Here is a 576716-nt window from a genome sequence, read left to right on the forward strand (position 1 = left end):
GCAGTGGCAATATTTGCTGCAACCAGGGCCTCCTGGCTGACCACCCTGAACTGGGTGGGAGTGCACAGAGGGGTGGGTAAGCTTGTGCTCCCCTCAGCTCCACTGGGCTCCTTCCCATGAACAGTGCAGTAACCCAGTGGTGTGGTATTTGAAAAAGCATCCCTAGTTACACAGGATGATTTACAGGACACCAGACTCTGCATTTTAGAGGTCTCCAGTGTACCATAAAAAATACACTGTAAAGGAAGAATCTGTATCAGAACTGAAGCGGCAGTGAAGGAAGCTCATGTCCAGCTGAGAGCAGCAGTGAGCTTTTGTTCACTCAGGGAAAAGTCCCTGTTTTTCATCCTATTTGATTAACATTTTTCTTCCTCTTTGGCATTAGATATCTAGTTAATATTTAGACATTGTATACATTTTCTTTCAACTGTTGTATCCATTATGTGAGCAGACAGAACCAGCAATGCCAACCACACCACACCTGTCAGACACCCAGCTGTGGCTAGCAAGATACTAGGGACGCCCTGGAGCCAGGCCCTGGCAGGGACTGCGCAGGGACAGCCCCTGTCGCCAGGAAGCAGAGTCGCCCAGCTTGTGCCTGTTTATTAGGTGTTTAGAGCTATGACGGCCTCAGTCTATTTCAGTCCAGGGAAATCTGAATTTCTTTAGCCGCAATGTCCCTAAGGGACACAGGTGTAACTGTGGTTAAGCAGGGACAGTCTCATCTCTTGGGGCAGAAAGCAGTCACGTGGTGGCAGGACAGAGGCAAAAGCTCTGGAACAGGAATACCTGGGGGTCTGTGTCAAACCTTCACCCATTAGGAGGTCCAAGATAAGATGAGGAGGCTGGAAAGATGGAAGTTGGGATGGGCAAGCTGTTATGGAGAAGATATTGCTCCTGGGCCAAAGGCAGGAGGATATCCAGGGCGAGAGAAGGGTGGGTCAGAGACCAGCAGAGTTTGCCTGGAGTCCCAGGAGAAGGGGAAGAAGCCAGAGCTCGCCAGCCTCCGGCTCCCGGGTGCACCGTAGCAGTGACAGGCGGCGGGCTCTACGTCCCAAAAAGTACTGGGAGAGGATGGAGAACACAGAGTCCCAGGCTCCTGAGAAGGGGAAACCGCAGGGCTGGGCGGGGAACACCTCCAGTGTGTTTGGGTTGAGGCGGCGGAGGGGGCGTGGGGGACACGATCTCCGTTTCCTGGGCGCCCCAGTCCTGCGCTCGCCTCCGCTCCCGCGCCCCCTCCGCAGGCGCGCGCTCGGCGCACTCCCTCGTCCCTCGGCGGCGCGAGGCGCGCGCCCGGCCCCAGACCTCCACTCGGCGCCGCTCTGCTCTCCCAGCAGAAAGTTAGCAGCGGGGATGGAACTCGGGGCTGCAACAGCGTACAGCGGCGGCCGAGGCTGAAACAGGACCCGCGGTCCAGCCGAGAAAAGGAGGCGCTGCAGGCAGAGCAGGTGCAGCCGGCGGGTCCGCGCGCCCCCCTCGGTCCCCTTGCCAGAGGCTGAGGGGGGGTGGTGGGGACCACCGGGACTCCGCGGACAGAGCGGGTAGGGGGGCCATGCGGCCGGGCTTCCCCGCGGCTCAGCGGGACAGCGGCCAGGGCCGGGGGCGCAGCGGAGTCGCTCCATGCAGCCCGGGCGGCTGGGCAGCAGCGGCGGCGGTGGCGGCGGCGGCGGGGGCGGCGGCTGAAACCATGTCCGGGCAGCGCTGGGGGCCGCCGCCGCCGCGAGCCGGGAGCCGCGATGGCCCGGTGGCCCGCACCTCCTCCGCCTCCGCCTCTGCCTCCACCTCTGGCCGCGCCGCCACCGCCCGGCTCCTTGACTAAGGGGCCGCCAGCGCGGAAGCTGCTGTTTATGTGCACCTTGTCCCTGTCCGTCACCTACCTGTGCTACAGCCTCCTGGGCGGCTCGGGATCCCTGCAGTTCCCCCTGGCACTGCAGGAGCCGGCGGGCGCTGCCGCCGAGCCCCCGCGGAGCCCGCCGCCGCCCTCTCTGCCGCCTCCCCCCGTGCGCCTCGGCGCCCCCTCGCAGCCGCCCGCGCCGCCGCCGGACAACGCGAGCCTCCGGGAGCCGCCGGAGCCCCGTGAGCAGGCTGCCGCCCCCGGAGCCGACGGCTGGGGGCTGGCGAGCGGCGGCAGCGGCGGCGGTGGCGCCCGGGACGCCTGGCTCCGGCCCCCGCAGGCCCCCAGGGAGATGACCACGGCTCAGAGCTTGTTACTGGAGAGGGAAGCGCAGGAGTCCAGCACCACGGACGAAGACCTCGCAGGCCGGAGGGCGGCCAACGGGAGTAGCGAGCGGGATGGCGCCGCGAGCACCCCGGACTACGGGGAGAAGAAGCTGCCACAGGCGCTGATCATCGGTGTCAAGAAAGGGGGGACCCGCGCGCTGCTGGAGGCGATCCGCGTACACCCGGACGTGCGGGCGGTGGGCGTAGAGCCACACTTCTTCGACAGGAACTATGAGAAGGGGCTGGAGTGGTACAGGTAGGACCCCGGGCTTGGCTGGTGGGGAGACGCAGAGGGGAAGTCCAGGCGCCGTCCTGATGGTCCTGCGCTCCACGAGGACTTAGCGAACCCTGGCGGGGTTGCGTGGGGCGCGGCGGAGAGGGCGGGGGCCCAGCTAGGAATCACTTTATTTAAAGGAGAGGGCAGAAGGTGGCAGTGGGCTCTGTCCGCTTGGGCTCCTGGTCCAGGTAGCTGCTTTCCGAATCTGCGCAGCTTCACGCGGGGCGACCCGAGCCCTCGTGCCCTCAGAGTGTACCCCAACCCAGGCTCTTGAGAGGCTCTGGGCTTCTGTGTTCTCAGCATGCCCGGACGGGCATGCTGAGGAGTGAGGCAGGACAGCGCTGCTGACTAAAGGACTTTGAGATGGCCGGGAACCTCACAAAATTGCCTTCGAACCCATTGCTTGGCTGGAATCCAACTTTAAGTATGTTCAGGTTAGAGAAAAATGAGCAGGGAACCTTTAAAAAGATGGTGCTGCCAAGTTCGGACTTTCTAGTAAAGACTGAGGATGTTCCCCAGCTCCAGGACTTTCTGTCGCCTGTGGCTCAGTGAACGCTGGGCTGTCTTTGCCGCTGGAGCATTAATGTGGACGTGACAGTGGTGCCTTAAGAGGACTCATGCCCTGCACCCCTGCCCTTTCGCAAGACTGGAGCTTCCTTCTCGCCAGATGTTCCCCTCCCTCCTGCCCCACCCTCTGCCAGCGGTGAGAGAAAGGGAGAACAGGCCACTAGAAACTTAGCGTAGGTGAAATAAATTCATAACCCATCTTTCTTGCCAGCCGTAACATTTAAAACAGCACTGGTGTGGGTGCCCGAATGCAAACCTGCTTCGGTTTTTTTTTTCTTTCCCTCTTTCCTCCTGTTTTATATCCCTTTGGAAAACAGATCTGGCTGGTTGGCCCCATCTCTGTTGCATCTCAGTAATTAATTGCAATTGTCAAACAGAAACACAGGCTTTCCCTGTTAAAGTGATGTTATCATGTTAACAGAGCCAAGAGGTAAAGATTGTTTCCTAACAAGTTGCTTTCCTGTTGAAGAGCGATGGGCTTCTTAAGTTTCAATTTACATCCTGGGAAAGTTTTAGCAATAACTTCAGAAATATATAATGAATGTGTGCACTGTGATTGCTTTTCACCCTACTTTTAAAAATATGCCTTGTGCTTTGAAAACTGAAAAGAAGTACACTTAGGCATAAACATTCCAGCACATTGAAAGGAAACAGCAAATGTGTCTGTTAAAGTCATGTCTGTTTCAACACACAGAACTAATTGCAGTATTTTAGGCAGCTTCACACAGTCCCTTCCTATCAAAATATAAAACAGCAAATGCCTAATCTAACTGGAAAATCAGTATTTAGAACATCACAAGCCATGACTTCCAGTTTGCAATTACCATTAAAAAGGTGTTAGGATGATTGATGCAACCATAGCAAAGCACAGAAAAAGGGCATGTTGTCTGGGGAGGGTCCAGTTAATCGTTGGTTGTGGGAAGGTCCTGGCTTCTTCTGGGGGGAGCTTTGGTCTTATGAGGGTAACTGGCTTTTCCCCCCACTTCTAATTTTAAAGCCGTATATCTTGTGAGAAGTGTTCTTGGGAAGAGGGAGGCATGGCATAATGATCAGATCTTTCCAAAGTGTGTTTGGGTAGCTTTGCAGCAGCTGGAAGCAGAAGCGGGTGTTTGATTGAGATGACTTACAATAAAGTTGATGGTCGATGGAGGGTGTGGTGGAATGCATGTCCAGAAGTCCGACAGTAGGGTCTGGAGGACATTCTGACCGAAAGGATAGAAGATGCCTGGTTTTTTGGATGTTCGTTTACATTAGGCTGTACAAGAAGATACATAAACTACCTGGCTGTCAGGACTTGGCTGTGGAAGGTACCTCAGCACTGTGGTGTTTGGGGCTCAGCGTCAGCATTTGGTAGCTACCCTTAGAGATGTTGTACTGCAGAAATGTAGATGGAACTTGAGGACCGTGTGGTGTCTCTGTGTCCTCGGCCCCTAGCCCAGGCTCTCACCAGCGGTGGGTCCCTACGTGGCTTAGCCGTGAGACTGGAAGTGCTGGAGAAGAACTATCAGATGCAGAGGGAATCGTAGCCACCAACGCCTGGGTGTTGAGATGACTCCCAGAAAGCCCTCGCACGCACAGGGGCCACGTGTGCTGGGATGACTTGGTCATCTCTTTCACCTTACTAGGGATAGCAGAGCTTTCAGGGTACCTGTGGGAATTACCTTAGCTCTGTTGCAGGCTCCTGTTTCTCTGTTCCGTGAGAGAAGAGGGCGTGACATCCTCACTGTATTGTAGAGAGGAAGCAGTGCCACTGATTCAGACTAGGAGCAGAGACCCTTGATTTTGGTTCCTTGGTGTGATTCCATCTTTTCAGTGGTGGCCTCTGGACGGAAATGGTTCCACTTGCTTCCCGAACTCCATGTATCCTGTCTGGAATCTTACTCTTCTATGTGCCCCATTAAATTCGAGGGTTTGATTCTCCTTGTACTTATTTTTTTTTCTTTGCAATGTGCTTCCCAATGGCCTACTAATTCTGCGAGTGTTTCTGAGGTTTGTGTTTTCTGCAAGAGGGGGAGAAAAAAGAAATGGGGGCTGCTCTCTGCAGAGCTGGTCTGGGCTTTCCTCATATCCAGCTAAGCAGCCCTAGCAGCTTTATTCGGTATCACTCCATTTGTGTGTAAATCCATGTTTTGCTTTCTCCTGTGCTGTTGATCTAATGCGATTTAAAAACATTTGGGATTAGAACATGTGCATTAGATTTTCAGGCCGAGATAGTCTCTTGGATTAGGTGTTTGTGTTACAGCTGCAGAGAAGCAAGCTTCTGTTTGTGGACCAACCCAGGCCAGCGATTAATAAGGAGGCTTGGGGGAAATATATTACACCCTCTCCTCCCCTCCCACCCCCACCCCTGCCACAATAAAAGGGCAAAGCTACAATGTGCTTTTCAATAAAAGCTGCCACAAGCTGTCTGGGCAGAGGCCTTAAACCCCTCTAAGGGAGGGAACCTGGTGGCAGGCCTGTCATGGCAGAACTCAGCAAAGTGACAGAGGCAGCTGGAGCTGTTTCCTCCCTTGTGGTTTAGACTGTAGAGTGACCATGACCACCTTGCTTTTTGAAAACTACTCAGCCCCAGGGTGATGGAAAGTGATCCTCCATGGTTTCAAGTTGTCGTTACTGCACACAGTTAATACACACGTCACACTGGCTTGGGGAAGATACTGTCAGGAGACGGTTTCAGTAGTCACTGTCATACTCCCCAAAGGAAAGTGGCCAACAGCATTCTTTGTACCTGGGTATCTTGAGAGATGGAAGAAGGACAAGACACTGGCATTTATTGAATGCCTGTCATTGTGGTGGTTGGCGTTTTATAAACATGCGATCACATTTGAGTGTCATGATGAGGCTGTGAGCATAACGGCAACTCTGCTCTTTCACAGGTGGCTCCCGAGGTAAAAACTTGCTGAGGGTTTCTCAGCTAGTCCACGGTGAAATGACCAAGTCTATCCCATTGCAGAGTTTCTTCCCCTGCCCCACACTGCTGCACATAACACACTAGAAGGGTCTTCTTCTTCCTATAGTGTTTCACTCAACGAACATTTATTAATATTTACCATGTTTCTAGTACTGTTTCAGGTTCCTGGGATAAAGTGGTGAGCAAGAGTGATGAAGCACCGGTTCTGGAACTGACGTTTCAGCAGGGGGTGGGTTAGGGAGAGACAGCAAACCAACAGACTTTCTTTTTACCTTTTTTCATGTGGCTACTAGAACATTTAAAGTTACACTTATTACTCACATTTCATTTCCACTGGGCAGGGCTCCTGTAGAGCAGTGGTCTTAAACTGTAAACATGCACAGATCGTCTGGGGGGGATGTTGTTAACATGAAGATTCGGATTCAGCAGCTTTGGGGAGGGACCTCACATCGCGTGTTTCTAACGTCCCACGTGATAATGATACTGCTGGTTCCTGGGCCTCACTTGGAGCAGCAGGGGCTTAGAGAGTGACTGGTGCACACATGCCTTATTGCGCTTTGAATCAAATGATCTGGGAGCTCTTCTCTGTGGTGGTGTTAGAAATGAAGTGAGGGAGTGAGGTCCTCCCATGTGAAGATCTGGGTGGAGAGGTTTTCAAGTGAGGGAATAGAAAGTGCGAAGGTCCTGAGGTGGAAATAAGCCTTGAGGACCTCCAGAGTGTTCTTTTATTATTTCCAAAGCATAGCATTTGTAGCAGAACCAAACTTTGTTCAAAATCTGGCTTTCTCACTTACTAGTTGATGATTTTGACTGGGTGACTGATTTAACATCGCTAAGCTTTAGTTTGTTTATCTGATTGTCATTTCTTCCTTGCGGGATTGTTGGGAGGAGTAAAGGAAATAATGCAAGCGAATATATTTTCTAAACGAAGAATGAGTGTGCTACAACAGAAACCCAAATGGGCCCAAACTGGGTTTTCCCATTTCCCAAATCACCTTGGTCTCCTACGGTTTTCTTTCTGTCGTGCTGCTGTAATGTTGGCTGGAATGCCTCTTTATTGGGTATGCTTTGGGGAACATTGGCTTTGCCATCTCTATCTGCTTAACCTTTTAAACCAGGGGTCACTGAGGGCCCACAGGAGTCCTCTAAACTAGTGGAGTGAACCAGCTGGAAGAAACAGGAGTGTGTACCTTCTGTCTGAAGGGGGTCCACCCCTTGCTTCCCGCTTCTCTTGTCCATGCTCAGGTGTTGTATCAGGGTTACCGACTCTCCCACTCGGTGAGAGGAAGTGGTCATTAGGTTTTAATGTGAAATCTGGTTTTTAATGTTGGCAACAGAATGAAGTTTCTTAAAAGTATTGTGTAGGCCAACAGTGTTAGGCAAACAAAACCCATCTCTGGGCACTGGCAGCTGGCTACCTCTTGGCATCCACTGCTTTAAGCCCATTTCAGAAAGTAATAGGGATACGTAGCCCCTTGGCAGTTGCCAGAATTGTTGCTTACATGTGCTGTTTTAGTTTATACTTTTTCCCTTTTTCCCAAATCTTGCAACAGCATGGGGAAAATACCTCCTGGATATTTTGCAACAACAAAAGAGGCCATAGATAAACAGGAGAATTGAAGCAGAAAAAGACAATTCATAAATACATTTCCCATTTGTTCCTAATAAACACTTTCTAGAAGGTGATACAAATTCTCAGTTGTTCACTTACTAATCAAGAGTGCCCATATTTGGTCCATACAGATAAATTGTGCTTATAAATAATAGATTCTGGCCAGAGTTAAAAAAGTTGGGTTCTAGGTTTTGCTTTGCCACATACTAGCTCTGCTGGACGACAGACAGGTTACTCAATTAACCTCTGTCTCTTTCATCTTTGTTTTTTTTTTTAAAGATTTTATTTATTTATCTTTAGAGGGGAGGGAAAGAGAAAGGGAGAGAAATATCAATGTGTGGTTGCCTCTTGTGCATCCCCTGCTGGGAACTGGCCTGCAACCCAGGCATGTGCCCTGACTGGGAATTGAAGGGTGATGCTCTGGTTCGCACGCAGGCCTGCGCTCAATCCACTGAGCTGCACAAGCCGGGGCTCATCTTTTTTTTTTTTTTCAGGTGACGAGACAGTGTTGTCTCCATAGGGCCTGCCCATTCATTCACTAAAATACTTTGATTCTAGAACCAATTTCTGTGTTACTCAGGGGAAGAAAATGGTAGAGTAGGAACACCACTGTTGGGATAATGTTTCTGTATCTTTGATTCTGAATCCACTCATCCTCATTGTGTAACAGTGGACGAGTTACTTAATGTCACCAAACCTCAGTATCTTCATTTGCCTAATGGGCTCCATATTACTTCCGAGGGATTATGTGAGGATGAAATAAAATGGCAGTCAAAGTGCCCCACACAGGATTTGTGGTATAGCTGATTCCCCTTTTCCCTTCTTTCCTCTTTCCTCCCCAGTTTCTCTTTTTCTTTGCTTTTCTTCTTCATTTTCCTTCAATTTCCTCCTTTTACCTCATCAGTCCTGAAGGTCCCAAAGAGAAAGCTGTAATGCATTTTTCATTTGAATAGTCTTTTATTTCAAGATTATGTCTGAATGAGGGATTTCAAACCCTGAAGCAGCTCTTAAGTAGCTCTCCAGAGAATAATCAAAACTGGATTCCAGAATTAGGTCTCTTGTAACTTGAGCAGGAGGAGGAGAAGTGCCTGATTTCCTGAAGCCAGGGATCTCCAGGATGCGGAGGAGTTGTGGAAGGGGGCGCTAACATTCCCTCAGGCCCGCAGGAGAAGTCAGAGCTGTTTGCCTAGGACAGCGTGTGCCTGCCCTCCCTTTTCTGAGAGTGCAGGACTGTTCGGGAAGACCCCCGTGAAACCCCTGTCCTGAGATTCGGCTTCTTTCACTGGTGTTCTCCTGCCATCATAACATTAATTTATTTTTATTTTCACTTTTAAATCAAGTCAGGAGAGAGGCCTGGAGACTTTAGGGAAATGGATGATTGCTAGGGCTCTATGTCAGAAAGTTTTAAATATTTTGGTTGTACATAATGGACGGTGATGGTGGCTCTGGAACTAACTGAACCATCAACCTGTTACAGTAATCTCTTGATTCCACTGATTTCTGTGGGTTAGCAAGGACCTCTGTAACCTTCTTGGTAATTTGAATCAGAAATTATAATTCACTGATGGAACCTTTCAGCCCATCTTGCCATTAATTAAAGGCAAGTGGTTGATTTTTTAACAGTAATTAGGATTGCTTTCATTTAACTTTTTTTGACTTTTACTTGGGGATATAAAATCGTATTATAAACAGAAAAGGTAATTTATTGGCTTATGTACTTAGGAAGTCTAGGTGGTAATCGGCTTCAGAAAAAAAGCTGGATCCAGGAGCTCAATGATGTCATTAGGTCCCTCTCTCTGTCCCTTCTTTGTCGTGGTGGAGTCTGCCTCGCTTCATTCTCAGACAGGTTGTCTCACCACATTTTAGGCAAGCTGGTAAGCAGCAACCCTAGACAAACATATTTTATGTTTATCGATTATTTTGAAAATAATTTTCCTCAAGAGCTTCTGTAAGAAATTCCTGAAGATGTCTTTGGTGCCAGTTGGGCTGTGCACCCATTCCTAAAGCAGTCACATAGCACTGAAGTCAGTCCTGGTGGAGCAGCCCCTCCTTGGTTCAGGGTGGTGGTAGGAGCCGGGAAGCAGAGTTAGTCTCATTCATCCCATAAGGAATAGGGTCCCCACAGAAATTGAGGTGGGGGTCAATTAAACCTCATTTTCATTAAACATATGCAGGACCATTCTGGGACAGGCACAAGATCTCTCTGAGGATTTTAACCCAGGAAGAGGAACAGTGGGATAATTTGGGAGAATCATGCCTTTATTTTAGTCATGTACTTATTCATTCATTGAACATGTATCGATTGTGAACTGTGTGCGGGGTCAGACATGAATCAGTCATGTCCAGTGACCTGAAAGAGCTCACGGGGCAAAGAAAGGGATGAATAACTGATTACAAGGTCAGAAAAGTCCTGACAAAGTAGGATTTACTCCAGGAATAGAAGGATGGTTTAATCTTAGAAAAATCTAATAATTTGATTTATTCTTAATATGGGTGAATGAGAAAAAAATTTAGGATTTGTTTAATGGATGCTAAAAAGAGACATCTGATCAAATTAAGCATCTATTTCTGGTTTTTAATACAACTTCCTGATAAAACAGGATCATTCCCAAACCCAGCGTCACATTTAGTGGTATAATACTAGAAATACTCCCACACTTCAGAGCAAGACCAAGTGCCCGTGGTTGTCACTGCCATTTACTACTATTTACTGCTATTTGCTCAGAAATTAATAAATAATACAGTTAGATGTGGGGAAAAAAGTGGGGGGGATAGAGTTATCACCATTTGCTAGTGAGTTAATCTCTCTTTGGAAAACCTAAATAACTAATGACCTCTATTAGGAACAATAAGAGGATTTATTAAGGTGACTGGCAAGAAAATTGTGCAAAATCTATAGTTTTCCTATATGCCTACACCAGCAGTTTTGAAAATACATAATGAAAGAAAATATTCTATTTATAGAATCACCAAAGAGACAAAATAACTAGGAATATATTTAGCAAAAATTGCAAGGGATTTATAAGAACAAAATTTCAGTACTTTACTGAGGGGCATTAACATAGAGGAGCAAATGGAGAAAGACCTCTTTCTCTAGGATAGCATTTTCTTCTTTGTATCTTTCTGTCCTCCCCTTCTCTTTAGCCTTTTTTACTGGAGTCCTTTGCTGCTAGATGGAGACACATGCACTGTGCTTGAGAGTGGTCTGAAAATACTGTTTATGTGAGCATGGCCAAAGTGCTGGGCTTCATTCATATGATTCCTTTACTTTCCACACTTTGTCTGATTGAGGAGAGGATGGTAAGACAACTGTTACTATTTAGATTCAAAAACAGTGTTATAAATCCTTGGTGGGGTGGTTATATCCTGAATTTAGGGGTGGTAGGACTGTGCCCAGACAGGTATGGATTAGCAGTTGAGTTGGTGAAAGTTAGTAAATTTATATGCATTTCTGTAGTTACAAAGCAAAAAACAAACCAGGGACAAGCAATGGTTATTTTTAATGAACCACAAAGACAAAGATTTAGACCTGAAAGAATAACAGTATCAGCATGGCAACAGTATTGGCCTGGCAACAGTAGTGGTGGTGACGACAGTAGCAATGGTATGACAGTAGCAGTGTAACCATAACTGTGGTAGTAACACTGGTGGTGGAAAGAGCAGCTGGGGTAACAGTAGCAGCAGTAGTAAGAGTCGGGGCAGCAGTAGTGGTGGTAAACACATACTGCACTTGCACGTGCCAGGCTCTGTTCCATGCAGTGGATTCATTCAGTCTTTACAAGAACCTGGTGAGACAGGTACTGTTTTGCCCATGTGTTACTGGCGAGGAAACTGAGGCGCAGGGCAGTCAAAATGTGGAGTTGGGATTCAAACTACAAGTATTTGATGCCAAACATACAGCATGTCCTTTTACTTGTCACAGGGGTCTTTCACACCATGGAGGTGTCTTCTGGACTTATGGGAATTAATGTCAGTTATTAAGCAGTTTTACTGTCCAGGAGCTTTGGGTCCCTGTGTGCAGACCTATTGGAATGCCCACAGCATAGGCTCATTAAGGGTGGGAGGGTCTTGTCCCAACATAAAAGTGGCTTCCTTTCTGTTCTGGGACCAAGTTCATCCCCACATTAGGGCCTTTTAATTCTCTGTTGTCTCCTCCCGGATACTCAGTCCCCTGATTCCGAAGCTGAAGGTGTCTCCTTATCTAACCTTCAGATGACTGTTCACATTTCAGCTCCTCAGAAAGATATGTCCCAGCTTCCTAATTTAAAGACCTTTCTCCACATCTGAGCTTTTTCTGACGCTTTGTTTTCTTTGCAGTGTGTACTGCTCTCCAACGTCATCCTAATTTAAATTTCTCTCTCTCTCACTAAAAGATAAACTACATAGGACCAGGGGTCTTTTCCATTTTCTTTGTTGCCAATGTCCAAAACAGTATTTGGCACGCATTAGACACTCAATAATGGTAATTTATTAATCACTAATTATGAAGCAATGAATGAAAGGCAGGCCTTCTATGTACTAAGTTGTCTTCCAGAAACTTCTGAAGAGAAGTAACACATTTTTTGGTAACTCTGGCTGACGACTGTTCTAAGTTCTATCTCGTACTATTTCTGCAAGATTACTTTGGGTGTAGGAAAGATAAACTCACTCAAACAAGCTATGTGGGCTAGACATTCTTTCTAAAAGGTCCCTATAACACAGGGCATTGTCTCAATTGTTCTGCACAGCAGCCTGATAAAGTTGATACCTTGTTATGCCATTGTAACCAATAAAGAGAATGAGATCTCAACGCGAGTGACAGCAGTCCCGGGGTCACGTAGCAGGCTGTTGTGAGCTGGGTTTTTTTTTTTTTTCACTGTAACATGTGGCTTTTGGATTTTGGCCTTTGTTGCTTTCACTGCCTAAGTTTTAGGGGAACTTGGGTTATTCCTGGTAGACTGTTATGCTCCAAGATCAGTTGGGATTTTGTTTCTTTAAGTGCATTATTAAAACTGCATAATCATCACTTAATAATCAAACCATTACACTGAGGCCCTATGCTTGACTTGTCACTCCCTATAGGTGTAGGTACACCGTCCCCTGTGCCTCCAGGTTAAGCCTTCTGTGAGGGGTTGGAGGTGTGGGGAGCCAAGGAAACATTTGAGTCAAACCGCCAGAGTGCCTCTGTCATAGGACACTTTGGCTGTTCAGAGCTTTGTGGTATTTTGAAAAATAAAGCTAAACGCGGAATCAGAAATTAGGGATCTGAGCCTGAGTTCTGTGTCTACCTTGCTTTGTGTGCATAGGTGCATATGTAGCCTCTGAGCCCTTGTTTTCTCATCTCTACAATGGGAAAACAGCTTCTAATAACTCTGCAGTGATTCTGCAAGGATAGGGTAATAGTGATGTGCTGGGATCTGCTTTGCCCGTGTGTGTCAGTCGTTACTAATCCATGCACGTTTCCATGAATCCCCCCGGTAATTGCTTTTCTGGAATGTTGCACTCCAGGGAGTACCTGAAATACAGGACAAGCACTCTTATCATAAAGTTAGATTAAGAAGTTTAATTTACAGAAAAACATTATAGGCCATGGATATCAAACCTTGTGAGGGCAGACTGCATAAACATGCCCAGGATTCCTGGAGCACCTCTGTCACTTTAACTCCTCTCCTTGACTCAGCTGCAGGCCACATTTGCTTTTTAGGGTCACTCTGCGGATGAGAAGCTTTGGAGTGACCAGAAGAGTCTCATTTTGTTCTCTTTTGACCTGTCATCCCTTTCCTCTGGCACACCTTGCCCGTGTTTCCCAGGCTGGCATATTTATGTCCCACCTCTGGATGCCTGACTCGCCTCCTTTCTAAACTATGGAAGGCAGCGTAATGCCCCCCGTCCCACCCAGATAACCTGTCCTAACCTCCAGAACCTGTGAGTATGCTTGAATATGTGGCAAAGGGAGATTGAGGTTCAGTTGCAGTTGGAACTGTGATGGCTAACAGGGAACCTAGAGATGGGAGATAGTCCTGGGTTCTCTGGATGGGCCCAGTGTAATCGCGGGGTCCTTGTGCACGGAAGAGGGAAGCAGGAGAGCTAGAACCTGAGGGATGGCAGCGTGAGAGGGGCTCAGCCTGCTGTCATGGGCTTTGAAGATAGAGGGAGGGGCCATGAGCCAAGAATTCAGACAGCTTCTAGAAGCTAGAAAAGGAAAGGGAATTGTTCTTCCTCTGAGTCTCTGGAAGGAAGGCAGCCCTGCTGACACTGGTGTTGGCCTGTGGAGACCCTTCTAGACTTCTGACCTCCAGAACCGTGAAGCCAATCAGTTGGTGGCCATTTGTGACAATAACAATACACTCTCCTCAGACACTTCTAGCAGTCAGTCTCTTGAGTTTTTTTCTTCCCTTTGCCTTTTCTCTGTTTCTGGATAATAGCACCTCTGAGACTTGTAAGGTCTCTTGCCAAACAGCAACATAGTTGTAAATGTCCACTATTTGCAGATGGCACCACTCTAGTTAGAGTAAAAACCAAACTTCTGCCACCAAGAGACCCAATTTAGAGCAGCTTCAATAAGATAGATGGTTTCTCTCCTACGCAGTGAAGTCCATATTTAACACGTGTAGTGCTGCATGGTGACCAAATGCTCAGAGGGACCCAAGCCCAAAACAGTGCGTTCAGGTACACAGGTGTGTGTGTTGGAATAGCAGTCCCGTGTGAACACTCAGCCAGTCTAGACTGGGGGGGGGGAGGGGAGGTGGGGAGAGAGCAGGGAGAGTGGAGCTCCAGAAGGTCCTTCAGAGACTCAAGTTCTAGTCTTTCCATCTTGTTGCCACACCATCTTCCAGGGAGCTTGTTAGAAATGCAGAAAATCAGACCCCATCCCAAATTTTCTAGAGCAGACTTGACATTTGAAGAAGATCTTTAGGTATTTATTGTGCACAGAAGTTGAGAAACTTGGCCTTAGAGCAAGCTTATTCAACTTTAGCAGCATTGGCATTCTGGGCCAGGACGGGCTTTGTCGTGGGGGGCTGTCCTGGGCATCGAAGGGCATCTCTGGTCTCTCTGCCCTGAAGATTTCAGGAACTTGGTCCTCACCCCCAATATTACAGCCAAAAATGTCTCCAGACATTGCCACATGTCCCCTAGGGCAACGTCACCTGTGGTTGAGAACCTCTCCCTGCCTTACAGGTGTTCCTCCTTTGCACGATGTGCATCCCAGCAGCAGGACTACAGTAAGGGCAGAAGTCCAGGAAGAAATGTACACAAGCAAGGCAGAAGTGCCACTCAGCTTCTGCTTTCATTTTGTCAGGGAGATTTTGTGGTGTGGCTTGTCCAGCTGCAGTGGAGTCTGGGGAACATATGAGTGTCTCTGTGCCCAAAAAGGAGGGGAGAGAAAGTTGGGGGACAGTCAGCTGTCTACTAAAGTAGTAATGCAAGGGTGTGGTCACACTGGGTCTCCTTTTATTCTCCTCTCTCAGGAAGTAAATCAGTTGGAGGGTAAACTAAATTGAGAAGGATGTGTGTATGTGTGTGTGTGTGTGTGTGTGTGTGTGTGTGTGTGTGTGTGTAATAGAATGTGGAACATAGAACTAGTTTAGAAGATCACAGGATATTTTAGAGCACATAAAATTTACCTGGTTCACGAGTTTGCATCTTCTAAACTTCAGTCATGAATGTTACTCTCGCAAGTTTTTTTTCTTTTACCTATAGAAAAAAAATTTTTACTTGCCTATACAAAGGAGTGCCCCAAAACTTGAAATGACCTTCTAGAGGGCAGGCACCTTGTAGTACAGGCTTCCCCCACTTGGTGAGTATTGTAGGAACCCCTCTGTATCAGTGTAGCTGCTGTGTTGTGAAGAACTGCATTGAATTTGTTTGAGGACTTCAGCGCATTTGCCCATTTCATGATGGGTGATTTATGAGCACACCTGCCCACACTGCACTGAGTGTTCAGCAGTTTTTGACCAAAAATGGCATGACCCCCATGCCCTACTCTCCTTATTCACCTAATCTCTCCCCAAGCAATGTTGTTTTTTTGTTTCCCTGGATGAAAAAAATCCTTAAAGGGAAACATTTTGCCTATGTGGAAGAGGTGAAATAAACAAACAAAAAAAATCAGAACTGCCCTGGCTGGTGTAGCTCAGTGGATTGAGCACTGACCTGGGAACCAAAGGGTTGTGGTTCAATTCCCAGCCAGGGCATATATGCCTGGGTTGTGGGCCAGGTCCCCAGTGGGGGCCATGTGAGAGACAACCACACATTGATGTTTCTCTCACACTCTTTCTCCTTCCCTTCCCCTCTCTCTAAAAAAAATAATAAAAAGAAATAAAATATTTTTAAAAAATCAGAATCACTAAAAGGCATCAAAATTGATGAGTTCAAAAACCATTTTGAACCTGTAAATGGAACCTAATCATTGAAACAAATAAGCAAGCAAAATATAACCAGAGACATTGAAATAAAGAACAAACCGACAGTAACCTGAGGGGCGGGGGGAGAGGGATAATGGGGTAAAATAAGGGAAGGTCCATCAAGGAACATGTACAAAAGACCCATGGACCAAGCCAAAGGGGGGTAGGTTCGAGGGTGGGAGTCAGGGATGAGTGGGGTAGGGAGCCAAGGGGGGGTGAAAATGGAGATAACTGTACTTGAACAACAATTTTTAAAAAAGAAGAGAAACTGTTTTTGAGCAGTGGAAAAAATGTCTCAATAGGTATATTACATCAAATGGAGAGTTTTTTGAAGGTGACTGAAGTTTAAACATGTAAGAATAAATACATAATTTTCTATAAATAATTCTGTTTTTGGGTCCCCCTTCATATTGTTTTTACATGAAAAATAATAGTTTTATTTATGGATTTTAAAGACTTTATTATTACTCTAAATGTGGTTACGAGATGGAGATATACATACATATGTACATATCTGTATATATGTATCATATACATATGATGCACATATCTATGTGTGTGTGTGTGTGTGTGTGATCTGTATCTCTGTATCTCCATGTCTCCAGGTCTTGGTCTCTCTCTGTATCTGTCTGTCTGGCACCACCTGCTGTGCCAGCCTCAGGCTCATCCAGGCTGCTCCAGTAGACTTCTATTCTTATTCGTGCTGACACTCTTGGCCCTCTGTAATCAGCTCTTCACATGGTCACTGGAGTAAGTGATCCCTTTAAAGCAACCCACATTGTACTCCTACTTTAAATTTTTCAATGGCTTCTTGTCAACCTATACATAAATTTTTGTTTTAGCCATGGTCTGCAGGGCCCTATGGGGTCTGATGCCTGCTCACCTCTCCAGACACATTTATTTGCTGCCTTCTCTTTGCTCCTCTGCTTGAGCTACACTGGCGTCTTCTCTCTACCCGAGAAGCCAAATATGACCATGCCTCAGGGCCTTTGCACTTGTTGCTCCATCCACTTGCAATGCTTTTTGCTTAGATAATTGCATGGCTTGCATCCTACTTTCAATTCAAGCCTCTGTTCAACCATGTCCTCCTCGATATGGCCTTTTCTTGTACCACCTGGACTGACCTTGTCCACTTCTAATAGTAAGAGCTCCATTCATTAGAAATTGCTGCGGGTTGCTATTAACATTTGCCCACAATCCATAGTTACTTCAACTTCATTCACAGTATGAACTAGATGTCTCAATTTCCTGGTTATTAATTCTCCCATTGTGGTGGGAAGATCTTGTTTTGATATGGTGCCACCAAATGACCTTGATGTCGCTTGGGGCGGTCCCTTGAAACATGTTTATGGAATGCTCAACTATCCCTGTTATTTAAGCACACTGCCACTAGGTGGTGGTGAGGTGACACAGGCTGAGTCCAAAGTAGAGCGTTTTCTGAGATGTACAAAGTGCCTGGCTTCTGGCTCCTTGCGCCGGAAATAATCCTGCATATTTGCCCCTGTACCACAGGAGGCTTTATAAAGGATTTACTTTCAGTAAATAATAAATAGACATCATGACAGATGTTTAAAGCATATTTAAAACAAACTCTTTAAAAAAAGATTTTATTCTTTTTTTTTTTTTTAGACAGAGGGGAAGAGAGGGAGAAAGAGAAGGAGAGAAACATCAGTGTGTGGTTGCCTCTCACATGCCCCTTATTGGGGACCTGGCCCACAACCCAGGCATGTGCCCTGACTGGGAATTGAACCGGCGATATTTTGGTTTGCAGGCTGGCTACACCAGCTACTGCGGGATTGTGTTTCTTATCAATATCTCTATCTTTTGTCCACCAAGAAGAAGAAATTGTCTGAAATCATAATATATTAGAGCACCTTTAAAAAAAGATTTTCCTGTTGGTTGGAAACTTGGATTTAGCTGTGAAACTCTATTGGCTACAATTCTTCTGGTTAAAACACACAAATTAAAGGTAAAATTTGATCCAAGCATGATCCAGAAAGGAATTGAATGGCTTATGTATCTAAGAAGTTCTGGATGATGGGGGCAGCCTAATTAGGGGTTAAACAATGTCACCAGATTTCTTACTTTTGTGGCCTGCTGCCTCTGAGGCATTTGGTTACTTTCTTAAAACCCATGCCCTGTGGTTGTCAGTGGGTGCCAGTCCACTTCTCTTGTCCCAAATGCAGTAGGAAAAGTACGCCATCTTCATCCCAGATGGCTCAGCTGAAGTGTCATTGGGGCGAACTGTTTCCTTAGGGCAGCCAGTCCTGGTTGCTAGAGGGGCTGTGAGCTTGAGGCACCCCTCTCTGGAGCAGAGGTGGAGTCAGTGCTCCTGGGGCACAGAGGAGGCAATTCGGGCATTTTCCCAAAGCAGACGCACACAGGGTATGGTTATCAAAGCCAGGAAGCTGGGAAGTGGGTGCTGCTGCCAAAACAACAGATGCGTGTTTCGAGTCTCGTCTGTTCAGATGTAATCTTTCACTGAAGCACAGCTGAAAGAAACACACATTGAGAATGCCACTGGCTCCTGTGGCTGTGGGAGATCTGGGTGCCCCCTGCCTCACTGCCCAGAAAGGAAGGAAGGAAAGGGGGAGGGAAAGGAAAGATGGAGAGGGGGGGGGACACAAGAAAGGACACTTGTTTAGTCTCTGCACCTAAGATGTGTTAAATACTGAAAAAACATTCTAAAGAACCTGCCTCCTGAAATCATCATTTATTTATTTAGACTGTTTTCTATTTCCATCACATCCTGAGCAATCCCTGGAAACTGCCTGTGCACATTTAAAGGGATTGCATATCTTACTAGAGAATTCTTCAGCTAGTGAGTGAAAGGTTTTATCCCATTAAGTCTTTCTGTTCCATGCACTTCAAGGAGAGAGGGAAGAATGCACTAGCATTTCAGTCTTAGCATAACAATCGGGCAGCCTGGGATTTCTAGAACAGCCTGATTCTGCGTCATTTTTCTCCATTTTAAGGGAGGGCCTGCAAAAGAGGCTTACATGTGACTTAATTTTTATGCTTTTGGAAGATTTTTTTATGGAAATAAATTAAAATTTCTGAAACTTTTTGGGGCATATTTAGGGCCTTGATGTAAACATAGGTATCCTGTGTGATGGTGTTTTCTTCATGTGTGTATGTGCAAATTGTATGTTGAAGTTTCTTTGTGAAGGTCCCTCAGCAGGCAGAGTTGCGCTTGTAAAGCCCCAGTGTCCAACCCATTTTCCGTGTGACCTTAGGCCTTCTTGAGGCTCCAGCTCCAGCCATCCCTGACACTTGTCCCCGTTTGCTGTGGGGTCCCTCCCCCTTTCCCTGTACACTGGGAATCAACTTCCTCATTCTCCCGGAAAAGAAAACTCCAGGCCTTTTCCTCTTTAAGGCTTTGCCTGCTGGAGGAGCAAGATGGAGGAAGCAGGAGTTGTACCAAAAATACTTCTTGTTGGTCATCCGGTGTCCATTAGGTCCATATATACGAATGCTTCTTTTGAGTTCTCTTCCAGATTACTCGTGATTTTTTAAAGATATTCTCAAAATTTCCTCAAAAGTCTTATTTTAGAAAAAGGTAAATTTAATAACCAGCAGATTATGCAAGGAGTTAACTTTCATGATTTCTGCTTTTCAGCAGTTGTGCTTTTGCATATTACAAATTCTTGGTAACAGTAGCTAACTTCCTTTGCTTATATGATTAAAAGGAAACCCCAGTGTGTCCTATTCCTCCTGTGTCACTTAATCCTCACAGCAACCTCTGCTGAGGTAGGGCACTGTCTTTTTGTGAAAACTGAGGCATAAGGAGTTGTACAATGGTACTGAAAGATCCGCAGGTCATTACCAATGCAACTTGGATTTGAACAGGGGCACTTAGGGTGCATTGTTTTGGCCACAGTCCTGTGCTACTTCTCAGTGAGAGAAGGTGCTGGTATCTTGTTCCATCCAGTGTCCAGAGTCCAGCTGTCTCTTGAGCCGTCTGCAGACAGAGCTGTAATTGTCTGGGAGCCACTTCTGCAACCAAATTTCACTTCTGCGTCTTAGAAAATAGCTCTGCTACAGAATTTTGAGGCCGCTTGGAAAGTAAACCTGCATATTTAATGCTATGAAAGGCTGTTGATAATGTCCGCTTACTAGAGTTGGGTGCAGAGGTTTCAGCATCTCAGCACTTGGGTTGACTTCAGAGTCCTATTGATTTTCAAGCCCTGCTGTGCACTGGTTGCTTCAGGGACCCAGTGACTCAGCTGCGCCTTCTCCAAGTGGGGCAGCTGAGGTCTTAGAGTTGCTCTGGGCGATACATTTTTCAAAAAAGAAAGGGAGAGAAAACCCCTCCAAGGGTAGGCTATTTCAAGGTAGTGTGAGGGGTAGAAAGTAGCTCCTCTGACCTGCTGCCTTGGCTGTGGGCCATCTCTGTATGGAGGGCTGGTGGCAGAGACGGTGCTTTCTCTCTCATTTCTTCCTCCTGTTCCTCCTGAGGAATCCCCCTTCCTCCGGAGGTTGACAGCTGCCTTTGGAAAAGTGTTTTCATGAACAGAGCTTTGGTAAAACTTTGGTAATAACATACATCTTTCCCTTGTTACAAAGCTCTGTGACAGACACTCCTGGTCTGTGTAAAGTCAGTGCACGGTGCCTGATGTGGAGGTGCAGAGCTCCCCAAACCCAGCTCCTCCACAAGCCTGACTCTGCCTGTTCCCTGCTGTGCCTACACACCTGTCCAGAAGGTGGGCTGCGCCCTTCCTCACCCAGTGCAGGGTGGCATGGCGCATTGATAGTTGCTTGTTGTTTGTTCCAAGAACTTTGAAGTGCACCCTCTTCCCAAACAGTCCTCGTAACAACCCCATGTGAGAGACTCTACCGTTTTTAAACAGAGTCTAATTTGTTTTTCTTTTATTGTTGTAAAAAACACAAAATATAAAATTTACCGTCCTCACCAGTGTTAAGTTTACCATTAGTTCAGTACTGTTAAGTACATTCACACTGCTGGGAAACAGATTTCATCTTCTAAATCTGATTCTATTCCCATTACACTTTATTTTCCTTAAAAATAAATCAGAAATATCTTTCTATAGCACCAAGAGAGAGTCTGTTCTTGCCTCCATTTTATACGTGAGGAAACTGAGGCAGGGATAGTCAGATAACTTGCCCAAGGTCACCCTGATCCTGTGAAGAGTTGGTGTGAAGCCCAGAACCTCACTGTCAGACTCTGTACTCAGCACAGAGTTGTGTTCCAGTCTTCTGACCCACCCAACCCTTGGAATACAGTAGGATTCCACTTAAATTAGTATTATTTAAGTCATCTGTATTCAGTAAAGACAATTAGAAAATACTGAAAGCATTAAAAATTCAGTCACCTAAGGGTGGCTATCACTGATAATTTAGTGTCACCTGTTCCACAACTATTTTCAGTAACTACAAAGTGTGTATTCGTATAGTTTTTTCAAAAATATGTATTTAAAAATAATTTGCTTTTTTACCACTAAAAAGTGGTATCATGAACGTCTTCCTATGCCTAAAGTATACTTTTGTGACATAATTTCAATATTTTTATGAGTGTAAAAAGTAATATAGACAATGAGCTACCCCAGAGGTAGGGCATAACCACAAACAAACTGCAGAAATAAACTGCAGATAAACAATTAGACAAGAGTTACCACATACAGCAATCACAATAATAATAAGAACAATGATAAAGAACATCAGAAGGCATTGTGGACATATCTTAATAATGGGATGGCATTGTCCTTTCAAATTAAGATTTAGAACAAAATGACAACCCAGAATCCATAAGGGAAAGCTTGATGGGTTAACATACAGAAAATGTAAAATTCACGTACAGGAGGATACTCATCAACAGAGTGTATTACCCAGAGTGTATTAGCCAGCTTGGGGCTGCCAAAGCAGAGTACCACACCTGAAGGCCCCAGTGACAGAGGTTTATTCTCAGAACTCGGGAGGCCTAAAGTCCCATATCACGGTGTGAACAGGGTTAGTTTCTTCTCTGGCCTCTCTGACTTGCAGACAGCCGTCCTCTCCTCCCTGTGTCCGCGCATGGTTGCTCTCTGTGTGTCTGTGTCCTAATTTCACTTTCCTCTAAGGATCCCTGTCATATTGGATTAGGGCTCACCTTAGTGACCTCATTTTACCTGAGTTCCTTCTTCAAAGATGCTGTCTCCAAATCTATTACGTTCCAAGGTGCATGAGTTTGGGGGACACAAAACTCAGGCTGAAATGCAGCTTGAAAGCCAAGTGAAGAGCCTGGAGGACACACTGGTATATGAGGGTCTAAGGGCCCAAATTGCCTCTTCCCTGGGAGCTGCTGGGATGCCTGTGCCACCTCTACTGTCCTTATTCTTCCTAAGCTGCTCAGATTTAGGATCATCTGTGTCACCAGTTTTATATAACCATGCTGTAATCCATTCAGCGATGCAATTAAAGTTTAATTCCTAGAGACCAACCTTGAAAAAAAAACCTTTATAGTAAAAGTAACATGATATTAGAAGTAACATGGTATTAGAAGAAAAAGACAGTGACAAAAAATTAAAATGAAAGTAAAAGTCTCTCTAAGGCTTACATCCTGCCTTCTGCACTGCCCACCTCATTCCCTGAAGGGAGCCACTGCTGGCAGTCGGCTGTTTCCTTCCCTTTGAGCTGCTCACACAGTGCAGTGAGATGTGGTCACTGATACAGTCTGATGACACAGATAGATGAGGTGTTATCGACACTACTAACACTGTTGCACTACTGTAGTTCGTTCACACCCCATGCTGTTTCACCATCTAGCAGGCTGAGTGCTGGGTTTAATCTTTCCAGGATGCTATGAGGGGGGCCTCTTACTAGCCCATGTTTTAGATGAGCAAACTGCAGCTCAGAGATAGCCAGGAACTTGCTCACAGTCACGGAGCTGGGAAACACTTCAGCCATAGCTGCTGACTTCTGAGCTGTATTTGCTGTGGTGCCTTGTCATACGCTTTCCACAACACTGCATACAGGTCATGTTCCTTAACTGTAACCTTGACATTGTGTTTCCTTGTTGGGTTGTATCATGACAGAATGGCCATTCCTTTAGACATATGCCCCAGTGTGCAACGTTAGAGACCCTTTGATATATTTGGTAACTTGTCAGAAAACAATCTTATTTCTAAGTTCTTGGGGAAAACCTGCACATGGCCTCCAAGTAATGATACAGATTTAGTAAAAGTCATTCCCTTTTCTGCCCTGGCATGTACTGGCTCTTGATAAAAACTTTTAATTGTAAGGATGGATTCCATGTACAATTACCACAGAATGAAGGAAAATAGGCAGTGTAGTTATCATTCTTGGATGTTCTCGTTTAGAGTTTAGTTTCTATTATCAAAATGATCCTCAATGCTTCCTTCTCTTCTGCATGAAAGAGGGGAAAAGTAAATACTTTATTTCTCTCTTTGAACTGTTGCAGAATCATTTTTTTCTGTAAGACTTGAGAATTCACGGTGAAGCCAAAGATTCCTTTTTTTATCCTCCCCTGAAGATATGTTTATTGATTTTAGAGAGAGAGGGTAGGAGAGTGAGAGACAGAGAGAAACATTGATTGGTTCCCTCCCATATGTGCCCTGACCAGGGATTGAACCTGGAACCCTTTGGTGTAAGGGACAACACTCCAACCAACTGAACCACCCTGCCAGGGTGCCAAAACTTCCTTTTTTAACTTTCCCAAGCAATATTTTTTCAAACTATAAGAGAAACTTTATTCAGAAAGTCAGAGAGGTAGAAGAAGTGAGTGGAGAAGAAAGTGACTCAGGAAACAAGTTACGGAGGCAAAATAAGGAGCCCCTGACGCCTAGGAGAGAGAAGGGTAAAGGTGATGCCTGGGGGAGGTGGCATCATGTTCCTGAGGCAGAGAGTGCTTCCCAAGTGAATTTAAGTGGAGCAGTAGGATTGCCTAAAACAAGATGATTTCTGAGGTGGTGGTTAGTGATGGCTGGGAAAGCCTTCAGTGTGTCACGTAAAGTTGCGTCAGCATTGTCCTCTGTGACCTCCCCTGTAGGGAATTCTACAGGCAGAAGACTGCCCTGGCCACTCTGACAAGTCTAGCTTGGTACCTGTTTGCATTTTGCAAATCCCAAGGCAGGGAGGCATATGTGAGTAACAATGGACAGGACCTCTGAGGCTCCTCTCCCACTGTGATGAGGGAAGAGGTCATGGAATTGGGCAATACCAGAGCTCGACAGTTTCCTGAGGGGACCTGTGAGGCCTGGGCCCATGGATTAAGAAGGTTTGGCTAGGGTATGGTGGTGGTGGTTTTCTTTAAAATCCAAAAGGTACACTTGTGCACCTGTTACTGTGGTAAGATGAGAAGCACTGGTAGGTGCTTGTGTAGTTTCATTTGCCTATATAATCTTTTACGGAAGCATTTCTTGACATAAAATGCCCAATTCCATGTAAGAATTCTTTCGTTCTTGTGAAAGAGGCTACTATGTGTCTCTCAGTTTTTGTTGGGCATATGACAATCTGGAATAAGGACTCTGTTTCTTGGCCTTCTGCTTGATGTGGCTGATGAGGTTAAGTTCAGGCCAGTGGGATTCTACAGGAGATGCTGGGTGTGACTTCTGAGAAATGTCCTTCTGAGGACAATCTTCCTTGCTGTTGATGAGAATGTGAGCATGATAGTTGAAGCTTGAACAGTAATTTGACACGATGGTGAGAAAACCCATCTTAAGAATGATGGAGAGCAAAACAGAAGAACTGATGGGAACCCTCTGAATAAGACAGAGATATATTTTTGTATTGCCTCATCCATGTTATTTTGGGTTTTCAGTGCTCTTGCCTAAACTTAACAGTAATGGGTACATGTGCCACTTGTGTTCCAGGCATTGTATAAAATGTTTTAGGTAGATCATCTTATGAACTCTTACTGTTGTCTATATTTTATTTTCTTTTTTAGAGAGAATTTTTTTTTAAGATTTTTAAAATTTATTTATCTTTATAGGGGAAGGGAAGGAAAGAGGGAGAGAAATATCAATGTGTGGTTGTCTCTTGTGCGTCCCCTGTTGGGAACTGGCCTGCAACCCAGGCATGTGCCCTGACTGGGAATCGAACCATGGTTGCTTGATTCCCAGGCCCGCACTCAATCCACTGAGCTACACCAGCCAGGGCGTTGTCTATATTTTATAAGTGAGAAAACTGAGGCATAAAGAAGGGAAATTACAAGTGACTTGTCCAAGGTGGCATACCTTGTATTTTGACTGACCCAAGATTTTAGCCTCTTTGACTCCAGAACCTGTACTTTGAATCTGCATACCTCTCAGAAATTATTCAACACCTGCTTCTCAATTCCTATCGATGGCCTCCAATGTGCCAGGCACTGTGTTTGACGTTGGGGGTGCACAGGTAAGCAAGAGCAGTTCACTCTTGCTCTCTTGTGGCTCTTGCTTTCAGGTGAATATATATGATCAATCAAGGAATATATATGATCAATCAAGGTAAACAAAGTTAAATTTATGAGCCTAATGAATACTGTAAGGGAAAAGAGTACAACAAAGGGTGAATTTGAACTTACAATAGCAAGTGGTCTAACCTTTTGGAAGATTAGAGAGATCGGGGATACTCTTAAGGAAGTGGCATCTGAAGGATGCATAGGAGGTAAGAGTATGTGTATGTTTCGTGGGGCGGGTAATCCAAGCAAAGGGAATAGCATGTGCAGTAACCTCATGACAGGAAGGTGGATGATGTGTTGGAAGAACTAAAATCCCAGAATGCTAGAGCTCAGTAGGAGAGGGAGGCATGGCTGAGGATGAAGCTGGAGAGGGTAGCTGTGCAGGGACTTTTACGACATATTAAAGATTTGGGGCTTTATCTTCAAAGAGATGGAGATGGAGGGCTGTTAAATGGTTTTAGCAGATAGGTGACCTCTTTAGGTTCCAACTTCGGAAGGATCAGCCTGGTTGCCATGTAGGGAATGGGCCGGAGGGACAAGAGGGTGGCCATGTAGGAGGTACCTACAGTAGTGCAAGCAAAGTGTCTGGTGGCCTAGACCAGGAAAGGGGGCAATGAAGATGGAAAGGATTAGATGATGTTGAATGATACTTGGGAGGCAAAACTGAAAGGCTGCGATGTTGGCTTGCCTCTGGTGATGAGAGAGGATGAAGTCAGCAGGAATTTTAAGTGCCTGGCTTCTGTAATCACATGGGAGAATGATGACTTTATTCCCTAAGATAAAAGTGCAGCCTTGGGTTAGACAAAGGATATCTGCTCAGAGAAACTGTTCAGCACACCCTGTGCCCTAGTCCTTTGAAGGACTGTTAATCCAATTATGTGATTTTTAGTTAGATCTCCCTTTAGGAAAATCCAGCTCTCCTGGCTGTAGCACACGGTGCCTTGGTGTGGCAGTGAGCTTGGAGGAAGCACTGGCTTAGTGACCAAAGCTTGTATGATGAGATTACTTTTCATGGGATGTTGGAGGTGAAGATGAAGTGTTTGCTTTTGGGATCTTGGAACAAGAAGGATGGAGTGCTGTAGATGTTTCTGGGCATGTTCCAACCTATGGAGAAAGCTGGTTTACAGTGGGAGGAAAAAGAGTTAGAGGGAGATTAACGGTGGGGGAGGGGAGGGAAGGAGGGAGAGGAAACAAATCTTGTTTAAATTCTTTAATCCAGGTGTGCTTAAGATGAGCTCTGTCCAAGGGCTTTCTTGTGACTTGAGCCAACACAGTTTCTTTTCTTAAGCTTGAGGTACGTTTCTGATGCCATCATCTGCACCCAGATTAATCAGGGGAGATAATGAGTTCAGTTTCAGAAATACTGAGTTTCACATGGTTTTGGGTTATCTATATGTAGATATTAGCTAGTTGGATATATGCATCTGAGCTCAGGGGAGAGGACATGGCTAAGAGATACATATTTGGGAGTTATCAACATGAAGGTGATGATCGAGGCCATAATCAAGACGATTTTGCACAGGGAGCAAGTACATGGTGGGAAGAGAAGAAGGCTTTAAATTAGGCTTTGAAATTGGGTGGTGAATACATAAAGATGAAAGAAACAAAGATACAAGAGACCAGTAGGAAATCAAAATGCATTTTATGGCACTTGGTGTTTTAAAAAGGAAGAAGTGGACATCCATGTTGAATGTCACGGAAAGCTCTTCCAAACTCAAGTCTGAAAAATGTCCATTTGATTTAGATAAAAATTGAGGGAGAGTGGCTATTAAGATGTGTCCTGCCATCTGAGAGCTGGGAGGCAACCTCACAGATATCTCTGACAGTTCAGAGAGAGACAAGTAGGTCAGCTTGAGTTTTAGTTCTTGGGAACTGGGAGGAGGCAGAAAAGGGGACATGAGCCTCCCATGTAACAGAGGTTTAAGGCATCCTATACCTTGCCAGGCACTTTAGAGGACAGGCAGATGATAAATAACAAGGCATTTATTTTATGCTTGTCAAAGTTGGCCTAGTTAGGAAGACAGACCAGCAAGTGCCAATCACAATTTAGATGGTCGTGTATAATGTGTCAGTTTGGATGCTTTTGGCTGTAAGCAAGAGAAACCCAGAAAACAGTGACTTAGGATATTTAATTTTCACTTAGCAAGAAATCTGGATTGCTGGTCCCAGGATAAATCCACCAAAATACTGTGTGGGCAGGGTCAGGCTAGTTGCATCCTTCCTGTGCTCCCATGTGAGGCTGTCAGGTTTGAACTGCAGCTTGTTGATCATGATCTAGAGATAGCAGCTGCAAAGAAGGAAGGCAGAAAAGGATAAATCGCTGCTCTTCAGGGCAGTGTTTGCCTTATATAAGGGAGAAATACCTCCAGAAGACCTTAGGATGTTTCCTCTATACCATACTGGCCACAATGGGTCATATTCATTTGTTACATTATCCATTTATTACAATCTGTTAGGTAACTGATACCTGGCGGTTACTGTTGTTGATGTGGAGTATGCACAGTGAATAAAACAAAGGAATTCCTGAGAGAAGGGACACTGAAGTTGATAAGTAAGAGACTGGTAGGGCTTAGTTTTTTAGGCTCAGAATGTCAGGCCAAAGCAACAGAGTAGACAAAAGGTTTGGGGGAAAGAGGACATGGTACTTATATATCCTATGGTAAAATAATAATTTTTCTCTTTAAACATGCATCAATATGGATTATTACTGATGGGGGTTGGAGAATGTCACTGCAGTCTAACCTTGGGGCACGTGCACAAATTCTGTATTGAGAGTTGCCTTATAAGTACTACCTTCTATGGGCTAGCCTTACTTTTTGGCCTTTTTTTTTTTCTATTTTTTTTCCCGATGGCACGTGCCTGCGTGGAAACGAGATACAGTCCTTTCACTCAAAATGATCTCTTTCACAAATCTCATCCAAGCGAACAAACATTTTATATCCCCTGACTCACATGGCAGGAACACTTTCCTGTGCCCATGTGGTCTGACTGACCATAGCCCGTCAGTGTAGCTTTTGTGCAGATAATCTTTGAGAGGAATTGTCTGGCCTCCACTTTCACGGTGACATCTGTTGAATTCTAGGTGGCATTCTGTGTAACATAAGAGTGGGATGGATGAGAAGAGGGGGAAGGCACCATGAGTTGATGAGCGGGCCAAAGGCACTTTCTATTTTTCACTTAGATATTTCTCCTGGAATCTCTCCTTTCTCTCTGTTTCTGAAAAAGTACTGGGTGGATTTTATGGTTGAAGTGCATATTTATACTGAAAGTTTTCCTTCTCTTGACAAGAAACATTAAGCTGAAAAAAGACATGGAATAGGGAAGATTTCAGATGCACCCTTACTAATTTGTGACCAGATTTCTTCAATGCACCCAGTTATCTTTATTCTAAAAGATGATTCTGACCCTTGTTTGTCACTTTTGTGTTTTGACAGAGTGTGGCCAGTTCAGGAAACTCTGAACTACTGCATAACTGCATAACTACCTGAGGGTTTTACCAGAAGTGTATTGACATACCTGACTTTTGTTTGAGAATAAAACCAATCAACTATTTTTACCCTAAAATTAACCTACTACCTATGTATCCTACAGTGCCAGTTGTTTTCATTAAAACCTGCCCTATCAGACCTCAGAGAGTGTAAAACCCAGAGCATAGGGCACACCTGTCTTCAGGGGCTCTGAGACTCCATGATGAGGGTTATCTGTTCTACCAAAGGTACCGGGTTAACTGATGTATGTGCTCACTTGCCCTTCCCTTATTAAAACCATTCTATTTGCTTAGGTCTAATACGCAGAGGGTCAAAAGAGCCCCTCATTGTCCTCCTTTTCTTTTGTTTCATTTTGCTTTGCATTTCAGCTAGTGAGGAATGAAGTTTGGCATTGCAGGAAATTACGTTGGTCTCACAGACAGTGCCCTACGTGGGCATGGGTATGGGTATAGAAAGACTTAGGGAAGATCATAGTATTTTAACAAGCTATTTCCAGTGGCTTTTGGGAGAAAGAATAAGGGGCCATACATTAGACATTTAGACTGCCTTGGAAATAGGGACCAGTAGGGTGACATGAGCTCTGGAGCCAATTGCTTGGCTAGGAGTGTGACCTACTAGCTGTGTTGCCTAGAATGAGTTAGTGAACTGGTCTGTGACTCAGTTTTCTCACCTGTACAATGGAGGTATCAATAATACATACTTCACAAGATGGTTATAAGGAATAAATGAGATACACATGCAAAGCTCCGGAAAATAGATACTAATAAAAGCAAAATAGGTAATCTAGGCATTTTTTATGAATGAGAATTCAGTTATCTGTGACTATAGACAAGTTGATCCACGTGCCTTTGGGAGTTTCTGTATGTCTCTTTTTCTGAAATCCTTATTGAAGTCCACTTAAAATTCAAGCAACTATATTTATCTAATATTGGGTAATTATTTTATAACTGCCTGCTATCTCCAGTACTTTGAAGGATGCTAGGAATACAAAAACAAATCACAAGGCTTGAAAAAGGGATATAAATATAAGCAATGTACTCTTTGAAAATTTTATGTGGTCAGTAAAACCATCTTAGTTTGACTCCAGATTTTCATGGTAACATCCGAAAAGATGGGTTTGTCCATCTGTCTAACAATTTTGCACCTCTTGTGTCCAAAATATAACCAGTGACATTCAAGTACTTTTCTTCTTCATCCTGGAAGATTTTCACTCTTCCTGAGTTAGCTCTCTTCTCCCTTTGTCCTCCTGTTGTTATGTATGTCTTGTCTGAATGGGAACAGAAAGGTGGTCTTAACTCTTTCCACCTGTTGTTTCCATCAACAAGCATTCTCTTCCATACTAACTAAAACTCAAAATCACCTAATAAGTGGAAATCCTGGAGCTGTCATTGTCTCTCCCACAGAATGTATACATTTAGAGGACCTGTCCTCACAACTGTATTTGAGGAAGCTTTGAGAAATGAAGGAATCAAATTTATAATGAAGCATTACGCTAAGTGAAGTAAGTCAGGTGGTGAAAGACAGATACCACATGATCTCACCTTTAACAGGAACCTAAACAACAAAACAATCAAACAAGCCAAATATAACCAAAGACACTGAAATAGAGAACTGGTTGACAGTGTCCAGAGGGGAGGGAATTTCAGGGGAAAAGGGGAAGGATTTACAGGAACAACTATAAAAGACATATGGACAAAAACTAAGGGGGGTGGAAATGGGAGCACTGGGGAGGTGGGCTGGGATGGGAGTAAAAGACAGAAAACTGTACTTGAAAAACAATTTAAAAATTCTAAAAAGCTGCTGTCTCCTTGTTTCACATTGAATAGCCACATGTCCCACTGGGACTCCATTGAGGCAAAGCAGAAGATTAAATAAAGTCACTCATGGTTATACTTTTATACCACAGCTCCCTCCTCCTTTTTAAAAATGTCACTGTGTTTTTTAACGTGAAGTCATCATGAGGGCCTGGAGTAAGACTGGCTCATAAAATTCCTCCTGTAATTTGAAAAGAGGGCATGTCATTGGCCACTTCAGTTACTCATTATGAATTAAAACAAGTTTATTAAGTTCTTGGTCATTTGATAAACACATACAGAACCTTGGTGGCCGAGACCTGTATTCATATGGAAGCTTTGTCAAATTTTTTGGTCTGCTGTATCTTATACACAAGCTTTCCCTTCTTCCTCCCCCCCCCCTCCCTCCCTCCCTCCTTTCCTCTTTCTTTCTTTTGGATAGCAGACAAGTTATTTTCTTTTTATTCTTTCCCTCTTTTAATTTCCTTTTCTCTCCCGTCCTTTCTTTTTCATAGAAACAGCAGTCACTTGTGTGTGTTGTTACACCACAATACAGAATACTTTTAACTCTGAACCACCACTCTTTTATTTTTCACACACACATTTTGTGTGAACACACCACGTGCCCCAGTGCCCTGGTGGTGGCACCACTTCCGAAGGGTGAGTTTCACAGGTGCCTTTAAGAGGGTGGGAGGACTGCCTAGTCATCTCATTTATTTCTTCTTCACCATTTACTCCCAACCACACTTGAGAAATTGCTTTGGCCTTTTTTTCTGGTTATTAGTATAATAATGGTTCATTATAGGATGTTTAGAAGATACTATTTTAAAAGCATATAATCCTATTCCCCACAGAATGCTCCTTTTCTGTGTACATATGTGTGTATCTATTTGGTTATTTGTATTATCTTGAACTGAAGATTATACTATGTAATTTTAACCTATATTTCTTCCCTTAAACATAGAATTTTGAGATGTTACCATGCTGCTGAATGTTTTATTACCACAATGGCTTTCCATTTATTTATTTTTACTAAATCGGGCATTAAGAAGTAGATTTGATATAATCACCTAGCATAAACAGCTTTGCACTTAAAAAAGGTCTCATGAAACTGTGCTTTCACTTACTATGTGTAATGGACTCATATTTTCTATTCTTCTTTTTGAAAAACTGGTCATGACCCACAAAAAACCTAGTTTCATGACTCATTACAATTTGTGTCCCACAGTTTGAGAACTGTTCCTTTATCCTGTGAATTGTGTTGGTTGTGTGGTGTTTACTGTGTGGCACAGGTGTATTATAATGTATTTAACTGATTCCAGACAGCCTGGCATTTACAGTGCTTCTGAGGTTTTCTAGTCCCAAAAGACTGCAGTGAATAAATGGCTGTAGAAAACACACACACACATTCTCACACACTTTCTTAAGGTAAATTCATAGGAGTAAATAGGTAAACACTTACCGAGTCAGAAGGTGACTAGTGAGCCTGATTTTAAAGCTTCTGGTACACATTGCTGAGTTTCCCTCCAGGAAGCTTATATAAATATTTACACTCTTGCCAGTTGTGTCTGGGGATGCCCAGTCCTCCTTGCCCTCACACGTAAAACCACATTTTTTTGAGGTAGCTTAGATTCTGAATCACAGGTGGAATTCACAGCAGCTCTCAGTGGGGAAGGCAGGACTGTTTTCAGCAGTTGATTCGACTGATCTATGACTGAAGATTGCTATTGTGTCTAAATTGTATTATGTTAATGTCCCATGCACCATGTCCTGCAGGTGAGGGGTAGCGTTTGTATTTTTCTCATATGCCGCCAAAAAGAAACGCACGTTTTCAATGCTGAGCTGTACTTTCTGGACCTTGCACGTTTGCATTGACAGTGGCCAGGGGTCCTCTGAGTCTCTCAGGAGCATACATGCGGTGACACAATCTCCAGAACACATTTTACTGCAGATGATCACGCTCTCCCGAGGTCCACCTCCACTTGCTGGTTGGTGTCCTTGTTTTGGAGTTGGAGAGTGCTGGCTTTGTTAGAAAAGGCACCTGCATTTAGAGCATGCCACTTGGCCTTCAGTTTGCTGAAAGCTCATTTTTGTAACAAAAAGTATTCAAATCCTGTTTTATTTGTTATTGCAAAAGCCTGGACAACACCTCCATGTACATCAGTGTGACACTGGTTAAAAAAGTGACAGCCCGTGCACGGAAGGAACACAGTGAGTGTAAAAAAGAACACGACAGCATTGTGTGTCTTGGCACGACGCAACCCCCCGGGCCTTCGGTGGAAGAAAAACGGGCAGAGTGGTGGGTGGTGGGGATCCTTCGGACTTTCCTTTTTAAAATCCACACGAGTGGATTTCTTCAATTAAAAATAGATTGTGGAAAAAAGTAAAGATGAGAAAATGCCTAACATATTTCAGAGAAGTGTCCATCAGAAAAACAACTCAGTGATCTCATATTATGGTGCCGTCTGTGATTGAGAATTTGGGGCTGAGTTCTTCTAGGGTGGAGAAAATCCTTGGGAATCGCAGAGACTTGGAAGCAGTGGACTCTGCATCCCGGAAAGGCCTGTCTGCCTCCACCCATTCACACCCAGGGGCGCCCACATCACTCAGTCCTTCTCATCCTTTCACAGGGAGCTGAATTATGCCAGTTGGTGGCCTTCATGACTAGAATTACGATTGGTTTCCAGGATTGCTGATCATCCAAGTGTTTTATGGAAGATTAAAACTGGAAAGAAACACATGCACTCACACACACCCATGCACACACCTTAAGACGGTAAAGTCAGAATTTATGATTCAGCTTTAAGGACCTCATGGGAATGCTGGGGTGAGTTAGAGAGAGGAGGTCTGGCTCAGTGTGCAGACCCTGCGAATGTGCATTATATACTCCATACAACTTGTCACCCTAAATTTAACCTCCTCTTCTTTTCTGGTTGGATTTTCAGTAGATTTATATTCAGGTTTTCTGAATATAAACCTACTGAAAATTATTCTGACCTGGGCTCAAACCTTAGATCTGCCAATCCTAAGTGTGTGACCTTGTGCTAGTTGCTTGGCTTCTCTGAACTTTATTTTTTGATCTTGCACAATACCTGTGCCATAGATAGGGCTATTGGTGGTGTTAAAGGAGATATATAAAATACCTAGCCTGATGGCAGCCCCTCGATACCTACTGAACAATTAATAGCTTTTTCTTATGATGCTGATGTTTTGGGAAGAGGGGCATCTGTTAGGAAGGTGTCAGTGAGAACTGCAGGTCTGGGTGGGCAGGGCCAGGCAGGTCAGAGCAGCAGCATCTGTAGACAGCAGGCTGGGTCTCTCAGCGTCAGAGACCCAGTGGGGAAGTGGCTGTACAACCAAGATCTTAGAAGAGTCAGTCTTCAGCATTTGTTTCGTTGTCTTATGTTTCTCTGTAATGATAACTAGTTAAACTCTTAAAAAGTTTTAGTCCTATCGGTTTTTATAGGGGCATCAAGGAAAAGTCTGGAAGGGTAGGACCCCACTGAGGAGCTGGCTGGGGGTGGCACACCAGGGAACCCAGCGGAGAAGTAGGGCTACCTTCCTGAAACAGAAATGGGACACAGAGCTTGGAGAATGATCCCAGGCATCAGATGATATGAACATCCTGTGGTTTTCTGCATTGGCCACAACTGGTAGATGTCTGCATGTTGAACCTCTGGACCCAATCTTGCTCTAGACTGTAGAGAGCACCTGCACCATTCCTATTCCAGGTGCAGAACACTTGGAGGAGACTCAGGTTCCACCCTGGTGCCTGGACTCCCACCCCTCCTCGTTGATAAAATGTGTTAGGTTTAACAATACCAGCTGGGCAGGCAGAGAAGCGATAGAGAGGGAGCTGCTCTTCAGGATTTCAATTCCAAAGACTGATTTCCAGGCACAAATTAGTGATGCCTCGTATTGTAAGAGACGCAGAGTCTCAGATTCTCACTCATTCCTTTTCCCTTCTAGTTGTCATGGGGACTTCTTTTCCTTGAGTTATTACACTTTGCACTTCAGCAAATATTTTGTTGCTTCGGGACCATTGAGTCTCATGTGGGGCATTTGTCACTGCTTACGGTGTAATACACAGAAGTAATTTTTTTCAAATGATTTTCGCTTGAAGTGGTTTTCAATGAACTGAGAAGGGTAAAGGTACATATTAACGAAGGGCTGAGTTTCTAGTGGAGGGTCCAGGTCTGGAGTGCGTACCCTTGGCCCTGCCAGCTTAGGTGTGCCCTTGCACCGGAAGTGGGCAACAAGTCATTTTATTCTCTTGCTCGAGTACAAAAAGTAAAAGGAAGGCATTTAATGCTATAATCTGTTTAAACCTCTTCCAGATCAGCTGTGAATGTTTTATTTCATTTCCTGGAACATTTTCATCAGAATGGAGTAGTCATTCCCCAGGCTGGAGGTTGGCTGTGTCCTGGGGAAGCGGCTAGACAGAGCCATCTCCTTGGTGGCACAGTGGAGTGTTCTGTTATGCCCTGGGTGTTGCACAGGCAGCCTCTGATTTTTATCTATTTTCAGTGTTTTTCAGGGTTCTTGTATACATGGTGTACAGTAAGAATTTTGGCACTAGGACAATTCCTTGGGTTGTTTTCTACTTGTTTCATTCCATTCCATTCTTCTCCCACCCTCTCTCTTCTCCTCCCTCCCTGCCTGGGTTGGGGGTCTCTAAAACCACTTTTCAGGTTCAAGGATTTGCAGTGAGGACTCGAGGACTCAGAGAACTCAGAAAAGCTGTCAGACTCAGTTATGATGTATTACAGTGAAAGTATGTCTGTTAAAATCAGCAAAGGAAAAGGACATAAAGGGCAGAGTCTCAGAGAAACCAGACCCGGCTTCAGCCGTGCCTTCCCGGTGGGGTTGCACAGACAGCGCCATTCTCCAGCAAGGATATGTGGCAGTTCTGGCTAAGTGCTGCTGACGAGGGACTCTCACCCAGGCTCAGTGTCCTGGGCTTGCACTGGGGGTCAGTCATGTAGGCACTGAGTGCTGGTGGGCCTGACCTTCCACTCCGTCTCCATGACCCTCCCTGCGCAGGTCAGGCTGCTAGGGCATGTCCCGGGCTTCAGGCAAACAGCTGCAGCTATTCACTGCAAATTCCAAGGTTAGCATAAACTGCTTGGCAGGGTCCAGCGTCTCAAGTACACAGAGACACTCTTATCAGGCAGGTATTCCAAGGGTGCAGAGTTTATCTACTAGGACACAGTCCAGGGTGAGTCCTTTTCTTGGACTGCCAGGGTTTGGGCCCTTCCTGCTTGCCAAGGGGGCCCTTTAATGTGCACCCCGCCCCAACACAGACCCCAGGGTAAGTGGTACCCGTTGCTGGGGAGAGAAAGGGGCTTCCTTGTATTCCATGAAAATCTGAAGACTGCCTGTGACAAATAGATTTGTTTTTCTCCCTTTCCTGTCCCACAATTTTGTTAGAATCTACCTTGGAAGGATAAACCTCTTCATGATGTTTGCAAAGGAGCAGTTGATCACAACTGCTTAGTGTTCAGTTGGCCTCTCCTGGTCCTTAGTTGAGGTAGAATCATGGCAAAACCCAGAAGGGATGTGACTAGAGTTGGCCTGTCTTTGCTTAGAATCTCAGGACCGAGTTTCAGTCACATCAACTGGGACAGTATCCTTGTTTCTGAAACTTAGTTATTAAAACAAGAACTGTAGCTCTTCCCCACTCTTTCCTTTCTTTCTGGCCTGTCACTGCCCCCAAACCCTGGACACCACATGAGTGTTAGCAAAGGTTGCCAAGCAGGTGGTACGTCTGGAGGCAATTTATTTATATCAGCTACTTTTTTATATTGTATGAGTTCTGTAGACAGATCTGCTCAAATGAATTGCTATTCTCATCCTGACTGACTCCTACTATGAGCCACACTGACATGCTCACCCTGAGGCTGACCCTTGTGACTGGACCTCCAAACAACAGAAAATTCATGATTATTGCATGCTAACAAGCCCTGGAGAGAAGCATGTGCTTTCCAAACTTGCTGTAGTGACTCCTGCCAACTTCCAGCTGGCATTCTGGTGTCGCAGCACGTGGTCAGAGCCTAGGTGACCCCACGGAGCTCTTGACAACCTGAAGAAGCCTCGAGAAATGGGTTTTGACAATAATTTTGTGCAGCCTTGACTGATTGAACAGCAAGAACAAGAACAACAACACCCCAAAGCATCCCATTACTGTCACGGAACCGATTAGTCTTCTAAAAGGAGGCAGTATAGAAGCCCTGTATATTAATTACTGATCTTGCTCACGCTACTTCTTAGCTATGGGTCCTTGGGCCTGTCACCTAACCCTTTAGGCTCTTCTCACATGAGGGCAACAGTAGTACCAGCTTTATGGCAGAGTTGTGCTGATGGGTAGGACAGAGTGTTCAAAGTGTTCAGCACTAAGCTTAGCCCACTGTGAACTCCATAAATGACAACATTGTTGAGAACAGCTGTAGTAATAACAAAAATGATACATTTTGATAGAGGGTCTCCATACCTACCTACCCTATAGATTTATGGATGAAAAGTGCCTTCCTAATAAAAGAATCTAGTGTCTGAGATCCCTCCCATGTAATGGATTTCTACAGCCTTCTGCCTCAGCTTCTTCTTCCTCCAGGATGTGGTGAAATGAGAACAGTGGAAGAGGTATTTTAGATATTATTAAGATAGAAGCACATGCATTTCATTATTTTAAATCCTCACCTGAGGATATGTGTATTGATTTTAGAGAGAGAGAAATAGGGAAGAAGAGAGAGAGAGAGAGGGAGGGAAAGAGAGAGAAAGGAGAGAGGGGGAGAGAGAGAGAAACAATGATGTAAGAGAAACATCTGTTGATTGCCTCCTGTACACACCTTAACCAAGGATGGAACCTACAGTCTAGGTATGTGCCCTGACTGAGAATGGAACCCACAACCTTTTGGTATATGGAATGATGCTCCAACCAACTGAACCACCCAGCCAGGGCAACATTTTATTATTTTAAAAGTTCCAATAAATGGGTGATGTGAGGTATACCTTTGTTATCTTTATTACTCATCTGAGTAGTCCTGACTCTCTTCATCCTGAGCCTGAGCTTAGATAACCAGGTTTGTTAGATGGTCCGCTTCCTAGATGCCTGTGCACAAGCTGACACTGTACATCCCTCTGCACTGGGTCTCTTTTCCCATGGAACAGAGCATCAAGCCTGGTCATGTGGCATCACGTTATGCAAAGTAGTGAGTGAGGATCCCAAAAATGATTCAATTTCCTGGTTTAGAAGAGGCTATATGAGAATTTAACTCTAGTCTAGGATCCAGGATTAAGCATTATGGTGTAGAAAACCGAGAAGTGAGCTGCAAGTTGGTGAGTTTGGATCCTGGCCCCCATCCTGTCTCAATTTTTTTTGTATAAATTTGGGGGGACAGATGACTTCCCACCTCTGGGTTTTAGGTTCCCTTTCTGAAAAATGGTGGGGAAGCAAGAAAGATTGAATTAATGAACAGTTCAGTGCAGTATTCTGGGTGTGAGTCTGGCCGGGTTCCTGCAGCTCAGAAGTACATCACAGCAGCATGTAGTGGGTCCATGCAGGCTGCCTGTGCTCCTGGCTGTGTGACCTTGCAGAAGTTCCTTAACCTTTCTGTGCCTCAGTTTTCTCTGTTTAACAATATGGTCACTCATAGGGTCTATGTCATAGGGTTGCCATGAAGACAGAATGGGGTGGGTCGGTGTGCTTAGAATGGCACCTAGCACATATGGTAAATGTGGCATGGATGATTGGTTGTGCTATCGAGTAACTGGGGTTAAGTTCACTCCTAGTAAGAAATATGTGCTCTCTAAAAGATTAAAAAACATGACTCTCTTAGAATCTTTACAGATATTTATTTACTAGAAGAAAGGAAGTGGCCACGTGATCCTGGATGGCAGCTGATGTTTGACGTTGGTGCAGGGACTGCAGTGGGACTGTTCAGGGTGGGGATTCAGGCAGTCATTACTGCTCCCCTTTTTTTAAGATTTTATTTATTTATATTTAGAGAGGAAGGGAAGGAGAGAAGGAGAGAAATATCAATGTACGGTTGCCTCTCGTGAGTCCCCTGCTGGGAGCTGGCCTGCAACCCAGGCATGTGCCCTGACTGGGAATCGAACCGTGGTCGTGTGGTTTGCAGACCCGGGCTCAATCTACTGAGCTACACCAGCCAGGGTTCATTTCTGCCCCGTTTAAAGGGGCAGTCATTACTCTTCTCTGGCCCATTGCTCTCCTGGGCAAAGTGGGCTCAGTGTTGCCTGAACTTCTATTCTGTAAGAAAAGCCAGAGATCTGAATTTTTATATGAAATCTCTCAATTGTTTTTAGATTGCTACAAACATGGGAAGTCATAGGGTGGGCCAAATAAACCCAACTGCACAGCACCCGGCTTTGACCTCAGGACTCAGAGGCCCACCTCCATCTTCACTGGAATTGTGATAGAACAGAGGTCCAAGGGGGGCAATATTTGGCCCACCCAGGGATGCCAAAAAATGTTACAGAAGAACAGCCCCTGCCCCCAAGGACGGTATACTAATACTGTCCAGACCACCTACTGGTCTCATCTGTCCGCCACCAGAGGAAAGACATCTCTCAATGCCAGAGATTTGTGAAAAGGAAAGGAAAGGTTTATTTAATGCTATACAGACTTGAAGTAGTGACCCAATGTCCCCATTAAAATATAAAGTCCTTTTGGATACCCACAGACACCCACAGCATTCCCTTCTCCCCCTGCCCTAATTTGGGGTACCATAACTCAGGAAAAGAAGCACACATCTGTGTTTCAGGCCGCTGGCACCATCAGCTGTGTTGCCATCAAGGCAGGACCTCTGATTACTCCAAAGCCATGTGGCACCTTCTCATGGCCTACTGGCAAAGAGTTCTTTCACCCTTTTTATAGGCAGTCTCTTCTGCTTCTCAGGCCACATGGCCAAAGGGAGCACCCCAAAGCCACATCGTCCTCTTCTACCAAAGCTGCAGGGGTCTGCACTCTGGCCAAAACCGTGTGGTTCTTTTCTTCACATGGCTGCAGAGGTCCCCACTATTCCAGAAGCATGTGGCTTTCTCTGCACTGCGACAGCTGCGTGGTTCCCTCTCCTTCTCACATGGCTGCGGGTGTCCCCACTCTGGCAAAGCCGCATGGTACTCCTCCAGTGGCTGCCGCCATGTCTGGGTTTTAAATCCCCGTGCCAGTCCTCTTTTTGCAGCCCCATTTCTGACTCCTCCTACAATCAGTTACACTTGCCAGCGCTCCTGTATTCCAAGTTTACTGGGCTGCCATCGTGAGTCTGGGCAGGTGTGGCTCCATGTCATGGAGCCAGTCTTCTCCAAGCTCCCACGCATGTGCTGTCACTCAGAGGACCAGCCCCCAGTTATGTCTTGGGTAGAAGTCTCTTCCATCCCCCTGGCTCAGGCCAAAGCTATTTAACATATCTATGAAATCAGTTGAAGGTTATAGATATGTTAAATGATCAATCTAGAGGTTATTTGCGAAGTTGCTATGCAAAACAGCTCTCAATGGCCTTGCTCCATTTGTCCCTTCCCCCAACTGACACCTGTGGTGCGGGGGGGGGGGAGTAAGGGGTGAGGACATCTTATATGTCTTTCTGATATTTCCTGGACACCCTGAGTTCTGGACCCCATTCCAAAACCCTTTTTGGGCCCCCTCTTGGCTGTGCCCTGTTACAGCATGAAGCCCCAGGTCCCAGGGGGCACGGCCTAATGCGACCCATATGGATTCAGTGTGGAGCTACAAGCAGGAACAGGACCCCTAGCACCCAGCCCCAGGACTGTCAACTGTTAACCATTTATTCAATACGTATCGGTTGTGTGCTTGTGTTTCAGGCACTGCATGAAGTGCTGTGGGTCCAGGAAAGACACACTTCCTCGTTATTAAGGAATTTACAGTGTGGAGGAACAGTCAGCCACAGACAGACAATCCCAGGCCTGCCTAATTTGTCTAGGAGGCTGCACCAGGTGTAACGAGCAGGCCTGTGTGATCTGAACAGGTGACCCCTCCCATGTGACACAGATGTATCCCAACATAAGCCGGGGGTGTGGGGAGAGAGACTGAGATTGAGATTGATTGATTATAGGAATGGGCTTGTGTGATTATAAAGACCAAGAAGGCCCACGTTCTGTCATCTGCAAACTGGAGCCTCAGGAAAGCTGGTGGTCTAATTCATTCTAGGTCAGAAGGCCCAAGAACTAGGAGTGTGGTATTTAAAGGCAGGGAAACACGATGGAAAATACAATGTCCCAGCTCAAGCAGAAAGAGAATTCACCCTTTCTCCACCTTTTTGTTGTGTTTAGACCCTCAGTTAGTTGGGTGATGCCCACCCACACTAGTGAGGGGAATTTTTCCTTACTCTACTAATTCAGATGCTAAATTTCTCCTGGAAACGCCCTCACAAACACACCAGAAGTAATGTTTTACCAGCTATTTGGGTTTCTTTGCTTGGTCAAGTTGAGAAGTTAAAAACAATAAAAACATTACAAAGGTATAGGGGGAAGCTAATTAGCAAAACAATGTTGGAAGAACATGTCTCTGAGGATATGACCCCTCTTGGTCATAATGTCCCTACAGAGTGAGCTTGGCCCTTTAAATATGAAATGTGATCTGTTTGAAGTGAGAAAAGACCATGCTCCATGAAGTTACTTATTAACGTCTGTGAGGTGGAGTTCACGGATGCATATCGAGAGTTGCTGTGAGGCCATGTACTGTGTAGAGTGTGTGGAATTCCTGGTGCTCACTGGCTGGTCAGTTAGTGTTGCCAGGCCTCCTTCAGTCTCTAAAGTGCATGCTTATCGCCGCTAGGAATAAAGCTAATTAAATCACAATAATACTTTCACATTTACAGTTTGAAACTTTTATAAATTGAAAGAGCATTCTTATACTTAGATGTTTATCTTCTACCACTCCTCTGTATTCACACATCTGAAAAAGTAGATGAACAAATTGGTTCAAGTGTTCCCCTCCTATTACCGAACAAGAGGAGGTCCGAGGGAGGGGCAATACAATATTTGGCCCACCTAGGGATGCCCAAAACTGCTATACAACAGGGGCTCCTCCCAAAAACAAAATACTAAAATCTACTGGGCCCTTCTGTCCGCCGCCAATTGGAAAGACATCTCTTAATGCCAGAGATTTGTGAAAAGGAAACAAAATGTTTATTTAATGCTATTCAGGCCTAATGCCACCACTAAAATATCAAAGTCCTTTAGGGTATACACCTACACCCACACAGCGCTCCCTTCTCCCACTATCCCAACTCCAGGTACCGTAAATCAGGAAAAGAGCACACGTCTGTGTTTCAGGCCGCTGGCACCGTCAGCTGTGTCACTGTGCAGGATCTTGAGTTAATCCAAAGTACTGTGGTACCCTCTCATGGTCCACTGGCCAAGAGTCCTTTGTACCCAGTTTCAATCAAAGTCTCTCTTGCTTTTCAGGCCCCACGGCCAAAGGGGGCACCCCAAAGCCGCGTGGGCCTCTTCTACCAAAGCTGCAGGAGTCCGCACTCCACCAAAAGCATGTGGCTGTCTTCTTCACCTGGCTGCAGGAATCTCCATTCTGGCAAAGCTGCGTGGTTCTTCCCTTTCACCTGGGAAAGAGGGGGTCCACACCCTGCCAAAACCACGTGGCTCCCTCTTTCACCTCACCAAGAGGGGGTCCTTACTCTGCTGAAACCACGTGGCTCTCTCTTCACCTGGGCAGTTATCACCTCATGTCCTGGAGCCAGTCTTTTCCAAGCTCCCACACAGGCCTTCTCACTCCGGAGCGCAGCCCATAGTTCCCATCTTGAGTCCTAGCTACTCCCTTCACCCTCAGGAGTGCAGACCTTAGTTCCCATCTTGAGTCCCTGCCCCAACCTTCTCCCTGGCTCCAAACTTGGCCACTGCTATTTAACATATCTATGAAACTAGTTAAAGGTTATACATATGTTAAATAACCATTCCAGAGGTTAGCTCCAAAACTGTTGCTATGCAAAACGGCTCTTAATGGCCTGGCTCCATTCGTGGTTCCTTCCCCCTGGGGGGGGGGTGAGGACATCTTATATGTCTCTCCAATATTCCTATACACTTTGAATTCTGGACACCTTTCTAAATCTTTTTTTGGGGGGGCCCTCCTTGCTGCACCCTGTATCACTCCTAGAATTTCATGTTCAAGTCTTGATCCTCCTAAGTTCCCCCCAGTTGGTAGTGTCCTTCCTCCCACCCTTTCAATAGCATTTTTCTCTATCCCATCAAGGCTGCCACTCTTGCAGCATTTCTAAGAGAGTGCCCTGATGGTCTTTCAGACTTCTTTTTCACTTCTGTCGGTTTCGATGCACAGGCTGAGGCAGTGACAATATGTCATGACTTCTCCCTGGCCAATGGTCATTATGAGACCCATTCTGATTTCAGATAGGCTGAAATGTGAATAAAAATATACATTTTAGGACTGATAAAATATGGAAGTTGACTCACTTTCCTCTGCTTCTCCCATGTTTGCTAATAGCAGCACCAGGTGGCATACATACTCTGATTGTCCACAGAATTGTACCCCCCTTTCTGATCTGTGCACAGAGGGGTTGGGTAATCTTGGTGTCTGTGCTTTGCTCACCCTTAGTCTCCTACATGAAATCTCCCCAGCTGATATGCAGTCTCAGCTAAGCCTCTGTGACAATACATTAAACTCTTCCATCTTTTTCCATCACTCGTTGTATGCCACATACACTGGCCTTCTCTGTTTATTGAACATCCCATGCTTGTGTCTAACTCGGGTCTTTGCCTTTATCATTGGTTCTCAACAAGGGGAGTTATGACCCACCTGCTTGAGAAGTGAGTGGGAACATTTCCACTACTCTAATGGCTACAGAGTGGACCCTACAGGATGTTAGGTAGGTAGGCTCAAGGGATGCTAAATGTCCTGCAGTGCTCAGGACAGAACCACATGACAAAAACACTCCCACTTCAAGCACCAATAACACCCCCTTCAAGAAAACCTGCAAGTACCTCAGTGGCTTTGCTGTAGCTTTCCTGACTCTCGTGTCACTCATTCATGAAATGTTGAGGGCACAGCCTGCCCACCTAGGCTCCAGCCCTGCTCCCTCTAGCCCAGGTCACTTTTTGTCATACTGCTGAGTGTGGTCCCACCCTAGCACTCAACACTGCCTGAGGTGCTTTTATTTATCTGCTCATTGTTTTTTTGCTTCCACTGATACATACATTCTATGAGAACAAAGATAATGCCTAGTTTGTTTACTACTATATCCTCAGCATCCAGAGCAGAACCTTCCTCTGAGTAAATATTTATTGAATGAGTGAAGGAATGAATGAATGGAGATTAGAATGTTTGGTAATTATCTTAAGCCTCCAATTAGACAGGCAGCTATTTGTACCTGCCCACTTTCCCTATCTCCTCTTTAGTGAATTACACTTGGGAAAAAAAAAAGCATCTCAAAAGACTCGCCAGTACTTGGCTGTCATAGTGACTATATGCAGTTCCTGTTTCTGTTTTCTAAGGACGGTGACATTGCTCATCAGTGTCAAAGTGAATTGCTTGGGTGATGTCTTAAGCAGTTTGCTTCCTGAAAAGTGCTTTCTAGAGCAGAACTCCCTGGTTGTGTCTGGGATGGTGACACTTGGGGGAGATGATGATGTTCATTATTGAAGGATGCCTGTTCTAGTTAAACTTTCTTTGAGATTTCAAGTGCAGTTCACAGACCTTTTGATTGCAGGGCAGCACCTCTCTCCCAGCATTGGCATCTTCCTGTGGTTGAAGTGATTAACAGCATCTCATCAAGGCTTCACTCAGACAGTGGAGATGAGACCCAGGAGAGGCTGTGTAGCCAAGCACAGGGCTCCTTCTAAGTCAGAACACTTCTCTGCTCCTTCCCTTAATGTGAATTTGCCCACTCTGCATAGGTCCATTCTTTTAGATGGAATGGACCTCAGAGACTTTAGGTTCCAAATGTCTCCCTTAACCAATAAGGAAATCAACGTGGGCAAGGCAATTAGCAGCCTGGTGTTCTGATTGTGGCTGTCTTCATGAGGTGGGTCTTGTGTGGTGGCTAATATAAACCGTGCAAGAAGAAAGCATAAATAAAACAGTGATGGATTTGTGTGGTAAGCACTTCCCAGGCCGTTTTCTTACTCAGTCCCATAAACCCAGGAGGGCACCATTTATCCCTTCTGTAAATGAGGAAACTGAGGCCCAGAAAGGTGGATTGATTTTCTCAAGATTACACAGTTGCAGAGTCAGGACTCACATGTCCCCCAAACTCACGTTCTCAATTGCTAAGTGGATGGGGTTTCCTCCTTCCCTGCTATTTACCTTTTAGTCTCTCTGCTTGTTAAGAACCAGGGAAAGACAGGGTGTGTGAGTAAATATGGTTAAAAGATATGGTGAGAATTTCTCATTACTGGCCCTATTACAGATTTTTAGTTTCTGTCTGAAATCTGCAACTGTTACATTTTTTATTATAGGGTAGAGTGTGTGTGCATGTGTATATACTTTACTTTTGCAAAGAAGTGTTTGAATTGAAGAGATTTCTATTTTTGAATCATCTGTCTTCTTTTCTTTCCATGCAGGACTTTAGCAAATGTTGTAAAATTCAATATATGTAGACATTTCTCTATCCCGTTTTGCATTTGAACATCAGAGATGGGTCATAAATTGTTTTTTTTATTGCTTTAAGTGGCGTACTCCTCATTCTTTTTTGTTTTGTTTTTGTGTAAAAGAAAGCATTTACCTTGCCAAGATTTGATTTTAAGTACCAGCACTGCATTTCCTTAAAGGAGGCATTTGGGGGGAAAAATGCAAAAAAGGCAAAGGTCAGACTGGTAGGATGATACATAGCCAGTCAGAATACTTTGAGGGTACCTCTTCTCAGTGAACTTGATTGAATTTCAGACTCAGTACATTTTAAAAATAAAGAGAGGCTATTATATCATCTTTGTCTGAAGTAATAGTAAAAATGCTGATAGCACCCTCTTGCCTGTATTATTTCACTTAATGGGTTTAAATGAACTCAGTGATGTTTGTTTCTGCTGTGAATGTGCCTGCCCTGTGCTGGGTGCTGCCATGTGGAGGAAGTTCATTTCTTGCTCCCAAGGAATTCATGCTGTAGTAAAGAGGCATGGGAGCATACAGGCTCGTGCGTTGGAACAGAGTGCGTTGGACACTTGTCTTCAGAGAGACCTCTGAAGCATAGCAGTGATATATCAGCCATCATTCTCAGTAGCAAGTGACAGAAACCAATAGAAAGGAGAATTTGTGTGCTTACATAACTGAAAAATATAGAGGGTATATACAAATAACCAAAGAGCTGGATCTGGGTGTGCAGCCCCACTCCACCCGTACCAATCCCTTGCCTCTGTATTCCGTCCTGTTGGTTCACTTGTGGGCAAGCTCTCCCCACAGTGGCAAAGATGGTCACAGCACCTCCTTGCAGTCATCGCACCTACTTGTGTGCCCTGAGTGGTAAAGTATCTTTCCTAATAATTTCACCAAGTATTTAATGTGGATTCTCAATGGACCTGCTTGGGTCATATGTCCACCTTAAACCAATCACAGTGGTCCAGGAAGTAGGCCATGTTTATTGGCCTGGTCTGAACATAGGCAATTAATTGTGGATTCGCGGGTCAGGCATACATGAGAACATGACAGAAAGGAGTGGCCCCCAGAGGAAAATAGGAGCACTGTAGAGAACAAGGAGGATAAATTCTGAACCAGCAGAAGCAGCGCAGGCCTTTGACACTTCTCAGTCACTCATCTCTGAGGGCTCATGTCCTGTCGCCTGTAGCTTTGGACTGTGCACCTGCCCCCTGCCTCTCTTTCCACTCTGCGCAGTGTGTGCTTTATGGTTTGGGCCTTTGCATCTGCCATCCTCAGTCTCTGCTTTGTACCTTCTCAAATTTCAATGTTTTGTGGCTTCAGTTCAATCATCCAAAGGATGATTTCAAATTCTTTGTTTCTTTCTTGACCGTTCTGACAGATTTTACATGTCACAAACCCAGCATATCAATGGTTCCATAAATCCAAAATTCCACAGAACTTCCCCAAAGTCCCAAGTCATTGAAGGTGTCAGAGAGGTCCACAGTACCCAAATGCCATCTCAGCACTGTAGACTGTCAGCTCGTATGATCTGGTCCAGTTCCAGTAATGGGGTGGTGGTGGGCAGCCTTGCTTGTGTCAGTGAGCAGGAGGCCATGGAGGTTTCTGGTGGCAAATGTAGGTTCCTGGGACACTTGTCTTGAATCTTGGATTTGACTCCATCCTTTAATCTGTGTGACCTTGGGCAAGTTATTTAACCTTTTTTCTCAGTTTGCTCATCCATAAAAATAGGGATAATAATAGTAGCTACTTAAGGGTGTTGTGTGAATCAAATGAATTATACATATAAAGCAGTCAGAATAGTATTATCAAGTAATCACTTTAGAAATGTTAGATATTTATTTTGGGCACAAGGTGAGGTGTAAATCAATTAATCAATCAGTGTATGAGAGTAGTCAATATTTTGTAGGGCAGCTCATTTTCACTGTGACGGGTCTTACACTGATTCCCTCGGACACTTGCACTCTACATCAGGTGCTTTGTCTTTTGCTGTGTGGAATGAGACCTGCTCTAGAATGTGAGGGCTGTGCAGGTGTATCCCATCACCTGTGCCTTCCTCCCCCGAGTTCCCTTCTGCACTTTAGAGTCCAGATTCTTCAGCTGATGCTTTCTAGGCCCCACCACTCCCTCTGTTCCATTGTGGATCCCCTCAATTTTGTCAGCATTCTTCTTCCATCGACATGTCCAGAAGTGAATTCAGTATTTTCATCTGTTTTCTAAAAAGCATATTAGAAGGCATCTTCTGTGTACTTTATATTCTACCTCTGTTAACATAACCTGACATTGAATTAACTTTTTTAAATCATCTACATCATGAAGTTGACTAATATTGAGTCCTGTAGTGAACCAATACCACTAAGAGACTTTTATTTGTCCCAGTTTTGACCAGGTATCTTTTATTGTTTTTATCAGATTTGCCTGAAATTTTATTCTGCTACCCAGCACACTAGATAATGAAGCCAGCTTGGTGAGAAATGCAACATTAGTGAGCCATGTGTATGACTTAAGGTTAGATGCTGCACATAGCAGAAACATCCCAAATAACAGTAACTTAAAATAAGACAGCAGTTTATTTTTCTCTTCATAAAACAAGTCCAGAGTTAGGTTTGGATTAATATAGTCAGTAATTTCTCCATGGCCATCAGGGACTCAGCTCCTTTTAACAAGTGCTTCTTCATCTTTAACATGCTGCTGAGGGTTAAAAATGGATGTTGGGATGCCAGCCAGTGGACTCATATTCTAAATGGGAGGAATAGAGACAGAAATGGTGTATTTCTTCCTTATAAAGGAGTTTTTCAGGGAATCTTGAAATGCACTTTTCATTGGCCAGGACTTAATCACATGGCCATATCCGGTTGCAAGAGAGGCTGAGAAATAATAGTTTTTCACTAGGGAACTACGTATTCATATAAAAGTTCAACTATTACTGAAGATGAAATGAGAGAATAAGTGGTGAACTGGGAAGCTGGCAATCTTGGCTGTACCATTTCAAGCACTGGGTCACGTGTCACACAGCCAGAGACCTTCCCAAGAACCACTTTGAGTTGATGATCAGGCTGCCAGCACTTCTAAAATGGTTGCTGTCAGGCCATCCACATCAGATTTGCTGGAGATGTTTGTTAAAGATGCAAAGTGCAAAAATATATCTTATATTTTTATACATATCAATATTTTATTACTCCCTTTAAAAACAATTTTACTGAAGTATAATTTACATTCTATGGAATTCACACAATTTCAATGTAAAATTAATGAGTTGTGATGAATATATACAGTCATGTGTACCATCAAGATGTAGAATATTTCTATCACCCAGAAGAGTTCTCCTGTGTTACTTTCCAGTCCAATGCTTACTGTAGCCCCAATAAATATGCTTTATGTCAGCTTTTTGATGTGTCTAGAATTTTATATAAAAAGAACATAATGGTATGTAGTAGTCTTTGTATACCATTAAAACTTGAGATTTACTAATCTAAATGTTTTCAATAAAATAAACTCTAACTTGTTCTAACCATTGTTTCATTTGGCTCAAATTTCTTCATTTGGTCTCTATAGGATCATAGGACAGTTTGGCAGATACTGGCACACTAGTGTTTACTGCACCCAGCCTTTCCCCTTCATGGAGAAAGGGCTCATGGATGCCTGATGCAGGCATCCTCCAGACTGTGTATAGATTTCACATCCATTGGAAAACCTTCTTCATTTCTTTCATCATGCATTGTCTGCTTGTTCCATATGGTACATTGCTCCTTGGACTTACCTATTGATTCTACTCTAAATCTGCTCTGTTAGACTGTGAGTATGTGGACTTTAAAGGAATTGGTAGGCAAAGAATTGGATTAGAGCATCCTAAATAAAGCAGTCAGTGTGTGCAAAAGCACAGCTATATGAGTGGATATTAAGTGTTTACGGAGGAAGAAGTGGTCCAAGTGATCAAAGTTTGAGGTATATAGAAAGCAAGGAAGGACTCAAGCTACAAGTCAGAAGATGTTAACCATCACAGTTATTCAGAAAGAAGTGGGGAAAACTTGATTGCCCACATGAAAAGTTACCATCTGCTTTGTTCCTCAGTACCAGCATTACTCACTCCTCTTACCCTAGACAGCTGGCCAACTAGAGGCTGTGGACATGACCTTCAGGTAGCCCTGAGAGCTGTTTCAGAAGGTAGGGATGTGGCTCAATTTCAGTGCCATAGTTGTGGACAGCATTGATTGCTCCACTCTGCTTTTGCTGCCTCCTATAGGCCAAGATGCTTGGTTTATTTCTACACAGGACTTGGGGCAGGATGAGACTCCCGGCCCCTGGTGGCAGAGCATCAGTACTTAGGAACTGGAAAGAATCAGGCACCCTCACTTGAACAGGGCTATGTATAGCTCTTGCATTTCCTCACTGAATCCTCCCAGCTCTTCTCAGGCAGATGCCATTTTTGCTTCTCTTTTATAGAAGGAAGGAACTGAGGCAGAGACAGAAGAGATGAGTGGCAGGTCCAGGACTCAAGCCTGGGTTTTCTTGACACCAATATCTGTGCTCTTAGCCACTAAACTTGTCTTCCAGTGGGCACCAGCAGACTCTTGTGGAAGTCTTCAGCTTCTTTCAGAGACCCAAACGTGGCTGTGTTCTCAGTGGAGAAGAAGTGCTGTAGATAATTCATACTTGGAATTCTCATAGAGCCAGCTCAGTCATTCTGGGAGTGATGGGTGGAGAGAGGGTTTTCCCCAGTTAGCTTCCTCCTGAGTTTGGAAGGGCACTCTCAAATAAATGTCAGCTGGCAAGCAGGTGTGTGAATCTGAAATGTTCTAGCAGTTGCACCTGTGAAAAGGGAAGTTGCTGGAATCAGGAATTAAGTCTCGCTCACACCAATAGGAGTCTTTGATGCTCCAGCGGAAAAACCCTTGCCTACTTCCTCACTAATTTCATTTACAATTCGGCTTCCCTAATGGTTTCCTAGGATCTGGTCAGTGGGAGGTCCATCTCCAAGTCTGTGGGAGACATGTGCTGAGCTCACCCCAGAGTCATGGGTTTCTGGCTATGCTTGGATGGCATGCTCACATATTGCATAAGCATTGCTTTTTTAATGGTTGCACACTATTCCTCCTAGCTTTAAAATGAGCCCATACTGTGCCCCATTAGCTAAAATTGACATGATGGTTATTTTCAGTGCCATTGCTTTAAAGGACTCAGTCTCACTGTGCCTTGCTAGCTTTCCTCCGTTGCTAAGTGGAAGGCAGAACCCCTGAGAAAGTATGGTGGCAGGTTTTCAGACCTGCAGAGCCAGCTCCTGCTTTTGCACCCTCATACCTACAGCTCAGAGAACATTATACATTATACAAACATTAAGGATTCCTCCATCAATATGAGTCCTCTGGAAACTCCAGCATCAAACAACTCCGTGATAAAAATACATGAAGTACTGTCCTTATTGGTAAACTTATGTATCCAGCTGAGATACTGCACATGATAATGCAATTTCCTATGCAAAAAAGGCTTTATCTCCATTCGAATATTATTCCACATAGTTATTCATTCTGGAAATGTGATTGCTGTCCTAGGTTAACTGATTGAACTTTTGGAATGAAAGCTTCAAGCTTATCTTACTGGCTATTGCCTGACTTTTCATAAATTGCCATTAGATTGGTAGCAATGGGTAAATAGACACTTTATGAGGAAATATAAAAGTTTCTACACTGGTTGAGAACAAAAACATGATTAAGGAGGCATTTTAAGGTTCAGTACAGTATGAAATAGAAATCTTTTTGGTATAAGAGGTATACAATATGAATATTCTTCCCATTATCTGGTAGCTGGGAGTGGGTGTTATGAAGGGTGTACAAAGCACTTTAAAGTTTACCTGTAGATTCCTAAACCAGACAAGTAGGAAAAACCCACTCTGGTATTTCCTAAGTCTCTGTCTATTAATTGTCAGATTCCTAAACAGCAACAACAACAATAATAACATTAAAATTTTTCTTAAGCTTAAGTATGTGTCAGGCACTGTCATGCTTGTCTATATATGAGCAGATTTTTTGAGTGGTGAAGGAGCTGGAGAAGACTGCTTTAGTTTCAAGTTCTCATTCTGCCTCTTACTATATGTTTTGGCAAGCTACTGTTCTCTCTGTGCTTTCATACCTTTTTAAAAATAAATTTTGTTGTTGTTCAAGTACAGTTGTCTCCATTTTCCCCCCACCACTCCCTCTGACCCCAGCCATCCTCGCTTCCCTCCCTTGATCCTATCCCACTTTGGCTTTGTCCAAGGGTCCTTTATACATGTTCCTGAGAACCCTTCTTCTTTTTTTCCCCACTATCCCCTCTCACCTCCCCTCTGGTTAAACTCACAGTAACCAGTAACAACTTTATACCTTATGGGGTTGTTAAGAGAATTAATTTATGTCATATGAGGTCTGTCCTGGAAAAGTCCAGCCATTGGCCATTTTTAATATAACAAGAATGATTTGTGCAACATCAGTGTAACGTGGCAGCCAAGGAAAGTGGACTGGAGTGCACATGCATGGACAAGGATGACCTCACTGTACTAGTGAGTGGGGGCAGTAGACACCACTGAGTGAGCATGTGCATTGTGTAGCTATCTCATTCCAAATGACTGAGCGAGAAGAGCAATGAATCTGCATCAAATTTTGTGTTAAGTTTGAACATTCCTCTGTGAAAACTAGATGATTCAGAAGGCTGCAGCCATGGGCAACTGGTGATTGGCAGCTTCATTGCAACAGCACACCTGCTCATGTATCACATCTCATGTAGTTTTTTTGATGAAACATCAAAGCATCCAGGTGACTCAGTTTCCCTATAGCCCAGATTTGACACCCTGTGACTTTTGGCTTTTCCCAAAACTAAAATCACTTTTGAAGGGGAAGAGATTTCAGACTGTTGATGTGATTCAGGAAAATACAACAGGGCAGGTGATGGCAATTGGGAGAACTATGTGAGGTCCATGGTGCCTACTTTGAGGGGGACTAAGGTATCATTGTCCTGTGTATAGTGTTTCCTGTATCTTCTTCAGTAAACATCTCTATTTTTCATATTACATGGCTGGATAACTTCTGGATAGACCTCATACATGTAAGATGGATCCTGAGACATAGAAGCTCTAAATAAATGTTGGTGGTTGTTGTTATTGTTATAATTTTATGTTGATGGCTCTTCAGAACCCTCTATGAGGCAGATATTATTAGTCTTAGTCCCATTTTGCAGATGATGAAATTAAGGTTAATAATGTAGAAATTGATTGTTTCCTGAAGAAGTAGAGAAAATAAATACTTAGAATTCTGGTTTGCTCTTATGATGTGACAAACTCACAGAATTAGTACCAGGAAACAGTGACCATTTTATTAGGCTCACAGATTCTGTGGGGAGGAACAGAACAGGGCCTGGGGCCTAAGCCAAGAGAACCCAAATGGCTGAGTGCTGGAACCTTCTGAAGTCTCTTCAGTGCCTCTGTCTTGGGCCTGGCTGGTGTGATGCAGGTTTGGCTCATCCGGTTATTGAGTAAAATGTAGAATGCCCCCATGTAGCCTCTCTGTGTGGCTGGGCTTCCTCACAGCATGGTGACTTCAAGGTAGTCGGACTTCTCACGTTGCAGCTCAGGGCTCCCAGAGCAATTTCAGTGACAATGGTGGGAGCTGTAGGGCCTTCAATGAGCTAGCCTTAGAAGTCACATTGCTTCATACTCTGGGAGTCAGAGGCAATGAGGCTGTCTGGATTCAAGAAGGTTACCTTAGGCTTCCAGACTTGCATTCTTTATGAAAGACATGTCATAAACATGGCAGCTGTGTTTTATAGTCACTGTGTTGCTGCCTAGACTTGAGGTTACCTTTGTGTCTGTGTTCAGACAGCTATCACATGCTCCGCCTAATGTGCTGTAGCTCTCGAGGAGCTTGGAGTATGAACTGCAGGAGAGGTTCTTTCAGCACCTGGGAGCCCAGCCCTGGGCATTGTTGCCATCTTGGAAGTCATTTCATTTACATGTACACAGTTTCTCTCCTATGAATATTTCCACTTGCTTGCTCTGCCTGTGTGTGTGCATGTGGGTGCAGCACAGTGTCAGCCTCTCCGGTCTTCATCATTCCATCTTGTTACCTCACCTTTCTCTTCTCTTCCTTTCTACTTCTTTCTTTCTAGTGGATTGAATTAGTTCTCCTTGCTGCCTTGGCAATAAAACAGTTTCCTTCACAGCATTAGAATGAGTCCCTCTCATTATTTCATTTAGCCTGTTGTTATGTTTGAAAACTAGAGGGCAGGGCAGGCGGGAGGAAGGAATATTAATTTTCAAGGAGTCCCTGTTGTGTGGTGGGAGTGCTGTTGACAAGGAGCCAAGGAGTTGCACTGATGTGCTTCTGGGGCAGGAGGAGTCAATGAGGGAGGCTCACACAAGGCCCGCATCTGCTTGCGCCAAGGCTAGGGCTTCACAGCAGTGGACATGTGCAGGCCCTTGCTGAGGGCCAGCGCGAAAGGCTGATTGCCACTACCCTTTTGTCCACCTCACAGAAAAGATTACTTTTATCAGTGTGGAGATGTGGGCAGATGCACTCATGTGCATGTGGGCACACGTGCATGTTTGCTGGTGTGAGTGCATGTGTGCATGTGGGTATGGCCTTATTCAGGTCTCCTCCATTCTCTCTGGTTATAGAAAGTCTCACTCCGACCATCACTGAGAAAATTCAGTAAGTGGCATAGACTGAGCTGAGGGTCCTTATAATTTTACTCACAGAATGTCACAGAGTGTTACACAAAGCAAGGAATTAAGCCCTGTGCCTGCTGAAGAGACATCGATGATGTAGGTATGACATATAAATACTTAAAAAGCACTCAGGATTTCTGTTGGGAATCTGTGTTTAGAGTCCCCTTTCAGGGGTTAGAAATGTCATCAGGTAGCTGAGTCACACTAACAGAGTTGCATCTCATTCCTGCTTCACACTGTGCCAAACAGGAACCACCTTTATTCTGAGACTGAAGAGTATCGTACTGGGCGGGGGGGGGGAAGGACCAGTGGGGAGTAAGCAGGACTAGATTTAAATCTAATTGCCTTTCATGTTTCCCTGCTGTTTGGCTCACACACAGTGGTAGTGTTTGTGGGGAATGAGGATTAGACAGTTTGCAGGAAGGCAGAGTGGGAATAGGCTGCTGTCAGTAGTGAGATCCCAGCCAAACACGGATGAAAGGAAGTCCCCGTGTCATTCTGTGCTAGATTGTTTTTATAAAAAATGCCTCCCCCCCTGCATTTCTGTGACCAGTAAGTTTCAGATCTGCTCTCATGCACCCATTTTCCTTGTCTTTCTATTTTCATCCTAAGATTATGTTTGGGGCTGGTTGAAAGCTTCTGTACCAGGGAATGATTCAGTCCAGCTTTGGAAATATAGGCAGAGGTGGACTAGGAAGGGCTTCCCAGTTCCATTTACTCCATTAATAAGTTTTCCCCAAAAGAGCAGTTTTATGAAAGATTCTGAGGGTCACAGTCACTAATTATGTCAACTAATTATCCATTTGAGGAGTTGGGCTCTTCTCCATCATGGCCCAGCTAGCTCTGGATACATTTCACATTTGCAAATGGCCAGTTTTTGAAATGGGCCAATTGAAAACTATTATTAATAACCTAGAGACATAAAATGGAGATGTTTTAGCAGGTGCGGGTATGTGCACTTGGACAAGAAAGGCCATTCTGCACATGAAAAATGAGACCTTAGAGTTGCGTAAGAATGAGGGAGAAGTTTAGTAATTAATCATATTGGTCATAATAAAGAGAGGAAACCAATGTAATTTGTCTGAGTGGATTACAGACAACTTGAAAAGAAGGAGAAAGAAAGCAACAAAGGGCATTGCTACCTTGGGAACTGGGCGCTTTAAAAATCCTCAATCATTCTCACAATCAATTCTACATTTCCTCTGTAGCCATGTGAAACATGGCTCCCTCTTCAGATTAACCACTAATAGCAAACCACACGTTAAATGAAGAATCAAGTATTTGTCTTCCAAAAATACACTTGAACGTTGTTTATTTCCCCAGTAGGTCTGCTGTGATGCATTTAGGTGCCATCTTGCTGACTACACACTGTACTTTAATCTCTGCACCCGCTAGTCTCCAACTGCCTCACTTGGAAGCAGCTGTGCAGAGGCCCTACAATTACAGATAGAGTTTTTCTCATAAACTCTTTAATTGTTTGCTTCTGGAAACAATTAGACTGCCAGTATTATAGAGTGAGTGCCGTATTGCAGTTGGCAAACCTTTTTATGAGTTTTCTTAGCAAAATACCATGTTGACATATGCTAGGCCCAGAAAGAAGATTCGCATACGGTGGCCTGACCCCCAAGGAATTTGTGCTCAGAAGAAGTTTTCCTGGAGAATGGCACCGCCAAGAGGAAGTGGGTCTGTGAACAAGTGCTGTCCTGAGCAGACTGGTCCTAGGTGTGCACACCCTTCTTCTTCCTGTGGGGCTGGAAACCCTGACTCTTTTCTTCAAAGCTGAGTGAGCATCACTTACGACATTCGTCCAGTCCAGGAAGCTTTCACAAGCCACGTTAAGTAAAGTGCTCTGGGAAGGGGTCTGGCATGTTATCTTTGTTCCACAGGCCCGGTCTCGAAACGTCAGAGGTGAATGGGCAGAATGGCTCACAGCTTCCCAGTGACAGTGTGTTCACTTGGGTATTTAGTTTGTGAAGAACTTGGTGTTAGATGCTTTTCATGCATGATGACCTTATTTCATTTTCACAAGTGCCTTAGGAGTTTGTGTTATTTTAATTTTTGTTAGGCAGATGGGGAAACCAATGCTTAGAAAGCAGTTTGTCTAAGGTCACTTAGTGATGATAAGTGACAAATCCTCATCTCAAACTCAGGATGATCTGGATCTAAGTCCAGGCTCTTAAGACCTAGAACATACAACTTCCTAGAGGAAACCTGAAAAAGGACTAGAGATTTCTTATTCCCAGTGGATGTTGTTTTTATGCTGCAGAGGCCAATTAAAGCACCGAAGAGCTGGATTTTACTGATTTATTTGACTATTTTCTCCAGTAATCAATTTATTCAATTTTTCCATCTTTATTCAGCATTTACAGTGTGCCAGATACAATGGTAGGTTTGTCTACACCAGTGTTTTTTTGAGTTTTCTAGTGGAGGTGTGGAGGTGGACAGGATGTATAACATGGACAGGTAAACAAAAATATACACAAACCAATTTCAGACAGTGAGAATTAATTGCTAACAGGCACAATAATGTATTAGTTATTGACTTGGCTGTGGGTCTTCTGATTGGGGTGGCTGAGAAGGGCTTTTCTTAGGAGGCTTCATCTGAGTTGAAGCCTGAATCATGAGAAGGAACTACATAGTTCTGGGGAAAGCTGAGGAAAGACCAAGGTCAGAGTCCACAGTAAAGGAGTAAGCTTGGTAATACGTTTTAGGAACTGAAATAAAATTCAAATGTCTGGACTAATCCCTGGCAGCTATACTGAAGACCCTGGTGAGGAGCCTTCAGTTACACAGTTTATCCATCCATTCTACCATCCTTCCATCCATCCATCTGGCCACCTATCCATTCAACAAATATCCATGCAAGCCTACTCCATAACAAGCCCTTTGTTAGCACTGGAGCCACAGCGATGAAAAACATATAACTCTTGTCTTTAAGAAGTTTACATACTATTCAGAGATGCTGAAATTAATTCAAATAATGTGAAAAGTAGGTTCATAATGTGATGTTCAGGGTGTGGAGGGAAATCCTAGAGAGTTAGTGATGAACTCTGCCAGGGCATTCAGAAAGGCTTCACTGAGCAGGTGGCATCGGAGGCATGCTTTGGGGGAGAAGAAGTTTTCCAGGTAGAAAAGGAAGAAAAAGAAACAGCATGCCCAAAGGCCCACATATGGGCAAACCAGTGCATGTGGGTGGAGGGAGGATCTTAGGGTGAAGGGAATGATAAGGCAGTGCTGAAAAGTGAGGATGACCTTTGTGTTCTAGGTCAGAGGTCATAGAGTGGAAACCACAGGTTACATATGGCTTGTAGCTATGCTTTGTTGGACTGAGGTTTTTTTTTTTTAAAGATTTTATTTATTTGTTTCTACAAAAAGAGAAGGGAAGGAGAAAGAGAGGATGAGAAATATCAATGTGTGGTTACCTCTCATACACCCCCTGCTAGGAATCTGGCCTGTAACCCAGGCATGTGCCCTGACTGGGAATTGAACTGGCAACCCTTCGGTTCGCAGGCCAGAACTCAGTCCACTGAGCCACACCAGCCAGGGCAGGACTGACTAAGGTTTTTTAAAAAGTAAATAAATTTTCCAGTTTTGAGTAGGGATCTTGCACATAAACATCCAGATTTTCAGCTTTTCTTAGAAAAATCAGAAAATTTTCCAACTCTGGGCCTGCCTTCCTACAAGGTAATGATGAGCTGGCTGTCCAAGGAAGGCTGCCCCCCTTTAGAGGAGCACATGTTCCCTGGTTCACCCCAGTTTTTGCCCTCCTCAGCTGATCTCTGACACTGAAGCTGAATGTCAGCTTTATTTTATTGTCTGACTTGCACTGTTGTTTGTCTTAGAGTAAAGAGAATAAAATATTTTCTTTCCTTATGTCTCTACTAAAAGAAGGAAAACAAAAGCTAGATCAAGAGGTCTGTCTGTTTTAAGAAAAATAAGAGAGAAAACATTTCTTTATGGAGTGAAGAATATTTCTTCACCCTCAATATGCGAACAGTGTGGGAAGGATCCATCTCTAGGTGGTATAACATAAGCACACACACACACACACATATGATTCTTTCCTTATGTTACCTGTCTGGACCTGGAAGATAGCTGAGCCTGTGACTCTTATTGTGGGAATGGAGCAGTCTTGTAGAACATGAAGCAGAGAAGTGACATAGGTCTTATTTGATCTTGGTGAAACCACTCAGGTCACAGTGGGAATGATTACTAGGGGGTGGTTTTGCAACAGAAGGTGAGGGTCCAGGACAAATCCACAAACAGAAAGACTGTTGCAATTATCCAGTTGAGGGCAGAGGTAAGTCTGAATTCAAATAAGACTGGCAGGAAGAGTCGAGAACAAGGGCAAGTTGATTGGACAAGGGCATGTGGATTGGACATGAAAGTGATGAATCATATGACAGCCATTCACACCCTTTCCTTGGCTCTCACTGCACCCCAAAGAAAAGCCCATGTCCTCAAGTGCAATATGGACCACAAACCTCCATGGGGAGGCAGAGTCAGCTGCAGCCTCTTGAAACCTACAATATACCCTTATCATGAAACTGCTTTGTTGATAAAAATTATCCTTTTGTGAAACAGATGTCACTGGTGCTGGTGTAGAGATGAGGGAAGATAAGGAATTATAATGAAGTTGAAAACACTGTAAAAGAAGGAGGAGGAGAAGGAGGAGAAGAAGAAGAAGAAGGAGGAGGAGGAGGAGAAGAAGAAGAAGAAGAAGAAGAAGGAGAAGGAGAAGGAGAAGAAGAAGAAGAAGAAGAAGAAGAAGAAGAAGAAGAAGAAGAAGAAGAAGAAGAAGAAGGAGAAGAGAAGGAGGAAGAAGGGGAGGAAGAAGAAAGAAAAGAAGAAGAAGAAGAAGCATCACCACCACCACCAACACCACCTAACAGCATAGCACAACAAAGAGGCACAATTGCTTGGAAGCTACACATTTTTCCTGCACCTGATGGTAGAAGCCTGTGGACTTTGTACCTCATTGAAAGAACTGAAGCAAAATGTGTTTAGTAGCTCTCCCCTCAATTCTTGTCCTGGACACAGATTTTATCTATGTAATAAGATCAAGAACTACCTGTGGGCAGGTACCTGGTCATATGTTTCCTACGCAATTGATCCTTGAACATCCCAGGTTTGAACTGTGTGGTCCACTTCTACATGGATTTTTTTCAATAAATATATAGTCAGTCCTCTGTGTCTGAGGAGGTCACATCCATGGACTGACCCACCTGTTGATCAAAGATAGTATTTTATATCTGTGGGCAGGAGCAGAGGGCTCACTGTATGCATTGCTTTATGCATTTTGTTAAGGAACTTGAGTATTGGCAGATTTTGATATCTGTGGGGCCCTGGAACCAATCCTCCATGGATAATGAAGGATGACCAAGTTGTAGGAGTCAAAAGTGATACATGGATTTTTAACTATATGTGGGGTTGGCACCCCTAACCTCTGCTTTATTCAAGGGTCAACCATATTATTTAAATAATCCCTTATCTGTGTTTATACTTTAGTAGAATCCGTCTCTACGTTCAGAATTGCCATGTGAGATTGAGCAGGCTGTGTACTGCACAACTCCACGGGGGCACTGTTCTCATAGATCCCAGCATTGGTGGTGCTCTCTAGAGTTTGTGCCCTGGGGTTCAACCCACAAAACTATACCTAGTGGCCCTATTAGACTACATTAATTCCAGTACCACACTATTTGGACTACTGTGGTTTTTTAGTATGTTTGAAATAGGGATGTGTTCAATCTCCAACTTAATTCTGGTATAATTTTTAAAAATCATCAGTATATTGTAAAGACTTTGCATTGTGACAGGTGGTTACCAGTATAACTTTTTTTGGATTTTTGAAAAATTTTAATTGTTGTTCACGTACAGTTTTCTGTCTTTTACTCCCATCCCACCCCCACCCAGCTCTCCCTCATCCCTCAAATTTCCACCCCTGCCCTAGTTTTTGTCCATGTGTCCTTTACACTTGTTCCTGTAAACCCTTCTTCCCCTTTTCCCCTGAAATTCCCTCCCCTCTGCCCTCTGGTCCCTGTCAGCCTGTTCTCTATTTCAGTGTCTTTGGTTGTATTTTGCTTGTTTGATTGTTTTGTTGTTTAGGTTCTTGTTAAAGGTGAGATCATATGGTATTTGTCTTTCACCACCTGGCTTATTTCACTAAGCGTAATGCTTTCCAGTTCCATCCATGCTTTCCCAAAGGGTAGTAGCTCCTTCTTTCTTTCTGCTTCATACAATTCCATTGTGTAAATGTACCATAGTTTTTGAATCCTTTCATTTACTGATGGGCACCTAGGTTGCTTCCAGCACTTGGCTATTGTAAATTGTGCTGCTATGAACATTGGGATGCATAGCTTCTTTTGGGTTGGTGTTTCAGGGTTCTTAGGGTATAACCCTAGCACTGGAATTGCCGGGTCAAAAGGCAAATGCATTTTTAGTTTTCTGAGAAAATTCCATACTGTTTTCCATAATGGTTGTACCAGTCTGCAATTGCACCAACAGTGCACTAGGGTTCCCTTCTCTCCAGAACCTCTCCAACACTTGTTATTTGTTACTTTGTTTATGCTGGCCATTCTTACTGGTGTAAACTGGTATCTTATTGTGGTTTTAATTTGCATCTCTCTGATAGATAGCGATATTGAGCATCTTTTCATGTGTCTCTGGATCTTCTGTATGTCCTCCTTGGAGAAGTGTCTGTTCAGGTCCTTTGCCCATTTTTTAATTGGGTTGCTTGTGTTCTTAGAGTGGTGTCATGTAAGTTATTTATATATTTTGGAGATTAAAGCCTTGTCTGAGATATCATTGGCAAATATGTTTTCCCATATGGTGGGTTCTCTTTTTATTTTAATACTGTTTTCTTTAGCCGTGCAGAAGCTTTTTATTTTGATGAGATCCCATTTGTTTATTCTTTCCTTTATGTCCCTTGCTCTAGGGGACATACCAATAAAAATGCTGCTGGGTGAAATATCTGAGATTATCCTGCCTATGTTGTCTTCTAGGACTTCAATGGTGTTACAGCTTATATTTAAGACTTTTATTCATTTTGAATTAATTTTTGTGTGTTGTGTAAGTTGGTACTCGAGTTTCAGTTTTTTGCATGTAGCCGTCCAGTTCTCCCAACACCATTTGTTGAAGAGGCTATTTTTACTCCATTTTATGTTGCTGCCCCTTTTGTAGAATATTAATTGACCTTAGAGACTTGGGTTTATTTCTGGGCTCTCTGTTCTGTTCCACTGGTCCATGTGTCTGTTTTGTGTCAGTACCAGGCTGTTTTGATTACAGTGGCCTTGTAATACAGTTTGGTATCAGGTATTGTGATCCCTCCTACTTTGTTCTTCTTTCTCAAAATTGCAGCAGCTATTTGGAGTCCTTCATGGTTCCACATAAATTTTTGAAGTGTTTGTTCTATGTAAAGTATGTCATTGGTACTTTAATAAATATTGCGTTGAATCTGTAAATTTCTTTGGGTAGTATGGACATTTTGATGATGTTAATTCTTCCAATCCATGAACAAGGTATATGTTTCCATTTGTTTGTGCCTTCCTTGGTTTCTTTCTTCAGTGTTGTGTAGTTTTCTGCATACAGGTCTTTTACCTCCTTGGTTAGGTTTATTCCTAGGTATTTTATTTTTCTTTTTGCTATATCAAATGTTTTTTTTCTTGATTTCTGTTTCTGCTGTTTCATTGTTGGTATAAAAAATGCCTTTGATTTTTGGATATTGACTTTGTATCCTGCTGTTTTCCCAAATTTATTTATTAGGTTGAGTAGTGTTTTGGCAGAGTCTATAGGATTTTCTATGTATACTGTCATGTCATCTGTAAACAATGACAGTTTTGTTTCCTCCTTTTTGATTTGGATGCACTTTATTTTCTTTTCTTGTCTGATCACTGTGGCTAAAAGTTCCAATACTATATTGAATAGAAGTGAAAGTGGACAACCTTGACTTGTTACTGATCTTAGTGGGAAAGATTTTAGTTTTTGCCCATTGAGTATGATGTTGGCTATAGGTCTCTCATATATGGCCTTTGTTATATTGAGGGATGCTCCCTCTATTCCTACTTTGCTGAGTGTTTTTATCATAAATGGGTGCTATAGCTTATCAAATGCTTTTTCTGCATCTATTGATATGATCATTTGTCTTTATCTTTGCTTTTGTTTATGTGATGTATTACATTTACTGATTTGCAAATATTCAACCATCCTTGCATCCCTGGGATGAATTCCACTTGGTCATGGTGTATGATCTTTTTACTGTATTGTTGGATGAGGTTTGCAAATATTTTGTTGAGGATTTTAGTGTGTATGTTCATCAGTGATGTTGGCATGAAATTTTCTTTCTTTGTTGTATCTTTATCTGGTTTTTGAATTAGGATGATGCTGTCTTCCTAAAAATAGTTTGGGAGTGTTCCATCATTTTGGACTTTTTGGAATAGTCTGTGAAGGATAGGGTTGGCTCTTCCTTAAATGCTTTGTAGAATTCTCCTGTGGAATCATCTGGTCCAGGGCTTTTGTTTCAAGAGATCTTTGATTACTGTTTCAATTTCATCTGCTGTTACTGCTCTGTTCAAGCTTTCTGCTTCTTCTTCATTGAGTTTTGGAAGATCATATTTTTCTAGAAATTTGTCCATTTTACCTAGGTTTTCAAATTCCTTGGCATAAAGTTCTTCATAGTAATTTCTTACAATTCCTTGTATTTCTGTAGGGTCAGTTGTAATCTCTCCTTTTTTATTTCTGATTGTGTTTATTTGGGTCCTCTCTCTTCTTTTCTTGATAAGCCTGCTTAAAGGCTTGTCTATTTTGTTTATCTTTTTTAAAGAACCAGCTCCTGGATTCATTGATCTTTAGAATTGTGCTTTTAGTCTCTATGTCATTTAATTCTGCTCTGATCTTGGTTATTTCCTTCCTTCCACTTGCTCTGAGCTGACTTTGTTGTTATTCCTCCAGTTCTTGCAGGCGTAGAGATAGGTTGTTTGTTTTAAATGTTTCTGTCTTCTTTAGGTAAGTCTGTATTGCTATGAACTTCCCTCTCAGGACTGCCTTTGCTGTGTCCCATAAGTTTTGGGTTGTTGTGAAATAGTTTTTATTTGTTTCCAGAAACTTTTTGATTTCTTCCCTAATTTCATTCTTGACCCATTCATTGTTCAATAGCATGCCACTATAGAATAGAATGATCTCCATGATTTTGAGTGTTTGGGATTTTTTCCTTTGGATTTGGTTTCCAGTTTCAGTCCTTTGTGGTCTGAGAAAATGCTTCGTATGATATCAGTGTTCTTGAATTTGTTGTGTCTTGTTTTTTGTCCTATCATGTGGTCTGTCTTTGGAGGTGTTCCATGTGCATTTGAAAATAATGTGTATTTAGCTTCTTTGGGATGAAGGGCTTTATATATATCAGTTAAGTCCATTTCTTCTAGGGCATTGTTCAATGACACAATATCTTTGTTGATAATTTGTTTGGAAGATCTATTTTTGACAGTGGGGTATAAAAATCCTCTACTATAATTTTGTTGCTGTCAATATCTTTCTTGAAATTCTCTAAGATTTTCTTTATGTATTTGGGTGCTCCTATGTTGGGTGCATATATATTTATGATGTTAATGTCTTCTTGGTGGATTCTTCCCTTGAGTATTATGAAGTGACCTTCTAGGTCTCTCTTTATGGACCTTTTTTTAAGTCTATTTTGTCTGATATGAGTATTGCTACCCTGGCTTTTTTCTTTTCTCTTTTTAAATATATTTTATTAATTATGGCATTACACTTGTTCCATTTCCCCCCTTCATTCCCCTCCACCCTGCACACCCCCTCCTCCACCATTCCCCCCTTTAGTTTATGACCACGTGTCTCAAGTTCTTTAGATTCTATATTTCCCATACTATTCTTGCCCTCCCCCTATCTATTTTCTACCTACCATGTATGCTACTTGGTGTGTTCCTTCTTGGGTCCAACTTCTTTGGGAGTCTCTGAGCTTCCTGGATTTCCTGGAAGTCTATTTCCTTTGCCAGATTCAGGAAGTTCTCCTTTATTATTTGTTGAAATAAGTTTTCCACTCATGGCTGTTCCTGTTCCCCTTCTGGTACCCCTATAATTCAGATGTTGGAACGTTTAAAGATGTCCTGAAGGTTCCTAAGCCTCTCCTCATTTTTTAAAAATTCTTGTTTCTTCATCCTTTTCTGTTTGGTCATCTTTTTCCTCCTTCTGGTCCACTCCTTTGATTTGAGTCCAAGTTTCCTTTCCATTACTATTGGTTTCCTGTGCATTTCCATTCATTTCAATTAGTTTAGCTTTCATATATTCCTGTAATTTGTGACTAAAATCAACCAGTTCTGTGAGCATCCTGATCACCAGTGTTTTCTACTGTGCTTCTGAAAGTTTGGCTATTTCTTCCTCACTTAGATTTATCGGCTCTGGAGCTCTGAGTTGTTCTTGAGCCCTGGAGGTGTAGGTAGAGTCACTTCGCCTTCTCACACAACCAAGTTTTAAAAGAACAAAGTTTTAGCAACAAAAACGCAGCCAAACCACAGAAAATTGAACTACACGGAAGTCTGACGACAAGGAACCCTTCAGCCAAACCGGTAAGAGGGGCAGGGCCAGCAGCAGAGCGTGGTTGTGCAAAACAGATGCACCAGGCCAACCTGGGTGCCCGACCCAGGTGCGCCAGCAGCCATGGGCAGATCCCAGGTGTGGAGAAGTGGGCGGACCCACTGAGGGCGCAAGGTGGCGGACCCATTGAGGGCGGACCGTGGTCACACATTCGCGAGCAGACAAACCGGTAAAGGACCTAGTGGTGGTGAGAGGGACTGCACAGGCTCCAGCAGGGGAAAGTGGCAGAGAGAACTGCCATTGTCCCTCTCTGACCCTGCCCCCACATACAGTGTTACAAACTAGCGACCTGGGTGGCCCCGCCCTGGTGAACAACTAAGGCTCTGCTCCTCATACATAACAGGCAGGAACAGATCAAAACATGGCTCAGGAACAACTGGCTTTTTTTTCTTGTCAGTTTGCCCTTCACTTTTAGTCTGTGTAGGTCTTTTGTCCTGAGGTGGGTCTCTTGTAGGCAGCATATGTGTGGATCATGCTTTCTTATCCATTCAGCTATTCTGTGTCTTTTGATTGGAGCATTTAATCCATTTACATTGAAGGTTATTATTGATAGGTTCTTATTCATTGTCATTTTTGTACCTGTGTCCCTCCCTCCCTCTCTCTCTCCCCTTTCTCTCTCTCTTTTTTTCTTTCCTTTCCTTAAAGCAGTTCCTTTAGCATGTCTTGCAGAGCTGGTTTGTGGAGGTGTATTCTTTTAGACTTCTTTTGTCTGGAAATCTCCTTATTTCGCCTTCTATCTTGTTTGAGAGCCTTGCTGGGTAAAGTAGCCTTGGTTGTAGTCCTCTGGTTCTTATTTCCTGAACTATTTCTTGCCTTTTTCTTCTGGCTTGGAGCGTTTCCATTGAGAAGTCAGTTGCTAACCTTATTGGGGCTCCCTTGTATGTTAATTTCCTTTTTCACCCTTGCTACCTATAAGGTTCTCTCTTTGTCTTGGAATTTTGCCATTTTAATTATGATGTGTCTTGAAGTGGGCCTCTTTTGGTTCCTCTTGATTGGAACTATCTGTGTTTCCTGAATTTGTGTGACTTTTTCTTGCATCAAATTAGGGAAGTTTTTCATCATTACTTTTTCAAATAGGCTTTCTATCTCTTTCTCTTCTTCTTTTGTTATCTCTGTTATTTGGATATTATTACATTTCATATTTTCTTGTATTTCTCTTAATCCCTCTTCATTCTTTCTGAGTCTCTTTTCATTTTCTTTTTCTTTTTTGGTGTTTTTTCTACTTTTTGCTCTGGCTCGTTGATCTGATCTTCTTCATTATCTGTTTTGCTTTTGGTTCCTTCTTCTGTGTTCTTCAGTTCACGTATTGTATTTTTCATTTCCTCTTTGTCCTTGTCGATAGCTTCTATTTCCTATTTCATGTTAATATAATTTGCAGCGAGTTCATTGTAGTTTCCCTATAGTTTCTGGTAATTCGCTGTGAGCTCATAGAACTTCCTGATAACCATTGCTTTGAACTCAATATCTGATAGTTGAATGCCTCTATTTAGCATTCTTTCTGAGGCTTCCTCCTTTCCTTTCATTTGGGGATTGTTTCTTTGTCTTCCCATAGTTTGTGAGACTCTTCTTGTTAGCCTCACCTTCTTAAATTGATCTGTTCTGACTCCTTGGGTTTATGGTATGATCTTCTGTGGTAGAATACCTGTGAGATTCAGTGGTGCAGTCTCCTTCGGGTATCCTGGTGTTCACCACTTTCACGTACTCTTTTCTGTGATCAGTTGGAGAGGTAAGGCCAAATGGTTTAAGACAGCAAGAGAGTATTCTATGCTATTTAATGTAGTACCTGGTAAAGAAGAGATAGGAGGTCCATTGGCTATGCGTAGTGTTAACCGTGATATACCACCCAACTAGCCCCTTTTTAGAAAGGATGGAATGAAGATAAGACTCTTGTTGGGGAGGGAAGGATTGTGAGTTGGATCTAGAAAGCAGTGAGAATGTGGAAGGTCAGATTCTGAGGTAAGGTGAGAGTAAAAGATAGTAAATTGGTGTAGTGTGTGAGACAATAGAGTTAACCACTACAATAATAGAGTTCAGGAAACTGTGAAGTGGGCTAAGATCTGGGAGGGGTGTTGTGTAGTACTTAAAATAGTATGGAACAGCTATTATTTACAATAATATTAGAGAAGCAATCATATGACAGAATCTATGATATCTAGATACCAAGAATAGGGAGTACTGGACCTTCAGTAGTATGCTAATAGAACACAGGTGAAGTGAAGGACAGTAAATTAGCAGTATGCTATGAATGAGAGAACAGGGGAAACCTGTCAAATGATAGAATATAACCAGCCAAGCAAAGAAGGCTGAACAGAAAAAAGAGGAATACAAAAACATTATTAAAATAAAAGATGAAAGAATAATGAAAAATAATAATACAAACAATGCAGTGTCTTGCAGGTTCTCTGTAATAGCAAAGTGAAATTTGTCTCTCTGTGTCTGCTGTTGGGATGCCTCCTCTTTCAGTCCAACTACGGTCTTTTCAGAGTTTTGGTTTTTTTGGTCTCATTTGTGGGTATTAAAAAATAACAGACTAGGGAATGTAGAAGAGATAAATTGGAAAGAAAGGAAGAAGGAATAAAACAAGCAATAAGGAAAGAGAAGCAAAAGAATTGAGAGATAAAAAATAATAATTAAAAAATTCTTAAAAAATCAAACAAACAAAAACGCAAAACAACAACAACAAAAAACCTCTTGCTGGTTTCAAACTGACCAAACCAGTTTTTATGTTCTTGCTGGCTGCAGCAGGCTGAGGGGCAGGTTTACAGGTGCAGGCTGAGGATCTCAGGAGGCATATGGGCTCACTCTGGGTTTACAGGGCCCACGCTGTCTTTGGGTCCACAGGTGTGGGCCCCGGGCGTTCCACAAAGCTCTCTCTTTCTGGGTTGCAGGCACGTGAGCCCGGCCAGGCCACCTCAGGTCCCACAGGCTTGGTTGCACACTCTTTCCAGGGCTATGCATGGGGGCTCACAGCCCTCATGTGTTTGCCACTCAGACCTTACTCTCCTCTCTGCGACTCAAGCAACCAGGTCTCTTTCAGTGCTGCTCAAACCCTGTTTGGCTGGGGAGTGAACACCAACCCATCTCTCTCCCAGGAGCCCTGAGGCCAGCCCAGTGGCCCAGGGCCTGGGACTGCAGCCTCCCTGGTACCCGCGCTGATCTCTGGGCCCTTATTGTCCTGAAGCACTCTCCTTACCGTCTGGTTTTTCAGTGTCCACTACAATACTTGATTTTGTATTTTCATATATGCTGGGGTACTGTTGGCTGTCTGTCTGCTCTGTTCCTCCGTAGATTGGCCAGGTTTGTCTCCTGTGTGTAGGGGGAAGTGGAATCTGCTCCCTTGTACCTAGCTGCCATCTTCTCTCTCCATCCAGTATAACTTTTTAAACCTGGGTTCAAATTTCAGCTCTAACACTGTAGGCCATGTGACCTTTGGCAAGTTATTTAACTACCTTGAGCCTCAAGTCTTTTATCTTTAAACCATGTAGTTATGATACCTGACTTCATTATAGACCCTGGAGCCAAACTGCCTGACTTTGAACCTGTCCTTCTGCCACCTCCTGGCTGAATGACTTTGAGAAAATTCACTTAAACTCTCTGTGCCTGCATTTCATCATCCATGAAATGGGATAATAATAGCATACATATCAAGAAGTGCTCTGTGTTGGAGAGGTTGTGGAGAAAAGGGGACCCTAGTTCATTGTTGGTGGCATTGCAGACTGGTACAACCACTATGGAAAGCAGTATGGAAGTTTCTAAGAAAACTAAAAATGAATATGCCTTTTGACCCAGCAATTCCACTGCTAGGATTATACCCTAAGAACCCTGAAACACCAATCCAAAAGAACCTATGCACCCCAATGTTCATAGCAGCACAATTTATGATAGCCAAGTGCTGGAAGCAACCTAGGTGCCCATCAGTAAATGAATGGATCCAAAAACTATGGTACTCAATGGAATTGTATGAAGCAGAAAGAGAGGAGCTACTACCCTTTGCAACATCATGGATGGAACTGGAAAGCATTACGCTTAGTGAAATAAGCCAGGTGGTGAAAGACAAATACCATATGATTTCACCTTTAACAGGGACCTAAATAACAAAATAAAAAAGCAAGCAAAATATAACCAAAGACACTGAAATAGAGAACAGGGGGACAGCAACCAGAGGGGAGAGGGGAGGGAATTTCAGGGGAAAAGGGGAAGGATTTACAGGGACAAGTATAAAGGAACACTTGGACAAAAACTAAGGGGGGTGGAAATGGGAGGGAGGTGGGGAGCACTGGGGGTTGGGCTGGGATGGGAGTAAAAGAAAACTGTACTTGAACAACAATTAAATAAATAAATTTTAAAAAAAGAAGTGCTCTGAGGATTAAATGAGTTAATGGGTGTATATTGCTTAGAACGGAGCACTGTGCAGTAGGTATTTAAATACAGTAGGTATTTAATTAATTCCTGATCTTACTATGGTAAGCACTTGATGCACTGTCTGGTATACAATACTGGCTCACTAAAGATTATTATTTGAACTTAGAAAAATATTGCTTGTTTTGTGGGTTTAAGATACTATCTTGTGAACTTGCTACCTGCTCTGTAGGGCCTGGAGAAGATTCCAGGGTCTGACATGTAGTCGGTGTTCAGTTAGTTGAAGGACTGTTTTGTGCCACCTACGCCTTGCCAATGGCTTTTGAAAAGAGTAGAATGAGGGAATGGCCACTGAAACTGTTGAAGCAGGGGATTGTAAGTTTTCTCATTGCTAGACGGCTAGTAGAGTTCTGCTCTGTGTAAAATACATTTATTTTTATATTTCAAACTTTTATTTTTAATTGTAACTATTTAACTTTTTAAATTCTATGATTTTACTTTCATTTTTGCGACTTTTAAAAATAGACTATTTTTAGAGCAATTTTAGATTCACAGCAAAACTGAGAAGGTATAGAGGTTTCCTTGTTGCCCCCTGTTCTTACACGTGCACAGCTTCCCCATCAGTATCCCCCACTGGAGCAGTGCATTTTTTACAACTGATAAGTCCACACTGACACATTACCATCTCCCAAGTCTGTAGCTTACATCCAAGGCCACTCTAGGTGGTATATACTCTGTGGGTTTAAACAAATGTATAATGACTGAAAAGTTTTCTTGGGCTCTTCCCAGGAAGAAATGCCAATCAGCCACAAAGTTAGGCAGTATAGAGCTTTATTGGGGTTTGCGCACCCAGGCAAGGTTCTCCAGTCCTCAGAGTGGGGCTCGGGAAGTCACGCCCAAGCAGGGAATATGGCAGGGTTTTATTTTGGTTGGCTCTCTTCGTGGGAGCTGGGGATTAGTCCCCTTTGAACAAAGCAGCAATATATCATTGGTGGTTCTCCTCTGGCTCAGGTTGCTGTGCTGTTAAAGCCTGCCCTTTTGGCTCTCTGGTTTGACATCAGCCGTCTTTTCCGGGTTGTAGTTCAGCCGCCATTTTGTCCTACCCCACCCATCCTGATGATGACATGTACTCCCATTGTAGTGTCATACAAGTATTTTCTGCCCTAAACATCCTCTGCACATGGCTGAGTCATCCCTCCTTCCCCCAGCCCCTGGCAACCACTGATCCTTTTACTGTTTCCATAGCTTTGCTTCTCCAGAACATCACATAGTTGAAATCACACAATATGTAGCCTTTTAAAATAGGTTTCCTTCACTTAGTCATATTCATTTCAGGTTCCTTTATGTCTTTTCATGGTTTGATACCTTATTTCTTTTTGTCACTGAATAATATTCCATTGTCTGGATGTATCACAGTTTATTTATCCATCACCTAATGAAGGACATCTTGGTTACATCCAGCTTTTGGCAACTATGAGGAAAGATGCTACAACTCTCCACAGCAAGTTTTTGTGTGGATATAAATTTTCAGCTGCTTTGGATAAATAAGATGGAATACAATTGTTGGATCATAAGGTAAGAGAATGTTTAATTAAAAAAAAAAAAACCTGCCAAACCTCTTCCCAAGCGGCTGTACTGCACCACTTTGCATTTCTACTGGCCATGACTGACAGTTCCTGTTGTTCCACATCCTCAGTAACACTTGGTGGTGTCTGTGTTCCAGGTTTAGGCTATTCTGATAGGTTTGTGGTGGTATCTCAGTGTCGCTTTAATTTGCATTTCTCTGATGATGTACAATGTAGAGTATCCCTTATCATTTAATTTCTGTCTACCCATTACAAGCTGGTCTTATGTTATGGAATGTTGGTCTCCCTTCTTTATCTTCTTGGGTGCCCAATTTAGGGGAAGACTCTGGCTCCTCAGCCTTTCTTCCTAGACACTGAGGTGAGACTGTGTAGGTGCAGGTATCTATTCAGGTGGGGCTACTGGAGAAGGCTTCTCATTCCTGTTGCATTCTCAGCCCCTGTTAAAGCCTGGAACATTGAAGAATCACAATAAATATTTAATACATAAGCTCCAGAGTGGGGTCCTTGAACAGAAGGAAACTTGTTTTAAGATATGTCAACTTCTAAGGGACATTGCAGTTGCTGTGTGCTGTCTCTCCCTGTGTTTCTCCTGAGCCCCCAAAATAACTTGCAGTCTTTCTAGTGTGTCACAAAAAGATCCTTCTGGCACCCATGGTGAGTTAAAAGAGATGCTTTCCTCTCTGGTCTTCCCTTTACCCATTTCCCCCCATGGGCCTGGCCCTTCTCACCTCCCTTCTCATATGAGAGTGGAGAAGCATTGGCTGGTTCTCCATTCCCTACAACGCAGGTAGCAAACACAAGGCCTGCAGTTCAAATCCGGCCCTCCACCTTGTTTCTACCTGGTGGCAGTGCCGAGCTCTTGCTTAGCTGTTAAGCAGTACATTTATACAGTCCTAAAATTACATTTGGCCCTTTGAAGGCAACTGTGAGGCTGATGTGACCCCTGGTGAAAATGAGTTTGACACCCCTGCCCTACAAGGCTGTAGTAGCCTCCTCACTGGCAGCACTGCCTCAACCTATGCAGCTCCTTTTGTGTCATATGAAGACAGGTAGAAAGGTGCGTGACTGAGATGCTAAAAATTTCCTGCCAGGCTCTAAATAGATGTTGCCAAAGAGGAAGAGGGGCCTTCGGTGTAAATGAAGGGACTGAGAAGGGTGAGCCTGGCTCAGAGATGGCCTGCTTAGAAATAGGAAACAAGAGACTGAAGTCGTTCAGGTGACTGGCAGGTGATTGGAACAATTCACTAAAGGTGACAAAGCTGGTATTTGGGAAGAGCCTGCCCTGTTCTGGGCACTGTGTTTAGTGCTTTGTATGGATTCTCTAATTTAATCTTCCCAGTAGCCTTTTCACTTATTCATCTAACGGCTCCTGCTACGTCCTCGGCACCATGCTAGGTGCTGAGGATGCTGAGGTTGCTGAGGTGAGCAAAAGAAAACACGGCCCCCTGCCTCGTATAGTCTACAATCTAGTTGTGAAGACCAACGTTAATGAAATAGCCACACACACAAGGAAAACAGGTGCTGTGAAAAGGGAGTGCCAGGGGACTACCTGAACTACAACAGGGGCTGTGAGTCCACAACAGGCTGGTTGTGAAGGCTGGGGTGCGACTGTAAGTTGGGGCCCGAAGGCAAGGCTTCTGCAGCTGAGGCAAGGAGGGAAACAGACTTCCTTAGCAGAGGAGCCAGCCATGGAGCTGGACGTAGTGAGTATGAGGGACTGAGACCCTCTCAGATGGGATATATAGGAGTTTACTTCATTTGTAAGTAGGAAAATCGAGGCTGAGATTCAGAAATGCGCCTGAAGTCACACTGTAAATGGCAGAGGCAGGACTTGAACTCCATTCTAACAACTGTATTAGTTTGGTGGGGCTGCCATGACAAAGTACCACACACTGGGCAGCTTAAACAACAGAAAGATATTTCTTCAAAGTTCTGGGCCCTGAAAGTCCAAGGTCACTGTGCCAGTAGGACGGGTTTTTTTTTTTCTGAGGCTTCTCTCTTGGCGTGTAGATGACTGTCTTCTCTCTGTGCCCTCACATAGTTGTCCCATGGTCCATGCTGGGTATGTCTCTGCATCTCTCTCTGTGACCTAGTCTCTCTTCATAGGCACACCAGTCATATTGGACAGGACCCACACAAATGGCCCCATTTCAACTTAATTGCTGCTTTAAAGGCCTTCTACCCAAATACAGTCATGTTCTGAATACTGGAGGCTAAGGCTTCAACATATAAAATTTTGGGGACACAATCCAGCCCACAGTAGTGATCCTTTCAAAACAGACTTTGGCTAGTGTAGGAAATTGGGAGGGGACTGTACGAGCGGTACTGAGTCAGAGATAGAAGAACTTCAGAATCTCCTTGGAGCAGAGCTCCAAGTGGCCAAAGCCAGATAGGGGAGGGAGTTGTGTGGCTTGTCAAGGTGAATGAATACATGCAGACTGGTTTCCAGGTAAGACACCAGAGTTGGAGAGAGCCAGGCCAGAGCTCAAGTAGGCAGGGCGAGGTTCAGGTCCTAGGGTAACCAGGGCCTGCAGGACTCACCCGGTAGATTTCTTGCAGCCACATCTTGTTCATAAAATCAAGCAGGTTATCACCATGCATCATCCCACTCAGATGTTTAGCTGCCATCTAGCTCAGATGACCCTGCCCAGACCCTGCTCAGCAGAGCTCTCTCTGATGACGGAGATATGCTCTGTCTGTACTGCCCAAAATTCTGGCTGCTAGTCACCACTGAAAATTTAAAAGTTGCATGTGGCTGTTGGCTGCCCTACTGGATGTGCAGCCTCCATCTAAACTGACTGGTAGATGAACTACGAAGAGTTTGGGGTCTCCATGAGCCCCTCCAAGAGTTGCAAGTGTTGGTGGAGCAGTTTGTCCACATCTGCTTGACACAGAAACTGAGCTGAGAGGTTGAAGGGAACCAGTTCCTATGAGCCTGCTCTCTAATATTGCACTTCAAACAAAAGGCAAGATCGTTCATTCATCCAATAAATTTTTAAGTGCCTACAGTAGTTCCCCCTTACCTGCAGTTTTGCTCTTCAGGGTTTCAGTTATCTGTGGTCAACCATGATCTGAAATGTTCAATCGAAAAATCCCACCTGGCTGGTGTAGCTCAGTGGTTTGAGCTCGGGCCTGGGAACCAAGCAACCACGGTTCAATTCCCAGTCAGGGCACATGCCTGGGTTGTAGGCCAGTTCCCAGCAGGGGACACACAAGAGGCAACCATACATTGATATTTCTCTCCCTCTCTCCTTCCCTTCCCCTCTAAAGATAAATAAATAAAATCTTAAAAAAAAGAGAAAATCCCAGAGGTAAACAATTTATAAATTTTAAATTGTATACAGTTCTGAGTAGTGTGATGAAATTTCATGCTATCCCATTTCATCCTGTCCAGAACAAGAACCACCCCTGTGTCCAGCATCTCTGCTCTGTGTCCAGCATCTTCGCTATGTACCCACTCCCCACCCACTAGTCACTTAGTCGCTGTCTTGATTAGCAGGTGGACAATAGTGGCATCTTAGTGCTTGTGTTCAAGTAATCTTATTGGACTTACTAATGTCTCCCAAAGCACAAGAGCAGTCACAGTTCAGACATGCCAAAGAGAAGCCACAGAATGTTTACTTTATGTGAAAATGTGGAAGTTCGCTACTTAATAAGGAAAGAAAAAAATTGTATGCTGATAGCTGCTGAGCCCTACGATTCTTCCGTGAAATTGTCTAATATATAAATTAGACTTTATCAGAGGTATGTAGGCATAGGGAAGAACATAGTATACAGAGAGTTCAGTGCTGTCCTTGGTTTCAGACATGCACGATGGTCTTGGACCATATCCCGTGTGAGTAAGGAGAGACTCCTATGCTCTGTCCCCTGTTCTAGCATCACGGTCATGCTCCACTGGAGTGGCAGTTCTTACCTAATTGTACTACTGGTGAGTGATTGCTGTGTGCCAACAACACACACTGTACGTGTATGAATTTAATCCTCATAGTGAGCCTCTGAGGTCGATAGTATCTTATCACTTTACAACAAAGGAAAGTGGGGTTCAGGTCAGTCTGACTTGAGAGTGCACACTCATAATCACTGTGGTCCTTTGGAAGATCCCAGTGGAGAGGGGGTGCAGCTGAGGGGAGTGGGCCAGGAGTTCCATGAAGAGCAGGAAAAGTGAGCTCATCTAGGTGACTTTAGGGGTGCCATCACCTGTGAGACCAGCTCCTGTGGGGAGGAAGCCAGGACCAAGGCTGCCACAGGCATCTGCTGAAGGATTTATCTCAAGCAAAAGCCAGAAAGAAAGCAGGCTGTGGAAATACCAACCAGAGGGGCAGGGCCAGACTCAGAGAAGGACTCCAGTCTACTGGTCCTCAAATGCATGTTTGGGACAGGAACAGACACCCAGCTGCCAGGAGGCAGGGCAAGTGTGTGGAAGTTGAAGAATTGGGTTCACCTACCTGCCTTTGTCTCTTCCTCACCCTGCTCCCCTGGCTGCCACAGCACGTCCATCTCAGCACAGGCTGGCTCTGCTGGCAGGCTGCCTGGTAAGAAGGCTGCTCTGACCTCAGGCAAGGTCACCCAGAGCCCTGGAATTCTGGGAGAAACCGCCTTTGGGAAAGTTGCAACAACTGGGGATTTCTAGGCTTCTCTGCTCTCTGCTCAACTGCTTCTCCCAGGTGGAAGGCAGCCCAGGAGGTAGGAAGTCTCTTCCGATGGCTGTCCCCCAAGTCTCCTCTCAGCAGCTTCAAACAGACTGAGGACGGGCTTGGCAAAGGGAACCTAGCCAGGGCCCTCAGGGTGCCGGGACTGGAAATTTTCCTGCCATCTCTGGGCAAATTTTAAGCATCATTATTTGTGCATTTACCAGATTGATGGAACACCAGGCACAGAGCTTGGGCAGGACAGACACTAAAGCCAAATATCATCAGGATGAGATGTTAGCCAGGTGGGGAGGGAGTGGGCCTGGGTTGGGAAAAGATGCGGGGTATTGTAGCAGCAGGAAGGAGCATGTGCAGAGCTCTGAAGGGCACATGCAGGAGACAGAAGGAAAGTCACTGTGCCTGGTCTCAAAAGCAAGGGGGAGGGGCAGAAGTGTGCCTGCAGGAGGAGTAAGGTCATGGCTTGGTGAAGGGTTTCCAGAGCTCGAAGCCAGGGACGTAAGCAGATCGTCTTTTGTATTAAAGGCAATGGTGAACTACTGAATGCTTCTAACATTCAGTGAGTGACCTGTTCAGATTTGAATGTTCAGAAAAATTGTTTTAGCCATGTGATTGAAGAACAGATTAGATATGGGCATGAAAGTATTCAGGAAGAGCAGTGAGAAAACCAGCACAGGTATTGGTCTGAACAGAATTAGGGTTGCAGAAGCAGAGATGGAAAGAAGCAGGTGAATTTAAGGAAGCAGGTTCTAAAGGACTTGGTGAAGGAGAGTGCAGCATTCAGCCTGACTTCTGGCTCGGGTGACTGGGTAGCATCACACATCAGTGATACAGGGAACACAGAAGGATGAGCAGGTGTGTGGGGGGAGGTGATGAATTCTGTTGGGGACATCTTGGGACATTGAAGGGAGTTGCCCAGAAGCAGTGAGACTCAGGTCCTGAGCCCAGATGGTGATCTGGACTGGATGATGGGCAGAGCTGCTGGAGGAGAGGAGGGTGACAGGGGCACTGTTCCCTTGCTGAATAGGCACCTTTCATTTCACTAGTGCATTTTCCTTTTAACACTCGCAATGCAACCCCATTTCATAGACAGGGAAGCGGAGGGTCTAAAAAACTAAGGATCATACACCGCTTTGCATCCAGGCTGGGATCTGGACACAGGCTTTGTGTGCACACGTGTGTGTGCATGTATTTCCCTCCTAGTCCTGTCATCACTCTCCCTCTGCCAGCCAGTGTTTGGAAATATCACCATTGCCTGTGCCAACTTGGCACACATCTTTGGCTGAATTCTATAGGATACCCAGTGTTGACTGCCCCCAGAGTAGGGATGGCACAGTGACACGAGCTTGGGACTCAGATTAGTGCTGGCTGGATGGTAGGAACAGGAAGGAGAGCAATGCCCCCAGGAGTGATGATTCTCGATTTAGAAGGTCCTTTTTGCACCCTGCCATATGTGGCCGTGAATGTAGATCCTGGTGAAATCACTTTTCTGTGGAAGAACGAGATCAGAAAATAGTTCCACTCAGTGCTGTATGCCTGAACTTGCTGCAGTATCATCTGATGTACGAGTAACCTTGTGAAAGGCCACCTTCTGATCCTGTCAGCTGTCTCTTTTAAAAAGCCTAGACACAGAACAAGAGAAGTAGCTTAAAATGAAGAGACGGAAGAGGGGAAGAGAGACGGCTGGAATGGTGGCACAGCACCGTTTTGAGTACTCGTGGCTCTTAAAGGGTGGCAGAGCTGTCCACGTGAAACGTTTTGTGAAATAGCAGGAAGCAAGGCCACAGCCATTGGCCTTCCAGAGGCTGTAGCCTTATTAAAAGTTATGATTTGATCCTTGGAAGCACACCTTTGTTTTGTGAAGAGGAAACAAACCCTGGCGTGAAATTCTGTCCAACCACATTTATTCTAAATGGTGCTTCTGTTCAGTGGGCCAAGGCATTATAAAAATTCATAGACACTGCTGAGAAGCTAGTTCTAAAGGAATCATATTGTGAAGACCCAATGATGAGGAGCTGGTTGCCAGTTAGAGCTGAGCCAGGGCTGAAAATGCTGATTCCCTAATGTCTCTGAAACAAGGGGCCAAGTCAGAGGGGCCTAGAGCTGAGATCAGAGCTCAGGGCCTAGGTTCTGAATCAGATGCTAAGATAAGAGTGCTGTCATTGTTTTGACCAGATCAATTCAGTGGGTGTTGATCCCACACTTCAGAATGAAACACACCCTCTGTCAAAGGCTGTGACAAATTGCATGTTCCTTTTAGGCTTGGCTTGGGCTCTTGGCTTGTATTCATTTCTGTGAATTTGTGGGGACTGGTCCAATGGGAGCACTCTCATTGGCATAACTTGATACTGTCACTGTCATCCCGTGTTGGGCAGAGCCCTCTGCAAGCCTCATGGCACTTGCTAGCCAGTCTACAGATGGGTCTTCTTTGAGTCACGTGCCCCATTCTAGTCCAATCAGTGGTCAACTCAGACAAAACAAGGTACTTTGCTGAGTATGTGGTGCTGGGAGCAGGAGTTGGAAGTGGCTGGGCCATGGCTTACTTGCCCAGTGCCCATTTCCATGGGAGAAGTCTTGGCTCAAAGCTAACTTACTAGACTGGTTATTGATTGGTGTGTTAATTGGTTAATTGGTGTGTTGTGTTAATGTCAGAAAGTGGTACCAGGAAGAGTACCGTGTCAGGAATGTGGGGATGAGATCTCTGGACTTGGATCAATGGGCACAGTTCAAAAATAGGCACCATCACTTAATAGCTGTGTGGTCTCGGGGAGTTCAGTCAACCAGTCAGGCCTTCGGTCTCTTGTGCTGTGAGCTGGGCCCACCTCCCAGGGCTGTGAGGACGTGGTGAGAGGAAGTGGCCCACCCCAGCTCCTGGGACCTGGAGTCCGTGCGGTGACATTAGACTCCTTAGAGTGACGTACAAGTGACCACTCAGTGCAGAATGAATCACAGAAGTGTGTCCATCCAGGGGCAAGTGAGTACAAATTTGTGTACAAATTTTACCTATTGGCGGCCAGAAGAGCCTGTCAGACTGTGACCTGACTTCTAGGTTTGTGTCCAGAGAAAAGAGATAATAGATGGGTTTAGCTGGTGACAGTTCTGTCTGTCTCTCTGTCTTTCCTAGTCACTCTTCTGTCACTTTATTTTAGTTACCTATCATCTATTGTTACATCTATGCACATGTATCATTTTTAATCAAGGAATATTTATTGAGTGCATTTATTATGTAGCAGGCACCAGGAACACAGTGATGAAGAGAACAAGTATGCTGACTTCACAGAGCTCATATTTAGGGGTGGAGGTTTAAGAGCTGACACTTAAAAGCAAACTTGTTGCCGGTAGCAGCAGTATAATGAGCTTCCACCTGCATTTCCCCATTCCGTCCTTATAACATCACCTTAAAGATGAGCAAAGTCAGAGTCTGGGAGGTGTACCATGTCACCAGGTGGGCACAGCCAGTCTGCAGAGCCTCTGACTCAGAATCCTGCATGCTTTTGAGCATGGGTGTGGGACGTGGTGTCTGCTGCTCTCTGTATGTTTGAGTACTGAGCAGTGCCTGGCATATTGCAAATGCTTGATAAATACTTCTCAGGGGAAATAGGAACTCAGAGAGGTAAAGTTACAGACCAGGGTCACACCACTAGTCAGTGACAAAGCTGCCACCCAGATTCATGTTGGCTGGTGCTCTTTGGTCTCTTAGGGTGTCTGGAAGACTAGTTCCTTTATGAGCACTGTAGCTCTGGCACTGTACTTAGCAGTGGGTACGTGGACGAATAGAGTCACATCTGTATCACTGTGGAGCTCACAATGGAGATGAGGAATTTAAAGCTTAAGGCCCAGCCTTTCCACTTTACAGGGAGGAAACAGAAGGAGGTGAAGGGACGAGTTGCATGTCATGCAGGAAGTACAGCTGGGTTTCTGAGGCCCGTACTTTTTCTCATATGCAAAATTGTGCCTTTCTGTCTTTTCTCACCCCTGATGTCCAAGTCAACATAGAAGAAGTCGTACAGTATGTGTATTTTATGGGTCATACCCTGGCAGGTATTTTTTTCTTTTTATATTGTCATAGCCCCACTCTGTGCTTGAGTGGGAATGCACCTCCCAGGGAAATCAGACTAGTCTGGAGGACCTGGGCAGGGAGCGGCTGTTACCTCTCCATCTCTCTCTTTCTCTTATTTTTTTCAGCAAACTCTAGAAGACCAGCTTTTGGGTGGTCAGAATTCATGGTGGGGATCCCACCAGCTGAGAAGCCAGGATGTTGCTTGGGGTGCACTTTGGACATTTTGCAGAGCAGGTGTGGAGTGGAACAGGGCCTGCCCCTCCTGAGAGTGAGCCGCCTGTGGAGCTCAGCTCGGCACCCAAAGCTGTACTGCCTGCCTGGCTCCCAGTTTCCTCTGTTGTAAAAGTTGGCCTGAGAGGTACCCCCAGATCCTGCTGTTCTCAGTGGAGTAAAGGAACAGTGTCACACCAGAGATGAGATTTGATTTGTTTGGCACAGTGGGGTTTAAGATGGTTTTGAATCAGGGGCTAATGTATTGATTATACATACAAATCTTGATTTCTGGATTCTTAAAAAATTAAAATATGGAACAACACTGAGTCCACATTCTTATCCAGTCACAGTCCACTGGTGCTGAGTGGTGGCAGTCCTTTAGACAGTTAGAGGGCTCTCTAGTTTGCCACAGTCCCCACCACTCCCTATTGTAGATCTCCAGCTCATGCACTCCTATAGAGATTTGACTTTGTGATCCCAGGTTCAGGTCTGTGTTGGGTTAGACCAGGAAAGGGTAATTTATTCTCACCTGGCATCGGTAAACTTGGGCAGCAAGAATCAGAGTGCTAGGTTTCCTCAGGCAGGAGAAAATTCCCAGGAGCCAAGGCGATCCTGCTGGGACCTTCTCCACCAACACTCATTTCCTTTTAACCATGCCTGGTGTAGGGTTGTACGTGCATGCAGGTGTGAGTGTTTCTGAGAGTGCGGATGCCTGCATCGCCCCTTGCATGCACATGTGCATGCATGTCACAGAGCAGTGATCTCATGTCTTCTTCCATTCCTCACTCACTAGGCAGTCATCTCTGTAGGCTCCAGCCCCAGCTTCTATGCTTGGTAAGGTAAGGAGTCCCTTGCTAATTGAAGCAGGGAGGACCAGGCATCTTCATACTTATGCAGGGTCCTTTGAGTGGCATGCAGTCTTGGCATTATACCCTTTGTTCACTTCTCAGAATCAGCTTCCACTTGTCATGCACTGAAATCTGTAAAGTCTCCTTGAGATGTCTGTGTTCAGAACTGGTACCTCTCAAGGCTTTACCCCTCCACTCCACCACCACTGCCCTCCTAGTGGAAGGGTTTCAAAAGGAAACCTTGATTTTTAATTGATGTTTAAATAAGCACCTATTTAGCTGTTGGTGGTTTAAGTTCAGGCTGGGTTATACTCTTCCAGGGAGCAAACAGTAATCTGATTGCCTCTGCTCCTGGATAATGAGAGGACCCACCTGTGGGCAATTCCCCATGAGCCCGAGGACCTGATATTTACAAGTTGTTGGCAACAGTGGGGAGTGGGAAGGCAGAAAATACCACCGGGGCTTACAGTCTTTTCCCCACAGGTTCTTGTCCTGACCCCACCTCTTCCTTCTAAGTACAAAATGCAGACTAGGAAGTGTTTGGTTCCCAACCTGGTGCAGTTTCCAGTAAAGATAATGGGCAACATTTTTTACAGTTGGAAAGGAACTTAGAAGTTTCAGGATTTGTGCTTGCCTCCCACTCATGAATATTTTTCTCTGCTTTTACTAGAAATGGCTAGACTGTCAAGTGATTTTGCCAAGTGAATAAAAGCCCTTGATTCTTTATTGGGACTTCCTAGAGTATGAGGAAAAAAAACATTCTTCTTTCACTCAAGTAATGATGGCTTTGAAGATAAGTTGGTAGCTAACATTTATTGATTACTTGCTCCATGCCAACCATCGTGCTGGGTGCTTTATGTATTCATCTCATCTAATTCTCAGGGACCATTTTAGGATGCCCCTGGTTGTGTTTATCATCCCAAATTTACAGGTCAAGAAACTAAGACACAGAGAGATTAGGTAACCTCTCTCAGGTCACACAGCCAGGAAAGGGTGGTGCATGGATTGAGCTCAGTCTGCTATCTGAAGTGGAACACATTCTGACTACAGCCTGTATTGATACATTTTATCTGGCTACTATTTTTGATACTTTCCTCTTTGTCAGGTAAAGCATTTATGGAGGCTGAGTGTTGCAATATATAAAGAACAATTGGTTTGCAGGACCTTTCTTATAGCCCTTATATGATAGTATTAACAATAAAAGCGACTAGCTGGTGCTTTGATCTATCAGACTGTGCTAAGTACTATGAAGGAGTTTTCTGTGCACTTACATGCATATTCTGTCCTAGGTATATAAATACATTTGGGCCTTCATGATAACTCTGAGAGCTGGGCTCTTGCAGCACTGACTGTGATCTTGCAGGCAGGGTTTGTACTTGGATTGATATGGTCAGGATCGAACCTGTGGGACCTTTCTGCATAACCTACCACCTAGTCCACAATATTGCAACTTTCTCCTCCACTCCCCCTTCTCATGCCCTGGGCTGCAGGACATCTCCTTGATGTTGGTTTGACGTGCTAAGTGCTGTGCTATGTCAGGACCTTTGCACAGCCTCTTCTCCCTGCCTGGCGCACCTTCCCTCCCCTTCTTCCTTTGGCAGACCATACTTCAACACTCCACGCAGGTGTCACCCCAGGAAGCCTTCTGTCTCCCACCTCCTCTGGCAACCTGGGGTCTTCGGACCCCCTTACTGCCTTATTTACACTGTGCTGCTGTAACCTGTATTCCCCATGGAGTTGTAAATTCTCTGAAGCAGAGATTATGAGGTATGTATCTCTCTAGACTATGCGCTTTATGTTTATCACCATCTAACCAGCACCTCCTCCACTGCCTGGTGCATAGTAGGTGCTCAGGCACTCAATAAGTACTTGTTGAGTGAATGAGTCTCTCTCATGCTTGTGCCCTGCTGGAGGACAGTGGCTATCATGCTGAGCACATACAAAAGTTGCTTTGTTAGGGTTCTACACAGAAGCAAAACCAATAAGATGTATGTAGATGTACACATAAGGGGAGATTTATTGTAGGAATTGTCTCACATTGTCACAGAGGCCAAGAAGTCCCATTATCTCCCACCGACAAGCTGAAGAACCAGGGAAGCAGCTAATACAATTTGATTTGAGTCTGAAGGCCCAAGTACCAGGAACTCTGATGTCTGAGGGCAAGAGAATGTGGCATGTCCTGGCTTAAGCAAAGGGAGAATCTGCCCTTCCTCTGCCTTTTTGTTCTGTTCCAGCCTTCAGCTGACTGCATGGTGCCTGTCTGATTTGGTGAGATGGAGCTTTACTCAGTCCACTGATTCAGTCTCTTCCCGACACACCCAGACACTGTGCATCAGTAGGTCCCTTGGGGCAGTCAGGTTGACATAGAAATTAACCATCACAGGTCCAGTCCATTTTTATTGATAATTTTCATCATCCTGTTCCCTCCCACCTCTTTGTCATCTTCTGGCTTCACACATTGCTTTAGTGGAAGGTGGGCGATGTTTGCAGCTCAGAGGCTGGCAAGCTTTTTTTGTAAAGCGACAAAGAGGGACTATTTTAGGTTTTGCAAACCATGAGGTCTGTGTCACAACTACTCACCTCTGCCATCATAGCATGAGATAAAACTTGGTTTACATTATGTGGCCGCAGGCTTGACATGCTATACAGGCTGAAGCTTCCTGACTGCTCTTCTAGAGCACTCTTGTCATGGCAAGTACTGGGGATGGTAACTGGACTTCTCTTATCACAGTCAACATCAGTTCAGTCGCCTAAACCACAGTCTTAAGCTGGGCCTTGAAGGAAGGATTATCTTTTTGATCCTGGCCTCATTCTGAATGCAGTGCTGCTAGCTCCTGAGGTGTCATGTCCCCAGAGGGTGATCCTGGGAACAACCTGTGTTTGGAGTCAACTAATGTAGTGTGAGTCCTGCATGGGAGCTGTGTGATCCTGGGAAAGTAAAGGAGCCTTGTGACCCTCACTTTTGGGAAACTTACATCATTCTATTTACCTTGCAAGGATTTAATGCTGGGGTGTCAAACTCATTTTCACCAAGGCCCACATTAGCCTCATGGTTGCCTTCAAAGGGCTGAAATAATTTTAGGACTGTGTAAATGTAACAACTCCTTAACTGTTAAGGAGTTGAAATTACATTTGCCCCTTTGAAGGCAACCGCAAGGCTTATGTGGCCCCCAGTGAAAATGAGTTTGACACCCCTGATTTAATGGCTGAAAATACTTATCGTGTTTCAGGCACATGCTAGGGATTGAACAAATATTAGTTACTTTGTCTTCTTGCAGAATTTTACCCCAAATTTCTACCTTTCAGCTGAAATGTGGAAATGTGTAAAAGGCAGTGAAGGTCAGTGAGGGAGGATGTATTCAGAATGTTAGAAGTGGCCTTTGAAAAGCGAGAGACATTTAAGTCTGAGGAAATCATTGTTTTTGTCTCACCATTCTCTCTAAGAAAGAGTAAGGGAAATTCGACATTTCATTTTCACACCTGTAATGTCACAAGTCTAAGGCACGCCTGGGAAGGAAAAGGGGCTCTGACGTCAGGGGACCAGGAATTGGTGGAGGCAGGGTAAGCTCGGCATAATACAGGCAGAGGTGCCGTGTCCTGCTCCGCAGAGCAGGTGGATTTGATACCTGCAGTATTTCAGAAGGGCCCTTATGGAAATTCTGGGACCAGGAGGAGTAAGTCTGAGCCTCTCCAGCAGGAAGAAGTAGTTGGATCAGACACCATGTGTCTCTATACATGCTGCACACCCTGAGTATATACGTTCCACAGCTGCTTGCATGTGATAGAGTGCACCTAAATGCCACCAGAACTGTCTGGTTCCCCATCTGCCCACACTTTCCAAGTTTGTTCCCAGACTGGATCCCAGAATGTTTCTGTTTGGTCCAGGCTGACACCCATGCCTCTTCGCTCTAGTGTCATCATGCTTTTGCCACTGAACTTGGGTGGTCTTTTATCTTACCATCAGGGAGTGGGGTCTGCCATTGACTGGCCATTCCCTACAGCACTCCCTACAGCACTTTGTTAACAATACCACGGAACACTTAAACGGAATTGACCTTCATCGTGAATTTATCTCCCTAACAGATTAAAAACTCCTCTAACACAGGGCCATGTCTGATCAATCCTTTAGCTCTAATAACTAGCATGGTGGCAATAAGAATTGCTAAATATTGCTGAACTTGAGAATAGGAAGTTGTTTATAAATATGGCGATGGTTGTAAGCTGAAATACTAAAATGTCTTGAAATTCTGATTGTCATGAAAAATGGTTTTCTGCTGACTTCAAAGTTGTGTGACCTATTCTTATAAACCGGCTCTGCTAAACCTTTGAATCTCAAGAGCATCTTGGTGACCAGAACAAGGTGTCTCAGAAACCTGTGGTGATGGGCTCTGTCTCAGGTACACTGTCATTCCCAATGTCAGTCTTGTTGGGCTTTCTTGGGGGAGCCACCCCTTGACAAATGGCCCAGGATCTGTAGATTGACACCGAGAACTGGCTGTGGCTGTGCAGGTAGATACATAGGAGGTTTGGTCCAAAGTGGTGGGAGGCCAGGGCAGGTGGGTCCCCTGAGGCACTTTGGGAAGTGACTGGTGATCAGCAAGTGTAAGTATTAAATAAGAGTTACAGCTATGGCTGGGACCTTTTGTACAGCTTTTCTGTTTGGGATTGGCAAACATCTGCTGCTCAGGGTGTCAGGTACTCACTCCATTGGCTCAAGACCTTCTGAGATAGGCACTACCAATCTTTTTCATGTCACATCTGGGAAAATCAAGATTAAAAAGATTCAGCAACTGTCCCAAAGACTGGGAGCTGGAGAGTTGGCATAACTGTAGTTCAAACTCAGGTCTCCTGCTTTCAAGCAAGCCTCTCCCCTTGCTGTGGTTGTGATAGCTTAGATCATGAACTCTAAAACCAGACTGCCAGGCTGGGTTTCAATTCTGGCTCTGTGTGGCCTTGGGTGAGTCACTTAATTTCTCCATTCCTCAGTTTCCTCATCTGTAAAGTGGGGATAATAATAGCTCCCACCTCACTGTCAGGATTAAATGACCTAGCTGTACATACAAATATGTACAAAGTGCCAAGAATGGTATGGGTTGTACAGTAAGCTCCACACAAACGTTTGTTGTTATTATATAGGAATAGCCCTCCCACACCAGGACTTGCTTGATATGTTTGCTGCATAGTTTTGCATTAATCTTCTTGATGGGTGAGTTGTCTGGCAGCAGAGCCCTTTTGCATATCATAATGTACTCATCACCCACTGTCCTTTTCTTAGACAGCACTGAATTTCCAGGGACATGGAGACCTTTGCTGCACAATGTCCCAGCTCATAGCATAAGATCTGGTGAATTTATTATGCTTTTTGTGCAAGGCTGTGCATCCCAGGGATTTCTCTTTTAGCACTGACTATAGGACGCTATTTATGTGGGAGCCTTGGTCACACATCCGTCGCACCTGCCATGTTCACATACAGTTTGTGAACGGGCAGATGGACCCATCACAGATTCCATGAGCAGAAGCGTGTTTCATTTTGTTTTTTTGGTGGAGCCCTTGGCCACATTGTCTGGTTGATGTGCCAGAGGATGGTTTTGCTAAGGGTCCCCAGCTCAAGGGCCATCAATACTCAGGATCATGGAAGATGGATCTGGATGGTGACTGCTGCTGGCATGTGTCTGTGGATGAGTAGCTGTGGTCTGCCTCGGGGCTTCCCATAAAGGAAGGCAGCACTTGACTGCAGAGTGTTCTGTGGCTGAAGCAACACAGATTTTCTTACTGAAAAACACCAGGGCTTGTTATGTGGTCTATTGGGAAAGGCTCTTCCTATACCAATCAGATCATCTCGCCTGCTTACTTGCACACCGGCAATGTTAGGTACAGAATTAACTCCAAAGTCCTTAGCCTGACACAGGAGGCCTTTACATCTCCAACTGTGTACAAAGCCACCCCTCTGCCCTACTTGTTCCCCATAATCACTTCCTCCTGAGTTTCTTGACTGGTCTCCTGATAGTTTCTAATTGCTCATAGATTTTGCCTTTGCAAGTGCTCTTTGTCTTGTGTGGACTGCCCTTCCTCCTCTTCTCCAAAGGCAGACTCCCTCTTACCCTGTAAACCCAGCCTTGACAATACCTCTTCATGAGAAGCCTCTGCAAGGCCTGGGAGCTGAGTTACTGCTCTCTCTCTTGTCCTCGTGTACCACTTTCTTTGATGTGGCAAGGGGATCCACTTACTTTCTCTCCACTTGTGCATTTTCCTCCATGGCACAGGCCTTCGATTTAGTTGCAGCCTTAGCACTGATGGCCTGTCCTTCAGTAGACTCTCACATGGTGCTTTTACTTGGAGTTCTTCAATACCACAGTGCAGAGCCACAGGCAAGAGATACGGCCTCAGTCCTTAGCTGCCTGGCTGAGTCACACTGGCTCAAAGAGCCACAGGAGGAAAAATAGCCAGGTACTATGCTCCATATATTCTCAGCTGCCCACATTCAGTACAGCCCTGTTTATCTGACTCTCAAACCCTGGGCCACATGTTTTTTAGCTCTCTCCTAGTGTCACATCACTTTTGTGGTCACAAGAAAGTCCCAATTCTAAGATTTCTACTTTTGTGACATTCCCAAGTTTCTACACATCTTTTTGACTGAGGCACATTCTTGCTAAGTTATGTTTGTCTAGTTCTACTGACTCAGTGAATTCTATTTTTAGCAACAAAACGTAACAAAAAAATCCAAAAGATGCATGCCTTCATTACAAGGGGCATTTTCCCATGAGTACTGCTTAGCCAACACTTCCTCCTCATTTTATTCTAGGTCTCCTGATCCATGTGCCCCACACCCCTCTGCAGTGCCTCTCTCTGAGCAGCATCAGGTGTCTCTGTGCCCCCTGAAATGTGGGTAGGTATTCTCTATTGACCCAAGCACATCACTCACTACATGTTGGTGCAACCAAAGCAACCTTAGAATTAATATTTTCTGTCTCCACTTTATCTGTTCTGTTTCTGTTATCTTCCATTTTACTTGAATTCTGCCAGTATTCCTCACACCTCCAGATCTTTTCTGGGATTCAGTAATCATTCTTTTTTTTAATTCAGAAAATATTTATTGTTTGCCTTCCATATGTCAGGCACAGCTCTAGGCTTTGGGATAGAGCACAATGTACAACAATGTACAGCTTGTACATTGACTACATAACTAAATTATGTACTGTGATAAAAGATGAGAGCACTGTGGAGAGAAATGGAGATGAAGGAATAAGCCTTGTAGAAATTTGGGGGAAGAGCATTCCAGGAAGAGGAAATAGCAACTGCAAAGCCCGGAGGTGGAAGAATACTAGTGGATTTGAGGAACATCAAGGGGGCAGATCATGTGGGAAGTGGAAGATACTTGTAAGGACTCTGGCTTTTATTCTGAGTGAGGTGGGAAGACATTGGAGAAGCATGAGTGGTCAAACATGATTGACATCATGTCTTAACAGCATTACTCTGACTCTCATGTTGAGAACAGTTTATATGAGTCAATGGTAGAAACAGAAAAAATATGTCTCAGGCTGTAGACTACTTTTCAAATATTCTGAACAAAATCCACTTTTATCCAGCTTCTCAGAGCAAATGCTGGTCTACCTGTTGCTGTGAAGGTAATTTTAAAGGTGATTAACATTTAAATCTGTAGGTTTTAAGTAAAGCATCCAGTCAGTAGAATCAACCAATCTCTCCGACTCCCCCTCCCTTCTCTACAACTGCACCTACGTCTGTGTCTACATCTTTATCTACCTCTACTTCTATATCTATAGGCAGACCTCGTTTTCTTGTGCTTCATGTTATTTCATTTCACAGATAATACATTTGTGTGAACAGTAAGGCAAAACTCTCCATCAGCAAAAAGATTGTTGCTGAAGGCCAGGTGATGGTTAGCATTTCTTAGAAATACAGTATTTTTAATCAAGGAATGTACATTGTTTTTTAATATATTTTATTGATTATGCTCCACCTTAGTTCATGTCCATGGGTTGTACATATAAATTCTTTGGCTTCTCCATTTCCTATATTATTGTTAACTTCCCCCTGTCTATTTTGTATCTACCATTTACACTTCTTATTCCCTGTACCATTTCCCCCATTCTTCCCTTCCCTTCCCCACTGATAACCTTCTATGCGATCCCCATTTCTGTGATTCTAGTTGTGATTCCTGTTCTAGTTGTTTGCTTAGTTTGTTTTTTGTTTTTTTAGGTTTGGTTGTTGATAGTTGTGAGTTTGTTGTCATTTTACTGTTCATATTTTTATCTTCTTTTTCTTAGATAATCTCTTTAACATTTTATATAATAAGGGCTTGGTGATGATGAACTCCTTTAACTTGACATTATCTGTGAAGCATTTAATCTGCCCTTGTGTAAATGTTATTTATTCTTTCTGGTCCAAACCATTGATGTGAGTCCTGGTTTCCTTCCCTTCACTTTTTGTTCCCTGTACATTTTTCTTTAATTCACTTTTCAGAGCCTTTACTTTTTCTTCTACTTGCAACCATAGTGAACAGTTTCTATGAGCATCCTGATTACCAGTGTTTTGAACTGTGCATCTGATAGGTTGGCTACCCCTTCGGCACTTAGTTGTATTTTTTTCTGGAGCTCTGATCTGTTCTCTCTTGTGGGCAGTTTTTTTTTTTTTTTTTTTTTTTGGTCTGTAGTACTGGTTACATAGTAAGGGGTGGAGCCTTAGATATTTGTCAGAGGGGAGCAACTTAAGTCACTGCGTTGTGGTGCTGTATGTAGGGGAGTGGTCTAAAGGGAACAGTGCTGCTTGTACAGCTCTGTGCAGGGCTTTCAGTAACTTCCTGCGCTACCTACAAGCAAACTGGGCCCTTCTGGTGCTGATTTTTAGGTGGGTGATTTTGTGTATGTTCTAGGACCCTGTGGGTCTCTCCAACAAACTCTCCTGTGAGGCTGGAAGTTTCTCCCACTGCCTCAACCCCTACAGGTTTTTTTCAGTTAGAGATTTTGATGCTTTATTTCTCCCACTCTGGAACCGTGAGTTGCATGGTCTGTCTCGCTCCATAGTTGTTTCTCCTGGTTTATCTGCATGCAAATGTGGAACCACCCACTCTGTCAGCTGCCACCTTGCCCCCTCCTCCAGCCACTGCCTTGCTGTGCTTGTCCTCTGCCCTGGCTGCCTGTCTCCACCCCTCCTACCAGTCTGGATGAATGTTTCTTCTTTAACTCCTTGGTTGTTAGACTTTCTTACAGTTCAATTTTCTGGCAGTTCTTGTTTTTTGTTTTTAAATTTTTTGTTGTAGTTCTTTTGGTTGTGTGAGGAGGTAAAGTATATCTGCCTATGCCTCCATCTTGGCTAGAAGCCCCTGTGTAAATTTTTTTTGACATAATGCTATTGTACATGTAATAGACTACAATATAGGATAAACATAACTTTTATATGCACTGGAAAACCAAACATTGTGCGACTGTGTAAATATACATTGTGTCTATTTATTGTGATATTTGCTTTATTGGGGTCATCAGGAACTGAACCCACAATGTCTCTGAGGTATGTCTGTATCTATAACATCTATATCTATATCTGTATCATTTACCTATATATCTTTTTATATATTATTTATGTTTATATCTGTTTATATCTATATCTGTCTATATATCTTTAGCTGTATCATCTGTGTCTATGTCTCTTTATATCTCTATATCTCTATTCTACATCTAGGTCTGTGTCCATGTCTCTACCTACATCTATATTTATATTCATATTCCCCCTATTACCCTATCTCTCTGGAGAACGCTGACTGGTAAGTTGTGACTGGTCTGACTTGAGTCATGGCCCTGCCCAGATGCAGTCACATTCTCCATGGGAATGCCAACACTGGGTGGCTTAGGATCAAGTTTTATATGTTCATTCCTGGGGTTGTGGGTAGAGCTGGATCCACCCATAGTTTTGAGGATGGGAGAGGGGTGATTCACTAAAACAAAATCAGGGCATTATAGGAAGTTACATAAATGGAGGCTGGAAGGAAACACAAAAACAGAACAGAAATCCACTACTGTAGTTGTTGCTATCACATTTTACAGACGAGTTAACAGGCTTAGAGAGGTTCGGGAGCCTGGTCAAAGTCACATAGAGAGTTGGTGATTGAACAGGACCCAATCCTAATTGAGACTGATCTTGAAGTCTGTATTCTTTCCACTATGCCAATCATTTCATTCATTCATTCATTCATTCATTCATTAACTTATTCATTTTATCAACCAACCAACATTAAACTAATATAGTTAGCTGCTCCCTATTGACCAGCATGAACTGTGCTAGGTGCTGTAAAATCTAAACCATCTGACCTTAAAAGTGTCCCTTGCTAGAGAAACAATTTGTCCTATAGTGCAGACTGCTTTTCAGATATCCTGAAGAACATCCACTTCTGCTGAGCTTCTCAGAGCAGGCACACATTTAGATCAGATTGGTCTTCAGAGATAAGTTCCAATTCTTTTTCCACCAAGCTAAGCCATTTTTGGTTCACTCCATGAAGTTGACAGAGAAACAGGAGAGTACAGACAATGCTAATGACAACAGGAGGAAAGCATTCCTGTTGGGTCAGAAGAAGATGCAGGGTACCTGGGTGCCAGTGGGCTTGGCATGATGGCGAGCCATGGACTTATGCTCTGGCATTGCGAAAGGGGGAGTCTGTTTCCACTGGTTTCATTTTGACGTCCATAAGTTGGTTATTGCTCTGTGTCTTCTTAATGTAAGTGATTAGAGTGCCCTAGATACAGGCATCAACAGTTACTTCTTGGATTTATAGTGGATTCTCTGCTTGATTCACTTTCCTGCCCCCCAGTGAATGAGTTTCTCTTTGAAAGCAGGTCCTAGCTTTACTGCTCCTAAAACACGCCATGTTCATAGCCTCTGCACCTTTGTTCTGGCCCTTGTCTGACCTGCACTGCCTGTTATCATAGGTCAATCCAGGCCTTCTGCTTCTGTATGGCCAAGCTATGATAACAACAAGCATGGCTGCTTTGACACCCATGGAGCACTTTACAGCCCCTAAGGTACTTTCAGAGAGGCAGGAGATCATGCTGGCTAGGAGTATGGTCCTTGGATCCCAACTGCCTGGGTTCCAACAGTCTTGGGCCACCTACTCTCTCCATCTTGGTTTCTGCATCAGCGAAGTGTAGGTGATCCAAGGGGCCTCTCATGAAGAGTAATTTGAGCTAATCTATGTGAATCACAGTTTAAGTTCTAAATAAGTGACAATTATTATTTTATCACTTAAGCCATCCTAAGGGAAGGAATAAAAGTAGACAGTTGGCATAGTAGCTGGAAATCCCAGCTGAGCCACTAACTTGCATGACCTTCTGTTTTCTGTTGTCTGTGAAATGGGGATGATGACAGTGCCCGCCTCACAGTGCTGTTGCAAAGGTTAGAGGGATGTTGCTTGGAAAATGTTGGACACAGTCTCTAGTACTCAGTAAATACCCAATGGGCACATCAGTTTTAGCCATTACTGTGCCCTCTAAAACATTTGACTATTAAGTGAGCATGATTTGTATGGTATAATCCTAAAGTAGCTTTACTTTTATCTTCTGAGGCTTCTTTAGATTTACTCAGAGGGGCTGGTTCTGTTGCTGCTTCTGGAAAGGCCCTGCTGACTTTCTGGTACCAATTCAGTAATAGAAAGTTCTACTTCCACTCTAAGTTACAAAACTCAGTTGCACATCAGTAATTCAGATATTCAGGCCAGGGCAATGGCCAGAACTTTGGACTTGGTTTCTAGGGGTTCTTAATATATACAGGGCAGCTTGCTGTCAAGAAAGGGAGCCGACCAGTTTCTCTGTACCTTCTTCCTCATGTGTTGACCACAGCTGCAGGACTGGAGAGGAGCTGGGGAAGATGAAAGGGGGCATGAAATGATGGACTGGAGTTTACTGGACTGGAACTGGCAGATGTTTCAAGCAAACTCCTCCACTCATGGTTGCTGTTGGGGATTCTTCAGTGATTCCCATGTACACATACATCCCAAATTGCTGAGGTTTTCACCAGCAGTTCTCTTTGATGTCAGTAATTGCATGTGTAGTTTTGCATTGTCACTTAGAATATCTTCCTCTGCTCCTGGGAAAGCAGGATTTCACTTCTGTCCTTTCTGTTGAAGTTGTTTTGCTCCTTCCCGTTTTTCCCCTGGGACATAACCTTCTTGCTCACACATGGCTCATATGTGGCCTGTGGAATACAAGCTTCTCCTCAAACTCATTTAGTCTTCATCTGCCCTTATATGATCCAGGCTGCTGCCACCTATGACAGAGGCAGAACCTGAGGCACCACACACTCACAGAACTTGCCCAGGATGGCACAGCTAGCGAGTGATAAGGTTGAGCTCTCGGCCCAGGGGCTCTGACCCCAGGACCCTAGGCTTTGAGTACCCATGTTGTACTCTCAATTAAAAATTTAACATTATTGTTTTCTTTTACTGTCTGAGAAAAGACATTATAAAAAATTATGTGCCATCCTCTTCTTTCTTTCCTTTTGGGTTTTTTAGAGTTTTTTTGGGGGGTGGGGTGGGGTGGGGTAATGGTGCTGAAAACATTCTAATCACCTTCATCTAGTATTTTCCCTCTCCTGCTTCTCCTTTCCAAAAATTTACCATACAGAAAATCAAAACAAATTCAGCCACCAAATAGAAACTCTTGTCTTTTGCTGGTGTCCATTTGCTCAGCACCATGGCACTTGGCCCGTGGGCTCAGTGGCACATAGTGCCCTTTCCACAAATGGTCTCTCTGCCTCCTGGCCTTCCTGTGCATTTCACACCAGTTCTCTCGGCTCATGCAGAGATTTTGTCCACCATTGGATACAAACAATATAGTTTGGAATTCAATTTATAAGAGAAAGATATTACACTTGATTGGGTTACACTGCATGCCCTCTCTACCTGGTTACCGACATCTTTGGTGTCTCTAGATTATTTTAAACAAATTTGATGAAGGCCACACTAGATTAGTTAAATAAAGATGTGCTTTGCAGCTGCTTGAATGCCCCTTTGTCCTTTAATAAAAATATTGAAAAATCTAATGCAAGCAAATCAAGTATCAGCTTGTTTTCATTAAAATTCTGAATTCATTTAAAATTAATGAGATTTTATTAAATTAGAAGTTTCAAATAGGTTAAAATAAAATTGACTCACATGCTTTTACAAACATGAGCACATGAAATCAAACTCCAGTTTTATTGCCTTAATAGTTTAAAAATACCTTTCATAGATTTTAGTCCTGTGTGGTAATAGCTTGTCTGTCTCAGTTGCTTTGGGGCTCTCCTCAAACGCTTTCATTCTAATCAGCATTTTCTATCCCCACTTAACACAAACAAAACCTAATCCATCCCTCATTTTGCTGCTTTCTTTGAAAAAATAAAGAGAATTGGGAATTATTTAGCCAATCTGCCTTGTTCCAATTTTTCATATCAGAGGAATAGCGTTCTTTTTCTTTTTCTTTTTTTCCTTCATATTTTGTGGATTGCAAATATGTTTGAAGACATGATTGTCCACAAAAGAATTCTTTCCAGTTTTCCACTGTGTTTTTTTTTCACCAATCTAATTATCTCTTTAACTCAGTGCTGCTTTATTTATAGCTTGTGACACCTCTTCCAAATCTCCATTAGTTGCCAGAATGGGTGTTTTTAAAGCTGCTTCTGATTGCCTGTATTTCTAGTTTTTGTCCTTAGAACCATGGAGTTTGGCTTCCCTGCCCTCTGTTTTAACACCTGCACCGTCGATGGCAATTGTCACTGAAAATAACATTTCCGCTTCCACCAGAGCTTGGTAGTCCAATTCCAGTTTTCTTCTGCCCGTAACATAATGACAATTTCCTGCTTTTGGACTCTTGAGCCATTTTGAAGCTGCACTACTCTTGGGGGAAAATCTGTTATATTGAAATATTGGGGAAGGTAACAGTGAAAAATCTGATGATAAGGAATTTGTGGTCCCAGCTGGTGTGGCTCAGTGGATTGAGTGCTGGCCTGTGAACCAAAGGGTTGCTGGTTTAATTCCCAGTTGGGGCACGTGCCTGGGCTGCGGGCCAGGTTCCCCAGTGTGGGGCGTGCAAGAGGCAACCAAACATTAATGTTTCTCTTCTTCTCTTTCTCATTCCCTTCCCCTATGTCTAAAAATAAATAAATAAAATATTTAAAAATATTTTTTAAAAAATTTGTGGTAATTCAGACATGGAGCTTCCTTATTTTACACTCAGGAGGAAGATATTTATGAACATATTTTTGTTGTGGTAAAATATAAATAACACAGTTACCATTTTAACCATCTTAAGGGTCCAATTCAGGGGCACTGTGTGCATTCACAATGTTGTGCAGCCATTGTCACCATCTGTTTCCAGTACCTACACACATTTCAGAGATTTTGAACTACTCGGAGTGACAAAAATTTTAAACACTTTTATGGCATTTTTATATCATTATATCTACTTTGCCCTTTAAGAAGCATCTTTTCATTGATTTAATGTATATCTATCATCATTGCTGTTAACGTGGGCCTGATTTTATGCACAGAGGGCTGCAGTGACAACTAGAAAGACATGGAGCTCAAAAGCTTAGTGATTGGCTGTGGTGAGTGGCATGTCTTCTTTAGCTATTCCATGTTTACTTATTATATACACATACAAATATGTTCTCCTCTTCGAAAAAGTAAGGCCAAAGTCCCCTATGTTGGTCTCTACTCCAGCCTTCTTCTTAAACCCACACCCAAATTGTGTCTGTGTTACATGATTGCAGCTCTTTTGCTCCAGAGGTGTGTACTCTGTGCTAGTTTTTCATGGGTCTTAAGCATAAATGAAATTATGCCCTGTGTGTTGCTGAGCAATTTGCTTGATTTTTTCCAGTTTTATTAATGTATAATTGACACATAGCACTATATAGACTTAAGGGATAGAGCATAATGGCTTGACCTGCATATATTGTGAAATGATTACCACAATAAGTTCACTTAATATCCATCATCTCATATAGATACAAAAAAGGAAAAGAAAGTTTCTTTTTCCCCTGTGATGAGAACTGCCTTAGCACTTTCAAATATACCATATAGCATATTAACCATATGGTATATAGCAAATATACCATATACCATATTAACTATAGTCATAATATTATACATTACATGTCTACCACTTATGTATCTTATAGCTGGAAATTTGTACCTTTGAACACCTGTAATTTACTTTTTACTCAACACTGTTTATTGGAAATCAATCCATATTGTTATATGTAAGTGTCCAAAAAGTGCTGCTTGAATCCTTACCACATGGCAGGAGCTATGAGTTAGGTATCATCACCTTTGTCTCTCATTTAACCTTAGCAACCATCCTGGGAGAGGGGGTGAATGTGGGTATATATGCAAAAAAGAGAAATCATGGAGGTCAAGTGTTTTGCTCAAGTTCACATAGCTAGAGAGTAGAGGTAGTATTTGAATTCAGGTCCCAGACCTTGAAATATGTATGGCTACCATTTCACCAAGCTGCCTCTGTTTGTTAATTCAGAAATTTCAATCATTAAGAAAGAATTTGTTTTTAATTAATCCAAATAAATGGCCCATTAATCTTGTGGTCACATACATAAATACCTTGCAATTGTGGTAAGTATTTCAGAAGAGTGTCCCATTGCTCTGAGTGGAGTTTAACCAGGCCTAACTTCCCTGTCTCAGCTTCTCTGAGGAAATGATAAGGAGCTGCAAACCAGATGAAGAGGAAAGGAAGAGAATTCTGGGCAGAGGAAACAGCATGCAGAGCAATTAACAGAGGAAGCACAGAGCTTTCAAAATCCAAAAGTCCAGTGTGGCTTCTGAGGCACAGACAAAAAGAGGGACATTGGGGAGACAAGTGCAGAGAGGTGGGGTCTTGGACAAGCAGGGAGCAGGGCTTGTTATGCTTGGTATGGGTTCTTTATTTTTAGAGTACTAGTAAACCATCAAGTTCAAAATCACAGGAAGGGTGGTGTTTGCATTTGTAAGAGATCACTCAGCCATACTGAACACAAATTAGCCACAGACCAGAGTGGAAGGTGGAGAAATGATGGTGGCCTGGACAGGCTGGTGGTGGTAGAGATGTAGAGTGATTGATTTGCTGTTGAAGAAGAGGAGTAAGCAGATCTTGGATTCACACTAAATTTGCAGATGGAAGGAGGAAGAATATGAATCAGTATTGTCGGGAGTTCTGACTTGAGCAGCTAAAGGGAAGATATGATATTCACTGCCCTGGGAGGACTGGCAAATGGCCAGAGGTGGGAGAGAGATCAGGATGTTGGTTTTGCTGTGCAGAGTAGACGGTTGGGTAGCTGATTTCTGAAGGGCCTCCAATGTAATAGGCAGTGGATTGTGGAGTGTGGTTAAGAACATGGTCTGTGTGGAACCTTGGCAGCTTGCAGTCACACCTCTGAGCCTTAGTCTCCTCTGGGGTCAAAGGGGTGTCATCAGCACCTACCCTAAAAGGGTTGAGAGGATTAAATAAAAAAAATGCATGAAGCATTCCAGGCCCATCCTCTGTGGATACTAAGTACTCAGTCTAGTTACCCAGATCATTGTTATTCTAAAATGATTTGTAACTACTACACGGAAGGAGCCCTGGAAGACAGGGTGGATCACTATTTCCTTTTTTCAGTGTGTATCAATTAAACTTCATTGTTGACTTAACAATGGACTCCCCTGAACAATGGGATCTTGTTCCCTGTAAAGGACATTTATTACACGAACACTGGGCACACAGCTGCCTTTGAATTCATGTTGTACAAGAGCTACAATACATAATTGTAAAGGTCACTGGTGTCAGTTTTTTAAATTATTTTTTCCATTCTTCAATAGTTCAGATCAAATTCTTGATAATATTAAGTTATCAAAAAAAAAAAAAAGAACCCAGCTACCCTGTAATCTCAGAGGCTGGTGGCTGCCTCAAGTGTGACAGCCACTGCGTGAGAGGAGGCTCTCAGAAGGACGAATGGGAAACACGTCTGTGTGACCACCACATCTTCCTGGGAGAATCCTGCCGCTGCTGTGTGGCAAGAAGGAGCTGCCAACCCCTGGCTGGTGTAGCTCAGTGGATTGAGAGCTGGCCTGCGAACCAGAAGATCGAGGTTCAATTCCCCTTCAGGGCACATGCCTGGGTTGCAGGCCAGTTCCCAGCAGGGGATGCACCAGAAGCAACCATACATTGATATTTCTCTCTTTCTCTCCTTCCCTTCCCTTCTAAAGAGAAATTTAAAAAAATTTAAAAAAAGAAGAAGCTGCCAGATTATTCCCTTCTCCTTACTTGCTAAATTAAAACCAATTCAAACATTGCTCATTAGGGTTGAAACTCCGAGGATGTTAGAAATGCCACATAAAATGTGAGCATTCCTATCAGTAGAGAGTAATTTTCCTCCTAGAGATTGCACAGGTAAAGCCATCTGATTTTCAGAAAGTGTAACATAGCTTCACTAAGTAAATATATGCCAGGGCTTCAATGACTTATCTCTATTTGAAAGAATATCTTTTAGAAATAGAAAAATACTAGGTATTTTGAGAACAGGTGTTGACAACATGCAAGTATTGCTCATGTCTTGGATGGAAAGTATAAGAATGTGTGTCCAAAACCAGAGTTGGGGATTTGGCCATGCCCAGACTTCATTCACCTTGAAGATGGGTTTGGCTTGCATGGAGAGTAAAAGACCTTCTCAAGTAGCCCCATTGAGTGGAGCTGAGCAGCAGCTGCTCACCTTGGGCACTCCTTTCTGGACCCTTTTGTCTTACCTGCCTTACCAGCTGTAGGAATTTGAGTCTTATAACCCCTTCCCCAAGTCTGTTCTTTTCAGCCAGGGAGTGTGGCCCCTGGGAGGACATGGTGCTGGGAGGATGGCATGGGTAACTTCAGAACAACACGTCTTTTTGGAGTGCCAGTTTTACATGACAACTTGGAGGAAAAATATATTCTTTTTAGGACAAAAAAAGAGTAATTTAAAATTTGCGTGATTTTTTTCTTTTTTTTTAAATAATGAGACTTCAAACTTGCTCGAGAAGGAACTCGACTCTGAGTATGTTGCTCACTCTCCTTGGCACATTGCAGTGTATCGCTGGGAAAGTTTGGAAAGCATTGCGGAAATCATGGACTTAAGCTGGAAGTGGCCTGTGAAATCTGAAGAGTCGGGCTCTTGGCTTCAAGTGGCAGAAACCCGGCTTACTTACTGCCTCAAGCAAAAGGGAAATTACTGGCTCGCAAAATTGAAAATCCAAGATTGGATGTGACTTCGTTCCGGTTTTCAAAAATATGTTAGTACAAGTCAGTCTCTATAATAATCTATTTATCTTCTGTTTCTGTCTGTCTATGTATCATTTATATATTGTCTGTCTGTGGTCCTATCTATCATCTCTTGTCTATCTGTCTGTCATCATTTACATCCTCCTCCTCCTCCTCCTCATCATCATCATTTATACTTTTCTCTCTTTTTCTTCTTTATTCTCAGGCAGAGATTCACAGTGCTGCAGCAATGCCAGGATTATCTTCCCTAATTTGTTGTTAATCTCAGTGACAAAGTATGCTGTTCTTGTCAGATAATGCCATTAAAACCTGTCCTAAAATCCTTGGCTCTGTTTTGGGTACCTGTTCACTTCTTAATCCATTAATGATGTGACCAGGAGGTAGTATATGCTGATTTGCCAGGCTGGGTCATGTGGGGGTCGGGGGATCAGTTCTACCTGAAATTCCTGGTCTAGGAATGGGTTTGTGGGCATTTCCTTACTGGAAGAAGTTAGAAATGACAGCTACAAAAGATCTTACTTAGTTCTAGTTCCTCGCTTTACTGATTAAAAAAAAACTAGGTCCAAAGAGATTTCTTTTTTTATTGTTTCATGAAAAGAAAATATGGGAAGAACTGGATTTTTAAAATAAAATTTTAATGAAAATACTTGTATAACACGTATAGAAATGTGCATAAATCTGCTCTGGCTGGTACAGCTCAGTGGATTGAGTGCGGGCCTGCAAACCAAAGAATCAAGGTTCGATGTCTGCGTTGCAGGCCAGTTCCCAGTAGGGGACACATGACAGGGAACCACACACTGATATTTCTCTCCCTCTCTCCTTCCCTTCCCCTCTAAAGATAAATAAATAAAAATCTTTAAAATTTTTTTAAAAAAGAAATGTACATAAATCTTAAGTGTGTAGCATAATGGATTGTTACAAAGTGAATTACCCACTACCCAGATAAAGGAATAGAACACCACCAAGAAGTCCCCCACCCGTGTCCCTCACTGTCCCCACCATCCAGTTACTAGGATGATTCTGGCTGTATTACCACAGGTTATTTTGCCTCTTTGAACCTCGCGTATATAGATCATAAAGGGTGTGGCTTTTGTGTCTGTTCTAATTAGTCCCACACTCTTTGTGAGGTCCATCCGTGCCATAGTGCATCCTTTTCCACTCTGTGTGGTATTCCACTGTGTGAGCTCACAGAAAACAGCATCTCCGTTCCCTCAGTGAGGCTTGTTTGGGGTGACTCTGGGGATTGGTTAGGACAAACAGTGCTTTATTGAACATTCTGGAGTGTTCCTTTGGAGGCATATGTAACACATTCCTGTTGTGCATATTCCAATCAGTGGAATGCCTTGGTCATAATGTATCCAAACCTTACAGTTCAGGTTATATTATAAATGGTTTTCTAAAATTTCCTGCTCACAATTTAAATTCCGATCTGCAGTGTTTGAGAGTTCAAGGCACTCCCTATCTTCAGCAGCACTTGGTAATATTTTAATTTGAACTTTTCTAGTGGTTATAGTATATCTTATTGTAGTTTTAGTTTTTATTTCTCCTGATAACTAACAAGATTGAGCACTTTCTCATGTGCTTTACTGAACACTTGGTTATACTGTTTTTAAGAACAGGAAAAAGAATGTGGGGTGACTAATGACAAGAAAAATGGTTTTGAGGTGCTGGAGGGGGAATAAATAGTAAGAGTACAGGATAGAAATGAGTCATAGCAAGAGAAAAAGTAAAATTTAAACAAAAATAAGAAGAGGAAGGAAGACCATAAAATGGAATAAGAAGGTAGGAGCAAAATCAGAGATTTGAAATAAACTAGAATATAAAAACTAGTGAAATAATAGGCACAAACTTGAAGTAAAATAAATGAATGTCTATCCAGCAAAACTTTCATTTAGAATGGAAGGACAGATAAGGTGCTTCTCAGATAAGATCAAATTCAAGGAGTTCATCATCACCAAGCCCTTATTATATGAAATGTTAAAGGAACTTATCTAAGAAAAAGAAGTTAAAGAAACATGAACAGTGAAAGGACAACAAACTCACAGTTATTAACAACCACACCTAAAACGAAAGCAAACTAAAAGGACAGCTAGATCAGGAGTGGAAACAGAAATGAAGATCTCAAGGAGGGTTAGCAACAGGGGAGTGGGAGGAGGAGAAGGGGGGAGAAGGTACAGAAAATAAGTAATATAGATAGTAGATAGAAAATAGAAGGGGGGGCAATAATAGCATGGGAAATATAGAATCTAAAGAACTTGAGACACATGGTCATAAACTAAAGGGGGGGTAGTGATGGGGATGGAGGGTAGGGTGGAGGGGAATGAAAGGGGGAATAGAACAACTGTAACAGCATAATCAATAAAAAAATTAAAAAAAAAGAAGCTATGCAGGAGAGAAAATAACGCAGATCTTGAAGAAGACCACGATGGAGTTCGTTTCAGTACAATCCAGTGTTTACCACTGTCTCCTCTTTCTGGATCTTCCCCTAATAATGTTAGATGGTGTCCCAGTCTTGCACTAGGCAGCCTGTTTGAGACTGCAAGCAATCCACAGTCTGTGGCTCTCTCCTTCAGATTTGGCTGTTCCTCACTGTTCTGCCCTGCTGGCTCTCTATCAACCCAGGGCCTAGGAGTACTTCATTTAATGACCTGAGAGGACTACCAGTACCTTCTCCACCTGCCTCCTGATAGGGCCTTTGGAGTGATCAGAAGAAGGTAGCAATGTTGGGTCACCCTCAAGGGGAACTATTTAGTCTTCAGGGAAGATGGTGGGAGTATTTCCCTGTCCCTTTACTGCACATCTTAGTCTGTCCCAAATTCTTGCCAATGATATATGGTTTCTGGTGAATTAGCTGTCTGTTTCCTATGAAGGACCAATTTGTGTAAAAGGGGCAGCTCTTTCATGCTTGGAGCAGACAGCAGCTCTAATTAGGCACTGAGGCTGGGCAGGGCCCAGAAGCCTCTTGTTCTTGTCTCTAATCTTGCTGCTCTGCTGGTTTTAGTGGATCAGGGCAGGAGGTACAGTGTAGTTTGTAGTGTCTGGTGAAGGGCCCTGCAGAGCTTCTTTCTTTTCTCCCTGTGGAAATGTGTCCAGCAGGGGGCTCCTGAGCCTGGTCTCACTGACCTTCAGAGCCTGTACTCCTGCAAGTGGGGATTCTGCTAGCCTGTCTGTAAGGGGACCTGCTTGGTTGCAGCAAGTCTCAGGCATTCAGCTCCTGGTTGTCCAGTCCCCAGTCTACCTCTCTCTTGCTGGAGGCTGGGGCCCAAACTCTTCCCTCTCTCTGGTCCCCTGCTTACCAGCCATGCTAGGTTGGGTCCCACAGTCCCTTCAGCATGATTCTATCAGTACCTCTGAGTTCTTCGTTTTTAGAGCTACTGCACGTATGATCACCAAAGGAGATCACCAGGTTCTTGCTGGGGCTCACCTAAACTACTCTTTTAAAAGGGTTTCTGTGTGGTCTCCACACTGCAGCACTGAGCCCTGGGAGGTTGTTTGCCTTGTACTCCCCCTACCCCAAATATCACTAAATCTTTCACAGTCAAGGGCTGGTCACCTCCTGCGAGAGCCTCCAACAGTTTCAGATAACAATTCTCTAGATGTCTCCTGGATGGTGCTGGGAAGAGTTCTGCAGTGATCCTATAACATGGGGCAGTGGTGGGGTGCGGTCCCCACTCCTTCCAGAGATTCTCAGCCTTGGGTGGGCTCCTGCCATGCTGTTTCTGCAGCCAGCACCTCCTTGGCCATTTCTTTCGACCCTTGGAATTTGTGGCTCCTGATCTGATCCGCAGCTGCCCAGAAACTGTGAGGCTAGAAGTGCCAATTTGGGCAGTGGTCCTGGCAGTTGTTCCACCAGGAGAGCCCCAGCTGACCACTCCCAAGTTCCCTGCAGGTAGGCAGGCTCTTGCCCACTCATTCACACTCTCCTCACCTTTGTCCAGGTATGCACTCACTCACACATGGTGTCACTCTCCCCTGGAATTTCAAGTTGATTGTTGTGTGGTTCAGCTGCAAGAACTGTCTAGGTCTGGGAGCAAGTGAATGGAACGTCCAGCTACTCTGCGTCCATATTGGATACCCTGATTGATATTTTTAAAGTATATTTTATTGATTATGCTACTACAATTGTTCCATTTTTTTCTCCCCTTTAACCCCCTCCTCCCTGCTTGGCCCCCCCTCCAGCATTTTCACCCTCCCTTAGTTCATGTCCATAGATTATACATGTAAGTTCTTTGGCTTCTGCATTTCCTATACTATTCTTAACCTCCCCCTGTCTATTTTGTGCCTACCAATTACGCTTCTTATTCCCTGTACCTTTTCCCACATTCTCTCCCTCCTCCTTCCCACTGATAACCCTTCCTGTGATCTCCATTTCTGTGATTTTGTTCCTATTCTAGTTGTTTGGTTAGTTTTTGTTTTTGGTTTTTTGGTTTAGCTGTTGATAGTTGTGAGTTTGTTCTCATTTTACTGTTCATAGTTTTTGATCTTCTTTAATTTCTTAGATAAGTTCCTATAACATTTCATATAATAATGGCTTGGTGATGATGAACTTCTTTAACTTGACCTTATCTGAGAAGCACTTTATCTGCCCTTCCATTCTAAATGAAAGCTTTGCTGGATAGAGTAATCTTGGATGTAGGTCCTTGCCTTTCATGACCTTGAATACTTCTTTTCAGCCCCCTTCTTGCCTGCAAGGTCTCTTTTGAGAAATCAGCTGACAGTCTTTGGGAGCTCCTTTGTATGTAACTTTCTCCTTTCTTCTTGTTGGTTTTAAGATTCTCTCCTTATCTTTAATCTTAGATAATTATGATATGTCTTCGTATTCCTTCTTGAGTCCAATTTCTTTGGGACTCTGACCCTCCTGGACTTCCTGGAAGTCTATTTCCTTTGCCAGATTGAGGAAGTTTTCCTTCACTGTTTGTTCAAATAAGTTTTCAATACCTTGTTTTTCTTCTTCTGGCACCCCTGTGATTTGGATATTGTAATGTTTAAAGTTGTCCTGGGGGTTCCTAAGTGTCTCCTCATTTTTTTTTAATTCTTGTTTCTTCATTCTGTTCTGGTTGTATGCTTCTTGCTTCCTTTTGTTCCAAATCATTGATTTGAGTCCCAATTTCCTTCCATTCACTGTTGGTTCCCTATTTTCCTTCATTTCACTTTGCATAGCCTTCATTTCTTCCTCTGTTTTTTTACCATACTCAACCATTTCTGTAAGTATCCTGATTAGCAGTGTTTTGAACTGTGCATCTGATAGGTTGGCTATCTCTTCATTGCTTAATTCTGTTTTGGAGGCTTTGATCTGTTCTTTCATTTGGGCCATATTTCTTTGTCTCAGCATTCCTGTTATGTAATAAGGGGCAGAGCCTTAGGTATTTGCCAGGGCAGGGCAACCCACATCACTGCATTGTGGTGCCATACGTGGGTGTCTGAGATGGAACAATGAAACTTGCTTGGCTCTGGGGTGGTTTTTCAGTCACTTTTCCAGTTTTCCAAAAGTAAGTTGGGTATTTCTGGTGCTGATTCCCAGGTGGGTGGATTTTTTCTATGTTGCAGGACCCTGTGGGTCTCTCCAATGAACTCTTCTATGAGGGTGGGTGTTTCTCTTACCACCACCATGCCCATAGGTTTTTACAGCCAGAAGTTTTGAGGCTTTATTTCCCCACCCCCTGGAATCCTGGGTTGCATGGTCTATCTTGCTCATGAGCTATTTCTCTCAGCCCATCTGAATGTAAATGTGGGACCACTTGGTCCACCAGCTGCAGCCTTGCCTGTCCAGTCCTCCAGCCACCACCTTGCCCATGCATCCTCTCTGCCACGGCTGTCTGTCTCCACCCTTACTACTGGTCTGGATGAATGTTTCTTCTGTAACACTTGGTTGTTGGACTTCCATACAGTTCTATTTTCTGGGAGTTATGGTTATTTTTGTTTTTAAATTTGTTGTTGTCGTCCTTTTGGTTGTGTAAGGAGACAATCTGTATTCTCCTATGCTTCCATCTTGGCTGAAGCATCAAATATTTTAAAATCTTAAAATGATTATCTGTATTTATCTAATTGAGATATATATAATGCTGCACTTGACATAACGCAATGACAAAGTACACAGACTTTTCAGATTTATCTGGATGTTTATTAAAATTTACCATAAAGTAAGTCCAAGCAAATGTCATTCAGAGTATATTATTTGACTATATTAGAATTCAGTAATGAATCAATAATAAAAGAAGAACTAGAACATTCAAAATGTTTGGAAACTAAGCAATAAACTTTTTATAACAATGTGTGAAAGGGCATATTAATATGGAAATCAGAATATATTTTCCTCTGAATGAACATGCAGTAGGTAGAAAGGAGCTAAATTTGTAATTAGAGAAAAATATATAGCCTTAAATACCCCTAGTAGCTGAAAACAATTTCTATTAAATATAGCTGGAAAAATTAATTAAAAAGCCAAATAAACTAAAAAAGGAGAACAAACAGTAAATCAAGGGCAAGTTTAATATGAAAACAGAAAAATCAAAGAAGTAGAAGTTGTTTTTTTGAAAAAATATACAAAATTGATAAACACTTTGCACAGTGCTCAAGAACAGGAGAAATAGCATAAATGACAATATCAAGAGTGAAAAAAGCAGCATTACAAATCCTACAGGTATTTAAAAGACAGTGTAAGAGCATTAAAAACAATGTTATGCCAAAATATTTAAAAATTCAGATTAACGAAAAAATTTCTAGAGCAACACATTTTTTTTAAATTTTATTTAGTTACTTTTCAAGTACATTTTTTTTTCTCTCCCCCCGCCCGGTCTCCCCCCGCCCCCCCCTCATCTCTGTGTCTTTCATACTTGTTCCTCAAAATCCCTCTCCCCATTTTTCCCCTTAAGTTCCCTTCCCTCTCCCCTCTGGTCGCTGCCCACTTGTTCTCTATTTCAGCGTCTTTGTTTTTATTCTGTTTGCTTGTTTGTTTTATTCTTTAGCTTCCTGTCAAAGGTGAGATCATATGGTATTTGTCCTTCAATGCCTGGCCTATTTCACTCAGCATAATGCTTTACAGTTCCATCCATGTTGTTGCAAAAGGTAGTAGTTCCTTCTTTCTCTCTGCTGCATAAAATTCCATGGTGTATATGTACCACAATTTTTGGATCCATTCATTTACTGATGGGCACCTAGGTTGCTTCCAACTCTTGGCTATTGTAAATTGTGCTGCTATGAACATTGTGGTGCATAGGTTCTTTGAAATTGATGTTTTAGGATTCTTGGGGTATAATCCTAGCAGTGGAATTGCTGGGTCAAAAGGCAGGTCAATTTTTATTTTTCTGAGAAAATTCCATACTGTTTTCCATAATGGTTGTACCAGTCTACAATCCCACCAACAGTGAACTAAGGTCCCCTTTTCCCCACACCCTCTCCAACATTTGTTGTTTGTTGCTTTGTCTATTATAGCCATCCTGACTGGTGTAAAGTGGTATCTCATTGTGGTTTTAATTTGCATCTCTCTGATAGCTAACGATATTGAGCATCTCTTCATGTGTCTCTGGATATTCTGTATGTCCTCTTTAGAGAAGTGTCTGTTCAAGTCCTTTTCCCATTTTTTTAATTGGGTTCGATGTCTTCCTAGAGTGGAGTCGTGTAAGTTCTTTGTATATTTTGGAGATTAAACCTTTGTCTGAGGTATCATTGGCAAATATGTTTTCCCATACAGTTGGTTGTCTTTTTAATTTGATACTGTTTTCTTTAGCCATGCAGAAGCTTTTTTATTTTGATGAGATCCCATTTGTTTATTCTTTCCTTTATATTCCTTGCTCTAGGGCACATATCCGTAAAAATGTTGCTGCGTGGAATATCTGAGATTTTCTTGCCAATGTTCTCCTCTAGGACTTTAATGGTGTCATGGCTTATATTTAAGTCTTTTATCCACCTTGAATTTATTTTGGTGTATGGTGTAAGTTGGTGCTCAAGTTTCATTTTTTTGCACGTAGCTGTCCAGTTCTCCCAACACCATTTAGAGCAACACAATTTAGAAAACTGGTACAGAAGAAATTGTAAACCTGAATATTTCTATTATCAATTAAGGAAACTAAATACAAATTAAAATTTCCAAACATAGAAATCTCCAGGTTATGATAGCTTCATCAGTGAATTCTTTCAAATACTTAACTTATAATTAACCCTAGTCTTTCACTGAACTTTTTAGAAGAAAATTAAAAAAGGAATATTTACCACCTTGTTCTTTAAGACCAGCATTACCTTAAACATCATGCAAAACTTGACATTGGTACAAGAAAAGAAAACTTAAGAGCTCTCTCTCTCTCTAATATACATGGATGTAAAAATTCTAAATAGTAATTATGAAATGCATTCAGTAAACAAATATAATAATACGTCTCAATACCTTTTTAAAACTCATTCAGTGTAACTTACCATATTACCAAAAGAGAAAAATTATACCAAATAGATGTATAAAAATAATTGACAACATAAAATACCTATTCATGATAATTTTAAGCCAATTATTGATAAAATAAAATTTTCTTTATCTGCTGAAGAGCAACTTCAAAACACTAAAGCATTTAGCATCATTAAATTTAAAATTTTGAAAGTCCCCCTCTGAGGTAAGAAACAAGACAAGGATGCCTGAAATCTCCACTGTTATCCAACAATGTATTGGAGATAAATTGTGATAGACAAGAAAATAAAATAAGAGGATTAATAAGAATTAATAAAGAAAATTGTCATTATTCACAGTTCACTGGGTTGCATATACAGAAAATCTAAAAGAACATAGAGTTAATAACAAAAGTAAATTTGGAAAAAATTTTAAATCTATTGTGTTTCTATATGCTACTAAAAATAATTAGTAAATGAGAAATTTTCAAACATACCATTTGCAATATCACCAACTACTTGGGACCAAATCTGAAAAGACCTCTACACAAGGTATTAGAAGGCATTCCTAAGATAGTTTAAGAGTCACCTTAATAAATGTAAGGATATACCACACTCATGGGTTAAAAGATCAGTTAAATAAAGATGCCAATTGTCTCACAAATCAAGCTGCAGATTTGATGTAATTTCAATGAAAATATAGTAAGTTTTTTCTGTGGAAATTGACACAATTATTCTAAAATATACATAGAAATTCAGAGGGCCAAGAATAAACAAGACAATCATGAAGAAAAAGAACAAGCCTCTACAGGGCTTAAACTTTCAGATACTAAGAGTTATTATAAACCTCCAAGAACTAAAATGGTGTGAAATTGGCTCAAGGGTAGACAAATAGTCTATCAAAATAGAGAGCACAGAAACAGACCCACAAATATATAATCACTTCCATTGTGACAAAAGTGACATTATATTGCAGTGGAGGGAAAGTGGACTTTTCAATATATGGTTCTGTGTCATTTGAAGGTCTAAGAAAAAAAGAACAAAGCAATCTTTACTTCTGCTTCACACCTTACTCAAAACATCAATGCTGGGGGTAGTTTCTGGCCAAAATGGAGGCATAGGTAGAAACACTTCACTTCCTTACACAAACAAAAGAAGGAAAACAACCAATTTAAAGACAAAACAATCACAACTACCAAGAAATCATTTGTGCAGGAAATCATTTGCATGGAAGTCTGATAACCAAGGAGTTAAAGACACATTCATCCATACTGATAGAAGGGGTGGAGATGGGCAGCCGGTGAGAAAGTGCAGCAAGGCAAGGAAGCAGACCATGTGCTGCTTGCACATGGATCCCACATTCATGTGGAGATAAGCCAGGAGGAACATCTAGGAAGCGAGACAGACCACAAAACCCAGGGTTTCAGTGAGGGAAGCTAAAGACTCAATATCCCTCGCTGTAAAAAATCTCCGGGAGGTTGTGGCAGGTGAAACACCCAGTTTCACATGAGAGTCCTTTGGAGAGGCCCACAGGGTCCTAAAATGTACACAAACCCACCCACCTGCAAATCAGCACCTGAAATGGCACAATCCACTTGTGGGAAGCAAGGGAAGTGATGGAAGTGGGACAAGAGATGAGCAAGCAGCATTGTTCCCTCTCTGACTCCTGCCACCACACAGCAAAGAGGGTTGCCTGGCCCTGGAGAATACCTAAGGCTCTACCCTTTACCACATAACAGGTGTGCTAAGACAAAGAAATATGGACCAAATGAAAGAACAGATCAGAACTACAGCAAATGAACTAAGCAATGAGAAGATAGACAGCCTATCTGATGCAGAGTTCAAAACATTGGTAATCAGGATGCTCACAGAATTAATTGAATGTGGTTGCAAAATGAAGAAAGAAATGAAGGCTACACAAATTGAAATAAAGGAAAATATACAGGGAGCCAACAGTAAAGAGAAGGAAACTAAGACTCAAATCAGTGATTTGGAACAAAAGAAAGAAAGAAGCATCCAAACAGAACAGAATGAAGAAACAAGAATTCAAGAAAATGAGGAGAGGCTTAGGCACCTCTGGGACAACTTTAAACATTCCAACAGCTAAATCATAGGGGTGCCAGAAGGAGAAGAGGAAGAGCAAGAAATTGAAAACTTACTTAAAAAAATAATGAATGAGAATTTAGCCAATGTGGCAAAGAAAGTAGACTTCCAGGAGGTTCAGGAAGCTCAGAGAGTACCAAAGAAGTTGGACCCAAGGAAGCACACACCAAAGCACATCATAAGTATATTGCCCAAGATTAAAGATGAAAGAATCTTGAGGCAGCAAGAGAAAAGGAGACAGTTACCTACAAAGGAGTTTCCATAAGACTGCCCTGGCTAGTGTGGCTCAGTGGATTGAGTGCTGGCCTGGGAACCAAAGTATCGCTGGTTTGATTCCCAGTCAGGGCATATGCCTGCATTGTGAGCCAGGTCCCCAGTAAGGGGGCACAACCATACATTGATGTTTCTTTCCCTCTCTCCTCTGTCTAAAATAAATAAAATCTTAAAATATCAGCTGATTTCTCAAAAGAAACCTTGCAGGCAAGAAGGGGCTGGAAGGAAATATTCAAAGTCATGAAAGGAAAGTCATGAAAGGCAAGGACCTACATCCAAGATTAGTCTATTTCCAGATAAGGTTAAAGGAGTTCATCATCACCAAGCCCATATTATATGAAATGTTAAAGGAGAAGAAGATAAAAAACTATGAACAGTAAAATGACTACAAACTCACAACTATCAACAACTGAACCTAAAACAAAAAAACACAAACTAAGCAAACAACTAGAACAGGAACAGAATCACAGAATCACAGAAATGGAGATCACATGGTGAGTTATCAGCAGGGTGGGAGTGGAAGGAGGAAGGAGAATGGGTAAAAGGTACAGGGAACAAGAAGCATAAATGGTAGGTACAAAATAGACAGGGAGAAGTTAAGAATAGTATAGGAAATGGAGAAGCCAAAGAACTTATATGTAAACTTGTGGACATGAACTAAGGGTGCGGAGATACTGGTGGGAGGGCAGGTGCAGCCTGAAGGGAATAAAGGGGAGAAAAAATGGGACAACTGTAATAGCATAAGGAATAAAGTATATTTTTAGAAGATTTAAAAATATTCTTTCTAGATTTTTGTTCTGCTTGTTTTGCCAGTTATAGTGAGATATTTTAAGAGTGTGTTGATTTCCTTTGCCAGATTGGGGAAATTCTCCTTTATTATTTGTTCAAATAAGTTTTCCATTGGTGGCTGTTCCTTTCCCCCTTCTGGTACCCCTACAATTTGGATGTTGGAGCGTTTAAAGATGTCCTGGAGGTTCCTAAGACTCTCCTCATTTTTTTGAATTCTTGCTTCTTCACTCTTTTCTGTTTGGCCATTATTTCCTTTCTTCTGGTCCACTCCATTGATTTGAGTCCCAGTTTCCTTAAATCCAGGAAGCTCAGAGAGTCCCAAAGAAGTTGGACCCAAGAAGGAACACACCAAGGCACATCATAATTACATTAGCCAAGATTAAAATGAAGGAGAGAATCCTAGAAGCAGCACGAGATAAGGGGACAATCACCTACAAAGGAGTTCCCATCAGACTGTCAGCAGATTTCTCAAAAGAGACCCTACAGGCAAGAAGGGGCTGAAAAGAGGTATTCCAAGTCATGAAATCCAAAGACCTACAACCAAGAATGCTCTATTCAGCAAAACTTTCATTTAGAATGGAAGGGCAGAAAAGGTGCTTTTCAGATGAGATCAAATTCAAGGAGTTCATCATCACCAAGCCCTTCTTATATGAAATGTTAAAGGGACTTATCTAATAAAAAGAAGTTAAAAAAAACATGAACAGTGAAAGGACAGCAAATTCACAGTTATTAAGAACCACACCTAAAACAAAAGCAAACTAAAAGCACAGCTAGATCAGGAATGGAAACATAGCAATAAAGATCTCAAGGAGGGTTAGCAACAGGGGAGTGGGAGGAGGAGAAGGGGGGAGAAGGTACAGAAAATGAGTAATATAGACAGTAGATAGAAAATAGGTGGGGGGGCAAGAATAGTATGGGAAATATAGAATCTAAAGAACTTGAGACACATGGTCATAAACTAAAGGGGGGTAATGGTGGGGATGGGGGGGTAGGGTGGAGGGGAATGAAGGGGGGAATAGAAAAACTGTAATGGCATAATCAATAAAATAAATAAATTTTAAAAATAGTGTGTTGAAGTTATATTTCTACATTTGCTTATTTTTTCTTTTAGTTATGTTAGTTTTGCTTATTGTATTTGCTGTTGTGCTGTTAGTTGCAGACAAATTTAGAATGTTTATATCTTTCAAGAAAATTGACCATTTTATTAGGATGAAATGTTCTTCTTTATCTTTAATTATCTGTCTTATGTTAAAGTCTACTTTGTTTTGTGTTACTACAGCTCCATCAACTTTCTTTTGTTTAGTGTTTGCAAGGTATAACTTTTTCCAACCCCATACTGTCAACTTATATTTGTTCTTATATTAAGGTATGTCTCTTCTAAGATCAGCATATTATTTCTAATTTTAACTCATCTAGACTTTGTTTAATTTGGTGCATGTAGACATATTTAATTTATGCAAATATTTGGAATTTTTTACATAACAATTAAAAAATTTCCCACTGTTTGATATGCATTTTCTCCCCCACCTCTGTATTTACTTTCTTTTTGATTAGTTCAACATTGTAAAATTATACTATTCCCCCTTCCCCTTATTAGTATATAGATATATTTTAGGAGTTCCCTGGTGATTAAAATGTTAATCTTTAAATAGTTACAACCTAATACCTAATTTTAATGAACTCACAGATAATGCTAGGAATGTGGAACATTTTAAATTCTACCCTTTCTAGCCCTTTGTGTTATTGTTGCCATACATTTTAGTTCTACAAATGGCTTATACACTATAAAGCATTATACTTCTTTTGTACAGTCAGTTTTTCAGTAAACTCAGTCTCATTTTTAAACTTTCTGTATTCCTTTTTGCATTTCCTGTATATTTCTAGGGTCATTTTCTTCATTCCAAATAATTCTTTTTTTAAAAAAATATTTTATTTATTTATTTCTAGAGGGGAAAGGGAAGTAGAAAGAGTGGGAGAGAAACATCAATGTGTGGTTGCCTCCCATGTATCCCCCACCGGGGACCCGGCCCGCAACCCAGGCATGTGCCCTGACTGGGAATCGAACCAGCGACCCTTTGCTTCACAGGCCTGTGCTCAGTCCATTGAGCTATACCAGCCAGGGCCCAAATAATTCTTTTTAGTATTTCTTTAGCACAGGTCTGCTGCCAATGAATTCTTTTAGATTTTTTCTGTTTCAAAATGTTTTTATTTCACCTTCATTAATGAATGTTTTATTTGTGGATAGAATTGTAGATTGGTGGTTATTTATCTGCTCCAAAGATGCAATTGCATTGTTTTATGGCTCCCAATTTTTTATTGAAAAGTCAGCTGGTAGTCTAATTTTGTGCCTTTTAAAATGCGTCAAGTTGACAGTAATCAGAGGGGAGGAGAAAGGGGGTGAAAAGGGGAAAGAAGGAGAAGGGTCACCAGGGAACATGTATAAAGTACCCATGGGCAAAGCCAAAGAGGGGAAGGATGGATGGTGGGAGGTGGGGATGGGCAGGGGGGGCAAAAGTGGTGGCAGGAAAATGGAGACAATTGTGCTTGAACAATTTTAAAAATACAAAAAGAAAAGAAAATTTAATAAACAGATGTGTCTTTTTCTCTCCTGGATGCTTCAAAAATTTTTGTGATATTTTTCCTATTTTAACAGTTTATATATAAGGTACTTAGATGAAATTTTCTCTGCATGTGCTCTTCACATGTGTTGTCACACTTCATGATGCACATCTTGATGTAAATACCAGTTTTGGAAAGTTCTAAGCTATTATCTATAAGTATTGATCTGGTTCCATTCTCCCTATTTTTCCTCTTGTAGGACTCCAATTCAATATATTATAACCTTTCCCCAGGATTTCATAGATGTCTTTCCTGCTCTTTTCTGTATTTTCAACATTTTTTAAATGACATCTTGGCAATCACTCTGGATATTTCTATCCATGCATCTTCCAATGTGCTGTTTAACCTCTCCACTGAGTTCTCTTTTTAATATATTTTATTAATTATGCCATTACAGTGTTCTATTTCCCTCCTTCATTCCCCTCCATCCTGCACACCCCCTCCCCCACAATTCCCCCCTTTAGTTTATGACCACATGTCTCAAGTTCTTTAGATTCTATATTTTCCATACTATTCTTGCCCTCCCCCTATCTATTTTCTACTTACTCTCTATGCTACTTATTTTCTGTACCTTCTCCCCCCTTCTCCTTCTCCCACTCCCCTGTTGCTAACCCTCCATGTGATCTTCATTCCTATGGTTCTGCTCTTGATCTAGCTGTCCTCTTAGTTTGCTTTTGTTTTAGGTGTGGTTCTTAATAACTATGAGTTTGCTGTCCTTTCACTGTTCATCTTTTTTATCTTCTTTTTCTTAGGTCCCTTTAACATTTCATATAATAAGGGCTTGGTGATGATGAACTCCTTGAATTTGATCTTATCTGAGAAGCACTTTATCTGCCCTTCCATTGTAAATGAAAGCTTTGCTGGATAGAGCAATCTTGGATGTAGGTCTTTGGATTTCATGACTTGGAATACTTTTTTTCAGCTCCTTCTTGCCTGTAGGGTCTCTTTTGAGAAATCTGCTGGCAGTCTGATGGGAACTCCTTTGTAGGTGACTGTCCCCTTAGCTCTTACTGCTTCTAGGATTCTCTCCTTCATTTCAGTCTTGGCTAATGTAATTATGATGTGCCTTGGTGTGTTCCTTCTTGGGTCCAACTTCTTTGGGACTCTCTGAGCTTCCTAGATTTCCTGGAAGTGTATTTCCTTTGCCACATTGGGGAAATTCTCCTTTATTATTTGTTCAAATAAGTTTTTCATTGGTGGCTGTTCCTTTCCCCCTTCTGGTACCCCTATAATTTGGATGTTGGAGCGTTTAAAGATGTCCTGGAGGTTCCTAAGTTTCTCCTCATTTTTTTGAATTCTTGTTTCTTTACTCTTTTCTGGTTGGTCATTTTTATCCTCCTCCTGGTCCACTCCTTTGATTTGAGTCCCAGTTTCCTTTCCATTACTATTGGTTTCCTGTTCATTGCCATTCATTTCAATTAGTTTAGCCTTCATATGTTCCTCTAATTTGTGACTAAAATCAACCAGTTCTGTGAGCATCCTGATCAGCAGTGTTTTGAACTGTGCATCTGAAAGTTTTGCTATTTCTTCCTCACTTAGATTTATGGGCTCTGGGGCTTTGAGATCTTCTTGAGCCATTTTTGGTCTGTTCGCACCCGTTAATTATGAGGAGCGGAGCCTTAGGTGTTCAACAGGGCAGGGCAGCCCAGGTCGCTGGGTTGTGAGGCTGTATGTGGTGGCAGGGTCAGAGCCGGGAAATCCTGGCCCCCTCTGCTGCCTCTCACTGCTGGGGCCTGCTCGGTTCCGTTGTCTCACCGCCCACTCCTTCGTTGGTCTATCTGCCCATAAATGCGGGACCACAGTCAATCTGCCGCCCTGCACCCTCACTGGTTACGCCGGTTGCTCACTGAGTCCCTCACTGGGTCTGCCCATTGCAACCCCCACCCCCCCCCCGGCCTGGGATCCACGTGCCTGAGTCCATCTGACCGAGTTTTCCTGTGCAACCCCGCTCTGCCAGCTGCTGGCTTCGCCCCTCTTACTGGTCAGGCTGAAGAATTTGTTGTTATCAGACTTCCAAAAAGTTCAATTTTCTGTGTTCTGGCTGTGTTTTCTGTTGCCAATATTTTGTCGTATCTTAACTTGGTTGTGGGAGAAAGCATGGCGTCTCCACCTATGCTTCTCTCTTGGCAGAAGTCTCCACTGAGTCCTTAATTTGAGTTATTGTAGTTTCTAGTTTTAGAATTTCTGTTTACTTTTTAAAATATATTTTAGTTGTTTGGTCACATGCTTTAACTTCTCATCTTTTTTTTAGTGAGCATTGTAATCAAAGTTTAAAATTGCTAGTTGATTTCTTTTTATTGTTTGCCCTTCTTCCCATTAATACTGCTTTTTGGTATGTCTGGTGATTTCAATTAGATTTTGAACATTGTGAGTGTGCAATTGTAAAAGCTCTGGGTGGCACAATTGCTTTCAGTGAGGATTCCCTCCTTTCTATGCCATGTAGCAGGGGCAAATCATCTCAGACCATCATGGGCAGGCTGCCCTGAGCAAGGCTCAGTCTACCTTTTGCTCAACTTTATTCCCATGGTCTCATCCACTCAGTGTCCCAACTTACAGCTTGTGGTATTCCCAAGTACTGATTTCCTCGGCAGGTTTTCAGATCTAACTTTCGTCTCTCCAGCACTTGTGACCCTGTGCTTTATAGTGTGACTTCTCAGCCTTCTGCCCTTGACACTTCATAGACAAATGCCTCAGGAGGAAAACTGATGCTGAGTATTGCTCTGACTTCTCTGTTCTTTCTAGTCCTGTTTTGTATTCCTCAATTCTGGCTGACTTGGTGGTCCTGAACCCCAATTTATTTTAACCCTAGTCCATGCCATTGCTTGTATCACTAATGGTTTCTGTCTCTGGTAAGTCTTGCCCTTACCATATCATTCTGTCTTCTAACCTGTACCAGTAATGGACAATGTCCTCTGGAAAGTATCAGGATGCAGGAAGTTTAGCCTACTTCAGTGAGCTTCCCTTCTCTCTGGGCTCTGGATTTAAAATTTTGGCTGCCACAGAAACACTCTGATGCTTTCAAGTAGGAGGATTTTGATATATCATTGGATTTTATCATTGCTCCTGGAGACAGTGTTTGTCTGCTACAGGCTACTCCACTTTAGAAGACCCTGGATGCTTAGAATTTGACATTATACTTGAGTTTCCTATCTGTGGTCTAACAGTGCTTGTCAATATTAGTTCGTTGTTGCCATTGAGCAACTGATTGTGGCCTCAAAAAAAAGAATTGTTGTAAATGACACTTTCTGTCACTTACGCTTTCTGTCACTTATCACTTTCTGTCTTCACTGCAGTGATATAGAATGAGAATTATTACCCTCACTCCATAAATGAAGTAACATCTCCGAGTAGTGATTAAGTAGATTATTTAACATCACATAGTCAAAAAGCACCATTATTTTGACTCAAAGAAAACCATCTGGTCAGTAAGTTTTTTTTTTTTTTTTTACACTTCTCCATGTTACTTTTCTTGAAAGAAGGTTCTAGATAAGGAAAAATTTCCAATTTGTTTTTGTTTATTTATATCACTAATCTCAAGTCATATTATATATGATTAGGTGCTTGGACTCTGATATTAAGAAACCTGGATTCAACAGATAAAGTTCTCCTCAGATAAGGTCAAATTCAGGGAGTTCATCATCACCAAGCCCTTATTATATGAAATGTTAAAGGGACTTATCTAAGAAAAAGAAGATAAAAAATATGAACAGTGAAAGGACAGCAAACTCACAGTTATTAAGGTGGGGAGCAAGGGGCGGGGGAGGCTGGGATGGGAGAAATAGACAAAAAAAACTGTACTTGAAAAATAACTAAATAAAATAAAAAAAAACATACCTAAAACAAAAGCAAACTAAGAGGACAGCTAGATTAGGAGCAGAACCATAGAAATGGAGATCACATGGAGGGTTAGCAACAGGGGAGTGGGAGGAGAAGAAGAGGGGTGAAGGTACAGAGAATAAGTAGGAAAGACAGTAGGTAGAAAATAGCGGGGAGGGCAAGAATAGTATGGGAAATATAGAATCTAAAGAACTTGTGACACATGGATATAAACTAAAGGGGGAGAATGGTGGGGGAGGAGGTGTGCAGGGTGGAGGGGAATGAGGGGGGGAAATGGGACAACTGTAATGGCATAATCAATAAAATATATTTAACCGCCCCCCAAAAGAAACCTGGATTCAGATTCAGAACCTTCCATTGATTATGATATGATCCTTTGCAAGTTACTTTTTAAAAAGATTTTATTTATTAATTTTTTTTAGAGAGGAGAAGGGAGGGAGAAAGAGAGGGAGAGAAGCATCAATGTGCGGTTGCCTCTTGTGCACCCCCTACTGGGAACCTGACCCACAACCCAGGCATCTGCCCTGACTGGGAATCAAACCAGTGACCCTTTGATTCACAGGCTGGCACTCAACCACTGAGCCACACCAGCCGGGACTGCAAGTTACTTTTTTAATCTTCCATTTTCTCATTCTTAAAGTATGATAATAAACTGTACTTCATTTTCAGGTAAGTTAAGAATGGCAAAAGAATTTATGCATGTCAGGGGCTTAGAACACTATTGTTGCCATCCAGCAAGAGTTCATGTTACCTATCATATTTAATAATGATGATGTGGATCTTGTTGTTACTGTTGCATCTTGACCATTCTCAGCACTCCATATATTTTCATTTCCTTCCAAGACTTCCCCTGTAATATTCAGGCAGTAGGTTTGCAGAGGTCCAAAATACTGCTTATAAACCATTCACAAAGCACATGTTTGCATTTTATTACCAGTGACAACCATGCTTTGTCATCAGTTCATAGAACTATGAATAACAGCCTAATCCTGGATTCTTGGAAAATAGTGTTATTCAGATAGTGTTTCTTTATGAAAGGCTTGAGAAGCCAAGAGCCCTAGAGGATACTGACTGGAACAAGGAACTTCCTGTTCAATCCCTTGTCTGAAGGCCCACTTCATTCTTTCTGCTGTGAGAGCTTCCATTGATTCTCATATCCCATTATCACAGGAGTGCAGAGGCTGTGCCATGTGCTCAGGGAAAGGAGAGATTTTTGATACAAGTATGTAGTGAGCTTAGGGTAAAGGATGGTGCAATGCTACTCCACTCCAGAGAGGGGCCAGTGATTCAAGTCAAGTCCAAAAGAGAGATAAAAAATCCATCAGTTATAGGAAGGAAGATATACCCAGACCAGCTTTTTAGTCTGAGAATGCAGAGTGGTCACAGAGCTTCTAGGAAGAAGTGGTTTGTGGCATTTAGTGGGTCTCTAAGTTTGAAAGCAGGGATGCAGTAGTGTGTCAGTCAGTTTATACTAAGTTATGCCTCAGTAACAAATAGCCCCAAAGTGTCTAGCTTACACCCACAAAGGTTTATTTTTTACATTTTATGTCTGTTTGGGGTCAGCTGTAATTGTTCTGCACAACTGATTTACTCTGGGATCCAGGCTAATAGAGCCACACCTGTCTGCTATATCAGTGGTTTTGTGGCAGAGAGAAAAGGGAGCATAGTCCAATACTATAAGCTTACCATGACTCTTAAAGCTTCTGATTAAGAAGTGTTTGATTCAAGCTTTTATTTTTGATTGGCCAAAGAAAATCACATGGACATTCTTGATGTCATTGGCATTCTTGATGTCATTGGGATGGAGAAAAATAATCCTGCTGACAAAGTGGTGGTGAACATTTTGAACAATAATATAATCTACTGAAGCCCAAGTTCATCTGCCAAGAAAGGGGTTGGATGCCCTAGGATGGTGCTGTTGGAGAACTCTGAATATTAAGTGTCAGCAGTTGGGACGTGCTAAGCCACGTAAGGCTTCACAGAACCCTGATACTTCAGGTGGTGTCTCCAGACCTTTCTGGAAGCCTGCCCTCCTGTCATGCTATATTCTTACCTGGAGACCTTTCCTCACCAGAGGAGCCCACCTGCTTACTTTTGCAGTACTTCCCTGGACCCTGATTTGAGACTGTTGACAGCATTGCACTGATATGACATATATGGTCCCCCTAAGGAGCAAATAAAGGCTTTTTTGAAAACTCCAGCACACACTTGATGGTGGTGTATATGAAGCAGGAAGGCCCAGGAGGTATGAGTACCCCAGTTGCTGGGATTGCTGGGATCTCTGCTATGAGGAAACCCTCATTTTCATGTTCATTGAGCAGACTGGAACTAAAATTTCCCTGAGCTTTGCTGGGTTTTTTTTTTGTAGCTACAGTCTTAAAGTGCAATGATAGGTGTTTTAAGTGGCTTCCATGCCACCCACACTCAAATTCTCATTGTTATCTTGAAGTACCATTTCTTGTCAGAACTCCACACAGAGGTTGGATTTTAGAAAGCTTGCCTTATTCTTTTCCATTAATACACAAAAAACATGTCCCTAATTCAAAATTTATCACTGACATAGCCCAGGTCCAATGGTTAGACACAAAACTAAATCAACAGAAAACAAAATTTAAATTACTTATAATTTTATGATGCAGTAATAAATAACCACTGCTCATGTTTCAGTGTCTGATTTTTCAGACTTCTTTCTCTATGAACCATCACCAACAATTTAAATGGAACCATGTGAGTAGTGACTATTGATGTGGATGCTGGAGATGGATGCCCTGGATCCGTCACAGCCCGGCTCATAACTTGGTGGTCCTGGGGTAGTTATTCCAACATTTCAGATGTGTTTCTTCATATGTAAAATGGTAACTTTACTCTGTCATATGGTTGTGAATAATTGAATTCTTTTCATAACATTCTTGAATGCTGCCTAACACATATTAAGTGTTTATTATTGGCAGCTATATTTTTTCTTGATAATATATCAATATATTGCTATATCAGTATATCTACATTCATGTCATCCTTTTAACCGAAGTAATTGTATCACAATGGCCAAGTGTAACATAATTCTTTTAATCAATTCTATACTGTAGAATATTTAGAATGCTTTTAATTTATTTTTTATTATTGAGAAAACATTGCCTCAAATATTTATCTAGGAGAAATCACTAGAATTTGAGTTACTGGGTAAAAAATGTGCCCAGTTTTATATCTTTAGCTATAAAGGTATAAATTTTCAGTCCTCTCTTTGTAATATCTGCCAGATATCTCTTAGAATCTGTTATACCTTTGTCTATTTGGTTCTATTATTTTTTAAAAAATTTTATTAATGCTGCTTGATAAGTGGAAAAATTGATCAAGTTTTAATACAAATTTGTTTTAATTCTAGTCAAACTTGTTTAAAATTCACCTTTATTAGGAATTTTTGTCCTTTTTAATGAAAATGGCATCACTCTGAAATTTCTGGTCCATTTTCCTCTTGTTCAGTCATACTTCTCTTCCCTCCCCCAACCCTCCCTTTTTTTCTTTCTGATGGAAATAACCTTCCTTTTCTGATTTCAAATGCATTTCATGTCAGTTAGAATAGGGAATATATATTTAAAGGACAAAATGAAGTTTCCCATGAAACTATACTCTGAGACAACATTTATTTACAGTTTGGAGTCTGTCTTTCAAGATTTGCCAAGGGTTATCAAACTTGAATGATTTTTACCTGGCTGGTGTAGCTCAGTGGATTGAGCGGGGGCCTGTGAACCAGAGGATGGCGGGTCCATTCCCAGTCAGGGCACATGCCTGGGTTGCAGGCCAGTTCCCTGAAGGCTATTTCCCAGCAGGGGACGCACTAGAGGCAACCATACATTGATGTTTCTCTCCCTCTCTCCTTCCCCTCTAAAGATAAATAAATAAAATCTTAAAAAAACCTTAAAAAAAAACTTGAATGACATTAGAATGTCTTGGAGGGCTTGTTAAAACACGGGTTCTTAGTACCATACCTCAAGTTTATGATTCAGTAGGTTTGGGGTGAGGCCTGGAAATTTACATTTGGACAAGTTTGCAGATGTTGCTGAGGCTGCTGGACTAGGGACCACAGTTTGAGAACTACTGTTACATACATACACAGAGACAAGACATCCACAGTATTTGGTAACTGGCTGTGTTCTGCTAACTTTATCATAGATATTATTCATGTAGCTCTCACCCACAATGCTATGCAATATAGTGTATCTTATTCTGTTGTGTTGGTGTACCTGACTGATTGGATATCAGAAGCATTTAAGTTGTTACTTTTATATTGTTATGAAACCAATACATGGACAGTCCTTGTTTCTATTTGTCTGAGTACTTCTTTGTGCAGACCTTTCTGTAGGACAGTTTCCTAGAAGCATGATTGCTGGTAAGTGGGCGTGCACACATAAAACAGGGTGTATTTCATTGTTCTTCAGAAAGGTCACACCAACATTTACCTCTACTGAGTGGGCAAGACTCCGTTTCCTTACTGTCTGGCCAAAGATAGCATGTGATAAGGCTTTGCCAATCAGAAGAGAGGCACCTTGTATTTCATTCTCATTTTAATATAATAAAAAAAATTGTGATGTGATGCATTTTAAATGTTTAGTGACCATTAACATTTTTTCTTTTGAACATCATCTTTGCCCATTTTTCTCTCTGTCTTATAAACACTAATAATTTAATCATAGTATTGCAGATGATACAGGTTGTAAATATTTTTCCAATCTATCATATACTTTTATATGCTTTATTTGATTCAAAGAAAGAATTAATTCACCTTATAGTTCATATAAGGTATATTCTATAACTTTTTTAATGTTACTTTCTTCTTTGATTTTATGCTTAAACAAACTTTTTTCAATCTGATATCATTTATTTATTCATTTATTCAACAAATATTTTTTGCTTAGCTACTATGTACTAGGAGTTATCCGAGGTACTTAGGAAAAACAATTTAAAAAGTCCAGTTTTCACAGAGCTTGGTTTTTCATGTGAAGAGACAGACAGTAAGCAAAATAATAAAAAATTGGTATCATATCTTAGAAGCTGATAAGTGCTATGGAGAAAAATAAAGGAGGGTAGGATGATATGATTTTTTTTACTTAGATATTTGTGTCTATTTCTTTCTGTTTTATTCTGATCCATTGGTATACCTTAGTTGTGGTCTCAGGGACATTTTATTATTTTTATCGTTCAAATACAGTTGTTCCCACTTTCCCCTCACCACTCACCCCCACCCCAGCCATCCCCACTTCCCACCCTCAATTCTTCTCTCCTTTGGCCTTGTCTATGTGTTCTTAGAAAACTGATAAAAAGGAACATTTTAAAATTGTTTTTTAATGTTATATTTTCTCTAATACTGCAATTTCTTCCTCTTTATCATTCTTTTTTCAGTATATTGGGGGCTATTCTGATTTACTTACTTGCTGCTAAGTTTTAGAATCATACTATCAATTCCAAATAAAATCACATTAGGACTTTAGTTAAATTTAGTTAAATGTTACTAACTTTGTAGGTTAATGTTAAGAATTTAAAATTGATGCAGTATTGTCCCATCTATGAACTCAACTTGTAGTCTCCTTTAAGGGTAAATATTTCTCATTTGAGTTGTGTGGTTTCTCTCTAAAGTTATTACAAGGATTTTTACTATCTTGTTATTACCATGAATGTCATAATCATGTATTATGCTTTAAAATTGGATGTTCTTGTCCTATAGGGAAGCTAGTAATTTGAAATTGTTTCTATACTGATCAAATTATATAACGTGCCCTGGACTGCCTGCTGAACAACTGTAGTGAGTTTGCAGTAGAATCTCTTGGATTTCTAAGAAGCAGAGTGTGACCCACAAATAATGATACAGTTGCCTCTCCCTTTCCAATATTTTTATAATATTGCTTCAATTATATTTTCACATTGCCAGCATGTTCCAGAACTATTTTAAGTAAAAACTGACACAACTTCCTTTTCTTGTTCTCGACTTTCATGTAAATTCCTCCATGTTACCATCATTGAGTACAATGAGGAAACACTTCTTGAGCCCTGAATGTTTTCCAGGCAGTGCCTCGTACTAGGCGCCGGAGCTCAGGAGAGTGTTGTGTAGATGTTCTCAGCATCCTATTCCTATCCTTTGGTCTTATTATGACATGCCTTCCCCACAAATGAGGTTTTCATTTTTCCTTTTTTGTTTGTAAAATTTATTCTTTGTTTTTCTGAGTGCCCTTGAGACATTTTTTCCCATTAAAGATAAAGAAGAACTTCACTTCCTTGGTCAGTTTTTGGCAGAGAATTTTTGTTGTTCTTGCTTCCACAGAGTTTCACCTTGCCTGAGTGAATGATCCCCGGTGACAGCTGTTCTTCATCAGAACTGCATACTTTTTGTATTGTTTCTGGTGTCTAATGCTGAGCTGGAGGAGATTGCCACCAGATTAATTTCTACTTTTTTTGCATTCAAGTAGGATCCCTGCCCCTCAGGTGGAACTAAAAGTACCAAAGGTGTCTTGATGTTGCTTTATTTTCACTTTTTCCTTCGGTAAATCATGAGCCTTTCCATTCTATATTTTTAGCCCCACTCTCTGGCTGTCACTTCTTCCCAACTCTGTTCCATTAGCTTGGTATGGAAGCTACTAATTTGGCAAATTGCTGAGCAAATAACTAACTCCTCCAGGCCTCAGTTTCCTCATTTGTAGAACACTTATAAGACTTCTGCCTCCCATGTGTGATGTGAAGACTATGATAATTCTGTCATCTGTTTATCCCATCACTCTTACGTTCTTTCTTGGGTTTCCTGTGGGTATTTTCCATCTGCGTCATCACCATATCTGTGCGAATTGCTATAGAAGACATTTCTAATTAGTTTCATCTTTATTCCTTTTTTTTGCATCCAAAAAGAGCTTCTTCGATTTGTTTAACAAGGTGTTGAAATTTTCTATATTGTCAACTCAGATCTGCAATGCATTAATTCTATGAATCATTATTTCTTTCCTTGAATTAATTTCTTCATTCTCTCAGCTTTCTCCTTATTTTCCCTCAGTAAATTGCCTCATTATTTCCTCTTATTTCACAGGGTCTGTTTTCTATGATTTCCTTGAGAGTGAAAACAGATGGTCTCTAAAATATCCCAAGCAACTTTTTTTTGAAAATATGATCCTCCTCTGCTGGTTGTATGTTATGTTTAAATCCTTCAAAGTTGCAAGTTCTGTTCAAAGCCTTCTGTGGGGGTGGAGGTGTATTTGTTGTTCTTTTTTAAATTTATCCTTTGAAGTGGACAGGCACATTCCAGCTTATTATTTGCCTTAATATTGCACAACATTTTCTATTATTTTTCTTCTGTGTACCCTCATCCCGTGGGGATCCTTATATCCAACATTGTGGGATTGTTGCCCGATGAGGTAAGGTAATGTGTTTAATGAGTGTTGCTCATGGCTAACACTCAATAGCAGCACTTAATAATTAATTGTTATTACAATATTTTCTCAAGCTGGGGGGGAGAATGACTTAGGTAAGCAACCACTGACTTTGTTGGGATGGGAGTGGAGCTTTTGGAACCAAAGCAGTCCTGTTAGCCTTCAGGTCATAATTGATCTTGGTGAATGTTCTACGATGCTTGAAAAAAACATGTATTTTGCATATATTTTGTATATGTTAACTGGGCCCTGTTGACTGAATGTGTTCAGATCTTCCATACTTTGCTGACTTTCTGTCTAGTAGTCCATTATTTGCTAAGAATGGTGTGCTAATAATTTTCTCAACTCTGCAGATCCATTTGTTTCTTTTCTTAGCACTATCAGGTTTTGCTTCATTTTTTTTAGGCTCTGTTGTTTTGTGAGTACACATTTAGATCATTCATTTACTCATGTTCATATTTCTAATATAGCGCCCAGCATACAATACAGGCTTTTAGTCAGTATTCCCTGAATGACTTAGCAAGTAAAAAATTAAGTAAAAAAGTGAAAGATAGGAAATATTTCACTTTTTCAGGTTGTGATTTCCCCACCTGGTTGTATACATTATGCACCATACAATTTTCAATTAAATCTTACTAGTTCCTCACTTATGTTTTTAGTGTTGATTTAAAATTGTTAAGTTTGGGAAGAAGTAGAACGTAGCAGAAAAAGCATGGACTTTCTAGTGAGACAGTGTTTTTTTTAAATCCTCACCCAAAGATATATGTATGGATGAGAGAGAGAGAAACATTGAAGGTTGAGAGAGAGAGAGAGAGAGAAAGATTGAAAAGTTGCCTCCCACACTCCCCCTGACCAGGGATCAAACCCTCAAGCTAGGTGTGTACCCTGTATTTCCAGGTTGCTATAAGGATGGAAGTAAAAGACAGAAAACTGTACTTGAACAATGATTAAATAAAAAATATATGAAAAAAATTTTTAAAGAATTAGAAATAATATTTAAGGGTACCTTTTGTAGTGCCTGACGTTATTTGTTTCATGTCAAATAACTTTTGAGATTGGTGGTTATTAGTAGAGTTTAGTAGTATCAGTAAATGTCTCCAGAAAGTTCTTTTTAAAAATATTTTATTTAGTTATTTTTCAAGTACAGTTTTTTGTCTATTTTTCCCATCCCAGCCACCCCCCGTGCTCCCCACCTCCTTCCCATTTCCTCCCCCCCTAAACCTCATCCCTGTGTCCTTCATACTTGTTCCTCTGAATCCCTCCCCTTTTTTCCCCTTAAATTCCCTTCCCTCTTCCCTCTGGTCACTGTCCCCTTGTTCTCTATTTCAGTGTCTTTGTTTTTATTCTGCTTGCTTGTTTGTTGTTGTTTAGCTTCCTGTTAAAGGTGAGATCATATGGTATTTGTCTTTCAACACCTGGCCTATTTCACTCAGCATGATGCTTTCCAGTTCCATCCATGTTGTTGCAAAGGGTAGTAGCTTCTTCTTTCTCTCTGCTGCACAGAATTCCACTGTGTATATGTACCACAATTTTTTTATCCATTCATTTACTGTTGGGCACTTGGGTTGCTTTCAGCACTTGGCTATTGTAAATTGTGCTGCTTTGAACATTGTGGTGCATAGGTTCTTTGATATTGATGTTTTATTATTCTTAGGATATAATCCTAGCAGTGGAATCGCTGGGTCAAAAGGCAGGTTGATTTTTATTTTTCTGAGAAAATTCCATACTGTTTTCCATAATGGTTGTACCAGTCTGCAATTCCACCAACAGTGAACTAGGGTCCCCTTTTCCCCACAACCTCTCCAACATTTGTTGCTTGTTGCTTTGTTAATGATAGCCATCCTGACTGGTGTAAAGTGGTATCTCATTGTGGTTTTAATTTGCATCTCTCTGATAGCTAACGATATTGAGCATCTCTTCATGTGTCTCTGGATATTCTGTATGTCCTCCATGGAGAAGTGTCTGTTGAAGTCCTTTTTTTTAATTGGGTTGGTTATCTTCTTAGAGTGGAGTCGTGTAAGTTCTTCGTATAGTTTGGAGATTAAACCTTTGTCTGAGGTATCATTGCCAAATATGTTTTCCCATACAGTTGGTTGTCTTTTTAATTTAATACTGTTTTCTTTAGCCATGCAGAAGCTTTTTATTTTGATGAGATCCCATTTGTTTGTTCTTTCCTTTATATTCCTTGCTCTAGAGGACATATCAGTAAAAATGTTGCTGTGTGGAATATCTGAGATTTTCTTGCCGATGTTCTCTAGGACTTTAATGGTGTCACCGCTTATATTTAAGTCTTTTATCCACCTTGAATTTATTTTGGTGTATGGTGTAAGTCTGTGCTCAAGTTTCATTTTTTTGCACGTAGCTGTCCAGTTCTGCCAACACCATTTGTTGAAGAGGCTATCTTTACTCCATTTTATGTTACTGCCCCCTTTGTCGAATATTAATTGACTGTAGAGAGTTGGGTTGATTTCTGGGCTCTCTGTTCTGTTCCATTGGTCTATGTGCCTGTTTTATGCCAATACCAGGATGTTTTGATTACAATGGCCTTGTAAAACAGTTTGATATCAGGTATTGTGATCCCTCCTACTTTGTTCTTCTTTCTCAAAATTGCAGCTTCTATCTGGGGTCATTTATGGTTCCCTATAAATTTTTGAAGTGTTTGTTCTATGTCTGTGAAATATGCCATTGGTACTTTAATAGGTATTGCATTGAATCTGTATATTGCTTTGGGTAGTATGGACATTTTGATGATGTTAATTCTTCCAATCCATGAACAAGGTATATGTTTCCATTTGTTTGTGTCTTCCCTGATTTCTTTCTTCAAGGCTGTGTAGTTTTCTGCATACAGGTCTTTTACCTCCTTGGTAGGTTGATTCCCAGATATTTTATTTTTCTTTTTGCTATATTGAATGGGATTTTTTTCTTGATTTCTGCTCCTGCTGATTCATTGTTAGTATACAAAAATGCCTTTGATTTCTGAATATTGACTTTGTATCCTGCTGTTTTGCAAAATTCATTAATTAGTTTGAGCAGTTTTTTGGTAGAGTCTATAGGCTTTTCCATGTGCACTATCATGTCATCTGCAAACAGACACAGTTTTGCTTCCTCCTTTCCAATTTGGATGCCTTTTATTTTATTTTCCTGCCTGATCGCTGTGGCCAAAACTTCCAAAACTATATGGAATAGAAGTGGTGAAAGTGGACATCCTTGTCTTGTTCCTGACCTTAGTGGAAAAGCTTTTAGTTTTTTTACCATTGAGTATGATATTGGCTGTAGGTCTCTCATATATGGCCTTTATTATATTGAGGAATGCTTCCTCTATTCCCACTTTGCTGAGTGTTTTTATCATAAATGGGTGTTGTACCTTATCAAAAGCTTTTTCCGCATCTATTGATATGATCATGTGGTTTTTGTCTTTGCTTTTGTTTATGTGATGAATTACATTTACTGATTTGCGAATATTGAACCATCCTTGCGTCCCTGGGATGAATCCCACTTGGTCATGGTGTATGATCTTTTGGATATATTGTTGGATGCGATTTGCCAAAATATTGTTGAGGATTTTAGCATGTATGTTCATCAGTGATGTTGGCCTGAAGTTCTCTTTCTTTGTTGTGTCTCTGTGTGGTTTTGGAATTAGGATGATGCTGGCTTCATAAAAGGAGTTTGGGAGTTTTCCCTCCTTTTGGATTTTTTGGAATAGTCTGTGAAGAATAGGGGTTAGCTCTTCCTTAAATGCTTTGTAGAATTCTCCTGTGAAACCATCTGGTCCAGGGCTTTTGTGTGATGGGAGTTTTTTGATTACTGCTTCAATTTCTTTTGCTGTTATTGGTATGTTTAGATTTTGTGCTTCTTTTTTATTGAATTTTGGAAGATTGTATTTTTCTAGAAATATGTCCATTTCCCCTAGGTTTTCAAATTTCTTGGCATATAGTTCTTCATAGTAATTTCTTACAATCCCTTCAATTTCTGTTGTATCAGTTGTAATCTCTCCTTTTTCATTTCTGATTGTGTTTATTTGTGTCCGTTCCCTTCTTTTCTTGATGAGCCTACTTAAAGGCTTGTCTATTTTGTTTACCTGTTCAAAGAACCAACTCCTGTATTCATTGATCCTTAGAATTGTGCTTGTAGTCTCTATGTCATTTAGTTCTGCTCTGATCTTGGTTACTTCCTTCCTTCTACTTGCTTTGGGCTGTTTTTGTTGTTGTTCCTGGAGTTCTTGCAGGCATAGAGTAAGGTTGTTTGTTTGAAATGTTTCTATCTTCTTTAGGTAGGCCTGTGTTGCTATAAACGTCTCTCTCAGGACTGCCTTCACTGTGTCCCATAAGTTTTGGGTTGTTGTGAGATCATTTTCATTTGTTTCCAGAAACTTCTGATTTCTTTTCTAATTTTATTCTTTACCCATTTGTTGTTTAATAGTATACCATTCAGTCTCCATGATTTTGGGTGTTTTTGGTTTTTTCCTTTGGGGTTGGTTTCCAGTTTCAGTCCCAGGTGGTCAGAGAAAATGTTTGGTATGATTTCAATTTTTTTTTTTGAATTTGTTGAGGCTCGTTTTGTGGCCTATCATGTGGTCTATCTTTGAGAATGTTACATGTGCATTTGAAAAGAATGTGTATTTAGGTTCCTTGGGATGAAGGGCTCTGTATATATCAGTTCCATTTCATCAAGGATATTGTTTAATGCCGCAATGTCTTTGTTGATATTTTGTTTGGAAGATCTGTCCATTTTTGATAGTGGGGTGTTAAAATCCCCCACTGTAATTGTGTTGCTGTCTATATCTTTCTTGAATTCCTCTAAGATTTTCTTGATATATTTGGGTGCTCCTATGTTTGGTGCATATATAGTTACGATGTTAATGTCTTCTTGGTGGATTCTTCCCTTGAGTATTATGAAGTGACCTTCTGGGTCTCTCTTTATGGTCCTTTTTTGAAGTCTATTTTGTCTGATATGAGAATTGCTTCCCCAGCTTTTTTTTCTTGTCCATTTGCTTGGAAAATTTGTTTCCAGCCTTTCACTTTTAGTCTGTGATGGTCTTTTGTCCTGAGGTCGGTCTCTTATAGGCAGCATATATGTGGGTCATGCTTTGTTATCCATGCAGCTATTCTGTGTCTTTTGATTGGAGCATTTAATCCATTTACGTTTAAGGTTATTATTGATAGGTACTTACCCATTGCCATTTTTGTACCTGTGTTCCTCTCCGTCTGTCTCTTTTTTTTCCTTTCCTTAAAGCACTCCTTTTAGTATTTCTTGTAGAGCTGGCTTGGTGGCAGCATATTTTTTTAGACTTCTTTTGTCTTGGAAGCTCTTTGTTTGGCCTTCTATCTTGATTGAGAGCCTTGCTGGGTAAAGTAGGCTTGGTTGTAGGCCTCTGTTTCTCGTTACTTGGAATATTACTTGCCATTTTCTTCTTGCTTGGAGTGTTTCCATTGAGAAGTCAGTAGGTAACCTTATTGGAGCTCCCTTGTATGTTACTTCTCTTTTCTCCTTTGCTGCCTTTAAGGTTCTCTATTTGACTTGGAATTTTTCCATTTTAATGATGATGTGTCTTGAAGTGGGCCTCCTTGGGTTCCTCTTAATTGGGACTCTGTGTGATTCCTGGATTTGTGTGACTTTTTCTCTCATCAAATTAGGGAAATTTTCTCTCATTACTCTTTAGAATACGTTTTCTATCTTTTGTCCTTCTTCTTCTTCTCCTTCTGGTATTCCTATTATTCAGATATTATTACGTTTCATATTGTCTTGCATTTCTCTTAATCCCTCTTCATTCTTTCTGAGCCTCTTTTCCCTTTCCTGTTCTTTCTGCAAGATGCTTTCTACTTTGTCCTCCAACTCACTAATTCGATCTTCTGTCTCATCTACCCCATTTTAATGCTTTCTACTGTGTTTTTCAATTCAGAAATTGTATTCTTCATTTTCTCTTGGCCCTTGCTAATAGTTTCCATTTCTTTTTTCGTGTTGATATAGTTCACGGTGAGGTCATTATAGCTCCCCTGTAGTTTCTGGTAGCTCATTGTGAGCTCTTTGAACTTCATAATAACCAATGCTTTGAATTTAGTATCTGGTAGTCTACTTGCCTCTATTTCATCTAACATTCTTTGTGAGGGTTCCTCCTTTCCTTTCGTTTGGGAATTGTTTCTTTGTCTTCCCATTGTTTGTGAGACTCTTCTGGTTAACCTCAGCTTCTTAGATTAATCTGTTTTGACACCCTGGGTTTATGGTGTAAACTTCTGTGGTGGAATGCCTGTGAATTTCAGTGTTGCAGTCTTTCGGTTATCCTGTTGTTCTCTGCTTCCACCTAGTCAAATATGCAGCGACTTTTGGCTTCTCTCCTACCGCAAAGTGCAATTTGTCTCTCTGATTTGGAGGCCTCTTCTATGGGTCCAGCTCTGGTCTTTTCATATTTTCAAGTTGAATGTGACTCATGTGGGTAAAAGAAAGAAAAGATAAGGAACAAAATAAAAGGAAGAGAAAAGGAAGGGTAGGGGAATGGAAGAAAGAGCAATAAGTTTAGAAAGAAAAGAAGAAGGAATAAAACAGAAAATCTGAGAAAAGAGGACAAAAGTATCGAAAGATGAAACAGTAATAAAATTTAAAAGAAATAACAGATTACATCTGGTTCCTCCATGACCGTCGAGGTTTCTGGTCCCTTATTTTCATATATGCTTGGCAACTGCTGGCTTGCTGGCTTCTCCTCCTCCAATCTGACAGGTTTCTCTCCCTTTTGTACTAGGAACTGGTATCTGCTCCTTCCTACTCCATCGCCATCTTGAAAGCCCCTCCAGAAAGTTCTTAGAAAGACAACCTTGTAGGTATGCCTACAAGATAAGTGGAGCCATGAAAGTGTTTTTATAAAAAATGACACAAACTTCTAAGGCCCAGGGAGACTAATAACAATGCATGCTCATCCGACTCTTCTGTCTGTGGCCAGGCCTTTATCACACCTTCCTCCACATTGCCTCCAGGGTGGAGTTTCTAATCCCTACATATGATCGAATCACCCTCTCTTCTCAGGAGCTCCAGAGGACTTTACAGAAGTGCTTTTTACACTTTATTTGCAAATGGAGCACGTGAAATGTTGTTAAAATGCAGATTTTCTTTTGGTCATTTCTGACAAGGTATTGTTGGTGTTGATTTTGCTGCTCTGGGGATGGACTTTGAGAAGTTCAGTTTATAGGACAAGGAACATACACTATGTGGCAAAGACCCTCAATAATCTGACCTGCCCCCATTCCTAGTCTCATTTCCTGCTATGTCCCAGCCTTACCACACACTGCTGCCTTGCTTGTAGGCCACAGACATTGGCATGTCATCGAACCTCTTAGGTCTTCTTCCTGCTCTGGAAACTATATCCCTTTTGCCATCTTTCTTCCAAAGTCTTTTGCATGATAATCTTCCAGCTTTTTATTGAAGTTCATGAAGCTGAAGCTTCAGTTAGCTCCTCACTTGCTTGTGGTTCATTCAAGACCTTGCGAGGAGCCCTACAGCTTATGCTTATGGTCATTTTTAAAATTTGAAATACAGTCTTATTTCCATTTGCCCCAAGCATGTGAGAGGCTAGCTGAAGCCTCAGCTTCATTACCTTCATGGTAAAGTTTTTCTCTGTGCCTGAGGGTTTTCACTTAGTCAGCTTCCTTCCTAGCTCACTAGGCTTCTCTCCCAGAAGCTCATATCTCCACCCTCCTCCCAGCTTCAACTTTGTGGGATCTCCCACTACTCCCTGAATTTACTAGGCTAGTGGTTTTCAACATCCATTTCCCAATGGTCCCCTTTTTATTAAAAAATATTTTGTAGGACCTCCTGGAATAAAATTCATAGATACTATAATCCATCCACATGTCTAATTAAAAATGAATACGACCTAATTGTAACATAAAACAGAAATAAAATGAAAGGAATTACTGTAAAATAATATACACACCAATATGTGAACACTCAATCATGAGAGAAGCCAAAGGCTAATCATGTACCCATGATTTACTACCCTGTTCCCACCCCTGGGCTTGGGTGCTTTCAGTGTTGGGAAGCACTGCTCAAGACCCAGATTGTTCCCAACTCTGCTTTTAGCATACCTTATGCCTTCTCTCTGGAATGCTTGCCCTCTTACCCCCATTCTCCAGAACTGAGGCTCAGACAGTGGCCCTTATCTCACCCCTCCCAAAGCTTCTGTTGACAGCTAACTGCCCTACAGTGATCCACACCTTTGCCATCTGTATCTCTGACATTCATCCCGATTTGTGGTTTGCCCTGGCTGCACAGCACTGTTCTTGCTATGTCTGATCTGATTAATGTCATTAATCACCTACGTCCAAAGTTAGAGATAGTGCAAAATTATAGGACTTAAGGCAGAGATGAAACTAGAGGTATCTCTCAGATGCCAGAGACCAGAACAAAATCAACATAGCAGAGTCTCTGCTTTGTTCCACCACAGAGTCTCTGCTATGTCAATTTCAGAGGCAGTCTGTTGTTGCGTGTGAAACCTCAGTTTGAATCTCAGCTCCCTCTTTTGCCAGCTGTGTCATTTAACTTCCCTGAACCTTGTTTTCCTCATCTGTAAAGAGAGGTGAATAACATCATCTACCACATAGGTCTGTTGAAAGAATGAAGTAAGAGATGCTGGCAAAGTGCTGGCATGGGGATTGGCAGCCGTAAGTCCTCACTTAAGGTGGTTGTGCTTTCAGAACATTCATACCTCCAGCTTCCTAAATAGACTAGCAGCAGGTTGGCAAACTTTTTCAAAAAAGGGTGAGATAGTAAAATTTGGGGGCTTTACTGTTATACAGTGTCTGTTGCAATTACTCAGCTCAGCTATTGTAGCAGGAAAGGAGCCATAGACAATATGTTAATGATGGATATGTCTGTGTTGTAATAAAACTTTATTTACAAAACAGGCCTCAGACTGGACTTAGCCCAGAGGCTATAGTTTGCTCTGTACTAAAGTATGGGCTAATAGGATGGTCTAGGCACAGAAGAGAGGCTGTAACATTTAAAGCCTGGGCTGCGTATATACATCTTTTACTTTTCTTTTAGTAAAAATAAGATCCTGTGTTATAAACTGTCCTATACTCTGTATTTTTATCAACATATAGAAAATGTATTTGGGGTAAATAAGTGTATTTATGTAAACTCATTTTTATTGCCTATACTAGTAATATATTGTTGAATATGTGGATGAAACATCATTTATTTGGCCATTCCCTTGTTGCTGGAGATACAGATGCAGATTTGCTTATCATGCAGATTTATAATTATATACTCGTGATGTTATTTACTTAATATATTTCTCCTGCTAGACTCTATGGTGTAGGAGGGCAGGGGTTGGTATGTATTTCTCAGTTCATGAGGGAACTTGGGAGACATAAAGTCCCCTCCTGACACTCCTGCCACATTGGGTGCTCAGTTGACTTCTCCCACTAGTTTCCTCACCAGCCAAATGTGGATCCAGACAGAATGGGGCAAGGGACAGATGACTTTATGGTTGTAAAGACTGGGGACACTGAAGAGGAAATACTCTACCAATTTAAGTGTCACCAGGGTGCCTATATCTTTTTCTGCTTCATATCTTGTTTATTTTCTAGTTGGCCAAGGAGAGAATGTGCCTGTGTCCCATGAGAGATGTCGGTATTGTCTATACTAAGAGATGGGAGTAAACAGTGCTGCTGTAAAGATCTAAAGAAATGAGAAAGTTAGACAATAAAAACAAGAGAGAGAAGAAACCACCTGGGTGTCAGTGTTCAGCCACCATGTGACACATAAAAGTCCCAATACCATGTCTGATGGTTCAATTAAATCTTGATTTCTCTCTGTTTCCATTCCCACTTTCTATCTTTATCTCCCCCATCCAGAAATGTGTTCAGAAGTGGTGATCCCTGAAGACACATGGGTGTGTGAAGAGGGGGAAACAGATTTAGAGCGAGGGACAAAGGGTAGAGTGCAAGCTTACTGTGAATGGTAACTCCACAATACTGTGCAGGGTGTAAACATGCCAGTCATGTAGACTGGGTTCTGTACGGTTTCCATAGAGAGGTATGCATGAGAGGCAGGGAAAATGGGGCAAAGGGAAGGAAGTCAGAGAGGATTTTTGCTTAAAGATACATGGTAGAGCTGATTCATTGGTGGGGGCCTCAAAGCCTGAAATCCACCAAGGCTGGGAAGAACCAGAACACACAGACACACATACATATACAGTGCACTATTTTGCAAAGAGTTTTCTCACATCAGCCCACTGTAGTCTGGGCCTTTACTCATGTGTGACATTCAAGGCTGATTTCTCTGGGTGAAATCTCAAGCACAGAGGATCGTTCCACCACAGCCCCGGGCAGTTCCTGTTGACCTATGTCAGATCTGCAAAGAGGCAGCTTTCCATTGATAAAATGCACTAAGAGATCACCAATTCTCTTCCAAAGCCTTGTGTCCACTCCTTCCTAATTCCAATGGGATCACAGGACATGCTTCTCCCTTCAAAACTGCATCGCCTATTTGTTCTGTGCTGGTGATTCTACTGTCATTAATCCATGAAGCTGCGGTCCCAGGTAAAATTCAATTCCACTGGACGTGTGCTCCCAAGGATGCCCTGTAGGGAAGTTATTTATCATTTAGAACACAAAGACTTTTGCCAACGGGAGAGGTGTCTTTGGTTCACACTATGGGTTAGCTGTATGTGGAACACTAGATAGGCCAAGTGAGTCAATAACCATTGGAGTTTCTGACCCTGGCCTATGTTTCTGAAGAAATGCCCACTAAGCAAGAAGGATTTAAAGTCTCTCCTTCTTCCCCTCTTAATACTTACATCACCAGAAATGCCCCATTCCTCATTTCACCAGTACACAAGGATTCTCCTGGCATGTGCAGAGAGTGGCAGTCAAGGCCAAGTTTGACCCACAGACAGTTGCTTCCTACGTACCTGCATGTCTACCCCTTGCTTGTTGGTGTTGTGTCTGCACTGAGCTCTGGGGAAGGCACCAGGGTCAGATATCTGTTCTGCTACTTAGCAGCTGAAGGGACTTAGGTGGGTTAGGAAACTTATAGAACTGATTTTCCATATCACTTGGCTGATTTCCTCAGGTCCAGTGGTGGGATTGCTGAATGAAGAGTCTATTCATTTGAAGGTTTTGATACATACTGTCTTTTTGCTCCAGAAAGAGCCTATCAATGTCTAGACTTACCAGAAGAAAATGTCTGATTTCTTTTTCTTCTTCAATACCAGGGGTAATAATTACTTTTGTGCTCTTTTCAAAGATGACAAGTGAAAAGTGTTCTCTTATCATTAAAATTTGTACCTTTACACTTTTTAGTGATGCCAAATCTGTTATTACATATCTGATTATGACATTGGGATCTTTGGGAGGGTTGATTGCCATTTTGTTGTGAAGTGTTTTCCTCTTATTGATTTATAAGAACTTTTTACATAGTGATACTGTTAGCCATGCATCTGCCTGGTGTGATGCAAATGGTTTGTCCTCCACAGTCATTTTCTTTTGAAAGCTATTTATTAACTTATAGATGTTTTTTAATTATCATGTGATCAATCTGTCAATCCCTTCAAAACACTTCCTTTGTAATTGTCTTTAGAAAGGCCTTCACCTCTTGGCGCTCAAAGCTGAGAAGCTTTGCATATTTGAGGTTTCTTCTCTTATTTAATGAAAGGATGCCTCATAGCCTGGCTTCCTAGGTCTACTTGTCTTTTATTCTGTCCTCCCCTGTATTCCTGGTCCATGATAGGCTTGGTCCAGCTTCTTCTTGCTTCTGTAGGCCAGAAGGGGAAGAGGGAAGCCAGGACAGACTTCCTTTTTTGAGGTGGCTGTGTAGCCTATGAATGATAAAATGGCTTCTAGCCCAGGGTTTCACAACATCAGAGCAGACTTTGTGGATGTAGTGTAGTTTCTCAGGTCCCTTCTGCTTGGTGTCATGCTCTTTTCTCTCCATTTTGCCATTTTGAATATGTGCACCTACCTTTTCATTTTGTACTGGGCCCTGCAAGTTGTGTAGCTGGTGCTGGTCAGCTGTTCCACCACTGACATCTTGGTTCATGTCATTCTTTGTTGGGGTCTGTCCTGAGCATCAGCTGGGGGATTAGCAGCATCTCCGGCCTCTACCTACTGGATATCAGTATCAATACCTCCTCCCAGTTGTGACAACCAAATGTGTCTCCAGACATTGCCAAGGGCACAGTCACCCCTGCTGATTACCCTGGATTAGATCCCTTGGTCCCTCCACAGTGTGCCTGTATCTGTATCACTTGTTCTTCCATGTGGGGCATGGGAAGTGGGGCTGGTGGCAATCCCCAGGATTCTTACTTTCTGCTCAGGTAACAACAAGCAGCTTTCTTAGGAGGGGACTTGCAATCCAGGTGTCACTTTCTTCTTTACATTTAGTCTCATCCCTGCTACATTTAGAGGGATTCCCAGACGCTTGTGCCAACTGGTGTGTCTGTGCCTTTGATTACTTTAGCTCAGGATTCTTTCTGTTCTAAGGCTCTTACACACTATATTTCCTGCTTCCTGATTTTCTGCAGGGCCTAGGTTTATGAGTTCAGGGATCTAAACTTTCCTCTGGCTAAAGTGAGGGAAGAACTCCTTGTTGCCCTCTGTGTAGCCACTCCTGGATAATGACTCTTGTTTGTGCAGGCACAAGGTCTGTGTCTTATCACACAACTCTTCCCCATCTTAACCTTTTACTCATTTGGTATGTTTGCTTTATAAGACTTTTAAGAAGTGTTCTCCAAGGCCACTCTTCTTTATACATTTACTTATTTTTTGTCACTTTGGTTTTTACTTAAATGAGAAAATAATCAAATTTTTATATAGTTTATAGTAGACCACTGTAAGGCAGTGTGTAGTCCATTGGGATGTAACAGAAATGGCCTGAGCTAGCATTGTACCTGGCAACAGAAGGGAGGGGCAGCTTGGTGTGTCTTGGCATCCCTGGGACAAAGAGGGCTGAGTGCAGAGTGAACTGAGTTTGAGGCCAGGAGGGCCTTGGCTAAGCCACATATCCCTTCAAGGCAGACCCCAAATGGAGGTCTGCTGAGGACAGGCTCAGGATACTTTCAGAGGGAGCCAAGGCCTGGCCCAGATACTCTGTGAGCAAGTCCACTTTGTCTGCATCCTATGCATGGCCCATAGATTCAGCCAGGTATGTGTCATGAGGGTCTTATGTGAAGATCACACTGACAGACCCTCTGGAGCCAGTGGGAACATACTGAAGAGTTGGGTCCACTGTGGCATGGAGGTGACCGGCAGGCCAAACCTGGTATCCATGTAGCTGTGAGCTCTGCATCTGCTGCTTCCGTGTGGTGTCTCACGCCTAGTGAGTATTATGGGTTAAATTGTGTACTCCCAAAAGATATGTTGAAATTTTGACATGTGAATTTTTCCTGGCCCTATGAATTTTTTGGAGGAAAAACAGTTCAGCCCCTTACACATAAAAAAGAGGAATAATATGTATGGTTTATTTAGGGATGGATTTTCATCCTGGTGGGTGTAGGAAAATAAGAAAGGAGTAGGGTGGCAAGGATATTATCAAGAAAATTGCAGAAGGACAGACCATGGATCAAGTGTACCAAGAGAAAGAAATGAAAGTATGGGAAGGATACTTTAAAAAAAAAGATAATGTTAAAACTAGTGAAAAATGTCTTAGTGTGGTCAGAGAGGGTCATGAAGGGTGTGGTTGAATAGGCAAGTTGGAGAGAACAGAGGCTGGTGGTTTTAGAGGTGATTTTAATACCTTCCATGGTATATAACTTCCAGAGCAGCCTATCTCTTTATGAAATGTAGATGTGCTTGCTCTTTCCAAGCTTCCAGAATGTCCACTCTTCAAGACAGTGATGAACCAGGAGCATTGCCTCTGAACTTGGTGAGCACAGCTTCTGTTATAATGCCTTTATTTGCAAATAAGAGGAGTCACTCAAGCTAGGCCAAGGAAAAATGAAAGGGAGGTTTATTGTAAGGATTCAAAGATATAAACTGGAACTTAATAAGAAATAGAGCCAGACCTCTCAGGAGGCTAGAATCTGAAATTAGAAACTCAGCAGGAACAAAATACTAGAACCAGAAATCAGAAATCCACTGGGATCCAAGGTAGCTGTTCTCTCAGCCTCTTCCTTGGAGCCACTAGGTCTTTCTGTGTATCTGCCTACAGACTGGCCTTTTCCTTGTCTAGAAGGTGCCAAAGCTGCCCTATAATAGTCGAGCTTGCATACCCTCTGTTCAAGCCCAAAGCAGAGCATCATAGTTGTTTACCCTGATGCAACCACAGGATTCTAGGACAGATGTACTCATCATTGAGGTGTCATAGGGGTGACCAGAACATTTGCTGACAGGTTGGAATAAATCCCTTTGAAAATTTTTCTGTCTTTTAAACCTACTATTAATTGTCACATAAATATGTGCTTCTGCACACACACAAAGGCAGGCCTTTTGTTTTTATGTTACTGGATCTCAATTGTTTACTGAAGAAATCAGTTGGAGTTAAAGAACAAAAAGGTCTTTATTTTCTTTAGTTTATTTTTTAAATCCTCACCTGAGGATATGTGTATTGATTTTAGAGAAGGGGGGGAGAGATATCCTTGTGAGAGAGAAACATCAATCAGTTCCCTTTCCTATGAGCCCCCACCAGGATCAAACTAGTAACCCAGGTATAGGTCCTAACTGGGGTTTGAACCCATAACCTCTAGGTGTATGGGACAATGCTTCAACCAACTGAGTCACCTAGCCAGGGCAAGAACCAAAAAAGTTTTAGAATAAGATTCCTGAAAATGCTACATTTAGCATAATCTAATTTTTTTGCACATATAGATGCTTCTTGACTAATGATGGGAGTTATATCCCAATAAACCTATCTTAGGTTGCAAATATTGTAAATTGAAAATGCAGTTAATACACTTATTGCAGCAATGTCATAGCTGAGCCTTGCCAACCTGAAATGTGCTCTGAACACTTACATTAGCCCACAGCTGGGTGACTATCTTGAGTTCCCCCTCAGTAGTAACGCCCTCTCTTCTCACCAGAAGCAGGAGACTCAGATGGAAGTTTTGTAGGCATGCAGGATGTGAAAACACAAAATATAATATCCAAAAGATTCTGGTGACACAGTTCACCGCAGAGGATCAGTTATTGACCTGAATAATCTGTGACTGATAGACCTGTGATGTGCCTTGCTATCTGGCATCACAGGATAGAGATAGAGATAAAGATGGAGATGGAGATAGAGGTAGAGATAGGGATGGGGTAAAGAGGGGGTGGGGGAAGGAGAGAGAAGAGAGAATATCAAACTGCATATCACTAGTCTGGGGAAATACCAAAATTCAAAATAGGGTTTCTACTGAATATGTATTGCTTTTTCACCATGTTAAGGTCAAAAAAATCATAAGTGAGAGATCATCTGTATATGATAATTTTATTTTTTTGTTTTTAATTTTTAAAAAAATATTTTATTTATTTATCTTTAGAGAGGAAGGGAAGGAGAGAAGGAGAGAAATATCAATATATGGCTGCCTCTCATGAGTCCCCTGCTGGGAACTGGCCTGCAACCTAGGCATGTGCCCTGACTGGGAATCGAACCACAATCATGTATGTGGTTTGTATATGATAATTTTAAACATTTTAAACTAATCTGTAGTAAATATGCCCTACTATATGCTAGACTGACTTGTGGATTTTATCTCATTTAATCTTCACAGTTCACTCCTGTGAAATCATTATGTACCCATCAACAAAACTGTTGTGTAAACTAAATTTTGGATTCAGAAGATAGGGATTCAGAGCTTTGTCACTGGTTAGCTTTGTGAACTTGGATAGGTTATTAACCTCATTAAACATTAGTTTTAACATCCTTAAGGTAGGTTTTAGGAATAAAAGTTAAGGTTGATGTGAGAATTTAATACATGTGAAAGTAGTGCCTGCAGGGGACTTCAAAGCAGAATGGGTGGGCAGTAAATAACATCCCCCCTTTCTGCCTCATTATGGTGGCAGATGGAGGCAGTCCTGGCCACTTTGTTACTGAAAGGGTAATGGGGGCTTGGCTTAGTGGGTTCAGGTAGGTCCAGTGGTTGAGTCCCAGCATTAGATTGAGTTACCCACTCCATTACAGATGACACTTGGTTTGGACAAGCTCCCTGTATGGGGATTTGTCTGGTAAGACTTCACTGCATGAAGAAGCAGAGAAGTCCTGTGCCCTGTGGGCAACTTGCTTCCTAGAGGAGAAAGGACATTTTCTGCACATGAGGCAATCGAGAAAGTCACTCCGTTTTTCTTAGGACAGAGAAGACAGAGGGGTGGAGTGAGGCCAGGAGTGTTACACCAAATGGGCCTCCTCCCTGTGGAAAGAAGCCTTACCCCTTCAAGCTCCATGAAAACAGCAGACAATGTAGGTAGCAAAAAGCAGAGTGAACATAGCTCTGAATCCCATCAATGCACATTTCATTATACCACAGTTACTTTGCTTTGCTTTTCTCACTTTTTCCTCTTTCTTCATCTTGGCTTGTACAGATGTTGTTGCCTCAACAAAGAACCCTAGTTTGAGACATCACAGGATCAAAGCATCACAGGCTTCTGTTCTGCCATGTTTTCTGTTCACTTCTCTCCTCCACAGGCAGGGAGATTGCCTGTTCCTGTTCATTCAATTCCCCCCATTATATCTCTGGCCACTTTGACCTCTTCTCTGAGCTCATAGTTGAATATCCAATGACTAAATTGGATTTTACACTCAGATATTTCTAATATCACAAAATGGATGCCTTAATTTTCCCCAAACCTCTTTCTGTCTTAGTGAGTGGGGCCCCACACTCTGATCTGCTGACATCAGAGACCAATGACTTAGTCTTGACTCCTTATTCCCTCCTCCCTTCTACCTTCCATGTATCAGCAAGTTCTGTCCTTTTTAGCTCTCAAATTGGTCCACATATGTGACCCACTGCTGAATCCCTGGTCCTCTGCCATCTCTCCTCCATCTCTCACCCCACATACAGTGCTGTCCTTACACCTGGGCTTCCCTTTCCTGCTCTTCACTCCACTCATCACTTTAGTGACACTTTGGAATGTGCCAGTGTCCTGTGTAAGCTTTCAGTGCCCACCCCCCCTGCACTCACGATCCTCTCCAACCTCTGTGCTGTGGCCTCAGGACTCCAGCCACCCTGGCCCATGCTGATTTTTCTAGCCCTGTGTTCTCCCACTCACCCACCTGCTCCCTTTCTGCATCAGCACTCTGACCTTTCCCATCCCCACTCCTACTTCAGGACTATGTAGTGGCTATGCCTTGACAATACCATTCCCCGATTGTCACATGTGAGGCTGCATCACACCATTTGAATTGTCCTTCAAATGTTACCTCTTCAGAGAAGTTTTCTCTCACCATCCCATCAAGAGTGCCTCCTGTGGTAGGCACATCACTCACTACTGCCTGAAGTAATCACATTTACTTATTTAAGCCTCCAGACTATCATTTCCAGAAGGACATGGGCCTTCCCTGTCCTGTTCATTGCTCCGTCTCCAATTATAGAATCATGTCTGGCACTCTGGCACATAGTAGGTACTTAGAGCCTGTTTGTTGACTGAGTAAATGCATGGAGAGATGAGTGAAGATGTGTTTAGGGTTGGCACTAGTGATCCTCTCTAGTCACTTGCATCTGTTTCTCTTAGGTCCTGCTTATGTAGTTACTTATTGTTTAAGAGAGACCTAGGTCTCTCTTAGGTCCTGCTTATGGGTCCCTATAGAAACAGACTCCAGCAGGGCCTGTTCCTGCCCCATCTGCTCCGTAGTGATCATGCTTGATTCTCACATCCTCAAAAATTTTATTGGCTACAGGCCCTTATTATTAATCCATGATAAAGAAATGCATCAGGCAGCAAAGGCCAGACCTGGTGCCATGAGCAGAGAGAGTCACTGGCTGATGGAGAGGCTGGAACCCCACTGGCTAAGAGCATCTGGTGAGTGCTGCCGGGGATGGTGTCAGCTAATTTTGATGTAATGGAGCAGTACATAACAGCAGGGACTTTATATTCCCCTGTAATTTTGCTGACTTTGCCATGTTAGCAAAAGATAATTTATTCTAATATAATTTGCATTGCATAAAATTATAATAAATGTTTTTAAGAACAAGGTGCTATATATTTATGAAATTGTTGTGTTTCTCTGAGGAAGAGGTTTAAAACATATTGGTATGTATGTTCCACAAACATTTACATGCAAAGCTATATATTCTGCAGCCTTGACATTAACATGTATTATTTGCATAATCCATAAGGAGTGGGCAATTTCTATGTCAAACAAAAAGTACTGATTACCTTAGAAAGGCTATTAATATCTTTTCTTTATCTATATTTTTAAATTTTGCTGACTATATTTTGATGATCATTTATCTTGTCTGGTAGCACAATCTGCAGCAAAGACTCTCTCCATATTTCCCCAAATGAAAAATAAGATACAAGAAAGGCAACCGTTTCTGAATGTGAATGGCCTACGAGACAGTAACTCCGGCTGGTAGCAGAAAGCCCTTCTTCAGCTGAAGTTCACAGCTGTTAGACCTGGGCATGCGCCAGGTGGACATCTGATTGGCATAGGGGTGTTGGTAAATCTATTTTCCAATTAAATTTTATGTTTATTTTCAGCTCTCCTTAACAGCTTTCCAGTTGGAGTTTTGGTCCACTGAACCTAGCTAGTTTCCTCTGGAAAAAAAATTAGTTGTTCAAATAATTCTCCATTTGTTTCCCCTTAATAGCTTGGGATCCTTGGGACTAATTTCATCTGAGATGATAGAAACAACACTGAGGTTACATCACCCCAAAGCTGGGATTCCATTGCATGCATGGGAAAGAAGTGAAGTGACTGATACTGACCGATTATAAAATAGGTCAGAATGTCGAACTAGGAGTCAGTGAGATCTTGATTTCATTGTTTGGTGATGTGAGTGGGATCAAATTATTTAACTGTTCTACCTATTACTTCATCTGTGAGATGGCAAGAATGGCCATACTCATGTCGTGGGTTGCTGTGAGGACCAGATGAATTCAGCCATACAGGAGTTTCGGACAGCGCCTGACACACAGTGACCACTCAGTAGTAGCCTTAACTGCTGACGTTGTTATTGTTATTACTGTGTGAATTGGAGATAATGATGCCTGCAACATAGACTTCTGAAAATTAAATAAGATCAAGTGCCTGACATGCGGTAGAAACTCTGTGTGAGTGGGTTTTCCCTAAATGACAGGCACCCTGAGTGCTTGTGCAATGTGAACACCAGAGGACAGGTGGCACTCAGCCAGCAGGAGCTGCATGTGGTTATGAATAGGGAATTATTGGATGAAAAGGAAGGATTTGAAATCCAAATAAATTAATAAGTAGAGTCACCAAGCATGTCCTTTTCACAGAAGACATTTTGGTTCTTGCCTCAGAGACTGGAATTTTTGCCATCCTCAGGGTCAGGATGCTACGGGTGAACCCGGAGACCTGGCCAGCATTCACCCATTCATAACCAACTTTGCAGTGTGCACTATGTGCTACGTCTGATGGAACTAGTAAGATATGAAAAGCTTAGTGCCTGGTAGGGAAGACTACTTGGTCATTTTCAAAAAAAATGACAAAGGTTTTTTTCCAGGGTGAATGAGAATTTGGAGAGTGGCATCTTCTATAATTGTCCATTCATTGGTTTTGGAAAACAAAATGGTAATAGCTAACAAAACAGAAGATATTCATACTCTATGACACACCATCTCCCCTCTTAACTAAAGCTTAGAGCAGTGGTTCTCAAAGTGTCACTCCTGGACCAACAAAGTCAGAAGCAGCATCTGACTGTTTAAAACATAGATCCTTGAATTTCATCTCAGACTTTCTGAATCAGAAACTGTGGGGGAGGGCCCAGTGGCCTTTGTTCTGAGAAGCCCTCCAGCTGATGCTGATGGGACCCAGAGGTTTGAGGACTGATGGCCCAGAGAAACTCTGGCCTTGAGGCACAAAGAAGGTGGACAAAAATGTTGGGACTGAGGCAACCTAATCATTATGGTAGATCTGTACAAAGTTGGACTAGGTAGCACTGAACAAGACTATTACAGGACAACTGTGGGTGCATCTCAAAACATCATGTTTGTAAGAATACATGCAGCATGCCAGCATTTGCTTAATGGTTTTGCTTTGTTGATTTTGAAATCAACAAATTATGTATGTATTTACCTGTAGTTACTTATTGTTTAGGAATAAGTGCACATGTAGAGAAATTATGAGGGAGAGAGAGATGTTTAGAGAACCTACAAGGGATTTCATCATGTTAGCAATGCTTCCTAAGCTGAGTGACAGGTTGTTGGTTTTCATTATATTATTTTTTATGTTTGAATGTCTAAAACATATCATCATCAATTAACTTTTAAAAAGACTTTTCTAAAGAACATTATTTTCATTTCCAGGACAGTTTCCTTTCCCCTACCTTTGTTTGAACATGAGAACTCCCAAATACTGGTTAACCATCTGTTACAAAGGAATCACTGGGCAAACATGAACTAGTTCAGTTCTGTGCATGAGCCAGAGGGCAGCTTATCTATTTTTCTGGTTTCATATTTGTAGACTCATTGTATATCTCAAAGGCTTGTCTCACACATTTCATCCTGAAAATAACTCCATAACTGATGAAGATATTATTATTATCTATTCTTTCTGGTTTTGTATTTGTAGACTCTTTATATATTTCAAAGTATTGTCTCACACATTTCATTCTGAAAATAACTCCATGAGTGATGAGGATGTTATTATTTCCCAGTTGACAGATGCTGGGAAAAAACAAATTAGCTAACATTTATGAACCACTGTACCATGTGCCATCTGCAGAGAGAAGTGCTTCACACGTGTTTTCTCATGAGTCGTCACAGTGATTCTGTGCAGTAGGTGAGGAAACCAATATGTGGAGAGGTTACAGGAACTTGATCAAGTCCAGTAAGTACAGATTTGGAAGTCACAGTCAGATGGGCATGAGACCCAGATTTTCCACTGGTCTCTCGAAACAAAGGTGTGGTTCCATAACTCACCTCAGGCTGATTGGGTTTGGAAATAGCCCTGGACAGATATTCTCTTAATGCCAGAGGGCAGACCACACTACCTCTGTTTTCATTTTCAGCCTCTGTGTTAAGTCAGGCTTCTAATGGCAAGTTGCAGAAGTTTATGCTTACTTAAGTGGAAGAGAACTTAGTGGGAAAATATGAAGGGATTAAGGGAGGAAAGGAAGACTGGAAGGAAAGGAAACAGACAGGAAGACATCTGGGGGGCTGGGCAGCAGCAGCCACAGCTGTGTCTAGACCTCTTCTCTGCTGGGAGAAGTCATCCTGAATTACTTTCTTTCCGAGGCTACGAAATGGAGAGTGTAATCTTTTCCCTTGTACCCCACCACAAAATCAGAGTGTAACTAAGAGCAAGTAGAAGATACTGGGATGCAGTCAGGGTTGGAGACCGGAAGTTAACATTCCTAAGCAGGCAGTCACATTAAACAAGGAAGGAGAGAGAGCTACATCTTTGCTGCCTGACATCCCCAATGGGTAATGAAAATGATGTCACTGCTGTTTTTACTACATTCAAAAGTGTTTTAATTTGCATTTAGCCAGAAGCTTTCTAGCAACAGGGACATTTTTACAAATCTAACAAATAATTAGAAATAAATAAAGTATCTACTTCTGCTGTTTTGGGGAATGTCTCCTTCAGGTAACACATTTATAAATTTACCTGTTTGATAATATGGAGCTAAAATAACAGTAGAGCTTGAACTGGTTGCTTAAGCGACAGTTGAAATGGTCTATTTGTCAGTATAGAAATGAAAAACAATATCACACAGGGAGGTAATCTTGTCCCAAAGGCACCATGGACTATAAATGCTAACTTACAATAGACCTAGAGTATATAACCTTGCATAATTCTTGAATAAAGAGTGTGAAGAATAGAAAACCCAAGGTAGCAAGAATTCAGATTAAAGAAATTCTACACAATATATAGTTAAGGTGGCTTTGGGATTGTTGATCTGGTCTCCAGGTGTCCCACATGTATCTGGCAGCTTTCTTCATCTATAACCCTAGATGTAATAATGATGAGAAAGGGCATTTGTGGAGGAGCTGTTGCAGTTACATGCTGATGCACATAACTGGGCACCTCACATCTTCTCTGGTCAGTATGGTTTGGTGTCAGTCACCATTGAGTTTCCAATTTTTAGTTCAAAAGTGATTTCAAGTGAGCTTAACAGACACACACAACATTTTATTCATGAGTATAAAAGCTGACCTTATTATGAGGACTAGGGTTAGCTAAGATACTTCCACTGAAGAATATTGTCAGGTCATCAGATGCTATCCAGCTCATTCATGTTCAGATGAGACATGTATGAACCTCAAATATGAACAGGTGCCCATACTCCTGCTTTCCTTTCACTCTAAATGACTAAGGATCTAGACAGGAAAACTGGGCTTCCACATGGCCTCAGGGGAGACAGTTTCTCAGTAAGAATATGTGGAAAGACTACGCAGCTCACTTTTCACACATTTCCCAGAAAATCTTAAGAAAGGATAGAATTATGTTGTAAAGATGACTGGTGGGGGGAGGGCAGCATCCAAGGAAGGGAGACTCTGTCTGTTGTCAAAAATGTCAAAGTTAAAGAGAGAGAAAGAGAGAGAGAGAGAGAGAGAGAGAGAGAATATCGTTAGGTAGGGGAGGGCTCGGTGCTTGCCTTCGTCTATCTGATGGGTATGCAGATATTCCAACCAGGACAGCCCATTGCATGGTGTGTGGAAGGATAGGGTTCCTCCCATGTAACAGAACCATTGAAGAAATATGTGTAAATCGTAGTTCAATGCAATAATAGGTCTTACTCTTTAAGGAAGTCCTGTTGTAAATTAAATGCTTCCTCTGGAAATTAAATCACCACTGTTATTGAAGAGAGGCAAGATAGTAAAGAGCAGGGATGCTGGTGTCAGTTGTCTGGGTTAGAATTCCAACTTGGAAGCTCCCTAGCTGAGGAAGTATAGTTTGGCTTCCCAGATGCTGAATGGGAATACTGATAGAGGACTGTGTTTGAATAGTGTGTTGCCAGTGTTCAATGGATATCAACTACTACCACTATTACTTTACTACATCAAGTTTGCTAAAGGCTGTCTTAGATTTATTGGAAGTGTGTTGGGGACTCCTTACCTTGTGCAGTCTTCCCAGAAGTGCTTATCCTCTCTGATTCATTCTTTCTTTCTTTCTTTCTTTCTTTCTTTCTTTCTTTCTTTCTTTCTTTCTTTCTTTCTTTCTTTCTTTCTTCCTTCCTTCCTTCCTTCCTTCCTTCCTTCCTTCCTTCCTTCCTTCCTTCCTTCCTTCCTTCCTTCCTTCCTTCCTTCCTTCCTTCCTTCCATTCAGCATTTATGGTATATCTGCCATTTGTCAGATCTGTGTCACTTGTTTTAACAAAAGGAAAAGATAATAGTTTCAGCTTTCAGGGAACTCACAGTCTAATAGTAGGAAACCAGTGTAGGATTTTGACTTCCATCTTTTTGTTCATTGGTAAAATTTCCCCAGCCCACCATTTACTCTAGAATCTTTAGATAGCCCTTCAGTGCCTTCGGTTGGCCATTGATGAGTCATGGTGCCACTTAGCGCATGCTCCTTGTAGAGAACACCAGACTCTTCTATGTCTTTTTTAGACACTTCCACTCCCGGGTACTTTATAAGGGTGGGGGGAAGACTGCATCTTTCCAGAGAAGCTGGGATGGTTCCAGCCCACTGAGATGGCCCTTAATTATAAATCACTGGATATCTTTAAAATAATTTAGCCAAGAAAATAATTAAGCCCTTCGAGACCACTTTTTCAGCTAATCCCAATGAGAATTTCAGAATCCCTTGATGCATGGCAGGTACCACTAGAGAATTCCCTTTTGTGATTTGCCTTCCCTGCCACAGGGTGTCACTGTTCTACATAAAGAAAATGGAACCACGTTGGCTTTGGCACTGTGAAATTTGGCTTTTGGTTAAGGGGGTCTGGCAGGTTTAGGTATCTCCTCATTTTGAAGTTGTAGAGTAACCATTACTGCCACCTAAAGACTGGCTGCAGCGCAGGAACCAAGCCTGCATAGGAAGCCTTTGAAATTAAAGTATCTGACACATGCATATTCAATACTCTGTAGATACCCTCTTTGGTATTGATCCCTTTAAACAGATTTTTAAAGACTAACTTCTTGGAACAAAGGTAATGTATTTATGGCATGTATTATTTATGTATCTGTTTAGGAAGAAATATCTGGTTGCATCAACACATCATGTAAAAAACAAGGGAGGTCTCACAGGAGAGGGCTATTTTGCCCTCTATCATTGACCTTCCTCTCTTTGGGAGACAAAGGGAGCCATAAACTCACAGAGATAAAATATGACATTACCTACTTGATCCTCCCTTCTTTCATTTAAAAAGAATTTTTCCAGAAGGTTCAATTTGTAGGGGGATTAGTAATGGTTTATCAGCTGGTATGAGGGGTTATCAGCAATATAAAAACACCTCCCACCCACCCACTCCCACATACACAGATACACCAAATTATTATTAAATCAACGATCTCTGACACACAGGAGACACCCCCCATGAGTTATTTGCATGCTTTATTTCTGATGAGAGGGTATACTGTTACACTGTAGCATTTATTAGAATATGAGGGCCTGTTTACTACTGTGGCGCTCAGTGAACTACCACTGTTCACTCTTGTCTGTGACAGGATGGCAGAGGGAGGATGTAAAATGTCAAACGTAAGAGGGGACAGTGTAGCTCGAGAAAAAACCCAATCTGTAATATTTTCGTGAGACATTGGTTAAGTCCAGAATGTTATGGTTGAGGTGTTTAGCACAAGGCATGCTGATCAGTGGGAGCCAGGCTGCTCCTTTTGCTTGGTTTCTTCTCACAGGAAGAGGCACCCTGATCGTTGGCACATTCTGGGAGGTCATGGGAACGTGACAGAGTGTGATGGACACAGTTCAGATGAGGTTCCTGTCCCGAACCCCTTAAATGACTTTCACATAAATGTCCTAAAAATATTTTCTGGGATGGCGTTTGTTGCCAACAGTGGGCAGAGAGCTCTGTTTACTGCAGTAGAAATCTGAGATTGGTTTAGGATTCCCTGGAGCCATTTGAGAAGCAATAACTACAGTCCACAAGTTTCCACACATACTGTGGATCTGTGAAGTTAGCATGACATCTTGATTATTCCACTAGCAAGTGTTTTGATCAATAGGTTATATCAAATGATTTCCATATTTATTTCTAATATCAAATAAATTGTTGGTCATCATGTAATTTCTAGTCTTGACAGTGCCTCCATGTAAATAGTTCTTAGGTGCTATTACATTATAATGATAAAGCTAATGTAATGTAAGCTTCCTAGAATAGGGAAGTGATTTTTTCCATAAAGGCCATTTTTAAATGGGTCATTAACCCATTCTATGAGTACCTTAATGCTTTGAGCACTGTAAAGAAGTAATGTACCAACCTACTGGGGTCAAAATTGATTCAGAAAAGGATTTCATCACCTATGGAATATTATCTTACAAGATATTACACATTCTAACAGCCTGGATCAAATAAGCATTGCAGAGTTTTTGTTTTTTCAGGCAGCACCCATGTAAATACTACACTTGGATGAACCTACAGCGCACACCCAATCCATGGGCCATCTGCAGTCAGGTCAGCTTTTTGTCTAAGACAGAAGAGTCTCCTAGTTATTAAGATTAAATCCAGCATTTAATTCTTCTAACATTCTATTCCTGCACATTTAATTCACAACCAGGGGCAACCCCATGTAGCATTTTGTATCCTTAGAGTAGCCTAAAAGGTGGGTCTCAGTTGTCTTCTAGTCTGTGAGTTTCAAATGAAAGTGTTATAACGTGAATCAGTGCATGGTATGAAGAATATCCGTTCAGTGGGTTTCCCATCCTGATCACTGACAGTATAGTCTTAAACTGAGAGCCTTAATGAAGAGGGAAGAATTATCCATAGATAAGAGATCTAGACGTATTCTGGTAGAGGCTCATCAGTACAAATTGTAGTGGCTATAGGAGGAGTTGTTCTGCTGATGGCTTGATTCTTGAGTACTCAGTACCATCTGCCACTCTGGGGCTGAGCCCAGTCTCACTACAGTTAAGAACCTCTACTTGCAATGTATTGGCACAAACCCAGGAGTCAGTGGCTCCCTGACATTTGGACTCTTCATTGTATGGCAAGTCCAGTTGCAGAGCCTGCCCTGGCCCAGCGGGCAGGGAAGTGGCTCAGAGGACATTGCTTTTTGTTGAAGGAAAGGTCACCTCAACCAGTCTTGAAACTTTGGCTTAAGTTTGGGGATTGCATATGGCACTGTGATCTATTTTTAGGTTCTGTGAAACACTTTCAGTGTTGACATAGAAATCTAGCAATTTCACACTGAAGGATCTGAGTTTATGCTGAAATAAATTTAAATAATTGATATACTGAAACAATGTGGGATTTTTCTTGTCTGCTTTCAAAATACTTCATACAGACTTCAATTATTGTGTGTATCACACTGTCCTACAGTTCTTCTCTTTCCCTTTCCTGCCAGAGGCTGGGATGTTTTAAAGACAGAAACTGTGTCTTTTTCATTTTTTATTTCCAGATTCTAGGACCTGGACTAGCACATTTTTAGATACGCAGTTAATAAATTGAATTATTCCTGACAACTTTCTTTGTTTATGCTTTATGAATCTCATTACTAGGAAGTCATCAAAATATGGTTCTACCACAAAATCCTAGAAATCAGGGTCTTCAGAGACCAACAACTATTTTGAACTCAAGGGGCTCAGTGCCCTCGGACAGTTGCCTGCTCGTACAGGTGTTCCATCAGTACTGTCTGAGAGAACAGACGAGGTGTGCCTGTGCTGGCTCCACTGCCTACTAGCGATATGATCTTGAACAAGTAATTTTGACTCAAAGCCTTAGTTTTCTCATCTATAATATGGAGCTGATAATCGTATCTATGTCTCAGGTAGTAGATTTAATTAAGTTAAGGCTATAAGTAGATGAGCAATACGAGTAGTAAATATAAGCAATGCCTCTCTACACTTCCACAGCACAACTCATTCATTCCTTCTGTAGGACCATGTCTTCTTGGAAAATGAATGCTTGCTCTGGCTGTCTGTTGCTTTCTATGCACTAACCCATATATAGTGGGTTAAAAAACAATTTATTGTTATTTCTCACAGTTCTGAGGACTAATTTGGCTTAACTGGCAGTTCTTATTTGTGGTGTTGAGAACAGTTCCAGAGAAGTCTTGCCTGGGTCCCTCACTCTGCTGGCAGTTGAAGCTGTCTGTCAGTGGGAAGTGCTGCTCCTACGCATGGCCTCTCCACACGGACTGGGACTTTCATGGTCACAAGGAAGCTGCCATTTTGTAGGGCAGCTACCTTTCAACAGGGAGCAGTACTAAGTGTGGGCACCCCAAAAGATCCACAGGAAGTTACAAGGCTTGTATGACCTAACTTGGGACCCAGATCACTTTGGCACTATTTTGTTGGTCATAACTGAGCCCCAGGGCCAGTCCAGATTTGAGAGCAGGAAGCTTTGTTAGGGCCTGAATACTGGGAGGCATGGGGATGTAGGAGCAGAAGGCTATCTTCACAGATAGGCAACCAAGTGAACCCATGTCCTCTGGCAAAGAATCTGGAAATAAATGGTGGGGGATCTATCTCCTTACCATTTATACTGAACAGCAGTAATCAACTTCAGCTTTTTGGTTGTGGCTGTTGCTGAGTCCTGTTATGTGTATGGCAGCAGCCTGATTATCAAGTACGTCTTGGATGCATTATCCTTTGAAGAATCTGGATTGCTTGATCCAAGGTGATATACTGTGACAACTGCTTGAACTTCATTCTGCTGGGCTTTTGATTGGCTTTTCCTCTCACACTGGCCCAGCTTCTGGAAGTTTGTTTCCTGAATTCTTGAAACAGATGGTATTTTGCTCCAATTTAATCTTCAGGTTGGTATTCCTGAGCTGATCTGCAGATAAATTAAATAATAATTGCCCAGTTGTGAACAGGCCTCATCCCCGACCTGATCCATTGCTATTTTTACTAGGTGTGCTGGTTTTTAACACCCCAGTGTATATCCTTCAAGACTGTTATCTGTGCTTTCGCAAATATATAGTTTTGTTGCTTCTTAACTACAGTTGGGACCATTCATTCAATTACAAATTCATGTTTATTCATTTAGAAATTATTTACTGAGTGTCCGTATGTCTGAAATTGCATTTTATTTTAAAGCAAATCTTGGCCATTCTTTGGGGTATGCACATACAGTTGCTTCATTCTTTTTATTTGATACATGAGATGATTTATCTAGCCATTCCTTTAATGGTTCTTATGAGCATTCCTAGTTTTTGACATTATAAACAACCCAGCAGAGATCCTTCTTGAATGTGTGTCTGTGGGCATCCACAGAAGTGGAAATGCTGGGTCAAATAGAAGACCCATTTAACATTTTGATTAAATGGTGCTGAAAAGTTGACTTTTAAGATGGCTGTTCTGAGGTAGCCTGTGATAATGCCAAGGGTTCCCTACTTTCTGACAACACTGGATATTGTATTTCTCTTTCTCATTTTAATTTTTGCCAATCTGAAGGCTAGAAAATGCCATCTCACTATTTGATTTGTCCCTTCTCACAAGTTTAACACACGTTTGTTGATTTATTTTCCTCTAACTTAACTTCTTTGAAAAGGAAAAAGAAAAAAAAACCTGCTCTGACCTTTGCCCATTTTTCTGTTGAGTTGTTTTTATCTTAGTGATTCTTGTGCCCCTTGTATATTACTGCTAGTATTTGGAAGTAACTAGTAACTGGACTAATGAGGACTTGAACAAATAGGGGTTCATTTTTCTTACACGACAAGAAGCCTAGAGATGTGAGGCTATTGGCATTTGTTCTGAGCCTCAGCCAGCATGGGGGTCTTTGTTACTCTCATGGCTGTTGATCACAACAGCAGTAGTCCTAGTGGCTTCTGTCCATTTTATCATAAAGCTACAGCTTTCCCACAATCCACAAGGAAGTTTGTAATATCTGGAATGAAAACAGGAAAGGTGAAAAGAAGTCAAAAGGAGGTTTGGGTTAACTAACCAAGGATGCTTGACACTTTGGTGTTTACACCTGGTGTTACTTGCCGTTTGAGTCATCATTTTTTCTCATTTGTTATCAATATCTTATTTAAGTTTAAGATGTCTTTCAGTTCACAGAAATTTACATTTTGAAAGTAGTCAATTCTGTTATTATATTTATGTATGCTTTTGTTTTTTATTCTTTCCATTATGGAAAAAATTTGTGTTTTATAATGTATTTATAGTTTTGATTTTTATGCTTCTCTTTAAAATAATCTGGAATTTAATATTATTTATGGTCTAATGTGGGAAAATATTTTTCATTTCCCCTCCTCCCACAAATGGATATTGTCTATTCTTTTTTAACACTTAGAAAGTTTATTTTTGCTGGATCTTCTTTGCTGATACACTAAGGATTAGGAGAAGGAGCCCAGGAGTCCTGGCCATGGTGGGGACATAGGTAGAAATGCTTTACTTCCTCACACAACCAAAAGAAGGACAACAACAAATTTAAAAACAAAAAATAACCAGAACTGTCATATATTCAGATTTCATGGAAGTCTGACAACCAAGGAGTTAAAGAAACATTCATTCTGAACTGGTAGGGGGAGGTGGAGCTGGGCAGCTGAGGTAGAGAGGACACACAGCCAAGGAGGTGGTTGGTGGACCAGTTGGTCCCACATTCATGGGCCCATCAGCTGGGAAGAACCACTGGGAAGTGAGACAGCCAGCAGAACCCAGGGTTTCAGTGTGGGAAACTACAGACGCAAAACCTCTGGATGTAAAAATCTGTGGGAGTTGTGACAGTGGGAGAAATTCTCAGGATCACAGGAAAGTCCTTGGGAGAGGCCCACAGGGTCCTAGAATATACACAAACCAACTCATGTATGAATCACCATCTGAAAAGCCACAGTCTGCTTCTGGGAATTAAGGGGAGTGATGGAAAGTAGGGCCATTGCAGAGCCAGTAAGTGGCATTGTTCCCTCTCTGACCCCTCCCACACAGACAGAGCCACAGCACAGCAAAGAGGGTTGCCCTGCCCTGGTAAATACCTAAGTCTCTGCCCCTTACAGCATAACAGGTGTGTCCAAACAAAGAGATATGGCCCAAAGGAAAGAACAGATCAAAACTCCAGAAAAAGAACTAAGTGATGAGGAGATATCCAACCTATCTGACACAGAGTTGAAAACACTGGTAATCAGGATGCTCATAGAAATGATTGAGCTCAGTCACAAAATGAAGGAAGAAATAAAGGTTGTACAAAGTGAAATAAAGGAAAATATACAGTGAACCAAAAGCGAAGCGAAGGAAACTGGGACTCAAACCAAAGATTTGAAACAAAACGAAGAAATAAACATCCAACTGGAACAGAATGAAGAAACAAGCATTCAAAAAAATGAGGAGAAGCTGAGAAAACTCTGGGACAACTTTAAATGCTTGAACATCGAAATCATAAGGGTGCCAGAAGGAGAAGAGGAAGAGCAAGAAATTGAAAATTTACTTGAAAAAAATAATGAAAGAGAACTTCCCCAATCTGGCAAAGGAAATAGACTACCAGGAAGTCCAGGAAGTTCTGAGAGTCCCAAAGAAATTAGACCCAAGCAGGAACACACCAAGGCACATCATAATTAAGTTACCCAAGATGAAAGATAAGGAGAGAATCATAAAAGCTGCAAGAGAAAAGGAGAGAGTTACCTACAAAGGAGTTCCCATAAGACTATCAGCTGATTTCTCAAAAGAAACCTTATAGGCAAGAAGGGGCTGGGAAGAAGTATTCAAAGTCATGAAAGGCAAGGACCTACATCCAAGATTACTCTATCCAGCAAAGCTATCATTTGAAATGGAAGGACAAATAAAGTGCCCCCCAGGTAAGAAGATCAAGTTAAAGGAGTTCATCATCACCAAGCCCTTATTGTATGAAATGTTAAAGGGACTTATCTAAGAAGTAGAAGATGATCAAAAATATGAACAGTAAAATGACAACAAACTGACAACTATCAAAAACTGAACCTAAAAATAACAAAACAAAAAACTAACTAAACAACTAGAACAGGAATAGAATCACAGAAATGGATGTCACGTGGGTGGGTAGGGGCCAGGGAGGAATAGGGGGAAGAGGTACAGGGAATAAGATGCATAATTGGTAGGCACAAAATAGACAGGGTAAGGTTAAGAATAGATAGGAAATGGAGAAGCCAAAGAACTTAAATGTACAACCAATGGACACAAAGTAAGTGGTGGGGGGAGTGCTGGATGGTTGGTGGGTGCAGGGAGAAGGGGGATAAAGGGAGTAACAAAATTAAGACAACTTTAGTAGCAAAGAAAAGGAAAAAAAAGAAAGTTTTTTTTTTATGAAAAAAGGTCCAGGTTATAGTTAGAAGTTTCTTTTCCAGCTTTATTTAGGTATATTTGACAAGTAAAAATTGTTTATATTTAAGGTATAAAATATTGGGAAGTAATTACCACGATCAAACTAATTAACACCCATCACCTTATAGATGCTTATATGTATATGTTTTCTTTTCTTTTCATGGTAAAAACCCCTAAGTTCTCCCCTCTCCACAGATTTCAGCCATATAATTCAGTATTGTTAACTGTTGTCACATCACTGTAACTGGAGCTCTGGAACTCATTTATCATGCATGACAACATCTCCTCATTTCCTCCTCCTCTCAGTCCATGCAAATGAAATCATTACGGCATGTGAGCTGAGGACACGAAAAAGTATTTCAACTTGGCCTCAGCAGACGAAGGTCTATTGAAAGTGGGAAGAATATTGGAATGGAGGCCTGTATTTTTTTCATTTTTAAAAATTTTTATTGTAATTTTTATTACCATTTAACCCCCTTTTATAACCCATCCCCTGTAGTCCCATATTATTTTTTAAGTTTTCTGTACAAAAATCAAGTGGGCAGAGGGCTGAGACTGCAGGACAGATATTTTACAGGGTGGTTAAGAGCAGGAACCTTGAAGAAGCACTTGACCTGTGTGCACTGGCTGTGCATGACCTTGGTAAACTGATCTATCTTTACCTGCATATTCTCCCCTTGCCCCCATCTCTGGTTTTGTTTTCCATGGTTTCAGTTACCTGTGGTAACTGAGTCCACAAATATTAAATGAAAATTTTCAAAATTAATTAATTCATAAATTTTAAATTGCAGGTCATTCCTGTTGGGTAATAAAATCTCTTGCAGTCCTGCCTCATCCCACCTTGGACATAAGTCATTCCCTTGTTCAGAGTATCCAGGCTATATATGCTTCCCATGTGTTAGTTATTTAGTAGCTGGTTCAGTTACCAGGTCAGCTGTGCTGGTAGCCCTTCAAGGAACCCTTATTTTACCTAATAATGCCTCCAAAGCCATTCACATAACTTTTATTACAGTACATTGTTATAATTGTTCTCTTTTATTAGTTATTGTTATTAGTCTGTTCCTGTGCCTAATTTGGAAATTAACTTTATCATAGATATGTATGTATAGGAAAAAACATAGTATATGATATCTGTCCAGAAGGTATCCATCCATGTAACATGAAAAGTAGAGACATTTATTGAAGAAGATACAAGATACAAGAAACATCATACACAGGACAATGATGCCTCAATCCACTTCAAAGTTGGTGCCTTGGAACCTCACACAGTTCTCCCAGTTGCCATCGGCTGCCTTGTTGTATTTTCCTGGATCTCATTGATGGTCTGAAATCTCTTCTCTTTCAAAGGTGATTTTAATTTTGGGAAGATTCAGAAGTTGCAATGTGCCAAATCTGGGCTACAGGGGAACTGAGTCATCTGAGTGATTTGATATTTTTCCAAAACCTCTGCACAGGATGTGATGCATGAGCAGGCACGTTGTTGTGCTGAAGCTGCCAAACACCAGTTGCCCATAGTTGTGGCCTTCATAGTTGAGTCATTCGAATTGTTTCCGTTGAGGAATATTCAAGCTTAACTCAATTTCCCCCATATTTTTATTGTTGTTCAAGTACAGTTGTCTCCATTTTTCCTCCACCAGTCCCCCTTAATCCAGCAATCCTCACCTTCCACCCTCAATTCCACCTCACCCTTGGCCTTGTCCATGTGTCCTTTATACATTAATGCAAAATTTGATGCAGATTTGTTGCTCTACTTGCTCAGTCATTTTGAGTGTGACAGCCACACAGTACACATGCTCACTCAACAGCGTCTACCATTCCCACTGACCAATACAGTGAGGTTGTCATTGTTCATACGTGTATTCTAGTCCACTCTCCTTGGCTGCCAGGTTACAGTGCTGTTGTGTAAACCATTCTCATTATATTAACAACGATTGGACTTTTTCTGGACAGACCTTGTCATATATAGTTTGTTATTATCCAAAGTTTCAAGCACATGCTGGGGGTTTTGGAATATAACTCCTGTGTAAAGGGTACTGCTGTACAGCAATTCCATGCCTATTGCAAGAGTTACAACCCAGAGACCCCCAGAATAGGTGAAAATCTGCGAAGTAGCAGCGTTATGTTCATTTTATTATTTATATATATTTTAAGGCTTTATAAACCCTTCCCACACTGTTATAAACACTTCATATGCTCTTAAACACTTTCTACACTCCTAAACCTACATAATTTTAACAACATATAAAGTTCTGTATGCGTACTCACCAGTAAAGTATACAGTTGTCCTCGCTATATCGCAGTTCACGTATTGTGGCTTCACTGTATCACAGGGTTTTTTTTTTTACTTGTTAAACTGTATATTTAGATGCCCCGATACTGTCTGCATATTATTTATAATTGTTATAGCTTCCTGTTGAATAAACCTTTTAGAATTAAATAATGACTTTTTGTCTCCACAGATGACTTTAGACTAAATCTATTTTGTCTGATAGAAGTATAATTACTCCTGCTTTCTTTTGGTTAGTTATTTGTATGGCAGATCTTTTTTCATCCCTTCACTTTCAGCATTTGCATGACTGTGTCTAAAGAGAATCTCTACCAGATAGTGTATTGCTGGATCTTATTTTTTAATACATTCATTTACCCTATATGTTTTGATTGGGGAGTTTAATCCATTTACACTTCTTATTGTCATTTGTTGTTTTCTGTCTGTTTTGCATTTTGTTCTCTTCATCTATTGCTGTTTCCCTTTGTTACTTGATTTTCTTTTTTTAGTGTTTTGCTTTGATTCTCTTCTCTTTCTATTTTACGTATCTATTACAGATTTTCTTGTGGTTACTGGGAGGATTGTATAAAATATATTGTATTTATATCATCTAGTTCAAGGTGGTAATAAGTTAACTTCAAACACATATAAAAATTCTGTATTTCACCCTCCCATTTCGTGTTCTTATAGAATATTATTATATTATTATTAGAGTTTGCTTCTTTTTGTGTTGTTTACTTACTCTCAAATTTTTATCTTTTAATTTTTATGTTAAGATTAAGTATAATTTATGCACTATTTACAGTGTAACATTATTCTGCACTTGTCTGCATTTTACCATTACAGTTGAGATTCATGCTTTCATATGCTTTTACATTGCTGTTTAGCATGTTTTCATTTCAATTTAAGAACCCCTTGAAACATTCCTTGTAAGGCAGATCTATTGGTGGCACCACTTGTAATTTCTTTTTTTTTTAAATAATTTTATTTAGTTATTTTTCAAGTACAGTTTTTTGTCTAGTAACTTCTTTTTTGAGAAGGTCTTTATCTTCCTATTTTTAAAGGATAGAATTGCCAAGTATGGTATTCTTGGTTGGCAGTATTTTTCTTACATACTTTTAGCACATCATCCTTCTCGTTCCTACTCAAAAGGTTTCTGCTGAGAAATCCTCTGATAGTCTGATGGGAGTTCCCTTAGGGGTGATTCCCTTTTTCTGCTTTCAAAATTCTTTTTTTTTGTCCTAGATTATAATGTGTCTTGGTGTTGTCTTCTTTCAGTTCCTTCTTTTTGTAGTCTTTTGAGCTCTGTGAGTCTGGTTCATTTCTCTTCTAAGATGTGGGAAATTTTTACTCTTTTTTATTTAAATAAGCTTCTGCCCTTTCTCTTCTCCTCAGTGAAGGCCACTTGCACCTGCAGTAGTGGTGAGGGCTGCTGGAATCCTCACTAATAAAAGTTGCTGGACTCCCCACTTTCCCAGTGGGGGAAGTTGTGTCCAAGGGGATACTTCTTGACACTGAGTTGTGCTGGCCTGGGTGATGCGAGTGAAATGCTCCTACACTTTTCTGCATGGCCATCTTCGCTTTTTATGTTCCACAGGGTTGCTGTATTTTCCTAATTTAGTCTAGAGCTATTTTGTCAATGGGTATTTTTTGTTGATGGTCACTTCTTGGGTAGTGAGCTTTCTCAGTATCATAATTAAACTTTCATTTGTTTCAGTATTGTCTGTTCTATTTCATTTTTTCAACTCTCTACCAGAATGATATTGTTTAATTATTACAGTTTCTTGTATATGCTCATGTCATTGTTCAGGGTGGCAAATACTCTTGCCTATTCCTCCCTGTAACCCAAGATATTTTGTTTTGGCATATTCTTTCATGTTTGCATTTTTAAAAAATTGAGTTGAGAGTAATGCAGAAGGAAGGGAGGGGGAGGGAGAAAGAGAGAGGAAGAAACACTTACTTGTTGTTCAACTTATCCACAAACTCATTGGCTGATTCCTGTACGTGCCCTGACTAGGGATAGAACCCACAATCTTAGTATATTGGCAGGGCTCTCTAACCAACTGAGCTATGTGGCCAGCCAGGGCCTCTCATGTTTGCTTTTCCAGATAAATTTTACAAGCAGTTTACTAGATTTCATTTTATTAAATTTCATCATATTGAGATTTTTCATGGGATTGCATTGAAATAATAGATTGATCAATAAAATAAATAAAATAAATAAATAAAAGATTAATACCTAATCTTTTAAGTATTTTTAAATGTACTTCAGTAAAATTGTATAATTTTTCTTACATCTTATGCATTTTAGTTATGCTTATAACTAGGTTTTTCTTACTAATGTTATATCATTATAATTGAGATCTTTTCCCATTGTAAATTGTTACTGGTGTTTAGGAAGAGCTATTAACTGTTGTTTTCAATTGGTCACCATTATAATATTCTTTAAAAAAATAACATTCTATTAAGAAAATTAAGTTCATTTTAGCAGAATTATTTTAAGTCTGGAATTAAAGCACATGCAAGTAATGCTAATTTGTGGAATTCTTTATAACATTAACTCTTGTCAGGTTTTTTTGACTCAATGCAATGTCTAGAATATCCAGAACAAATTTGAATAATAACAGTGTTAATAACTGTTAAATTTAATTCTTTATTTTAATTGGAATACCTATAATGTTTCATGCTTTAAAACGATGTTTCTAATAGAGTTCTGGGAAATACCCTTTAGCAGATGAAATAAAAATCTCATTCTATTTCTATCTTGTTGTGAACTTTTCTGGGAATTTAGTTAGATAGTTATTTAAATTATTAACCTGTATTGGGATGGTTGTACAAGGTTTCTCCATTGTTTCATGAAGGTGGTTAATTGCAGAAATCCTGATGATGAAGCATTGTAGTGTTGCTGAGAAAACCGTTCTTGGTTCTGTTGTATTATTGGTATAGACACAGCTGAATTAAAATCACTGATATTGTTAGAATTTTGGCATTTATATTTATGTATTAAAATGGTTTGTTCTTTTGAGAGTCTTTTTTTCTGGTGAAATACAGTTTGGTTTTTGTATCCGTTTTATGTTTGTTTTTGAGAACGATTTATGAAACATTCCACGTTTTCCATTGTTCTAAAATAATCACAGTGAAGTATAGGTTATTTGTTGTGAGAATGTTGATAGAACTCATCCATAAAACTATCTGGGTCTGGAGATTTAAGAGGGGTAGATATTTTGCTAACTTTATTTTTTATTTCATTTTGTACTTTCTAAACCCATTTTGGGTTTACTTTGGTAAGTTAAAAATCCTTAATTATAATCTATTTAATCTACATTTACAAATTTATTGATTTAAATTTATCTACGGCATAAAGCTCCCTCACATTTGTAGTTATATATCCTTTACCATTCTTAAAATTGTTGTTTGAGCCATGCTCCTTGATCAGTCTTGCTAGAAGTTCATTTTATTGCTCTTTCTACAGACCTACCTTTTAGTTTCATTGCTGCATTCTACTTTCATCCTTCTGCTTTCTTTTTCATTTATTCTTGCTTCCTTCAGTTTATTATTATTATTATTGTCATTCTTTCCCATATTTCTGAGTGAATGTTTATTTACTTGCAATCTTCCTTCTTTCCTAATACAAGTATTTAAAGTTACAAATTTTCCTCAGAGTCCTACTACATTCCATAATTAGATATACAGTATTCTAGCTATTGTTCATTTCTAAACAGGTCATAATTTCAGTTTTGAATTTCTGTTCAACTGAAGAGCTATTTGTAAAACAGTTTAAAATATAAAAATGGATAGTTTGGGGTTGATGTTATTTACTTTTCTTTTTTGTCCATCTATTAGTCAATAAATTTGAAATTTACCATATTAAGTCTCCTATATACCTTTAAATTTTTTGACTTCTTTTGAATTTGAGATTTTTATGCCCAAAGAAAAACACTGAAATTGTTGGTAAATTTCTTTGGAAAGGATGTGTATCCTCTGGGTACAAAATATGTACCCATTACAAAGTCTTTGGGATGCAATTTGGACCTTTTACCTAGTAATTTTCTATTTTACTATAAGGGCAGACCTGTATATTTACATACAGATAAGCACACATATGAATATACCTACATTTACTCAAACTTGTTAATTGTCATCATTGAAATCCTTCCTATACTTTCTTTTGATCTGTGAATATCTGAGCAGGAAGTGTGTCACACTGTCCTTGGAACTCTGAAAGTTTTTGATGTATTTATTTTGAAGCTCTGTTGTTTGGTGCCTAACTTTTTATAATACAGCTTCTTAATTGATCATCATTTATTAATAAGACATTCCTTTCTGTCCCTTATTATGTCTCTCACCTTTAAATCTATTTTCCCTAATATTTAAATTACTAACCCCCCACACTTTGATGGGCATTTTGTCTTTTTATTTTACTTTCAGGTTTTTTTTTTTTAAGTTACTTTGTTCCAGGAGCAGAAGCATGTCTTGTACTAAGCATACAAATAATAATTTTTTAACTCTCATCAGGAATTTGAAATTTCTCTGTGGACTGAAAGCCCTCCACATCTTAACTGTCTTGACCTTGACAAATTCTCCCCAGCCTTTGGAAGGATGTTCAAATATCACCTCCTATATGGAACCTTCCTAGAAATACCTAGTCTTGAAAATAAGTGGATCTCTCCTATTTCTAAGTCACTCTACTACATTTAATTTCTGACTCTTAACACATTGTATTTTCAGTATCTACTCAACTATTTTCTTCCAGGATTCATGAAAAGGAAAGAACATTCTTATGTTCACTTTAACATAAAATTAAAGTGGCAAAGAACATTCTTTGCCACTTTAACCTCCCTGCTCCCAAACAATGCAAAAAAATGACTACTACTATTTTTGGTTCCCCACCCCTTGCAGAGACAGTCTTCTGAGTGTTCAGAGGTTTCTGCTACATAGAAAAAGACTTCAAAGTGAAAAAAGAGGAGAGGGCTTCATGTAGAGGCACAAAGGCAGGAAAGCATGGGCCTGGTTTGGGAGTTTACTAGGAGGTCACTGTGGTTAGAAAGTACTTTGCATTAAGTAAGGAGCAGGCAGTGGTGGTGGGTGAGGATAAAAATGCAGATTTTCCTGTGGAAATAATTCCTTTCCTACAAAGAGATACACTGAGTCTGTGGGCACATTACAAAGTCTTTGGGATGCAATTTGGACCTTTTACCTAGTAATTTTCTATTTTACTGCTAGAATTCAACTGCTAGTAGTCCTTAGACTTCTAACAGTAGAGCTTAATTTGAAGAAATCACTGGAGGAAAACTTTGCCAAGGGATCTTCGACATGGCTGAGAATGTTGACACTAGTAAATGATGCAACACAGCCCCATTTTCTGCTCCCCCAAACACTTGATTCTTTCAGGGGCTTATGTTATACATTTGCTGTTCTGTACTGTTGCTTGGCAGGTGGGGCATCCTGCTCATTTTGTTGTCTTTTGTGTGTATTATTTGCTTACTCTCCCTGATTCCATAGGGAAGTTGCAAATGGTTGTCATCATGGTTTCCCTTTGTCCCCATCTCTGTGAGCATTAACACTTATGTGGTATGACAGCAAGGGCTGCCTGAGTGAAGAGCCTCCCATCTGCCCCTGCTACAGAGGGCCAGCCCCACTGTGCTCCCCCCTCTGCCATCACATGCCCTTCTCTCCCACAGTCATCCCACCTCTGCCCTCTTTGGTAGTCACTCTCCCTTCCCCCTCCTGGCCCAACACACATACATTCTATGGTCAGAGGAGGCCTGAAACACAGGTTCCTGTGGAAGAAAACTTTGGGGTCTAACTGGTGAGGCACGGTGAGAGGATGGGGATAGACAGTCTGTGTTGCTTGAGGAAAGGGCATGGGGTCAAGGGGCAGAACTATGGGCAAGGGCAGGTGATGTGAAATACTCTAGTGTGTTTGAAATACTCTATACCTAGTAAACAACCACGAGTTTATGTTGATGCTACATGTTGATGCTACTTCCCAAAGGCACCATTCAGTTCAGTTTTGACATTTCATATGGTCTCTTATTCAAAATACCTGTTGACACTTTAGGAAAGTGATTGATGAGTCTAGCCAGGATATAATAACAGTGCTGGGGACCATATGCTACATATCCTGGCTTGTGCACCTTATACACTCACTCAACTAATTGTCGATGGCAATAGTGTCAGTCGGGTTTTATATTATCTGGTTTTAAAGATGAGGACAGTGACACTTAGGGATGTTAAAGGACTCCTCTAAGGTCGGTGAGTCGGTGGTGGAACGGAGATTCAAATCCACATGTAAAGTTAGATCTTCCCAAATGAGAAAGCATTGAGGTCTTGCATGGCAAATGGACTCTTAATTTCTCTCAGTTTTATTGGTTTTTCTTTAAATTCTGTTTGTCCATCTCTTTTCTGAACCCTCTTCTCGGAAACTCCTTTAAAACTCTTGGAACCCTGGCCTTCTCTTCTTATCCCACCAAGTCTCTCTGAAGTACAGCTTCTCTGCTCACTTCTCTCTCTGTACCAACTGCCTGCTGCTGATGCCCACAGCCTAGACCTTCCCCCTTCTGGGCACCAGTTTGACTGGTCCACAAAGCCTCAACACATTTTGGTAACTATCTTGATTCATGAGGTTAAAAACTTGAAATTTGTGTTTGTTGCCCCCAGTCCCTTAACCCCTCAGTGCATACACACACATTCCAGAGGACAGCAAATTTAGCCTCTACCAGATAGCCACTGCACCCTCCCTATCCATTTTCTACAGCAAAGGTAGAATCAATTTTATTTTTAAAGCAATTAGATCAGATGTTGTTACTTTCTGTTTAAAGGCCTGAGTGATCTGTCACTTTTTAAAAAGTTTTGCTTAGAACACAACAGTTTGTTGAGTGTTGATTCACTGATTCTTCACAACTCTGTGAAGTAGTTATTATTTTTACCCTAATTACACAGATAAGGAACTGGAGACATGAAAAGTTCAAATATTTTCCCAGGGTCTCAGAGATAGTAAGTGATGGAGCAGAAATTCAAATGCAGGTGTGTGAGTCCTGAGGCCCTTCTTAGCCATTAGCCTTTGAGACCAGCCTCCTTCTTATGGCACATTGTAGGGGCGACTTTGCCCACAAGTCCCCCCATCTGCCACGGATAAAAATGAGACTACCAAGACATCATCTGCTTGGGGAGGAGAGGTGGTCAATCTCTTACAGGAGAAAGACCAAGAACCTCTTCTTCAACAGCTTTTATTAGGTTTGGAACACACAGAAATACAGGTAAAGCTCATCAATCAATGTCAGATGGCAAGGATCAAACAGTAGATAACATTTCAAAGAAATCTGAGGACTTAGCCTGAGTCAGTGTCTGTCAGGTAAGGCAGCTGCAGAAACTTTGGAGACACACTCATTTCCTTGGATCCTTATCATATGAATGAAAGCACTCTTAGCAAAGCAGGCTTAAAGGACTTTAGGAATTTTTTCTTATGTCCCATCACCCTAGAACCCACTCTAGTCAGCAAAGGGCTGCACTGCCTTCCTAGTCATAGGTTTTTAGGCTTAAGTGGATTAGAGCCAGGAAGCTCTTCCCCCAGATGGAAATGGTGACTCAGGCTATGTCAGAATAGCTGGGGGATGAGGGTCCATCACACCCTCATTGCTGCAGCTCCCCGAGTCCTTCCTTGAGGGCCTCCCAAGTGATTGTGTCTGGCTTAGGTCACCCCTCTCTGAGGGGTCTTACCCATCTCTGACTAACCGACCAAGTGTTGGGGGCAGGAGATGGATGAAGCAGAAGCAGCATTGCTGCCAGGGAGATAAGCTTTGTCTCCTTAGTGGCTCACATTCTAGAGGTTGCTCACTCAGCCTTAGCCATGGTGGGCAGTTACAACTCCTGAAATCAGGCAGAGCGATTCCCAATAGCACATCCCACATGATTCCACTTCAAATATTCAGACCTTAGAAAAAAAAGAATAGTGAGACTAAGCTATTTTTGTATATTTAATACAGCTTAGATGGGGAATCTGTGGCTCCTATTCTACTTTCATGGCCAAGGTGATGGGCTGACTGGGAGAGAAGGCCTGGGACAAAGCTCCCAACCAGCCCGCCTAGATCTTCCCTCACGGCGAACATAGAGTGGGAGCAAGAATTAAACCAGCTCTTTGAGGCGTTGTTGTTGTGTTATTTCTATGCTAATATACTGGCAAATTTGGAGGCTCAATGAATTTTGGTTAATGAAGGACAAAAATGGCTCAGATTCGACATGAAAATCAAGAATAGGACTATAAACCACCCATAAAAATTACATATTACTTGGAACAGAAATCTGTACACATCATCAGGGACTTAATCAAGAAGAAATACAAATGACTTGTTATGTACTAGGTGTTTTGTAGTGTGAGGAGCAGGATGACATGATCATTGGGCAATACCAAAGGTGATCATTTTGAAAGGAATGGAAGGGTTCAATCCTTACAAATTAGTCTGTAGTTGACCTGCCTGGTATGGCTCAGTGAGTGGATTGAGAACCAGCCTGAGAAGGGCCACTGGTTTGATTCCCAGCCAGGGCACATACCTGTGTTTTGGGCCAGGTCCCCAGTAGGGGGTGCGTGACAGGCAACCACGCTTTAATGTTTCTCTCTCTTTCTTCCTCCCTTACCCTCTATCTAAAACAAACAAACAAACATATAAATAAATAAATAAAATTAAAAAAAACACATTGGTCTATAGCGACAGATTCCACATTTGAGCTGTATTCATTATATCAAAATAGCTTAGTTCCACTATTTTTTAAAAGACATTTCATGGTTTCATAGCATTGACTCTATAACAATCAATTTGTGAGGTATATGGTGAGTAAACAATATTGCATTACAGTTCTCAGTAGGGGAAAACTATCAAATCAGGGCCACACGTGTAAATCTAAACTATGCCAGAATCATTCAGTTTTGCTGGGGGATGATTTCATGAGTCAGAAACAACACAGTATACGATGTTAGTCTAAACATTTGGCTGGCCCTCAGATCATCAACCTTTTGCTATGTGAGTATAGTCTGGAGGTCCAAAAGCACTCTACCTTGTAGGTTCTTTTAATTTTATTTCTTAAAAAAATCACACAGTAAAAGTCACTTTTTAAAAACTATACAGTTCTGTGAATTTTAATACTAGTAAAGATGACCACCACAATCATCAGGATTCAGAACAGTTTCACCCCCCCCCCAAAAGCACTCTCTTGTCTGCCTGTGTAGTCATACCCTTGCCCCACTCCAGCCCCTCAGCAACTACTGATCTGTTCTTCATCACTGTAGTCCAGTCTTTTTGAAAATGTCATGTAAGTGGAATCATACAGTAGATAAGCTTCTGAGACTGGTCTCTTTCATTCAGTATAATGTTTCTGAAACTAAGCTAAGCCTTTGTGTAATATATTGGTAAATCACTCTTTTATCATTGCATAATTATTTAATAATTTTATTGAATGTCATTATGGGTTGAATTGTGTACCCCAAAATACTGGTTGAAGTCCTGTCCCCCAGAATTTTGACTGTGACCTTATTGGGAAATAGGGGATGAGGTCATGGTAGAGCAGAGTGGGCCCTTTTATCCCTAGGACTGGCCCTTACAAGAAGAGCAGAGTCACAGAGAGAAGATGCCACGTAAAGACACAGAGATACACAGGCAGAAGGCCGCCAGGGGAAGACGGTGGCAGAGATTCAAGAGGCTTCCAAAGCCCAGCCAAGAAACTCCTGGGGCCACCAGAAGTTAGGGAGCTGCAAAGAAAGATTCCTTCCCTCCAGGCTTTAGAGGGAGCACAGCCTTGGTGATGCCTTGATGTAGATTTCTAGCCTCCAGGATGGTGAGATGATAATTTCTGTTGTTTAAACCATTCTGTTTGTGAGACTTTGTTACGGCAGCCCGGGGAAACAGATACAAATAGAACTACTAAAGATTCCCTCAAATTTTTGTCAACTAAGGCTGTAAGTAACAGAAGGTGAGCCTAGAAAACATAAGGGCGAATATATACAGTGGTAAGATGGTAAGTGGTTTGATTTCTTCAGCTGCCTATCATTTTTTGGTAGCAGATAGAGCATGTGTTCCTCATTATTTTTCTATAGAACTTTTATGACTTAAAAAATATTTACCTTATAAATAGCTTGCCAATTTTGATAAAAATATAGTTGAAAATTTACTTTGGAGAGCACTGAATTGATATGTGCTTTTAGAGGGAGATTTTAAATATTTGCCTTATTGAATTATTCGGGTTTTCTATTTTCTATTTTTTAAAGCCTTTCCTAAGGGCATGCCTATTGACTTTAGAGAGAGAGAGGATGGGAGGGCGAGAGAGAGAGAAGGAGAAACATCAATATGAGAAACATCAATTGGTTGCCTCTCTTATGTTCCCCAACTGGGCCGAACCCACAGCCTAAGTATGTTCCCTGACTGGGAATCAAACCCACTATCTTTGAATTTACAGGATGTTCCAACTAAGAAAGCCACAATGACCAGTGCTACTCAGGTCTTCTTTAAATTCTTCCACAAACTTATATAATTTTTCTAATGTTTATCTTTCCTATGTATTTCTGTTTATCTCATTTGTTTGAAGTGGATAGATGTTTTCATGTATCCTGCTAATTCATGATTGTTTACAGGACAGGAAACAACTTTTTTTGTGTATTTGTAAAGTATCTGGATACCTAACTGGATTGTATTATTAGTTTAAATAGTTTTTCAGTTGATTTTCTTCATTTTTCCAGGTGGTCAATCTTACCTCCCACTAATAATGACTGTTTCACTAGTCGTTTCCCAATATTTCATTTTCCTTACATGTCCTATTGCATTCATTCAAACTATAAAAAATTGATACATGGTAAATAAGGTACCAGGAATTCTGTCTTTTCCTGGCTTCATTAAGAATATTTTTTTATGTTAGCATTTATTTTAGAGTTTTGGTAGATACACTTTCTTGAGTTGGGAAGTAGTTTTTCCAAGAGTTTTTATTTTTATTTTTAATTATATTTTATGGTTTATGCTATTATAGCTGTCCCAATTTTTCCCTGTTTGCCCCCTTCTACCCAGTCCCCAGACTCCCTCAGGCAATCCCCATGCTGCTGTCAATGTCCTCGGCTCATGCATATATGTTCTTTGGCTATTGTATTCCCTATGCTTTACTTTAAATCCTTATGACTATTATATAACTACCAATTTGTACTTATTAATCCCTTCACCTTTTTTTGCCTGTTCAACCAAACTCCCTCCCATCTGGCAACCATGAAAATGTTCTCTGTATCTATGATTCTGTTTCTGTTCTACTTATTTGTTTATTTTGTTTTTTAAATTCAATTGTTGATAAATATGTATTTATTGCTATTTATTGTTCATATTTTATCTCCCTCTTAAAGAAGACCCTTTAACATTTCATATAATATTGGTTTGGTGATGATGAACCCCGTTAGATCTTTCTTGTCTGGGAAGCTCTTTATTTGATAGCTTTGCTGGGTAGAGTAATCTTAGGTGTAGGTCTTTGCTTTTTATCACTTTCAGTATTTCTTGTCAATCCTTTCTAGCCTGCAAAGCTTCTTTTCAGAAATCAACTGGCAACCTTATGGGAGCTCCCTTGTAGGTAAGTAACTGCTTTTCTCTTGCTGCTTTTAAGATTCTCTCTTCATCTTTAACCTTTGGCATTTTAGTTATGATGTGTCTTAGTGTGGGTATTTTTGGTTTAATCTTATTTGGGATTTTCTGTGCTTCTTGGATTTGTGTGTGTATTTCCTTTACCAAATTAGGGAGGTTTCGCTCGGTATTTTTTCAAATAGTTTTTCAATTTCTTGCTTATCTCCCATCTTCTGGTAGCTGTATGGTGCAAATATTGATACTCTTGAAGTTGTCCCAGAGGCTCCTTACACTATCCTTACTATTTTGGATTTTTTTCTTCTTACTGGTTTTATTGGGTGTCCTTTTCTTCCTTATATTCCATAACACTAAATTGATTCTTGGCTTCATCAACTCTACTGTTATTTCTCTCTAAGTTGTCCATTATTTCAATTAGTGTATCCTTTTTGTATGACTGGATCTTTTTAGGCTGTTGAGGTCCTCTCTAGGTTCATTGAGCATTCTAATGACCTGTGTTTTGGACTCTGTGTCTGGTAGATTGCTTGTCTCCATTTAGTTTAATTCTTTTCTTGGAGTTTTCATATTTTTTTTTCACTTGGACCATGTCTCTTTGTCTCCTTAGTTTGGCTGACCACACCCTGTGTTTGCTTCTATGCATTAGGTAGAGCAGCATTGTACCCCAGGCTTGGTAGAGTGGCCTAATGCAGTAGGTTTATGGAAGGCTACAGTAGCATAGCCTCCTTTATTACCCAAGCTGGGTACTTGAGGTACCCACCGTATGGGCTGTATATACCCTCCTGTTGTAGTTGAGCCTTGATTGCTATGGCACATCCAAGGTCAGCCACTGCTTGTATTCTGTCCAGGGTCACACAGCATAAGCTACAAAGTGATCTGCAGATGTCTTCTCCTTATGCTTGGCTGGGAGGTGGCAAGGCCAAACTGTGAACCAAGGCCAGTGGCTGCCAGTCCCTGGCCTGGGGCAACTTAACAAGAGATACAGGGCTCACTGAAGCCAGATGCTACTTGTTTGAGAGAATTTAGGAAAATCTGAAGCAAGGGCCAAGATAAGCCACTCCTATGGAAAAGCCACTGTTTACAGCTTGGCTGGGCCCAAATTTTGGGTTGGGCAGGCCTCAGGGAATCACCAGTGTAAGGCAAACTGTGTGAGCCAGGTTGACGGAGTTTCAGATATTGCACCTGCCTGCTGGCTTCATGGGGGAAGGACTCAGAAAAGGAAAAATAGACTCTGTCAGCACTTCTGTCTGGGAGAAAGCTGCACCCTAGCTTTTGCCCTGATACTGGACAATTCAGTCCCCACCACCACCCCATATGTCTGATACCTTTCAATCTTCTGCCCCCATGCTGGAGCTCAGAGGGAGTCAGTCCAAGTAATTCTGTGTACAGACATTTAAGAGTAACTGTCTGGGACTCCAGAAGTTTCTGTCTTCCACAGCCTCAATTCTTGTTTATTTTTACAGCCATAAGTGATGGAGACTTATCTTCCTGGCACTGGAACCCTGGGCTGGTGTGGGACTTTGACCCTTCACTCCTGAGATGTCCCTCCCAATTTTTATCTGCCTCATATGGGTGTGGGACCAGCCCATTGCATCTTCACCACTTCTACCAGTCTCAGTGTGGTTTCTTCTTTAATTTCATAGTTGTGGGACTGCCATTCAGCTTGATTTCTGACAGTTTTGAACAACAGTTGTTTTATACTTTAGTTGTAATTTTGGTATAATTGTGTGAGGTAGTGAGTTGTATTTACCTACATTGCTATATTGACTGGGTGTTCCAAAAGTTTTTATAAAAAAAATAATGGCTGGAATTTATGAAATGTTCTTCTGGTATCTTTAGGAATAATAAAATAAATTTGTAATGTAGTGAATTATATGCATGAAAACCCTGAAGTTTATTCATTCTTTAATTCTTTGCCCTTTACCATGCCTTGTAATTTTTTATTGAAAGATGTATATGACATATTGAGTAATAGGAGCTGAGGTAAATAGACTATAGTGTGAAGCTTCATGTCATTTTTTCTCTTGCCTATGGGCTGGGCTGTGCTTGCATTTGCTGTAGATATAAGTGCCAGGGAATTCTCGTTCCTGGAGTGAGAGGGTGAACCCTTCCTCCAAGTGGGATAAAGCTTGGATAAGGCCCCATCTTTTTGGAGAGTAGTCCTCTGTATTGGAGAATGCTCTGTCATGTTCTTCAATGGTTACTCTCCTCCCCAGACTCACCCTACCTTAGCCACCAGCTGATCGTTGTCTGCTCTTCACTGTTGAGAACCTGGTGGGTCCTGGAGGTAAAACCTATGAAAGTTCAGGGATCTCCCTATGGTATAATAAAATATAAACATTTTGCCCTAGCTGGTGTGGCTCAGTGGGTTGAGCACCAGGCTGCAAACCAAAGGGTTTCCAGTTCAATTCTCAGTCAGGGCACGTGTCTGGGTTGTGGGCCAGGTACCCAGTAGGGGGCTGGTGAGAGACGACCACACATTGGTAATTCCCATCCTAGGTCCCTCCCTTTCCTGCTCTCTAAAAATAAATAAATAAAATTTTTTTACAAATTAAAAAATATAAACATTTACTGTTTTGGAACAAGTTCCTGGCTCCTAAAGTCCTTGGAATTTACTATCATTTATATATGCTAATTGGATGACTAGTAGAGGCCAGGGGCCCCTAGATGGCTTCAGAATGGGATTGCTTACCAGAGTTCAATCACCAGTGGCCAATTATGCCTATGTAATGAAACCTCCACAAATACCCCTAAACTACAGTGGGGTTCAAAGAGCTTTTTGGTTATCAGACAGCTTGATGCACTCAGAGACTGTTGTGCCCAGAGAGGGCATGGGAAATCTGTACCATCCTCCACTCCCACCCAGTACCCTGTGCATCTCTTCATTTAGTTGTTCCTGAGTTATGTCCTTTATAATAAACTGGTAAATGTAAGTAAAACATTTCCTGATTTCTTTGAGTCATTCTAACAAATTACAGAATTTAAGGGGATAGCCATAGGAACTCCCAAATTTGTAGCTGACTGGGCAGAAAAAATGGGTAGCCTAAGCATCTATTTGTGGCTGGCATCTGAAGTGGGGCACAGTTGTTGGATTGAGGCCCTTACTCTGTGGAATTTGTGCTAACCCTGGGTAGTTAGTGTGAGAATTAAATTGTTGGATGCCCAGCTGGTGTCAGAGAATCAGAGCTGCCCCAAGATTGGGGCTCCCAGGAATTCCTCACTCTCATTTAGTCCACACCTGTCTTCCAGCAATTTGTCACAAAAACCATTTATGTATTCATACAGTGTGCAGCTTCAGCTCCCCATTGTGACTTTGGACAATTAACCCTTTGCTCCAGGTCACAAGGTGGAGGTTTGCCCGTGACATCAGTTCTCTGATGGATCCAAGAAAAGTGAATGGTTTTCTATTGGTTCAACTTTTTTTTTTCTTTTATTAGAAGGGTAGAAATGATGAGTTCCAAGCTCCCTACATGCCAGTACTGAAACTGGACCCTGCTTGGCTTTAATGTATGGCTTTGCCACACTCATCTGGTAGAACTGACTCAGAGTTTGCTTCTGTGTCTGTTAGTGGGACTAGGCTATAGTTTTTCACTGGTGTGTATATTTCACTTGTACAGCTTTGCCATCAGGACTCACAGAATGAACTAGGAAATTTTCTGTATTTTTACCTTTAGGGTTTTTTTTATTGTATCTTAAAAGTTTGCAGAACCATCTGTCAAAAAATTGGTTTGGTGTCTTTTTCATTCATTTATGTTTTTCTTTTTTTACTTTCATTTGTTTCATTGACAAGTATACACAGAACAAACACATATATGCATACTCAAACACACATACATATTTTTAATTCTACATCAAAGGAATCAGAGCATGAAAATATTTTATCATGGGATCTTTAACTTACATGTACTCTTTTGTTTCTCCATTTTTGCTAATTTCTTTCTTTCCTTTTCCTCTGCTTTCTTTTCAAACTCATTCTCCAACCCTCCTTCAATGACCAATGCTTGCAACCTGGTATATAGCTTTCTACAGACTTTCTGTGCTCATAAAATTATAGAAATACATGTATATGTATGCATGAACACATATAGTCACATGCAGAGAGAATTACTTTGACTATTGTTTTGCAAAAGTTGGAACACACATATACATGATTCTCTGTATCTTGGCTTTTTCACCATTGATACAGTGCATTCTTCAGATTGTTCCAAGTTGTCTGATGCCTGATAAAAATCTAGCTCATTTTTTTATGATTACAGAATTTTTATGGTAGGGCATTCACATTGTTTCTTGCTTTCTGGCTTCTGCAAATAATTCTATATTAACAGCCCTAACACATATCCTATGTACTGGTGCTTTTGTTTCTACTTGATACATTTCCCTATCATTTTTGGCTTTTTGGCTAAGATCAAGTGTGATAGACTCCCAGGCATGGGATTGCTGACTTGAAAGGTATGTATGTTTTTAATTTTAATAGGTATTTCCAATTTGCTTTCACTGGTACATTGTGTTGAGCAGTTTTTTGAAAGCATTTCCAATTTCCTCAATGGTTATTGTTTTACTCCAATTTTCTACCTCTTCTTGAGTCAATTTCAGTAAATCAAATTTTGCTCAAGAAGTCATTCATTTTGCAGGGAGTTTCAAAATCGGTGATATAAATTTTACATTGTGTTCTCATATAATTTAAAAAATACTCCCCAATCTGTAGAGCCTCTTTCTAGCTGCTCTCTATATGACACTCAGTTTTGACTTAAGAATGTCCCAGGGCTTATAACTTTTGCACTTGTTTATTTTAGGTTTGGAACAAGTCAACCACTCCTTCCTCCATAGTAGTCATCCTCTACCATGTGGAGGTCACTCCATCACCCTCCCCCAGTAAATCTGGCATACTTCCTTGGTTATTTCTTAAAAAATATTTTTGTCATTTCTTGGAATTTTGGAGAGAGAAAGCAGACACTTGTTCTAAAATCATGTATAATTTTGTTTTCTCTGCATGTATTTCTGATGGATGAGCACTTCTAACAAAAGTGTTTGGTGAGCTGAAAAGCACAGATAACAGTAAAATTCCTGGCAAATCTCTAAAGAGGATAGTGACAAACAAAAATGAGGCGAAAGCATACTCCATTGAGCTATTTCACATGTGTTATCTTATTTAATTTCCACAGCTGTACTGTCAGGTAATTCTATAATCATATCCATTTAATAAGCAAGAAAACCAAGGCTCAGAGAGATAAAGAATTCACCTAAGAAGTTCAGGGTCAAAGGCAGTTTCATAACCAGTTTTCCTGATGTGCCCTTGAAGTGCTTTCTTATAAACAGCTAAGTTTTATTTCTATGGCAGCATTCCATCAACCTGCAAAATAACAAGACTGAACTATCTGGTTTTTCTTGTGAATATATGCCCTTGTGTCTGGCTGCCCATTAGTTTTTAGCACTATGTTTTGATAGTACCCTATGTTATAATTGTTGTCTTAAATGGGTAATAGGACAAAAACAAAATATCCACAAGCCTGCAATTCTCCCAGCCCATTTGACTTGTCAGGGTGCAGACACAGTCTTGGTGTTGCTGATCAGATGTACCTTGGTGAGGCATGGACTTGAACTGAGGTGGGAGTGTTCTTTTTTCTAGTGCAGGTCAGAGCAGAAACAGGGATGTTCTGGCATCAGCCCCTGCAGAGGTGATTCTTGACCCTGTACTTCACTGGCCGCAGCAGCTCTGTTGGTGACCCAGGTCTGGTGTGTGGTTCTATGAGCTCAGCTTAGTCTATTTCTTCAGCCGGCCTAATGATTCTTGAGCTGTGAACCAGAGTGAATTCCATTCTGGTTGCACAAACGAGAGTAAATGCTGTTATTTACAAATGAAATGTTGACTAGTAGATCTGTACTATTTGTATTGTAATGTTCTATGACTTAAATTGGCAACCTTGAGAACTTTTTATGTGTTTGCTCTTAAAATTTTATTGTAAAATACAACATTCATGAAAAAGTGCACTGAAAACTATAATGAATTATAACAATGCCACTACTCAGGTCAGGGAGATTATGTCTCCTTAATCAAACAGCCTGATTAAGATACCCTTCCCTCTCTTTCTCTTAGGAAAAAGAAAAAAAACTATGTGAAGTTATAATAATTGATTCTATGCCCTTCTTTTCATTTTACCAACTGTGAGCCTTAAACAATATAGTTTTGCCAGTTTTTGAAATTTACACGAGTGAAATTATCTTATGTTTGTAAGAGTCACTACCTGTGTGTATAGTTGTAGCTTGTTCACTTTCAGTTTTGTGTACTGATGTATTTAGTACTGATAGACATCTGTGTTGTTTCCAGTTTATGGCAATGAGGAGTGATATAGCTAAAGAGAAAAAAATCTTGTGTTTCTCCTCTACGACTCACATGGAAAAGTCTGTGGGCAGATGTGTGTGGGTCCTTTCCACACAAAGCAATTCTCCGGTTTTCTGTGGAACCAGCTGAATGTTCTACAGCTCAATCAGTTCTGACATTTATCTGGAGTTAGCATCGGACCTACAAGTTAAGGGCTCAGTCCTATAGGATTGCCTTACTTCAGACACCAATCGCAAGGCCCAGGTACTCATCTGTATTCTGCCTGCCCTGCTATAAAGCAGGGTTTCCCCATCCTCCACCCTGGATTTGGTAAGTTGGTGGAACAACTCACAGAACTTGGGGAAACACTTATATTTACTGGTTTATTCTATAATGAAGGATACAATAAAGAATACAGATGAACAAACAGATGAAGAGATAGATGGGGTGCACCACCCTGGCAGCATGTGGATGTCCACCAGCCCAGAAGCTCTCTGAACCCTGTAGTTGTGAAATTTTTGTGGAAGCTTCATCACGTAGGTGTTATCAGTGGGAACTATGTTCTTCCATGGGATCACATGGAGAGCATTCCAAGGACCCACACATGGGAGACTGTGGTGTGGCATAGTTTATTTGTGTGGAGATAGAAGCTGCACCTGGGTTTCCAATGTCCCATCTTCCTCTGTCTCACCATGGAAAAATCCAACCATGTCCCCAGCAAGGCCAAAACAAAAGCCAATGTCCAGGAATTTCTGCTTCATGTTAAAGTACAGTTCAGCCCAGCATCCTGCTAACTTAGCATGTGTTTCTAGCTGCAGTTCACTGCTGTGTGGTGGTATCCAGGATTCCGTCTGGAGGCCATAGACAACCTGGCTGTCAGGGCCACATGGAGAGAACAGGTGATCACAATGTGTGAGGGCAGGTCAAGAGCAACAGAGAAAGCCTAGTCCTCTTGGAGCCCAAGCCATCTACTGCGGATTCGGTAGCTGCTAGATCCACATGGTTGCATTCTCTGAAGCACGAGAGCATGAATAAAAAAAAACTTGGTGAATACATCACTGGGCAGGCCAGAGAGAGCAAAATTCCTTGTTCTCCAAGGGCAGGGGTGTCAAAGTCATTTTCATCAGGGGCCACATCAGCCTCATGGTTGCCTTCAAAGGGCTGAAATAATTTTAGGACTGTATAAATGTAACTACTCCTTAGCTGTTAAGGAGTTGAAATTACATTCAGCCCTTTAAAGACAACTACACAGCTAATGTGGCCCCCAGTGAAAATGAATTTGACACCCCTACCCTAGAGTTACAACCAGGAGCTTGGGTTGGGATAGACCAAGTGCTTTCTCAAAAGAACCAGTCAACTTCCCAAAATTTCACTGGCTTTGGATAGGTTCACACCCCTTAGTTAGACTGACTGGCCTCTGTGGTCCAGTGCCTCCTCCTGAGCCCCCCAACAATCTGCTACCAGTAGGGGTTGCAGGGAGGAGTGTTAATTCTGCCTATGGGCAGAGCACAATGCTGCATTCCCTGGAGTGTGAAGCTGTAGCTTCCTGGCTCAGCAAGCAGGCTGTGTCTGTGTTCCCCTGTTTATTAAACTCAATGTCTAGATTCCTTTGCTCTCTTTCCTTTATCAATATCTAGCTTAAACACCTACAGTAACATTGGCACAATTGATTAACTATATGTTCAGTCCCTCTTGCCACCCTGGGGGTGAGGCTGAAAGTTCCAAGCTTTTAATCATGTCTAGGTCTTTTTGGTAACCAGCCCTATAAAATTCTGAAACCAATTTTGGCCTGTAAAAGTTTTTTTTTCCTCTCTGTTTTGTTTTTGTTTTGGGTGTCAAAATTTAACTCAGAGACTATATTTGTCTCTGCCAGCAATTTATTTAATGCAGATTTACTATGAGAATTTCACCAGTCAGTAGCACACAATGTCTTTTAATAAGCCAATAAATAAATAACATACTCCAAAGCAATGGTAGGTCAATTATATTATTGTTCTAGGCAAGAGAAGATGAGAGGAATAAAGTCAAAATTCAACAGAGGTGGACCTTTTTATACTAGTAAGCACTAGAGAGAGTCAGTTTGATCCACCATGAGCTGGCATCCAGCTCAGTGCACAGGGGAAGTCCCTGCTGCTAGAGCACTGCTGGGAAACGCAGTGCCCGTGTGACAAAAGAGCTGATGTCCTTCTCAGACCTTTCATAGGGCTTTCTCACTGCCTTTCATAGTCCAGAAGCTAATATCCCAAAGATCTTCCGAGAGTTATTTAGGTCAGTAAAGTGTCATCTTGCCCAAACTGAAACTCCTGATTGTCCTCATAAGCTCTGGGATTTGTAGTCTAATGTCCCCTTGCCATAGCTGCTTCTCCACATGTGTTTAAGGGTAAGTTCCCCAGTGATGTACATCATCAGAGGGCCCCCCATAGTTGGCACTTGACAACAAATGTGGTATGTTGACATCCTGACACAACTTAATTTACACTTAAATAAAGATAACTTTACTTCTAAATAACAACCTTTTTTTGGTCTTTGTTCTAAACAAGTATATTAAGACAACTCATTTAGGTCATAAACACATGGATTTGAAACCATATCAAACCAATACACAGCATTCCCACTCCAAAAGCAATTTGCTGACGCCAGCTGGGTGTTGTACTATTCAATTCAACTCTGGAGCTGTGTACCTGGAGCTGGTACGCAATTGTGTACCTAGAGCAGGTACGCAATTCCACAGGTTAAGGCTTCGGTCCTGCAAACTGAGCTCCACACCACCTCAGATTTTAATCACAAGCCCACGTTGTTACCTGTGCTTCTGACCCACTGGCAGCAAATTGGAGGTCCCTACAACATCCCCCATACTGTCCTTGGTTTCAAGTACTTTGCTGGAAAGGCTCACAGAACTCTGGAAACCTGTTTACTCTTTAGACCACCAATTTATTACAAAGTGTACTAAAAGATATGAATCCACAGCCATATGGAGAGACACATAGGACAAGGTATGGAGAAGGGGCACAGCTTGCATGGCAAGAGGTGTGTGACTAAAAGCTTCAACCCTCTAATCAAATGATTGGTTCTCCTGGCAACTAGCCCCTATCCTTAGGTGAAATCCAATCACCTCATAGTAAAAGGTGATTGGATTTCACTTGATCACTCCCATCACTTAGGAAATTCCAAGGGTTTAGGAACTCTGTGCCAGAAATAATCAGAGGTCAAATAATTGATTTCTTATAAATCACAATATGATGAGACCACCAACAGTCACCTCATTAGACAAAAAGATGCTCCTACCACCCAGGAAATTACAAGGGATTTGAGAGCAATGTAGGAGCTAGAGTCAAATACCAAGATATTAGAGCCACAGATTATCTCCTAATACCGTTATTGCTTCAGAAATTACAAAGGCTTTAGAAGCTCTGGTCAGGAGCTAGGGATGAAGACCACAATTGGTATTTCTTATATTGCAGTAGCCATGCATTTTCTTGTACCCATGTTTGGTGTGCTTGTGTGTGCGTTTCTCCTGAGTACTTATCCAGATCTCGGGGCATTTGTGTCTCCAACTTCAGCGAATAATGCAAAGCTGCTTCACAAAGTGGTCCCACTGGTTTCACCCCCACCAGCAGGAAAGAGAGCTAGCTCCTGCTGCTTCGTGCTTTTGCTTATTCTAGGTGTTGTTTGAGTTTTTCACCTTTGCTCAATCTGTAGTCATAGCTTTTTGTGGTTTTGATTGGTATTTCCCTAATTCTGATGCATTTGGGCACTTTTCTTTATTTCTGGCTATTTGGATTTCTTTTGTGTGACCCAGTACTTTACTCATTTTTCTATTGTGCATCCCATTTTTATTGATTTATATGTCCTAGATATGAACCCTTTGTTAGTTTTATGTGTTAGAAGTATATTTTCTTTCTTTTTTATTTTTTGACTTTTCTTATTGTTGCTCAAGTACAGCTGACTCCATTGCCTCCCAGGGCTTCCCTTACCCCAGCTGTCCTCACCTCACACCCTTGATCCTACCCTCCTTTGGCTTTATACATGTTCCTTGACAACCATTCCTCCTTTCCCCCCTAGAAGTACATTTTCCACTGTGAGGCTTGACTTTTCTCTCAGAGATGTTTTATGATAAATAGAAATTAACTTTAATCCAGTCAAAGTTATTATTTTATATCTTAGGAGTTGAGTTTTTTGAGTCTTATTTAAGATTTTTCTGTCCACTTTGATGGCATGGAGGTATTCTCCTATATGTTCCTGTAAAAGCCTTTTAGTTTCGACCAGTTGGATTTTTTTAATACTCAGTCTTGCTTTAAAAGATCAGATCATCCACTGGATTTAAACACTGTTTTGATTTTGTAGAGATGTGTGATATAGTTATTTTTCTGAAAAAATATTTAATCTGGATAGTTAGAGGTTTAAAAATCTCTTTCCTGTAAAGTAATCTGAACATAGAAACTTCACACGTACAATTTTTCTGTGATGCCACCTTATTTTACCTGCAGTGGCCAGTAGTTAGACTCATATTGGTCTGCTCAGGCTGCTATAACAAAATCACACATACTGAGTGGCTCAAACAACAGACATTTATTTTTTCAGTTCTGGAAGTCAGCAGGGCTGGTGTTATCCTGAGGCCTCTCTCCATGGCTTGCAGATGGCCACCTTCTATACGATTGTTCCTCTGTGCACGGTGCCCTGACATCTCCCTGAGACTCCTCACTTCCTGGTGTAAGCACCAAGGTCAGATTGGCTTAAGGCCCACCTGAGGGCCTTACTTTAATTTAGTCTTCTCTTCAAAGACTCTACCTCTAAATTCAGTCACATTCTGTGGTGTTGGAGGTTAAAGCTTCAACATAGTACTTTTGGGGGTACGTGATTCAGCTTATAACAGTGGCTAATGACCCTAAATGTCATATGTGTCATCAATGGATGTGAGCTCACTTGCACTTCTAAGTAATTCAAAGATCTGTCTGAAGTTCTAGAAACTTCCCTTATACTCCTATACTTAGGGAGTATATATTTTCTGCATTAAAGAAAGCATTTATTGCTGAGGAGGCAGTAAATTTTCTTCTTCCATGTACTGGGTTCTCACAGAGGAGTTTAATGGTCAGAACATTTGTTTCATTGGCCTCTCTGAGTCTTACATTCATTCTTCAGAGTATTTAGGGAATGCTGGTCTCCTGGAAGGTTCCACCATTCATTCACACAGGAGAGGGGTGGGTTCTGTTTTATCAAACCACAGAATCCCAGAAAATGTATTCAACCCAGGCTCTTTAATAAAGTTAAAATAAACTTTAAAATAAAATCCATTCTTAAAATTCTGCCACGCACTGAGAGTAAAAAAAGACCTGTCAAACCATAAAACTCCGGTGCACCCTAGAGTCTAGGATCCAGTTCACACAGCCAAGGCATGCTCTTAGTCCCCAAAGGCTTAAGGAAGAGTCAGAGGATGACCCTGGGTGAGAGACTGGGGAGGAGAGTAATGGGGAAATTAACAGCCTTTGGTAGGAGCAGCACATGCTGCTATTTTGATTGTGCTGTGGATTTGGCAGGGCTGGAAAGGGAGAAATGAGGTCACCCCCAGGTTTGTAAACCTCCCTGAAAGGAGGGTCTGCTGTCCCTTAGTGCCCCCTGCATGGCATTAGGATTCCACGCTCATAAACTGACTTCCTTTAACCGATGCATTCTGCTGGAATGCAGTTCCTCTGCTATAGATTGTCATAGCCCATGTCTTCACCTTCATTACACAATCACACACACACACACACTATTGATCAATGCATAAGGGGCTACTAAGGCATTTTCTGCCGGGGTATCTCTCTTACCAGCCTCACTAACCTCAGGGCCTGGCCTTTATGAGGTGTTCAATAAAGCAGGTTAAGTGAATGCTAATGCCCTTTACAGTCAGGATTAAGAATTACTAAATCAGTGGGATTCTGAATTGGGAGTGAAGTGGGGAGAGCTGAGTTATTCTCCACTTACCCACATACATGCAAGTTGCTAAACCTCACAGAGCCTGACATAACAGGAGCCTCATAAGTATTTGTTGGGCCTCAGTTTACGCATCTGTAAAATAGACACAGATGGATAGGTATAGAGGTAGATGAATGGATAATAGAGAGGTAGGCGGACAGATAGATAGATAGATATGTAGATTTAGGTAGTGTGTGTCTGCTGATAGTTAGAGATTTAAAAATCTCTTTCCTGTAAAGTAATCTGAACATAGAAACTTCACACGTACAATTTTTCTGTGATGCCACCTTATTTTACCTGCAGTGGCCAGTATTCTCACTAACCTCAGGTATGTGTCTCCTTCAGTGTTCTCTTGAGAGACAGGAAAATAAGGCAATAGAGATCCTAAGACAGTTCATATCAGAGCCACTCATATAGGCCAAATCCAAATTGGGACCACTTCCTTGTCCTGTTTTTCCTCCTGCTTTTCTCTCTGCCTTTCTCCCACATGGATAAAGATGGGTGTTGCCTAGATGGGAATTGCCAGGGTCCAATCACCTGCTTTGTAATCCCGTAAAAGGAATAGAACAGTCTTTGAACTTTGGTGGCTGAAACAAGTTCTGTGCCCAAAAGCTGATTTTTTAAAAAATTGAAGATTCATTGTAAGATGCTAAATTCGGATGGAACAGCAGGCATCACAACCTGCTTCCCTCTTCCCCACCCTCCTTAGGAAGCCACAGCCCTGACAACAGATGTCCCTCCACCAGCCTGCAGCAGATGCCCAGGAGCACCTTGACACAGAGCAACAGCCTGCTAGATTCCAGGGTCCTCTTAACAGAAAAAGAAATGCAACCACTGTTTAAGTTGGAGAAGAAAATATTTCATAAACAGATACCATTTGGTGAGCCCTCACTTTGAAAAGGGTCAGAATTCAATCAAACAAACAGGAGAAAAAAACTACCAGTTCCTCTAGAGGCTGCACTCCTTGTGAGTAATTTCCTTGAGAAGCAAATGTTGTCGCTCAGATCGTCATCTTTAAAAACTGGGTAGAAGTCAAGAGAAGTAGAAATGGCCAAATTCCCACAGGCATTGATTGCCTCCCCCACACCATGGGACCTGCAGGGCAGCTGTGGGGAGGTGGTTAGTAAACACTGCCCCTGCCTGTAGGAGACCCAGAGGGAAGATCTCGAGTAAGCAGCTGCACCGGTAGGATGATTCCCCTAGAGTTTCTTAGTGTGTGTCACAATCTCTGTAGCTCCCTGTGGCATCTGGGTGCTTGTGCATGTGTCTGTGTGTGTTTACCTTTTCCACTGTATCTTTGGAATCTGACTTTATTATCTCATTTAATGCAAGAATAATAGCAGTGATTACTAAACGTTCCTGGGTACTAGACTGAAGCTAAATGAAAGATGGCTTCAGAGGCAGCTATTTGCTCTTGGGAAGCAGGACAGGCCTGTATGCAAGTCACAGCCAGTGAGACCAGGCTGGTGACTTGCTGTCTGTGGAGAAACCACACTGAGGGTGCCCGTGTACAGATTCCCTTCAAGAAGGCAAAATCTTGACTGAAATGATACATGTCTCTTAGCCAGTGAAAAAGGACTGGTTGTGGCAGCTTTCCCTCCAGCATGGGAATGGTCACCATGGCATCAGGAATTCGGGGAGTAGATAGATGTTGAAGGCAGACCCCCCATGCATTCAATTCTAATTTTGCCACTTGTTAACTTTGTGGTATTGGACAAGTTATTTATCCTCTGTGACTTTTTTCTTAGATGCAAAATAGGTGAGTATAAACATCCCATAAATGGTCATAGGGAGGGCTCTGGAGTTGGATTGCTTGTTCCATGGTATCTGTGGGACACTGGGCTCCTCTAACTGTAACCCACCCTCTTCACCAGTGGGAGGAGCTCCACTGCTAATACTCACTGATCTGTTATCTGGTCCAAGGACAGAATCAACTCAGATTCCCCTCACAGAAACTGTCACATAGAAACAAACAGAATAACTCATCCTTGGCAGCAGCTAGCATCTATTAATTTCCAGACTCTGTGCTAGGCCCTTCACATGTTATTTAATTCTTAGGAAACTTCTGTTATCTTAATATAAACATATTCATTTAGTTTCTGGGATGGAGAAAATAAGTCTCAGAGAAGTTTGGTAACTTGCTCAAAATTGCACAGGACCAGGATTCTCTGTCTGCTTCACTCTAAAGCTTCAGGCCTTCCCGCAGTGTTCTTCTCCACCTTTGAGACAGTAATGTGTAGAAGTCATAGGCCATCCAACCTTAGGCTGTCCTCAGGTCGTGGCCTGGAAGGATGAATTAACATCCATGAGAGTACGGTGTTTTCAGGCTAAATGTGTGGGTTCAGTGCCCGTGGGTGTCCATGATGTCCTTGCTGATGGGAGTCTGCTTTTCTCTGATGAGCCTTGTGCTTGTCCAGTTCCTGCTGGCTCTTTCCATCTTATCCTACCTTCTTTCCTCCCCTTGCCTTCATTCCTCCATCCCTCATGTGCCTGATACTGTACTAGGTATCGTGGCTATAGCAATGAAAAAAAATAGACAAAATTACCTGTAATTCTGGAACTTAAGTTCTATTAGGGAGAAATGGGCAATACTGAACATAACATAAGTAAACATAACTGTGTTCCATAGTGATGAGTGTTATGAAAAACAAAACCAGACCAAACAGTGAAGGGATTAGGGAGGGGGAGTTTGGGACTTCAGGCAGAGCAGCCAGTGAGGGTGTTACTAAGGAGGTCACATTTGAGTAAAGGGAGGCAGTGAACAATAGTTGTCTGCAGGAAAAGCTTTAGTGAGGATCAGCAAGCACTGAAACCCTGAGGTGAATGTGGACATGGACATGTGCAAGGTGCACATGGCAGGCAACACAGACCAGGTCAGGTGGGGCTTTGGCTGTTTCCTGAGTGAGATTCAGGAAAGAAGGCAAGAGCAGAGGCATTCCTTCATCTGATCAGCTGTGGTGAGACCACTTAGTTTAACAGACAGACTGAAGAGGGCTAGTGCAGAAACAGGAGCCAGCGGGTGCTCATGCACCAGTGCGGGTGAGGGGGTGTTGGGGTGGTGGTGGTCAGATTCCACCCGTCTTTTCTGGTAGAGGAGGGAGGATGGGGTGTGGTGTATGAGACAGAGTTGGTGTCTCTTGCTGTTCCCATCCTTCCTGGTTGGTAGAGAAGGGAGATCTGCTCTAGGTCTTGTGATCTAGTTGTTTGGGAGGATGTTGCCTGTGGCTGCAATGGGTCGAGGAGATTAGAGAACATAGGTAGGATATAGTGTCAAAGATGTGTTAGTTTGGGTCTGCCACAAAACAGACGCAGATGGCCTTGTAGTACGAGACATACAGAGGTGTGGGGAGGATGCAGAGGAAAAGAGAAGCAGACGGAGATGCTAGGGAGAGCTTTCCCATGGCAGTCCAGGTCTTGACACCTGCTGGGGAGGGGGAAAAGGAGGGGTTGTGTAGGAATTGTGGCACATATGATTCTAAAAGAATTTCTTTTGTCCAGGCCAGTGCAGAAACCTCAAACCAGAATTGCCCAACAGTTATGCTTCCATAGCAGCAGACATGAGAGGTGTGTTTTCATGGTGGCCTCAAGGAGAGTGCCCACTGAATCAGGGGAGGCAAATCCATGTTGGTGCAAAAAAGCTAGAGCCACCTCTCAGGAGCTTGATTGAGTGAGGCATGAGAATAGGATGATAGGAGCAAGGAAAAAGGGTGATAAAAAGTAACATTTACTAATATAGTGCTTTCTCTGGTGAGCCAGCTACTTCTATGTGTGTGCATTGTCTTGTTTAATCTTTACAACAACCCTACAAAGTAGCAACTATTATCAGTCCTATTTTTTTTAAATAAGAAAGCTGGAGCATAGAGAGACTAATTAACCCAAATAGTGAGCCCTGAATTCAGACTCAGACAGTGGAACTGTCCTCTTAACTGCTTTGTGAAAAGCTAAGACAGCTGTAGTTCCCCCCTACTGGGTGCTGTCAAGTAGTGTGTGGGTGGGATTTTTGGCTAAAGGCCCAGGATCAGGGCAGAAAATTGTCATAATGCCACTTCCTGCTCAAAACTCTCTTCCTGTTTAAAATCCCATTCCCGCCCTAATAGGATCACTCAGCCATGTAGGGATACCACCCATGTCTGACTTGCCTTCCACCCTGTTTACAGGGCTTGACCCATATTGGTGCTCAGTCAATTAAAACGTGATGAGTAAATACACTCATGCAAACTGCCTCTCAGATTCCAGAGAGTGCTTAGCTCACATACTTGTACTGAAAAGAGGTGTTTTTGCTGACATTTTCCCTCTACTCCCCAAGAACTGGTAAGTGGAAAGGAGTGGCCTCATCCATACTAGCCAGTTCCCTGTCTGGCCTGGCTACTTACAATTTCATTTTCCAGTGATATTTCAGAACATAACATACCATCCCAAGCTTAGTGGCTTAACATAGCAACCATGTATTATTTCCCATGATTCTGTGGCCAGTCGTTCTGGTTATGGGCCAGATCGACTGCCCTCTGCAGTCAGCTGGCAGCTCATCAGAGGCTGCCTGGTCCAGAATGGTCCCATCCATGCCTGACAGTTGGCTCTGTGTCAGCTGAGGCAGTAGGCATGACTCAGCCATGTGGCTCTCATTATCTAGCAGGCTTAGTTAGCCTGGAAGTTCAGAACAGTGGTCACAGGCCTCCCAAAGCAGCAAGAGAGCAAGCTTCAATATGCAAGCAGTTTTTAGCTTCTGCTTATATCACATTTTCTAGTGTCCCATTGACCAAAGCAAGTTGCATGAGCAAGGCCAAATTCATAGTATAGATGCATCATTTCCACCTCTTGGTGGGAAGAGCTGCAAAGTCATATCGTAAAGGAGTACATCCATAAGGGGGTGGGCATTTGTGGATATTTTTGTAACATACTGCACTTGTCTGTCTGGGTCCAGCTATCCAGTTTTTTTCTTTTTTGCTTGTAGTAGCTCCTATGCTTGAGCCCTGCTTTTCATATTCCCCATGTCATCTCAGTTGAAGTTTCTGTCTTTGCTCCAGACCTCCTATGTTATTCTTGTTTCATCCAGTTTTTAAATATGTGGACATTGACTCAGAGTGGACTGGATTTTGCCTCTGGATGTAGCTTTTGTGAAGTCCTGACTATTCCCATCCAGACCATTGCTTTAGCTTCATTTCATTTGGCGCAACTGATTTTTCTTTCAGTGTTGTCTGGACATGTCTCTAAGAATGTGGTTGATAGGGGAGACATGTGGTAGGCACAGTAGTAGCTAACACAAGTAAAGCAATGTGGGGCCATCGAGGGGAGGCTGATTCTACCCTTGTCAAACACTCCTTACAATCCCACACTTCCCTCTTCTCAGCACTCATCTGACATGTTTGTTTTCCCTGTCTTTCCTGCTAAACTAAAATTTCTCTGGACACGAGGGAACATGTTTGTCTAGCTGTATCCTTACCCTCAGCACAATGTCTCATAAACACTTATTGAATGGAACTGAATTGAAGATTACAGAAAGAAGATGACATTTGAGCTGGGCTCCAAACAATAGCAAATAACATTTAAACCACAGTAACTATGTGAGTAGCTGGGGTTATTCTCATTTTGCAAGTGAGGAAACAGGTCCAGAGGGTGAAGTGATTTGCTCCATATCACAAGATGGTAAATGGACAGAGCCAGGCTTCTGGTCCTAGAGCTTGTCTCTATCACACTGACAAATTACCATCAAAGCAGGAAAAATCCCAAGGAAGAGAGTGCCACAGCCTTGTTTATTGATGACTCACTTATAATATTATGCTGTCATTTGCACATTTTTGACTTCTGCCTTGCTATTCATCCATACTTCAATTCATCTGTCCTTCTGCCCATCCATTCTTACATCCATCTACTCATCCATCGAACCAATGCTTAGTGAACTCCTTCCTTCTTTTTTTCATAGCTCACTCCCAGCACCTAGGTATGTGCCCGGTGTGTAGTCAGTACTTATTAAGCACACTGAATGAATATCCAGGAAGCTGGAAGGCAGTATAAACACAGTAATAATTAGAAAGCATGGAGTCTGGAACTAGTTAGTATTAAATTCAAATTCTGGCTCCACCATATGCCAGCTGTGACCTTGTGCAAGTCATTCAACTTCTGCCTCAGCTTACTCAGCCTCCATGGGGTTAATGATGGTGTCACCTTATAGGATTATTACAAGGATCAAATACACTGAGACACATACACACACACACATACATACACTTTGAATATTGCTTGACCTGTTGTAGTCCCATTGTAGTGTTACTGGTCTGTTATCAGTAAATAAATGGATACAGTGTTGACCAAAAAGGTCATTGCTGTCATAAAACCTGCATTTCAGAGAATTAGACAGATGGTTATTAGGCAAACAATCAGATAACCAAGACAAGACCAGAAAAGTAAGCTCTTCTATAGCTTCACCTTTATCTGAAATTGTTCCCTTGTCCCTGTTGTTATTTCTTGGGTAGCTGGGTGTGCGGGAGCCTTGCTGTCCTTTCAACTGACCCATTTGAAGAGGGAGAGAATACTGCTCCCTCTGTGGGGCATTGGTCATTTATGGCACTAATGAGAGTGCCAGATGGGCTTGGTATCTATGTGCTGAGTCCAGTTTGCATGTCCACACTGACTGCTGACTGCAGATCCCTTCCCTTCTGCAAACATAGACAGATGCACCTGTGTGCCCCATGTGAAGTGTTCAGAATGAATTTCTGGTGCTCCTCTGGGTCACTGCTGCTAGGCCCAGTCTAAGACCTGGGACTCTGTGCACAATAAGATGTGATGGTAGCCTTCAGCTCTGTTTCTTACTCTTACAGGTCCTCTGGAGCCCAGAGTGGAAATTTCCAGCATCCCTAAGTATGACTGAATTGCGAGTACCCGAGGATGGGAAGACTTGGCCATGGGGGTGGAGCTCATGCTGTCTGTGAGGCTTCCTGCAGGTGTGTGATCAGAAGCCCAGGGCAGTAATTCTTACCCCTGACTCCCTGCTTCCCTGCAGATGGATGGATAAAGACAACATGTCCAAAAGCAGGCACATTAGGATCTGATGTTATAACTCAGGCGAGGTTGCTATTCTTGAGCTAATGTTCTTTCTCCTGCAAAGATTTTTGGAACACAAACTCAAAAACCAAAGAATTTCATAATTGGAAGGGGTATAAAACCTCCATGATGAAACCCAACCCCAACTTGATCTAAAGTCTCTTCCAATGAGACCTCCAGCATCTCTTCACTCACTAACCATACTGAATTCTTAGCCATTTCTAGGATGCACCCTGCTTTTTATGTCTCTGACTTCTGACATGATTTTTTTTTTTTGCATCCTGGACTGCTGTTTGAATTAAGAGTCATTTTGTTGTAGGTTCATGCTGGCTTAAACAAAATAAAGTCTGTTTATTGACTCACATAATAAAGGGTCCATGGGCAGGTCTGGCTTCAGGTACAGCTTGATTCTGTACATAAATAATACCAGCAGGACCCAGCCTTTGGCTGTAGATCTTGTGAATGGCTCTACTCCCAGGACCTGCTATTTTTCTTGGCATATTCCAGATTCTCCCGTTGGGGTTGCAGGGTGGTTCCGGCAGCTGCAAGCTTCATGTTCTTATAGCATCCAGTGCAGTGGCATGCAGACTCCTCTGCCCTTCAGAACCCCAGCCACTATCCCCTTGTCTTTTGTTGGCTCTAGTTAGACAAGGACAGGGAATAATATGCCAGTTGGCCTGGAGCTGTGGGTGAGGTCATCCTACTCAATGGATAGTGCTCAGAGTGCAGAAGTGGTTTTCCAAAGGAAATTTTGTATTTTTACTAGAAGGAGGGAGGATGGAATCTTGGCTGGAGACGACATACTTGTGCTATTACTTTTCTGCCTGGAGAACTCCACTCATCACTGACACTTTATTTTTTTTCTGTCTCCTCTCTATGCTTCCATAACTCTTTAGAGTGAACTTTCTTGTGCCATGTTTTGGTTGTTCCTTTGTGAGTCTGCCCTTTCCCACCAGGATTTGAGAATCATCAAGGAAACCATTGTATTTTACTCATGTCGGGATTTCCAGGCACATGACTTTGTGCTAGAAGTGCAGTTGGGATTCATAAATGTTCACTGAATGAAAGTATGATATCCTAGATTGGCTTTTGCCTGAGTCCTCACTATTCAAGTCTAATACCGCTGTCTGATCATTCCTCAGGAGGGACTAGGCTCTGTCTTCTAACACCCTACTCAGCAATGACACTTCAATAGTGTCTCAAAATTCATATCCATCCTGAATGTGTGAATTGTCACCTATTTGGAAATGGGGTCTTTGCAGATGTAATTAGTGAAGATAATTATACTGGATTAGGGTGTCCTTATAAGAAGAGACACAGAAGACATACACCCAGAAGGAAGAATGCCTTGTGAAGGTGAAGGCAGCAATTGAAGTGATGCAGCTGCAAAACAAGGAACTTTAAGCACTGTCAGGCAATGCCTGAAGCTAGGAGGAGACAAAGAGGGCCACTTCCCGGGAGCTTATGGAGGAGTGTGGCCCTGCTGACACCTTGACTTCACATTTGTAGCCTGCAGAACTGTGTGCAAATAACTTTCCATTGTATTAACCCCTGGTTTGGGGCACTTTGTTACAACAGCCCAAGGAATTGAATATAGTGATGGTTCTTATTATAGAGCATTATTCCTTATGCCACCAGCAACTGCCCTGTGCTCATTCATCCACTAATTTCTTCAGCAGATGCTTAGTATATATTCACTGAGTGCTGGGCATTGGAGATGTGACAGTGACCAAGACAGTGGTCACACCGTCAGGATCTTCTTGATTAATGCAAGTGTAGACAGGCAGACAGCCTTCCATGCCTTCATCTTATTCCAGTATGAGTCTCTGTGAAAGGAGTGTCCCACATAGAAGAGTGCATCTTGGTTAATGGGCTGAATCTGGACTCGGACAGACCTAAACTAATATCTTGGGTCCACCCTCACCTGATGTGTGGTCTTGGGCACATTGCCCTCTGTCAGCCTCAGTTTTCTCCTCTTCATTTTTGGATGACACGGAGTCATGAGGAGGGCTGGATGAGTTGTTGTATGCTAAACTATTCAGCCCATCGCCTGGCCCAAATCAGTGGCTATTTCTCTTCAGCTGCTATTTCTATAGAGTCTTAAGAATTTGAAAATAGCAGTCCTGCCACCCCAAATCTGCTCCTCTCCATGTTAATCTTTCCCAGTTTCTTCAACCACAGGGGTGTGATTCAAGCCCCTGTCACTTCCCTGGCTGTGCTTATTCAGTGATGCTCAAGGCTGCTAACATCAGAGCAGAGCGGAAGTGTCACCTCCTATGTCCTAGAACTCTACTTCAGATAATGCAACCAAAGTGATCTGTCTTTGAGAGCCACATCTAACTGACTGGTATTGAGCTTGTAGGTAATGAAAACCAGCCAGGTGCCCTCACACCTGCTTCCATATTAAGGGCTTGTCCAGATGGTGGGCGAGCCCAAAGGGCATGGCCTCATGTTTGCCTCTGATACATTTCATGTTGTGTATTGTAGGCCGCCATACCAGCTGTGGGAGGTCTTCTGGGATTCTGATTCCATTAGGTAGCATATTGACTACAAGATACAGTCCTCACTTTGTGTCACACATGTATTTTTATCAGTTTCTATCCAGGCCTTTGATAAAAATGCTGAATATTGTGCCAAGGGCTGAGACTGCCCTCCCTCCTGGCTACAGTGGTGAAGACACAGCCCTGGCAGTACCTCAGAGCCCCTGGTGGTAGGCTCTGGAAGGGAATGGGGCAAAGCTGGTCTTCTGCTTCCCAGGTGTCTAGGATCAGATTTCAAAAGCCTTAGTTTGCAAGAACACTCTTAATATTATTGTTTTTTGGAAACTCTTATAATTTATCATAAGGTATAGTAAAGAATTTAATCTTGCTCAAGAAATCTGGTTTTGTCCTTGGCTGCTGGGAGGCAATCTAATGTCATACCTGATAGGAATGTATTTGTTTGTTTGGGACCTCGAGTCATACTCGATGGTCTAACACTATGACTTGGGGTGGCAGATGGCCCCACCAACAATGCGATTTAGGGTGGGTGCTTTGGGTCATGCCCAGTAGGGTGGAGACTGGAGATAGAATACCCATATCGGCAGTTAGTCTTGCCCACACAGTGGGGTCCCCATAAAAAACCTAAACATGGTGGTTGAGGGAGTGTCCTTGGTTTGCTGGACTCCATATATATTGTCATGTACTGATGTCAGGAAAGCTCTGAAGCCTTACTCCACAGAAGATTTTGGAAGCTTCTCCCTCTGTCCTTTTCCTGGACTCTGCCCCTTGCATCTCTCCCTTCTTTGGCTGATCTTATTCTGCATCCGTTCCCTGTACAAACTGTAACCAAGAGCATAACAACTTTCAATAAGTTCTGTGGAGTTTTTTTAGTGAATTATCAAACTTTAGAGTAGTTTTGGGAGCCTCTCAAATTTGTAGTTTGTGTCACAGTGAGAATGGTAGTCTTAGGGACCATGACTGCTGACTTCACAGTTGGTCTAAACCCTCCACATAGGAAACTTAAGTTCACTCATAATCCCACCAAGAGAGTCACTGTTTTTTTTTAACAACTTTATACATGTGAATATTTGCAAACCTTGTATATACTGACTTGTAACATAATTGAAAAAATGTTACATCCTAAGCAGTTTTCCACATTAAGTATTCTTCAAAACAAAACATTTAAGGAAAGCATAATATCCTATGGATCTCTTATAATTTAGTAATCATTACTCAGTTGTCACATATTTAACTTATTTACATTTTCATTATTACAATTAACTCTGCAATGAATATCCTCATAGTTAACCCTTCACACACATGCATGTTTATCTCCTTAGGACATATTCTTAGATGTGCAATTGTTGAGCTTCACATAGTCTGTCAATCTCTCCTGGCACAGGTGGGGTTTTGACCCAGGGAGTGGGACCAGCCCTGGGTTTGGACCAAGATGTCTATGTCTGGACTGGAGCAGCACATGCCCCTGGAATGCTAGGACCTTGGAGGGCAAACTGAGAACTCAGACTGAGCAAACCCAGGGGGCAAGGAGCTTGCTGCTTTCAAGTGCAAGTCACATTGACCATACTTTATTTTATGAAAATTGAAGAACTTCAGACTTACAGGCTGGGCTTTAACAGTTCCTTTTGGTGGCAGCCTTGATGGAAAGTTTTCTCTGAGTAGTCAGTTAACCTGTGGCTCCTTAATGTTTTGCTTTCAGTGTCTTCAGATTGTTTTGCTCTTGGGGTAATCAAGTCAGTTATCTTCTGTCCCTCTCTCTTGTTGATCTGAATGTCAGCAGGGTCATTGTAACTTCAGTTACCTAGTGGCTAGTGTTCCACCTGCTCCAGAGCTCAGAGGGCAGCTTAGGATAACACATAGCTCCTGAACTGGACAGGTCCTTGAGAGCTTTTCCATCCATCCCTTGTCAATGGAGTGATTCAAGTTCTCCCCACCTTCTAACTCTATGCTATAGAAGTTTATGTTCCTGAAATTCTGTTTCAGTTCTAGGAGAGAAGGTGAATGGAGCAGGTAAGAAAGGGGCTTCACTAGCTTTGTGTCAGGCAGGTTCAGGATGCTTTATCTCTAGATCATTAGCTTATTGATGGTGGGTTGTTTTTCCAGAAAATCTCTTTTGATTGTAAGTGTGTAATTGCAAGTGTATAAAGGCATGTCTTAGTGTCCTTCTAGCTCTGGGGGGAGGTCAGCTGGTTCCTTTCTCTCCCCCTGAGGTAGCAATGCTGAGGCTGATTCATCTAGATTTTTAGAGCCACCATTCCATCTTGAGGACTCATGACTACTCTGAGCCATCATAAAGGTGACCTGTCCACCTAGGAAATTCAGAGGGTGCTAAACGAATCCTTGGTGCATAGACAGGTTTCTCTTGGTTGAGGATATTGGCTACTATCTTTCCCAAGTACCCAAGAGAAGAGCAGAGTGCCCACCTGAATAGCTTCATTCTCTGTCCACAAAGTGCCTCCAGATCTAGGAGCCTGGCTTCATTCCTTCACCACCAACACTAGGCTGTTGCTCCCACTCTACTGGTCTGACCCTCAGGAGGGTGCTAGAGAGGCTCAAGTCTCATTCACTTTCCTGGTCCCACTTGGGAAGTGAGAAGACGTTTCCCTATACTCTCATGTCTGTAGTTTTATTCTTTTTTAAATTTTAACTATTTTTATTTATTTATCTTTAGAGGAAAAGGAGAGAGGGAGAGAAATATCAATTTATGGTTGCCTTTCATGCATCCCCTGCTGGGAACTTGCCTGCAACCCAGGCATGTGCCCTGACTGGGAATCAAACCTCGATCCTCTGGTTCGCAGGTCTATGCTCAATCCACTGAGCTACACCAGCCAGGGATGCAATCTTATTCTTAACTCACCACACTGGATTTGGCCTCACTAGGTAGCCTGAGCAGACTCTGACCTTCATGTTTCTCTCCTGCTTTTCCCTAACCTGTGGGATTTTTTGTAGCAGACAAAAATCTCATTTTCACAGACCTGTGCCTATTGTTTTACTAGGATTTTGGTCTTTTGAAGCCCAACAGATGCAGATGCTTGAAACTCAAAAAGCCTTTTTGCTGAAGTCTTTGCTTGAGTTTCAAAGACCTGTCAAGAACTGATTCTTTTTCTTTTTTGGATCCCTGCTAAAAAATGTCCAATACTGAACACAGTGGACATAGAATGCTATAGCTGTTGAAAGGTTAAGAGAAAATATCTGGAACCCCAAAACATAAATAAAATTTACATTGGCTTCTGTTTCATAACAATCAGTTCCAAACTCATTCAAACAAGAAGGGACTCAGAATTTAAATTCAGGTCAGCTTTTCCAGAGACTTGCCCTTAGCTGAAATGAACAAATGTGTCTTCTAGAGTTTGTCCAGGGAAACAGTGACATTGGGTTAATGTGTAAACATTGAGTTTTTGCCCAGGGAGTAAGCTGAGCATTTTAGATACACCATTGTATTTTCCCAGCAGTTGTAAAATTGGTGTTTTATCAGATGGGAAAACTGAAACTCAGTGATCAGTTCCTTGATTAGTTGGTCATTGGAGTAGGAGTGAAAGTCATCCCAGAGCACCATTTCTGAGCCATGAGAAAAGAAGTTGGAGGAATGCAGGGAAATGTCAGCACTTGAGGGAGGTAAAAAAAGAAGAGATGAATCAAACCAATCTGACTGTGTGGCTGTTGTACACATGTCTCCCTTTACCAGGAATTCCCTTCTCTGCAGTCCCGCAATGATGGTCTTTTCGTCATTCAAGTTTCAGGTCAAAATAATCATAGACATCATCATGGCCACCCAGGTAGCCACCAGTGCATGTACACCCTGAGACACATTTTGCTGAATTCTGCTTTAAAGATGATTCTTGAACAGCATCAAATCTCTGGATTTTTATGTTTTAAATCTATTGATATTAATATTTATTTGTGGTCTCTGTCCCCCTCTAGACTCGCTGGAGTGTGGGCTTTTGAGATGAGGTGTTTTGTGGTTCTGGCCTCTTGTTTAGCCCTGGCACTTAAGTTCCTGGCTTGTGAAAGCTTGCTCAATTACTATATGTGAATGAGTTTTGTTGAATGAGAAGGTACAGAGTTTAGAAAGAGAAATAGCCCACCTTGCATATCTCAAAACACATTTCAGAATAAAAATGGCAAGCCTAACTGCTCATTGCTTTTCACCCTTGATGTCAGAAGCTGTGTAGGATGGTCTGGCTGGTTTGCTTTGGGGCTGCTTCTATAAGTGAAGATCAGAAAGTGTCTTTAATGTGGAGTTTCACTTGTTTGTCGGTGACAGACAGTTTTTGTCCTGTATCATGGCTAGGATTCTGCAAGATGGGAGGTTCCTGGGCCTGGTACTTTCCTGCAGCACAATGGCACTATAGCGGTGGTTGTTCAACTCTGAAATCATCCAGGAAAGTGGAAATACAGCTTAAACACTATGAGAAGAAAGAACTAGGGATAGTTCAAATTATTACCTGGTTACAGAAGCCCTTTCTACAGCTGGGAGGACCAGTCCTAGCCAGTTTCTCAAGATGTGCTTCTTCAGAGCATTTGGGAGCATAGCTTCTTTGGGCTGTGGCCACCAGACACTTCATCGGTGTCAGGAAAGGAGGACATCCTAAAGGCAGCTACTTCTGCCCGTTATTTTAGTTTTTTCTCTCCTAAAACTTGACTCATTTGAGTACCAAATTTTTGTCATATCCAAGCACCACCTGTGGTTAATAAATGTAATTACATATGTAAAATATACATTCATATTAAATGCAATACACATTATATTACACATGTGTATGTATTACACATACCACATGTGTGTTTACGTTTATGTGTGTAAACCTTTGTTTAATACATTTATTTTGACTCTGCATTTAAATAGAAATATAAATGAAAAAGAAACCAAAGGAACCACTGAATTCAAGTAGAAGGAAATTATAAACACAATACCATGAGAATAAAACATTATTAGTTCTATGCCTTTTTAAATGAGAGCTTAGCAAAAGTTACATGATAAGGTTAAAAAGACAGAAAAAGCAGAAATTAAGTCTTTTCTTTTTTAAGTAATCAGAGAATATGAAGGGAAATTGCAAATGGTTGTCCCTACTGTGTCTGTTGATCTTCTCTGCTGCTGTGTTTATGCTTTACCTAAAGACATCTGGCAGAACCTGAAGTAGTGGCTGTTTGTAGGGAACATTGGGACCTCTTCATTGGGCCATCAACAGCATCTGCTCAGGTTCTCATAGGCTCCTTGTGATCATCTGCTGTGAAGGAAGCTCCATCTTCTGACACATCCACTCCCAATTTTCTCTTGCTGGTGAGAAAGCTTGGAACCTGGGAGTTTGAATGGGATGAGAAAGGAACAAGTCTTTAAGATTCTTTGAGAAGACAAGATGTTTCAGGCAGATGGAATGGCATTTTAAAAGACAGAAGGAAGGAGATAACTTGGCCTATTTTAAAGGAATGCAAGTCATTAATTCAGTCTGGCTGGATTCATATGAAATTTAAAGGGAAGGTAGAGAGAGGAGAGGGACGAGGTAGGAGATTTGTGGATGGGGCCAGCCCCCAAGGACCAGAAGGCTATGATTCTGATTGTCCCTGCAGTTTGACACCAGCATAGTGCTCCCTGGTGCTTTTTGAGTGGTATTTATAGGTATACATAATATTTGGGTGGCAACAGCATTGCCTTCTGGAAGAAATTTATTTTTGCTGCATGAATACATTGATAACTTTTGGGGGTGGATTGGAGAAGCATGTGAGCTTCTCAGATTTTGTTTTGCTTCATGGGATATGCAGACTGAGAGGAGAGATGAGTTTCTAAGGATGATGAAGGAGAATTTGGAAAAGGTTGGGTGGCCTAAAAAAAATCTGCTGGCAGGGGATAATTTCCATTAGGGAGCTAATGGAGGTATCTGATGGGAAACATGATGAAATTTTGCTCTGTAGGCAGAATCAGACTCTGAGACAATGACTGAGCATATGTGGTTAATTTAGGAGATGCAGGGACACCACTGTGGGAGTGGGGAGGTGATACAGGGAAGGGATAGGGTGCATTAATGAGCCAGCTGTTCCAGTGGGTGCCTAATATATAATCCTGTAGGAAAAACTCTGGGGAATGGGGTTAAAAGATGCCTCATAATCATCCTTGCCAAAGGAAAAGTCCATGGTGAAGGGCTGCCCCTAAAGAGACATTATAATTCAGAGGCACAATGACATGCCATGGGCACAGGCAGAGCAGAACTCTGAAAACCAGGGCAGCTTCCCATGGAGATGGAGGAGCAGACATTGGAAATCAGAAAGGTGTGTGTGTGGAAGTGCTGAGGGTTCTGAGTGGCTATGTGGAGTGCCCCCAGCACCTTCTTGCTGGCTTTGGGAGGTTTCATCTGCCGTCCCAGGAATCGGGCGATGTCTTCAGTCATATACCCATGAGTTGTCAATGCATTGGGGAATTGAATCTGATGGGCAAGATGTGACTCATTGCTGAGTGTGGCCTTAAACTAGACTCCACAGAAAGCATGAACTATCTAAGCAGCCCTGCCTCACATGTGTTACATAGCCTAACCAGACTAATCAGAACTTTCTTAGCTGTAGTGACAAAAACTCAACTCAAGCTGGACTAAAACCAACAAAAATGGAACTCTCTGGATCTTGAAACTGAAAAGTTCAGAAGGTCTTCAGGTACAGCTTGACTCTGGGAGCTCAAATGGTCTAAACAGATTTATATTATCTGTCTCCATTTCTCATCTGTCTTCCTCTGGGTTTATTCCATTTTCTTTTTGTTAAAATGAAATGGTGTCCACAAGCTTCAGGCTTGCCTCCTGTCTTTCCCTCTTTCTAAGGAGAAAAAAAGATGACTCCTCTTAGCTATAGTTACAATGAATTCCAGGACTGAGTCTTATTGGCTCCGATGAGCCATCCTTGGGTCAGGTGCACATTCCTAATATATTCATTGAGGTCCAGGGATGCTTGGCTCTGATTGGCAGGTTGAGTTCATGTGCCTATCTACCCTTGGAGCTGGAGGTGGGCTGAATTTCAACAAAATCTAATGGAATGAGAAGCAGAAGGAGTGCTATTCTCTTATATAAAGTAGGTGCTATTGGTAAAGAAAGGAAGAGTGTGTGGATACTGGGCAAGCAAAAAACAAGAGATATCTACTGTGACCAAGAAAAAACCAGTGAGGTGCTCAGAGATGGAAGGCCTTCCTTAAGGACTTAGTGCAAAACCAGCATCTCAGTCAACTGTGGACCCAAATACCTAATCCCTATAATCGTCCCTCTTCCTGAGCCAGGCCTACAGCTTCCTTTTAAAGCTGCTGACTCTGGCTGATGGATGAGGGTCTGAGGGTTTGCAAGGCACTGGATTTCTGTTGACTGTACTGACCTTGAACTGCAGGCTTTATCGGCAGTATTTAACACAAATCTGTTTTCCATCCTTGTCAGATCCCACTTCAATATGCACCACAGGAGGGAAAGTCGAATGCTAAATTGATTTCTCTAATGGGGAATGCTCTGGAGCAGATAGCAACCCTTCTGTAGATGCATTAGTCGGATTACAACTGTATCTCTCTTGCTTGCTTTTGTGGATTCTCCTCTTCACCAGAAGGATGGGACTCTGAGCCATCCTTTGCCTAATTTTTTGTTTTTATTTTTTAGCCTGGAGACTAAAAAGGTCAGGGCTCCCACCTCCACCCTCCAAATCAGAAGCTGGGTCTTCCAGGCACGAGACTTTCCAGATATGATTAAAATTTAGGAATTAGCATCTTCAGGTGGCTGAATAGTATCACATGGTTAGAATCAAAATGTTTCTTATCAACTTGGGCACAATGAGGGGCTGGAATGGTGTTGATTCCAAAATGGTTAGGAATTATTTGTACTGTGGTTTGAGATCATTTGATTTTTTCCCCTAGACTCTAGTAACATTCTGTTTACTTCTGTTTGAAAAGGATCCAGGCCACTTCTAGATACAAGGTCTGTCTAGAAAGTGTCCAGCCATTTACTATGAGAAATATTGAAGAGGACACAAGATACAAGAAATATAGTGCATAGGAAGACTACACCTCAGTCCCCTTCAAAGTAGGCACATTTGCACCTCACACAGTTCTCCCAGTGCCTCTTCCACTGTTCAAAACATTCTGCAAAATCTTTTTTTGGAATTGCTGCCAGCTGCCCCACCATATTTTCCTAAATTTCATTGACTGTTTGAAATCTCTTCCCTTTCAAAGGTGATTTTAGTTTTGGAAAAAGCCAGAAGTTGCAGGGCACCAAATCTTGGCTGTAGGGGGACTGAGTCACCTGGATGACTTGATGTTTCACCCAAAACTCTGCATGAGACGTGATGCATGAGCAGGGGTTGTCGTGATGAAGCTGCCAGTCACTAGTTGCCCATAGCTGCAGCCATTTTTGTCATATTTCATCCCTCAACTGATGAAGAACATTGAGGTAACACTCCTAATTAATTGTTTGGCCCAGAGGGGCATTGGAAGGTGGTGAACAACACCTTCCAATTAAAACACACAATTAACATAGTCATAATCCTGCTGCAACCTTGCTGCATCTTCTTCACGTGTAGAGAACCAGGCAACTTCTATTGGGAAGGCTGGGCCTTCATTTCTGGATCATAGCTGTAGACTCATGATTCATCTCTGGTTATGACATTTTAGAGGAAATCTGGTTCATTGGTAGCAGTTTGAATCAAGTCATCAGCAACTGCAGCACAATGTTTCTTTTGCTCTGGTAGCAGAGGCCACCGAACAAATGTTGCCATACATGTTTTATGCCAAGATTCTGCATCAAAATCTTGGACACAGTAGTTTTTGGAATCTCCATATCAGCTCCTGGTTCATGCACTGTCAGTCACCAATCTTTGTTGATTGCAGCCTGTATGCATTCAACATTCTCAGGTATTCTACTTGTTGCAGTCCTTCCAGAACATGGATCACCTTCAATAGATTCTTGACCATATTTGAAGCATTTGTACCGCACTTTTATTTGTGCTGCACTCATTGCATCATCCCTGAAAGCCTCTGAATCATCTGAATAGTTTCCACAGAGGAATGTTCAAGCTTGATACAAAATTTGATTCAGTTGTGTTGTTCTACTTCCTCAGTTATTTTGAATGCATCTACTGCCCCCACTGACTAGTACAGTAAAGTTGTCATTGTTCATGCATGCACATTACAGTCCATTCTCCTTGGTTGCCAGGTTATATCGATGTTGTGCAAACTATTCTTTTTATATTAGCAATGGCTGGACTTTTTTCAGACAGATCCCATATAATAACAATATTAATGCCCCGCACCCACCACTACCTTCTTGTGTGCAAGATAGGCTTTCTTCATAAACTCAGTCCTTACAGCAAGCCACCTGAAATGGGCTCTGTTCCCCCTGCTACATTAATGAGGGCATGGGACTTAACAGATCATAGCTTGTCCCAGGTCACACAACTAAGATTAATGGGACCTGCATTTATACCTTTGTTTGACTGCAAAGATTATTAGTTTAGCCACCACTATCTATTTCCTTTTGTGAGAAGGCATTGTATGCTCCTCAGTGAAGGATTTGGAATCATCTTTTAGGGTGAGAACCCAGGTGTACTGTATTCCATTCTGAAATGTGATTAGAGAGATGTAAAAACTGGAGGGATCTGGTCAGTGCAGATCTTTTTGGCCACACCCACCATAGCCACTCATGAGGAAGGGTCCCCTTTGTTTCCTGAATGTGTTGATGTGAGGTGTATTTTCACGGCAGAGGAAATCTGGACCAGGGCTGTTGTCTTGCTGAGACATCATATAGATTAGATTCTCTGCCTAGAGAAAAATCCAGTGGTTTTTTTTTATCTTGAAATCTGTAATTCATCTTGCCTTCAGTCTTTCTTGACTGACCTCTCAGGGAACACTGAGGCAGCTTAACATGACTGCATGACCAAAAAATTACTTATTCTCTAAACTTCAGTTTCTTCATCTATATAATGGGGTCAATAATGTTAATTAATCACACAGAATATCTTGTGAGGGTGAAATTCAGTAATGTACTTTAGGGATTCAAAGGATGTCAGCTGCTACTGGTTTATCCTATTTGGCCAGGCCTCCCTTTTTACATTTCTCAGATGAGGATGAAGGAGCAGTTCCATTCTGAACTGTGATTGAGTCACCTGACAGCAGATGGGGCTGGCTGGGAGAAGAAGGAGACAGGAACCTGAGACCTGTGGACAAGCTTGAGGGGGTCAGAAACAGCTTCCAAAAGTGACAGCAAGTTCAGTCTCACTGGTAACACTTGGTGTCATAGGCTCTGGCTACAGACAAGAAGTGGTAATTGAGGTTGGCTGTTGGCACCCAGAAAGTTTAACAGGAAATTAAGTATGACATAGCAGCCTAGTGGAAGATGACAAACCTGTCATTGGGCATTAAAGACTGGAGCAGATACTGTTCAGAAGCAGAGCTCTGTAGACTGGATAAAATACAAGGTTGTGGACAGGGGCCAGTGTTCAAGTTACTATTGGTGATAACAAACCACTACAAGCCCTAGCAACATAAAATAACCATTGTATTAGGCTCATGCATTCTATGGGTCAGGAATTGGGTAGGGCTTGTCTTGGCTTCCCGATGTCTGGGGCTTCTTCTGGGAAGACTTAAAGGTTGGCAGTGACTCAGTGACTCAAAGCAGGAGCCATCTGGAAGTATTCGCACTTACATATCTAGTGGTGATGCTGGTTCCAGCTGGGCCTTCAGCTGGGATATTAGGCAGAGCGCCTGCATGTGATCTCTCCACATGGACTGCTTTAAGCTCCCCAAACCAGCATGGTGCTAGGTACTGAGACTCAGTGTCCTATGAGAGCAGGCAGAAATCCATGTTATTTTTATTATCCAGTCCCCAAATCACATACTCTAGGTTTAGAAGGAGGGGACTGGAGTCCCAATCCTCAATGGGAAGGATGTCAAAGGGGCATTGTAAGAAAGCATGCAGGATGGAGAATATCAATGCACCCATCTTTAGGAAATCTAATCTGCCACTATCAATTAGCTGTTTGATGTTGGGCAAGTCTTTTCAAGTCTTTGTGCCTCAGTATCTTTACCTATGAACTGGGACCACTACCGGTACCCATCTTACTATCATTGTAAAGATTAAATGACCCAAGAGCTTGAAAAGGACTCAGAACAAACGATGGCCATCATAAACACCAACTATAGGCAAGTGTTCATCATTACTAAGAAGGCTTATAAGGTAGAGTATTGGGTGTAGGGAATCAGCCAGGAACAATTCTAAGACCAAGTCAAGTAACAAGGTCTAGGCCAAGCTATTAGAGAACAGGGTCTGGTGCTGACCCATTTATGAGACTAGAGCTGATTAACTGCTTCCCTTTTGGATCAGAATGGGTTCTAGAGGTACAGCCTCTGTTTTAAGGGCAGACAGGAGATGGGAGCCTGTGGCCCCTCCAGGGGTGGGGTGGGCCCCAGGCACAGGTAAAAACAGAGCTTGATTCAGCCCCATCTAATAAGCAGCAGACCCTGCCACACGTCCTTTCCCCTTTCTCAGTGAGAGCCCCTCTCTGTTTCATCCTGCTTCATCTTACTTGCCAGATAAAAGGCTTGAAGCTGAGTTGTGTTAAATCAGCAATAAATGACAGAGGGCAGAGGCCTCACCTATTGTGACGAAGGCCTGTTTAGTCAGTTTGGGAATGTATGAGTTGAAGCAGAAGGGAACAGTCACATGGGCAGGCTCCACCACTGGTTCTGTGCACCACTGTGGTGTAAACCAGAGTTCTTTGGTCACAGGTGACAGAGACCCAGTTCAAAGTAGCTTAAGGTGAAAAGGGAAATTACTTGCTCACTTAACTGAAAAGTACAGAAGGAGACAGCCTTAGTTAGGCTATGGGCCCAAATGATGTTGTTAGGAATCCTGTCTCTATCGCTCAGAGCCACTTTCTTTTTTCATTTTTGGTACATTATCAGTTAGGATAATTCCATTCATTCATTAATTTATCCAGCAAGTACTTGTTAAGGTCTTATGATACACCAGACACACTTCAAGCACTGGGGATACAGCAGTGAATAAGGTAGCAAAGTCCTTGATCTTGTGGCATTTATTTTCATAGGGGAAGAGAGAATAAGTAAGTAGACAAATGACAATGAATACGTAACTTTATTAATGCTGTAATGAAGGCAATAAAGCTGGGTACAGGGTATAGAATGAGAGTAAAGAGGATGGCCATGGCACACTTCTTTGAGCTGATGATATCTGAGAGGGCATTTGTGTATGAGAGGGAGCTGCTGTGTGCTGGTGAGGGGAAGAGTTTCCAGGCAGAAGGAACAGTACCTGCAAATTCTTTGAGGCAGCTATGATGTTGCTGTGTTTGAAAAACTAAAAGGAGGCCAATATGGCTAGGGTTCAGTGACCAAGAGGAACATCATGTGAGAACAAGTTAGAGAGGCAGAAGGTACAGGGATTGGGGCCATGAAGTTTATATTACTTTAAGTGTAATGAGAAGCCACTGGTGACTTATAAGTAGGGGAACAATATGTTCTTATTTGCCTGTTTAAAAGACCACTCTCAGTTTTGTGGAGAATGTGGTGGCAAAGAGGGACATTCTTGGCTTAAGGCTGATAACCTTCCTGATTAATAACCCCTTCAGACAAGATGCTAGGGAGTGATCTCATTGGTTAGCCTTGAGTCACATGCAAGTCACAATCAAGTCACATGATTCGTGGATCAATCACTGTGGCCATGGTGATGTGGTACTTCAAATGTCCTAACTGAAGTCTCATACCTACTCTGGAGTCTGAGGATGGAATGGTGTCAGATCTATCCCATCCACTGAGAATGAAGGAGTAATTCCTTCAATGAAAATTGTGGGTGATATTTAAGTGAGGTAATGGATGCTGGCCAGGCAAAAGTTATAGGAGAACTCTGTGCCCCTCAATGGCATTCCGGAATTGTAGACCCTTGTCTCTGCTTCAGACTATCCAATGATGTCCAGGGAGCTCCTTCCTCCTTGTCCTGTCCCATGCCCTCCCCACCCCCACTGCTAGGGAATGGCTTAAATGGCGAGGCATTTCTTCCAGGTTTTTAACCCAGGGTATTTTCCACTGATGTGATCCTTGTTCTACCTCCTGAAGCCTGTCAGGTAAGCCAAAAAGCTTTTCATATAGCCCTTGTGATGGGAATAGTTACATATCCCTGGAGTATTTTCTACCCTAAATAACCTGTGTTCATTCTTTTCTCTGCCTGAGACACAGTATCTTTGCCATTCTGGTCACTTTCCTTGGAGTGCTTTGGACTTCATCAGATTTTTCAAATGCTGTGTTCTACTAACAGTAGTGACTCCTGGTTTAATGGGAGTGATTTCTTATTTTAAGCCTGATTTAAGCTGAAATAAAACAATATAGTATGCAAACAAGGTTATTCCCAGCTCTAGACAAAGATGTCATAGGAGTCAATAAATCATCGATGTTGGGGGATACAAGGTAAGCAAAAAGCAGATTGAAAAGCAGAATGGGAAGTTCCTAGGGAAATATTCCTGCATCCTCTGGGTTTTCTGTATTATTGTGATAATCCTGTAGTTTGTAGGCCTCTTCTTATTTACAGGAAGTGAGTTGGCAGGAATATTCCTCCCAACCATCCATATTTACCTCTGTTTGTGGCATCCATCATGTGTTCTAGCCATGCATTTATTTAGCAAGCATCTATTGATCACCGGCTGCATACCAGCTACTGGGAAGTAGGGATGTAGAGATGAGAAAACAAATTTCCTGGACTCAATCTGGTGTGGGAAACAAGTCAGAAAATCAGTAATGGCAAGGAAGTGAGGTCAGGGCTGTAATAAGAGTATATACCAAGGGGATCTTTCTAGGAAGGGCCTGAGACTGGGGCTGGAAGGGCAGGATATAGAAGTGAGCCAGGGTATGTGTGTATGTGTGTGTGTTCTGGGCAGTGGAAGCAATGTATACAAAGAAAGGCACCAGGGCTTGATAAAATAGCTAACGTGAGTTAAAACATGACTAGGAGGAAAGATAAATGGGATATGGCCGGATATTAAGGTTAGTCAGTTGACAAGGATCAGGCACGGTAGGTCTGGGGATGTCATATGAGGGTAGCAGGGAATGATTGAGAGTTCCAGTCATAGGCAGTGACATGCTCAGAGTTGGATTTCAGAAAAATCACTCTGACAAAATTGTAGATGGTGGATGGAAACTGGGGGGTGGTCATAGGACAGGTGATGGGAGTGTGGTGAGCAGGCAGTGGACCAAGGAAGGAAGAAAATCAAAGATGAAATAATGGCTGTCCTGGGCAGTCCAGCTGCTGTAAAGACCACACACTGGACGGCTTAAACAACAGATGTTTATTTCTCATAGTTATGGGGGCTGAAAATCCAAGATCAAGGCACCAGGAGATTTGGTATCTGGTGAGGACCCTCTGCAAATTTTCTTGCAGTTACCTTCTTGCCCTGTACTCACAAGGCAGAGAGATAGATCTCTCTTGTGTCTTATAAGGGCACTAATTCCATGATCCTGTGTCCTCATGACCTGATCACCTGCCAAAGGTCCCACCTCCAAACACTATCACATTGAGGGTTAGGCCTCAACATAAGAATTTAGGGAGCACAATCATTCTATTCATAGCAGTGGCCAAGGGGTCAGTGGGACAGAAGGGGAAGGGAGATGAGGTGGGGGTGATGTCAACTTCCCTGGTGACTGACTTTTCCTTAAGGATTGAGAAGCTGTAGGCACGGTTCTGCACCCATTTCTTTTGGGCCCTCACCAAACCAACAGGACCTCAGTCTCTTGTTAGAGGCTCTCCTGGCATTGAAAACAATTGATTCCTATGCTGTTGCTTATCTAGTCATACACATACCTAACTATGAAAATACGAAGGGACAGAGCGATTATAATAATGGGAAGTGAAGGGATGTGTTTTGGGTGATTCAGCCAAGTCAAAGTCAAGTCAAAAATAGTCAAGTCAAAAACAATACTATTGGATGATTCCCTTAGCCTTCAAGTTCTCACTTCACATAAACTTTAGATTTCCTTAATCTTTGGCCCACAGGTGCCCTCTGGCCATGTGACCCTTGGCAAGTTACCTAATTCTTGTGAGCTATGGTCTCTTTGCAAGATTGTAATGAGGACTGAAGGAAATGGGAATGGGGAGCAGATGGGTGGAGGGCCTGCCTTGCCTGGCAGAACCCACTGAATTAGGCTTCTTTTCTCCTTCTGCTTCCCCCCTCCTGGGTGAGGTTGAGGAGGGTGTTCCTGGGAGGCTACCTCAGTGAAAAGGCTCTGTAGCCTGGAACAGCCATGAATGGCATGTTCTTCGGACCAACGTTTTAGTCTTTTTTCTAGTTTATGTTCAGTTCTTTTTTTTTTCCTTTCCCATTTTAGCAGATGAGAACTCTCCCTCTGTAATGACAGCTGATATGCAGGAAGTGACAAGGCGCCTCATTTGGGACAGGATGTGCTTGGGGATTTTTATCTGTGAGCACAGTGTTCATATGAGTAAGTCTGTGCAGTGGCACCTGGCAGTATGTCAGCAGCTTCAAGCCCAAGTTAAGGGAAAGGAGGTGTTCACTCAGGCCTCTGTCACATGGAGACCTTCAGGTTCTTCTTCCCAAATGTCCTGTCTCTCTTGCCATTCCCACTGTCCCTAAATTTTGCTTATCTTATATCAAACTAACAACCTCACGACTCATATCCTAAGTCAAGTCTCCCAGCCTTGAACTCACTAAGCACTCCAATATTAATATTTGTTTTATGAACCAGGCATGATTTTAAGCACTTTGCATGTATTAACTCATGTACTCTTCACAGCAAGTCTCTGTAGAACAGACCTAATTACCCCTCTGCACAAATGGAATGGGATTTCCCCAATTTCCTGTCTCACACATCACCTTCATAGTGTGACAACATTGGGCATCACTGTGCATGATCTTTGGGAATTCTATCATACTGTCTACCACCTCTGCCATTGTTTGCTCAAGTTTTTCTATGAATTAACTCACTCTGAAAAGAATTTATGTGGATTAAAATAAAAGAAATGTGCTCTCTCTTTTCAGTATGGTGTTATCAGTAAACGACAACCATAAGCAAAATGCAAGTAAAACAGAAGAGTTACTAATGCTTAATTGGGGACTGATGACCAGGCTCTGCTGGAGGCTGACATTCTTTGTGCTAAAGGGGTGTGGATAAGAGAAGGATGTTAAAAATACAGCAACATCAAGCCAAGACTTTCTTCGATGCAAAACCAAGCTGGAAACACGAGGGTATTTTTCTCATATGACTCAATGCTCTTTGTACTGTGTTCCTCTATCTTCTGAAGGCATCTCATACTCACTAAAAGCAGTCATTATTTTGAAAAGTACTATTTGACAAGCTAAAGCACAGTGGGCCCCAGTCTGTTTGACTGTCTCCAGCTCTTTCCACTCCCTGGCCTGGTCTCTCTCTCCCGGCTTCAGTGTCACTATCGCAATGTAATGTCTCTCTTTCCTGCCTCTTGCCTTTCCTTGCCATCCTGTGACTGGTGGCCCTGTCCTTCCAACTCCAGCTAGCATCGTAGCATACATTCCTTCAGATATCACTCTAGTGTTGTCTCCTCTTTAAGGTCTTTCCAAAATCCCAAAGTAGAAAGTCAGTCCCTCCCCTCTTCCTAGTACAAGTGTGCCCATCCATCTCAGTTGTCACTGCATCCTGGAGCTTTCTGAGGAAGACACTGTCTGTGGCTAGCCCAGCAGGCATCCCTTTCTGTCTTTCCTGTGTAGAAGCTGGACAGCTCAAGATGGGCTTCACTGTATCCCTGAATCCACAGGGGGAGGACCAGTGACCCAGGTCTGTCCATTGAGATGTTAGGACATGTCTGTTAAATGACCTCTAGAAAGGTGTTTTGCTTCTCAATGGTGAGGGCAAGCACAGAAGACCCCACTAGAACTGCCCCTTCCTACTTTCTCAAAGGAAAATGTGGTACGTCTTTCAGTGGTAGCCCTGTTGTGGTCACACAGCCGTATGCCTGGGGAGAAGGAGGAAGAGAAAGAGACCCACATCTCATTAGGAGATCATGGAGCTGCCACACCAACCCTGGGGCACCTCCTTTCACACTTCCTGTTAAATAAGTTACACACGGCTTCCTGGTTTTAACTGCTATTAACTGTGACTTCTTTTGCAGGTGAACACATTCTTAATGGGGAGAGTATCTTTACTAGTCTCCATCCCTTGGTGGATTTTGAGCAATTCCTAGGCAGGACTGCAGTATTTGTCTTTATAATTCCCCTCAGTCACGTGAGCTTGGTGCATAGTTGTATTTATTATTGTTATCACTCAAAAACAGCTGATATTTATTTAAACCCTGTCTTTCTGGCTGCAGAGTGTGGATGCTTCACCACTATGGTGTAATTCTGGTCACCGATCAAAGTGGAATGAATGAATGACTTATCAGCAGAAGAATTTGCAAAAATTGGTTTGTATGCCAATTTTACGTCACAACTTTATTAGAACTTATAATTTTTTTAAATGAGGATCTGTCATTTGTCCTGTATTTTGTTTTGCTTTTGTTTTTTCTAATTTCCTTTATTCTAAACTGAAAATTTACCTTCTTGAGCTTTCAGTGGGGCATTAAAGAGTAAAAAAGGTGGATTCAGATCCTCTTGTGTGCCAGTTGAGTTACATATGTGGACTAATGTAACAAAACAGCACTGGAACATAGCTGTGATCAGAGGAATGGAAGAGAGATGAGTATTTTAATGATTCTATGAGACTCTGGGTTCTGCATTCTTCCTACTCTGTCACCCGTGTAAGACCTGCTTCAAGATGGCTGTGATACCCTGCCATTGGACCTAGGTCTGCTATTCCAGGAAGTCAGGACAGGGGCCCTGCCGCGGTGCACCTCTGGAGTGTCTGCGTGGTCCTAGGAGGGGTCTGTGGCTTCCCTAAGCTCACATGCATTGAATCTTCTTGCTCCCTGCAGGTTCCTGGTGAAGATACCAGGGGCAGAATCCATCCCTGGCCCTGCAGTCCTGTCTGTGTCTCTGCCTAGTACCTTCACTTAGTAGCTGTGGCTTCATGGGGTCCCAAGTGCATGTAAAATTGTCTTGGGGCAGCTCTCATCATCTGCAGAAACTTAACCAGCTCCCGAGGAACCAGGGAGGAACAGGAAACATTCAGTAGTGATCTGAAAAATGCTTTTTTTGTTCTTCCTCTTACATTCCCCACACCCATAGGGAGCACTGTTTCAGTACTTCTCTTCTTTGAGTGTGTCAGTAGGTTCTCACATAATGACATCAGCAGGTTCTGCAACTTCAGTGAAGTGACACATAACAAAACCAATTTTTGCCATAAGCTAATCAATACACACATGAGTTAAGTTCCTCTGGCATCTCATTGACAATGAACGAAACAACGCTGAATGAGACGATGCTATCCAAGGACCTGCTGCACCTGTATTTTTCAGCCCTTGCTTTCCTCATGCCTTTTCTTGTCATCTGCCCCTGCTCTCTCTCTCTCTCTCTCTCTCTTTTTAAATTTTATTTATTTATCTTTAGAGGGGAGGGGAAGGAGAGAGGGAGAGAAACATCAATGTATGGTTGCCTTTTGTGTGTCCCCTGCGGGGAACTGGCCTGCAGGGAACCAGCCTGCAACCCCGGTATGTGCCCTGACTGGGAATCGAACTGAGATTGTCTGGTTCGCAGGCCCACGCTCAATCCACTGAGCTACACCAGCCAGGGCCTCTCTCTCTCTTTTTTTAATCACAAAACTTCCCAGAAATCTGTCTGGGCAGATAGGCCTTCTGTAATATTTTAGAAAGTGGGAAAAAATGAGGTTAGCCTGCAGTGATTAGGAAAAGTTTAGAAATACAAGTGTACTAATATAATTTTATCTTTTCATGTGTATATGTCTGCTATCTATTAGGTCTGTAACTGTGTTCTTATATCCACGCCCACAACACACCTCTATGATAATATGGGTACTAATCTATGTTTCTTTTGTCTGGGTGTCTTCCCCCCACCCACTCTTTCCCTCCCCTCTTCTGGTCCTGCCCCAGGCAAAGAGACCATCAGCTCAGTGCTCATTGCCTCCAAGGAAGGGTCTGGAGGAAGGAAACTCCTGGTGCCTGCCCCACACTTCCTTCCTGGCTTTTGTGATTGAACCCTGAAGAGCAAGGGTTTTGGATTTAGAATGTCACCAGGGGGAGAATGTGGGTCTTCTTCTCACCATCCTGGAAAGAGAGTCACCCCCTTCAATCCACCTGGTGGGAGGATGAGTGAACAGGAATGAAGAAGAGATCTCTGGGTGTAGAAGAGAGGTGATACTGGTTACACCTCCTTGATGCATGTGGGGGGACCAAGAGACTCCACAAGAAAATGAGCCTCTAGACAAACAAGGCCCCAGGCAATACACAAATTGCCAGGTGCTGAGCATGGTGCAGAAGTAGCACAGTCTTTGAGGCAGCAGGGTAAGGTTAGAGCAGCCACACTGGCTGGATAGGTTGCTGGAGTCTTTAGCATCCTGACCTTGAACTTCCAGCATCATGACATTAAACCTCAAGGTCAAGGAAGACCTCAGTAAGAACTAGGAATATTTCTACCCTCTGTACTCTGCATAATAGAAACTTTGAGTTCAAGTTGAAGTTGCTTTACAAAGATGAAAATGATAGATGGGTAGGTAGATACACAGACACAGATAAATATGTAGAATGTTTGTATGTATGTATGTGTGTATTTGAGTGGTATAATGCATACCTGTTTCCTCTTTTGATTGGTAACCTATAAGGATATGGGTATAAATATGAATATGGTTATGTTAAGTCACCTCAACTTGGCACAGTTCTTTCTCAGGGCACCCTTTGTAGATTCACATAGCTACTGAGATCCCTAAATATTAGAAACAGAGGGGGGCCAAGCATCCTTGTCCACTCCTTTGTCTCCTCCTTCTCCCTTACCTCTATTGCTCTGTATTCTAGTTTCTGTTTCACTGTCCTGGACGTTCTTCATGCCAGGCTCTCTCTCACACATACACTGCTTGTTCACAGGTGACTTAGGTCTAGATCTACCTTCACCCCACCTCATCCCTTCATTACATAACATGTACTGATCCATACACCGTTTTTCCTGAAAGTTTTATGAATCTTTCAAGTATCAATTGAGAGGTGATTTTTATTTTTAAGGAAAATTCCTTTTACCACTCCCTTCCAACTTTGCCATTTTTGAAGCACTTAAATAGTTCCACAAACGCACTAAGACTTAGTAAATATTTGGTGAATGAAGGAACAAACGTTGGGATGAATCAGTGAATGGATAAGAATAAACAAATGAATAAAAGAATGGGTAGTTAAGTGAGTGAAAACGTGGGTGGATTGATGGATTAATGGATGGATGGGTGAGTAACCAAGTGGATGATGTTTGGTACCTCTGGCCTCTCACACCTTAGAGATGTCTGTAGGTAAAATGTATTCACTGTTCTTCAACTTCCTTGAGTCCAGAATGCCAGTCAGGCATCTTCACATCCTTCATCTCAGTGTCAAGGAGCTGAAATAACAGGTGGAAGCATTTGATTTTTAAAATCAGATTTTATTCTGAGCTGCTAGGGGTCAGAGCAGAAAACCAAAGGCATAAATCACCCCTTTTGTTTTTGTATATTAGCACGTGGTCATTGGAATAGGGTACTTTCATGAACTTGTGGGATAAGATTGCTTGGCTTCACAGATCCCCAGGGGCAATAAAAGTTCACTCATTTTTGTCTTCATTCATCTCTTCAGTCATTCTTTTAATAGAGCTTGGTGTCTAAGAGAAAAAAATTTTGGAATTTTAATAAAATTGAGATCTGATTTGATTTTGCTACCTACTAGCTGTGCCCCTTCTGGATGGTTATGTAGCCTTTCAGAGCCACACCTAGCTCTTGTATAAAGTGGAGCTCAATAAATGGTACCTCTTATTAAAACTCCCTAATTTATTAATTCCCCCCCCTCAGCAAACAGTTACTGAACTTCTGTTGACTAGCAAACCCTGAACCAAGTAAAATATGCTTCTACCTTTTAAGACATCACAGTCAGTTTAGGCTGACAGACACGTGAGTCAGTCTTTAGAAACTGACAGGTCCAGTGGCTGCATGTAGAGTGGCAGGACCAGACGGGAGCGACTCATCCTCTCTTCCAGGAGGCAGGAAGCCTGGCTGGTAGAGCTAAGAATTCTGGCCTCATCATGCAGGGAAGGTAATGTTAGGATTATAGAACATTTCCATTTGAGAAGTGATTGGACTTTTTCCCTGACAACATCCTTGGCAGCATACTGAAGGAAAGAAGAAAGGCCAGTGAGATAGCAGAAAAGTAGACCCAGAGTCAGGTGTTAAAGGAGCTGCTGTGAAATGGGAAAGGTCTGCATTAAGGAAGAGGGGGATGCAGAGGAGGAGACATATTGAGGGTTCTCCAATAGTTTGCTTCTCAGAGAGTGGTCCTGGGAACAGCAAGGCCAGCCCTACCTGGAAATTTGTCAGAACTGCAGATTTTTGGGCCCCACCAGGCTCCCAGGTGACTCTCGGGTGCACTGAGGTTGAGAAGGACTGCCAGTAGACTCATTAGGATTTGCTGTGGGGGTGAAAGGGAGAATTAGTGAACCAGGAATTAGTGAATCCACAGAATCAAGCATACATCTTGGCTGCTGCTGCTTTGGAAATGGGCAAGGTTGTATTCCTCACAAACATGACATTTTCCCCTTGAAATGACCGAATTAGAGTTATAAAAGGAGACCCCTGGTTTCTCTTTGAGCCCATAGGTGATAACCCCAGAGTGTTTGTTCATTTACACATCTTCACACAGTGGGGCAGATGCTTTGGTGATAAAGCACCAAAGCCAAAGCTGAGTGTTTATGGCTGAGTGATAAATCCCCGGAACATGGATTTCTCACTGGAAGTGCTGACTCAGCCCTACCTCCAGCAGTGCAAACGGTGCCACAGGAAAATGTGTACATCAAAGTTGGGGTGACTATAAGGGTCTTTAAAAACTGAGTCGACACTGCAGTATGTTTCCTTGAGATAAGATGAGGATTTACATTCATAAATAGAATTGTGAAGCCTGAGACACATAACCGCCAATTTGGGATGTTGAGATTTGGGGATCTTTTGCCCGTGATCCTCACTGAAGACTCCTTTTTCTTTTCCATGGGAGGCAGTCTCACTTTGTAGCTTTTAATCTGGCTTTGTACGCAGAGACAGAGAAGCAGTTTGGAGGACTCCCTAGATAACTTCTCCCGAAAGTGCTATTCAAGCCAGTTCAGTTCAACAAAACGTTTTGTGGACTCCCACCCACTGCCAGGCACTTACCTGTGCACCCAGAATGCAAAATGAACAAGAAATTTCTACTTCAACTCACAATCCAGCCTGCAAAGTACACTTTCATTTTTTCAATTACTTAGCAAATATATTTTGAATGCTAATTATACATGCCAGGCAGTAAATTCTAGGGGCTGGAGTTCAAGCAGTGAACATGACAAAGTCACTGTCCTCAAGGAGTTCATATTTCAATAAGAGAAAACAGGTGGTAAAATGCATAAGCAGATAAATAGGAAATACAATACCAGGAATATCATAGATGCTGAACTAGAGGGACCCTAGGAGATTATGGAAAGAAACACATCATGTCTGCCCAAGAACCTCAGGATTGAGAACAGAAGACTCTAGAACATGTGTTGATGACTAGTGGTTTATAAGAAAACAGGTGGAGGTGTGACAGTACAAGAGATGCTAAGTGCTAATGTGACTGGTATCCAGGATATGTGTTTGGGTGTAACTCCTGAGGAAGGTAAAGTTAAGTAGATTCCTAATGAACTGCAACAATGTTAGATTTCAAACAATAGAGAGACATAGTAAAGACAGCTGTGTTCATAAGGGTTACCTTATGCCAGCAGCTGCATGAACACGGCAGACAGGCACAATGGAGCAAGGGACCCTGCGATGAAGAAACTGGTTCTAACAGATTTCAGGAGGGAAGCTGAGGGAGCAAGTGGTGACAGGGACATGGGAAGGCAAGTGGCTTAAGTGTGGACATGTGACCTCTTTCCCCAGATTGGAGGTATCATGGATCTTGACATTGTAGCCATTTCTTTGGGGGTGTATATTTCTCTCTCTGAAATGTTTTTAAAGGATGCCCTCAAATGTGGGGAGTAAAGAAAGCTGAAGGTCCATCAGTGACCTGAAGCTTCCGCCACCTGGCTCGCTGGGCAGCACAAAGCGTGCAAAGAGAAGGGCCTGTGATACCCTCATCCCAACAGTCAATATTTACACTCCTCCAAGTGCTTGATTAGGGTTGTTCATCGCACCGGCCCTTTGAAACACACGCGCCATGCACATGTTCTGCATTGCAAAGTGCGTATTTTTAATATCGATCTCTCAAAATCCTACAGGCCTCATTGATTTTCACAGGACCGGGGAGACAGACTGTGTGTGATAAACCAAAGACACTTACAGCTTCATCAGCCCGAAGGACATGACTTATTTTTCTCTTTCTTGAACTTTGCTTGGCTTCCTGGGAATATAACTTATTTTTATTCCTCTCTTTATTTCTTTACTTTGTATTAGCCTGTATTAAAGTCCTATAAATAACCTTGGAGACACACGGCACAGATCCATTTAATTTTCCTTTAGTTATCCTAAGTCAGAACAGATGTGTATTTGTGATAGGCTAGGGGAGGTGAGATGAGACATAGGTATGGGGAGAGCGATGAGAAGCCTCCTGGCGTCTGTGCGGGAACATCTGACTGATTTTAGGAGGTCGGCAAATAGCGTGGCTCAACCTGGTTGGGTCTGTTTGGACCCAGTCACTAGCCACAGCTGAGTCCCTGGAAAGCCACAATATCAAGTAACAGGGCAGGGAGGGTGATGTTCATAGAATGATGTGTCTTCTGGCATCACCTGACTGTGCTGCCATTCTGTGGCTCAGGCCATTAACTGATATCTTACTGTCTTTGTTATATGTTTGGGTGGTGAAGACAGATGGGAGACCTGAGTTGGGATTTACAGAGAGTGGGGATCACTTGGCCAGTCCACAAGCGGTAATTGAGCATTGGTTGTATGCCACTCCTTGTGCTGGAAGCAGGGCTCTGTGGGGTGTATTCCACATGCTCATGGACAAGGACCCTAAGGTGAGGGCAAATGTACTTTGCATTACCCTTGGAAATTACTGGGTGTCCCACCTCAGGCACAGGGCTAGCTGGGGCATCAGGATTATGAGCTGGGGTGAGAACAAGCCCTCAGGAATCAATGTGGCAGGGCAACATCAGCTTGTCTCTGTGAGTGCCCAGGGGCACATCTTGCCCTTTTGTGATACAGTATAATATTCAATGCCAAGAGTGTATTGTCATGAACATATAGGACTCACAGCACAGAAGGTACAGAGGAGATAGGGGAACTGTGAAGGGCAGGTCCTTAGGAGAAAAGGTGGTAGGAGTCAGGGAAGGCATCAGAGTTCAGCCATCTTGTCTTGGGAGACAGTGCAGCCTTTGTCGAAAGGATTAAAGAGAAGAAACCAGGACAAAAATCCACTTGGCCGGTGAGGTGTGGTTATGAAGATTTCCCCCCCACAGCACTGGCTGTGGCCAGTGTGTCAGGGTGGGGATTGAAGTGGAGTGCCACAGACCCTAACTAAAGTATGTCACTCACCTGGGGATGTTGTGAGCATGTTCTGTAGGTCCAGGGTGGGCCAAGATTCTGCATTTTTAATAAGCTCCCATGAGTCTGCTGGCCACACTTTGAGAAGCAAAGGAGAGGAACCCCTCAGAGTGGATGTAGTTGGCAGGTGTAGGAGGACATGACTGGCCAGCTACAGATGGGTATATGTCACCTGGGAAATAACTTCCTGAGAAGATTTCACTGAGACTCTGTATGTTTTTACCTGCCATCCCTTATCTAACTCTCCAAACAGCACTGTCACATAGGTTATCATGAGCCTCTTTGAACAAATGTGCAAAATGAGGCAACGTGACTGCCTCATTTAACAAGGTCTCTGAGCTGCAGGCTCAGCTCTCCAGATAGGAGTGGAGGCATCAGTCAGACAGAGCCAGCTCTGCTGTGTAGCAACGGTCGGACCCTGAGCTGTCCCTTCTTGGTAATCTCACCTGTAAAATGGGATCTTATGTGGATCAAAGGACATGAACCATGTGGACTTTGTACATGACTTGTTCTAGAAACATCAGTTATTATGCAGGGATCAGCAGCCTTTTCCTGTAAAGGCCTGGTAGTAAATATTGCACAGTTTGAGGATCTCAAGGTCTGTGTTGTGACTATTCAACTCTGCTGTATCACATGGAAAACAGCACAGACAGTAAGTAGTGGGTATGGCTCTATTTCAGACAATGTCATTTACAGAAACAGGTGGCAGGTCAGAATTGCCCTAGGCTGTGGTTTGTTGACTCTTGATAGCATTATTATAATAAGATTCTCACTAAGTAGTCACAGCAAGGGGTGAGGAGAAAAGCCCAGGAAGGAGTGTAAATGGAGCTTTGTTTAACCCACATATGAATTGCAAATGATGTCCAGGCCCAATCCATTCCTAATGGCTTATCTTACCAAAAAGGCAAATAAAACAAAATAATGTAGGTAACTTAGCACCTGGTAAGACTGAACTCTTTCATAATGGAGCTGTTAGGGACAATGAATAGTGACATCAGTGCAGTCTATTGTATTGAGAAATAGGAAGACGTTCCCTCTGAGGCCCAAGAACTACAGAATGAATCTCTCTGAGGCAGAGCCAGCCAGGTGCATATTATCAGTCAGAGATGGCTGCTCCATCCTGGGTGATTTCCATGCCTGATGACACTTTAAAAACTCAGGGAATCAGCCCTGGCTGGTGTGGCTCAGTGGATTGAGCGCAGGCCTGCGAACCAGACAATGGTAGTTCGATTCCCAGTCGGGGCACATGCCTGGGTTGCAGACCAGTTCCCAGCAGGCCAGTTCCCAGCAGGGGACACACGAAAGGCAACCATACATTGATGTTTCTCTCCCTCTCTCCTTCCCTTCCCCTCTAAAGATAAATAAATAAAATATTAAAAAATAAAATAAAAACTCAGGGAATCAGACCCCTGTCTGGAATGCCTGCCCCCCGCCCCCCCCCCATTTATTTAGGTGGCATACAGAACTGGAGGTTACCAGAGGGGACTGGAGGAGGTGGTGAGAAGGTCCAAGCACCCTGGTTGTGGCTCTATGGGCAGGTAGGCTCATTGTGAGGTTGCCCCAGGTGCAGGGTCCAAACCAGCCTATGGGACTGACCCTAGGAGCCCTCCCCTCCCTTGTTCCTATCTCCCACTCCCCAGCCCCTGGATGTCCAGAGAGGGACAGGTTTGGGTTTTGTTTTATCCACCCCTGTGTTCCCAGGACTTGGCAAGTACAAGGACTCAAGAAATACACTGAGTGGGCGAATGAGCCAATATGAACCACCTACCTCAGTGCAACAGGAAACAGGTAAAAAGATGGGGCTTGGAAGAAACAGGATCCAGCCTTCAGAGCTTAGAAAGGGTGTATAGACCTTGGCTAAGAGGGCTGTTGATTCAGAAGGTCAGATTCAGTTAGGAAAGTAGGCCATGGTCTAGCCAAAGAGATAAGGCCCACCAGAAGGAAGCAGAATGTGGGTGGTGATTAGATTATCCAGATCCCATCTTAGAAATCCTGTGAACTCATCTCATTCTCTATTACTGTGTCTTCAATGGCTGTGTTTCCTCATCTTGGAAGAGTTCCACCCCACTTCTCCTGACTAATTCCTGCTCATTCTTAGCTGCTAAGCTGAACTGTTTCTCCTTCAAGGAAGAAGACTAAGTTAGTGGGAGCAGTCCCACCAACACAACTGCTTTTCCAGCACTGCACACTTCCCTTGGCACACTCATCATCCTGGGATTACTTGTGCATTTCTGACTCCTTCTCCAGAATATGAGTCCCAACAAGAGGAGGCACCAGGTATAGTTTCATCATCATTATATCCCCACTGGCAAGCACAGGGCTTGACACATAGGAAGCTTCAGTGGGATTTCACAGGATGGGTCTTGGGTTGTCTTAATTCTAAGCATGAGAAAGTAGGGTACTGAAGATGTCTGTGGTTGACCCTGGACCTACACTGGACACAGTGGTCTGGAGAAGGACCCAGTGTCTCCTCTGGCTGGGACTAGGGGAGCTTGGATTGATAGATGGCTCATTTGTTTAGCTCTCATATATTGGGTATCTATTGTATTTTGGTGCCAGTGAGTCAAAAATGAATAAAATACCATTCTTCGCCAGATCAGGGACATGAAGAGAAGAGAAAGACACACAAACAGAGAATTACTGTACCACGAATAATCTGTAAATAGGGGTCTGTTTTGGAGGATCAGGGCAGGTACAGGAGGCACCAGGTGGCGAACATGGGTACCACAGTCCTCCTGCACCTTCAGGTGTAGGTAGGGCACCTTGGATCTCACTGGAAGGAAGATGCTGATTCCCTGGGTCCAGGTGAGGCATGAGACTCTAATTTTCTCATAACTCCCAGTAATGCTGATACTGTTAGTCCATGAGTCCCACTTTGAGTAGTAACAGTTTTCAGAAAGGTGACAAAGGTGACATGATGAAGCCTTGAGGGACAAATGGAACTTTGCAAGGTGAAGAAGGGAGGAAAGGATGACCAGGCTGAGTGAAAGTGCTACAAAGACCCAGGTACAGGTATAGGTACAGGTACAAATCTTGTTATGGTGATTGTAAAAAAAATGTGGCACAACTTGCTTGTATGGGGTGAGACATGGAGCACAAAAGGCCGTGGAGATTTGTATACACTGTGCTGAAGGACTAAGCCCACCCTGCAAAGGACAGGGAGACTTGGAAGCTTATTCTGTAAATAATATAAAGGAGTATGTTTTAGATAAACCGGGTCATTGACAGGCTGGTAATGATTTACTTTCCAAAATAAATTTTTTTAAAAATCCAGAAGCAGAGATGCTCCCTTTAAATCAGGGTTTCTCAACCTTGGCGCTGTGAACATTCATAGCTCAATGATTCATTCTTGTGGGAGCTGCAGTTTTGTGTGGTGTGGGGCACTGAGTAGCATCTACCACTAGATGTGGGGAGCATCTTCCTCTCCAGGTGTAATGACCAAATGACTGCAGATGTTGCCAGGTGTCTCCAGGGTACAAGACACCCCCAGCTGAGAACCAGTGCTCTAAACCACGCAATGCTTCATTCCTCTGGTGCTCCCTTCACAGAAGCCCAGTGCCCTCCAGTATCCAGAAGCCCTGGATTCCTAGAATAGGCTCTGCTGAGCACCAACTCTGAGCCAGATCCACCCACGGGCTGTTTCTCTGAAGTGTCAGCAGGAGAGGAGCCTGGAGTGAGAAACACTAATGCGCCTGCTTAAGAATTCTGTTTCAAAAATAATGCAGTGATTTGCCTTTCCTTCCATTTCTTGGCTCTTCTCTCTTCTTGATGCACATGGAGCTGTTGAGAATAATGAAAATTCCATGTCCTTAAAACCCGTGGATGTGTTTGGAGTTCTAAGAATACTCTTAAGGTAAAATAATACCCAAAGTAGATTCACACAGATACTGAACTTCTAGTAATTTCCTGTCCATCATAATATTGGCTTAGGTTGACTGATTTTTTTACACAACCCAAGCTGATTTGTCCTGGCCTTTCCACCTTTAAATTCTACTGGTGGTTGTATATAACCACAGAATGCCAGTTTAGGGAATATTATTATAAAAAACATGACTGAACAAAAAAGGCTTAAACTTTCTCAATATTTATTGTCTTGGAGTTCAGTGAGGGAGGCTGTAAGCACAGTGGTTGGTTAGCATGGGCCTGGGCTTACCATAGGCTGGGGTTGGAGTGGGAGTCCTGGCCCCATTACTGAGACTGAGCATCTACTGAACCTCTCCAAGATTCAGTTCCATGATGTGAAAGAAGAAGCATTTGTGAGGATTAAATGAAAGTACAAAAGAATTTTTCTGGCAAGAAAAAGAAAAATTATCAGGTTTTAGGGAAAACATCACAGTGATGTGTTCTTGCTGGAAATAAAAGGGAAGAAAGACAAGGCTGTCTTCATAATGCATCTGTTACAGGCCAGGCCACCATAGAACACCTGACCACCTGTCCACAGGTAGAGAAGAATTTCCCAGATTCCTGGCATATCATATCTCATGTAGCAGTGTTTGACTCCAAAGCTCACATTCCTTCAACAGTATTACACTGTGTGCTGAGGTGTGGCTATGCTGGTCAAGTAAAACTCAATGGGAGATTTCTGCTGTGGTGCAGGGTCTTACAGGTGCCTGGTTTACTGCTTTCTGTGCTGCTGTTATGTTTTTTGAATTCTTTCTTCAGTGCAGGTGGCACTGCCATCCAGCTTTTGCCAATTCTATGACCTCAGGCAAGTTATTTAACCTACTTTTTCACATCTCTTAAAAAGAGATAACAGTCCCTTCTGAATGGAGTTTAAATGAGTACTTGTGAGGATGTGTTGTCCAGTACTGGTACATAGTAGGAGCTCATAAACATTTCTTCTATTATCATTCTTCCCAAACATATATGTGTTGGACGGGAGAACCATAGACAGACTCTGTGGACCAGTCTGTGTGGGTTACTGCCACGCCCTCATTGGAGAGTCATAGAGATGAAGTTTGGAGCCTTTCAGATAAACATGAGTGTCCTTACACTGACCACACCCTCACACCAGCTTTGGGCCTCCCCTCCCCTCCACTGCACAACTTGGGTTTAACTTTTGCTCTATGTGGAAAGTCGATATTTGTCTTCTTTGGGTGAAGACAGATTTTCTATAGTTCTTTTGCTGGTCTAACCTTCAAGCAATAAGCCTCACCTTTATCGACAGACTTCAGACACCTTGAAAAATAAAGCAAACAGGTAAAAAACAGAACCTTGGTCAGGGAAACAAAACTTTGCCCTAGGCCGTAACTTATTGATTCACACCAAACATGCTTACTTTAAGATCTCTAAGCCTTATGATCAGGTATGGGTGTCTTTTAGAGAGAGACAGATAGAAACATTAACTGTGGGCCAGGAAGCTGACATCAACTGTTGTTTTTACTTTCTGCAGACAAATAATAATAGCAATTCGATTCAACACACATTTGTTGGGCAGTAACTTTATTCCAGGTGCTAATGATACAAATATAGGTAAAGTAGTCTTTCTCTTCTAGAAAATAAAGATGTAATAAAATAGCAGGTTATCTCTTGGTTTTATTTGGTCTCTCAAGTGATTTGTACAAAAGGAAGATCAAATAGTACCACTATCAAATTACAGATGAGGAAACTGAGCACCCAAATATTAGAAAGTAGATGGCACTCATTCCTATGTTTGTTCACTTAACCAAGATATATTGTGCATGAGATATCCAGTGATGACCACCATATATAGTGGGCTTTGGTAATTTTGAGCCTCCACGAGGAGAGATGTACTAAGCTGTTAGGCACACACATGTGCAGAATTAGAAATTGCAGGGTGTGCTGTGAAGGAGCACAAGACAAGGGCAATTTAGATGAGGGCTGGTGATGAGGCCAATGGTATGACATTGACTGAAGTCTGCGAGATGATACAGGGTGGTCTGGTAAGAATGAGGGCTGTTTTCCTGGCAGAGGGAAGGAACTGAGGCAGAAAAAAACTTGGGTCTCTCAAGGCATTAAAAAATAGCAGTGTGGATGGATCCTAGAATTCCCAGTGAGGAGAAAAGTGCAAGAGGAGACTGGTGTAGCTGCTGCTACCTCACATGCCTCCTGGGGTCAGGGAGGTTATATAATTTTTGTCATGGAGCCAGCCAGGAACCTGAAGACTGGAGTATGCATGGGCTTCCTTGAGCAGACCTTCACCCTTTGGGAATAGGGACCCTGTGTCAACACATTTTCTATTTTCTATAAGAATGCTCATGATCTTGGAAATTGGCATCACATTTTAAAAATTATCCTTATAGGAGCTAACTAGAGAAGATGGGACATATTTGAGTGTGGGGTGGATGTGTTAAGTCTGAGATGTATCTGTCTGAGGTCAGGACATAAGTTAAATTGGGGAGTCACTGACAATGACTGGTTTTGTAAGAAAAAAGACTTAGGATATTACTTAGGGAGATAGTATAGAGAGGAGAAGAGATCCAGGCCTGTTCCTCAGCCAACCTCTAACACCGTAGCAGGTTAAGAGGCTGAGAAAGAGTGACCAAGTAATTTTGGGGAAATGCTGGTGCCACCAAGTCAAAGGAAGGCAGCACCAAGAAAAGCAGCATAATTGTACTTGAACACTGACAGAGATGTGATGAGGCCTTAAATCTGTCCTATGGATTTGGCAATAATTTTAGAAGAGTGGTAAGGAAATTATTTGTATTTGAGGTTGTTAAAGGATGAAAGAGGGGAGGAGAATTAAATTCAGTATGAAACAAGTATTTCAAGAAGCGTGGATATACAGGAATCAGAACTAAAGGTCCAGTTCCTCCTCCCTGAGCTGTCAGTGAAACATGGACCAAAAGAGGATGTGGCTCTAAGTTCACTTTATGTCCTCTCTGGGATCTGTGCCTCTTCCCACTCTGTTGTCATTGACTTTCCACAGTAGCCCATGTGTTCTAACATCAGTATTGATGATGTGATTCTTTTCCTCTCTATTGCTCCACCTGAGTCTAAGCCTCCATCATATCTTGTCTGTGATTTAAACAGAGCAGACAGATTGATTTTGTACAGACAAATAATACTGGGCCACATTTTTCCTCCAAACTGAACTATGGCTCCCCACTGGCTCAGGAACAGCCATGCTCTTTATGATAATGACCTATAGGGCCTCTGTGATCAGCAATGCCTCTTTGAAGTCACACCCCCTTGACTTCATCTCCTACCAGGCTTGCTTCAGTTATTCTTCTGCAGAGACACTGGTCTCGTAAGCTGCTCCTGAAACACTTCACATCCATCCCAGGCCTTCTTTTACACTTGTAGTTCTCTGCATCTGAGATGTTTGCTCTTCAAATGACCACAAGACTTACCCTTCATTTTTTTCAGGTCTTTATTTATGCAGTCATGCCTTTCCAACTGCCAGATCTAAACTTGCAAACCTCTTGACACTCTCTGCAAGGCACTTAACACTATCCAATAATACTACACACTTCCCCTCCTTATCATACCCATTGCTTCTCTCCATACTTTAATGCATGCTCCAGTGGTCTTCGTCTCTCTTGTTTATGAATATATCCCTAGTGCCTAGAAGAGTGTCTGGGGCAGAGCAGGTGCTCAAGCAACAATTGTACAATGAATAAATGAATGAATCAGTAACAACATATTTTAAAATGATCTAAGTTGTCCAAAGTTCAGGAAAGAGAGTCAGAATCCACACACATTTTCTTGATTCTTATTGTGGCCATTCATTACAACTTGCATTTTTATGTCCATTATTCTTGTGAAGGGACAGTCCTATCTCTATTTCACAGATGAATAAACAAAGGTTGGAAGGGTTTAAAAGATGTTCTCGTTGGTAGTCAAGATATAAGTCACAAAGTCAGGTTTTAGATCCAGATCTCCTGGCCTACCTTGGGTTGACACGTGGCCTTTTCTGGCTGTGGGTAGCAGTTCCTTGTTGCTTGGGGAAAGGATAGTGAGGGCACATGAAAAAAGAAGGAAGGAAGGCAGGAAAGGATTTTTCAAAAATTAGAACCTCATAATCTGATGTTTTTGTCACCTCAACCACAGAAGAGATTTTAAGTGCCCTTTTTGGCCCTCTAGAAATAAGGCAACTCAATGGAGGCCTTTGCTTCCACTGCCCTGATACTACTGACCAGTTCCCTTGCCTCTCTAGCTTTGGACTCATTCGTGGTCACTGCAAGCTCATGTTTTTGTGACATCGTGGCTTCTTCCTACTACTTCTTCTGTGTCTCTGGGCTTTCTCTTATCCACTAATTAGCTGCCTCTAAATTTTAGAATTCCTTGAGCGAGGATCATTTATTCAATAAATATTTATTAGGCAATTTTGATGGCCCAGCACTGTACTGGGTACAGTAGATACCTGAGTATCCTGTCATGACAGAGATAACAACTTGTAGGCAAAATTCTTCTACCAGTCCTGAGCACCAGTGACATCAGCATTACTATACAGTATTCGTTCATTAGAAATTCAAATTCATGGGCTGCAAGCTAACCTACTAAATTCCAGTCTCAGAGCATGGGTCCAAGAAAACTGCATTTAAACAAGCTTTCTGGGTGATTCTTTTGCACATTAAAATTTAAGAACTATTGCTATATACAATAGCTTCCCTTGGGCTATCTCACCCCGGTCTGTTCAGCTGTGGCAGAAGGACAGAACCATCCATTACTTTTCCTCTAAAGGACCTGTTGGCATGGCACTATCTAGAACATAATAGAAGCTTTTTGGATAAAAATACAGTTGCTTGATGACCATCTCAGCCACCGTTAAAAATTAGGTTTTCTGACTTCATTGCATAAAGTTTGCCAAGCTTGTTTTTATTGCTCTTGCTTCTTGCATTTTTCTGTCCCTGCTGCACAAATCCATCTGCTGAAAGAATTTCCAACAGGGCATTCTTTACCGACTCTTCAAATTCTACTTTTCTGTTTTCTTAAACTTTGGAGGAGTGGCAGGGTTTCTTGAGAGCTTTTATGGAAGAAAAGCTGACACTAATTGAAAGATACTCCTAATACTCAAACTCAGAGTGCACCTTCATGTGAAACAAAGTTAATAACATCTGTTTCCAGCCAAGCTTCCCAGTTCTTTCTGTTTCCCTGTGTTCAAACCCAGCTTTCAGGGACTGCCTACCTGGGGCAATTCTGGAGTCTGCAGCTCAAGGCATCCATTCATCAAAGAGGAAGACAGTTTGATGGAGTAGAATAGTATTGAGCAGATTTCTATAACAAAATTAAGTTTGGGTTTGGGTTTGTCTTTGTTTTTTGAATGAAGTTTCATACAGGTTTTATTTACTTGCATCTTTTGGTTCTATATTAATTCTTGAAAATTAAGAATGATATGAGAGCTAGTCAAAGGGAGTCTAGAATTCAGGCTATGGTTTTCTCTTACTACCTCCATGGAAAGGTCTAATATGCAACTCCAGCTTCCTGTCTTGTTCATGTGTTGATTGATTGTTTATTCAATAAGTAAATACTTATTGAGCGGGGCCTGGAGGCTTTGGCGGGGTATATAGGGTGGCTACAGTATCCATCATGCTTAAGTGGCTCCTGTTGGCTTTCTCTGGTAATGTGACCCTGGACACTTGCTGTGGAGCATGTCCCACATACCTGTGGCTTCAGCTTTGCCACAGCGATGACTTGAAATGTTTCCTTTTGAGGTTTCTCCCCTGACCTTCAGACATCAATATCCAAATGCTTAACTGACATCTTCACTTGCACATTCAAATTCACTCCACGTGCAGTATGCACTGGGCTAAACTCATCAGCTTCTTCATACAGCTTAGTTTTCCTTCTAGTGTTTTCCAGCTCTGTTCAATGACGTGACCAGCCATCCAGTTGTTCAGCCTAAACTCTGAAAGTCGCCTCTGAGCTGCTTACTTCTTTATTCCACATACTCTATGATCAAGCCCTGTCAAGTATCCCCCTTAGATGTCTCTTTTTTTTTTTGAAGATTTTATTTATGTATTTTTAGAGAGGAAGGGAAGGAGAAGGAGAGAAATATCAATGTATGGTTGCCTCTCGTGTGTCCCCTGCTGGGAACTGGCCTGCAACCCAGGCATGTGCTCTGAATGGGAATTGAACCGCAGTTGTGTGGTTCGCAGGCCCACACTCAATCCACTGAGCTACACCAGCCAGGGCCCCCTAAGATGTCTCTTTAATGCCTCAGCTTCTGTTATCCACCAACACCATTCTAGTTAAAGATATTATGCTCTCTCATTTTGAGGATGGTACTAGACTTCTGTCTGCCTCCTGTCCCCTCCAAGGTCTTGACCAGCCCATCCTTTCCCCTGATGCCTCAAAACCAAAAAGTGGTATTATACCTCTGCTAGGTATAAAAGATTCTTCAATTGCTTCCCATTATCCTAAGAATAACAATAACTAATAGTAAAAGTTATTGTTACTAATAGTAACTAGTACTATTTACTAATACTAACTAGTAGTACTAGGTGCCATTCTGTGTTTTACATATTTGAACCTATTTTCATATGTTACCCCATTTTTAAAAATTGGAATAATTGCAATGTCCATAAAATCCTGCAGATCTGACCCCTACTTGACCCTCCTGGCTTATCTTTATTAGTGGTTTCCACACACGTTTCCCTCTTACATATAATGCCGTTCCTTCTCTGGTTGAACTCGAAGTGCACCTGCTTCTGGAAACAATCTTGTAATTCTGTGTAGCTGCTAAGGCTGATGAGCAGCTGACCTCTGCCATCTTGGGTATTGTGCCTGAACATTCCTGGTCCAGCAGAAAAGCAGGGTTCTGGCATCCAGTCTGCATTGCGATTTGGGCAAGCCACTCTCTGACTTGATTAGGGCACTGATTACAAGTCAGGAAATCCATTTCCAACTTGTTTAAGCAAAATATAGGAATTTACTAGAAGCATACAGAGCATCTAATAAATCCCAGGGTGTAATCAAATGAACCCAGCCCCACAGTGGACTAGGCCAAGAACCAGGGTGGAGGGGGAGGTCAGCTCCATCCTTGTCCCCAGACCAGGGGTCCATGCTTCAGAACACACCCCCCCAAATCTCCATAGGTGAGGCCCACTGACTGGCCCGGAGCAGTGGACATACTCAGCTCTGGTCCTAACTCTTCAGACCCACCATCTCAAAAGCTGTGCTGGGATCAGGGATCCAATCATGTAGGTTAGGAAGCTGAGGTCAAAGAATGTTATTCTGTCTGCTAATGTGGAAGGTGGGGCAGTCAGAAGGGGCACTGTAGCCCCACCAAAAATCCTGAGGTGCTTCTCTGGTTTCAGCTTTGTCACCTTTAAAAGCTTTCTGAGGACCTTGGTTTTTCCCAGCTCCTTCCTGCGGAGAGCTTGGGCTCACTGCCACAGTAGACATCACAGTGCTCTTGAAATGTAAACCGCATGTAGCCCCCACTCTGAGGATTAGGGATTAAGCAGAAAAACCTCTTGTGCTGTTTCTGCAAAGAAGCTACAAATCCCCTAAGTGCCAGTGAAGGGGAAGCTCTGACTTGCAGAAGATCTTGATTCAGAGAAATCAAACACTCGTTCTGCTCTCATGTCCTAGGATGGGATTTCTGGTTGCCAACAGTGAATTGAATGTCTCTTTGCAAAGCCAAAGCCCACCTAAGCACAAAACATAGATTGAAACAGTGGGGGCTGGGCATTGCTGAGGGTGCAGCAAAATTAGCACTTGTGTCCCTGTCCAAGGGGGGGCTAGCACTGCCTATCAGCACCAGGTGGAGCGTCTGAACCAGCCCTTCACTAATCTCTGCTCTCGCCTGCCATGCTGCTGCTCCATGAGCAGATGAATCCTGTGTACTCTTCTTGCCTTTTCTCCTGCATCAGCACCTGGCTGGGGAGTGGTCGGGGGCAAGTCCTTCCTCTCTGTGTAGTGAATTCTATCCACTCTGCATGCTTAGCTTACAAGGCACCTCCTCTGTGAGCCCTTTAAAAAGGCATTTTCACGAGATATGATTTACATGTTACAAAATTCACTTTTATTAAATGTGTACAGTCATCACCATCACAAGGTTCTGAACGTTTCCTTCTTCCCCCAAAGATCTTTCATACCCTTTTGTATTCAGGCCCATTCCCACCTGAACCCCAGGCAAACACTACTCTCTGCCTCCATGGATTTGCCTCCCTGAACTCTACACCCATGCACGCACACACTGACTCGGCCCAGCAGAGCAGTTTTGTCCTCTGGGCTCAAACAGCCTTTTTATCTACTTGTAAAATGATCTAGTAACTGCAGATTTGTGTACAGTTGTCCCCCCTTATCTGGGGTTTTGTTTTCTATGGTTGCAGTTACCCATGGTCAACCACAGTCTGAAAATATTAAGTGGAAAATTCCAGAAATTAATAATTCATAAATTTTAAATTTTGAGCCATTCTGAGTAGTGTGATGACAGCTCACACCATCGTACCCCATCCCACCCGGGTTGTGAATCATCTCTTTGTTCTCACACCCACACTGTAGATGCTCCCCACTCGTGAGCCGTCTCAGGTATCAGATCCGCTGTTGAGGTACTGCAGTGTTTGTGTTTCAGTCACCCTTATTTTACATAATGCCATGTTCATGTAACTTTTATTAAAGTATAATAATTATGTTATCATTAGTTATTTTTAATCTCATACTTTGCCTAATCTAGAAATTAAATGTAATCACAGGTATATATGTACAGTGATCCCTCACCTATCACAGGAGTTACGTTCCAGAGACCCCCCCATGATGGGTGAAAATCTGCAAAGTAGCAGCATTATATTTATTTTATTATTTATATATATTTATAAACCCTTCCCACACTTTTGTAAACCTTTCCCACTCTCTTATGAACCTTTCCCACATTCTTATAAACACTTCATATGCTCTTAAACACTTTCTACACTCTTAAACCTATGTAATTTTAACAACATATACAATTCTATATGGGTACTCAGCAGCGAAGTATACAGTGGTCCCTTGCAATATCATGGTTCACTTATTGCAGGCTTTTAGCCAAGATACAGTGAAGCCGCGATAAGTGAACAACGATGTAGCAAGGGGCAGCTATATAGTGAAAGACATAGCATACACTGGGCTCAGTACTATCTGTGATTTCAGGCATCTACTGGGGGTCTTGGAACATATGCCCTGTAGGTAAGAGGGGGTGATTACATGTTTCCTCAACTAGAGTTTAAATACCAAGACCACTGTCATACTCTGGGGGCTTGGCAGAACCTGCACCTGGCAGATGGACTAAAACAATCTGTGTGTAACTGAGCACAGGCATGAACTACCAGTATGTTTACCACTCCATCAGGGAAAAGCATTCATGCTGTTTCTCTTTATGAGTAGCGTCAATAGCATTTACTGAGCATCTACTATGTGCTGGATGCTGAACTAAATGTTTATATTAATGTTGAAACCTCACAGTCCTTATATAACCTTTACTTCAGTTGAGATACTTACCATTTCTATTGGTATTTGCATATGTGGAGACTGAAGCTAAGAGAGGCTAAGAACTTCTAGACTGAAAAGGGACGAAGCCAGAACTCAAACCCGGTTCTGTTTAGATAGAAATCCCAGCTACTGATGACAGGTCTACAGAACCACACTTAGGCACAGGTCTTCTGGGATCTCAGATTTGTGATTTGGTTGGTAAGTGCCCCCTGCTGCATTCACTTTGGGATCCCTCTGAGAAGAGTAGGGCCGTTCACAATGCTTTAAGGTCTTTGACTAACTTAGTGTGAAGCCATTTGATTTTCCTGATCAGCTAAGTCAACTATATGCTTTCCTTCCCCATTCATTTCTTGCTAGCAATGGCCAGTGGAATATGAGGTAATAATAACAAACTTGGCATTTCTAAAGAATTTTAGGGTGAAAGAAAACTGAGAGTTTACTGGAAAAACAGAACTGGATTCTTTTTAATTTTGAAGTTTGGAAATATCGGAAGCAAAGGAAAAGCAAGATGTGGGATGGGTTCGTGACACTTTACCTCCCATGGTCACTGTCACTGTCAGAATTGAGGAATGCTTACAGGGCTGGTGATGTCAGTGACAACCCACATTCTCTGCTGTGCCCTCCTCAGGGCTTAAAGGAGACTGAACCTGGAAAACTCTCCCAATGGCTTAGGTCACAGTCCACAAACATAAAGGCCTACACACTGGTAGGTGATAAATAAAAATGAAGTGAACCCAGCATGAGACAATAGGGAGTGGAGATGACTATGGCAAAAGAAAGAACAGCTCCTATCTTTAGGGAGATGCTGCTACTCAGACCCAGTTCCCTGTTTTCATTTTTGTTTTCACAATTTTTCTGATTTTTTTCCAAAAGCTAGAAATCTGGATATTCATTGAAAATTAACCAATTCTATTATATGAGGCCTGTCCAGAAAAAGTTTGGCCATTGTTAATATAACAAGAACAGTTTGAGTGACATTTATGTAACCTGGCAGCCAATGAGAATGGACTCGAATGAGCATTCATGAACAATGATTACTTCACTGTACCAGTCAGTGAGGGCAGTAGATGCCATTGAGTGAGCATAGGCAGTGGTTGATTTTGGCCTGCACTTCCCAGGGGCTCCAGAGCTTCTGGATAGCTTTAAACCATGCTGAAGCACCACCCAACCACTTCCATAAGCAACACACTGAAGGAGCAGACTCATTAGGTATCACAGTCCATCTGAAGCAAGTCCTGCTCTGTAGGGTTGATCCCTGCACACCAGCTCCTTCACTATGGTCATGGCTGGTCCTTACAGCCAAGTAGCCTTGGGGTAAATCCCTTACCTGCCAAAAGTAATCAAAGCTCACCTACAACAGGAGAGTGCACACAGCACACCTGGAGAATCGAACTGGGGTGACTGGAAAGGCTGTGCCACTAGGCCCTGTAGGACACCTACTATGTTAAACCTCTCTACCAGGACTGGGAGACTCTGCAGCTCTACCTAATACATAGAAACAAACACAGGGAGAAAGCCAAAATGAGAAGACAAAGAAACACATCTCAAATGAAAGTACACACCAGAATCAATCTAGCATATGCTTTTGTTCAAAACACTGGTTATACTCATAAGGATGCTCAATGATCTCAGTGAGAACTTCAGCAATGAGACAGGAAACATTAAAGTAAATATAGAAAACAAAAAACCAGTCAAAAATGAAGAAAACAGTAACTAAAACAAAGTATATACTACAGGGAATCAACAATGCAGTAGATGAAGCAGAGTACCAAATCAGTGATTTGGGAGACAGGAGACACCCAGTCAGAACAGCAAAAAGGAAAAAAGAATCCCCCCAAAAAAGAGGATAGTTTAAGGAGTCTCTAGGACTACTTCAAGTGTATGAACATTTGCATCATGGGGGTGCTGGAAGGAGAAGAGAGAGAGCAAGAAATTGAAAACCTATTTAAAAAAATAATGATAGAAAAATCCCCCAACCTGATAAAGGAAATAGGCATATAAGTCCAGGAAGTGCAGAGATCTCAGACAAGATGCACCCAAAGAGGTGCACACCAGAACACATCATAATTAAAGTGTCAGCACTGACCAGCATGGCTCAGCTAGTTGAACATTGTCCTGCCAAGCAAAGGTTTGCTGATTTGATTTCTCATCGGGGTACATGGCTGGTCTTCAGGTCCAGTCTCCAGTTAGGGCATGTGTGAGAGGTATCCAACTGATGTTTCTCTCTCTCTCCTTCCTTTCTTCTCTCTCTAAATATCAATAAGTAAAATCTTTTTAAAATGTCAAAGGTTATAGACAAAGAGAGAATCTTTTTTTCAAAGATTTTATTTATTGATTTTTTAAATTAAATTTTATTTTTTTATTTATTGATTTTTAGAGAGGGGGAAGTGAGGGAGAAAGAGAGGGAGAGAAACATCAGTGTGTGGTTGCCTGTCACATGGCACCCACTGGGGACTTGGCCCACAACCCAAGTATGTGCCCTGACTGGGAGTCAAACCAGTGACCCCTTGGTTTGAAGCCCGTGCTCAGTCTACTGAGCTACCCCAGCCAGGGTACAAAGAGAAAATCTTAAAATCATCAAGAGAAAAGCAGTTATCCATGACTGTCAGCTGATTTCTCAACAGAAATTTTGCAGGCCAGAAGGAAATGGCAAGATATATTCAAAGTGATGAAAAGCAAGAACCTACAACCAAGATTACTCTATCCAGCAAAGCTATCATTCAGAATTAAGGACATATAAAGAGCTTCCAAGACCAGAAAAAGCTAAAGAGGTTCGTGACCACCAAACCAGTAGTATAAAAAATGTTAAAGGGTCTTCTTTAAGACAAAGGAAAAAGTGTAAAAATATGAATAATAAAATGGCTATAAATACGTATCAACAATTACTTTCAATGCAAGTGGATTAAATGCTCTGGTTAAAATACATATGGTAGCTGAGTGGATAATAAAACAAGACCCTTACTTATACTTTCTACAATATATTCACTACAGATTAAAGACACATGAAGACTGAAAGTAAACATATAGAAAAATAAATTTCATGAAAATGGAAACAAACAAAAAAGCTGGAGTAGCAATACTTACACCAGACAAAATAGACTTTCAAACAAATGCTATTGCAAGAGACAAAGAAGAACCCAGCAATTTTACTTCTTGGTATTAATCAGAGAAACACAAAACACCAATTTAAAAAGACATTTGCACCCCTAAGTTTACTGTTGCACTATTTACTACAGCCAAGATATGGAAGCATCCTAAATGTTCATCAAGAGATGAATGGCTAGCCCTGGCTGGTATAGCTCACTGGATTGAGTGTGGGCCTGTGAATCAGACGATTGTGGTTCGATTCCCAGTCAGGGCACATGCCTGGGTTGCAGGCCAGTTCCTGGAAGGAGATGCACAAGAGGCAACCATACATTGATGTTTCTCTGCCTCTCTCCTTCCCTTCCCCTCTAAAAATAAATTTTAAAAATCTTTAAAAATTAAAAAAAAAGAGATGAATGGATACAGAAGAAGTGGTGCATATATACAATGGAATATGAGTCAATAATAAAAATAATGGCACCTTGCCATCTGTAACAACATGGATGGACCTAGAGGGTATTGTGCTGAGTGAAATAAGTCAGACGGAGGAAGACAAATACTGCATGATTTCACTTATATGTAAAATAAAAAAGCTAAATAAGCAGAACAGAAACAGACTCATAGATAACAGAGAACATTTTGATGGTTATCAAAATGACGGTCCCCCTTTTTAAGGGGAGAAGGGTCAGGGGACTGGGTGAAAAAGGTAAAGCGATTAAGAAGTACAAATTGGTAGCTGCAGAATAGTCGTGGAGATGTAAGTTAAGGCATTGGGAATATAGTCAGTAATATTGTAATAGCTATTTATGGTTTCATATGGGTAATAGATTTATCAGAGATGTCACTTTGTAAGTTACATAAATGTCTAATCACTGGTTTGTATACCTGAAATCAATATAATATTGCATGAACTGTAATTGAGAAGTAAAATATTATTTAAAAAATAGTAAAAAAAAGAAAGTACGACTCTTTGTCCTGCTTAGTCAGTTAGAAACCTGTGGAGAAAAGGATCATAGCTGTTGCTCAGTTTCAGTCCACGGGACACCAGTTTGCAGCCTCAAGTCCCCATCCAGCGGGAGCACTGGGGCACCGAGTTGCCTTTTCCCTGCCATATTTTTCAGGGCCCCTGCTAGTTGTCAGGGCTGCTGCCTGCCCTCCACATGTCCGTGTCCCATTACAGGTTCCCTTGCACACCAAGATACTGGCTGCATGTCAGCTGCACCTGTGCACTTCGCAGGTTGGGAGGACTGTTCTCCCACCAGTATCCAGAGCTCTGCCTGCCTCTTGAAAACTTTTGGAGCAACCCCATTCCCCAACTCATACCAGCTTAGTCAAGGAATTTCATTCTAACACTTGAGAAAGGGCCACACATACTTAATTTTGTGTGTGTGGGGGGCAGGTGTGTAGATTTTAACTTTCAATGTATTCTTTTTTAATTTTTTAAATTACAGTTGACATTCATTATTAGGGGGATCACCCGGTAAGGTATATAATTGTCTAACCAATATGTTGTACACCTGAAATTAATATAAGATAACACTGAATGTCATACACTTAATTTGCTGTTTGTTTAACAGGCATCAAAGGACCTGGTTTTCAGCTGAAAGAGACTGGTCATGCCACAGGCTATACAAAACAAACAAAAGTCACAAATAAAATAACAATGAAAAGAGCCTCTATTGTAATGTAGATGCAGAGATCTAAATGGAAGATTTTCAAATATAACAACCACAGCACCAAACCATAGGCCACCCTCCAAAGGATTCATGTGGCTTCCTCTGCTGTGTGACCTTGAAAAATACCTTCTTCTTTACCTGGCCCTCAGTTCCCCTTGTGTAAATTGAGGTAAATCTCTCAAAAGTCCTGGAGGATTGACTGTCCCCCAGGGAAGGAAAAAAGGCTTTGTAAAATGCAAAGCTGGTGGTAAAATAAGTGATTTCTTCTTTTTTATTGCCCCCCAAAATCCACCTGCATTTTTTCCTACCAGTGGTGAATGCCTTGCTCCCTCTGCTCCCCACCCTACAGAAAATGGTTAATGCATGTCCTGATCTCCTCCAGCCTGTGGCTTTAACACACTCAGGTAATATGTTTTTATTTCCTTGCAGGAACAAAGCTTAAAAATAGATAAAGTTGGGGGCACAAACAAGAACCATTAGATGTATTGACCCACTCACGAGTTTATCTTGGTGAAATTCAAATTTGCTCTTTATTCCCAAAAGCAAAAGCACCTTCCATGGGCAGTTACAGAGGCATTGCCAGGGCCATTTGGCAATAAAATCTGACTGACTTCATTATGGAGCAGGGAGACAAGAAATAGCTGGTCTTAAATCACGGGGCAGGTGACCAGGGTGCTTTTGGCTCAGGCTTCTGTGGATGGATCCTATTGGATAGGAATGGAACTGCAGGAAGGTGGACTGTTATTAAAATGCAGAATTATATTAAATTCTTTTGTTTAGCTCAGTGCCCAAAGGTAATTTATGTGGAACATGTAGCAACCATATGGTTCTGCCTGGGAGTTGCCAGCACCTGGGCTGCTGTGGCTTTGCCTGTTAGGCATTCCACCTCTGGGAAGTGTCATGACAGAGGGCCACCTCCTTGCTTCTGGTGGGAGAATTGTGGGGAAACAATTCTGTTGGAAGGGGTTTGCTCTCCAAAGACCGGTTTCTCTGTGACAGAACTACTGAGAATGAGGGGAGCAAACCTTAAATGTGTGGCCTTTCTCAAGCTGCTCCACCCCACCCATTGCAGTACATAAGCTCCATAAAGTAGTTTACCTACTCACTCTCTGCTAGTGTCCTGTCTGCAGTTTTTAGCCCAGATAAAGCGTAGGAGCTGAATTTTTGTGCCTGTTTCCTGCTGGGCAGTCAAGACCCTCATATTTTGCATCTCAAGTCATCCTGACAATATGGTCAGGTAGGATGTTATTACTCCAACAATCTGGCTGAGGAGCCAGAGCCTCAGGGGAGAGCAAGCTGGTAATAGTACCTGACGCACTGAGTGCTCTCTGGGCATCAGGCACATGCTTGGAGCTGCAAGCCACCATGATCTCACCCCTCACCGAGTCCATCAGATGAACCTACAGTTATTGTCCCAATTTACAGAAGAGGCATCAGCATGTGAAGGGTCTTTTTCAAGGTGGAACAGCTTCTAAGCATCAGAACTGTCCTTAAAACGCAGCACCATCTGGTTTCCACAATTCCATAGGGCATGGGGAGAATACAGAGCTGAGCCGTCTCTGAAGATGGGAGTAGGGGGTAGATTTCAGACCACATGAATCTTTTCCGGCCTTCCCTTCCCTCACTGTGAGCTCCAATGGCACTCAGGCCTTTGTCTTGGAGGATGGCTCCCAGATGTCCTATTCCCGAATGTTGTCAAAGAGGTTGAGGGTGATTCACACCCAGTGCTGGCTCTGCCTCCATGCCTGTCTGTTTCTGCACTTAAGACACCTGCTGTCAGGCAGTCTCATTAAACCATCCTTAATTATTGCTGTGAAGGTGCAGAGAGAGACTTCTCTGCGCCTCTAACATGCTGTATTGATCTGCTGCCTAGAGGTTTCTGTCGACAGTGGATTAGAAAAGGTTAGTTTCCCTAATTCTCTAATGCTCTCTCTGGTGGTAATTGGTTCCCAAGTGCAGCATCATTCTAAACAGAGGCGTCTGGCCTTGGTTTTCCACCTTCAGTTCCATCTAAGGTGAGGTTTGGCATAGTTGAAAAATCCAGATGCCATGATGCAAGTTGACCCTACTTTGTGAATGCTCTTGTCACAAGGTCATTTGTTGTCAGTCTCTCTGCTACTTCTCATGCCCACCTTCAGGAGGGCAAATGACACCTGTTTTTCCCAGTGCCCATGAGAAATTCATGTTTGTCTTTCAAAAGGTCAGGTGATTCCTGAGTTTCTTTCTAGTGCTGGGGCTCCATGATGATTTCTGGCAGGTTCTTCCTTTCAGTTAGATAATTTTTGACTTGTTCCTAAGTGCCTGCTCCCTGCTTGGCTTGCCATGTGGCTCAGAGTAGGTAATCAGGCTGATGGGGAGGGTCTAGAAGCCAGTACCCATTACCATGGTTGATGGAACCTAAGCTATTTATTTTGGGAGAAGAATAGACTCACTCTCGTCTGGAGGAGGTGAGGGGCAGAGCCCTCAAAATGTAAATGTGGAAGAAAGGGTTGTGATTTGCAGTGTGGTTCCTGAACAGGGTCCAGACTGATGGAGAAAGAAGGGAGGATAAGGGGCAGTGTTGCCTTCTAATAAAAAGCAGTGGCAATCAGCTCTGTTAGAAAAGTCGGGGTCAGTGCTGTGGCACCAAGGGCATTTAGGCACCAGGGATACTCAGGCTGAAACAGTTTGCTTTTCTGTCTGAGACAGGTCCATGCAGAAGCTCGTGGGGTGGAGTTCTCCTAAGCCCTTGACAGGTGCTTTAGCTCATGAGTGGAATGAGGAAACGCAGGCTTGTGAATTCCAGTGCTGATGGTAGCCAGGCAGGTGGATGGACACGCAAATGTGGACTGTGGGAATCTGGACAACATTCTCCCTCAATACTGAGCTTCAGCTGGTGGCTGTGCTTTGATAACCTGGGCCCTTCATTGCTAGGTTTGGAGGCTTTTTTAAAAGTCAGAAATTGAGACCTTTATATGAAATCTCCCACATAAAAAAATAAAAAGTCAAGTTAAGTTTAAAAAATCTGTAGGAGAGCGTTCTGCGTGGTGTGAGCCCAGCTCCCACTTGGAGATGCACAGGACCCATGCCCACGGGTGGGGAGTCAGGCCTGTACTGTTCCTGGGCCGCTTCGAGACTTGCTTTTGCTAAAACTCCCTCACCCTGAATTGAGACAGAAAGCACTTACTGTAACTTCCTAAAATCCATGCTAAAACTCCCCAGTATGGATTGTAACAGGTTCAACCACTTTTCCCTTTTCATTTGCTAATATCCTTCTTCTGTGACGTGATTAGTGGCATTGGCTCCTTTGTTGTCTGTAAAAGGTAGCCACCTAAAGCGAACCTGTGCACAGTAAATGAGGACCATCATGTAATGTGCAGAGAAATCTAGTAAGGCCGGTCACTGCAAGGGCCAAGGCTTTTGCACCCCTTGAGAGAAAAGCCATGCTTGCCTTTTCCTCCATCAGACTCAGTAGTCTGTGTGAATGTCTCCATAATCACATGGTCACTGCAGGCCGGTGTCCACATCAAAAATCTATGGGACCAACAAAGTGCGTTGGGATATCAGGACTCGACTTCTGAATAACCTAAGGAGCCTGTTCATGATACCCTGTTCATAAGAGGATGATGTATTTAGTTGGTGATGATGCCTTTACATAGATGACCTGCTGGTCAAACTCTTGCATGCGATAGGTAGTTTTTTTGACCCTGGAGAGAGACTTCCTTTTAGAATCCATGAGTCTTCTAATGACTTTCTTTGTTTAGTTCTGTCCTATCTAACATTTTTAATTTGTGGAGGTGATGTGATGAAGATCTACAAGGCCTTCTAATCAAATATGCAGCTAATACGAAGCTGGATATCATAGTTATCAAGAGGCACACACACATCAGGACTCAAAACTACTTGGCCAAGCTAGAGAACTGGAGAGACTCAGGCTGAAATTCTCTAGGGACTAAGGCAGAGTCTTGTGTTTAGGTCTAAAATATGAATTGCATTTTCATCCAATGAAAAGAACCAACTTGGAATGTGTTCATGTATAGAAAGGGCCAAAAATAAGATCTGGAAAGATTGTTTTGTGCACAAGATGAATGTAGCCAGAAGTTTGATAAGTTTGATAAAGATAATTTTAAAAACCTGAGGCCAAAAATATAGATAGTCCATCTCTTACTAAGCATTTCCCTGTTCTCTGTGCAGGGAAAGATGCTACACAAATGGGATAGAGGGACAAGTAGGGTGGGTCCTGCTCCTGAAGCACTTCCAGTGACAGATTTAAATGCATCACAGTTCAAGGCATTGGTTCTTTGGTGAGATGCCCAGAATATACAGTACCTGCTTTCCCAGCATTGTATAATTTCACATGGAGGCAAAGTGAGTCATTGAAGGCAGAATAGGAGTTTTTCAGATTAAAGATAGAGAGTGTGATTGCAGGAGTAACAATCCTAGATACTCAGGCATTTTGTCACACAATGTCTGGCATTGGATACTGTGAGACCCTAGGCATGTCCAAGGCCTTGGGCTTTGCGTGACGTTGACTTGTCTCCTGATTCTCAGGGAGGATGCATGACTGATTTAAGGCATTCTGCCTTCTGGCCAACAAGTTGAATCAGTTATGGACAAGGTGATACCTTTCTGGGACAGTTTTTTTTTGGCTTAATAGGAGAGTTGAACACCTGTCTAGCTGATGCCAGTAATAGAAAAAAGTAAGAACTACAGCCACTGGGTGGTGAATTTACTGGGAATCCATATCAAGAAAACAGACAAGAAGCAAAGAAAGAGAAATTCTGTCCCATTGTTGTTTAAAGCCCAGACCAAGTAGTGCTTGAAATATTGCTTACGGACTGTTTAGTTACACATACCTGTCAATTCCCCTCCCTATGCTTCCCTTCCCTTCCCCTTCTCTTGTATCAGAGAGTTAAATTAGTGGGCATCCTACATGATGTTACTTACCCACTGTGGCCATAGGAAAGGATATTCTAGGCAGGGAAACAACATTTGTGAAGCACAGAGACACAGAGAAGCACCAGGTGCTCATGACCTCCCATGTGATGTCTACTGCTGGGTGTGTGGAGGGGACAGGCAGGAGATGCAGTTTGGGACCTGAGGACCCCTTGGCTGTCACGATCCGTTTTTATCTGGTTGGCACTTAGATCATTATTACAGCTTTACTTGGGAAGAGCTCTAACCCACTGTGAGAGATTCATATGGATACTGGTCAGAGTATACCAAAGGCTCTACATTCCTTTACTGCTCTGTCTTCCCAGGGACATGGGGACATTGCCAAGTGTATCTGTTTCATAAATACAGAAATAAGAACAGGGAGTGTAACTATTAGCTCAAGATGACCTGGTGAAGTATCCAAGCTCAGAAGTAGCAAGGGTCCATTGGTAACAGTGAGCAGCCTTCTGTCCACAAGGAGGCAAGAGGGAAATGGAAGGATTGAACCGGCACATCAGCACGGCCTCCTGGGGCAGCCAGTGTTCAGAAGCAGCACTGGCCATGTTCTCCAGCTTCAGAGGTACTTCTGATTCAGATTGCACCAGGAAATGCTGAACCCCCCCCCAAACAGCAGTCTCCTGTCTCAATGCCAAGTACTGCATGAGCACCAGTCACCAAAAAGGACAGCTGGGCCAGCAAGACAAGAAGCTCAGAGAAAACAGAAACTGCAGACATTACTCTGGACACAGGAGGCCCAGGAATCTCTCAGAAACAGCTGGGAGACAGCTGGAGGGCTTCTGGCCATAATAATTTGCATATAATGAAGAGCATAATCTGATTTTGTAGTCACAGGCTGATGAGTTTGGGGACTTATGAATTACATATATTTCATTGCCTTTTTATAGAGAAAAAAAGAAATGTGTACCTTCACTATGGATTCTTGCATTTGTGTATGAAGACACAGATAGGAGCACTCATGCCTATCTCTTGCTTAACAATACCGAGTATATTGGAAAGATTGCCGTGGTGATAGGGAGCTGGTACCTGTTCTTAAGGAAGAAAGAGTAATGAAATTCTTCCAAGGTTTTATCTATAGTATTAAAAATAAAACTAAGGGAAAAAAGCCTTCTTTCTGTTCCCAAGTTGTGCCAGCCTCTTTCCTCCCTCCAGGCCTGTGCACCTGGCATTCTTCATCCTACGCTTCTTCCTCCATGCCCTATGTCTCCTGCCTTGTCCCTGATGCCTCAGCTGAAATGTCGCCATATCCCTGAGCCCCTGGAGAAGGCAGATGTTTCTTCTGTTTGTTTTAATGGTGCTCTCTGCTTTCCCCTGGAAATACTTCTTACCTTGTATTTAGTAACACTGACTGATTATGCCCTTGCTCCTCTGCTAAACTAAAGGTTCTGCCACAGTAGCTTCTTTGTCTCCTTGCTTGTGACTGTAACTCTAGAGTCTAGTGTGATATCTCATACCCACTGAGTGATCCATGGTGAACTTTTGGCTGCATGTATAAAGTTGGCCTTTTTGACCTCAGATCAGATACGGATATATTTGCCACTGTTTATTGATTGGCTTGTGAAGCTGACATGCAGAGATCAGAAATTCATGCACTTCACTGGACCAGGTGGTGAAAGTGGCTCATTCCCAAAGGGAGCAGGTGCTGCAGGGCACCAGCTGCATGTCACCTTACAAACCAAGGGGACCCAGTGTGTGCCGGTCTTGCAATTTTGTTAAGAAGGCTTTGAAACCTTAGTTTTATGGATTCTCTTCTAATTTTTAATCTTTACCTGAGAATATGTTTATTGATTTTAGAGAGAGAATAAGGGGGAGAGAGAAAGAGAAACATCAATGTGAGAGAGAGACATTGATTGGTTGTCTCCAGTACATGCCCTGACTGGGACTAGAATCTGCAATTTTTTTCATGTACAGGATAGTGCTGCAACCAACTGAGCCACCTGCCTAGGGCCCCTGCCATTTTTTAAATGTTGAGAACAATATTTTTTAAAGTAAACTCTATATTGATCCCAGCAGTCGCATGTGGGAGCTGGACTGGCCTATGGGCAATGGGTGGCCCTCTCGGGAAAGAGGCTCACCACACTTGCCTCTCTGCACAGCTCAGTACACCAGGAGAGAAGAACTCTCTCCTCAGTAGCACTTAAAAATGCTTATTTAAAACCACAGGCAAAAACAGGGAAGCCAGAATAATGAATGTCTGGAAACCATGCTATGGAAGGAACTGTTGCCCCAAATGCAAATATTTAGTGTAACTTTTTAGCTTTGCTGCCATGACTGGCCCAGTTTTGTGTCTAATTCACCAAATAAGAATCTGGATTCCAAAGTGCTGCAAACATTATGACCATAAACACAGGGGTGGTAGGTAAGTCATAAAGCCAATTATTAACAAATATGTCTGTTACTGTGCACCCACATGGATGTTGTCCATCTTAAGATCCTCAAGGAGGTCAGAGCTTTACTGCAATTACATGGCGATTTCCAAGCTATTCTGGGGACTGTTCATTGGAAATTGCCATCAGAGCCCGAACACAATTTTGAAATATCCTCAATTGTGAAAAAACTCCAGATTTGATTTTTTGAAACAGGCAAGAGTTATTTGGAGCTAAGTTGAGTGAATTAAGTCTAATGATTAAGTTTAGCAGTACTGTTTTGGGGGGCCCTGTGATGTGCACTTAGGTTATCCTAAGAGCATGGTCAGGGCAAGTCATGCTCGGATGAGACACAGGGCCAACAGGGAGGAGGAAGGACATAGGACCAAGTGGACACCTACTTGGTAAGGGTAGGGTATGGATTTAGGATTTGCTCACTTGATTGCAATATGATCCAGGTGTAAAGTTCAAAAGGTGACAAAAAGCAGAATTAGATGTGGTTCTGAAGGCCTGGTATGAGCAAATATTTACAGAATGAACTGGTATGTTGGAGTCACATCCAAATGTGCCATGGGCTGGGGAGATCTCCTTTTTAGGCGTGACTGTAAGTCTTGGTCAGGGGCATGGAGAGCAGAGCCAAGCCCCTAGGAGGAAGCTATACAGGAATCATACGAATAGGGGTTTAGAAGAAAACTCAGTACTCTTGGGAGAATGAAACATGAAGTAGGTTGGCCAGGTAGACTAAGGTGCTTATCAAAGCAGAAGCCCTGCATTTTAGTTAACACTGACTCCCTACCTAGCCTTTCCTGTCCAAGGCCTCTGCTTTCTGGCCCTCTCACCATCTTCACCTCCTACCACTCTCCTCCTTTCTGAACTTCAATTAAAAAAGACAACCAAAGGCTTTCTTTCTGTACTTTGAATGCATCTACTTTATTTCTGTTCTCGGGCCTTGACTCTTGCTGGCCTGCTGCCTGGGACACACATCCTTTAGGTTTTCACTTGGCTGGCTCATTCTCATCCAGGTTTCATCTCACATATTAACTTCTCAGAGAGGCCTTCCACAACCATCCATATCAAGTTGTTTTCTTCCAACCCCACTTACTCTCAACCCCGTACCCTATTTGTGTCTTTTGTAGCATATCCAAACTCACATTATCTACTCGCTCTTTCTTTTTACCCATCTCCCAGCACTAGAAGAGAAATATATGAGGGCAAGAGCTTTGTTTGTTTTCTCATTTGTCCTCAGGGCTCTAACTATGCATGGCATTAAATGTTTACTGAATGATTTAACATGTGAATGACAACATAGTCCATAAGACAGAATTAACCCACTTTAGTACAGGGGTTGAAAGGATTTGGGAGATGAATAGAGTGTCCCTGTGTCACATGGTTCCAGAATCATTTGGCAGCAAGTCTGAGGTTGCTAAGGCTGTTCCAGTTGAAGTGCACTCAGTATGATAGGACCTGGGGCCCCAAACTTGGGGAGTGGGGAAGGAGAAGCAAGAGCTGATAAAGTGTTTATTACAGAATGAACAATACGAAGTGGTCCTGAAAAATCAGGCCAGTGGCAGAATTCTTGGAAGGAGTGAGTCAACAACAAATAGATGCATTCTGAATGCTCATTGGGCAATTAGTCTCACAGGGTTATTATAATCACAGGTTCTGTTTGTCCACTCATAACAGCCTCTGGAAGAAGAGTCATCTTTATTCCACATCCTTCCTCAAAAAGAATGTAAAAGTTTCTCATCACTTCAGGCTGAGTTATTCTGGGAAATAATCTATCTCTGTAGAATTATTCCTGTGGAGACTTTAACTTACATTGAAATTTAGTGTAATGTGCGTTCTCTGTCCTGTCTTATTTTTAAAATAAACCCTGTGGCACCTGGAGAGTCATTTTCTTCTTTATCTTAAAAATTAAGTAAATAAACCAAATAGTAAGTACATTAAACAATTCATTTCATGAACACAAAATGATGATAATAACCATAACACTAATAATCTAGGCTGTAAAATGGAGCCCCTGCCAACTACCAGTCATCATCCATATTTTAAACACCAGGGCATTCTGAGCCATTAGGGGAAGGCCAAAGGATGGAAAATTTTGAACAAAGATACCCCTTTGGGAAGGGGCATGAAGGGTATGACAATTATTGCAATATGAAGGATGGGTTAAATACACCATACTGCCACCAAATCTAGGAATGCTGCATAGATCTGAAGGCTATGAAGTGACTTGAAGTGTTTAGTTTATCAGTGAAAGTTGCAGGTTATAAAAGTGCGTAGCTACCCAACACTCAGCATCAGGTAATACATGCTGAGTGAAGGACTGGGAGGGAAGGCAGCAAAGTGATACAGCAGATTCATTCTTCCCTTTATTCCTCCACTCATTTGGCAAATAGTGTGACATTTTGAAGCTATTGAGAATATGGGTGGCTTCATTTCTGTTCTACTTTCCCAACTTTTAAATTTGGATATTGTAGTTTTATTTTTAAAAAGGGAGGCTGATTCCTAGTAAAAGGTAAATTGTTCTTGTAAAGTGCTCACAGTCAGGGCAGATGGCTGAAGGGAATATCAGGGTCAATGTGGGTCCCATTTGTAGCTCTGTTATCAAATTCTGGTGTAAAATAAACCAGGACATAATCATGGTAAGAAACAAGCTCTGTGGGCCATTTTGCATTTTTCCCAGGTCATTCCTCAGCAGTCTCACTTAGTCTTCACAGCAATGTGACCAGAAATACAGGTGCAGGCGGGTCAGACACATGGCAACTTCTGCTCTGTGCTTGTTTATCCTTATATGGCTGGCGTTTTCCTGAACCAGGGATTTGCACATTTAGATGTTCAACTACAAATCCCTTTCAGATAATTTGTAAAAACTTTAAAAAATGCCCACATCAGCAGTGGTGCTTGGGAAGCTGCCTCTGGGAGATGTGGTGACTTCCCTGCTTCTTGTTGCTTCCTGTCCCCATAGCCCAACTCAGAGCCCCTGATCCATCATCATACAGCCTCCTTCTCCACATTCATCAGTTTCTTTGATGCCTGGAGGTAGCAGAGGGCTGAGAGTGTCCACAGAGAGACCAGCCATCCATAAAGCCCTCTGAGAGCCACACCTGGGCATCAGGAAACCTCAGTTACATTCTGAGAACCTCTCCCTTACCCTGACTACAGTTTCACTCTCCTCTGTTCCATGGATTATTTGTTACTAATTTGTGCTTCTGAACAACTTGATTTTAAAAACAAATTTAATTTCACTAGTTAAGTCTGACTGTATTATCCCTTATGAAATAAACAGTATTATAGATAGTACTAAACTCCACTGGTCCCTTCACTCATCCCCAAAGATGACTCCTGTTCACAGTTTGTGTGGTAACCTATTGGTACAGCCACTACACAATCACACACAAATAAATGGCAGCAGAAGGTGCCCAATGCACAATAGTGTTATTTTGAATATGTGCATTTAAAAAAATTATAACATGCTAGCTATGTCATTTGATAGCTTGCTTTTTTTTCTCTTAACAATAGATCTTGGAAATATTTGCATTTTAATGCCTTTCTTTTTGTTGCATAGTATCCCACAGATGATGGCATCAGAGTTTTAGTCCATTCCCAGGTTTGCTCTGATGAGCACATTGCAGTGAACTTCTCATTACATGCCTGCCTTTGCACTTGGGTGAGTGCTTCTCTAGGAAAACAATCAAGCATCACAGTGTAGACAGGTCTCAAGTTCTAAGAGATAATGTCAAAATGCCTTCAAAGCAGCCGGGCCAATTTTTACTCCCATCCTGTCCTCACCACTTTGATTTTTCCGCTCTCTGGTATTTATTCTGTCTTTGGTGCCCTTGTGGTTGACTTTTGACCCATAGTGAGGTTAGGTCCATTCCTGATGCTCTACTCTCCTGTGGCCAAGTTCCCAGGACCCAGTTCCTGCATGTTGCCTTCATCTCCCCTCTAATCACATGCTGGCTTCCACAGCTCACCACATCTCAACTCTATTCACATACTGGTTTCCACCTTATGATCAAAGTGATCCTATGGTGTTGCTAAATTGTTCAGCTTATTGAACCATCCATTTATTGCATTCACAAATGTTATATGAATCACAGGTATCCTTTTTGCATAGCAGAAATGTGTTAAAATCAAACCATCATTTGAGCCTACCCATGGTCTCTTATATTGCCAGATCCCAGTTACTGGTGTTCACATAAGAAATATCCAAATCTGTAAGAATTTTTATGAGTTTATTTGAGCCAAACTGATGACAATTGTGGAGAAGCAAAATATAAACAGATTGGGAAAATCCTTCAGAAAATGGCAGTTTTACCACTTATTTTGTAATCAAAGGGGAAGATGTAAGGGAATAAGGGGGCTATATGAAATCCATTGGAGATAGGTTAGGGAGGCAGGAGAAAACAAAGCACAAAGCAGGGAAATCTCTGGAACTGGATAAAAAAAATGAAAGGAATAGACAAATAGTTCTTTTACATAGGTGGATAGAAGATAGTTAGCAATTAACATGTTAAAGATGCAAATGAGTGGCTCTGTGGTCTCAGTGGTTGTGCCCTGAGGAGTCTGGAAGAAAGAAATTACCCTGCCATTCGAAAGGTATGTTATCATGGTTGCAGAAAAACAATAGACAGGTTCAGTCAGGGTGATGATTGACCTTTGTCAAGGAAAATATTTGCCTAGGACATGACCGCCCACCAATATCTGCTTTTAGTGAGAAAGTTTTAATTTGAGACCATTCTATGAGGTTACTTTATGTCCCTGAGTTAGTGAGGCCACCATGCAGGCCTCCCCTGAGCTTGTCAGATTCAGTGTGTGGCCCCTTTTTTGTCCACACTCATAAAGGAAATCCAGGCAGTCTTTTTTTATACCATGGAGGGACTTAAACAGTCAGTCTGGCTGCCACTGCTGCTCTATTTGAGATACTCTCATTTCTTGTGCATTGATTTTGAAGGTGATGGTTTAAATGACCTGTCAGTAGCATTTCCATCATCCAGACCTTTTATCTACCTCTGATGACAGGCATCCTTTGGATGGTAACATTACAGTGGGGTTGCAAGGGACCAGGAGAAAAATCTGCCATGTAAATGGACCACATTGCACTGGGTGAGGTCCAATTTCCTGCCTGGTGATAACAGATTGGTGCATCCCCACCACACTGTGGCTTCATCTGACAAAGTCCAGAGAAAAAACACCAGAACTGAAAGAACCTAGTAAGGGGGAAGGATTACTTATGTTCTTGGGTACTTTAGGCAACTGGAACAACCCATTGTCCTCACTGCTGTCTAAGCTTTCACCCCACAGCATTCTTTCATTCAACAATTTTTTGGAGAGTCAACCATGTACCAGGGACCATGCTAACAATGCTGGGGATACAAGCAAATGGCAGAGCAGGGGAAGACCCTGTAGCTGCTTTCAGAAAGCATACAATTTAGTGGCATAGATGGACACTGATCAAATTTTAAGAACAAATACAAAATTAAACTATAACAAGTGAAATGAAAGAGAAATGCATATGCTAAGAGCATGTAAAATAGGGGAAACTGACTTATCAAAGGGCTTAGGAAAGGCTAAAAGGAGATGATGTTAAAAATGAGAGTTAAGTAGGCAAAGATTTAGTGAAAATGCACCTCTATCAGCAAGAAAAGCATGTGCAAAGGTTCTGTGGCAAAAGGAGTATACACATTCAAGGAGCTAAGAGGTGGCCAATGTGGCTGGGAACACAGTACAAGGGCAAGCAGAGTACAAGATGTGGTTGAGTCCCTGAGCTGGACTGGGTCCAGACAGGAGGTCTTTGGATTTTGTCAAGGATTTGGGGTTTTATCCTGAGAACAAAAGAAACTATTGATGGGTGTTATGGGAGTGCATGTGTGGTGATGGGAAGTGGTAACTCTGTTAAACATTTTTTAGGATACTTCCCAATATAGTTAAAGTCAACTTTAAATCCTCATCTCAGAAAATGTCTCCTTATCTAGCCTCAACTCAACAATTCAAATGAGCAAGTTGTTTGCTGTGATAATGCTGTGTAAGGTACAACGCCCAAATCTCAGTGGCTTACAACAAGCATTCTTGTTTTTTTCACCTTTATGAGTCTGCAACTTGGTGAAGACAGCTCTGTTTCAGGCTGTGGATTGGGTTCCGGTCTGGTCTACTTGTTTCTTATTCTGAGATTCGTATAGCTATCCAGATCTTTCTTTATCTGTAATAAATCACGAGAACATGAGAGGTCAAGCAAAACCACAAAAGCACAGTTAGTTTCTGCTCATGTCACCTCCCTGAACATTTCATTGGCAAAAGCAAGCCAACGTTGCCATGGGAAGCATAGTCCTTTTTTCTGGGAAAAAGCATTGAAAGGGGGGAGAGGGAAGAAAGAGAGGGACTGTGAGTAAATCACACAGTCAACCATACTTTATTTTATAATAATACAGGAGGTTAAATGTAGTATTTAAGGATACAGGCTTTGGCTCTGAGTCCTGGCTTAGAAACTTTCCAGCTGTGTGAGTGTGGGCAGGTTAGTAACCCCCTTAAAAATCAGTTGTATCATCTGTGCAAAAAATATCAGTACCAACCTCTATCAAAAGGATTAACTGAAGTGCTTAGAGAAATACTTGAATATAATAAGTGCTCAATAAATATTAGATATCATTGTCATAGATTTTTGTTTCCTTATTCAAAACCAAACATGTTTGGAATTTGGGCTTATTCCTATTTTAGAAAGGCAATGTGGTACATGCAGCACGTAATACATACCACCCCCTCTGGGTTCTGGGCAATGATCTGTCACCAAACTTGTGGATAATCTGCCTGGATACAAGATTAAGTCACACAAAATGAGAAAAGGAAAGTTATATATGCTTTTATATCAGATTGTATTTTGTTACAAAAATTAGCTGTAAAAATATTTTGACTTTTGGAGACTTGGATCTTGAATTTCAGTTTTGTGCATAAAGGACAGTGGCTAGTGATCACTATGAAACATGGTGTACCTGAGGGTCTTCATACATCTGTGCTGCCCTCTCCTCTTAAATGTCCTGCAGACCCCTCTTCATGGATAACTTCTAGTCATGCTGTGATCCTAAACATCACCTTTTTCTTTGAAGACCCCTTGTCTCCCAAGCTGGAAATAGTTTCTACTGCTGCTGGGCTCTTACCACATTGACTACTCTGTAGCCCCTTGTTCCAACTTTGTGAATTGATTCTTGCATTTAGAGGTTGTGCAAAACTCCAGGAGCTCCATAACTGTCCTCTGGTAAGCCACCATCATCTAGTGCCTGCAGACCACTAACAAAATCAGCACTGTGGGTATCTCTTCAGTACATGCGATGTGTCAGTCACTGTGCCAACCAGTTGTTCATTGTCTGACTTGATCCTCACATGTCTCTGCAGTGTTGCTGTTATTAGGCCTGTTTTACAAATGAAGAAACTGAAATAGAGACAGATTTACTACTCACCAGTTAATAAGTACTGGAATCTGAGAGTACTGAATACACAAAAACCTGGCATGTTCAAATGGTATTTGTTACTTTCCCTGGCTCAGAATCATGGGATATACTGCTTTTCAGAGCAGGTACCATTTCATGAGCTGCTTTTGAGCGAACAAAGGAATCTTTTCCATGTGGCCCTTCCTCCTACAGCATCCTGGAGTTGGAGAAAACCAGAGCTGGACAGAAGTGAAAGTCATGGAAGCACATTTTATCCAGAGACTATTGCAATTGAGGAATTGAGACCTCACTGTAGAACTGGGCACCATTCCAAGTGCAAGAAAGAAAGAGGGGATTTATTGCCAGTGGTCAAGGTGGGGGTCAGGGAGTGGAAAATCACTAAGAGGAGACATCAGGGTTAAGGGGGTCTTAGGCTGAACTGACAGAGCAGAAGTTTTGTTGAAGGCAAGCCAGGGAGACAAGATGTGGAGGCCAGGGGTAAGGAATTAGATTAGATATTAAGGGTAGGGCTTTTTCTTTAAACTGGCCCTGCATAATTCTTGTTAAAACTAGACTAAATGCTTCAAAGGTAGAGTTCAAAATAAAGACACAGTCAAAAATGGGGCTCAGAGGAGCCTGATCAAAGTTTGCTGAAGGAGCAAGTCTTGTCACACAGGGATGTCATCAGGGTCTCTGTGAACGCCCTCGGTGAGACTCTCCTAGTACGTATTCCTTTGCAGGACAGGTCAGATTACAAATTTTCCTTTACAACATCACAAATTACCTTTGTATTTACTAACGTATAACATCTATTCACTGACCCAAATTCTGATATCTCTGGGAAGCTCTGGCATCTGTGAAAGCAGTGGGCTAGAGAGAAACGAGATGGAGGTCATCAAGGAACACAGATTTATTGATGTCCAAGGAGACGACCCATCTGACTCCCTGGCTATGAGTTCCCCTTTTGCAGGGGTCTTTACCTGCCTTTTCCCACAACTCACTCCACTGACACACTCATAAACATGTCCTCTGTAAAATGTTAAACCCTGTGCGTGGACAGATACTACATCTTACTCATCTTTGTACTTTCCCTCTCCAAGGCTAGCAGGTCCTGACACCCAAGCAATACTGATTACATGTCCAAATAAATGATTGATTAATTGGATGAATGTACAGATCTTTGAATGGATGTGTTATGGGAGAAACTCACAGAAACTCGGTTCCTCTTGCCAATGCAGTAAAGAATTACAGATCAGTGAGTCTGTTATAATGAAAGCAGGGTTTGTTGGTGATACATTTTCATGGAAGAGAATGGGCCTTGCCAAGGTTGAGGAGAAAGGCAAGAGCAATGGTGGCAAGGGCAGGGGTGGTGAGAGCAAGAGAGATATCCTTTGTTTTGAGGAATTATATAGTTGGCAGGATGGAGGAAGGTGAAGAAGTTAGATATTGATTGATAGTTAAAGGTGGTGCTACCTTTCCAGGATGGCACATAAGCACCCAAAGGTGTTAATGAGTTTCTTCCTTTAGGCACTTTGGGCCTCCTCTGGCCTTTCAGGTCTTGCCATGAAAGCACAGTTTCAAAGTCTTCCTTTCATAGATAGTAGAGACCATACATAGAATATTAAGGACTGCCCTCCACCCATGATTGCATGGTGTTTCCTGTGATGTTGGAACACCTGGCTGTATTACCAGATCAGGCTCAGGACTGCTGAGTCAGTGAACAGAGACATGTCTCTCTTCTGCTTCCTGCCTTGGTTTGCTATCTATCCTACCTACTAGGTAGATGGGTGAATGGATGGATGGATAACCAAATAAATATATGAATGAATGAGTGAATGAATGATGACTGTCAAATTTATTGTTTGATGTCCTGTAGAAGCAATTACTCTTTCTACAAACAAAAAATGTTTGTATTTAAATCAGTTCTATTGGGTTTATTTCAGATGTATCTAGGTCAGTGGTTGTTGAGCCATTGCAAGCCACAGAAGGATATAGGTACAGGTTTGGCACCTTGGAGCTGCATTCCTGAGGCCTATAGTAAGAAGAGCATGAACATTTGCTCATCATGAGGCAGGAGGTGTTGATCAACTGAACTTCATTCCTCCATCTGCAGATATGTGCAGCCCACCTGCTGGAGTTGTCATGGGGTTTAAGTAACTAAGATGTGTGATGCCTGTTGACCCAAGCCCAGTATGAGGACAGGACCTCCATGACCCACCTCCATCTCCCTGACCCATTTGATCACCCTTGCCATTATCACTGAAAACACGGGTGGGAGGGAATGGGAAGGGATTTCAGAAACAACTATAAAGGACACATGGACAAAATCAAGGGTGGTGGGATCAGGGGAGAGAAGGGAATAGCTAGGGAGGGGGGTAATGGTGGTGGGGAGAACTGTATTTGTAGACAACTGTACTTGAATAGCAGTAAAAAAAACACTGCAGACCAGTGCACTGCAGACCCTGCCCCACTCCCAACTGGGCACTTGTTCTGAGCAGCAGCACAGGCTGTTCTTATGGGAAGTAGGGATTATATGCAGGGGAGTCCAACTGGGTTTTCTGGTGAACTTCTGTAAAGATTGACCTATCCCACCTACTACTGTGGCATAGATAGGCCTTCCAGCATCACTAGAAGCTGAGAGGGAATTTAGCTTAGAGACTGCTATTCTAGATCAGGCCTAGAGCAGTGGGTATGCAGCAAACCAGCTTGGAGCCCCGCAAGTCTTTCCAGGGAAAGGTGACTGGCTCATTTCTCTGCTCATTCGGGACCCACAGTGCATAGAAATGGGTGTCAGGCAACACTGGATGTGAGTCCCTGCTACAAGTTGTGTGATGCTAGGCAAGTCACTTAACCTCTTTGAGTTCTGTTTTTCTTAACTATAAAATGGGGGTGATAATACAGTCCTAGCTATGTTATGATGGAGCTACAAGGCAATAAACTAGAGAATATTATGCTAAGTGAAATAAGCCAGTCTGTAAAAGACAAATACCATATGATCTCACCTATAAGTGGAATATAATGAAAAAATAAACTAACAAACAAAATAGAACCACAAGATGGAAATGTGGAGCAGACTAAAAGTGACCAGAGGGGGTAGAGGAGGGGGACAATCATGAAAATACAGGCAAGAGACTAGACAAAGAACCTGTATGAATGACTCGTGGACATGGATAGCAGTGTGGGGATTGACTGTGGGAAGAAGGGGTGGGATGGGTAGAGGAGGGCAAAAATTGAGATAACTGTAATAGAAGAACAATCGAAAAGTAATTTAAAACAATATTGGTGTCACATGTTACTACCCACCCAAATGTGGCAGCGTAGGGAAGGTTCAGTTCCTCAGCAAGGCTCTAGACCCTTACTAGAGGGACCCTACTTTCCATTCTAAACTTCAGATTGCAGACATCATGCATTTTAGCCCTTGAGATTGAGGTGGGCTATCCCAAAACTCTACTTCAATTCTCTAACTAATTGTTCCTTTTATTTAAAAAAAAAACAATACAATGCTATACCTTTCAGCACCTTTATAGGCAGGAAGGGAAATCAGGGATCCCAAGAACCACTCTTTCCACATACCTTTCTTGATACCAGATCAGGAGTTGTCCCTCTATGATCCACATGTCAGTTCTGCCTGCTGCCTAATGTGTGACCCATGGGCCAAGAATGGTATTCTCATGTATAAATGCTTGGGGAAAATCAAGAGGCATAATATTTGATGATATATGAAAATTATATGATATTCCAAGTTCGGTATCCATTGACAAAGTGTTCTTAGTGCACATCTGTACCACTGGTTCATCACTGTCTGTAGTGCATTTGAAATGCAATGGTGGAGCTAAGTAGTTGTGACAGAGACATTGTCAACAATGCAGATGAAAATATTTACTTTCTGATCCTTTCCAGAAAAAGTTATCTGTCCTGGGGTGTACTTTTGTGTAGGCTGTTCAATATAAAAAATGGTCCTTACCGTGGTGAGCTCACAGTCCAGGAGCTCAGAGACAGTGACCTTGAAGCTGGCTTCCTTCAGGGAATTGACAAGTGGGTCTAGGCAACTGTGCATTCCCTGATGTTGGTCATTTTTAGGTGATGATCATGTTGTCACAGACATTTCCCTAAAGGGGAGTTAAACACCTGATTGGCCATTGGACAATATGGTGTCTTAAATCTAGATGCCACTGTTTTCTGACTTTTAGTCTCTCTCAGACTCAATTTCTTCATCTGTAAAATGGAAATTATAGTTTTACTGACCTCAATGGCTGTTGTGAAGCTTAACTTGCATGAACACAAAGGACACTCAGCCTAGTGCCTGGCACATGAAAGAAGAGTTCAAACATGCATTATTATTTTTTATTTTTGTTAATGTTATTCTTAGTTTGTCTCTTGTTGGCTGTGTGACTGGGAGCAAGTTATTGCATCCATCACAGCCTTAACTTCCTTATTTTTAAAATGCACCAATAAGGAAACCTACCTGAGTGGTTGGAGAGTTTAAATGCTTCACAGGAGTGCAATGCTGCATGCAGTAAGCATTCAGTGGGCATTTTCTAAACCTTCCCATTTCCCTGCAACACATATTTCATGAGCGTACAGCATCCTTAGCACTTCCCACTGTGGCTTTCACCTCTGGATCTTCATTGTCACTAGCCACATGTCACCCTACACCTTTTCAATTCATTTCTCTTGCCTCTGTATGAATCACCTAAGACCTCTGAGGGCTGGCGTCTCATGCAGCACTCCTTATTTGTCTAAAATGAAGTTAACAAAAAAGCCAGTTTATAAATTGCATCATGAATGCTTTGATGTTGCAAAGTCCAACATCAAAGTCCAACATGCTTTTCTCCCAGGACTACAGAGAGCAGGTTATGCTCAGGCGGGGTTGGGGAGCAGGTGTGGAGGCAGGCCCCAAGGCAGAAGGGTTCAAGGTGCTGCCAGGAAGTGGCTTTGTGAAAGTCTGTGGTTCATCGGAAGCCCAAACACCTGCTCCACAAGGCTCAGCCTTGCACATCCCCTGGGCACTGATGAGCTGTCACATTAGAACCCTTTCCCCCTTCTTCCTTATAGAATGCCTGATCTCACAGGGCATACGACCATACAGAATGAGAATGACACCTCCCAGCTTTCTTTGTTGTCTGATGAAGCCATATAGGTAGGTGTCTTGTGAGACTCCCAAGAAATGTTCATACTTTTTGGGGGGACTCATACTTTTTAACTTCTTCCTCCTCCTTGCTGGCCGGAACACAGACAAGTTGTCTGGGGCATCAGTGGCCTTCTTACACCACAATTTACATTGGGTTCCCTCAGAAGGGCAGACTCTGAGTCAGATTTAAGAGGGTTCTTTATTTGTCAGGTGACCCCCAAGAAGCACTAGTAGGGAGGGAGTGAGAGAGTAAGGTAGGAAGGGAAGGAAGCCAGTATATGGTACACTAATGAGGAAATCATGATGGATCCACCTGCTGGGGAACTCTGGGAAGTTGTGTGGTACATGTTTTAGAGGTATTCTACTTGAAGACGAGGGAGTTGTGGTGTTTATACACCAACGCTTATCTGCTATTGGTGGTGGGCTGCTCCCAAGGCATTATTTCCCTGGCCTTTCCCGGCTTCTGTGTGTAGACAAAACATTCTGCAAAGGACAGAGAAAGGGGCAGAGAGTTTCAGGAGCTTGTGGTCAGGGCTGTTTGTGTGTTTGAGAGTGGAAAATACTTAGAAAAATCGCTACACACCAAGAGGCTGAACATGACACAGCCAATGAAAGAAGGTGCTTGGTCCTTGTAGACCATGGGGCCATCACATCAAGGTGGGTGGCTTTTCACTAGATTTGTGTAAAAAAAAAGTCTAGTTTAAGCCATTTTTGGTTTTCTGTTCCAGTCAAATGTAATCCCAAATGATGAATCAAATACATAATAATAAAAATACTAAATAATAATAATAATAACTACCATACATTGAACATATGATGTTTGAATCTACTTGTTTATTATCTCCACACCTCACCTCATACATGAAGATAATAAGTTTGATGACTTTTTCGGGCTTGTTCACTGCCTGGTACCTTGTAAGCTGTCTGATACATGGCACGCTCTCAGAAATTATTTATTGAAAGGATGAATAAATGAGAAAAACAATAAAGGGAAAGCCAAGATTTAAACCCTATATTTCTGCTCCCAGCTGCCCAGTTCTTAACCACTATGCCATGGTGAAAAGTTTAGAGATTCTATCTTATAACTGGCTGAAGGAATCCAGTGTAATGCCAGAGAACCTGAGTCTTGGTAAACGCAGAAACCTGGGATGAGATAAAGCAATGAATGTGCTTCTGGAATACTTAGTTTTCATAAAAAGACAATGTGAGAAACTGAGTCAGAGGCTTGTAGCATAGAAACTCTGTAAAAGCCAGCACTGGGTCAGGGGACAGGTGGCCACATGCCCTGGGGATAAGGCATTTCTGAAGACTCTACCATATCCCTTTCTTTTTTCTCTCTTTTTAAAATTATTGTTCAAGTACAGTTTTCTGACTTTTACTCCCTTCCCAGCCCACCCTCCAGTGCTCCCCCACCTCCCTCCACTGCTGTTTGTTTTGTTCATGTGTCCTTTATACTTGTTCATGTGAATCCTTCCCCTTTTCCCCTGAAATTCCCTCCCCTCTCCCCTCTGGTCTCTTTCAGCCTGTTCTCTATTTCAGTGTCTTTGGTTATATTTTGCTTGCTTGCTCGATCTTTTGTTTAGCTTCCTGTTAAAGATGAGATCATATGGTATTTGTCTTTCACCACCTGGATTATTTCACTCAGCATAATGCTTTTCAGTTCCATCCATGCTGTCTGTCCCAAAGGGTAGGAGCTCCTTCTTTCTTTCTGCTCCAAAGAATTCCATTGTGTAAATGTACCATAGTTTTTGGATCCAGTCATTTACTGATGGGCACCTAGGTTGCTTCCAAGTCTTGGCTATTGTAAATTGTGCTGCTATGAACATTGGGGTGCATAGGTTCCTTTGGATTGGTGTTTCAGGGTTCATAGGATATAATCCTAGCAGTGGAATTGCTGGGTCAAAAGGCATATTCATTTTTAGTTTTCTTAGAAACTTCCATACTGTTTTCCATAATGGTTGTACCAGTCTGCAATCCCACCAACAGTGCACTAGGGTTTCCTTTTCTCCTCTCCAACATTTGTTGTTTGTTGCTTTGTTTATGATAGCCACTCTGACTGGTGTAAAGTGGTAGCTCATTGTGGTTTTAATTTGCATCTCTCTGATAGCTAGGTATATTGAACTCTTTTCATGCATCTCTGGATCCTCTGTATGTCCTTCTTGGAAAAGTGTCTGTTCAATATAGCAAAAAGAAAAATAAAATATCTGTGAATAAACCTAACCAAGGAGGTAAAAGACCTATATACAGAAAACTACACATCCCTGAAGAAAGAAATCAAGGAAGACACAAACAAATGGAAACATATACCATGTTCATGGATTGGAAGAATTAACATCATCAAAATGTCCATACTACCCAAAGAAACTTACAGATTCAATGCAATACCTATTAAAATACCAACGGCATATTTCACAGACATAGAACAAACACTTCAAAACTTTATATGGAACCATAAAGGACCCCAAATAGCAGCTGCAATTTTGAGAAAGAAGAACAAAGTAGGAGGGATCACAATACCTGATACCAAACTGTATTACAAGACCACTATAATCAAAACAGCCTGGTACTGGCATAAAAACAGGCACATAGACCAATGGAACAGAACAGAGAGCCCAGAAATAAATCCCAGTCTCTACAGGCAATTAATATTCAAGAAAGGTGGCAGTAACATAAAATGGAGTAAAATAATCTCTTCAACAAATGGGTGTTGGGAGAACTGGACAGCTACATGCAAAAAAATGAAACTTGAGCACCAACTTACACCATACACCAAAATAAACTCAAGGCGGATAAAAGACTTAAATATAAGCCATGACACCATTAAAATCCTAGAGGAGAACATTGGCAGGAAAATCTCAGATATTTTATGCAACAACATTTTTACTGATATGTCCCTTACAGCAAGGGACATAAAGGAAAGAATAAACAAATGGGATCTCACCATATCCCTTTCTTGCCACTCAAGCTGCTCTTGTTCATCTGCTGAACCTGTGACCATATTACCTATACGTACCCTGGGCCCCCATCACAGTAGCATTTACACTAAAATTGTTCTAACAAGGCTGGTTGGAAAATGGTCAGGGATGCTATGGAGGGTTATGGCACTGGACTAGGAGACTAGAGGAGAGTCACTGCAGAATGTCCTCAAGTTTTGATAAACCTCAGGCATAGCTTTGTAGCCTTGAGAGTGAGGTTCCAGTCCATGTTTGGCAAGCCTCCTGTCTTTCTTTCCTTCTTTTTTTTTCATTTTTTTCTCTCTCTCTCTTTTTTTTCTTAGAGTGAGGTTTCATGCATGGGTTGCTTGTCTCTGGTATTCCCATGCAAGTGTAAAGATTTAAGCAATTGCCTTCACTGTTAGCATTTGTGATGCCTTTACCACAAATAACATTTAAAAGGGCACTGTAATGGAGAGCATTATGCTAAATGAAATAAGCCAGGCGGTTAAAGACAAATACCATATGGTCTCACCTTTAACAGGAACCTAATCAACAAAATAAGCAAGCAAAATATAACCAAAGACACTGAAATTGAGAACAGGCTGACAGGGACCAGAGGGGAGGGGGGGAGGAATTTCAAGGGAAAAGGGGAAGAAGGGTTTGCAGGAACAAGCATAAAGGACACATGGACAATAATAAGGGGAGGTGGAAACAGGGGAGGGTGGTGGAGAGGGGTTGAGGGGAAGGGAGAAAATTGTACTTGAACAACAATAAAAAATGTTTAAAAAGTAAAAGGGTACTGTAAAGAGACGAGTGTGTAAACTGTATCTATCTCCTCCATGGCCACTGCTCCAGTTCCCATGCTTGAAGACTTTGACCACAGATTATCCTGGGGTAGCTATACTCCCAGGGTACTTTTTCTTTCTTCCTTTTTTCCTGGTATGATAATTTAACTTTTTATTTTATTTTTTAATTTTAATCTTTATTTTTTTTACATTACCATTTAGTCCTCTTTTTTTTTTTTAAAGGCATTACAAGGTTTATTTTTACAGGCTTTTTGACTCTGGGTTTTATTTTATTTTTTTATTTAATTATATTTAGATATTTTTCTTTTTTTAATTGATTTACTTTATTTTTTTATATAATTAATTTTATTTAGTTCTTTTTCAAGTACAGTTTTTTGTCTATTTTCCCTATCCTAGCGTCCCCCGCCCCTTGCTCCCCACCTCCCTCCCATTTCCACCCCCCTTAGTTCTCGTCCCTGTGTCCTTCCTATTCCTCCAAATCCCTCCCCCTTTTTCCCCTTAACTTCCCTTCCTTCTCCCCTCTGGTCACTATCCCCTTGTTCTCTATTTCAGTGTCTTTGTTTTTTGTTGTTTTTTTTTCTGCTTGCTTGTTTGTTTTGTTGTTTAGCTTCCTGTTAAAGGTGAGATCATATGGTATTTGTCTTTCAGCACCTGGCCTATTTCACTCAGCATAATGCTTTCCAGTTCCATCCATGTTGTTGCAAAAGGTAGTAGCTCCTTCTTTCTCTCTGCTGCATAGAATTCCATTGTATATATGTACCACAATTTTTTTTTTACATTTAAGGAGCAAAAAAATTATCATTTTATGGAGATGATAATGTTATGTTTAGCCAGTAAAATAATTTCCTCATTTATTATAATAGCTGTAATTATAATAGCTATATCATCATTAATAGACATGGAATAGCAGTACAGCTATTAATACTAATATTCAAAATTAATTTAAACTTACTCAGAACTTTTGTTATTATCAAAAAGTTATTGACTCTTTACTGTATAATTTTATTTTTACTTTTTTAATTTTATTTAGTTATTTTTTAAGTACAGTTTTTTGTCTATTTTTCCCATCCCAGCCTCCCCCGCGCCTTGCTCCCCACCTCCCTCCCATTTCCACCCCCCTTAGTTCTCGTCCCTGTGTCCTTCCTATTCCTCCAAATCCCTCCCCCTTTTTCCCCTTAACTTCCCTTCCTTCTCCCCTCTGGTCACTATCCCCTTGTTCTCTATGTCAGTGTCTTTGGTTTTTGTTGTTTTTTTTTCTGCTTGCTTGTTTGTTTTGTTGTTTAGCTTCCTGTTACAGGGGAGATCATATGGTATTTGTCTTTCAGCACCTGGCCTATTTCACTCAGCATAATGCTTTCCAGTTCCATCCATGTTGTTGCAAATGGTAGTAGCTCCTTCTTTCTCTCTGCAGCATAGAATTCCATTGTGTATATGTACCACAATTTTTTGATCCATTCATTTACTGATGGGCACCTAGGTTGCTTCCAACTCTTGGCTGCTAATTGTGCTGCTATGAACATTGTGGTGCATAGGTTCTTTGATATTGATGTTTTAGGATTCTTAGGATATAATCCCAGCAGTGGAATTGCTGGGTCAAAAGGCAGGTCCATTTTTATTTTTCTGAGAAAATTCCATACTGTTTTCCATAATGGTTGTACCAGTCTGCACTCCCAGCAACAGTGAACTAAGGACCCCTTTTCCCCACAACCCCTCCAACATTTGTTGTTTGTTGCTTTGTTTATGATAGCCATCCTGAATGGTGTAAAGTGGTATCTCATTGTGGTTTTAATTTGCATCTCTCTGATAGCTAACGATATTGAGCATCTCTTCATGTGTCTCTGAATGTTCTGTATGTCCTCCTTGGAGAAGTGTTTGTTCAAGTCCTTTTCCCATTTTCTAATTGGGTTGGGTGTCTTCTTAGAGTTCTTTGTATATTTTGGAGATTAAACCTTTGTCTGAGGTATCATTGGCAAATATGTTTTCCCATACAGTTGGTTGTCTTGCTAATTTAATACTGTTTTCTTTAGCCGCGCAGAAGCTTTTTATTTTGATGAGATCCCATTTGTTTATTCTTTCCTTTACATTCCTTGCTCTAGGGGACATATCAGTAAAAAAGTTGCTGCGTGAAATATCTGAGATATTCTTGCTGATGTTCTCCTCTAGGACTTTAATGGTGTCATGACTTACATTTAAGTCTTTTATCCACCTTGAATTTATTTTGGTGTATGGTGTAAGTCGGTGCTCAAGTTTCACTTTTTTGCACATAGCTGTCCAGTTCTCCCAACACCATTTGTTGAAGAGGCTATCTTTACTCCATTTTATGTTACTGCCCCCTTTGTTGAATATTAATTGACTGTAGAGAGTTGGGTTGATTTCTGGGCTCTCTGTTCTGTTCCATTGGTCTATGTGCCTGTTTTTATGCCAGTACCAGGCTGTTTTGATTACAGTGGCCTTGTAATACAGTTTGATATCAGATATTGTGATCCCCCCTACTTTGTTCTTCTTTCTCAAAAGAGCAGCTGCTATTTGGGGTCCTTTATGGTTCCATATAAATTTTTGAAGTGTTTGTTCTATGTCTGTGAAATATGCTATTGGTACTTTAATAGGTATTGCATTGAATCTGTATATTGCTTTGGGTAGAATGGACATTTTGATGATGTTAATTCTTCCAATCCATGAACAAGGTATATGTTTCCATTTGTTTGTGTCTTCCTTGATTTTGTTCTTCAAGGCTGTGTAGTTTTCTGCATACAGGTTTTTTACCTCCTTAGTTAGGTTTATTCCCAGATATTTTATTTTTCTTTTTGCTATATCAAATGGGATTTTTTCCTTCATTCCTGCTTCTGCTGATTCACTGATGGTATACAAAAATGCCTTTGATTTCTGGATATTGACTTTATAACCTGCTGCTTTGCCAAATTCATTAATTAGATCGAACAGTTTTTGGGTAGAGTCTATAGGATTTTCCATGTACACTATCATGTCATCTGCAAACAGTGACAGTTTTGCTTTCTCCTTTCCTATTTGGATGCCTTTTATTTTCTTTTCTTGCCTGATCGCTGTGGCTAAAACTTCCAATGCTATATTGAATAGAAGTGGTGAAAGTGGACAACCTTGTCTTGTTCCTGATCTTAGTGGAAAAGCTTTTAGTTTTTTCCCATTGAGGATGATATTGGCTGTAGGTCTCTCATATATGGCCTTATTATTTTGGGAAATGCTCCCTGTATTCCCACTTTGCTGAGTGTTTTTATCATAAATGTGTGCTGTACCTTATCGAAAGCTTTTTCCGCATCTATTGATATGATCATGTGATTTTTGTCTTTGCTTTTGTTTATGTGATGTATTACATTTACTGATTTGCGAATATTGAACCATCTTTGTATCCCTGGGATGAATCCCACTTGGTCATGGTGTATGATCTTTTTGATATATTGTTGGATGCGATTTGCCAATATTTTGTTGAGGATTTTAGCATCTATGTTCATCAGTGATATTGGCCTGAAGTTTTCTTTCTTTGTTGTGTCTCTATCTGGTTTTTGAATTAAGATGATGCTGACTTCATAAAAAGAACTTGGGAGTTTTCCATCCTTCCGGATTTTTTGGAACAATCTGTGGAGAATAGGGGTTAGCTCTTCCTTAAATGCTTTGTAGAATTCTCCTGTGAAACCATCTGGTCCAGGGCTTTTGTGTGATGGGAGTTTTTTGATTATTGCTTCAATTTCTTTTGCTGTTATTGATGTATTTAGATTTTTGGCTTCTTTTTCACTGAGTTTTGGAAGATTGTATTTTTCTAGAAATGTGTCTATTTCCCCTAGGTTTTCAAATTTCTTGGCATACAGTTCTTCATAGTAATTTCTTAGAATCACTTCTATTTCTGTGGTGTCAGTTGTAATCTCTCCTCTTTCATTTCTGATTGTGTTTATTTGTGTCTTCTCTCTTCTCTTCTTGATGAGCCTACTTAAAGGCTTGTTTATTTTTTTTTATCTTCTCAAAGAACCAACTCCTGGATTCATTGATCCTTAAAATTGTGCTTTTAGTTTCTATGTTATTTAATTCTGCTCTAATCTTGGTTATTTCCTTCCTTCTGCTTGCTCTGGGCTGTCTTTGTTGTTGTTCCTTGAGTTCTTGCAGGCGTAGAGTTAGGTTGTTTGTTTGAAATGTTTCTATGTTCTTTAGGTAGGCCTGTATTGCTATAAACTTCCCTCTCAGGACTACCTTCGCTGTGTCCCATAAGTTTTGGGTTGTTGTGAGATCATTTTCATTTGTTTCCAGAAACGTTTTGATTTCTTCCCTAATTTCATTCTTGACCCTTTTGTTGTTTAATAGCATACCATTCAGTCTCCATGATTTTGGGTTCTTTGGGTTTTTTTCCTTGGGGTTGGTTTCCAATTTCAGTCCCTTGTTGTCAGAGAAGATGCTTGGTATGGTTTCAATTTTCTTGAATGTTTTGAGGCTCGTTTTGTGTCCTGTCATGTGGTCTATCTTTGAAAATGTTCCATGTGCATTTAAAAAGAATGTGTATTGAGCTTCTTTGGGATGAAGGGCTGTATATATATCAGTTAAGTCCATTTCATCTAGGGTGTTGTTTAATGCCACAATATCTTTGTTAATATTTTGTTTGGAGGATCTGTTCATTTTTGATAGTGGGGTATTAAAATCCCCTACTATAATTGTGTTGCTGTCAATATCTTTCTTGAAGTCCTCTAAGATTTTCTTGATATATTTGGGTGCCCCTATGTTTGGTGCATATATGTGTACAATGTTAATGTCTTCTTGGTGGGTTCTTCCCTTGAGTATAATGAAGTGACCTTCTGGGTCTCTCTTTATGGCCTTTTGTTTGAAGTCTATTTTGTCCGATATGAGAATTGCTACCCCAGCTTTTTTTTCTTGTCCGTTTGCTTGGAAAACCTGTTTTCTAAGCCTTTCACTCCAGCCTTTCACTTTTATTTTGTGATGGTCTTTTGTCCTGGGGTGGGTCTCTTGTAGGCAGCATATGTGTGGGTCATGCTTTCTTATCCATTGAGCTATTCTGTGTCTTTTGATTGGAGCATTTAATCCATTTACGTTTAGGGTTATTATTGATAGGTACTTATTCATTGCCATTTTTGTACCTGTGTTCCTCTCTGTCTCCCTCTTATCCTTCCTTCCCTTAAAGCAGTTCTTTTAGTATTTCTTGCAGAGCTGGTTTGGTGGAGGCGTATTCTTTTAGGCTTCTTTTGTCTTGGAAGCTCTTTATTTGGCCATCTATCTTGATTGAGAGCCTTGCTGGGTAAAGTAGCCTTGGTTGTAGGCCTCTGGTTCTCATTAGTTGGAATATTTCTTGCCATTCTCTTCTTGCTTGAAGTGTTTCCATTGAGAAGTCAGTAGCTAACCTTATTGGGGCTCCCTTGTATGTTATTTCTTTTTTCTCCCTCGCTGCCTGTAAGATTCTCTCTTTGTCTTGGAATTTTGCCATTTTGATGATGATGTGTCTTGAAGTGGGCCTCCTTGGGTTCCTCTTGATTGGGACTCTGTGATTCCTGGATTTGTGAGACTTTTTGTCTTATCAAATTAGGGAAATTTTCTCTCATTACTCATTCAAATATGTTTTCTATCCCTTCTTCTTATTCTTCTCCTTCTGGTATTCCTATTATTGGGATATTATTACGTTTCATATTGTCTTGCATTTCTCTTAATCCCTCTTCATTCTTTCTGAGCCTCTTTTCATTTTCTTACTCTTTCTGTGAGATGCTTTCTACCTTGTCCTCCAACTCACTAATCCTATCCTCAGCTTCATCTATCCTACTTTGGAAACTTTCTACTGTGTTCTTCAATTCGGAAATTGTATTCTTCATTTCCTCTTGTCTCTTGCTGATAGTTTCCATTTCCTTTTTCATGTTGCTGTAGTTTTCAGAGATCATTGTAGTTCCCCTGTAGTTTCTGGTAGTTCACTGTGAGCTCTTTGAACTTCGTAATAACCAGTGCTTTGAATTCACTGTCTGATAGTTGATCAGGCTCTATTTCATCTAACATTCTCTTTGAAGTTTCTGCTTTTTCTTTCATTTGGGGATTGTTTCTTTGTCTTCCCATTGTTTGAGATTCTTCTTGTTAGTCTCTGCTTCTAAAATTGATCTGTTCTGAAACCCTGGTTTTATGGTGTAAACTCTGTGGTATGATCCTTGTGAAGTTCAGTGGTGCAGACTCCTTGAAGTTTCTTGATATTCTTCGTCTCCACCTACTCTCATGCTGGTTCTCTCGCTGGTCCCTGTGTTGGTCGCCTACCACTGCTGAATGTCCCGTCTGTAGTAGCCGCCTCCTCAAGCACCCAGGCCCATTACTACGGCAGCAGCACAGAGGCTGGGAATGTCCCAGCTCCCGTATCTGGCTCTCTCTGCCGCCCAGGGCCGTCACAGGGGTTTGGAGTGTCCCGGTTTCCGTACCCGACTCCCCGGAAGCTAGTCCTGTCTCTATGGCAGTGGCACAGAGGCTTAGAAAGTCCCAACTCCTGTACCTGAGTCCCCAGTGTCCAGTCCCATTGCTATAGCAATGGCACAGGGGCTGAGAACATCCCAGCTCCTGTAGCGGGCTCCTCTGCCACCCAGGGCCGTCTCAGGTGTTTGTAGTGTCCCGGCTTTTGTACCTGACTCCCCCTCGTCCAGTCCCGTCGCTGTGGCAGCAGCACAGGGCCTGTGAACGTCCCGGCTCCCGTAGCTGGCTCCTCAGGGCCCAGGCCTGTCTCTATGGCGGCATCACAGGGTCCTTTGGTGTCCCAGCTCCTGCAACTGACCCTTCAGTTGCCCAGGCCGGTAGCTATGGCATCAGCACAGGGGCCGAGAATGTCCCAGCTCTGGTTCCTGACTCCTCTGTCTCCCAGGACCATCACAGGGGCTTGGGGTGTCCGGCTCCCGTGCCTGACTCCCCGGCTCCCAGGCCTGTAGCTCTGGCGGCAGCACAGGGGCTGGGTGAGACCCAGCTCCAGTAGCTGACTCTGCCGCCATCTGGTGTTTCAGTGTCGGTCACAATCTCTGGTCTTTTAATTTTCATAAATGCTGGGTAACCGATGGTGTATTGTGCTGTTTCTCTATAGATCTGCCAGGATTTTCACCCATGAGTACAGAAGCTAGTATCAGCTCCATCTTACTCCATCACCATCTTTCCAGCATCTTATTTTTTTTATTTTTATTTTTTAAATTTTATTTAGTTATTTTTCAAGTACAGTTTTTTGTCTATTTCTCCCATCCCAGCCACCTCCACCCCCTGCTCCCCATCTTCCTCCCATTTCCACCCCCTTTAGTTCTCTTCCCTTTGTCCTTCCTATTCCTCCAAATCCCTCCCGTTTTTTCCCCTTAAATTCCCTTCCCTCTCCCTTCTCTTCACTGTCCCCTTGTTCTCTATTTCGGTGTCTTTTTTTTTCTTCTGTTTGCTTGTTTGTTTTGTTATTTAGCTTCCTGTTAAAGGTGAGATCATATGGTATTTGTCTTTCAACACCTGGCCTATTTCACTCAGCATAATGCTTTCCAGTTCCATCCATGTTGTTGCAAAGGGTAGTCGTCTTATACCCTAATTCCCACAGCAATCACCACACTGTTATCCATGTCCATGAGTCCTTCTTCCTTTTTGCTCAACCCTTCCACCTCCTAACCTCTCTCCCCCACTAGCTGTCATTTGCTCTCAGTCTATGAGTCTGTCTCCCTTTTCCTTGTTAGTACAATTTGTTCATTAGATTCCACTTATGAGTGAAATCATATGGTATTTTTCTTTCTCTGACCAGCTTATTTCACTCAGCATAATGTTCTTCAGGTCCATCCAGGCTATCGCAAAGGGTACAATTTTCTTCTTTTTACAGCCAAATAGAATTCCATTGTGTAAATGTCCCATAGTAGTTTTATCCAATCACCTACTGATGGAGAGTTGGGCTGCTTACATATCTTGGCAATTGTAAATAACGCTGCAATGAACATAGGGGTGCTTATGTTCTTTTGAATTAGTGTTTTGGGTTCCTTCAGATATATTTTCAGAAGTGGGATCTGTGGGCCAAAAAGCAGACCCATTTTTAATGTTTTGAGGTATCTCCATACTTTCCACAGTTGCTCTCCACAGTGGCTGCACCAGTCTGCATTCCCACCAACAGTGCAAAAGGGTTTTCCTTTCTCCACCTCCTCTCCAGCACTTGTTTGTTTTTTTATTGATGACAGCCATTCTGACAGGTGTGAAATGGTACCTAATTTTCATTTTAATTTGCATCTCTCTGATGATTAATGACAATGAGCATCTTTTCATATGTCTATTGGCCATTGGTATGGCCTCTTTGGAGAAGCATCTATTCAGGTTTTTTGGCCATTTTTTAATTGGATTGTTTGTTTTGGGTGTTGAGTTTTGTAAGCACTTTGTAAATTTTGGATATTAACTCCTTATCAGATGTATCAGTGAATATGCTCTAACATTCTGTGCATTGTCCTTGTATTTTTTGATGATTGCTGTGCAAAAAGATTTTAGTTTAATGTTTATATATTTTTCTTTGTTATATATTTGTTTGTTTATATATTTTTCTTTTGTTTATTTTTTTATTTATATGTATTTTTTCTTTCTTTTGGCTGGAGAGATATATCCAATAAAAATTGCTACAAGCAGTGTCTGAGATTTTGCTGCCTATATTTTCTTTTAGGATTTTTATGATTTCAGGTCTATCATTTAAGTCTTTAATCCATTTTTAATTAATTCTTGTGTGTGATGTAAGAAGGTAGTCTAGTTTCATTTTTCTGCATGAATCTGCCCAATTTTCCCAACACCATTTATTTTTTAATATATTTTATTGATTATGCCATTACAGTTGTTCTATTCCCTCCTTCATTCCCCTCCACCCTGCACAACCCCTCCCCCACCATTCCCCCCTTTAGTTTATGAACATGTGTCTCAAGTTCTTTAGATTCTATGTCTCCCCTACTATTCTTTCCCTCCACCCTATCTATTTTCTACTTACCATCTATGCTACTTATTTTCTGTACCTTCTCCCCCCTTCTCCTTCTCCCACTCCCCTGTTGCTAACCCTCCATGTGATCTTCATTTCTATGGTTCTGCTCCTGATCTAGCTGTCCTCTTAGTTTGCTTTTGTTTTAGGTGTGGTTCTTAATAACTGTGAGTTTGCTGTCCTTTCACTGTTCATCTTTTTTTATCTTCTTTTTCTTAGGCAAGTCCCTTTAACATTTCACATAATAAGGGCTTGGTGATGATGAACTCCTTGAATTTGATCTTATCTGAGAAGCACTTTATCTGTCCTTCCATTCTAAATGAAAGCTTTGCTGGGTAGAGCAATTTTGGATGTAGGTCTTTGGATTTCATGACTTGGAATACTTCTTTCCAGCCCCTTCTTGCCTGTCAGGTCTCTTTTGAGAAATCCACTGACAGTCTGATGGGAACTCCTTTGTAGGTGACTGTCCCCTTAGCTCTTGCTGCTTCTAGGATTCTCTCCTTCATTTGAATCTTGGCTAATATAATGATGATGTGCCTTGGTGTGTTCCTTCTTGGGTCCAACTTCTTTGGAACTCTCTGAGCTTCCTGGATTTTTTGGAAGTCTATTTCCTTTGCCAGATTGTAAGTTTTCCACTGGTGGATGTTCCTCTTCCCCTTCTGGTACCTCTATAATTCTGATGTTGGAGTGTTTAAAAATGTCCTGGAGGTTCCTAAGCCTCTCCTCATTTTTTTGAATTCTTGTTTCTACATTCTTTTCTGTTTGGTCACTTTTTTTCTCTTTCTGGTCCACTCCTTTGATTTGAGTCCCAGTTTCCTTTCCATTACTATTGGTTTCCTGTGCATTTCCATTCATTTCAATTAGTTTAGCCTTCATATGTTCCTCTAATTTGTGACTAAAATCAACCAGTTCTGTGAGCATCCTGATGACCAGTGTTTTGAACTGCGCATCTGAAAGTTTGGCTATTTCTTCACTGCTTAGATTTAACAGCTCTGGGGCTCTAAGTTCTTCTTAGAGCCATGTTTTGATCTGTTCGTGCCGGTTTGGCTGAAGGGTTCATTGTTGTCAGACTTCCATGAAGTTTAATTTTCTGTGGTTTTGGCTGTGTTTTTGTTGCTAAAACTTTATTGTTTTTAAACTTGGTTGTGGGAGGAGGCACAGCGCTTCCACCTATGCCTCCATTTTGGCAAAAGTCCCCAACACCATTTATTGAATAAACTGTATGTAGACCAGTGTATGTGCTTGCTTCCTCTGTCAAGCATTAATTGACTAAAGAAGTGTAGGTTTATTTCTGGGCTCTCTAGTCTGTTACATTGATCTGTGTGTCTGTTTATACCAGTATTATGTTGTTTTGATTACAGTGGCCTTATAGTATAGTTTGATGTTAGGTATTGTGATTCCTCCAACCTTGCTCTTCTTTCTCAGGATTGTTGTTGCTATGCAGGGCCCTTTATGGTTCCATACAAATTTTTGAAATATTTGTTCTAGTTCTGTGAAATATGTCATTGGAATCTTGATAGGAATTTCTTTGAATCCATAGATTGCTTTGGCTAGTATGGACATTTTAATATTAATTCTTTCTATTCATGAACACAGTATGTGCTTGTACTTATTTGTATCTTCTTCAATTTCTTCATTGCCGTATAATTTTCTTTTGAAGAAAGGACTCTTACATCCTTGGTTATGTTTATCTCTGGGTATTTTATTTTTTGAAGCAATTGCAAATGGGATTATTTTCTTAATTTCCCTTTCTGTTAGTTTATTAATAGCATATTAAAATGCAACTGATTTCTGGATATTAATTTTGTAGCCTGCCACTTTGCTAAATTCATTTATCAGTTCTAGTAGTTTCTTGGTGGAATCTTTGTGGTTCTCTGTACAATATTATGTCATCTGCAAGTAATGATAGTTTTACTACTTTCTTTCCAATGTGGATTTCTTTTATCTTCTTCTTGTCTGATTGCTGTGGCTAGGACTCCCAGTGCTATGTTGAATAAGAAAGCTAAAAGAAGGCATCCCTGTCTTGTTTCTGATTTTGAGGTGAATGCCTGTAGTTTTTTTTTCCTGTTGAGTATGATACTGGCAGTAGGTTTGTCATATATGGCCTTTATTAAATTTAGGTATATTCCCTCTACTCCCAGTTTTCTGAGAGTTTTAATCATAAATGGGTGCTAGATTTTATCAAAAACTTTTTTTGTATCCATTGATATGATCATGTGGCTTTTATCCTTTATTTTGTTTATGTGGTGAATCCTTGCAGTTCTTCACTGATTTGCAAATGTACCAACCTTGCATGCCCAGAATAAATCTCACTTGATTATGGCATGATCTTTTTGATGCATTGCTGTATTCATTTTGCTAATATTTTGTTGAGGATGTTAGTATCTATGCTCTTCCAGGATATTGGTCTATAATTTTTCTTATCATTTTTTGGAGTGTCTTTATGTGGTTTTAGAATTAGGATAATGCTGGCCTTGTAAAATGAGTTTGTGAACCTTCTCTCTTTAATTTTATGAAATAGTTTGAGAAGCAGAGCTGTTAGTTTTTCTTGGAATGTTTGATATAATTCCCCAGTGAAGCCATCTGGTCCAGGGCTTTTTTTATATATATAATCTTTTAAAGATTTTATTTATTTACTTTTAGAGAGCGGAAAGGGTGGGGGAAAAGAGAGGGAGGGAAACATCAATGTGTGGTTGCCTGTCACATGCCCACTACTGGGGACGTGGCCCGCAATCCAGGCATGCGCCCTCGCCTGGGAATCAAACTAGCACCCCTTCATTTCTCAGGCCAGTACTCAACCCACTGAGCAACACTAGCCAGGACTGGTCCAGGACTTTTTTTTGTTGGGAGATTTTTTATTACTGCTTCAGTTTCACTAGGTATAATCTGTTTATTCAAATTCTGTTACTCTTCCTGATACAGTTTTGGAAGATTTCATGTTTCTAGGAATTTATCCATTTCTTCCAGGTCATTCAGATTGTTGGCATATAATTGTTCATATTTTTATAATTCTTCATATTTCTTTGGTGTCTGTTGTTATTTCTCCTCTTTCATTTTTTTATTTATATAAGTCCTTTCTCTTTTTTTCTTGATGAACCTGGTTAAAGGTTTGTCAATTTTGTTTATCTTTTAAAGAACCGCCTCTTGGATTCATTGGTCTTTTGTATAGTATTTTTAGACTATTTTTTATATTTCTTCTCTGATTTTATTACTTGCTTCCTTCTACTTACTCTGGGCTTTATTTGTTGTTCTTTTTTCGAGTTTCTTTAAATGCAAAATTATATTGTTTGTTTGCACTTTTTCTTATTATTTGAGATAGGTCTGTAATGCTATGAGTTTTCCTCTTAGGTTTCTTTTCCAGTGTCCCACAGATTTTGGATTGTTGTGTCCTCATTTTCATTTGTTCCAAGATATCTTTTGATTTCTTCCTTGATCTCCTTGTTGACTCATCCATTGTTTAATAACATGTTATTTAGTTTTTATGTCTTTGTGCGTTTTTCAGTATTGTGATTGATTCTAGTTTCATAGCTTTGAGTCAGAGAAGATGTTTGATATGATTCAGTCTTCTTAAATTTATTGAAAGTTGTTTTGTGTCCTAACATGTGGTCTATCCTAGAAACATTCCATGTGTACTTTATAAGTATGTATATTCTTCTGCTTTGGGGTGAAATGCTCTGAAAATATCAATTAAATCCATTTGATCTTGTGTGCTGTTTAAGGCTGTTGTCTTCTTGTTGATTTTCTGCCTGAAAGATTTTTCCATTGAAGTCAATGGGGTGTTAAAATCCCTGGCTATGACTGTATTTCTGTCAGTCTCTGCCTTTATGCCCATCAAGAGTTGCTTTACATATTTAGGTGTTACTATGTTGGGTGTGTAAATGTTTACTTAGGGTTATATCTTCATGTTGGATTGTTCCATTTATCATTATGTAGTTTTTCCTCCTTTGTTTTTAAAGATAACCTTTGTTTTAAAATTTGTTTTGTTGGATGTAAGTACGGCTACCCCAGCTTTTTTTTTTCTCTTCCATTTGCATGGGATATTTGTCCATCCCTTTATTTTTAGTCTGTGTGTCTTTTGATCTAAGGTGGGTCTGTTGGAGGCAGCATATACTGTGGGTTGTGTTTTCCATTCAGTTCTCCTATGTCTTTTGGTTGGGACATTTAAGCCATATACATTTAAGGTGATTATCAATAGATATGTATGTAGTGCCATTTTATTGTAGCCTTGGTTATAGGTCCTTACTTTTCATCACCTTGAATATTTCATGCCACTCCCAGGGTACTTCTAATGCAATGATGTCATCCCTATATTTATTCAGCAAGCATTTGCTGGAGTGGTTTAGTATGTTGTAGGCACTAGATGGTGGGAGATGATACCAATACTAGTAAGATATGGTACTTTAGTCTGCAGCATTTGGGAAAAATAGCCTTAATTATGTTACAATGTGACTGTACTTCATTAAGTGTTATATAAAGAAAGGAGTTATGAAGTTCACCTGGAGGAGTTAGAGAAGCAACAGCCTCTCCTGTGCTTCAACAATACTGAACTTCCCACCATTCTGCAAACACCCCCATGCCTTTGTGCACAGTGATCCTTCTGCCTAGACATCCTCTCTTCTCTACTTTTCTTGGCAAAATATTATTCATATTTTAAAGCTATAGCAAACTATATTGTAAATCTGCCTAAAGTTGCTCTTCTTTCCTCCATGTTAATAGAGTCTTCTTTAGGGAAATATGGCAACATCTCTGGGAGATCAAACCCTGGTGATAAAGCTTTATTGACCTACACCAAACATGGTATCAAATTCCTTTTGGCTAATTCATTCTATGATTCATTAATAAGTGTTTTATTGTTGTTATTGTTAGTAGTAGTAGTAAATGTTTTGCTGAAGCAGCATAGTTGGAGCTTACATAAAATGAAGTCTGGAGGTATGTGCAGAATGGAGACAGTAGCTGAGAAACGTCAGCACTGGTCTGCTCCATGTGTCCACCCTGCCCTCCCCTAGAATACTGGCTGCTGCCTCGTGGCTGGCCACATGATGGCTGCCTCCATTCTGAGCAGCACTTTCTCACACAACTGTAAGCATGGCATGAAGAAGAGGCCCATCTTCCCACTGTTTCTGTGTATCAGGGAGTAAAACCCTTCTTAGAACCCAACTACTAAGTCTCACTAACCAAAACTAGGTTGGTTGCTCACCCCTTAGCTAGGGAGTGGTAGAATGAAGAGGAAATAAGGCTAGGATATGAAATACTTTGATTTCCTGTGGCTGTCTTCCAGAAGCAAGTGGGTGGTGTAATTAAGTGTGTGTGTTTAAAAAAAAAAAAAGGAAAGGGTGGGAGGAACCTGATTTAAGTATGGATTTTGTGTGGATGGGAGTGAGACAGCAGACAGAGTGACTAGAGCAATGTTTCAGTAGGGAGGAGATCAGAGCCCAGTGGGGTAGCAATGGTGAGGACAGGAGGAGGTCAGAGAGTGAGGACTCAGAATGAACACTCTTATCAGAGCTTCCAGGTTCCCCACTACGGGCCCTTCCAAGGGCTCTCCAATCCCTCTTTTGGAAAGAGCCTCCTGGGCCTCAGTCACACAGCGCATTACCAGCTCGAGCCCCTACCCCTGAATCTTCTCTTGTAATGGCCAGCAAGGGAAAATAATTGCACTCGATTCAGAGCAGTGGGCACATCACTGCAGGGATCTGTTTAATTAAATTTTATCTGCAGCTCTGTAACCTATGAAAAATCAGGAAGCATTTCATGGCTCTCTTAACAGAAGCACTTTAAATCACAGCACAACCATGTGAAGGAAATACACTCATCATTTGGCTAAGTTCAGTATTTCCTGTGAGGTTGCTGTGAATTCTGAGACACAGGTAGAAGTGGAGACAGACTGTGTCAGAAGGGCTCATTCTACAGTGCGGCTGGACAGTGCTACTGTAGGTGTGTATGTAGCATGTCAGACAAGGAGAGGCTGGCTCGGAGTCACAGCATACCTCTTTCTGCAAGGACTCTGAATGCCTACTGTGTGCCAAGCATTGTTCTGGACTCTGGGTCCTCCACAGGGAACAAGCCCTAGGGAGTCCACATAGGGAGGGAGATGAATAACAAGACAGTAACAAATGTTTAGAATAACTGTCCTGATGGGGCAAATGCCATAAATAGTTTCAGCTCTTTGCTACATAACAATTCACTCTGAAATTTAATGTATTTTTTTGTGATTCTTCAATTGGAGCAATATGCAATTAGGGAAACTTTTCTTTGATCCATGTGGCATTGACAGAGCCGGCTTATTGGGGCTGGAGGATATTCCTCTAAGATGGTTTCATTCACTGGCTGGTACACTTAGACTGGCTTTTGGCTAGAGCTCAGCCATGGTGCAGCAGTAGTCCATGTGTCTTCTTGTACTCATTTTGGCTTCTCCTGGCACTGAGGTTTCAGGGTAATCAGACTTCCTACACACTGGCTGATGTCACCCAAAGCACAAAAGTAGAAGGTGCCAAGCCTTCTTAATGTCAGAATTTAGAAATCCCAGAATGTTACTTCTATCACATTCTATGGGTCAAAGTTGTTGGTCCATCCCCAAGTCAATGGGCAGATAAATTAACTCCATCTCCTGATAAGGGAGTGACACCATCACATTGCAGAATAGCCCAGGGAATAGGACCTGTGGCTTCTGCTGTTTTAGAAATGCAATCTACCAGAACCCAAAGGAAGGGCACCTGATTGAGGAAGAGAGGGACTTTTCTGCTAAATAAAATAAATGAGTTGGGGGCCTCATTCTTTGTCAGGTCCAAAAGAGTATTAGAATAAACCTTGTGTCTCTTTTACATGGGAGAACTGTGCTTCAGATTGCTGGGGTTTAAAATCTGAAGGTCTGAGCTGCATGCCCCCATGGCTACAGATGTGCCTTGTGATCCTGGCCCTGGGATTTAATATATCAGAGCTGGGCCTATGGGTCTTGGAATGGGACCATTTCAATAATAATAGAAAAATGCAAAGTTGTTAAAAGGAAGTTCAAAATGGGACCACTTCCACCTATACATGCATACGTGCTCTATAAACTGTGAAGAACAGGTGCGCAAAGTGGGATGGTGTGGTTGGTACTTAGAAAATCAACTACCTTGGGCTTGGAAACAATCTGTAAAGTTATTGGTCACTAATTCTTCCTTTGGCCAGGTGTGATTGTAGTATGCAATTATAAAAAGAAGGGAATTACAGATGAACAGTTCTTGGACGTACTTGGCTGCATCTCCAGTAGAATTTCTGGTATGGACAGCCCTCATATACACCCATTGAGGATACAAGGTACAAAGTTACAGGTCTCATCCCCAAATATCCAAGATGAAGATGGGTCCCTCCAAGGATCACTTTAACTGTTGCAACTGGTGCAACATGATATCCATCCTGGAAAATATGAAGAGAGTCACAAAAATGTGAGCAAGGTAAGAAAACAGGAAAAACAGACTCTGGAGTCGATAGGCATGAGTTAGTCTCAACTCTGCCACTCACTGGTTTTTGACTGTGGACACGTCGCCGATCCTTTGTTTGTGTCAGTGTTCCCATCAGTAAATTGGGCATGATAGCATGCTTTAGTCAGAGTAATTAATGCGTGTGAGCTCCCATAAGAAACAAACCCAAATATCAGTGCCTGACCACAAAAAGCATTTTTCGCTCATACAAACTGTTGAGAGTTTCACATCCATCCTCCTCCAAGCAGTACCTTGGGGATCCTATGAATGTCCCATTCCTGGGACGTCCAATAGGCACCCAAATGCCTTCAGTGGTTTTGATACAACAGCATGTACTCCAGTAGGGGTTTTAACAGGTTTTTATTCTTGAAATCATCAAAGAATTTAGTTAGTGTATAATGCTGGAGGCAAGCATCCTTCTGTTCTAGCTCTACATCCTTGTCCTTGCAGACCTGAAGCTAATTTGGTTGGGTCAGGACAGCCTCAATAACCTTATGGTCGGAGAGGAGGAGCTGGCTGGGCAACTTGGTAGTCTTCATGGACAGAATTTAATGAGCATTCTTGAAAATGGACCATTCCATAAAATAAAATTTTAAACATGCCCTGAATCTTCTCAACTTAAAAATGTATGCAGCAGTGGGTACTTGCCACATGGCAGACACTGTTTTAAGTGGTTGACCTGTTTCAACCTATAAAATGCTATTGGCCCGCGCCCCTCCGTGGGCAGGGAGGAAGGGGGAAACAGTGCCGTGCCAGGTGTTTAGCGATCAAGCTAAAATGCTATTGGCAACCTTATGATGTTCCATTTGGCAGAGGATAAAACTGAGGCATACATATTTAAATACCTGCCCAAATTCCACAGCTGGGAAATGGTGGAACAGACTTTTGATCCCAGACAAGCTGGCCTCAGTGCCTGTGAGTCCTGATACTCAGTAAAGGATAATTGAGCACTACAGTGATTCTCATATATTCTTTTTCCAGTTTCAGCCCAGAGGAAACCATTTCCCTGTTAATTCTATCATAACATATACATTACCTTGTCTCTTCTAATTTCATGTTGCAGTTATTTTGATGACATGTTGTAATGATTCCATGATGCTCATTTCTATCATTTTACATAACCATTTATATATTTTATTTCATCTATACCACATTTAGTAAGTAGCTACTATATGCCTAAGGCCATAGGCTAAGCATACAAATGAATCAGGCAGTCTCTGCTCTGCATTCACAGGTTCAAGGGAGACGTAATGGTTGAAAGAGGGTAGTGAGTACAACTGCAGAGATGTGCTTGAGTGTCCTGGGTCAAAAAGGAACTGGGGGAATGGGTGGAGTGTACCTACTCTGCACATCTAGGAAGCTGGCTCCCTTTGGAGGAGGTGCAGCCCAGGAAAGGTGATACTGACTTTGGCATCCTGGACTCTTTTTAGAAAAAATATTTGACTGATTATGCTATTACAGTTGTCCCATTTTTTCCCTTTTATTCCCTACACACCCCCTCCCACCCACATTCCCCATCCCCCCTTAGTTCATGTCCATGGGTCATACATATATAAGTTCTTTGGCTTCTCCATTTCCTATACTATTCTTAACTTTCTCCTATTTTCTACCCACCATTCATGAAACTTGTTTCTGGTACCATCTCCCCCATTCCTACCTCCCCTTCCCCACTGATAACGCTCCATGTAATCTCCATTTCTGTGGTTCTTTTCCTGTTCTACTTGTTTGCTTAGTTCAGTTTTTTTTTTTTTTTGGTTCACTTGTTGATAGTTTTGAGTTTGTTGTCATTTTACTGTTCACATTTTTATCTTCTTTTTCTTACATAAGTCCCTTTAACATTTCATACAATAAGGGCGTGGTGATGATAAACTCCTTTAACTTGACTTTATCTGGGATGCACTTTATCTGCCCTTCAATTCTAAATTATAGCTTTGCTGGATAGAGTAATCTTGGGTGTAGATCCTTGCCTTTCATGACTTGGAATACTTCTTTCCATACCCTTTTTGCCTGTAAGGTTTCTTTTAAGAAGTCAGCTGATAGTCTTATGGTAAGTCCTTTTTAGGTAACTGTCTTTTTTTCTCTTGCTGCTTTTAAGATTCTCTTGTTATCTTTAATCTTGGGTAATGTAATTATGATGTGCCTTGATGTGTTCCTCCTTGGGTCCAACTTCTTTGGGACTCTCTAAGCTTCCTGGACTTCCTGGAAGTCTATTTACTTTGCCAAACTGGGGAAGTTCTCCTTTATTATTTTTTCAGATAAGTTTTTCATTTCTTGCTGTTCCTCTTCTCCTTCTGGCACCCCTGTGATTCAGATGTTGGAACATTTAAAGATATCCTGGAGGTTCCTAAGCCTCTCTTCATTTTTTTGACTTCTTCCTTCATCCTGTTTTGGTTGAATGTTTATTTCTTTCTTCTGTTCCAAATCATTGATTTGAGTCCAGGTTTCCTTCCCTTCCCTGTTGGTTCCCTATACATTTTCCTTTATTTCACTTTTCATAGTCTTCACTTTTTCATCTATTTTGTGACCATACTTAACCAATTCTGTGAACATCCTAATTACCAGTGTTTTGAACTGTGAATTTGATAGGTTGGCTACCCCTTTGTAACTTAGTTGTATTTTTCCTGGAGCTCTGATTTGTTCTTTCATTTGGGCAATTTTTTTTTTGTCTTGGTATGCCTGTTAGTAGTAAGGGGCAGAGCCTTAGGTATTCACCTGGGCGGGGCAATTCACATTGCTTTGCTTAGTTGTGGCACTGTTTATGGGGGAGGGGGTTGAGAGGGAACTATGTCACTTGCTCAGCTCCGGACTGGCTTTCAGTCACTTCCTCTGCTACCCACAAATAAGTTGGGCCCTTCTGGTGCTGATTCCCAGGTGGGTGGTCTTGCCTACATTCTAGAACCCTGTGGTCTCTCCAATGAACTCTTCTGTGAGGTTGGTAGTTTATCCTGCCACCTCAACCCCCCACAGGTTTTTACAGTCAGAGGTTTTGAGGCTTTATTTCCCTGCACTGGAACCCTGGGTTGTGTGGTCTGTTTTGCTCCCAACTTGTTCCTCTGGTTTATCCACATGCAAATGTGGGACCACCCAATCCACCAGCTTCCATGTCACCTGGTCCTCCAGCCACTGCCTTCCCATGACTCCTTTGCATCCCAGCTTCCAGCCTCTGCCCTTCCTACCAGTCTGGATGAATGTTTCTTTTTTAACTCCTTGGTTGTCAGACTTCCATACAGTTCAATTTTCTGTCAATTTTGGTTGATTTTAGTTTTAAATTTGTTTTGTTCTTCTTTTGGTTGTGCAAGGAGACACCTTTTATCTACCTACACCTCCATCTTGGCTGGAACTCAGCATCCTGGACTCTTGGCAAGGCGAGACCCTCATGAAGCTGGGAGCAGAAGGGCTCGCTATCTTAGGGCAAGAATTTCGTTCATGAAGTAATGTCATCAGTCAGGACAGGTGTGGCTGTCTGAATTCCTGGTTTTGGATATTTCAGGCCCAAGAAGTGATTCCACAGGCTTATATGGTATCTTTTTTTAAAATTAATTTTATTTAGTTATTTTTCAATTACAGTTTTTTGTCTATTTTTCCCATCCCAGCCTCCCCCGCCCATTGCTCCCCACCTCCCTCCCATTTCCACCCCCCTTAGTTCTCGTCCCTGTGTCCTTCCTATTTGTTCCTCCAAATCCCTCCCCCTTTTTCCCCTTAACTTCCCTTCCTTCTCCCCCTCTGGTCACTATCCCCTTGTTCTCTATTTCAGTGTCTTTGGTTTTTTTTTTTTCTGCTTGCTTGTTTGTTTTGTTGTTTAGCTTCCTGTTACAGGGGAGATCATATGGTATTTGTCTTTCAGCACCTGGCCTATTTCACTTAGCATAATACTTTCCAGTTCCATCCATGTTGTTGCAAAAGGTAGTAGCTCCTTCTTTCTCTCTGCAGCATAGAATTCCATTGTGTATATGTACCACAATTTTTGGATCCATTCATTTACTGATGGGCACCTAGGTTGCTTCCAACTCTTGGCTATTGTAAATTGTGCTGCTATGAACATTGTGGTGCATAGTCTTTGATATTATGTTTTAGGATTCTTAGGATATAATCCCAGCAGTGGAATTGCTGGGTCAAAAGGCAGGTTGATTTTTATTTTTCTGAGAAAATTCCATACTGTTTTCCATAATGGTTGTACCAGTCTGCAATCCCACCAACAGTGGACTAAGGACCCCTTTTCCCCACAATCTCTCCAACATTTATTGTTTGTTGCTTTGTTTATGATAGCCATCCTGAATGGTGTAAAGTGGTATCTCATTGTGGTTTTAATTTGCATCTCACTGATAGCTAACGATATTGAGCATCTCTTCATGTGTCTCTGAATGTTCTGTATGTCCTCCTTGGAGAAGTGTTTGTTCAAGTCCTTTTCCCATTTTTTAATTGGGTTGGGTGTCTTCTTAGAGTGGAGTCGTGTAAGTTCTGTATATATTTTGGAGATTAAACCTTTGTCTGAGGTATCATTGGCAAATATGTTTTCCCATACAGTTGGTTGTCTTGCTAATTTAATACTGTTTTCTTTAGCCGCGCAGAAGCTTTTTATTTTGATGAGATCCCATTTGTTTATTCTTTCCTTTACATTCCTTGCTCTAGGGGACATATCAGTAAAAAAGTTGCTGCATGAAATGTCTGAGATTTTCTTGCTGATGTTCTCCTCTAGGACTTTAATGGTGTCATGACTTACATTTAAGTCTTTTATCCACCTTGAATTTATTTTGGTGTATGGTGTATGTCTGTGCTCAAGTTTCATTTTTTTGCACGTAGCTGTCCAGTTCTCCCAACACCATTTGTTGAAGAGGCTATCTTTACTCCATTTTATGTTACTGCCCCCTTTGTCCAATATTAATTGACTGTACAGAGTTGGGTTGATTTCTGGGCTCTCTGTTCTGTTTCATTGGTCTATGTGCCTGTTTTTATGCCAGTACCAGGCTGTTTTGATTACAGTGGCCTTGTAATACAGTTTGATATCAGATATTGTGATCCCCCCTACTTTGTTCTTCTTTCTCAAAAGAGCAGCTGCTATTTGGGCTCATTTATGGTTCCATATAAATTTTCGAAGTGTTTGTTCTATGTCTGTGAAATATGCCATTGGTACTTTAATAGGTATTGCATTGAATCTGTATATTGCTTTGGGTAGTATGGACATTATTATGATGTTAATTCTTCCAATCCATGAACAAGGTATATGTTTCCATTTGTTTGTGTCTTCCTTGATTTTGTTCTTCAAGGCTGTGTAGTTTTCTGCATACAGGTTTTTTACCTTCTTAGTTAGGTTTATTCCCAGATATTTTATTTTTCTTTTTGCTATATTGAATGGTTTTTTTTCTTTATTCCTGCTTCTGCTGATTCACTGTTGGTATACAAAAATGCCTTTGATTTCTGGATATTGACTTTGTAGCCAGCTCTTTTGCCAAATTCATTAATTAGTTCAAGCAGTTTTTGGGTAGAGTCCATAGGATTTTCCATGTACACTATCATGTCATCTGCAAACAGTGACAGTTTTGCTTCCTCCTTTCCTATTTGGATGCCTTTTATTTCCTTTTCTTGCCTGATCACTGTGGCCAAAACTCCCAATACTATATTGAATAAAAGTGGTGAAAATGGACAACCTTGTCTTGTTCCTGATCTTAGTGGAAAAGCTTTTAGTTTTTTCCCATTGAGGATGATATTGGCTGTAGGTCTCTCATATATGGCCTTTATTATTTTGAGAAATGCTCCCTGTATTCCTACTTTGCTGAGTGTTTTTATCATAAATGTGTGCTGTACCTTATCGAAAGCTTTTTCCGCATCTATTGATATGATCATGTGATTTTTGTCTTTGCTTTTGTTTATGTGATGTAATACATTTACTGATTTGCGAATATTGAACCATCCTTGCATCCCTGGGATGAATCCCACTTGGTCATGGTGTATGATCTTTTTGATATATTGTTGGATGCGATTTGCCAATATTTTGTTGAGGATTTTAGCATCTATGTTCATCAGTGATATTGGCCTGAAGTTTTCTTTCTTTGTTGTGTCTCTATCTGGTTTTGGAATTAAGATGATGCTGGCTTCATAAAAAGAATATAGGAGTTTTCCATCCTTCTGGATTTTTTGGAATAGTCTGTGGAGAATAGGGGTTAGCTCATCCTTAAATGCTTTGTAGAATTCTCCTGTGAACCCATCTGGTCCAGGGCTTTTGTGTGATGGGAGTTTTTTGATTACTGCTTCAATTCCTTTTGCTGTTATTGGTGTATTTAGATTTTCTGCTTCTTTTTCACTGAGTTTTGGAAGATTGTATTTTTCTAGAAATGTGTCCATTTCCCCTAGGTTCTCAAATTTCTTGGCATACAGTTCTTCATAGTAATTTCTTACAATCCCTTCTATTTCTGTGGTATCAGTTGTAATGTCTCCTCTTTCATTTCTGATTGTGTTTATTTGTGTCCGTTCCCTTCTTTTCTTGATGAGCCTACTTAAAGGCTTGTCTATTTTGTTTATCTTCTCAAAGAACCAACTCCTGGATTCATTGATCCTTAAAATTGTGCTTTTAGTTTCTATGTCATTTAATTCTGCTCTAATCTTGGTTATTTCCTTCCTTCTGCTTGCTCTGGGCTGTCTTTGTTGTTGTTCCTCGAGTTCTTGCAGGCGTAGGGCTGGGTTGTTTGTTTGAAATGTTTCTATGTTCTTTAGGTAGGCCTGTATTGCTATAAACTTCCCTCTCAGGACTGCCTTCGCTGTGTCCCATAAGTTTTGGGTTGTCGTGAGATCATTTAATTTGTTTCCAGAAACATTTTGATTTCTTCCCTAATTTCATTCTTGATCCTTTTGTTGTTTAATAGCATACCATTCAGTCTCCATGATTTTGGGTGCTTTGGGTTTTTTTCTTTGGGGTTGGTCTAATTTCAGTCCCTTGTGGTCAGAGAAGATGTTTGTTATGATTTCAATTTTCTTGAATTTTTTGAGGCTCGTTTTGTGTCCTATCATGTGGTCTATCCTTGAAAGTGTTCCATGTGCATTTGAAAAGAATGTGTATTGAGTTTCTTTGGGATGAAGGGCTCTATATATATCAGTTAAGTCCATTTCATCTAGGGTGTTGTTTAATGCCACAATATCTTTGTTGATAATTTGTTTGGAAGATCTGTCCATTGTTGATAGTGGGGTATTAAAATCCCCTACTATAATTGTGTTGCTGTCAGAATCTTTCTTGAAGTCCTCTAAGATTTTCTTGGTATATTTGGGTGCCCCTATGTTTGGTGCATATATGTGTACAATGTTAATGTCTTCTTGGTGGATTCTTCCCTTGAGTATAATGAAGTGACCTTCTGGGTCTCTCTTTATGGCCTTTTGTTTGAAGTCTATTTTGTCCGATATGAGAATTGCTACCCCAGCTTTTTTTTCTTGTCCGTTTGCTTGGAAAACTTGTTTTCTAAGCCTTTCACTCCAGCCTTTCACTTTTATTCTGTGATGGTCTTTTGTCCTGAGGTGGGTCTCTTGTTGGCAGCAGTTATGTGTGGGTCATGCTTTCTTATCCATTGAGCTATTCTGTGTCTTTTCATTGGAGCATTTAATCCATTTATGTTTAAGGTTATTATTGATAGGTACTTATTCATTGCCATATTTGTACCTGTGTTCCTCTCTGTCTCCCTCTTATCCTTCCTTCCCTTAAAGCAGTTCTTTTAGTATTTCTTGCAGAGCTGGTTTGGTGGAGGCATATTCTTTTAGGCTTCTTTTGTCTTGGAAGCTCTTTATTTGGTCATCTATTTTGATTGAGAGCCTTGCTGTGTAAAGTAGCCTTGGTTGTAGGCCTCTGGTTCTCATTAGTTGGAATATTTCTTGCCATTCTCTTCTTGCTTGAAGTGTTTCCATTGAGAAGTCAGTAGCTAACCTTATTGGGGCTCCCTTGTATGTTATTTCTTTTTTCTCCCTTGCTGCCTTTAAGGTTCTCTCTTTGTCTTGGAATTTTGCCATTTTGATGATGATGTGTCTTGAAGTGGGCCTCCTTGGGTTCCTCTTGATTGGGACTCTCTGTGATTCCTGGATTTGTGAGACTTTTTCTCTTATCAAATTAGGGAAATTTTCTCTCATTACTCGTTCAAATACGTTTTCTATCCCTTGTTCTTCTTCTCTTTCTGGTATTCCTATTATTTAGATATTATTATGTTTCATATTGTCTTGCATTTCTCTTAATCCCTCTTCATTCTTTCTGAGCCTCTTTTCATTTTCTTGCTCTTTCTGTGAGATGCCTTCTACCTTGTCCTCCAACTCACTAATCCTATCCTCTGCTTCATCTATCCTACTTTGGAAACTTTCTACTGTGTTCTGCAATTCGGAAATTGTATTCTTCATTTCCTCTTGTCTCTTGCTGATAGTTTCCATTTCCTTTTTCATGTTGCTGTAGTTTGCAGATAGATCATTGTAGTTCCCCTGTAGTTTCTGGTAGTTCACTGTGAGCTCTTTGAACTTTATTATAACCAGTGCTTTGAATTCACTATCTGATAGTTGATCGGGCTCTATTTCATCTAACATTGTCTTTGAAGTTTCTGCTTTTTCTTTCATTTGGGGATTGTTTCTTTGTCTTCCCATTGTTTGAGACTCTTCTTGTTAGTCTCTGCTTCTAAAATTGATCTGTTCTGAAACCCTGGTTTTATGGTGTAAACTCTGTGGTATGATCCTTGTGAAGTTCAGTGGTGCAGACTCCTTGAAGTTTCTTGATGTTCTTCGTCTCCACCTACTCTCATGCTGGTCCTCTCGCTTGTCCCTGTGTTGGTCGCCTACCACTGCTGAATGTCCCGGCTCTAGTAGCCGCCTCCTCAAGCACCCAGGCCTCTTACTAAGGCAGCGGCACAGAGCCTGGGAATGTCCCAGCTCCCGTATCTGGCTCTCTCTGCCGCCCAGGGCCGTCACAGGGGTTTGGAGTGTCCCGGGTTCCGTGCCTGACTCCCCCGGCGTCCAGTACAGTCGCTATTACAGCAGCACAGGGGCTGAGAATGTTTTGCTCCTGTAGCTGGCTCCTCTGCTGCCTATGGCCTTCACAGGATTTTGGAGCGTCCCAGCTCCCGTACCTGACTCCCCGTGTCCACTTGTGTCAGAGGAGCTGAGAATGTCCCGGCTCCTCTCCGTAGGAGTCGGGTTCCTCTCCCCGGCCTAGTCCTTTCTATGGCTGTGGCGCAGAGGCTTAGAATGTCCCAACTCCTGTACCTGATTCCCTTGTGTCCAGTCCCGTCGCTATAGCAGCGGCACAGGGGCTGAGAAGGTCCCGGCCCCTGTAGCGGGCTCCTCTGCCACCTAGGGCCGTCACAGGGGTTTGGATCCTCCCGGCTTCCATACCGGACTCCCCCTCGTCCAGTCCCGTCCCTGTGGCAGTGGCACAGGGCCTGAGAACGTCCCGGCTCCCATAGCTTGGTCCTCAGGGCCCAGGCCTGTCTCTATGGCGGCGTCACAGGGGCCTTTGGTGTCCCAGCTCCTGCAACTTACCCTTCCATTGCCAAGGCCGGTAGCTATGACATCGGCACAGGGGCTGAGAATGTCCCAGCTCCGGATCCTGACTCCTCTGTCTCCCAGGACCATCACAGGGGCTTGGAGTGTCCGGCTCCTGTACCTGACTCCCCGGCTCCCAGGCCTGTTGCTCTGGCGGCAGCACAGGGGCTGGGTGAGACCCAGCTCCAGTAGCTGACTCTGCCGCCGTCTGGTGTTTCAGCGTCGGTCACAATCTCTGGTCTTTTAATTTCATAAATGCTGGGTAACCGATGGTTTATTGTGCTGTTTCTCTATAGATCTGCCAGGATTTTCACCCATGAGTACAGGAGCTAGTATCAGCTCCATCTTACTCCCTCGCCATCTTCCCAGCATCCTATATGGTATCTTTTATGGATGACTCTGGCCTGTGTGAGCCCCATTGCTCTGTTCCAAAAAACTCTTCCTTACAAGTCCTTTCTTCTTTATCAAGCCTGTATCTTCAAAAATCTTATTAATAGAAGCATGTTTTTTCACACCCCATATCATGTTCACCTATCTGTACTGTTTTGAAGCATTTTATTCTTCACCCAAAATTATCATGAAAAAATATTTACAGGAATACTTGATTACAACATCTTGTCTTTTTGCAGAAGGAACTCCTCACAGGTACTTCCCCAGACATAATATTTAATTTAACATTGTGTCCCTCTTTTTAAAAATGGTAGCTGACATTTACTGAGTACTCTCCTGTGCCATAGTTCTCTTCTAAATGCACCGTACAGACCATCTCACTGAATTGTCTTAGTCATCCACTGAGATGCAGGATGATTGTACCTATTTTATAGGCGAACAAACTGAGGGCCAGGGAAGTTAAAGGGCATGGTCAAGCCATATGACTAGAATGTAAAGGAGCTGGGTATTTTGAACTCATACAGTTCTGACTTCAGGGACTGCATGTCTGACCACTGGGCTGAATCTACCCATCTTTTTGTGCAGTAATGTAATGTGGCAGTGTCTGTCCTGGGAGGTACCTGGTGGCAGTTCTGATGAGTGTGACATGGTACAGTTGGGCCTTGGAGAAGGGAATACACCTCCAGCATGCTGCATGGAGCCCTGTAGAAGAGGAGGCTTAGCGGGCCCCTCAATCCTGAGATGAAGTGGCTGGGCCTACACCTCTTTAACTTCAGCGGGTTTTTCAGAATGCTTCAGAGCCTTGGCTACCAGAATGTGGCTCCTGGACCTGTAGCATCAGCACTTCCTGAGGCAGTGTAAAAAATATAACTTCTGCATCTCTCCGCAGCCCTGCAGATCAAAAACTCTCAGGGTAGGCCCAAGAAATCTGAGCTATAACAAGACAGCCAGGTGATACTGGCACTGCTCAAGTCTGAGAACCACTGGTCCAGGGCAAGAGATGTATTTTATAGTTCTCACTTTAAAATAAGAAATTTGAAATATTTTACTTTTACTATACAAATTATACTATGTTCCTTTAGAAAAATTAAGAATTGCAAAAAGGAAACTTAAGAAAAGTGCCCACAGCCTTAGCTGGGTGGCTGTGTTGGTTGGAGCATCACCCTGTACACCAAAAGGTCACAGGTTTGGTTCCCAGTTAGGATGATGAACTGGGCAGGATGAACTGGGCAGGATGATGAACCTGCCCCCTTGATGAACCTAGGTTGCAGGTTCAATCCCTGGCAGGTTACATAAGGGAGGTGATTAATTGATGTTTCTCTCTCACATCAATGTTTGTCTTTCTCTCTTTCTTCCTGTTTCTCTTCCTTCCTCTCTCTCTAAAATAAATGAACATATTCTTGAGGATTAGAAAGAAAAAAAGTGCCCCCAAATCCTATCTCTTAGCAGGAAATAGTCTTTATTAGGGTTTTGGTGTGTTTCCTTTAAGACCATTTCCTGTGCTTATCACAGTAAGGTTACCACTGGTTTGCTTTAATTTTGGTGGTTAATCTGAGGATCACCCCCTGGACTCGGACGAGAAGGGGAGGAGGATAAGCTGACTTTGCACTGGCATTGGGGCAGAGGTGGCAGGGAGTTGGAGGCTCAGAGCCTCCGTGCCCAGCGGGGGAGGCCTGGGGCCAGGCCGCCTTGCAGAGCATCCTGAAGGCAGTGACCCCCCGCCATTCTAATCTGCCTCTGCACACGTTCCCCCTTTATCACTCTTGTTAGACGAAATCGGATTTATGTCAGCTCAGAAATCATTCCAATGATCAAAATATGTGAAGGGCTGTCAGAGGGAAGAAGGATTAATCTCTCAGTGATTACAGAAGTGGAAGCTCTTTCAGGGGAGGGAGGAAAAAGGGAAGGACTGGCTGGGGCAGATCTTAACGTGGGTTCAGAAGAGCTGTCACAATCGGAGTTAAGCACTGATGGCAGGACTGCATGTTGAAGTGAGTTGAGGGCTCATGGCCTGAGTCCTGCTATTCCTGAGGGTAAGTTGCAGTTGGGCAGCATGCAGGCAAATGTGGCCTATGGGTGTGTTCTACATGGCCAGTCTAGTGCTGACATTTAAAATCTGGATTTCCCATCAAATCTGAAAAACCAAGGAACTATGGAAGAACAGTAGCCATCTTCCCACAAGGCAGCAAGCCCTGAGAGATGGACAGTAGCTGTCCCCTTGATGAGACATGACTGTTCCAGTTTCCCCTTTTGCTTTGCCCCAACTTATTCACTGAGGTTGAGTGACAGGTGACAGTTATTTCACTTGTGTTTTATTTTCCTAAATGTAGCCTTCATTGTGTGTTCGTATTAGTGAGCAGTAGCATCAGGTGGTATCTAAGAGTGCAGGTCTAGATCTAGGTTGCTTGGGTTCGGATCCTGCCTCTGCTCCTCACTGGCTGTGTGACTTTAGGCTACTTATTTAATGTTCTGTGCATCATAAACCACTTTAAAATTCATACAATAGGTTGTGATGAGGAATGAATAGTATAGGTATGCTGCATAGAATAGTGTGTGCTCACTATCCAATGCAGGCTTTAATGATTATTACTGGTGATCATTGTTCCTGTTGCTGGTCATTACATACCTGCTACCCCAATATCTGAGTTCCTAACTACAGATGTAGTGTTCTCTTAGCACTTCTCTCATGCTCTCAGAATCTCTGGAAGACAAACCATTGGGCAGTTTTCTGTCTGGAATAGATATTTTATTCTTTGAGACAAGAAGTTTTCTGGGATCCTGCACGTATGAATGATTCAAGCTAACTTAATAAAAAATAATGTTATCCTGCTGGGTTGGTGGGTTATCAGCATGGTCTGAAGTATGTGTGCCTGTGTGTAAAAGTGCTTTGTAAAACATTCCATGTGAATAACAGCACTCCGGTTAAGGGCCCGGGCTCCAGAGCTGGGTGGTGGCCTTTATTTCATTCCAGCTCCTCATCTTCTTGGCTGTGACCTGCAGCAAGTCCCTTGGCCTTTGGAGCATCAGCTTTCAGCTCATGTCGTTGACAGAGGATGCAGTCTGCATATGGGAGGCTGGCACATTGCAAGGGTGGCAGTTTTGTGCCCTTTGTCTTCTTTCCTCAGGGAAAGTGAAGGGCTTGCCATAGCATGAACTTGAACTTCAGCTCGTCATCTATGAATATGGAGCAGATGGTCCCCATTCAGATCCTCGAGGAGCCTAGGTAAATGAGCTAATTATTCAGCGTGGGCACATTATGGTCACATGCTCTGGGTTCAGGAGCCTGTGCTGAGCTTTTCAGGAGCAAAGTTCCACCCCAAGACTGACCCCAAACCTCGCATTGCCCACCCTGTGACTAGCACCGTTCCTGGCACAGTTCCAAGGACGAACAGCATTCAGTTGGCCCAGTGGGTTATAAATGGACAGTGCCTTTCCTATAAAAAATGGACAGGGATGTGACTTCCATTTTAGACCTGAGTGCACCTCCCTTCCCCATTCTCCATTCAGCAGGCACAGATGGTACCACAGGCACAGAATGGCCTTTAGAGTCGGAAGTGAAGGGTTCAGAAGTCTGACACTCTGGGTAACGCTGGACAGGCCACGCGACCTATATGACATCAGTTTCCTTTTTAAAAAATGGAAATGGGATAATCAAATAATCAAACAGCTGTGGGGATTAAACATCATTTCAGAACAAGGTCTGGGATATAGTAGGTGCTCAATAAATGTCAGTTTTCTTGTCCCTTTCCTCTTGTTGCATTAAAGAGAAGGGAGTATTTTGGCCTTTGAATGATCATTTTATATATGAATTAGATGGTAAATACATCCGTATGGTAACCATCACAAACTCATCTCATCCATCCCTCCATTCATTTATTTCTTTTAATTTATTCATTCACTTATTTCTTTTAGGAGCATACTTTTAAGAGTACCCTTTTTATGACAAGCCCCAAAGTGGCACTAGAGATGCAAAAAATAATAATAACTTATACTTGAGGCTGTTACATTTTTTGAGAAAGAAAATGGTTATGTATAATACAACCTGATAAGTCTGTTGGAGGCCCAGTGGGTTATAATTGCGTCATCCTCAATCATACTCACTTTCTACTCACTGTTCACTTCCTCCAGCCAGACCTGCCTCCAGTGGGACATGGCACTCTTGCTCTGTCTGGGGCTGATAGTGCAATTTGAGGGGTTAGTATAAGACTGCCACTTCTCTTGGCTCCCTCAGGGGTGAGCCCCATCAAAGAGGGTAGGGAGAAAACCATCCAATCATTCCTTTATTCACCCATCCCCTGTTACTATTACAGAGTAGTAGTCAAGGGTGAAGACAAGGGAGCTGGCCTCCCTCAGCTCAAACCCTGGCTCTGCAGCTCACTAGCTCCATGATTTGCAGGCAATTCCTGGATCATCCTGGGCCTCATTTTATTAACCTACCAAATGGCACCAAAGTGGTTGTATTAGCTATTCATTGCTGTGCAAAAAATTACCTCAAAACTTAGTGATTTGGAACAATAGCATTTATCATCTTACAGTTTGTATGGGTCAAGAACCCAGGCATGGCTTACCTGGATCCTTCCACCTGGGCCTCTCTCAAGACTGCCATCAAGGAATTAGCCCTGTAGTTATTTTAAGGTTTGAGGTAGATCAGTTTCCATGCTCACTTAAGAGGGTGTTATCAGGATTCACTTCCTTGAGGATTGTTGGGCTGAGAGTCTCAGCTACTCCCAAGTTCTTGGCTAGGAGCTTCCCCTGGTGCCTTGACTCCTGAACTTTTGCATAAGGCAGCTCACAGCATGTCAGCTCGACTTGTCAGAGAGAGAGAGAGACAGAGACAGAGAGACAGAGACAACAAGACAGAAGTCCTAGTCTGTAACCTGATCTCAGAAGTGCTATCCCACACTTTTGTGTGAGCTGTTCATTAGAAGTAAGTTATTAGGTGGAGTGCACACCCTGGGGAACAGATCATTTAGCCTGTGACTGCTACGAGGAAGGATCCTGGGAGCCATGTTGGAGCTGCCCATCACGATGGTTGTGAGGATTAAATGACTTTCCATGTAAAGGATTTAGAAGAGTGCGAGGGACACACTTAATGATGCTGGGTTATTATTATTATTACTAATATGTCATTTTTTGGCAAATAGTCATTAAGTTTCCTACTATATCAAAGTTGCCATCTCTGTTGCTTTGGGGAATTACTAGAGGGGTAACTGGGATAATTCATTGTAGATGAATTACAAGCAGATCCTTCCTCAAAGAGCTCCCAGTGCACAGGGTATGGTTCATTTAAAAAGACACAGAATAGAAAATAGTTTTTGTATTGTCAGGGGAGGGCAGACATGCACAGTGGGGAGGCCCTGCCTGTGCCTGCAGACTAGCAATCACTCAGTTCGGCTGGAAAACAAGACTCTTAAAGGTTAGAAAGGTTTGCTGTCCTTATCCCTGACTCTCCAGAAGTGTTTGGTGCTTCCTGCAAATAGATATTGGGGCAGGAGCACTGGGTGGGAGGCAGCCTACTGCTTGTGCAAGCTCAGACAGAGAGGGCGCTCACCGAAGTTCTGTTTACTCCTGTGAAATGGGGCTGGGAAGAGTGCCCATCTGTCTCCCAAGGCCAGGTCTGAAGGCTCTTTCTGTAATGGACCAGAGATTAAATATGGTCCATTTCAGTTGGCTTTTCAGGCCCTGCAATTTCTGCTGCCACTCTTCAGCTCTGCCTTCATGGTACCAAAGCAACCATAGACAACCTGCCAGTGAATGAACCTGACTGTGTTCCAATAAATTTTATCTGATGACACTGAAATTTCCATTTAATTTAATTTCTATGTATCACCAAATCTCCTCTTTAAAAATATCTTCAACTACTTAATAATGTAAAAAGCATTCTTAGTTCACAGTGGGGCTTGACCCACAGGCAATAGTTTGCAGACCCCTCTCCTAGGGTCTTGGGCCAAATGAATGAGAAAACATTGTAAGTAATTTGACCCAGTGCTTAGCACAGGCTAAGTACTTAGCATGTACCATTATTTTTCTTATTACACTAACAGAATTTTGTGGTCTATTATTAGAGTTGTCATGTTTTAAATGAAAGCTACTTCTTGCCTTACCAACTTGCTGAAGCGCAACAAGGTGATCTAATTTGTGTGGCCCTCTCCCATACATCACAGACAGGTCCCGCTTTTGTTTCTCTTACCCTGTGTAAATACATGTAATTCGTTTTCTGCCTCATCCATCTCTGCCCACCCCCTGCAGTCTGTGCTCCAAGTGACTGAAACGCTATTTCTTTCCTCAATGCCCCATACCCTCTTCCACCTTTAAATTCTCACTACATTCTGTGTCCTATTTCTTTAAACATGGCCCAGCTGGACTGCTCTTCAATACTGAGACAGTAAGTAAAGCTAACATACTCTAGAATCTAAAGGTCTTTACATATGCATCACTGTATTCTCCTGTCCAAGTTGCTTTCTTTTTAAAGAATCTCCCCACACAATCAGGTTCAAGTTTCTGAACCTGTCCTTGCATGATTTTGAGAATCCCATCCCCAAACACTGCCCTGTCAGCACTATAGCAAGTTGCTATCTACTTTGGAAATCCCCAGTTCATGGCACTTTGCCCACAAAAAAAAAAGTTGAAGGGCATTGTTTATTCTTTAATTAGCACATAGTACTTGCAGCTGTTGACAGTCTCATTCACCTCCTTTGTGGTTGGGATGGGGGACACCAGGTACTTCTGAGTAGGTATCCCGCTGCGTCCAATGATGTCAGGCACGGATTGCTGCCCCCAGCCTGAAGCCTGCATGAGAGATCCCTCTTAGACTTGTCAGAATGTATTGGGAAAAGCCAGGCTTCTGAGAGGAGTCTGAACAGGTGTGCACACTGGCCTCACCACTTATTAGGTGTGTCATCTAGGACGACCTCACATTTTCGAGCTTCTGTTTTTTCATCTGCAAAATGATGAGAAAAATGTCTACTATGCAAAAACATGGTGGAGAGTGAGGCCAGTTGCACACCTGTCCTTTGTTATTGTCTACTGTGTTTGGTACACAGTAGGTACTCAAGCTGCTAATGAATACTGTGTCAGCTAGAGCTGGCTTTGAATTGAAGACGGGAATGATTGCCATTTAATATTCAGTAGGCTAAGACAAAGACAGTTGGTTTTTGCAATCTCAGAAATCCCAACCATTAGACGAAAGAATGGAGGCACTTTCTGGGCAGGGATCAGCATTCTTTTCCTATAAATGTCCTAAAAGTAAATAGTTCGAGCTTTGCAGGCCATATAGTCTCTATTGTAATTACAGTCCTCTCCCCTTATTTGTGGTTTTGTTTTCCACAGTTTCAGTTACTCACAGTCAACTGCAGTCCAAAAATATTAAAGGAACAATTCCAAAAACAAAAATCCATATGTTTTAAATTGCACACTCTTGTGAACATCGTGATGAAACCTCACTGCATCCCACTCCATTCAGCCCAAGGTGTGAATCACCTTTGTTCAGCACCTCCACGCTGCAGGCGATCCCCACCGTTACTCATGTCCCTAGCAGTCTTTGTCATTGGTCGACTGCTGTGGCATCACAGCACTCGTGTTTAAGTCACCCTTACTTTACTTACTAATGCCACATTCTCATAACTTTTTTATAATGTATTGTTTAATTGTTCTATTTTTATTACTAGTTATTGTTAATCTCTTACTATGCCTAACTTGTATGTTAAAATATATCATAAGTATGTATATACAGGAAAATAACAGTGTATGTGTATGTGTGTATATACACACACGCATATATAGGTCTATATTTATACTTATATTTATATTTATATTTATGTCAGCACCATCCATTGGGGGTCTTGGAATGTATCCCTGCAGATCAGCAGGATGACTGAATAGGAGATTGTGCGTGGGTGTGCACAGGCATAAGTGTATGTTTGCATACACACACATGCACAGAGCTTCCACCCATGTCCCCCATGGCCCTTGTTTGCACCTGCACACTGCACTTCTGGAAAGCTTCTCCAGAACAATGACAAGTATCCCATTTGGCTCTGGACACAACAAGGCTCTGGGATTGCCAGAGGGAGACCAATGGATGGTTCCGTTTTCACTGTGTCCTCTACCCTGGACACATCAGGCTAGGTTCTGACTTCCTTGATGTTCTTTGACAAAGAGCCATCCATGTGCCTCCAAAAGCCCCAAGAAGGGAGTCAGACCACGTTTGCTAAAAGGCCTTGAGTTGGAGCAACATCTGACAACTGCATAGGGTCATCCTGTCTGCTGCCTTGGCCTCTGTTCCCTTGTCATGAATAGGTGCCCCACTTTACTTCCTGGGATTGAATGTCTCCCTGGCCACTGCTGTCATTAAAATAAAACTGGTCCCAGCATTTCTCTTTAATCTTCATTGAAAAACCTGTGTCTACGGCCTGACATCCTAGTCCATAGTCTCATTTATTAGCAAATGTGTATTGAGCATCAGCTAGGTGCAAGCAGCGTTCTAAACACCAAGGATACAAGAGTGCAGAAAACTGGTAAAAACCCTGCTGCCACGGACCTTCCATTCCAGTGGAGGGAGGTATGGGACACCAGAATACCAAGTGCTAGGGAAAGAAAAATGAGTAGAGGGCAGGGAGAGAGACAGGACGGAGGATAGAGGGTGAGGCTGCTGCTGGACTCCTCCAGCATCCGAGTCCAGCTTCCTATTCCACCATCAGCCTGGTGCCCAAGCCGCAGCCCTACCAGCCTTTTCTTCCTTCCCTATGCATGCCCAGCCCCCAGTGTGAGGCAGAACTACTCTCCCTACTCTGTGTGACCTTAGGCTTAAACTTGGCTGCAAGTGAGGATAAAAAACAATGCCTGTATCCAGGATCCTGTGCATGGCACATGGGTTGGAGCATGGGGAGCCTCAGGGCAAGTCTGGCTCGTGGTTTGCACCATTCGTCATGCCCCCCACAATGCTCATCTCGTGCCTGGATCCTCCTCTTTCCCAGTCTGCCTCCTTCAGCATTGTCCCTCATCTCCCTCTTTGAGTTCTCTAAACATCCGCTCACTGTTTGTCCATCCACGATCACCTCTGTGTGTTGTAATTCATGGTGGATGCTGGAGGCTGTGAAGGGCAGAGACTCCCCAGTCCACAGCAGAGTCAGACCCACACATTGCAGGAGTCTGTTGAAGAGTGGTGAGTGAATGAACAATGAAAGTATGGAGTACATGCTATGTAATATCAGTTCACTAGCCTGAGAGTCCGGTTTCTGGAAACCCAAGGAATGGACTCACAGAGATGGTGCTTCTGGTCTTGGAGATTGACTAAAGAATGACACCAGGCTGTGGGGATTGCACAGCTTCTTTCATCTTCAGTCCTAAGTCACTCAGGATCCCAGTGGGACACAGCATGATCCATAAAGAATAGAACAGTGGGCTTCATTCCAGGATACCAAGGTTTACCAGGTGAATTCTAATCTGACTCCCAGCCAGTCATTTGAGAGGGAGACTCCTATTCCAGGGCTGCAGGTCTGTATCCTGTGTTGGCAACACACTGTGCAGGTGGGATGCAGCATCCAGGGTGTTGGCTCTGAAGTTAGGCCACTGGGTTTTCATTCTGTGCTACCAGTCCAGCTCTGTGGCACTGGGCTAGCAACCTGAATGTTCTCTGCTTATTTCCTTGCATATAAAGTGCCTCGTGTTTACATGGTGAGGTGGTTGTGGGAACTATATGAGACCTGATATATGAACATACATATGTAAGTGCCTGACATTTAAGAGTTGCTTGTTACAGAGGAGGTTAGACAATGTGAAGGAAGGTTTCAGAAAAGCTAGGAGGCAGTCAGTACATGTGGAAGATAGGGAGCTCAAGGATGAGAAAAGTGTCGAGGCTATTGGTCTGGGTGCTTAGATGGTTGCTTATAGTTCATAGAGTGACTTCAGTGACATGGTGGGATATGAAAAATATTGGAGAAGTGAAACTGTTTACTTGAGATTGCCAAATAGTTATGATGGACATAAACCTGGCTTGGGAGCAGGTCCTCTTACTTCAAGTTTATTTTCTCCCTTAGCTTCCATAGCAACACATTCTTTCTGGCTATTCTTCCTGTGTCCATTTGTTTCTTCCTTTCCCCCTTAAAAGCTACATTTACTAAGGCATAGTTATGTTTTGCTTTTCATAAATTTCACCCATCATCATGGTGCTCTTCTCTTCTGTGAGACTCCATATTCCAACCCCTAACTTCTTTCTTGAAGCTCTAGCTCAACTCACTCTCTACTGAAAAGCTTTTCTTGGGGAGGCAAGGGTGTCGGGTTAACTGAACAGTCTGCCAGCCATTGGTTCTCAGACTCTAGCCATGTACCAGAATCACCTATGGGCTTGTTAGAAAACAGATTGCTGGCCCCTCAGAGCATGCGATGCAGGAGGAGGTGGAATGAGACCAGAGAATTTGCATTTCTAACAGGTTCCCAGGTGATCCAGATGTTGCTAGTCACATTTTTAGAATCACTGTGTTACAGTCAAATCACCAGAAAACAGGTGAAGAGAAACCTTTATTTCCATGATAGCAGGGCAGAAAGTCTTACATTCACACTGCATCATACTGCTGGCGGTGATCAGAGATGGTATGCGCTCCTGAGAAACAGGGGACGTAGTTCTGCAAAGACTAGGTCATTGTAGTCAGTTTCCAGAAAAGATTGTCTTAAGTCTCATAAGGCAGGAGAAGTACACTCAAGAGGTTAGTTAACTCCTTTTAGTTCACAGAAAAGATGACCCAGGGGTCATAAGCCTGGGGCAAATACATTCTTACATTCTGTGGATTTTGTCTATTTAAGAAACAGGTGTTTCAGGCAAGTCCAGGAAAAGTACTTTCTCTGGTCTCCAATTTATCAAGAAAAGGGGACAGTTGGGGCCTAAGGCATGCCATGCTTTTTTGTGCAAGGGATGCATAAAGATTTTAACCCATGACTCTGCTTGAGTGCAAATCCTGGCTTTGCCACTTATGCTCTAGGGTAAATTCCACAGCCTCTCCAAGTTTCCTCATTTAAAAATACGGAAAATAGATTTCACTTCATGCATTCAGTACATATTGAGGTCCTACTTTGTGTAGATCTACTGGGGAGCAGGAGGGGGAAATGGCACAGCAAACGAGATACTTAAACTGTTCAATGGAAGAAAGTGCCTGTAGTTTCTACCCTCATGGAATTCAGGGTCCTGGGAGGGAGACAGACATTAACCAAAGAATCAACAAACAGAGAAAAGCTGCTCATGGAAAGATGCTGTTAAGAGATGTCTGTGGTGTCTGAGAGTTTGTAACAAGCCCTTTGACCTGGGCAGGCAAGTGCGGAGAGCCCAGAGGTAGAGTTCTGTGGGTGATGGCAGGTGAGGAAAAGAGCCTCGCGCAACTGGAGTGGGCAGGTGTGGGCATCTTGAGTCAGGAGGAAGCAGGGTGTTTGTGGACCTAAATAAAGCCAGAGTGGCTAGCACAGAGGGTGGAAGAAAACCCGGAACAAATTAGGAATTTGGGCCTATATCTTAAGAGAATTGGAAAATAAATAAAATGTTTTAGTCAAGATGTGGAGACAGATGTGCATCTTGAAAAGAGCAGTTGTGGGGTTTAAGTATGATAATATAGGTAAAGAGCTTTTACCCCTAGTATACAGAAATTGCTTCACAGTCACAATTGTTAAATAATGATGATGATAAGGATGATGGTAATACACTGGTCTGGATGTCTATGTCCCACCAAAATTCATATGCTGATATCCTAAACCCCAAGGTGATGGTGTTAAGAGGCATGGTCTTTGGGAGGTCAGTAGATCATGGGGGTGAAGCCCTCATGAATGGGATTAGTGCCCTGATTAAGAAAAAGAAGTCTGCTACCCAGGAGAGGGCCCTCACCTGATCATGCTGGTACCCTGGTCTTGGACATCTAGCCTCCAGAACTGTGAGGCATAAATTTCTGTTGTTTATAAAGCACCATAAGCCATGGTATTTGACTGTAGCAGCCCAAACAGACTAACAGCATCCAATATTTGTTGAGCACTTACTCTGTGCCAGGCATTGCAGTGTGAAGGGAAGTAGTAGAATTAGAACTGGTAACAGCACTAGCTGTGGTCCTGTTAGCCTAACCAGCAGGTGGAACAACAATGAAGATTATGAGAAGGCATGTGGATTAGTTATCTCTTGCTGTGTAATAGATTATCTTAAAACTGTGTGACTTAAACATGTATGAAGCATGTCCTAGTTTCTCTGGGTCAGAAATCCAGGCATGACTTACCTGACTCCTCTGTCTCAGAGTCTGCAGGCTACAATCAGATGCTAGCTGGGGCCCTGGTCATCTTAGGCTCTAGGGGGACACCCATTTTCAAGCTCACTCCCACGGTCATTGGTAGGATTCAGTTCTGTGCAGGCTGTTGGTCAGGGGTTGCCTTCAGTTCTTAGCCACATGAATGGCTTCATAGGGCAGCTCACAACATGGCTTTCCTCAGAGTAAGCAAGTAAAAACACTAGAGTGAGTGTGAGCAAAAGGGAAGTGAGGACTGCACATTCTCATTGCAGTGGGCCTAACTCAGGCTGCCATGTTCTTTCAGCGGGAGCAGGGAGTGGAGTCCATATTCAGGGAGAGAGGGGCACTTCACATGGGATGGCCAGCAGGAAGCATCATGGCTGGGGCCATTGTACAGGTGGCAGCCACAGCAGCAAATGTATCCCACAGACAGTGGTGGGTAGACATGAGGCCAGGCAAGAATGACCCCAAGGTCACGTGGGGCTGAAACTGCAGAGAGAAGACAGGGTGAGTCAGGGAGACACCCTCTGCTGCTCTAGCCTTCTTTCTTTTTAAACCACATTCTTATAACCCCCTGAGTTGCTTCCTTCAGCTGTGGGATCTGAGGATAAGTATCTACCTCCATTTTCACAACCAGGTGCCAGAGGTTATGATCCATGCCATTGTCCCGAGTTAATACTTATTGCATGACGTGGGTCAGCACTTGGCCCTCAGTGAATCTCAATGAGTATTAATGAAGATGAGCAAATTGCTCTGCTCACCACTTAGTATAACCTGGTGTTACACCTTCTGGAGGGAAAGGAGCAGTGCTTGCCAACATTGGAGTCAATGGCGGAGAATCCCAGAAGAGGTCCTCTCATCTGGAGCTGCCTCTGGGGTTCCCTGGGTGTGCACACAGTTACATGACCTGGTGTGAACCTCGGTATCTAATTGGGAGGGTTTGGGAGATGCGCCCATGTTACCTTTAGCCTCAGTTTCCTCATCTATAAAGTGGCCTAGATATCTTAGCTTAGGTTGTCCCAAAAGCTGACCCTAAGATGAGGGCTTATGTGCAAATATTTTATTTGAATCTGATTCCAGGAGACAGCATTAAGGGCGTGGTGAAGGGAGAGGAAACAGGGAAGCCATCCATGATGGGTTATCCCTGTGGGATCTTAATCCCACTGGAGAATCTGGGAGTCAATGTAAAACTTGATCCTCAAGGGAATCCCACCCAAGAGGCCAGGGAGCTGGGTATTTGGGCACTGACTCCCATAGCCACTGGTTCTGGCTGGTATGTCCCAGGGGTATGGAAAAGCTGGCAGTGTCTGCCACATGGGGCTCCATTCAGCATCATACGTATTCTTCTCCTTCCCTAGTGGGAGCTTCTGGGGCATTCCTTTAACCTCATCCCCCCAGTAAGAGGCCTATAACCAGGAATCAGTACATGCCTTTTGAATGAATTGTGATGATTAGAAATTTGTGAGAAATATTTAGCAAGTGTCCAACACTTAGGAGGTGCTGCATGAATTTTTATGCATTTTGTCACAGTTTATTGGCTCAGTGAAGGAAAACATGTGCTCAGGGATTTGTTTGAATTTTTAGAAGGATTTATAACTGCTTGCTGGCCTAAGGAAAGCTTATCCCCTGATTCACACACTTATAGCGATGTACAGTTTGCAAGTGGTTGTCCCTCACATCCTTTCATTTCATTGTACAAGGGCCCTAGATGAAGCTCATGCTCTTCCTGTTGCACAGCATCAACCAGTCCCATGGGCTTCCACTGTCTTCCACATGTCTGTCTGGACAACTCCATTTCCACTTGTTCATTTGCCTGGAACAGCAGGTACATGTGCCTGTGTGCATAGACACAGAGGTAGGGGCCAAGGAAAAGGGGAGGGAGTAAGAGAAACTTCTTGCCTCTCTCAAAAACTGATTCTTACTACTTCACTTTTACACACAAAGTCTAGACATTATAATTTTTCCAGTGTATGTGAGGGCACTGGGGCTTAGATAGGTGAAAGGACTTGGCCATGGGCCATTCAGTAGGTAAGCTGATGAACCTGTACTAGAACCTGGCTTAGTATCCCTATCTCTGTCCATAACACCAAAGAAGCTATAAAGGCCCAACACTGCTGAACAAGCTTTTTTGAGTAATATGATCAGACACTAAGTACCCTCAGTGCCTTGGAATGGAATCTGCTGCTGTCCTTAAGGAGTCTGTATATCTGGTAACAGAACACATTCTTTGTAACAGAAAATTACAAAAGGGTTAGACTGCAGGGTTAAAATCTTAAAGAATGTGCGTGTGCTTTAAGAGTCTTTTAACTGCAAGTAACAAAAACCTAACTCAAAATGGCTTTAGGAAAAAATGTATTGGAGCATGTAACAGATTCAGGTATGGCTGGATCTAGGAAGTCAAACAATGCAATTGGGTATGTCTCCTTTTGTTTTACTCTTGATTTTCATCCCGGCTCTCCTCAGTAAGGGGAAAATAATCACAGGTAACTCCAGGGTTTACACCCTAGCTGCTCGGACACTCCAGCATAAAAATTGGTTTCCCAATATCAGTTTAGCAAACATTTTGAGGTATATTTGTTGGACCAGGTTGGATGGCATCTTATTCCTGGAGCTTGGGGTTGCAGTTTAACTTCAGATAAACCACCTGGACTGATACTTGGATGTGATGGCTCACTCAAAAGAAAATTGGAGACTGTTTCCTAAAGAAGAGGTGAGGGATATTGTCAGACAGCAAAGCAGCAAACAATGAAACAAAGAAACATACTTGCACTTTAGGTGAATATTTGGAGTTTAAGATCAGCTCAGTCATCCTATTAGCATCTTTATTGGCTTCCCTTTAACCTTAATAAACATGGAGGGTGCTACGTTGAGACATAGGAAAGATGCCTGAGGCAGGGAGCACAGAAATGGGAATAGTAGCCACAAGTACAGGTGCTAAGGAAAGGGTTTGCCTTACATAAGTGTCAAGACTCATGTCTCTTGATAAAATACCTTCTATGTGCCCAGAAGGGATATAGCTCCTTTATGGATTCTGTATAGTGGACATTAGTAGCACAAGATCTCGAGTCAGACTACTTGCGTTTTATCAGAATTTTCTAGCTGCATGACATTAGTCAAAACCTTCACTTTTGGGGGCTCAGTCTCCTGTTCCGCAAAGTGGAGTTGATAATACCACTTTGTTGTTAGAAGTGAAGCCATTAATGTCCTAAGAGTGCTCAGCATTGCGCCTGTGCAGATGAACGTAAGTAACTTGCATAACATTCCTCTCTGAATTGAGAGTCCGTGGCCTTCCTGTTGTCAGAAATACAATTAGATAGCTAAGATAGGGTCGAGTTGTTTAGGTTTTCTTACTTATACTTGTGCTTCTAACAGAGCCATGCTCTCATCCTAATTTTAAGTCAGAAAGACTTGCGTGTAAGTCTCATTTCCACCCCCGTGCTGGTTTTGTGACTCATCAGGTACTCTTGTAATCCACACTTAAGGGAAAGTGACATTTCCCAGCATCACACAGTTAGTTAGGAAGTGTCAAGTGTGAAGAAGCCCAGATTTTAACTTTGGTCTTCTGATTCTAGAAAGAGGAGACAGAAATCTAAGGTTTTCAATTCTTTAGGAATCTCTAGAAAGTCAAGAACGTAACTGACAAGATAGACTTTCGGGAATTCAAGTAGTGATTGGAAAACCAAGGCTTCTGCTTGCCTTCTACATCCCTTGATCTTGTTTAGTCATTACACAGATATTTGAGTGTCTGACACAGACTGGACACCTGGACACTCTAGGGCGTAGGGAGGCCTTGCTGCCTTGCTGTTAAACAAATGTGTTAGGACAATCTGGGCTTTCTGGGGTCAAATGCAGCTTCTCCCACCCACTGTACTCGTCTTAGAGTCAGTGTTGGTTGCAGGGCGGGTGTCAAAAGTCTGCTCCAATATTTATGCACAAGAGGCCATGCACTTGTGGCTGACAGTTTGGCAGTTGGAAAGCTCTCCCACAGACCTATTTTCACACCATCCTCCCAGGAACAACAGCAACAACTCAACAACAGCGATAGCTCCCACATATTGGATGTTTCCTGTGTGAGTGTGCCTCCTGACTCAAGTTCTGATCTATAAAGACCCACATCCCCCAGGGTTATTTAAATGTCACCTCAGTGTGGTCACCTCTGACCACCCTATTTAAAATTGCCTGCGTTCCCCCATGGCTGCTCCACTGGCGCTCCCACTTGCCTCCTTCTGGTTAATTTTTCTCTTCTAACATAGTATCCAGTGCACCTGTCCATTTTCTATTGCCTGTCTTTTCCCACGAGAGTGAGTGTAAGTTCCGTGAGAGCAGGTTGTTTCTGTCTGGATAACTGCGGTGTCCCCACCAGGAATAGAAAACTAACGTTGTGGATGAATGAATAGGTGAGCTTAGTATCTGCAACATCTCTTTGAGGTTGGGTTTGTAATTAACCCCACTTTAAAGATGATGTGACTGAAAGTTGGGGAGTGTTCTATTTTCACTTTTTTAGTTAATTTGCCCCCACCAATGTCACAGAGTAGGAGAGACCAGAGGGCAACCCAAGGCCCAGCTCTCTGGATGCCAGTCCCCTGCTATCTGAGCAGCCACTTGCAGGGAAACAAGGCAACTCAGTGGCAGTCTCTTTTGAGTCAGCGCTGCTGTTTATGCTCATAGTGTCTATGAAAACGTTATTTGAGCCCTGACACTGATGCTTATGAATAAAATTTAGTCCTCATTCAAAAGCACATTAGCTGAGGCCATTTGGCGTCCTGATATGGCATTAATTTTATGGGAAGAACACACTGCGAGGAGCGCCTCCTCCAACTTCAAGCAAAACAAGCCCCTTGAAGGCCAGGCCTGGTGGTGCTCACCTCTGCTCATAGACATTCTGGTGGGTAGCTGCAGCTTTGCTTATGGGACCCAGGATATAATTTTCAGATGGTGGTTTGTTTTGCCACCATGCTCCGTGTTGGGCTTGGCAATTACATTCCATTAACAGGGAAACATAAACCATAAATCATTGATCAGAAACAGGTTGTTAATCGGTCTGGTTAAAGTGTCCGTAGCTGGCAGGGCATGGACTGCAAATTGATGGATGCCTGGTCTCGGGACTTGCCCAGGTAGTTCATTAAAGCAATACTGCTGACAATTTTCACTAATGCACAGTGATCTAGTTTCCTATATGCCTGTAAATACTCTATCCTCGCAGCAATAGTCCTGAAAGGACCATTCCCATGTTAGAGATGAGGAGACTGAATTCCAGAATGGGTACATGGCTTGCTGTCACCCACATGACTTGAGGGTGGCAGAGGTGGGGTCTAGCCCACAGATATGAACTCTGACGCTTGTATTCTAACAGCCACCTGCTTTCTTCTTCCTAAACATCACCACCAGGGGGAAAGGGGACAATGTTGGAAGACACTGGCCAAATGTCTGACTCAGCTCTGCCCTGCCCATCCCCGCACCCCTGTGGCAGCACTTTTCTGTGAGACAGACCTACTGCAAACTTGAGGAGGCTGTAGGAGACACTGTAGAATCTGCAAGATTGAACTTTAACCCATTTCTCCAAAGCTGATGTTGACCAGCACAGCCATGCTGGTGGTTAATTCTTCTGACTTCGGCTACAGGCCTGTCATGAGAGAGCAGCTGGGCCCATTCACATCCTATTAACCTTGTCTGTTGGAATGACACCTGGCTGTGCTGAAGCCTTGGTTCCTGTAATTAGGAATGTAAACAATGCCAGCTTCCTCCCCTCTGCCAGCACTGGCTCTGTGCCTCCCAGAACAGACATCCTCCTGCAAGCTAGGGCCCCCGGTGACTGTGGATGCCTCTTAGTCTTGGATCTAACACTTAACTCGTGGTCTCCAATTCTGAGCCAGAGGCTTTCTAATGTATGACCAACGAGTTTCTAAACTCACTGTGACCTCTCCTGGGTTGTTTCTTCCCATTTCATGGAGAAGAACATGGGCTTCTGCAGACATTGAATACATGTTCTAAGGTGACGTGGCTACGTAGTCACTGGGACAGTCTTTTGTTTTTGTTTTTAATTATTACAAGTCCATAGTATACACTCACTCCCAATGTTATGTATTCCATGGACAACATAATTGCATTTGAACAAACTTATAGACATATGTCAACCACTGTGGCATCATATAGGATAGTTTCATTGCCCTAAAAATCCTCCGTGATCCTCCTATTTATCCACCACTCCTAACCCTGAAAAACACTGACATTTTTACTGTCTCTGTAGTAAAATTTTTGCTTGCCTTGTCCAGAATGCCATAGGATTAGAATCATACAGTATGTAGCCTTTTCAGATTGGCTTCTATTAGTCACATGAATTTAAGGGTCCTTTGTGTCTCCTCGTGGACTGATATCTCATTCTTTTTGAGCACTTAATAATAGTCCATTATCTGGATGGACCACAGTTTATTTATTCATCACCTACCAAGGGACTTCTTGGTTGCTTTGAAGTTTTGGAAATTATGAATAAAGCTGTGTAAATATTCACATGCTGGTTTTGTGTGGACACAAGTTTTTAACTCCTTTGGGTAAATACCAAGGAGTACAAATGCTGAATCATATGGTAAAAGTCTGTTCAGTTTTGTATGAAACTGCCACACTATCCTCCAAAGTTGCTGCACAATTTTGCATTCCCACCAGCAATGATAGAGAATTCCTGTTGCTCCACATCCTCATCAGTATTTGGTGGTGTCAGTGTTCTGGGCTTGGGCCATTTGAAACAACTAAGAACCTAAAAATCTTGTCTCTAAATTCAGTGAGCCTTCTATTAGAATAATGCCAACCTAATAGGACCAGTGTGAATATGAAATTATATCACACATGGATTGCAATAGTAATCGTAATAATAATAATATCTAAAATTTGGCATGGTGCCAAGTGAACTAGGTGCATTTAATTCTCATAATAACCAAGTGAGTCAGGTGCTGTTATCATTTCCTTTTTTCAAATAAAGAAATATCAGGTCAGAGGTTCCAGGATATGTAGGGGTGGCAGAGCTAGATTCAAAGCCCACCCTGCTTGACTAGGGGGCCTGTGCCCTTCAGCATTGTGTTTTACATTGCCTCATATATAATAGAGGTTCAACAAAAGTGTTGTGCTCTGCCTTAGGCTCACAGCAGGACTGGTCCCCATCTCTTCTGGCACTGTAATGCTGGGATCTCCATCAAGTGGCTTTTGGTGTAAGATCCTGCAGTCAGCTCACCCCACACCCTGGCCAAACCCCGTGTCCATGCCTGTGGAGACCACAGACACCTGTAGTGCTGCCCTTCGCTCACAGCCCCAGTGTGCTCTCTGAACCCTCGTACCATCGATGACAACAATACCAACTAATTTAAACCCACTGAGCCAGTGCGCTCAGGCTGCACATGCATTTATGAGTGGGATACTAAGTAGGTGTTCAACCAAGCACTTCTTGCTTCAATTAATGCAAAAAGTAGCTACTCAAAGAAAATACTAGGGACACTTTTATATTGGCACTATTTATTATACACGATATTTAATACTTGTAATCAGTTTATTTCTGTGTTGACAACTACTAAAAAAAAGAGGTTTTTCTGGTGACTGTGACCCAAAATTACTGTCAAACTGAGATAGATTATCATTAACCCATGAGCTATCCTGGTCTCCTGAGGATACAGTGAGGACAATTTTAGCTTTAGTAATGTTAATCAGGGATATGAAGTTAGTGAGTAACAGAAAAGTAACTCCATAAGAAACAAATCTCTTAGGAAGGCTAAAATGATGGAGAAGGGAATTAACATTTATTGAGCACCCACTCTGTGTATAGCATATGCTGGGCTACTTACATACTGAGTTAACTCTTCAAGCAATCCTATAAGGCTAGCTACTGTTATGTCTATTATACACAAGTAAAATGACAAGGCTGAGATAGTGGTTTATTCATCAAAACTTTTATACTGTGCTAGTTCACAATGAGGATCTACCAGTGAATAGTATTGTATACTCCCTGCCCTAATGTGGCTCCTATTCTGGTAGGGGATATAGTAGTGAGACAAGTGATGAGACAAGGAAAGAATGAAAACTGGAAAAGGTGACCTCACTTCGAATTTAGGGTGAGAAATCAAGGAGAGCTTCCTGGAGGAAGTGATATCTAAACTGAGATCTGGGTGATAGGCAGTGCTCAGCCAGGCAAACAGGGAGGTGGAAGAGGGCCAGAAGAGTAATCGGGTAGAGGAAATAGTATATATCAAGGCACAGAGGTATGGAGAAAGCACTAACTTGCTAAGGATTGTGCTTCTAGGTGACAAAGCTAATATTTGAATTTAAGTTTATCTGACTCTCTCTGCAGAAACCCAAAACAAAGGGGAATCTGTGACCTTCTTAGGCATATATTCACCATGTCTAGTCTTCAAAGGAAAAATCTAAGTAGTTTGAGTTAGGCTGGGAGCTCCCAGTTAGGGCCACAATGGTCTAAAACTGACACGTGTGGGCCAGACAAGTCACATCTTGGTGGGGCTTTGAGGGGAGGGGTGAGAAAGCCTCTCGTAATAGGGATACAGGTATTTGAGTTGATGTCTATGTAAGTTTTAGGTTGTAAGGAAGAGAAACCCAGACATATTGGCTTGAGCATTTGTGAGATGCAGAGGTCATTTTGCTGCAGGTATGGCCTGACTGAGGGTGTAGAACTAGGATGCACCTTCCCCAGCTGCTCAGGGATGTCTTGCACTTTGTGTGGCCTATTTCCAGGTGGGTCCTCCCTCTATGGCAGCTGAGGAGCTGCTGTTTTGTGGCTTACCTACCTTGGTTTAAGACAAGCTGGATGGACTGGGATGCAGTGGGGCAGGGTGAAACTCTAATTCTCCATGAGCTCAACAGAAAGCCTTGAATTCTGAGACGGTGGCTGTGATCAGCCAGGCTTGGGTCACCTGCCCCACTGGAACCAATTACTATTGCAAGGGAAAGCAATAAGTTAATTGGCTGAGGCCTGGTTCTGAGCTGTGTGTGGGCTGATCATGTAGTAGGCATAGATTCCTGAAGGGGTAATGGGGTTGTTGCTGAAATACTGGGGGTGGTTTCTGGGCTCCATCTTTTACCTGACATCTGGAAGATACCAATTCCACCTTGAAATTCCGAAGACACCCACAACAGGAACCACTCTTTGGGGGCACTGAGGGGGAGAGCAGCTGTTTTAGAGGTAGTAAGGGGCAAAGCAGAAACCAGAAGACTGGATTCCCTTCCAAGCTCCTCTTTACCACACCTTGGGAGCATCTTCAACTTCTCATAGCCTCAGCTCTCTTGCTTGTATAATGGGGGTGTTGGCCCCAAACTTGAAGTGTTCCATTCAGAATAACTGAGACACAATATAAGACACTAGCACCTAGCACTTGCTAAGGCTCGCAGCCAGTGTCAGATACATTGGCAAGGTCTTTCCATTCTCTTAACACATTACTTATTTAACTCTCTTAGCTTTATAATATATTCCTTCTTTCCCTATTAGTACCTTATCATATTTTTATTTTTATTCTAAGTAGTCTTGTTTGGTGTTTTAATCCTTTTTCAATCTTATTATAACTTATTCATTCCTTTATTGCCTATTTTATCTTATTTATATTATTTACATATCTTACTATTTCATACAATAAAAAAATAAAGAGAACATAATGTATAGTGCTTATTTATATCTCCATTTTTATCTTTACAATACTGCCTTTGAGCTAATTTTTACTATTAGTAAATGCAATTAACTGATCCTGCTTACTTACTTTTAAACCAATATTCATTTATTTAAATGTTATTTGTTTTTAATGCTGAGTCTGAAGACTTGCTAGTATAAGTTGTATTAATATATAATTGGAAATCTAAACTGTAATTAAATACCCCAGCAACATTGAATAATATTACATTATAGCCCTTTGCAAGTAAGAAAAATAAAACACTCTAACAGCCAAGATCTTATTTTCATCTCACAAGAGCGCTGCTGGAGGAAAAGAAAAAAAATGAAGGCTCAGAGAACTACACCCTCTTGCCTGAAATTGCACAGCTGAACAGCCCATTGTTCGATCCACTCCAACTTGTTCTTTTGCCTGAGTACCATGAACTGTTGAATAAACCCAAATGCTTGGGAACTGATTTCACTGTTTTTCTGAATGCAATTTAAATCTCATTTCCATCAGCTTTCCCAGAATGATCTTTCTGTTCATAAAAGACAGTGCAGTGTTCACAGCAGGCTAAGGAGATGGCAGGCATCACAGCAGATTCTTTAGTGAATTGCACCATTTTCCTCCAGCTAATAAATAGTGCTTTTCTAGGAAGAGTGGCCTTGTGTAAAGATCTTGACCTTTGGGGGCAGAAAACATTTGTATCTTTATCACTTCTTTGTTCTGTGGTGACTCAATTTTCTGAGCAGCGGACAGCAGCCCAATGTAAAATAATTTTAGTACATACAAGAAATCATTGGTTTATGTATCTACAAAGTCCAAATGCTCAGAAATGCAGCATAGTTTCAGGTGTGGCTGGATCCAGGGGCTGGAATTAAACAATCAAGACAGTCTCTTGCCTCAGCTCTTGATTATGCTTTCATCTATTCAGTTCAGTTCTCAGGTTGACTCTGTCCCCTTAGTGACTTCAAGCATCCCTAGGCATACAGTTTACCAGCTCAGTCAGCTACCTGAGTGAAAAGAACTTTTGTTTTGCAACAATTTCAATGAAATCTTAAAATGGGCTCTACTAGGACAGACCAGAGTTCCAGGCTTATCTCTACCAATCACTGGCCAGGGGATGAAACAAAGCAATTTTCTATACCTCAGCCATGCACCCACCCCAGATACACAAGAACTGAGATTTGGGGTGAATGGTTTCTTAGAGAAAACTGAGTGCTGACAGGAAAAGACAGACAGACAGGGAGATAGATACATCAGGACATATATCCCAATAACCTTGAGCAAAATACTTAACCCGGCTGAGCCTTAGTCTACTCTATGAGACAGGAATAATGGCACAAACTTGTTTTGTTTTGTTTTAGATGAGATATTGAAAGTATTTTGCACATTGTAGGTGAAGAATAAATGTGAGTTTTCTTTTTTCTTTTCTTTTGATGCCTCCACTTCCATTTTGCCCAAACTACCAGGACTATGTATTGGAACGGTGACCCTGTATCACCTTGCTGAGGAGCACATTTGCTTCCATCGATTTGTTCTTCCTCATGAAAAATGGTATATTTGTAAATCAGATGGGCCAAGGCATAATCTGTGTAAACGATGATATAGGAAATTCTTTTTGGGGCTGAAAACAAGTGAAGAAATATGATCAGAGGCCAGATAAGATTTGGAACCAAATGCCTTCTCATTGTTGGTTACAGCAATTTTCTGCAGGCACTGGTGGAGGCCACACTATACCCTGATACCTTCCTGGAGTCTAAGAGAATTCTCCTTTTGTTGTGCGACTGCTTTGCACCTGTCCTGCTCAGAGGGCTGGGGTAAGACTGAGACAAGACCAAGTGCTAGGACAGAGTTTTACAGCTTCGAGGTATTTTGTGTGGTTTAAATTTTTAGAGATATGCACACCATTTTAAATTATATGTAGGATTTTGGATATATTATTTCTTTTTACATTTAGTTTCTAATCTATTTAAAATGTAATATTCAGTATAAGATAATGGTTTCTATTTCTTCCAGATAATAGGCAGTTGTGCCAGCACCATTTATTAAATAAAAAAGCAACAACTATGCTTTAATTAGTGGCATTGTATCATATGCAAGTGTCATATATAATGCAATTTATCTCAAGGTTTATTCCCTGCCTCCCAACCCATATATTTATTTGTACTAATTTCACATTGTTTTAATTATGGTGATTTCACAATATGTTTTAATACCTTGTGAGCCAAGTAATTCCTCACTATTATTCTTGACTCACATTTTTAGTTATTCTAGGAAATTTATTCTTCCATGTGAAAACTATTATTTTATAAAATTAACAAAAATTCAGTATCCAAATTGAAATTACATTAATATGGCAATTTTCAAGTAACTGATATTTTCATACATTAAGGCATTCCATCCCTGGACATAATAGATTTTTCAACTTATTGATATCTAGATTGATATTTTTAAATACAGTTTTATAGATTTCTTCATCTAAGTTCCATATGTTCTTGGCTTAATGCATTTTAAGTATTTTTATTTTGTTTATGAATATGATTTTTAAATTTTTATTTCTATCTAGTTAGTGCTTGATTTAGAAAATGTGTTGATGTTTTGTATTTATCTTATATCCAGCCACTTTATCAAATTAAAATGATTTTTTAGTCTGTAGCTTCTTAGGCTTTCTAGATTAATAACTAATCACATCAGCAAAGAGAAAAAATATTTAAACCTGTAGACAAATGAAAATAATACTAATGATGCAGGTCATTCTTACCTCATTCTTGATTCCTATGAAATGGTTTTTGAGAGTTTAACAAAGCAGAAATAATCTTTCTGTGCCATTTCAATTTTAAAATGAATAGTTCCTTTAATCATTTCTCATATGGTATGTTTATAAGGTTGAATTGGCTAGAAGTCTTTTGGTGGTGAGTGGCAGACAGTGAATTCAAACCAGTTAAAGAGTATTTGTAGAGACACATAACTGGAACATTCATAGTGACTTCGAGAAAGACTAGACCAAGGTTCTCATTCATGGCGATAGGACCCTGTCTTTCTCCATCTCTTATCTAGGATGTTTTCTCACTGGCTTCATGGTTACACTGTATCCTGGTAGCCCCAGACCTAATGTCCCATCAACTCAGCAACCCCAGCAGAAAGTAAATATTTTCACAGTAGTTCCAACTGAAGCCTGACTTGGTTTGGTGATCATGAGCCTAAAAACTAAAAACTACAGCCAGTTTTTCCCAGGAAGACACGACTGTGACTAGATATGCCTGGATCTGATTTTAAGGCCCAACATGTGCTGAAAATGGTGGAGGGCCGGATGCTTCCCTGAGGAGAAACGAATGTCGTTCCCCAAAGAATGTGTGTAGGGCAAATCAACAGATTCCACCAGGTGGCTCCTCATTATCCTCATTATCCTATTATTTAAAAAATATCCAGGAAGATATTTCTTCCTCTTAAAAAAGCAAAATATGATATTCCTTTAAACCTCAGCACTAACTATGTTAAAGTGTACAGACCACATCATATTTCTGAGTCATACTGAGTTGGGGTTGAATTACTGATATCACAGATGTGACAACTACTTTCTTGGACTTACCAGTAGTGTTTAGTATCATATGCAAACATTTTTAGATTTATCTCCATCACTCCATATTACTAGAGTATTTTCCATTCCCGGTCTTGACAATCCTTTTTTCACTTTTTCCAGGCTTGTGCCATTTGATGAGTATTTATTTTCTTCATCTATTCATATGGCCAGGTCTTCTCCCACCCCCAAATTCCTGTTAACCTGGATGAGCATCCCTGTCTTGTTCATTTGATGAATTCATAGTCAGACTCTGAGAACTAGCAAAATGCTCCTGCCGAAGTGCTCTGATAAGGTTTTAAGAACTCTCTCTGAGTATTTATTGCATTATGCTTTCAAAGAATACTCTTTAATGGCTTATATGACAGAAGACTCTCCTTTAAAGGTTTAATAGAATTCACTTCTGAAACTTGCTAGATATATACTTTTTCTTGAAAAATGGAATTGCCTCTGCATTTGAGACTATTTCTCCATTCTTACTTCAGCATTATGAATTTGTATTTTGCTTTTCTCTTGATTAGTGAGCAAATATTTTCCAGACAGCTATGTTTGGGATTGTATTCATCATTTCAACTATTTTTCTCTATTTCATAATCTAGTAATCTCTGCTTTTCTCTTTGTAAATTGATGCCATCTGTTTTCTTTGCACTTGATTTATTATTTTTCTAGATTTTTAAGCTCAAGTATAATTTATTTGTGAAATTAACTTTTTTAAACATTTATAACTATGAGTTTTCTGCCAAGAACTACTCTAGACATATCCTGTGTGTTTTCAAAAATGCATATGGAACTCTCTGTTTAAAATATTATTTTATTTTATTTTTAAATATATGTTATTGATTATGCCACTGCAGTTGTATCATTTCCCCCTCTTCATCCCCCTCCACCCTGCACACCCCTCCCCCACCTTCTCCTCTCCCCTCTTTAGTTCATGTCCATGTGTCATAAGTTGTTTAGCTTCTACATTTCCCACAATACTCTTGCCCTCCCACTGTCCATTTTCTCTCCACTGTCTATACTACTTATTCTCTGTATCTTTTTCCCCTCTCTCCTCCTGCCACTCCCTGTTGCTAACCTTCCACGTGATCTCCATTTCTGTGGCTCCGCTCCTGTTTTAGGTGTCTGCTTAGTTTGCTTTGTTTTAGGTGTGGTTATTAATAACTGTAAGTTTGCTGTCCTTTCACTATTCATCTTTTTTATCTTCTTTTTCTTAGATAAGTCCTTATAACATTTCATATAATAAGGGCTTGGTAATGATGAACTCCTTGAACTTGACCTTATCTGAGAAGCACTTTATCTACCCTTCCATTCTAAATGAAAGCTTTGCTGGATAGAGCAATCTTGGTTGTAGGTCTTTGGATTTCATGACTTGGAATACTTCTTTCCAGCCCCTTCTTGCCTATAAGGTCTCTTTTGAGAAATCAGCTGACAGTCTGATGGGAACTCCTTTGTAGGTAACTGTCCCCTTGTCTCTTGCTGCTTCTAGAATTCTCTCCTCATTTTAATCTTGGCTAATGTAATGAAGATGTGCCTTGGTGTGTTCCTTCTTGGGTCCAACTTCTTTGGGACTCTCTGAGCTTCCTGGACTTCCTGGAAGTCTATTTCCTTTGCCAGATTGGGGAATTTCTTCTTCATTATTTGTTCAAATAACTTTTCCACTTGTTGCTCTTCCTCTTCCCCTACTGGTACCCCTATCATTCAGATGTTGGAATGTTTAAAGATGTCCTGGAGGTCCCTAAGTGTCTCCTCATTTTTTAAATATTTTATTTATTTATCTTTAGAGGGGAAGGGAAGGAGAGAGGGAGAGAAACATCAATGTATGGTTGCCTTTTGTGCGTCCCCTGCTGGGAACTGGCCTGCAGGGAACTGGTTTGCAACCCAGGCATGTGCCCTGACTGGGAATCGAACCGCGATTGTCTGGTTCGCAGGCCCGCGCTCAATCCACTGAGCTACACCAGCCAGGGCCTCCTCATTTTTTTTCAAATTCTTGTTTCTTCCTTCTTTTCTGTTTGCTTGTTTCTTTCTTCCTTCTGGTCTATTCCATTGATTTGAGTCCCAGTTTCCTTCCCATCACTATTGGTTCCTTGTGCATTTTGCTTCATTTCACTTAGTGTAGCCTTCATTTTTCCATCTAATTTGTGACCAAAACCAACCAGTTCTGTGAGCATCCTGATCACCAGTGTTTTGAACTATGCATCTGATAGGTTGGATATCTCTTGGTCACTTAAAAGTATTGGCTGTGGGGCTTTGATTTGTTCTTCTGTTTGAGCCATTATTTTCGGTCTGGTTGTACCTGTTATGTAGTAATAGGCAGAGCCTTAGGTATTCACCAGGGCAGGGTAATCCAGTTGCAGGGTTGTGAGGCTGTATGTGGGGGTGGGGTCAGAGAAGGAACAATGGCACTCGCTCACTCTCTCTCAGATTTCAGTCCCCTCTGCCACTTCCCACAAGCAAACTGGGCCCTTCTGGTGCTGGTTCCTGGGTGTGTGGGCTTGTGTATGTTCTAGAACCCTGTGGGTCTCTCCATGAACTCTCCTGTGAGTCTGGGAGTCCCTCCCAGTATCTCAACCCTAGCAAGTTATTTCAGTTGGTGCTTTTAGGCTTTATTTTTTATTGATGGGGACTTGTGTTTGCACAGTCTGTCTCACTGCCTGTTTTTTGCCTGGTTTATCTGCGTGCGAATGTGTGCTTTTTCCTGCCAGGACCCCTCTCTGATGGCCACCAACTTAGCCCCTCTTACTAGTCTGGATAAATGGTTTGTTGTCAGACTTCAGTACAGTTCAATTTTCTGTATGTCCTAGTTGTGTTTTTATTTCTAAATCTTTGTTGTCCTTAAATTTAGTTGTGCAAGGAGGTACAGTATTTCTACCTACACCTCCATCTTGGCCAGAAGTCCTAAAATATAATTTTAAATAGTTATGTATTTATTTCTCCTACCAGACTACTCATGAGCAAGGTTGAACAATCTGTGTAGTGATATGTGAACACAGAGTTTAAGAAATGGTGACAGAATCTCTGAATAAATGTGCACAATGTTGAAAAGTCAGTGTATCATCTATTATTGCCCAGTCTGTAGTCATGCTAGGACTTCAGCAACAGAGGCCAGTGTGAAAACGGTGATAGTTAGATCCTTGTGATTTGCAAGACACTGATACCCACTTTCAGCTTAAGCAATCCAGGAATTTACCAGCTCAAGCAGCTGAAAAATCCCAGGTAAAGAAGGCTTCAGGCATGGCAGGAATCAGGCACTTATACAACATCATCACCTATCTCTTTCTCACACACACACTTCAACTTATACCTACACTTCTTTCTCATTCACAAGAAGGATGTGATGAAATGCCCTTCCTCCACAGATTCACAAATATGCTCCTCATCACTCACAAAGCTCTGAGGAAAGAGGTATGTCCAGAGAGGTACAGGAAAAGGCCATGATGGCCTAACTTGGGATGTATGTTCAGCCTTGATTGTATTTCTGTGGCTAGGGAGGGGAAGGACTTTAACTGACAGTTCCTGGTTCCTGGTAATATCTCAGGAACCAGAGAGTTGGGAATCTACCCCATGAAAACCATGAAGGCTGAGCAGAATTAGTAAGAAATTTGGGGGAGGACATTTCCAAAAGGAATGAGCTTTGGACAGCCAAACAGATGCTGCAGTGGCTGATGCCTAGGAGGTCAGCCAGACAGGGTTCAGTTGTCAGTATCAGAAAGCAGGTGTAGACTCTAGGAAGGGTCAGAATGCAAAGACCTTGAGTGCCACATTGAAAATAGTTGGGTTTCCCTGATGTGTTACCTAAGAAGGAGAGGATATTACTTATGTAGTATTTGATCAGGGAACAGTTAATTTGAATCTAATCATGAGGAAACATCAGGCAACTCAAAATGAGGAAAGTTCTATGTAAAAGAAAAAAGAAACCATATTCTTCAAAATATTTCAATGTCATAAAAGACAGAGGTTGTGGGAATATTCCAGATGAAAAGAGACTAAAGAGACATAACAATGAAATGAAAGCTCTAACTCTCAATCAGGTCCTGTGCTAGAGAGACGAAATAAGCAATAAAGAACTTTATTTGGTCAATGGACAATATTGGAATCCAGACAGTAGATTAAAGTATTGAATTGGTGCTAAATTTAGTAAAGAGGATAACTGTACTTCAGTTATCTAAAAGGACCTCTTTGTCTTAGAAATATACATGAAAATATTTAAAGGTGAAAGGCCATGATAGCTACAGTGTACTCTGAAATATTCTGAAAAATAATTGGGTGTGTGTTTGTGTGAATGCCAATATATAGCAAATGATAAAACAGAAGAGAAAATAGTAACAGTAGTTGAATCTGGATAAAGTGTATACAGGTGTTCCTCATACTATTTTAATGTATTTTATTGATTACACTATTACAGTTGTCCCATTTTCCCCCCTTTACTCCCCTCCACCCTGCACACCCCCTCTCATCCACATTCCCTCACTTTAGTTCATGTCCATGGGTCCTACGTATGAGTTCTTTGTCTTCTACATTTCCTATACTACTCTTACCCTCCCCCTGTCTACTTTATACCTACCATTTATGCTACTTATTCTCTGTTTCTTTCCCTCCTCTCTCTTCCACCTACTCCCCTGTTCATAACCCTCCATGTGATCTCCATTTCTGTGGTTCTGTTCCTGTTCTAGTTGTTTGCTTAGTTTGTTTTTGTTTTTCTTTTAGGTGGGGTTGTTAATAACTGTGAGTTTGCTGCAATTTTACTGTTCATATTTTTTATCTTCTTTTTCTTAGACAAATCCCTTAATATTTCATATAATAAGGGCTTGGCAATGATGAACACCTTTAACTTGACTTTATCTGGGAAGCACTTTATCTGCCCTACCATTCTAATTGAAAGCTTTGCTGGATAGAGCAATCTTGGATGTAGGTTCTTGATTTTCATGACTTGGAATACTTCTTTCCAGCCCTTTCTTCCCTGTAAGGTCTCTTTTGAGAAATCAGCTGACAGTCTGATGGGAACTCCTTTGTAGGTAATTGTCTCCTTTTCTCTTGCTGCTTCTAAGATTATCTCCTTATTTTTAATCTTGGCTAATGTAATTATGATGTGCCTTGGTATACTGCCTCACTGGGTCTGCCAGCTGCCGCCTTGCCACAAGTCCTCACCACCCAGCTGCCCATTTCCACCCCTTCTCCTGGTCTGGATGAATGTGTCTTCTTTAACTTCTTGGTTGTCAGACTTCCATACAGTTCAATTTTCTGTCAGTTCTTCTTGTTTTTTGTTTTCAAATTGTTGTCCTTCTTTTGGTTGTGCAAGGAGGTACAGTGTTTCTACCTGTGTCTCCATCTTGGCTGGAAGCTCTCCTTGTACTATTTTTATTGCAACTTTCCTGATGTTTTGAAATTATTTCCAAACAACAGTTTTTTAAATGTCAGGGTTTATCTTTCTTTAGGCAATAACAAAGTAATTGAGTTTTTTCAACAAGCCTGCAATAGAAGAAGATATGTTTTTAGATCTATTTTGAAAGATGCTGCAATTAATATAAACTCGACCCTGACTCAAAGTGTGATCGATTTTATCCTGTTAGGGGACATATTGCACCATCCTCTTATTGGTTGTTTGAGGGTACTTTAAAAGGAATTCAAAAAAGGGTTTCCTTACTGCTTGCACTTATCTACTGTGCCATTTTCTCCAAGGCTCTGGAATGTCTTTTGAAGAGAGATCATGTTGGGAAGGGCAGATTGGGATAGAAATGACCTGGTGGTGGGAGGATATTTAGGAAGCTCTTGGCAGTATTTAGGCCAAGAGGTAAGGAGAGGAATAAGAAGAGAGGATGTCTTAGAGACACACTTTCAGGAAGTGTTATCAGGATCTGGGAACTAATTAAACATGAGGGTGGCAGTAAGGATGATGAAAGGCCAAGTCTGTCGTCGGATCCTGAGTGGGTGGTAAGGCTGGTAACAACTGCAAGACGGGTCAGGGAGGGCATGGCTGGGGAGAGGCATGGCAGAGAGTGAGACTGTGTTGGTGTTCTAGCTTCTGTGGCATTTTCAGTTGCACATGTTTAGTGGGAATTTGGGGTTATGGGTCTGGTGTCCAGAAGAGGAATCAAAGCTCCTTGTGAAGTTTGGGGATCTCAGTACATAGGTGGTCATGAAAGCCTTGGGCATGGCTGGGGTTACTCAGGAAAAGTAGAGTCATGAAGAAACAAGGGGACTAACTGACCATGTGAATATTTTTTAACAGACCACTCCAGAGCACTTGCAACAATAAATACTCACCTCAATTGAAATACATCTCATGAAGCCAGTGGGGCAAAGTTCTGGTCAGTTTATTCTAGAGGAAGGAAATCAGAAATAGTATAAGAGGTTAAGACCTAAATTCCTTGCTGAGCACAAAGCTGAGTAGCTGACAAATCCAGATGAAAAGTGGAAGGGTAGGCCTAGGAGAAATCCAGAAATAAGAGTTACTGAACCTTTGGACTTTAGAAAGAGCATGAGATTTGGGTATTTCAGTTTTCAGAAAAGGACTTCCTATATGCATCCTTAGAATCCTTTACTTGAAAATGATTCACAGGAGAATGGTTTGCAAAGGCATTTCATACCAGTAATGTTTATGTGCTTGACAGGGTTCCATCAGTCAAAGTTTCTCTGTAGACAAGAGAGTAGTTTGGTTAAGTATCTCAGATAGAAGGGACAAAAATCCAACTCCAACAGACTTAAATGAATTTATTAACTCACAGAACTAACAACCAGGGACTATATAATTCATACAATGTTTAAATTTGCAGGCATTGGAGCAAACTTTCTGAGTTGGAAACTTCACTTTACTGTTTACTTGTCCACTTTTCTCATCAGTAAAGTGGAGATAATTATAGTACCTACATCATAGGGCTGCTGTAACAGGGCTCAGACAGGAGGGGGCCCAAGAGCTCAGGATGTCCAGGAAATATTATGATGTCCTCACCCCACCCCCCCAGGGGAAGGGACAAATGGAGCAGGGCCATTGAGAGCTGTTTTACATAGCAACAGTTTCAAAGCTAACCTCTGGCATGGTCATTTAACATATCTATAACCTTTAACTGGTTTCATAGATGTGTCAAATAACTGTGGCCATGCTCTGAGCAAGGGAGAAGGGAGTGACTTCCACCCAAGATGTAACTAAGGGGCAGGTACCCTGAGTTACAGCACCTGCATAGGAGCTTGGAGAAGATTGGCTCTAGGACACGGGGCCATACCTGCCCAGACTAACGATGGAGCCCAGTAAACTTGTAATAATACAGAAATACTGGCAGGTGTAACTGATTGTAGGAGGAGTTGGAAATAGGGGTACAGAGGAGGATTGGCATGGGGATTTAAACCCAGATATGGCAGCCATTGAGGGAGAGAGTCACGCAGTTTTGTCGAAGTGCAGACCCCCTCTTGCCCAGGTGAAAGAGAGAGCCACCCGGTTTTGCCAGAGTAGGGATCCCTGCAACTTTGTTAGAAGAGACCCACATGGCTTTGGAATGCTCCCTTTGGCCGTGTGGCCTGGGAAGCAGGAGAGACTTTGCCTGGAAAAATGAGTACAAAGAACTCTTGCCAGTGGACCGTGAGAAGGTGCCACATGACTTTGGATTAAATGGAGATCCTGCCTGGATGGCAACACAGCTCACGGTGAAACATAGACGTGTGCTTCTTTTCCTGAGATACAGTACCCAGAGTTAGGACAGGGGGAGAAGGAAGCCCTGTGGGCTTCTGTGGTTGTCCTAAAGTACTTTGATATTTTTATGGGAACATCAGGTCACTACTTTAAATGTATAGGTTTAAATAAACTTTTCCTTTCCTTTTCACAAATTTCTGATATTGAGACATGTGTTTCCAATTGGTGGCAGACAGACAAGCCCAGTAGGTATTAGTATACCATCCTTGGGAGGGGCCCCTGTTTTATGTAGCAGTTTTTGGCATCCCTCAGCGGGCCAAATATTGCCCCACCCCTTGGACCTCTGTTCGGTAACACTGCCATGAGGGTTAATTGATTTAATATAAATAAATCTCTTAGAATAGGGCTGATACATAGCAACTGCTCAATAAGTGTTGGCTAGTTTTATCAGGGATAATGGCTTCAGTCATGGTGCTGGCAAACAAAGTCCAACACAGATCCATTCCTCATCTTTTGGATCAGCTTTTTACTTGACTTTATTCTTAGGCAGATTCTTCTCTGGGGAGAGATGACCACCAGACACTGCAGTCTCGGGATGCTACTATTTTAGCAATTCCAGCAGGAGGAATGCATCTTTTGCTTAACACTTCCAGCAGAAGTTCCAAGGGGACTTTCCCTGGAATTAGGTAATATGGCCATTTCTGACTGGGTCACTATGGGCAGTGCAATGAACTGCACTTATCATGTCACTCTTTTGGAGCCACAGATTGTGTTTGTCTCTGTCTCTTTCAAGTTGGAGGTATTTTCAGCAGAACATTTGAAAGGACCAGTGGGAGTGGGGGGGGGGAGCAGGTTGCTTTGATGCGGACACCAGCCCGCAGTATCCAAGTCATGATGGGTGAAATGAGACATTCACATGGACTACCAAGTCCTGTAGAGGAAAAGGCAAGCATGGCTTTTCTCTCAAGGGGAGCAAAAAAGCCTTGGCCCTTGCCGTGACCCGCCTTTATTGGGTTTCTGGGCACCTTACATGAGGGTCCTCATTTACTGTGCACAGGTTGCTTTAGGTGGCTACCTTTTACAGAAAACAAAGGAGCCAATGCAGATAATCATATCACAGGAGAGGGATATTTGCAAATGAAAAGGGTGAAAGTGGTTGGACTGGTTACACTGGTCCTAGGAAGGTTTAGCATGGATTTTAGGAAGTTACTTTGCAGTAAATGTTTGCCACTGGGGGCTGAGCCCACACCACACAGAATGGTCTCCTTCAAGCCTGGTGGTGCAGCGTGGGAGGAGCAGACATTCAGCCACCACTGCTGCTCTCGGCTCTCTGCCGGGTGCCCAGCCATCCCTTCTGTGTGCTGGAGCCTCACATCCTGTGCCTTCCATATTTCTTTGGAACAAATTTGCTTCTTTGTGGTGCCAGCTAGAATGGGTGCTTAGTTCCAGCTTTTCCGTTCCACCAAGCCAGTTTCCTCACCCACTCATGTCCCCACTTCAGTTCTTTGCCCACATCTTTATACTGTTTAACCAGTATTTGCTGTCATGTTAGTGGTCTTCCGGGAGGGAGAGGAGATAGATGCACATGCTTTCCCCACCTTATAACCTCGAGTCCCTACAGAAGGTTTCAAATGCTTCTTGCCATCCTGACTAATAATCTTCTCAGGTACAGCAGATTTCTGTCAATACGTCATATTGGATAGACAGGAGACACTATAGATTATCTGCACATCCCTGAGCAGTAAGTGCACTTCTTCCTCTACCATCGATCTGTAACACACCAGAGCCATGCTTGCAGAGTAGCTGATAAGTAAACTGGTTAGTATGTGCTCCTGAGAGATACTGTGGTAAGGACAGCATTTAGTAGAGAGATTTGCAGGGACTAGAATCCTGTGTCTCATTTGATCAATCAGAGATAAAGGTAAAGCCCTCAGATGAAACCTGAGGGAAAAGCATAATGCAGGAAGTAGGCACTTAGCTTCTGGAGGTGTGCCCTTCATGAGACAACGTCTCTGTGTCACATATATGCATTGTGTCCTCCATGTGCCAACACTGTGAACTAGCACATGGACACGCAGGTCAATAAGATGAAGCATTTGCTGGGGCTTAATTATCCACTGGGGAGACAAGAAGTCCTTTTGGTAAAATGTGATGGTTGCCAAAATGGTAGAATGTGCAATGTGTGCTCTCACGCACAGCACCTTATGCAGAATAAACTTAAACACCTATTCAAAGGGATTTTATAACTGCATTTTTTCAAACTCCTTTGTCTGTTTACACCGAAACTGGGAAGATATTTCTGTGTTTTTGCCAGTAAGCATCAGATTAGTGCCTATGGTTAACGTTCAAAGTTAACCCATTTTTATTAGTATGCCCGTGGTTTTGTAGTTGTTCTTTTTTGATATTGCAGTTCATCTTCCCAGTCAATATCCTTTCTTTCAAGCATAAAATTTCCTCACCATTAAATAGCATTTTTTAAAGAAAGGAGTTCCATATCAATGCATGTTTTTAGGGCAAAAAGCAAAGATCATGTTAAGGTGAATACAAAACTCTGCTTTCTAGGTTTGTCCTGCAGGAAGTTCTGAGGCCTGTTTGGGAAATCTGTGGAAAGGTGTGTAAAAGTGAAATTTTTTAGTAACAGTCCATCCTGAAAACGAAGGTGACTTTGTCTTTACTCAATAACATAATGAGTTTTATTTTGAGTGATGCTGGATTTAATGGCTAAATCAATATATTTATTTAGTGGTGGGCCTTCTTTCCCCAGGAAGTGTCAGCAGATAAGCAGCCTCAGTGTTAATTAGTCTGTGTTTAGCATTTACGCTGATCAGCAGCAACACAGGCGCCCTGGGCCACTTCAGGCCTGGGGATGGGGTTTATCTAAACCTGGCTTTGTTTATATTATTGACTGGTGTTCAATTGCTCCTGAGTCTTATACACTTAAACATTAAGCTGGATTCACAAGTATAACTCAAGACCTTCTGCATTAGTAAGAATTGGCCCAGGGCTGGCACAAGGCTAATGAAGTAAATAGCAAAGAAATATTATTCTACCCCTGGCACAGGAGAGCTGTGAGGGGTCATGAGACCAGGAGAAAACTTGGCTGGGTGAAGAAAGTTTTAAACCAAATATTAGAATTTGAGGGACAAGTAAAACCAGGATTTCTTGATCTCAGCACCATTGCAATTTGGGGCTGGATAATTCTTTGTGGTGAAGGCTGTCCCTGCCTCTATCCACCAAGTTAGACGAGCACTCCCTGTCCCCAGTTGTGGCAACCAAAAGCGTCTCCAGATATTGCCATGTCTCCTGGGGACCAAAATCACACTCAGATTAAATGAGGCTTAAATATAGCATTGGTCTGTGCAGAAGTATGAATGAATGATAGGTGGATAATTTTGTTTGTTTATATTAGATTCTAGTATATTAGCAGCTTGGAGATTTCACCTAATTATCTGGATTGTAGTATTCTCTTGAAATATTGGGAGATCTCAGTACCACATGGCAGTTGTCAATAGGAGCTGATGAATTGCTTCTCCTTTTCAGAATGGCGCATGCTGTTTGGTCCTCTCTCTACTGTGTTTCATAGAGGCTGCTGGAAGCATTTGCTTTTATAAATCCTGCTTTAAATTTTGAACCATCCCAAAAGAACCTATATACCCCAATGTTCATAGCAGCACAATTTACAATAGCCAAGTGCTGAAAGCAACCCAAGTGCCCAACAGTAAATGAATGGATAAAAAAACTCTGGTATATTTAGACAATGGAATTCTATGCAACAGAAAGAAAGAAGGAGCTTCTACCCTTTGCGACAGCATGGATGGAACCAGAGAGCATTATGCTAAGTGAAATAAGCCAGGTGGTGAAAGACAAATACCATATGATCTCACCTTTAACAGGAACCTAAACAATAAAGCAAATAAGCAAGCAAAGTGTAAACCAAAGACAATGAAATTGAGAACAGGCTGACAGCGACCAAAGGGGAAAGGGGAGAGGATAATGGGGGAAAAGGGTGAAAGGTTTACAGGATCATCTATAAAAACACCTGGACAGTAACAAGGGAGGTTGGAAATGAGCGAAGGAGGCAGGGAGGGCTGGGTTGGTGGGGAGGGTGGGGGGAAAAGGCAGAAAACTGTACTTGAACAACAGTTAAAACAAATAGAATGAAAATAGCTGTGGACAATAAATAAATGAATGAGTGAATAAATAAATAAAAATGTTGACTTAAAATTTTTTTTCACATCATCAGAAGTTTATCCCTTAGGCCCAAGAGGACTCAGGATCATGTGGAACTGGATTCAGGTCTTAGCTTTACTGATTACTGGCTTTGAGACTTCTCTGTGCCTCAGTTTCGTTATCCATTTTATTCTTTAGTTCTGCAAGCATGGAAAGATGGGGATGTTAACACATCCAATTCGAGGAAGTTAGTATTTAAAAGCACCCTAGAAATTAATAAATATTGCTACCCTGTCCCATTTTTTCCAAATCCTGCAAGCTCCTGTTTGGAAGTTGTGCAGTCATAAGAACAGGATGTTTCCTCCCTTTCCATTGTTCGCTTTTAGGCAGTGAAGACCAGAGCCTCTATGTATCAGATGACACTGCCCTTCAGGTGTGTCACACTTTGTTTCCATGAACTGTGAGTGGAAATGGGGGTTCATGAGGCACTGTCAGAGGAAGACACTTCACCACACTGCTTTTCTCTCTTTCTTCCCAAGGATATAAACTTCTGGGACCCATAGCAGTTAGAATCCAGGTCCCTGTTGCAAGAAAAAGCAACAAACAAACAGGGAGTCAGGAGTTCAGTACATCACCTATGGATTCAGACCCAGCTAGGGTCTGTGAAGTACCTGCAAGGCTCCAACTACCTTCCAGGTCCTGTGTGATTTCACATGTGCTGCCTCACTCAGCAGCACCCATGGATAGTGTGCCAGTGCTGGGGGCCAGAGTAGGGGGGCAGCTTCCAAGCTGGTCTTTTTTTGGAGTTCCACTCAGTTCCTTAACCCCTGTGGTCTTGCCCTGGCACCTTGGCTCATGCTGTTCCCTATATCTCACAGCTCTTCTTTCCACGTGAAAACCTTTCTCTAGTCAGTCTTTCTCTTCCTACAGCTCACAACTCCTTTGTGAATGTCTCAGAGATATCTTTCCTGCTCACCTGATTCTGTTAGCTTATTTCATGGCCTCACACTCCTTGTCTCAAAGCACGTGTCACTGTTGTACATTTAAACATGTCTTTATTTGCTTTCACCAACAGACTGTGACTTCTGTGAGGTCAAAGTGCTATCTGATTTTGTGCACCATTATAGCCTTAGCTCCCAGCATAGCACCTGGAACATATTAGGTGCTCAATACTTCTTAGTTACTTGAATGAATAAATAAGTTTGGTGCAGGAACACTATCCAGATACCTGTTGCTTACATAGCAAAGGGTATCTTCTACCCAGGTGAGCTTCATATCCATAGCAGAGGGCTCAGGCATCTGCTTCATACCCTCCTTCTTCAGGTATGTGGGAGATGCTGCCTCTGCCTTCTGCAGTGGCATGTTGTTCACATGGCCAAGCAGAGGGAAGTGTCACATCATGTGCCAGCTCTTACAGCCTGTCACCCAGAAGTGATATGATTCACTTCCATGTACATCATGTTGGTGAAAGCAGGTCACATGATCTTGCACCCCCACACGCACAGTGGGGAGTGCAATCCTGTGCCGCAAATGTGGCTCAGCTGTCTCAGCTGGAAAACCCCATGAGCTGTAGCCACTGCTCTTGAGGAGTCAGTTCTGCAGAGTCAGCCTTACGGTTTGGCTTAATTTTTTCTCCCAATGTGGACCACATCTCCTTTGTTCTTAGGAAGCCCACATGGTCATTCACTCATTCCATTAATGTTTTCAGAAGCTGCCTTCTGTCCCAGGCCCAACGCTGAGCAATGAGGATCTGAAGATGAGTAGAACGTGGGCCCTGCCCTCAAGCAGCCTTCAGACTAGTGCAGGTGGGAGTTTTCAGTATTTCCTTAGTCCAACTGTCTTGACAGTGTGAAAAGTGTCATTTAAAAAATCCTTTTGTTTTTTAGAGTAGAGCTTATAAATTGAGGCTCAAGGAAACCTGGAGAATCTGTGGCTATATTCTTAGATGTCTGTCATTTTCAAGTCTGACAAATACTTGTCCAGAGGGAAATTTACGTATAATCTATTAAATGCCACAAAGTCAGATAACTTTAACTTCACAAAGACACGTTGTGTGTAATGCTGAGGGATACTCAAGAGGGAATGTGATTCCTCCCTGTGGAAATCAAAGAAGGCTTCACAGAGGAGGGATGGTCTCAACTGAGTATTGAAGAATAAGGCATTCTTGCTGAGATAGTTGTTGGTATGTTTTGGAGCTGATGGCCTGATTTCCAATCTGAGATTTGCCGCTTAATAGCTGCATGTTATTAAACAACTGTCTTAGTCTCTCTAAACCCATGTTTCCTTTTCTGTCAGATGAGATGCCAATATTTCACCCCGCCCCTGTGAGTATGCCTAGTGCAATACCTACCAATACCATATTCTCAATTATTATTACCAGCTTGGGAAGGAAGAGGCCAGGCATGAACAGCAGCTCATGCATGTGAGGCTCAGAGCAAGTGTCGATGGTTAGGGAACGAGAGGTGCTTCTGTGTGACTAGAGATGAGGATTGCAAATGAAAATGCCTCTAGGGGCCAGAAATAGGAATGAAACCCCAGAATAAGTATTGGTGGGGACTGTGGCACTGGAGAGTCCTGATGTTACTTGAAAGCATTCAGATTTTTTTTTTTATATGATGGAGAATTTATTTTTTTATTTATTTATTTTTTTAAATTTTATTTAGTTATTTTTCTTTTTTTTAATTTTAATTTTATTTAGTTATTTTTCAAGTACAGTTTTTTGTCTATTTTTCCCATCCCAGCCTCCCCCGCCCCTTGCTCCCCACCTCCCTCCCATTTCCAACCCCCCCTTAGTTCTCGTCCCTCTGTCCTTCCTATTTGTTCCTCCAAATCCCTCTGCCTTTTCCCCCTTAACTTCCCTTCCTTCTCCCCTCTGGTCACTATCCCCTTGTTCTCTATTTCAGTGTCTTTGTTTTTTGGGTTTTTTTTTTTCTGCTTGCTTGTTTGTTTTGTTGTTTAGCTTCCTGTTAAAGGTGAGATCATATGGTATTTGTCTTTCAGCACCTGGCCTATTTCACTCAGCATGAAAGCATTCAGATTTAACTGTTTAAAGTATAGGCAGGTATAATAAATCATGACTCAGACTTGGTTTAGCTGGCAGCAGGTTACAGCATGATATCAGGTATGTGGGTGATCATGAGTGTATTTGTGTGGATGTGTGCATGTGTGTATGAACATAAAGGAAATGGGGTAGCAATAGAAACAACATGGAGATAACAATAGAAATAACTAATTTATTAAATATCTTGTAAGGGATATATGATGTTGAGGTCTGAGTTAAAGAAATGAGGAAATGACATCTACACACTCCAGGCTTCTCCTCCCATGTATTGCTTAAGCCAAGATTAATGGAAGACAAGCCAGGGCCAAACAGCCTTTGCTGTTTCTGGAAGAAATTGAGAGGGCTGTAAAGTTGAAGAATAGAATATGTTCTACACATGAATAATCAATTAATGCCTCTTTAATGATTGTAAAGGAGATAGGTACAAATTCCAAATCAATCTCAAGAATTAATCAACCGACCAACGGGGCCTGAAGTCTCCGTAGATAAACCAGCAGGGTGTGGCTTGCAGATAATCCTAATTTACCACAAAACAAGGATACAGAGATTCATGCCACACTTTCACTCCTCTCACAAGGCATATGGGGAAAGGACTCCACAGTCTCTCTTCAAAGTGTATGAATTTAAGGACCAGGGGGAACAAATGATTTGCAACAAAAACAAAAAGAAAAATAAAGTGTGTTCTTCCTCCAGTCAGCCAGGTCATCTAATTAAGAGGAAAGATCACAGAAGAAAAATCAAGATTCAGACAGCTAAGAAAACCTGGTTAGCAGAGTCACTTCAAAGTACAATTGAAGGCTTCCTGAAATCTGTAATTCTGCTACTGTAGTTTTTTGTTTCTTGTTCCATTGTTTATGAAAATGTCCAGATACACTAGCAATAAGTTTTATATATCACAACCTCTGCTGACATATCTCTGCTGGAAATACAAGCTGAAGATGCTTGAGACAATTAAATGGCATTTGAAGGCTTGAAATAGCACGTTATAATTTTGCACTTCTCTATGCCCTCACTCACCAGTATATATAGAGTCTGGGCCACATTCTTTATAGTCTCAGTGTCTTTTCAAGGGCTGGGAAGTTGGCAGGTATTTGATAAATGCTCACTGGATAAGTAAATTTATTAAATAAGAGATTCACAGTAAAAGTCCAGGTGTGTTTTGAGAGGTTAGAGAAAGAAGACCAGATCCTGGATTAGAGCCATTGTTAGAATGGTCAGTATATTGGAGCAGTTAGGGCAAGTGCTGAAGAGCCAACTGCCCAGCTTCTGTCCCTGGTTTTACCACTTACAAGCTCTAAGAATTTGGGCAATTTACTTAATACTTTCACCTCAATTGCCCCATCTATAAAAATGAGGAAGGCAGCATTATCTTCTTTGGGAAGTTGTGAGAATTGAATAAATTAATCCATATAAAATATATGCTAAACATACAACAGAATTCAACCATTATCATTCCTGGGGTGTTTTCACGTAATAGTCAACACACATTTATGCAGGTTCACCTAATAGACACTTAAATTGTCATCTAAGTGCCAAGTACTCAGTGCATTAATTTTGTAGGCTTCCTTCCATTTAATCCTTAATGATCATGTTCTTCTGCACTTAAAATATGCCAAACTTGTTTTTATCTCACGGCCTTTGCATCAATGATATCCACTCAGAGACGTGTTCTTAAAGGGCTGTTCTCTTACTCTGCTTTATTGTCCTTGTGGCATGTTTCATCATCTAAGGTTATTTGTTTGTTACCCATCTCTCCTATTAAAAAGTGAACTTTGTGAGGACAAGAACCTCATTTACTACTATACCCCTGGGGCCTGAATCAGTGTACACTCCATGGATACTGAATAAATGAATAAATTAATTAATTAATGAAAGTTCTAGCAATGCTGTTTTACACATGAGGACAGCAAGTCTCAAAAATGGGAAATGACTGTGTTAACAGAGAAAGGCTCCAGATGTTACTAGCATAGACTTAGACCTCAGTCCTTGAGTTTAGCTAAGGCGAAATTCAGAGCCATGAACTCTAATTATAAGAGAAAGTTTATTTAGGAAGTCACAGAGGTAGAGGAAGTGAGCCAACTGGGCTGTGTGAACTCAGGAAATAAGTTACAGAAGCAAAAGGACATTTGGAATTTAGCAGAAGGATGCAAAGGTACATGGCTGCTGGAAGGAGAGGGGTAAAGGTATGGGCATGCTCCAGAGAGAGTGTGCGTGATGAAAGAAGGGATGGGGAAAGGCACAGGCATGAGGGGAAGGAGGAGAGGAGGGGAGGGGAGGGGAAAGGAGGGGAGGGGAGAGAGAATGTGTGGCCTGGGAGCTGGGCCCTTGGTTTCATGGGTTTTGTTTTCTAAAGGTGGGGATTTTAGGGGAGGTTTCAGGGAAGCATCACAACAGAATATTCATCAGCTTTCCAGGTGTGTCCTTTCAGGGTCATGGTCTCTACTGTTTGCTGAGGGAGGGGGTCATTATAACATCATCGTCATTGAAGCCGGTCCTGATGTCAGCGATGGCCTTGCTTCCTTGCTTCATCTGGTTTTGCATCTTTTCTGGGCCTGAATCTGGATCACAGCCAAGGCCCAGAACCAGGAGTGTCAAACTCATTTTCATCAGGGGCCACATCAGCCTCTTGGTTGCCTTCAAAGAGCCAAATGTAATTTTAGGACTGTATAAGTGTAACTACTCCTTAGAAGTTAGGTGAGAGCTCAGTGCTGTCACCAGGTTAAAACAAGGTGCCAGGATGGATAAAGCAAGGTGGAGGGCTGGATTCCGCCCTCAGGCCTTGTGTTTGCCAGCTGTGGCCTAGATGTTATCTCTAGGCTGACCAAAACTCCATCTCTGTGGTCAGTAGACCTGAGGATTTGTTCCTAAGATTATTTGATATGGGTCAGGTTGGAACTTTATTGTACTGAGGGCTTAATGCTTAAGGGAGTGCTCATGCAAGGGAGTCATATGAGAGTATTTGCTGGCTCCTTTGTTCCTCCTGGAAGGGGGTCCAAATCACATGACTAGCAATATTCTAGGGGAGGATAAGTCACCCTGGGGGTGAGGACCCACACTGAAATACTTGTTTTTCCAGTTTTACCCCTTGCTAGGCACCCGAGGCTTTCTACTCTGGTGACCTTCTATACCTGGCCTATCATTCCTACTCTGTTCATGTCTGTCTATCTGTCTGCTCTATCAACCTGACTATTATATGCAAAAGGAAGATATGGACTTGGAATTTACAATTATGATTTAAAGATCTAGGTTATACCTCTATACCTTTTGCGACTTCATACATTGGAAATTCCTCCTAGCCATTATAATGAAATAAAGCTGTTGAACACAGCCCTTTCCCAAAAGGAGCTATAGTAAATGTCTAGATAAAACATTTTAAAGACAAAAATTAATGAAATTGATAGTTAAAAATAGATGACCCTGTTACAACTATACTTGGAGTTACAGGATGGAGGTTACAAAATGGAGGTTAAGGATATAGACTTAAGATTTCTGAGTGTAGCCATAGATTTGGGGGGCCCTCAGGGCCCTTTCACTTCAGACAAGCTAGCTACAAATTTATGGATTTCCACAACTGCCCTCAGGTGTGAAAGGTAGACACTGGAGTGGCTCACAGAACTCAGAAAAATGCTACACTTAACAATCACATTTTATTATAGCAAAGCATACACATCAAAACCAATCAACAGAAGAGAGGCATAGAGCAGAATCAGTTGTATGTTGGGGAGATGTAGGTGTCAATGTAAGAAACAAGTTTATTTGAGCCAAAACTGAGGACAGTTACTGGAGAGCAAGATTTCAAACTGCTCTGGAAAATTACAGTTTTGCAACTTCTTTCATGCATTTGAATTTAAGGAGGGAAAGTAAGAAAGATTATATGAAGTTGGGAGATAGCAAGGCAGAGATTGGATTACAGGGTAGTTAAGATGATGTGTTCTTTTGAGGGTAGTCTCGGCTTGTTTCAAAGGTATTTTAACCTAGATGCACAATAACAATGGACAGGGCTTGCCTTTTACTAAAGAATTCTATGCCTGGGACATGACTACCCACAATGACCAGTCTAGTTAGGAATTTATGAGTTAATACAGCACCTGTTTTCCACCCACATAGGAGTTCAACACAAAGCTCCTGTCATCCTCAAAAATGCCTTTATCTTCTGGACATCAAATATGGCAATATGGGTGAAGTTCACCCAAGCTTCAGTGCCCAGAGTTTTTTCTGGGGCTTCATTACTTAGGGCTGATCCACTGGGTTATTGCTCATGTAGTTCAATCAATCTCTGGCTTTTCTGCCTTTCCTGGAGGTCCAGCTAATACTGTGTGGCTTAGAGCCCCACCTTCTTATCACATGATTGGTCTATGAGTGGCAGGGCCAGCTTCCCCCCCTCCCTCCTGCCACCCAGCCATCTGGTTAATAACTTATCTTGGGGCCCACAAGGAGTTACCTAGTTAGTATAAACTGTCATTAAAAACAAAGATTCTCTTATCACTTGGGAAATTCCAAGGGTTTAGAGGGTACCTCCCAGGAGCAAGGACAAAGTCCGACTGGTTTTTCCAGGGTAAATTTCTTAGCTCTACAGCCTATCTCTCCAATTTTTTAGAGTTATGTTAAGCCAGTACTTCTCAACTAGGGGTAACTATAATGCCTAATCTGGAGACATTTAGCCAGGTATAGAGACATATTTGATTGTCACAATTAGTGTGGGAGGTGGTATTACTGCAATCTACTGGGTGACACCACGGATGCTGCTAAATATTCCACAATGCTCATGTCAGTCCCCTCTCTCCACAATAGTTTTCTGGCCCAAAATTCAGTAGCGATGAGATTAAGAAGCCTTGGAATAAAGTAAGCCCAGAATGAGCCTAGACAAGGTGGCTTACAACAGAATATGAGCGATGGGCTCTGCCATCTCACACATCATTTTGTCTGTGCAAACACAAAGGCTCCAATAAGGAGCCTAGATACTACCCTTATGGGTTAAGTATCTAGGAATCTGCCTGCAGATGGGGTTGTCAACCCGGCCTTGAATACCCAAGTCCTGTCAGAGTATCTCATAGGTATGGCATTAGATAACCTTCATCCATATAGTGAGGAAGTTACTCACATTTTACTTCCCTTTTGTCTGATTTTGACCAGGAGAGTGTGTCAGTTTGGTGCCAGCATATCTTTAATGCCTGTCTATCCTTAACCCATCTCCCTGTTTTTTACTAAGAGAGAGTGGCTCTTGGACTTGGACCCTGTTTGACAATATCTACTTAATTTAAGGTTTTAGAGTATGTTTTGTTTCTGTTTCTGATATGTTGATGTTTACCATCTATTTTTGGCAAGAGATGCCAGTTATCTCTTCATGGAAGATATGTCAAATTTTCTTATACATATAATTTCTCTCAGAAACTTGGCTGGAACTGAGTAACAAGTTGCTTAATTTCAATATGGTCACTCCATCTCCACGACACACAGCTCATCTGGATACTAAGGACTCCCCCAGCGACAAAGGTGGAGAGGCATCATTTCTGTCCTGTGTCCTGCAAGTGGAGGTTGCCAGTTGTTTCTAATCTGCTTTCTCCTCCCTCTCACCGCTCACCCCTTTATTTCCAAATGTCCAGGCAGGAGTGTCCAGGGCTTCTGTGTTATTCACACATCTATCTACCCCTATACCCCAAGTAGCAGCATTGGCTTGTGAGAAAGGCCATGATCACTTAGTATTTTTATTTCCTAATTAATCTCTTCTCTACTCACTCATTATACATGCAAAATGGTAATATACTGATTTTTAATGCTCTTGAGCATATAATATTCTTAATATAATAATATTATTAATTCAAGTGCCTTTTTCATCCATAATTGAATAGTTTGCTTATTATTGCTTTATGGTAATGATTCTGCATTTTCATTTTTCTACAGGGTACCTAATTTTAACAGGAGGGCACTCAGTGTTGGGAGGGCTGGCTTGGTACTAATTGCCTTCATTATAAGAGTAGCTAGGATTCTGACAATGGAGTGATAAATGTTTCCTGGGACCACAGTGAAGACACAAGGAGAGAGGAGGAGTGCAGTGTGCCACTTCTCATCCAAACAGACCCCAGATCTGCAAAGTGTGGCCCCTCTTCCTCAATGATGACAGTGTGAACAGTAACATGGATCAAGGGCTATTTATATCAGTTTGTACATTTAATCAGTTTTTTTGCAGTTTTCCACAAGATGTGAACTCTATCCCTTTTCAAGGCATTTGGTCCAAATAGGCTGAGACAGAGAATAATCAAGATTTATAGTTCTCATTCTGACTCCCATCAGACAGTCAGTGCGATTGCTACTCTCTGGCTCTACCACTCCTTCCCTCGCCTGACTGACACCACTTCACTTTCTCCCCAGCGAGTGATTTAATGTCCATTTCAACAACTGTCAAAACACTTCTGCTCTTGCAGATAACAGCTGTGTGGTGTATGCTTCCCAGACCACCACCAGTTACACTCAGCTCCTACCAATCTTGCCTTCCGAAGGCTATGAATGCCTAAATCCCAGGACATGGGGAGCTTCTGAGAAGGGGTGCCAAGCCCAGAGCACACAATGGCTATTTTTGAAACCAGAAAAATAGGGAATAAAATAGGGACTGCCTTAAAGAGACTTGGCCTGGAGGAACAAGGAACTTAGAGCAGAAACCACAAGGAAGTTAAGAAAGAACATAGGGAGTGGAGAAAGTGGAACTACAAAACCAGTGGGGCTGAACAAGTAGAGGACCACCTGTTCAAGTGTCTAGGTTAAAATTGTTCCATTACTCAAAACCCAGAAAGCTTAGGTCATGCTTGCTTGCTTGTGCCACCCAAGTCCAGTAGCTAAGAGCCACATTTGCTTCTATACAATGCTTGCTTGCTTGCATCTATAAAAAGACTTAGCTGTAAGCACTTAGGGCGGCTCTCATTTGCAGTTCTTATGAGCACCGTGTCTCCGGACACTCTGAGGGTCCACCCCTGCGCAGGTTAAAACTTTGGCCAATAAAATAACATTTCTGAATCCTGAAAGTTTCTGACAATTTGTCTCTCGCGTTGGTGGATGCAACAGCTATCACCTTTGACACTTGATAGTGGAATCAAAGAGGTAACTTGAGTCAAACTGGGATAATTATATCTCACTTAATCTTGGCCTGAGTAGAGGGTAAACATGCAAATAGAGATGTTCTAAGGTCATAGATTTTGTGTCTATTTAAAGAAGTGCTGCCCTTTATAGTGCACCAGGAATTATAGACTTAGAACCCTGGAACCCTCTACTTGGTACCCCCTACCTAAGAATCCAGGTCCTGAGACAGACAGAAAGTTTGCTAACTCTCCTGGCAGCCAAACTGGGGATGGTCTGAAAGAATGGGGCTGTGGGAGCCCCTAGACTGAGGCTTTGGGTTTCTAAAAACTTGAACATGCATCAGAATCATCTGGTAAACACAGATTGTGTCTGATGAGTAGCATTTCGAAGGAGCTCCCAGGGGTGCTGATGCCACTGCTTTGGGCAATCAGATTTGGAGAACCCAGATCTAGTGGCCCAGGGCTTTGCTACTCAGTGTGGTTCCTGGAGGAGCAGCAGCAGCAGTGTTACATGGTAGCATATTAGGGATGAATCTCAGGCCCCACTCCAGACCTGCTGAATGAGAATCCACATTAATTATGTTGTCAGGTGGTTTGTGTGCACATTTAAGGGCAAGAAGTTCTGGATAAGAATCCAAAGTCTGGTACCCACATTGCACAAATTTAGATCCAGTCTCCACACTTACTAGTACTGTAATCTTTAGTGAATTAGTTGCCCTTTGTGCTTCAGTTTCCACATCTGTAAAATGGTGTTGGTGAAGCTGGCCCTTGCCTCCTGAAGGAATAGCTGTATTAATATATGTAAAGAACTCACAACAGTGCCTAGTATATCACAAGCACTCACTAAATGTGATTGTTAATATTTATTTGAATGTCTGGAGCTTTAAAACTTCAAAGTAGACCTTGTGTAAGGACTCAAATACCCATCAGATGTTCAAATATGTATACATCAGGACCTTCTGGTCCCCCTCCTATTCCTGAAGTCATCTCAGACATGCACATTTTTAAATTTAGTTTTAGCAGAGTTGGGCAACTGTCTGCCTGCAGACCAAAGTTGTCTGGGAAATCTCTACTGTTCTATGTGGTGATTTTTTTAAAGTTACCGACTTTCAGATATGAGGAGATTTTACCTATATACCTGAATTTTCAGTTTCTTTAGAAAAGTAACAAATCTGGCCACGAGGGTCCACATCCATGGGTCCTATGTATGGTGACTCTGTAGACATGTTTTTGGTTTTTGTCTGCCCTAAACATTAGCACAGCTAGTTCGGTAAGAAGGGTATTTAAATGGACAGAAGGGTAGAAGTTTTTCAATTTTATTTTAATTGTTGTTCAAATATAGTTTTCTGTCTTTTACTCCCATCCCAGCCCTCCCCCTCCCTTCCATTTCCACCCCCCTGGTTTTTGTCCATGTGTCTCTTATACTTGTTCCTGTAGACCCTTCCCCTTTTCCCCTGAAATTCCCTCCCCTCTTCCTTCTGGTCACTATCAGCCTGTTCTCCATTTTATTGTCTTTGGTTATATTTTGTTTGCTTCTTTGTTTTGTTGTTTAGCTTCCTGTTAAAGGTGAGATCATATGGTATTTGTCTTTCACCGCCTGGCTTATTTCACTTAGCATAATGCTTTCCAGTTCCATTCATGCTGTTGCAAAGGGTAGGAGCTCTTTTGTTCTTTCTGCTGCATAGAATTCCATTGTGTAAATGTACCATAGTTTTTTGATTCATTCATTTACTGATGGGCACCTAGGTTGCTCCCAGCACTTGGCTATTGTAAATTGTGCTGCTATGAACATTGGGGTGAATAGGTTCTTTTGGATTGGTGTTTCAAGGTTCTTAGGATATAATCATAGCAGTGGAATTTCTGGGTCAAAAAGCAGGTCAATTTTTATTTTTCTGAGAAAATTCCATATTGTTTTCCATAGTGGTTGTACCAGTCTGCAATCCCACCAATAGTGCACTAGGGTTCTCTTTTCTCCACAACCTCTCCAACACTTGTTGTTTTTTGCTTTGTTTATGATGGCCATTCTGACCGGTGTAAAGTGGTATCTCATTGTGCCACTTTAATTTGCAACTCTCTGATAGCTAGTGATACTGAGCATCTTTTCATGTGTCTCTGGATCCTCAGTATGTCCTCCTCGGAGAAGTGTATGTTCAAGTCCTTTGCCCATTTTTTAATTGGGATGCTTGTCTTCTTAGAGTGGAGTCATGTGAGTTCTTTATATATTTTGGAGATTAAACCTTTGTCTGTGGTATTGTTGGCAAATATGTTTTCCCATACAGTTGGATCTCTTTTTATTTTAATATTGTTTTCTTCAGCCATGCAGAAGCTTTTTATTTTGATGAGATCCCATTTGTTTGTTCTTTCCTTTATGTCCCTTGGTCTAGGGGACATACCACTGAAAATGATGCTGTGTGAAATATCTGAGATTTTCCTGCCTATGTTCTTCTCTAGGGCTTTACTGGTATCATGGCTTATATTTAAGTCTTTTATCCACCTTTAATTTATTTTTGTGTGTGGTGTAAGTTGGTGGTTGAGTTTCATTTTTTTGCACATTGCTGTCCAGTTCTCCCAACACTATTTGTTGAAGAGGCTATTTTTACTACATTTTATGTTGCTGCCCTCTTTGTCAAATATTAATTGACCATAGAGAGTTGGGTTTATTTCTGAGCTCTCTGTTCTATTCCACTGGTCTATGTGCCTGTTTTTATGTCAGTACCCGGCTATTTTGATTACAGTGGCCTTGTAATACAGTTTGGTATCAGGTATTGTGATTCCTCCTACTTTGTTCTTCTTTCTCAAAGTTGCAGCAGCTATTGGGGGTTGTTTATGGTTCCATATAATTTTTTAAAGATTTTATTTATTTATCTTTAGAGAGAAAGGGAGAGAAACATCAATGTATGGTTGCCTCCTGTGCATCCCCTGCTGGGAACTGGCTGCAACCGGGGCATGTGCCCTGACTGGGAATCAAGCCTCGACCCTTTGGTTCACAGGCCTGCACTCAATCCACTGGGCTACAGCAGCCAGGCTTCATATAAATTTTTGAAGTGTTTGTTCTATGTCTGTGGAATGTGCTATTGGTACTTTAATGGGTATTTTTAAAAATTCATTTTGACTGCACTGAGAATCCGACATGAATGTAGGCTCTGTCCTAACTGGTTCTTATCTGCAAATTCCTAGTTAATGTATCCCAGACAGGCAGTGAACACAGGGTGTGCAGCTGGACCTGTATAAGCCTGCATCCTGGTTTTGTCACTTATAAGTCATAAGAACCTAGCAAGTTGTCCAACCTGAGTCTTGGTGTCCTCATCTGAAAATACTTTACCTGAGAGATTGTTGTTTACACTAGAGTGATGTATAGAAGGCATTTGATCAGTACATGGTATCTAGGAGGTATCCATAAAGTAGATCTCTGATTATTACAATAGACTATTCATTGGCATTATGTCCATCTTCCTTTTAAACCTATCATGTAGGTCACATGTAGGAAGAACACCCTAGAACTATTTTGTGCTTTTGATTTTACTTTTATTTATTATTTAAACAAGTCTTATTTAAAAAGCAAGTGCTACATTGTTCACAAAACACTTCCAATATCTCCTTAGTTAACTTTCGCCTAATTCCATCCTTAGACAAGTTGGCAAAACATAATCTATCATAGGCCATTGCTCAAGTGCAGCAACTAGGTTATCTAATTACCCTGCTTAGAGTTTCATGACCAGCTAGGAGCTCATTTATAGGAGATGGCTGTTCTTACTTTATGGATCCCCTCCCATTCCACTAATCATAAAGTTACTAATGGGTAAGGTTTTGATTTAATTTTTTTTACTTAATTTCATCCTGTTCTCTCTAGACCAGGGGTGTCAAACTCATTTTCACCAGGGGCCACATTGGCCTCTCAGTTGCCTTCAAAGGGCTGAAATAATTTTAGGACTGTGTAAATGTAACTACTTCTTAACTGTTAAGGAATTGAAATTGCATTTGCCCTTTGAAGGCGACCACGAGGCTGATGTGCCCCCCCACCCATGAAAATGATTTTGACACTCCTGCTCTAGACCATGGGGTACAAGTTGTCCTTTTGTAAGTTTGCAGAGAATAAAAGTTACACTCCTAAGTTATCTCTAATATAACAGATGTGCTACTTTTTAACAAAAAGATTCAAATTTTTCCAACAGTAAAGTACTGTAACATCACCTGATGTTAAGATTTTCATCTGGTATAGGTTTGATTGATCCCAGGTGTGGGGGTTAATGGCCAAGTTTCTGTGAGCATCCCACTATCTGCTATTTTATTCTTACTGTGGGTCCCACATCTGATATTCAGAATGCTCCCAGAGCTCAAGTTGGTCTTTGATTGGCTGCTGATGTGTCTTTGGTTCTTAAATTACTATCTAGCAAAGGCGAGTGTTGAAGTAAACTATTTGGCAAGATGTAAAGCTTAGGATTGGCCACTGCTCTTGTAGCATGGATTGATGTCACCTGGGAGGATGGGCAATAAGAGGGAATTGAGTTTCTCAAGGAGCAGAAGGCTTAGAAACAACATCTTTTGTTGAGAAACCTCCTCATTTATCCTTATGTTGATAACCAGGACCAATTCTTAGATTTCAAAAGCCAATAGACTACAGCTCATTATAAAGCACTTCTAGCCCCCAATAACAAAGAGCTCTGATGTCTTTAATCCACACAGTAAGAACAATTTATTATTGTACATAATGATACTTTTGGAAGGCAGGGCGGTGCCAAGGTTGAATAATTCAGTAGCTCAATGATATCACCAATGATCGGGTTAGTCTCTTCCTCCTTTGCTGTTGTGCTAGGCTGGTTTTCTGGGTAAAAGAGTAAGTAAAAGAGTAAGTTAAATGTCAGGTAGGGGCTATAATTTTAAACACCCCCCTTTTTTTATTTCATTTGCTTTTTTTTAAAAGATTTTATTTATTTATCTTTAGAGGGGAAGGGAAGGAGAGAAGGAGAAAAATATCAATGTATGGTTGCCTCTCGTGAGTCTCCTGTTGGAAACTGGCCTGCAACCCAGGCATGTGCCCTGACTGGGAATCAAACTACGATTGTGTGGTTTGCAGGCCCGCGCTCAATCCACTGAGCTACACCAGCCAGGGCTTAAACCCCTTTAAGACTGTGATTATTAAATAGAGAACTCTACTGGGCATGTTCGATTATCAATGAGAGAAGCTTCTGGATCTGCTTGTTGAGTGCATCATGGAGACATTGTCCCTGTGTCACCAGAAGATGAAGTTATTGTAGCAGCAAGAAATTTGTTACAAGGTTCAAGCCACCCTGTGGCTCCATTTCGGCTTCTTCTCTGGGCTTCAGTATTCGTGGCCCTGGACTCTTGCTGATGTGTGTTAATTTCATCTCTGGGAAAAAGCCCAGGCAACCTTTCATAATCCAGGCAGGAGACCAGCTAAGCTCCAGATCAGTCACTGAAGCTCTGAACTATGTCCAGGAAGGGGGTGGAGCAGCAGAGAGTACAAGAACATGGTTTGAGACCTGGGTTAACTCCACAAATGTTAACTTGTCACTTCATTGTGACTCTGATTTTGACATAGTTACTCACTAATTCTGAGAATTGGACCAAGCCATTCTTTGCTCAGAGATTGTTTCCCCAACTGGAAACGTGGGTGTGATAACACTCAGTTCCCAGAATTGTCATAAAGACAAGGTGAGACAAGGGATGTGATACTGTCACAACTTGAGGACACCTGGGGTCAGGACTGGGTTCATGGGCATGTTGCCTGAGTGGTTGCATGAAGCCCCACACTTGGCTTAAAGATCTGTTCTCACCACCTTGAAATTCTTAATTTTTGCACAGAGTGCTCCATTTTCATGTTGCACCGAGTTCCTGCTGGGAGAGTCGCAGCTCCATGCGGAGAGGGTGCTGGTAAACAAACCGGCCAGTTGGATGGATTTCCTGGTTGGGTGACTTCCGTTTCCACATTCAGTGTCAAAACAAGTGCGTGGGCCTCTGGCTCACTTTTCTGGAACCAGGGTATCTTCTTTCTTACCTTCACACGTACGGTCCTCTGCAGGCATCACATTTTCTTCACCTGCCTTTCAAGACCAATTCAAAACAGATTCTTTGTTTTCAACATATTTTTCTACTTATGAAAGTGAGACCTGTCAGAGTTGTGAGCAGGTAACATGGCAGCATGGTCCAAGGGTCGCTGGGGAGTCCAGGCTCTTTTAGCATGAGATTGATTTGTATCTCACAGTCAGTGGGTGTGGTGCTGGGGAAGTGCCCCTGGCACCGCCAGCCTGGGTCCTCATCCAAGCTCTGCCCCTTCCTAGCTCCAGGCCTTTGGGAGCGTCTCATACATAGTTGATCCTCTAGTCTCCACATCCGTAAGAAGGAAATAAACTGAAATCACTAGTATTTATAGGTCAGTTATGAAGAGCAAATGAGTAAAGTGCAAATACGGCTGCTGGAGTCACACCTAGTGCAAGGTGGCTACTTGTGTAGGAACTAGATTTGTCATGCTTTCCCAGCCTCTGTAACTTGATTAAATAAAAGAAACAGAGTGCACCTTGCCCCAGGAACTGGCACACACCTAGGTACCAGCTGTTACACCTTGAGTCACCCTTGTAGGCCATAAGAACTCTAGGAGCAAGACCTGCCATCAGTGGATATAATCAAAGGAACACGGGTTTTGGTCCCAGAAACTGGTGCTTGATTTTCCTCTCTTCTGCTTCTCAGCTCTATGTGATTCCAAGTTATGAAAACTCAGAGTCATATTTTTCTCTTTGAAAGTGGGGATAACAAACTGTGGCTAGAGGGGAGGAAAGAGGGAGATAACAGGGGAAATAAAAGGAAGGGTCAAGTCAAAGGAACACGTATAAAGGACACATGGTCAAAGACAATGGGGGAGGGGAGGATTGAAAGTGGAAGCTGAGGGTGGGTAGGACAGGGGAGAGTAATGGGGGAAAAATGGAGACAACTGTAATTGAACAGCAATTTAAAAAATGGGGCTAACAGTACCGTTTAAAGCGTCCCTCTGCTAAAGAGCATGCGCTCTGTCAGGGATAGGGTTTGCTTGTTTGGATCATTGCTGAGTCCTTCAGACAGTGTCTAGCATACAGAAAATGCAAAATAAATGTTTGTGAAGGAAAATATTGTTGCAAGAATACAGTGATTCGATTCATGCACAGTACTTAGCCGGGAGATGGTCCCCTACAGAGCAGACACTCAGAAGAGAAATGGCTGTGGGTATTTTCAAGTCATGTGGGCGGGGACATGCAGGGGCAGCCCAGGACTCCCTGTGGAGCAGAATGCCTATCCCTGCTGCTGGCCTAGGGAGAAGAGGGGTCTGACACAGACAGAGTTGCTGGCAGAAACCCAGCTATCTGCATGTATGGCAGCAGTAGACCCAGGGAAAGGAGGTGGCTGTGTTACCGAACAAGAGGAGGTCCGAGGGAGGGGCAATACAATATTTGGCCCACCTAGGGATGCCCAAAACTGCTGTACAACAGGGGCCCCTCCCAAAAACCAAAATACTAAAATCTACTGGGCCCTTCTGTCCGCCGCCAATTGGAAACACATCTCTTAATGCCAGAGATTTGTGAAAAGGAAACAAAATGTTTATTTAATGCTATTCAGGCCTAATGCCACCACTAAAATATCAAAGTCCTTTAGGGTATACACCTACACCCACACAGCGCTCCCTTCTCCCACTGTCCCAACTCCGGGTACCGTAAATCAGGAAAAGAGCACACGTCTGTGTTGCAGGCCGCTGGCACCGTCAGCTGTGTCCCTGTGCAGGATCTCGAGTTAATCCAAAGTACTGTGGTACCCTCTCATGGTCCACTGGCAAGAGTCCTTTGTACCCAGTTCCAATCAAAGTCTCTGTTGCTTTTCAGGCCCCGCGGCCAGAGGGGGCACCCCAAAGCCGCGTGGGCCTCTTCTATCAAAGCTGCAGGAGTCCGCACTCCACCAAAAGCATGTGGCTTTCTTCTTCACCTGACTGCAGGGATCTCCATTCTGGCCAAGCTGCGTGGTTTTTCCCTTTCACCTGGGAAAGAGGGGGTCCGCACTCCGCCATAACCACGTGGCTCCCTCTTTCACCCCACCAACAGGGGGTCCTCACTCTGCTGAAACCGCATGGCTCTCTCTCATCTGCCCAAGCAGGGACCCTTCATGTCCTGGAGCCAGTCTTTTCCAAGCTCCCACACAGCGGCCCTTCCACTCAGGGGCGCAGCCCTTAGTTACATCCTGAGTCCAAGCCCTCCTCACTCAGGAGAGCAGCTCATAGATCCCATCTTGAGTCCCCGCTACTACCTTCTCTCTTCTTCCTTTCTGCCTGGCTCCAAACTTGGCTACTGCTATTTAACATATCTATGAAACCAGTTAAAGGTTATAGATATGTTAAATAACCATTCCTCCGGAGGTTAGCTCCAAAACTGTTGCTATGCAAAATAGCTCTCAATGGCCTGGCTCCATTCTTTCTTCCCCCTGTGGGGGGGGGGGGGGGTGAGGACATCTTATATGTCTCTCCAATATTCCTATACACTTTGAATTCTGGACACTTTTCTAAATCTTTTTTGGGGGGCCCCCTTTGGCTGCACCCTGTATCAGCTGCAGCAGGAAAATATTTCAGACCCCAGTTCCTCAGTAGAGATAAGGCTTCTATCTCATTCATGTCTATCAAAATAAGCTTTGGGTCCTGGTAGAACTGAGCATGCCCAAGGAAGGCATCTGTGTTTTAGCCAGGGAAGGGGCTTGGAAAGGCCTGCCCACTAAAACACACCACAGAGAGGCAAGCTCTGATGATCCTGGCATCTATTTTGACTAGGGAAGTGTTAGATCCTAACCAAGCAGCAAAGATCAAATTTGTCCCAAATTAAAAACCAAAAGGGAAGACTGGTCATTTATAAAACTTGTCACTGAGGAGCTCTGGCCTGGCTCATGACCACCACAGCCCAGCAGAAAGAGTGAAGTGTGATTTTAATCCTGATTTAGATTCTGGCCCAAAGTATCTTCATAGCTAATTAGCAGGAAGTGGCTCTAGCTCATACATTCTCTTTATACTCTGGAGGGCATATATGAAGTGAACCCACTCCTTAGACCTTGAAGAGAGGCTGTAAAGTCTAGTGGCAAGAACACAGGCTAGGAGTTTGGCAGGTCTGGAGAGGGATGCATACTCACTTTTTGCAACCTGGGCAACTGCAGCCTCTCTGAATCTCAATTCCCTCATCTCGAAACAAACGTAGTAAAAATGCCAGTGTGCAGTAAGGATGACATGGACCAAGAGAGATGAAAGAGATACTATATCGTCTTGCTTAATAAATGTTCTCCTGGTCCACACCCCCACCACTTGTAACCCAGGTTCCACAATCAGATTTCAGCTCTGGGTGGTCCTCATGAAAGACAATGACCTTCTGATCAGAAGGTCTTCTGATCAGACCTTCCTGATCACATCTTCTCCAGATTCTTCTGGAACTCCTGCTATCTGGTTTTGGCTTCCTCAAGTTCCTGGAAGGAGAGCAGAACAAGGGAGGCACTGGTTGGAGGTAGGTCAATGCCCATCACAATGTCAGGGGTGAGTTCCAAATGCAGGGAGATGTATGCACAGGGTGCCTGAATGACACCTTCAGCACCCTGCACCTAAGCCTGATCAGTGCTCCCTGCATGTGTCATCATCTGCAGTTATTCAACACACATTTATCAAAGCCTGCCTTGTAACAGGCCTGTGGTGACACAGAACATGAGGGCCACACAGAATAAATAAGGTAGCTTTCTCTTCTTTCCAGACTTCTTGACAATACTCCCAAGTTACCTATTCCCCATCTTGCATGGCTTGTAGGCTGGTCTCTGTCCTGGACTTTAGGCCACAAAACATAATCTAGTTCATTCATTTCTGCCCTAAAACTGCAAATGTTCTACGTAGTAGGAGATGGGAGGTCTCAATACATAAAGCACAGAGTTTCAGATGCCAGGTTCTGGTGTCCCCATTAGGAGAAACAGTAAGAAATACACAGAATCAGCTTTATACTGTCTCAGATCTCTCTGACCATCTCTATGGAAAATAGTGACATAATTGTCCCATGAAAAATACTTAACAAAGCCAAAATACCATTCATAGAAAATAGCTATGGTGACAGCAGTTTTATGTAGGAACAAGTCATGGGTGGGTGCCCTTTGAGAAGAAGGAAAACCACCTGAAAATATGAGATATAAAGAGAGTTGTCCAAGTGAACATGGAGGAGCAGTTAGTAGGTTGGTCTCTGGCTCTTCCTTCTCTCACTGATATTATGCATATCTTTAGCTTCCTACAGGGACTGGCAAGTTAATATTCTCAGTGTCTTATATTGGTATGTCCAGCTGCCTTTTAACACTGCCTCTTAGGTTGTTCAGGTACTCTAAACCAAAGCCTGGGTTTTTACAAGTGCCTTCCTCCAGTCTGATTCTCTTTCCAATGTCACTCTATCAGTGAGGTCAGCATCATCCATACACTTGCACTAAGCACACATAGAGGGATCATGTGTGATGTCTCTTTCTTCCTCAGTCTTCCAGGCTCAATTCATTGCCAGTCTGTTTTTATGCCTAAAGTCCCTTGAGTCAATCTACTTATCTTACTCCTGCCAGGTTCCTAGTCCAAACTGCCATCTTCTTACCTCACACCCTCAGCAGTTTCCCAGCAGACCTGCTCATATGTAGCCTCTTCCTCACACTGCAGCCAGAGGATTTCCCCACATACACATTGGATCCCATCATCCCACCACTGACCCTGTCCTTACCAGTATACACTAAGACCCTTCAGTGCTGTCTTGTTATTCATATGACAAATATAAAACCACTACCCCAACTGAGCATAGGACTTGAGTTGGAGGAAAGGAGGGTCCTTCCTCAAGGTCAACACCAATCTGTAATCAGCCCAAGAAGACATAAATCTCATGCCATCACATAAAGGCAGCCAATATCCACCATACAGCAATTTTCAAGGGAGAGTTTCTCCAGGGAGAACTTCACAAAGGATTAATGATGTCAAGACCCTGTATAGGTGGGCTGAGGTACTAATGTCAGCACCTGACTAGGAGCCCTGGTAGGGGTTAAGAAAAAATGACAACTAAGGAGAGTCAGGGCATATGTACCATGGGCACAAGCTTATGGCACCCCATTCAGATCACGTAAGCTAGTGAGTCTGAGACACTGGACGTATGTACTACTGCTGAAGCATCTCAGTTCACGTAGTGAAACAGGACTGGATAATGACTGTCATCATCCCCACTTCTCCCTGCTCAGATACCGTCTGTTGCATAGTACCTTCTAGAATTGAGTTGGGGTTTGATGTTTCACTGCCCAACCTGTAATTCCTGGGAGTCAGCCTCACTCTTTGGTCTTTCCTGAAAATGAGCTCATTTTCCCAGGTCCAATCCCCAGGTATCACACTTTCACCTTCCGACCCTGGATTTTTCTCCTTTCTTTCTCAAAGTCCATCTTCTACTTCATAGTGGATACCACTGTTTAAGCCACCATTTGAAGTGTTGGAGAGGAAAGTTTCTTTCCTCCAGTCCATCAGCCACATCTTTCCAGGGACATTACAAAATCCACTTCTCTGTTTAAAAGCCAATTTCCCACAGAGCAAAGGTCACTGCTCTAATGTGGTACATGAAATTCTTTGTAACTTGGCCTGCATCTTGTGAGGTTTCTTGGTTACAGGCACAGGGACTATCTTTGAACAGCACAAGCCTTACAAGAAATGCTTGGGCAAACCTCATGAAATGGAAAGGGTAGCTAAACAAAAAGGCCTAAGAAAGGGCTTGAACCAGAAGACTTCCAAAACCCAGAGAATAGGAGTTCAGATGACCCTGGGACCCATGCAAACTAGTTCCAACACTTTTCCTTCAGCCTCTCCATTCAGGATTCAAATTCCTAGGAACCCCCACCACTGTGGCTTCTTAGCAGGATACCAGTCAGGAAATCACAGGTCTCTAAGCCTAGCCAACTTGAGTGCACAGCTTCTTAAACTCATACAGGAAGCATCCTTGTCCTGGGTTATACACCCCAGAGATCTCCATCTAGCCCTTCTCTCACTGCATGTCTCCCCATGGGACAAAAAGGCCACAGGCTGCAGACACTTGTTCACCATAACCTGCACCCCACCAGGTGATTCTGTAGATAACAGAGACCTGAACTTCCCTATCCAACTTGCCTTTTCCCGGGGCCTGTCCTCCCAAGGGTGGATTGCATACCACACCCAGAGAGGGTATAAAGGCTGTTGTCCTCCAATTTTCAATTGCAATTAATTCACATGTACAAAAAGCTACCACAGTGGTAGCCAGAGCTGGGAGTAGGAGGACAAGCTGAGGGCAGGGATCCAGGAGCCGTAACCCAGGAGCTTGTTATGTTTAGGCTACTATAGTTTGGCAAGGAAATCTGAGAAGTTATAAGATTCTGTATTTGAACTTGACCTTCCAGGTCATTATGAAGATAGGAGGATAGTACCTATTTTATATACCACTTTAATAGATTGTTTTGTAACTTTCAAATACCTAGGCATATGGTATATGGCCTTTCATTGATATTCTTATCCTGAGTTCCTCAATGTTATAGGCAGGTCTGTCAAAGAGAACTAGGGTGCTTCTTCCTAAGAAGGAGGCCCCAGTGATATTCACATGCTGCTGAGACTCTAAGTCTGATGCCTGTATCTAATGACTCTACCTCCACGTACACAGTTGTCCATGCCCTCAGCAGATGCTACAAATGCAGGAGATTCCCAGCTGGTTTCCCTGCTTCCATGCTTGACCCCTGGAGTCTTTCTTAGCACAGCTGCCAGAGAGGTCTTTGAAAACATATAACAATAAAACAAAGCCACTTCTCAGTTCGAAAGCCTTTTGGGACCACCATATTCCTCAGAGGAAAAGCCAAAGACTTTTCCATATTTCATAAAGCTTTACATTTTGTGTCCCAGCCCCCCACCCTCTCTGTGACTTATAGCCCTCTTGTTCCCCACTCCAACTGAGCTGTCCTCCTGTTGTTGCTGGGATACATCAAGCTCAGCCTTGCATCAAGTTCCCTGCGTCTGCTGCTCTTGTACCTGGAATGTTTGTACCCTGGTTATTCCTGTGGCTGGTTCTCTCAGCAGCTTAAAATAAATAAATAGATGCCAATAAGTAAAAAGATTTTATTTATTGCTATTTTTAAAGAGAGGAGAGGAGAGGGAGAAAGAGAGGGAGAGGAACATCAATGTGTGGTTGACTCTCACATGGCCCCCACTGGGGACCTGGCCTCAACCAAGGCATGTGCTCTGACTGGGAACTGAACCAGCGACCCTTTGGTCTGCAGCCCATGCTCAATCCACTGAGCCACACCAGCCAGGGCAACAATTGCTTTATTTTCAGATGATTTTTAATTTTTTAAAAATTATAATTGACATATACTATTATATTAGTTTTATATGTACAGCATAGTGGTTAGGCAGTTACGTAACTTACAAAGTGATCCTCCTTGATAAGTCTAGTACCCACCTGATACCAGATATAGTTATTGCAATATTAGTGACTATATTCCCTATGCAGTACTTTACATCCCCTTGACTATTTTGTAACAACCAATTTGTATTTCTTAATCCCTTTACCTTTTTCACTGAGCCTCCCAATCACCTTTCCATCTGGCAGCCATAGTTTATTTTCTGTATCTGAGTCTGTTCCTGTTTTGTTCATTCATTTTGTTTTTTAGGTTCTACATATAAGTGAAATCATACGGTATTTGTCTTTCTCTGTCTGACTTATTTCACTCAGCACGATACCCTGTAGGTCTATTCATGTTGTTGCAGATGGCAATATTTCATTCTTTAAAAAAATGGCTGAATAATGTTCCATTGTATGTATGCACCCTTTCTTCTTTATCCAGTCATCTATTCATGGACATTTAGGTTGTTTTCATATCTTGGCTATTGAAAATAATGGTGTAGTGAACATAGGGAAGCATATGTCTCTTAGAATTAGTGTTTTGGGTTTCTTCATATAAATGCCCAGGAGTAAAGTTGATGGCTCCTTCTTTGTCTCTTGTTATAGCCATTGTTTTAAAGTCTATTTTGTCTGGTATAAATATTGCTACACTAGCTTTTTTTTTTTCATTTCCATTTTCATGAAATATCTTTTCTCATCTTTTGACTTTCAGTCTGTGTGTGTGATTACATCTGAAGTGAATCTCTAGTAGATAGCATAAACATAGATCTTGTTTTTTTTAATTTTGGTTTCTTTGTTTATCTATTCAGCTACCCTATGTCTTTTGATTGGAGTATTTAATCCATGTACATTGGCATCTTCACTTTACAGATAAGACAGCTGAGACTCACATGAGTTATGTAGGCTGCCCCAGGACACTCAACTAAGAGGAGGTGCGATGATGAAGTAGGTTCTTTTCAGCCTGGTTCCAAACCCGTGGAGGCTCCTTCATGCAATGGTCCTCACCCTGACTGCACATCAGAACCACCTTTTAAAGGAGACCTATATTCTTACCTCACCCCAGGCTAATTTCAGAATGTCTGAGAATGGGTCTGGGAAAGTTATACCCCCTAGAAATAACCCTAGATGATTCTCGTGTACAGAATTGGCTGAAAACCATTGGTCTACATTGGATGTGAGCCAGCTTTTTCTGTGAAGGGCCAACAGTTAATATTTTAGACATTGCAGACAACACAGTCTCTTTACCATTCTAGGGTAAAAGCAGCTGAAGACAAAAAAAATGAATGAGCATTGCTTTAAGCCAATAAAATTTTATTTACAAAAGCAAGTGGCAGCAAAATTTGGCACATGGGCTGTAGTTTGCTGACCCTCTAGTCCACAGATGGCAAACGCAAGGCCCATAGGCCAAACCTGGCCCACTACCTTGTTTTATTCAGCACAACACCTTGTTTCTACCCAGTGGCAGCGCTGAGGTGCTTACCCCTAATTAAGGAGTAGTTACAATTATACAGTCCTAAAATTACATTCAGCCCTTTAAAGACAACCGTGAAGCTGATACAGCCCTCAGTGAAAATGAGTTTGACACCCCTGCTCTAGTCTATATCATAATACTTCTAAGAGCCTGGAGTTTAAGATTGTCCCTGTAAAACCATGGCATCTGGTCACATTAATTACCATGGTAATTCTCAAGGACAATGGCATAATAATCCTTGATACCACCCCCAACCCCAAAGAGATTCTGCTTTAGTTGGTTGGGGCCTGGGCATCAGAGTCTGCGTTTTGACCAGCAGTGCAGAGGATACTGATGTAGGTGGATGTTATGGGTCCACATGAGAGCATCCCTGTTCTACCAAAACACATTCCTGATAAGCAGCAGAAGCTTGGCTGGAGAGGCAGAACTGGAGTTTATGCACACCGTCTCTAAGATCATGGGTAGACATTCTGTGTGTCCCTGCCTGTCTTATGTTCCAACATCCTGCTTCCAGGGTTTTGGAATTTGTGGTGCCTCTGCATTCCACCCTCCCAGTCTGCATGTTGGTAGAGAAGGAAACCATTTTCCTCTTCCACTCTATAATTAGTAAAAGGTCAAAGTCCTTTTATATTTTAAAACATTAAAATAAAAAGTAACTGTTTAATCACCTACATAATAAAAGTAATGTTGACATTTATCAGTGTGTGCCCATGTGTGTGTTAACAGTCCAGTACTGGGGAAGTGGAGCCTCCATCCTCCCGTTTTCAGCCTTAAAGCTCCGTGGTGGGTGAATGCCATCATTTCTGTTTCCCAGTCCCTTTAACATCCATTATTTCTCTGTTTTCCTTGTCTGATAATCTCAATCCTTTTAGTTTTTGATGGTGTGGTGATTACCCTGGCTACCACGTTAGGATTACATCCAAATGCATCTGAACACTTGCATTTACTGTCTGCTTCCCTCCTAAAAGCTTTTTAGCATGATCCAGTGGGGTGGTTTCATCGAGAGAACCATAATTTGCAGCTCTTTGTGTGTGGGGGGGGGGGTAAAAATAAATTTCCCAAAAGATGAAGGGGAAGTCTGCTCAGTGTAGATCTGCAATATTACTTTTCCTTTCTTTCTTACATTCCATTTCCACAATTTTCCTCAGAAATGACTCCTCTTGGGGAAATAGGAATGTTCTAAATTGCACAGTTGAGTCAAATCAATATTTAGAGTGCTTTGGACTTTTAAGCCTTTTGCTGGTTTTGGCAGCATCATTTTATACCATAAAACCCCCTTTTCCCAGGTAACCTATGATATTAATATTGAACATTATTCACAACTTTCTAATACCCCCAATTTCACTCAGCTACCAGCTAAGCAAATAGTGCCCAAGAGTTAAAAATATGCTATTCTTCTTCTAAAGCATGCATACTTTTATGTTCGAATGCTATTGCAATGTCCCTAATCTCTATACACATATCTATCTGTGCATGTAATAGCTTTCAGCACTGTAATTAGACACAGAAACCACACTGTGCAAACAGAATGCACACACACAGGTTTATAAAGCAGCTGTGACAAATGCATAATATGGTAAAACACCTCTCCACCAACTAGGGCAAATTCTGGAGTCTATAATGGGGGTTTCAAATAAAAATTATATAGTAGCATCTGAACTATGTTATGCAGGAAGATTGCACAGATGATATGCCTGGAATGCTTCTGTGGCACTGTGTATCTGAGAGGCAGTGTGCAATAGTATGAGGTAATAGCTCAAAGGGCCCCACCTTCCTGGGTTTAAACACCAGCAGAGGCTCTGTATGATCTTGGACAAGTTGCTTCACCTCTCTGAGGCTCAGTGACTTTGTTTGACATTTACCTCTGAGGACTGGGTGAGGTAGCAGAGGTCAAGCAGCAGAAACAGTTTTCTCATCTGAGGACTGCCACCAGCGTAGTGCTGACAATGAAAGTATTAATTATTACAAGGACTCCTCTGTAATGCCCCTCCTCACTGCCACAGCAAGGATGAGTCTCTTTGATGATCTGTCTCGGTAGCATTCTACCAAGTAGAGTAGCATTCATGTTTACTTAGCTGCCGTAGTAAAAATTTGGAGCTACATTTGAATGGTTTCCCTCTCATCTTACCCTTCCCCTCCTCCTTGTACCTCCATGACCTGGTCAGTTGGTCACCAAGTTGTGCCATTTGATCGCCTAAGTAACTTCCCAGTTCTGTCTCCTTATCTTTGTCCTTCCTGTCACTGCCTCAGTTCAGGTCCCTATTACCTTCTGTCTGGACTAATGTGAGAATCTCTTAGCCAATGTCACTGTCTTTCAGTTTGGTTCCTCCTCAATACATTATTAGGCCCATTTCACAAGTTAAGAAATTGAAGCCCAGAGAAGTTTAATAAGTTGCCCACAATCATGCAGCTAGTAAGTGGCATTATGGGTATTTTAATGCAGGTAGCTGGGCTGTTGGAGCTCTGCTACCTCCTACCTTGGAGTTTTAGGTGCAGTACAGTATTCAGATGGGGAAACAGCCAGTGCCTCCTCCACCTGGAATTGCGCCTCAATTTCTCCCTCACCAGATATTCCATTTGAGCTGTGCTAATTGTTATACTGACTCTGCAGGAGCTTCAAGGAGTAGCCAAGCCATTCCACAGAAGGAGGGTAGAAGGAGAGGAGCAGCAGAAATCCACAAATGAGTGCTAGTGGGAGGCCATTGATGCCCAGACTCTCACCTGGACCAACTACACAAGGGAGGAAACTAAATTGTGGATGGAAGGAGTAGGTATTCAGATCCATTTCAACTTTCCTGGACTCCCACCCGGTGAGTGGACCTTGGTATTAAGAAATTACTAAGTAGGGATGATGCTCTGATTTTGGTGGTAGCGGAGGCTGCTGCTTTGGACCAAGATTCCAGGTAGATGTTATGCTGTAGTACCATGGGGACAAATCATCCATGTCTTAGTGAAGCCACACCTGACAGAACCAGGGGCCCAGGACTTCCACATGCCCTGTAGTCACTGGCACTATAGTGGCAGAAAAAGTAAACTGAGGCATGTAAGGTCTGGAAAAGGATTGATTGCTGACCAGCCTATAAATCTCAGTGCTCTCTTGGAAGGCTGACAGTAGTCTCTCCATCCAGGAGTTTGCAAAAGACACTGACAACCTATGTGAATGCCTCATTCATGCATCAGGATGCTCTGAATGTGGTGTAGCACTGAGGGCACCTCCTGAGAGCCTAACACACTGTGATCCTGGCATTTGCTTGCACAGGGTTCACCTCAGTATTTCTCAGCCTTGTCTGAGAGATGTCAGTAGCTGTTAGAAGAGATGAAAAAGACAGGGAAGTTGGCATTGTGATTAGAAATATCAGAAAAAATGACCACTACCCTTTCTGAATTTGAAAATGCAGCATAATGTCTCTCTCTCTTTAAAATTCACAGTGCATCTTAGCATTAAAGTTATGTAGTGAAGAATTCATTTTTAGTTTAATATATTCTTGCCCAAATTTATTTGAACAGAGAACTGATTTACCAGGAAGAGCCAGAAACATATGCAAGCAGTGGCCCTTGGATTCAGTTTGGGAAACACTGATCTAGTTGAGCATGACCAGAATCTGTAGGACCTGGGAGGATAAGTGAGTGGGCTCACTGGTATAGACTGTCTCCCTGGCAGACTGTACCTGGTTGCCAGGGCTTTCCCACCATGTCTGTGAGCCCCAGTGATTCAGGCATTCTGCCAGCTTCACCCCCACTGTACCTTCCTAACCCTTTGAGTGTTGATTTTTATGTTCTGGCCTTTTCTTTAGGAACAACCATCATTTGTGAGTGTTCTGTCTTTCTCAACATGTTCCTCTGATTCTGCTCTTTCTCTGAACTTTGATAAGATCCCATTTCTCTCTGATATGAATGATTATATGTTTATGGGTTGAACACTACCTTTCCATTATCATGCCTAATGCAATTTTATCTTTCTTCTTTTTGTTTTTCATACAATCTGGCTTACCTAAAACAGTTCTCATTTCAGTTCATTGTTTTCTAATTTCAGCTTCTTATTTCATTAAGTTTATGTTTTTGAAACTTTACAAAGACCATAAAAATTTTTTGCTTTCAAAAAGTTGCTCTACCTGGCTGGTATAGCTCAGTGGATTGAGTGCGGGCCTGCGAACCACACGATCGCAGTTCGATTCCCAGTCAGGGCACATGTCTGGGTTGCAGGCCAGTCCCCTGCAGGCCAGTTCCCAGCAGGGGACACACAAAAGGCAACCAAACATTGATGTTTCTCTCCCTCTCTCCTTCCCTTCCCCTCTAAAGAAATTAAAAAATAAATAAATAAAAAAGTTGCTCTATTTCCTGTAGTGTGCCCTCTTCTGAGGTGTGTTCTCCTTGTGCTTCTGGAGTGCATGTCTTTCCTGCTGTACTAGTGTGGGCTGTACTTGTAAATGTGTCTCATGTGAGGACACAGAGTTTTCACTGCAGCCTGCTGTTTGCCTGCCAGGCTCGGTACTCTCATTGAATCCCCACACGGGAAGTGCCCAGCACTTCCAGTTGCTGTCAGATCTTCTATCAGTGACGTTTGCCACTCTGAACCAAATTTCTGGAATCTCGAAAGACTTTCAGCCAGTGTGGTTCTTTAAGACTTGGGAGGAATTTCCAGTCTCTGCTTTACACAGAGAAATGTATGTGTATGTTCACAATAGAGGCTATAGTTTATTTAACAAATGTTACACAGTGCTTAGTGGGGTACTAGGCAGTATTCTAAAGCTCTTTGTATTCATTTAACCTGCACGGTAACTCTATGGGGTTGAGGCTCTTAGTGCTCCCATTTGACACGTGAGGAAAATTAGTCAGTATAATTCACCCAACATCATACAGCTAGTGTCAGAGCCAGACTTCAAACTTGAGTGAACCGGAGCTACAGTTTGTGCTTTTAACTGCTCAGCATCCTTTTTGTTCCCATTCTGCCAAAAAGAAAATAGAAGAGTGTGGACAACTGCAGCCACCTTGGTTTTCATGTCTCTTTCCTGCTTTCTTTTCTTTCCTACTTAAGTGACATGCTGGCTGTGTTCTACAACCAGGCAGGGTCAGGTCCTGAGTGATTGTTGACCATGGTCATGATTAGAACAGTGGGAGGATAAAGCCTCCAGAGCACCCCCTGAATGAGCCCCCACACAGCAGGTAGCATCCCACTCTGGTTGGCTCTAAGCACCTGTCACGGAGAAGTTACAGCAGACAGGGCTGGCTTTATTTTTCTGCATCAGCAACATGTCCCTTCTTTGATTAGTGGAAATTGCTCAGGAGCCCCCCAAATTTTGATCAACATTTCTTGTGCCCAGGGCTGCGCAGGAGCTTGGCATTTATTGGTGTATCTTTTTTCATGAAAATTTTACTGGGAAGTTAGTGGAGAGTGAATTTGGCCATTTTCCAGCTGGTATCTTGTCCAAGAAGTTCTCCTTATCTTAAAACAGGTGAGAAAATGCAAGTTGGGAGTGCCTCATGAGTCACTGAGGGTCACACAGCTCTCTGTAGCAGAGGCAGAACCCAAGCCCCGACCTGGTCTCCAAAGCCTTTGTGTCCTTGGCTGTTACTTCCACCTCTCCAGTATTTTTATTTTGGCTTAATTCAATCTTATTGATACACATTTACTGGGCTCCTATGATATAAGAAGGCCCTGGCTTTGCACTCAACAAGCTCATGAGGAGAAGGGGAAGATAGAAAGTGGTCATTCTGTGGTGGATGGCAGGTGAACAAAGAGTTTTGGTAAAAGCAGAAATTTCATTTGTGTGAATGATCACAGAATATCTCATGAAGAAGGAAGCTCAAAGAGGCACTTGAAGAAGGGTATGGCTTCTCATTCAACCAGATATAATATAGTGGCATTGAGAGCATATATAAATTGGGGAAGTGATACACTCTGTTTTGACTGTGTATTAGTCTTCTGCATTGCAATACCAGAGTGCCACAGATTGGGGGCTTAAACAAAATAAATGTGTTTTCTCACAGTTCTGGAGGCTGGAAGTCTTGAGGTCATGTGTTAGCAGGTTCGGTGACTTCAGAAGTTGGTGACTTCTGAAGTGTCTCTCTTTGGCTGTTTCTGGGACACATGGTCATTCCTCTGTGCCTGTGTCTCAATTCCTCCTCTTATAAGGACCCCAGTCACGTTGCTTTGGTACCTACTTTAATGAGATTATATTTTAACTTAATTACCTCTTTAATGACCCTGTCTGCAAATAGAGTCACTTTCTGTGGTACTAGGGGTTAGGACTTCAATATGAATTTTGGAGGGACACAATCCATAATAGTCTGGAACCAAAGATATGCCAGGTGGCAACATGAAAAAGGCAGTGAATAGAGACCAGATCATCTGGTCTAACACTTGGGAGCACTTGGGGGAGTTGGAACTTCATCCTCTCTCTAGATCACTGTTCTCTAGTGTGCAACACATGTGAACATGCACCAACATGTGTGATTGTATCACAAAGTTTTCTAAGTGGTAGTGGGGTGCAAAATTAAATCACAATGAATCCCACTGCAAGAAAGTCATTCCCTGTTTATTTTTCTTGCCATTTTTCAAGGAGAATATCTCAGCTGGAGCTAATATGTCATTCACACCTCCCTGACATTTGCTAATAGTGTTAGAGGATAATGGCATCCAGCTAGAATTTGATAATACTCTGTTGTTCTTATCTTATTTAATTTTTATGCTTACCTTTCATTTGTGACAGGTGATCCTGGGCTCACACTTGCAATAATAATATAAAGCCTTCCTTTAGTATCTAAAGGTAATCATGAGTTTTTAAAGTGAGTTATTTTAAATAAAATATTAGAACAGTAATAGAATAACTCTTATAAGCCACGGTCAAAATGATGAAGGTGGATTGCAAATGCCAAAACCCTGGGAAATGCTCGTATGGGCTAGGGCAAGGAAGGAAGGAAGAGAACAGTGACACCTATTAGGAAGCCATCTGGACAATGATGTAGTTGTGAATGTGTGTGTGAGAATGTGTACATCTCTGTGTATCTGTGTGTTTGCATTTGTGTGTATGTGTGTGTCTCTGTGTGTTGTGTGTATCTGTGTTTATATCAGTGTGAGAGTATGTTTGTGTGTATCTGTAAATGTGTGTTTTTGTGTATGTATGTGTTTCCATGTATATATGTGTCTCTGTTTATGCATTTGTGTGTCTCCGTATGCTAATGTGTGCATGTGTTTGAGTGTATCTGTCTGTGTGTGCGTGTGCACCCATGTGCTCTCATACCCTGGAATTATCCTATCATCCTAGATCACAGGTGGCAAACACAAGGCCCTTGGCCGAATCCGGCCTCCACCTTGTTTTAACCAGCCCAGCACCTTGTTTCTACCTGGCCATGGCACCGAGCTCCTTGCCCCTAGTTAAGGAGTAGTTACATTTATACAGTCCTAAAATTACATTCGGTCCTTTGAAGGCAACTTCGAGGTTGATGTGGCCCCTGATAAAAATGAGTTTGACACCCCTGTCCTGGTTGGACTAGGTATCCTATCCTAGGATGATAGGATAATTCCAGGGTATGAGAGCACATGGGTGCACACACACACACAGACAGATACACTCAAACACATGCATACATTAGCATACAGAGACACACAAACGCATAAACAGATACATATATACATGGAAACACATACATACACAAAAACACACATTTACAGATACACACAAACATATACTCACTCTCATACTGATATAAACACAGATACACACAACACACAGAGACACACACATACACACAAATGCAAACACACAGATACACAGAGATGTACACATTCTCACACACACATTCACAACTACATCGTTGTCCAGATGGCTTCCAGATTGCCTTTGCCTTCTCTCTGTAAGGTATAAGCAGAAATTAATATATTCACATACTCTGAAATACATAATGGTATGAATTCGGCTTGTTTCTCTGGAAACAAGTAGTTATACATGGAGAATTGTTGAGTACTTTCCACTCTCCAGGCCCTGTGCAAGGTTCTGTAACTACAGCAGGATTTAAGACTGACAGGGTCCAGGCTAAGAGGTCAGAGGCTTCAACATGACTCCCAACATCACCTCTTACTGACCAAGTGCCCTTAGCCAAGTGATTTGAACTTTGAGAGCCTCCACTGAGACAGACCCTCATGTCAGCCCTGGTGATAAATGAGCTGAGGCATATGGACACTGCATATTGTGTGAAGGCATGTGGTTAGCTATTACTGGAAGCTTCATATTCCATGTTTCAAAAATGCCATTAAGAGAATCCTGGTCTTCACAGACCTCAGGAGCCTGCAAAAGACATAGCTGCTCAGAAGATCTAATTGCATAACTTTGGCAGTTTGGCTGGAAATATAAAAAACTGCAACATGGACCTGGGTGGAGGTCAGGATCTCCATTGGGGAGCAGTAAGTTCGAAGGAGACTGGCATCACTGTGTGTTCATGTGGTAGATTAATACAATGTGCTCCTGAATTTTAATAACTAGCCTGACATGTGCAGAGCTACAGGCAGAATAATTAGGAGGAAACTATCTTAACTAAAACCAGGTTCATCAGTACCCACTGGCAATCTCTTTTCCAGGGGAGGTGGGGGTGGGGATAAAATGTCAGGTTAACAAGTTAATGGCACCTGTCTCTTGTGCCTTTAATTATCCAAGACTGACAAGTACTGGAGCTCCGGAGCTCTGTGCTGATTTCTTAGGCTCTCTCCACATAGATCTCACAGCTGCCATCCCACAGGCTTCCCAACAAGGAAGAGTGGCATCCCAGGAAACCCACTTCCACAGGCAAGCAAAGCCAACCACATCTTCTTACAAGTGTCTCTTTTAGTTTTAGAAAAAAACCTGAGAAACCAGTATTCTTGTGTTTATTTACCCAGAAGGACACTGAGACTTAAAGCTACGGAAACTGTAAGGTCAGGAATCACCCAGATGGGAGTTGGACAGTCAGGACAGTGGTGGGTAGAACTCTGGTCTGTCTGACCAAAAGATTGAGCAGTGTAGGATTCTGTGCAGCCACGGTGTGCCCCGACCAAATCCCTCTCTCACTCCCTCCTTTCTCTCTATCCTTCCTTGTTTTGTTTCTTCTCTTACCTTATTCAACAAATACAAACAAAACCCACATCTCTCCTGGTCTAAGCACTGCAGATACAGAAATGAAAAAGATGTATCACATGTCTGCTTCCATGAGTTGACATTGAAGATGGGGCAGACAGATGAGAAATAAACAAAAATAGTATCAAGTTAAACAAGCATGAAAAATAAGTTTAGGGAAGGGTGAGGGGGGTGGGGAATGATGACAGCATTTTTTTAACGAGAGGAAAACGTCAAGATCTTTATTATAAACAAATTTGACTTTAGAAGAATTATCCAATGTTACAATTTTAAAAAATTATTTTATTGTTGTTCGAATACAGTTGTCTGCATTTATCCCGCACCATTCCCTCTACCCCAGCCACCCCCACCTCCCTCCCCTGCTTCCAACCCCCTTGGTTTTGCCCATGTGTTCTCTATAGTTGTTCATAAAAACCCTTCTCCCATTACCCCCTTCCACTGCCCTCTGGTTACTCTCAGATTGTTCTTAATTTCAGTATCTCTGGTTATATTTTGCTTGCTTGTTTCTTTTGTTGATTAAGATCCACTTATAGGTGAGATCATACAGTATTTGTCCCTCACTGCCTGGCTTATTTCACTTAGCATAATGCTCCCCAGGTCCATCCATGCTGTGATGACAGCATTTTTAAAGTGAGGCCTCTAGAAACCCTACTTGCAAAGGGCAGTCAATCTGGGATCTGAATGGGATAATTAAAGAAACTCTGTGAAGTCTGCATTATGAAAGTTGTAGATGGAGGAAGCAGTTGTTGCAAAGGTGCTCATATCGGTCAGCTTGGGCTGCTATGACAAAATACCACACACATGACAGCTTCAACACTAGACACATATTTCTCACTGTTTGGCAGGCTGGAAGTCCAAGATCAAGGTGCAGACCAATGTCATTCCTGATGAGCTCTTTTCTTGGTTCAAAGATGGCTACCTTCTCACTAGAGAGAAGCTGTTCTGCTGTCTCTTCCTCTTCTTGTAAGGGCACTAATCCCATCGCAATGCTCCATTCCCATGAGCTCATCTAAACCTTATTACCTCTCAAAAGATGCCACCTCCAAAAACCATCACGTGAGGGGTTAGGGCTTCAGTGTGAATTTGGGGGAACCCAAGCATTGAGGTCATATAGTTGTTTATGGTAATTGGTGGTTTGTTTGAGAAGCAGCAAGAAGGTCCACATGACTGGACCTGAGTGAGCTATGGGGAGGTGCGGAGAAGATGAATTCAGAGAGAAGAGAGCTAGGGGCAGATAATTTCTAGCCTTGTAGGCCCGGGAGAGAGATCCGGCCTGTGTCAGCAAGGAGCTGTTGGCAGACAGGGCCTGGCACTTGATACCCTGCTCTCTGTGTCTTCCCCTCCCCTCTTCCTTGCACTGACCCACCCAGTCCTCTGTCTTCCAGACATTGCAAAGTTTCCTGTTTGTGTACACAATGTTGTTTTTAAGTCAGGAGACTGAATATTTTATTTTAAAAGTATAAGATCCAGAATTCTGGCTTGTTCTGAAGAACTTAAAAGATCTGGCACTGTTGGCACTGTATTCCCCCATGGTGACCCATGGCAGGAGTGTGTGGTTGCAGACCATTCACATGGGGCATGTGCTTTGCCACAGTCTTCACCCCTCCCAATGCTCCTCAGACCCTGAAGCCAGAATATTTTCTGTGTTCTTCTCTGCACTCTGCTGTTCTGCCTCCGTGAGGGGTCCTTTATCTCTGGGGACAATTTCTGGTTTGAGATGGGGACTTCTGATTTACTAAAATTATATTTTGTTTAGCTTCTTCAATTCTTTTTATCTTACATAACACATGTTGTTAGTTGGCTTCAGGGGATTCCATGACATTTGCTGGGAAATGTGAAGCAGACCACAAGATTGGACATCTGGCAAGTCCCAGGCTACCAGATTACTATGTTACCTTATGCAAGCCATCTTCCCTCTCTGGGCTTCAGTTTCCCTGTCTATAAAAAATGTTCTCTAGGTACCACCCTTTTAGGTTTGCCATCTACATGTATTTTCTGTCAACATAAGACACTCCCATCAAAAATCTACTTTCCCACATAAATTGATGGCCATGTTGTCAGTTCTATAATGGTTTGTAAGAGCAGGTTTGGGGTCTGTCATTTATAAAGATTAAGTGAGGTAAGTCATTTAAAATTCTTATTACAGCACTTAGAGCCAATTAATGTTAATAATTGTTGCTATTATTACCCAGCATGGGCCTCCAAAGTCATAGAAATATCATATAGAGTAAAATAAACATATCTGGTCCCAGAGTATTTAAACAGTAGGGTCTTAAGAAAGCAGCAGATCTATGTGAAGGGAGCATGAATCCTTTCTCAGGAAGACCAAAATTGGGACTTTAGGAAGTGTGGTTTTAGTCAACCTGAAACAAAGAGACTTATTCTAGGTTTGAGACTACTGTGTATGTTTCTGCATGTTCTGGATTAAGTTTTGATCTCTTTGGATCCAGTTTACTTCCCTGGAGATTCATAAATCAGAATCTAAAATGTGCCTATGTGATTTTTCCCAATAGAGTCATCTATCTTTTTATTTTCATATTTGTTATTATTATTTACTATGGAAACTTAGGCAAGTGTAACTATGATTAGGTTAGGCTATGTTGCAGTAACAATCACAACAAAGTCTCAGTGATTTGAAGTGTTTATTCCTAATTCAGAAAACATGTCTATTGTGCATCAGCAGTGAGAGTCTGCTCAGCATAGGGGCTCAAGGATACTGGCTGATGGAGTGTCCTTTGAAACACAGACCTACACTACCACAAAAGCAAGGGAAGGAGAATATGGCAGGAAATGACTCTGGAACTTAATATAACATGTGTCATTTCATCCCACTTTTCATTGGTTGGTTGTAGGACTTGTTAGTAAGTCCTACAACCATGCCTGACTTCAAGTAAGTGGAGACCCATGATCCTACCATGTACCCAGGCAAGAGAAGGAAATAATGTATAACAGTCCTACCATTGACCACAGGGAGGTATTTGCTCTCTAGTTCAGCAGAGATCATGACTCCCCAATATCTCATAGTTGGCCCCTCAAGTACATGCATTTTCAGCCCTTTCACTAGAGGTTCTCAGAGAACCTGACAAAGATTAGATCTGATCATTCTATTTTGTTCCTATGAGGCTCAATTCAGAGTCACTTATCCCTGCCACATCCTCCCATTATCTCTTGTTAAATTTCATGTGTTGATCTTTTTGGATCATCCAAAATTGCTCTTTAATGTGAACTATTAATGAGAGACGGACACTTGAAAAAGATGCCCTCAGAGTATAAACACAGGTTAGAGTTAAATCCTGACCTGAGAGAGAGAAAGAAAGACAGACAGAGAGAGAGAGAGAGAGAGAGAGAGAGAGAGAGAGAGAGGCCAGCATGGAGGCAGCCTACTGAGGTCCAAGAAGAAGCACAGGACTTTGAGGACTTAAAGTTGGACTGGCCCAGCCCCAAACCACAGCTCTAGTGCTGGGAAGATATATGGCTTTGGCTCAATGCTCAGTTCTAAGGGTGAAGGAGGTCGTATTTATAAAGTACTGCTTTGCCTGGCTCACAGCAGGCATTTGATCAATGAAGATGATGATTTAGGGGAAACTTAGGCACTATGTTTGAGTCATGGTAATGGGACTAGGGAACATTAGGGTTTGGTGGGTATAGGGGCTGTCAGGGAAGCCACAGGTATAACTGCTTTGGGTCAATGACAGCAGCTTAGTTCTAGTTCTAGGTGTTACCCACAGATGACACTAAGACTGTGAATACACACTAGAGCTCATGGATTTGAAGAAAAGTTTTCTACATAATAACTCCAAATATCCTACTTTAAAATCCTTGAAGCTGGTTACTATTGTATGTGGGTGCAAACAGAGGCTCTGCTCCTCTCCTCTTAGGTGTTCTTGGGATGAATACTATCCTAATAAACTATGATTCACAACAGCTGAATATACATGCATCGGCCAGAAAGAACTGAGGTGATAACAATCTGATGATTTGATTCATGTAGACAGTGAGGCTTTGCAGTTTGGACCAAGAGTTCTACATGACCTGGCTCGTCTACCTATGGTTCAGGCTCACTGGACATCTGAAAGAGATGCCCTCAGAGCATAAACACAGGTTAGATTTACATCCTAATACATCCTGACCCAAGAAAGAGAAAGACAGAGAGAGACAGAGGGGCCGGGAGAGAGAGAGAGACAGAGAGAATATGCATCATTTTTATTTTTGAGAAGGATGTAACTCTTGTCCATTCAAATTAACTTTTCCTCTCAGTTAATTCAGTTTACTACCAATACATCTCTCTCTTTCATGAATCCTTGTCAGTTTCTGTTAAGGGCCCAGGAAAGTTGAATAAAACGAACTGTGGCCAATGGACAGGGTGGAAATTTGGGGGAGCTGGTGGTCAAAAAATGGGCATGCAAGAATGGCTATCTTCTTCTGAATGAAAAAGAAAGGTGGGAACTAGGAGGCAGGTTGGGTCAGCACCAGGTCATTATTGTAGAGGCAAAGAGTCTATCTGAGTGCAAAGGCTCAGGAGAATGCCTGAGCTGAGGAACAGGAAGTGTAATTGTGGATTCCACAAACACAAAGCGAGGACCTGAGGGCTCAGAGATACTCCAGGGCCACCTCAGGGGGCATTCACCATTTGAAACTCAGCCTCTTTCCTCTTATTCCCTGGATGGAGCTTTTGCCACTGCCCCTCACCCAACCTCCTAAAAAGTCATAAATAGTGTCATTCTGTTCCCCCATAATGAGCCATAACACAGAGACATTTATTTATTGTATTTTTCTTGCTTTTCATGGTAAAACAGGTCAGTTGTACTTGGTATTCTTTGTTATGTAAATACCTAGAGAGGACAGAGTCAATGCATCTATCATTGTTAGTATTATAAGATGTATTCATATTTATAATTAGCACTAGGTATACATTATTGAGTGGATCTCATTATACTCTTATTTTAACTTCACAAGGATCTTGTGAAGTTGTTATTATGTTTCTTTGATAGGTGGGGAAACCAAGACTCACAGAGATTAAGTAATACTCTGTCTCACATGGGCAGAGTGATCTGAACCTGTGTCTGTCTGTGTGAAGAGGATCCAGAGGCCTGGAACCAGGTGAGGTCCCTATGTTATGGTGGAGTGCATCAGGGGAGCTAGCTGGGGACATCTTACTGAGGGTCCAGGAAAGAAGAGTGCAGTCCTGCTGGAAAGCATGAGAGAGAATTAAAATACAGTTTGATGGTAATGTGAGAAGTTCTCCCTGAAAAAGCCTGTCCTGATGGAGGAAGGGAGTTGAACCAGGAACAAGGAAGCAAAACAAGCCCTTGCAGGAAAATGCCCTTTAGAGCTTTGAATGATAACTACTCTCTGAGCTGTGCTTGTGACCATGTGATATCTAGCCTGTCCCCAAACTTTTCTGAAGTGCCATTTCCCCATCTGCAGGAGGAGGGTTGAGCTGTCCAAGTGCCTGTTATTTGAGCATTATCTGGGCATCAGCTCAGAACAACCCCTGGGGATTACCCATTTGTCAAAGAAGAAAAAGAAATCAGGTACCAAATGAAAGTAATATTTTTAGATTGCATTGCTTCATGCAGGTATTTTGGTCGGTTTAAATGTGGGCTTTGGGGCATGGCAGTGACATGAATGCACTGCAGGGACCAGCATGAGAGGTCCGCTACATCCTGAGAGTGGGAAGTGACAGGCTCTCAGGCACAGCAAGAGGTGGACAGCTCTGTGGCAGCTTTGGCTAAAAGGTCTTAATGGATCAAGCTCTTGCCTGCTTCGTGATTACAGGATTCTTTCCTGTCTGTCATGTCTTAGCTGTAGAGCAGTGCTGATGCTAGAGTTGCTTTGTGGCTCTCCCTGTCTCTTCCTGAGATAGAGTTAGGGCTACTCAGGGGGACTAGACATCACTTCCCCTATAGCATTTGCCACTGCTTTTTTTCCATATAAAAGCAAATGAATCCACAATCTTGACATTGGAGGCATCCTCAGGGAACATCTTACCAGCCCATTTCTGTATGGAAGGGAAAACTGAGGCCCAGAGAAAGATGGGGAATGGGTGAGGTCACAGAGCCAAAACTGTACATCTGGACCAATGAACAAGTGTCACAGGGGCATCATTTGCCTGTGCAGGTTTAAACCTGAAGGCTGAGGAACAGAGGTGGGGGTTCTGTCTGTGAAGGTGTAGACTGAGGTCAGAAATGCTGTGGATCAGTCCTTTCTGAGGGAGAAGAAAAGGTGTGACCCAAAGGATGTGTTCAAGTATGGATCAAGCAGAAGAGCCAGAGACGCAATGCTAAGCCTCCAGTGTGAAGATAAAAGTATAGCCTAGTAGGCCTGGTCATAGCAACAGGCTCAGGACCATGACTGGACTGGGCTGTCTGGACTGTTTTTCCTCCTCCTCCTCCTCATTTTCTCTCTCTTTCTCTTTCTCTCTCTCTCTCCCTCTCTCTCCTACTGGCAATAAGATGTGAAATCTGTTTTTGTTACAGAAAACCACTAAACCAAAAGACTCATAACTGTTCACAAAACCATTATCTTTTACTCCTAGCAGTAAGCTACAACAGGGAGCAGAAGATCTTATAGCTACCGATATTGAAAAAATAGGCAAGGCACCAAACTTAGATCAGAAAAGCTGGCTTCATTAACCAATACATTCATTAATTTATTCATTGCTTCACAAACATGCCTAATATTTGCTGTATTTCCAGCTCCACACTTCACTATATAAAGTGGGTGGAACATGGAAGCACTCTTGGCCTGAGTTGGTAAGATGCTAATAACGCTAACACCTCCCTGGGGTTTTCATAGGACTAAATAAATTACTCCAGGCATTCTGAAATCTGTAAAAGCTCTATATTGTTATTGTTACTATTTTACTTATGATTATGTTGATTGTTGTCAGAGCCCTGGTTGTATGCATTAGTCGTTTTCCTTATAGCCAATTCATAGAAACCCAGTCCTGTTCCTCAAAGAAAGAGATGACCACTCAGGTTCCCTAGGAAGTGTGAGGAGACCGGAGTCCTGGGAAGTAGGTACCAATTTGGACTAGACCTGTGCTCTCCTGTTATTGGAGTCTTAAGGGTATCAGTGGCTGGTTACCTGGGAAAAAGACCAATGATACATTAGTTGGAACATTTTCCACCAGAGTAACAGCTGTTGTTTTCCTCACTCACTCAGAATTTCTGGGGGCCACTGAGTTGCTGACGCGCCTGCCTGCCTAAGTACCCTGCTTCCTGCTGTCACATTACTCATAGTTTGTACAGTCTTCAGACACAATGCATTTTCACTGCCCTCTGCTTTTTTTTTTTTTCATAACAGACATTGCCAATCAGTTGTAACAGTGACACTTAACTGGGATCAGACTGGGATTTTTTCTCACCATAGTTCTCTAATTAGCCACCAGGTGGGATGGCACATCTATCATCTAAATCTGGTATAACCTACATGTCAGATGGCTAACCTGATAACCTGGCTAACCTGCATTTATTGAGTACCTAGTGTGTGCTCAGCATTCTGCCAGATACTGTACTGAGGAATAAGGAAGCAGTTTCTAGTTCTCTTGGTCTAAAAATGTCTATGAGGTTGAAGTAGTATCAAACACCACTCTAAAATTGATCAGCTTGGATTTGTAGTTAACTAACCAGTCACTGATTACTGAGTGGCTGGGGAATCTGGTTGGAGTCTCTTTCCCTTCTCTTTGACTCCTTCCTAACTGGAAAAATTCACTATTATCCATGTGTCATAATTTCTACTATACAGCAAATCCTCGCTCTTTTATAAATATGTTCAGTAAGACAAGGGTGAAGAATGTCGCATCTCCATCCCTAAAAGGGCCTGTTTACTTCTCTGTGCTTGGTTTCTGAGAAAAATTATATCTTGGAAAAATGCAGACATACTCTCAGCCCCATGGTGATGAAATGTTTGGAACAAGTATTTTTTTAACAATTTAAAACTTTCTGAAACCCACATTTCTGATTGCTATTATTTTTTAATTTTTAAACAGTTTTTATTGTTGTTCAAGTACAGTTTTCTGCCTTTTCTGCTCACCCCTCCCCACCACCCCAGCCCTTGTTATTGTCCTTTTCCACCCTTCCTTGTTATTGTCCATGTGTCCTTTATAATTGTTCCTGCAAACCCTTCACCCTTTCCCATTATCTCTTCCCCTCTCCCCTCTGGTCACTGTCAGCCTGTTCTCAATTTCAGTGTCTCTGGTTTATATTTTGTTTGCTTGTTCATTTTGTTGATTATGTTCCAGTTAAAGATGAGATCAACACCTGGCTTATTTCACTCAGCATAATGCTTTCCAGTTACATCCAAGCTGTTGCAAAGGGTATGAGCTCTTTCTTTCTTTCTACTGCATAGAATTCCATTGTGTATATGTACCACAATTTTTTGATCCATTCATTTATTGATGGTCACCTAGGTTGCTTCTAACACTATTGTAAATTGTGCTGCTATGAACATTGGGGTGCATAGGTTCTTTTGGATTGGTGTTTTAGGGTTCTTAGGATATAATCCCAGCAGTGGAATTGCTGGGTCAAAAGGCAGGTCCATTTTTAGTTTTCTGAGAAAATTCCATAGTTTTCCATAATGGTTGTACCAGACTGCAATCCCACCTATGATTTCACCTTTAACAGGAAGCTAAACAACAAAACAAACAAGCAAGCAAAATAAAAACAAAGACACTTAAATAGAGAACAGGAGGACAGTGACCAGAGGGGCGAGGGGAGGGAATTTCAGGGGAAAAAGAGGAGGGATTTAGAGGAACATGTGGATAACAGCTAAGGGGGGGGGTGGAAATGGGAGGGAGGTGGGGAGCACAGGGGGGTGGGCCGGGAAGGGAGTAAAAGGCAGAAAACTGTTCTTGAAAAATAATTAAATAAAACTGAGACAAACTATTGGTAAAAAAAAAAAAGAAGATGAGATCATATGGTATGGTATTTGTCTTTGACTGGAACGGGTCTTTATATGGAAATTTATCAAAGGTTTTCTTTCTTTTTTTTAATTTAGGGCAATTAAATTATTTCCATAAACTCCTTTAGCTAGATGCCTATCTATCATTTCAAAAAGCACTGATAAATTAGTTGAGCGTGTTACCTGTCTCTGATAGGAGGTTATTCATTATGCAGCATGCCTTTGTGCTCAACAGTGTGGTCCTGGCTTAAAGTCAATGTTAGGTCATGGTAGAGAAAAATCTGGTCTTATGTAGTTCTAAGTCCCCATATCTATCTTCTTCCTTCAAGCTCTTTGTGACATCCACTCACTGTCTTGACTACACCCACATCTGGAAACAGTTATCACCAGAAAGAAGCTGGATTTAAGAAATCCTGGCCAGATTATTTGGAATGTGCCATACTTTTAATTTTACTTCTTGTTCAGAATCCTAGTATGACTCTTTCATGGTAAGTGACAGAAAATCTGACCATGAGTTTATTGGCTCAAAAATATGAAGAATATAAGAGTCATTCTAGCTTCAAATACAGTTTTACTTGGGCTCAAAGGAAGTCATCAGGACCCTGTTTCTCAGTTTCTTGTTACTCTTCCCTCTTAGAGCTCAGATCTGTGTTGACTTCATTCTCTGATCAATTCTGATAGTATGGTGACAAGAATAATCAGTAGCTTGAATCTTGAATTCTCCCAAGTTCGAGTCTCATGGAGAAAAGGAACACTTTTTCCTTTCTCTTTCTCCTAGTACTTCCTACAAAATTTCTGAGATATATCTTGGTTGAATTGGCTAAGGTCACATGTTCGTCGTTGAATAAATCATGTGGCCAAGGGATGAAAATATTCTATTTTGAATCATGTGTTCCACCTTCTGGATTTAGTGATGAAGTTCTACCTGAAGTACATGTACTAAAAATGGGATAAAGACTATAATGAACATGGAATCACTAAAATATCATGTACTCATCATTCTAATCATTAAGTTTCTGTCTCAGAGCCAGGTTCCCACAATCCAAATTCAACCAAATTTTTCAGAGGCAATTTAGAGAAGTTAGAGAAAGGAACATTGGCATAAGATATATCTGATTCAACACCTGGATCCAGTACTAATTTGCTGCTCCAGCCTCTGGGCCTTAGTCTTCTCATCTGTAAGACTGAAATACTGATAGCTCTCTCACAGTGCTTATCAGAGTGACTGGTGCATATAAAACTTCAATAAATGAGAGTGGCTTGTTCTTCCTACCTAGAATTCTGCCATGATGACCGCCCCCCCAGTGCTGTCCATTATCTCTTTTTGCCTCCAGGGATGAAATAGTTACACCTGAAATTGGGCTAGCTGCCTACAGCCCTGCTGGCCAAGTTCCTTGATGTATACCTTTGAACTTGCCTCATCTCTGGATCATCTTCAGTGTCATATGTTACACACTGCTGGGACCCCTATGCCCTATACTGAGCCTAGCTCATGATTATATCCACTAACTAGGGACTATGCGAATAGTCCCTAGTTAGTCTGACTTCCTCCTGTAGCTCAGAGCTGGATCTAGCAACCATTTGCACCATTCCCAACATCTTCTGCAGCCCATTTTGTTCTTTAAACATCCCCTAGCTGTCCCCTAGCTATCCCATCCATTTTCAAATAACAGAATGGTGCTCAGACTTGTCATAAGATGTGACAGGGAGACTGGGTGGGTGAGATGCTCACAGAACCATATCGAGTTGAGTTGAGTTGAGTTGGAAAATATGTTAGAAGCCATCTGATACAGGGACTTTCCAGTTGATCTTATATCTGGCCTCAGTTATATGGCCTTGGGGCTCAAGTGGTTGTGTGGTGCTGCTCACTTTTGGAGGGAGGGAATAAAGTTAAAGGACAAGTAATAAATGCTGGATATGCATAATCAAAAAATTATGTCTAACACATATGCTATAATTTTATATTGTTTTTCTCTGTGGAGGCCAAACACCTTTTAATAGGTGGGTGGATAATTTGACCTTTGCACATTCAACTCGTGTGTGATTTCATGGATGTACTACATATAAAAGTTTACATCTTGGTTGTTTATGTGTAAAGATGACTCCAATTCTTTACTCCTACTTCTATCTGCAGCCTTTGTAATGGACTGTTGCAGCCTGTCTCATCAAGAAATGAAGTCTGTTCAGTTATTTGTTTTTTTAGATCCCACATGTAAGTGAAATCATATGGTATTTTACTTTCTATATATGAACTAATTCACTGAGCATAATGCCCTCTAATTCAATCCATACTGTTGCAAATGTCAATATTTCATTCTTTTTTTAATGACTGAGTCATTATGTATATACATGTATTAAAAATCTCACATCTTTCTCCATTAATCTATTGATAGACACTTAGGGTTACTTCCATATCTTGGCTATTGTAAATAATGCTGCAATGAACATAGGAGTGCATATATCTTTTTTTAATTTAATGTTTTGGATTTCTTCAGATCAATATCCGGCAGTGAGATTGCTGAGTCATCATGGGATAATCACTTTATAAGTTATGTAAATGTTTAATCACTGTGTTGTACACCTGAAACTGAAGTAATATTGTATAGCAACTGTAATTGAAAAATTAAAATAAAAGAAATGGAATCAGTTCCATACCTTTTGAATCTGGGCTGGCCTTGTGCCTTGCTTTAGTTAATAGAATGAGACAGAAGTAATAGCTTCCTGGTTCTGATTCAAGACATCCAGAGGTCTACTGAGAAGTGACTTTCTTTTAGAACCCTGCCCTACCATGAGAGCAAGTCTGGAGTAGCATGCTATGGGGTGAGGCACTAAATGAAACAAAGCCAAGTCATGTTAGCTGATGCCTCCCTAGACTAGTCAGTCCCCAGCAGCCTTGCTAGCTAACTATAGGCTCTTGAACAAGTCCAAAATCAGATGAGCCTGGCAAAGATGACCTGAGTTTAGCCCAGATACACAAAGCTGTCCCACCAACCCAAAAGTTCAGGAAAAAAATAAATGGTTATTGTTCAGTCACTGTATTTTTTTCAGGTTATTTGTTACACAGCAGTAGCTAACTGATACAGCTTCTGTCTCAGAGCTTTGCCAACCAAACAAAGCAATGGGACAACTCTTGATTAATGTAAAAATTTCCTGGGTGTTCATTCACACTTGAATATGCTGGCACTGAAAACTTTCCTATTGAAACAACTTTATTTTCTGTACATCCAGTTGCTATAGCAACCAGATACTTTTGTTCTCTCCTCTGGTCTTCCCGATCATATCACATTGCAGTTCGTCAACATGATGTTGGAACCTTGGTTGTTATGGTAACCTGGGACCATTTTTTAAAATGTATTCCATTGACATTGTTTTTGAGAAGACCTAGGATTTTTGTCTTGTACTCATCTGGAGGACCTTGTGGTACAGAGCAAAAAGCATTTCAGGAAGTGCTCCTCTGGGGAGAGATTTTTCATTAAAGCCACCTTCCAGATCCCTCAAACATTCTGTGCTTTTATAGATTTTTCCTATTTGAATGCCTCTTCAGAATTTTGGTGAATTGCAAAGTATATTTTAAAAAGCCCTAAAAGAACCCGAATTGCTAACATGTGTAACTGAATTGTCATTAATTATGCATGAAGCCCCATAGGCACTTCTACACAGAGATCCACAAACCCGGGAGATGGATTTCTTTGTAATGGGAGGAAGAGGCACGTGAAACAGACAAGGGAAATGTCCGTGGGAGTAGATGAGCAGTGAGGGAGGAAGGGGGCCAGGCTTGGGAGGCCACAGGGGAGAGGCTGCAAGAGAGACAAGTTAAAGGGGACTTGGAGCCCCATGTGCTGCTCTAAGAGTGAAGAAGGTGGGCAGAGAGCAAGAGGTGGAGGATTCTAAGTTCAAGCTGATTCTAAAAGAAAAAGAAGTGTTTCTGTGCTTAGAGATATCTCTATTTCTGAGAGGCTTGGACACTTGCATTTTTTGAAGATTTTGCTATATTGAAAAGAATCATGAAATGCCAAAACAGTTATAAAATGGTGGTACATATCAAATGTTTACATATAATGCTTTTACTAAAAAGATGCAATGTGATATAGTTATGCTCTTCACAAGGTAACTAGATTTCTTTTAAAATATATTCATTAGGAGTACACCAAAGGCCGATCATAGGACTCAGGTTTCCAATTGTAGGATGAATCAGGACCAGCACTAGAGAGAAGCAAGTGAGGCACTGAGGCTGCAAAATTTAGGGGCACTGTGGCTCAGAATCAAGCCCACATTCAGTTTTGTGCCTTGGGCACCTCCCTTTCCTCCCTCTAGTCCAGGAAGGCACCTTTTTCTCTTGCAATCATATCAGCATATCACCATTACTGAATATATAATGTCATTTGGAACATTTACCAAAAATCTCCAAGTGAGGCCAATTGGAAATGTGTGGCTTGAGCCAAATGCCTCTCCCTCCTTCTCCCATGGGCCCCACCTTTGCTGTCTTTGGGTTTTGATGTTACTGAAGAAATACCCATTAAACATGGAGGACAAAATGGTTTGAGAAAGTCAGCATAGAGTAATATAGAAACCTCAGTGCCAGAAGAATTGGGTTCTGCACCCAGGTGGGCTATTCACTTATTCTGTGACCTTGAGCAAATACTTTGCCTTTCTAGGCCTCTGTGTTCTCAGCTCTCAGAAAATATTTAGATGAACTTTATCTTAGGACCATTCTGACTTATACCACCTGAAATTCTAGTTGAGGAGTGGTTAGTTTTAGAATACTACAGCAGTCTGGAAGAGGAATGTTCCATCTTCTTCTGCCACTTGGAATCCTGTGCTGTAGCTGATGAGCTGGTGGTACTTTTTGATTTGGGTTATGGGACATCAGAATTGATCCCTAGCATCAGACCAGTGGCTTTTAAAACTCCTAACATAATTGGAAAGAATATTTGTGAGGCCTCAGTCTTAGAAATTTAGGGTGGCGCCCAAAAGCTGGTAAATTCTCTTCTTGTACATGTGAGGCAGTGTATAGACTATGTACAGGCAGGGTATAGAGGCAGTGCATAGACAGGTAAAGAGCCTGTTAATGCAGTGGGCACAACCACTGCCACTTATTTCACCAGGTTTACTGAGTTAATACCTGCAAAGGCTTAGAACAGTGCCCAGCACATTAGCACATAGTAAACATTACATGTCCTTACTTTTTTGTCCATTTATGTATTCAGCAAGCATTTATCGAGCACTCGTTCTACACCAGATACTGTGCTGAACATTTTATGTGCTCTGTTTTATTTTACCTTCATGCAGCTTTTGGACAAAACACAGCCCCATTGCACACAGAGCTGGGGTTCTAATGTCAATGCCAAAGTGAGATTTGTGTGGAGTGAAAATTACTCTTGACAAGTCTTTAAGATTGTGCTAATTTGGAGATCTACAGTGCTTTCTGACTCCAGAACCTGTACTCTCAACATCAAAAAACCCTCAGTAAATCATCATAAATATTGAATTTCCTTGATTTTCTAGCAAAGGTATAATGTGGCACTGAGAATATGGTGACAAGTTCTGGGTTTGAGTTTGACTTCTGCCACTTGTTCCCTTGTCACCCTTGGATGACGTTTTATTGCTTCCAGTCTTTGATTCCTCTTTAGTTTTCCCTATCTCCAGGGTTGTCATAGGACTGAACAAGACAAGGCATAAATATTTATGTTGTGAACTCTAACACACTACCTGGAGATAATTATGAGAATGATAGGAATTGGTAGACAAGCTCATTTTTGTACTGTCAATACCTTGCATTATTTTTGCAGTTTTGAATATTTGTGCTGAGTATTTCAGTAATGCCCTCTGAAACTCCAGTTTCCAAACAAGGAGCCCTTTGACTGTAGGGAGTCACATCTCCTCCAAGCCCTCTCTCACCCATACCCTTTATCAGTGTTCTCTAAGGGCAGGGAGCTTGTGGCCCCCTATACCTCAGAGAAGTGCTTTTCTCCCCCAAAAGTGAAACTTTAGCTTAAAATTTCACATCAATCACAGTTTTTTAACTATCTCAAAAGACCGTTTTTCTACTTTTGTGCAACTAGGTAGGAGTCACTGGTATTTTCTGGACAATGAAATGTATATAAACAACTGTTTAGGGCAGTTTGGGGAATGTTTTTGATTTCTTGATGAAGAGTACTGGTAGGTCTGATGCCACCTCCTCTACTCCTTACTATTATGGATGCTCATTTGATGCCCAGAGCTGGCACAGCCAGGTGGAAATGATAAGCAGCAAAGAACAAAAGCCAATAGGCTGGGAACGATGGATGATGACATAGAATGAACCAAGGTCCCTAAAAGACATGGTTCATCAGTTGAGCATCCTTTTATCATTCTTAATATACAAATTCTTGAACTTTGACATCAGAAAAAGCATTAGTTCCCAGAGTTGGCATTTGACACAATTTGTGATCCGGCTGGTTTTATCTCTTTCCCACTGTCCCTCAACACTCTTGTCCCCATATGAGTCATGTGAGTGCCTTGACTCTCAGCTTCCAGCAGGCAGTTAATTCTGGGAGAATGCCTATCTCTGTTTCCTTTGTCTGACTGTTTCTCACCACAAGACTCAAAAGGTCTTACTACATTCAAAAAATTTCTCCAGACCATCTCTTTTGCCAGCACCCTCACAATATTGGCACACAGACATCTGGGTGATCACATAGCACTGCTCCCATCCATCTCAGGGTACTGTTTCAATCATTAACATGCTCTCTCCCCTATTGTTAGATAATAATTACCTGAGGACAGGGCAGCACTGTGTTTCTAGCATTCATCGTGGTGCCTGATCAATAATAGATGCTCAAAAATGGCGTGCTAAAAGAATGAATGAATAATGAATATTTGCTATCGGAATTTGTTGTTAGCATTTATGATCCCATGATGTTGTTTCACTTTTATGCAAACATTCTGTATGATGTTGTTGCACTTTTATGCAAATATTCTGTAGATCTTTGGGAACATGGCAGTAAACTGGACCAAAGTGCTTGGGAAACAATATAGCAGGAGCCTTAGATCCTTTTCTCAATTGGTTGGGATATATATATGGTTGGAATTCATGTTTCCTCTCTCTCCTGATTCCACACCACCTTGTCCATGTGTCCATTATAGATGTTCCTGAAAACCCTTCCCTCCTCTCCCCCTACTATTCCCTCCCACCTCTCCTCTGTCAACCACAGGCTTTCTTAAATACATAAATTGATTAGCTACTACATTCCAAAAGGTTACCCAGTGCTATTTTACACCTCCCTATTATTCACTCTTGACAGCTGAGGTTTTCACTGCTAAAAACAATGTAGCATTATCTTCTGCAATATTGAACATTTCCTTTTCTGAAACAATTTTCAATATCTTAGTCTTAGTCCCAACACTCCTCACTAGGAGGCATATCATGCTTATCTATTGTCACCTAGAGATTTAAAAGTTTGTCCCTTGCCCTTAATTCTAAATATAATCCATTTCCTCATCAATGACAAAACAAAACAAAACAAACAAAAAACACCCTTCAATATTCACTACAAGTCAGACCTGGATGGCCAATTCTAAGAAGCTAGTTTAAATAATTGCTCCTTTTTGCAAGTCTTCATTGTATAGGCGGCTGTAGCTTGAGCCTGTGTATTTTCTTAAAGTATGGAAGCATCTGCAGGTATGACAACAGGCAGGGACAGACCATGGGCAGGAATAGACCATGGGCAGGAACAGACCATGGGCAGGGACCAGAGGGGCATATTGAGCTTGCAGCAGTGTGGATTTGGTGGGGAGTGAGGAAAGCATCCCAAGAGTCCAGTAGGAGCTAAATGTTTGGGTTTCCCTAGTTCAAACAGTGACTCTGATTGTATTACAACCATTCTTCTGGTTGAGGTGAGCTTGCTGCACGTGAAGGATTACATGCACATAGGCAGAAGGTGATGGCATTAATGCAAGTGTTGGGTTGGCCAGGGGCATCTTAGAGTTACCATCTTGTGATAATGGCTGCAGTGAAGGGAGCATGGGTGGAAGATTTAAGGGCTGGGAATTTGAAGTGAGAATGATTTCTGGTTCTTCCACTGAGTAAGTGGGTACAAAACTTCTCTGAAAGCAAAGTTTTCTCCTCTCTAAATTGATAATAATGACATATTCCACATAGGATGCCAGGAAAACTATATTAAGCTGACAAGAAAGTACCTCAATCAATGGCAGCTGTTGTTATTAGGATATGAAGGTGACAGAAGATGGGGTAGCCACTGCTTTTATAGGCTTATAGAATTGGAACTCTGCATTCCTTAGAGTTATTCAGAACATTTTATTCAAGCCACACTGGCCATTTTGTGGTTCCCTGAACTCTACCTTCCCCCACCACTACTAAGCAGGGTCTGCCTCAGGACCTTTGCATTAGTCTTCCCTCCTCTGGCAATACTCTTTCCCTGGTGCTGCAGGTAGCTATTGCTGCATAACAAACAGTCCCAATATTACTGCCTCACCATGACACTGATTTATAATTCCACATGTCTCTGTGGAGTGGTACCCAAGAAATTCTTCTGTTCCTGTTACCTGGAACCACTCGTGCAGCTTCTGTCCCCTGACGGGCCACAGTGACCTCACCAGCTTGTCCAGACTCTGTGCTAGTTGGGATATCTTTGCATCATAGGGTGTCAGGGTTCCAAGAGGGTGAATGAAGGCAGGGCTGCACAGATGACTTGCTTTGACCAGTGGCAAGCCCAGATTCTAGGAGGAGAGGAAATAGACTCCACCCCTGAATGGAAAGGGTAGTAACATCTGTATTACAAGAGGGGATGGTCACAGTGAGGGCAGATTGGTTAGGGGTCAGGATGAGAACCTCCTACATCTTTTGGGTATCTGTGGATATCAGCACATTCTATCCAACTCCTAGAGAAAGCTGCATTGTTGTCATGCTCCACTCCACTGTCACTCTAGCCCTTTATTCTGCTGTATTTAGGTTCTGAGCACTTAGTGCCACCTGACACATTATATATTTACTTGTGTTTGCATGTCATCCTTCTGCACTAGAAGGTCAGCTCCAGGAAGTTTGGGTTTTTTGCTGTATGCCCAACACCCAGGCCAGTGCCTGGCACATACCAGGGGCTCAGGGAGTGCTGATTGCACACATGAACTGAGTTCATTCAGTTATGTTTGTGGAAGTACAACTGAAGGAATGTTTAATCCAAGCACTTTCAATAACCTCAATAAAGAGCTGTGTTTGTGTCACTTGAGATGAGGAGGTATGTGCAATAACAAGTGACTGCATTTTCCTTGCTAAAGTTGCTTGTGCTTTAATTTTTTAAACTGACCCATGTACATGGCCCTAAAACCTAGAAATGTGGTTGGCAGCAGCAGGTTTCATGCATCTTATTAGAGAGGACTGGCTGCTCTAGTTTAGCAATGTGCAAAGGATTGGGCTTTAGAGGGATTAAAATTATTTTCAGCATTAAATGCGATCTATCTGAGCCGATGCATCCAGTGTTGAACATAGATTCCCAGACCAGAATGATTATAACACTTTAAATCTATGTAAATTCAACTATTAATTTGTGTTTGAACAAATTCAACAAGAGATTTGACTTGGGGGCTTACAGGCAAATAGATTTGGTTGGGAAAAATGCATATTGCAGTCTTTAACCACCATGCTGTATTCCCCTTGAAAATTCCCTGGCAGACAGAATCTCTAACAGGTCATAGTTGAAAGCCCAAGCAGTTATGCCAGAATGTGTTAATAATAAGACAGGGAAATGACTATGTTTGTCTTATATAAGGATGAAAGCAGCTGTTGGTACTGATTCGGAAAAATAATAGTGAAACTGGCAGCTCTGATGCCTTGGGGTGCTTGGCGGGGTAAAAAGAAAGGGCTCTTCCTGGGGACTTGTCAGCCTTGTGTGGGTGACAAGGCCCATGGGTGCCAGCATTGTGATTCACTGTGTGGCGGTGGTTGGCAGATAGAGTTTACAAAGGATGCCCTGAGCAGGTGCTGGGAAGACCAGACATAGTAAATGACCTGCCTCCGCACAATAAATGGCAGCTGTGAAGGAGAAATAAACAGAAGAATCTGAACTTCCAGGAGTCACAGAGGGCTTTTGGCCACATGCAGATTCAGACTCTTCAATTGTATCTTTGGAAAATAAAGATCTCTTTTGAAGCTGGAGTCCAGGAAGACCAGTGAAGCCTGCCCTCCTGAATCCTCATAGGAGCATGACAATAATGATAAAAATGATGGTAAGCAGTTATCAAACTCTTACTGTTTATCAGATAATTTATAGGCATCATGCCATTTATATACCATAATAACCCTAGTATTACAGGCTGAGTACTGTTATTGTGCCCATTATACAGATGAGAAAACTGAGACTCAGAAAAGTTATGTGATTGCCCCAAATCACCACTGACAGAGCTGGGATTTGAACCTGGGCCTCCCTATCTTATCCCAGAATCTCCAATGTGATAGGCAGAACAATTCACATTCTGGTGGAATGAAGGGAGATTCCTCTCAGGGTCCTTGTATCTAGCTCAGCTGCCCCTCTGCTCTGGAGTCAAGAAAGGCTTTAGCTCAGGAGCTTCTTTATTTGAGGAAACTAGTGATAATGATGACAGTAATGGGACTCACCACCTTCCTACCATGGTGTTACCTATGTTTTGGGGAGCTGATATTCATGCATTATCTTGTTTAATCTTTGTAATAACTGTAATTCCAAAATAGAGTCTATTGATAGCCTAGTTTGAAAGATGAGGACACTAATGCACAGAGAACTCATCAAGTACATCTGAGAAGTAGGCAGAGGGAATCTGCATTTATCTGCCTGACAGCTTCACTTCTGCGCTACTCTTCAAAAATGCTCCTCACCCATGCCCCACTGCTGAGAATACCACCACCATGGCCAAGGCCAAGGCCAAGGCCAGGTTCAAGGAGTCAGGGCAGAAGAGCTCCTTTCTTCCATTCTCCCTCCTCTCATTAGCTGACATTTTCTGGTGCTCTCTTCTTGTCTACTTCTCTGTTAGGAACCAAAGAAATAAAATTAGTCTCTATCCTCAAGTATTGATTGACCTTTCACTACATGCTCACCTGTGAAATAAATGAATGAATACAAAAGGACAGACAGAGCAGACAGCTAATGTTTTAGGGACCTCACTGAAGTTGGTTTCCCCCCAGGCAGCCCTGACAGGATTACAAAGGGCTCATTTAGAGATTCACCCCAGGAAACACCAGTAGAGGAGTAAAAGTGTGACAGAGAAGTCATGAAGGAAATAGCAGATTCTCTCTCAAGCACATTACCACTGTGGGCTATGAAAGCATAGTCCCACAGGGAAACCCTGGGGACACTGTGGGAAATGTTTCAGGGCTACTTCATCCAAAAGATGAGGGAGCTAAGTACTTACTCACCAGTACCCATCAGTCACTGGTCAATGGCTGCTCCTGGGGGAAGGGTGACTAGCTCTAAGCCTTTGCCAATCTGTGACCCGCATGGGACAAGTAAGCCCCAGTAGCCAGAGGAGGACCTCAAGCAGAGTCCCAGATGCTGGCAGCTGCCATCTGTCAAGTTGGCATTCTTGGTAACAATGAGATGAGAGGACATGGACAGAGCATCAATAGCACCAGCTATCACCTCTTTGTTGAGCAATGTGTGTTCCCAGACCAGAGTTGATTAGCATCAACTATGATGTTAATTGGAAATGTACCACCTCGGGCACCAGCCCAGCTCTGCTAGACCCAAATCCAAATTTAAAATATCCCTAGACAAGAAATATACACAACAAAGTTTGAGAACTACGGGGCTACAAGAATTTTTTTCAAATAGTCATTTCATTCAACAGGATTTATTGAGAATCTCAAAGGTGCCAGGCACTCTGTTAGGTGCTAAGGAATTGAGGATGGATACGTGCTAGGCTTGGCCCTTGAAGAGTTTATAAGGCATTTCAAATACTGTGCAGTAGGTCTATTGATAAGGTCCTGGGAGGTCCGCCCTGGGGCGCGCAGCTTTGCTCAGCTTACATAAAAGGCGATGGCTAAGTAGAATCCTTAAGGACCAGGAGGACCCATCCAGGAGCAGAAATCAGAGGAATGTACTGGGATAAGAACTAGCATGCACCATAAGCACCATGTCATTTAGGAAGTGCTAGTGCAGTCAAACACCACTTAACTCAGGGGATGTGTTCTTTGAAGTGGAGGGAGGTAGAAACAGACTGAATCGGTATTTCATATGGTTTTTATATTGTAGCCTTTATGGAGATGTGTTCTAGCAATCCTATTCTGTCAACCACTTTCATGGTCTCTTAAAATTCTCTAAACTTTGACATGACTTCTGCTGTTCTTCATCTGGTCCAGACTGCAGTGGTGACTACACAGTCTTCCATCAATCCTTAATGGCTCCCAATCTTTACCCTCTGCTTCTTTAACTATTTAGTTATAAGTGTCTTAACTTCTCTCTTCTACTGCTGAGAAACTCTTGTCCAACTTTGAGGACCATTTTAACCATTTCAATTAAGGGAGCAGTGGTGGGTTGTGAGTCCAGACTCCACTCTTCCTAATGTTGTGAACTTGGGCAAGTAACCACAGTTCCTGTACTGTGGTTTCATCATTTGTAAGTAAGCTATGGCAGGTGTTGCTAATGCTCAGCTGTTATATCTCGCTTCTTTTTTCTGGCAAATGGCAAGCCCCCTTGAAGTTAGGTATGGCCACGTGACTTGTTTGGACCAGTGAAAACTGGCACATGCCACTGCTGCCCAGAAAGTGCTGAGAGCTTTACTTGATTCTTCCTTCTCTCCCCTCTCCCTCTCAGCAAACCTGACCTTCATGTTACAAAAAAAAAATTGTGGTTTCACTAGATGATGGAGTGTTTGTCATGCAGGGGTCTTGCCTGCCAACTTCATGGAGCAACACACTCCCTCCCCTCATTTTTTTTGCCCACTCTATTGCACATGTTCTCTGAATAGTAAAATAAATTTTGGTTGTTTTAAGACACTGAGATATGGGGACTGATTATTTTTAAAGCATAACCCAACCTATTCTAATACAAGCAAGCATCCACCATACACTACAGGGGTTAATTGTAAGGACTGGATGTGACAAATTTTTCTACAGTGACTGGCACAAAGAAAATGCCCAATAAATGGAAGGCCAGGATTAGTGCTATTCTAGGACATGAAGAAATATTATAGATTCAGCGCCTCCTCATCTCCTGTTTCCTTGTCTACATGTCTGTCGGTATCCCCTCTGACAGCATAGTCTACAAAGCTCTGCAACACACAGACTTACAGCAATGTACTTGCTAGCCACTCTCCTACACCAGCTCTTTGAATCCCCAGCACTGCAATGGTGGCCATGATTTCTACCATTTCTCCCCCCAGCTCCAGGTGCAGTGTGTGGCACCACAATGGGTGTTTGGAAAAAAAAAAACGTATTATATTGAGTGAATTGCATTAATTTGGATATTTTGGTAGTGATTGCAGTTAGCCTCAGCTTTGTATAGGTTTTTTCCCTTCAGACCTCTATTTCATTCTATTTATTATTTCTATCAAATACAGGGTCCAGAAGAAGTAACACTTGTTTGAGTATGGCTGGTAGGGTAATAATATGGATATAATAATTTATACTTTTGATTTGAATATTTCACCTAAAATGTCATATGATGTGCTTGAGCGATATTGTTATGTTACAGAATTATATGCTTATATTTTTGTAATAAAAAATGGGAATTATTTGTGCCAGGTCCTGTATATCTCAAGCACTTTAGTATTCAGAGCTATCTAGAACCAGGGTCGGCAACCTTTTTCTCTGAAGGTCCAGGTAGTAAATATTTTAGACCTTGCAGACCACAAGATCTCTGTTACGTGATTCAGCTCTGCTTTTGTTAAGTGAAAGTGGCTGTAGATGATATCTAAGTGTGTGGATGTGGCCATGTACCAGTAAAACTATAAAAGCAGATGACAGGCCAGATTTGGCCTATGGACAGTGTTTGATCTCTGATATAGACAAACTCTAGTGCATGGAAGATTAAAAAAAAAGGCAGTCAAGTATTAATCGAGGCAATAATTTTACATATGACATATGCCCTGAATAAGAAAAAAAAGCATAATTTGATGGCTGGTGGGGAAGGTTATGGAGCTACTATATGAGGACTGTGAAGTCAGGACAGCCTCTCAGAGGGAGACAACATGTGAAATGAGCTGGAATCAGCCTTATGAGGTCTTGGTGGAAGAGAATTATGTAGTTAATAAGAATACAAGTGCCAAGGTCCTATGACAGGAATGTGTGTAAAATGGTGAGCAGAAAGAGGGCCGATAAGCCCTGACTGGTATGGCTCAGTTGGTTGGATGTTGTCTCACAAAGTGAAGGTCGGTGGCTCAATTCCCAGTCAGGGTGCATACCCAGGTTTCAGGTTCCATCCCCAGTTTGTTGGGTGCCCCATACAAGACACAACTGACCAATGTTTCTCTCTCACATTGATGTTGCCAAAGAACTAGGGCCAGTAGCTCCTGGTGAGATGGCTTCTTTGCCAGATTTGGACTTTGCCCTGAGGACTTTGCCTCAGCTTAGCTTTATACATTTGTTCCTGGCAGATTCCCATAGCTCAGCTTCTGTCATGCCCATCTATTCTCAGTATCTCCCTACTTTAGAAGTCTGTGAATGGTTATTCTTCCCCTCAGGCCCTGCTTATCTAAGTTAATCCCTCCATGATATTTCAGTGCCTTCAACTACAGGTTTTCTTTATATACATAAAGATATATATATATATATATATATATACACACACACACACACACATATATGTATGTATATATCATTGTATGTGTATATATATATGTGTGTATATATATATACACACACACACACAACATGAAGATACACAATATTTATTTATTTTTATTGTTGTTCAAGTACAGTTGTCTGCATTTACTCCCTCCCCGTACTCCCCTACCCCAGCCATCCCACCTCCCTCTCTGGATTCCATACCACCTTGTCCATGTGTCCATTATAGATGTTCCTGAAAACCCTTCCCTCCTTTCCCCCTACTATCCCCTCCCACATCTCCTCTGTCAACCACAGGCTTTCTATGAAGACTTTATAAGATTCGTGTTTCTAGAGTCACCAGGGCTCTTCAGAAGTATCCTCTCCACTGGAACTCACTTCCCCTGGCTCCTTTTTCTTTCTGATGTTGAGTCTCAAAGCTCACACCCCAGCCAATCTCTCATTACTTTTTCCTATAAAATCATAAGGATTGAAGTTTTAAATGCTTCCAAGTCTAAGCTGTGATCTTGTTTCCACGATCGTCTCTGTCTCCTATGGTTTTTAGTCTGCCAACCAAAGGGTTGGAGTTTGCTATAGTTTCCTTTGTTCTTTATAAGTCCCTTGAGTTACTGGTTGCTAATAGCTTTGTCATGCTCTCTGTAGCCTTTGCTTCTGAACACTACTGTCATTCGCGTGGTGGCTCACCCAGTGGGACACAGCCCATGGCATTCCAGATATGACTCTTTGATAGAAAGTCATGTTTCTGCTGGCTCCTCACTCATTCAGCATCCTACAGACTTTCTGGAGAGAATTCAATAAAGTGAAATGATGGTGGGGCTTAGATCCAAAAAAAATTAACTCAAAATCCTGACTCTTCCTTAGTAACTCTGTAATTTAGGATAAGTTTGTCCACCCCTATGTAGAATCCTCAGTTATCTCATCTGTAATACAGGTGCCCTATCAATCATGCCCATGTGAAAGGACTGTGTTGAGACTAAGTAAATAAGCACATATGGAAGTGAGTTAATGCATTTATTCATTCAACAAATATTTGAGAGTCTGGAGCATACTAGCATACTGGGCCTTGTGTGGGAATGCAGAGATGGAGTGGTATCACAGATTATTGGTGAATGGTACAGGAAGAGCACTGCCTAATGAGGCTTACACACTTGTTTGGAAAAAAATAATAGTATTCTGCCATTTCTTGAATATTATTTTAATCATTCTTGCCGTATGTGAATGACCTCAGTTGGTCTTTATGAAAGAAAAATGCATATCTCAGACTCATTTAAACATTAGAAAAGTTATGTTAAAAGAGGTTATGGAATTTGCCTAAGGTATCAAATCATAGGAGCACACTTAGAATTTGAGTGTAGGTGGACCTGTCTCAACCACCAGGGCTCTTCACCAATAAATTTGCTGCTTAATTGGAATAGAAGAATGATAGAATTCTTAGGTGCTATAATTAATAGTTTTTACAAGTTATTCCAATTAAAACCTTGGAAGACACAGTTTGGATATTTAACACTACACCTTTACTTTTTGGGTCTTGCTTTTGTGAAATAGAGACAGACTCTTCTTTAGTAATGCCTTTAATGGTGGCTTAGAGAGCTTTTAGCTCATGTCCCAAAAATTCATGCATACCATACATTAAAGGGTCCTTGGGGCACCTTAGATTATATATCATATATTAACTATAATAACATTTATTAAAATTCTACAGGGTATCGCAAGGCCTATACAGCCACATAAAAATCCTTATGCTCATCTTCCAAAAAGCACACTCTATGAATCCATTCAGAGACAAATACATACTTTAATAGTGATTTGTAAAACAAGGAGAGGAGATTAATTCTGTGCGGAGATATCCATAAAATAGCAATAAGGAGGTAATAGTTGGTGTGGCCCTCAGAGGATAAGCAGAGATAACAAGTCATTGCAGTAGTGTCTTTAATGGGACATGGTGCATAGCTGTGATCTCCTCAGTGCTTCTCCTAACCTCAGGAGGTGGGTCCGTTTTGCAACAGGAGGAAGTGAATCTCATATGTAAGCACAAAGTTAGGAATAGAGAGTGACCCATCCTCCTCTCCTCGGTGGACTGTGTTTGGTCTATTTCCATTTGTCCCTGTTTTTCCTCTCAGTTGAGACCTGGGTCTTTAAGCAAGCCTGTATGAACTCCTGCATGGACTGGTGGGAGCCTAAATAATATTTATCAACAGACACAGTGTAACTGGAAAAATAGCTGATTTAAAGTCAGGCCAGTCCAATTTTTTCAATACCAGAAAAAGGTGTTTCTGTCTTAACTGTAAGCAAACTTATCTAACTAAATATGTTAAAACATATTCTTGGGTACTTAATCCCTAAAAATCTGAACACTAATACAAACTAAGATGTTTTAGAACATTAAAAATCCATATAATAGGAATGCCTCCCTAATTTGATGAGAGAAAAAAATCACACAAATCCAGAAAGTACAGAAAGTCACAATCAAGAAGAATCCAAAGAGGCCCACCCTGACAAAACATGATTAAAATGGCAAAATTCCAAGACAAAGAGAGAACCTTAAAGGCAGCAAGGGAAGCAGGAAGTAACATACAAGGGAGTCTCGATAAGACTAGCTGCTGAATTCACCATGGAAAAGCTCCAAACCAGAAGGAAGTGGCCACATAATATTCCAAGTAATAAAAAACAAAGCCCTGCAACCAATGCTACTCTATCCAACAAAGCCCTCAATTAGAATGGAAGGCAAAATAAGGAGTTTCCCAGACAAAAGAAGCCTTGAAGAATATACCTCCTCCAAACCAGCACTGTAAGAGATGCAAAAGGGACTGGTTAAGAAAAGGACTAAAAAGAGTGAAATAGAGAGGAATATAGGTACAAAGGAAGTAAAGTGGCAATGAATAAGTACCTATCAATAATAACTTTAAATGAATGTGGATTAAATGCTCCAATCAAAAAACACAGCATAGCTGAATGAATAAGAAATCATGATCCACACATATACTGCCTACAAGAGACCCACCTCAGAACAAAAACCTACACAGGGTGAAGGTGAAGGGTTGGAAAAAAATACTCCAAGAAAATGCACAGGGCAAAAAAAAAAAAAACAGGGTAGCAATACTCATATCAGACAAAATAGACTTCAAAAAAAAGGAGCCAAGAAAAGAGACCCAGAAGGTCACTTCCTAATATTCAAGAGAAGAATCCATCAATAAGACATAAACAATAAAAATATATATGCACCCAACATAGGAGGGCCCAAATATATAAGGAAAATCTTGGAGGACTTCAAGAAAGATATTGACAGCAATGCAATTATAGTAGGGGATTTTAACACCCCACTGTCAAAAGTGGACAGATATTCCAAGCAAAATATCAACAAAGATATTGTGGCATTGAACAACGCTCTAAATCAACTGAATATAACTGATATATATAGAGCCTTACATCCCAAAAAAGCTAAATACACATTCTTCTAAAATGCACATGGAATATTTTCAAAGATAGATCACATGATTGGACACAGAATAAGCCTCAACAAATTCAAGAAAATTGAAATCATACCAAGCATTTTCTCTGACCACACGGGACTGAAACTAGAAACCAACCTAAACAAAAAACAAAAAAACCCTCAAAAACACTCAAACTGGAGTGGAGATTGAATAGCATGTGGTTAAATAATCAATGGGTCAAGAATGAAATCAAGGAAGAAATCAAAAAATTCTGGAAACAAATGAAAATGAACTCACCACAATCCAAAACTTCAGGGACACAGCAAAAGCAACCCTGAGAGGAAAGTTCATAGTAGGACAGGCCTACCTAAAAAAGATAGAAGCATTTCAAATGAACAACCTAACTTTATGCCTACAAGAACTGGAGGAACAACAACAAAGAAATCACAGAGAAAGTAGAAGAAAGGAAATAGTCAAGACTAGAGCAGAATTAAATGACATAGAGACTAAAAGCACAATTCTAAGGATCAATGAATCTAAAAGTTTGTTCTTTGAAAAGATAAACAAAATCAACAAGACTTTAACTAGGCTCATCAAGAAAAGAAGAGAGAGGACCCAAATAAACTCAATCAAAAGTGAAAGAGTAGAGATTACAACTGACATTTCAGAAATACAAAGGGTTGGAAGAAATTACTATGAAGAACTATATGCCAAGAAATTTGAAAACCTAGGTGAAATGGACAAATTTCTAGAAAAATATAATCTTCAAAAACACAATGAAGAAGAAACAGAATGCCTGAACAGACAAATAACAACAGATGCAGTTGAAGCAGTAATCAAGAAACTCCTATAACACAAAAGCCCTGGGCCAGATGGTTTCACAGGAGAATTCTACAAAGCATTTAAGGAAGAGCTAACCCCAATCCTTCACAGAATATTCCAAAAAATCCAAAATGATGGAAGACTCCGAAACTCTTTTTATGAACTGAGCATCATCCTAATCTCAAAACCAAATAAAAACACAACAAAGAAAGAAAACCTCAAGCCAATATCATTGATGAACATAGACACTAAAATCCTCAACAAAACATTGGCAAACCACATCCAACAATACATTAAAAAGATCACACACTATGACCAAGTAGGACTCATCCCAGGGATGCAAGGATGGTTCAATATTTGCAAATCAGTAAATGTAATGCATCACATAAACAAAAGCAAAGACAAAAGTCACATGATCATATCAATAGATACAGAAAAAGGATTTGATAAGATACAAGGCCCATATATGATAAAAATACTCAGCAAAGTGGGAATAGAGGCAGCATTCCTTAACATAATACAGGCCATATATGAGAGACCTACAGCCAACATCATACTCAATGGGCAAAAACTATAATATTTTCCACTAAGATAAGGAAAAAGACAAGGTTGTCCACTTTCACCACTTATATTCAAATATACTATTAGAAGTTTTAGCCACAGCAATCAGACAAGAAAAGTAAATAAAAGGCATCCAGACCAGAAAGGAGGAAACAAAGCTGTCATTGTTTGCGGATGACATGATAGCATACATGGAAAATTCTATAGACTCTACCCAAAAACTGCTCAACCTAGTAAATGAATTCGGCAAAACAGCAGGATACAAAGTCAATATCTAGAAATTAAAGGCATTTTTTATACCAACAATGAAACAGCAGAAACAGGAATCAAGAGAAAATTTCATTTGATATAGAAAAAAAACCCTAGTAGTAAACCTAACCAAGGAATTAAAAGACCTGTATACAGAAAACTGGGATGCTGGGAAGATGGCGACGGAGTAAGATGGAGCGGATACTAGCTCCTGTACTCATGGGTGAAAATCCTGGCAGATCTATGGAAAAACAGCACAATAAACCATCGGTTACCCAGCATTTATGAAATTAAAAGACCAGAGATTGTGACCGACGCTGAAACACCAGATGGCGGCAGAGTCAGCTACCGGAGCTGGGTCTCACGCGGCCCCTGTACTGCCGCCAGAGCAACAGGCCTGGGAGCCGGGGCCTCAGGTACGGAAGCCGGACACTCCAAGCCCCTGTGACGGTCCTGGGAGACAGAGGAGTCAGGAACCAGAGCAGGGACACCCTTGTGCCGATGCCATAGCTACTAGCCTGGGCAACGGAAGGGTCAGTTGCAGGAGCTGGGACACCAAAGGCCCCTGTGACGCCGCCATAGGGACAGGCCTGGACCCTGAGGAGCCAGCTACAGGAGCCGGGAAGCTCTCAAATAGTGTGTCGCTGCCATAGCGACGAGACTGGACGCCGGGGAGCCAGGTACGGAAGCCCGGACACTCCAAACCCCTGTGACGCAGCTGAGGAGCCAGCTACGGGAGCCGGGAAGCTCTCAAATCTTGTGCCGCTGCCATAGCGACGGGACTGGACGCCGGGGAGCCAGGTCGGAACCCCAGACACTCCAAACCCCTGTGACGCAGCTGAGGAGACAGCTACGGGAGCCGGGAAGCTCTCAAATCCTGGGCCGCTGTCATAGCGACGGGACTGGACGTCGGGGAGTCAGGTACAGAAGCTGGGACTCTCCAAGCCCCTGTGACACAGCTGAGGAGCCAGCTATGGGAGCCGGGAAGCTCTCAAATCCTGTGCCGCTGCCATAGCGACGGGACTGGACGCCGGGGAGCCAGGTACGGAACCCCAGACACTCCAAACCCCTGTGACGCAGCTGAGGAGACAGCTACGGGAGCCGGGAAGCTCTCAAATTCTGTGCCGCTGCCATAGCGACGGGACTGGACGCCGGGGAGTCAGGTACGGAAGCCAGGACTCTCCAAACCCCTGTGACGCAGCAGAGGAGCCAGCTACGGGAGCCGGGAAGCTCTCAAATCCTGTGCCACTGCCATAGTGACGGGACTGGACGCCGGGGAGTCAGGTACGGAAGCCAGGACTCTCCAAACCCCTGTGACGCAGCTGAGGAGCCAGCTACGGGAGCCGGGAAGCTCTCAAATCCTGTGCCGCTGCCATAGCGACGGGACTGGACATCGGGGAGTCAGGTACGGAAGCCTGGACACTCCAAACCCCTGAGACAGCCCGGGGTGGCAGAGGATCCCTCTACGGGAACTGGGAGGGTCACAACCCCTGTGCTGCTGCCATAGCAAGGGGATTGGACACTGGGGAATCAGGTACGGGAGTTGGGACTTTCTAAGCCTCTGTGCCACTGCCATAGAGACAGGACTAGACGCCGGGGAGTCAGGTACGGAAACCGGGACACTCCAAGCCCCTGTGACGGCCCTGGGAGGCAGAGAGAGCCAGATACGGGAGCCAGGACATTCCCAGCCTCTGTGCCACTGCTCTAGTAACGGGCCTGGGTGCTTGAGGAGGCGGCTACTAGAGCCGGGACATTCAGCAGTGGTAGGCGACCAACGCAGAGACCAGTGCGAGGACCAGCGTGAGTGTAGGTGGAGACGAAGAACATCAAGAAACTTCAAGGAGTCTGTACCACTGAACTTCACAAGGAACATACCACAGAAGTTTACACCATAAAACCAGTGTTTCAGAACAGATCAATTTTGGAAGCAGAGACTAACAAGAAGAGTCTCAAACAATGGGAAGACAAAGAAACAATCCCCAAATGAAAGAAAAAGCAGAAACTTCAGAAAGAATGTTAGATGAAATAGACGCTGATCAACTATCAGACAGTGAATTCAAAGCACTGGTTATTACGAAGTTCAAAGAGCTCAAAGAGCTCACAGTGAGCTACCAGAAACTACAGGGAAATTATAATGATCTCTCTGCAAACTACAGCAACATCAAAAAGGAAATGGAAACCATCAGCAAGAGACAAGAGGAAATGAAGAATACAATTTCCGAATTGAAGTATACAGTAGAAAGTTTCCAAAGTAGGATAGATGAAGCGGAGGATAGGATTAGTGAGTTGGAGGACAGGGTAGAAAGCATCTCACAGAAAGAGCAAGAAAATGAAAAGAGGCTCAGAAAGAATGAAGAGGGATTAAGAGAAATGCAAGACAATATGAAACGTAATAATATCCGAATAATAGGAATACCAGAAGGAGAAGAAGAAGAACAAGGGATAGAAAACGTATTTGAACGAGTAATGAGAGAAAATTTTCCTAATTTGATAAGAGAAAAAGTCTCACAAATCCAGGAATCACAGAGAGTCCCAATCAAGAGGAACCCAAGGAGGCCCACCTCAAGACACATCATCATCAAAATGGCAAAATTCCAAGACAAAGAGAGAATCTTAAAGGCAGCAAGGGAGAAAAAAGAAATAACATACAAGGGAGCCCCAATAAGGTTAGCTACCCACTTCTCAATGGAAACACTTCAAGCAAGAAGAGAATGGCAAGAAATATTTCAAGTAATGAGAACCAGAGGCCTACAACCAAGGCTACTTTACCCAGCAAGGCTCTCAATCAAGATAGAAGGCCAAATAAAGAGCTTCCAAGACAAAAGAAGTCTAAAAGAATATGCCTCCACCAAACCAGCTCTACAAGAAATACTAAAAGGACTGCTTTAAGGGAAGGAAGGATAAGAGGGAGACAGAGAGGAACACAGGTACAAAAATGGCAATGAATAAGTACCTATCAATAATAACCTTAAACGTAAATGGATTAAATTCTCCAATCAAAAGACACAGAATAGCTCAATGGATAAGAAAGCATGACCCACACATATGCTGCCTACAAGAGACTCACCTCAGGACAAAAGACCATCACAGACTAAAAGTGAAAGGCTGGAAACAAGTTTTCCAAGCAAACGGACAAGAAAAAAAACCTGGGGTAGCAATTCTCATATCAGACAAAATAGACTTCAAAAAAAAGGCTGTAAAGAGAGACCCAGAAGGTCATTTCATTATACTCAAGGGAAGAATCCACCAAGAAGACATTAACATTGTAAACATATATGCACCAAACATAGGGGCACCCAAATATATCAAGAAAATCTTAGAGGACTTCAAGAAAGATATTGACAGCAACACAATCATAGTAGGGGATTTGAACACCCCACTATCAAAAATGGACAGATCTTCCAAACAAATTATCAACAAAGATATTGTGGCATTAAACAACACCCTAGATGAAATGGACTTAACTGATATATATAGAGCCCTTCATCCCAAAGAAGCTAAATACACATTCTTTTCAAATGTACATGGAACATTCTCAAAGATAGACCACATGATAGGACACAAAAGGAGCCTCAACAAATTCAAGAAAATTGAAATCATACCAAGCATCTTCTCTGACCACAAGGCACTGAAATTAGAAACCAACCCCAAAGAAAAAAACTCAAAGCACCCAAAAACATGGAGACTGAATGGTATGCTATTAAACAATGAATGGGTCAAGAATGAAATTAGGGAAGAAATCAAAACATTTCTGGAAACAAATGAAAATGATCGCACAACAACCCAAAACTTATGGGACACAGCGAAGGCAGTCCTGAGAGGGAAGTTTATAGCAATACAGGCCTACCTAAAGAATATAGAAACATTTCAAACAAACAACCTAACCCTACGCCTGCAAGAACTTGAGGAACAACAACAAAGACAGCCTAGAGCAAGCAGACGGAAGGAAATAACCAAGATTAGAGCAGAATTAAATGACATAGAAACTAAAAGCACAATTCTAAGGATCAATGAATCCAGGAGTTGGTTCTTTGAGAAGATAAACAAAATAGACAAGCCTTTAAGTAGGCTCATCAAGAAAAGAAGAGAGAGGACACAAATAAACACAATCAGAAATGAAAAAGGAGAGATTACAACTGATACCACAGAAATAGAAGAGATTGTAAGAAATTACTATGAAGAACTGTATGCCAAGAAATTTGAAAACCTAGGGGAAATGGACACATTTCTAGAAAAATACAATCTTCCAAAACTCAGTGAAAAAGAAGCAGAAAATCTAAATACACCAATAACAGCAAAAGAAATTGAAGCAGTAATCAAAAAACTCCCATCACACAAAAGCCCCGGACCAGATGGTTTCACAGGAGAATTCTACAAAGCATTTAAGGAAGAGCTAACCCCTATTCTCCACAGACTATTTCAAAAAATTCAGAAGAATGGAAAACTCCCAAATTCTTTTTATGAAGCCAGCATCATCTTAATTCCAAAACCAGATAGAGACACAACAAAGAAAGAAAACTTCAGGCCAATATCGCTGATGAACATAGATGCTAAAATCCTCAACAAAATATTGGCAAATCGCATCCAACAACATATCAAAAAGATCATACACCATGATCAAGTAGGATTCATCCCAGGAATGCAAGGATGGTTCAATATTCGCAAATCAGTAAATGTAATACATCATATAAACAAAAGCAAAGACAAAAATCACATGATCATATCAATAGATGCGGAAAAAGCTTTTGATAAGGTACAACACCCATTTATGATAAAAACACTCAGCAAAGTGGGAATACAAGGAGCATTTCTCAAAATAATAAAGGCATATATGAGAGACCTACAGCCAATATCATACTCAATGGGGAAAAAACTAAAAGCTTTTCCACTAAGATCAGGAACAAGACAAGGTTGTCCACTTTCACCACTTCTATTTAATATAGTATTGGAAGTTTTAGCCACAGCGATCAGGAAAGAAAAGGAAATAAAAGGCATCCAAATAGGAAAGGAGGAAACAAAACTGTCACTGTTTGCAGATGACATGATAGTGTACACGGAAAATCCTATAGACTCTACCCAAAAACTCCTCAAACTAATTGATGAGTTTGGCAAAACAGCTGGTTATAAAGTCAATATCCAGAAATCAAAGGCATTTTTGTATACCAACAGTGAATCAGCAGAAGCAGAAATAAAGAGAAAAATCCCATTTGATATAGCAAAAAGAAAAATAAAATATCTGGGAATAAACCTAACCAAGGAGGTAAAAAACCTGTATGCAGAAAACTACACAGCCCTGAAGAACGAAATCAAGGAAGACACAAACAAATGGAAACATATACCTTGTTCATGGATTGGAAGAATTAACATTATCAAAATGTCCATACTACCCAAAGCAATATACAGATTCAATGCAATACCTATTAAAGTACCAATGGCATATTTCACAGACATAGAACAAACACTTCGAAAATTTATATGGAACCATAAACGAGCTCGAATAGCAGCTGCTCTTTTGAGAAAGAAGAACAAAGTAGGGGGGGATCACAATACCTGATATCAAACTGTATTACAAGGCCACTGTAATCAAAACAGCCTGGTACTGGCATAAAAACAGGCACATAGACCAATGGAACAGAACAGAGAGCCCAGAAATCAACCCAACTCTCTACAGTCAATTAATATTCGACAAAGGGGGCAGTAACATAAAATGGAGTAAAGATAGCCTCTTCAACAAGTGGTGTTGGGAGAACTGGACAGCTACATGCAAAAAAATGAAACTTGAGCACAGACTTACACCATACACCAAAATAAATTCAAGGTGGATAAAAGACTTAAATGTAAGTCATAACACCATTAAAGTCCTAGAGGAGAACATTGGCAAGAAAATCTCAGATATTTCACACAGCAACTTCTTTACTGATATGTCCCCTAGAGCAAGGAATGTAAAGGAAAGAATAAACAAATGGGATCTCATCAAAATAAAAAGCTTCTGCATGGCTAAAGAAAACAGTATTAAATTAGCAAGACAACCAACTGTATGGGAAAACATATTTGCCAATGATACCTCAGACAAAGGTTTAATCTCTAAAATATACAAAGAACTTACACGACTCCACTCTAAGAAGACACCCAACCCAATTAGAAAATGGGAAAAGGACTTGAACAAACACTTCTCCAAGGAGGACATACAGAACATCCAGAGACACATGAAGAGATGCTCAATATCATTAGGTATCAGAGAGATGCAAATTAAAACCACAATGAGATACCACTTTACACCAGTCAGGATGGCTATCATAAACAAAGCAACAAACAACAAATGTTGGAGGGGTTGTGGGGAAACGGGGTCCTTAGTTCACTGTTGGTGGGAGTGCAGACTGGTACAACCATTATGGAAAACAGTATGGATTTTTCTCAGAAAAATAAAAATCGACCTGCCTTTTGACCCAGCAATTCCACTGCTAGGATTATATCCTAAGAATCCTGAAACATCAATATCAAAGAACCTATGCACCACAATGTTCATAGCAGCACAATTTACAATAGCCAAGAGTTGGAAGCAACCTAGGTGCCCATCAGTAAATGAATGGATCAAAAAATGGTGGTACATATACACAATGGAATTCTATGCTGCAGAGAGAAAGAAGGAGCTACTACCCTTTGCAACAACATGGATGGAACTGGAAAGCATTATGCTGAGTGAAATAGGCCAGGTGCTGAAAGACAAATACCATATGATCTCACCTTTAACAGGAAGCTAAACAACAAAACAAACAAGTAAGCAGAAAAAAAAAACCCCAAAAAACAAAGACACTGAAATAGAGAACAAGGGGATAGTGACCAGAGGGGAGAAGGAAGGGAAGTTAAGGGGAAAAAGGGGGAGGGATTTGGAGGAACAAATAGGAAGGACACAGGGACGAGAACTAAGGGGGGGGGAGGAAATGGGAGGGAGGTGGGGAGCAAGGGGCAGGGGAGGCTGGGATGGGAAAAATAGACAAAAAACTGTACTTGAAAAATAACTAAATAAAATTTAAAAAAAAAAAGAAAAAAAAAGAAAACTACACAACACTGAAGAAAGAAATCAAGTAAGACACAAACAAATGGAAACATATACTGTGTTCATGGATTGGAAGAATTAACATCATCAAAATGTCTATACTACCCAAAGCAATTTACAGATTCAATGCAATACCTATTAAAGTACCAATGCCATATTTCACAGACATAGAACAAACACTTCAAAAATTTATATGGAACCATAAATGACCCCGAATAGCAGCTGCAATTTTGAGAAAGAAGAGCAAAGTAGGAGGGATCACAATACTTGATTACAAACTGTATTACAAGGCCACTATAATCAAAACAGCCTGGTACTGGCATAAAAACAGGCATATAGAACAATGTAACAGAACATAGATCCCATAAATAAACCCAAGCCTTTATAATAAATTAATATTCAACACAGGGGGCAGCAACATAAAATGGACTAATAATAGCCTCTTCAACAAATGGAGTTGGGAGAACTGGACAGTTAGGTGCAAAAAAGTGAAACTTGAGCACCAACTTACACCATACAGCCAAATAAATTCAAGGTGGATAAAAGACTTAAATATAAGCTGTGACACCATTAAAGTCCTAGAGGAGAACATTGGCAGGAAAATCTCAGATATTTCACATAGCAACATTTTCAGTTATATGTCTGTCCCCTAGAGCAAGGGACATAAAGGAAAGAATAAACAAATGGGATCTCATTGAAATAAAAAGCTTCAGCACAGCTAAAGAGTTTTTCCAAATAAAAAGAGAACCAACAGTATGGGAAAACATATTTGCCAATGATACCTCAGACAAGGCTTTAATCTTCAAAATATACAAAGAACTTACATGACTGCACTCTAAGAAGGCAAGCAACACAATTAAAAAGTGGGCAAACAACTTGAACAGACATCTCCAAGGAGGACCTACAGAGGGTCCAGAGACACATGAAAATATGCTCAGTATCACTAGCTATCAGAGAGATGCAAATTAAAACCACAATGAGATACCACTTTACACCAGCCAGAATGGCTATCATAAACAAAGCAACAAGCAACAAATGTTGGAGAGGTTGTGGGGAAAAGGGGACCCTATTTCACTGTTGGTGGGATTGCAGACTGGGACAACCACTATGGAAAACAGTATGGAGTTTTCTCAGAAAACTAAAAATGGACCTGCATTTTGACCCAGCAATTCCACTGCTGGGATTATATCCTAAGAACCCTAAAACACCAATCCCAAAGAACCTATGCACCCCCCAATGTTCATAGCAGCACAATTTACAATAGCCACGAGTTGGAAGCCACCTAGGTGCCTGTCAGTAAATGAATGGATCAAAAAACTATGGTAATATACACAATGGAATTTTATGCAGCAGAGAGAAAAAAGGAGCTGCTACCCTTTGCAACAGCATGAATGGAACTGGAAAGCATTATACTGAGTGAAATCAGCCAGGTGGCAAAAGACAAATACCATATGATCTCCCCTTTAACAGGAAGCTAAACAACAAAACAAAGAAGCAAACAAAATATAACCAAAGACACTCAAAGAGAGAACAGGCTGACAGGGACCAGAGGGCAGAGGGGAGGGAATTTCAGGGGAAAAGGGGAAGGATTTACAGAAACTAGTATAAAGGGCTCATGGACAAAAACTAAGGGGGATGGATATGGGAGGGGGAGCACTGAGGGGGGTGGGCTGGTATGAGAGTAAAAGACAGAAATTGCACTTGAACAACAATTAAAATAAATAAATTAAGATATTTTTAAAAAGAAATGGAAGAGAAGAGATTACAACTGACACCACAGAAATACAAAGGAGTGTAAGAAATTGCTATGAAGAATATATGCTAAGAAATTTGAAAACCTAGGTTAATTGGACAAATTTCTTGAAAAATATAATCTTCCAAAACTTAATGAAGAAGCATAAAGCCTGAACAGACCAATAACAGCTGATGAAATCGTAACACTATTCAAAAACCTCCCAGCACACCAAAGTCCTGGACTGGTCAGTTTCACAAGAGAATATTACAAAGCATTTAAAGAAGAGCTAAGCTCTTTCCTTCACAGACTGTTCCAAAACACCCAAGAAGATAGAAAACTCTCAAACTCTTTTTATGAATCCAGCATCATCGGATCCAAAAACCAGATAAAGACACAAAAAAGAAAGAAAACTACAGGCCCATATTGCTGATGAACATGGATGCCAAAATTCTCTAACAACATATTGGCAAATTGGATCCCGCAATACATTAAAAAAGATCATACACCATAATCAAGTGGGTTCTTTACAGGGTTGCAAAAATGGTATAATATCTGCAAATCAATAAATGTAATACATCAGCCCTGGCTGGTATAATTCAGTCCTGTGAAGCAAAGGGTCATTGGTTTGATTCCCAGTCAGGGCACATGCCTGGGTTGCAGGCCACATCCATAGTAGAGGCCACATGAGAGGCACACACACATTGATGTTACTTTCCCACCCTTCTTATTCCCTTCCCCTCTCTCTAAAAATGAATAAATAAAATATTTTTTAAATAAAATAAAATAAATATAATACATCACACAAACAAAATAAAAGACAAAAATCACAAGATCATATCACCAGATGTGGAAAAACCATCCACTGACAAGGTACAGCACCCATTTATGATGAAAAACACTCAGCAACATGGTAATAGAGGGAGCATTCCTCAACATAATAAATGCCATATATGAGAGAACTACAGCCAACATCATACTCAATAGGTGAAAACTAAAATCCTTCCCACTAAGATCAGGAAAAAAACAAGGTGACTCACTTTCACCACTTTTATTCAACATAGTATTGGAAGTCCTAGTCACAGATAACAGACAAGGAAAGGAAATTAAAAGCATCCAAATTGGAAAGGAGGAAACAAAACTGTCACTGTTTGCAGATGACATAATAGTGTTCATAGAAAATGCTATAGACTTGGCCAAAAAATTTCTTGACCTCATAAATGAATTTGGCAATACAGTGGGATACAAAATCAATCTTCAGAAAGCGAAGACATTTTTGTACAACAACAATGAAGTATCAGTAACAGAAATCAGGAAAAAAATCCCATGTGATATAGCAAAAAGAAAAATAACATACCTAGGAATAAACCTAACCAAAGATGTCAAATACCTGTACTCAGAAAACAACACAACACTAAAAAAAGAAATTAAAGAAGGCAGAGACAAATGGAAACATGTACAATGTTCATGGATTGGAAGAATTAACAGCAACAAAATAACCATGTTACCCAATGCAATTTATAAATTCAATGCAATTCCTATTAAAATATCAATGACATATTTTTATGTTCTATTTCACAGATATAGAACAAACATTTCAAAAATTTATATGGAACCATAAGTGACCCTGAATAGCTGCAGCAATTTAGAGAAAGAAGAACAAAGTAGGAGGGATCACAATACCTGATATCAAACTGTATTACAAGGCCACTGTAATCAAAACAGCCTGGTACTGGCATAAGGACAGACACATAGACCAATGGATCAGTAGTTAGCCCCAAACTAAAACCAAATCTCTATGGTCAATTCATATTTGACAAAGAGGGCAGAAGCATACAATGGAGTAATAATAGCCTCTTCAACAAGTTTGCGTTTGGAGAACTGGACAGGTATGTGCAAAAAAATGAAACTCGATCATCAACTTACACCATACACAAAAATAAATATAATGTAGATAAAAGACTTAAATATAAGCCATGATGCCACAAAAGTCCTAGAGGAGAACATAAGCAAGAAAATCTCAGATATTCCACATAGCAATATTTTCAGCAATATGTCTCCTAGAGCAAGGGACATAAAGGAAAGAATAAACAAATGGGATCACATCAAAATACAAAGCTTCTGCACAGCTAAAGAGAACAGCATTAAAATGAAAAAAGAACCAACTGTATAGGAAAACATTTGCCAATGATACCTCAGACAAGCGTTTGATCTCCAAAATATATAAAGAATTCACACGACTCCACTCCAGGAAGACAACCCAATTAAAAAATGGTCAAAGGACTTGAACAGATACTGCTCAAATGAGGACATACAGAGGATCCTGAGACATATGAAAAAATGCTTAGCATCACTAGCCATCAGAGAGATGCAAATTAAAACCACAGTGAGATACCACTTCACACCAGTGAGAATGGCCATCATATACCAATCAACAAACAGCAAATGTTAGAAAGGATGTGAAGAAAAGGGAACCCTTTTGGTGAGAATGCAGACTGTTGTAGTCACTGTGGAAAACAGTATGGAATTTCCTCGGAAAACTAAAGATGGAAATACCTTTTGACCTGGCAATTCCACTACTAGGATCATATCCTAAGAACCCTGAAACACCAATCCAAAAGAGCCTATACACCCCAAAGTTCATAGCAGCACAATTTACAATAGCCAAGTGCTGGAAGCAACCTAAGTGCCCATCAGTAAATGAATCAAAAAACTATGGTACATCCTGCCACTGGGGCCTGCAAGGTCTGTCTCACTGCTCACTCCTTCGCTGATTTACCTGCACTCGAATGTGTGACCGTGGTCAGCCTGCCGCCTTGCACCCTCACTGGGTCCACCCATTGTTAACCCCACACCTCTCTGACCGCGCCCCCACATACAGCGTCACAACCCAGCCACTGAGTTGCCCTGACCTGGTGAATACCTAGGGATCTTCCCTCCTACCTAACAGGCAGGAACAGACCAAATCATTATGGCTCAAGAAGAACTCAAAGCTCCAGAGCCAATTACTCTAAGTGACCAAGAAATAGCCAACCTATCAGATGCACAGTTCCAAACACTGGTGATCAGGATGCTCACAGAACTGGTTGATTTTAATCACAAATTAGAGGAACAAATGAACGTTAAACTAATTGAAATGAAGGAAAATGCACAGGAAAGCAATAGTGATGGGAAGGAAACTGGGACTCAAACCAAGGGAGTGGACCAGAAGGAAGAAAAAATAACCAAACAGAAAACAATGAAGAAACAAGAATTTGAAAAAATGAGGAGAAGCTTAGGAACTTCTGGGACATTTTTAAATGCTCCAATGTCTGAATTACAGGGGTACCAAAAGGGGAAGAGGAAAACCAACAAGTGAAAAACTTATTTGAACAAATAATAAAGGAGAACTTCCCCAATCTGGCAAAGGGAATAGACTTCCAGGAAGTCCAGGAAGCTCAGAGACCCAAAGAAGTTGGACCCAAGGAGGAACACACCAAGGCACATCATATTACATTAACCAAGATTCAAATGAAGGAGAGAATCCTAGAAGCAGCAAGAGCTAAGGGGACAGTCACCTACAAAGGAGTTCCCATCAGACTGTCAGCTGATTTTTCAAAAGAGACCTTACAGGCAAGAAGGGGCTGGAAAGAAGTATTCCAAGTCATGAAATCCTAAGACCTACAACCAAGATTGCTCTATCCAGCAAAACTTCCATTTAGAATGGAAGGACAGATAAAGTGCCTCTCAGATAAGATCAAATTCAAGGAGTTCATCATCACCAAGCCCTTATTATATGAAATGTTAAAGGGACTTATCTAAGAAAAAGATGAAAAATATGAACAGTGAAAGGACAGCAAACTTGAGTTATTAACAACCACACCTAAAACAAAAGCAAACTAAGAGGACAGCTAGATCAGGAGCAGAACCATAGAAATGAAGATCACATGGATGGTTAGCAACAGGGGAGTGGGAGAAGAAGGGGGGAGAAGGTACAGAGAATGAGAAGCATAGATGGTAGGTAGAAAATAGATAGGGGGAGGGCAAGAATAGTATGGGAACTATAGAATCTAAAGAACTTGAGACACATGGTCATAAACTAAAGGGGGGAATGGTGCGAGAGGGGGTGTGAAGGGTGGAGGGGAATGAAGGGGGTAAATAGAACAACTGTAATGGCATAATCAATAAAATATATTGAAAAACAAAAAAAACTATGATACATTTACACAATGGATTCTATGCAGCAGAAAGAAAAACCTCCTACCCTTTGCGACAGCATGGATGGAACTAGAGAGCATTATGCTAAGTAAAATAAGCCAATCGGTGAAAGAAATACCATATGATCTCAGCTTTAAGTGGAACCCAATCAACAAAACAAACAAGCAAGCAAAATACAATCAGAGACCTTGAAATTAACAATAAGCTGACAATAACCAGAGGGGAAATGGGTTGGGATAATAGGGGGCAAAGTGGGGAAGGGTTTTCAGGAACAAGTATAAAGGGCACATGGACAAAACAAATGTGTAGGATGTGGGGATGGCTGGGGTGAAGGGAAGTGGTGGGGGGAAATGGAGACAGCTGTTCTTGAACAACAATAAAAAATAAATATTAAAACTTTTTAATACCAGCAATTTAGGTTTCATGAAGATTTTGATTAGGAATAGTAGTATATACTTTAAGCATTGACAAAAGTTTAAAAGTTCCTTACCACTAGATTAAAATACTCAATATCTTATGTCCAAGTTGAGCATGGGAGGTCAGTATTTAACATTGGATGTTTTGTGTCATATTTATATTATAATGTTCAAAACCCATGCATAATAGTTTATTTTTGTCAACTTTTAGAAAAGTAAATTTTAAATTACTAACCTTTTAAAAAAATAATAAAAAAGGCAGACCAGTCCAGGTTCAAACCTCAGCTTTGCCAGTCATAAGCTTTACAACGCAAGACATATCAATTCATCTCTTATGCTCAATGTTCTCATCTGAAAAGTGGGTTAAGAACCTGTTGGTTGTATTAAGTGGAATTTTTTTGGGACATGTCTGAAATGCTCATCACCTCAGTTAATCTCAACCCCTGCTTCCTCACACATGCAAGACCTCTGCCCAAGTGTCACTTCCTTGTTGCTCTATTTATGGGAGCACTCTCCTCTCTATCTCCTTTCTTTTATTTTTATTTATAGTCCTTATAATCACATGATGGTGTATCACATATTTATTTGCTTATCTTATTTTGTCAGGCACACTCACTAGTATGTCAGCACCATGAAGGTATGGAGTAATCCTGTTTACAAATACCTACAACAATGCTTAGCACTTAGTAGGTGCACAAAAAAACCTTTGCTGAATGAATGGGGTGCAAAAAGCCCTTTGACCTGTCATAAATATTAATTTCTTCTTCACTTCTTTCTCCACCCACTAATCTCCAATTGTTCCTCTTGTAAGTGTGGATGTAGGTTTCTTCTCTGTGTTTTCTGATCATCTAATGTGATTTAATTGGGTCTAAAGTGCCTACATCTATTTGCCCAGATACAGAGTAAGTACTCCTCTTCCCCTCCACCTCCTGTGTAACTGTCAAGCAGACAGTTTCTTCCTCCAGGATACCTCAAGCCTTCAGTAGGGACCATGCTGATTGATTGTTCTAACACTTTGAGGTCTGGTTTCTGCACCTATTCTGTGGCACCTGAAAGAGCCGTGGTGATTAAGAGTGTGCCAGCATCTCCTTCACAGGATCCTGATGGATGGGGCTTGAATTTATGTCATTTGACCATTAAAGTGAGTGGTAGTCACATTGCCAGCCACACAGTGGGCACATCTGAGCTACTCAGATGTATTTTCTTACTATCACTTGACTTGGTTACAGCAACCTGAAGGCTGCTCTGGGGAGTAGTGATCCATTTGCTCCCAGGGTGCTTTTCTTCCCCATTATGGGACAAATGGTACTGGAAATGGATTCAACCAAACCAAGGCTCCTAACAGAACCGAGTACACCCATCTTCCTACTGAGCCAACTCCAAATCCAGGACCTACCCTAATACTCTGGCTGCCTGTACTCCCTTAACATCAAAGCCATCAGCAGGCTCTCTGATTTACTCCTTAAATAATACCTAAAACTCTCCACTTCTCACCATCTCCGTCACCTCAGGCTATGCTGATGATGTCTCTTGCTTGGATTATTACAATAACTTTCACCTGAGCCACCCTCACTTTAATCTATCCCACTCTATCCCTGCCTCTGCCCAAAACATTCTCCCCATGGTAGCCAGAGTGATGAAAACATAAAACAATTTTGATTACATCACTCACATCCCCCATTGCTTAAAACTCTACAGTGCTTTCCCATTTCTCTGCAGATAAGGATATAGTCCATAAGTGCAGCCTCCTCTGAGGTCTGGAATATTGGGCCTGAGCCTCCAAAGTTCTCTCTTCACTGCAGCCACACTGGCCCTGTCTAGCCATTCACCCCTGCCCTGCTCCCTGTGCCCTGCCACACAATCTGGGATGTGTGCTCCCCCTCCTCTAATTAGCACACTCTGATTTCAGCTCAACTATGGCTCTTCTTCATGGAAGCCATTTCTAGCCCCCTGGCTAGCTCACATCCCAAAAATTGTAGGCTTCTGTAATGCACTGAGCTTCAGCTCTGCAGCAATTGTAACTATTATTGCTTAATATTTATTTAATTATCGGGTTTTATTTCTTTTGAATGCATTTTAAAAATTTTATAGAGAAGGGCACTGTGTGGTATGGCTCATTGTATTGAGCTCTAGCCTGCAAACCAAAGGCTCACTAGTTCAATCCCTGGTTGGGGCACATGCCTGTGTTGTGGGCAAGGTCCCCAGTGGGGTGCGTGTGAGAGGCAACCATGCATTGATGTCTCTCTCTCTCTCTCTCTCTCTCTCTCTCTCTCTCTTTCTCTCTCCCTACCCCTCTGTCTAAAAATCAATAAAATAAAATATAAATTATAGAGGGGTAGAAAGCAGGAGAGAAACATTGATGTAAGAGAGAAGTATTGACCGATTGCCTCTCATAAGCACCTCAGCTAGGGACTGAACCTGCAACCCAGATATGAGCTCTGACTTGGAATTGAACCCTCAGTCATTCAGTTTATGGGGTGATTCTCCAATCAACTGAGCCACACAAGCCAGGGCTGGATTTTATTTCTGTCTATCTCATTAAACTTTAACCTTCATGAGGGCAAGACAATACCCATTATTGCTCATGTTTTACATCTACTGCCTAAAATCAGGGAAGAAACTCAAACTGACAGAAAATGGCAAGGAGTAACCTTGTGGCTAGATGGGGAGTTTATGTATCAGAGTGGGATTATGACTTGTAATGTTGGATCCTCAATATAGTTATGACACTTCCCCTTGTTCCCAAGTTCCATGGGCAATACAATTGCCCTGAGAGATGCCACCCATGCTATTCCACTGTTGAGGAATCTGGGGACAAGAGCCCAGCATCTTCAGAAGGGAGCATCCATGAGGCTGCCCCTCCCCTGGGAATGAACAAGTTCATGGTAGCCACATCATGATTGCCTTGACCTACCAAGTTGCTCCTGCAACCAGCTATAGACATGTCTCATTATCTGAGATGCATCAGGCATGAAGCCCTTGCAGGGACTCTGGAGCAACTCTGAAGGCAGACAATAAAACAAACATTCCCTGGGCAGCCTTTCATTCAGGGGCAATTAAGCTTCTCCTATTTTTCTGTTTATAGTATACCAGAAGAAAATGGGGAATAGATTTTGAAGAATTTACAAGGTATATTTTGATGGTGTGTGTGCACACACATGGCTAGCATTAGGAGTTTTTCTGAGCAAGTGTTACCTGGTTTTCCTAGAAAGCTGGTAGCCAGAGCCCCTCAACCCATGCCAGAGAAAGTTCAGGTGAGGGAGGACCCTAAGGACTCTTAGAAATCAGAATGGGATGGTCTACAACTCCAGATGGTGGAGTTGACTTTTTTCAGCTGGAGGTGGAAGGACAGCTCCCAGTCCAAGGCAGCTAAGGGTAGACATGTGAAATATGACAGTTCTGGTAAAGTGTGTGTCCTGCCTGATTTCAAAGTCCACTGTCAGGCCTGTTGGAGGAGGAGGGTTAGATGCAGAAGCATAGAGGTTAGGGTAAGTTTATGAAAAGAGACCACATGAAAAGTATCCCTGCACAGAGACCCTGAAAGCAAATAAAAAGACAAAGATACCTGAAGGAAAGAAGAAAATATTTTTACATTTTCTGAGTTCTTGCTTTATGCCAGGAATCAATCAGCTGGCCTTCACACACATGGCTGTACTTAATCTCAGAGGCAGGGTGCTTCAGGAGTAGGCAGCCTCTGGATCTTCCATTTATAAGTTGTGTCACTGAGGCCAGTAATTTTGTCTCTCTTAGCTTTCATTTCCACACTCACAAGATTGGAATAATGATATGTTAGACAGGATACACACACAGACTTCTGAGCCAGTGAATTGTTAGTGTGAGTCCTGGCTCTCTAAATTTTGAACTGTGCATCTTTTGGCAAGTCACTTGACCTGTCTGTGCTTAAGTCTTCTCCTATAAATAAATACTACCACCTACCTCATAGGGTCCTGTGAACCATATGAGGAAATGCTTAGACAACAGTTGGCCTGGTACCGGGTGCATAGTAAACAATAAATTTGCACTCTCATTATTATTATTACTAATTCTTACTTTATAATATTGTTAATAAAATTTTATAATTTAAAATGTATATCATCAAGCACTTTGTATAAACTTAATAAATGCCAGTCTTTTGTTTTCTTTTTGCCTGATTTTCACAATTCTACTATAGACAGTTTTATAAAAAATTAAACCAGGACTCAGATTAATTGAGAAACTGTCCCAAGATTACACAGCTGGAATGAATAGGATGGGATGGGTCCCATTTGCAGTGCCAGTGGTGCTCTTCTTGAAAGGAAGACTTGAAACCTCTCAGTGTTTGGATGTTTATGCTCTTCTCATCCAGCCTCGAGAAATAATTCATCCTTGAGCTATGTCCATATTGGCTAGGGTCCTCCAAGATACACGAGCTGTGAGACTTTGGGAGTGATTGTATACAAAGTAGTCAGGGCCCTTCCTACAGAAGTGTCCATTCCTCTCCTTCTGCAGAGGAACATGGGAAGAGCGAAACTGATTTCCCCTAGAAATAGGATTGTCCTTGAGAATTAATGAGACCTGAAGAGCTGAACTCATAAAAGCAACTAGATTCATAAAGATGAACAGGGAATCCTCTACAGCCATATAGAAGCCCACCTCATGGAGAGCCAAGGGCAGGGTTGAGCACATAGAAGCTTTGTACTACTGTCCAAAGGGCATGTAATTGTATATAATCATAAGTGATTTTAATTGGAGATGCAAAGCCTCCAAATAATAATAAGGAAAAAAATCAATAAAACTGAGTTATAGGGAGGGGTGGCATGATGCCAGAGAAAGTTGGAAATCCTCCACACCTCCACCGCGACCCTGAGAATGCATCAGGAGAGGAATACAAATAGTGAGGTGTCCACAGTGGGAAGAGACAGTCACAGAGCAGAGTCTCACTAAGCTAAGTCTGAGGTCAGTGCAGAAAGCTCACTCAGAATATGGGGTCAGTGTTACCTGTGAGAAATCCCTAAGTCATGCATAAAGTACAGTTCATGAAGTTTTCCTTCTACAACCCTGTAAAGGTTTGTGTAGGCACACTAAAATTTGAGAACCACTAAGCTCAACTGAAAAAAGAAGCAAAAGAAATGTTTATATCTGGATACCTTAACCATTCTGCCTTTGAGATAATTGACCAATCCTAAATAAAGAAGAGGAAGCAATAGGGAGTTAACAGGCATTTTTCCTTACTTATAATGATTACCTCGATCTATGGTAATATTAAGCCTCTGTAACTTTAATACATACTACCAGGTGTGTTCTTCAATGAATTAATCAAAAGGTATATTGAAAGCATCTATCATAGGATCTGGCATGTGATAGATATTCAATGAATGCTTATTGGATATAGATCTTGCCTGATCAGATTCACATACACACTATTTTTTCCTCAGTAGCAGAGAAGTTGGACAGCTTCTGAAGTTGGACATTCCTTTCCAACATGGTATTTGTCATTGTGGCCCATTTTTCATGTCTTGGGGCATCAGATATACATTGATACCTGGCCATCCTTCCACCTCTGTTGCTGGGGACCTTGTGCAAAGGGAAAGCTGATGTAGAGTGCTACTGGGCCACAGAGATATCTTCAGAGGGAAAGTATTCAATATTATATCCTAGAAAGATGCCAAAAATTGAAGTTAGTAACGGAATATTTAGGTCTCTATTTCAAAGGCTAGGAATTCAGACACTAGCCATGCAAAATGACAAACATGTAGAGAGGAAGAGGAGAAGAAATTGGGATTTATTAGGTGTCCATCATGTGACAAGGACATCACCCAGAGAGAATTCAAACAAGGGACTCCAAATATAAGAGGGATCCAGGAGGTAAAAATTTCAAGAATGCATTTTTTAAAGAAATGGTTATTGACAGCCTGCCATGTGGCAAGTACTGTTGTAGGTGTGGGAACATAGCCATAAACAAAGAGATAAAAACCCCCTGAGCTCACAGGGCTTTGATTCTAATTGAGTATCATGTTACAGAATCAGAAGTGACAGAGCAGCAGGAGATAGAAGGTTTTGGATGAAGGCTGGAAATGCTGAGCTGAGCTCCCTGGCAGTTATTTACATACTCCAAGCACCATTATATGGGCAACCTGGGTCCTCTAAAAAACCCAGGTAGGTAGGGCACAGGAGATAATATTCGGGAACTTCTGGAGCTCTGTTTCTGAAGTGTAACTCAAGGATCTGTTTGTGTCAGATCCCTGACCCCATCCATAGCTTCACTTTCCTCAGCAAGATAAACATGGCAGAGCATTGGCCACAGCAAGTTTCTTCACAAGACAATCCCAGCTGTTTGCCTTACATTAAGAGGCAAGGTGAATTTGGTCAGCCAGGAATCATGAGAATGTCACTAAGAGACCTGCTATAGTTAAGTAATATGGCTCCTACTGCTTCATGTTTAGTCATCATGTCTGAAAATTCATCAGACCTGGCCAGGCAGTGGTTCCATGTCCTGACTGTAGATCCTGCAGTGGATACACTGTCTAATTGTGTGAGTCTGGGTACTCTAGAAAAACAGGATCAATAGGACTCTATCTATCTATCATCTATCTATCTATCTATCTATCTATCTATCTATCTATCTATCTATCTATCATCTATCTATCTATCTATCTAGATTAAGAGAGAGAGCAAGGGAAGGAGGGAGAGGTATTTATTATAAAAGACATTGGCTTGTGTCATTATAAAGGCTGAGAAGCCCTGAGATCTATAGTCAGCCAGCTGGAGACCTCAAAGAGCTGGTGATGTAAGTTCCAGTCTGATTCCACAGGTCTGAGAACCAGAAGATCAACAGCCCAGCTTGAAGACAGTCAGGAAAAGGCAGAATCCTTTCTGATTCATCCTTTTTGTCCTATTCAGGCCCTCAGTGAATTGGAGGCTTCACATGTAGAATAGGCCAATCAGCTTTAATCAGTCTAGAAATTCAAATTTAATCTCATCTGGAAACACCCTCACAGACACACCCAGAAACAATGTTTACCCACATACCTGGACACCCCATGGCCTAGTCATTGTTGACCCATAAAATTAAGCACATTATGTACCTTGGGGCCTCTAGGATATGACATGGAATTTAGTTAATATTTATTGTATGAAGGAACAAATAGATGAATGGTCAGGATAGACATATGGAGGATTGGATTCGTGCATAATGATGGATGGCAATGCAGATGGACAAATGGAGGGACTGATTGATGGGTAAAGAAAATAAGCAACAGTGTTGATATAAAGTGGTTAAATAACTTGTCTCAAGTCACACATCTTGTATGACTGGGAGGATTTCAAGGCAGGCAGGCAGACTCCATCTCTGTACTCAAGCCATGAGATGAAGGACACGTTTGTGATGAACTGGAACAAACATTGCTCTAATAGTCACTGGGTGAGTAAAAGAAAGGAAAGCCAGCATGGACTCCACATCTGTCATCTTTAGACACCTTGAGAAGTTTATTCACATTCATCTATTCATTCATTCATCAACTGTTCACTGAGGGTAGTTATAAGCCAAGTACTGGGAATAGAGAAGTGAGAAGGACAAAAATCTTTGCCTTAATGGAGCTTCCATTCCAGTGGAGGAGGCAGACAGTGATGGAGTTAGGAGGAGACAGAGTGAAGGGTGTAGGGATTATCCTATTTCAGTGTAGGGGAGAAGGAGCTTTCTGAGAAGGGGACACTGCAGGACCTGTGGATATCTGGGAGTAAGCTCTTCTGCCTATTCTGCCATCCAATTCTCATAACAGTAGTGCCTGGAAGGCATTATTATTCCTGTGTTATGTACGAAAAGGCATGATTATTAAAGTTTGGGTGCTTGCCTCAAGGTCAGAGTGTTAGCATATTTGGAACAAGTTTGTGTATTTTCAGCCACTGACACTATGGGGACCTTCTCAGATGCTCTAAGTCCATGTTCCTGAGAAGGAGCCTTCTCAGGTCCCTGATGCTTCTGAAAATGACTTACATAGTTGCCCCAGATTTTCAGGACTGCTGCAGGGTTCATTATGGTATGTATGATCACTCATTTGCACCCTCCCTTACACCTGCTCCCAATTTGTGGTGCAATGATACAATAATGAGAAAACTTTTTTACTCTGATTTATGAAAATTAGTCTTATTGCATTATTTTCGTACCTTGTCAATCTCCACAACTGAGGTGGAATCATTAGTATAGGCCAAAAGAAATTTACTCACACTACCACCTGGCGTCACAGAGAGGCTTATTCTTTTCATAACTCCTTTATTAGTGTTTTCATTAGTTTCACATTATCTCCTGCAATACTCTTAATAGTCTTAATAGTCTTCTGTGGTTGTTAAGGAAGCTGTTATCATCCCCATTTTGCAGATGGGGCAATGGCAGCCCCCTCACTCAGCCAGGGAGAATGACAGAGATGAGGGGCTGAGACTAGCAACCTTCTGGTTCTGTAAATGGCACCATCATCTGCCCAGTTACCAATGCCTGTATTCTGGGATTCATCCTTGCTGTCAGCATGCCCCTCACTGCTCATATCCAGACTGTCATCAGACCCTGTTTACTCCACTATCTGTCTCCAACCCCCTCAACCTTCCCTATCTTCTCAACCACCACCAAGCCCAAGTTGCCATCTTTCTCCTTAAATTTACAATAGTCACCTTGCTTCCATTCTCATCTCTGCATCTCCAGTCCATTCCCTGAACAGGACCTTGGGTGGACTCTTAAAAATTGACCCATCTTAAGTCATCCCTTTACTTAAGGAGCTTTCTAATGAAATCCAAACTCCTGTGCCCTACAAGGGAGTCCTGGCCCTCCTCTCCAGCCTCCTGTCAAAATCCTCTCCCTTACCAGGTACATGGTGGCTAGTTGGATACTATTTATTTCTTTGGCTCGGGGTCCAAATACATGCTACTCCTACTTGGAACACTATTGCCTGTTACTTTTGTTGAGGTTTGCTCTCTCTTCTTTCAGATCTCAGCTTAAATGTCTGTCACCTCAGCAGGCAGATTTCCTTACCACCTACCTTGTTATAACTCATTACTCCACTTTTTTGTAATATGTTGACATGTGTTTATGGTCTCTACCACCACAACCCATATCACCACAGGAGTATAGGTTCCATGAAGATACTGAACCGGATCTACTGTCCCAGTGCCCAGGACCCAGGAGTGCTCATTAAACACTTACAGGAAAAGTGAGTGAACTTAAAATGAGTGAAATGAAATATTAAGTTGGTTGCATATTTAATAATCAGCACATCCCTCTCTTTTCTTTTCCATAGGATTTCTGAATGAATTTTCATGATATCTTTTGAATTTATATGCCTAGATCTAGGTATAGAATACCCTATAACTAGATCTATGGCTGGGTTGATAGATGGATGGATAGATGGATGGATGATGGGTGGATGGAAGGAAGGAAGGAAGGAAGGAAGGAAGGAAGGAAGGAAGGAAGGAAGGAAGGAAAGAAAGATGGATGATTGATGGACACATGGTTGGATATATGGATGGATGGGCAGGTGGAGGAATGGGTGATGAATGGGTGGATGGAAGAATCGATACTTTTCACTTTGTGATCTCAAACATCTTTTTTATTTTCATAACCAAAAAACCAAGCTTATATTCTTTTTTATGATCTCTTCCCAGCTTTTTCCTTCTGTAATATCCTTTCTATCTCCCTTCAAATCTGTTTCAGGTTTGTATTCTCTTAATAGACAAGAGGTTTTAATGTGACCTCAACAGTAAGGCTTTATTCTCTGAATATATTATATTTCTTTTAACATTAGTTACATTCTTCCAAGGATATGAATAACAATAGCATATCCCACCTGCAAGCACTTTTGATTTGTAGACACAGAAAGTGTTTCAGTTGAGGGTGGATAGGTCAATATAACAGTTCTATAAAACTGGCTCATAGCTCTGGAAAGCCTAACTTATGCAAAAATTCAGTCTTTGTAAGGTTCAGTTACAAGGATCTTCCTTATCAGGAAGACCACCAAGGCATTTGGCATCACCCAGGATGCCTTGTTCTGGTATTTCCTTCCTGCTGGGGCATTTGTCATTAATCCTCCAGGATCCTAAAGGTGGTCCTTTGGATTACCCACATTGCTGCAGGGAAAAGCCTCTGGGTTTCCTGTCAGTGCCACCACTATTTCTTTTTCTTTCTTTCTCCCCTGATGTTACTATTTTCTTCCTATTCACTTTCTCACATGGTACAAGTCAAGTAAAGTAAAATACCATTCCTTGAAATAGCTCTCCCTTGGGCAGCATGAGACTTGTTATCCCATTCAAGATATGGTATGTACAAAACAAATACATTCTACCTCCAGTCCACAATCACCATGCATTACATCTACCTGCCATCTCTCATGTATAATGGTAGGTGATCGACTCTCTCTGGATTGTAGCTCATTTGCTCATGTTCTTCAGGATAAGCGTGAAAGAAAATAAACATCTATTTAGCACTTACTAGGCATCAGATTCTGTCTGTATCAGTTGGAGCAGGCTAACTACAATAAGAGTTTATTTTTTACTTACAAAAATAGTGAAAAGGGCTATGGGTTACTGGGCAAAGGGAGGGAAGATTTGCTCCACACAGTGATTCAGGAGCCCAGGCTGGCATAGAGTTGCTGACATTTTAAATATTCAGCTTCCAGCACTGCTTTGGGTGTAAACATCTCCCATGAAGAAGAGGAAAGAACATGGAAGCTCATTAGTGGTAAATTTTTATGGGACAGAACTGGAGTGATTGCATCACTTTAGTTCATATTCTATTAGCTAGAATTCAGTTAGATGACCATATCCAACTGCACTAGAAGCTGGCTAATGTGGTCTACTCCTCTGCCCAGAAGGAGAAAAGGGCTGTTGGGGAGGAGCTAGCTTCACTGCGAACCAGAGTTGTATCTTTTTATATACTTGCCTTATTTAATCTTCACAACAATTGGCATTATTATTACCATTATCAATAAGGAAACAGAGATGTAAGACATAAAGTAAATTATAAAAGAACACACCATTATTACAGCAAATAAGTTGAAGGGTCTGCTGCATTCGAACTCAGGTCCATATGATTCAAATTCAGTTCTTTTCAGGGAATCACAATTCTTCTTCAAAAAAGGAAAAGTTCTGGCTCTGGAGCTCATAAAATAGTAAAACTGCTGATGATTTTCAGTGTGTATGGAGTGAGCTCCCCATTGGGCTTATAGGCTGGACAGGAGTTATGCTGGCCATCTTGATTAGTTACCCTCCCCACTCCTTCATCCCCAGGTATCTTCTCTGTGAGTACATTTTTATTAATGAATCTATCTTGGTGCTTTATTTTATCTTCACGAATGAGACTTTTGGAACATGGTTAATCAAAACCTTCCCAGCCTAATTAATCTAACACCATTTTCCCCAACAATAAATTCACTTAATGATCATATCATTTAAAATTCAGTACCCTTGAGTGTTTTGCACCCATTTGGGTTCCTAGTCCTTTTATCCTTGGAAATGAAATTTCAAAGAATGGATTTTGCCCTGGCCAGGTGGCTCAGTTGGTTGGCATAATTCCATACATCAAAAGGTTGGGGGTTCTATGCACCACAATGTTCATAGCAGCACAATTTACAATAGCCAAGAGTTGGAAGCAACCTAGGTGCCCATCAGTAAATGAATGGATCCAAAAAATTGTGGTACATATACACCATGGAATTTTATGCAGCAGAGAGAAAGAAGGAGCTACTACCTTTTGCAACAACATGGATGGAACTGGAAAGCATTATGCTGAGTGAAATAGGCCAGGCATTGAAGGACAAATACCATATGATCTCACCTTTGACAGGAAGCTAAAGAATAAAACAAACAAGCAAACAGAATAAAAACAAAGACGCTGAAATAGAGAACAAGTGGGCAGCGACCAGAGGGGAGAGGGAAGGGAACTTAAGGGGAAAAAGGGGGAGGGATTTTGAGGAACAAGTATGAAAGACACAGAGATGAGGACTGGGGTGGGGGGGGAATGGGAGGGAGGGGGGATACCGGGCGGGGGGGGAAGAGAAAAAAAAATGTACTTGAAAAGTAACTAAATAAAATTTAATATTAAAAAAAAAAGGTTGGGGGTTCAATTCCCAGTCAGGGCACATACAGAGAAGGCAAGTAAAATCAATCTCTCTCCCCCCCCTTCTCTCTAAAATCAATAAATATATCCTTGGGTAAGGATTAAAAAAATGGATTTTTATCAGTGTCACTAAACACTACTTTTTAGTAGTTTTTGAAAGTGTTTGAAGGTAGATAAAATATGAGGCAACAGCCACACCAATACAGAGAAAACCCATCTTTCCTAAAATGTATTAATTTAATAAACACACAGACACACAAGAAACAGAAAATTAAATTGGAATGCTTTTGAATATGTTGTTTCCATTTTTTAAATGCCATATAGAGGTTTAAAAAAAGAACAGCAATACATTGGACTGGATTTAGAATCATCAAAGAAAGTGTGTCTTATGGCACAATTACTAGGTGGGTTGCTCATTAACACGAGTTAGTTTAGCTTCAGTTAAGTCATTTGTCAAACTCAGTATCCTCTTGTTTGAAGGTGTCCCTTCCTCTGGTGTCACTAACCAGGCACCCTATCTCAGTCTGTCAGGGATCAGACGGCCCTAAGGTCAGCTGGGAAATGCAGTCCAACACCCACCCATCCACCCATTTGCACTTACAGCCTATGCACAGCCTTGTCTCTGACATGATGCTGGAGGCTTGTGCTGACCCCACCTGTTGTTTGGGATTGATATAGCAGACAAATAGTAATAGGCAGTGAGTTGAAGTCATATTACACTTATTCTTCTGACTTAAGTGACCAAAACAAAACAAAACAAACAAAAACATTCTATGCTGATTCTACTTGTTGAAAGGCCAGCAGATCCCTTTTTGGAAAGCTCTGTGGTTGAGGCTCATGGAGAGTCCAGGACTCAGTCCTCAGGCATTTTTCTCTATTTATGAGCTCAGCCAGTTTCAAGGCTTTAAATACCTTCTGTATGCTGTTTCCAAATTTACATCTCTTAATCCAGACATCTTAACTCTCCATTCAGAATTCCAGGTGCCTTCTCAACATTGCCACTTGAATATCTAGAAAGGATGTAAAAATTAAATGTCCAGAACCTAAGTCTTCCAAATGCTGCACCTCTGTGAGGCTCCTTCTTTTCTGATAATGTTGGCTCTCTCCTTCCTGTTATTTAGGGCAGGGACTTTGAAGCCATCGTATGTGCCTGCCTTTCTCTCATGCTTTGTATCCAATTTACAAGCAAATTCTTTTGGAGGTGCTACGTCTCATCATACCTCCTTTACCATTACCTTTGTCCAAGTCATTATCATCTCTCACTGATGATTTCAGTGACCTCCTAATTTGCCTTCCTGCTTCGATACTTACCTCCTAGAGCCTCCTCTCCACAGAGCAGCCAGAATGATCTCAAGTGTATAGGTCCAGCCAGATCCTTTCCTTCCTCAAAACCATCTCATGGCTCTCATCTCACTCAAGATAAAATCCAAGGCCTTAGGCCTCAGGCTCTGTGCTGTCTGGCACCCATTCCTCTCCTGCTCTCATCTCCTCCCACTGTCCCAATCACACTGCTTTCTCCTCATGCTGCCCTTCCCTCCCCGATCCTTGGAACCTGACACATTTTCACCCAAATTTTTGCACCTGATGTTTTTTCAACCCTATTCCACATGGTTTGCTGTCATACTTGTTCCTTATCCATGTTCAGATGTTACCTCTAACCAGGTGGTCTGGTTAAAAGTGCCCCTGTATACACACAGGGAGTGGTTTCTAACTCAGTGTATGTGGTTTAGGACCACCACTAACTTGGAAAATAAACCCAAGCAGGGGTGTCCAAACTTTTGGCATCCGTGGGCCACACTGGAAGAAGGAAAGTTGTCTTGGGCCACACATTAAATACACAAACACCAATGAAAACTGATGACCAAAAAAAAAGGGTTTTAAGTAAATTTACAATTTTGTGTTGGACCTCACTTATAGTCATGCTGGGCCACATGGGGCCTGTGTGTCACAGGCTGAACACCCCTGATGCTAGAGTGATCAGATGTTTTCTACCATGACATTGGATTGTTAATGGAATGAAATAGAAAAGGATAAGAGGAAAATAAACAAGATAAATAATAAAGTATAACTAAGGAAAGAAAGAGAAAATCAAGGAGAAAGGAGGCCATTGACTGTCCCATGGCTGTGGTGGGGCCCTAGTAAGATTGTTGAATAGGTTCTGTGGCCTGCACCCCAGAGCTTTTGCACTTACAGCCTATGCATAAGCTAGTCCTTAGGAGTTACCTCATGTAGCCTTTCAGCAATTTCCCATTTATAATAGTTATCCAGAAAAAATTCTTGTTCCTTCTGTGTTGAAAAACAAAATCAATATTCTAAATGATGTACCAAAAGCATGTGTATAAGTTGAGGCAAAAGCCAAAAGCTGTATATTGAAGGACACTGTGTGAGGTTTCTGTGACTCAGAGGGGCCATGTTCATTGTCATGGAGCTGAGATCAACCCTCTGATTAGAGTAGGAACATGGACTAGCCCGCTCAGACCCCTGCCTTTGGTACTTTACCAGTGGGTGAATAAAGGCCCAGACCAATGACCTGCTCAGAAACTCACAGCAAAAAAGTGAGAGGGAAGTGAAACTGATCCCCCAGCACAAATGGGGAGGAAAAACAAGATGCCATGGGAATTAGCCCCAAGCCCTTTCCTCTTGGACTTTACTGTGCTCCAGCCTACCAAGTCTCTCCTCCTTTGCTGAGTGCACAATGACTTGTAATGCCCTGTGTGCAAGGATTTGGGCTGATACTTCATGTAAGCATGGATGTTGGTCCACTGCCTCTTCTACCATTACAGCCCTTGATTACATAAAATGTCCTTTGTTTTCAGTTTAGACTAGCTGTACCCTCTTCACCTCCCAACCTTCTCAGGGCTTAGCTCTTCCCTATTCTGGCTTCACAGTCCCTTGAACAGACCTTAGTCTACATCAACTCTAATCACACAGAGGCAAGAAAGGAGCTTAGTATAACTAGGAAGACCTGGGTTCAGATCTCAGCTGGGGTCATACTATTTAGATGTTCTTGGGTGGGTCATTCTCCGAGCCTAATTTTCCTTGGTAAATGGGTAAAATCATACAGCTTATTTTCCAGAATTAGAAATGAAAAGACTTGTTGTCATGGAAATCACCTACCACAGATCTACATCATAAAGCATGTGAAATAAATGCCTAATAATAATTAACCCTCTTCCCCTTGCTTGTTTGCATATCCATAAGTGGCCTTGAGTAAGTTGTTAAAAGAGCTGCCATATTGGAATTCTGCCAGCTGTGTGACTTTAAACAAATTATTGAACTTCCCTATGACTCAGTTTCCTTATATAAAATTGGGATAAAAGTAACTTTCACCCCAGAGAATTGCTATAAGTGTTCAGTGAATTTAATCTTGTGAGGCACAGGGAACTGTCCTGACATATGGTGAGATCTTAGTAGATATTAATGAACATTTGTTGGTATGAGTAAGTTTTAGGTGTTACCAGGGATCTCTCACAGAGGCTGTGAATGCCTTTATGACAGGAACATATAATATAGGACTTGGCAGGGCAGTATCTGGCATACAGCAAGCAATCAGAAACTGCTTAGTAAATGAATGGATAAGTTGCTGGGTAATGAGTATTGGTACCCAACAGGTCCCAACTTAGAGCACTAGGAGGAATTAGCCTCTATTCCCACCTACTCTGCCATGCCAGCCCACCCAGGAGACACAGAATAACAGACTACCAAGGCATAAACATGCTGAGGACTAAATTAAGTGCACACTGAAACCAGGGAGATGACATCACAAATAACCCCTGGAAGAAAAAGAAAGTCACTCTCCTTCAGTTCACTCTCTGGCACGAGGAACTGTGATTTACTCCTGTAAATTACCAACTGTAAAGTATCTGTCACTAATTCCCCCTTCCAGGGTGGCTGTGGCAAAGGGAGGCAAGTTGTTTAAGTAGTAAATGCACACTGCAATTTTCATTACAGTGGTCCTTTATCCTGCAGCAACCTCAGGCAACGGCATCATTTATATCTTCCATGGAGACAGTTTTTCTGTATGTGCATGGGCCTCGATTACAGGCAGTCGATGTTTGTGTGCTAGGCATTATGCATTTATGAGCCAGAGCAAACACGTACTAGTGCTAATAATTTGTCCAAGGTGGAGGAAGAGAAGAACAGGAGCACCAGGAGCAGTGCCGTCTTCCCAACAGTGTATCACAGACCTGTGTGCAGAACTCGCACACAGCCAGGAAGACATGGACTATCCATCTTGAGACCCCTTCTCTCTAGCCTCACTGTGTCCTTCCCCAACGCCTCCCACTGGTGAGATCACGATAGAAGAGCCCAAGGCTCAGGGCATGGATATTTTCTCATCTTTCTATACACTTGAGAGGATACCATCTGCATATGTCATTAATGCCCAAATAACTCTCCACTCAGATCTCTGCCAGAGTCACATACCCAGTGCTTCCTGGACATTTTCATCTGAGTATGAATGAGGCATCTCAGATGAAACACATTTGAAACCAAGATCTGACTTCCCCATTCCACACTCACATTTCTTCTCAATGTCTGCCTCCAACTCAGTAAATAGTTCATTTTTCTTTCATTTGTTCAGGTCGATTACCTTAGACTCACCCTGACACCTCACTTCCTCAATGCCCCACATATAATCCTGCAAATTCTATTAGTGCTTTCCTTTGAATATGTCCAGAAACTGCCCACTTCAGCAACCCACAGGCATCTCTCATCTAGACTGCTCGGTTCTTTCTCATGGGTTTTTCTACCTCTGCAGCTCTGTGCAGTCGGCCTCAGGATGTGTGGCAAATTGATCCTGGAAAACTATAATCCAGATCATGACACTTAGTCCTCTGCTCAAAAACTCCAAAGACTTCCCAGAATAAAGTTGCATCATCAAGCCTCACACAGACTCTCCAATCTCATCTCCCGCCAAAATATCCCTCATGGTGTCCACCCCCACCAGCCTCATATGTGTTCACTACTACTAATTCAGGCCTTTTGCACAAGCTATTTCCTCTCCTTAGAACAGGCTTCCTCCAGAGAACCATGTAATTTGTTCCTTCACTTTCCTTATTCATATATTCTCAGGTAAAGAAGTATTTCTTAAATGAGAAACAAAGGTGCTAGTCACAAAATAAAGGTTGATGAATTAAACTATGTTAACATTGAAACCTCTGACCATCAAAAGATGTATAAAGAAGGTGATAAGCCACACACTGGTAGATGATATTTGCAATCTATATAACAGAGAAAGTAGTACCCAGAATATATTAAAAACACAAACAAACAACTCTTACAAGTCAAAAAAAAGGGCAACTGAATAGAAAAATGGGCAAAAGGTATAGACATTTCTCCCAGGAGGAAACACAAATTATCAATTAAAAAAAGATCTCTCAAACTCAGAGAAATTAAAATTAAGCCACAAGGACAGTGAGTGTGAACTCTTATGCATAGGTGAAGTGAGTATAATAACTTAAGCACCATCATTTTATAAGGGTAACATCACAGAGCACATGAATTAGCATTTCCATTATTTGGAAAATACTCAGGAGGCATGTACAAGCATTCTTATAGCAGCATTCATAAAGCAAAAATCTAGAAGCAAGTCCAAAGTCCATCACCACAAAAGATTGATAAATAATGTAATATTCGCCCAACAGAATATTATATAATAGTGAAAATGAATTGACTGACACTAAATGAAATGACATGAATAGATTTTACAAAGATATGAATTTTTTAAAAATTAACAGAGGGATAAATAGAGTAATATTTCATTTTCAAAACAGAAAAACTAAACAGTATATTTCTTAGAAATACAATATATTATATATACACATACATGAGAATGATAGACAGAAAATTCAGGAGAATGGTGTTTTAGTCCTTAGGCAAATTCCACAGCAGCCCTCAGCCTTCTTATTCCCTTGTGGGTGGATGGGAATCTTACTAGTAGTTTTGATCAGCCAATTAGTTGAAATGATGAGAATCATTTCTAGGGTTAGTATTCAATTACCAGTGTGACATTTTCTAGAATGCTCACATACTCTTTCTCCTCTCTTCCTTCTCTGTTTTTTTCTTTCCCTCTGGAGCAACATCTGAGAATGTTTGAGATAGTGGGGAGCTTCCCAATAATAGATATAATGATATCAGTACTTATAGGTGGATATATACAACTAGGTCTGTCCAAAAAGTATCCAGGCATACAATATGAAAAATAGAGACATTTATTAAGGAAGATACAAGAAACATTGTACATAGGACTCCTCAGTCCCCTTCAAAGTTTTAACCTTCTTGAGGAAATCTGATTCACTGGTAGAGGTTTCAATCAATTTATTAGCAACTGTAGCACAATGTTCCTTCTGCTCTGGTAGCAGAAGCCATAAAACAAATTTTGCCACAACAGGTTTTATGCCAAGATTCTGTGTCAGTATCTCAGACATGGTAGTTTTTGGAACCCCAGATCAATTCTAGTTCTCACACTGTTGATCGCCAATCTTTGTTGATTACAACCTGTATATATTCAACATTCTCAGGTGTTCTGAGAGCGTGGATCACTTTCAACAGATTCTTGACCATCTTTGAAGCATTTGTACTACAGATGTACATGAAAGTTTATGCATGCTGCACTCACTGGATCATCCCTGAAAGCCTTCTGAATCATGTGAATAGTTTCCATGAAGGACTGTTTAAGCTTAATGCAACATCTGATGCAGAGTCATTGCTCTACTCACCCAGTCATTTTGAATGCTATGGCCACATACATGCTCACTCAATGGCATCTACCACCCACACTGACTAGTACAGTGAAGGTGTCATTGTTCATGCATGTGTATTCCAGCCCACTCTCCTTGGCTGCCAGGTTATATCCATGTTGTACAAACCATCCTCATTGTATTAACAATGGCTGTACTTTTTCTGGTGAGATTATATATATATATATATATATATATATATATATAGCCCCAGGGAAGTTCAGGAAGGAGGTCTTGGATGGGGCATACCATGAACAAGGGTTGGTCCAGGCAGTAGGCAGGAAGGAAAGAATATTTCAGGAAGTTGTCACCTCCATCATATGCAAATCCAAAATATGACAACATCTGGTGTCTCCAGAAAATGACAAGGAGTTCCAAGAGGCTCAGAAACAGTGTGTGAGGAGCACACAGTAGGTCTATGGCCAGAACACCCCACTCCTCATGAGGTGTCCATGGGTCCTGGCTAATATTTATTTTCTCCAGCAGTTTGGCTTTGAGTTTTTGTTCATCTCCTGTTTCTGCTCAGTTGCACCACATTAATGTCCACATATAAGTACATTCACATAAATATTTCTCAATGTCAAAGTTCACATGGAACTCCACCTATTTCTGGTGCTGCCAGGGCACAAGAATTCTTGGCAAAGATACGTTATAGCATTTGGAAAAAGCAGGGGGTTAATCTGGTCCAACTGGGAGCATATTTTGGACTTTTTCCCAAAGAGCTCACAGTCTAGGAGAGAAAACAAGGAAACACATACATGCCATATGATATGATGGGTCAAGAGTGGAAATGGACTGCTAGCCACAGGTAACAGAGACCAGAACAAGGGGATCTCTAGCAGTGCAGGGGAAACAGGACCCATAAGCTGAGTCCTGAAGGATGGTCATCAGTCACCAGATTGGTGGAAATAAAGAGATTTAGTACCATTAAGAGCTGGGAAAGGGTTATGAGTATTCTCATACATTGTTAGTAAGGGCATAACTTAACATGACCACCATAAAGGGCAATTTGTTGGTATCCATTAAAACCTTTATACACAAGCCCCCATATCTAAAAAATTCAACTTACCTAAGGCTGTATTAGGGAAGTAATTGAACGAGTACCTACAGAGTTCTGTGAAAAGGGTACACAGTTCAGCCCTTCTTTGTCAAAATGAAAAATTGGTTAAAACTAATAGAGCCTCTAAGGGAGGATGATGAAATAAATAGTGGTTTGAAAATAGAATTCAGCATTCATTTAAAAATGACATGCACGCTGATGTGGGAAGATCTCAAGAAGTATTATTTAATAGAAAACCCAAATTTTAGAATGCTACATAGAGTATGACACTATTTGTGTGAACACACTCCCATACATGCACATGCACTTGCCCAGAGAAAGCCATTAACTCAGACATGATTCTTTGCAGGAGTAGTAAGCTCTGACACTCCTGATGGAGGAGGGCCAGGGGTGATGGGGAGCCCTGGGAGGTAAAACATCTTTCTGGGATAATACATGGTATTTGTTTCTCTCTGCACTGAGGCAGCATTTAGATCTGGAAAGGGAAATATTTTATCCCCCTTGAATCAGAGCAGTATGTCTATCCCAACTCAAAGTGCACAGGTGTGAGGCTTTTTGAGAACATATTCACAGAGTTTGGTAAAAACAGAGGAAGCCTGTCCTCAAGGCAGCATGTCAATTGTGTGTTGAGCTATGGATTGGGACAAAAAAAATTGCAGACCAGGCAGAATGAGTCCAGGCAGAAGATGAGATCCATGAGCAGCTGGGTCAATGTCCCATTGCCCTGGGATTTTTCAGCAAGAGCAGAATTTCACTTGTCCAGGGCTACTGAGAAAGGTCCAGGTAGAAACATAAAAAAAGAACAGAAAGGGGATCATTATTCACCTTGAAAACAGTTTTCCAAAGTTGATTTGCTGATTGCAGGATGAGTATGGTCAGATGTGAGGGAAGGGTGTAGGCAACATGACCAGTCATGAAGCAAAGGCTGTGACTTGTCTCTACCCCTCCCCCTGGACATGGAGTTTCCTGAGGTTCCCTTCCCCAGGTATTAGAACCTGGCTAGGACTCTGAGTTCAGCCCCTAAGAAGTCTGGCAAAGTGTGTAGGGCCTCAATGAAGAGGGCAGGCCAGTATATGCTTTTACAATAGCAGGGAGCTGGGACATTTTGCAGGAAAATGAGTAGAAAATTCCAAGTCCTGTAGACAGAACCAAAATAGTGGAGATAAAGGAAAGGCATGATCTCCCAGGTGCAGGAACTCTGTGCAAGTGGGACAGATACTCAAGTCAAACGCATGAGTTCCTTGTGTTTGGGAATATGCTGACATATTCCCAGCCCGAATGAGATGTAATTTCCAACTAGTGGTTAGAGGTCAGTGGGAAAGTGTGATTGGCTGCAGGAATTAACAAAGACTAGAAGCATGCAATTAGGCAGAGATGGGGATTAGAAAATAATCCCCTTTCAACCTTTTTGAGAAGATCTCATTTAAATAAAAGGAGATCTCATTTTGATTCTGGAAGGTCTTTAACAACTAGCTTTGCTAATTTCCCCTTATCAAAAAGGAAATATCAGATTCAGTCTAGGGCAGGCTCATCATCATTCCTTTTATTGTTACCTTCTATTTATGCCAATTGTGTGAGTTATTTCTTGATGCATAACAAATTTCCACAAACATAGGGCTTACAATTATACACATTTATGATCTCACAGCTTCCTAGATTCCTCTCCTTCAGGGTCTCTCAAAAGCTTCCAATCAAATTATTGGCCAGAATCAGGGTCTCATTTGAAGCTCAACTAGGGAAGAATTTGCTTCCAAAATTGTGCGGTTTTTGACAAGATTCAATTCTTTGTGGGTTATTGACTGAAAGTCTCAGCTTTTTGCTGGCTGTTGACCAGAGTTTTTACTCTCATCCTTGACAAATGGACATTTCCATATTGTGGCTTTCTTCACTAAAGCAGAGAAAGAGAGAGCCAATGGAATCTGCTAGCAAGACAGAAGTTACAATCTATGTAACAAATCATGGAGGTAATATCTCATGCCTATTGCCATGAGGTTAGGTTAGAAGTAAATCCTGGGTCCTGCCTACTCTCAAGGGGTGGGGGTAGAGAGTACACCAGGGCTTAAATGCCAGGAGGTACGGATAATTTGGAGCCATCTTAGAGTCTGTCTATCACAGCAATTGTCACTGTTTTTCTATTTCAGATAGTGATATACAATTTTGATTATAAGTACACTTGCTTAATCAAATTAGAACTTGATATAAAAAAGAGTCCACAATAGCATGAACATAGGTGAATGCCCAGAAATAGAGATACTCAAGATTATCATGGTGTGCTACTCATAGTGCTTTTTCATTCATTTACTCATTTGTTTATCTATTCATCTGTCTATCTGTCTGCATCAGTCAGGGTTCTCCAGAGAAACCGAATATATATACATATACATATATATGTAATCAATCAATCACACTCTCACTATATATATATATATGTATATATATATATATATATATATATATATATATATATATATATAGAGAGAGAGAGAGAGAGAGTGATTGGTTGATTATGGGATTATGGGTTGGATTATGGGATTGTAAAGACCAAGAAGTCCTATGATCAGCAGATCATTTGCAAGCTGGAGAACCAGGAAAACTGGTGGTCTAATTCAGTCCAAATCCAAAGCACTAAGAACCAGGAGATCTGGTTTTGTGAGTCCCATTTCAAGTCCAAATACCTGAGAACTAGGGTTGTCTATAGTGTAAGTCCCAGTCTGAGTCTAACAGTCCCAGAGAACAAAAGCAGGAGAATATGATGTCCTAGCTCAAGCAGAGAGTAAATTCACCATTCCTCCACCTTTTTGTTCTATTCAGGCTCTCCATGGATTGGATAATGTCCACCTACATTGGTTAGGGTAGATCTCCTTTACTCAGTCTACCGATTTCACATGCTGATCTCTTCCGGAAATACCTTCAGAGGCACACTCAGAACTAATGCTCTATCAGCTTTTTGGTCATCCCTTCACCTAGCCAAATGGATACATAAAATTAACTATCACAGCTGTCCATCTGCCTATCCGTCTACTTATCATGGAATAACATCAGTCTTGTTCTAAGCCTTTCCCTGTCCTCTGAAGTATGGAGATGGAAATTATACACTCTTGTCTTCTAAGGAATTTAGTTTAGCAATGAGTTTCTAAATCCTGGCTGCATGTTTTAATCCCTTGGAGAACTTCTTGGAAAATGCCAATGACCAGGCATCATCACAGACCAATTGAATCAGAATTCCCCATTGTGGATCCCAAGGAATTCTAATGTGCCTCTGAAACTGTGGTCACTGTTGTCATGACTCCATGGTGTCAATCCATTTGCAGCAGATTTGGCAGATGGAAAAATGATTGGAGATACAGGCAGCAAGCCCCACAACTACAAACAAGCCAACAAGTTCAACTTTTTTATTCTACAGAGAGGTGGTTGACTTTGAGGAGGGAATAGGCTAAACTCTGCACTGAACTCCAGTCCTTGTTCTTAATCTTGAAGTTTATCCCAGACCTGTAATGTGACCTCCAGCATGAACTCTAGAATTGACCTTCATATCTGGCCCCACCTCTTCCTCTGCTTTGCTTTTCCAGAGGCTGGAGATGAGTGATCCTGTATCACACATGCATTTCATGGTGGCAGTCTTGCCACCTCTAACTAGTTCTACTTGGCCTGCTGCCCTGGCCACGGGCAAGAGTAAGCATCAGCATCCTCAGCAGGTCAGCCTCAACCTTTCCTATTTTCTCACCACATGGACATAAAGGTGGAGGCTCACCTACCACCAGCATAGGCTCTGCTTTAATTCCCTTGTCCTGCTTGTGGAAAGGAGTGTGTACTTCTCATGTGAAGTGAGAAGTAAACTAGAGAGTTCCAGATCTTGACCAACACCACAAAATACAATGAAGAGGGAAATGCAGAACAATGGGATAAAGAGTGCCTTGGGGCAAGCATTATTTTTGGTAGAATGATCAAAAAAAAGTCTTTCTGAGAGATGACTTTTAAGTGGTATGTACATGTCACAAAAGTTGAAACTGGTGCTCTAGACCAGCACTGCCCATCAGAACTTTCTGTGACAGTGGGGACATGCTGTGTCTGTACTGTGACACCATAGCCATTAGCCCTTTGTAGCTACTGAGCACTTTATTTTTGTTTTTCAAAAAGGATACAACCCAGTTTACTACTTTGAAATTTATGAAAAACAGAATTATGTGGAGTGCAAAACCTAAACAAAGAATCATATCATCTTAAGAACCACTGACGGAGTAAGATGGAGCTGATGCTAGCTCCTGTACTCATGGGTGAAAATCCTGGCAGATGTATAGAGAAACTGCACAATAAACCATTGGTTACCCAGCATTTATGAAATTAAAAGACCAGAGATTGTGACCGACGCTGAAACACCAGACGGCGGCAGAGTCAGCTACTGGAGCCGGGACACACGCGGCCCCTGTGATGCCGCCAGAGCAACAGGCCTGGGAGCCGGGGAGTCAGGTACAGGAGCCGGACACTCCAAGGCCCTGTGACGGACCTGGGAGACAGAGGAGTCAGGAACCGGAGCTGGGACATTCTCGGCCCCTGTGCCGATGCCATGGCTACCAGCCTGGGCAACGGAAAAGTCAGTTGCAGGAGCTGGGACACCAAAGGCCCCTGTGACGCCACCATAGAGACAGGCCTGGGCCCTGAGGAGCCAGCTCCGGGAGCTGGGACGTTCACAGCCCACGTGCTGCTGCCATAGTAACGGGCCTGGGTGCTTGAGGAGGGAGCTACTAGAGCCGGGACATTCAGCAGTGGTAGGCGACCAACCCAGGGACCAGTGCGAGGACCAGCGTGAGTGTAGGTGGAGACGAAGAACATGAAGAAACTTCAAGGAGTCTGCACCACTGAACTTCACAAGGATCATTCCACAGAAGTTCACACCATAAAACCAGGGTTTCAGAACAGATCAATTTTAGAAGCAGAGACTAACAAGAAGAGTGTCAAACAATGGGAAGACAAAGAAACAATTCCCAAATGAAAGAAAAAGCAGAAACTTCAGAAAGAACGTTAGATGAAATAGAGGCTGATCAACTATCAGATAGTGAATTCAAAGCACTGGTTATTACGAAGTTCAAAGAGCTCACAGTGAACTACCAGAAACTACAGGGGAACTACAATGATCTCTCTGCAAACTACAGCAATATGAAAAAGGAAATGGAAACTATCAGCAAGAGACAAGAGGAAATGAAGAATACAATTTCCGAATTGAAGAACATAGTAGAAAGTTTCCAAAGTAGGATAGATGAAGCAGAGGATAGGATTAGTGAGTTGGAGGACAAGGTAGAAAGCATCTCACAGAAAGAGCAAGAAAATGAAAAGAGGCTCAGAAAGAATGAAGAGGGATTAAGAGAAATGCAAGGCAATATGAAACGTAATAATATCCGAATAATAGGAATACCAGAAGGAGAAGAAGAAGAACAAGGGATAGAAAACGTATTTGAACGAGTAATGAGAGAAAATTTCCCTAATTTGATAAGAGAAAAAGTCTCACAAATCCAGGAATCACAGAGAGTCCCAATCAAGAGGAACCCAAGGAGGCCCACTTCAAGACACATCATCATCAAAATGGCAAAATTCCAAGACAAAGAGAGAATCTTAAAGGCAGCGAGGGAGAAAAAAAGAAATAACATACAAGGGAGCCCCAATAAGGTTAGCTACTGACTTCTCAATGGAAACACTTCAAGCAAGAAGAGAATGGCAAGAAATACTCCAAGCAATGAGAACCAGAGGCCTACAACCAAGGCTACTTTACCCAGCAAGGCTCTCAATCAAGATAGATGGCCAAATAAAGAGCTTCCAAGACAAAAGAAGCCTAAAAGAATATGCCTCCACCAAACCAGCTCTACAAGAAATACTAAAAGGACTGCTTTAAGGGAAGGAAGGATAAGAGGGAGACAGAGAGGAACACAGGTACAAAAATGGCAACGAATAAGTACCTATCAATAATAACCTTAAACATAAATGGATTAAATGCTCCAATCAAAAGACACAGAATAGCTCAATGGATAAGAAAGCATGACCCACACATATGCTGCCTACAAGAGACCCACCTCAGGACAAAAGACCATCACAGACTAAAAGTGAAAGGCTGGAAACAAGTTTTCCAAGCAAACGGACAAGAAAAAAAACCTGGGGTAGCAATTCTCATATCGGACAAAATAGACTTCAAAAAAAGGGCCACAAAGAGAGACCCAGAAGGTCACTTCATTATACTCAAGGGAAGAATCCACCAAGAAGACATTACCACTGTAAACATATATGCACCATAGGGGTACCCAAATATATCAAGAAAATCTTAGAGGACTTCAAGAAAGATATTGACAGCAACACAATTATAGTAGGAGATTTGAACATCCCACTATCAACAATGGACAGATCTTCCAAACAAATTATCAACAAAGATATTGTGGCATTAAACAACACCCTAGATGAAATGGACTTAACTGATATATATAGAGTCCTTCATCCCAAAGAAGCTCAATGCACATTCTTTTCAAATGCACATGGAACATTTTCAAAGATAGACCACATGATAGGACACAAAACGAGCCTCAAAAAATTCAAGAAAATTGAAATCACACCAAGCATCTTCTCTGACCACAAGGGACTGAAATTAGAAACCAACCCCAAAGAAAAAAAACCAAAGCACCCAAAATCATGGAGACTGAATGGTATGCTATTAAACAACGAATGGGTCAAGAATGAAATTAGGGAAGAAATCAAAACGTTTCTGGAAACAAATGAAAATGATCTCACAACAACCCAAAACTTATGGGATACAGCGAAGGCAGTCCTGAGAGGGAAGTTTATAGCAATACAGGCCTACCTCAAGAAGATAGAAACATTTCAAACAAACAACCTAACCCTATGCCTGCAAGAACTCGAGGAACAACAACAAAGACAGCCCAGAGCAAGCAGACGGAAGGAAATAGCCAAGATTAGGGCAGAATTAAATGACATAGAAACTAAAAGCACAATTTTAAGGATCAATGAATCCAAGATGTGGTTCTTTGAGAAGATAAACAAAATAGACAAGCCTTTAAGTAGGCTCATCAAGAAAAGAAGAGAGAGGACACAAATAAACACAATCAGAAATGAAAGAGGAGAGATTACAACTGATACCACAGAAATAGAAGGGATTGTAAGAAATTACTATGAAGAACTGTATGCCAAGAAATTTGAAAACCTAGGGGAAATGGACACATTTCTAGAAAAATACAATCTTCCAAAATTCAGTTGAAAAGAAGCAGAAAATCTAAATACACCAATAACAGCAAAAGAAATTGAAGCAGTAATCAAAAAACTCCCATCACACAAAAGCCCAGGACCAGATGGTTTCACAGGAGAATTCTACAAAGCATTTAAGGAAGAGCTAACCCCTATTCTCCACAGACTGTTCCAAAAAATCCGGAAGGATGGAAAACTCCCAAATTCTTTTTATGAAGCCAACATCATCTTAATTCCAAAACCAGATAGAGACCCAACAAAGAAAGAAAACTTCAGGCCAATATCGCTGATGAACATAGATGCTAAAATCCTCAACAAAATATTGGCAAATCGCATCCAACAATATATCAAAAAGATCATAAACCAGGACCAAGTGGGATTCATCCCAGGGATGCAAGGATGGTCCAATATTCGCAAATCAGTAAATGTAATACATCACATAAACAAAAGCAAAGACAAAAGTCAAATGATCATATCAATAGATGCGGGAAAAGCTTTCGATAAGGTACAACACCCATTTATGATAAAAACACTCAGCAAAGTGGGAATACAGGGAGCATTTCTCAAAATAATAAAGGCCATATATGACAGACCTACAGCCAATATCATCCTCAATGGGAAAAAACTAAAAGCTTTTCCACTAAGATCAGGAACAAGACAAAGATGTCCACTTTCACCACTTCTATTCAATATAGTATTGGAAGTTTTAGCCACAGCGATCAGGCAAGAAAATAAAATAAAAGGCATCCAAATAGGAAAGGAGGAAGCAAAACTGTCACTGTTTGCAGATGACATGATAGTGTACATGGAAAATCTTATGGCTCTACCCAAAAACTGCTTGAACTAATTAATGAATATGGCAAAACAGCTGGTTACAAAGTCAATATCCAGAAATCAAAGGCATTTTTGTATACCAACAGTGAATCAGCAGAAGCAGGAATCAGAGGAAAAAATCCCATTCTACATAGCAAAAAGAAAAATAAAATATCTGGGAATAAACCTAACCAAGGAGGTAAAAAAACCTGTATGCAGAAAACTACACAGCCCTGAAGAAAGAAATCAAGGAAGACACAAACAAATGGAAACACATACCTTGTTCATGGATTGGAAGAATTAACATCATAATAATGTCCATACTACCCAAAGCAATATACAGATTCAATGCAATACCTATTAAACTACCAATGGCATATTTCACAGACATAGAACAAACACTTTGAAAATTTATATGGAACCATAAATGAGCCCAAACAGCAGCTGCTCTTTTGAGAAAGAAGAACAAAGTAGGGGGGATCACAATACCTGATATCAAACTGTATTACAAGGCCACTGTAATCAAAACAGCCTGGTACTGTCATAAAAACAGGCACATAGACCAATGGAACAGAACAGAGAGCCCAGAAATCAACCCAACTCTCTACAGTCAATTAATATTCGACAAAGGGGGCAGTAACATAAAATGGAGTAAAGATAGCCTCTTCAACAAATGGTGTTGGGAGAACTGGACAGCTACGTGCAAAAAAATGAAACTTGAGCACAGACTTACACCATACACCAAAATAAATTCAAGGTGGATAAAAGACTTAAATGTAAGTCGTGACACCATTAAAGTCCTAGAGGAGAACATCGGCAAGAAAATCTCAGATATTTCATGCAGCAACTTTTTTACGGATATGTCCCCTAGAGCAAGGAATGTAAAGGAAAGAATAAACAAATGGGATCTCATCAAAATAAAAAGCTTCTGCGTGGCTAAAGAAAACAGTATTAAATTGGCAAGACAACCAACTGGATGGGAAAACATATTTGCCAATGATACCTCAGACAAAGGTTTAATCTCCAAAATATACAAAGAACTTACACGACTCCACTCTAAGAAGACACCCAACCCAATTAAAAAATGGGAAGAGGACTTGAACAAACACTTCTCTAAGGAGGACATACAGAACATTCTGAGACACATGAAGAGATGCTCAATATCGTTAGCTATCAGAGAGATGCAAATTAAAACCACAATGAGATACCACTTTACACCAGTCAGGATGGCTATCCTAAACAAAGCAACTAACAACAAATGTTGGAGAGATTGTGGGGAAAAGGGGTCCTTAGTTTACTGTTGGTGGGATTGCAGACTGGTACAACCATTATGGAAAACAGTATGGAATTTTCTCAGAAAAATAAAAATCGACCTGCCTTTTGACTCAGCAATTCCACTGCTGGGATTCTATCCTAAGAGTCCTAAAACATCAATATCAAAGAACCTATGCACCACAATGTTCATAGCAGCACAATTTACAATAGCCAAGAGTTGGAAGCAACCTAGGTGCCCATCAGTAAATGAATGGATCCAAAAATTGTGGTACATATACACAATGGAATTCTATGCTTCAGAGAGAAAGAAGGAGCTACTACCTTTTGCAACAACATGGATGGAACTGGAAAGCATTATGCTGAGTGAAATAGGCCAGGCATTGAAGGACAAATATCATATGATCTCACCTTTGACAGGAAGCTAAAGAATAAAACAAACAAGCAAGCAGAAAAAAAAAACAACAAAGACACTGAAATAGAGAACAAGGGGATAGTGAGTGACCAGAGGGGAGAAGGAAGGGAAGTTAAGGGGAAAAAGGGGGAGGGATTTGGAGGAACAAATAGGAAGGACACAGGGAGGAGAACTAAGGGGGGGTGGAAATGGGAGGGAGGTGGGGAGCAAGGGGCGGGGAAGGCTGGGATGGGAAAAATAGACAAAAAACTGTACTTGAAAAATAACTAAATAAAATTAAAAAAAAAACAGGAAGCCAAACAACAAAACAAACAAGCAAGCAGAGAAAAAAAAAAAACAAAGACACTGAAATAGAGAACAAGTTGATAATGACCAGAGGGGAGAAGGAAGGGAAGTTAAGGGGAAAAAGGGGGAGGGATTTGGAGGAACAAATAGGAAGGACACAGGTACGAAAACTAAGGGGGGTGGAAATGGGAGGGAGGTGGGGAGCAAGGGGCGAGGGAGGCTGGGAAGGGAAAAATAGACAAAAAACTGTAGTTAAAAATAACGAAATAAAATTAATTTAAAAAAAGGCTAATTAGCAAGGAAGATGATCACCTACTAAGAAAGGGTTATTAAAATAATAGCATAATTTTCAATAGCCATTACAAAAGGCTTAGAGGGAACAATTTTTCAAAGCCCTTGAACAGAAAACCTTTGTATCTAGTACTGATTATCCTGTAATATTATAATTTATAAAAGTTCATGAAAAAAATAAAATAAAAAAAGCAGAGGGGTGTGTATGTGTGTGTGTGTGTGTGTGTGTGTGTGTGTGTGTGTGGCATACAGAGACAGAGAGAACTCTGTAGGGAATTGGTGTGCATCTGATCATCTAAGAACCAGCCATTTTCACATCATAGCATGTGTATGTATTTGTATGTATATTTCTAAGTGCACACTGAGCTTCTTTCCTATCTATCAGTCATTTCTTCACCTGTTATGTAATCAGATTGATTGGTTTGAAAATCTTCATGAACCCCAAGCTATGAGAATCATGTCTAAATACAGAGTAGGATGCACTAATTAATTTAAGATTGTAGTTTTCATCATGGAAGCTAGAGATCTCAATTTGGGAATGCAGCTTTTCAAAGGAACTATCTTAGGGACAACATGGAAGGCTCTTACCTGGGTATTTTGTAGAAGAGGCTGTCCTGCCATTCTGGTCAATGTAGAGAGAAAGGGGCTTCTTGATTTTATTTCTTCAGCAGAGCGCACGTTTACTTTCACAGTGAATTGATTGCAACAAAACACTAAAGCTGGTGCACAGCAGTGTGACCAAACATTGCTCTTCACAGCACTATTCACACCTGTTGCTCAGCTCATGTGGATGAATGCTTCCATCTTGATGGACTTATTTTACAGGTTTCCATGGCTGGGCATGAATTGACCCAAGCAAAACTTTCACCAATGTAGCCCTGGCTGGTGTAGTTCAGTGGATTGAGCGCGGGCCTGCGAACCAGACAATCGCGGTTCGATTCCCAGTCAGGGCACATGCCAGGATTGCAGGCAGGTTCCCTGCAGGCCAGTTCCCAGCAGGGTATGCACAAAAGGCAACCATACATTGATGTTTCTCTCCCTCTCTCCTTCCCTTCCCCTCTAAAGATAAATAAATAAAATCTTTAAAAAAAACCTTTCACCAATGAAATAGTGCTTTGACTGAGCATTACCTCTCTAGCTGCCTGGGTAGCTGCCTGGGTTCCTTGGGCCACAAGGAAGAAACATGTACAAATTACTTACAAAAGAAAACTTTGTTTCAAGGATGTACATGAGACAAAAGTTAAATGACCTCACCATGAGCACAGTCCCTAAGATACATTGCTACACTGGTAGCAATGATTATCACTCATACTGAGCAGTTAGTTAATTCCTCCCAGGCACTGCATTCTTAGTCTGTTTGGGCTGCTGTAATAAAATACTGTTGACTGGGTGGCCTAAATCATAAATATTTATTTGTTACATTTCTGTATGCTGGAAATCCAAGATCAAGGCACTGGCCAATTCTATGTCCATTGACAATGGACTTCCTGGTTCATAAACGGTGGGCTTTTTGTTTTCTCCCTGTGTCCTCATATGGCAGAGTGGGTGCAAAATTTCTGGGGTCACTTTTATAAGGTCACTAATTTCATTCATGACAGCTCCACCTTCTTGACCTAATCCCCTCCCAAAGGCTCCACCTCTTAATATTATCACATTGGGGATTAGGATTGAACATGAATTTTGCAGAGGCAAAAACATTCAGTCTATAACAGAACCATAAGCACCAGTCCTTGTGATTTTTATGAAACACACTCTGAGATTGGTCTTTCTTGTGACTCCCTGCTGTATACAATGAGGAAGTTGAGGTGAGGTTTGAGGTGATTAAATAGTCTTCCCAGAGTCCTTTGCAGCGAGAATGGCAGATCCAGGTCCTGGAGCAGACAGCATGTGTGTTGGCTGCAGCAGCTTGAGGGACACTCACTGAAGTGGGCAGAACCCCAGGCTCAGGAGGCCTGACCACAATGGCCAACAAGTGATGCTCCCAGCAGGCAATGGTGCCAGCCTCCACCAAGAACACATGCTAGCAACCTGAGAACTTGAGAAGCAGGTGTAACAAAGCAAAAGGGGCTCCAAACAAAGGAAACACTTGGGTGAAAAGCTGGCATATCAGCAGTCACCTTCATAAGGAGCAATGTCTTTGTCACTCCAAGGCTGAGGGCTAAAGTGGCCCCCGCAGTTAAAGGCAGCAGGGCTTAGGCACGCCGAAGGTGGGATACTGACTCAGTCAGAACAAGCAAGGCTTGAGTCAGCAGCAGAATGCAGGTGAGAAGGAGGGAGAGCTAGAAGCAGCATCAAGACAGTGAGGAGCTGCCCCACAGCTAGAAGTGAAGTATGAGGTGGGAAGACTTGGAGTACAGCCTTCCCAAAAGGAGCCCTCCCATCACCATGTGTTAAGCCATTAGCACAAGGCGCCTGTGCAGACATGCTAACACCTCTGTAAATGTCACTTAATTGTGGCACCTACCCTTTGAAATGCTGGTCCCAAGGAAAGTAAATACAATAAAATCACTAATAGAAGTTGGTGTGTGAGAGTGTACAGGGGAGCAGTCTTTGAATGTGTATGAATAAAGTATTAGAGAGGAAAGCTCTGGGTGGAATCTCTGGTCAGGGGCAGGTTCACAGTGTTTCGTAATTTCACATTTTAAATAAGTAACTGTCTTGTCTTAGAAACTCTGAAGTCCAATGCTCAATAAAAGAAGAGGATAGGGTGAACAAGTTGGGGGTGAAAGGACACAGATGGGAGCTGAGGTTGAGGGTAGGTAATGGCTTAGATTTTGGAATCCTGCTTCCCAGCCTGAGGGCTTGAGCATTACTTCAAGGGACTGCCACATCCCTATAGATACCAAAAACTGTACAAACTAAATAAATAAAAACTCATATAAACACACACATACACACATGGCGATCTTTCAAAAACATAGCTTCAGTGCTGATGACTCAATCACACATTCATTTTAAAGGATTGTAGAATTCGCAGTTGTTTGCTGGCCATATGTGTTTTCTAAATCAAACCATATGAACAAGTGAACTTCTGTCATATGGCGGCCTATTGATGCTAAAGGTGGATGATTGCACCAGGAAAAGTTGGACAACAGGGATAAATGAAACCAATGTCTACGACTTGTGCAGTTGGAATCACAGGCCTCATGAAGTGGTCAAAATCTGCCCAGCAACAAGGCTTTCCAAATGCTTGGGCACCTTGAAGTGTCAAGAAGGAGATTTCTAGTAATTCACTAGAATGTATGCCAAGCACAAGATGTTTGGTGGACTAAGAGTGAGTTGCATGGACACCCATTTGAGAGATGGGTTTCTGTGAATCAGATTCATCCATTACAGAGGGATGCCTGTATTAGACAACTAGGAACAGTCATTTAGATTCAAAATTTTAGCAAGCCATCTCCTTCACGTGTTCAACATACAGATTTGTTTGCACCCACTATGAGCTATGTGACACTAGCAGCAGTAACAAGAGGGGACATTTGCCAGCACTTGCTGTGTATGAAGTCACCTGGTATCTTTTCTTGGGAGTGAATGTATGAGATACCACTTTACAGTGGTCAGAATGGCCATCATAAACAAAGCAACAAACAACAAATGTTGGAGAAGTTGTGGGGAAAAGGGGACCCTAGTTCACTGTTGGTAGGAATGCAGACTGGTACAACCACTATGGATAACAGTATGGAGTTTTCTCAGAAAACTAAAAATGGACCTGCATTTTGACCCAGCAATTCCACTGCTGGGATTATATCCTAAGAACCCTAAAACACCAATCCCAAAGAACCTATGCACCACAATGTTCATAGCAGCACAATTTACAATAGCCAAGTGCTGAAAGCAACCCAAGTGCCCAACAGTAAATGAATGGATCAAAAAATTATGGTACATATACACAATGGAATTCTATGCAGCAGAAAGAAAGAAGGAACTCCTACCCTTTGCAACAGCTTGGATGGAACTGGAAAGCATTATGCTGAGTGAAATAAGCCAGGTGGTGAAAGACAAATACCATATGATCTCACCTTTAACAGGAAGCTAAACAACAAAACAAACAAGCAAGCAAAATAAAAACAAAGACACTGAAATAGAGAACAGGGGGAAAGCAACCAGAGGGGAGAGGGGAGGGAATTTCAGGGGAAATAGGGGAGGGATTTAGAGGAACTAGTATAAAGGACACAGGGACAATAACTAAAGGGGGTGGAAATGAAAGGGAGGTGGGGAGCACGGGGTGGGGTGGGCTGGGATGGGAGTAATAGACAGAAAACTGTACTTGAAAAACAATTAAATAAAAGTAAGTATTGATTGTTAAAAATATATATGTGTGTGTGTGTGTGTGTGTGTGTATATATATATATATTGTCCTCATTCCATGGGTGATGGAAATGAGTTGGTTCAGAGATGGGATCCCTAGTTCCCATGCCCTTGCTCCAACCACCATTCTCTTGGGTTACAGTATAGCAGGAGAGCCCAGAAGATACTGCTAATTTATACACCATTTATTCTCTTGTAGAACATTAAGGAAAATGTAAAGTATCTACATACCTCTAATGCAGGCAATCTGAAGGCGGCTGTGCCGCTGACCCTTCTGCAGAGAATGGGCACTTTACATCTAACACAGGTGATTGCTCTCTCCCTGGGCATTCATGATAGTGTCCATTTGCTTCAATTGAGGGGGCCCTGGAGAGAGATATAACAAATTGAATGATGCAGCCGGATCTGGCAGGAATTTCTGGGGATTCCAGTATGGGTTTCTCTAACTCCTGGTGGTAAGTCAGCAACACACATGAGTCACATTTTAAGATGCAGCTTTGCCACCTGCCACAGAGTGACCTTGGGCCAGTCATATAACCTTGCTGAGCCTCTACAGTTCAGTTAAGCCTTGTCAAGCAATAACTAAGAGCTTGGGCTATGGTGCAACATAGGCCTGGGACTAAACTTAAATTCCATTTCCTGTGACTTTGGGCAATTTCACAGGGCCTCAGTTTCCTGATCTCCAAAGTGGACATAGTAGTAATACCTTCTTAAGAGAGTTATTTTAAAAATTAACAACTATAGTATGTGAGGAATTCTTTTCAATATTAATTCACTTAAACCTTCATAAAATCCCTGTGACATGGGTATTATAGGAGAGTGTCTTTTTTCCAGATAATGAAACTGAGACATGCATTAATTGGATTAAGTAATTTACCCAAGGTCACATGGCAAATAAGCAGATCCAAATTGAGTAAGTCTGGAGGTTATGCCCCTAACCACTAGGCTGTAGAGTCCAATGTGTGAAAATGCTTAGAGACCTTGGTCTGCTGTCAGGATTTGAAATCTCAACCACAGAACATAGCATAGAATGAGTGCTCAATAAATAATGATGTATGGCAACTACTGTATGCCACTATTGTTATCATTGATTCCTGTGAGACCCCCAAATGCTGACTTACATTCAAATAGAGCTGGGACTCAGCAAATCACTACCATGAGGAGAGTAGGGTGGGGGCTACTGGTGACTTGGAGAGTGTCTCATAAACATTTGTGGCTGTGAGAGCAGCTGTGTGATATTGAGGAATGATTTTCGCTTCAGGACTGTGTGTCGATGCTGATGTCACGGCTGCTCTGAGCTCCCCCGATACTGTTAACAAGCTGTTCCAAGCCCAGATGCAGTGTTTTCTCACCATATGCTCCACATTGAAGTGCATGGTCTCTCGAATAGGGATGGTGTGGAACTCAGAAACCCTGTGTGTCCATGTGTGGAAAACCTACATAGGGGAACCATGGTCAACAAACTGCCCCAGTTCTCTTGACTCCAGGGATCATGTTTTCATATGTATGTCATTCATTCATTCATCAAACAACCATAGGTAGTGATGGGGCAGCTCTATGTGGAAGGTACTATGTTAGGCACTGGGAATACAAAGGTAAATGAAGCATTGACTGCAGTTCTCAGGAACTAAGGCCAGCCATCATGGGCATAGGGATGAATCATATCATGACAATGCTCTAAGCTCCATAATAGATAGTTATCAAGAACTTTAGGAATGGAAAGAAACTAGTAAAATATTTGTTAGAGGAATTTTAAAAATATTTGCACACCCAGCACCTCAATACCTTTTCTATTCAAAAGAACTCTAAGAATAGGTCAAGGTCAGGTCCCATCTTCTACTGGATGGTAGACTGTGAGCACCTGATATAAATGACTGCCTCCAATGTGACACTTCAGGCTCCTGTATTAAGGTAATTACTCAACACCTCCACTTGAGTATGTAGCAGATACCTCATAATTCAAGTTCAAAGTCAGAGTTGGTACCTTCCCCTGAAATCTGCTTCTTTCCCAGTGTTCTCCAATCCACAGACAACACTTCTATTTAACAGTTCACTCAGGCCAACTGTCTTCAAGTCACTGTGACACCTCTCTCTCTCTTGCACACATATCACACCCATCATAAAGGACTGTTATTCCTACTTTTAAAATGTACCCAATTCTAACCACTTCTTATTATACTGTGCTCTGCACTGATCTCTGTGCCACCACCATCTCCAATTTGCTGTCCTGAAATGGTCTCCTAGCAGGTTGCCTTTGTCTGTTCTTGCCATGCTCTTGTCTGTTCTCAGTAAAGTACCCAGAAAAAAAATCTCTTAAAATGTAAATCATATTATATTCTCCTTTTTAGTATTCCTCAGTGGCTTCTCATCACCCAGAGAATAAAATCTAGCATCTTTCCCATGGCCTAGAAGACTCCCCATGATCAGTTTCATATTCATGCCATGATCTTTTTTCCCCACATTTTTTATTTTAAATGGAGACAGTTGTCTCCATTTTCCCCCAACACTCCTCCCAACCCCAGCCATACCCACTTCCCACCCTTGATCCTACCCCTCTTTGGCTTTGTCCATGTTTCTTTTATACATGTTTCTGGAAACCCTTTCCCCATTTTATCCCATTATCCCCTCCCACCTCTCCTCTGGTTACTCTCACTTTGTTCTTAATTTCAATCTCTCTGGTTATATTTTGCTTGCTTGTTTGTTTTGTTGATTAGGTTCCACTTATAGGTGAGATCATATGGCATCTGTCTTTCATCACCTGGCTTACTTCACTTAGTATAACGCTCTCAAGATCTATTCATGCTGTTGCAAAGGGCAGGAGCTCCTTCTTTCTTTCTTTCTGCTGCATAGTATTCCATCATGTAAATGTACCATAGTTTTTGATCCATTAATTTACTGATGGGCACTTATTTTCTAATTTTCTTAGCTTTTCTCATGACCTTTCATTTTGACTGGTCTTTCTATTTCTCAGACACATGGAGATATGAGAACACAGGCATGTTAAAACAGCAGATCTAGTCAAGAAGTACTTACTTAAAACCACGAGAAAGAAGGAGAATTGGGGTGAGACATTATTGAGAAGATAGCTGGAAATAAAATCCAAAGCCCAGTTGGGGAAAAGTTGGTCTTGTACAGTAGGAGAGCTGCCTCCTCTAATTTTCCAGGAAGAGGGAGACTAGAAGAGGTATAAAAATAGTTACCAGATCAAGGGCCCAGGTGAGAATTTATTCAACAGATATTTATTGAGCACCTGGTGGTTCCCAGAAACTAGTGTTAGGCACTGACACTGGTACTGAGTTGGCCAGTGAGCTTGGAAACCAAAGACATGCTCACTCAGGGAGAACCTGAAAACCATCTTTGGGTCCCAAGTCTGTTCTCTTCTGTGTAGAACTGAAATAGTAATGACACCTGCTTTGCTGATTAAAACAGTTATTTATGTGATGCTATAAAGAGCTCTCTACCCTAGCAAGTGGTATCAGTTGGTTGGAGCATCATCCCATACACCAAAAGGTTGAAGGTTCAATTCCCTGTTAGGACACATACTTAGGTTGCAAGTTTGATCTCTAGTCTGGGTTCATACAGAAGGCAACCAATCTATGTTTCTCTCTCATGCCAATGTTTCTCTCTCTCTCTTCTCTCCCTTCATCTCTCTCTAAAAGCAATGAAAAAAAGGTATCCTCAGATGAGGATAAAAATGAAAAGAGCTCTACATTTATCAGATCATTCTGGGAAGGGAGAAGGGCTACTTCATAAATTTTAAGCTGCCCCTGGATATCTTCTCACTGTTCAAAACTCCTGGTTAACTCATGCTACAATAGTATCTTGGTTCAATGAAACAGCCTTATCATGTCTGTCCCAAATGCAGGATCTCTCCTAAATTTCATGGTTTATTCATTCATAATATGATGATCAAAGCCATTCAGGGTCTTCTTTGCCCCTTTACCTTTTCTAGCACATCCTCTCATTCTCTTCTGCACCGAGCACTGAGCTAGACACACATGTCCTCTCCTCTGCACACCGGCTTATAGGCTGGGTACCATTTCTTCCCTGATACTTGTTAAAAGACTCAAGATCTTGACAGACTATAGCACTTAACTAAAGTGAAGGAGATGAATTTGAATGGAACTTAATGTAAAGACAAGCACGAAGGTCTAGAAGTGAATGCCAGAGGACCAAGGAGAAGAGAAACTTACCAGTGATTCTTGTGTGAAAGAAACATTCAATGAAGTCAACAAAAATACACCTGAAGGACAAAACTCTAGAAAGACCCATGTAAAGATATCTACCTATAGGTATTTACTGTTTATTTAATGTTTTCACAACAGGACATGAGTTTCTTGATAAGAGAATATATCTCTCCAATTAAAATAAAAATAGAAAGTCAATATGTTCCTTAAACTCTGGCTGAACTAGCAGTAGCTCCCTCATTGGTCATCAGCCTCCAGATCAGGATGCGTGGTTGGTGATAGTGGCTTGAATCAAAATATTCTTTTTTTTTCCCTAGATCGGTTCCTTAGTTCCCATGCTGTTCAATTTTTCCATTTGGTCAAATGTAAATATTTTCCTTGTTGTTCTCTAAGAAGTGCTGTGCAATGACTATATGCCCCTGGTTTAAGTTTTAAAAATTCTGGCCTTACTGGGCACTGTTCTAAGTTATTTGCCTGCATTATCTTATTTCATCTTCATTACAATTCTATGAGGGAGGGACTCTGATTAGCCCTTATTTTTAGATGAGAAAGTTGAGGCTCAAAGTAGGTTAAGTAACTTCATTGAGGTGATAAGGGTAGTCAGAATTCTTAAAACATGAACATGTGACTCCCCAAGGCTGTGTTTCTTAGCCCTGTCCCTTCAAATGAGACAGTTAAATCTAGCACAAGACACACAAACACATAAACCTGAAGACATTCAAAATACTTTGAAGAATACGTTAGTCCAACATAAGCATGATTATGGCTAAGGCTATTGCTTTGATCTGAAAACTCCATGCTGCCCAACCATTATGCTCTAACAACACCTAACTGTGAATTTCTCTATGAGGCAAATTCCTCTTGCCTAATAACAGTGCTTTCTGAGAAAGCTCAAAACCCAGTAGCAATTAATTATTGACAGAGCATGTGAATTAGAGATAAAAGAAAAGTCATTCTTTCTCTACACATGCCATAGTAAATAAATTTAATTGTTGTAGGGGAAGCTAAGGGATCTTTGCTTGTATTAAGCTTTATTAGCCAAGACATTTAAAAGCATGTCATTATAACAAAGAGGTCTCGTGTAATCCTGAATGTACCACTTTGGTGCAAGGCTTGGAATTGAATAGACTTAATGGAGCACTTGGTGGCAGATGGCCTGCTGTACTGACAGGTATTGAACAGGTTTATTGTCAATTAACTTTGGTCTACATATGCCTACAGCAACTTGACTATATAATAGGGTCTTGAGCCTCACTTTATCACTGATAGGCCTGCCACTTTGGGATTAGGGGACAAATAGCATCTAAGTCCCTTAATATCTTGAAGCTTCCAAATGAAATGAGGCCACTCTGAGGGTGAACATAGGTTAAGGGGTGGATTTGAAGAAGCAACCTGGGGAAGAGATAATGGGCCATGGTGTAGGGTCAATCACTGGCTCATTGGGCAACCCTAGAACAAAGAAGGAAGGAATCCCTTTTGTAGAACCAAACCTGTGTAGATGCTGTTATGCTATATGCTTTTTTATTCTCAGCTGAACTTGAGGTATATTTTAGGCTTTTACGAATGGGGGTAAGAAGATTCAGGGGTGTGATTCAGCTTGCTATGGTCACAAAGTCTATCTTACCCTCTAAAGCCTGTGAGCTTTAGTTTCCTCATTTGCACAACAGGGCCCTCAGACTAAGTCAGGGGACAACAAACTCTTTGCAAAAGGGCCTGGGAGAAACTATGGTTGGCTTTGTGTAATGTGGTCTTGTTGCAACTGCTCAACACTACTATGTGCTAAAGCATCCCTAGGCAACACGTAAAGGAATGAGTGTGTCTGTATCCCAATGAAAGTTTATTTATGAGCATTGAAATTTCAATTTTATATAATATTCATGCATTATAAAATATTATTATTATTCTGTTTTTTCCAACCATTTAAATATTTAAAATGATTCTTAACTGCAGGCATTATAAAAACAAAGGCAGGTAGTAGTTTTCCAACCCCTAGACTAGATAATCTTTGAGGTTTTTGTTGAGCTCCAACATTTTCTGAAAGCTGCTACAACAATAATAATAACTTTGATTTCTTAAGCTTCTATACATGCCAGATTCTATGCTAAATGTTCTACAAGCATCCTCTCCCTTAATCCTCCTTCAACCTGCCTACTTGCAGGTTGAAGTAGGCACTATTATTATCTCCATTTCTGAGATTATAAAACTAATACATAGAGAAATTAAATGTATATTTAGCTTAAACATAACTGGTAACAGATAGAGCAACAGTTTAAAGGTGTGTAAAGCTCCCACCCATGAACCCCTAAGCCTTATGCTGCCTTTTTTAATAATTCTGTACTCAGGACTCTAGTGGGACATGTAGTTAGAAAGAACTTCCAAGTGTTTATCAATGAATTTGGTAGCTCCCCATGAGACTATTTTTATCAGGCATTTTGTGCAAAAAGTTAAAATATTTCTGGACAGGAATAACCACTCTTTTCCTTTTTCTCTCTCTTCCAGAAATGTGATGCCTAAGACTGTGGATGGGCAGATAACCATGGAGAAGACGCCAAGTTACTTTGTGACAAATGAGGCACCTAAGCGCATCCACTCCATGGCCAAGGACATCAAACTGATTGTGGTGGTGAGAAACCCAGTGACCAGGGCCATCTCCGACTACACCCAGACACTGTCAAAGAAGCCCGAGATTCCCACTTTTGAGGTGCTCGCCTTCAAAAACCGGACCCTGGGGCTGATCGATGCCTCCTGGAGCGCCATCCGCATAGGGATCTATGCTCTGCATCTGGAGAACTGGCTCCAGTACTTCCCCCTCTCCCAGATCCTCTTTGTCAGTGGGGAGCGACTCATAGTGGACCCCGCTGGGGAAATGGCCAAAGTACAGGATTTTCTAGGCCTCGCCCGTGTTGTGACTGAGAAACATTTCTATTTCAATAAAACCAAGGGGTTCCCTTGCCTCAAGAAACCAGAAGACAGCAGCGCCCCGAGATGCTTAGGCAAGAGCAAAGGTCGGACTCATCCCCGCATCGACCCGGATGTGATCCACAGACTGCGGAAATTCTACAAGCCTTTCAACATTATGTTTTACCAAATGACTGGCCAAGATTTCCAGTGGGAACAGGAAGAGGGTGACAAATAAGGCTAGAGAGGTGAGGGAAGGTTAGGGGGTAGCTAAGGAGAGCCCTTACCAGAGTCCTGAATCTCCCAGGATCTGAAGCCTAAGCCTTGTTAGGGTGCCACCTAGACTCCTCCTTTGTCTGGTCAGGATTGCTTCCCTATGGAGTAGCCAGGCCTGCCTGGGCAGAGACATCTGCTTGACTAGATGGCCACCAGAATCTACTGCTAATTCTTGTCTTCTACTAGTTAATAGAGTCTAAGACAGGATTGAATAGCTGTCAAGGTTGAAGATAGTGCCATGAATGTTCATTTAAGGGAAAAAGAGGAAGGCCTACTTTGGAGGGCTTTCACCTTGCTCTGGGAAGCCCAAGCTGTAGTCCTATGTCTGGTCCAGGCTCTTGCTGTATAAAACTCAGCTGTGACATCTCTCCAGAATGCTGATTGAATGTTCCAGTACTCCTAGGGGCAGGGTCCTCACTCTAAGGTGTCTCTAGCCTTCCTGAAAAGTCTCATCCCACAACCCTGTGACTTCCTCCCTCCGCTCCTTATGAAGGGAGGGGCATGCACATTCCTCATCAAAAAAAGTTGATACCCTTGGGAACCCTTCTAAAAGCCCTCCAAGGAGGGTTGGGTCTCTCTCTTCACAAGTATCTGGGTGCCAGAAAAGCTTAGTTTATGCCCCTGTGTTAGATTCAGGCCCATGTTGCTGTCAGAGCCATGCAGCAGCAGTTAAGAGCCCCAAGCTTGGTAAAGATGAATGCCATTTCTGGGAGCGAAAAAAGAAAACTAGTCCTCTTGTAGGGGAGGTCTCCACACCTGCAGGTCCTACCTGCAAGCACCATGGTTCTGAAACATAATTTTGGGGTAGGCTCTGTCTTTTAGGGTTTCTCTAGGGGCAAGGACCAGAAAGTTGGCATGTCTTATGTTATGAATACCCTTAGCCACACAATGAACAGGAGACCAGTCACCATTGTCTATTTGATGCACCTTGTCCCACCATGGTCATCTCATGCTTCATTTACTCTATTCAGAGACAGCACATATTGGGGAATGGCAAGAGGGCTGATTCCACTTGTCACATCCAGTTTTGGGGGGTGGGGGAAAGCAAGGGCTGTCTGGGACACCCCCTTCAAGGGCTGCTGACTAAAGTGTCCCTTCCCATTAGTTTGATTTGATCACAATGCCGCATTTGACATAAAGCCCTTGTTGACAGATCTCCCAAACCAGGAACTATTCTGGTAAAATTGGTAACATGTATGAGTGGGGGAGTTAATGCTGTTCAGCTGTTATTAAACTGTCATTCTCCTGCTAAATGAAAACTGTGTTGTTATAAAGCTTAATGCAACCTGATCAATGTGTTTTAATGGCGTGTTTCTGTGGTTCACCTCCAACCCCGTCCCTACTCTCTGGGAGTGTACCTTTTCTGCAATGGCCGGAAGGACTCAGCATGGATGGTCTTCCAGAAGTTTTGTTGGCAGAGGTGGAGAACCCTTGAAATAATACAAAGGAAGTGGCTCCTGCAAGGGGCCTCTTTCCCAATCTTAACTGGTCCTGTTGAGAAATGAATTGATGTGCCAGATGCACAAAAAAAGCCTACAAATAATTTTTCCAGATAAGAAAATGGTTCTTGAGCTGAAGGCAACATATTTATACATTTACTAACAAAATAAAAGAGTATATAGATGAAATACACATGTACACTTATTTCAAGAAAGAAAATGCATTCTTTTTCAGAAGAATTTATGGTGGACTGCTGATTTGGGGCCTTTTTTTTTATATGATGAGCAATGAGCAATTACACATTAGAGTCAGCTGTGGGGTTGTTAAAGCTCTAGCCTCCTAAGCCCCATTCCAGACTTCTTAAGGAATCAGAATCTCCAGATTGAGCTCAGGTATCTGTCTTTTCAAAAATATTTGTATGGAAGCTGGGGTTGAGAACAATAAGAGAAAAATCTTACCTGTGCATTTCTTTGCCCTCCAATCCTTCTCCAAACTCTCTTCACGTGCTTATGTGGTACTATTTACAAAAGAAGTGGTTCCCAGGGTTTTATGGTTTCCTTGGTGGAATGTGGTCTCTTTTGGTGTGGAGTCCAATGGGTACTAGGTAAGGAGTGATTTTATAACTTAGAAGGTTAAAGGAGCAACTGGTTTGTAGAAAAGCTTTACTGATGACTTTCTACCCACTAAGAACAATTATTTCTCTAACCTCCCCTCATCTCTTCTATCCTGAGTGGATACACATTGACTCAGTCCCTCAGTAACAGCTACTCTTCATGTCCCATCTCCCTGGCCATCTGCATGTCCTCATAAACTCACAACATCAAGACTTTATGTGCTGCTTAAAGAGAAACCTAGTCCATACGTGTCCTCACATAAATGGCAAACTAATTCACTTTTAATATGGTTAGCTGATGGTTAAAAGCCATTCTCACCTGGAAAAGAGAAGTGGAGAGCACACCCTTAGCACATTTACACCCTATTGCATATAATAGTAGGCTAATATTTTCTGGAGAAATAGGGCAGAGGCCTAAGCCTTGAGATCTGAAGGATTTTTATCTTAACAGTCTGTTTGATGACATGGTTGAAAGCTCATGGTTCTGAAAAGAAACTCAAACTTGACATGTTTAAGTTCTGTTTTCTGCATTGTTTACTACCCCTTGATCCCCATGACTCTGGGAGTGAGCCACTAAGCCATGTCTGCTTTGTCAGTTGGGAAACTTGACAAAAGAATTATTTTCTATCCAGAAAAGCGAAGTCAATCTGATAAAATGGAGTCAGGTTAATAATATTTCCACCCTATTTAAATGTGAGTATTGCAACTCACAGGAGAATGAATTTTGCATTTGATTTCAATTAGCAAAGCATAAATTATATTTAATTTTCTGTTCCCCTCCCTTCCTTCAAATGGATGATTCACAGGTGTGGAAAGGCTGTTGTGTTAGGTTCAGAGACCAGAAAAGGAGAATCCATTCTTCTGGTAGTACTGCTGTCATTGTTCCCACATTTATCTTCTTTGCCAGGGTCATTCTGTGCCTGAAAGGTATGAAAGCCTTGACCTTGACATTTATACCTACCAGCTCTAAATATAGCAACAATAATAGCAAAAACATTCAGCAGCCCCATTTATTTTTGACTTGAGAGCAATAAAGATGTGGCCATTCTCAGGAACTCTTTGCAACCTTTGGGAGTCTCTCACCTGAATTTTAAGTTGAGGGGAGTGTGGACTGCTCCATTCCATGATACTAGGACTCCTAATTTGAACCTCACTTCTTTAAAACCTGAACTCCTTGGTTCATCCAGTTTCATGATGTTTCTGCACCCTCCCATTTGCCCACCCTCAACCTCCTTATTCCCCGAAGAAGGTGTCTGCCTCATGACAGTCAGAAGAAAGGTATCTGGTTTTATCCTGGCCTTTATGGATGTCTTGGGTAAGTGGCATTACCCATCTGAACCTTAGTTTTCAAATCTCTAATATGGGCTTATTCAATTCCTACTGGCCTATCACCAGAGTTTCTGTGATGACCAAAATGAAGGGAAGATATGTTTTTAAAGTTACTGTGTTTCATTGCCACAGTGGAGAATGATGATGTTGGTGATGCTGATGTGAAGATGAAGGAGGAAGAGGAGGAGGAGAAGGGAGGAGCCTCTTCATACACCTTCTAGAACAACATGCCTCTGCAGTATTTCAAGGGTATAGCTTTACTCAGACTGAACAAGAATATGAATGCTCAGAGAAAATGATTTTGCCCAAAGCTAAGGTCAGAAAAAAGCCCTCTATAAATAGCACAGAACTGTCTGGGATTTGTGGCATTCAAATACAAAAACTCTTCAGGACCACCCATGACACACACAGACACATAGACAGACATGATCTCCTCACTCTCGCCTTTCCCTGGCTCCACACTCAAGAATCTTTCAGATACAACAAGGCACCATGGCTTATTCACATGTGGCCAAACAGATTCTCTTGAGATAGAAATGAGGGTGATGTTTTCAAGCTCATGGACTTTGAATTTTGTGCCTGGAGCTTTGACTTCTAAATGTTGACATGGATGACACATGAGGTTGAGAACCAGGGCAAGTGCTTGGGAGCAAATCTCAGGTGGTTCTGGAAATAGAGTGGGGTTTGGGTCCCCCTCAGATTCTTTAATACACTGGGGTAGGGAGAGATGAGTTTGTATGATTTGTCACTCCTCAAGGGTGTGAGCATGTGTCATTTCCAGGTATAAGAGATACATTAAACCACTCTTTTAAATTGTGAAAATATATAATGAGGTAGTGAGTACATCATCTGTCATTGAGGCAAGAAAGGCAGGCCAGGAAAAAGTATGGAGTGTATGTTCACAGCTGGAAGATGGGCAGGAATCTCTAGTGTCCCTGGACCCAGGTATATACCACTGCTCTGGAGTTAATCACCTTTTACTGAGGCTTTTATTTCATAAATATGTGTAGAGTGACCAAATAGCAAGAGATAAGGAAGTTAGCAAAGCTGATTTGCCCTGACAGGGCTCACAGCCTACTGGGCAAGATATAAGAGAAATATATACAGTAAATGTATACACTGTTATGAGAGAGATGCACAAAGTGCTATGGAAACATGAACTGGGGAGCAGGGGGCAATGAGAGGAAAAGGACCACCAAGGACTTAGGGCATTAAAGATACAAAGCAGAATTTTGCCTCATCCCACATCATAAGATGATTCTTATGCTCCAGAGTTAAAGCACAAACAGGTAAATACTATCAAAATAAAAGATACAAAAATACAAATTGGGTAATTAAGAAGGCTATTAGGTAGCTATTTAGAAGAAAAAAAGAGAGAAGTATGTATGAGAAACATTACTCTCAAGGATAATTTTCTCCCTAAAGGGAAAGTGTTGTCTCTTTTCTTTAAGTAACCATAGCCAAGCCACTAATAGGGGACATAAGTCCTTCCGAAGTCCACCCCCCCACCACTACCTATAGTTTCCTTATAATTGTCTAAGGCCAAGTCACAGGATGACCCTGGTCCCTTGGCTTTCAGGTACTTGTTGGCTCATACACCAAGAAAGAAAACAGACCAATAGATAGTCAACATCTCTGAAAATGTGCTAAAATCAATAATAGTTACAATGGAAATATACTTACACACTGACATATCTTAAATGAGATTACTAGATAATATAGATTTGTCCTCTAGCCATGATTCATAAGTCTTACCCCTGTGTTTGCGAGTGAAAACATTGATGGTTTGGGAATTTAAGGGTTATTTCTAAAGTTCCAGAGCAAGTCAACGACTGAAGTAAAACCACAACACAGGCTGCTGCACTGGGGATAACAGGAGAGGGGCGTGCCAACATGTTGGGGCAGTGTAGCCTGCCCTGGATAACTGCAGTAAACACGATTTTAAAGGGTATTTTCATAATTTTTTCTCTAAGCTCAGGAAAGGTCAGTTTGAATTCCCTCTCATCTTTGTGGACCACTTAAAAAAAGGGTGATTCTGAAGTAGAATAATGATCTATCTCAATTTCATCCTTGAGGCAATGAGTATGCTAGAGCTAGAATGGTTGATTGTGTTTAGGGGTCAGAAAGAGCCCTCTCACAGCTGCTTATGGTACCAAGCAGGCCCAGAAAACACTGTTGCTATGATAATTGTGGGGCACCAGTAGGACTGAATGTGACATGTAGAGCTCATGTGGGTTGACTTCTCACTGCCTAGTCTCAGGCATGACAAACCCATTTCCTGGCCCTTGGTCCAAGATAAAGATCTACATTAACACTGAGATCTAGAGCAGTACACACCTCTCTCCTTAGCCACCTGGCCCCCAGAAATACTTCCTCACAGGTTTTCTGGACAGCTTTTTTCCTAATTAACTTCTTGTTCTTTGCTGTTACCTTCCAGTACCCATATCTCACTGAATCTACTGAGAGAAGCTTTCCCTTACAGAGATGCCCAAATATCTATTCCATGTGCCTCGGGAACCTGGATCCGGTAGTATTTCTCCAGGAGGGACAATCAATCAATCAATCAATCAATCAATAAATGCAATGGAAAGTCAGGGAGAACCTTCAGGGGTCTCTGAGAACTAGAAAAAGTTAATGCAGGAATCCAATGCAGGCCAACAGAGTGGAGCTGAGAAACTTGGTGTGAAGGACCCTCAGGGCTCATGTCTTGTATCTTTATTTTATTGATATAAAATAGGAAGCATCCTGTCTCACTCTATGTAATACAGAAGAGGCAGGCTTCCAACTGGATCTACTGACTTCTAGCCCAGTGCACTGTCTGCTGCCCTCACGTCAGGGATTGAGATAAACCAAAAGTATTTTAAAATACCTTTGTCTAACAGATTGGCCTCAGAAGTGAGATACTTCTACAAATATTAATAGGAAGATTTTTCAAGAAGCAAGGGTTGAGTTTGTGCTTAATTCTGAATGTGTCTGGGTCTGCTGCACCTGAGTGCAGACAGAGGCCTTACCTTGGGAGATACTAACCATGCTGGACTGGGTTCTGCAAAGAACACATCTTTGGGTGGACCTCCACCCTTGTGTTTGACCAGTTCACATAACTTCCCACTCTGCTTTGCTCACCATACATTCTGTTGGTGAACCAGAGGAGGCAGCAAACTGATGTTCCAAGAAGGCCATTGGGAATCATGTCTGTACAGAATCAACTAAATTAGACACAAGAAGGAAATTTTTAGCAGTAATGCTTGTTACAGCAAACCATGAAGGCTGTGAAATCTTCATTTATTCTATTCACCCCTTATTTTCTAAGTGTTTATGTGTCATAGCTGGGCTCTGTTGAGGATGGGTTTTGAAAAAGAGGTCCTATCACTGGTTCTCATGACACTTATATAAGAGAAAGATGCTCATATGTCTGGAAAGGAACAAGAGCAATCCAACCCATAAGCAATACTGGATAGGATGCTCAGTTCTATAATTTGATTATTAAAGGCATCTTGGGCTATAGAAGATGGTATATATCTCTTTCCTTTAAGTCTTAACTTGAGAAAAGGATTGATATTAAGGGTTGATAATTTTTGAAAATTTCAAACTTAGCCGTTTTTAAAAAATCTTTCTCTACCTGGAATAAATACAAAATATCCTGGGGTGGGGGTTAGGGAAGGACTGAAATGAGCTGGACTAGCAGGATGAGGCTGGAAGCATGTTGGGAAAATGACTAATTGTGGTCCTTGAAAGGTTGGAAGTCTGTAGTTCCATGTCCTGCTTGCCTCTACATGGGCTCACAGAATAGAGATGGGACTGTGCGTGTGGGACATAGCAGCCTTCACACAGCTCTGCGCCCAGTGGAAGGATATAGTCTTTTTTCCTAAAAAAATTCAAAAAGCTCAATCTCCTCTGTCACATCTTTACTTGCAGCTTGGTGACAACAGTATCTTTTTAACAAAGAATATTTCCCCTATGTGTCTTTAGGGACTCAAGTTTTTGTTACCAGTTTATTTCTAAGATTATGGGAATAGCCTTGGGAAAATAAAAATCTACAATAAGTGGCATAAAGAAAAAATGTGTGTTTTTTTCTGATAATTCATGGGGAAAGCCTTATTAAGCAACCACTTTGGTTCCCTCTATCCCAAGAGGAAAGACATAGCATTCCAGGTGACAGCTGCAGATTCCACGTGGCTTTGATGATCAAAAGCAAGACTTTCTGAAGGATCATTAGATAGCCTCTTTTCCATCATTTGGAGAAGAAAAGATTTCTTCGTTTTGATTTCAGTAGAAGTGCCTGCAAAGGGTCCCAGAGGAGAGGATCTTCTTCTTGGAATGCTTGTGCAAAGTACTTCGGAAATAAGAGTTTTCATTACCCTGCTGTGCTGCTGAGAGGGAAGAAATGACAAAACATAAAATGGCAGCTGTTTATGCCCTCGGCAGCACATCTGAGGACTGGGTCTAAATCACAGACTGCAGACCAGCCCCACAGCCAGGACGGATCCCATCATCCATTCATTCTGCTCTGGTGCTCTGGGCAGAGTGCAGATTGGGATCTCTATAAATCTCTGGTTTCTAACTTCAGCTATGCTCTCAGTTCTGCTCTTTACTCCTTTCATTTTTCCCTGGGAGCTCCTTTTCCAGGCTTCTTATATTTATCTCAAATATTTCCACTTTTTTCAAGCTTTCCATCCCTGCCCAGACCTCCTCCTCCTCTTGTTCTCTTGGTCAGAGAAGTTGGCTGAATGGAGAAAGTTGAGGTTTTCTCTCTGCTTCTAGACATGCCTTCCTTTATGCATCAGATGGAGAAAGTGACAGTGCCCACTTCCCAGGAGAGTTATGAGAACTGATTCAGATGATACATAAGGGACCTTACAAAAGGGACTGTCCAAAGAAAGAGATCAATAGGCTTGCTATGATTTTTATTATTATAAACTTAAGAAATTACCAGCAATGTCAGGATTCTAACTCCCTCCACATGTCATCATTTCATCCTTTTGCCTTGGATACCTACCTCTTTACCCCTTGCTGAATGTCACTTTAACTGGAAATGGCAGACAGCACAATTCAAGAAAGATGAAGAACTAAAAAAATTTACTTGGCTCATGTAGCTTAGATTCCAAAAGGTGAGTGGTTTAAGATCTGGCTGCATCCAGGAGCTCTTTTCCAGTCCCTTCTCTTTTACCCTGTCTGTCTGCCCTGAACTCTTTTCACATTACCAGAGTCTTATCATTCTGGGTCTCTTCACACAATATTATTGTGGTTGCTTACAGTTGAGCCTACACCACTCTTAACTGCACGGAAAACATGTTTTCCTAAGAGCACCATCAATAATGGGACATATGATTACTCAGGAACCAATCATGTAGCCAAGCCTCTAAAGCATTTTTCTAGCCTGGCTTAAGACACACTTGGGGACTGGGCAAAGCCAGCCTTTCCCCTCACAACTTGAGAAGCAGAATTATTAGAAAGGGCGAGAATGATTCCAAAAGGAGATGCTAGGAAAACCAGTAAAATGGTTTTTGTGATTCCCTATTGCCTACATGATAGATTCCAAATTCCTTAGCTTAGCCCAGGGATGTCAAACTCATTTTTACCAGGGGCCACATCAGCCTCATGGTTGCCTTCAAAGGGCCGAATGTAATTTTAGGACTGTATAAATGTAACTACTCCATAATAGTTAAGCAAGTGCTCAGCACTGCCGCTGGGTAGAAACAAGGTGCTGGGCCAGATACAGCAAGGTGGAGGGCTGGATTCAGCCCACAGGCCTTGTGTTTGCCACCTGTGGCTTAGCCCGTAAGGATTTTTATGACCTGTCTCCAAATCACTGCTCCTGCCTCTTCCCTGTCAACTACTGTGTACTCAGGGCTCCTGCCACACTGATTTGTCATTATCCCTACAAGGCTAATTTATACTCGTGATACCTTCCCTACACCAATCCTTTCTTTTCCTGCAAAATATTACTCATGCTTAAAGACTAGATGGAACTTCTTGCCAGTTACTTCTTGCTGGGGTAAGTCCCCTCCTATTTACAGAGTTCCCCCTTCTTTAAAACAACCATTATATCATTGTATTCCATTGAAATACAGAGGTTACTCCTAATGGACATCCAGTGTTTCTAAGAATGACCTTGGAAAGAGGCCCTCAGAGACATTATTCCAGCAAAGCACTCTCTAGTTCTTGATCTTACCAAGTGCTTTGTGCTCAGAGAGAGTGAACAGAGCCCTTTACCCAGAGAGAAATAACACTGTGAAAATTAATAAAAGAAGCAAAATTTGAAGTGGAGCTGGGAAGCCATGAAGCGAGCACTCTCACACACTGTCAACTATCATGGCTTGCATGGTCCACCAGGGAGAAGGAAGATTTCCTCTCTGCTCACCATCAGCAGGCTGTGCTTGCTACAGCCAATGAGAGGATGTCACCATTTCCAACTCTTTCCTCCAACGAACTTCTGTTAAAACAACCCCTTCTACTTCTTCCTTTTCTTTGTAAAAGACCACTTGTCTCCTTTGTCATCTGGACTTACATATGGTTCTTCATAGTTTGCTTGTCCCAAGTTATAATTCCTCTGCTATTCCCAAATATAACCATTTACTACTTAGTAACCTTTGTTTTTTAATATTTAAGACTTCCCAAATCTTCTCAGAGATGATTTTATTAGACTGTGGGGAAATGGTCCAAATAATATGTCACCCAGGGGAAAATTACTGGACTTTACTAGGCTTTTAACAATGAATTCTTTTAACTCCAAAAATTGAAGAAAAGTAATAAAAGGAATATTAGGAACACATTTTTGCTGAGCAATCCAAATGTTTGTATGATAATATTGATCCTCAAACAAAATTCAGCTTGCAGAAATATTTTTATATGCCCTGCACAATTTCACTATTTTTAAACAGAATTGGTGTGGGTCACTACTCACCACAAACCCAGAAAGTCCTTAGAGTCTTATTTCAGCCTAATTTATGTGTGCCTGCCTCTAAAAGTTTTAAGATTTAACAACACAGATAAGGAGTTTTGAAAAAGGTACAGGATGAGTTTTGTGGGCCCATATGTCATAGTATTTCTGTGACATTCACATTTAATAATATTAAAGGAAACAATAATACCCAGAATCTTGATAGCTTTTTCCAGTTATTTTTATTTTTATATTTTGATGATGCAGTTACAATTGTCCCTTTTTTTTCTTTAGCCCCCCCTTCCCTCCAGCAATCCACCCCCTTTAGTTCATGTCCATGGTTCATGCATGTAAGTTCTTTGGCTTCTCCCTTTCCTATATAATTCTTCTTTTTTCTTTTTTTAAAAGTATATTTTATTGATTATGCCATTACAGTTGTTCTATTTTCCCCCTTCATTCCCCTCCACCCTGCACACTCCCTCCCCCACCATTCCCCCCCTTTAGTTTATGTCCACATGTCTCAAGTTCTTTAGATTCTTTTTTTTTTCTTTTTTTTTTAATTTTATTTAGTTACTTTTCAAGTACATTTTTTTTCTCTTCCCCCCCCCCCGCCCGGTCTCCCCCCTCCCTCCCATTCCCCCCCCACCCCCAGTCCTCATCTCTGTGTCTTTCATAGTTGTTCCTCAAAATCCCTCCCCCTTTTTCCCCTTAACTTCCCTTCCCTCTCCCCTCTGGTCGCTGCCCACTTGTTCTCTATTTCAGCGTCTTTGTTTTTATTCTGTTTGCTTGTTTGTTTTATTCTTCAGCTTCCTGTCAAAGGTGAGATCATATGGTATTTGTCCTTCAATGCCTGGCCTATTTCACTCAGCATAATGCTTTCCAGTTCCATCCATGTTGTTGCAAAAGGTAGTAGCTCCTTCTTTCTCTCTGCTGCATAAAATTCCATGGTGTATATGTACCACAATTTTTGGATCCATTCATTTACTGATGGGCACCTAGGTTGCTTCCAACTCTTGGCTATTGTAAATTGTGCTGCTATGAACATTTTGGTGCATAGGTTCTTTGATATTGATGTTTTAGGATTCTTGGGGTATAATCCTAGCAGTGGAATTGCTGGGTCAAAAGGCAGGTCAATTTTTATTTTTCTGAGAAAATTCCATACTGTTTTCCATAATGGTTGTACCAGTCTGCAATCCCACCAACAGTGAACTAAGGACCCCTTTTCCCCACAACCTCTCCAACATTTGTTGTTTGTTGCTTTGTTTATGATAGCCATCCTGACTGGTGTAAAGTGGTATCTCATTGTGGTTTTAATTTGCATCTCTCTGATAGCTAACGATATTGAGCATCTCTTCATGTGTCTCTGAATGTTCTGTATGTCCTCCTTGGAGAAGTGTTTGTTCAAGTCCTTTTCCCATTTTTTAATTGGGTTGGGTGTCTTCTTAGAGTGGAGTCGTGTAAGTTCTTTGTATATTTTGGAGATTAAACCTTTGTCTGAGGTATCATTGGCAAATATGTTTTCCCATACAGTTGGTTGTCTTTTTAATTTAATACTGTTTTCTTTAGCCATGCAGAAGCTTTTTATTTTGATGAGATCCCATTTGTTTATTCTTTCCTTTATATTCCTTGCTCTAGGGCACATATCCGTAAAAATGTTGCTGCGTGGAATATCTGAGATTTTCTTGCCAATGTTCTCCTCTAGGACTTTAATGGTGTCATGGCTTATATTTAAGTCTTTTATCCACCTTGAATTTATTTTGGTGTATGGTGTAAGTTGGTGAACTGGACAGCTACGTGCAAAAAAGTTCTTTAGATTCTATAGTGCCCATACTATTCTTGCCCTCCTTCCTATCTATTTTCTGCCTACTGTCTATGCTGCTTATTCTCTGTACCTTCTCCCCCTTCTCTTCCTCCCACTCCTCTGTTGATAACCCTCCTTGTGATCTCCATTTGTATGGTTCTGCTCCTGATCTAGTTGTCCTCTTAGTTTGCTTTTCTTTTAGGTGTGGTTGTTAATAACTGAGTTTGCTCTCCTTTCACTGTTTATCTTTTTTATCTTCTGTTTCTTAGGTAAGTTCCTTTAATGTTTCATATAATAAGGGCTTGGTGATGATGAACTCCTTGAATTTGATCTTATCTGACAAGCACTTTATCTGCCCTTCCATTCTAAATGAGAGCTTTGCTGAATAGAGCAATCTTGGATGTAGGTCTTTGGATTTCATTACTTGGAATACCTCTTTCCAGCCCCTTCTTGCCTGCCTGTCAGGTCTCTTTTGAGAAATCCACTGACAGTCTGATGGGAACTCCTTTGTAGGTGACAGTCTCCTTATCTCTTGCTGCTTCTAGGATTCTCTCCTTCATTTTAATCTTGGCTAATATAATTATGATGTGCCTTGGTGTGTTCTTTCTTGGGTCCAACTTCTTTTGAACTCTCCAAGCTTCCTGGACTTCCTGGAAGTCTATTTCCTTTGCCAGTTTGGGGAAGTTCTCCTTTATTATTTGTTCAAATAAGTTTTTCACTGGTTGGTTTTCCTCTTCCCCTCTGGTACCCCTATAATTCAGACATTGGAGCATTTAAAGATGTCCTAGAAGTTCCAAAGCTTCTCATTTTTTTTTGAATTCTTGTTTTTTCATCCTTTTCTGTTTGGTCATTTTTTTCTTCCTTCTGGTCCACTCCTTGATTTGAGTCCTAGTTTCCTTCCCATCACTATTGCTTTCCTGTGTATTTTCCTTCATTTCAATTACTTTAGCCTTCATTTGTTCCTCTAATTTGTGATTAAAATCAACCAGTTCTGTGAGCATCCTGATCACCAGTGTTTTGAACTGTGCATCTGATAGGTTGGCTATTTCTTGGTCACTTAGAGTAATTGGCTCTGGAGCTTTGAGTTCTTCTTGAGCCATAATGATTTGGTCTGTTCCCGCCTGTTACGTATGAGGGAAGAGCCCTAGGTGTTCACCAGGGCAGGGCAACTCAGTGGCTGGGTTGTGATGCTGTATGTGGGGGCAGGGTCAAAGAGGGGCAATAGCGGTTCCCTCTGCTGCTTCCCACTGCTGGGGCCTGTGCGGTCCATCTCACTGCTCACTCCTTCACCTGGTTTATCAGTCTGGCTGAATGGTTCGTTGTTGTAAGACTTCCACATAGTTCAATTTTCTGTGTTTTTGTTGTGTTTTTTTTTTTTACTAAAACTTTGTTGTCTTTAAACTTGGTTGTGTAAGGAGGTACAGTGTTTCCACTTATGCCTCCATCTTGGCCAGAAGTCCCCTATATAATTCTTAACATCACACTGTCTATTTTGTTCCTATCCACTGTGCTTCTTGATCCCTGCACCATTTTCTTCATTTTTCCCTTCCCCCTTCCAGCTGATAACCCTCCAAATGGTCTCCATATCTATGATTCTGTTCCTGTTCTGCTTGTTTACTTAGTTTTGTTTTTGTCTTTAGATTCAATTGTTGATAGTTGTTATTTTAATGCTAATAGTTTTGATCTTCTTTTTCTAAAATAAGTCCCTTTAATATTTTGTGTAATAATGGTTTAGTGATGATGAATTTCTTTAGCTGTACATCGTCTAGGAAGCATGGTATCAGCCCTTCCATTCTAAATGATAGATATTCTGGATAGAGTAATCTTGGTTGTGGATTCTTGCTTTTCTTCACACTGAATACTTATTGCCAGCTCTCTCTTCCATGCAAAGTCTCTTTTGAGAAATCAGTTGAGAATCTTATGGGAACGCCTTTGTAGGTGACTGTCTCCTTTTCTCTTGCTGCTTTAAGATCCTCTCTTTATTTTTTAACCTTGGCATTGTAATTATGTTGTATCTTGGAGTGGGCCTTCTTGAGTCCAACTTGATTGGGACTCTCTGTGCTTCCTGGATTTGCATGTCTGTTTACTTGGCCAAACTAGCAAAGTTTTCTGTCATTAATTTTTCAAGTTCATTTCCAACTTCTTGCTCTTTCTCTTTTCCTTCTGGCACCCACATGAGGCAAACGTTGGACCCCTTGAAGTTGTCCTAGAAGCTGCTTGTACTACCCTAATTTTTTGGTTTCTTTTTTCTTGTTTTTGTTCTGATTGGATGTTTTTTGCTTTCTTATGTTCCAAATCATTGATTTGATTCTCAGCTTCATCCACTCTACTGTTGTTTCTCTATAAATTGTTCTGTATTTCAATTAGTGAATCCATTATTTCTGAATTGATCTTTTTTATGCAGCTGAGATCCTCACTACGTTCCTTGAGCATCCTTATAACCAGCATTTTTAACTCTGCATCTGATAGATTGATTATCTCCATTTCATTTAGTTCTTTTTCTGGAGTTTTGATCTGTTCTTTCATTTGGGCCATGTTTCTTCATCTCATCTTTTTGGCAGCCTCCCTGTGTTTCTTTCTATATATTAGGTAGGGCTGCTTTAACTCTGTGTCTTTGTGGTATGACCTAATATAGTAGGTGTTCTGTAGTGCCCAGTGGCATAGCCCGCCCTATCACCCAAGCTGGGTACTTGAGATGCACCCTTTGTGTAGGCTGAGTACACCCACTTCTTGTAGTTGAGCCTTGGATGCTGTTGGCAGTCAATGGGAGAGATTTACCCATGCCCATCAGCTGCAAGGACTGGCTATGACTGCTTACCACCAACCTCCACCCTCAGTGAAGGAACAGCTGTGCAGGAACACGGAGGCAGTGCTCTGAAGTAGTCTGTATCTGTCCACTGGGTGTGCTGGCCCTAGGGTTTCCTGGATAGTGCAAGCCAAGGTCAGCTCCCACCAGTATTTTTCCCAGCACCACCCTTCCTGAGCTATAAAGCAATCTGAGAAGGCTGCTACTTGGGCTGTGTGTGGCAATTCCCAGGTGAAGCCAAGCTGTGAACCTAATCTAGCTGTTGCTGGGACCCAGCCAGGAGCTCACTGAGGCCAGCTGGTAATTTGTTTGAGAAGATTTAGGAAGTTGTGAAGCATGATCCAAGACCAACTATTCATATGAAAAAATAGCCTGGGTACAACCCATAATTGGGTAGCATGGAGTCTCTGGGGATCTCCAAGGCAGGTCAAACAGTGTTAGCCAGGTTGATGGAGTCAGATATGGCATCAGCCTGCTGGCTCCATGGCTATGGGGAGAAGCTCAGAAAAGGGACAATGGCCTCTGCCTTGATACCAGACACTTTAGCCTTTCCCAGTATTCTACTGATGTCCTTCAGGCTGCCACCCTGGTGCTGGAGGTCAGAGTGAGTGAGTCTGAGTAGGTGAGTCTGTGTATGGGTTCTTTAAGAGGAAATGACTGGGGCTCCAGCAGTTTCTTCCACCAACTCATTCCCTACTGGGTTTTGCAGCCATAAGTTATAGGGACTTATCTTCTTGGCACCAGAATACTGGGCTGGGGGGCCTGGTGTAGGGCTGGGCCTTCTCACTCCTAGAGTATCCTCCTGAATTTTTATCCACTACATATGGATGGGAGACCAGACTACTCCACATCTGCACCCTTCCAAACATTTCAATGGATGTAATTTCTTTAATTCCATACTTGTCAGACTTCCATTCAACTTGATTTCTGATGGTTCTGAATGATGGTTGTTCTATAATTTAGTTAGGATTTTGATGTGGTTGTGGGAAGAGGTAAGCCATGTCTGTTTATGCCACCATCTTGCTGGAAGTTCCTTTTTTTTTTCCTAGAGCACATTCTCTTATTTTGCTAACAGAATCCCTAGAAGGCATTGGTTCTTAAACTCAAACACATATGCATATAACTAGTACCCCAAAACTTATAAAAACACAAATATCTGTTTTACACCTCTAGAGAGTCCCTTTCTGTAGTTTTGAGGAGGAGCCTGAAAGGTTGCATTTCTCACAAGCTTCCAAGGGTGCTGATGCTGCTGATCCACAGACCAATGCTCTTAGTAACAAGCAGGGGAAAGATCTCATCTATTTCACAGATGCAAAAACTAGTTATCATCTATGGAAGGTTTGAAAGGCAAAGATATGTATATCTAATTCTCTAGTAAGATCTTTGGTAAATTCATTTCTATCACTCAATTTTTCCTCGTAACTCTGGACTAACTGGATAAACAGAGGGCAAGTTGAGTGATGGGTTATAATAAATATTTCCACTAGCTCATTAAGCTGTAAATATTTCTGGCTTAATGAGGAAAAATTTTCTTCTCTACTCTCACTACTAAGGTTAAGAGCTCCCAAGGTCAAAGCTAGGCCATCTCCAAGCTGCCTTCCTACTATTTTCCCTTGATGTTGATTAAGGAGAATTTATTATAGCTGCAAATAGGAGAAGAGAAAGTAGGGGGTGGTAGTGGAGGGAAAGATAGCCCTACCTTCCACTGATGAAAAGGGCTAATCAAACAATTTTTTAAATGTATTTATCTCTTTAGAGGACCTATGTTTACCTACATTTTGGGCAAGTGATTTCATACCCTGTTGTGTTGTGGTGCCTAATAAAACCATTGGGGAAAAATGTATCCACAAAATGGAGAAGTAGTGAACTATAAAATTGCTAATTATTTTCTGGTAAATTTACTTTTAAATAACTTTAGACATCAATTACAGGCACCATTAGGCACCATTAAGCACTGGGTGTGTTTACCAAACAATGGCAGCACATGGCTGATTCTTGCCCCATCCCTACAGCCTCATCATCCAATTTCAGCCTCCCCCATATTCCTCTCCAAGCCCTCCTCACAGACATGGCTTTAGTTTCAAGAGCTGAAATTAAACTCCATAAATAATAGCTGATTGTTTTCACTGCAAGTGCCATTGCCCAGTCAAGCCCCAGGCATCTTAGATGGATAGTTGAGGGGAAAATCTTAATTCTAATTGTCAGTTTTGAGTGAAGTTCCTGGCCCAGGGCTTCTCTAAAACTGCTACATACTAGAACCACCTGGGAAACTTTAAAAAAAAAACCCTTTATGCCAGCACTGCATTTGAGGCCAATTACATTAGAACCTGAACTTTAAAAGTTAACTGTAAAAGAAAAAAATTAGTCCTGGTGTTTCTAATGCTCAACCAGGGATAATGACCACAGATGACCTCAGCCATCCTCAGGGGCCACACATAGATCTCTGCCTTCCTCATGTCTCTCATGCATCTGGTAAGCTGGAGTTCAGAAGCCATGATGTTTTGGCTCAACTGTATTCATGGGATCTCCTCAGGTGAGTTTCTACCTGCCCATCACATACAAGGTTTTATAGCCACTTATTTATAGCCCTCTTTCCATGAAGCAATTGAATGTGCTATGTGTTCAGGCAACCTGTATTCTAGACCCAACTTGCTTTGGGATCATAAGCAAACCTCAAGTTTCTCACCTGACAAGTAGGGGTGAAGGGCTGGTGTAGGACTGTGTGCATCAACTCAAGTGAGAGGCTCAGACTACATGCTGTGGTGCAATGCCTTTGGGATTTTAACCTGACTCTGTCACTAGCTGTATCACTTGGTCTCATTGTGCCTCATCTCACCTAGTTACCTCGTAAGGTTGTTGGGAGGATTAAATAACTGAATATATGAAAAGATGCTAGGTGATAGCTTTTATTAAAAAAAAGCACCGTGTCTAATTTATAGTGTGAGCTCCTCATTTTTTGTATGTTTGCACAGAAAGGGAAGTTTTGTCCCTGCCTTTAACAATTCTAAAAAGGGTGTAAGGGGAGCTTCCACCCATCTTTCTTGTTCTTCCACAAAGGAGACAGAGTAGCCAATATAATTGATAAGAACCTGGCATGTGCTAGGCAACATTTGCCAGCAGGTTTGGTCTCTGCTCATTAGTACCAGGGTCTCTTGCTGTTTTAGACCTGCCTGGTCATAGTGAGAAGGACTAGAGGAGGAGAGAGCTCTGTTTTCCAGCTTCTTTCCATTAAATTGTGGTTTAATTCTGGGTCTGCTACACAGTAAAATGTATGCACCCTGAATGTATGGAAAGTGGAATTGGAAACTTTCAGTCTAGGCCCAGGTACAAACTATTATTTCCACATGGAGGGAAGAATAGTTCTTTGTGGAAGGAAAGGACAAAGAAGGGTCTTGGGTATTAATAAAACTGATGGTTGTGTTCTCACTTGGCTATTGGTTTCTTTATTTTCTGTAATCACACTGGAGGAGGACTGAGGTGGGTCTTGAGCACCAGATTACACCATAGCAAGATGGTTCCATTTTCCCCTCTGTTGGTTCTATCCATGGGACAGAGATTCTGTATAGGTGCTTCGCTGATCATTTCCCCTGCTTTCTCACATAAGGATCCACATGGACCCTATCTATGCACAGGGCATGTGTGTATGATGGCACCATTTCATCATTTTCCCAATGGATAAGTGGACATGGAGTAGTAGTGTGTGGAGGAAGCGGATGGATGCTTACTATGGATCTGGCACCCAGTGTTTGATTGTCACATGACTTCCAATGTGCCATGCCTTGGATACTGAATAGGACTTCCCACACCACTCAAGAATTAGGACATGAATGTTTCCTCATAGACATGATGCCTGGAACACTCACCATGATCTATCTGTGAGGCAAGCATGTCATCACTTTTGTTCCTTCACCCAGACCCTACTTCTCTCTATGTTTATTAACACTGCAGAAAACCTATCATTTCTTAAATATAATTTTTCTCAGAAAGAGTCTAAAAATTTTGGTCGAGATTGTTTGAGCCGGGCTGGATTGGTTCTTTGATATAGGTACCAGATTTTAATAATACAGTGAGATCATGTAAATTCCCATATATAAATTTAATGTCAAATTGTAAATGCTTTGGTTGTGAGCTCCATGGTGTGAGCTTGGGCCCAGCAAGTGGGATGTTGTAGTGAATTCTTCCCAGCAGAGTCTGTGTCCCAAGACAAGCAGCTCTGAAAGGAGAGCCCTTGAAGAAAAATTCATACTTTCATTATAACATTTTCTCTCATTAAGAACTATAAAGCTAATGTAATAACAGCATGGAGAGTTTAGAAAACAGAAGAAAATAACTTAATACCAACCTCTAACACAACCGAAGTTTTAGTGTTTGGTCTTTTTCCCCACCTTTCATCCCCAATACATATGAAAGCTATTTATACACATTCACTGTTATTGTTTTATTAAATAAATGATCACTGGCCTCCTATTATGTGTGCAGCTTTCTTTTAACCCCTAAAAGCCAAGGAAGACTCAGTGCCTGCCATAGCCAGTACACAACTTAGCACATATATATATGTGTGTGTAATTGCACATAAAGAGGTAACGGCACTGATAGAAGTTAAATTTCATGTACGGATACAAGTAATGAAGATAATGGTTTGATTCCCCCTAAAGCCTTAAAATCTATCAGACAAATCTAGTGATGTTAGAATCACATGATAATATACTGTAATTTACAGACTCAAACTGAGGCAGGGGACACAGAGTGCTTTGACAAAATAGAATTTATGGCTGATATTAAAATAAATTAGGAGTCTTCATGTAAAAATCCAGATTTCTGGCTTCCATTGAAAAGCAGAAAATTAGCCAACATCAGGCTAGCCTTTCTTTTGGGGACACTTGTAATGAAAGTGAGTAGGGTCTGCCCCACTGAATTGAAATAGACACACCTGTTTGCCACAGTCCCACCTAAGCCACACTGCTCATAACATTACCTGCCTGGACCACATGGGCAACTTAATCTGTGTCTCTGGGTTTTCCCATATTTCTCATATTAGAAAGCCAAGTCCTTATAATGATTTCCATGACTCTAGTGACAATCCATCTTTTCCTCTGCTATCACTGCCTATTATAGTCTTTATTCTCTTCTTTACTCCTGCTGATGTCCTTGCTGCAGTCCATGCATGCCAGCATGCTTCTTCCTCTGTGTTCCCACTCCCCCTGTCTGGGGTGTTCTTCTCCCCATAGCCTCAAGCTTCCTCTTCTTCCTTCAAGTCTTTGCTCAAAGGTCACCTTCTCACTTATTTAAAATTGCAATAGTTTTTTTACATTCTAACATACCTTTTCACTTCTCAGTGCTTAGAAGTCTACTTGGTACATAGTAGGTGCTCCCTTCATTTTTTCCAACTTTGTTTATTGTGGTAACATACACAACTTAAATTTAATCATTGTAATAATTTAAAAGATAATGATATTAAATATATTTATATATTGTGCAACCATCACCACCACCATCTCTATAACTCTTTTATCTTGTAAAACTGAAATTCTGTACCCATTACACTCTCCATTTTCCTCTAAACCCCTTCCTGGTTCTGGCACCCACCACCTACTTTCTGTCTCTGTGATCTTGACTAATCTGCTTCGTATGAGTGGAATCACACAGTATTTTTCCTTTTGTGAGTGGCTAATTCGCTGAGCAGACTGTCCTCAAAGTTCATTTACATTGTATCAAGCACTAGAAGACCCTTTCTTTTTAATGGTGGATAATATTTCACTATATGTATAGAACATATTTTGCTTATCTATTCATCTGTCCGTGAACACCTGGATTGCTTTCATGTTTTGGGTAAATTAATTTGTGTTGAATAAATAAATGACCTTTAGTTGGACCATTGAACTTGAAGGTTAGTTTTGGATTTCAGCTCCTTCCTGTGGGCTAACTGATCTTGGCATGTCACCAAACCACTTTTGAGTCTCATTTTCCTTATACGTAAAATTAGTTGGAGGCTTCAGAATCATATATGGATACACACACACATGCATATATATATATAACTTTTTATGCCTCCGTTTCCTCACCTGTAAATTGGGGCCTTCCAAACTGTCTCCTTTTAGACTTGTTAGGAGCAATAGAGAGTACAGTGTGTGGAGGGTGCAGCCTAGGCCTACTAACAGTTAGGTATTCTTCCTCTTCTCATCAATAGTGGAGATTCCTCAGAGAACTTGGAGCGGATTCCTGAAGCAAAACTGCAGGTCTGACCTTCTGAGACCAAGAATCTTAGCACAATGAAAATTCGAAGAAGGATTCTGGGTAGGACACAGGGTGAGGGCTTGTGTTCTTTGGATGAGAAGAAGCTTGAAGGCATTTACCATTTTCAGGGATGTGAAATGGAGCAGGGGTATGGTGAATGAGGTCTGGCGACAGGGCAGTGGCCAAGGTTGGCAATTAGTTCTATTTAGATGAGCCCATTCAAGTGAGCTAATAAAGCTGGGCTTTTGCAAGTTCATCTGCACTTTCCATAGCATTATAGACAGGGAGGCCACCTATCTCTACAGTGAAGATAATGATGATGCTTCCTTCCTAGGGCAGCTAATGTGTGTGACAATATCGCCAACACCCTTTCCTGATGTTGGTCAAGATACCTACAAGTAGATGCTAAAATCACCAATTTGATAGCCTCCCTTTTTGCACTGAAAGTATTCAAGGTTTTAAAATAATCATCATGATGAATAAAGCCATCATTGCTTACAGCATTTGCTAGGTCTGAGCACTTTGCTAAACACTCTGCTCAATAATCTTATGCCACAATGAGCTTAAGAGCTTGGTCCCATTAGTATCACAATTTTGGCCAATTCTGCAAAATTGGTTCTTCTTGGGAGCTGTAAATGACCAGGAAAGAGCTGGGTGTGTTGTCCAGGGCTGAATTGTGATAAAATGCACATCTTATGGACTCTTTTATCCTTGGTCTTGGAATAACAACTGATGTTTACTCTCTAAGCCTCTGTTTTCTCACTTTTCAGGTTTACCTCTCAGCACTTTTACAGGGCTTGAATGCACCCAGCTCTGTGTTTTGCCCAAAGTAGAGTATCCAGAGAAGCCAGTGCTTCTCTTTCTCTCTTACTTTTTTAATGTCTCTGTTATTGGCTTAATTGTGACTCCCTCTCTCCTTATTCACTTATTGAAGTCCTAACTCCAGTATCTCAGAATGTGATGGTATTTAGAGGGTGGGTCTTTTAAGAGGTGATTAAGGTCAATGATGCACTATTAAGGCCCTGATACACTATGACCCATATGCATTATAAGAAGAGAAGTTTAGAACACAGAGGCACAGAGGAATGACAGTCTAGCATATTGTCACAGCAGCCCTGAAAGACTCACACAGGCTGCCATAGCAAAACACCACTGACTGGAAAGCTTAAACCAGGTTTGGTTTCTTAGTCCTTTCTGCCTAGACTACAGATGACTATACTCTAGCTCTCTCTCACATGGTCACTTCTCTGTGTGTGCACATACATGGTGCCCTTTTCTCTTGTGATGACAACAGTGGTAAGGGATGTTAATTTAATTACCTCTTTTTAGGCCCTATCTCCCAATATAGTCACATTCTGAGGTTTATAGGGGTTAGGACTTCAACATGAGAAATTTGGACAAATACATTTCAGCTCATAACTGAACCCTAGTAAACTATTATAGTCTCTGAGCAAAGGGACTATTTAAATCGAGGCCTGGATTGGTTCAAGAACAAGATTAGCTTAGAAGTAGACCCAGTAGACTGCTCAGTGGTCAGCCCAGGAAAGTTCCAGGAAACTTCACATGGTCTTGCCCATATTCACTAGCCATGCCTGGGGTCTGTCCTCTTGAGGCTTAGTCCATCTGCAAGGAAGGCTGCAGGATGCAAGCAAGTCATGTCCTGGAGGACCTGGCTCCTCCTGTACAATCACCTGGACAGTCCTATAGACATAATTCATCTGACTACAGACAGGCTTCTTGAAAATCCCATGAAGTGCTCATTAAAAATAAATATTACACCCTGGCCAGTTGGTTGAAGCATCATCCCACACACCAAAAGTTTTCAGGTTCAATTCCCAGTCGGGGCACATACCTAAATTGCAAGTTCAGTCAGAACGTGTACAGGAGGCAACCAATCAACATCTCTCTCTCTCTCATATTGATGTTTCTCTCTCTCTCTCCCTTCCCCTCTCTCTAAAATATCAATAAAAGAACATACCCTTGGGTAAGTATTAAAAAAATAAAATAAAGATTACCAGCTCTGCTTTCCTATTTTCATTCTCTGGGTTTGGAATGAAATCTGAGGATCTCTCTCCCTCTCTCTTCCTCTCTCCCTCTCACCCTTAATGAGCATGTCAGGTGATTCTGCTATGCAGCCTAAGTTTGGGTGGAAACCAATAGACTTTTAGATGCCCAAACCTACAACAGGGGAAGCAGGGCTACCTCATATGCTCACACAGGTTGTGCACTGAACAATGAGCTGTACACAGGGGCTCAGAGCAGAAGCCTGAAGCATTCCACATCATCCATAGGACCACCCTCATGTATTCATCATTTTACAGTTTGCATTGCAATTAGCCACTATCATTTCATAGCATAGAAACAGCATGGGTCTGTTTGGAAGCAGCACTGTGGGGTAGCAGGGTTTATGGGTCCAAAAACAGTTATGCCTGGATGTAGTTCCAAATATCAGGAAGCATCCAAAGCAGACAATGTGAGATAGGAAGGAAAAAGAGAAAAATAAAAAGAAATCAAGATATGATTTACTGAGGAAAGACAGGCAAAAAGTTCTGAAACCAGAGAAATCTGAGCTCATGTCTCAGCCCTGGCACATTATAAGATATGACACTAAATGAGCTAGCCCTGTGCTAAATTTCAGTTTTCTCATGGGGATACCTACCTCCTCCATTTGAGGAGTGGATTAAATGGAGTATCTCTACAATGCTTTTCAGAGCATGATATAGAACAGTGCTTAATAAATGTCAGCTATTGTAGCAGTAATCATAATTAAGCAGACTAGGAGAAGAGCACTGGCCATTGAGCAAATCAACTGCAAGACAGAAAGGATGACCTAGAAGTCTGGTTATATTCAGTGGCTGATATCCACCACATAGCTCAAGTGAGACACAGGGGGGCTAGATTACAAAGCACCTGCATAGGCAAGATGTCCCACAAACTCACATGGGTGGGGAGATTTTGTGCCTTGAAGGTCATCCCTATGCTTTGGTCCATGACAATGACTCAGTACCCAGTTATAATGATAAACTCCCATAGTGACCTGCCTGAGATGACACTAAATCTTGAGAAAAAGAAGAGATTACAATCAGCTGAGAGGGACTTTGGAAATCTGGGTCTCAGAAATTGTCTAGCCACCTTCATTCAAAAATTCCAAGAAGGAAGTAAAGTTGAGTCCTGGAACCCTGTCTTCAAGACTTGAGGTGGAGAAATCTACATGTTACTGTAGAGAAGACAAGTTTGAATTCTAGGGGCCAGATTAAACTGCTGGGCCTTTGCTATTCTCACTGATTGGAAATCATCTCCCCCAGGTATTTGGGTGAGTCACTCTCACTTCATTCAGGTCTCTGTATAAATGTCATCTCAAGATGTAAGGTAGCACTCCCTACATACTAGTAAATCTCCCTACATAAAATAGATCTCTCAACCTCTGTATGTGAAACAGCCCTCTCCCCTTCATTTTATATTCTCTTACTCTACTTCATAGGATGATCACTTCCAGATTGGTTAATTATTGATCAACACAGGAGTTTTGACCTGCTCCATTTCCAATCTGGCCCAGTTCACCCCTCCTTAGGTAATCTGGTGGCCCCCACTCTCCCGAGAAGTCACCCTATTGATGTCGAACTTAGTGCAGACACCCTATTGGCACAGTGCACGATAGGCCAGGACTCCTGGGCTGAAGCAATCCTCCTGCCTCAGCCTCCCAAGTAGCTGGGACTACAGGTGCATGCCACTGCGCCTGGCAAGATTGGTTCATTATTGCTCCCACTAGGACTCATGAGGACAGGGAATTCATCCACAGTGGCTTGTTGAATTAGAGTGGAGGAGAGATGAGTGACAGCTTCGTTGTTCAAGCCCTGCTGTCTTCCAGCCACCTACAGATTTATAAAAAGTGTTCCCAAAAGGAATAATGAAGAAAGTTTTATATATGTTTTCAGTATGTTTTTATTTCCATGGATTTATTTAATTTATAAGAATAGTGTCATATTACATAAACTACCTGGTAGCCTGCCTTTTTTCTTACCATCTATCAAACTTTTTCCTGTAGCAATACATAATGTTTTTAATATAGTCACAGTATTTCATTATCTGAATCCTTCATGGGGTACTTGATATGTTTGTAATGAATATTTTTATTATTTCAAATTTTACATTCTCATAAATAAACCTGTGTATTAGTTATCTGTTGTTATGTAACTAATTACCTTAAAACATAGTGGCTTAAAACACTTATTATCTCACAGTATCTGTGGTCAGGAATCTGAGCAAGGCTTAGCCATGTCCTCTGTCTTTGAGTCTTGAATAGGCTGCAGTCACAGTGTTGGGGAGGTGGGGGCTGTGATCTCAAGCTAGACTGGGAAGGATCCACTTCCCAGATCACATCTGTGGGTGCTGGCAGAATTCAGTTCTTTGTGTGTTCTGGGTGCCTCAGTGCCTCACTGACTGTTGGCTGCAGGCCTTTCATTGTCCTTTTGTTTCTTTTTCTGTAGACCTCTGCACAGGGCAGCTCACTGCCTGACAGCCAACTTCATCAGATCAAGCTAGAGGTGGGGGTTGGGGCTGGGGGGGGCAGAGAGGGGGGAGAGAGAGAGAGAGAGAGAGAGAGATTTAGTCTTGTAACCTAATCAGAAAAGAGACAGCCATCATTTTGCCGTATTCTATTTGTAATAGGAACATGTCACTCAGTGCAGCCTCAAGACAATGGGATAACACAGGGAAGAGAACATCAGAAGACAGTAATTGACAGTCATGTCAGAAGCTGACTACCACAGGCTGATATAAGTATCTTTATCTTTAGCCAAAAATATCTATACCCACGTACACATTTGAGTACATCTTTGATTGCTTATTTGGAATACACTTTCTAGAAGCAGAATCATATGTTGAACTATGCATATGTTTAATGCTGGGTCAAATGTTATATATATTTTGTAAGGTTTTTGATATGTAAAGCTATAATACCTTCAAAATTTAAAAAATTACAGCAATTTATCTCTTTGTCCCCTTTCAGTACAGTGTAAGAATGTCTTTTATCCCATTACACATCAACAGTGTATTTTTATTCACTCCCAAGTTAATAGGTGAAAAATATATGACAATAAACTTTTTTTAATTTCTAGAGATCCGACACATTTTTTATGTGCATTGAGTATTTGGTGGGGTTTTTTTCCCTATGAATACCTAGTTCATAGCCTTTGCCTATTTTCGTGTCAGGGTATATATAATTTTTCATTAATTTGTAAAAGCTCCGCATACTTTATTTTCAAATTTTTCTTTTTTAAAAGATTTTATTTATCTTTAGAGGGAAAGGGAAGGAGAGTAGGAGAGAAACATCAATGTATGGTTGCCTCTCATGAGTCCCCTGCTGGGAACTGGCCTGCAACCCAGGCACGTGCCCTGACTGGGAATCGAACTGCCCGCACTCAGTCCACTGAGCTACACCAGCCAGGGCTATTTTCAAATTTTCATTCCCATTCCTCTCACACACACTCCACTTTGGCAACAATCAGCTTGTTCTCTATCTATGGGTCTGCTTCTACTTTACTTTATTTATTTACTTGTTTTGGTTTTTTAAAGATTCTATACATATGTTAAATCATACAGTATTTGTCTTTGTCTGAGTTATTTTGCTTAGCATAATACACTCTAGGTTCATTCATGTTGTTTCAAATGGTAAGATTTCGTTCTTTTTTTATAGCTGAGTAACATTCCATTGTATATATGTACCACATCTCTTTTTTATCTATTTATCTATCCATGGGCATCTACGTTTCTTCCATATCTTGGCTCTTGTAAATAATGCTACAATGCAATAGGGGTGCATATATCTTCTCAAATTCATATATTTGTTTTTGTCAGATACCAAGAAGTGAAATTGCTAGAGCACATGGCAGCCCTATTTAAAGGAATCTCCACACTCTTTTCCGTAGTGGCTGCAATCCCATCAACAGTGGACAAGGTTTCACTTTTCTCCACATCCTCATCAACACTTGCTATTTGTCAATAAATTGACAAATTTATTGACAACAGCCATTTTGATAGGTGTGGTGAGGTGATATCTCATTGTGGTCTTAATTTGCATTTCACTGATGATTAGTGATGTTGAGCATTTCTGTTATGTTTGTTGACTATCTTTGGAAAAATATCTATTAATGCCCTCTGCTCATATTTAATAAAATTATTATTATTTTTGATGTTAAGTTTTATGAGTTTTGGAGATTAACCCCTTATCATATATAGCATTGGTGAATATCTTCTCCTATTCAGTAGGTTGGTTGCCTTTTTGTTTTGTTGATGATCTTTGTTGTGCAAAATCTCCTCAATTTGATGTGGTCCTGGTCGTTTATTTTTTCTTTTGTTTCACTAGTCTGAGGAGACATATCCAAAAAGATAATGCTAATAGTGATGCAAACAGTTCACTCTCCATGTTTTCCTCTGGGAATTTTGTGGTTTCAGGTCTAACATTTAAGTCTTTAATACATTTCGAGTTTATTTTTGTATACAGTATTAGAAAGTGGTCTAGTTTTATTTTTTTGCATGTATCTGTCCACTTTTTTCAATACCAGTTACTGAAGAAACTGTATTTACCACCATTGTTATTACTGGCCTTGTTTGTCATAGATTAATTGACCATATAGATGAAGATTTATTTCTGGGCTATTTATTGATTTATATATTTGTTATTTATGCCAATACCATGCTGTTTTGATTACTATAGCTTGGTAGTATAGTTTGCTATCAGGTAGCATGATACCTCCAACTTTGTTCTTTCCCAAGATTTCTTTGGCTACTCAGGGTCTTTTTCAGTTCCCTATAAATATTGGAATTAGTTGGTCTAATTCTGAGAAGAATGCCATTTATATTTTAATACAGATTGCATTAAGTCCATATACCACTATAGGTAATAAAGATATTTTAACAACATTAATCCTTCCAGTTCACGAGTAAGGTATATCTGTTTATTTATTTGTATCTTGTTCAGTTTTTCTTCAATATGTTAGTTTTCAAAGTATAGGTCTTTCATCTCATTGGTTAAACTTATTCTTAGGTATTTATACTTTTTGATGCAATTATCAATAAATTTTTTCTTAAATTTTTCTTCTGATTATTATTGGTGTAGTAAAACACAATAAATTTCTATATATTGATTCTGTATTCTGAAACTTCACTGATGTCATTTATTAGTTCTAATACTTTTGGAGTTTTTAGGGTTTTCTATATATAGTATCATGTTGTCTTTAAATAATACCAATTTTACCTCTTCCTTTCTGGTTTGGATGACTTTTACTTTTTTCTTGTGTAATTACTGTGACTAGGACTTTCAATACTATGTTGAATAAGAGTGGTGAATGTAGACATCCTTGTCTTCTTCCTGATCTTAAAGCACAAGCTTGCAGCTTTTCCCTCTTGAGTACTATGCTAGCTGTGGGTTTGACATATATGGCCCTTATTATGTTGAGGTATTTCTACTTTGCTGACGTTTTTTAAAATCACAAATTATTCTTGGATCTTGTCAATTTCTTCTCTGCATCTACTGAGATGATTGCATATAGTTTTATCTTTTATTTTGTTAATGTGATGTGTCATGTTGATTGATTTACATATGTTGAAGCAATGTTGCATTCCAGGGATGACTCTCATTTGGTAATGGTGTATAATCCTTTTAATGTATTGTTGAACATAGTTTGCTAATGTTTTGTTGAGAATTTCTGCATCTATAGTCATCAAGGTTAGTGGTCTGTTCTATGTGTGTGTAGTGTCTGTCTGGTTTGGTATCATGGAAATGCTGGGTTCATAAAATGAATTTGAGAGTGCTCCTTCACCTTCAATTTTCTGAAATAATTTACAAATAATAGATATTCTTATTTATTTATTTATTTATTTATTCATTTGTTTGTTTGTTTCATTGTTGTTCAAGTACAGTTTTCTGTCTTTTACTCCCATCCCAGCCCACCTCCCCAGTGCTCCCCACCTCTCTCCCATTTCCACACCCCTTAGTTTTTGTCTATGTGTCCTTTATACTAGTTCCTCTAAATCCTTCCCCTTTTCCCCATAATTTACTCCCCTCTCCCCTCTGGTCCCTATCAGCCTTTTCTCCATTTCAGTGCCTTTGGTTATATTTCTCTTGCTTGTTTGTTTTGTTGTTTAGCTTCCTGTTAAAGGTGAGATCATGTGGTATTTGTCTTTCATAGCCTGGCTTATTTCACTTACCACAATGCTCTCCAGGTTCGTCCATGCTGTTGCAAAGGGTAGGATCTCCTTTCTGCTGTATAGAATTCCATTGTGTAAATGTACCATAGTTTTTTGATCCATTCATTTACTGACAGGCACTTAGGTTGCTTCCAACTCTTGGCTATTGTAAATTGTGCTGCTATCAACATTGGGTTGCATAGGTTCTTTTGGATTGGTGTTTCAGGGTTCTTAGGATATAATACTAGCAGTGGGATTGCTGGGTCAAAAGGCAGGTCCATTTTTAGTTTTCTGAGAAAATTCCATGCTGCTTTCCATAGTGGTTGTACCAGTCTGCAATCCCACCAACAATGAATTAGGATCCCCTTTTCTCCACAACCTCTCCAACACTTGTTATTTGTTGCTTTATTTATGATGGCCATTCTGACCAGTGTGAAGTGGTATCTCATTGTGGTTCTAATTTGCATCTCTCTGACAGCTAGCAATATTGAGCATCTTATCATGGGTCTCTGGATTTTCTGTATGAACTCCTTGGAGAAGTGTCTGTTCAAGTCTTTTGCCCACTTTCTAATTGGGTTGCTTGTCTTCTTAGAGTGGAGTCATGTAAGTTCTTTGTATATTTTGGAGAGTAAAGCCTTGTCTGAGGTATCTGCAGATCAGATCTGCTCTGATCTTGGTTATTTCCTTCTTTCTACTTGCTCTGGGCTGTCTTTGTTGTTGTTCACTGAGTTCTTGTAGATGTAGGGTTAGGTTGTTTGTTTGAAATATTTCTATCTTTTTCAGGTAGACCTGTCTTGCTATGATCTTTCCTCTCAGGACTGCCTTTGATGTGTCCCATAAGTTTTGGGCTGTGGTGAGTTCATTTTTATTTGTTTGCAGAAACTTTTTGAATTCTTCCCTAATTTCATTCTTGACCCATTCATTGTTAAAAGCATGGTATTTAATCTACATGATTTTGAGTGTTTTGGTTTTTTTCATTTGGGGTTGGTTTCCAGTTTCTGTCCCTTGTGGTTGGAGAAAATGCTTGGTATGATTTCAATGTGCTTGCATTTGTTGAAGCTTGTTTTGTGTCCTATCATGTGGTCTATCTTTGAAAATGTTCCATGTGCATTTGAAAATAATGTGTATTTAGCTTCTTTGGGTTGAAGGGCTTTATATATATCAGTTAAGTCCATTTCATCTAGGGTGTTGTTTAATGCCACTTTATCTTTGTGGACATTTTGTTTGGAAGATCTGTCTATTTTTGAGAGTGGGGTGTTGAAATCCCCTACTATAATTATGTTGCTGTCAATATCTTTCTTGAAGTCCTCTAAGATTTTCTTTACATATTTGGGTGCTCCTATGTTGTGTGCATATAATTTATGATGTTTATGTCTTCTTATTGGATTATCCCTTGAGTATTATGAAGTGACCTTCTAGGTCTCTCTTATGGCCCTTTTTTTGAAGTCTGATATGAGTATTGCTACCCTGACTTTTTTTTCCTGTCTGTTTGATTGAAAAAATTGTTTCCATCCCTTCACTTTTAGTTTGTGTAGGTCTTTTGTCCTGAGGTGAGTCTCTTGTAGGCAGCATATGTATGGTCATGCTTTCTTATCCATTCAGCTAGTCTACATCTTTTGATTGGAGTATTTAATCCATTTTATGTTTTAGGTTATTCCTGATAGGTAGTTATTCATTGCCATTTTTGTATACATGTGTTCCTCTATGTCTCTCTCTTTCCTTTTTTTTCTTAGAGCAGGCCTTTTTTGCATCTCTTGCAGAGCTGGTTTGGTAAAGGTGTATTCATTTAGACTTTTTTTTGTCTGGTAAACTCCTTACTTGGTCTTCTATCTTGATTGAGAGCCTTGCTGGGTAAAGCAGTCTTGTTGCAGGCCTCTGGTTCTCATTACTTGGAATATTTTTTGCCATTCTCTTCTTGCTTGGAGTGTTTTAATTGAGACATCAGCAGCTAACCTTATTGGGGATCCTTGTATGTTACTTCCTGTTTCTCCCTTGCTGTCTTTAAGATTCTCTTTTTGTCTTGGAATTTTGCCATTTTGATGATGATGTGTCTTGGAGTGGGCCTCTTTGGGTTCCTCTTGATTGGGACTCTCTGTGTTTCCTGGATTTGTATGAGTTTTCTCTCATCAAATTAGGGAATTTTTTCATCATGACTTTTTCAAATAGGTTTTTTATCCCTTGCTCTTCTTCTTCTCCTCCTTCTGATATCCCTGTTGTTTGGATATTATTATGTTTCATATTGTCTTGCATTGCTCTTATTCTCTCTTCATTCTTTCTGAGCTTTTTTTTCTTTTCTTGCTTCTTCTGGGTGTTTTTTTCTACTTTGTTCTCCATCTTGCTAATCTGATCTTTTGCTTCATTGATCCTGCTTTTTATTCCTTTCACTGTGTTCTTCAGTTCAAAAATTGTATTCTTCATTTCCTCTTGGCCCTTGCTGATAGTTTCTATTTTCTTTTTTTTTTTAAATATTTTATTTATTTTCAGAGAGAGAGGAAGGGAAGGAGAAAGAGAAGGAGAGAAACATCAATGTATGGTTGCCTCTCATGTGTCCCCTACTGGGAACTGGCCTGCAACCCAGGCATGTGCCCTGACTGGGAATCAAACCGCACTCGCATGGTTCGCAGGCCCGCGCTCAATCCACTGAGCTACGCCAGCCAGGGCTCTATTTTCTTTTTTATATTGATATTGTTTTCAGTGAGTTCATTGTAGCTCCCCTTCAGTTTCTGGTAGCTCATTGTGAGCTCTTTGAATTTCTTGATAACCAGTTCTTTGTATTCAATATCTGATAGCTGACTTGCCTCTGTTTCATGTAGCATTCTTTCTTAGGCTTCCTTCTTTCCTTTGATCTGGGGATTGGTTCTTTGTCTTCCCAATGTTTGTGAGACTCTTCTCATTAGCTTCATCTTCTTAAATTGATTTGTTCTTGCTTCCTGGGTTTCTGGTGTGAACTTTTGTGGTATAATACCTGTGAGATTCAGTGGTGTAGTCTCCTTGATCTTTCAGGCTCACTGGTCTTGGGCTGTCCTTAATGTTTGCTCTGTGTTTGTCTTTGGGTTTTGGTTTTCTGGGGGGCTTTTTTTTTGTAGGTCCTTCCACCAGCTGGTTAACTGATGGTCCCTCTGTCCACCACTTGTTGTAATTTGTTGCGCTGATGAGGGTAGGTTGTGTTGAAGCTAGTTCCTCTGTGTGTACAAGGTTTTGAGGATTCTGTTTTGCTCTTCTTCAGTTGTTTGCACTGGGTAGTTTCTCCAGTGTTTAGTTGTATTTCCAGATAGGTCTTGGATTGAGGTTTGTGTGGTTTCTACTCCCTCCTTCACCTTCTTCAGTTGTTATCTTGGTAATAATTCTTCTTTGAATGTTTTGTAGAATTTGCCTATGAAGCCATTTGGTTAGTAGGAGTTTTTTATTATTCTTCAATTACATTACTACTAATCAGTCTGTTTAGATTTTGTATTTCTTCCTGATTCAGTAAGTTCTGCATATTTTAAATATTCTATTTCTGTTACAAAAATAGCAACAGAATAAATATAACGTTAAGTCATATAAATATCCTATTTCTGATAACTTACTTTACAAAAACACTTCTATAATTTTAATAGACCTTCCAGCTTTTAATGATATTTTTGATATAAAGATTTTATTTAAAAATATTTAAGGTAATCAAATCTATTAATATATTCCTTTATTTTTTTTTGTTATGCCAGAAAGTCTTCCTACCTATACCAAGTTTGGTTATGTAGAGTATCTTTCATTGTTTTTTAGTTTACTTTCTTTGTTTATAAGATTACAATGCTCTACTTGAAAAATAACTAAATAAAAAAAAAGATTACAGTGCTCTAATACACATCTCTCATTTATTTTTTTCACGTTTAAATAATAATTCAACATGTTCTTTCAACATTTTTTCTTCTTCATCTTCTAATTATTATTTTTATGAATGTATAATTGGTTGACCATATATTTAATAATACCTGAGACCATATACTGCATAATTCTTCCTTTTTCTCCTGATAGGAAATGTCATATTTATCATATTGCTGTACATTTTTGTTGATGTTGATTTCCTTTCTGGTTTATCACAACTTATCCTTTAATCAAACTATCCAATCTTGAATCAGTTCCCATTGTGCTTCAAACAAATATAGTAATTTTGTTAACATAATTTATTTGCATGTTACTTATTAGCAATCATTACATTATCTTAGCAAATTAATTTATTAGTACATCAATGTACCTTCTCACTGCTTATTAATATTTCTATATTATTCTAGGATATTTATTTCTAAAAATTAAAGGTCAGTTTGTTAAAATGAAAAAAATTATTAGGATTTTGATTGATTGTTTATACCTTTAACTTAGGAGAGCTAATACTATTAAAATACTGTTTTTCAAAATAAAAACTAAGTCTCTATTTTTCAGGCCTACTTTTATAAATGCTCAGGAAAAATTTATAGCAATTTTCTCAGTTTTAAACACTTTGTGTCCTCCTTTACAACTGGTGAATACCATACCACTGGTGTATTGGGGAAATTACTTCACCAAACTGAATTTCTTATGCTATCTTTAAACTGGATCTGTTTGCTCCTGCCTCTCACAGATGTTGTGGGGTTACATGAAGTGATACATTGTAAGAGCTAAGACCAGTCATCAGGTGTTCAATATTTGCATCTGTGTGGTGGGGGGCCAATTTGTTGTTAATTTAAAAGAAACCATAGAACAGTATTAAATAATTGTGATCATACTACACCATGAAGAAAAATTCTATTCCACATGACCACTCTCTATGCACCTGCTACCATTAGCCTATAAATCTTTTTTTAACTTTCTTTTATTGTTGTTCAAGGACAGTTGTCTGTATTTTCCTTCCATCCCAACCCCCTTTGTTTTGTCCCTATGTTCTTTATACATGTTCCTGAGAACCCTTCCTCCTTTTCCCCCCATTATCCCCTCCCACCTCCCCTCTGGTTACTCTCACTTTGTTCTTAATTCTAATCTCTTTCTCTCTCTCTCTCTCTCTCTCCAGGAACCTAATCAACAAAACAAAAAACAAGCAAAATATAACCAAAGACACTGACATTGAGAATAGGCTGACAATTAATTACTAGAGGGAAGAGGGGAGGGAATTTCAGGGGAAAGGGTGAAGGGTTTGAAGAAACAAGTATAAAGGACACATGGACAATAACAAGGGGGGGGTTGAAAAGGAAGGGAGGTGGGGAGGGTTGGGGGGAGGGACCAAGATGGGGGAAAAAGGCAGAAAACTGTACTTGAACAATTAAAATTAAAAAATAAAAATAAACGTCAATGTCTCTGGTTATATTTTGCTTGCCTGTTTGTTTTGTTGATTAGGTTCCACTTAAAGGTGAGACCATATTCTGGAAACAGCCTAAGTGCCCATCAGTGAATGACTGGATAAAAAAAACTACAGTACATTTACACAATGGAATTCTATGCAGCAGAAAGAAACAAGGAGATCCTACCCTTTGAGACAGCATGAATGGACCTAGAGAGCATTGTGCTAAGTGAAATAAGCCAGGAGGTAAAAGACAAATAGCCTATACATCTTTTGAAGTGAGGCACCGAGGCAACAGGATGGCAAATGGTAACATGAAGTGGAATATTGTGGCTTTAACTGTTCTTTCATCCAACTGCTTATCAGATGACAGCTATTTGATTTCTGATTGAAGCGGAAATTACTATCATGCTGTGCCATTAAGTGTGATTTAGTGGTCAAGAGTGGTTCATTAATATACAGATCAACATTATATAAATGTTGTTTAGATAGATAGACTAAGATCTTAATCTTAATCATTCTGAGTTTCTACACTATGGTTCTATATGATCATTTTATAGAATAGTTCTCTGTTAACTAGTTTTTAGTTTTTGTTCTCCTTTCTTTCCTTTTCTCCCTTTCTCCTTCCTCCCTTCCTTCCTTCCTTCTTTCCTTCCTTCCTTCCTTCCTTCCTTCCTTCCTTCCTTCCTTCCTTCCTTCCTTCCTTCCTTCCTTCCTTCTTGTCTTCCATTATAACATTACAGTGCTTTAATCTCCCATTTATTTTGTTTTATGTATTCAAGTCATCATTCAACATCTCCTTTCTGCTTCTCTTTTTTCTTACTTTTTCTTCTTCTTACTGCTATTATTTTATAAATGCCTAGTGATTGAGCACATATTGAATGATTTCTAGTTCTCCAGAGTGGTCCTCTGTGTTGATTCTGGATGGTAATTGTGTAATGGTTTCTTGTGATGATTCTTTATGGCAGCCTATGTATACTCTCCCCATATGACCATGTTAAGACTAGTGTGAAATTTCCACTAGAAGTTCCTTCAGCCTATTGTAGAAGATGGTTACTTAGATGGAAAAATGAGGAAGAAAAGTGGAGGATTGATGGAGGGGTTTGGAAAAAGAGAAAGTGATAAGATGATCAAAAATTAGAAGTAGAAGCCCTGGCTGGTGTAGCTCAGTGGATTGAGCACGGGCCTGCGAACCAGACAATCGCGGTTCGATTCCCAGTCAGGGCACATGCCAGGGTTGCAGGCAGGTTCCCTGCAGGCCAGTTCCCAGCAGGGGATGCACGAAAGGCAACCATACATTGATGTTTCTCTCCCTCTCTCCTTCCATTCCCCTCTAAAGATAAATAAATAAAATCTTTAAAAAAATTTAAAGTTTAAAAAAAAATGAGAAGTAGAAGGACCAGACATTAGTGAGAAGAAATAGAATTGGCAGATAGTAGGGGCAGAAAAAAGTGTTGAAGGACCAGCAGAGGACAGAAGAAGTAGTTAGAATGAAAGGAAATAAAAGGAGAAGTCTAGATTATTCAATTTCTGCAGAAATTACAGTGCAAATGTCCCCAAATGTTGCTAACAATACATTCTGTGACTAAGTCATTATGCAGAGAGATGAGAGGGGAGCTGAAGGACAGAATTAATATAGTAAGTAATTCTATCTCTTTGGCAATGTCTTCCTGCATGAAATAATGATTTTATGTCTCACTTCTCTCCAGCCTACACATCCCTCATAACAAACAATTCCACAGTGAGTGACTATTTACATTTTGAGGCAAAAGCATCAGTATAATGGACTATCCTCTGTATCTCTTTCTGCAAAGGAATGCCAGAGCTGCCTGGGAAGCCCGAGAGAGCTTTCCACTGGGAATAACAATGTGCTGCTGGCTGTATGAGCTGGAGTTTGGAATCTGAAATCAGGAAGATCCTGGTTCAAGCTCAGTGCCACATATTGACTTACCCTCACTGCATGTCAGTTTGTCTTCTCATCAGAAAATGGGACATACATGTCTAGCTAGCACATGGAAGCATGTAGTGCAGTACCTGGAGCATAGACAGGCTTCATTATTGGTTGTCTAGGAAAATGTCAATTTTCTTTTCAGTGTTTGTGCTTAGAAGAGCACAAATCTGGATGGTAAAATTCCTGCCTGTGAACACAGAGAGAAGAAATGAGTACATTTCCACATCTCCACAACTCCTTGTGACAGCTTACTTCATTCATTCAACTATATTTAATACCTCCTTTGTTCCAAGCATTATGTTTAGGGATGAGAAAAGGAGTGGACATGAGACCTGTCTTTATCATTTTCACTTCATTATCTCTGCACTTACTATGTGCCATGTGCTAAGTTAAACCATATAATAAGAAACACTCGAATGTGTTGCTATTGTGTCCATTTTACAGATTAATGACATTTCAAATGCAGAAAGTTAAATAAGTCCTCCAGGGTTATATTGCGATATAACCAGGATTCAAAGTTAGAACTTTATGATATTTTATTCTCAATTTCTGAGCTTTATTGCTCTATACCTCTCTGAGTTTTTCACTGTCTAGCAGGGGAGACAGAAAGATGGATGAATACAACAGAGTGTGTTAAAGCTCTGATATCATTGCATAGGTTCAGTCGGATTACAGAAAACGGGGTTGTTGTCTGAGTATCTGTTGAATACAACTGAATTATCCTAGGGCTTGGGGGATGGATTAACAAAAGGGATAAATAATTTGGGTGATAAAAAATTTGCAGGACTTTGACACACAAACCTGGCTTTCTAGTGGAGGAAATGGCCTCTTTAGGACATGGTGAGTTGAATATTCACAGGGTGTTCAATCAGAAGATGCCAGGTATTTTATGGCTCAAGTGAAACTACTCCTTCAGAGAAATGACAGGACATGGAGTGGGAGCAATCTGATGGCATAGATAGTAAGAGGACTTCCTTGCCTGTCTAGAGTCTGTACTTTGCCCTAAGGGCAATGGAGAGCTACTGAAGTGTTTCATTAAGAGGAAGAATGTTACTAGATTAATATTTTAGAAAAACCATACCTGCTGAGTGAATGGCTATAACCTGCTGGCAGATGACACCAATGGCAAGTTGAGCTGAAAGCCTAGGTAAGAAATAGTGAAATCCTGAATTAAATAAGGCAATGGACCTGGAGAAAAAAAGGAAAATTCATAGATTTATGAAAAAAATCCAACATTGTGAGCTGTTCATATATGGTATCATATAGAAAGAACAGGAGGTAGAGGGAGGGGAAGGAGGGCTGAGGAGAATTCTAGAATGTCTAAGGAGCTAACATGGACACTTTGGTTATGGTGTCCTCCCACTCCCTTGCCCCACTAGAGACAAGCCTGATTTGATATCTATATATAGCCTGTGGTAAATATACCACAGGTCTTCCAGTTTAAAAAGTACAGCAGGAACCTATTGATTATTCCAGTTTAATGTCCTTTGATCAGAAGGCAAATTCATCATCCAGAAGTCCACAGCAGGATGTTTAGCACACAGCAGCAGCCATGCGGCCTCACTGACTCACCAAGACAGGTCTCTAAACTGAAGTGTTTTCCACCCTCCTGTTTTCCATTCCTGTGAATGGAAACTTCCAAGGGAACTCATGTCCTGAATATCCTGGCATTTTAAGGATCTGGGATGAGCTATAACCCCACCTCTATGGCTCTGGTGAGGTGCTCAACAACCTGTTAATTCAACAAGTGTCTATTGAGCATGAACATGTTCTAAGGACTGTGTTATGTGCTGAGGATACAACAGTTATTCCAAGAAGGATGATCAGCTCCTGACTTCACAAATCCAACCTTCTGAAGAGGGTGGGGATGGTTCATGCAATGAAGATTGTAAATGCTGAAAAGGGATGAGACATAGAGCAATGGGACTCCACACTAATAAAGACAAAACCCCTACTTGATGAGGTTGGGGAGGTGCTTGGAGAAAGTGACAATCACACTGAAATTTAGAAATGAAATCATAGTTTTAAGTAAAGGTAAAAAGAAGAAGGAAGTGCTCCCCACTGTAAGTCCACCCTTTTCAGTTACGTAAGGTACCTTAAAATGTCACTTTTCTAAGATCAAACTCTCATACAAGGATATAAAGTAGTTCCTTGCTGTTTACAGTTGAGGTGGCACTTTTAGCTGGCATGCTGGACCTCTCCATACACTGGTACCCAGCTGAGACATGGCAGTGGTGAGCCCTGGGCTTGGTATCAGACAGAGTATATTGAATCCAGGCCCCATCCCTTGCTAACTATGTAACTTTAGGCTAGTGACAAACCCTTTCTGTGCTTTAGTCCCCTGGCTAGTACATTGAGACCAAAACCCCTCCACTTTCTTGTGATCTGTGGAACATTAATGAGATAACACAGAATAGCCTGTAAGGTGCCTGACATGTACAAAGTAGTCAGGAGTTGATGGTTTTATTGATATGGACTTCTAAATTTGGCTCTAGGTCATTTTATTGAAAGTCAGTTTCCAGAAAGTCAGTTCACCTAAAACCAACCTGTAAAAAAGGAAAAAAAGGCAATTCTCCTAGTGACTGATTTGTCACTGCTACTTGATACAGAAAACCATCTTCACTGGCACAAAAGGGAAATGTAAGACAATAAACTGTCATGGCTTTCTCTAGCCATCACCTTTCTGGCTTTCTCTTTACAACACACAATTCAAAAGAAAAACATTGGTAAATTTACTGACTCTACTTCTTCACCTCTATTCCTCCTCCAATATGGCTTCTGCCTTGGACAATCCCCCAGATGATTTCTTTATGAGGTCACTAATTACAGTTGTTCCCCCCTTATCTTCAGGCATATGTTCCAAGATCTCTGGCAATTGTGAGAAACCATGGACAATACTGAATTCTATATATAATATTTTCATATATATAATATTTTCATATATATATTACCCACAATGAAGTTTAACTTATAAATTAGGCCCAGTAAGAGATTAACAACAATAACTAATAAAGTAGAATAATTATAATAATATACTGTAATAAAAGTTATGTGAATGTATCTCTCACAAAATATTAGAATTTTCCATATGATATTTTCAGATCATGGTTGACCTCATGTAACTGAAACCACAGAAAGTGAAACTGTGGATGAAGGAACACGACTGTGCCTTGTTCATTCAGGTCAGTCCAATGAGCTCCTTCCACTCCTGACTCTACCTACTGCTTATGGCTTCACTAATTTGGAATATTGACCACTTTCTCTTTCTGAAAAATTTTTCTTTTTTTGGCTTATTTCTCCTCATTCTCTCCACTACATGTATCTCACCTCTCTGACTCTCCTTGTCAGGCTTTTTAACTGTAATTACTCAGGGCAGGGTCCCTGATGCTTGGCCTGCTCCCTGCATCACTGCCGCCATGTGGAAGCATCCACATCCACAGCTTTAATTCTCATCTATTCCTGATTAACTCCAAGGTTTATATCCTTCTAGCCCAGATCTCTCTTTTGCAGTGTGTACCCATAAATCTAACTGACTGCTGAGGTCAATATAGGGCAAGTGGAGGCAGTCTGGCTTCCTTGCCCAGATGTCTGGGTAACTGAGAGGAACAGTGTTTCCATAGCTTTGGAGGGACCTGATAACCAGTGTTCTCATAGCCTTGAGATTGGGTCCAACCAACTGTTCCCAAAGCATAAAGTGGGGGTGCACAGAACTATGTTGTGTTATGTAAGGTTTTGTCAGTTTTCTGGCTTTGTTCCCCTCTAAACAGGTAGGGGCTTCCCACTAGTTAGACATACAGCTTGTGGCATTCATGACTTGCCTCCCCTCACCCCTGGAAATAAAGGCATGTCAAGCATCCCCACAGCTCTGTGAATTTTATTCCATCTACCCAAGATAAGAGTAGATCTGCCAGGCCTTGATCACTTGTAACACTACTGGCATAGTCGGCAGGATCCCCACAGTATGGAAATGGGGGAGACCCCAGGATCTTCTGAGGGAAGTCTCAAAAGGTGGACTGACCCAGGGGCCTTGGAAATCTGTGGCAACCCTCCTGGCCTCCTGGGCCCCTCCATGGGAGTGGCCTGAAGTCAAGGGCACCCTGACACCATGGAGAAAACCTTACAGGAGGTCAGGGAGACCATGGAGTGGCCTAGTACCCATGCACCACAGGGGTCATGGCCTGGGTATTTCTTTCAGCTTTGTGAGCTGAGACAGAGGCTGCACTTGGACACACAGAGAAACTACATGAGCTCCAATGACAAGAAGAAGCCCTAGAAGCCAGGATTAGTGCCCTGGAGGAAGAACTGTGAGCAGTGGAACAGCGATGGAGATCTCCAACTCCTGCTGCAGCAGACAAGTGAGAGGTGGGGTCAAAGGGGAAGGGGGGGAAAGATGATGTTGATCCAGAGCCAGAGCCATGTCCCTGAAAGGCCTGCCCAGTAGTGATAAAGAAGATGAAATCCCAACAGCCCATGGTGCCTAAGGGAAACCCTGTGGGCCCTTCACAAATGATGGAACACACCACTTATAGGCCACATACCCAAGGTGAGCTGGTCAATCTCATGAATCAGTTTTCCCAGTGACCCAGAGAGCCCTTAGCTGTATGGCTCTTGCACTTGTGGGACCCAGGGGTGGATAGCATCATGTGTTCTGATGCTAAGGTAGAAAAATTAGTGTCTATCGTGACACACTTCTCCCTGTGCCAGCAGCTGCAGAATAGCTGGAGACATGCTGGGGAGCATGGTTCACATTCCTTGATGGAGTGGCTAATGACAGTTATCCATACCGTCTGGGCAAATGTGGGTGATGTGTCAGATATGGTGAGCAAGTGGCAGACTTTCACAGACTTGGTACAAATTTTGTGGGAGTTGGGCATATGCCAGGCCATGTTCAGTCTCAACACACAGGGCCGCAGTAATAAGTGATTTAGAGCAGGAATGAGAGATCTTGTGCTACAGCACACTTCCCCCTCCTCTTTTGGTTCACAATAGTGATTCTCACACCATATGTCTGCCCTCTCATAAATGATGTCATGACTATGGTGGCTAGTCTGGGACAGGCAGAGCCCTACTGCCAAAAGAAAGCTATGTGTACAGTTACTCAGAGTCCCTCTGTTTCCCCACTGACTAACAGTCCTGTTTGGGTCACTAGAATACAGATTCGGTCAGATCTTTTAGGGGCTGAAGTTTATCACACTAAGATTGACAGGAAGCTAAACATGTACCTATGAGCTCTGGAAGCAGCTGTGAGCTGACCAACGCTTCCTGTGGTCCCAGAAGAAAAAGAAGCTGACAGGGAAAGCTGGCAGTGTACCTCAGGAGCCCCAATGGCCCCAAGATCCCTGAGAAGCCCGATAGGTCTGGCTGGAAGATATCTGGCTGTGTCAACCTCCGGAGATAAGGGAGGAGATATCCTTTGGGCCTTCGGCTAGGATCAAGGCCAAGGGACCCATCCTCAGGGGAGGCCACATGTTAAATTAGCTATTCATTGGTCCCCTGCAAATATACAACAAGTGTTAGCTCTTGTGGCTACAGGAGCTGAATGTACTCCTTTGCATGGAAACCCTGAGAAGTTTCTGGGGCCTGAGGTCTCTATTGATGGTTGTGGGGGACAGAATGTGAGGGTGAAGGCTGTGTGACTTTCTTTGGGTATTGGGTGTTTGTCTCCCCTCAACCCCCCACCCTGTGAATACACTGTCTGTGTTTCCCCCATTCCCCAGTATATCCTGGTTATTGACACACTTCAGGGTCTGTGGCTATTCATGGAACAGGTAACAGCAGTGAAACAATATTGGTTACCTGGAGGGCATGAGGAAATCACAGCAACTATAGGAGAGTTGGAGAAGGTGGGCATAATCAGGCTGTCCACAGTCCTTTTAACTCTCCTGTGTGGCCAGTAAAAAAAAGTCAGATGGTACATGGAGAATGACAGTTGATTACAGAGAGCTCAACAAAGTCAGTCCTTTCTCACATGCAGTGGTTCCTTCTGTGATGGACTTGAGGGACTGGTTAACTAATGAGCTAGGAACTTATCACTTTGTGGCTGACCTAGCAAATGCCCTTTTTTCTACTGGGCTGGCTCTGGAGAGCCAGGATCAGTTTGCCTTCATGTGGGAAGGCCGGCAGTGGACTTTTACTGTGCTTCCTCAAGGGTACTTGCATAGACCAACTATCTGTCATGGGCTAGTGGCAGAGGACCTGGCTAAGCAGCCACAGTCTCCAAAAGTGTGCCTGTCCCATTACATCAATGACATCTTGCTAACCAGCAATTCTCTTGCAGAATTACAGAAAGCAGTGCCTCAAGTGCTATCACACCTAAAATCATATGACTAGGCAGTCAACAAAACAAAGCTGCAGGGGCCTGGATTGTGTGTCAGATTCTTGAGGGTTGTCTGGTTGGGTAAGACAAAAGTCATCCCTGATGCGGTGATAGATAAGATTCAGGCATACCTGATCCCTACCACTGTGAAACAGCTCCAGACACTCGTGGGCCTGTTGGGGTAATGGAGAGCATTTGTGCCCCATCTAGCCCAGGTTGTTCATTCCTTATATGCCTTGATGAAAAAAGGGATGAACTGGAATTGGACCCTGACCTCAAAACAAGCGTTCCAAGGAGCAAAGTGCATCATTAAGTGCATCCAGGCCTTGCATGCTTTGGGCCTTGCTAGACCCTGTGAACTAGATGTGCATGTGTCCCAGGAAGGTTTGGTTGGGGTTTGTGGCAGCAGCAGGAATGGCTATATCAGCCCTTAGGTTTCTGGTCCCAACTCTGGAAGGGAGCAGAGGTACAGTACTCCTTGATTGAAAAGCAGTTGGCTGCTGTATATGCTGTCCTGCTGATCACTGAGACCATAACAGGAACTGCTCCTATGATGGTTAGGACCACCTATATAATTTCACTGTGGGTTCGGACTGGATGGCCAAGCCTCATAGTGGGATGGCTCAGACACCCACATTGCCTAAGTGGGGGGCTTATCTGTAACAAAGGAGTACTCTGTCTAGTTGCCCTTTGTTGGCTGAGCTACAGAAGTGTTAGGTCCAGTTATTTACATAAATGAGAAATCTACTGCTCCTGTCCCTATAGAAGAGGTAAAAACTAACCCCTTCCAGGGAGGGCAGGCACCTATTCCCTCAGATACACAATACACCGATGGGTCCAGCAGAGGCCAGCCTGCTATGTAGACTGCTGTGGCCATCCAACCAGAGAGACAATCTGGTTTGACAAAGCTACATGGCAGAGCAATCAATGGGCTGAACTCCATGCTGTTTGGATAGTGGTGGTCAATGAAGCCCCACCCCTGACTATTTGCACAGATAGCTGGGCAGTGTACAGGGGCTAACATTACGGATCTCTAACTGGCATACAAGTAAGTGCATGGTTATTCATAGACCATTGTGGGGACAGGCTTTGTGACAAGACTTATGGGAGTTAGGCCACCAGAAATGAATCCCTGTAGATCATGTTACTGGACATGCACCTCTTGCCTCTCCTGAGAATGATGTGGCTGATACTCTAGCAAAGGTGCAGTGGCTAGAAACAGTACCTGCCAGTCCCTCAGGAAGGGAAGTAGCCCAGTGGCTACACCATCACCTCTTACATGCTGGGCAGAAGACCATGTGGTCTACCATCAAAACTTGAGGGGTATGTGTTACACTGGCAGAGGCACAAGAAACTTGAGACTGGTGTTGTCTGCAAGAGCATCTCCAAAGGCCTGTGGGAAACTCTGGACAGGTAGTGTGGGGACAGGTACTGCTGACCCAGTGGTAGGTAGATGTAATCAGGCCCCTACCTAGTTCAGAGGGGTATAAGTATGCTATTACAGGTGTAGACACAGTCACAGGACTTTTAGCTGCTTAGCCTGCACAGCACCCAGGTCAAAAAGCAGTGACTGCTGCGCTGGAGCAGTTATGTGATGCTTATGGGTGATCGTTAATCACTGAAAGTAATCAGGGAACTCATTTTACTGGAGCCTTGATACAATAGTGGGCTTGGGACATGCAGATTGACTGGAAATTTCATGTAACCTATCATCCCTAAGCTGCTGGAATGATTGAATGGTACAATGGTCTCTTAAAGCAGGGCCTGCGAGCTGCAGCTGCCACCCCTACACTGAGGGGTTAAACAAAATGCTTACGGATTGTCCTCCAGACTTCTAAATGAGAAGAGTTGGGGTGGGTGTGGGGCAACTCTGGTGGAAGCACTGCTCCACTGGACTGCTTCTCCTATTCAGCTGCAGGTACAGACTATGGATGCGTTGCTGAAACCAGGCACAGGAAAATGGGAATATTCTCCTGCTTGCTCCAGAGGACCTGGAGCAAGGGAAAACAGCCACTTGGATGTAGCCTTGGGAAGTCAAAGCCCCCCACATGCTCTTGTTGCCTCTTGGGGCCAAGGACCCCATGCTCTTGTTGCCTCTTGGGGCCTTGGAGAAAAACTTAAAAATACTGCCCTGGGTGATTGGGACATGGCCCCCAGTCTTAAAGGTGACATATCCAGGGCCAACAGACCATGAAATGCTTCTTCATGGCACCTTTGTGATTTCCGTATGACCCATTTTGAGTTTTCCCCTGATGCAAATAGATGCTGAGCCCCCAGTCGAGGCATGAAAGGTCTGGTATTCACGTCCAGAAAGACCCCTCTGCCAGACACTGATTTATCCGCTGACCAGAAGCTTGCTTGTATATTGCCAGAGGGTCATGACTTGCCTTTACTGGTACCTAGAACTGCACTGTCTTTTCACCATCAGAGTGCAAGGTAACACCTTAGTGGACTGGGTTCATACCTATGCCTCATGGCTAACCAATCAGCATGCTGGGTCTACAATGAACTTCCCCTAAGCATGTTGACTGGCCTCCCATGGCACATCTCTCCTGCTTCTGTATCAAACTGGACTTCGCTTCAGAACCAGTGGAACAGTGCACACCCCTGTGGAATGTGACCTGGCCTGACATCTATGCTGGGGTGAAACAGTGGTACAACTGGCTCAGGACACTAAGTGGCTACTCCGCCATATGCAATGGCTTGGGGTGGTTCATAGCTGAGGCCATGGAGCTGGCTGGACCAGCTCCCCATTGCAATGAGAACCCTGAAGGACATGCCCAGAAGGGCTGGACTCCAAATGGCCTGTGGCAGACTTAGACTTTAGAGCATTTCTGGGGGGCATGGGAGGATGCATGGGCTGCAGTTCTTATGGAAGCTCTCTGGGTTTGTGGCTCACATAGGTGGCCTCACCTGCCTGGAAATTGGACTGGTTGTTGTACTTGAGAATAGCCTTATGTGCCTGCTCAAGCTCAGAAAACTCTTGAAATCCAGCCAACAAACTGGGGAGCATTCAAAGCATGTCACCGGGTAAAGTGTACTGCCTGGTGGTATTATCCATTAGATGTTTTCTCTCCTCAAACTGCTTTCATAGTCACTGAGACTGAGATTGCTTCTTTGGCTTTGCATACTGCTCATGCATTGAATGATAACTGTTATTCTATAAGCTTGTTATATGAGGAGGTGTACCAATTAAGGAAAGTAGCCTTGTAGAATCATAGGGTTTTAGATATGCTTACTGCATCCCAAGGTGGGGTATGTGCCCTGGATGGGGCAGAATGCTCTGTATATGTCCCTGATGTGCACTGCAATGTTAGTCAAGCCCTGTGGGCATTAGCCTCTGAGACCTGTGCCATTGAAAGCCTGACAGGTGATCCTTTGCAGGAATGGTGGGCCTCCCTGACTACTGAGTGGCAGTAGGTCCTTGCTGTCCTGGGTGGCAGCACTTGTGTTTTGCTTGCTTATTGCTGTAGCCTCTACTGCTATTGTGGGTTATGGGTTTAGGGCTCTGCCTCCTCACCAAGGGACTTTGTGGAAGACAATCTCATGTAGATTGTAAGGTTAGGAACCCAGAAGTGGTGAATTGTAGGGTAAGTGGAGGTGGTATGGCTTCCTCGCCCAGATGTCTGGGTAACTGAGAGGAACAGTATTTCCATAGCCTTGGAGGGGCCTGATAACCAGTGTTCTCACAGCCTTGAGACTGGGTCCAACCAACTGTTCAAAAGCATAAAGTGGGGGTGCACAGAACTATGTTGTGTTATGTAAGGTTTTGTCAGTTTTTTTGGCTTGGTTTCCCTCTAGTACTTAAACAGGTAGGGGCTTCCCACTAGTTAGACATGCAGCTTGTGGCATGTGTGATGAGCCACCCTCCCCATCCCCCATGAATAAAGGCATGTAAGCATCCCCACAGCTCTGTGCAATTTTCTTCCATCTACTAGAGGCAAGAGTGGATCTGCCCAGCCTTAACTGGTTGCAACACAGTCACCATTTACATATCTCACTATTTCATAGGCCTCCTAATACAGCCAAGACTCCATTCAAGGCTCCAGGTACCCTACACCAGCATCTCCAATACTGATCTTTCCCCCAGGGTTCTTAATCTCAGTACAGACGTCCGGCCGACCAGATAGTCATGTCTAGAACCCAGGACTTATCCTCAGCCTTAGTTAGCCTCCCTCTCACTGCCCATCTCCAAAGAATTAACACATTCTGCAAAGTCACCTTTCTAACTTTGCCTCAGATTTTCCTTTTTTTTTTTCTTTTACATAGAACTTTTAAAAATCTGGTCATGTCACTCTTCTGTTTGGAATCCTTAATTCTTTCAGGGTAAAGACCCAAATCCTTTACAGGACTCAGGCCCCGTGTAGTTACACTGTGGCTTTTCTCTGAGCCGAATGTCATGCCACGCCCTTGTGCTTCTGGATCTGTAGCTGCACTGCTCCTCTTTTTCTTCAATGACAGCACTATTCTCTGTGGCTGCTGTGGCAGAAGGTGGTCTACCTCCCACCCAACATCACTTGCAAATTCCCCTTCACCCCTTAGTTATCAGGTTGACTGTCACTTTCTCAGATTCTGTGAGGCTTACTACTGCATTTTAAGTGTGTTAGATCCTGTCTGGCAAATAAATGCTGTCTTAAGTGTGCTGCATCTTAAGTGTGTTGGATCCTGCCGGGCACAGTGTGGGCATTCAGCAGACATTCTCTGAATACAAAGATAAATGAGTAAGTAAACGCATATTTCTTGCAACATTGTATGTGAAAATGAAATGAGGAAGTGTGCAAACTGTTAAGTACACTTCATATCCACTCATTTTCATTATTAGGGTCTCCAGCAGACAGCTGTGAATTCTGAGCAACCAGCTATGAAGTCTGAGCTGACAGGAGCAGGGCTCTCAAAGTGATCAAAGATGACAGACTGAATCTGACAGCTATTTAACGAAGTGCAAAACCTGGATTTCACTGTGTGGGGATGAAGTCCCACTGCCCAGTTTCATCAGGTTCCTCCATGGCAGTGCAAGCTCTTGGATCGCTCCCTCCTACCTCTTCATACATCCACCCTCCCAGGTTCTAAAGAAATGGTAAGAAATTTCCTTGTCCACCCTCTTCCAATCTTGGAGTTAGAATTTTCTTTCATTCTTGGATAACACCTGCACATCCCTCTATGAGTGTATGTATCAAACTATCTCTGTTGTATATTTACATTTTTGCCTGGTCTCACTAACAGTAAGATAGCTCCATTATGAGGACATGAATATGTGTCCTGCACTAAATGCTTTACCTCCTTATCAATTACTCATCACAACAATCCTGAGAGGGATAGGTATGTCTGTTTGCAGATGTTTACTGAAGCTTAGAGACCTTAGGTGCCTTGCTCAAGGGTTTATGAATTAACAAATACAGGGAAAATAGAATTTGAACACAAATAGGTGTGTCTAATTCAGGAGCTGGTTGGTGTTAACAAGGAGCTGTCCAGGAAATTAAAAAGTCTGTGTTTGTTGAGTTTTCCAATTTCTCTGCTGTAAATATTCCTATCATGGCTGATTTCAAGCTACCAATGGACCCTTGCAACCCAGTAGAAGCTGGCTCCAGCATACCACTAATCTGAACAGAAATCTCTGCTTTAATCCTTACCTTCAAGCAGTAGTTCTGAAAGGGAAGATCCTAAACCAGCAGCAGCACCTCCAGTATCACCTAAGCATGTGGTAGAATTGCAGATTCATGGAGCCCTCCCCAAAGCTTCTGCATTAGGAAGTCTGAAGGGGGGCCCAGCAATCTGTGTTTTCACCTGCCTCCCAGGTGGTTCTGATGTTTGTTTTACTTTGTTTGGCAGAGCAGCAGCACTACACTGGCGTAATTAAGTATTTGTTGAACTGCACTGAATGAATAATTGTAAAGAAACCATCAACTCTTAGAGCCAAGTTTAATCCCAGGCAGTCTCAGTTCTCAACCTTCAGGGAACAAGATAAAGGTGGTAAGGAGTTTTGGGAATGGCTGATGTTCTCTTTGAAGCCTTTTTAGACTACTCCCATTATATCTAGCCCTACCTGCTTCTTCTGCTTTATGGGAACCCCAGCTGAAAAATAACTTCTTTGAATGATTGAGACATGAACAGTTCCTCACATCAGGGCTGCTAGAGATAACATTTTGAGTTCCTGGGTTCTATTTAAGCAATCTTTGTCTAACCAGCGATCACAAAGACTTTTTCATCTCTTGCTCTTAAAGTTAGGAGATAGAATAGGAAACCCTGAGACAGTGAAGCTGTCTTTAGTCAGCATTCTGATTTCTGAGAATCGCCTTGTGACACCTGATAATAATTAGCATTGTAGTTTCCTCCCTGAGTGGGCAATCAAGGAGCATTGTGGGAAATTCCATGTGTAAATGCTTAAGTAAAAACCCTATAAAACCTGTAACCCTTCAACGGAAGGGAGCCATTCTCTGGCCAGAAATGGTATGCTTCCATTTTGGGGGAATTATACTCTCCTTAACAAATTTCCCACTTGCTTTGCTTTACCACATCTGTGTGGTCAGTCCAATTCTTTGCTTGTGACCACCAAAAGCCTGGACCCTGTTTCCATCTGTAAGAGTTTCATAGTTTTATCTTTTAAATTTTGATTTATAATTCATCTTCAGGTATTTATTGTATATGGTGTTAGATAAAACTAGATGTTCATGGTCTTCCATAGAGATAGCCATTTGGTTTATCACCACTGTGTAAAAAAAAAAGCAATCATTTCCACACTGTATTGCACTGGTACTTTTGTCAAAAGTTGCTTAACCATATATGCGTGGGTCTGTTTCTGGATTTTCTGTCTATTTGCATCAATTTAGGTCTATGATTTGCCAATGCTATACTGTCTTGATTATCAAAACTTTATAACTCTTGAAATACAGTAGTAAAAGTCCTACAGTTTTCAGTTCTTTGAAACAAAATAGTACTGACTATTCCAGTTCCTTCACTTTCACATATAAATTTTAGAATCAGCTTGAAAGTTTTTTTCAAAATGGCTCCTGGGATTTTGGTTGGGATTTCATTAACTCTATAGATATATTTAGGGAAAACTGAAATGTTAGCTGTGGGGGCAACTTTCCTCGCAAGTCCCCCGATGTGCCATGGATGAGAGTAATCATGACTGAGATATGATGTGATTTGCTTGGGGAGGAGAAGTGGCCATTTTCCAAGAGGAAAAAGGCTGTGGGCAGTGGCCAGTTTCTCCAAGGAGAAAAAGGCCTCCAGCCCCCTCCTCTAGGGCCTTTTATTGGGTTCTAATACACAGTAATATAGGGTGGCAAGGATCAAACAGTAGATAACATTTCAAAAAAATCTGAGGCCTTAGTATGAGTCAGAGTCTGTCAGGAACAGAGTTTTAGGGTTTCTTGCTCAAACCCTTAACATATAAATGAAAGCACCCTTAGCAGAGAAGATTTCACAGGTTTATCAAGAAATCTTTGTGATGACAGATTTTTCCCCAGGACACACTCTAGCAAGGCAAGGAGCTGCACCTCTCCCCAACAGGTATTCAGGCTTAAGGGGATTGAGCCAGGAAGTGCTTCTCCCAGAGAACATGGGAACTCAGGCTTTGTCAAAGCCAGGGGGTGAGAGTCCATTGTTCCATTTGTTGCAGCCCCCCCCAAGTCCTTCCACGAAGGCCCCCCAAGTGATGAAGTCTGGCTTAAGTTGCCCCCTGCTGTGAGGGATCTTACCTGTCATTGACTTCTGACCAAGTTTTGGGGGCATGGAGAAGAAACTGAGGCAGTGTTTGCTACCAGAGACAAGCTTTGTCTCCTTCGGCTCACATTCCAGAGGTAGTCATTAGACCTTAGCCATAGGGGTCAAGATACAATTCCTAGAACCAAGCAGAGTGGTCTACAACAGTTAGCAACATTGAGTCTTTGCATCTATGAACACGGTATATCTCTTCATTTATTCATATTGTTTTTAATTGCTTTTAGCAATATACTATGGTTTTCAGAGAAGAGTGTTGCTTTTTTTTTTTTTTTGCTAAATTTATTTTGTCTAAGTATTTTAAGTTTTGGGCAATGTAAGTGAAACTGTTGTTCTAATTTTGTTGCCCAATTTCCACTAGTACTCAAAAGTACATTTGAGTTTTGTACATCATTTTTATCCTAAAAACTTGCTAAATTTAATTTTTAGTTCTTGTAATTGATTTGCCAGTTTCTTAGGATTTCCTACATCAGACAAATGAGATAGTTCTGTATCTTATTTCCAACCTGATTCCACATACATATTTTTCTTGCTTTATTACACTTACTCCAGGACATTGTTTAATAGAAGTGGTTTATCCTTGTCTTCTTTCTTAACTTAGGAGGTAAGCACTCAGTATTTCTAGATTAAATATAATGTAGGATTTAATTGGTTGTGTTAATGAAGTCCCCTATCAATTTATAGCTTGCTCAGCATTTGCTTTTTATTGAAATCCCAAATAAATCTTGTACCAAATTATTTTTTCATGTATTAAAAAGACTGTATTTTCTCCTTCATTCTTTGAATATCATGAATTATATTAATGACTTTAGAATGTTAAGCCAGAGTTCTGGCCAAGATGGAGGCATAGAAAGAAACACTTCACTTCCTCACACAACTAAAAGAAGGACAACCAATTTAAAGACAAAAACAACCAAAACTGCCAGAAAACCAAAATGCAAGGAACTATAGCAACCAAGGAGTTAAAGAAACATTCATCCAGACTACCAACACCACAACACAGCAAACAGGGTTGCCCCACTCTGGTGAATACCTAAGGCTCTACCCCCTACAATGTCACAGGTGCACTGAGACAAGGAAATGTGACCCAAATGAAAGGACAGATCAAAATTCCAGAAAAAGAACAAAGCAATGAACAGGTAGACAACTTATCAGATTCAGGGTTCAAAACAATAGTTGGCTTTGTTCACAAAATGAGGAAATGAAGACTATACAATGTATAAAAGTATACATGTATATAACATATAAATGTATACAATATATAAAGGGACATATACAGGGAACCAACAATTAGGGGAAGGAAACCAGGACTCAAATCAATGATTTGGAACAAAAGGAAGAAATAAACATCCAACTAAAAGAATGAAGAAACAAGAATTCAAAACAAATGACGAGAGGCTGAGGAACCTCTGGGACAACTTTAAATGTACCAACATCTGAATCATAGGAGTGCCAGAAGGAGAATAGAAAAAGCAAGAAATTGAAAACTCATTTGAACAAACAATAAAGGAAAACCTCCCCAATCTGGTGAAAGAAATAAGCTTCCAGCAAGTCTAGGAGGCTCAGAGAGACCCAAATAAATTAGATCTGAGAATGTTAAATCAACCTTGTGTTCCTGGAACAAACTCTATTTAGTTATAATTTATTTTCCTTTTTATATATTGTTGGATGTTGGATTTAATTTGTTACTATTTCTTCATGGATTTTTGTGCCTAACTTTATGAGGTATATTGGTCTGTCACCTTATTTATTGTAATGTCTCTGTCCAGTTTTGGAATCAGAGTAATTTTGTCTTTATATACTGTATTAGTAGTTCTATCTTCTGAAAGCATTTTTGTAAGATGATTATTTATTATTAACCTGTACTTTAAGATGATAATGCTGCCTTCTGTGATCAGAATTGTCTCTAAAGATCAACGGTGTAATCATGAAGAATTCTTAAGAATCTACTACTAATCTTGCACAGATATTATGGCTGCTTATTCTAGAATGGTAGTCAGATTCTGGGTGTATACAAAAGAAAAGGTAAAGTAAATAGGATTTCCTGGGAGATATTATGGGGACATAAATAAAAACAATGACTTCAAAATATTGGGTCTTTGCAACTGAAAGGTAGAGTTGCCTTCACATAAGACAGGAAAGGTTGTGTTTGAGCAGAATTTGGGCATGTCAAGAGTTTAGCTTTGAACATGGAATGTTTGAGAAGTCTTTTAGATATTCTAGCAAAAATGGTCATTAAGAAGCTCAATTTATGAGCCTGGAGATTAAGGGTGAATTCTGTATTGGAGGTATAAAATTTGGAATCATAGGGAATAGTCATGAAACTTACTGGAACACCAAGGGAATGTGTATAAATGAAAATGATAAAACATCCAGAAACTGAGTCCTTGACCCTCCAACACTGACATATTAAAGGAAGAGAGGACCCACAAAATAACCTGAGGAGTAGCCAGTGAGACAGGAGAAATGTCAGGAAGGTCCAATGAAGGAAGTTATGGAAGAGAAGGGGTGAACAATGATGTCAGGTGCTACTGACAGTTCAGGAATAATAAGACCAAAAGTTTGTCATAGAGTTTGGCAATGTGAAGGTCACTAGTGATCTGAAAAGGAGCAGATTTTCTGGAGCAAGTTTAGCAAAGGAATGGAAGGGAAGAACTAGAGATAGAAAATGTAGAAAATATATACATATATTCTACTTTCAAAGAGAGCAGTAGCTGGCAGGAGAAAGGGCATCAATTTTGCAATGGAAGAAATAACAACATACTCACAAGTAAAGAGCATTTTACTACCCCTTTCTTTGAATGGCGTTTAGGCTGTGTTTCATACCATTTTCCATGGCAGTACCCTTCCTCCTCTAACATTAAGCTCCTGAACATTTCTCTGGCTTGAATCAAAGAACATCTGGCTGAAGGCTCCTTTTCTCTGTGCCTGGCTGAAGGCTCCTTTTCTCTGTGCCAAGACCTCAAGTTACAATAAAAACAGAATGTTAACTCTAAACTAATGACTATTCCTTGTTCCCTTTTTGCAAATAAATACATTCCATTCATTTTTGCTCATTAACACCTGCTTTGGCATCTGCATCAAACACCCTCTGGGACCTCCCTGACCATCCTCTATCATTCTGTCCAGCCCAATTCAGGTCCTTTGTTCTGCTCTTTCTGGCACTAGGTACCAATTCCTCGGAGCAAATTCACTAGTATGATGATTTAATTAATTTCTAGATGTAAGCTTCAAGTTACTTTTACTTACTTTTCATAATCCCAGTTCCCTGGATTCATTCAGTAAATTTTTCCTGTGTGTATACTATGTGCTGGACCCATTAAGCCTACTAAGATAACAAAGATAAAATACCTGCTGAGGAGTCACTCAGTTTTATGAAAGTTAACTATAAAAACATAATTATTAACCATGTGTTTTAGTACCCACAGAAACCAAAGATACCAGTAATGACTGCTCAGTTACATTAGAGAGATAATTTAATTTATTGTATCATAGCAATACACAAAGTAAAAGATAATGGAATTGCACATAATAAAAAAACAACAATTATTTGTTGAATCGTTCCCTCATTTTTTGCCTCCACTTTAACTGGGTCATTCTTACTTCTCTTGGTCATCATCTCCACATTTTAAAGTAATAGTCCCCTTCTATTGTTTTTGATAGATCAAATTCACACATTATTACTGACTTCCCATTGTAGAAATGGTGAGTTAGCTCAGGACATCCCCAACACAAACTTTTCCTCCTCCTCCCCTACTCCCAACAGAGGTCGATCACTACTCTTGGTAATTCTACTGGTATCTCCTGTCCATTCAAACAGGACACTTGTGATGCCTTTTCTGGTTTGATAGACCATGGAAAGATTGTCAATTGCTTAAAGCTGGGTTAGGAGTTTTCAAGGACAGAGGTGACTGGAGTGGCCATAAGAGTGGACATGCTAGGTGGATGATGTGTCATATAAAATGATACAGATGTAGAGAACAGTATATCAGACCCTCAGTACACATGGCATTCATACTACACAGAACCCAAATATACCTGTAAGTCATTTATTTCCTAACCTATTTTATAGGTTAGGAAACTCAATGCCAGACTTGTAACAAAAGCAATTCCTGTCACCCAAATAGTCTCATCAGTAAAAACAAGATCAAAACATTTTTCATTGGAAAATACCTTCCCAGTCAGATGTGAAATATTGTAAGATGTCACAGTATTTTAGCTACTTTCATAATTTGTAAACCAAATAGAAAAAGGTATTTTTCAATTAAGTCCTGTCTGGTATATATTTGTAAATGGAAAGCTGTATAAAAAATTATTTTGTCAATCTTTGGTCTGAGAATTTCATTAAAGGAACATATTACTAAAACCTACACTTTTCCTCTTGTACTAGCTGCTACGTATTAGATTAAATTTAATCAACACCTCAGAGCACTTACTCAGAACATGCCAATATGCCAGGAACTTGTGCATGCCATAGTGCAGTGAAGTTTCAACAAAAATCTGTAAAATAAGTATAGTTACATTCAGTGTAACACGTGTAGAGAATAAGGCTCAAGAAGGTTAAGCTATTTGGTTAATGTTATTTATATAACAATAAATGTTTACATATTTAACACTTACTACATGTCATGGTCTTTGCTAATTGTTTTACCAATATTGTATCATCACATCCTTAAAAAGTCTCTAATATACAGGCTTTATCTTGCCATTTTGCAGATGATGAAATAAGGGTTCACTGAGTTGAAGTATTATAAATTTCCCACGCCTTTTGAATAGTTAAGATTCTCATCTTAACACAGCCCTATACATTAACCAGCAGCTTGGGGTCTATAGGGCAACATCACTTTGCAAGTCACTACTAGACAAGCCACCCTTCCTCTGTACCACCCTAATTCCTGGGACAAAATATTGTTAGTCATCACATCCCTCCTCACTGTTAAAAGGCATGTAATTATGACTTCTCAAGTTGGAAAGACTAAATTGCCAAAACTGAATTCTCTGTGAGTATACTTGTTAACTCCTCCTAATTGATAGCAGTCTTGATGGGGAAATATGCATCTAAAATCATCACAATACCCAGAAATTCTTAGTGAAAATGCCAGAGGAAAAAAGGTTAGAAATCTACCCACTTACAGGGCTCTAAGATATACTAGAAATGTCTCTGCCCAAGCATATTTTACAGAATACCAGAATTACATGTTCTTGGAATAGGAAAAAGACTCAAAGGTCATGTAGTCCACCCCTTTCCTGTCAAGCAAGGCCAAAAGCACCTGTTTACACAGCAGAATCTTGCAACTTACCAGTAATTGCTACTCGTGTGTTCATTTATCCGTCCTCTGAATGCACGTAGATATATGCTTTTTTCCATACTTTTGAAATTTTACTGTTGTTCTATTACAGTTGTCCCAATCCCCCCATTGCTCTCCCCTGCCCTGCCCACACCCCACTCCCACAGTCAATCCCCACCCTTGTTGTCCATGTCCATGTGTCATCCATACATGTTTGTTGACTAGACCTTTCCCTTCCTTCCTCCCATCTCTCCCTCCCCCCACACCTCTGATCACTGTCAGTCTGTTCCTTGTCTCCATAACTCTGGTTATATTTTTCTCATTTGTTTCTTTTGTTCATTAGGTACCTCTAATAGGTGAGATCATATAGTACTTGTCTTTCACCAACTGGCTAATTTCACTTAGCATAATATTCTCCAGTTTCATCCATGCTGTCACAAAAGGCAGGAGTTCCTTCTTTTTTTTTTCTGCCCAATGGTATTCCATTGCATAAATGTACCACAGTTTTTGATCCATTCTTTTATTTATGGGCATTTAGGTTGCTTCCAGCTCTTAGCTATTATAAATAACATTGCTATGAACATGGGGGTACATAGATTCTTTTAAATTGGTGTTTTAGGATTCTTAGGATATAATCCCAGCAGTGAAATCACTGGATCAAAGGCAATTCCATTTTTAGTTTTTTGAGAAAATTTCAAACTGTTTTCCACCATGGCTGTACCAATCTTCATTCCCACTGACAGTGTACTAGGATTCACTTTTCTCTACATCCTCCCTAGCACTCACTGTTTATTGATTTGTTTATGATGGCCATTCTGACTGGTGTGTAGTGCTATCTCATTGTAGTTTTAATTTGCATCTCTCTGGTGGCTAGTGATGCTGAGCATTCTTTCATATGTTTCTGGGCCCTCTGTATGTTCTCCTTACAGAGGTGTCTGTTCAGGTCCTCTGTCCATATTTTAATTGGATTGTTTGTCTTCCTGCTGTGGATTTGTGTGAGTTCTTCATATATTTTGTAGCTCCAAACTCTTGACTGAGGTATCATTGGCAAATATGTTTTCCTACACGGATGGTTCTCTTTCAATTTTGTTGACGTTTTCTTTAGCCGTGCAGATGATTTTTAGTTTGATGTAGTCCTGTTTGTTTATTCTTTCTTTCATTTTCCTTGCCATAGGGTATATATGGGTGAAAATATTGTTGTGTGGGATATCTGAAAATTTCCTGCCAGTGTTTTTTTACAGGACTTTTATGGTTTCCTGGCTTACATTTAAGTCTTGTATCTATCTTGAATTTATTCTTGCATATGGTGTAAGTAGGTGGTCTAGTTTCTTTCTTTTTTCTTTTCTTTTGCATGTACCTGTCCAGGTCTCTCAACATCATTTATTGAAGAGGCTATTTTTACTCCACTTTATGCTACTGCCACTTTTGTCAAATATTAATTGACCATAGAGACCTGGATTTATTTCTGGGCTCTCTATTCTGTTCCATTGATCTATATGTCTGTTCTTATGTCAGTACCAGACTGGTTTTGATTACAGTGGCCTTGTAAATGTGGTTTGATATCAAATATTGTGGTCCCTCCTACTTTGTTGTTCTTTCTCAAAATTGCTGAGGATGTTCAGGGTTATTTTTTGTTCCATATAAAATTTTTGAAAGATTTGTTCTAAATCTGTGAAATGTGTCCTTAGTGTTTTAAGAGGGATTATGTTGAATTTATAGATTGCTTTGGCTAGTACAGACATTTTAATGATGTTAATTCTTTCAATCCATGAACATGGTATATACTTCCATTTATTTGTATCATCCTTAATGTCTTTTTTTTTTTTTTGGTTTTCTGTAGTTTTCTGAATACAGGATTTTTTACCCCAATGGTTAAGTTTATTCCTAGGTATTTTATTTTTCTTGTTGCTATAGTAAATGGGACTTTTCCCTTAATTTCCATTTCTGTTATTTCAATGTTGGCATATAAAAAAGCCTTTGATTTCTGAATATAGTGAAGCTCTAGAAATAAAATTGGAGAAATGCAACAACAACCACTGTATCTGGAACCAACAAGTAAAGGTTGATAATGGTGGAGAGAGAATAAGTGTATTTAAGAACAGGAAAAAGTAAGTGAGATGACTAATAACAAGAAAAATGATTTTGAGAGGCTGGAGAGAAGAAAGATAGTAAGAGTGCAGAATAGAAATAAATTGTAGCAAGAGAAAATTAAATTTAAAACAAAAATAAGACAAAAGAAGAAGGTAAAAATGGAGTAAGAGAAGGGGAAGCAAAATATGAGGCTTGAAATAAACTGTAATATAAATGGTAATACATAGCATTTATATGAATGCTAATAACCTAATGGGCACAAATTGAATGAAAAGAAATAAATGTTAACAAGCTATGCAGGATAAAAATAATGCAAATTATGAAGAAGACCATGGTAGAGTTCATCTCAGTATAATCCAATGTTTACCATTGTCTTCTCTTTCTGGATCCACCCTTGGTGATGTCAGATGGTGTCCCAGTCTGGCCCTGTGCAGCCTGTTTGAGACTACAAGCAATCCACAGTCTGTGGCTGTCTCCTTCAAATTTGGCTGGACCCCACTGCTCTGCCCTACTGGCTTTTCATCAGCCTTGGGCCCTGGACTAGTTCCTTTAATGACTTCAGAGGTTTTCCAGTAACTTCTCCATCTGCCTCTGGAGTGTAGGAATAGGAGTATAGGAACCTTGGGTAGACCCAGGGGGACACTATTTAGTCTTCTGGGAAGATGATAGGAGTGTTTCTCTACCCTCTCACCACAAATCTTGGTCTGTCCCAGATTCTTTCTAATAATGTAAGGCTTTTGGTGAATTTGCTGGCCGTTTCCCATAAGGGGCTAATCTGTGTGTGGGGGCAACTTTGCCTGAAAGTCCCCCCATCCACCACAGATGAAAGTGAAACTACCAAGACGTGACAGGTAAAGCTCATCAATCAATGTCAGGCAGCAAGGATCAAACAATAGATAACATTTCAAAGAAATCTGAGGACTTAGTCTGAGCCAGTGTCTGTCAGGTAAGGAGTTGCAGAAACTTTGGGAGACACACTCATTTCCTGCTTGGACCCTTAACATATGAATAAAAGCACTCTTAGCAAAGCAGGCTTCACAGGACTTTGTGAATTCTTTCTTATACCCTACCACCCCAGAACCCACTCTAGCCAGCAAAGGGCTTCACCGCCTTCCCAGTCGTAGGTTTTTAGGCTTGAGTGGATTAGAGCCAGGAAGCATTTCTCGCAGATGGAAATGGGGACTCAGCTATGTCAGAATTGCAGTGGGGTGAGGGTCCATCACCCCCTCTTTGCTGCAGCTCCCCGAGTCCTTCCTTGAGGGCCTCCCAAGTGATCATGTCTGGCTCAGGTTGCCCCCCCCTCTGAGGAGTCATACCTATCTCTGATTAACTGACCAAGTGTTGGGAGCAGAGATGGATGAAGCAGAAGCAGTGTTGCTGCCAGGAAGATAAGCTTTGTCTCCTTAGTGGCTCGCAGTCTGGAGGTTGCTCACTCAGCCTTATCCATGGGGGGCAGTTACAACTCCTGAAACCCTCAGAGTGGTTCCCAACATCTGTATAAAAGGGGGCAGCTTTTTCCTGCTTGGTGCAGGCAGCAGCTTTGACTGGATACTGAGGCTTGGTGAGGCCCTAAAGCCTCCTCATTGCTCTTGTCTCTATTCTCTCTGCTCTAGTGGGTTTAGTGGATCAGGGCCTGAGGATATGTGTAGCTTGTAGTGTCTGGTGAAGAGCCCTTTCAGAGGTTTTTCTCTTTCCCATGTGGAAATGTACCCAGCAGGATGCTCCTGAGCCCAGCCTCACTGATCTGCAGAGCCTATAATGGTCTCACTTGTCTGTTGAGGGGTTAGGGCTGGCTGCAACGAATCTCAGGCATTCAGCTTTTGGCCTTCCAGACCCTAGCTTGCTGCTCACTCACAGGAGGGCTGGGCCCAAATTCTCACTCTGAACAGCCCTCTTCTTGCCAGTTGTACTCGGTAGTACACACAGTCCCTTTGGTGATTTTATCCCTCAGAGTTCTGTTAGCAGAGCCACTGCACAGGTGCACAGGTGCCTGCAAGCCCTGGGTACCTGCCCAGTCTTTGGTTTGGTCTCTGCTCCCCTTTTAAAAGAGTTTCTCTATGGCCCACATGCTGCAGCACTGAGCTCTGGAGGGCCTGTTCTCCTCAAGCTCCTGCACCCCAAAAATCAGTCCCTTACAGTCAGGGAAGCCAACCCCATCAGAGCCTCTGACAGTTTTACATAAAGTTTCTCCCTGGATCTTTCCCAGATGACATTGGGAAAAGCCTTAGCTATACTATAACATGAAGACAGTGATGGGGTGCTGTACCTGCTCCCTCAGAGATTTTCAATGTCAAGTGCCCTGCTTCCACTGCACTGTTTCTGGAGTCAGCACATCTCCCCTCTTCTCTCTCTGCCTCCAGTGCTCATGGTTCCTGTGCCCATATGCAGCTGCCCATGCTCTGTGCTGCCAAAAGTGCTGGTTTGGGCTGCAGTGGCGGCAGTTGCTCTACTCAGAGAGCCCACCACTTCTGGGTTCCCCAAGGGGCAGGTACAGTCACCCATTCCCACACACTCCCTGTGCTTTCATCTGTGTTCATGCCCACTTACTCACACTCTCACTCTCTGCCAGATTTTCCAGTTGAATACTCTGTGGATACGCTGCAAGACCAGTCCAGATCTGGGAGCAAGTGAAGGTAGCTCCCAGATACTCTGCAGCCATCTTGGATGACCCTTTTTCCACACTCTTTATTCAATTAGTCAACCATACTTGTTGTACTCCTACTATGTATCCAGTAGACATAATGGGAAGAACATTGTATAGGTAGCTGGACAAACATACCCTAAAGCCCCAATGTAGAAGGAAGAAGTTGTAGTACTTGAAGAGTGGGTCAAAGTCCAATATAACTTGAAGAGAGATTATCCTAGAAAGAAGTTTAAGATTGGCTAGGCTGGAACATTTTATGCCTTAGAGCAATTTCTTAGAACTATACGATCATATTGAAAGGACAAGAAGCCAGCTTAAAAAGCCAACACCTGGCCAAATTAGGAACAATTTGATCATCAAAGTAAATTATTATAGAAATGGATAGTAATCCATCAGATGAAATAATAACAACTAAATCAATTCTGTAATAAATTGATGAATAGATAAGTAAATCTTGAAGGAACAAGTAGCTCCTCCAAATAGAAGAATGCCACTAATAAATATAGAAGTAATGATGGAAGTAGAAAATTATAAATAAACTATAAAATTAGCAGAGAAAGATTTATAGGGAGCCAGATATTTATATGCCTCCTCACAAGAGACATATTAATAACAAAAGAAACTAGAAACTTTAGAGTAGAGAAATTAGTTACACCACTTTAACCAATTAATTGAAGTTACATAGTGGACATCAGGGCAACCTGACATCCTAGGCCTCTTGACATGATGTGCTGAGAATATAACATCATCTCTTTGGAGTTCCTCCCAAAATCCTTTACCCAAATCAAGTCAATAAGAAAATATTAAGCAAACTCAAGTTGAGGGACATTCTACTAGATAAGTGGTCTGTACTCTTTAAAAATGTAAAGGTCAAAGCCCTGGCTGGTATAGCTCAGTGGTTTGAGAGCAGGCTTGTGAACCAGACAATCGTGGTTCGATTCCCAGTCAGGGCACATTCCTGGGTTGCAGGCCGGTTCCCTGCAGGCCAGTTCCCTGCAGGGGATGCACAAAAGGCAACCATACATTGATGTTTCTCTCCCTCTCTCCTTCTTCTCCCCTCTAAAGATAAATAAATAAAATCTTTAAAAAAATGTAAAGGTCAAAAAAGACAAGGAAAGGCACAGAGCTGTTCTGGATGAAAGAAGACTGAAAGAGACAAGACAGCTGAGTTTCACACTGACTCTGAATTGAATCCTGGACTGGAAAATGGAAATAACTTAAATGGTTATTGTCAGGACCATGGAAAAATTGTGAATATGATCTGTGGATTAGGTAATAGTATTGAATCAGTGTTAAAATTTCTAATTTTGATAATTGGCTGGGTAAGAGAACATTCTTTCTTTAATATTTTATTTTATTTTATTTTTTAGAGAGGGGGAAGGGCAGGAGAAAGAGAGGGAGAGGAATATCAATGTGTGGTTGCCTCTCACATGGCCCCCACTGGGGACCTAGCCCCCAACCCAGGAATGTGCCCTGACTGGGAATCAAACTGTGACTCTTTGGTTCAAAGCCTGCACTCAATCCACTGAGCTACACCAGCCAGGGCAGAATTTTCTTATTCTTAGAAATATACACTAAATATGCACAGATGTCTCAGAAAAAAATGCCTTTCTCTTGCTCTCCTATATATCTAGAGAAAATAAGTCAAATGGGGAAAAATGAAAGGAACTGATGTAAGTAAGGAGAATATGGGAGTTCCATGTATTATTTTTACAACTTTTCTATAAATTTAAAATTATACCAAAATACACAAAATCAAGATTATCTGGAGAGCTAGGCAGGGTCAAATGCACAGGTCATTCAGGTCCTTGCACAGCCCCTTATAGATTGGGGGTAAGAACATTTGGAACTCTTTTTTTCTTTTTTTTATTGATTATGCTGTTACGGTTGTTCTATTCCCCCTTTCATTCCCCTCCACCCTACCCCCCCATCCCCACCATTACCCCCCCTTTAGTTTATGACCATGTGTCTCGAGTCCTTTAGAATCTATATTTCCCATGCTACTCTTGCCCCCCCCTTCTATTTTCTATCTACCGTCTATGCTACTTATTTTCTGTACCTTCTCCCCCCTTCTGGAACTCTTTTTTTCTTTTTTTTTAATATTTTATTTTATTTTTTTAAAGATTTTATTTATTTATCTTTAGAAGGGAAGGGAAGGAGAGAGGGAGAGAAACATCAATGTATGGTTGCCTTTCATGCGTCCCCTGCTGGGAATTGGCCTGCAGGGAACTGGTCTGCAACCCAGGCATGTGCCCTGACTGGAACTCTTTTTTTCTTAATAATTTTTTTAACTTTATTGATTATGCCATTACATTTGTTTTATTCCCCCCTTCATTCCCCTCCACCCTGCAATTCCTCCCCCACCATTCCCCCCTTTAGTTCATGAACATGTGTCTCAAGTTCTTTAGATTCTATATTTTCCCTACAATACTTACCCTCCCCCTATCTCTTTTCTATCTACTGTCTATGCTACTTATTTTCTGTACCTTCTCCCACCTTCTCCTTCTCCCACTCCCCTGTTGCTAACCCTCCACGTGATCTTCACTTCTATGGTTCTGCTCCTGATCTAGCTGTCCTCTTAGTTTGCTTTTGTTTTAGTTGTGGTTCTTAATAACTGTGAGTTTGCTGTCCTTTCACTGTTCATATTTTTTATCTTCTTTTTCTTAGGTAAGTCCCTTTAACATTTCATATAATAAGGGCTTGGTGGTGATGAACTCCTTGAATTTGATCTTATCTGAGAAGCACTTTATCTGTCCTTCCATTCTAAATGGAAGTTTTGCTGGATAGAGCAATCTTGGATGTAGGTCTTTGGATTTCATGACTTGGAATACTTCTTTCCAGCCCCTTCCTGCCTGTAAGGTCTCTTTTGAGAAATCAGCTGACAGTCTGATGGGAACTCCTTTGTAGGTGACTGTCCCCTTATCTCTTGCTGCTTCTAGGATTGTCTGCTTCATTTAAATCTTGGCTAATATAATTATGATGTGCCTTGGTGTGTTCCTTCTTGGGTCCAACTTCTTTGGGACTTTCTGAACTTCCTGGATTTCCTGAAAGTCTATTTCCTTTGCCAGAATGGGGAAGTTCTCTTTTATTATTTGTTCAAATAAGGTTTCCACTCATGACCATTTCTCTTCCCCTTCTGGTACTCCTATAATTCGGATGTTGGAGCACTTAAAGATATCCTGGAGGTTCCTAAGCCTCTCCTCATTTTTTTTGAATTCTTGTTTCTTCATATTTTTCTGTTTGGTCATATTTTCCTTCTTTCTGGTCCACTCCCTTGATTTGAGTCCCGATTTCCTTTCTATTACTATGTTTCCTGTGCATTTTCATTCATTTCAATTAGTTTAGCCTTCATATGTTCCTCTAATTTGTGACTAAAATCAACCAGTTCTGTGAGCATCCTGATCACCAGTGTTTTGAACCGTGCATCTGAAAGTTTTGCTATTTCTTGGTCTCTTAGATTTATTGGCTCTGGGTCTCTGAGTTATTCTTGAGCCATATTTTGATCTGTTTGTGCCTGTTACATATGAGGAGAGGATCCTTAGATGTTCACCAGGGCGGGGCCACCCAGGTGGCTGGTTTATGAGGTTGTATGTGGGGGCGGGGTCAGAGAGGGAGCAATGGTGGTCTTCTCTGCTCTGCCCAGTCTTCCTCACTGCTGCCCCTGCCTGTTTATCTGAGACCAAATGTGCAAGCCCACTGCCCTGCACTGGGGCCTGCGAGGTCTGTGTCAATGCTCATCTCTTCACTGGTTTATCTGCAGGCAAATGCGTGACCGCAGACAGACAGCCACGCTGAGCCTTCCCTGGGTCTGCCAGTAGCTACCCTGCACCTGGGATCCGCGCCCTGGGCTGCCTGCGCACCACCCCGATTGGGGAATTTTTTTTGCCTGACCAGCTCCACTGCTGGCTTTGCTCTTCTCACCAGTTAAACTACTGAGTGGTTCATTATTTTCAGACTCTGTATTGTTCGATTTTCTGTGGTTTAATTATGTTTATTGTTGTTAAAACTTTGTTGTTTTTAGATGGGGTTGCGTGAGGAAGCAAAGTGTTTCCACCTACACCTCCATCTTGGCGGAACATTTGGAACTCTTGATAAAGATAAAGGTATTCATCTGAAGAGCATTAGGAGAGAATGTGAGACCACTTAGTTTTGGCAGGAGTGACAGTGGCTGTCAATGGCAGGAGAATAGGAAAAAAAATTACAGAGGTAAAATAAGCTGCCTAACTAAGCATGGCTATGACTAAGTAGGTGTGGGAAGTGAGGAAGGAGAAGTGTTCGGGGAGCAAGTGGGTGAATTGAAATAATCCTGGCAGACTCCACTCCACCTGTGACAGTTCATCTCGGCCTTTCAGAAAGATAGGCAACCAGACCTGAATGCACCACTCCATGCGTTAAAGTCTGATTCTTAGAGGCTGAGCATCTTTATTTTTACCCTTTTAAAAAATGATTTTATTTATTTAGTTTTAGATAGAAGAAGGGAAGGAAAAAGAAAGGGAGAGAAACACCCACATGTGAGAGATACATTGATTGGTTGCCTCTCTCATGCCCCCAGCTGAAGACATGGCCCACAACCTGTCAGGAATTGAACTGGTGACCTTTTGGTTTGCAGGCTGGCATTCAATTAATTGAGCCACATCATCCAGGGCTATTTTTCTCTCTTAAAGAAAGAGCCCACTTTCCTATTTATCCAACTAGTTATTGAATTCTGTTGATAATTTAAACCTCTTCCCCCAAATCACATGAATTCATAATATCTTCTGTATCTCCAGTACCATTATTCTGGTCTAAACCATCATAATCTCTCTTACAGACTTTCTCATTTCTTTTTATCTTAACTTATGCCTCCCCCTCTCATATTGAATAGTGATATGACTAAAATAGAAATCTGGCCACATGTTTTGGAAAGCCTAAAATCCCCAGGTTCTGGGTAGTTGTCAAGAGAAATAGTAGCACAATTATCTCACTAGTTCAGCAAATATTTGTTGGGAGCACACTGTGTGCCTGGAACTGTCATGGCACTGGACATGGACCAGGAAAGGAGTTTGCTGTTCCCATGGAACACACATTCAGTGTGGAGAGGCAAAAAATAAAGGAAACAACCAAATGAATAAACAAGATAATTGGAAAGAGTGCAAACTTTTACATGGCGATTAAACAAGGATGTCAAAGAGAGTGATTTGGAATGGAGGCTCCAGTAGTGTTGGGGAGTAGAAATTCACCCCACTACCCATCCTGAGTTCTTATGACTGGACTAATACAATTGACTGACACAAAGCCAGGTTAACAGGAGAAAAACCAATTTAATACACATGCATGGGAATTCATGAATGATGCAGAAATATGATCAGAACAGTCAGCCTTTTATACTTTTAGACAAAGAAGAAATCTGTGAAGAACTGACAGGACAAAGAAACTCAGGTTTGGGTGCTCGTTCATGAGGAGTCTAAACAACAAGAGTTTGGGGACTGGAAAATTAGTAAAAAAGTAACATGGTTTGTTCACCTAGGCTTTTTGGCCCTGGATTTCTTAACTCTGACAAGGGTGTCTCTCTTGGTTCCCCAGACACCTTTCACAAGAGAGATTTATTTTCTCCACACAGGTGAGGGTCAACATCCCCCTTTTTTTACTGGTGCTTTTTAGGAGACTTTAATTTAAAATAATTAATATGTATTGTGGAACATTTGGGGGTTGGGGGCTGTCAGTAGAGAAGGCAGTCAGAGAGAATTTCCTGAACTCGTCAGTCAGCTGAGACCTGAAAAAAGAGAGGAAACCATGCACTCTGGCAGAGTGACTCACTTGGTTGGAGTGTCATTTCATACACCAAAAGGTGGCAGGTTCAATTTCTGATCAGGGCACATACCTAGGTTGCAGATTCAACCCCTGGTCAGGGTATGTGTACAGGAGGAAATCCATCAATATTTCCCCTTCACATCAATGTTTCTCTCTCTCTCTCTCTCTAAAATAAATGGATATGTCTTTGAGTGAGTATTAAATTTAAAGAGGTGAGAGAGAGAGAGAGAACCATGAGAATAGCAATAGTAAGAATATTACTGGCAGGTGCAAAACACTTGACATTGAACTGAGCTTGTATGGACCCAGAAACAAAATGTGATTGGAGTACATATGGCAAGGGGTAGAAAAGAACACAAGAGTTTGTATAGTACTTTGTAATCTACACAGGGAGTAGGTTATGCAGGACCTGGGAGGCATGGCTCAGTCTCAGACATACAAGACCTAAATGGTCTGTGTGTTTCATTATATAATAAGAAAAACTCTAATGGGAAAGGTAAAGAGTGATTTGGGTCTGAGATAGGGAAACCGATGAGGGCTATTTTCTATATATATTGGTGTTACGTTTAATATAAATAATAGAAGTGTAACTGGTGAAAGATTCTCAATGAAAGTATATTAAGAGAAACATCTTTTTGAGTATTCAGAGCTTTGCCATTTGCTTCACTTGAATTAGAAATACATACATACTTTGTCTTGTACTGCACTATTGAAAGTTGTGGTGGAACCAAACTTATTTTTCAGTTAAGTATCTGAGAGGCACAAACTCAGTCAAGAAAAGATAAATACATTTTAAAAATTGCTTAAAAGATTTACCTTTAAAAATGGAAGTATTTCATTGCACGTGTATACAATTTGTTTACTTACCCATTTATTGATGGGCATTTGGGTTGTTTCCACATTTTGGATGTTGTAGTAATGCTACTATAAAAACTCATGTATAAGTTTCTGTGTAGATATGTTTCTCTTTCTCTTAGGTACATATTTAGGAGTGGGTGGGAGTGCTAGGTCATGTAGTTATCCTATGAATGATGTTTTTGAGGAACTGCCACACTGTTTTCTGGAATGGCTGCACCATTTATATTTCCTCCAACAACACATAAAATTTCCTCTTTCTCCACATTCTCATGAACACTTGTTATTTTTCCATTAAAAATTAAAGTCATTATAGTGCATAAAATGATATCTCATTGTAGTTTTGATTTATGTTTCCCTAGTGACCTATGACATTAAACATGTTCTTATGTGCTTCCTGGCCATTTGTCTATCTTTAGAGAAATGTCTACTTCAGTTCTTTGCCCATTTAAAAAATTGTGTTGTCTTTTTGTTGTTGCATTCTTTATACATTCTGGGTATAAAGAGAATTCACAGAGAAGAAAGGCAGCTGACAAGTTACCAGTGTGGGTTGGGGGGTGAGAGTGGAGAATGATTACTCATTGAGTATGGGACATTTTTATGCATGATAAAGTTCTAAGACTAGAGAGAGTTGATGTTTGTACAGCATTGTGAATATGCTAGATAGCACTGAATCATAGACTTTAAGGTTAATTGTATGTTATATGAATTTTACCTCAATAAAAAGGTTCATGTTAAAATGAAAATAACATCTTTTCAAAACAGGTAGGTTTACACACATTGAATTTTCTTATAAAATGAAATAATTTACTTTGATAAATATATATATAAATATTTTTTAATTATTTTATTGCTGTTCAATTACAGTTGTCTGCATTTACCCCCATGACTCCCCCCCCACCCTAGCCATCCTATGTCCCTCTATTGCTTCTGCCCCACCTTCGTTTTATCCATGTGTCCTTTATAGTTGCTCCTGAAAACCCATATTTTTTTATTAATTAATCCTCATGCAGAAAAATTTACTGATAACTTACAGAGCACTTAGGCCTTATCTGCCAGGACCACAGATATATAGAGCTTCACTACTTTCCTACCTGAAGAATCCTGCTCTTTCCTTTATATGCAGCCAAAATCAGTCCAGAAACCAGTCTCTGAGTAACTTCTAAGCTTGTTGTGTACTTAAACTCTTCAGAATTAAATACATTGATTTGAAGTATGAGACATATTTAGTAGTCAGAATAATTGATATTGACTAATGCAACATCAATGACAACAAAGAAAAAAAAACATTGAAATATCAGTGTTTCAGCCCAATCAAGAATTTGCTGGCTTTAAATCTGATACAGTTTACACACACACACACACACACACACACACACACACACACACACACACAGGCTTCATGAATGGAATGAATAGTGGCTAGAGGATTGATATGTGATAAAGCAAGAATAATAAGATGTTAATGATGGGATTGAGATCATGGGTATTTGGATATGCATTATATAATTCTTCCAACTTTCTGCATTGAAAACTTTTATGAGGAATTATTGGAGAAAATTCATTAGGTCAAGTATCCCTCTACTATTAGGTGGCAACACCATGTATAAAATGTAGACCCAAGTGCTCCCCAGAAGGAAAAGGGAGGTATGAAGGGTACAATTGATCCTCATCACTTCTGCACACAATCCACTGGCCTCTGAAGGTGAAAGAACCTGCATTGAGTGGTTTTTGAATTAAGGATTCAAATAGAGATCCCTTCCGTGTAGTTTTTGATGGTCTATAAGTTTATATCTTCAAACCTTACTGTCCAGTTCAGTTCATCTTATCAACTAGACTGAACTTCCTTATGACAAATTAAACTTTGCTAAATTTATAATACATGTCTCTCTGCCTGTATTAGAGCTGGTACATGGGTCTTCTGCCTACAGAATTGCGGATCAGAGTCAGACTGGAATTTACACTGGAAAAATCTCTGCTTCTCAGGTGCCCAGACCCAGACTGGATCTGTATCATTGGCTCTCCTGGGCCTGGATCATTCAGCCTTTGTAATCATATGACCCAGTTCTTTAAAAAAATTTACTGTTATTCAGTTATTTTTCCTGCCTTTTTCCCCATGGCTCACCGCCACCCCATCCACCCTCACTCCCATGGTCAGTACCCTACCATTGTCTGTGCCCATGAATCCTCTATTTGTGTGCCTTTGTTGGCCTTTTCCCTTTTTTCTTCCCTTCTCTCCCGCCCCTCTTCCCTCTGGTCACTGTCAGTTTATTCTTTATTTCCAAGTCTCTGGTTCTGTTTTGCCAATTTTTTTGTTTTGTTCATTAGGTTCCACTTATAAGTGAGATCTTATGGTATTTGTCTTTCACCACCAACTTATTTCACTTAGCATTATGCTGTCCAGTTCCACTCAAGCTGTTGTGAAGGGTAGAAACTCCTACTTTCTTTCTTCTGCTTAATATTCCATTGTATAAATGTACCACAGTTTTTTATATACATTCATTTACTAATGAACACTTAGGCTGTTTCCAGCACTTGACTATTGTAAATAATGTTGCTATGAACATTGTGGTTCATAGGTTCTTTCAAATTGGTGACTCAGGATTCTTAGAGTATAGTACCAGTACTGGGATCACTGGATCAAAAGAAAGTTCCATTTTTAGTTTTTTGAGGAAATTTCATAGTTTTCCACAGTAGCTGCACCAGTCTGCAGTCCCACCAACAGTGTACCTGGGTTTTTTTTTTTCTCTACAACCTCACTAGCACTTGTTGTCTATTGATTGATTAATGAAGGCCATTTTGACTGGTGTGAAGTGGTATCTCTTTATGGTTTTAATTTGCATCTTTCTGATAACTAGCTATACTGAACATCTTTTCATGTGTCTTGGGACCCTCTGTATGTCCTCCTTGGAGAAGTGTCTGTTCAAGTGCTTTTCCCATTTTTAAATTGGATTGCTTATCTTCCTGGTGTGGAGTCATGTGAATTTTCAATATATTTTTTAGATCAAATCCTTGTTCAAGGTATCAGTGGCAAATATGTTTTTCCATATGCTTGTTTCTTTTTTTACTTTGTTGATGTTGTCTTTAGCCATGCAGAAGATTTTTAGTTTGATGTAGTCCTGTTTGTTTATTTTTTCTCTATTTCTCTTGCCCTAATGGATATACGGGTGAAAATATTGCTACATGGAATATCTGGAATTTTCCTGCCTATGTATTCCTCTAGGACTTTTATGGTGTCCCAGCTTACATTTAAGTCTCATATTTATCTTGAGTTTATTTTGATGTATGATGTAAGTTGGTAGTAGGGTTTTATTTTTTTGCATGTACCTGTCTAGATCTCCCAACACCATTCATTAAAGAGGCTGTTTTTATTCCACTTTATATTCCTGGCCCTTCTGTCAAATATTAACTGACCATACTGACATTGGTTTATTTCTGAGCTCTCCATTCTGATCCATTAATCTATGTGTCTGTTCTTATGCCAGCACCAGACTGTTTTGATTACTGTGGATGTATAATATAGTTTGATATCAGGTGTTGTGATCTCCTACTTTGTTCTTCTTTCTCAAAATTGCTGAGGCTATCCATGATCCTTTATGGTTCTATATATATTTTTGAAATATTTGTTCTATATCTGTGAGATATATCATTGGTATTTTCAAACCCTTCCCCCCTTCACCTGAAATTCCCTTCCATCTCCCCTCTGGTCAGGGTCAACCTGTTCTCAATTTCAGTGTCTTTGGTTAGATTTTGCTTGTTTGTTGTTTTGTTGATTAGATCCCATTAAAGGTGAGAGTATATGGTATTTGTCTTTCAATGCCTGGCTTATTTCACTTAGCATAATGCTTTCCAGTTCCAGTCAAACTGTTGCAAAGGGTAGGAGCTCTTTCGTTCTTTCTGCTGCATAGAATTCCATTGTGTAAATGTACCATAGTTTTTTGATCCATTCATTTACTGCTGAGCACCTAGGTTGTTCCCAGCACTTGGCTATTATTGTAAATTGTGCTGCTATGAACATTGGGTTGCATAGGTTCTTTTGGATTGGTGTTTCGGGGTTCTTAGGATGTGATACTAGCAATGGAATTGCTGGGTCAAAAGGCAGATCCATTTTTAGTTTTTTGAGAAAATTCCATACTGTTTTCCATAATGGTTGTACCAGTCTGCAATCCCACCAACAGTGAACTAAGGTCCCCTTTTCCCCACAACCTCTCCAACACTTGTTGTTTGTTGCTTTGTTCATGATGGCCATTCTGACAAGTGTGAAGTGGTATCTCATTGTGGTTTTAATTTGCATCTCTCTGATAGCTAGTGATACTGAGCATTTTCATATGTCTTTGGATCCTCTGTATGTCCTCCTTGGAAAAGTGTCTGTTCTATTCCTTTGCCCATTTTTTAACTTGGGTTGCTTGTCTTCTTGGAGTGGAGTTGTGTAAGTTCTTTGTATATTTTGGAGATTAAAGCCTTGTCTGAGATATCAGTGGCAAATATGTTTCTCCATATGGTTGATTCTTCTTTTACTTTAATACTGTTTTTTCAGCCATGCAGAAGCTTTTTATTTTGATGAGATCCCATTTGTTTATTCTTTTCTTTATGTCCCTTGTTCTAAGAAGCATATCAGTGTAAATATTGCTGCATGAAATATCTGAGATTTTTCTGCCTATCTTCTCCTTTAGGACTTTAATGGTGTCATGACTTGTATTTAAACCTTTATCCACCTTGAATTTATTTTTGTGTATGATGTAAGTTGGTGTTTGAGTTCCAAGTTTTTGCATGTAGCTGTCCAGCTCTCCCAACACCATTTGTTGAAGAGGCTATTTTTACTCTATTTTATGTTGCTGCTCCTTTTATTGAATGTTAATTGCCTGTAGAGACTTGGGTTTATTTCTGGGCTCTCTATTGTGTTCCATTGGTCTATGCATTTCTTTTAATGCCAGTACAATTTTGTTTTGATTACAGTGGCCTTTTAATACAGTTTGGTATCAGGTATTGTGATCCCTCCTACTTTGCCCTTCTTTCTCAAAATTGCAGCAGCTATTTGGGGTTGTTTATGGTTCCATATAAATTTTTGAAGTGTTTGTTCTATGTCTGTGAATATGCCATTGGTACTTTAATAGGTATTGCATTGAATCTGTAAATTGCTTTGGGTAGTATGGACATTTTGATGATATTAATTCTTCTGATCCATGAACAAGGTATATGTTTCCATTTGTTTGTGTCTTCCTTGATTTCTTTCTTCAGTGTTATATAGTTTTCTGTGTACAGGTCTTTTATGTCCTTGGTTAGGTTGATTCCTAGGTATTTTATTTTTGTTTTTGGTATATTGAATTGGATTTTTTTCTTGATTTCTGCTTTTGCTGTTTCATTGTTGGTATACAAAAATGCCTTTGATTTCTAGATATTGATTTTGTGTCTCACTTGTTGGGACCACTCTGCCTGGTTTCATAAATTGTAACTGCTCCCCATGGCTATGGATGAGTGAGTGACCTCTGGAATGTGAGCCACAGGAGATAAAAGCTTGTCTCTGGTAGTGAATGCTGCCTTAGTTTCCTTTCCCTGACCACAAAGCATGGTCAGAAGTCAGAGATGGTTAAGACTCCTCACAGTGAATTGTAATTCCCTCTTTATCTCCTTTTGGGAGTGGCTTCTAGTCCTGTCTGACTGCTTCTTGACCTTTTCTCTCTTGAATTCCTACTTTCTACTTCAAGCAACCTGAGCCAGATTCCATCACCTGGGAGGCCATCATGGAAGGACTCAGGGGGCTGCAACAAAGAATGAGCAATTGACCCTTGCCCCCTGGCTATGTGACATAGCCCGAGCCCCCAGGTCCTCTGGAAGAAGCGCTTCCTGTCTCTAATCCACTTAAGCCTGAAAACCTGATGGGGAGGGGTGCAGCTCCTTGTCCTGCTAGAGCAGATCCAGGGAAAAATCTGGCATCACAAAGAATTCCTAAAAAATCCTGTGAAACCTGCTTTGCTAAGACTGCTTTTATTCATATGTTAAGGGTTCGAGCAGGAAACAAGTGTGTCTCCCAAAGTTCTACAACCCCCTTCCTGACAGACTCTGACTCAGACTAAGCCCTCAGATTTCTTTGAAGTGTTATCTACTGTTTGATCCTTATGCCCTGTATTCCTGCATATTACAATCCCATAAAAGATAAAAGCCTCTGGAGGAAGGGGTTCAAGGCCTTTTTCTTCTGAGAATCTGGCCACCACTCCAAGCTGTTTTCCTCTGAGAAACTGGCTACCACTCAAGGCCTCTTTTTCCTCGGAGAAACTGGCCACCTCTCCCCCACTAAGCAGATTATGTCTTGGTAGTGTTTACTTTCATCCATGGAGGATGGACAGACTTGTGGGAAAAGTCGCCCTCACATGCAAAAACTTGCAGGTTCTCTGTAATAGCAAAGTATAATTTGTCTCACTGTCTCAACTGTTGGGATGCCCCCTCTTTGGGTCCAACTCTGTTCTTTTAACAGTTCCAGGGTTTTGGGGTTTTTTTTGGGGGGGGGTCTTACTTGTGGGAATTAAAAAAAAAGAAGATGAAGAAAGGAAGAAGAGATAAAATGGGAAAGAAAGAAAGAAGGAATAAAACACGAAAAAGGGAAAGAGAGGAAAAGGAGTTAAAAGATAAAAATAATAATAAGAAGAAGAAAATAAAGAATTAAAAAAAAAAAACAAAACTTCTTGCTTACTTCAACCTGGCCAAACCAGTTTTGCTAGTCTTCCTGGCTGCAGCAGGCTGAGGGGTGATTGGTTTAGCTTTTCTCCCTTCCTGATCCACACTCAGTCAGCCTCCAGTCTAACTTTCCTCTAGCCTCTGGTCCCTTAGGTTCTACAGTTTGGTGTATACTCTCCCCAGGGCTAGCCAGGTACCTCTTCCTGGGACTTTGGGTGTGGGTTCCAGGCCTTCCTCAGAGTGCACTCTCTCTGGGGTTGAATGTCTGGGCTTGGGGCCTTCCACAGAGCCTACTCTCCCTGGGTTGCAGTTGTGTGGTCTTGGCCAGGCTGCCTCTGGTCCCTCAGGTTCCACTGCATACCCTTCCTAGGGCTACAGGGGTGCCCAGGGCCTTCTGGGCCACCTTGGGAGCGCTGCCTGAGGTGGGGAGGAGGCCAGAGTGGCTGCTGTAGGACAATTCCCCATATAGTGTCTTTTTTTTTTTTTTTGGACAAATTCCTCCTATTCAAGCCTGCCTCTCAGTATGGAGGCCTGGCCTCTCACACAGCCCAATTCTCCAACCAGACATGGGACTATCCCGGTCAGGGCCAATCACAGCCCAAGTCTCAACTCTCCTCAGCCAGCATCCACAGACTCCATGGGTCTCCACTGACCCTGTGGGTTTGCCACTTTGTCCTTATTCCCCTTTCTGGAACTTCAAGCAACCAGGTCTTTCCCTCTGCTGTTCAAACCTTGTTTGGCAGTGTGGGGAGCCCTTGACCTGGCTCTCTCCCAAGAACCCTGTGTCAGACCCCGCTGGCATTGGACCTAGGGCTGCCACTGCCCTGGTTCCTGCCCTGGTCCCCGCCCTGGACTCCACCCTGGTCCCAGAGACCTTATTGTCCCAAAGCACTCTCCTTACTGTCTGGTTTTTCAATGTCCTCTACAATGGTTGGTCTTCTATCTTCATATACACTGGGGTACTGTTGGCTGTTTGCTCTGTTCCTCTGTAGATCAGCTGGGTTTTTCTCCCATGTGTAGGGGGGAGTGGAATTCACTCCCTCCTACCTCAACACCATCTTCTTTTTCCATTCATTGGTATTTTGTTGGAGATTGCATTGAATCTATAAATTGCTTTGAGAAGTATGGACATTTTGATGATGTTAATTCTTACAATCCTTGAACAGAGCCAATTCTTAATAATTGAATAAATAAATAAATAATAAAATCTACCTGTATCTTTCTACTTTGTATGTATATATGTGTATATAGTATACATAGTGTATCTATGTATATATATTTTTATGTATTATATATATATGTGTGTGTGTATTACCTATATATGGGTATATATCTTATTGATTCTGCTTCTCTGGAAAATCCTAATTCAGTGTCCATTTATTTTTATTCTAGGAATGAGGTTTTACTTAGACAATCTTACTATCCCATACCCAGATTTTTTGGCATAAAAAATAATTTTAAGGGTAGATGTTTGGACAGTTCTAAAAAGACATGTCTTTGTGTCCTCAGTGTGGGAAGGTGACTTCCTTCTCAGTGGAAAAGGCAAGTGCTGAGCCTACACATGATTTCTGTACTTCAGAAAGGTAGGGCAATTCTTGTGGGTGGAGGCAGTGGGGCTCTTAGTGGGATAAACTGGAGAGGGCAAGATGATGGGAGTCTAAGACCAACAGAGGCAGAGAGTGCCTGGTTCCTGAAGGAGGGCTCCACACACATGAACAGGTGCACCCCACAGAAGTTTATTTCAGCCTTTATTTTAGAGCCTCGCAGGACTCAATTTCCCATTATTAGATACTGCTCCCTTCAAAACAAAATTTTAAACCCAGCAGTTCCCTGGGAGTACTTATCTTGTATGCAATTCACACTTCCACACCGGAAACAAGGAAGCCTGGTGCTGAGTCCTGGTTTTTACTTCCTAGTCCTGTGACTTGTTTCTCCTGTGGATGAAGCATATTTTAACCCTAAATTTTCTTCCACAACTTCATCCAACCACTTATTTATTAATCAAATATTTATTGAGAATGTATATAAGGCACTTCATTGTTTGCCAGACATATGTGACCAAGATATGCATAATCCTGTCTTTGTGGAATGCTTAGTCTGGCAGGACAGATGGACAAATTTAAAAACACTTCAGTAGTCTGTAATAAAGAGCAGACTAGGAGAAGCAGAGTGTCTTGTGCATGAATATATAAAACACAGCCTCCTTCTGGGAGATGGGCTGTGCCAGGAAGGGCCATCTGAACTGAGTAGAATTGGTTTGGTTACGTCACAGGGGAAGAACATTTCAATATTCCTTGCACAGTCAGAGTAAGGCTTAGAATTAAGGACAGTACAGTGTCTTGAAGGAAGTAAAAGGGTTTCAGTGAGGCTGGGGATAAGGACAGCAACAGAACGCAAGGATAAAGAAGCAAAGAAGAAAGGGATCATCCAGGGTCTTCCATGCCACATTAAAATTCTGCAGCATACAGGCCTGCACTTACTGTAGTCCAACCCGCCTCACCAGCCTTTGGAGTATTTTTACACCAGGCATTAGAGATGTAAGCCTATCCCACACTAAAACCTAGTGTCTTTCACACCCTCTATTTCCTCCCAATGTCTCTAATGATTGCTGCATCTGGGCTCTGTCCAGCTCTCCTGGCAAAAGACAGAAACATGCACACATCTTCCGTTCACAGAGAATTGCTGCTTGAGACATCTAATTTTACAGATCATGGTTTTGGAGGAAAAAATGTGAGTGGGAAATTACTCACTTCTGGAGAGATGGAAATGTCAAGACAGATGGGTCAGGCCCCAAACTGGATTTCTGGGCAGTTCTCCCAGAGAACCTGCAAACCCAGTACCTTCTTTTCCCCATCCTGTCTCAGGGTGTGCAGATTTAAAGGTTGGCAAACATTCACCACTGGGATTTTTCTCACCTCTATGCCATTTCTCATCGCTTCCTCCTTCCTCACTCACTCTGGAAAATGCCCACATCTTTCAGCTTGAATGTTACCTCCTGGAAACCTTCCCTGAACCCAAGGTTGGCTCGACGACCTTACTCTATGCTTGCAGAGCATATTTTAATGTTACTTTATCTAAGTGTAACTGTTTTGTTTTGTTTCATACTCTTTTCCTAACAGAACTTGACTATTCATTTGTATACATACACAAAATGCTTGTGTAAACTAAATGCATTTTATATAATATATAAACTAAAATAAATTTTATATAATGTATAAGTCACAGTGATAATTAGTACTATCTTCTTAGAAAGTATGGTTTAGAAGATTTAAGAGTTCCAGCCAAGAGGCATAGGTAGAAGTGCTTGGCTTCCCCACACAAGCAAAAGAAGAATAACAAACAATTTAAAAACAAAAAACAACCATAACTGCCAGAAAATCAAACTGCATGGAATTCAGACAACCAAGGAGTTAAAGAAGCATTCAGATGGATAGCACCACATGCAGCAAAGAGGGCTGCACTGCCCAGGTGAATACCTAAGCCTCTGCCCCTTATAATGTAACAGGTGCACTGAGATAAAGAAATATGGACCAAATGAAAGAACAGATTAAAATCCCAGAAAAAGAACTAAATGTTTAGAAGGTGAACAACCTATCAGGTGCAGAGTTCAAAACACTGGTAATCGGGATGCCCACAGAAATGATTGAGTTTAGTCAAGAAATGAAGGTCACACAAAGTGAAATGAAGCAAAATATACAGGGAACCAACAGTGAAGGGAAGAGAACTAAGATTCAAATTAACTAATTTGGAACAAAAAGAGGAAATAAATATCGAACCAGAACAGAATGAAGAAACAATTAAAAAAATGAGGAGAGGCTGAGGAACCTCTGCGACAACTTTAAACATTCCAACATCTGAATCATAGTGGTGCCAGGAGGAGAAGAACAAGAGCAAGAAATTTAAAACTTACTGAAAAAATAATGAAAGAAAACTTCCCCAATCTGATGAAGGAAATAGACTTCCAGGACATCCAGGAAGCTCAGAGAGTCCCAAAGAAGTTGGATCCAAGAAGAAACACACAAAGACACACCATAATCAAGTTACCCAAGATTAAAGACAAGGAGAGAATCTTAAAAGCAGCCAGAGAAAAGGAGAGAGTTACCTACAAAGGAGTTCCCATAAGGCTAACAGCTGATTTTTCAAAAGAAACCTTATAGGCAAGAAGGGGCTAGAAAGAATTATTCAAAGTCATGAAAGGCAAGGACCTACATCCAAGATTACTCTATCCAACAAAGCTTCGATTTAGAATGGAAGGACAGATAAAGTGCTTTCCAGGCAAGGTCAAGTTCAAGGAGTTCATCATCACCAAGCCCTTATTACATGAAATGTTAGAGGGACTTATCTAAGAAACAGAAGAAGATCAAAAACTATTAACAGCTAAATGACAACAAACTCACAACTATCAACAACTGAATCTAAAAAACAAAAACTTAGGTAAGTTCCTTTAACATTTCATATAATAAGGGCTTGGTGATGATGAACTCCTTGAATTTGGCCTTATCTGAGAAGCAAAGAAAAAGAAGATAAAAAAGATGAACAGTGAAAGGACAGCAAACTCACAGTTATCAACAATCACACCTAAATCAAAAGCAAATTAAGAGGACAGCTAGATCAGGAGTGAACCATAGAAATGAAGATCATGTGGAGGATTAGCAACAGGGGAGTGGGAGAAGGAGAAGGGGGGAGAGGGTACAGAAAATAAGTAGCATAGACAGTAGGTAGAAAATAGATAGGGGGGAGGGCAAGAATAGTAGGGGAAATACAGAATCTAAAGAACTTGAGACACGTGTTCATGAACTAAAGGGGGGGAATAGTGGGGGAGGGTGTGCAGGGTGGAGGGGAATGAAAGGGGGAAATAGAACAAATTTAATGGCATAATCAATAAAAAAAGAAAGGAAAAAAGAAAAAATAATAAATAAAAAAAACCAAAAACTAAGCAAACAAGTAGAACAGAAACAGAATCACAGAAATGAAGATCACATGGAGGGTTATCACTGGAGAGAGGGAAGGGGAGCATTAGGGGGGAGGTACAATGGATAAGAAACATAATTAGAAGGCACAAAACAGACAGGGGAAGGTTAAGAATGGTATAGTAAATGGAGAATCCCAAGAACTTACACGTATGACACATGGACATGAAGTAAGGGAGGGGGTGAATGCTGGGGGGAGAAAAAAATGGAGATATTTCTTCCTTTTGTTCCAAATCAGTTGATTGGTGTCTTAGTTTCTTTCCCCTCACTGTTGGTTCCCTATATATTTTGCTTCATTTCACTTTGTGTAGGCTTCACTTTTTCCTTCATTTTGTGACCTAACTTATTTAATTCTGTGAACATCCTGATTACCAGTGTTTTGAACTCTACATCTGATAGATGGCTATCTCCTCATCATGTAGTTCTTTTTCTGGAATTGTGATCTGTTCTTTCATGTGGGTTAAATTTCTTTGTCTCGGTGCACTTGTTCCGTTGTAAGAAGCAAAGCCTTAGGTATTCACCTGGGTGAGGCAACCCTCTTTGCTGGGTTGTGGCACTGTCTCTGAGGGATGGGTCAGAGAGGGAACAATGCCACTTGCTCACTCCACTCTAGCCCCACTTTCCAAAGAACTCTCCCATGAGACTGGGAGTTTCTCCTGCAGTCACCAGCCCTACAGGATTTTATAGCTAGAGGTTTTGAATCTTTAGTTTCCCATTCAGCCCATCCCACCACACCCAGGTGGTCTGCCACATTGCCATTTGTCTTCTCCGCTCAGCTGCTTGTCTCCACCTTTCCTATTGGTTTAGATGAATGTTTCTTGAATTCCTTGATTGTCAGAGTTCTGTGCAGTTTTATTTTTCTGACACTGCTGATTGTTTATTGTTTTAAAATTGGTTGTTATCCTTCTTATGGTTGTGTGAAGATGTGAAGCATTTCTACCTATACCTCCACCTTGGCCAGAACCCAATAACCAATTGTTATTTAAGGCTTCTCAAGAGTTTCTAAAAGGCAGTTAGATTTGGGAACAACTAACTATTCCATGCTACCTACCAATATTATTATTGCTGTGTGACTCTAGAAAACTCTGACATATCTGGGCCACGTTTTAAGTGTTTTTTACTCACAGCAGAAAGAGGGAAGGCCAGATAATTTACTTTAAAGTTGCCTTCTATCCCAGAAGTTTGCTGTGACAGTACTTGGGATTTCTATGGCCTCGTCTTCCCTGCTCCTAATCTGTGTGAACATGCACACATCCACAGTCCCACTGTAGGCACATACAGCCATGTAATGCACCTCTGAAGCTCTGGACCACTTTCCACCTCTCACTCTTGCCTCCACCAAAGGCACTGACAGGTGCAAGCAAGACAGATACACATCCTGTTTGTGTCATTTTGATAAAAGAAGCTGGGAGAAGAAGCAGAAATATTGATCTCAGCAGCTGAAAGTCTTTATTGCAGGAAACAATGATAGGGAAGGGTGATAATGAAAAGCTATGCTTTCCCTGTGAAAAATTTGACTGCCAAAGAATCTTGATTCAAAGATTTTCCCCATATTCCAAAATTCTTGCCTTCTCATTCTATTTCTGACATTGCTGTCTTTGACGTTCAAGGGGCCTGCTGTTCCATGAGCATGTGGTGCTGTCCTTTGTGTACCCCTACCTTGCCAGCATGGCTGCCTGAGCTCCCAGTCCTCCTTTGAGTCTCATGAATGATTGGCTTCTTGTGTGGGGTTGTGCTGGACATGGCTCCTCCAACCACCATAATGGAAGGCTAGCCAGAAGGCCCCTGGCCAGAAGGAATGTGTATTGCTTTGGAAATGAATTGTAATTCCTTCTTTATCTCCTTTTGAAAGTGGCTTCTAGTCCTGTCTGACTGCTTCTTGACATTTTCTCTCTGCATGTACACACTGAGGTAATGTAGTTTAGAGTCAAGCATAAGACACGTGCCACCTTTGTCTGGAACCCCTTAAAACAAGTCTCGAAATCAGGGAGGGGCAGTCCTCTTTTGATGATCTGCCATCATAGATGCTCCCCGTAGTGTGATTAATAAAAGCTATGTCTGCTCCATCCAGTTCTGTGTGTGTGTGTGTCTGTGTGTCTGTGTGTTTGGCTTATCTGAACAAACAATCAAGATTCCTGTGCTTGACCTTCTGCATTACACTTTGTAAGACCCTGGTCAAGCAGATGTTCTTTAGGAACCTTGCGTGTGCTCCAGGCAGAGTTGTCTAAGGCATGGTTTAAGCCTAATGCCTCCTATACCCTGTGTTATATGATTTGTTCATGTTCCCCCTACCAGGAGAGGGCAGGCACTGTATGTCCAGAATAGAATTCTCATTAGTTTCTTACTGAGTGAATGAACAGAAGAACTGAATGTAGATAAATAAAAGAGACTCCTTATTATAGTCATCAGGTAGTGGACTTAAAATGTATTGGGAAATCTATTTAAAATGCATTTCATACACATAGGCTTCCCAATGCATAATTTTACTTTTTGCACAGCTATCATTTTGAACATCCACTAGAATACGGTAGTCAGCCTTAAGTTTGTGTCCAAATTATGGAGACTGGTTGAAGCACAGATTCCTGCACCTCACCCACCCCCAGAGATTTTAATTCAGCAGGTCTAGGGTGGGGTGAAAGGTTCTGCATTTCCAACAAATTCCCAGGTAATGCTGATGAGGCTGGTCTGGGGGCCACACTTTGAGAATCACTTTACCAGATAATATTATTCTAGCGCAGGGTCTTAGAATTGAGTAGGATTGTTGTCCCTACACTGAATTTCTCTACAGCATTGAGTCTTTTGAAGTTCCCTACTGGCTTTTCATCATGTTGTTGCTTTCTTTATCAGTGACACCACAAGCTGTAATCTTTCCATCATTATGTGACCTCCTTCCCATGATGCTGTATTGTCTTGCACAGGAAAATAAGGAACATGAGGAACACTGACTTGGAGAGAAGGATTATGACTGGCATTGCTGGAGTGTGAGAGAGCAAACTTGTCAGGGAAACAAGCCCAACAACAGGAAAATTAAGAAAAAGGTGTAGGGGGCAAGCTGAAAATTAAGAATTTTATTTGGACAGTAGTGAGAGAGACTAAACCTTTTGTCAAGTAACCTGGTGATTCTTACCCATGACTTCTTGTTAAAATCCCTAGGAGGGCTTTTACTACAGTTCAATACCTGGTCTTACTCTGCACCGATGGCATAGAGGTTTCTCTCCCTGCTGCCCTTCAATCCATAGACCACTATATGAAGAAGCTCAAGCTAGCCTGCCAACATCACACCTGTGAGTAAGGCCACCTTAGATAAACCAGATGACTTGGCACGTACTCAAAGATGCAGGGGAGAATCTAGCAGAGATGTGTCCTATTGGCCCAGATCATAGAAAACACTTGGTTAACCCACAGAGTCATAAGTTAAATGTGGTGGTTGTGTTAGGCCACAAAGTTCTTGCAGTGGCCTGTTACACAGCAAAAGTTAACTGATACACCATTCTAGACCTTGAATTCTCCATGCGATGAGTAACAGACTGTATTAGCATATTGGTATTAGTTCTCTATTCTGGAATAACTTATTATTACAATGTTAATGGCTGAAAGCAGGACACATTTATTATCTTAAAGTTCTGTGAGCCAGGCATGGCTTAGCTGGGTCCCTGCTCAGGAGCTTAAAAGGCTATAGTCAAATGTTGGCTGGGATGCTGTCAAAACAGGACCTGCCTTAGTTGGAATATTGTAATTTCTTATGATTATAAGACTAAGGGGCTGGCTGTTAGCTGCAGGCTATCTCAGCTCCTAGAGGCCACCTGCAGTTCCTGGCCATGCAGGTCTCCTAACATAGGTATCCTGGGACATGGGAACTTGCTTATTCAAAGCCAAGGAATGAGAGAAAACTCCAGCAGGATGAACACTGCAACTTTAGCATACAGTTACATACATGTAATCACATATATTCCATTATGCTTGGACATCCTATTGATTAGAGGTAAGTTCGGGGTCCCACCTACACTCAAGGGGAAGAGATTACATGAATGTGTGACCCTCAGGATTCAGGGTTCATTGGAAACCCTTTCATACTACTTTAAGCTCAACAAACTGACCTGCAAAGGACTTCTGCCTCATCAACTCTTCATTGAAGAACCCTTCACTGAGTGCTTCTTAATGGCAGACACTGGGGCTGCAATACTAAAGTCAGAGGGGAGAGTGATGCTAAGAATCATCATGTATGTCACTGGAAGGATTTTGGCTTTTATGCTAAGAGGAGGAAGTAGTCATTGGGAGTTTTGAATAAAAGAGAGGCAGTATCTCACTCCTGTTTAAAACCACTGCTGTGGCTACTATTTTGATTGTAAACTTCATGGGAAGCAGTTAGAAGGTAGGTACAAAATCTTAGTAAGACATGAGGGACACATGGGTCTGGAGGTAGCAGGAGAGGTGGAAAGAGGAGCTGAGGAATGACTTACTTCCTAGTCAGGAACTTTAGGTTTGTCCTGGGCCTCCCAACCACCTGGTGGAGGATGGATACTGGGCTTAACTTCTTGTTGATTCAGGGGGATTGAGTCCTTTGGTGAGATTCTGCTTTTGGTATTTGGCCTCATGTAGGATCTTTACCATCAACCTTTAGACCTGTTACTGCCTGCTGCTTGGATTCTGGACATAAGGTTTCAAGATCTGGGATGGGATCTACTAGTTACTGCCTGGAATAGCCTTATTTACCAATCTACAAAATTAAGGTAACAATGCTGAAATCCAAGGTTTGTTTATGTACTTAATAAAATAATTCAATCAGATGTCTGCTAGAAAAAAACTGGTCTTCACTGCCTTCTTCCATAAAATGTCTTGCTCTATCCTTGAGCAATTTTGCTCTGTGCTGACAGTCTCTTTCTATTTCCTCAATTCGACTGTGATATAGGAGTTTGTATTAACAGAAGGAAACCACTTGGGCTGTGGATGCTTTTGAGACATGTTGGCAGCTTTTTCAGGATGAGAGAACCACTCTTTACCCTCATAGTTACTTCCACAAGGGCTCAGAATGCAAATCCCATTGCAGCTCCACAGAGCCAGTAAGATTGAAATGCCTCAGAGAGGGGACAAGAAAAATTACATAAAAGTAACAAAATGGGATGAAGGTTGCTTCTGTCATTGGTTTTGGCTGGTGCCATAGGCACTAGTGGAATTACCCTAGCAAAGGCATGTGTTCCAGACCCAAGGCTGAGTCAGGGAAACCTCTACAGTTAGGAAAACAGTGAATTTACAATGGATTACTTGAACCATACTTTTCTACGTGCACCTGATATTTGAGTGATTATCTGGCTTTTTAAAATATATGAAAAGAGAGGACCTCTGCCAAGATGGAGGCATAGGTGGAAACATTGTGCCTTCTCGCACAACCAGGTTCAAAGACAACAAAATTTTAATAATAAAGAACACAACCAAAACACAGAAAATTGAACTATACATAGTCCGACAACAATGAACCCTTCAGCCAGACAGGTAAGAAGGGCAGAGCCAGCGACTGGCGAAGCAGGGTTGTGCAGGAAAACTTGGTCAGACCGACCCATGTGCATGGGTGGTTGGTGGATCCCAGGTGTGGGGTTGCGATGGATGGACCCAGTGAGGGTGCAAGGCGGCAGGCTGACCGCAGTCACATATTCATGAGCAGATAAACCAGTGAAGGAGTAAGCATTGAGACAGACCGTGCAGGCCCCAGTGGCAGGAAGGAGCAGAGGGGACTACTATTGCCCCGCTATGACCCCACCCCCACATACGGCATCACAACCCAGCGACCTGGGCAGCCCTGCCATAGTGAACACCTAAGGCTCTGCTCCTCATACATAACAGGCATGAACAGATCAAAACATGGCTCGAGAACAACTCAGAGCCCCAGAGCCAATAAATCTAAGAGACCAAGAAATAGCAAAACTTTCAGATGCACAGTTCAAAACACCTGTGATCAGGATGCTCACAGAACTGGTTGATTTTAGTCACAAATTAGAGGAACATATGAAGGCTAAACTAATTGAAATGAATGGAAATGCACAGGAAACCAACAGTGATGGAAAGGAGACTGGGACTCAAATCAAGGGAGTGGACCAGAAGGAAGAAAAAAATGACCAAACAGAAAAGAATGTAGAAACAAGAATTCAAAAAATGAGGAGAGGCTTAGGAACCTCCAGGACATCTTTAAACATTCCAACATCCAAATTATAGGGGTTCCAGAAGGGGAAGAGGAACAGCCACTAGAGGAAAACTTATTTGAACAAATAGTAAAGGAGAACTTCCCCAATCTGGCAAAGGCAATAGACTTCCAGGAAATCCAGGAAGCTCAGAAAGTCCCAAAGAAGTTGGACCCAAGAAGAAACACACCAAAGCACATCATCATTACATTAGCCAAGATTTAAATGAAGCAGACAATCCTAGAAGCAGCAAGAGATAAGGGGACAGTCACCTACAAAGGAGTTCCCATCAGACTGTCAGTGGATTTCTCAAAAGAGACCTTACAGGCAGGAAGGGGCTGGAAAGAAGTATTCCAAGTCATGAAATCCAAAGACCTACATCCAAGATTGCTCTATCCAGCAAAGCTTTCATTTAGAATGGAAGGACAGATAAAGTGCTTCTCAGATAAGATCAAATTCAAGGAGTTCATCATCACCAAGCCCTTATTATATAAAATGTTAAAGGAACTTATCTAAGAAAAAGAAGATAAAAAAGATGAACAGTGAAAGGACAGCAAACTCACAGTTATTAAGAACCACACCTAAAACAAAAGCAAACTAAGAGGACAGCTAGATCAGGAGCAGAACCATAGAAATGAAGATCACATGGATGGTTAGCAACAGGGGAGTGGGAGGAGGAGAAGGGGGGAGAAGGTACAGAGAATAAGTAGCAAGGATGGTAGGTAGAAAATAGATAGGGGGAGGGCAAGAATAGTATGGGAAATACAGAATCTAAAGAACTTGAGATACGTGTTCATGAACTAAAGGGGGGGAATGGTGGGGGAGGGGTGTGCAGGGTGGAGGGGAATGAAGGGGGGAATAGAACAACTGTAATGGCATAATCAATAAAATTCTTTAAAAATATATAAAATGTATGAAAAGAGATATAAAAAATTAAAATCCAGTCATAATGAGAAGCATTTATTATGGAACATCTTCTCTGGCCTGCTACTGTGATGGCAACCTTATGATAGGAAAATAAAGATGTGAAAATTTAAAAAACAACAACAAACAGGGCTAAGCTCTGCTACCACTAAAGTTCTAAGAGAAAGAACAGTAAGATGACTGCCACATCAATTGCTTGAAGGAAATTATTACAAAGCTGAGGGGCTAATAAATTAGACTGTCAGATTTCTGAGCTGTCCATGAAGCCCAACAGATCAAGACTCAGGCAGGAAAGGGTTAATTGGAAAAGGTTTTAGCCCCTACCTATAAGGCTAGTGACAGTCCATCTATATTTTTATTTCCTCTAGTGGTGTTAATGAGGCTTATTACTGTGACAAAGAAGAGATTTGGAGAGACAGGGGAGTTTGTTGAAATGATGCAAGGAATGTATGGGTAGCAATGCACCCCATGCTTGGCAGCTCTGATTACAAATGAGGGCAGAGTAAGACCCACATGTAAATCTTCCTAAATCTAAGCCCTACTCTGCTTTTCCCTTGGCCTCCCTACAGAATTCAAGAAGTTCATAGGTTGTCTCAAAGAAACTCGAAAATAAATACGCTTATGTTCCTGTGGTCTTGTCACCTCAATTTTATTGACATGTTTTCTTCTATTGTCAAAGGCATATATAACAAATGCAATTTTTTTAAAGACTGTTTTCTACTCTTCCCAAAAGGGTCATCCTCAAATTATCAAAGCACTGTTGGGTTCCATGATAGTTTGATAGGAATTCTGACTGTAGTTCTCTGCTCAACTTTTGTTGACTTGTCCAGAAAGACAGTGTTACTGAAACTGGAAAAGATACTTGCGTTTGGGCTGCCTGTCACTACCAAACCCATTAAGTAATGACAGTGACTGACTCTTTATGGGCACTTTATTCAGATGGCCAGTGATCTGAGAAGATGTCAGGTTCATACCCTAATAGACCATTTTGTCTTTTCTTTCTAGGCCAAGGTTTTTATAGCAGGGAATAAAGCAGGTGCAGTGAGAGGGTTTGAAGTTCAGGGAGGATTAGGTGAAAGAAACTGCAGCATTCCTGTCCTGGGCAGTTAACTGTTCCCAGGGGTGTGTAATCACTCGTCTCTTCCTGGAACACAAAGGCCCAGATGTCTACATTTGTCCCCAGGCAGTAATCTTTGGCAGTGCCCCAGGAGGTCAGCTGTTTTCCCAGGAGCCAGGATACACCTTTTCTAGCAGTAGTTTCTGAAAAAGAAGCTTTAACATATATATTACTTGCTAGGCTTATAACTTTTTACCTTAAACTAAAGGTTTAAGACCTTTTCCAGGTCTTAAATCCCCTATTGAAACAGGGTGCAGTCAACAGGGGGCCCCCAAATAGAAACTTAGAATGGGGTCCAGAACTCAAGGTGTCCAGGAAATATTAGAAACATATATAGGATGTCCTCAACCCTCCCTGGCACTGGTGTGTGTTGGGGGAAGGGACACATAGAGCAAGAACATGTGGAACTGTTTTGTACAGCAACAGCTTTGCAGCTAACCTCTGGCATGGTCATTCAGCATATCTATAACCTTTAACTGGTTAGATCATGTATAGATATGTTAAATAGCTGTGGCCATGCTTTGAGCCAGGGGGGGTGGGAGTGAGTTCCACCCAAGATGTAACTGGGGGGGCAGCTCTTCCTAGTAACAGTGCCTGTGTGAGAGCTTAGAGAAAATTGGCTCCATGCCATGGGGCCACACCTTCCCAGACTTATGATGGCAGCCCAGTAAACTTGGAATAATATGGGAATGCTGGCAGGTGTAACTGATTGTAGGAGGAGTCAGAAATGAGGGTACAGAGGAAGGTTGACACAGGGATTTAAACCCAGACATGGCAGCCATGCAAGGAGGAAACCATGCAGCTTTGGCAGAGTAAGGATCCCCACAGCTTTGATGAGAGCGAGGACCTCATAGCTTTGGGGTTCTCCCTTTTTGCCATGTGGCTTAGGAAGCAAGAGAGACTTTGCCTGTAATAAAAGGGGTGAAAAGACCCCTTCTCATTGCTAGTGGGCCATGAGAAGGTGCCACATGGCTTTGGATTAGTTGAAGATCCTGGCTGACATCACAGCCGATGGTGCCAGGAGCCTGAATCATGAACGTCTACTACTTTTCCTGAGACACTGTACCCCGAATTAGGGCAGGGGGAGAAGGAATCACTGTGTGTGTGTCTGTGGGCATCCTAAACAACTTTAATATTTTAATGAAGACATTGGGTCACCACTTTAAGTCTGAATAGCTTTAAATAATTATTTTCTTTCCTTTTCACAAATCTCTGGCATTAAGAGACATTATTCCTCTGGCAGCAGACATAGCAAACATAGTGGGGGGTCCTTTCGGTAATAGTATATCGTCCACGTCCCCTTGGCTCTATTTTGTAACATTATCACTACCTGTACCCAGTGTGCCACATATCCTTCAGCTTTGGCACACTCCTTTCACAAGTGATGGAAGCCACACTGCACTCTTCACTGCTGCCTACACACAGAAATGCTTCTCTTCACCTTCACAAGAAAGCTTTCTGTGCATACCAACTCATGTATTGATAAATAAATACTGGGCTTAGTATTGAAGGTTATAGCAGGGCATAGTTTAAATGCTCCAGTGAAAGGCACCTGAGTTTTATTTCCATCCAGCAAGAATCTGCTTCAATGTTAGAAAATTATACAGCCGATGGCTTCCAGACTGAAAAGAACTGTCATTCAGAACTCTGGGGTCACACTGATCTCTGTGGTAAGATTTCTCCATCTCTAATTGTACTGTGTAGACTGGGAATCTGTTCCATTTCACTCTGGTAGCCATTGTCTCCCAGCTCTCTTCTATCGCTTATCCCTGGGGATGTCTAGAGTTCTATGCTATCTTCTGTGTCTCTGTCTCTTATGTGAACTTGCCAAGAGAAATAATCTGGTCGAATCATTTAATTACTCTTCAATATTACTCATTTAGTTACTATGCAATACAGCATGTCCATATTAGTCAAGATTCCCACATCAGGTCAGTTAATGGACTGTTGGTTGGAGATTACACAAACCCTGAAACTATCAGCTACAGTTACAGTTTAAGGTATTGACAGCTAAGCATTAAAATTTGCATATGGTCTGGCAACTCAGAAGGAGCCTGTGCATGTAACGGCCACCCTGAAATTGATTAACTCTTCTCTAATTTAGCCAAGCTCTAGCCACAGATATCTGGCTCTGTCCTTGCATAGCCACACAAGCATCAAAAACTTACCACATTCTAAAATAAACTCTTCACCATATCTGTACAAAAACTTTAATGTGATCCCATTTGTTTATTTTTTTCTTTTGTTTCCTTTGCCCAAGGAGATGTATCCAAAAAATTTTTTTTCTAAGAGCAATGTGAAAGAGTTTACTGCCTATGTTTTCTTCTGTATATGGCATAAGAACTTGGTCCAATTTCATTTTTTTTGCAGATATCTGTCCACTTTCCCCAACACCACTTAAACAAAAAGATTTAAAGGGAGAGAAACATCAATGTGTGCTTGCCTCTTGTGTGTTCCCAGACCTGTGCCATGCCTGGAAACCGAGTCAATGATCTTTTGGTTTGCAGGTCAGCACTCACTCCACTGAGCCACACCAGCCAGGGCCCTGATACTACTTTTTGAAGAAATTATCTTTATCCCACTGTTTATCCTTGCCTTATTTGTCATAGATTATTTGACCATATAGCTGAGGATTTATTTCTGGGCCCTCTACTTTATTCCATTGATCTGTTTATCTGTTTTTATGCCAGTACAATTCTGTTTTGATTCTTATAGCTTTGTAGTATAATTTGATATCAGAGAGAATAATACCTCTCACTTAGTTTTTTCTCAAGATTTCTTTGGCTATTCGGGGTCTTTCATGCTTCCATATAAATTTTAGAATTAGTTGTTGTAATTCTGAGAAGAATACCATTAGTATTTCAGTAGGGATTACATTGAATTTGTATATTACTTGAGGCAGTAAAAATATTTTTTAAAAGATTTTATTTATTTATCTTTAGAGGGGAAGGGGGAAGTAGAGAGGGAGAGAAACATCAATGTATGGTTGCCTTTTGTGCGTCCCCTGCTGGGAATTGGCCTGCAGGGAACCGGCCTGCAATCCAGGCATGTGCCCTGACTGGGAATCAAACTGCGATCATGTGGTTCGCAGGCCCACACTCAATCCACTGAGCTACACCACCCAGGGCCAAAAAATATTTTAATATTTTTGATAAATATATACTTATTGCCATTTTATTCATTGTTTTTAGGTTATTTTTATAGTTGTCCTCTGCTTCTCCTCTTCTCAATATCTTCCATTGTGGTTTGCTGTTTTCCTTTACTGTTTTTTTTAAGCTCTTTTATCTTTGTTCTTTTTATATCTTTTGTAGGTTTTTGATTTGTGGGTACCATGAGGTTTATGCACATCATTCTTTATCTATAGCAGACTATTTTAAGCTGATAAGTTTTTTAAGCTTGAAAATATTCTATAAAAACTACATTTTCACTTATTCTTCCATGCTTTATGTTATTGAGGTCTTATTCTATATCTTTTTGTGTTGTGTATCTCCTAACCACTTATTGCAGTTTGAATTGAGTTTGATAATTTTTTTTCCTTTTAAACTTTGTAGTAATAGTTTTTTAAATGTCTAACTTGCTGTATTCATTAAATATCTGGCTTTAACAGTGATTTTTTTATTTTTATTTTTGTTCTTTCTTGTTGTGGTCTTTCCTTTTCTACTTAAGGAAGACCCTTTAATGTTTCTTATAAAGCTCATTGTAGTGGTGGTGAACTTCTTTACTTTATGCATGTCCGGGAAACTCTTCATCTCTTCTTCAATTCTAAATGATAACTTTGCTGTGTAAATTATTCTAGATTGTAGGTTTCTTCCCCCATCCCACCCCCCCTGCCCAGCTCTTTAAAGATGTCCTGCTACTCCCTTCTGGCCTATGCAGTTGCTGCTAAAAAGTCAGCTGATAGCCTTATGGAGTTTTCTTTGTGTGTAAGTTTTCTTTCTTTCTTCTTCTTCTTTTTTCAAGATTCTCTCTTTACCTTCAAATCTTGCCATTTTAACTATGCTATGATCTGGTATGGGTCTCTTAGGGTTCATCTTGTTTGGAACTCTGCTTCCTGAACCTAGATGTCTGTTTCCTTTCTCAGGTTAGGAAAGTTTTCAGACATTATTTCTTTTTTCTTTTAAGGAAACAATGACTTTTAAAAAAATCCAATTCAAGGGCTTTTTTATTCTGAGCTATATTTAGGAAAATCCTAATGTGACAATAAAAATTATGATTTCTCTCTGTAAAAAAAACACATGCACAAAAGGTTTTTCCCCAAATGTTTTCTTTTTTCCATTTATTTTATTATTGTTCAAGTACAGTTGTCTGCTTTCCCCACCTTCTTCTGCCCCCACCCCAGCCATCCCTACCTCCCTCCCCTGATTCCACACCTTCCCTGAGTTTTCTTCATGTGCCCTTTGTAGTTGTTCCTGAAAACCCTTCAACCTTTTCCCCCCGTTATCCCCTCCCATCTCCCCTCTGGTTACTGTCCATTTGTTCTTAATTTCAGTGTCTCTGGTTATAATTTGTTTGCTTGTTTGTTGATTAGGTTCCACTTATAGGTGAGATCATACAGTATTTGTCTTTCACTGCCTGGCTTATTTCACTTAGCATAATGCTCTCTAGTTCTGTCCATGCTTTCGCAAAGGATAGGAGCTCCTTCCTTCTTATTTCTTTAAATGAAATTTCTGGTCTTTTCTCTCTTTCTCATCCTTCTGGGATCCCTATAAGATCCTTAATATTTAAGTACTTGATGTTATCCCTTAAACCATCCTCATTTTTTAAAAATTCCTTTTTCTTTCTGCTAGTCTGATTGGTTGATTTCCACTGGTCTGTCTTCTAGGTCTCTGATCCATTCTTGGATCAGCTAATCTGTATTAGCTATTCTGCTGTGAATCTTCCTAATTTATTTTCCATTTCAGTTATTGTATGCTTCAGGTCTGCTTGATTCTTTCTTATACTTTCTAACTCTTTGATGAAGTTCTCCCTAAGTTCATCTATTCCACTCTTGAGTTTTGTGAAGATCATTACAAATGTTTCCTTGAATTCTTTATCAGGCAAATTATATATTTCCATTTTCTTAGTTTTTTTTTTTCCTGGAGATTTTTTCTTGTTCTTTCATTTGAGAGATGTCCTTCTGTTTTTTATTATGCTTTTACTTTATATGTTTGTTTATAATAAATTAGACAAAATAGATGTCTTTCCCAGTCTTGAAAAAGTGTCTTTATGGCTCTGGCTGGGTAGCATATTTGGTTAGAGTGTGGTTCTGATATGCCAAGTCTTCAGATTTAATCCCTGGTCAGGGCACATAGAAGAATCAAGCAATTAATGCATAAATAAGTGGAACAACAAATCAATGTCTGTCTCTCTCTCCCCTACATCTCTAATATCAATAAGTTAAAGAATACATTTTTTACAAAGAAAAGTATTTTACTTATTCTCTGTACCTTCTCTCCCACTCTCCTCCTTCCACTCCCCTGTTGCTAACTCTCCAAGTAGTATAGACGGTGGGGAGAAAATAAACAGGGGGAGGGCAAGAGTAGTGTGGGAAATGTAGAAGCTAAAGAACCTATAACACATGGACATGAGTTAAAAGGGGGGAAATAGGACAACTATAATGGCATAATCAATAAAACATATTATAAAAAAGAAAAGTCTCTTTATATAGAAATGGGCCCTGTGTAGACCCTGTGTGTTGGGTGGTTTTGGCAGGTCCAGTGGGAGCAGAGCAGGTGCCTAGGGCATTGAGGTACTGGTGCACTTAGCCAGAGCAGCTCCAGGTGGGAAGCAAGGTGTGTGTAATAATGCTATGCTGTTTCTGCTTGCTCCCTTTGTTTGGGCTGAAATGGTCTCTGGCAATGTGTTTGGGAAAGCACTGACCTAACCTTGCAGGTAAACCAGAGTACATGGATAGAGCTCCACCCATTTTATGGAAGTGTAGGGAGCATAAACAATTGAACTAAATGGTTTCTCTGACTCAGGAGACCTCCATGGCTCTGCAGCCTTTTGTACAGTCTCTCTCTGGTTTGTTATAATGAAAGTGGTCTTATGTAGAAGAGATCCCTGTGTAGACTATATGACAGGTAGTTTTTGAGAACACCTGGGTGATGAGCAGGCACTTTGGCACCTGGGCATTAACATTTTGCCTGGAGCAGCTCCCAGCAGGTAGACCAGGTGGGCATGATGACACCCTGTTGTTTCTGCTCCCTTTGTTGGAGTCAGAAGGCTCCAAGTGATATGGCACTGATCGTCCAGGTAAGCAAGAGTCCCAGCAGAGAACCAGCCTCTCTATAAATGTAAAAGGGAACTTAATGGCTCCCACTAGCCCTTATGCTGAAGACTTCATGCAGCTCCCGAAGGGCTCCTGCAGCTTCCCAACCTCTCCATATGGCCTCCTCTTGTTTGTTGTCAGAAGCTGTTCATTCAGTATTCAGCTGTCTCACAGGAATAATTGCTACCTACAGATGTGTATTTCATTTTGCTTGTGGGAGTGATGAGGTAAGCATTCTCCTACACTGCCACCACCATCTTGGACCTCTAAATATTGTTTTTACTTAGGTGTGATAATACCACCAAGGTTATGTTGTTTTTGTAAATAAAAGTTCTTATTTTTAATAAATATATAAACATACTATCTACTTAATAATGCCTATAATTTTGTACATATACAGGGTCTGTCTGGAAAAACTCCAGCCATTGTTAATAAAATGAGAATGGTTTGTGCAACATCAATGTAACCTGGCGGTCAAGGAGAATGGACTGGAATGCATGTGGGTGAAAATGATGACTTCACTGTACTATTCAGTGGGGGCAGTAGACATTGAGTAAGCTTGTGTACTGTGTGGCTGTTGCAGGCAAAGTGACTGAACAGTCAGGGCAATGAATCTGCATCAAATTTTGCATTAAGCTTGAACATTACTCCATGGAGACTATTAGAATTATTCAGGAGGCTGCAGCTATGGGCAACTCGTAATTGCCAGGTTCATCATTACAACATGCCTAGTCATGCTTCACACCTCATGCAGAGTTTTCTGGTGAAATATCAAATCACCCAGGTGACTCAGCCCCACTACAGCCCAGATTTGGCACTCCGGGACTTCTGGCTTTTCCCAAAACTAAAATCAACTTTGAAAAGGAAGAGATTTCAGACCTTTGATGAGATTTAGGAAAACATGATGTAGCAGCTGATGACAATTAGACCTGCGTGAGGTCCCAAAGTGCCTACTTTGAAGGGGGCTGCAGGGTCCTTGTTCTGTATAAGATGTTTCTTGTATCTTGTATCTTCTTCAATATATGTCTCTATTTTTCATGTTACATGGCTGAATACCTTCTGCACAGACCTGGTATATGAAAGTGGGTGAGAGTATAAATGAAACGACTGAATTCATAATTCTTGAAGCAAAGTGATGGATATATAGAGTTTCAGTATATTATCTTCTCTACTTTTGATTGTATCTGATTTTTTTTAGGTGAGGAGGAAAGGATAGTATAAGATGCTTGCTCCATTTCCTATTTCTTTTGTTAGTTTCTTTAAATTTCAGCTTCACTCTTATGTCCTCATTGTAGTTGCAATGGATATTTCCCACTTTGTTTCTGGCTTCTGAAAAAGCCAGATACTTTTGTTTCCAAAACTTTTTGTAGTTAGAAAGGAGATACTACTCCACCAAACAAATGTACATGACCATATTTTTAAAAATATATAATTTATTGATTGTGTTATTACAGTTGTCCCAATTTTTTCCCTTCGTCCCCTCCACCCAGTACCCACCTTCCCTCCAGCAACTCCTCGCTTAGTTCATGTCCATGGCTCATACATATTAGTTCTTTGGCTTCTCCATTTTCTATACTATTCTTAACCTCCCCCTGTCTATTTTGTACCTGCCAATTATGCTTTTTAATCTTACACCTTTCCCCACATTCTCCCCCTTCCTCCTCCCAGCTGATAACCCTCCAAATGATGTCCATACCTTGGGACTGGGACTCAAGATCATAAGTCTATTGAGTCAAGTGCAGATTTGAGTTACCCAATATCCTCTGATTACATTCCTTGTCTATTTGATACAGCCAGAGATGGATTCTGTTGCTTGTGATCAAAAACATTACTTCAAGTAATTTTTTTCTTGAATCCCAGGTTAGATCACACACATAGGTTTTCATATAACCATTTGTTTACCTTTCATAGAACTTGATGCATTATGGTTTGCTCACATGCTTATTGAATTAGTGTACAGGGGGAATCCCTCCAAACTGAATTCATTTATGAAATATTGTGTATTTATTCTAACATGTTTAAACTTCAGTCACCTTCCAAGTCCTCTCCATTTAATGCAATACACCTATTGAGATGGTTTTTCCACTGCTCAAAATGACTTTGGAAGTCATCAGTTTTGATGCCTGTTAGTGCTTCTGTTGTTTTTTGTTTTGCCTCTTTCACATTGGAAAAATGTTTCCTTTTGAGGATTTTTTTTATCCAGCAAAAGAAAAGAAAAGAGTCACTTGGGGTGAGTCAGGTGAATAGGGACGGTAGAGCTATGGGGTCATACCATTTTTTTTATCAAAAACTGCTGAACACTTGGTGTGGTGTGGGCAGGTGCACTCATAAATCACCCAGCATGAACTGGGCAAACACATTGAAACAGTCTTAAAAAAAATCACTGAAGCTGAATGCAGCCTCTCACAAGAATACCAGCTAGTAGTACACTGATACAAATGGGTTCCTAAAACACTCACTTAATGGGGAAATCCTGTACTAGAAAAGGTACACCTTCCAGAAGATAATTCTGTTTTTTTCTGGGTCTCCCCTAGTATGTGTCCCTAATCATAAAGGGAACTTCTTGAGTGCAGGGATCATGTGTATTTGCTTTATGTCTGTATTCCCAATACCAGGCATAGTGCCCTGAATATTTCATAGGCTCAGTAAGTAACTGCTGAATGAGTGAATAAGTGAATGAGAACAAGTGGATGGGTATGTGTGTAGTACTTAGCAATAAAAACTTACCATAATATCCTCGAGGTCAATCCATGTTGTCAAAATGGTAAGATTCCATTCTATTTTATGGCCTAGTAATATTCCATTGTATTCATATCTTCTTTAATTTCTATTGCTGGAAAGTTAGGTTGCTTCCATGTCTTGATTATTGTAAAAAAAAAAAAAAAAACAGAAACAGGCTTATAGATAGTGAACCAACTGGTAGTTGCCACATAGGAAGAGTTGGGGGACTTGGTGAAAAAGATAAAGAGATTACTAAGTACAAATTGGCAGTTACAAAATAGTCACAGGGATGTAAAGTATAGCATAGGGAATATAGTCAGTAATACTGCAATAACTACATATGGTGTCGGATCAGTACTAGACAGATGGGGGAAATCACTTCATAAGTTGTGTCAATGTCTAATCACTATGCTATACACTTGAAACTAACATAATATTGAATGTCAACTGTAATTGGAAAATAAAATAAAATAAAAGCCGATATCCTTTAGGGCACATGAAAGACTGGACTTCTGAATTCTGCTGTAGGGAGATGGGACCAGAAGACTAGTTGTGTTGAGTGACTTGGGGCACACCTCTTTTGTCCTCTTCTTCAGTGACTAAATGATACACTCACACAAGGAGTGCAGAACCTGACAGCCTAGGTCCTTGAGTGAGTATATGGAGTCAAGACTCTAAGCTTGACTGTATTAAACATGTAGATCAAGAGAATAATAGAAAACTTTCTGTTGTACTAAGTCATTAAAATTTGGGAGTACTTTTGCTTCACCATAACCTATCCTATTTTGATATGTACAAGTAGCAGATGAAGAAAAATTAACAATATGAATGGACCTGGAAGATATTTTGCTAAGGGAAGTAAGTCAGTCACAGAGGACACATATTGTATGATTACTCTTATATAAGACATCTAAAATAGTCTAATATATAGAAACAGCTAATGGAATGAACCAAGGGGCAGAGGAGGGAACATAAGGCATTATTCAAAGGATATGAAGTTACAGATGGATAAGTTCCAGTGAGCTACCAGACATCATAGTGCCTATAGTTAACAAGAAGGTATTGTGCACCTAAAATTTGTTAAGAAGGTAGATCTCATGTCAGGTGCTTTGTCACAGAAAACAATTGAAGAAAAAACAGTAAAAACAATAGACACCAGGAAACTTTTGGAAATGATGGATATTTTTATTACCTTGATTATGGTGATGGTAACATGAGTATACACCTATGTCCAAACTTATCAAAATGTATACATTAATTATGTGCAGTTGTTTTTTGTATACCAGTTGCACTTCTAAAAAGCTAGAAGGAAATGGAAAGAAAACAAGTGCATAAAGAAGTGGAAAGAGGTATTTGTGAACAAAGAAGAAGATATATGTTAGATCTAGGCAGGCCTAGGAGGAAAGAAAATCACCAGGTAAGAAAATGGCACTATGGGAAGCTGCCTGCAGACCCTACCCAGGAAGATTAGGGTCTGGGGTCGGCCCATCCAGCATAACAGGATGCAGCTTTCACCCAGCAACCAGCTCTAGCCAATCATACTCTGATACCCCAACTGCAGGTTTTTGCATTTAAAAACCCTGATCTAAGAACAGCTAAGCAAGTCCCAACCTTCCTCCACTTTCTCTCATGAGTCCTAACCTCCCTTGGTTGGCTTTCCAACCTCCCATGGTTGGCCCCACTTTCCTCTTAATCTCCCTTGGTTGGCCCCACTTTCCCTCTCATTCACAGCTAATAAACCCTGCTCTCCTTAGCTTTCTGCATCCATCTGGTTTCTTGAGCAACTCCAACCTAACAATATATGACAACAGATAATCTAGTCTAACAGTAGATTCTTGGGTTTGTCAATTGATATCTGGGGGGGTTGAATCTCAACTCTGCCACTTATTAGCTGTGTGTTACTGGGTGTTTCTTAACCTCTCTGAACCTCAGTTTCCTCTCCTGAAAAAAGAGGGGAAAATAATAGCAAGTTTCTGGGGTTGTTGCAAAGATAAAATTTAAGTGAGATAAATTTATGTGTAAGTGCCTACGTGGCATGGTGTGCTAGATGCTCAATGAATATTCATTGATTGAGTGAGTAGATGGAGAGAAGTCTCAAGTGAGAAAAGGGATGGGCAGAGGTAGAGGAAACCCTGTAGTCAGAGGAGGTTTGATTGCTAAGCAGGCTGGTGCCCCAACTCTCCCAAATCTGTCACTATGCATTGTAATTTACTAAATCATTTTAAGCAATGGAGTGTTTGCTTATTCAATCAAGAAGTGGATTCATGCCAAATTCCAGTGGCTCCTCTGCAAACTACTATGAGCTTAGGAAGCTCCCCAATGCAGGAACCAGATTGTTGCATGGTGATTTATGTGATCAGGGAGGCTGGCCCCACAGCCACGTGCATAAATCTGAGTCTTGCAGGGAGCCTTGCTTGATTCGGCCTGCCACACTTGGGCTCAGCACCAGCCCTGAGCCACTTCTCACCTTCCTGTGGGTCTTGATATTGCAAAGAGTAAGGGGGAGGGCCAGGCTCAGAGGATGTTGGGTCTCATTTTTCACTCATTTGTCTAACCTGTAAGTATTGGACACCTTGTCTGTGCCAGTTCTGCACTTGGTACTTGAGATATCGGTGGAGAACTTGAAAGACACAGTTCTGACTCCATTGGGACTCATACTGCATTGGGACAATCAACAAAATAGCTAATAATGGTGTTACAGTGTGAGAAGTGACAAAATGTGGGAAGCACAGGTAAGCCTGAAGGCAAAAATGGCATTGTCTCAGCTCATATGGAAAATAGAAGTCATTGGCTTCCAGGAGGGGAGTTTTCAACTGAGACAGGATGGAGACGTCTAAAAAGGGGGAATGGCTTTTGCAAAAGCAAGGAAAGGAATGAGAGAAAGAGAGAGAAGATAGAAAATTCTGAAGTGGTTAGTCATTCGGTGTGGCTGAAAAGCAGAATTATTTTAGAGAGGGTAAATCGTGGGAGAGGATACCAGAGAGGTAGGCTGTCTCTGATCGTGGAGACCTTTTCAAGCCAAGCTAAAGACTGTATTTCACACAAAGGGAAATTAGAAGCAGGGGTACAGCACAATAAGATTTTCTCTTCACTAAGTTGCCACAGGTTTTTCTATGCAGAATTGACTGGTGGAGGCTGGAAGACGAAGTAGAAGGCAGACAACTCCAGGTGAGAGATGATGGTTACTGGATTAGGATGTGACAGAGTTTACAGGTTGGACATAAAGCAGATAATAACAGCTAACAGCAAGCTAGGCACTGTCCACAGCTTAACTAATTTAATTTCTATAAGTCTGTAACAGTGTGCAGCCCGGAGGGGGTCCCCAGATAGGAATTGAGAACAGGGTCCAGAACTCAAGGTGTCCAGGAAAAATTAGAAATATATATAGGATGTCCTCACCCTTTCCCCTGCACCAGTGTGAGTTGGGGGAAGGGATACATGGAGCAGGAACATGCAGAGCTGTTTTGTACATCAACAGCTTTGCAGCTAACCTCTGGCATGGTCATTTAACATATCTATGACCTTTAACTGGGTACATAGATATATTAAATAGCTGTGGCCATGCTTTGAGCCAGAGGGATGGAAGTGAGTTCCACCCAAGATGTAACTGGGGTGGGGGGGAGCTCTCCCTGGTTACAGTGCCTGTGTGAGAGTTTGAAGAAGATTGGCTTCATGACATGGGGCCACACCTGCCCAAACTCATTATGGCAGCCCAGTAAACTTGGAATAATACAGGAATGCTGGCAGTTGTAACTGATTGTAGGAGGAGTCGGAAATGGGGGTACAGAGGAAGGTTGACACAGGGATTTAAACCCAGACATGGCAGCCACTGAGGAGAGAACCATGCAGTTTTGGCAGAGTGTGGATGCCTGCAGCTTTGGTGGGAGAGACCCCCTCATAGCTTTGGCGGGGAGAGAACCACATGGTTTTGGGGTGCTCCCTTTTCCCATGTGGCTTAGAAAGCAGGAGAGACTTTGCTTGGAAGACAAGGGGTGAAAGGACTCTTGCTGGTGGGCCATGAGAAGGTGCCACATGGCTTTGGATTAATGGGAGATCCTGCAGGCGACACAGCTTATGGTGCTGGGAGTCTGAATCATGGACTTCTTCTTTTCCTGAGATATGTACCCCAGACTAGGGCAGAGGGAGAAGGAAGCACTGTGCCTGTCTGTGGGCATCCTAAACAACTTTAATATATTTTTTTAAGATTTTATTTATTCATCTTTAGAGAGGAAGAGAAGGAGATAAGGAGAGAAATATCAATGTATGGTTGCCTCTCATGAGTCCCCTGCTGGGAACTGGCCCACAACCCAGGCATGTGCCCTGACTGGGAATCAAACCACAATCGTGTTATTCGCAGGCCTGTGCTCAATCACTGAGCTACACCAGACAGGGCCAACTTTAATATTTTAATGAAGACATTGGGTCACTACTTTAAGTCTTAATAGCTTTAAATAAACATTTCCTTTATTTTTCACACATCTCTGGCATTGAGAAATGTCTTTTCTCTGGCAGCAGGCATAGCAAACCTGGGGGGTCCTTTGGTAATAGTATAATGTACCCACCTTGGCCCTGTTCTGTGACAACTCTACAATAGATTCTACTATTATATCCTTTTTAAAGATAAGAAAAATGAGGGACAGGGAGCTGGGATTCAAGCCCAGCAAGCACCTAACCCACACACTTGGCTGTCTCTTTAGACCATGAGCTTTCAGGAAAGTCAATATCAGAGCTCTGTAACATTCACAGTACCTGGCACAGAGCCTGGTACCTGGTAGGTCCTTTATTACTCTTTGTGGAGCAAATGACTGATTGATGAGGAGAGCTGACCAGCCTGGCTTTGCATCACTGCCCTTCCAATTCCCAGCAATGGCCATTCTAGAAAGAGCCCCCATCTTGCCAAGTCTAGTTCCTCTCCTCTCTAACGAAGGTTTAATTAGGAAACGACTGCCTCTTGGGGCTTCTTTGCACATCCAGATCGATAGTGAATGTGAAAGCCGTTCATAAATGACACGGAGATCTGCCAGTGGTGGTGACAACAATTGTTACTCTCCTGGCTGAGACCACTTGGAATTCCAGGCAGCATTCTTCTTTTTGTTGAACCCCACACACATCTTTTCCCTGCAAGGCTTTAGCACAAATCAATTACTGTTATCTGTGTCTGGGGCCTGTGGCCACCTGGCCATCCCTCTATGTCTGACAGCAGGGACTCCTAGGCTCTGAGCAGTGGGATCCTCTTTCCTCCTGGTGTCAGTTCCTTTCCCCACTATTTACTTCCCCTTTAATCTGCATATTATCATCAGCACAAAGCCCTCAGAATAACATCTGACAAATGACACCTATTTAAAAAAATGGTGAGCACTTCTCTTTCACCACCTTCTAATTTGGAATAGCATTATAACTATGCATCGCTAGACAAGCAATATTATGTTAAGAACATGATGAAACACCGGCAGCTCTGTAATGGCACCAACCAAATGGTAATTTCTGCTTCAGAAATTGGTCATTTATTTTGCTGGTCTGTTCTTACGTTCAAATTAGATGAAGTTTAATATACTGTAAAATTGAATGTATTCTGTCCTTTTCAACAAATATGGCATGTGTGAAAATGATTTATGGCTCATGGGAACCTCTAAAATGTTAAATAATCTCTTTTTCTGTGTGTTTCTTAAGTAAGTTATGGCCTGAGAGTTTAAACATAAGAAAAGCAAAACTTTATTAAGTTCCAGGCCCTGGTTCTGTTATTGGCAGTGGTGAGAATTGGAGCTGTGGCCCCACACATATCACACTGGGATGTAAGAGCAGCCACATTAACTGCTATATTAATTTTCCTCTATTAACTGTAATTAGGAGGAAAGCAACTCTTCCCAAGTGAGTGTTATAATTTGCAACTTAATTTTTAATAATGCCATGTTGAGACCAGGGGTGCTTAGCACAGGTCATTTCTTTTAGTGGATGTTTGGCATCCTGCTGCTAGTGGTCTATGGGAATAGCAGCTTGAAGTGCCCGTATGGGGAAAGGGGGCAGGGGAGGATGGACAGGTCTCCCATGGATAAGGGATAAAGGGCTCCCTTCTGGAAAGTGTTTGACTTTGCTTCCCTTCCCTGCCTCCCACATTCCACAGCACTTCTTCAAGCCCAAGGGAAAAACTTGAGAAGCCTAGGCAAATGGACAGAGATTATAACTAGATGTCTAAGACAGTGGCTATGCCACAGCACCACTCTATATGACTGGCAAGTCCTATGAAACCTCTGAACCTTAGCTTTCTCACCTGTAAGATAAGACAATTACATGACGAACATAACTGACTTGTTCATCACATAAACCACATGCCAGGCACTGTTCTAAGTACTTTACATATTAATATTATCATTACATTCTCATGACAATGCTATGATGTTGGTATGTTATCATGCCTTTTTTATAGGTGCAGAAACTGAGACACAGAGACACTATGCAGCTTGCTCCAGGTCACACAGACAGAGGCAGGTTTTAATCCCAAGTGGTCTAACTCTACACTCCATTCTTTAAAACTCAAAGCTAAGCAGTCCACACTCATAAGGAGATTTCATTAAGGGAGACCATGGATATGGTCAGGCTAGGCATTTCTTCACTGGGAAGTCTTCTGTTCAAAAAATGTTTATTTGATTCTTGCTATATACAAAACAGCCACAGATACCACAGAGGGTTGGGGATACAGATGGACAAGGAAAGTTATAGTCTTTAATGAACTTACAATATACATGAAGGCATTCTATAAGCATCAGTCTTCTTACACCCACTGATTCATGAACCAGCTGATTCCTGGTGACAACAAATTTCTGCCACTCAGATTTAGCAAGAAGTCCAGCTTCTGCAGTTGGAGAAAGGGAGGGGATTAAAATTTATTAAAGTCCTGCCAGATGTGTACCGGTTTCTTTATCTATGCTATTGTTTCATTCTCACAATAAAGTAAAATTCAACATCCCTCTTTGATAGATTAAATAACCAAGGGCATGACTGCAGGTTCTATGAAACTACAACTTCCTAATTAGCCTTCTAAATTCTACGTCTAGGCCAGCTTCATCCCAAGCAGAGCTCTCTTGCTGGCCTTAGCAGAAGTTAAAGATAACAATTACCTTGGGGAAATTCATATAAGGGGAAATTGCAGACACCATGGAAGCCCAGGCAGGTGGGAGCCATGAGCAGAATAAACAGCAATGTAGTCAATGAAGAATCAGTAATTAATGATGGAGAATCTAGCTAGTCAGACCTGGATCTAAAGTCTAACCTCTCTCAGCCATAACTAGGTGACCTTGGGCAAGTTTCATAAACTTATAGAGCCTCAGTTTCCACATTTCTAACATTCTAACATGGGTGTTGATGTCCTAGTGTTGTGGTGAGAATTTAATGAGATTATATTGAGATGAATGATCTTAGCAGCCCAGTGCCCTACAGAGTAAAAAAGTTCCTAATTCATGATTACTTAATTGTGTTAAGAGCTCTTATTCAGGACACATCACAAAGAAGAAAAACAGAAAAAGGGCTATCCTCAGTATAATTGGGAAATACCCTCCACAATCTGTCATTGGTTTTCTGCTTACCCTTTCCCTGTAGGATGGGAAATTGATCAAATACCCAGCAAGCCTCACCTAACCAGCAACAAAATACAAACTGTAACCCACTGCTGCTCCTTCCCATAAATATTCTAATTCTCTTGGTCTGGGCTGGGATTCTGGACTATGAGATTCTGGAATGTGTATGTTTACTCTTATGACTGGGCAATTTGGGAAACTCTGTACTTAATGGTGGTTCTAAAATTTAATGTGTGTAAGAGTCAGACAGAGAAATTTTTGCACTTCAGATTACTCACTTCTCATCCTATAAAAATAAAATTCAGGATCTGGGACCCCAGATTCTTTGTCTTGGTTTGGTTTGCTCCTATTTTTTAATCCTCACTTGAGGACATGCTTATTGACTTTATTTTATTTTTTTATGGGGTGATGGGGTTTTCTGTTCTGTTTTTTTACATATATTTTTCTCTTTTTTATTTAATTATTTTTCAATTATAGTATTCTGTCTTTTACTCCCATCCCAGCCCACCCCCCTGAGCCCCCCACCTTCCTCCCATTTCCAACCCCCCCTAGTTGTTGTCCATGTGTCCTTTATACTAGTTCCTCTAAATCCTTCCCCTTTTTCTTCTGAAATTCCCTCCCCTCTCCCCTCTGGTCACTGTCACCCTGTTCTCTATTTCAGTGTTGTTGAGGACATGCTTATTGTTTGATTTTAGAAAGAAGGTAAGGGATGAAGAGACAGAGGGAGAGAAAAATCCATGTGAGAGAATAACACCAATCCCACCTGACCAGGGACAGAACTGGCAACCCAGGCATGTGCCCCAGGGAATCAAGCCCATGAACTATGGCTTTATGACACCAAGCTTCAACCAAGCCACAATGGCCAGGGTTGGCTTTCTCCTATTTTTCAATTACAAACTCATTTTCCATTAAACTATCTTAAAATTGCTTATATATCTAGTTATCTCTGTATCTCAAGTTCAGCACAATGCTCAACAAATAATGGTTATATCCATTCATCCATCCATCTAACCATCCATCAGTCCACCCATCCATTCACTTATTTATTTAACAAATATAGCTTGAATGATCAAAATGTTCTGAACATTATATTTGGTGCTAAATTACAGAACAAAAGTATTTCTAAAACTCAAATTTCTTCTCTCATAGTTGTAAAATCTTCTTGATTTATTTAGGGAAGAAATTAATCTTATTCCACATGCAGGGTCTAACACAAATAATACCCCCCTTTTTTACAAAATCATAAGCATGTAACACAACATCACACTTGAGCATACCATATGACATTTTAGGTGAAATGTTCAAATTAGACTATAATTTGAGCTCATTTTATTATACTCTATTATTATACTTTATTACACTCACAGTATTACTCTGCTGACCACATTCAAGCAGGTGTTACTTCTTCTGGACCCTGTGTAACAAGACTTTTAAGTGAAAAGCACAGATCATATTCTGTTGAACTTAGGGATGTCATTTAACCCCTCAACACCTCGGTTTTCACATGGTACTCTGTTCTGAGGGTTAGCATGATCCTTGTAGAGCAGCTTGTACATAGTAGGAACTTTAAAAAATGGTAGATATTATTCTTAACATCAAAAACATTATCCAAAGGACAGTATTAACTGACAATGATTGTCCTTGATGCCCTTTCCCAGATGACTGGCCAGGCAGCATCTCTTAATGTAATTATTACAGAACCCAGTAAGTTCATCTCACATACCCTGTGATTTTCTTCCTCTGATTTCAGAGTTTTTCTTCTCTTTATATGTTCCACATCTCTCTTATATTTTAATATAAGGAATTATTGGTTCCCATCTTGGTTTTTCCTTTTTTATCTGTATTATTGTCTTTTCCCTTTATTGCTCTTCTCTCTGTTTCTCTTCTTACTTTCCCCCCTCTTTATTTTTTTAGCTTTCTTATTCTTTATTATTATATCCTAACATACATATTTTTTCTCTGATTTCTGTCTCCTGTTTTGATCTTTCTGCCTCTCCCAGGGGCCCAAACAAGTTCTTAAATTCTTACTCATAAAAATGTATTTTTATTATTAATTTTAGAGTAGATAAGCCAAATGCTTTAAATTTCTCTTCAAACCAAAAACTAAAAGGGAAAGCTACCCTTTTACAAATAAATCAAATCATTATTTTCTCCTGTGTGTATGACCCTCAGTGGAAGTGTAACTGTCCTTGTGGCTCAGCACCAATAGCATTGGTATATTTTCTACATAGTGAAAGAAAAATACATTTTTAGATGACCTGATTCCAGCCCTTTTCTTGTACTAAACTAACTTTAAGAGTCTGGGCCTCACTTTCACACTTACAAAGTAAGTAGGTTGTACCCAATATCTCTAAGGCACTTAGTACTAAAATTTCCATGAATCTAATCCCCAATTTATTTCCTATAGAAATGCTATCAAGAGCCAAATTTCACTAGCCTGACAAGCCATACTAGGCATAAAAGGGTATTCAGTTACAGACAGAAGACAGTTGAAATTATAGTTTTCAATTTTCTCTAGGTCTAATGCACAGTGTTAGACTTGGCTTTTTTTTAAACTTTTGAAAATATATTTCTAAAATGTCCCAAGAGGCATGAGCAGGGGAGGGAATGGTCTCGAGAATTTCTTTTCCTGTAGACAGAGAATTTGTTTTTCTATCCCTTGAAAGCATGTTTAATGATCTTTAAGATAATCTTTCTAGCTCTATTGAAGCATAGTTGACACAATTTTAATATATTAAGTGCACAATACGATGAGTTGATACACGCATACATGCAATAGCACATCACTAGATCCTTCTGTAACTGCCATATTGTTTGCTTTGTAGAGCCCAGCAAACTCTTTATTTTGGGGGGCCTTAATAAAATTTATTTTCACTGAGTGTTTAGCACATCCAAGGAAAGTCCTACATATATTGAAATACTTTAATTATTCACCATTACACTAAGAAGCAGATAGATAAAATACCTTGCCACCTGTTATAATTTTCAGGTACCTCATCAACATAGTTTTCTTCCCTGAACTTGTCAATTCTCCACTTGAAGTGTGACTCTGAAAATGATCCTCAATACTTTATCACACTATATCTCTTGTTACCATATTTCTACAATGTTCTGGACATATTCCCAAGTACAAACATCTCTGCTTATAAAGACAGGTCACACTCAAAATGCCCATTGAACTCCTCAGTCCTTCTCACCAACATTCTTTTTATATTACCAGTTTCAGGTAACTCTACCTAAAACTACTCAGTTGCTTAACTTAGAAATATCCTGAATCTAACTCTCTGCTTCTTGCTTCCCATAAAAGCAGCCAAAGTCAATCAGTTTGACTGCAAAAATTTTTCTTCATTCAGAATTCTTTCTCTGTTTTTGTTCCCATCACTTCAGTTCATAATTTAATGTTCTGCATATTTTCTTGAAACTATCTTCTAACTAATCTCAATGCTTTTACTCTTGATGTAACTGGGTGCAGAGTGTATCCCCCACAGCCCTTGATTGGGAGAAGGAGGGAGTGGATAATATATCATTTAAGACGTGTTACATAACAATAGCAAGTTAATAGCTGAAATTCCTGAAGGGAAGAGGGCTGCCACTTAGGCAAATTGTGTACATGACTGTGAGAACACTCAGGGTCTCATGACGTAGTGAGGATACAGCACCTGCGTGAGAGGCAGGAGCCACACAGGGGCCACGTGCCCACCCCAGATGTCTATGGGTCACTGGGAACTTTTGCCCTGACTAAGATGGCAGCCAAAAGAAGGTAAAAGATATTGGGGAACTGGAAAAATGGTGGGCACTAACACATCATAGGAAGGGACAGATACAAGATCACACAGGAAATTCCTTGCCCAGCATTTAAATGAAGGTCCTCTGAAAGAGAACAGGGAGAAGCCATGAAGTCTGCAGCAAGAGGGAGGAGTCTAAAAGTTAGAAGTGAGTCACCCTATCTAGTGGTGCGCAACGGGGTCTTGCCCAGCCACCCAGATTCAAGTTTGCCTGGAGAAGACAGTAGCAGAGCTGATGGAGCTGCAAGGGACCTGCCTAGCCACAGATTTGTGAGAGCTGCTTGAAGCTGAACTGTGACCTAGAATGAGATGCAGACTTCTGCTTTCTGAAAGATGGTACCTCTGACTGATATATTCTGAAACTGTCCTCATTTGGCAAAGGGAGGCAGGACTACGTGTTTTTGGGTGGTTTCGAAAGGGAGCAGGACTTAACAGCAGAAATCTGCCATTATTCTAAATCTGTATAACCTTTGAACAAATAACCCCTTTCCTTTTCCACCTAACTCTTGCATTAAGAGTCATGCTTCTTGGTGGTGGGCAATTTAACTCCACAGATGTACGAGAACAGCACTGCCAGGGTTCTGTAACATTGATACCATCTTACATTTTTTTGTGGAGAAAGAACAGTATTTCCAACTTGAAAACTTTCAATGGCTCCCCGTGACTCTCCTAATGAAGTCAGAACTCCTCAGTATGCACACGAAGCCCTTCACAATCTACTTCTGCAGTACTTTAGTTTTCACACACTGTTGCAGAAGTGACATTGAGGGCTAAGCTGAAAGGCTGTAAACTTAAGGAGAATTTATTAAATAAATAAGCCAAAACAAATGAGGGCAGAGCTATGACTCAGAGAAACAGATAAATATATCAAAAAATGGCATCATGGTGATGTGTAGACTAAATATCCAGATTCAGTCATGCCTGAGGCTTTCTTGAATTTCTCAGTTATGTAGCCAATCTCTTTGGAGGTGTGTGTGCTCACTTAGTGTTCACTGGGGTTTCCTTCACTCATACCTCATCTGCCAAAAAAAACAACAAACCTAATTTGAACTTCAGTTGGCTTATCATATCTTTCAATAAGGACAATATAATTTCTTTAAGATCCCCATATCAGAATTTACTAGATTTCTCCTCATTAACCAAAATCTAGGGAAATTTCTGTTATATGAAGGTATTCATGTCACAGAGGGTAGCAGTAGAAACACGATATTAATACTAGCTTCTATTTGTTGAGTATTAAGTTCTTTAGGCACATTATATCTAATTGTAGTCACAACTCATGTGATATACAATTAATCCTATTTTACATCTTTAAAAATGGGGATCTAAGAAGTATAATTAAAATCACATTCTCAGTGGATGAGATAATTGAGATTCAGAGCCAAGTTGTATATGCCTTCCAAATAAGTATTTATTATGTCATATCACACCACTAAAACTGTAGATCGGAGCTGTGTTTCTCATATAAAAGAATAAAGTACATAATATTGATTGAGCACCTAGTATGTGTCAGACACTGCTATTTTCATAGAAATAAACAAAAATTCTATGATTAGGTGTTGTCAACCCAAATTTACAAGTATTTGAACTAAATTCCAGAAAGTTCTGGAGTCAAAATGTGGCCAATACAGGTATTAGGATCCAAATTCATCAATATCTGAAATTGAAGATTATATTTTATTTTCATGATTATTCCTGCTGATTCAAAACCAAACTGTCAAGGTTAGCAACAGGGTAGTGGGAGGAGGAGAAGGGGGGAGAAGGTACAGGAAATAAGTAGCATAGATGGTAGGTAGAAAATAGATAGGGGGAGGGCAAGAATAGTATGGGAAATATAGAATCTAAAGAACTTGAGACACGTAGTCATAAACTAAAGGAGGGAATGGTGGAGGAGGGGGTGTGCAGGGTGGAGGGGAATAAAGGGGGGAAATAGAACAACTGTAATGGCATAATCAATAAAATATATTTAAAAAAGAAATATTGCATGGAAAAAAACCAAACTATCAAAATAATCAGAGAAATTAGGGTGCCATGAAATTTGTGGAATTGGATTAAAATGTAAGGGTATTTAACACAATAAAGGACAAGATATTTCCTGACTCATCTGTAAAAGAACACTCCTCTCTTTGAAAAATCAAGGTACCCACTTCTAAAATATTGGTATAGGACTTAATGATCTGAAAGTTTCCTTCCAGCTGTAAAATTTTACATTTCTATTATATGTCAATTGGGACATCACATAAAATGAATCACTTTTAGGATTAGGGTTGGCAGCAGGTAAGAGAAACTAAAAAATAGTAGCTTAAAAAATAGGACTTTTTCTGTTATATAGCAAGGAAGGTCATTCAAGGCTGCTATGATGGCTGTGTTCCACAAAATCTTCAGAGTCCCAAGTTCCTTCCTGAAAATTCCATGTCCCTCATGATCCAAGAGGATGGCTAGATCCAACACATTTATTTCCAAGCAGCAGGTAGATAAATGAACAAAGATAAAAAAGAGAAAATAATAAATTCTTTTTTAAAAATATATTTTATTGATTATGTTGTTATAGTTGCCTCATGCTTTTCTCCCTTTTGTTTCCCTCTGCCCTGTACTGCTCCTTCCTGCCATCATTCCCTCACCTTAGTTCATGTCCATGGGTGATACATATAAGTTCTTTGGTTTCTCCATTTCCTATACTATTCTTAACCTCCCCTATTTTGTACCTACCATTTATGCTTTTTTAAACATTTTTTATTGTTGTTCAAGTACAGTTTTATGTCTTTTCTTCCACCCCTCCCCACCTCCCCAGCTCTCTCCACCTCCCTCCCCTGTTTCCATCCCCTTGTTATTGTCCATGTGTCCTTTATAACTGTTCCTGCAAACCCTTCACCGTATCCCCCTGTAATCCCCTCAAGGCATTGTCTGCCTGTTCTCTATTTCAGTGTCTTTGGTCATATTTTGCTTGCTCATTCTTTTTGTTGATTAGGTTTCTGTTAAAGGTGAGATTTTATGGTATTTGTCTTTTGCCACCTGGCTTATTTCACTTAGCCTAATGCTCTCCAGTTCCATCCATGCTGTTACAAAGGGTAGGAGCTCCTTCTTTCTTTCTGCTGCATAGAATTCCATTGTGTAAATGTACCATAGGTTTTTTTATGCATTCTTTTACTGATGGGCACTGAGGTTGCTTCCAGCACTTGGCTATTGTAAATTGTGCTGCTATGAACATTGGGGTGCATAGTTTCTTTTGGATTGGCATTTTAGGGTTCTTAGGATGTAATCCAAGCATTGGAATTGCTGGATCAAAAGTCAGTTCTACAAATAGGAAGGACACAGGGATGAGAACTAAGGGGGGTGGAAATGGGAGGGAGGTGGGGAGCAAGGGGTGGGGGAGGCTGGGATGGGAAAAATAGACAAAAAACTGTACTTGAAAAATAACTAAATAATATTAATTATTTAAAAAATAATAATAAAAAATAAAAATAAAAAAGTCAGTTCTATTTTTAGTTTTTTTGAGAAAATTCCATATTGTTTTCCATAGTAGTTGCACCAGTCTGCAATCCCACCAACAGTGCACTAGGATTCCCTTTTCTCCACAACCTCTCCAACACTTGTTTGTTGCTTTGTTTATGATGGCCATTCTCAATGGTGTGAGGTGGTATCTCTTTGTAGTTTTAATTTGCATCTCTATGATAGCTAGCAATGCTAGAAAAAGCTGACACATCTAGAAAAAGCTGACACATGGCACTTCCACTCAATAGTTCATTGGTCAGAACTTAGTCACATGAACACACCTAACTACAAAAGAAGCTGGGAAATACAGTTTTCCTCCTATATGTCATGTTCCTGTTACTAGTGAGAGGGAGAGAAAATATCATGGGAAAAATTGTTTTTTTGCCACACACACTTATGGGTGATGAATAAATCATTGAAAATAGCAAACTTATTTACCTAAAACCAAGTGCTATATAAATGTTAGATCATAAACAAAGTGAGATGTGAAGTAAAAAGTGAGATGTGATAACTAAATCTTTTTAAAAAATCCTTGGCCGAGGATACAACCATTAATCTTAGGGAGTCAGAAACTGAACCCACAACCTAGGTATGTGCCCTGACTGGGAATTGAACCTGTGTTATTTCAGTGCACAAGATGACACTCCAACCAACAAATCTCATAAGAAACAACCCAAAAACTCCCAATCATAAACATTGTTTATTCTTTCCAAAGGAAGACAAATTGATCTTGAATGAACTATTCCATCAAACCTCATATTCCTTGTCCTTAAAATAAAGATGAAAATATCTACCTTCCAAAGTTTTTGTGAGAATGAGAAGAAATTAGTGACTCCCTATACAGGCATATTTGTTGCTATATATTTGTTTTTTAGGATAAAAACTTTGCTGTTTTACTCCTTACACCTATGAAGAAATGATATACTAGTGACCTCTTGGTTTTCATCAGTGGCAACTGCCTCAGCCAGGGCTCTCCAGAGAAATAGAACCAAAAGGACGTGTGTAAGTATTATAGTGGTTGGCTCACATGGTTATGAGGTTGAAAAGCCCCATGATGTGACATTTTCAAGATGGAGAATCAGCCTGGAATGGGAGGGAAGATGTGTGGGTGTTGGGAACTGATGGCATAAGTCCTCATGGAATTCTGAAAACATGAGAACAGGAGCAGCACTCTCCCATGGCCAGAAAACAAGAGGGGTGTCTCAACCTTCCTCCACATTTTATTCTATTTGGGCCATCAGTGAACTGGACTTTGCCCACAGGCTTTGGGGAGGCCCATCTGCTTTACTCAACTCATCAATTTAAATGCTAATCCCTTCTAGAAACACCCTCACAGACACATCCGGAAATAGTGTTTTATCAGCTATCTGGGCATTCCTTAGCCCAGTCAAGATGGCACATAAAATTAACCATCAGGGCAACCTAATTTACATAGGTTTAAGCTTTCTAAAAGGGAACCTAATTGATTGGCTATCATAATGATTTCAGGAATGGATGGATTTAGTTGTTCAAATTATGTAAATAGGGTTTTCTCTTTCTTCTCATTTTCGACCCCTCCCCTCTCTTTTGGTATAATTTTTATCCAGCTTCTCCTCTTCTGGTGGCAAAGATGGGTTTCAGGGCAACCATCTTGCCATTTTGTTAGTTCTAGTATGAAGTGACTCCTTCCCAATCCATCTTGGAAATGTCCTTGGTGTCAGTCTCAATGGTTCTACTTGGAGCACACACTAATGTGTGAACTAACCACAGACTTCCAATTAGATACAATAAGCTCATTGACTATATCTGATTTGTCAGCCTAATGATGTGAGATTGTGTTTACATTTCAACACCAGGTGCTCTAACCAAAAGACATGCTAGACAGAAAATGCAACAGGTTGAATATAGAAAATAGTTTCTGTACCCTTTTCCTTTTTTATAAATTAAAGATTCTTAGACTCTAGAAAAACTACACAGATAATCTACTTCTGCCTCTCATTTTATACATGAGCAAGACTGAAAGGTTAAGTAACTTGCCTGAAGATGTAGAAATTGTTAGTGACAGATCCAGGGTGAAAACCTACATCTTTTGACTCCAGTTCTGTGAGTTTCCCTCTATTCAACTCTGATTCTTTTTAAAGAATAACTAGTCATTATCTGACTTGTAATAAAGCTGACCAGTAGTTTTTTCCCTTCTTCCAGCCATTGATACTTTCTCAAGAAATTTGTATTATTTTTGGTTTGGCTTATCACTTAGTCTGCAAAAAAAAAAAAAAACCCATGAAATGGGAATTTAATCCCACAAAAATGTGTGATGCTTTAGTAGAACTCTCACTGTTGTTTCTTACATCTGGGACTTAAAAATTCCTTTGAAGACCTGGCTGATGTGGCTCAGTGGCTTGACTGCTGGCCTACAAACCAAAGGGTTGCAGGTTTGATTCCCAATCTGGGCACATGCCTGCGTTGCAGGCCAGGTTCCAAGTAGGGGGTGCGTGAGAAGCAACCACATATTGATGTTTCTCTCCCTCTCTTCCCTTCTGTCTAAAAATAAATAAATAAATTATTTTAAAAAATTCCTCTGGAAAAATTTATTCTTTGCTAAAATAACCATAAATTATAAAAATATGCTTTTCTCTTAAGAAATGTAAATTTGTTGAAGGAACATTAGGAAACACAGTGAATCTACTTAATCCTCTTAATCCCACTACTCAGAAATGATCTCTGAATATGTTTGTGTATAATATTATTAAATAATGTATAATATACATATTAATGTATTAATATACATACATAATATTTATATACAATATAATGTATAATGAATTTATACACATATGTAATATATAATATATGCATATTTACATACACATATTGCTCTTTATTCACTTTTATTTCTTAACAATATGTTGCAAGTCAATAATTATAAATCCATATCACTATTCAAGTGGTTGTAGAGTGCTTCAAGTTTGAATAAACCCTTATGTATTTAAATTATTTTCATGTCTTTTTAAAAATGTATTTATTTCATTGTTGTTCAAGTACAGTTTTCTGTCCTGTACGTAAACAGGACAGAAAACTTTTACTCCCATCCTAGCCCTCCCATGCAGTCCTCTCCACCTCCCTCCCATTTCCATCCTCCCTTAGTTTTTGTCGATGTGTCCTTTATACTAGATCCTGTAAATCCTTCCCCTTTTCCCCTCAAGTTCCCCACCCCCTTTCCCCTCTGGTCACTGTCACCCTGTTCTCTATTTGAGTGTCTTTGGTTATATTTTGTTTACTTGTTTGTTTTGTTGTTTAGGTTCCTGTTGAAGGTGAGATCATATGGCATTTGTCTTTCAATGCCTGGCTTATTTCACTCAGCATAATGCTTTTCAGTTCAATCCATGCTGCCCCAAAGGGTGGGAGCTCCTTCTTTCTTTCTGCTGCATAGAATTCCATTGTGTAAACATACCATAGTTTTTTTATCCATTCTTTTACTGACGGGCACCTAGATTGCTTCCAACTCTTGGCTATTGTAAATTGTGCTGCTATGAACATTGGGGTGCATAGCTTCTTTTGGATTGGTGTTTTAGGGTTCTTAGGATATAATTCTAGCAATGGAATTACTGGGTCAAAAGGCAGATCCATTTTTAGTTTTCTGAGAAAATTCCATACTGTTTTTCATAATGGTTGTACCAGTCTGCAATACCACCAACAGTGAACTAAGGTCCTCTTTCCCCACAACCTCTCCAACATTTATTGTTAGTTGCTTTGTTTATGATAGCCATCCTGACTGGTGTAAAGTGGTATCTCATTGTGGTTTTAATTTGCATCTCTCTGATAGCTAGCTATATTGAGCATCTTTTCATGTGTCTCTGGATCTTCTGTATGTCCTCCTTGGAGAAGTGTCTGTTCAAGTATTTTGCTAACTTTTTAATTGGATTGCTTGTCTTCTTAGAGTGGAGTCATGTAAGTTTTTATATATTTTGGATATTAAAGCCTCGTCTGAGGTATCATTGGCAAACATTTGCCCCCATACAATTGGTTCTCTTTTTATTTTAATACTGTTTTCTTTAGCCTTGCAGAAGATTTTTATTTTGATGAGATCCCATCTGTTTATTTTTTCCTTTATGTCCCTTGCTTTAAGTCCCTTTCCTTACATCCCCTAGGGGACATATCAACAAAAAATGATGCTGCATGAAATATCTGAGATTTTCCTGCTTATGTTCCCCTCTAGAACTTTAATGCTGTCATGGCTTATATTTAAGTCTTTTATCCACCTTAAATTTATTTTGGTGTATGGTTGAAGTTGGTGCTTGACTTTCAGTTTTTTGCATGTAGCTGTCCAGTTCTCCCAACACCATTTGTTGAAGAGGCTATCTTTACTCTATTTTATGTTGCTGCCCCTTTTATTTAATGTTAATTGCCCGTAGAGACTTGGGTTTATTTCTGGGCTCTCTGTTCTGTTCCATTGGTCTATGTACCTGTTTTTGTGCCAGTACCAGGCTGTTTTGATTACAGTGGCCTTGTAATAATACAGTTTGATATCAGGTATTGTGATCCCTCCTACTTTGCTCTTCTTTCTCAAAATTGCAGCTGCTATTCAGGGTCGTTTATGGTTCCATATAAGTTTTTGAAGTGTTTGTTCTATGTCTGTGAAATATATCATTGGTACTTTAATAGGTATTGCATTGGATCTGTATATTGCTTTAGGTAGTATGAACATTTTGATGATATTAATTCTCCCAATCCATGAACAAGGTATATGTTTCCATTTGTTTCTGTCTTCCTTAATTTCTGTCTTGAGTGTTGTGTAGTTTTCTGTAAACAGGTCTTTTGCCTCCTTGTTTAGGTTTATTCCTAGGTATTATATTTTCCTTTTTGGTATATTGAATGCGGTTTCTTTCTTGATTTCTGCTTCTGCTGTATCATTGTTGGCATACAACAATGCCTTTGATTTCTGGATATTGACTTTGTATCCCGCTGTTTTGCCAAATTCATTTATTAGATCAAGCAGTTTTTGGGTAGAGTCTATAGGATTTTCCATGTACACTATCATGTCATCTGCAAACAGTGACAGTTCTGTTTCTTCCTTTCTGATTTGGATGCCTCTTATTTCCTTTTCTTGTCTGATCACTGTGGCTAAAACTTCCAGTACTATATTGAATATAAGTGGTGAAAGTGGACATCCTTGTCTTGTTCCTGATCTTAGTGGAAAAGCTTTTAGTTTTTGCCCATTGAGTATGATGTTTGCTGTAGGTCTCTCATATATGGCCTTTATTATATTGAGGAATGGTCCCTCTATTCCCACTTTGCTAAGTGTTTTTTATCATATCAGTGCTGTACCTTATCAAATGCTTTTTCTGCATCTATTGATATGATCATGTGTTTTTTATCTTTGCTTTTGTTTATGTGATGAATTACATTTACTGATTTTCAAATGTTGAGCCATCCTTGCATCCCTGGGATGAATCCCACTTGGTCATGGTGTATGATCTTTTTGATACATTGTTGGATGCGGTTTGCCAATATTTTGTTGAGGATTTTAGTGTCTATGTTCATCCGCGATATTGGCCTGAAGTTTTCTTTCTTTGTTGTGTCTCTATCTGGTTTTGGAATTAGGATGATGCTGGCTTCATAAAAAGAATTTGGGAGTTTTCCATCCTTCTGGATTTTTTGGAATATTCTGTGAAGGATTGGGGTTAGCTCTTCCTTAAATGCTTTGTAGAATTCTTCTGTGAAACCATCTGGTCCAGGGCTTTTATGTGTTGAGATTTTTTGATTACTGCTTCAATTTCATCTGCTGTTATTGGTCAGTTTGGGCTTTCTGCTTCTTCTTCATTGAGTTTTGGAAGATTATATTTTTCTAGAAATTTGTCCATGTCACCTAAATTTTCAAATTTCTTGGCATACAGTTCTTCATAGTAATTTCTTCCAATCCTTGGTATATCTGTGGTGTCAGTTGTAATCTCTCCTCTTTCATTTCTGATTGTGTTTATTTGGGTCCTCTCCCTTTTTTTCTTGATGAGCCTACCTAAAGTCTTGTGTATTGTTTTTATCTTTTCAAAAAACCAGCTCCTGGATTAATTGATCCTTAGAATTTTGCTTTTAGTCTCTATGTCATTTATTTCTGCTCCAATGTTGGTTATTTCCTTCCTTCTACTTCCTCTGGGCTGTCTTTGTTGTTGTTCCTCGAGTTCTTGTAGGCATAGAGTTAAGCTGTTTGCTTGAAATATTTCTGTCTTTGTAATGTAGGCCTATATTGTTATGAACTTTCCTCTCAGGGCTTCCTTTGCTTTGTCCCATAAGTTTTGGGTTGTTGTAAGTTTATTTTCATTTGTTTCTAGAAGCTTTCTGATTTCTTCTCTAATTTCATTATTTATCCATTCATTGTTTAATAGCATGACATTCAATCTCCATGATTTTGAGTGTTTTGGATTTTTTCCCTTTGGGGTTGGTTTCCAGTTTTCATCCCTTGTGGTTGGAGAAGATTCTTGGTGTGATTTCAATGTTCTTGCATTTGTGGAGGCTTGTTTTGTGTCCTATCATGTGGTCTATCTTTGAAAATGTTCCATGTGCATTTGAAAAGAATGTATATTTAGCTTCTTTGGGATTAAGGGCTCTCTCTATATATAAGTTAATTCCACTTCATCTAGGGCATTGTTCAATGCCACAATATCTTTGTTGATATTTAGTTTGGAATATCAGTCCATTTTTGATAGTGGGGTATTAAAATCCCCTACTATAATTGTGTTGCTGTCAATATCTTTCTTGAAGTCCTCTAAGATCTTCTTCACATATTTGGGTGCTCCTATGTTGGGTGCATATACATTTACAAAGTTTATGCGTTCTTGGTGGATTTTTCCCTTGAGTATTATGAAGTGACTTTCTGGGTCTCTCTTTATGGCCTTTTTTAAAATGTGTATTTGTCTTATATGAGTATTGCTACCCCAGCTTTTTTTCCCTGTCTGTTTGCTTGGAAAATTTGTTTCCAGCCCTTCACTTTTAGTCTGTGTAGTTTTTTCGCCCTGAGTTAGATTTCTTGTAGGCAGCATATGTGTGGTTCATGCTTTCTTAAACATTCAGGTATTCTATGTCTTTTGATTGGAGAATTTAATCCATTTATGTTTAAGGGTATTATTGAGAGATATTTATTCATTGCCATTTTTGTACCTGTGTTTCTCTCTGTCTCTCTCTTTTCCTTCCTTTCCTTAAAGCAGTCCTTTTAGCATTTCTTTTTTTTTTATTTAGGTTTTTTTTAAAGATTTTATTTATTTATCTTTAGAGGGGAAGGGAAGGAGAGAGGGAGAGAAACATTAATGTATGGTTGCCTTTCATGCATCCCCTGCTGGGAACTGGCCTGCAGGGAACTGGCCTGCAACCCGGGTATGTGCCCTGACTGGGAATCGAACCGCGATTGTCTGGTTCGCAGGCCCGCGCTCAATCCACTGAGCTACACCAGCCAGGCCTTTTAGCATTTCTTGAAGAGCTGATTTGGTGGAGGTGTATTCTTTTAGACCTCTTTTGTCTTGCAAGGTCTGTATTTGGCCTTCTATCTTGATTGAGAGATTTGCTGGGTAAAGTAGCCTTGGTTGCAGGCCTCTGATTCTCATTACTTGGAATATTTTTTTGCCATTCTCTTCTTGCTTGGATCGTTTCAATTCAGAAGTCAGCAGCTAACCTTATTGGGGCTCTCTTGTACGTTACTTCTTGTTTCTTCCTTGCTGCCTTCAATATTCTCTCTTTACCTTGGAATTTTGCCATTTTAATTATGATATGTCTTAAAATGGGCCTCTTTGCATTCCTCTTGATTGTGACTCTCTTTGTTTCCTGGATTTGTGTGACTTTTTCTCTCATAAAATTAGGGAAGTTTTCCATCGTTACTTTTTCAAACAGGTTTCCTATCTTTTGCTCTTCTTCTTCTTTTTATGTCATCCCTAATATTTGGATATTATTATGTTTCATATTGTCTTGCATTTCTCTTAATTCCTCTTCATTCTTTCTTCTCTCTTTTCCTTTTTGCTCCTCCTGGAGTCTTTTCCTACTTTGTCCTCCAACTCGCTGACCTGATCTTCTGCTTCATTGATACTGCTTTTGATTCCTTCCACTTTGTTCTTCAATTCACAAATTGTATTCTTCATTTTCTCTTGGTCTTTGTGGATAGTTTCTATTTCCTTTTTCATGGTGATATAGTTTGCAGTTAGTTCATTGTAGTTCCACTGTAGTTTCTGGTACCTCATTGTGAGATCTTTGAACTTTTTGATAATCAGTGCTTTAAATTCAAACTCTGATAGCTGACTTGCCTCCATTTCATCTAGCACTCTTTCTGAGGCTTCCTCCTTTTCTTTTGTTTGGGAATTGTTACTTTGTTTTTTTTTTTTTTCATTTTTTGTGAGACTCTTCTTGTTAACTTCAGCATCTTAAATTGATTTGTTCTTGCTTCCTGAGTTTATGGTGTGAACTTCTGTGGTATAATACCTGTGGGATTCAGTGGTGTAGTCTCCTTGATCTCCCTAGCTCACTGGTTTTGGGGTGTCCTTAATGTTTGTTCTGTGTTTGCCTTTGGACTTCGGTTGTTTTTGGATCTTTATTTTGTGGTTCCTTCTCATCAGCTGGTTACCTGATGGTCCCTCTGCCCACCTCCTGTTTTTATTTGTTGTTCTGGTGAGGGCAGGTTTTTTTGAAGCTAGTTCTTTCATGTGTACAAGGTTTTGAGGACTCTCTTGTGCTCTTGTTCAGTTTTTTGTACTGGGTAGTTTCTCCACTATTAGTCGTAAATCCAGATAGGTCCTCAATTGAGGTTTGTGTGGTTTCCACTCCCTCCTTCACCTTCTTCTGCTGTTATCTGTTGGTGGTTCCTTTGTTGTTGGGTTTCATCTTCCTGTTGGTATCCTGGTTTTCACTGAAAGGTTTGCTTAGGCTCCACTGAGGAAGAAATGCCAATCAGCCACAAAGTTAGGCAGTATAGAGTTTTATTGGGGTTTGTGCACCTGAGCGAGGTGCTACTGTCCACAGAGTGGGGCCAGGGAAGTTTCCCCCAAGCAAGGAATGTGGTGAAGTTTAATTTTGGTTGGCTCCCCATGGGAGCTGGGGATTGGTTCCCATTGAACAAAGCTGCAGTATATCATTGGTGGCTCAGGTTGTCATGTGGATATCCATTTTGGCAAAGCCCACCCTTTCGGCTCTTTGGTATGACGTCAGCCATCTTTTCTGGGTTGTAGATTACCTGCCATTTTGGATTGTAGTTCAGTCGCCATTTTGTCCTACCCATTCTGACATTCACCACTTCCACCTACTTTTTTTTGTGATCCATTGGAAGGGAAGGCAAAATGGTTTAAGACAGCAGGAGAGCATTCTATGATATTTACAGTAGCAGCCAGGAGAGAAGAGATAGGAGATCTTTAGGCTATGTATGGTGTTAACCAAAATCTTCCACCCAACTAGCCACTTTTAAGAAAGGATGGACAGAAGATAAAACTCTCGTTGGGGAGGGAAGGCTTGTGAGTTGAATCTAGAAAGCAGTGAGGTTGTGGGAGGTCAGATTCTGAGGTAAGGTGAGAGTAAAGGATAGTAAAGAGGTTTAGTGTGTGAGAGAATAGTGTTAACCACTACAGTAATATTGTTCAGGAAGCTGTGAACCAGGCTAAAATACGGGAGGTGTGTTGTGAAGTATTTACAGTTGTATAGAACAGCTATTATTTACAATAATATTAGCCACAATAATATGACAGAATCTATGTGATCTGGATAACATGAATAAGGGCTATAGAACTTTAAGCAGTGTGCTAAAGGATCACAAGTGATGTGAAGAATAGTAAATTAGCAATACACTGTGGAAGAAAGAACAGGGGAAACCTGTCAAATGATACAATATAACCAGCCAAGGCAAAGAAGACTATAGAGAAAGAGGAGGAATACAAAGATACTATTAAAATAAAAGATGCATGAATAATGAAAAATAATAATACAAATATGCAGCAACTTGTGGCTTCTCTGCTATAGCAAAGTGAAATTTGTCTCTCTGTCTCTACTGTTGGGATGCCCCCTTTTTGGGTCCAACTCTGGTCTTTTCACAGTTCCAAGTTGTTTATCTCACTTGTGGGTAAAAGACAAAAAAAGGACAGGAGAAGGGAGGAAGAAGCAATATGTTTAGAAAGAAAGGAAGAAGGAATAAAACAAGAAAGAAAGAAAGAAAGAAAGAAAGAAAGAAAGAAAGAAAGAAAGAAAGAAAGAAAGAAAGAAAGAAGAAAGAAGAAAGAAAGAAAGAAAGAAAGAAAGAAAGAAAGAAAGAAAGAAAGAAAGAAAGAAAGAAAGAAAGAATCGAAAAATAAAACAACAATAAAATTTAAAAAATAAAAGATTAGTTTTAAAAAATCTCTTGTTGGTTTCAAACTGGCCAAACTGGTTTTTCTCATCTCGCTGGCTGCAGCAGGCTGAGGGGCAATTGGTGTAGCATTTCTTCCTTCCAGATGTGTACTCAGGCAGTCCTGCAAGCACTCTCCTTAAAAGCTAGTCTGGCACCTCTCCCCAGCACCCCTTGCAGGGTATCCTGGTCCTCTTTAGAATATTCTTTCCCCAGGGGTCATTGCCGTTGGTTGTGGTGCGGCCCACACGCCCGTCAGGTTGCGTGGGTCTGGCAGGTTTGGACATCAACTCTTCCCAGTGCTATGGGGAAATGCAAGGCCTTCTGCCCAACCTTAGGACTGCTGCCAGGCTGGGTGGAAAGTAGGCCAAGAGGCTGTCACAGGAGTATCCTTCAAATAGTTCACCTTTGGATAAATTCCTCTTAATCAAGCCTGCTGCTCAGTATAGCCCAATTCTCCAGCCAGACTGGTGACTATTGAAGTCAGAGCCTGACACTTCGCCTCTCAATTCTCCCAAGCCATGGACCCCAGACTCTGCTGGTGATCACAGCCCTTGTGTTTGCCTCTTTATTTTTATTCCCCTCTCTGCAACCTCAAGCAACCAGGTCTCTCCTGGTGTTGCCCAAACCTTGCTTGTCCGGGGAGGGAGGGAGAGAGCTGATAATCCAGCTCTCTCCCAAGGACCCTGTGGCAGGCCCCGGGTTCCCATTGAGTCCATGGTAGACCCACCAGGCGCCGGGCATGGGCCAAGACTATCGCCGCCCCTGTCTCCGCTCTGATCCCTGGGACCCTGCTGTCCTGCAGCCGTCTCCTTAATGTCTGGTTTTTCAGTGTCCAGTACAATTTCTGGTCTCTTATTTTCACATATACTGGGGTACTGTTGGCTATTTGCTCTGTTCCTCCATACATCAGCCAGGTTTTTTTCCCATGCATAGTGGGGAGTGGAATCCGCTCCATCCTACTCCGTCACCATCTTCCTCAGTCTCCTATTTTCATGTGTTAAGAGATTTCTTTTTTTCACTATTATGAACAATACAATGATTAGTGTCATAATGTATTTTTGAATAATATTTCAGTCAAGATCCTTTAATTTTGAAAAACAGAAGTCAATCATAACTGGCTTGAAGGGAGAAAGAATTTATTGGAATGATTGATAACTCAGAAATTTGAATCATAAACTGAACAACTAGACATCAGAAAGCAGATGGATACAGGAAGCTTTGTGCATCCAAGTGGCAGAAACTAGTAGAAAGTCTATTGAATCCACTACCATGGACAAGAATCATTGCCAACCATTTTTGACCTTAAACTAAGTTCACTGAAATTCAAAGAGGAAAGTCTATACTGTTTACCTTGTGTCCATGCCCACCATTTGGCCAAGAGAACATGTGGCTTCTTTATTTATACTCGTACCAAAAGTATTTTTTAAAATTATTCCCTCCTCCCCAAAATCCAAAGGCTTCAGTAAAAAAAACAATTCTGCGACACTGGACAACTGAAAATGACACCCTAATAGACTTGTCTGGATACTTCTTAGATTAAATTTCTAGAAATAAAAGTGATGAGTTAGGAGAATATAAATTCATTTTTATAATCTTCTAAACAATGGAAAAAATTTTGACATCTGGAAAGCTAATAAAGAGAAAGTTATTATTCTTATAATAGATTAATTAATAGTTGCTAGAAGAAATCCCGGGAAATTTGGCCCAGTCTGCCATTCACATTATATTTTAGAATTACAACCAAAGACAATGGGAACATGAGTTGAATTTTATGTCAGAAGTCATCATCATTCTATGCTCTGTGACATATGCAGCTAATGTTTACAGTAAGATCCCCAAAGAGAAGAGGGTGAATGCATTCATTCCACTATTAAAAAAAAGGGGTGAATAAGTAGAACCTTGGAATTCAGATTCTCATGTTTTAGAACCCAGATTCTTACATTTATGTACAATTATATAAAACTCCAAGAGAAAGTTTAGCATAGTGGTTTAGGACAAAGGTTTTGGGGCCAAACAGTTCTAGCCTGAGTTCAGGTTATATCACTTTCTAGTTTCTTCACTTTAAGCAAAAATCTCAGCTTTTATTTCCTCATTGGTAAAATATGTCTAATACCTTATTGAGTTATTGTGGAGATTAAATAAAATAATTATTATAAGACTCTTAGGAGAGTAGCTAGATTATAGTAAATGCCCAATTAATGTTAGCCTTCAAATATTGGGTTCGGACAATTGTTCTAGAGGATTTGCCATTGTGAAGGAATTGCTAGATGTCCACAAAACACTGTAGGACAAATCTCACCTAGTCCATCTTCTCCTGGTTGAAACTGTGAGGGACATTTTTTATTTTTGGATAGTCAGATTAATTTTCTTTACTTTTTTCTTTAAATAGAGTTGATTGGAAATACATATGCACCCTTATTCACCCCTATGTTCATTACAGCATTATTTACAATAGCCAAGATATGGAAGTACCCTAGGTGTACATCAATAGAGGAATGGATAAAGAAGATGTGGTACCTATATACAATGAAATATTATGAAGTAATAAAAAATCTTGTAATTTGTACCAACATGGGTGGATCTAGAGGGTGTTCTGCTAATTAAAATAAGCAGATAAAGAAAGATAAATACTATATGCTTTCACTGACATGTGAGGGATGTTTTCAAGCTAACCATTTTCCTTGGCCAGGGCTATGCAATAACCATCCCAATAATGGTTTGCAAATAATCTTATTCCCTCAAACCCTAGATTATTTTAAAATTATTTTTCACATATTAAATATATCTTTTTAGAATAGTACCTAAAAAGGGTGTCTGTAGCTTCAGATAGCATTTAAACAAATATCTATATATCTATGACTAAGCTTCAGAAACAGAATGTTAAATATTATCAGAACTTTGAAAGTCATCTCTTCATCCTTCCTGATCACCTCCTCTTTTTTCTCCTTCTCAGAGGTAACTGTTCTTCAGATATTGTTATTCATTTCTTGCTTTACTCTATAGAGATTCCCCAGAGATATGCATTCCCAAATACTATTTTGCCTGTTTTAAAAAATCTACAGAGAATCATACAAAATGCATTTTTATAACTTGACTGTTGTAGTTAAAATTATACTTTGAGATCCATGTATGCTGCTTTGTCATTTATTCAGCCTCATTGCTATATAACATTCCCTGTACAAATATCACTCTTTATATATACATTCCTTTGAAGATGGGCACTGAAATACTTTTTTTTCTTGTTACTATAAAAGCTGCTGCTGCAAAAAGTACTTGGATATACCTCTCAGACACATATGTAAGAGTTTCTCTGGAATGTATACCTACTCATGGAATTGCTGGCATTGGCGGTGTGAGGTTTAACTCTACCGTATGAGGATAGATCAATTCCTAAGCTGTGGGTGTAACAGTTTATGTGCCCACTAGCTATGAGTGAGAGTTCCTCTTGTTCCACATTCTTACCACCCCTAATCTTAGATATTTAAAAAATATATTTTCAGTCTGATGATGTAGAATGATATCTCAGTGAATTTTCTTGATTATTAATGATGTTAAAATATTTTTATATATTTATGGCCTGTCCATATTTACTTTCCTATTCTCTGAAAGTTTTTTATAGTGTGCAGTTTGTTTCTTTTTCTTGTTGATCTGTAGAAGTTCATTAAATATGATGGGTATGAATTCTTCCCTGGTTTTTGATGTGGAAATTTTATCCTCAGTTTTTGGTTTATCTGTTCACTTTCTTTATGGCATAGGACTGGCATTTGCAGAGAAGGAAAGAAACCTGAGTACCCACATAGCTTCTGAGGCACAGTCTCCTGTGAGGTGCCTGTGTGGTCTGCTTTAGCACTTGGGCTCTTCTTTCAATATCCGTTCCTAGTCTCGATTTCTCTTCTCCTTTCTCTCTTCTCTCTTCACTCTCTTCTCTCTCTCTCTCTCTGTCTCTCTCAGACCACAATTCTAAAACTAAGACAACTGACCTGGAGCCTTTGACCTTGAAGTCAGTTTCTCTTTCTATGCTTCAGCTTTTGGCCTGGACCCTTTGTGATTGCATCCATAACCCAGAGCCAGGCTCTACTGCTTCCCTGGCTTTGAGTATCACAAGTCCCAAGAGTCCTGCTTGCTGAAATACAGACAAAGATTTCAATGGTCCAAACACATATGTGCAGGCAATTTAGAGCCTTCAAGGTGACAATGAAAAACACGCAGCTTAGACTCATGGCTGTCTAGACTTGTTTAACTTGTTTGAAAGGTAACTTGATTCACTCCACACCTCCTGCTATTGTCTCAGGCTCATCCAACCTGCTTGCAAAATATGGTTGGGTCTTCACAAAATATTGCTAAAAAATTAAGTTGTTTCTTAACTCTATAATGAGTTAATATATACATGTATTTCTCATTTTATACATGTATGTGTATATATGAAGATATATATGTATATGTGCATGTGTGTATTCGTGTAATCTCTGATCATGTCCCAGAATCCATTGCACCATGGTAGGAGTTACAAAAGATATGGCCATTAGGGAATTACAGGTGATGGCTCTACTAATTAGGACCTTGTTTCAAAATGGAAGCCTGGTCTACAAACAACACTTTAGTGTCTAGATATTGGTTTCAATATTAAGAAAGTCTGGCTGGAAGAGGCAGGATCTATAAATTGGTTTGATAAATTGTATTGGTATGAGTGCTAAAAATGTCTATGAATGTCAGCTATGAGCCCTTCATATGACACATTATTTAATTCCCAGGAAAGTTTTTTTTTAGATGAAGTAGCTTAGATTTACACATCAAATGACTTGCTTAGGGTCACCCAACCAGCATGTGGTGAAACGTAGCCTGGAACCCACATCCCTTCAGCATTGAAGCCCATGCAGCACCCTTGCTGAATCTCTCCTCTGACCCCTGACCTTAAATCCCTGCCAATACAATGAGGCACTGCTTTTGTGAATAACCTATTATAATCCTGTTTGCTGAAAGATGACCTCATTAGCTAGTGTCTACCTGAATTCAAATCTCACAGTGAAGCAACATAATAAAAGCACTCTCCTAATAGTGTGATGCTTAAGGCAAAAGAATTGCTTAGCTATGGCACTAGAATTGTGCTTTCTAGGTGCACAGAGACTGGAGGATTCACTGCACTTTAACATTGATTTCAACTATATGACATTACACCCCTGTCATCAACTGCAGGTAAACTCTCAGTTTTATTTCTCTTGTTAAATGTGAGCTTTGTTGTGCTCCACTGACTTCTGCAAATATTCTGCTGTTTACAACTTTGATCATCTTTGGATAATATGCAGGAGTAATTGGATTCCTAAAAACAGGCCACATTTTAAATGCCACTATGGTATGGGAAAAAATGGGGCATATGACATTGTGAAAGCCTCCCAAATGCAGAAAATGCTCTTGTTCTTCAGTTAAAGTTGACCTTTTCTCTCAGGTTTGAAAGATTATGTCCTAATAAGTTTGGGCAGTGTAACAGATAGAATGTGGCTCCTTAAATGACGCAAGGCTGTAGAAGTCACAACTCCATACCTCCTTGATTCCATCACCACTGTGGCCGGTGATTGTGTCATTTAAGAAAATAAAACTGAAGGGGTTCTCATATGTTTAAAAAATTACTCTTTTTTTTTAAACACACACACACACACACACACACCCTCAGATTCCACAGCTTGTGCTACTCTAGAACATCTTTCACTACTCTGGAAGAACAGCTTTCCTTTTTCAGCCATAAAGGTACATGCAAGGAAAAGAGTCAGGGCTGCCTTCTCATCCTTTTGCCACCTGCTAGCTGGGAGGTTTTGGACAAAGTAGCCTCGATCAGCCATAGTTTCCCCACACTTAAAATGGGGAATAATTTTAAAAATTACCTCTGAGAGTTGCTATGAGGATATATTGGTAAATTTTTAAAACCCTTAGAATATTGGCAGAGAAAGCATTTATGTCTTTTAACTCAATAAAAAGGAAAAATGATCTACAGATACCATCTTGCCAAGGTTTATTGAATAGTAGGGATTGGGATTTTTAGATTATTCTCAGAAAAGTATTATCTTGGAAAGAAGGGAGCCACTTTGAGAAGGGTGGCCTCTGGGGATGGGTGCAGATGAGAGCTCATTGCTGCCACATCCCTAACAGCTGGCCTCCACCTGCAAGACCAATGTCAGTGTCCCGTGTGAATGCACTTTTTCACTCCTTTCAAAGAAGTGAAGGAAATTAGCTTATGATTTATTCTTAACATAGCAGTATTTTCATATAAAAATATAGTTTCAACAGTAAAAAATTATTTAAAAATTATTAAATCCACTTAATAGAATTTATTAAAATGATCTAACTCTTCAAGCATTGCTATGGGAAAATGTTAAAGATATATTGTTATCAGTGCATTTAAAAAATCAACAATAGCCCTGTCCAGGTGACTCCATTGCTTAGAGTACTATCTCATGGATTGTGGTTTGATCCCCAGTCAGAGCTCATATAGGAGGCAACCAATCGATGTTTCTCTCTCTCTCTCTCTCTCCCTTCCTCCCTCTCTAAAATCAATAAATATATCCTTGGGTGAAAACTAAAAAATAAATATATTAACAAATAATAAAAATTAAAAAAACAACATATTCAGGAAAAGACATGGATGGACACATGACAAATTCTGGTTTTATTTGGGTTGTAAGATTATGGGTGATTATTTTTCTTCATTTATTCCTCCTTTTAAAAATATACTTCTTCTTGTTTTTCCTGCCACTCCTAAATCTTCATATGGAAGCTCCCATCTCATTTAAGCTCATGCCAACTGTTCTGCCACTTTCTCTACACCAACCCTATTGCCATCTGACCATTACACATTCCCTGTGATGAGTATGGCACCTCAGCCATGGTCTTCAGCTCCACCCCAGTTAGTACCATCATTCTGACACTCCATGCCAAGGAGGCAGGTCTCAGCCACCATTGTGGCCTCACAACATCTAAACCTCCTTAGAGGCATCAATATGGGTATCTTCTGTATCCCTCCACTTCTGCCAGCTACTCTTTACTGGGCACTGTCACCATTAGAAACTCACTGAAATCACTGACCCCAGGCTGACCCACCACCTTCTAAATCTCCAACCATCATAGGTTGTATCTGGTTGGCTATTTTACATATACTTCAACTTGAAATAATTGAAACTGACAGCAATCAGATAGACACCCATAAATTTACATTTGAATTGCATTTCATCACAGTAGAACACTGGGGTGCTGGTGTTAGTATCAAATGAAGCTATAAAGACTCATGCCAGGGTATGGAACCCAGATGTTCATAGTTCTCCCTTTATCAGGGCATCTTATTAACCTGTGAGAGGCTCACGTTTCTAAATAGGTGGCTAATATAAGAGTTGTTGAACACAATGTATTCACATGTTTTTAGGTGATGCATCTCTGCTGTCCTTCTTGCCTTCCAATTTCAGGGTTTCAGTGTGCAAACTGTCAGGGTCTTAAGATATGGCAGGGAGAAAACTGAGTGTGGATGGAGATAGGTGCTGGGCATAGTTGCCCTCCCACAGAAGGTGGTCAATGCAACTCACAGGGAACTATAGCTCAGCTCATGCAGAGTGTGAGTTAAGCGGCTTTCTATGCCTATAGTAGCTTGGATGGCTCATGTTTCCACACATGGTGTTTATGGGTTTTGCTCTCATGGGCCCAGTTCAATTTTCCAGCTGGCCCAAAAGCCTAAAGACACCAGTTCTTGACTTGGGGGATTGGAAGGTGGTGGTGAGATAGGAGGGAGCTGAGCCCACTTGCTCATGCACCCAACTGGAACACCTAACCAATTTTCTGAAGAACAGAGTGAACAGCCAATGGAATCCCAACTTGTATGAAGTTTAGAAGCCAAAGATTACAGAGAATATTGAAACAACAGATAGTAAGGAGATTGCCAAGGGATTGTAAGGTCCCAGGGACCCTCACAAGGACTGTGGCTGCTGCAGTCACCAGTCTAGTGCCAGAAACAAAGGCTGCCATGGGAGCTTTAGGGGAGAGCTGAATCAGCGATTATAACTCTGCAGCTCTATCCCCTCTCAGAGCAGGGAAGCTAGTCCTGCACCGGGAGAGAACTGGATGCCTGAAGTCACTGGAAGATAAAGATGCAGTGGGAAACACACAGAGGCAGTGTCCCCCTGCTAAGACTGTGGTTGCCAGATGGGACAGTATCAGAGAAATTGGGGAACTGAGTGTCACCTAGAGATGGCATAAAAGTTGGGCCATGATGTACCCTGACCCAGACAGTCTCAGAACTGGTGAGAGAATTGGGCTTCGTGATTGTTAAGAATGGCCAGCACGAACAAGGGGAATTTGCTTTAAAAAGATAGAGAGAGACTCTCAGTCGCTGTTTAAGGAACTCTAGAGCTCTGTGGCCCAGACAGCAAAGAGGGAAGAAGAGCGGCATGATTTGCTCCAAATCAGGGAGCCTCATGAACTGATCAAAGTGGGTCAGCAGGCTATTATAAATTTTGTTGGAAGTAATGTAAGTGCCCATCAGTAAATGAATAAATCAAAAACTATTACACATTTACATGATGGAATACTACACAGCAGAAGAAAAAAAGGAGCTTCTGCCCTTTGTGACAGCAAGGATGGAACTGGAGAGCATTACACTAAGTGAAATAAACCAGGTGGTAAAAGACAAATACCATATGATCTCACATATAAGTGGAACTTAATCAGCAAAACAATCAAGCAAGCAAAATATAACCAGAGACATTGAAATTAAGAACAAACTGACAGTAACCAGAGGGGAGATGGGAATGGATAATGGGAGGACAAAGAGGGGAGGGTTTTCAGGAACATCTATGAAGGACACATGTACAAAACCAAACGGGGTAGAATCAAGGATGGGAAGTGAGGATGGCTGAGGTAGGGAGAGTGGTGGGGAAAAAATGGAGACAACCTTACTTGAACAATAAAAAGTTGTGTTTTTTTTTAAGTGGGGCAGTAGGGACTCAGGGGAGTGACAGTCCCCAGAGAGACTTAATTTAATAGGGGAACTAAACTGCCCTGAAGGGACTTTGTGCAGGCATAGTGCCTAGACAAGAAAAGAGGGAAGAGGAGTACAAGTTGCTCCCAGTTCATGCACCTCACAGACTAATCAAAGGGTGGCACAACAAGGTGTATTAAATGCATCGCCTTGGTGCATATGGACAGTGGGAGCTGCACAGTGCTCTGAGAACTTGGGCTGGGGGCTGGATACCTGTGAATATTGTAGCCCAGACCTAGCCCCCAAAGCAGAACAACAGGAAAGGGGAAAAAAAAAAAAAGCAATAGAGCTCAGCCCTTCTAGCCTGCAGCATCCAGAAAGACCAGAAGAACTTGCCTTGTGGGTTTAAAGTCTACAGGAAGCTTTTCACTTCTTTTTTCTTCCTTTATTCTTCCAAGTGTAAGACAGTAAGACCTGGAGCTGTGAAGGGATCAAAGACAGATCCAGAGAGAGATCAGAAGGCTAATGCCAAAAGCCAAGACAAAATTTACTTTGCTATGCTACAGAACTTGCATTTTATTTTTTACTTTTGTTGTTATTATTACTTTTTTGTTTTATTTATTTATTTTTAGAGAGAGGGTAATGGAGGGAGAAAGAGAGGGAGAGAAACATCAGTGCGTGGTTGCCTCTCACGTGGCCCCCACTGGGGAACTGGCCTGCAACCCAGGCATGTGACCTGACTGGGAATCAAACCACTGACTCTTTGGTTCACAGCCCATGCTTAATCACCAGGTGAGCTACACCAGCCAGGGCTGTTATTATTTTACTTATTTATTTTTTAATATCTCTTTCTTCCATTTAGTTTTCTTTGTTTTGTTTGATTTCATTGTTTGATGGTTTTCTTTGTTCTTCCTTTCATGTTGCATTTTAATTTCTCTTCCTTCACTTCACTCATATTCTAATAACACACTATTCTTGGTCTTTTACTTTTTATTCTCTTTATTCTGATCATATATTTCTTTCCATATTATTGTTGTTTCCATACAGCACTCTTCCCTGATCTTGGTCCATTTTACTATCTTTCTGAGCTTTATTAATGTTATGGTTAACTTTATTTTCCTGCACATTACACCAAGTTTCTATTCCTTACTCTCACTACATCTTGCCATCTAACGTAGCATAAGCACTCGCTTTCTGGAGTCAATTCCCTTTTTTCCCTTTTTTTCTTCTCTAATAAAAGTCTTATCTATTTTTCATCTATTAAAACAGTGGCTAGATGGATGAAATATTACAGTTATTGCTGTATTTCTCCAAAGGATCTTGTATCTGTTCTCTCCTTGTTGGTACTTTAAATCCCGTAGAATACTCTCCTGCTATCACTTCACCTTTGCCCAGCCCTGAATCACATACAAGATAAGGTGGGAGTTGTGAATACCAGTAACCCCACAGCAGGAGAGAACCCACAAACAAAGGAGCCACTAATGGGTAAAACTCAAGTACAAAGAGAGCCCACTCAAATGTAAACGAAGGGCAACCTTAGAGCATCCAGGCAGGGAGCTCAAAGAGACCACACCACTGAGTCCCACAGAACTCCTACCCTGGAAGTTCACCCTACAAGGACAGCTACCAAAGCAGAGCATTGGGAATCACACAAACAAACAAAATGAGTCACAAAAAATGGGGAGACAAAGAATGAACCTGCAATACAAAGGAGGGGAAGACTTCCTACCAAAAGAACAAAATGAAATGGAGGCAAGCAAACTATCAGATATAGAATTCAAAAGGATGGTTATAAGAATGCTCAAGAAGCTCACTGACAACTATAAGGAATTGAGTGAGAACTGCAACAGTATAAAAAAAGAAAATAGAGACATAAATAAGAACCAAGAAGAAATGAAGAATATAATATCTGAAATAAAAATCACACTATAAGAAATTATAAGCAGGCTGGCTGAAGCAGAGGACCAAATTAGTGAGCTGGAAGACAAAGTAGAAATACCCAGGTATAGCAGCTACACAAAAAAAGACTCAAAATATATGAAAATAGCTTAAGAAAACTGCAAGACAATATGAAATGCAACAACATTTGAATCTCAGGAATACCAAAACAAGAAGAAAATGAGCAATGGATAGAAACCCTGTTTGAAAAAATAATTACAGAAAACTTTCCAAATCTGGAGAGGCAAAATACCATACAAGTTCAGGAAGCACAGAGGGTCTCAAACAAGATGAACTTGAAGAGGCCTGTTCCAAGACACATCATCATTAAAATACCAAGATTTAAAGACAAAGAGAGAATCTTAAAAGCAGCAAGGGAGAAACAATAAAATATACAAAGGAGCTCTGATAAGACTAGCAGCTGATTTCTCAATAGAAACACTGCAAGTCAGGGGACAGTGGCAAGAAATATTGCAAATGTGAAAAGCAATAACCTGCAAACAAGACTACTCTACCCAGCAAAGCTCTCAATTAAAAAAGAAGGCCAAAAAAGGAGCTTCTCAAACAAAAGAAGGCCAAAAGAATATACCTTCACCAAATGAGCACTGCAAGATATGCTAAAGGGACTGCTATAAGAAGAGGAAGGAAAACAGTGAGAGACAGAGGAACACAGGTACAAATAGGGAAATATAAGTACCATCAAGGTACTTATTATTTAATAAGTACCTATCAATAATAACCTTAAATATAAATGGATTTAATGCTTTAATCAAAACACATAGGGTAGCTGTATGGATAAGAAAACATGACCCGAACATATGCTGCTTACAAAAGACCCACCTCAGAACCAAACACATACACAGACTGAAAGTGAAGGATTGGAAAAAAAATATTCCAAGCAAATGGACAAAATAAATAAATAAATAAAGCCAGTAGCAATACTTATATCAGACCAAAATAGACTTCAAAACAAGGGCCATTAAAAGAGATCCAGAAGGACACTTCATAATCCTCAAGGGAAGAATCCATCAAGAAAACACAAACATTATAAACATATGCACTCAACATGGGAGCACCCAAATATATAAGGAAAATGTTGGAGAACTTCAAGAAAGATATAGGCAACAACACTCTCAACAGAGAGGATTTTAATACCCCTATCAACAATAGATACATCTTCCAAACAAAATATCAACAAGGATATTGTGGCATTGAACAATGCCCCAGATCAAATGCATTGACAGATGTACATAGAAACTTTCATCCCTAAAAATCAAAATACACATTCTTTTCAAATGTACATACAACATTTTCAAAAATAGACCACATGATAGGACACAAAACAAGCCTCAACAAATTATAGAAAATTAAAATCATACCAAACATTTTCTCAGACCACAAGGGCCTGAAATTGAAAAATAACCTCCAGGAAAAAATGCAAAACACTTAAATTTCTGGAGATTGAATACTATGCTAGTAAACAACAAATGGGTTAAGAATGACATCAAGGAAGAAATAGAAAATTTCTGGAAACAAATGAAAATGAACACACAACAGTCCAAAAGCTATGGGACACAGCAAAGGCAGTCCTGAGAGAGATGTTCATAGCAATACAGGTCTACCTAAAAAAGATAGAAACATTTCAAATAAAAAACCTAACCCTACATCTATAAAAACTGAAGGAACAACAATAAATAAAGCCCAGTGCAAATAGAAGGAAGAAAATAACCAAGATAAGATCAGGACCAGGCAAGGATGTCTGTTTTCACTACTTCTAATCGACATAGTATTGGAAGTCCTGGCCACAACAATCAGATAAGGAAAAAATGATAAAAGTCATTCAAACTGGAAAGAAGAAAGTGAATCTATCACTGTTTGCAGATGACATGATAGTGTACATAGAAAACCCCATAGATTCCACCAAAAAACTATTCGACCTAATAAGTGAATTTGGCAAAACAGCAGGACACAACGTCCTGCTTTTATTCAGAAATTGAAGGCATTTTTGTACACCAACAATGAAATATCAGAAACAGAAGTCAGGAAAAAATTGTATTTGCTATAGCAACAAGAAAAATAAAGTGCCTAGGAATAAACTAACTAGGAAGGTAAAAGACCTGCACTCAGAAGAATACCCAACACTGAAGAAAGAAATTAAGGAAGACACAAATAAGTGGAAGCATGTAGCATGTTCATGGATGGAAGAATTAACATCATCAAATAGTACATATTACCCAAAGCAATTTATAGATTCAATGCAATACATATTAAAGTACCAATGACATATTTCACAGATATAGAACAAACATTTCAAAAATTTACATGGAAGTGTAAAAGACCCTGAATATCCATGGCAATTTTGAGAAAGTAGAAAAAAGTAAGAGGGGTCAAATATCTGATATAAAACTACATTACAAGGCCACTGTAACCAAAACAGTATGGTAGTGGTATAAGAACAGACACAGACCAATGGAACAGAACAGAGGTCCCAGAAATAAACCCAAGTCTCAATGGTCAATTAATATTCAACAAAGGGGGAAGAAAATAAAATGGAGTAAGAATAGCCTTTTCAATAAATGGTGTTGGGAGAACTGGACAGCAATGTGCAAAAAAAAAAAAATGAAACTCAATCACCAACTGACACCATACATAAAAATAAACTCAAGGTGGATAAGAGACTTAAATATAAATTGTGACACCATAAATGTCCTAAAGGAGAACACTGGCAGAAAAATTTCAGATATTCCATGCAGCAATATTTTCACCAATATGTCCCCCAGAGCAAGGGACATAAAGGAAAGATTAATAGATAAGACCTCATCAAAATAAAAAGCTTCTGCACAGCTAAAGAAAACAGGAGTAAAATATAAAAGGAACCAACCATGTGGGAAAATATATTTGCCAGTGATACACTGTACAAGGGTTTGATCTCCAAAATATATAAAGAACTTACATGACTCCACTTCAGAAAGACAAACAATCCAATTTAAAAATGGGCAAAGGACTTGAACAGGCACTTCTCCAAGGAGGACATACAGAGGGCCCAGAGACTTATGAAAGGATGCTCAGCATCACTAGTCATGAGAAATATGCAAATTAAAACCACAATGAGATATCACTTCACACCAGTCAGAATGGCCATCATAAACAAAGCAACAAACAACAAGTGTTGGAGAAAATGTGGAGAAAAGGGAACTCTAGTGCACTGTTGGTGGGGATGCAGACTAATGCAACTACTATGGAAAACAATATGGAATTTCCTCAGAAAACTAAAAATTAAACTGCCTTTTGACCCAGCAATTCCACTGCTGAAATTATATTTTTAGAATCATAAAACACCATAGGTTCAGAAGAACCTATGCACACCAAAGTTCATAGCAGCACAATTTACAATAGCCAAGTGTTGCAAGCTATCCAAATGCCCATCAGTAAATGAATGGATCAAAAAACCATGGTACATTTAGACAATGGAATACTACACAGCAGAAAGAAAGAAGGAGCTCCTACCCTTTGGGGCAGCATGGATTGAACTGGAGAGCATTATGCTAAGTGAAATAAGACAGTTGGTGAAAGACAAATACCATATGATCTCACCTATAAATGGAACCTAATCAACAAAACAAACAAGCAAGCAAAATATAACCAGAAACAGTGAAATAAAGAACAAACTGACTAACCAGAGGGGAGGAGGTAGAGGGAAAATAGGAGATAGTCCATCAAGGAACATGTATAAAGGACCCATGGACAAAGCAAAGGGGGTATTTTCAAGGGTAGGAGATGGGGATGGGTGGGGTAGGGGCCCATGGAGGGGCAAAAATGGAGACAAATGTACTTGAACAAAAATGTTTAAAAAATTAAGTCACCAGTTCTTAGTCCCACTCACTGTCTTCTCATGCTCCAGTCCCTGCTGGCCAGTGGGCAACCTTTGTGACAACCAGTTGAGCTGTGGGTGCCTACTTGTCTTTTCCATGATCAAACCTGGGGACTGGAATGTCTGTGGTAGAAACTCTAATATCACTCTAATATCTAGAGCCTCATTTTGAAGGAACTCTAATTTTCTATCTGACTTTCACATTGAACAAATAAATATGTGTCTTGATCAAAGAGTTTGCCTTGTCTGGAGTGTACCACACTGGCCTGAGACACGTGGTCTCCTTATTGGTGTGTTGTAGCACTCAGCCTTCTTGAATCCTTACAAACTGAGGCCTACAGATTTAAAGACATCTTCTCACCTTCAAGTTCTCTTCTGCAAATCCTTTCCATTAATTAGAGGGCTGATTCATTCATTAACAATCCCAGTTCAGAGAGACAACAGAAACTCTGAGGCTGATTTTCATACAAAGAGATCATTTTATTTTGTCTTCCAGAACTTAGATTTTAAAAATCCAACTAATCATTTTTACATCAGTAGTAAAATCATCCATTACTTCATGGAGCTTGGCATACCAATGTATTCAAAGAATACTGACTTTTTCCTCCAAATTCTAGAAACTTTACATCTTATTTCGGAATTTAACATATATTCTGACTCAGTAGACATATAAGGGAGAAATAGATCCTGCATGTGACCAAGTAGAAGATGCACTGATTGGTGGGATACCTGCACCTGTCTGTGCAAAACTTTTACAGATAATGAAATACATGTGTTGGGGAAATAAAAATACACAGAACATAAAAATTACCTATAATCTTACCCCACATATGGAAACTTTGTTAACATTTAGTATAATTTCCTTTAGTGTCTAGCTTTCCTCTCTCTTTATACAGATACAGAAATATAGATATGAGTATTTCTATCTCTATCTCCATTTTTATCCACACAGAAAAAGATACAGAGAGTTTGAGTGCTTACACACTGAAATTACATTTATAAATATATACACACTCTTTTTATATTTTACATAAGTAAGACCATAGAATATACAATACATCCTGGTTTATATTCAATTTATTTTGTTTAATTATTAATTATTTTGTGTATATTATATGCATTATCTTATGTGACTAAATATTCTCTGCATCATGATTTTAATGGTTTCATATTATCTTATTGTATAGCCATAACATAATGTCACAAACTTCCTATTGTAAATATTTCTTTTTAATTTAACACTGTTGCAAATACTGCTGTGATAATAAAATCATATGTGCATTTCTGAATATTTCCTCTGGATAAATTCCTGGAAGTAGGATTTCTAGGGAAGAAGATATAAACACCTTTTAAAACCTTTTAATATGTCTTGCCAGATTACCCTTAAGAAAGGATAAAATAATTTTTTGTCCTACCATCAGTGAATGTATTATCACCACATTCTTGACAACAGGAGGCATCTCATATATAATTTTATTCTTTGTCAATTTAATAGATGAATAATAGCATTTTGTTACTATGTTAATTTGCATAGCTTTGATTACAAAATAGGCTTATTCTTTTAGCTCTCTATTATTCTTATGCATTTATTCATTTGTGAACTGTCAAGTTTATGTCACTTCATTTTTTTCCATTGAATGTTCCTTCTTTGCTTTGTTGATCCACAAAAGTTATTTAAATAACAAATGTGTTAGCTTTGGGGAAAAAAGTGGTAATAATGTACAT

At 41.4% G+C, this 576716-nt stretch overlaps 1 protein-coding gene across 1 annotated transcript; it reads left to right on the forward strand.

The window, feature by feature from the left end:
- The first annotated feature begins 1736 nt into the window (after positions 1-1736).
- Positions 1737-440128, forward strand: HS3ST4 (heparan sulfate-glucosamine 3-sulfotransferase 4). The gene is made up of 2 exons (XM_053671476.1): positions 1737-2476; positions 438319-440128. Exons 1-2 carry the CDS (start codon positions 1737-1739, stop codon positions 438953-438955), a joined length of 1377 nt encoding a protein of 458 aa, XP_053527451.1. The 3' UTR covers positions 438956-440128.
- Positions 440129-576716: the final 136588 nt, after the last annotated feature.

This window comes from Artibeus jamaicensis, unplaced genomic scaffold (genome assembly GCF_021234435.1).
Source record: "Artibeus jamaicensis isolate MK-2021 breed Jamaican fruit bat unplaced genomic scaffold, CSHL_Jam_final contig_700, whole genome shotgun sequence".
Lineage (NCBI taxonomy): Eukaryota > Metazoa > Chordata > Mammalia > Chiroptera > Phyllostomidae > Artibeus > Artibeus jamaicensis.

What these genes read in the sequence shown, in the direction of transcription:
- HS3ST4 (XM_053671476.1), top strand. Translation starts at nt 1,737, where the DNA reads ATGGCCCGGTGGCCCGCACCTCCTCCGCCTCCGCCTCTGCCTCCACCT. An exon ending in AAGGGGCTGGAGTGGTACAG is followed by an intron (nt 2,477 to 438,318) that starts GTAGGACCCCGG and finishes TCTCTCTTCCAG; the next exon opens with AAATGTGATGCCTAAGACTG.